General features: G+C 36.0%; 3 protein-coding genes across 9 annotated transcripts; 2 read left to right on the forward strand and 1 right to left on the reverse strand.

Moving 5' to 3' along the window:
- The first annotated feature begins 15,076 nt into the window (after positions 1-15,076).
- Positions 15,077-103,292, forward strand: RTTN (rotatin). 7 transcript variants are annotated; one of them, XM_064507144.1, is made up of 49 exons: positions 15,077-15,299; positions 16,421-16,608; positions 17,193-17,391; positions 18,903-18,992; positions 19,347-19,425; positions 20,755-20,869; positions 21,424-21,574; positions 22,754-22,940; positions 25,411-25,592; positions 29,183-29,298; positions 33,615-33,785; positions 35,148-35,378; positions 36,633-36,745; positions 37,925-38,051; positions 39,622-39,747; positions 42,332-42,448; positions 44,237-44,376; positions 44,557-44,728; positions 45,823-45,922; positions 47,846-47,934; positions 50,652-50,769; positions 51,041-51,137; positions 51,971-52,039; positions 52,266-52,454; positions 53,479-53,718; positions 55,278-55,422; positions 58,163-58,317; positions 59,326-59,545; positions 61,920-62,048; positions 64,391-64,498; positions 65,143-65,301; positions 65,454-65,525; positions 69,380-69,572; positions 72,137-72,219; positions 79,036-79,147; positions 79,799-79,997; positions 81,022-81,112; positions 82,099-82,252; positions 82,403-82,540; positions 83,530-83,741; positions 88,733-88,838; positions 91,328-91,422; positions 93,170-93,247; positions 95,067-95,193; positions 96,946-97,145; positions 98,988-99,255; positions 100,498-100,601; positions 100,993-101,062; positions 102,844-103,292. In XM_064507144.1, the coding sequence occupies exons 1-49, from the start codon at positions 15,269-15,271 to the stop codon at positions 102,924-102,926; spliced, it is 6,738 nt and encodes a 2,245-aa protein (XP_064363214.1). In that variant the 5' UTR covers positions 15,077-15,268; the 3' UTR covers positions 102,927-103,292. The 7 variants fall into 7 exon arrangements, with proteins under 7 accessions (XP_064363214.1, XP_064363218.1, XP_064363215.1 ...); XM_064507148.1 differs by having other exon boundaries at positions 99,075-99,255; XM_064507145.1 differs by having other exon boundaries at positions 35,166-35,378.
- Positions 103,293-123,512: 20,220 nt separating this feature from the next.
- CD226 (CD226 molecule) lies at positions 123,513-155,337 on the forward strand (the record flags this gene model as incomplete). The annotated part of the gene is made up of 6 exons (XM_064505500.1): positions 123,513-123,849; positions 136,583-136,585; positions 142,507-142,839; positions 151,347-151,458; positions 152,278-152,332; positions 153,942-155,337. Coding segments are annotated over 6 exons (996 nt in total), but the record flags the coding sequence as incomplete, so codon positions are not given.
- DOK6 (docking protein 6) lies at positions 154,857-414,368 on the reverse strand. Its single transcript, XM_026108709.2, has 8 exons — positions 413,910-414,368; positions 319,784-319,891; positions 292,893-293,007; positions 263,615-263,734; positions 254,815-255,004; positions 231,377-231,515; positions 211,237-211,354; positions 154,857-166,095 (listed from the first exon to the last, which is right to left on the reverse strand). Exons 1-8 carry the CDS (start codon positions 413,973-413,975, stop codon positions 165,956-165,958), a joined length of 996 nt encoding a protein of 331 aa, XP_025964494.1. The 5' UTR covers positions 413,976-414,368; the 3' UTR covers positions 154,857-165,955.
- Positions 414,369-525,903: the final 111,535 nt, after the last annotated feature.

Consider the following 525,903-nt stretch of genomic DNA (forward strand, 5'->3'; position numbering starts at 1 on the left):
CTACATGACAGTGTAAATAACAATGCAAATAACCGTAAATAACAAATAATGCAAATAACCGTTTGACTGCGATATAAAGGCCAAAACAAGAAGTTAACATTAATTTTTCCCACTTGTCCACATCTGTTGGCTTTAACAGCAAGAATATCTAAAAAAAACTTTTAGCCTTTTTCAGCCTCCAACCCTTAGTGGAGGAATGTGGGTCACATACACAAGAAACAATAGAGAGATGCCTGGAAAGAAAATGGAAGCAAAGGTGTAAATCCACCCTATTAGAAGGTTCAGAATTCTAAAATCCCAGAAAAAAAAAATCAGACATTTTGAGTTTTATATTGAAAAGCAAGTTCATTTCAATCTGTAAATTTTCCTAGATGTATCTTTCATGTTTTGTTTTCTCACAAGGCACATTTAAAGGGCATTAAATACAATTGCACTAAACGCATTGATTGATTTCAGTGTAGTATATCCTACAGAATATTGTAGGTGCAGACAGTTGCAGCCAAATGTCCAAATTCTCAGAAAATGTGTGTTATCCCCCCAGAGGCTGCCCTCTTAAGCTATATTAAATTTGAGTGGAACAGGGAGGAGAGCACTAGTCACTTTGGAATTGACCAAAAATAGCAAAATATTTAGGCATGCCAGTTAGATGCATTTAAATGCAAAATCTCTAGTACTGGGAATTCAGAATACATTAATCTCTCTTTTTGATAATAACAAACTGGACTATACTGGAGAGTACAACAAACAATCCTGTAATAGCCAAGAGATGGGCTGTTTGATCTCATAAATTCATTTGGTCTGTAATTTACATAATTTCATGTGACTCAGCACTTGTTCACAGAATAGGTTTGCCTTATATAAACCTGATGTTAGGAACATAATTTCTGCAGTCCTTTCAAATAATCAACTCTGTGCTGAACTTCTCTGTAGTGATGGTCCTCTGGAATTTGACTTTCTATTAAGAACATATCCTTTATGTAAAAGAATAATCTGTTGTATGTTGTTAATAATAAAAATATTTCCAAAATTTTATGGCAAATTGATGTGGGGCATGTAGAACTTGGGCACAACAAATGAGTTGCATAATCTGTAAGACAATGAATGAAGATAGCCCTCTCCTTATTCCTAGCTCTTCCTCTTCTTGTATTTTACTGTCTTTTCATTATATGTGTAGGGGAATTATTATATATAATATGTAGTTGAGAACAGGTAATAAGTTTCTACTGAAAGATATATAACCAGCTTCCTATCTAACACTGTTTTTTGCTTCCTTTTTCCTTGGCTTGAAAAATTTGGTTTGAAAACCACCGAGAACATTTTCTTGTATCAGTTATATAAATGTAGTCAAATATAGTCATTAGGACTTTCTATTTAGAACCTTCCCATATGTTTAGGATTTCCAACAGAGATTTTACAAGCCATGAAATCCTCTGGAATGCCATAGAAAAGAGTAATAATTCCTTTCAAAAAAAAAAAAAAAAAAAAAAAAAAAAGAAAAGAAAAGAAAAAGGAAGCACCAGTACTGCGATGCTCAATTTTTAATATTATACACCTAAAAATATAAGAAAGTGTATAATTCTGAGTATAAATAACCTGCATTTGCCTGCTTCTTACAGGTAGTGTCCATGGGGCAACATGAAGGGCTAACCCTTTACCTGCTATGAATCCATATGAGTCCATTGACTTCAGTGATGGATAGGGATAAACCTCTCCATGCAATTACAAACCTATTTCAGTGCTTTGGTAAAATATAAATCCATAAAAGTGCTTTTCCCTTCAGTGAAGATCTCTAAATTTACCCCAGACAAGAGTCAGACCTTTTAAAACTTAACTTGTTCCTTTGCATATGCCTAAAGATCTTAAGATTTGCCATCTGTTTTAGTTACGATTAGATAGCTCATTATTCCTTAAGACAGTATTTTCTTTTTTGTTTAATTGTCATAATGTTCTAGTCAAACTAAAAGTTATAGTCCATGAAGATCATATATCTGGCAATCCAGAGTACCTTACTGTATCTTTCCACTTTTTGTAAAAATTGTTTCCATGTCATTTGCCAGGAATAAGCACTAAAGTGCATTTCAGCATCTTGAAATGCTCCACTGTTTGCTGCAGCTCTTCTGATACATTGCTGAACACAGTTATCTCTAATATCAATACCTTCTCTTTCCAAACCTAGTCATATCCGGGCACGTAAGAGTGTTTACTTTAACTGGCCCAGTATCTCTTTTTGAAGTTATGAACAATTTTCTCAAACAAGGAAGTTCTATTAATACAAGTTTACAGGCAAGAAGTCTGTGTCTACATTTTCTCTCTGACTCATCTGTTATCAAAAGAATGAGTGTCTTCTTTAGAAAACTGTATTTTACAACTGGAGCCTGAAGCTTCAAAACTGTTTAGAATCTTTCAAAGTCAAAATTTTGCAATGTTAACATCTCAGATGAAACAAAGAATAGCAGAGAAAGAATGTCAGACACATTAGCTTTATTTGTGTCATGGAAAAAATACAAATACAGTATCTATAATACCTGATCAACATCTTAATTAACATCCTATCTAAACCTGGTAATCTATTTAAAACTTTGCCCAGTGTGGGATGTTTCATCTAAAGAAGTCTCTCTATTCCCTCAAATACCAAGATAATTATATAATACAGTTGAGAACTTGGTAGATGCAACCACTTCCTAAATTGTCCAGAAGTCAAGCTGAGCCCCTAGGCTTCTTTAATTCACAGGACTCTGCATGAGACCATAATCAGCATGTGGTGACTGGCTTCCTGGCAACCTCCTGTACTTCCTCCCCATCAAATACCTGCCTCAGTCTACAGCTGTATTTTACTCTTCTCAACTAACTTAAACCAATCAGCACTACAAAAATAATTCCTAAAAAAGCTGAAAAATAGACAGAGCCAGTGTAAGGACAATCGTGACTTTAGACCGGAAGATGAGGGTAGGGTTGCTATTCCAAATGCTTTTGACTTGATATGTGCGTGTACCCGCATGCCTGTATGCTTTACTGAAATATCCTTCAGAGATGAGGACAGAAGGACTTTTTTTTTCTAGAAAAGGACATTTTATTGCTGTTGGATGAGATAGCTTGCTGTGCTAACTATGAAAAGTATCACATTAATAACAAATAACTTCTGATGAAATATTTAGGTAACAGGGTCTTCCTGGATTTCCACTGGCATTCTTTTGTACAATATTCACACTTTCACAGCTTATGATGTCAGTGGAATTCCTTTAGTTGTGAATTACAGCTCATTTTCTCAGAAAGAATTTCAAGCGTAACCGTACATTTTACTGTAATATATAATTTTATCTTAGAAGCAGCAGAATAGTTAAGGTTATCTCAGTGTCTCTGCTAAGCTCCTTTTTTTTGAAAGCTGGTAGTTGTCCAACAATTGCAGCATGAACACTTGTCATGTAAGGCCTCAGATCTGGAAAACATTTTAAAAATAAATTGTAAAGTATTATTTAAATCATTTCTGACTTGCTCTGAATAAAATATGAAATGGAAATATTAAACAATATTAAACATTTTTCTCCTTCTGTCTTGAGTCCTAATGTTTTGGTATTAGGATTTGGCAATTCTTCTTTCCTAGGAAAATGTCTAAGAGAGAACCTAAACTCTTAAGAGTAAAGAACCTAAGTTCTTTGTGAAACATAACCAATATATACACCTTAGGCTGGTGATATGTCAACAATTTAAATTAACCCTCTGACTTGATTAAATACCAAGGCAGTAAAAATGTCCAATGACTTAACTGGACCAAGGTTTCAACCTCTGTGTGCAACTAACAGTGGTGTCAGTGGGATTGCATTTTTATGTATTGCAGTTTTTAAATTACACTGATAAATACTGAATCTGTTCAGAGAAGGAATAGTTTAAATAAATGATATATTAAGAAAGATTAATAAAAATGAGTATGTATAGAAATTGCATGGGAAAGAAACTTTGAGACAAATGACATGCTACCAATTTGTGAATGTATAAAGGATGTTAGAATCAAAGAGGGAAAGAAATAGTCGACTTGTCTGTTGGGAATGAAAATGTAAGCATGCAAAATCAAATACAGAAAAACAAGATTAATCCTTACTCAAAATATAAAGTAAAAAAAAAAGAGTTCAGAATAATTACACAAGCCAAAAGAAATAAATCATTAGAAACAGACAAAATAGGCTGAATAGTGCCTTCATAAATATTATACAGAATATTCTTCCCTTTAGTGCAAAAATGAACTGGAAGACTTCCTAGACTTTTCTCATTTGTAGATTGTGGATGTTGCATAGCTGCCTAGCCCAGTTTCCATTACTGTTAATAAGACTGGGATATCTAGATATCTTAGTTGCTTATGAAAAATTTGACACCTAATCCATCATTTTGTATTTGAAAAGATATTTTGTAAATAATCTGCAGCCTCTGAGGAGCTAAAGAATAGTTCTATCCTCTCTTTTGTTAGTGATACAGGTCATGAATTGTTTTCTTTAGTATTTTGTCTTGAGATAGCTACTCTACCAGTGCAGTCATTTACTTCATTAAATTTGCCCTTAATATTCCTCAAGGGGACATGCAGAAAATCAGTTTTCCTTCTGACTGCCTACAGGCCGTGCGTGAATTCTATTCTGCTTTTTACCAGGTGTCCCAGACTTTCCTATTTGAACCAGCCACAGCTTGGTGTAGAAGGAAGAGAAAGAACCTGGCAAGCTCCAGGATATTCATTAAAAATTTTGAAATGCTGTTTTGAAAGGTTGTGGGATGAATTCAGCATGATTACTGCCTTAAGATAGGAGATCTGAAAAACATCTTTAAGGGATAATGACCAGCGTTCTTGTTCTCCTCATGGAAAGCACTATGTTGTGATAACAGACCTAGTGGCCAAATAGTGGTGGGAGAATGTCTGTTGGGATCACTGCTAAATCCTGCTTCTATCTACTGTATATCTCAATTTTCCATTTTCCCAGGTTCTGCTTCTGTTGCACTTCAGTCCTTGGGGCAAAGAAAAAAAAAGATCTTCATCACTGGTCCCTTCTATAGTGGCTCAAGTTGCCCAGAAGGGTGGCCTACTTCTCTGCCACTTTTGAAACATTTCTTTTAAAAACAGAAGAGACAAAAAAAAAAAAAAAAGGTTCAAAAGATTTAATTAACCCCATTTTCATTAGTTCTCATGCACCATGAACAGCATGTCATGTAGTGGGTGTCTATAAACACAGAGCAGTGAGACTGCAGCTGGTCGTCTTCCGACAGTAATATATTGCAGTTGAAACAGGGCAAGATCATGCCATTTTACAGTGTACAAACTATCGTGCAGTAATTTGGGGCTAGATTTTAGTTTTAAGCCCACACTAGTAGTAAGGCAGATGAGCTGTACTCTAATAATAGTTCCCAGAGATGCTCCCTGTTGTGCTGGGAAGGCATACACAGCAGCTGCTGCTGCTCCCTTTACAGAGGGCTGTGTACACCCTCTCCTGTGCCAGTTCAGCTCTGCCGATATTTGTGTATGAACAGCATCATTGCGTCAAAGCTACTGCCTACTGCTAATGAGGTTTCGGTAATCACTTTAGTCTGGTCCTGATGAAACATATTAGTTTTTGAAAAGAGCAAAATAAGGAAACAGAATAAGGAAACAGAAAAATAGGATTTCTTTATCCTCATTATCATGCATGCACTTATGGAAAAATGCTATCCAACAGCTTGTCATCTCACTGAGATGTCTATGTAGTGATATAGCTTTCTGACGGTTAAATGGGTGGCTTGGAGCTAAAAGAATGATCCCGGAAGGCACAATCTGGGACTGAATGTCTCATTTTGAAACATCACCAGCTAAATGCTGCTTAATCCATACATAGTGAAGTGATAGGAGCCCTCAGTCATCTTTTTACTAAACTGAGAGCCAGTAATAGACCTCTGAATTGAGCGAATGAAAAGATTTAGATCTAACAAAGTGATTTGTGCTGCATATCAGACAAATGATTATGTAGCACTAGTAACAAAGAATTTACATCCTGCTCTCTGAAAGGGTCACACAGCTCAAATGGATTGTTAATGAAATTAGTTATTTTATAATTATAAGGCTAATAGAAGTGTAACAAGAAACCTGCTGGCAGTGGAAAGGGCCTTTACATTCTTCAGCTAGAGCTTTCTTTTTAGTTAAAAGAGCTGTTTAACTACTTTAGGTTGGCAGGACTTCTGCTATAGCTGTCTAATCCAGGTTTTCTTCAATATGAGTTCTGAAAATTTGCTTAGTGCAAACCGAGAGACAAATTTTATGGAATATTTCTATAATAAATTGCTTTCTTAGAGGTAAGTATAAAACTGCTACCTTCAGGCAGTGAACACAGGAATAGATAGATATGGAATTACTCTTTCCTCTGCCCTAGACACTAAGAATTGGAAGGTACACATGGTTAGCTGGCCCTCTTTTCCAATGACCTACATTCAATACACAGAATTTAAATTGCAAAGTGCTCAACTTAAAAAAAAAAAAAAAGTATCATTATGTTAGGAAACAAAGATTTCTGTCCTGAAAACAGAAGAATAGCAGCATTGTCCAACAAAACAGTGGCAGTTCTCCTAATAGCCACCATTACATCATTCATAGAATAAACAGTGTATTTTTCTTCACTAAGTATAGGGTTTGGGAATGTTCAAATATTGTCTGTAAAGAGAATGAGTTTTCTATGATAAAAAGAAGATTAAAGCATCTTCTAATTTTATCACAGTTTAATCCATATATGCATATTTTGTAAAAAAAATTGCTGGTAGGTAGATTAAGAGGAATGTGGGAACCAAGATCTTAAAGAATTCAGTACTGAATAAAAAGAAATATTTTTGGCACAGCAGTGTGGTAGGTCTGCTATCTTTAGGATGTTATCAATAAAGTTTTCCTATATGAAACTACAAAAAGACATTGCCAGATTTTTTGATGATGACAAAACTTGGATGTCATTTATATTTTGAAAACCAGGCAATGAAATGGGCTCAACAATAACACCACAATGCTTACCATATCTTCATGCTTATCCATACCTTGGGGTTTTCACATCCCTTAAAGGTGCCCACATTTGAAAATAAAGTCACAGATAATGCATGTCATCAGATAATTCACACCTTTAGGCAGCCCTGGCAAAATCCGAGGCAAAAGTAGGTGGAAACCGGAGACAGACTTTGTGGTAATCTTCTCCTTGTGTTACTTACACATATATATAAACCCACAGTGCTGGTAAAACACACGTTTTTGTTTTGGTTTGTTTTTTTAAGTAGTGCTGACATCAGTAGTGCTGACAGTTTCAGTATTTTAACACATAACCTCTTCTTCACTGAGTGTGACTGAAGCTTCTGTGTTTTATATTTAGTATGCTAACCAAATGAAATTATCATCAGAAAATATTGTAAAAATGACAAGTTGGCATCCATGCTAGGTGTCTCTCTCTGAATGCCTCATTTATTCTCTCAGGCTACACATGCCAGTACATGAACGCAGTGCATTCAGTTACCTGAAAATGAATCTATGTCCCTTCTCCTCTGTATATTATTCATTGCCCACCACCACTGAGAACTGGAGAGTCTGGATCTTGCTAAAAATCAGTTCTGTGATTAATTCCTGAGGCAGCATATGATCCATCTAGCTTGTTTCTTGGCAGCTATTCTGACTTAGCAGGGTGACATTAGCTAAAACTTATTTTTGTCAGTTAACTAAGAAAATATGACTAGGTGAAGGCACACATATGGTTACACTTTCAAAGTGACTTCTGAAAAATGTTCTCAGGATATTTGGAAAAACGCCTGTTTTTAAAAGACAGAACTGAAGTTTCATATGGAAAATAGGTTTCATGCATTCCCTATATCCTTTAGAAATATTACAGGCGAATTTCAGTATGCCACTTCTGAAAAAGTGCTCATAAGATCAGAAAAAAGGTAGGAGTTGCCATTCAAAACATACCAGCTGACAGTCTTCAATTATTAACAATTCAGAGAAAGATACAAGGCTGAGTAAGAAAATATGCAAACCACTCAGTCCTAGGACTGAGAAGCCATATCTTTTCCTCCTACTGGGGGAAAACAGATACCAAAAGGTTTCCAAGAAATCACGTTGGACAGAGCTCATTCTTGACATTGGCATCAGGACATGGCAGCCTTTGACCCATATCCAGGCAGTTCATGAAGGACCATGAACAAAAAGTGCTCCGCCAAAACAGTATAATGTTCCTGTCCAGATTCACAGTTCAGCTGTATAGAGTCCAAAAGACAGCCAGAAATGAAGAATCTTCAACATCCTTTCAAAGGTGTCCTGCTTTTCATTTTGTATTTCTTCTTACTTGGCAGATCTTTTGCTCTTTGTATTTTTTAAGTGTAGACTGAGTGCATGCATGTTTGAGGGAATACTTGTGAAATTCGCAAGGGAAAGTGGCCAGAAAGTGAGTTTCTCAATTTTGACCAGTGTTAAATATTTCATAAATTAATTGTTAATGCTTTGCATGCTTACAAATTCTAAGTTACTTCAGATCAGCAGCCGAAACTTCTTGTAGGTATGAATTGACTAATTTCTGCTTACCAAGAATACTCTGCTAAAGTCCAAACTGTTATATTTTCACTGCAATTGAAAGGAGGAAAATGCTCAGGACTCCATCAGAAGCATGTTTATCTAGCTCTAGTTTAGATATTTGATATTAATCTCCTATTAGCATTAAGATACTTGGCCAGCTTCAAATCACAGGTTCAAATAACTGAAAAAATTCCTTACAAGAGATTTACAATAGAATACACAGTTTCCTATATTTATTACATTTATTTTAAAATATTAAAAAGCATTAAAATACGTTTTTGGAATGGTGCAATATATTTGATAACAAAACTGAAATTCTGTGTTTAGATTGCTTTGCTTATTTGACTCTAATATTATCTTGGTTTGATAACTGCCTTGTTTTCTTTCTGGCACAGGCTAATATCATTATCACTTGCTTCATTATATGCTTTTTGGTTTTATTTTTGCTTATTTTGTTTTGAATATTTTAGTAAATTTTTTAAAAAGTACAGAATTTGGAGCCAGTAGAGGTCCAGGGCCTTCAAGGCTTTGCATATACTCTGCTCTCTCAACCTAAAAGCTGGACTTTAATTTCAAATGCTTAAAAAAATCCACAATCTTTATTAATAGAACACAAACTTGCTTACATTTGATGACTTTATTCAGACTGTGAGCCTAATGAAAAAACTGAGAATTTCATTTTTAAATTTATGCTCTGTGTGGCCCTATAAAAACAAATAGTTTTTGAGAATCGCTTGATTTATTCAAAAGGCATGTAGAGAAGGATTTCATGCCACAGTAAGGAATACAACTGAATGACAATCCTCTAAAATACTTAGATCAATTTACACATCAAATTATCAGCAGCATATTTGCTCTAAGATCTGTAGTCATAGAAAAGTATATGCTATTCCAAGACTATCTTAACAAGCTTTGAAAGCGTGCCAAAAATTGAGAAAGTCTCACATTGTTCAAAGACTGATTACTGTCCAAGGACATTCAGGCAATTACCCTTCTTGCAGATGTCATGATGTCAGATTTGTGGGCAATGTTAAGTCACATGGCATTCGCCTGACCTTGCATATAGCAACTGAGAAATATTAGAGTCACTAAGAGTTATTAGGCCTATGCAAGGAGTGCTATGCAGTAGTATTAGTTGGAAGACAAAAAAATGATATATCAGGATACCTGGTTTCCAAGATTCTGTTTCAAATTTTAGGAAAGACATGGAGGAAAGTAGGAAATCAGATCCCTATCAGGGACAATCAATATATATCTGGCATATAACACTTTCAAATTGTGTTCAAGACAGAAGTAGAAATATTTTGAAGATTTTGAGGATCTTGGCAACAGAAAACGTTCCTTATAATATTTCTTTCACTTGTACATGAGACAAAGAACTCCATTGTCCAAATATTTCAGAAAATGATTATTATATTTTCAACACTTCCCCAAAAGTGAGAAGAGTTGAGAAATACGAAATATACAGTTCCAACTGCATCTCAGATCAAATCACTGCTGCGTGAGAATCGCTGTCTTTCTCTTTAGAAATTGTGCCCTACTCAAGACAGGATAGAATTTACAATTGAATTTCTGCGTTGGTAATTTCCCCCCCCTCTCCTTTCTGCATGATGCAATTGAGTGAACCTAGAATGTATGCTGGATGCAAGCCCTGTGCATTAACAGCAGACCATCCTTTATTTATTGCAATCATAGGTTTGAGGAACTTGGTAGATTCTTGAAAGACAGAATGGAAACAGAATCTCATTTCCTCTTTCGTCGGCACTGTTTCTGGCTATTTATTCATTCTAAGGAAAGGGCAATATTGGAAAAAAGTACTAAAATGGAGGCACTCGACACTGCTTTGCCTTTTCTCCCATAACTCAGAGACTGTGAGGTAAGTGTAATGGTTAATTAATGGACGGACTTGTGAATATTACTACGTGGCTGAGTTGTGTAGGGATAGTAACATGAGTTTGGACAACTCGTTTTCTCACCCAGATAAAGAGTGACATATAAGTTGAAGATCATAATATTGTTAACTAACCTAATAATGTTAATTATTTAAAAGTATATTCAGTTCTGTTAATGTCACCCTAGGTTTTTACTAGTCTATAAACTAACATATGATACAAACATGATTATTCCATCAATATCTGAAGAGGAATTATTTCCTGTTTTGACCTAGATTTGATAATTTAGTTATAGCTACATCAGTACAAAAACAAAAATATTGCAGTGTTGACTAAAATGGGAATATTTTCCAAATTCAAAACCTGATTCTTTTAAATCTGTTTTTATCCTCGACAATGATGTACAGCATTAGTAATAGCAGAAGATAATACCCCATGACACTTTACCAATTCTTAAGAGTATATTCTGCACCTAAAATAGTAGACCCTCTTGAGATGTTTAATATTATCTAAGTAATAAACTGCAGAAGGAGGTCCCTTTAGAATGCACTAAAGAATGTACTAGATTATCTAAACACAGTAAAGAAATACATCGGTGTAGATAAACTAAACCACTAGCTGTTTCAATAACATTCAGTGTTTTATCAGAATAATTTGTTAATTTTAAATGATAACACTAGTATTTGTTTATAAAAAGGAAGAAATTTGTGACTGGTAATTATGCATCCTGAGCCAGAAATCTTCTGTAACACAATGGGCCCTCAAATAAAGCAGTCTAGCAATCAGCAATGCAGCTGTATGTCAGGCATCGCATTGCCAGCCCTTTCTGTGAAGTGGATGCAGATACAATTTACACCCGTTTAATTTAGCCTTTTCATTTTGTCAAAAGAAACATCCAACATTTATTTTAAGTTGGTCTTATATTTCTGAGGGAAAAAGATTCTTACTACCTGTAAAAAGGTCATCAAAAGGATGTAAGGAAAAGGAAGTAAATTTTGTTTTGAATAGAGAGCTTTGATAAAGGAATGTAGAGAAAATAAGACTTTACCCTGCATTGAATGATTCACTGAAATGATATCCAAAAATATTTTCCAATGTTAAATAAGAGGCGACTCTGAAAACTCTGGAAAAAAAAGACTCTGAAAAAGTTTTTTTCAAGCTCATCTCTTCCTAAGACATTTAGGTGAAGGGAAATTTCAAAGTAAAAGAGCATCCCATATCAAAAGATCTGTACCTTCAAGTATTGTTTCAGACAATGACAATAGACTGACCAAAGGGCCTACAGATTTGGGAGATTTTATCAAAGGCAGCTTTTGGCACAAAAGTAGAGCTTGGGATTGAAGACAACTGATATAAAAGAGACTGAAAAAAGTTATTGGAATTATAGAAACCAAGCATGAGAGGAGAGAGGAGTAGGCAGTTCTTTAATGCAGAACATATGTAGAGTACAGTAAGGAAGCAACAAGGGACATTGTAAATGAGATTCAGTGACTAATTTCCCCAGTGGCAAAACTCCTACACATTTTGACTACAGATCGATAAGAATATACATGGTAGAAAAGATACTTGTGTTAATGCCAAAGGAGAGGGAAAAAATCCAACTGATTTGAGACATAGTTATAAGAATCTGAAGGTTAATGGGAACAGCAGGTAGGCCAGAAAGGTGAGGCATTAGTGGGAATCCGAAGCAGAAGCAGTATACACCTAAGGAATCAGTACTTGCAGTAATGAGAGTTCAGTCTTCTCCTATTTAGATCTTCTCACAATCCTAACAGTAATTGCTGAATCCATCCCCAGTTTCTTTCATTTTGAATATGCAGTAAAAGGGATTTTTAGTTTTTCTTAGGAGGTACATTCTTAACATATTCTTATGTTTGTAGCAATGAATATGACATTTGATTACTGTTGATCATCTTTAATTTAATAGTAGTGTTGAGCCATGTTAGCATAAAATATACTGCACCAGCTCATACAGCGTGCCCCTAAATCATTGCTTTGGGTACACACAATCACTTTTCTGGCTGAAAACAGGAGCAGCAAAATTGAAGCTGTTGTTCAAGGCTAGGAATATCTTTCAGAGTCAAACTTAATGAGGCCTTCAGTTAAGAAAATCTGAATGAAATTGACAGTCAGCACTGATAGTGCAGAGGAGTGTATTGGTAATGGAGAATTTACATGTACTGTGTATTGAAGATGACTTTGTGAATCTTTTGTGCATCTTTCACATATAATTCAGACACTGAAGACAGTGTAAGAAAATACTGTTTTCCTGATGCAGTATAGATTGACCATATTTAAACAGGTTAGAAGGTCCTGTATTGACCTATGCCTTTTCCTGAAGAAAAGTTCTTACCTAGTCTATGTCAGGAAATGACTGCTTCAGCAATTCCTTCTTGCTTGACAAAAAAATACAAATCCATTCCACTATTATGGTAAATCTCTTGTATGGCATCTCATAAAGTTTGTACCAAATCTACTAGAGGAAATGTGAGCAGCCCTACCCCTGTCTGATGGGAGCACTTCAGTTTTCACTATACGAGCATATAGTGCGCAGCTAAAAGGAATTTTTACTCAGTCCGTGATGCTTCCTCTGTAATTGCGCTTGAAAAGCACTGATAGATCCAGCATCTTGTGGAACAAAACTAATTGCAGCAAGCATAGTACATTTACAATTAGTTTAATAAAGTCCCTTTGTTTTATTACTTCACAGATACAATACTGTCTTGCAAAATGATGGACAGTTCTGAGTTGCGATTAAGAATTTAGTAGAGCCTTGATACAGCAGATGGAGGGCATTCATTTAAGTTTACTATGAAATAATAGCACAGTAACAGAGACCAGTGTGGAACTACAATTAGGCATAAACTGAAAGGACAGTGACATATGTCATTTTAGAAATCAGATGCACTTCCTGTACCACACTTTTCACATTTCTGTTGGGTGCAGATAAAATGTTTTTTCTTATGCAATATATGACATCAAAAATAAACCATGAAGATTACACAGCCATTTTGATTTGTTCATCTGCAGATACAAGCAAAAACTTTTGCATGAGCATATACATGCAACAACATCCACCACTTGCTATCCGGTTTCATCAGTTTACTTTTTCCAATTATGAAGTAAGCACCATTTTTCAAAAAAAAACCACCAATCTTCTGGTCAGATATCATATCATATACTATGCTTCTTCACTCTGCGCAAACTCTGCTTTGTGAAATTGCCTTACATTATGAACAAAGCAATGTAATTCTGAAGTCTAGGTTACACACGCAAGAAAAAAAAAAAATCTTCCTAATTCCCTCTGCTTCATCCCATTATCCATTGTTTTTATATGACTCAGCAAGAGCTATTTGCAGTGTTTTCAGATACACCAAAGAAACATTAACAAGTACTCAGTGATTACTATAAACATAAACCATTCTCTGGCTTCCAAACCCAGGTCATAAGGGCACTGAAGGGTGAAGAAAATAGACTCTCCTGACCGTCTGAACTCAGACAACTAATACTCATTTCTGGAGAAGATGAAGTTGCAAATAAACATGGAGGAATGATGGCAGTCATCTTTTCAGTTATGTGCAGAGCTCATATTTAAGCTAGAACACCAGTGTAGCAATTGCCTTCAGAGTAGGGACTGCAACAGCTACAGATACGCTTATTTTTCTGAATGCTGCAAGATGTTAAGTAGACGGTGTTCATAGGCTAACCCTCAGGACCATCACGTTGCTATTGAGGTAGTGCATTTAGAGCCGTAAGGCTAGGAATACACAGATTTTCAGATAGCACGATTTATTTTTTCATGGTAAATAGCATAGCTGAGTATTGCACTGGATACTGACGGAAAGCACTTGCAGTTGGAGGATATGGGTAATTAACATCAAGCTGGCAAAAGCAGGCTAATAATTGCTTGTATCCATCTGAAGCCTGTTTGTACTGAAATTTTTGAATCCTCAGTTATTGTTACTGAAATGCAAATCCATTTCTAAGTGCTCCTTTTCTCTCAGAAAAATATTACTATAGATTGTTGAAATTTTACAACTTTTAGGTTACTCATTTAGCTCATTCAGTGCCCCAGTTGGAATCGCCTGGGAAAGCCAGTCCTCTTGCCAAGAAAACCTGAAAAACGGGCAGAGGTTCTTAACATCAGAACTCCATAAAATGCTCTCTGGCGGCACCGCTTTCCACACTAACCACTTCCGCTTGGGAAATACTGGAAAAATGTCCTATTTCGCGGCTGATGAAGAAATGGCCTCCGGAGGGCGCCCGCCGCTGGGTCCTCCACAGGGCTCCCAGCAGGTCAGGCCCACAGGAGGAAGCGGCTTCGACCCAGTCACCTCACGCAGGGCGAGAGCAAGGCAACGACCTGAAACGAGAGCAAGAGCTCTTTTATAGCTAGCGGGAACGCTGCAACACCGACCCTCCCCGCTACGGGGTCCCCGGCCTCCTGAGGAAGCTCCCCTGGGCCGCCAGCGAGACCTCTCCGTGGCCCCGCCAACCGCCGACTAACGGTGACACGGGCTCCCCCGCGGGCTCCCCTACCGCCGCAGCAGCGCCCCAGGCGGTAACGGCCGGGCACCCCTTGGCGCGGGGCCGGACGGGAGTTGTAGTTACGCCCCTTCCCGCCGCGCTACGGGGCTTTCTCGGGGGAAGGGGAGGGAAACGAGAGCTCCCAGGATGCTTAGCGCGCAATGCAAAGTAAAGGAGGAAGACGCGGGGAAAGGCGAAGGACTACGTTTCCCAAGGTGCACCGCATCCGCCTGTGGCTCGGCGGAGGCGGTTGGTAGCGGAACCGGCGCGGCGGTTGAATTCCGGCGGGGAGAGGCGCGCCGGCGCTATGGAGCTGTGCTCGCTCGTCAGGAAGCTCGGTAACGGCTCCCGCCACTGCCCCCTCGCGCTCCGCGCCGCCTGCGGGTCCCTGGGCTCCTGCCCCGCGCCTCTTCTGCCGCAGCGGCGCAGCAGTTACCGGGCCCGGTTGTCGAGGGGTGCTGTTGCCCTTCCCCCGCCAGTTCCTCCCCCGCCAGGCCCTACGGCCCTCTCCCCGCCGTAGGGCTGTGGTCAGGGAGACGCCGGGGGTCTTTTCCGTCCCCTTTTGTCTCCTCTGGCTCTGTTGCTCTCACAGCAAGCACTCAGTGCACATCCAGCTCTCGGACAGCCTCTGCTCCCTAGGGAGAGGCGCGACCTGTCGCCCAGCCGCTGAGTTACTTCTCCTCTCTTCCCAGCTCCCGCCTCCTTTAGGCGCCGTGGGCTGACGGCTCTCCTGCTCCTACGTTCAGCTGTGTTACTTGGCCAAGGCGGTGTATACTTACCCCCTTTTTCCTTTCTCCCAGTCATCCCATTTCGGGGGATTTTACTGGGGCTTCTTACGAGACAAATTGGTCAGGGACTTGGGCGAGCGCTCCTGCTCGTGTACACGGTGGGGACGTGAGGGCTGTTTGCTTCCCACGTGGAGGACAACTGTCCCTCCCCGGCCTCAGGAATGGCCCCGCTGCATCGGGCTGGAGGCCTGACTCATCCTGTCTCTAGCTTTCCACCTTGGCCTATAGCAGATCTGTGGGGGACGGTGAAGGACAAGCACGCAGTGATGATTCCCTGGGATATGCTGGAGGCCTTCAGATGTGGTGTCCATTTAATTAGCTTGGGTAGATTTTTGTCCAATTGCTTTCATGAGTATAAGTCAGCCTTAAGCATCTGTTATATGTTCTGATAGAGGATTTCAGAATTTAGTTACGTGTTTCAAGGAAGAGGCCCTCTTGTTTTGTATTTGTCACTTGTTTATATCAGTATGTTCTGTAATATTTTGTCCCTTTTACACCATATGAATACGCTCGACTAGCTTAGTGCAGATGAGTGCAATCATAGTTGTATTCCTGGTAAGCACAACACTGACAAATGCAAGCTTTTCACAGATCTTTGACAGTATTCTTTTTATCTAAATAAGAAATCAGTTATGTGAGATAATTTTTTTTATATACCTTTTCGGGAGCAGGTCATGAACTGGCAGAAATAAGAGAGCGATCTCTGAAGAATATTCTGTTTAAACTAGATCATGACTTGATTGCATATGCTGATCTTGTCCACGAAAAACTGCTTTTCCTTAATCTTTTGGAGTGGTTCAATTTTCCAGTGGTACCAATGAAGGAGGAAGTACTAAATTTCATGAACAATTTGATTAAGGTATGACATGAAACATCTATTTTTATTTAAAGTATATACCTTTAGAATGCTAAAGCTAAATAAAATTGGAGAATATTCCATTTTGCAGGCCTTTGTAAGGAGGTTTTATAAAAAAGGAGTAGTAAAGTCACTGAATATAGATGGAAATGAAAACAGTTAAGGTGACTTGCTGTGTTGTAATTTTTCTGCGTTTCTACTTTAGTTCCTCTGATTCTTCAGTTTCTTAGTTTGATTTCTTCTATGGGCATGGTTTGCAGCTAGGCATCTACTCTGTTCCTGAAAAGTGAAGATTGAAACAATGATGCAATATATTTTAGAAGAGTTGAGAAAATTTTGCAGAAATATCAGAGATCTCAAATTCTTGCATTCTTACTACATTCTTAGTTTTAATCATTAAATGGCAACTATGCAGAGGATGAAAAAAAACGCCAAAGCTCCACCTTTGATACTGATGAACAGTTTTCCAGGATAATTAAAAGCCAAATCTGATTTAAATATTGATAACAACTCTTTTTTTCCCCCCTCTGATATAGAAACTTTGAGACTCTTCTTGCTAACTTTCTCAATTATTTTTTTTAATGTAGCATCCATCTGCTGCCCAGCAAATGATTGGAATTGGTGCAGTGGAGTTCTTCTCGCAGCTTCGCCCCAATGTGGAACCAAATTTGCAGGCTGTAATTGATGGGATTGTGGATGGTCTGTTCTTGCTTCCTTCTGGAATTCCTTCTAGTTACCTATCAGTGTGTTATCAAACTCAGCTTCGGCCTTCAGTAGATCATTCAGGTAAATTAGATATTTGGAAGTGTCACTTACTTAAAATGAAAAGAAAGTAAATGAAAAGCTTCCAGGTTATGAAAAGCTGTTTTTTCAGGCATAATAGGCAAATATATTTTTGGAATTTAATGACATGTATGGTAGGGTGGATTCTGTTAGAAAAAGCGTGAACCTAAAGTTAGCTTAGTTGGATAGTGTCACTCGCCACTCCTTTAATGGAATCCTCAGCACAGGAGCGGTTCTGTTGTCTGTCATCAGACCTTCTCTGTCCTTTGCTTCATGTTGTAACACATTAGTTAAAATGTGAAAAAGGCATGGCACAGGAATAACTTCAGAAGACTGCTTTATGTCAGCAAGTGTAGCAATTTTTGAGTAATTCAATAATTACGCCAGTATGCCTTGCTGCCTTTCTTTGGATAGTAGACTTAACTTTGAGAGGAATTCAAATTAAAATATAGAAGTAGCATAGATCATAGTAGAAGGAGTTTTTAAAACTAGTTTAGTGTTGTGTGCATTATCTGTTTAGTTTTGGATAAACATTTGTCATAGTAAGATATATAATGCTTACATAAAATGTATGAGGTGCTATAATTTGCTTCCGTTATCTAGCCTTTTCAAACAAACAATCTGTTATGCTGTAATCATGATCATTACAATGATTTATATCACCACTTAGATCGAGTCAAGATCTGTCCCCACAAGAGTTTATTCTAGATTTTTACCACTTTAAGATTGCCACTGTATAGAAAATACGTAATAATCTTTTGCATAGGCATTCTTAAACTATACCTTTTCTAATCTACCCAGCTCAAGTATTGCACATAATACCTGTTTAATGCTGTTAATTATACAGATGTGTGAATTAAGCTGTCTGAATACTTAACAACAGAGTTGATGTATTTCGGTTTCAGTTTCAGCTTCAGTTATTGGGGAAAAACTATACACTTATAATCTGGTCACTATCTAGTTTGATCCTTTGAATCAAATATTGCTATCATCTGTGTTCCGGAGAGATTGCTTTTAATATTACATAATTTATATATTTTTATTGTATACCCTGTGTATTAATTATACTTAGTAATATACATGTTACATTCAGTACACAAAACTTTTCAATTGGCCAGAAGAAAGTGGTTTTGGTAGAATGAGATTTTAAATAATTGATTTTAAAAATTAATTTTATTGCTACACAAGTAGATTAGAAGAAAACATTTTCATGGCTGTCAGTTCTTCAGTGGATTCACTCTTCATTTTGTATAATTGATTTGCTATTGTTTACATGGTATGCAAGGCAGCATAAGGAAATGGAAAAAACAATTACAGAATGTGATTATAAAAATACACAGTCACACATTCTTTCTAGCCTGATTTCTTGATCATCTGAGACTATTTTAAATTAGTTTCATTGGTAAGTTCAAACAGAAGGGCAAAAGGCAGGCAGTTCGAGCACAGCACGAGGAAAGATTGAGTTTTGCTTTTCTTTTTTTAGTGTACATCTTAAAACTTACCCTTTATTTTAGGTCTACCTCAAGAGGAGTTATCTGCTGGATACTTTTGTCAAGATAGAAGTCACATGCAGCAGTTAGAAATACCTCCCAAAAGGACAGTTGGTATGTGTAATTATAAAATACAAATATGTTAATTAATGTTTTTAGAGGTGGAATTTAGATCAAATTTCATTACAAATAACATTAGCTGTTCTTTTTCCTGTTGTTCTTTTATGAATTCTGGTTTCACAGAAACTTCAATTATAATGCTTATAAAACAGCATTTATCATAATGGATCTTTCTCTTTTTCTGCTAAATAGCTTGTATAACTGTAGTAGAATATGCAAAATCTACAATATGCTATAATGTTTAAAATAGTTTAAAATGTTAATGCTTTTCAGAAGATCCAGAAATGTAGAGTGTCATACTCCTATAAAGTATACTTCAAAGATCTGCTTTTTTTTTTTTTTAAACAGTAAAATGCTTGAAGTTTTCTACATTCCCTTGGCTAACTCTGACTTCAACAGATAGACATGTTCTTTCATCAAATGAAAGGTACAGTAAAAGAAACATTACCATTCAGTTGTAGTTTTTATTTTTCCTTGATTCTAGTGGTTCGAACTTTCTGTACTTCTGCATCATTAGGCTCTTCCTGTAAATAATTAATGAGTTAATTTTTGATAGGTGATTATAAAAGCTGCACTGAAGACCGGCAAAGCAGAGAAACTATGAGTTGTAACAGGGCAATTTCCTGTTAATGTCTTTCTTCATACTTGATGTCTAATTTGGAGTATGTTTTTGGTTCATGATGCTTCATTCTTTTAAATTAGTCAAGCTGGGTCAAAGATGTCATTCAGTTAATTTTGTGTTATGGAGAGCCTTCTTGGACAACCTGCAATAAAATCTTAACTTCATTTCCAGTGCCACTTGGCAGAGAAGTCCATACTTATACTAGTAGCTTGACTAGGTTTAAGGCAATAAGTTTAGGTACAATGTTTTATTCAGGCCTTGAGCTGTTCAGATCTTCTTTCTGGAGTGATTTTTTTTTCTTCTCTTTTTAACTTTGATTTAGAGTATCAGTGTTTAAAGTGGCCCAAGGAAAAGTTCTGTTGCTGGGATTGGTTGTCAGTTGATACAGAGTCATGATAAACTCTCAGCATATCTGACAATGGAGTGTGATGGACTGGATTATTTAATGGGTCTACTCTAAGGTTTCATATAATAGGTTTCTTTGCTTTTTGTTCCTTTCAAAAGACCACTGGAACTTGAAAATGTCTTTAATATTTCATTTCCTACTTTATGTCAGTGTAGAAAAAAATCCATAGATCCTTAAAACAGAACATATTTGAATTTTTAATGGTGGTTTCTAAAACAACAAAAATGGAAAAGTGAAGTAGAATAACTGAAAGGTCATTCTTTTTTACTAAGATAAGGTTGTAGAGAATAGGTACTAAATTTCTTCCTTTTTGTAACTTCTCACATAATGTAATTTGAATAAGTTATACATGAACCTTGCTAATGAACCTTGCTCTCGTATTGATAAGCATTGGATTGCTTACTGTATACCACTGATACTATGACTAGCTTCCATGGAATGTCTAACTTTTTTTATCATAATTTCAAACTCAGAATGAATAAAGTTGTTTCTTTTCTGGGAACTTAATTTTACATTTGGTTTGATGAGAGATGGAATTGAGTTTGTTCTTTCTTGTACACAGCGTTACTATAGCTAAGGAGTAACTAACTCAAGTTTGGAAATGGCATAGTGGTAATATTACAGCATTGTTAGGGTATTCAGTGTTGTGATTATAATTTTCTTGTAAAAACTTGTCTAAGTTGATGATTAATGTTTTCGTTGCATATTTAAATATGAACTGCATTTAGCTCTTTGAGAAGTAACAACCACAATTTAATTTGGAGTACGTGTGAGCTTCTCCAGGATGTTATTATGCAAGATTTTCCTGCTGAGATCTTCCTTCAAAGACCAAAGATTGTACAGGTGAGAATTGTCATCAAGATTAGGTTTTTGTTATGCTATGGCATAAGTTGTGCCAAGTTAGAACTGATGTAAATGATACAATTTGTTTCTATTTACTTCTATGAGTAGCTAAAGAAAAGTCTCTTTCAATCAGTGTAAACTCTAGGTGCATAGCAAAAAGGATGTTAGCTATATGTTGTATTTAGAAAATTATTTGATTGTAATCATCTGTGTTGCTAACTAGTACCCAAGTGTGTTGTGAAGTAATACTTCATTTCTTCCGGATAAGATAAATTTGTTTTGATGTCATACTTGCATTCTCTAATAAGCTCTCATAATGAAAGTAGTGACTTCATGGAAAATATGGTAGTATGGAACTCAGCCTATTCTTTAGGACTGAGAGTCTTGTATTCAATCAGAAAACCTATTTATTAAACCTATTTATTTTTTACTGTGAATTTTAAACACTTAGAAGTACTTCTGAACTATATATTGATCAAGATTATTGCTGTAGTGATAGTTCATAAAAGTGTGTTAATGTTCAGCTACCAATGTTAATGGCTTTGCATTTGCAGAGCCTTTTGTCTCTGCTAAAGCTGGCTTTTGGAGGAGATGGAAGACATCGCTTAGCTTTGCAGGCTGTGTCGTGCTTGCAACAGTTATGCATCTTCTTAAGAAACAGACTTAACTTTCACAGAGATCCAGATTTCTTTTCCAGTGAGCAAGGTGAGTATAGTAAAAACAAAACGGTATTCTAAGTATTTTTTTTTAAAATAAGATTATCTCTAATTTTATTTAAAAATCACTTTATAATAAGTGGAGTCTTGTATAACTTTTGCTCAATAATGGCATTCAGTACTAGCCTTCGGGTGCTATGCATGTTATTAAATATTTTTGGGATATTTGCATTACTTTAAATACTCATTTGAATCATTTCCAGTGATTCTCTATGCATCAGCTTTTCCCTGTGTCCAATTATTTGTATGTCAGAGAGGAGTTTTTAACTAAACCTAAAAGAAGTCTCTAAAATAAAAGTGGGTTGCTGTTGCAGCTCAAAAAAGTTTTCAAGCTAGTAGTGCTTGACAAGTTATTTTTGAACTGGATGAGCCGTGCTAATTCTTTTTGTATTCTGATAGCTGAAAATAGTTTAATCTTTGTTTCAGATATTACAGTCATTATGGCTGTTTCACAATGTTCTTAATGCTTAAATTTTGTAGATTTAATAATGTAGATTAGCTGTAATGATTTTCCTGTTTCCATTTTGTCAGCTGAATTTAATCAACTTTGTTTTTCTAAACTGGTAGTCTGGTTCTCTTCCTAAGATTGTCATTATACTCAGTGTCTTAATCTCAATAAATTCTATTGGCTTGTTTCTCTGCTAATTCAATTATAACATGAGCAAATCCAATAACCTTAGTCAGACACTATGTGTGTTTGTATTTTGGTCAGTTATTAAGTAAATCTTCTTCACATTGTCTCTATTCTGATATGTTTTAATATTTTACTCTGATAAAGTAGGAGGTTATTTTTGAATTTGCTTTGTTTATGCTTACAAATAGTTGACCAGAGCCAGTGAAACATTTATTTGAAGCTTATGTAACTCAGTATGGTTTTCCTCCCCTGTGCGATTGTAAGACTTAAAGCAGAATTAATAAAATATGTCAAGAAATTATTTTAGCGAGATTTTTTTAAAACTTAAGAATTATGATTTAACTGTAACTTTCAGTGTTTGCACTGGAATTGAGTCTCCAAACTCTGCTACTTGTGAGTGACAGGTTGTCCTAAGCTGCCAATATTTACTTGGTGTTTGCCATATTGTACCTTAATTTTTTTTTACCATTACTTCACTACCTAGTATCTTTCAGAATTATGGATTCCAGTAATGGATTATATGTGAAATGTCAGTTTTATTTATGTTACATAAAGGCACAGCTTCCCAGAATTCATCTATATCTTACTGTCAAGAAGCAAGAGGTCCTCCTCATTCTCAGAATCTGTCACCTGGAAGTAGTAGTCCTCGGCCATCTGTTATTGGACGGACAGTTCAGCGTCCTAGAGGAGACGGTCAAGATTGGGATGCAGCATCTTCCAGGTGAATAAAATAGAAAATAATTTTACACTTTAATTAAAATGATTAATACAGAATTTAAATCACATATGGAAAATAATTAAGTGACACAAAGAATTAGATAAAGGCAATTAGTTCTTTAAGTGGTATTAAGAATATGTAAGATCAATTTTGCCTACCGTATTCTGTACCTTATAAACCTTTTTTTAAAAATATCTCATGATATCAATTGTTATTATGCTGTTTCTGTGTGTATTTGTAAGACATGGACAAATATTTGAGACTATTGCCTTAACAACTACTCAAGTCACGTTTTTTTCTTTTTCTTCAGCAGCTGAGTCAAAAAACTCTTAAAAGTTTAACAAACACTTCATAGGTAGCTGTATACAGTATAGTCAAAATTACTATGCTGTATAAACATTTCCATAAAACTCTTTGAATTTGGTATAAATTCTTAAAACAAATTTCATTTATACACCATCTAAACGTGCAACTCCAATATGAAATTACTAATTCTCTGCATACCCTCAAAATATTAAGGTTATTGTATGTGTGTGCATGTTACTCATCTTGACAAAACAGCCTTAAGAACTATTGCTCCAGAATCACCATCTTTTATTGTCTAGCATTTGGGAATTTTAAAGTTCTTGTGAATCCTTATTAAGTGTTGCTTGATAGTTATTGAGTCGTTATGGCATATTGGCTTAATAATCCAGTAACACTTAAAGTGTTCAAGTAGACTGATATTATAGATGAGAATAGCTCACATTGTTAACTGTAAATGCATCTTGAGAGTCATTATATTAAAAGGTTATTTTTATCCATCTTTAACACATTCAATTTTTATTATGTATTCATATGGCACTGTAGATGAACTCCAGGCTTTAAACATTGTAGAATTGGACTGTTTTCCCAAGTCGAACAGTTCACAATTTAATAGTAGTTGGTGAATATTGCACAAGAAATAGGGGTGACCAGGCTGTCTGTGTGAGAAGAAAGTCAACACAGATAACTTACAGAGTAAGTGCTAGTCAAGAAAGTGAGGGTATGTCTATGGAACAGGAAGTGATAATTCGTTGAAAGTATAAGTCCATATTATGAGCTGTTTCTTCATGAACGTGCACTTTCATTTTTCTGCATCTTGTGTGGGGCAGTATACCTGCTCACTGCCTCTCCAGTCACGTTTCTGACAAAGATACAAGTTAACCCAGCCAGATACAGCATAAATAAAAACATAATATTGAGTGGAAAATATAAAGGAAGCAAGAAAGAAGAAATGTCTGTAATGCTGCTTTAGCATCCTTGATTTTAATATTAAAGAGCTTTTTTTAGTGAATCTGTCTTTTTCAGCCCTTCATAATTGTAACATGAATTATTTATTGCCATTCTGTAAAGTTTTTTCTTGTTCTTGAGTCTCTTTCTCAATTTCCTTTTGTCTGCTTCAAATTCTGCTTGGAAACTTAACCTTTCCTCTTCTGAATTCTGAATTGTTTTTATGGTTGATCCCTCTCCTTCTTTACCTTCTGGTAAGTGCAATCAGAACTTACTTATTGGTGAACTCGTCATTTTTGCTTATATTCTTGCATTATCTTCATATAATTCTTTAGCTTTTAAACTCTTAATTGCTAATCTTTAGCCATCTTTTACTTTTAGGTAGAGACAGTATGATGTAATACTGTCATGCCACAATTCTGTTTGTTCAGGTTGCTTAAAGGAAAAAAGACCCTATAGGTTTTTAAAACAATTCAAAAGTTTAACTAAATGTTGTTTTGGATAAGAAAAAATAGCAATCACAGCAAAAACTTAGTTGTGAGTTTTATTAATTATGGTGCAGCCAACAGAGCTACGTTCCTTTTGAAGGCAGGTAGGAAAGAGTAAAAATTGTGAACAGTGTTTTGATCTTTATTTTTTTTAATATGTATGCTCAGTTGCACTTAAGGCTTTTGGTAGGAGGAGAAAAGAATATATATATTTTTTCTTGTACAGTGGACAGAAAAGCCCCACAGACTTTGACGTAGGACTCTCTTACTTTGTTTTCCTCCTAAGGGTTATGTGGCCAGCTGCAGAAATAGAATGTTTTTAATGTAGCAGGTGTTGTACAAGTGAAATTTGATTTATTAAGTGGCCTTGCTTCAAGCAGCTATTATCCTTTGTTCATTGAAAAAAGTGTCAAACCAACTGATTTTTCTTTTGCAATAATGCATCTCTCCATTACATGTGAATTCTTCCAGTACACGTTTCTAAGTGCATACTTGAAGACTACTGCCAAAACAATAGGCATTCACTTGTCATGTTAGCAACTCCAAAATTTTAAAAACAAACAAAATCCTTTTTGTCTGCAACATTGTGGGAGAGCAGAGGAACCCTGGAAGAAAGGGGGATGTTAAAATACTTGATGCCATTTGGTAACATCTTTGGATTTTTTTCTTTGGAAAAACAGAAAACTTTATCCTTTAGAATTTTTTTCTTTCTTTCTTTCTTTTTTTTTTTTAAGTGGAAGCAGTACTCAAGCAAATGCAAACTCGAGGATATCTCCACACTCCCCATTCGATGTAGGACATATTGACCTGCCAGATCTTGAAAATGAGGACATTTTGGAATTACAGATGAAACAGCTTAGCCTTCCTCAGTTTTGTGTTTCCATCCTGGAAAGTGCTATACCTCTTCTAAGAACAGGTGCAAAAGTTTTGAATGAATTATGTCATGTATGTATCTCCTTCACATTCATTTGGGGAACTTCATACTTTTTCTTAAGACATCTTTTGTATGAACTGCCTGAGAAATTGGTATTATGAATTGAGTACCTCAAATAAGGTATGTATGATTACCAAAGCATATTAACTGATTAGAGCAGTTCTAGTCTAGAGGTTTTGTTCAGGACTTCAAGCTAGAATCTTCTGGTTATTTCCAGATGTGCTGCAGAAATTTTGAGTGCTTTTTACTGGTGATGAGGAGTAGTGATAGGAAGTAGGAAATGGTTGTATGGGAAAACTTGCATGGTGGAATAAAATGTCACTCAAGAGAAAGAAAAAATACCTACCCTTAACAAAATGTGTTTTGTTAAAGTCTCTTTTTAAATCTCTTTGAGCATATTATTTTCCTTCTGTACAGGAAATAAACTTTTCCAGAATTTTTATTTATTTTTCTTCTTATGCATGCGGTAATAAATTCTACATGTGTATTAAGAAATATTATAAGTAATGGTAGTCTCGATATCAGTAATGATTCTTAGTTTAACTTACAAAGGTTCTGAATTGCAAAACCTTTTGAATAGACAGTCATCTTCATCTTAGGTTATTAAAAAGTAAAACAGTGTCATTCAAAATAGACATTGGTAAAAGAGGTAAGGTTTCCAAATATACGAGTTGGAAGTATGTGTCTATGACCAGAATATGCCTATCAACATTTTCTGAACTGGTTTGGGGCATCAGTTTTTAAAATATGTGAAATCTACTGGTTTTTAGTGGTGTTTTAGACCTGCTTAACTTTTTATGACTCTTTCTTTTGTGTCACGAAATACTCTTTTACTTATATATTTGACTGTAACATCAATATTAAGCTTTGTCCCTCAGTAAAATTATTTAATGCATATTTTCTCTTTTTTTGTAAATAAAAAAAGTTCACACAACAAAACATCTGTTTTTTCCCTTTCAGAATAGTGATATTTAAATGCTAACTCTATTCGAAAGCATGTTCATGACTTCTGGCAACTTCTCCTTTATTTATGATTGATAGAAAATAATTTTTCTACAGTTTTACATCTTTTCCATTTGCATTTTCTTGTGTATAAAGACAAAACCCAATGATACAAAGCGTGTGTCAAGCATGGTTGTTATCAGTCATCAGAATGTTACCTAGTCATCAAAGTTTTCCATAGAGATGTCTATATCAATCTATACACACACACACACACACACACACACACACACACACACACACACACACACACACACACACACACACACACACACACACACACACACACACACGAAGAGAGGGAGAGAGAGAGAGAGAGAGAAAGAATCGTGTGTGTGTGTGTGTGTGTGTGTGTATATATATATATACACACACACACACACACACATATATATATGTATATATATAAAAAAATAGTTAGTATATATATAAAGTGTGTGTGTGTGTGTATGCCTGCCTGTGTGCATGTTGTTGATATTTATTGTTGTGTTTCTGGCTCCTATTTTTTTTTTCTCTTTTAATTCTGATTACGTTTACCTCTGTAAACAACAGAAGAACAGAACTATAGACTCCACAGGTAAATTGCTTGTAATCACTGCTTGCCTTCTGCTAATACCTTGCTAAAGAAAACAGTGTTCAAATGGATACCTGGGTTACAGCCAGTTGCTCATTTTTTGCACAATTAGTGTAACCTGTCTGTTTTGCTCATTGATAAACTGAAAAATGTACTTGCCTCTGGAGTTTATTGGAATCTTTTGTTTGCTTGCTTAACGGTGTGTCAGAGAACTTCAGTGGGAAAGTATCTCTTAGGAAATTTTTTGTCTAATTTATTTGGAATGCAATTGCATTTTCATTTACTGAAACAATGGAAATGTGCACTTTGTATTTATACAGGTTCCATGTAGGATGATGTGATCAGTTTTAGTGGCATGTTTCATTCTGATGCAAAACAGGACAGAATTTCATTGGTAGCTTTTCTCTTTTTTTGTCTAACTCTAAGGTTATAATCCTTTGTCAGGGAGTTGCTCATATACAGTATGATACTTCATACAGTTCTTTAGTTTGCCACTTTGAATCTGCACATCTAAAAATTGAATTTTTCCATTTTTCAAGATTCTTTGTTTGTATCTTATCATAGAACTAAAATAGTTTCATTTTCAGATTAACTTTGGTCATGCAATTTCTATTTATATACATATTTACATATATATGTGTGCGTATATATATGTTTGTGTGTATACATATATATATATATATTCCCCTCAAGTATATCAACAAGGCTTCTGCAGTCTATAAAATTTAGAAAAGGTTCAATAAAAAAGACAGCAAATGATGGTTCACTCTGTCTTCCAACCCAAGAACCAAGGAACATCAAATTTAATCACCAAATGCCAGATTCAAATCTGGCATTCGAAAGAAATACTTCACACAGTGTCTATTTAATCTGGAGAGCTTCATCTTACTAGATCTTGAGGGATGCTAAATCATTATGGTAGTTGAAAAACCAATTGAAAAATTCAGTGAGATTATGTGAAATCCATCCATGGCTCTATATACAAATATACCATCAGGAAATAACTAAACCAGTGCTTGTGCTAGATAGAGTAATTGGGGGAAGTTATCACTGTATGGATATCCTCTTCCCTGGCCATCCTTGATGAGATTGAAAATACTTTGTCTGACTCCAGATATTCTGTCATCTTCTTTTTGAAACCTGCTAGCCTTTCATTGCTTTTCCTCCAATGTCCAATTATTTAAGGACATATATTTGTATATAAACATATATATGTATATAAGTATATTCTATATTTGTTGTATGTATTGTAAAAATCTAACTAACTCTCTGTCTATCTAAATGTATCTAGCTCAGGCTATGTTTCTCTGTGCCCACACGTTTAAGCATAAAACTATAAAAAGTCTCTGTCTAAAAGTCACTACTAGACAATCCATATTAGCCTTCTGATTAAGAGATACTGGGTCAGAAGCAGCTATGAAATAGAATAAATATTAGACTAAAAACAAAGGCAGAGAAAATGTTGTGGAGAAAAGTATAATTAGAATAGTCATTCACCTTGCTTTTCAAAAGAAGATCTCAAATGAAGCAATAAAGGAAGCAAGCTACTTCTGCTGCATTGAAAATGCAGATTAACAGGAAGAGGCAATATAAAGGGAAATTCTGAGACTTAGCTGTCTAGTTGTCTTGGTTGTCTTAGCTGGGAGAGAGAATTAAGCAACTTTATTCTAAACTCCAGAGAAGTCAAGTAATTGGATTTATGACTATAATAAAGTTTCTGTAGTATTACAGGATATAAGCAAATACAGACTCTTCTCAAGTAAACGACTGCTTTAATCTCTTCTATTAGGATATTGGCTAGCTGTCATCTTCCATGTTTCATCTTCCATGCTAGCTGATGGCAGTTAACATCAACTAAATTAGTAGAAGTGTACAGGAAAATTAAAATCTCAGAATTCTCCATTTAGAATAATCCTATGTATAAAGTGATATTTTCTGAATATTATAACACTTTGTCTGCATTTGAATTTTTTTGTCTCCTCATTTGTGTTCCTAGGCAGTAGGAGAGTGACAATGGAAGTTCTTGAATTGCTTGTTGAAGACATGTACCTTATTGGTGATGCTATTTCTGAAGATGTTTGGGAAGATGATAGCCTTTTTGGGTTGGAATTGGTAAGATTTCTTTAGGCTTTGATCAGCTGTGTTTAACAGTCTGCTTTTATAAGCCTCTGACATTTTCTGCAGTAGTTCATATACATATCTAACCTTCTACTGAGCTACCCCTTTCAAAATCTTAAATAGTTTAGTATTGGTTTTATTACTGCCACGTTCTATATATTTTAAATATGAAATCATGCATTAGAGGACACAAATTTCATCTCAACAAAATAAGTCATTGCGCTTTTGCCATGGAGTAAAAGACTTACATTGAGAGAAGTAAATGTAAGGAAAGGGACCTCGGGGAAAAGCACTGACTACAAATATTAGATGAGCAGTTTGATTTAAATGATGACTTTCACTTTATTTGCTCCTTGTAAACTGTATATTTAAAATTAGGGAGATAACTGTTTAGATCCAAGATTGGAATTGTCAGATATTTGGTATCCACTTCAGATGCAGGGCCTCTTGGTCCCTGCATGCATTTTGACCATACCTAGCTCTGTTGCTTAGTTGGGAAAAAATGCAAGACTCTGTGTTTCCCTCAGGAGAGATTCAAAACATTAAAGTGCTGTTGGCTGAACAAGTGATTGCTGGAAATGCATACCTGAACACAGTTGAAAGTTGTTATATATGTTTATAGAACCTCAGGGGAAGAATTTCAAGCTTTAAATGAACTGTATGCTTTAGTTATTTGTCTTGGAATATTTTGAAGAAATGACTTAGTGATCCTGGGGAAAATAAAACAAAGGTTTTTTTCAGAGTGTAATTGAACTTCAGATAAATGAGGTTGTTGTGAGTTCATGAAACTTAATTCATTTCTTAATAGTAGGATGCTAATTTAAGTGTAATAAAGTTATGCCTTGAAATGTTTTACACTTGCTGAAATGCTTATGCCAGTCTATGAAAGGCAAAAGGGTGGACTGGTTTGGTTAGCTGATACTTGTTATGGCATTTTGTCATATTCACAGACTGAAAAAAAGAGTTAGGCTCTACCAAATTTCTATGACTTGGTGGCTGTAATTACCAATTAATCAATGTAATTATATCATATTTTGGTGACTGTAATAACCAATTAATGTAATATGTCCTATTTTGACTGCTATTCCTTTAGATTAGAATTGCCTCTAGAAGGTTAAAGTTCTTGTTTAAGGGTTGGTTGATGTTAATTTTACTTTTTATTATTAAATCCAACAGAAGTGTTTGAACATCTTCATATTGTGAAAAATACATGTAGGGAAGTTTCATGATCTGCTCTAGAATAAATGTGAAGCCAGCTTCATTTGAAATATGTGTATAAATTAAGGAATTGAGATTGATTTGAGTTTGTCCATATTGACCATGATCCAAACATAGGTAAACTAACTTTTATAAAAGCATGCTAAATAATACTTAAATAATAATACTAATATTTAACAGCCTATGATAAAGAAACAAATAATATCTAATATTTGTGGTATGCTCTCTGCCTTTTAAAATTAAAATCAATAAGAAAAAAGTCTGATAAGGAAGGTTGTCGGCTCTTAAATGGTCTGCTTTCTTTTGAAAGTGTTTGCAGATGTATGAAAAGCTTACTATTACACAGCAGGTGCCATTCATCCTCTGTGCATGCATACCTGTGGCAGACTTGCTTTCCAGTCCCAGAACTGTTACTTTTTTGCCTCTATAACTTTCAAATTAACATAGCTAAATAAATAATAATGTGTAGACTTCATCTTTTTAGTACGTATACTAAAAGTTACCCAGTAACCTTTAGTTGTCTTTTAGACCCTTGAATGTTAGAATCTCAGACTTTGTGTTCACAGAGTAATGAATCCGCCCTTACAATCTCTGAAAACTTGTGAAATATCTGCCACAGTTTTTGATGAAATTTAAGTTTTTATGAAATATCAGATTATTAATTACTAGGTGAAATAACAATGTGTGACTTGCTTCTTTTTGAAGATGACTGAAACGTTAGCCAGCATGGTTTGTGTATGTAGCAACCATATCAGAGTTGCAGAGACTGAAACTTGTCTAAAAATCTGAGTTAAGCTTAATCTTAAGTGCACATGACCTGTTAGATTGTATCAAAATGCCACTGAATATGAACCAGTTATTACAGTCTTTGGTATTAATGTTTTATATAGACTTCCCTACCTTTCTGCTGCCTACCGCAGACATGGTAATAATATATATATCTTATTGATAGGACCTAGCAGTGGATGTGGACTTTTTTCTTTGCTTTAGTATACTGACGCTCATTTGTCAAAATCTGTTGTCATTGATCAACATCAATCTATAGTGAAGATGCCTTGCTGAACATTTGATCTAAAAAAATTAATATTAAAATCTTTTGGTTGTATGACCTGAACAAATATATTCATTGGGCAGAGAATGCTGTCATGCAGGAAAATAACTCATGCGTACAAATCTGTCAAACTACAGTAGAAACTACAAGCAGCATCACACACACATTATTTGTGATCACTCTTAGTAGTCTGGAAGAATCATGTTACTGGCAAACATAACTCTGCCATCAAGTTAGGTAATTAGATACAATTTCTATATATGTATGCATGTGTGTATGTGTACATATATGTATGTATGTAAATAAAGCTTTGGTGGTATAACTTTATTCCACTAGCAGAACTACGAGCTACACTAGTAAAATGATTACTTTTCAGATAAAAACTTCATCATCCGTTGAGGTTCTGAATCTGCATCTATTTGTGTTACATCTGGACTGTCCAGGGCCAATAAGTAAAGCTAAATTTGATAAAGCAGTTGCCATGCAGGAGGTTGAAAACATCTCTTTATCTTTTCTGGTGTTCGACTATGTAGAAGGTAACTGAACGTAATGGACAATTCCGGGAAACAACTGTTAAGCTTACTTATATCGTATTTAGTCAAATAAAAGACATTTTATTTGATGTAAAAGACATTTTATCAGAAATGAAGTGTATTTATAGAGTTGTTAGTCCTCGGTACTTAAAAAACATGCTTTCTCTTTGTTTTGTATTAGTTCCAAGGGAAGGAAGTAATGTCTCTCTTGTCTAGGGAGCTTGAAAGCATTTCTTGCATAGCTGGATTCTTTAGCACCATTTGTTTGAAATGCAGTTTAAAAACTCCATGAACAAGAATATCTTAGTGAAAGATACGTATTTTGGAAATTCAAAAATATGTCTGGTTGTAAATGTATGTATTTTGCCTATATTTTTACTCTTTCAGTAGCTTCTCCTGAGTAAAGTTTTTATTGCTTTCAAGTTTTGTGATGTGTATTTAAGAATGGTTTGATTTTTGCCCTATCAAAAAAGTTTGATTCTGTAGAGCCATACCTTCTCCAGCTTTTGGACCATTTGCTTTGAGACAGTCATCCTTTAGGGAAGAATAATCTGTTTGATTTAACTGCTGATTTGAGATTCCTATAGTCTTCAAGCTGAGGCTCCAGCTGCCTCTGCTAACTATATTAGTAGGACAGGAAGAAACTTATTTTTTGAACTCTTAAGATGAGCATGCATCCTTTTCATCTTGCTGTGAAATAACTTTTGATGATAATTTCTTTAAAAGACTTATTTAATTTAGTCGCTTCTTGTCATTTTCTTCAACTTGGCCATGTTGAGCCAGATGTGTAGAGCTTAATGCAATTGTAGAATTAATAAGCTAAATCTCTCATTTGGCTTCTTAGTCATTCAGAACTAAGGCAGAGTTAAGCATCCTTAAATACAAACCTGGTTTTTTCAGGTGACCAAATTCTAGAGAATCACTTTGCTCTCTCCAGTGTCGGGTGATTGTTTTTTCTGGATCTCTCCAAATGGTAGAGAACCTATTGTAGGTTTTATGTAATCTAATAAATGTGCTGCTGTTTTCCTTGAGAACAAATAGGTGTAAAAAGCATTTGATGTTTTCAAAGCTTTGTGTATGTGTGTGTGTAAATCTCTTTTATTTTTTATCGTTAACTTTCATTAGCAGGTTCAAATTAGATCCTAAGATTTCTATATTAAGAGTAAACTTCAAAATACTTTTTTATATATTACATCAAATGTCAAAAGTTCAAAAACAGAACAAAGGGGAATTAAAAAGGGGGAGGGGAGGAGCAACCACTTAAGGGGTAATTACAGAATAAAGTATTCAGAACTACAAGTGAAAATGCAGTCAGGTCTACAACTGTAATGCACACTTCTGTTTAGATGACAAACAAAACTGCATGTATTATGTACTATTTCTGCATTTTTAAGTTAGTTTGTATAATTGTGCTAAAGATGGTACAAACACTGTATAAGCCTTTCAAGATACTGTAATAATATTGTGGCAATTATTTCTAATAATTGTATCTTTGTTTTCATTTTCAGAAGGACAAGTTGCTTATGGTCTTTGGTTTGCTTGGAGAAACTATATCCTATCACAAAAGCAATATTAGTGCAGAGCAGCCTGAGGTGATATTGGTGCATCACAGAATGGCATTTATTAGCATTTCACTTTTCACTATTAGACTGCTGCAAACACTTCTGCCTGTAGAAAAGGTGAGGTCATCACAAATTTTAGAAGTGAATGTGTTTTGATTTTTGTATTTTAAGAGAGTATAAAGAAGTACCTTTTGCAGTGATTAGTGCTGGGAGAATACTCACTGGACAGGGAAGTTCACCTGACTTACACTGCCTGTGGTATGATCACAAAAGACAACTTTGTCCTGTCTTCAGTTATCAGTGCATTCTGCACCATCTGCTGCAGATTTCAAGTATTATTTAACATACTACTTATTTTAATGAGGTTTTCAGATTTCAGTATTCATTTTCCTCCTATACAATTTTTTTAATCAGGTATGATGTGTGGTTTGCAAAGCTATGCTGCCCCCTGCTTGTTGATAATAAACACTGTTTGTCTAGAACTACTTACTGTTTAAAATCATCACTGTCTTTTAAAGTATTTGATGGAACATAGTGAGCAATTACAGTATTTTATATTTTACAGTGATTTTAAATATTCTTTACTTTTAATGTTCTTTAGAATTTCTGTGTTGTACCTTTGGGGTTGTTTTTTTTCAATTCAGTTTAGACAGGGATCTGATGTTTGGAAGTTTTTGTGGGATGGATAATGTTAGAAGACATTTAAAACATCTAAAGCATATTAAGTCCTGAAAGGCTGTATGTCTTTACATTTTCATCAGTTTGTATTGCAGTGTAGCTCTCTTTTAGAAATTCTTCAATCTGCTACTCAGATTCACTAAGTTACTGATTTTTTTATGAAATATAAAATTCAATATGAAATATATTTTATTATTGATGTAAGTATTCTCTTGACCCTGAAAATAAGGATAGAGATACTAATCCAACAAGTTTTTATATTTCTTGATTACTATGCTCTTATATACCTAATGTGGAATTTTTAATTCTGTGCATGATAGGAGTTGAAAAAAAAGTACTGTTTGAGGTCACAATTTTTAGTTGAATGAACACTTATAGTAAAAAACAACACCAACAACAAACATAACAAAAAGACTCCATTCTTAGTATGTGATATTACCATGTGGGATTTTGGGTAGCTTTTTAGTGATTAAAGTATGGAGAAATAATTGTGATCTGTGTGTTCTCTGCCATCTAGTGGTTTGATAGTAATTTGACCTCGCCAATCTGTGTAGTTCATGTTATGACTGGATCATATGCATTTTCTGTGACTGTCTGCAGGTCTGACTTAAAACTGACACTTACTGGTCTCTCACTTTTTAATAGTAAAAAAGAATCTTTTTCATATAAAACTCATTTGTTATATGTGTCTCTTCCTCTAATTTATAAATAGCAGCGTTAGTGATTGTACTTGTTGAATGACTGCAAATACTATTGTTTTTACTGTGTTTGAAAGTTTCTCTTTCTGTTTTATTCTGACAGTCCTTTTCTTTTTTGAAGGCAAGTAAAGTTTTACCAACGAATTTGCTGGACGCTTTATTTCTTCTGTCTCTGGACATGCCCTTCTCCTTGGAATATCCAAATGTTCATGAATCCACTGCAGCCTATTTGGAGCAGATGAGTTCAGAGAACTACAGTATTTATAAACAAGCTTCAGAAGCTGCTTTTTCGATTGAATGCAGTTGTAGCTTTATGGTGGAAGTTCATAAGGAGGTGTGGAATTTTATTAGACAACATGTATTTCCTGTAGGCAAATTTCTTTCCTCCACTTCCCCCTCTCTCTGGTGAAAACCCTAGTTTAGCAATACAGAGGAAAATTGATAGGTAGGAGTATTCTGTGTTAAGCAGATGCAGTTAATCTATATTCTTTTTCACTTAATACTATTCATGTCATTTGTAAAAATGTTATGCAAAGTAAAAAAAAGAAAAACTACATGGAAATTGGAAATGGGCATATGACCTTTTACACACAAAGAGGTAGGAAAGAAATGACTAGTAAATTTATTTTAAAAAAATGTATGCCATTTAAATAGTTTAGAATACTTTAATTCCATACTACCTGGCAATTGTAGCCCTAGATAAAATTTCTTCTAGAATGTGTGAGATTTTATCTGTGTGTTTTTTCCATTATTTTTTCCAGTTTTTCCAACTGATATACTTCGCTTTATTTATAAGGAAATTCCAGCATGGTACTAAAATATTCTTCTCCATAATACTTACGTAATTCCTGCTTGAGCAAAATGCTTTTTCCATTGTTACTGTTTGGAGGAAAAAATAATAAATGAATAAAATAAAGCAATGTAAAGTATTAAAAAAGATGAATGGAGCTAGTTCACTTTTTTTTATTGGCAAGTTCTGAATTTAATGTAAATAATAGTTTAGTCATAAAGTATACTTTACAGTGAAGTTAACGCCTTCAAATTTAAATGATTTGTGTTTAATACATTTGTTAACTGAAAGGATGAAGGTACATTTCTTAAATTTCAAAATCTCATTCTTTAGTGTTAACAGTGAGTTGTTACAAGTTTTTAGTAGTTAAATCCTTCATTATACTCTTCTCATGTAAAATGAATATTATTTTTTCTTTATAAAGTATTTTGATTTGAAGTATAAACTGTTCAAGGAAAAAAGTATTCTTGGGCATTTTAAAAAGTGTTTTGACTAGTGTTACAGCATTCATGCTGTGAAATATCAGCTGCTCTTTATTCCCGTTGTGTTTAATCAAAGTTTATTGGGATTCGGCAACTGATGGTTTTTCAGTAAGCTCGACAAGAGCAGATACTAGAATGTATTTGTTTGTAATCTCTTAGTGAATCAAGTTAACTATATAACTTTTCTGAGAAAGGCTGAACCAAACCATAGTTAGTAAATATATTACATGATAAATTCCGAAAGATTGTGTAGGAACTTTTTGTAGTATTAATATTACTAATACTGATAGTTCTTTCCCTTTGTTTTACTTTTCAGGGGGATAAGAACCTTTTTGAATTAATGGAATTGGCAGATCAGGCCTTAAGCAGTCTTCCCTACCATCAGCATTTTCCCTTGCTTCAGGAATGCATCCACATATGCTCCAATATGTAAGTAAACTACTATTAAAACTCTTTTTATTTTTTTTTTGAGATAAATACAATCTTTTTTATGGAAGAACTTTCTCAAGTTGTAGAATCTCAAGACTTTTTTAATGCTCTATATTTGAGCAGCTGTATTATTTTAGCTGTTGAAAATCTCTTAAAATTCTTTGTACCGTCCTATTGAGGATTTCTTTTTAAGTTGAATCTCAGGTGCTTACAAACCTAATCCATTATTCTTTTCCAAGTACTTACACTTTTGTGCTTATAAAGTTACCATGTGGTTTACAAAGAAACCGTACTAAAACTTTGACTTGTCTTTCTATTTAGTATTTTATGAATTCTTCTGTTTCAGGTGTATTTGTTTACCTACATTTATTTTATCCTCAGAAATCCTAAAGGACTTTTTTCATTCAGATGCTGTGTACTGCAATACGGCAGCTCATTTATTAAATAACATGATTTATTTACTTTTTAGATTTTCTATATCTCTAGATAGAGAATTTAAGCTATTCTGTGGTGCCTGGAAAAATTCTATATTGAGCACTTGATTAGAAATACAAAATCTTAATACTACACTGATTCATAATTTCACTTTAAGGATTTTTCCAAAGAAACTACATTTAACAGCAGTCCAACAATTAAGTTATGAAATGTTGAAACACTTTTCAATGTTTATCTAATGCTTTAAAATTATTGTGTGATTACTGTTTTGGAAAACAGGAAAAACATTTGCATTGATTTTTGTGTTTTAACTGTTACCTTTACAAGGAAAACATTCTGAAAACATAGAATTTTTTATGATTGTATACCATGATCTATAAAGCCTACTGAAGCCCTATAGAATGTGATATTTTCAGATGAACAGGCATACTTATCAGGTTTCTAATTTCTACCAGAGAGTTTGAAAAGCTGTAGTCTTTATTAGATCCATGTAAAACAAGTGAAATTTGTACAAATGTAACAGTTGATAATTACGATTTCGGTGTATATATCATGATCTCTGAATTTCTGTCTGTCAAGCCTCTTCCTTTCAGTAAGACTTAAGTATTTTTAAAGGATTATCATGAAATTGAACATGAAAAATTTTTGTAAACATCTTTGGATACTTTAAAGTAATTTCATTCCTTATGTACAACAAATCATAGTTAATCTTACTGTGTGAATTTAACTATATTTCCTTTTTAGTTGGAAGTCTGCCCAGGCTAACCCATTGCTCCAGGCAAAGAGTCAGAAGGTGCTTCTCCGTCTGTTGTCTCATCCTTTGCTGAACATAAAAACTGAAGCCTATCGCTGCTGTTTGGAAGTGGTTAAGGTTAGAACTAACACTTTTGGTGATATGCTAAATAAAGCATATATATTCTAGTGTCCTTAGTTAAGAATATTTTACAGAAAAATCTGTTCAATGCTGACTGCTTTCTGCAAGGATGTTTACTGAAGGAAAACTAAAAGAAAACACCAATAAAATATAGACACTTTCAGAATATATGTTTTTATCTAGATTCTGTTTTAATTGTTTAAACTTTATGAAAATCTGAAAGAAAAATGACTCTTTTTCCTGTTTATATAAGCTTGGAGAGGATTTAAGAACAAGTCAGTCCTTTTGTATTACTATTTTAAAGTTTTAAAACCTTGGGGATCTTTTTTTAGTTCTGTATATATATTTTTTCGATCTATGTTCATGAGTTATTTATAAAGATAGCCCAAGGGATAAGGAATATGAACTTCCTGAAAATATGACTATATAATAGGAATGACAGTGTCTTATTCATCAGCTGTCTGTGGGTAGTCAGTATTATTTGCTCATATCGGTGAAAAGAATAATTACCGCCTCTACCATTCTGCAGAAGTTAGCTCTTCAAAACCAAATGATGTAGGAGAGCAGATTCCTTTTTTTATCAGAAGGGGTTGTATATTGTGTTGTAATCATTTTCATTTATGAAATTCCATTGGAAGAACTCATATGTACATGTCACTGAGATTTAATTTAGCTTGCAGAACCATTACTGCTTGTGGTAAAGCATGAAATAGAAAGTATACAGGCTATGTTTCAAGGCTAGCAGTTAAACAGGCATTGTTTTTCTTGAAAACTTCTTGGAAATCACTTAAATACTCCTCAGACCTTATTTTGTTGCAATGGGGCTCTAATGTTTGTTCTCTGTACATATAACATTTGGTATAATGAAGTCCTGGTGTGTGATTAAGCCTCCTAAAAGTTACCAAAGTTGCCACTAAAATACAGACTTTAATCCTGCAGAATAAAGACTCTCTTTGAGGCCTCTCCATAAGGTTGGCCTTAAATTAAATATCCTCACTCTTCCTTCTATCCACTCTTGAGCCCAACATGTACTTTTTAGAATTGGTTGAACAAAGTTTTTCTGGATAGCTACAGACTTAGTTAAACTTAACTTCTAGTTTTTCATAATGGTTTGTCATTCTTATTTTGGGCATCTACTAAACTTCATATTGTACTTAAGGCACAATTCAATAATATGAGAAGTTATCTGAACTAGTCTTTCACAAAAAAAGCAACTACCTGCACCAAATGACACCTCTATGTTTTTGTGAGATTGTACCTGCTTGTTTTAGGTTTTGCTTATTTTAATGTAATACTGAACAGTATATAAAGTTTGTCTGATTTATTTTTACTATTTTTTAAAATTAAAACAAAATGATTTTCTGTTCCTTAGTCTGTGTAGCAACTGGAATTTTCAGTCAATGAAGTACAAAGAAGGTGTTTAAGTACGGAAATGTTTAGCTTTCAGAACTGTAGTCTTCCTAGCTACTTTTCACTGGGTGACAACTTCTGGCAGTCTATAAAACAAGATGTAGTAGTAGAGACTATCTTGAATTTTTAAATTAACCATCTTTCATTTTCACTGAAGGACTGTTTAGGTATTCATAATGTTGCTAAACCTGTGTCTTCAATCTGCCATGGAGTACATTTTCTTCTTCATCCAAAAGTTTTATATGAAATCTCTACATTTGGCCTTCAGGAATATAAAAATGAGGTACTGTGTTTAAGCTATATTTATAAGTTGATGTACATGCATCAAAATAGGTCTTAATATTCTCCATGTGGTTTGAGGCTTACCTGAAGTTTAGATTACGTACAGTGTCTTGTATATAAAAAAAACTATGCAAACAGCGAAGTTCTAGTAAATTGAAGGATTTCTTTATGATGTATTCAGAGACAAAACAATGCCCTATAAATAGGGTGCTATTCAGTGTAATAAACACAAGAGGAAAACAAAATAAGCTGTGGGTTTTATTTTTATCTTTTCCTGTGATATATTCAGTCCTACTAAGGTGGGCATATGACAAAATAGTATGCATGAAGCTTTACATTTATGACAAACATGAAATCTCAAGCCTCTGAAAAGTTGGGATGACCTCTGAAATGTGTTCAGTAGCTAAGGAGCAAAGAGACATTTTAAATCTGCAATGTTTTTGCTATAAAAATGTATTTTTCATGACTACAAACACATCTATGTTTTTACTTATGTATTATAGAAGTACAGTATGGTATTACAGAAGTAAGTAGGATCTGTTTGCAGTTGTTGAGTTCATTTATATGTATGAATGCTTAACATATATCCACTCATTTCTTAGTTTACAGTTGTAACCTTAACATATATCCACTCATTACTTAGTTTTAGTCCAAAATGAGGACTTCTGAGGAAAAAAAATGATTCAGCTTATTCGTAACTGCTTTATTGCTGATCTATGAGGTCCCTAGAGTCAGAGGTGAAAGAAGAATAATTGACAAATTTGGGGTGGGAGTTGTTTTTTTCATTTTTGTTTTTTAAAGGGTTGCTCTTTCCTTTTTGTTGTTTTTACACAGATATGTTTCATTTTAATTTTGTTTCTGAAAAATATCTAAGTATTCAGTTTTGTTTGTCTGCTGAAATGAGACTTTTAACATAACACTGTGTGCAAATACTTCCAATTTGGAAGTATTTTTCAAAAATTAACATTTTGAAAGGAGAAATAAGAAATGTTTGATATGTTTGATATATATATATTAGTAGTTTGTATATAATTTATCCTTTCCAAGGAACGCTTTAATTTTGATTCACTGCTCACTTGGAGGCCTTATTAAAAAGACTGCAAGTTTTCTCTTTTGGTTATTGGTCAAGTGTTTCAAATGATATTTAACTTAAATATTGGGATGGAGAATGCATGTTTATAAAAATAATTTCATGTGGCCCTCTTTACCTTATAAGTCATGTTTATCCTTCTCCTTACAATGTATATAATTCAGGTCATGTCCAGGCTTACTCTTTCTGCTGTTTGGATGTATATTGGCTATTTAAATTATCATTAAAGCTCAGTTTAATCTTTCAGGCATAATGACATTGAGAAGAGATTGAGAAGAATCTTGTATCCCAATGTTGGGTTTTGTTTTTAAAAATCCCAACTCTTAAAGATAAGCTAAAATGAGATTTTGAAAGGCCGTTCTTATTGCATGGAGTGAGAGAATGTTTAGTTTTGGTATAAAGTACAGTTTTTTAGCGGCCTAGATTTATTTTATTTTATTTTTTTAACATAAGGAAAAAATTTTTGGAAGCTTTCTTTTTCTCTGTTACCTTTATAGCAGTAATAATTTATAGCTTATAAACACTTTCAACATATATTGGTGACTATAGAGAATACAATATCATATGCCTTTTTTCCTTTTTTGACACAGAGTTACAAATAAATTCATGTACAATTTGAAATTTTTGATAACCTTCTTAGTTTGAGTGCTTACCTCAAGAAAATGAAATGGCCATATGCAGGTTTGAGTCTTTTATCTTCCTGTAGCTCCAGAAATGCATCATAAAGACTGGGAATTAAATGTCCCAGAAATGTAGAGTCAGGAAAGAAAAGAAACGGAATTTGTTTTACCTGGAGGACAGGGATGCTAATAGGTGTATAACTTGTAATAATTTTTTATTTCATAAAAATTCATTGGCGTTTGTAGAAAATAAAACTCGGAGGTCTGAGATGAAATTGTTTGGATAAAAAGGCACTGAGACCTATCTTTAAAAAAAAAAAAAAAGCTAAATGAGGTTTAGACATATTCTTACATTAAAAAAAAAAAAAAAACTCCAGTACTCATGGTATATTACAGTTTCAACTGGAAAGGTAACATTTCACCATTGGCACACTGTGTGCTTAGACTCACTACTGCATGGGTAACCTGGAGGCAAATTACACTCTCTGAAGTCATCTCTCTAAGGCTGTGAAAATAAATTAACCATGTATCTTATAGATAGGTAACCTTGCAATGAATCTCTGGCATTTCACTTTATTATTATTATCCTGAGCTTAGAGGCTTTAAATTCCAAGAATTTGTCTGTTCTGTTAAAAGGAGAGCTGTTTGTGTGTTTTCTCTGACAGACTTTTCTACAACTTAATATTTAATGTGACTGACAATTTAAAAGTAGTGTTCTGCAGTGTGACTACATTTCGGTCATAGATCCTTTCCCTTTGAGCTGCGTTTGTATAAAATTTAAAGACAGAATTTTATATTACTGTATTGACAAACTGACCTAGACACTTAGGCTGTCACATCTTTATTTATTTCTTCATTTTTTTGTTACTGAGCAGGTGAACTCTGCTGCCAAGTCCATTCTGATGTACCTATTCCAGGGTCAACTAGTAATGACAGTATTGACTTGGAACAAGTTCATTGAGGCTCTCTATCCCATCATTCCTATTTTGCAGGTACCAGTGCTTTTATGTATGAGATATGCAATTTGATGTGTGAGATATGCCATTATGTAAATAGCAACACTGGAAAATAGATTAACAAACAGTAAGTTGTCAGATGGAGAAATGTTTTATATGGGTCCCAATGCCTGTTAAAGTTCCTTTTGGTTTTGTAAAGAAATTTAGCCTGGTAATGTTAGAATTTGAAATTTTGAAGGGATATATTGGAAATTACAGTCGTTAACAAGTACTGACCAGGGCTTAAATTGTTTTAGCATATGATTGGAAATCCAAGTATAGATTGAAACATACTGTATGCTGGTTCAAATTAGTGTCTGATTATTGGAGTGCTTCTCCTTCCTCAGTTCTTAAATTTGAACATTTATAGCTTCTCTAAGTATACAGTTTTCAGATCAAGTATGCATTAGACAAATAGCTAAGCTATATTTAATGCCTATTTTGGTGTTTCTGAATTTTGTTTCCATTTATTAGACATGTCAATAGTCAATAATTATGCTTAGACTTGAGTCTTCATTCCTATAAGAACTGTGCAGATTTTCTTTCCTGTTTTTACTCTCAGCTCAATCTGACAGGAACTTTTCCCTTTCTCAATCTTATTTTCATCATAGTTGCTCCATCCAAGTTTTTTAATGCGTTTTCTCTGGTGCTAGAGGTTTCCCTTCTACTGTCTGCCTATGGTCTTCAAGATAGATATCCTGCTGCACTTATCTGTCTTCCTGCTTTTTGCCATACGTGTCTTTCTGCCCCTCTCCCCAACCCTTTGGCTAATAGATCCAAGTACCGTTTTTTGTCACCTTTTTTCTTCCTTAACATTCCTCCTCTAAAAATATCACTTATGATAATTATTCCTACATGTTCATGTCATTACAATTTATTCATGTAGATTGCCTGTACCTCTGTACTACCATAACTTGAAAAAAGTGCTTGTATAATTTAAACCCTGAAGTAAAGTACGTAAATCAAAGCAAAAATGGGGCAGAATTGCAAACAGGATGGTTCATGAAATAGAAGGAACAGTCAGGAAAACTTATGCCATTGCAGAGGAAATGCAGTATGAGAATTGAAAGTGGTAGAGGAGTTACTGGGAGAGAAATAGCTCTAACATAATATTGACATTCCTGTGTTACCCACATACATATCTTGTATTTCTATTGATACTCAAGATTAGGTAGGTAGGTGATTAATATAAGCTGTAGGTTAAACATGTGAGAGAGAATTTTTCCGTATTCTGATTTTTCTGAATAGTAGTTTTCTCTCTACTGTGGCTTGTAGTGAGCTACATATAGTAGATACTTGAGCAGAGCTTGATTCAAAGCCTGTCTTCACCCAGTGCATATAAAAGGTGGGTTTTTTTGCTATGTTGTTTAGATGGTTGTGGTATCAATTCTTTATATAACTGATTCTGGTTTGTCTTGGTTGTATGTGTAAATGCTTTGACTAAATATCTATAAAGAATAGCTAGGACTATTGTTTTGAAGCCATTTTCACCTAATAACTGAGTTTTATTTATTAAAATGAAAATGAAACTTGCAGAGTAGCATTGTGCTAATAGATTGAGGGCTAAACTTCCAGGTCAAAATACTTGAGTTTAGTTTGTTCTTTTTTTTTTTTTAATTTGCAAAAATTGAATGTCAGTTTTATTAAAGTTGTTGCATATTTTTGGTCCTTCTCCCTTCCCCCTCCACCTCATTCCTAAAAATAAAAAAATAAAGGGGAATTATATTGTCTAGTTTGCTAATTATTAAGCTGTTCTTTTGATTTTGGTTTTTAAATTTTTTTTAGGGTTATGCTGATGCCAAAGATACGCTAGGTAACTGCATCCTTGCTTTGAGTGAAACGACCTCTGACAAAGGAGAGGGTATTCTCCCCAGAGCTACTAGACTACGGGCGGCTCTGCGTCTTCTTTTCTCAAAAAAGCAGTTGTGAGTAATATCCTGTAGTACAATGGGTTGACTTAAAAGGCAGATTAATCAATATTGCTTTGAGTACTTTATTTCTTTTTCCACAACAGAAATTGTATGACCTAAGTAATGTTTAACTGTAAAGCTAAAGATTTCTAGTATGAGACTTTATATATTTATTTTAATCATTTACTCCTTTAGGGTTCGTTCTGTAGCACTTAAACATTTATCATTCCATCTTTTGAATGAAGAAGGGGCCAGCCTGAAACGCCCACATCTGCATGATAGTGTGTTGTCCAGCATTTCAAACTTGTTTATTATAGAAAGAGCTATTGAGCTGAAATTGGATGATAAAACAGAGTCGGTATTTAAGGTGAATAAAATCTGTCTAAATATTCTGTCATTCTTCAACTCTTTTCCATCTGTCCAGTAACTTACATTGTAGGCTTCAGAGAATGATAACTTTTCATACACATTGGCTTATATCCCGAAAAGAAACATATATATATATATATAGAGATATATTTTCTCCATGTGAACTTTAACAGTAGTTTTCACACTACAAAATGCAACAGTGAGTAAGAAAAGAATTCATTCTTTTTTTCCTCTCTGCAGATAACGGTAAGACTTAGCTTGACTGCAAACAATACAGGCCTGCCATGCTTACAACAATTTAATTGTGCATGGGTAGAGTCTGATTTTTCTCACGCAGAGAATTTTTTTGCTCAGAATCCCTTCTTCTTGAAACAGCCACAAAGAATTTCTAACACGAAATATTCTAAAATAGATTACAGACTTCTGTCTGTGTTTTCATAGTATTACAGCTTCTGCAAAATGAAAACAGATCACAAGTATTTTACCAATGGGTAAAGTTACCTTTTAATTCAATCAGCTAGGCTGTTTTCTTACCACGTCTGCTCCATTCTCCTTTCCCCATTACACTCAACATTTGCAGGTTAACAGTACATTTGAAAAAAATCTAAGATGCTTCCCTTCTGATAAAATTTATTCTGAGCAGTCATTGTACACTTGATTTATACTCTTCCCTTACATTCTCGAAAAAGTAAGGATCTTAAATCTATATGTGAATTCAGGATTATTTTAATTGTTCTAACGCTGCTGCTGTTAAAAATGAACTCCACTAAGTTAGAAATGTGTTACAGCGTTTCTGTGTAGTTTTGAGCTTTCTGTAATCCTGCATAAACTGAGTGTTATTGCTTAGAAGTCTGCTTCCAGCTGTTGTGTGCTAGAAACTATTCTCTTCTTATGTACCCCAGGACTTATTAGAGATTTCTTACAAAAAGATTATAATTTAATCCTTTCTTATTATGTACATGTGGAATCTAATCAAATACATTCTAAAAAAGAATATAATTTTTTTTTCCACTTCCTCTTATGAGATTTGGCTAGTTACCTTGTTTCACAACTGTATACTGTCTGTAAATCTAAATACGGTTTTACTTTTAGGCAGAAACTGTTGAAAAACTTTATGGTATCTTGACTTCTGATGCTGTGGACTTAGTTCTACGAAAGTCTGCAGCTGAACAGCTAGCTGTAATTTTGCAAGGTAAAGTTCTGTAGAATTTTTTTATTCATCTGCTGATCATCAATGACTTCATAGTTTGGCTGTTTTGTGTGTGTTTCTGCTAAGGGTATTTTTATTTTATGTAGATTTTACATATGTCATTGGACCAGAGTGCAACACTGTTGTGGATAAAATAACAATCCAAATCAGAACTTAGTTATTTGTTGTTACTGTACTCAAGAATAAGGAATAGTGCTCTTACTGTAGGAAAGAACTCCCCTAAATAACAGAGGAGTAAGCTTAATTCTGTAAGCTCTGTAACAGTTTTTTTTCTCCTTCTCCATTTTAATGTTTGTTATTTTGTGATGTATGTTAGACTAATGTTGCTTCAAAATTTTCCTATTGCCATCTCAGCTACTTCTGTCTTCAGGAAGGGAGGCAATGGTCATTAGAACATATATAAATATTTTTGGTGGTATTATGTTTCAAGTAAGAAAGTAAATTCTTAGATTATGCAGGCTAGTGAAACGGGTTTTACACTTAGTGAAGAGTTCCTTCTAGCTTCCTTAATTTCTTCTTCCATTTTGAGTTAGCATAAGTAGTAGCCACAGTTAAAGTGCATTTAAATGTCATCTGTGTGATTTGTTCAGTAAACTCATGATAAACTTCCATGATGATACTCTCTTTCAATATGAAGTTGCAGGCTCCCTGTGGTATTTAATCTAATATATTGCTGGAAAGGTGTTCCATCTTACACTCTTTATGATTTAATTTAAGTGACTGATCATAAATTTGCATCACAGTTCTTTATAATTGTGTTGCTCACAAGGGAAAAATGATGAATTCTGGTAAAGAATATTTGATTAAATTAGGATGCAAGTATGTAATCCTGAATAGAGCATTATTTGGCTTAATGCGGGACCATAACTTTGGAGTTTCAAACCTGGAGGTCTGTACTCTGCCTACTCAAACTCCGTTTCAAGCATATGTTTTCTTCAAGGCAGGCAAACCATAATGATAGAACATAATTTTTTCACCATGAGAAGATGACCTCTTAGACAATATTAAAATAAGGATTTTTCTCGACAGAAACAACACAAAAAGAAGAAATGTCTCCTATATCCTGTAAAAATACATTTAGCTATGGCTGCCACAGTTTTCAGATGACAAAATATATGAAGTCTAACATAGGATGAAATGATAAAGGAAAAATGTAGCTGTCTTATCAGAAAAAATTTCATATGAAGAATCAACAACCCAAACTAGTTACAGCTTTTTTTGTTGTTGTTAAATATTATTGAACCAGATGTTCTGAATGATGGTTTCAGTGGAAAATAATTTAACTCACGTTACTTTTCATCGACAGATTCATGACTGATTTTTAATATCATTTTTAGTTGCGTATTAAACTGTTGAAGACAGTGAAAAAAAAAAAAAGTGAAATCCCGGATGGCCAGCATTTGAGTTACACTGAGGTCTATGTAGGTGCGGAACATAAGGATTTTTTGGGAAGATATTTAGGTCGCTTAATAGTATAATCAGATGATTGCAAATGAAATGGAGATCTTTTTGTTGTTGTTGTTGTTGTTGTTATTTGGCTTAGAGATTATTGGCTAAAATTTGTCCTGGAATGACTGTTTTGTAGTTCGATCGTCTTAGGTCTTTTTCACTTGTTAGGCAGACATGTCTATCTAAAACTATTGTCCCAAATTGCAGTTATTGTTAAGCTTTGTAAGAAGACTTGTATAATATTTATGTTTTGTAGCATTTCTTTGGGATGGGTTAGCTAAAGGATTGCTGATAAGACTCTAGGGAGGCTTGTATTGTTAGTGCTAGAGCTGTACTCGTTCTGTTTATTAGCAATTTGGGAAACTGTTGCTTTCAACATCACAAATTTGTGATTGCACACTAAGAAGTTTAATATGGAGTCAGGGGCTCCTAATATAGATATGCTTTTTCTTACAGATACCAAAATGCATGATATAGTGAAAAAGTTGGGTATGATAGAAAAGATTTCTGCTTACCTCAATGAATGTATACATCTCGCTGGAAAGGTAAAAATACTAGCACAAGTTCTTCTGCAAATGTTGCATAGCATGGTGGTAGTATAATTCTTTTTTTCTGTACTTATAACACTAATCTTACTGCATTGATTCTGCAAAGAATACAAATCTTTAATAACATATATAATCCTAATATATATTTCGTTTATTTCACTTTTGAATATGCTAACATTCTGTTAATGAAAAAAGATTGGTATAGCTACCTGTGATAATAGCTGGTCATAGAACTTAACTGTGTTTGGTAGTGTGGTTCTGAAATATGACAGCCAGAACATCCATGTTTTTTTTTTTTTTTAAAGGAGACCAAAATACAACTTTTAATGAGCTAAAAAATTCATAAGTAATATGTCTTTCTTCGTAGTCTCCAGGCTTATGTCCTGAAGCAAATAAATATAATATAATTAAAAACTGTCATTTATTAATTATATATGAGAATATATTAGTCAGATTGAGGTTCAGGTATAAGTAATTTACTGACAAACAGAAGATTTCTGCCTCAGCAGGGATGGTTTCAAGACACAAGATCACATTTAGAGTTCAATGTTTACTTGTTGCAGATTCAAGATTTCTGTATGGAATTTTTCCGAAATTCATTATTTATTTGAAATCATTTTATGCAAGCTAATTTAGGCTATAAGTTGCTCAATGTCACTTTATTGGATTCAATTTTTTGTGTATTTCTTAATTTGCTTGAATAGTATTAGTATAGTAATTCGACAGTCCAGACTGAAATATGTTAAGATCCCATGAAAATTTTAAATTGTAGTGATTTTCAAAAAACGCAAAAGAGAATAGACCTGCTTGACATTTTGCGGAGTTGTTCCTACTTGTCAAAGTTACGCCACTCTTCTTTGATAATGGTAATGTGCTTCCCCCCCCACCCCGATCATCGGTATCTAAGTTTATTTCATCCCGGTAGCTTTAAGGGAACCCTAGTCAAGTTCGAAGCTAGAATATGAGTACTTCTGTAAACCTCTGATACTGAGTTGGGGAAATCTGATGTAAGGTTCTTAATTTTTTTTTTTATTATGTTTATTGTAGAATGCCAATGTCTTCATTGTTTTACCTTTTTTGAGACAAAAAAGAAATATTTTTATTACTTTTTATTTTGTCTGGTGAGTAGGTATTAGCATTTAGTTAATAATACAGGAGTACAAGCATGAAAATGTATCGCCTTAAACAGATCCTTCATAGCCAGACAAGTATCTAGGATAAAGTTTAAAAAATACATCTCTTTATCCCTTTGTGATCTGTAACTTAATCCTGAAAGGGCACAGGCAACAATTGTTTTAGGGCTGTAACGCTTTATTTCATATATGGGGCTTGTGGAGCACAGGGTCTTTATCTTTATGCTAGATAGGTTATTCCTATTATACATGAGGAAAGCTAATGAATATTTAAAGGAGAAATCTAAAATTGTCCATGTTGAACAAGGAATGGTTCAACATCGAGTCAGCAAGAGAGGCTGCACCGATAGTTGTATATGAAATTCCACTCCTTCTAGTGCTAAGATTCAAAAATTCGTCAGTCAGCGCTGTGTTGATGATAAAAGTTTCAGATCCTAAATGGTCTGCCATGTCTCTTTTGTAAAACAGTTCTTTTACACCATCCTTACTTCTGTCATTTGAACGCACCCAGCAAGTTCCTATCTTTAGCTCCCTCAAGCTCTGATAATTCAAACCCCTACCAGGAAAGTTAGTAAACCATCAGGATGGAAAATAAATGAAGCGGGAGCACTGCTTACCTCTTGTCTGATATAATGGAGTCTGAAAATAAGATAATAAGTGCGTTGCATTAGGTCAAAGAAAAAGCATGTAGATATGATCATGTAAACTACTCTTTAGGTTGCTATCCTGAGGGAATCTAGCCCAGATTCTTGTTCTCCTTCAAACTGTTCTTAATTTCATTCTAAAATCATTAGAAAAGAAAAAGCTTACATGCTCTTTAGGAAATGGCTACCAAGAAAAGGATGAATGATGTAGTAGAGGAGAAGAAGCACAATTAAATAAGGTTATAAATATAGCTATGCCAAAGACTCCTCTTTCCATTCTAAATAAGCATGGCTATTTTCTATTGAAAATCAAATGGAACTCTATTTGATGATGGAGCTAAAATGAAATTTAAACATAGAACTTCAGTCAAGCAAAGAAATGGTACAATGTGCATACTAATCTTTGAAAGACATACTGTCTTCTCATTCTAAGGAGTAATGATGTGGTCCTATTTTTGGCCGTTCACTGATATTTCAACGCTGAGCAAGCTGCTTCCACTTCTGAGGTTTCTCCATTTGAAAGATGAACCCAGGAAATTAATCTGATACAGTATAGCTATTTGCATCTAAAAATGAATAAGGTTGTATGAGTGTAAATATTTGTTTATTTTTGGAAATCCTTCAGCTCATGTATGTGCTTCTGTATGTACTTATATATTTTCCAAAATATGTATTTTGGAAATGAGTGTTATAAATGTGTTAGGAGACCAGAGGCCAATAAAATTATTACTGTTTACTAAGAAAAACAGAAGTGAATAATATTTTCAAATGAATGTGCTGTAATCACTTGGATAAAATGTGGTTGTCTAAGAAAGTTTAGGTTTCTCTGCCTCAAATAGTAGAATGTATTGGTTCATAGCATGCACGTTTGTATTAAGCATCCCACAATAGATCATTCTAATTGATATTTATATTTATATTTAATATGGTCCTGCAGGTCATGGAATGCATAGTGCTACCATGTCTAACACTTTTACAGAAACTTGCATATGCTGATCCAGTTGTTCGTTTGTCCCTGGCACAGCAGTCATCCTTCCTGCTTGTGTTATTCAGAGGTAAAGATTTTATTTCTATTTTTATTTTAATATCTGGGTAGAAAGAACATGTGTGAAACGTTAAGTAAAAACCTTCCCGATAACCTTGGATCTCTTCAGAGTCCTTAATATTTAAAAGAAAAATCATTGTTTGCTAGTGTTACCCAGCAAGTGGCATCTGTTGAAGATGTTGGCAAAATGACTGTAAAAATCAGCAGTGTTTAACCAGTGTCCTTCTATTAAATATCCATGTTTTCCTAACATATATTTTAAATATCTTTATTTTATTCAGTTTCCTTGATATTCCAAAATGATCATGCCGTTCTAACTGAAACTACAGTATTGCTTTGTCTTCTGTTGTTTGATGAAGTAGCAAGACAAGAAACATGGTATGAAAAGACACAATTATTTAATTATATATCTCTAGTCAAAATTTTAGGTTTTGGTGCAAGTCAGTTTATATATACCCAAGCAAATCATTGCCAGAAGTTTTATATTTCTAAAATTACATGAATTACTTATTCGTGTAGGCCAAACAAATTGTTTCAGTATTCGCGCTGCATGTTGTACAAGTTTACCTGATGTACTATTACAGTATAAATGGTTCATTGTTCATTGTAACTTTTGTTTACTTTCATTTTTAAAAATCCCCAGTTGCTCTCTGACACCTTTCCATAAATAGAAAGTACACTAATCAAATGAAAAACTATAGGTCTGGTCTCTCCTCTTTTTTTTCTTAGTAAGAATTCTCCCATTTACTGTGGATTTTAAGTGTAGCAGTTGTTCTTTTTAAAAAAGACTTCAGCTTATGAAGAACATTTCAGATTTTATTATTTGAAATTTGCATATAATTCAGAAAAAATGTGCTGTTAGAATTCACACATCTGAAATGTACTGAAAAGAATTATAACGCCTGTTTTTTCTCTAATGGAAATATAATTTAAACAGCCATGTGCTTAGATAACTCATCTTTAATTTCATTTTTATGTGCAGTATATCTGCAGCAAGTGTTTTGTATATGTGTGATCTAAGAAATACCTTAATATTGCATAATCATGAAGAAATATTTATTAATACAAATGTATTCATCAGTGGGTTACCAAAGAGCTAGTTAGAGGAAAAAAATACAGCTATATATGAATAATGAAGAAATAGAAGCATTAGTGGAAAAGTAGAGTTTTAATTAGCGAATAATAACTATAGCTTAATCTTTTTCTGGCAGGGCTGATGGCATATCTAGTAATGATACTGACCTACCTTCCTTCAGTTTGCCTGTTGCTGTTGTTAGACGGTATGCTTTTTTACAGTTAACTTTGCTTCTTTCTGTTTGCTGTCAACTCCGAAGGATAGAAACAGGAGAAAAAGGGGATACATTTTATGTTAAAAATAAGATTGTCAGATTTTTAAATGTGAAGTTTTCGCTCCAAGACTTTGTCTTCTGACAAAGGCTTTCAAAAACTTTATTTGCAAATGTAAAAGTATTGTTCTAATTGAATATTTAAATTTATTTTTTTAAGATATCATCTTCCAATCAGAATCACTACTCATCATGCCGTTAGCCCCAATTCTGTTGTTATGCCATTGTCTTCTGACTGCCTGACTATGAAGCCTGTGTCAGACATGCTTAAGATAGCTTGGAATCTGTCATGGTATCATGGGATTGAAAATCTGTTGCAACTGGTAAATTATGAGAAGGAAGCAGAAATGTAAGCCATTTTATCTTGATTTTAAATCCTAACATATTTCAATAATATTAACAGACCTTCAAGGTTAAATAGCTTTTCAACTTCAAACTGCAGTTCAAGCTGTCTATGATTTGAGAATGCTGTCTTTTTAAATGTAAAGGATCACATCCCAGGACTTTGTATATACGATGTCAAGGGCTAATGTTTTACCTAAATTGCACCTATACATGAAGTTGAGAGATTGATCCAACTTATATTGATGGTCACACTTGGACAAAATTAAACAACAGGAAACTCGCCTTATTTTGTGGCTGGGCTTTTTGTTTTCTTTTTTGTTTTTTTGCGAAGGAGCTGTCTTTTTTTCCCCTGAGTTGTTGCATGGCTTAATCTTTAGGAATATAAATTCCATAAAATTACAGCTTTTAATGTTAATACTAAGGATTATGGGGGATAATCGAGAAGCTTCCTTTTACATCTTTTGATTATCTCTTGATTATTTGTAATTTCTCTGTTTGAGAGTATTCTGTGTACAGAATTCCTCATCTTAAGAGATACTTCATTTAATAGGACTAAAATGTTTGTTTCTATACCTCTTTCCACCTTGATGACTTTTCTTTTATAGATTTTTTTTTTTTTTTTTTTTGCCCTTTAAGAGGTCCTACAAGTTTTATTAGTAAACAATATGGTTCTGGGCCATAGAAAACTCTGCATGCTTTGATTACACTTTTAAGTTCCCTCAAGTCAAAAAAAAAAAAAAAAAAAAAAAGGTGATTTCTTAAAAAGAACTGTCTAACTGACCAAGTGCAATAGCATGGAGGAAAAGTTCATTACAAACCGTGTAAATACCAACTCATCTTTCAAAAAACAAACAGCTTGGGATTTAAATGTTTAAAAAGAGGTGGAAAGATCAGTTAATGAAAATAAATTTGTAAGGCAGGTTATAATTTGTTTTCTCATTTGAACTAGAATATGAAGGAGTTGATGCTCACTGAAATAATTTATAAAGATACTGACTGTTAACTGTTGTTCTTTTATGCCTTGTCAGATTTTTAGACATGCTAAAACTGTCCTCAGAAGACATTCTTACACTGAAGATAACACACACAAGCTATGGATTGCAGGAATGTTTTAATTCAATCATTCAGGCAGTATCCCACAGGGATGTTAGGGCTGCTGTCATTAGGCTAAGTTTTTATGTTCTGAATGACAGACTTGCTTTAAAATACAACTCTGGGCCTTGTGGAAACGCTTTGAAGAGCTTTGTCTGGCAGAGAGCATTAAATAGGTAAGCACATTGACTGCAAAAATACATTATGAGTATGATGTTTAAACTGTAAAGTTGAAAATATGAAAACTAGGAAATTTGTGGAATTAGTTGTCCCTGCATCTCTGATTCTAATTGCTTTGTACCTATGTAGTCAAACAGAATGGTCCCCTGGAAAATAGTGTATGGTCCTGTAGTTGAACTATGTCTCCTAGTGGTTGCTGAAGCTGACAGGTGAGACCAACCATACAGTAGGCAGGTAACATTAATCTTGGCTTTGCCATTATGTTATTTCAGTGGGTTTTTTGTTGTTTTGTTTTGTTTTGTTTTGTTTTTTTTAATTTCCTGATGTTCTGAGTGTTTGGTTTGTATGTGGTTTCACTTTTTTTTTTTTTAAGGGCAAACAAAGAAGTAATTTCTACTCTTAAAATTCATCTATCTGTTTGCAAATAAATCTTTAACAACTTTAAAAGAGCACTGCACTTACTTCCAAGCAAAAGTGCCTTTGTTCTGTCTGTATGCAGTTCAGCTGGAAGACGTGTATGTGGCACTGAATCTGAATATAAGCTACCTGTCAATGGAGATTATTATTTCCAGTGCAGTTTTCACTGGTAGTGACTGTACAGCTGGGATATAGCTGGCTTGCCATCACATGATTCAAAACATAGGTTCACTTACTTCCAATTGCGAAGTTCTGCGTAGATTGTTGCTATTCTGGTAAATCAGTATGGCCTAAAATACAGCACAAATGGTGTATTTAATCCCAGAAAGGCTTTAGGATAATCTATTTTGGATAATTGGAGAGAAAGAGACTCAAATTGCTTTTCTCTCCAGCTCTCCACATTGGGATCCCAACATTTGTGATGAGAGTCTTGCCCTATATACTGTGTTTAGGACAGGGATTGGAAGAGTGATTTGGTCCCTTCCATGCTGAAGATACAACCGTTCTCATAACCCACAGGTGTTCTTGTAGTGCAGTATATAAATGCTGTGTTACCTTGGTCACACTCTTGGCCAAGTCTAAGTAAATTTTTGCAACCCTTTAGTTCGGGATTTGGCTAAATATAGAGACGATTTTATGGACATCCACCTGCCTGAAGAAATTTATCACTTCCAAAAGCTTGTTAGTAACAATTGTAAAATTGTTGAAAAAACTGCAAGAAATGGTCAAAAGAATCAGCAGGAAATAGTTGGATATACTGAAGAAATTAGTATTAGTTTTTAGTATTGCCCTATTATCTGCCTATTTATATATACAAAAAAGGCAAAGATGTAAGAACGCAAGATCTAACTTGCTGTATTTAGAATAAGAATTGTCAAAAATGCCTAGTTGGTCTTTGATACTACATTTACATTTTTACATCACACTTCATTTGATACTGCTACATTTAAATGCTAATACTGAATAGCTAACAAATTTTTTTTTTCTAATCCAATCTATGGTCCTATTTGTATTTTTCAGTTTAGGTTTAATATGATAATTCCATGTTTGCAGGTGACTTCAATCCTGCTAGACTGAGACCTGAAACTCCTTTAATGTGCTGCAAGTGTAAAACAAAGTATTTTTGTTTGGATTACAGGTTTCTGCAAGTGCTTCCAGCTTCTATTGAGGATGAGAAGCTTTTGGTAGATATCCTGAATTTTCTAAACAAATTGCTTAGAGAGCAGAGAGCAAGTTTGGAAACAGACCATCTAAAGTGGATGCTGAAAACATTGCATACGAATGTAAGAGTATACCTAAGTTAGTTGTAGACTACAAAATGATGTAACCGTAACCTGTTTTTGTTTGTGGTGAGCTGCTCTAGGAAAAGGACTTCTCAACAAAACCAAAAAATATCAGAGCTTGTAGTTTTAATGTCTGTTACTTTGTGGTCTGTACTACAGTTTTAGTGTTTGGAGCAGTTAACTTTGAACAAGAGTGACTTACCTTCCCTCTTTTGTTTGTTATATGAATTGTTTCTCTAAAGCGAAATGCATTTGCCAAACGTAAACACCATCTACCTGTGTGTTTAGTTTGCTCTGGTGCAATGAAAGGATGAAGTAATATGTTGTATGTGCTAACTTTTCCAGACACCTTTATTTTTGTGTACCTCAGGCAGTTTTTAGGAGTAGGTTTATGGTAAAATTAGTATCAAGAACCTCTCAAAAATAAAAACATCAGTGTATTTTTTTCCCCACACTTACTTACATAATTTTGAAACCAATTTGATTTCCATTTGATTGTATTAAGGCAAAGATTGTAAAGCAAAGATGTGAAAATTAAGATTTCTAACTAAACTATTCGTTGCGGTCTATGTATTGCAGTCACTCCTCTGTTCCCCTTTTTATAATATTAAAACACCAAGAGGATAGTGAGTGAGGTAACAGCATATTCTTTTCCTTGAATGTCATTATTTTAGAGCACCTGAATTATGAATAGTCAGTTGTATTTGTCCTTTACTGACATAATATATTTCTATGATTTTTTTTAATGTAGAACCAGGAAAATGATGGGAATTCTGCTTGCCCTTCCTGAGACCATGCTATTATGAATATAGTGAACAAAATTATAATTGTAATACCAAATTCTTTTCTAGTTCATAAAATAGTAACAAATTTCTGCATTTTGAATAAGCTTACAGAATATTTATGGAAAAGTTTGCAAGCCGTAACTCACTTAGCTTTCTTTTCCTAGTATGCTGCTCATCTCAGTAAAAGACAGGATAAAGAGAAGTACTTAACACAAAGGACAGCTGCCAGTTATATCTATCTAGCTTGGTGTATTATCTGACAGTTTGTTTTCTAACTGTATTTTCTATTCTTTTGCTTCCAACTTTGCTTACTTTTAGGACCCATTTTCTAAATATCTGGTAAAAATATAATTTCTCCTTCTGTTCTTTAAGCTCCAAATACCTTTATAAATTATTTTACACAGGAGTTGAAGTGAAATTTATCCATTTTTATATGCTGGAGATTTATGTAATTTAGATAAATGGTTCAACTCACTGTCAACTTACTGTCTTTTCTCTCTCTCTTTTTCATGAGGCAATATAAAGAGTAGAGATAAGTGGGTTTTTTTAAAAGACAAATCCTCTCTATACTGGAGCTTACTGTTGATGACAGTCGAAATCATTTAGGTGAGGTAGTGGAATCATCTACTTATTGAGACAAAAGATGTTTTCTAAACCTGTTTGCAGTCTACTGTTAATGGTGTTATTACAATATTACTGCAGGAAAATTGTGCAACTGGTAGGTATGAATGAATTCAGTTTTTTTTCTTTCAGGCTGCAGATTTCATACAGGTGTTTTAGAACTTTCTGCTTGGCAGAGAGATACAAGTGAACATTATCTGTCTTGCATTAGGAATAAGAAGAACTGAAAATTAAGATAAGGTTTTGCTTTCAATATGTCTGTTACTTCATTTTCGATTTAAGGTTGTTGTAATCTAAGTGAAATACTTTTACTACCCAGAGGAAGGTATTATATGAGTATAAAGTTCAATTGTTATGGTAAAACTTGCATGAAAAGTATTGCAAGTATGTAACTTTGTTCTTTTCAGTTTTTTAGACAAGTGTTTTGCATTGGAGAGAGCCATTCTATCCAATACTGTTCATTTAAGATAAGTGTGAAATAGGAAAAAAATAAGAACAAACAGAAATAAAGATAACAAAGCTTTCATTATATTTATCAAAATATAATAATCCAATCTTGCTGTATAAAAATAATTATTGAGTACCAAAGATAGTGATGGCTTCTGTTTTAGAAGTTTGCATTATAAAGTATCGTTTTTCTCAAATACACTGCCCTCAAAGTAAGCTTGTTCATGGTCTTACGAGAGATATCCTATGTAAAATACAATCTGCATGCACTTGTGTTTTCCCATTTCAAAATACAATCTAAGCTTTTACAAATAAGTGTTGGTAGTCTTCATTGCTAATACTTGTAAACTGAAGTATCTGAGTATTTTGGTCAACTGAAGTATTCTATGTGGCTAACTGGGAATCCTATAAATTCTTGTAAATTTGTCTCTTTCAATATATTCATAGAAAAGCTTTAAATGAGGTGGTTTTCAATCTTTCAAGAAATTTAGCTGTACAAGATGCATCTTGAACTAGTATTTTTACTATGTGTTTTGTTTCTTGTGATTTATTTTTTCATTGCAGGTTATTGGTGCATGTAACTTCAACTTTTCTTGACTGTACTGATTCAAAATACACTGTATGATGGCTTATACCAGGAGATTTTAAAGGCATTAACAGTACATTATTTTATGCCATTTAGTAGATTCAAGTAATAGGTAATTGTAGGAAGTTTTTACTGTACGTTTTACAGAAATACTTCTTAGTAAAATGATCGTGGAATTTGTGATTTATAAGATCTGTGATTTGCAAGCTATGAACAGAAAAATGGTTTTAGTGTAGGTATTAAAGCAGGATGTCAATACTGCATTGTGTGAATGTATTTTTATTACTTTACTTTATTCTAGAAGCCAAAGTCACTCTTGGACCTCTTGGTGCGACCAGAATCCCAAGTGCAGGATGCAATAGATGAAATACAGACAGCTGTCAGGCAGCAACTGGATAAAGAACTTATTCGTCTTTTTAACACATTGCTATTTTGCTCCATGTCAGTGACTGACAGGTACGTTGTAAGGGATCTGCTCATATAATTCCAATTGAAGAGCGTAATATCTAGTGAGACTGTATCTCAGTCAGAATTTATATATGATTACATGGTGACACAATTATTTAAAACTGTAAAAATGGAATATACTCCTCTTGAATTGAAGATCAAAGTTTGGTGGGCCTTTTCACAATAAAATTAGGAAATTAACCTGGAAGGGTATGCAGTAGTGGTCACTTTCTCAAGAAATGATAATTAAATTTGATAACTTGGTTGACTTCCTAGCAGTTATTTTTAGGAAATAAAACAATAAAATATTTGAAATACCAACAAATGTTTATTTTCATCCAGCTCCTTTTTGGCCTAATAAAATGCATCTCTGCACATCAGTCATTAGCTTGGACATCTACTTCCTGCATGAAGTTCCAATCCTTTTCTGCCAATCAAAAATAAAAAGATGAATTTCTATTTTCTTTTTTTTTTCCTTTAAAATAATTTCCCACTCTTAATCTTTCCATCCAACTGTATTCTAAGGGATATTAAAACTGCAGCTTGACATAATACATATATAAGTGCCAAAGCAGAACAATTGATAAAGATACTTTCTTCAAATCAGTATCATCTTCTTTCTGCCAACTCATTTATTCAAGTTATTAAATTTTGACAGATGAAAAAAGGAGGATTACAGAAATCCTTGCCAGTTCTGTCTCTAGCTGAATTCTAGACTGATTGAAACATTTTTAAACTTGTCTCTTGAATCAGAATAAACATAAATATACCTACCTTTTGGTTAAGAAGTACTGTTATTATAAGATGCGATATTATGCTTTCAGAGTCTGGGTGAGGCTATAAATGTCATATTTGCTTCCATCTTATTCTGTGCACGAGGCGATAGTTACTCATTCAGATGCTGAGGTTGACAAAATAACAGAAGAAGAATGAGGCATTGGTCTCTTGTAAAATGATTCATTATAATAACTTTGTACTGATAGCTGATTCCTTTTTTGCTTTTTACAATTAATCCAGAGAAGGCTTGGAACTTGCAGGCTCTTTCAGAACAGAGCTGGCTCTGAAGCTGCTACAATGCTTAAGGCTAACAGATGCGCCACACTTTTATGGACTCCCTTCATTGGAAAGAATACTACGAGGAATGGTTCATGTTACTGCACTTCCAGACTGGAGTACATATTCTGCTACAGTTGAACCTATCACAATTTGTAAGAAATATTTAACAGGTCTTCTTGAAGTAAGTAGGTTATGTTACGTATTTTTGGTGTGAATGCTTATAAAGCACAATGTAATTAATGACATTATGATTTTTATGCTGTACTTCTAGTGGATATCATTGCCAGGAATAGGGGTTGGGAAAGATGTTTTATTTCCTGCCAAGTAAATAGCAGGAAAATGAAGGCTAGATCGAGTGATGTGAGTCTGTACATTAAAAAAAAAAAAAACAAAAAAACAAAAAAAAACAAAAAACCAAAAAACACTAAAAAGTCAAGAGTACAAGAAAGACAGGGACCTACTGGGGAGAATTTGCCCTCGTGGCAAAGAGCCCCTAAGATGATTAAGGGTCTGCAGTGTTTCTCATATGAGGAGAGGCTGAGAGAACTAGGAATGTTTAGCCTGAAGAAGAGAAGGCTCAGGGGGATCTTACCAGAGTTTATATATCTGAAGGGAGCACATAAAGAAGACGAAGCCAGACCCAACTCAGTGGAGCCCGTTGACAAGACGAGGCAATGAGCACAAATTGAATTTGCAAGAAATTCTGTCTGAACTTAAGAAAACACTTCTTTGTTGTGAGAATGGCTGAATACAGGAACAGGTTGCCCAGGGGGGTTGTGGGGTCTCCATCATTGGAGGTATTCCAAATCTAACTGGACAAAGCCCTGGGCATCCTATTCTAGCTGACTCTGAGCAGGGGATTGGACCAGATCTTCTATACAGCTCTCTTCCAATCTCAACTATTCTATGATTCTGTGAAGTGCAAATAAACTGATGTTTGCTTATAATGATTGCATATATTGTATGTGCCTTCTTCCTCTGTTTTAGAGGTAATGTCAAGTGACAATATTTTAAGCAAGATTAAAAATAGCCTTTTATAACTGAAGCATTAAAGAGAGAAATCGAAAATATTCTCCCATAGGCAAAAACCTCACGTGAAAGTGAAAAAAAAATCAGTAACTCATTAGGCAGGTTATTTACATAGAGAAAGAAGAAAAGAGATGATTTTTGTTAGATCCCTTATTTCCAGTGTTCCCATTAGTTTCAGTCCATGGATTTGGTAGACAAGTAATATTCACTCCTAAAATTACGTCTTTCAAAATGTCCAGTCTTCAGTTATGTTACAATTTTTTGTGGTGCTTAAAACTGTATGAAAAACATAGATTTGGCCTTTCGATAGATTATTTTACAGGTATACAGTGAGGTACACTTAGAAGCTTTATTTTTAGTTTCAAATAGTAAAATTTGTTGCATTGTTAGAGATTTGAAAAAGTCTTAGAATGTATTTTTTAATTCATTTGTGCTTCTGAGTTATATGAATACCTACTTGATAACTATTTGGAAAGCTTGCATGCAGGTGATTATTTTAATCAAATTCATGATGAAACAAAGTATAGTGTTCTAGGGAAAAGTCTTAAATTGTCAAGATTTCTGGAATAGAAATAAATATTTTAGAGCTGCTTGATTAGATGAGCTCTTCAGTTTGAAATCCAGACTAAAAATGGCACTAAGCTGTAGGTACTGTCATAAGGAATAAATGTTATTACTAGACAAATTGGTAATAAAACATCAGTTAAGATGAAATCAGCTGGTAACACACAAGTTCTATATGCAGAAGAGTTATGTAATTTTAATTGGCCCAAACGTAAAAATAAATGTAAAATAAAGGTTTCTTTGGGGTTGGTGGGGGGGAGGAGTGTGGGGGAGTGAAAGGAATTGGGACACTGGGACAGTGAAAAAAGAATGAATGACAACAAAAATGGAGAGGTTTTAAATCCCAATGCTTTGGGATGAAAAATGCATCTAAAAGTGTAAGTCTTAAGATTATAATTTAGAAAAAATATTTTGGTCATGTTTTGTTATATGCTTTTCATCTTAACTTGTATGGTTAATTACATTGTCAGAGATGGTTTATTTTGTATTAGGTTTCCATGATCTTTATTTCTGTTCATTAGGATATGATAAAGAAAACATTATTCCAGTTCAATTAAAACATATAAACGACCCTCTTTATTGAGCACAGAATTTTGAAAAGAAATAATATTCTTAATTCCAAACATAGAACTAACTGGGCACAATAGAAGGAATGTTTCCATCAAAACACATACTTTGAGGTCTCTCTTCAGGATTCATTCTTCAAATGAGGAACACTGAAGCTGAATAACAGCCAGCTACAAAACACTGAACCTCAGGGGTTGAACCATATAAGAAAACAATGTATGACCAAGTGACTTATAAATAAAATGCTCTCAATGTGCATCTAAAAATGTGTATTTGATAAAATCTACCATCTTTCCATGAATTTAAATTATGATTTATTAGTGTGTAGGACAGCATATGCTTATCTGTACACTACTTACAGTAAAGCTACCATGAAATTGTTCCACCACTCCCAGGTCATTTCATCATTTTATGTTGAATGGGGAGGAAACGCTATGTCCTTCATGGGAAAAGGTGTTACAAAAAGCACAGTTCTTTGCTTGCTTCACTTGTCCCATGAAATGATGGCTCAAGCCAAGGATATGGTGAGTACACTATAGTTGTCCTTGACTTGTCATTTGTGAAGGTTGTGCATAGATGTATTTTTACTGCTGAAGTTCAATTATAATCTAATTTTTGTACATGGTCAGTGGAAAATGTCTTATGTAACAATACACAAAAATGTCTTATGTAACAATAGACAGTAAAAGAGTATATATCTAGTACTTTCATTTAGCATATAGTGTTGGATAAATTAATAGGAGAAAGTATTTTGTACAAGATAGCTGAAAGTTCAGTTCTACCTTGCTGAAACTGAGTACCATCATTCTCCAAATAAATCTGTAGATTTAGAAGAGCCTTCTTTCAGAAGAAAGTATGACTTTGTATAAAGAATGAGAAATCAAGGTTTTATGTATAATTAATAACTTCAAGGTTTTGTACATTACATAACAACATTATTTCTTAAGCCTTATATAGATAACAGGCTTTTTGACTTATGTACATGCATATGTATATACATACGTGGAAGAATCTGATTATTTTTCACTTGTAAAAGGAGCTATCATTATTTATAATCAAACTCTATATCTGTGCTTAATGTCTATGAGCATATGTTGAAAGCCAATTTTTGAGAGTTTAGAAAAATTTGCCTTCATCCTGAGGCAGCTAAAGCACATCCAGCAGTTGAGTATAAGCCATATGGGAAAGTTAAAATCCACTCTAGTTAATATCTGTGGTGGCCACAAGTGAAAAAACTTCAAATACGATCAAGTACACTTCCTTGTAAATAGAAATAGCAATATACTTGCTTCCTCAAATGCCACATGTCTCTATTTGTGTACTCCTTCAAGATATCAAGTGTTGACAAAGTTTATCAAAATCACTGGGTACAGAGAATTAAGTAGACTGTAGGAAGACTGAAGCTTCTAGAGAATTAGATCATAAATGCGTAGAAGGAGGAGTAGACTTGAACTGTTTTTTAAAACAGTCTTACAGAATAATATGAATGATTGTATAATGATCAGTGGTATATTTGTGACTATGAATCATAATCTCTGTGTATACAACAGTTACTATCTAGACTATTCTAATAACTTATGCTCATAAAGAAATTTTAAATCCTGACCATTATTTACAATTATGATTTAGTGTCAAGTCTTAGGGAGAGAGGAATAAAAAATGAGCCTTATTCCTCTGTGCAAGCAGCAGTAGACAAAAGGTACTCTGGATACCCATGCCTAAAAAAAAAAGTTTGTCATTTATAAAACCAACTTAAACAGTTTAATGACTTGAAAGGAAAGCTAGTTAAAAACAATTTTTTTTTTTCTTTGCTCATCAGCATTATTATGGACCATTCTGTTTTTTCAGTATTAAAAGAACTGCCTTGTTGGGTCAGACGTTAGATCCATTAGCCCATACTGATGGACTGAGGTGATTAACAGATGTTTATGATAAGGAGAACACAAGAAATAAAGCATGTATTTAAGGTGTACTGGAGTAATAACAATCTATCTTCCTTTTTTTTTTTCCCCCTTTTTTTATGGTCTTGTTCACTGACCTATGTTTTCTATTTCATTTTGTATTTTAATGCAAAAAAATTAATCAGATTGTAAAAATCAATGCTTATTATTATTGATACTGTTTGTATTGAGAAGATCCATGCAAAATACTGTGCTCCAAATGAAATTTGAGTGATCTACTGTGTTAAAATCTATAGAACCAAGTTGGTCAGAAAACAGATCTCTAAAATTTTAGATATCATGATTCATTATGAACTTAATTCATTGTTTGTGTAGTGACATGGTTTTGCAAAGTACTTTGCAAGTGTGTTTCTTTGATCTGAGCTAAGGAAATGAATTTGCAAGGTCAAGCTTAGTTTCCTGGAATCTTCAACTAAATGGTATATGGTACTGTGTGTGACTCCATTTAAATCAGGCGACAAGTACATGAAGAACAGGAAAGAATTATGATCAAAGAAACAAACACATGTTGGTCTCATTTGATATTTTTATGTGTGTGTATATATATATATATATATATATATATATATATATAAAGAGAAAGGTGATGTTAATAATGAGTGAAAATAAATGTAAAGAGCAATTTTTGAATAGAAATCATTATCCTAATATTCAAGTGAAATATTAAATATCTCTTTAGCACTACTATCCTAATCTTAGCAGACACAAACTTAATTTTACTCAGTAGGTGAAGTCAGTGAGTTAAGCATATCTTTACAGAAGGAGAATCAAAATCTTTTTTTCTGTAATATTAGTGTTGCGTGAATTTAAAGTCTTTTAATATGTAATTAATAGCTCAGGGTGTTGGTAGGCTGGCATGAAATTGAAGGATTTATAAAATTTCTTTCTTTATTTTCTGTTATCAGGACTGGGTGTCTCTTTGGTCCTTGCCTTATGATAACAATGAAGAGCAAGTTCCTTCTCAGCTAGGTCTGGCATGGCTGGTTCCTTTATGGGTAGATAGAGACCCTGAGGTTAGTTAATACACTGTTAAGTTGATGTCTTATTTTGGCACTTAAATATTTGCAATATTTTTGTTTCATTAATTTGTTTAATATTAAAGCTACTGTTTTGAATTATTCAAAACATTATTGACTATATTCTGAATAACAATAACAATTGGGGGGAATATTTCCATATAAACATCTGAGCAATGCTTTCCTACATCTCTGATCTTCCCTCTTGTTAGTCACTCATGATAATGATTCATAAAGCAGTGTTGGTGAAAACTGCCTCATTTAGATGCAAAGCAGAAACATTGAACTACACACATGAACTACAAATTTAGAGCAAATGTGTTTGATGTAAATCTGTTTGATTTTTGTGAAAGTTTGTTAACCGGAGCTATTTTTAAGTGGTAAAACATAAAGAATATTGAAGACTATCTTAATATTTTAAATATTCAAAGTATTTTTTAATTAATTCTATAATTATTACTTACACATAGTTGTGATTGTGGAGATACGACCAGAGAGAATCTAAGAAAAAAAGTTCTTGCTCTTAGAAAGATTCCTCCTAAGCTACAGATTCAGTTGCTCTAACTCTATAAAAATTTTAATAATTAGTGTTGCTTATTACTGTAAGAAATGTGGCTTTGTATTGTGCTTATTTGTACTAGGTCAGATTTACGTCACTTGGAATAGGATCAGCTCTTACATCTCTCAAAGTAGGATGTATTGCTTTAGCAGAAAGCTGCCAAAATATTTCAGGAGGACTATCGGGAACGGTGATAAATATCCTTCTGGACCAATCTGAATGTAGCATGGTGCGCAGGGAGGTATGTTTCTTGTGTCCTTCTGCCATCTTAGGTTGTGGGTTTTCAGCATATGTCTAAAGCAATGAGCTAATATGTAGATCGTGCTGTTCAATTTGATGTTTTATTGAGTTGTGATGTAGCAATGGGAATACTGATGTTTTCATTTCTTTCAGGCTGCTTTTATTCTACAGAATCTCCTTGTGATCCCAATTCCTACTGAAGATGTGAAAGATTGTACTTGGCAAGTGAGTGACTATTAACGTTTGATGAGAAGGTCACAGTGTCATAGAGAGACATTGTTTGATATAAAAACTTATGTCAGCATATCTAGAAAAAATAAACTTGCTTACCTACATAATATCAGTAATGTTTTAGGATACAAACTGGTCATTTATTTTGCCCAGACTTGGAATGCAACATGATTTGAATGGTATGAGGAAGGTCTATGCATGTGATGTTTATAATATGTTTTTAATATGTTTCTAAATTAATCTATGAGTGACTGGAAACAAGCCTTTTCAGAGAGAGACAAAGAAGCTTGTTACTTATATGTAATTTTGAATGCTGTCTAAAAAATACTGTTTTTATTTTGTATATGCCTGAAGATTTTAAGTGTGGATCTGAATTTTGGAAATGGCATGAAAATTGTCATAGAATCATAGAATGATTGAGGTTGGCAAGGACCTTTGGAGATTGTTTAGTCCACCCCCCTGCTCAAAGCAGGGTGAAGAAGAGCGGGTGGCTCAGGGCTGTGTCCAGTCAGGTGTGGAATATCTCTAAGGATGGAGACTCCACAACCTCTCTGAGCAGTCTGTTCCAAAGTTCAGCTGCTCTCACACACAAAAAATGTTTCTTCTTCTGTTTAAGTGGAATTTTGTTTTAATTTTTGCCCATTGCCTCTTGTCCTATCATGGGGTACCACTGAGAAGAGTCTGGCTCTGTCTACTTTGTTCCCTACGCACATCGATAAGGTCCCCCCTGAAACTTCTCTGCTCGAGACTGAACAGTCCCAGATCTCTCAGCCTCTCCTCATATGAGAGATGCTCCAGTCTCTCAGTCATCTTTGTGGCCATTCACTTGGACTCACTCCAGTATGTCTACGTCTCTCTTGTACTGGTGAGCCCAGACCTGGACCCAGCACTCCAGGTGTGGCCTCACAAGTGCTGAGCAGAAGGGAAGGATCACTTCTGTCAGCCTGCTAGCAGCACTCTTCCTAATGCACCCCAGATTGTTCTTGGCCTTCATTGCCACAAGGGCGCTTTGCTGGCTCATGGTTGACTCGCTGTCTGCCAGGAGTTCTAGGTCCTTCTCTGCAGAGCTGCTTTCCAGCCAGTCGGCCCCCAGCCTGTCCTGGTGCATGGGATTATTCCTCCCCAGGTGCAGGACTTCGTACTTCCCATTGTGAAACTTCCTATTCCTGTAGTAAAATATGTTATTGTATTAGTATATTTAGTAGTGGACTAAATCAGTGAAGTATTCAAGGATGACTATATTTACCAAGATTCCTGCCTTTTTGGATTTGATACCAAAATTGGAAAACATCTGTAAATCATCAATGAATGCAGTGGTGCTACAGCTGAATTTAAAACAGCTGAGGATCAAACTGAAATACGTGTTGTTCTTAATCTCTGTGATGACATCCGAATTGTCCCATCTTAGCATGTATTGTATAGCCCCAGTTCTGGACTTACCTGATGCTGAAGTTTAGTTACCTTTTGGTTGTCTTTTTCTTGTGACTTATTAATAGTTAGACTCTCCTTCAGTCAGACGGACTGCCAACTACTGTGGCAACAGACCACTTCATCATATTTATTTTTCTTCTCCAGTATACTTGTACCAGCTTTTCCAGTTCTGATCTGGAGCCAGTCATCTCATCTTACTTTCAACAGCCTTGATTCATTTCATGTAAAGGTCTTTAAATGAGAGTTCCTAATTTTTCACCTCCTGTTGCTATGATACCCATTCTGCCTGGCCATATTTTTTCTGGTCTGTGAGGTCTTTCTTACACTTAGAACAACGGTACCCATGTAGGTTCCTTCTGGAGAAATGTACATAGCCTGTTTTATCTGTTTCTTTTCACAAAAGATCAAGTTAGTGCTGGAAGATACTATTCCTACTTTATCAGGAGAGGCTGCTTATGGCTCAGCTGCACATAAAATCAATTATGCTATTTCTTCCAGAGCTGCATTTTACAGTATGTCTTATCTTTCCTTTACATCTCACAGTAAAGAAAGATGTTCAGGTAGTGTCTCAGATCTGGCCCTTGTTTCAGTCTTTGTATTAGGTACTTATATTTTATCAATATAAATCATAGTTCTTTAAAAATTTAATAGCAGGGGATTAGCAAGGGCAGACATTGTAACTTATGGGTCTAAAGCTGCTTTTTAATTCTTTTTAAACATTTCAAGAACTATGATGAGGTGGCAAAAATTGAATCTAGTTGCAGAATTCCAAGTGAATTCTGGTGATATTAATATGAGCTTTGAGTCAATATGATTCTTATTAAAAAGTGCATTTTAATGGAAATTGCTTGTCACTTAATAAGTGTTCATACTGAAAGATACCAAACAACACTTCATGCTAATGTTAATGAAAACTGAAAATATAAGCAATAATTAAAACTATAAGACCACTAGAGAGTTATTTTTTGCCTTGCACAGAATGGGATAGTTTGTCTGTAGGACAGTTAATGCAAGCAAAGTTCAAAGGAAAGCTAATAAGAGGATTTAGTGAATAGCGGGAATAATGTTTCATAGCCAAAGTAGAGCATTATTGTTTTATCCCTTAGGCAAATGGGTTTGGAAAAAAAAATGCTGTTCCTATAGAGATTATAGGCAATTTTTTTTTCATGTGAATGTATGTTGTCTTGCTGTTATGCAGTTGATTTGCTTTATAATAATTCAATTTGCTGTGCTGCTTTGAAAGTGGCACGAGTAAAATCAACCTGTGTAAAGTGTTATGAGACTAGAACACACTGCGTTATCTAAAGATTGCTGAAGTCAGAGCATGTTGTCAATGTGACTGATGAATGACTTTCTAGTGCAGCCTTCCTGCCATAAAGTGCTGGCATAGTATTTTAAACTGGCAAAGACAATGCTGGATAGTAAAACTTTGACTAAATGTAAATATACAAAATTTCTGAAGTATTTATGTGTCATAGTTAATACCATCCAAGTATATTGCTGACTGTGCATGATTACAGTTTTATAGTTCCTTGTAAACAGTTTACGTGAAGTAGCGTTCTTTTCCAAACTATTTATGTTACATCTGGTTCTTCATTAATTAGTGTAAAAGGCAAATAATGAAAGTAGTCTGTTTATATATCACAGCAACCAGAAAGAACAGGCAATAGCCATCCAAAACCTCAGCCATAACTTATAACACAAAATAGTTTTACCCCTTCCACTTTATCCATTGCTTTTTTCTTGCAAATAAGCTTGTATTCAGTGTAAATGGTGGGACTGGATCAGATCTAGCCTGTTGAGGATAAATGGTGTTTTTCAAATGACTTATTTGCAGCTGATTTAACTTGTCTGTCTCCTCAATGCCAAAGAAAGTTTCTAAATAGCATTGGTAGATTTTCTTTCCTGTAATTTTAAATAGTTTCTGTTAAAGTACTGCCAGATGCCTACTCAAAAACTTCATTGCAGAATGTAATTGGTTTGAATTTTTCTCGTCTGGGTTCTTTTTGCCAATTAACACTTTTATTATTATGGTCCTTCTAAAACAGGTTATATCTTAGCTGAGCAAAGACTTTTTGTTTTCTTCTATTATTGGAGAAAGCACTGGAGGAATACTGTGACAAAAGCAGGCAAATCAAACTTGATTTAAAATAATACTATGAAGTCTGTCTTTTAGGGTAAATCCAACTCTCCAGAATGTTTTCCCTGAAATCAATATTTAAAAACAAGTTAATGTAAAATATTCTTCAAAGCGAATTTCTTTCTTTTTATGTTTTATTCTCTAAATAAGTCTTTTATTATAGTAGATTGGAATAGATAACTGTAATGTAAGGGCAGTATATTCTCCAATAGGCAGACCTTATTTTATGTTAAAGATTCCTTTAAAGAAATGGTCATTGTGAACTTCATGTCTTCAGGGACCCTGTGTATATGATGAAGAGTCTGGTCTCTCACAGATCGGAAAACCTGCACTTCAGGCCCTTTTCTATCACTGCCACTTCTATGAACATTTGAATCAGATGGTGAAGCACTGTTACCTAGGATGTTACATGTTTGATTTGGATTGTTCCAAGGGAGACAACCTGATCATAGAAAAAAGTGGTATAACTGGTAAGTGACACTAATGTAACTTTGTATTCTTAATCTAATTAAATAATTTCCAGTTTTGAGTAATTTACCTCAAGTAATTCTTAATAAAAATGGAGTTTAAACTGAATAACTAACGCATGAATTTGGATATACTGTTAAGTTAAAAGGTTGCCCTTAAGATCTAAGAGTTGATAGTTCACTAGTTCAACAGATCTCAGAAGTAGCTTTGAACTCATTTATGTCTTCAAAAAAGTTATAAATGGAAAAGATGTATTTGGTTCTACAGTCCATTTTCTTGCAAAATATTGGTGAAAGAATACTTTTTATAGCAGTGACTTCATGAAAGACCAGTATAGTAAAAGGGAATAGGGGGAAAAAGAAATACATGGACTGTTTTTAAAACTGTACACTCCTACTTTTGTGTGTGCTTTTTTTGCTTTTATTTTCAACTTAAAGGTATATAATTTGGAAAGGCCTCTGAGGTGCTGAAGTCAGCTGTATTCTAGGACACGCAAATGTAATTTAATTCATAGACTGAACTAATTAAGAATTTAGATTGGTTACATTTTTTTTAACCTGTATGACCTTGGAATATGCCAGATCATTAGATTTTTTTTAATACTGATTTTTGTTTTGTTTTGTTTTTTGATACTTGTCTCAACTGAGGTCTGCAGACTTAATTGTATCACTTCTCTGTATTCCTTTTGATTAAGTATAAGAATCTTTTGTAAATTATTTTATTCTTTTCTGTGAAATTGAACTTACGCTGGACTGGTTATGACAAAAGCTCAGATGAATGACCTGTATCCGCTAAGGAGAGTGAGAGAGCTAAGACCACTGGGGACCAGGAGTCACAGGGTGACCATACTCATACCCATCAGGGCACGAGGGGCAAGTGCTCGTTGTGCTACCACTAACAGAGAAGCACCAGAAGTGTGTCTCTGTGTGCGTGTACACTTGCATCCACGCACACATATGTGTTTCTCTGCAGTACGTGACTGAACACCACTCTTTACTTGGTGAGGGGGGGAGAGGCTGAGAACTGGTGATTTATAGCAGCATTCGTAAGACAAGCTTCTTAGCTCCAGGCTATAGGAATCTGGAGAAACATATGTCTGTCAGAAAACCTTATCTTTTGAGAATATGTGATTATATAATATAAAAACTAATTAATGCTGGTTAAAAGGGGGGTATTCCTAGTATAGCATTCAACTCTTTCATCTGTTTTATGCCTGTAGAGAGTGTTTGCAAAACTAGTGTAATATATTAACAACAGACCCAAGAAAAGTAATTAGAATTTATATATTTTTGGCTAACTTGCTGAGTTATCAGAGAAATTCCTCAGCAAAAGACAAATATAAAAAAATGCAGACATAGAAATCCTCAATTTCTTTTTGGTAGTTCGGTTAATTAATCGATGCAATATTGTATGTCAGAGCAACTCATCTTCCAAGATAGTAGAACTTTTTAGTGGACACTGGAGATTTGGCTTTGTTCTTGAAATTACCTCAAACAACATTATTCTGACAGCTTTGAAATAAGAGAGGAGAATCTTCTATGAGATTTCTCTTCAGGAACAACATAGTTGTTTTATTTATTAAAAAAAAAAGAAAAAGGAGGGCAGGACAACTTGTGCTCCATTTTTAGTACTGTAGTGCTTGAAGGGCTTGTTAGTCTTTCATACTTTCAGAAACGTTGTTAATCTACAAAGATCTGCTTTTCAGTAGGTCCTTTGTCATCTCTTAGAAGAGGATTTCCTTTTGGCTTATCTTTCTGAAACCATTTTTGTAATTTTTTGATGCATTTTCCTCAGGTTTTTCAGCAACTCAAAAAAAAAAAACAAAACCTTACCTAATTTATAAAGGTATGTTAAAAATAAAGTTAAATAGCTAAGAGCTTAGAGCGCAGATATCTCTAGGACTTTCTTCTGTGATTTTTGAATTTGGAAGCTGTATAATCCAGTGCTATATTGTTTTTGGTTTTTTTGTCCTATGTGTAAAAGCTTCCAAAGAAAACCTTTAATTGACAGGCTTCCACTATACAATATTTTGGCACTTTTTATTCTGAAACAGATTTATAAAGTACTTCTGCCTTCAATAGGCCTACCAATATCGGTTCTCCTTAAACTACCTTCTCCTAAAATAAGAATTTGAAACTTCTTTTGAAGATGAAAACATCTACTCATTACGTATTTGTGCTGTGAGACCCAATTTCTTCAATATTTCTCTTATTATTTTGTAAATATAACTAAAGCTGAACTATTTCAAATGATTAAAGCCTCTGCAACTGCAATTTGAGCTGAATGTATTTTTTGCTAGGCTTATGTTGTAGCTGAACATAGCATATTTTCATTGCTGCTTATTGGAGGGATTTGCTGGATAATAACTCATAGGTGCAACGTGTGAAAACCTGTTAGAATATTCTGAGATCTACAGAAGGAAAACTGATCATCTACTTCTGTTTCACTGAAACAATGATTTGTAAAGCTTGCTAAAGCACTCTGCTGGTCTTGTGGTAATGAAAAAGAAAACTTTTTTTTTTTTGTTGGATTTTGATTTTTTTATCCTTTTTTGGTTTTCCTACAGATTTTGATGATTCTCTTAATCTTTGGAAGGTTCCATCCACTCAAAGCCAGTCTTCACATTCTCTGTCAACATCTGATACTATGGTAACTTCCAGAGTAACCTGTTTATTTTAAATGTATGGTTGTTCATGAAATGATTTGAAGAAAATTAGCACTGTTGTAAATGCTGAAAGAAAAAGCTGAAACTAAATTGAAACTTACTCTAAATTAGCTTTAGTACACTAATAAAAACTTTTATGGTTATTTACCTGAGCAAATATAAGCCATTTTATTTGATTTGTCTAGTTAAATGCATAAGGCAATGGTGGATTTTGTAGCTTCTCTCAGCAAGACATATTCTCTAGAAACTTCTCTGAAATTGGCTTTCTTGACAAAATGTAGCCAGATCATCTATAGTTGTCATTTCTGTTGCCTTTATCCTAACTGTCCTTTCAGAGTGATCCCACATTTACATCATACAGCTACAGAACTGGATCAGTAAAAAAACATAGCAGTACATTAGGTTAAAATTATATTATATATATGTTATAGTAAACTCTGGATTCTGAAAATGCTTTTATAAAGTGTAAAAGTTCTACAAGTATTCTCAAGACCCAAGATAGCTGTGAAAAATATGTGAAAGCAAGCGACTGCGTGATAAAATTGTTTCTGGGTGGGATGATTGTTGTAATGAGGGATTGTAAACACATGCTGTCTTTCAAGATGGCAAATGCAAAGGAGAAGAAAGTGAAGTGCTTTCTTCACCTTCCAGGATAGATTTGCAATACTGGATCAGGCTGTAGGGAAAGATTTTCTAACATCTATTAGCTACGTGATAAAAAACCATGTATTCTCAAAGATTGCAACAGAACTTCAAGAAAACTGTCATATTGCATGGCAATCCATTTTTATAACTTTATAGATATAGTTCTAATTTTTGATTTATGAATAACAACATAATTCATGAGAGCCATAAAATCACAGCTAATGCAAAGTGTAATTTAATTAAAGATATTTTTATTTAAAAAAACCCCTCAACATTTGCTGATGTAATAGTAATAGCATTATCTATAGGTTTGTTTTCCTGTATCTCCTTGATGAAATAAAATATCTCCATGAAGAAAATTATAGATCATATTCATGTATTTGTTATTTCTTATTACGTAGATCTAATCTGATACATGTTATTGCTGAAACTCAACACTTGGAACACCTGTATTGCTTCTGTTTTTCAGTATTGGATCATGGTTATTTTAGGCCAAGAAAAAGAGCGTTTCATATAGGATTGTGGCAAAGTTTTTGTTTTGGTGCTTGGGTTTTTTTTTTGTGAAGAATCATTAGATCAGGGGGCTTGCAAATTCAACATCTTCAAAGAGTTTTCCAGTTACAGAATTTTAGGTCAATGCTTTGCTTTGATTTGAAATAATCATTCAGAAGTTTCTCTTCTGCTGAATAGATGTGCTGATTTGATAAAGACTTATCAAATGCAACAGGCTACTATCTTATTTTATTGACTCATAAAGTGTTATGCAAGTTTTTTGCTATGCAAGGTGATGAAAATGAAAATATAGCCAGTATTGAAATTCTGTGTCTCAAAATATTTCATAGTTGTCATCTTTCCTTATTGCTTTGACTCATTATTGTCAGTGTATTGCTATCAAGTATTGTTACTGTTATCTGGAAAATTCTGAATAATTTAGAATTTAGTTTAAAAATTAGGGTTTTTTCCTATCTTTTTTAGCAATTTTATTAATAAACTAGATTTTCATTTATTTAAAAATATCTAGGAGATATTTTGAACTTAAATATTCAGAGCTGAATATCTGAAACGAAAATAACTGAGTGTTTATAAATCAGGACAATGGGGCTAACTTGAATACTTCTTAAAAAAAAAAAAAAAACCTTTAAGAAAATACATAAGAATCTCAAGTTGTTTAAAGGCATTTTTTTCCAAACTGTTCCTAACTGAATTATTTGAGTGTCATCTTCTTACAAGAATATAAGTGGAACAAGTTTCAGCTTTCTCTATGCATATTATTTGAGGGGAAGTTCAGTTTCAATGACTTAAAAAAAGAAGAAAAGTGCAATTTGAAATTTACTAGATCAGATTAAGGCATCTTCATTTATATGTGTAAAATAGCATCATTGTTTAACATAAAGACTTAGATTTACAGTTGCATTTAGCAAATGGAAAACTCTGAATTATTTATAGCTGAAAGCACAGTGTGATACAATGATATATTCATTTGTATCAATCTTTCAGATGTTGTCAGACCTTTTTATGTATTTGGGAGGATTATGCTCTTACACTGATGTTTGAATACAAGGTTTATAACAAGGAGTTATATACAAGGATTTTTTTTTCTTGCTTCCACTAGTGAATATAAAGATTTTACAAAACAATTATTGGATTGTGTTTTCTCTCTTAAAATGAAAAAGCTAACATTTATAAAACATTATATAATTTCCATTTGTTCTTCATATGCATTAGCATTATGAACCTTTTTAGCAGTTGTAAACTCTAGCTTTTAATGACTAGGTTGCTTCCTTTTAAAATAGTATCAGTGTTGACATGACAGATGGTAAGTTTCCATGTTGGAAGGAGAGATGCAGAGGCCTGATGTTCCAATGCCAGTATTATTTGTGAGAGGAAAGACAGAGGAAGGGAACTGAGGCTGAATAGAAACTGTATTCCAAAGAGTGGCTAGTGACTTTTAAAAACTCAGACGGTCTTAAAATTAGGCACTTGCAGTTTATTTTTTTATACATTTACATTTTGTTTTTCTACAGTCTGGCCCAAAACTTTCCATTTTGATGTTTGAGGAGGAGAAAAACATTTATAAAGTCATTATGCAAAAAGTTTATAGACTTTTGTCTCTGAATTTGATCTATTCATGAGGATATAATTATTCCAAGCCCACTAGATGGCATGCTTTCCCCATCACAGATGAAAGGGAGCCCACATATCTTACTGAAAGGGAGAATGTTGATGCGTTTGTGTCTGGTACAGATTTGATGATAACAGCCCAAATAATTGAGGGTTAGCAACTGTCAAACCAAGTAAAATTGTTTCTATCAGGAGCTCTTCTGTTTTAATAATTTTTTTTGATAATAAAACAAACAAACAAACAAAAAAAACACAACAGTTCTTCTAAATCTGTCCTTATCCATTTGTTGTATGAATGCCAATCCAGGAAGCTGAAGCTGCTTTTTGCTTCAGTAAGCCACATCCTGAATATCTTTGTGGAAGCAAAAGCTCTATCTTTTTATTGAATTCTAAGAACAGAGAAAAGGTCTGCTGAATTTCTTTGGATGGATGAGAACAGTTCAGACAAAAAGAAAAAGACACTGCTAGTTTTCTCCTTTTTCAGTTTTCATGTAATTAATAGTTAGTTTGAGCTATCCAAAGGCTGACTTTACACTGGGTTCATATAAACTTAAATGAAGATAGCATTAACTTTTTGGCTTCATCTTTTTTTCCCAAATTTGTAAAAATTAAAAGTGAGAAAATTAAAAAGCAAGTACATTAAAAACAGAAATGATTCTTATTTATTCTAGTCTATAAAGTAGTCTGTCAGAGGTCTTGCAGAGGCAGTAAGTACAACTCTGCTGATTTTATAGAGTGAAGAATTGCCATGTGGGGATGAAATCAATGACTCAAGGTCACATAAAAGGCAGTAGTAGAACTGGATTGCCTGTACTCTGTTAACTGATCTGCACTGTATTTAGTGTCTTTAAGATCTCAGTAGACTGCAGATTTTTGTCAAAATAATCTTATTTTTCTGTAAACTGTAGTGTGTATATTACAAGCAGTTCATTTCTGTGAAAATAATTTTTGTCTTTTATAGAACTAGTAGTTAAACTAACTCAATTTATCATGACAGAAAACAAACCGTTACTTTTTATTTTAACCACCATCTTTGTTTTATTTTTAATATGTATGTTTCAAGGCACCATGGAGATACCAACTTGTTTCACACTGTGTAAATATACCAGGTCTGTTTGCCCAAGACTGCCTAGAAGAATGAGCAATTGTTTAAAAACTTGGGCTAAGAATGGTGCAGGTTAGAGGATCTATAGACTTTTCCCAGATAGCTTGAAGTCATGGCCATTCTTTCCTATGAAATCTTGTTGCTATTTTATATTAAAAAAAAAAAGTATGCTTTATTTGCTGGATCTATGGTTACCAGAGTGCTCTACACTAAAGTGATTTAAACCTTTGAAAAGAGCACTGAATAGAATTAATCACTGCAAGCCTATTAAAGCAATGCCAGAGGGATTTTTATCCTAGAGGTTAAGAAAAGACCTTTTATTCATATCTAGTAGATAAATGGCAAAACCACCACCTTTGTCTTGTGTTTCCTCATGACAATTTCTGTTTTCTTTTGTATTAGTTCTTCTACTCTGCAGTCCTCTTCCCCCACTTCTTTCTCCCCAATACATCCCCTTCCAAAATTCTGTTGTTTCGCTGTTAAGCACTAGAATGCATCATTGCTCTCAGAAAGAATATGTTGGCAATAGTGAATAAATAATAATCGTAAATATCCTCTACTGGGTATGATGTCCCAGACCCCCAGATCATCCTTATCAAGGGTGATTTATAAAAGTGGTAATATCTTTTCTTTCCTGGAAGGCAGAACACTGGAGATGACTTCATTGTGTTATTGTATGTTTTCTGTTAAGATAGCAGAAAATGTCTGTTTTTAACCCCGTATCCCACTGTGAAGCAATTACCAATAAATGTTCCATCAGTGCAGGAAGCTAATAAGATATATTTTTCCTACCAGATAAAGTATTACTGATTTTTTTTTTTTTTTCAGTAAGATAAGACCTTATTTTTGTATCTTTGACCATAAGGTTCAGACAGTTTGACAGGATGCAGAAAGAATATGTGTTATGCAGCATAGGTGATGTGTTGATTTATTGACATGTGAAAGCTTGTATGCATTCATAATAATATCTTTAAGATGAGTCCCAGTATAGCAATAATTTCTTGCAGAGCTTTAGCTATTACAGAAGAACTACAAGGACTGCTAGAAGCAGTATTTTGGGTTTGTGCTTTTATATTTATTTTTTTATATATATGTGTGTATATGTGTGTGTATGTATACAGACATATATATATATTTTAATATATATTTCTGACATTCATTAAAGTGCTTGGAATTGAAGTACAGTGCTGAATAAATGCAGAGTTTGCCAAGTGTCATGATGAATTGATTTACTCTACCACAAATTATTGATTTAAATAATGACTTAAATCAGCAAGCAGAAAACTTTTATTTGAATTTTCAAATATGCCTTTTAGTTATATATAAAAAATATATATATGTTTGACTTTAAATTGACTGATGTGATTTGGCACTGTTTTTTGCTTGCAGGAAGAATATAGCGTACCCAAACATGTCCTAGTGATCATGTGGTCCTGGGATGCACCCCAAATCTTACTGTAGCTTGACTTCTGTGCTACGTTGACCCTTGGTCTTTTTTGAGGACCAGCTGAGCGTGCTTGCAGAGAAAGAGTCGAGACCATAGGACAGACAATAGTGGGAAACCAAAGCAAAATGGGGGAGAGAAGGGATTTGCAGCACAGAAGTGGAAACTTTCAGCTGGTGCAGGGAAACCTTCAGTGTCATGTGCAGATGTGCTGATAGAAGCCTGACAAGGTTTGGAAGTGACGGGGGAAAGTGAGGGGAAAACAGAAAACCTTCTTAGGGAGGAGAAAAGACTGCATAGAGAGTTTTCTGTAACTGAGAATGCCACTGAGTAAACTGAAACCAAGCCTGGAAAGAAGCGCCCTATCTGCAAGGGTTGAATGGGTAAGAGGGGAATTCATGATTTCCTTCCCCCCACCATTTTGTTTTGTTTTTGTCTTTTAGGTCACTTCTGACTTTTCCTTAGGTAAAAATTATTCCAACTGATATTCTAATAATACTCTAAAAAGAAAACCTTTGAAATATTTCAGTCTTCCTTAGAAGGCTCACTGTGAGGAAAGGTCTAATACCATCCTTTTTAAAGCTGTGGCTGATTTGGGATTTCATTACGGTCCCCAATATTATGTATTCTTTACACTGTACAACAATGACTCCATTGAAAAATGTTTATCTTACATGAATTGTCCAGCTAGGAGTCAAGGAACAGAAGTGAAAAAGTGACCTGGCATAGGTATTTATCAGGTGCTCTGAGACAGGTCACAGGTCCTGGTAGGTCACAAAGCATATTATTAAGCTGTAGAGTCTCGGTCTTCTGATTTTGTGCTTGCGGTTTAAAACACAGTAACAAGAGCATTAAAAATTCCTTTGAAAGCATGCAAAAATAATAATATGACAGGTGATTTACTTGCTCAATTAATAGAAGCAGCAGGGTAGTATGTTACTGTGATGTAAACGTATCTTCACCAGAAAATGAACACATCTGAGGATCACAAAACTAAGGTTAAGAGAAGCACTCAGAGTCGGAAAGGCTCCAGAACTTAAGCTTTGGCTGATGAGAGTAGCCCACTTGTTATATTTTATCTGTGTGTCCTCATACTAATGGATGAGCCCTGATCTTCTCAGTAGAGCAAAAGTGCACAAGAATCTCACCTTTAAATGTTTCAGTGATGCCTTTCTTTCCTCATCAAAAAGTGGACAGAATCAATCATATGGATGAAAAAAAAAGAGAGAGATGAAGAGAAGAAATTTCCAGTATCATTCTTGGGCATTGATCAGTTTCTGAACAGAAATGTTTCAGCTTGTCCATATTGTTCTGTTTTCAGTAGTTGCAATTCCCAGGTGTTTATATTTTTTTAACAAAATCTAATCAAATTGGTTTCGAACACTGTGTAATTTTTAAACTTATTTTTGTTCCTTCAAGCAAAATGTAAATATGTCTGCTCTATTAAAGATTGAATCAGCTAGTTTGCTTTTTATGGCTTTCTAGATTCTGTCTGCATCACCCTCACTGGGGAGTGTTACTGAGCTTCAGGCAAAAGTCCCAACATATTCAACCAGTTTTATTGCTGAAACTGCAGCTGATAGGCTTATGGCTCAGGGTAAGCCAAACTGTAATTGACTTTGTAAACATAACGATGAACATGATGTATTATTTAGCCTGTCCATATTTCAGTATTTGTATATGCATATAAATCTTGCGTGTTGTTGCAACAGTCACTCTGACATTTTTAATGGTTGTTTTAGAAGACAAGTGTAAAACTGTGCCTTTAAAATGAAATAAGGTGAAATACATTGACAGAGTTAAGTGGTAATGGTTGATCTTGTTTGAAATGTAATACATTTGTGAGACTTAGTTCCATGCCTGTCAACTGGTTACCCTTTCGAAACATTCAGTTTTATAAAGCTGTCAAATATAGGTAGATTGATAAAGACACGCACACTCTTACACTTTTTCTGTGAAGGAAAGAAGTGAAAACAAAGTTTATATCATTCCAAATTTACCATTTATCTTTAATAATAACTAGTGCCCTACAGAAAGAACAGTTTATTTCAAAATGATTTTAAATCACACTTTCCTTGTATTTGATTTCTTTTTTTTTAAATTCCAGAATATACTGTTTTAAGTATATAGGGAAGTTGGATATTCTATGAAAAACAGAAAGCACGTTGTTTTATGTAACTACCCTAATTTCTTTCGCGTGGTTTTTTTTGTTTGTTTTTCTCATTTATTTTTATTAAACACATTCTAGGTCAGAGTGATACTACCACAACAGCATCTCCAAGTCGACATGGTTCTCCCATGTCTGTTGTGCTGTCTAAACAGTGTGCTGTAGTCACACCCTCTCTCTTGTCAGCTGTTTGCAGCCTTCTGCATAATCTGCTTGTTGTCACTCCAAAAGATACTGGAATGGCTCTTCAACAAGCACACTTGCTAACAGCTCTTAGCAGGTAGGAGATCAATAACTGCTGAACTACAAACAGGTGTAGTAATAGAGGTGAAAAGAATGAAATAAGATCTACTAGTGTTTCATACCAAAACTGTTAAAGATATTGATCAGATCTTGCTTCTGGGGTGTTAACAAAGGCTTTTCTTTTTTCTTTTTCTTTTTCTTTTCTTTTTTTTTTTTTTTTTTTTTTTAACACAAGTTGCAGAAGAGGAGGATTTAGGTGTTTTATGCAGAGAAGAGCTAGTCGTACTGGTGATTCTAGTTGTGGTATCATTCTTCCACAGGACTAGTGTGTCCTTCAGGAAATGTTTTAGGTTTCATCTAGATGGACATTTTGTCATCCTTTTGGGGGTTTAATATTTTCTTTGGTAGAATAATATATGATGATGTAGTCAGGCATTCAGTGTTGCACATAATTTCTGTTCATTGTATGATTTTCTTTTTTTACTTACATGGAGTGTTTTGAGGACAGACCAAGGGCTGTCACAGTAAAAGAGTAAATAATCCTTGGTAACTTTGGGAAAATACTAGATCAGAAACCCTAACATTTTGGTTCTTTCCTGAAAGGAAGAACAATTTGAAATAGTTTTCAGACTGTATACTTGCCATGTTTCTGCTTGAGTCAGAACAAATTCTTTTATGTGAAGAAAGTGTTTGGAAGTCCTGAAGTGATGCGTGAAAATTAGTTTGTTTTTTGCTTTCCGTTAAGACTTTCAAAAGCTTTTGTAGTTACTCTTTGTGCATAAATTGATAAAAACAAATCTTATTTGAATACAGTTTATATTAGTACAGAGCTGTTAATTCTTATACAGGAAAGAAAATAATCAATCAAGAATAAACAGTTTAGGTTTAAAACTACTTCATGCTACTTTGGTTGCAGTTGCACTACAATTAATGCTTAAAAAATTATTTTGAGATAATTACCTCATATTTTACTCTGTTTATTTAAAATGAACTCTTTAATGTAAAGTTAATAGAATTTTTAATTATTTAAACATGTTTCGTATCAACTTGCTTTATTTTAGTCTTGTAAATGCTAATCTGGTCAAGAGATATATCTTGGAACTGAAAGCTCCTTTGCGTCATTCCTGTCATGTGGAACATGTAAAAGTTCAGGTTAGAGAAGTATTTGTTATCATCTGAATTTTCTTTAAATGGTGAAGTTAATTATGTTTATGTAATCTATATTTATTAATATAGTCTGGACACATTGCCATAGGTAACATTCAGATGAGACACTGCTTTTATGAATAGGTTTCAGAGAAAACGAACAATGTGGTATGTTCAACATACAAAAAATTACTTCTCTGTTAAAAGAACTATACCTAGAACTATTGAACAAATAAAAACCAATTGTTTTTTAAAAATACAAATTGAATTGAGCAGTTACAAAAATCACATAATGGAATTTCTTTGTAGAGTATTGAAGTATTAGGCTTATACAGTTACTGACACATTTAGTTGAAATTTTAAACACTTTCATGTACAGATTGTTTCTAAATTTCATACTTTTGTCTATCTGCTTTGCTTTGTCCCCAGTCTTGTAGACAATTGCATAGTTCTTAACTAACTCTGGTATATGCAAAGTGTATAGACTTATTGCCAATGGGACTACTTTTGTATCAAAATATTTAATTTGAGGTAAAATACCCATACCATTAAGGAAGTGTGTTTCTGTGGAAATTTTTAGAGAATAAATGAATAAGTATGCCAACAATAATTATTTCTAAAGCTTAAAACAAAGCTTCTGTTTTCAGGAAAGATGTATATATTTATTAGTATTAGTGATTATTTTTCTGTTTTCCCTTCTGAGCTTCCAGAAACTATCAGTCTACACGAGCCATGACTTTCTCGTGAGGAACTTAATACTTTTTCACTAGAAAGAATACTTCACCCATGTGTTTCCAGAGTAGGAATTCTGTTTCATTTTCTACCATAAAAATTAGGAAAACAAATTTTAATTTATGTCCTATTAGTTTTTTTAAGTATATATAAATTCCAAATTAAATGAATACGTTGAGGTAATGTGTTTAAGTCATAAAAATATGTGGAAAGTGCAAATATATGGCTTTATTTCATATCTTTTTAAAAATATTTAACAGGTGTTACTGCTACTTCAGTGTTTATCATCCTTGTCCAAGCTTCTGAAATCGTGCTTATTGGTGGACCCACAGCTTGTAATCCAGGATGAACTGTTGAAACCTCTCCTGGGAAATAGCTTCATGATTCTCTCCATTCGCTCTAAAGATGGGCTCGGTAATAAAGAATTTTGTATTCAGCCAGATAAATGCAGGTCTTTACCTAAGTATCAACTTCATTTAAAGTGTCAAACCCTGTGGTCAGGCTTGGCTATTCAAATTTGTGCGCATATATAAATGGTTTGATTTTTCTACATTCTTTTCGCAGATACTGAGTTAACATCTGCACTTCATGAAACTTGGATAGACTGCTTCAATTTTCTAGCTACGTTACTGTGGAAAAGTGGCCAAATATCTTTTCCATCTGTAACAGCAGCTCTTGCAAATCATTGGACAGCTATAATTGGTAATGCCTATTCCTGGATGGTTTGTAACCTTGCAGCTAATTAAAAATAAATAAATAAATAAAGGGGGGAGAGGGAGCAAAGGAGGTTATCCCTGATTAGATGCTGTCAAGTTGTATACAAATGGCATATCCATAATGGTAAACGTTATTGTGCCAGGTTTTCACTTAAGAGAACTTGATTGATTTTTTTTTTTTCCTTTATTCAACTTTTATAATTCTTTCTTATACAGTCAGACTAATTTTTGAACTGCTACATAAATTCACAAGTTTTGTTTGCATGCCTGGTAGTGTTACTAACTGTAAACCTTAACCAAATACTTTACATTTGAGCCTGAACAGTCAATTAGCATTTTACTTTTTCCTCATATGTATTATTTTATCTTACATAAAACAAAAGCAAAAAATTTTGAGGGGAGATGAGGTATACTGCAATTCAAGATATTGTACAGTCATTTTTTTTAATTCCTTTGCTAGTTACTTGTCTAGTCAGGGCTCAGAGTCAGCAAGCTTCTCTAACATGTTTCAACATTGAACTATGAGTATAGTCCATTCAAGCTTGTGATTTCAGTCAGGTGTATGTTAAGTGATCTGGTGAGTGCAAGTCCAGCTGCACATCAAGCAAATGTGATTACTGTCAGTACTATAATGTAAGCTGTAGAATGAAGTGAGGAGAGTTCAGAAAAATGTCAAACAGATGAATGGTTTAGCAAAAGGAAAATATCTTTTTAATTTCATAGTCAAGTTAATGGAGAACAAATAATTCACTCAAACCTTAGGTAAAACTCAAATTTTCCTTTCTTACTTTTTTTAAAGACTTACTATCAAATGCATAGAATTTGTAGGATTCCTCCTATGAATGAAGTGAGGTCCACTAGTGAAGCTGATTCTTGGTCACACATTCTTTGATCAGTCTTCCAAAATTCTGAAGCACTTTAGCTTTTTACAGAATGGAACATAAACATCTTTCGTTGTTTTATTTAACATTTCAGATACCATTTGTGATTGTATTAATCTGTCAGCCACGTGTCCTGCTTTATATATGGCTAGTTTACAGTTCCTCTCTGCCCTTTTGACTGAAGAAGGAAAAAGACGGCTCCAAGATAAACAGAGTATATGTCAGAATCCAACCATTAGCTTTCTTCTAGATGAAGTTGATGGATGTCAGGCATCAGTAACTCATCTTACTGGATTAATAATTCAGGTATTTAAACTTTGACTATGTAATTGTAGGATATATTTTTGTACTTTGTTAAAAAGGAATGTTTTTATCTAATGAAAAATTAGTTGAGTCTCCAGTTATGAACTGAGACATCTTTCATCCACTGTGTCTATTATACTTATTTTTGAACTTTGCGCAATAAACTGGAGAATTTGCAGAGAAGCAACTTCTAGGCAGTGCCTGTCAAGACAATTACTGTTATACTGCAGCAACATGATATGAAATCTTACATGGATTGCGTGTGAGTAGAATATGTTTGGCCAATTACTGAAATGTTTCTTTCTATTTTTCCAAACATATAGTGGGATTTTAAGGCTCAAAATATAGTTATTCCCACTGCAAATGACAGTATCATTGTTCTTAACAAGCTGCCTAATCATAAAAATTGTGAACCAAAACTAGCCATTAAGCACTGTAGTTCCTTTTCTGGTAGTGTAAGATTAGTGTTGTTGCAGTATAGGAACATATATTTTCCAGTATATTGCATTGGATATATGTAATATATAGTGTATTTTCCAACCTAGTTTTAAATCTGTCATGTATTATATTTTCATTCATTCCTTTGGGAACCTGTTGCCCGACATAATATATATTACTGACAAGCCATATTTCTAGATGCTCATTCTGAATGTTTTCTCTTTCCTAATGTAATCCAATTATTCTTATTTATACTTGTTTGTACTGTCCTAAATACTTCCTTTACCTCCTTCATATTTATATCCTTTGTTTATTTACAGACTGTTAACATTTCTTCCATTACTTACCAATAAGACAAGGTATAGATGAAATTTGTATCTAATTTATCTTCTTTCACAGATCAGTTCTTCTATCTACATACTCATTGTCCTTCTTTAAATCATGTGCAGTTTATCCCTGTAACAATAATAGTGATCCATGAGTAAAATGTACTAAATGGCTGAGTAAAGCTGAAGCACTTCAATTTACTAATGCTTTCCTTTTGTTAATTTTAGAAGTATGCTGTTTGTCTATGAGATGCAAGCTTCATATAACCTAATGTGGCTTATGATTTCTAATGTTCTGGAATCTAGGTGTCTAGTAATTATTTTTTATAAAAATCACATTTAACCTTACTTTGCAATGTGAAATATTGTGGGGTTTTTTTTAAGCATGTATCAGTGGATGTTGAATGATGTGACCGAAATAATGCCGTGTTAGCGTCAGTTCATCACCTCGCTTCCTATGGTTGCTGAATTCTACAGAATAAGCTTGCTCCTACCAAGACTTTCCCTGATCAAGCTAACATCTGTCACACAACCTGTGCCCCCCAATGTTGCTGTGTTATGCTGCTATGGCTCTATAGGGATTTTGGGGGCATAGTGTTCTGTGTACTGAGACTCTGGTAATCTTCAGGGAGAAGCATCTTACTGAGTGAGTCTTTCTTGGCATGCCTGTCTAGACCACTAAAACCAGAGTTCCCCAACTCTTTACCAACTAACTTCAGATAACTTATGTGCTTAGAGACCTCCTGTGAGGATGTACCTTTTAGAGACTCAGGACAGCAAAACAGGGGTCACATCACTGAAATTCCGTAAGTTGCTTAATATTCTGTTAGGTTTTTGTAGTCGTATTGCTCCAGCACTGAAGTATGTCAGAATTTAATACTTCTGTATGTACCTAAGCGTCCTTAGTTCTGGCACAGAAAGCATGCCAGTATGTTGAAGAACAAAGACTGCAAATGTTCTGAAGAAAGTCATATTCTTCTGTTTTGCTGCAAGTGTGCATAACTGATTACCAGTCTTTGCTGGCAAAAAGTGATGCTTTTCAGGATGACAGCAAAGAAAGTACATATACTTACAAGTGAAGAATTAATTGCAGCCAGACCTGTATATAACAATGAAAGTACATAGATGCTATGACATAGTCTGAGTATCACAAGAGATACCAGCCTTTAGCTTAGGCTTTAACTTTTCAGAGCTGTCCAGAAGGTGGTTGGACCTTTTTGTTCACAAAAAAAGCTTTTTGTTCACAAAAGAGCTCAAAAGATAATGTATGCTTTCTGGGGCTTTATAATACAAGTCTCAACCAAGAAAGGGTTATATCTGCTGTGATCCCAAAAGAGAATGACCGAATTATGAAACAAACAGCTTCAATTTTATAAAGAGCAAAGTATAGCAAGATAGCAAATACATAATATTAATTTTTTTTTTAGAAGTTTTTTGGGGTTCTCTGAGCCTTAAAAAGCCTTAATGGAAAAATTATTCCAGCGTACTTTCTATAAAAGAATAAAATAATCCTACTATAAGCCAGGATAAAAAAGGATGCCTTAACTAAAGAACTACCTTAATGTCTATGATTATAATTAAGTGAAATGACAAGTGTCAGACAGAAGCAGTAGGAAAGAGCAGATAAAGGGAGAAAGATAAATTTAACAATTAAAATAGAAAAATACATTTACAAACCAGTAAGACATAGCATTCCAGTATTTTTACTTTCAAAATGTATCTATATGTTACTATTTTTTTTTTTTACCATGGTCATCACTGAGAGGCAGTTAAAGGAGACCATAGGACAAATAAAGTAATCTGGTTTAAAAAACAAAACAAAAAAATTAAATATAGTCTTTCTCCAAGAGAAGTACCCAAGCAAATAATTGACTAATATAGAGAAGGAAAGAAGTGTCAGACAATCAGTAACCTCCATTAGTCACCCTAACTTCATAAAACTACAAAATGAATGATAAGCAGTGGCACATTGAAACTTAGGCCCTGGTCTGCGAGTGTGAATATTAGCAGAACAGGTCCTAAATTAATATGTGTTATTGCATACAACCAATTTAGTAAACATGCACATGGTGACTTTAAAAGGTCTCTGTATTTTTTGTACATAAACTTTAGTGCCTGTATATATGTTTGTAAGATCAGAAGTAAAAGCAATAATGCATACAAGTTTAGACACTATTTTTTTCCCTAGGTATAGTCTTACAAAGATTTGCAAAGTCTTTGGTCTCCCTTTAAAATAACTTACAATGGGTACAGACTGACACAGCTATATCTGTTAATGTAGCTAACCCTTAAGGAGTTATGGGACATTTAAAAGGTGTTGCACATCATAATTTGCAAAAAAAATTAAATGTGTCCGTACTCATTTTAATATTATAATACTGACATAAAAGACTATAGACTTTGCAGAGAGAAGTTGTTATAAATTTACGTACTGTTTTTTTTCCTATGTATCTAGTAGTCAATTATTAATAATTAAAGAGTATGCTTCAAGAAAGGGTGGACTTTTGGTTATTTTTAAGATAAAAATTAGAAAATAATAAGAAAATTAAAAATTTAGAGCAATTGATACAAGTATAGTATAACCAACCTTAATTATTTAATTGGTTCTAATCAGCAGCATACTATTTTAATTAAAGCAAAAAAAATCCGAGAAATTGTCAGGGTAATATGTTATATTTTAATGATTACAGTATTCCTAAATACTAGGAAAAATATAAGCAATTAGCAATTTCATAGGGTAGAAATAAGATCTTCACTTACTCTCGCAAAAGGCTTTGAATAGATAAATCATGAAATCTACTTATTATGCAATTCAAGATTAAAGGAAATCAACATTTTGTCGTCTCATGGCTTGGGTAAATTAGCATCAAATTTAAACATTTATGGTTTTTCATATTTTTTTTTAAACTATTCAAACATTTAAATGTTCTGTTGTAGAACTGAACCACTACCTATCAATATGGAAAATAGTGAATATAGGGAGACAACTCTTATGTTGCTTATAGCTTTCTGATTTCATTTGAGATCTGATAAAACTGGTTGTAGTCTAAATATCAATTTTTTTTTATTAGCTATAAATGCCGAACCCAGCCAATGCCTTTGTGTTTTAATTTGCTGTCAGTTGCCCATATCATTGAGTTTTCTATTTCACGTTATTATTATTCTTCATTTCTTGACCTTTTTAGTCCTGACTGCACTGAGCATTTCAATGAATGATAACCTTAGAGCAAACATTGATATTTTATTGCATATTAAAATTTGAAAAATGTGTTATGCAATTACTAGCTAGAGGACTAAAGCCAATAAAAGCTGATATATGTGATGTATTTAGAGGTCCAATCTATGAGGTCCTTTGGCTTGGTACTCATGAGATTTCTATCTTATGTATTAAGCTTTTTATTGGGATGATGTATTTGGGGCTAATTTTAAAATATATTTTTCTTTCTGCAATGATCCAGCATTAGTTCCAGTTTTACTATATTCTTCTGATTTTAGTACATACCATTTTCACTTGTATTGGATATCAGTATTGGGATTATATTTTAGGGGAAAATGGTAGATGGGCAACATTCTCTAGTGGATAATATATAAAGCAGAGGCAGTTCCCAGTCTTTCAACTGTCTTGTTATATGGCTCCAAATAAATATAATCTCTATATTTTCAAAGGGATATTTATATTGTTATTAGTTACTAGAAATATGGTGCTCACAAAGGCCTCACAAGGATACAAAAATAAGACAAACTGCTGTTTCTCTCTGGTTGGAAGAGTATCTAAAAAATTATTTGTGTGTCAGTGATGTGTTTATTCTAAAGAAATTCACTGATATTCAATGTCTCTTCTTGAACATTCTTTTGAAGGAAAATAAGATTGCACTAGAGGATTATTACTGAGTTGTCTACAATAGCATGACTGCAGATTAGAAAAATCCTGTAGAATGCCAAAATTGGGAATCTGGTCTTTAGGAAGGTAGAATGTAAAGAAAAGAATAAGAAGAGTGGGCTTAGGAGCAAAGGAATTTTTTTTAACCTTTTAGTTGAGAAAACAGTGAAGCACTTTGATGCAGATAAGCTATAAACATGAATGTGCAGGGAGAACTCCAAATGGGAATACATTGATGAATCATCAGAATGAGAATATAGACTATAACAGCACATTTATAGGTAGGAATACCACTTTTAATATGTATGATCACTTCTCCATTATGGTAACTTATCTTGCATTGTTTGTAGGTCTATGAAAGAAAATCTTCAAAGGATGTCCTGAAACAAGTTGCTACAAGTGCATTACTATCCCTGTTAGCTGTCAGTAAAAATGCCCAGAAATGTGCTTTAGAAGGTGAGCATAAGGAAATACATTTTAAAATGTATGTTAAATGCTTTATAAATCAAATGTTTGGTGGTGTTTTTCACATTTTAAATATCATTATATTCTTTGTCAAAATAAAAGACTTAATTTTCAGTAACACTTTTAACAGATTTTTACAGATAAAGTTTATTATAATTAAAGTTTTCAGCTAGAAATAAAATATTGTGTTGCAACCAGTCTAAAATTTGTGGTTAGATCATGTTCCGTGTTATAGTAAGAAGAAATGTGAGCTTTTACTGCCAGTGGTATATTCATCCATGCGAAACTGGAGATCTCTTTGCACTGGCAGTGTTTCATGCTCTGCCAGTATAGTGTTGTAGGTGAAAGCATGCCTTGCATTCTCAATTTTCCCTACCCAAATGCTCTTTTGCTTCTCTCTTTGTTCCCATTTTACAGTTTTTAAAGTGGCTGCCCCTCCTCTTGGCAGGCAACATCTTCCATGCCCAAGGCTTTTGCTTTTCAGTGGCAAAACTAAAAGCCTTTATTCAAAGACTTTTTGAGTCCACCAGAATGCAGGAAGGACTGTTCATTTGCACTTCTCATATAATATACACTTAATATCTACTGATCAACACAGATGCTCTTTCTGTCTGGGATGTTTTCTAGGTATTTGCATCTCCACGGTGGTTTGTTTGATATTTTAAACCTAGATCACACTGAAATAGCTTAGATGTATCTGTTCAGTGTCTGATCCCAACACTGGCATCAAACTCCAAAGTTCTAATCCTGTGTTATATACCCATTTTCTGCTCCTCCCCAAGATACTGGTGGTCCACTTAGCCCTTGCTTCAGTCAGGATTTTCCTTTCACTGATGTCACAAGAGGTCATCCAAGAGACTTGGCTTCCTTTGAAGGCACTACCAGTGCATAAAGTTCAGCATTTCTTGTGCTAGAGCAGCCTTCAAGTCACCTTGCAGTAGTGCAGTACAAATGATAAAGAGAAGAGGGAAGAGTTCTGAGTTCAAAGCAATGTCCTGAAGGTGTCTCTAGTTTTAACACCAACTCTTCAGCTCTTAAGGACTGCTTTTTAAGGGACCAGCTAACATACATGGGCAAATTCAAAGTCCTGCACTTGGGAAGGAAACACCCATTACAACAATACAGGCTGGGGATTGACTGACTGAGGACCTACAAAGGACCTGCAGGACTTGGTAGACAGCAAGCTGAAAGTGAACCAGCAGTATTCCCCGACAACAGGGAATGCCAGTAACATCTTGGCTGGTATTAACAGAAGCATAGCCAGTAGATCTAGGAAAAGGATTATCCCCCTCTACTCAACAGTCGTTAGACTACACCTAGAATACTGCATCCAGTTTTGAGCTCCCCAGCACAAAAAAGACATCAACAAACTGGAGCAAGTTCAATGGAACATCGCCAAGATGTTTGAGGGCTGGAGCACTTGCCCTGTGAAGAGACACTGAGGCAACTGGCCTTGTTCAATCTGGAGAAGAGAAGGCTTCAGGGAGATCTAATAGTGGCCTTCCGCTGCCTGTGAGGTTGTCAAGAAAACGGAGCCAGGCTTTTTACAGTTGTGCATGATGTGAGACGTCAAGATACAATGGGCATAAATTGAAACAAGAGGGGTTCAGGCTGGCTATAAAGAAACTTTTTCACCATGAGGACTGTCAAGCAGTGGAACCGGTTGCGCAGAGATCAGTCTCTGTCCTTGGAGGTTTTCAAGACCCAGCTGGATAAAGCCCTGAATAACCTTATCTGATCTTAAAGCTAATTGCTTTGAGCAGGAGGTTGGACTAGATGATCTCTGGAGGTCACCCCTTCTAACTTTCATTATTGCATGATCCTATGATCTTGTAATAACTCAAGGGCTCTAGGTCACAAGAGCCTCACTTAACATTTTAGATTCTGAGTCACCAGAATGTTTGCTTTCCTTTGTCTCCACCTCAGGTATAGCAAATCTGCCAAGAGCAGGGGGGAAGATTTGGGTAAGATAAATGTATGTGGTTGTTTGCTCTCTTGAAGGTTCAGCCTTTGGGTTTCTAAGCAGCACTGATGAAGATGTAAAAAGTTATGAATTGCTATCCTGCTCCCCACAATTCTTTTTCCAAGACCAACCTAGTTCTCTCCATCTTTGACAGCTATCTGCCTAGTTTCAGTAACTTGTGGAAATACAGAACTATAGATATTAAAAAAAAAATCAGAAAAATTCATCAAAAATCCTCTTCTCATCTCCATCTTTTCAGTTCCTTCTTCTTTCAGAGTTCATCTCACAGAAATCAGTTGTGAGAGGAGACAGATACTTTCTTGGTTCTTGAGATCATCCAACTATACTCAATCTATCTCAGAGTGTGTGCTAGTTACTTTCTGAAACCAAAAAAATAGCAATATTTCTTGAACTTGCAGAATTTGGTCATCTGTACCCTTAAGTTTCAGTTCAGGTTGGTAATAGTAATCAAGATAATTGCAAGAAAGATGCATGTTCATGATTTTTTTTTTTTCAGCTGACCTAATAGGCAACTGTGTAGAACAGATGAAACATATTCATGCGCAGATGAATTTGGATTCCCTAAAGCCTGGGAAAACACAGAAAAAAAAGGTAACTATAAAATCCATAAGGCTGATATGATAAGGCACTTTCAGGTTTTTTATTGAGACAAATACTGTTGGCTCTCTGTCATGGGTGAGACGGAGTAAATGACAACCCATAGTGGATATGGCTACTGGTGTTTCTTTAAGAACCAATGAGTTTAGAGCTTTTACTCCACTTGATTATCTCGCACCCTCAATCACTCCCTTGCCCAATGTTATGTTCACTGGGTCTTGGCCTCCTTTCCCAGCAGGGAGAGTTTATCTTCTTTTTCTATTTCTTTTCTTTTGACTTCTGGGAAAAATAATGTATTTGACCTAGCTTCATTCTAAGGAAAAACAGAAGCATTTTACCTGCGATTCCTTTCTTCTCATGAATAAATTACCCTAATGCCAACAAATGGCCTTAAATGATTTACAAGACCCCAATAGTTAGTTTGGTCAAGCTTTATTTAAAAAAAAAAAAAATAAAGGCTTCTAATAAAAATGAAGTGTCCCATCATCTGCCTCTTCCTTCCACTCCTTCCCTCCCTCAAAAAACCCCAAACAAGTAGTGGCGTCCACACAGTCTGTATTTTTTAACCTGCTAACAGTTTACACACTAGGTTTTAGTTGGAGCTTATGGCATTTATAGGATTTGTTGTAGTTTGAGTTTATTGAATAAACAGAGAATTATTTATAATGCATATATAAGTTATTGAAAGAACTGTTTAATGTTTGCATTTTATTTAGTTAAAAATGGGACAAACCTGTTATAAAAGGTATCTGTAATGATGACCTGTACGTTGCTCTTTCACCAACTATACTTGACTTTTGTATCATAACTGTTTTTGAGATAGACTTTTACTTCATCACTAAATGTCATCAGCTGCACATGATATCATTTAAAAGCAAATATTGTTGCTTCACTTTATTTGAGATGAAGCCTGAATACCATTTTACATACATCTCTATTCCTTTATGCTTGATAAAAACAGAAATAGCTTCCCATGGTAAACAAACTTACTGGAATTTGATCATCTTTCAGAAGTGGTTTAACATGTCAACCACTTAAAAGTTAGAGGTCAGCCATGGCTAGAGTCCTTTAGTGTCACAGCACAACCATGAAGACAGATGTGTTGTTTACTTACATAGTTAAATCTCAGTGTAGTACCTGGCTGTTCAAAGGTCTGTATTTATCTTCACAATATTCTTATCAGGCTGAAAGTACTTCTATTTCCAATATTAAGGTTAGGGGACTAAGACACAGAGAAGATAAGGATAGATTGGTCTGACCAAATGTAGAGATCTGCAAGATAAAGCTAGTTTATCCTTGTTTTATATCCAAGCAAGAAAAATAGATGCTTCTAGGGATGATTCATCTGGCTTGTTTTAGAGGTCTGCTTTATAATAGAATAAATCATACCCACAAATTGTTCCCTCCTACCCCTTCATCAGTTGTAAGGGAAATGGAGCTCTACCTTACAGATCTCTGCATTTAGTTGGATCAATCCCCTTAAAAATACTGTCTGTGAGTTATAAAGAGAGATGAGGATGACACAAGTAACTTATTGTGAATGTCTGCAGTGTACATGCATGTCTGCCTGTTTAAAGCTAGATGAGATGAATCCTATCTCAGATCAGAAAAAGTCTACAGAAAAAATTTGACTTGAACATTAGCACCTTAGATTTACACCTGACCTCTGAAACTCTTTTCCCTTGCACAAAATGAATCCTGTTTTTATGTTGATGATCTTCAAATACTTTTGTCTAAATAGGAGGATAGCCTTATCAAGCAGTTAAGGTGTGCCATGCAGCTCCTCAGAAATTGCCTCTTTCAAAATGAAGAATGCAAAGTGAGTATTATTATATTAAAATAATGTCACCACATTGAGTTAGTGAATAAAGATCATAGATTTGTTCTATTTTGAAAATATTTTCAAGTTAACTAGATTTAAACTTGATATTAATGGCAAGAAATAGTTCAAATTTCGTTATTATTTCTGCCTTAGGAATATCTTATGCATGCATTAGATATTCAGTGTTCATACTGAAACATTGTGTCCCAAAGGTTGCAGATGACAGTCATCCTTTATACCTGTTTCTGCTTGGTTAAAAATCAATCAATTCAATTTTCAAAATAAATAACATGAAAAACGGATTTGAAGAAAGGTACGCTGCCATAAGAAAGGAGAATAAGAGAGCCTGTAAAGATTAAAAAAGGATGTGTTGTTTCTTTTCCTTATTCCTCGCTTCTTTTTCCTTTTTCCTTTCTGAAGGAAAAAAAAAATCCCTAAATATTAATTTGCCATTTACTTTTTGTATGGTCTCAGTTAAATTAGTAAAATAATAGTACATTTTAGACTGATCCTGCAGGGTCCAATTTTGCTCAGAATCTTGTCTTCCGTTTTTCATTTTACATTCTTCATCACTTCTCTGTGCTTGTCAATTTTTTTTTCTATTTCAGTTCTTATCCCTATTTATTTTTCCATGTTGCTATGTTCAGATTTTTTTCTTTCTTTTTTTCTTTCCTGCATTCTTTCTCTCTGATCACTGCTATTCATATTCCTTACTGTTGATACTTTTAACACAGTTATTTCCTGGTCATTTTTTCTTTCACAGTTCAATTTGTCTTGGCATTGTGATGCAAATTCTGCTACTTTTAGCGAATGTCTTAGTGGAACTTGGTGGAAGATTTCCAGACCTTTCAGGAATACTGCTGCTGAGGGCATATGTTAGCAACTTTTTTGTGTACGGAACACCATTTATATTATGGGTCTGAATAAGCTATTTGGTTATTCCTAAGGTTCCCATATATCAGTGCTTTGGCTACAATGATGCGTCCTTTCCTTTGTGGAACCAAGAACTTTTGATTCACTACCACTGAGGCAGAAAGTAGATGAGATTATTGTTGAATGTTTTTTTTTTTCTTAATTGTCTTCATCAGGAGTCTGCAGAGACAGTCGTTTGAAGGAGAGGGGTTTGCTGTTGATAATGGAAATGTTTTGCTTTTTGGGGCTCTATAGAGCTCTCCTATGTACTCTATGTCCCTGCTTTTTGAGTTCTAATAATTAGTATAATTAAGTAGAATAACATTGTAGACTGGGAACTCTTGTACAATCACAGTTGGAATAAGTAAATCTTTATTTGTATATCTCACAGTAATTAAAACATTTTAGAGTGGTTCTAGGATAACCTTGGTATGGTTTTCCAGAACAATATATTTAGTTGCTAGCAAATAATGTTCAATAACTATGTATTACAAAGCTGAAGTGAAATAAAATATCAATATATAGTGAGAACTTGCAACCAAAACATTCTAATATTAAGGTATATGTGGCAAAGTGTGGGTATACATATCACTAAAGATAATTTTAAGTATTCCCTGAAAATAGTTCAATTAAAATATTTAAAACTGAAGATTGATTTTAAGCAATTGTCTTGTGGAATATACTGGAAGTTACTTTGGTGCTCAAATGAGGATGTTGCTTCCCTCTGTACAATCATTTAAAAGAGCTAATGGGACAAAATAAGGTAAAAATATGCTTCTTCCCACTTTTTAAAAAAGACCTTTGCATTAAAGTAAATGCTATTTTATATTTTTGCTAAAATAGTATAATCTTTTCAGAATATTTAATAGTATAGTTCTCTAAATTCTTCCTCATACTCTTGCAGATGGCAGCACTGAAAGCTCATCTTGTTCCTGTTCTGCATTCACTATGGCCATGGTTTTTACTAGATGACTCCTCGATGCAAATAGCCCTGCATTTGCTTTGTGTCTACACTGCAAACTATCCTGCAGGTATGAGAGTCACTCTATGATATAATACATCAAAATATTTAACTAGAATAGTGAGGATAGAAATAGTATAATAAGGGGAAAAGAATGATGATATTTATTACTACCATAAAAGCCAAGTACAAAAGCACTGGTCCATCACAGTCTGAGAGTTTTGATTGTAATACATTCAAGACTTTTGCCCATTTCCTCTTTCAAGACTTTTAATAGCTGGGTTGGGTTTAGCAAGAATACAATTATGTTAAAGGATTAAATAGCATTTAATTCAAACCATGTCTAAAGGTTATGCTGAAAGTCCTGCCAAACTGAGCAGTATACTGTAGCGATACTACTCCCAGGAATTATATCAGAGAGAGTGTATATCAGTACTTTATACTTTAGCCCTTATTAAGAAGATTCTGTCTTTGACACATTCAATAATCTAGTTTAATTCCTTATTAAAATTCACCCAATTATTTCTATTATTGGGCTCAGTAACTTGTGTTTGACTAAAGTAGTTTTTCATAAGGATTCTCTTTTGATTGGAGGAAATCCTCTATTTCTATTGATTGTTTTGTTTTGATGAAAAATTATCCCTACTGTTAAAAGCCTGTTCCTTTTTCTAGTATGAATTTGTCTCATTTCATATTCTGGTTATTGGCTCAGATTATGATTCTCCAGTGTCTTGAAGAGACCTTTAAATATCTGTTGATTTTCTCCCTGTCAAGCTACTTTCAAGAGATAGTATAATTAAAATACATTAACTGAACACTCTATGAGCTTTTTTTACAGTCTTTTTAAGTTAATTTCTCCAGGCCCCATAACAGTTTGTGATGCTCTTTTTCATGAACAACATATTTTTTAATATGGACTGAGGAAAGGTCGATACATATTAGCCAACCACAGATGATAGAATTAAATGCAGGGAATGTAATGTCCTGTGATATATTGGAAATCAGGCTTAAAGTTCTGATCGCCTTTCTTATTCCTCAGATCCTAGGTTGCATTTTTATTTTCCTGGCTAGTAAGGGGATGTGGTTTTAAATTAATATTTTCTCTTGTTGTTCAGGGTAGTTGGCTTATGAGGTGACCCAGACTTTACTACTCTGAACTTGTTAACCACTTCCCTGTATTGTCTTTGAACAAAGAAATGCCTGTGGCTGCTTGCAGCAGTTGACTGTCTCATTTTCACTTACTGTTGCCATGTAAGAAAGTAACTGTGGCTGCAGGTGGCAAATGCCACTAAGTAAAGATGTGTATATGCATGTTTGTTTATATACATCGTGTTCATAATTTAGTTGTTCCTTGATGTTGTTTTGAGTTTGTAGTTCTGTAGCATAGAATTTTGCTTGTTATCATGGTACAGGGTAATGACAAATGCAGACAACATTTTTATTTGTCAGAAAAATATTTTAAGAAAAACATTAAACATTCCGGAAGAAGTTTAGAGACTTCTTTTCTGGGACAGTTTCAGTGGGTCACTTCAGATTCTCATGCCAATAATGTCTTAAATGCAATGTTCCAGTTTTTAAGGAAATATTCTGAAATAAAGCAACGACTTCTCTTTAACAGCAAAATTTGCTCTTAGATTTTAGAACAATAGACTCCCATGCCTGTAAACGGTCACATTCAGGTCACTTTTCTACTCAAAGCCCATCCCATTGCTTCACTGTGGTTCAAAAACAGAAAACAACACACCTTGCAGCAGTCCCAACTCAATCTTTTCTTTAATGTATATAAAAATTTCTCATGTGATAAGGGTTTCATTTCTTTAAGGTTGTGGTTCACTTTGTTGGGCAAGTGGTGGACAACCACTGCTTCCTTCTGTACGAAGTGCAGCTGGCAATTCATTAATGCATAACGTCATGAAATTGGCTACCCAAATATCGAATGAGAGCAGCCCAATTCAGCAGATGGTCTTTTGTCTTCTTTCTAACCTTGTTCTGTCTCATGACTGTAAAGGCGTTATTCAGAAGGTAAGTAAATAATATTATTTACTGATTTTAGCACTGCGATGGATGCGATTTCCTTTTCTAAATAAACCCTCAGTTTCAATATGGAGTGTCTTGAGATCATAGAAATGCTTCTGCAGGAAGCAAAACCTTTGGGACTTGTGAGTTGTGTTACTCCCAACTCAGTAGTGCAGCACATGATTCAGTCATATTCGTAGTAGTCTGGACAGAAGTAGCATGTGAAACTGCACTATTTATAGGGGTTTTTTTGTTTTTTATAGCCTTTTAATTTCATTGGGCTGCAAAATTTTTAATATCCACATATGTTATTGGATTATGAATGTGAGCATACAGTAAAACAAACTACATGTGAGTAAATGAGAAATTAAACATTGGATAAATAGATATACTTTGTGAAGCATAAATCTTGATTAAAAATTAAGGTTTTAAAGAAGATGTCATATATGCCAGTAATTGGGTGCTAAGTAGAAATCAGTTTTTATTATATGCACGTAAGTATTGTCTTTTTCCTTTTTAATTTGTACATTTAATGGTCCTTACACTGTTTTATCAAATGTTCTTAGAAAGATCTGTGTTTTTCTTTTTTTTGTTCTTAATTCTACTTTGATCATCTAATTTTACTCAACACCTTGGGACAGAGAGTCAAACTGTGTGTGGAAGATCTAGCATAAAACTAGCTAACGCAACAGCAGTTATTAAAAGTGTATTTATTTTAGCATCTTTTATAGTAGTTTAAAAATTGCAACAATTTCTTTCTTGGGCCTAATTACCTGATAGAAAAGGAGGAAAATATGATCTTTTTATGACAGTAATAATATTGAAATATGATTATACTGTTACTGTTATTCTCAGAAACTTTTTTCTAGAAAAGATATCTCAAATGCTTCATTCTATAGAAGCTGGTCTATTAAATGAAATGTTTCGTCTGTAGATCTCTTTAGAGTTTCAGTCTAGTGTAATGTTACTTTTCTCCATTCTCTCTCCTGGGCTCTCCTTGCATAAGTCTAAGAACTGCTAATTCCTTTTGTTAGAATTAACTTAGCAATATCATACTCGTGTGAACAAAACCACAGTGAGTTTGTCTGCTGGACTGTTTGCTTTGGTGGCCAGATACCTACATGCGTTATTGTATGAAGGTCTATGAGGGTGGGAATATGTAGCCCAGGACTTTTTTCCCTGTAGAAATGTTGTTCTTTACAACATTGCTCTCTTGCAACAGTAGAATAGATTTTCACTTGCTCCAAATCTCCTGAAATTGTAGATTGTTTGAGAATAGGAATGGTAGTGTGTGAGATATCAAGACAAAGATCTTTTTCTTCAAAGTTTACAAAAGTAGGGGGCAGTACTATGCCTAACAGTGAAGGGGACATACTATACCTTTAAGATTTACTAATAACAAAATAATAATTAATGATTCAAGAGCATACTAAATACTATATTGATTTGATTAAATTGTTTCCAGCTTATTTTAGAGCAGAAACTCAAAAGTACAAAGCAAAACAAAAAACTTACGGAGTGACTGATATTGCTCTTTAAATAAATATATTGTGATAAATATATTGTGATACTAAATAAATATGTTGTGATACTTTTATGTATCAGTATTACATAAGTTATTATAGAAGAAAATGTATTTTATCAAACTACCTTTTTAAACAAGACGTGGATCTCTTTCATAAATAATTCTTTCAAATATTCTTGAATAATAATGGGTTTCGCGACCAAAAAATAGTATTGATGTTTTATTATACTTATTTCAAGTCTACAGATTGGAAGGTCAAACAGCAATGAAAGCATACAATAATACGAATATTAACATCTTGCATGTTTTCTTCCTTCTGACAGAGTAACTTCCTGCAGAACTTTCTGTCTCTGTCATTACCTAAAGGCAGTCATAAAAATGTTAGTAATGTGTCTACTCTTTGGCTAAAGCTGCTACTGAACATATCTTTGGGAGAAGATGGACAGCAGATGATTATGAAGATAAATGGTACTTTAGACCAGATTGTGGAGATGTGTAAATGCAAACACAAGAACAATCAACATATAGCACTTCTTATTCTACATAACATCTGTTTCAGTCCAGCTAATAAACCCAAGATATTAGCTAATGGTAAGTATCTGAAAAGTATTGAAACTATTTTACTCTGAGAATGTGATGTTTTCAAGAATACCATATTTTCATTGCAATTTAGGTTACTCATCAAGAAATCAATATTGTTATTCAGAAAATATATTTTATAAAAATAATTGTCATTATCAACATAGAAGTGATTATAGAAATTATATTTTGGCAGAAATGTACTTATAAGAATATATAGCAAGAAAAAAAAAGGCAAATGTATCAGATAACTAAAACATTTTCAGGATTTATTCCGAGACTGGTCATTTGAATATAGTAACGCAACATGAATGGAAGTATTTTTACAGTTTTCTCAAATAGTCATGTTGCATTACTGTATTTCTCTATAAGTATTTTTACAGTTTTTTCAGAGGGAGATTTGAAGGATTCCTTGTGTCAGTCATTTTGAAATAAGCTACATTAGGCTTTCTTTTTCTTTTTTTTTTTTTTTAGTATTTTTTTCATGGAAGTTCCTGTCTTTCAGTTGGACAGAACCTTATTAGTCCCAACAAATCATAGGTGTTGTGGTGATTGTAGCATATATGTTTAACGTAACAACATGGAGTGAACTTTTCTCCATTTAATTGCAGAGGGAAGACTCTTGTCTTCCTTAAGTTCTCAATAGGTCTCCTGTAGTGTCCTTACTTTTATTTTTTTTTTCCAAGATGGTGATTCACTGCATTAACTAAGCACACATTATTCAATTATATCATCTACTGAGTGCATTTGTTTTATGAAGTGAACAAGCAAACTTGAACAAGCAGAACAGAGTAAGCCTAGGAAATTAAGGGACCTCAGGTGGAGTGGCAAATTTCTCATCACTTACAAATCACCTACATAGTAATTACTAAATAGAAAAAGGAACATCTTAATTTTTATCCCAGTGTGGCTGTAATTGTGGCTACTGGAAGTTATAAGACAGTTTCAAGAAAATGACTTACTCAGTACTTATGCATCGGTGATGGCTGTACATTACGTGTTTTATTACTTACGGCTTAATTTTTTAGAAGTGCTATACGCTTATTAACACTCCTTTACAATGCAGTCTGAAAATTGTTCAAACATATTTAGTTAATCTGATAATTTCTGTAATTCTTGCATCATACCAATATCTGTCATAGATATATATCATAGAAATAAGCACACTTCAATCATAAAATTACTCAAAAGTGTAAATACTTTTGTGCACTCTTGATGTTTTTTGCTAGGTGAATTTTTTATTTTTCTCATTAGATAAAGCTATCAGTGTGCTATCTACCTGTTTGGAAAGTGATAGTCTTGATGTTCAGAGAATCGGAGCAGCTTCACTTTGGGCTTTGCTTCACAACTATCAGAAGGTTAGTATTTGATAAACACCTGTTGTTTAAGAAAAATTAGCGCATTTGAAGGAAAAATTGTAATATTACTTTTATTATGCAGTAAAGAATAGAGTAACCTTTAAATAAATAAAAATAAAGTTTACAGCTGCAGTTCCAATTTCTAATTTTAATCATTTGGTCAGGTCATGTTATACAACATGAAAGGTAAGCAGCTTGATGTGGTTTGTGAATGTTTATATAAATGTCATCTGTACAATGAAGTCATATACTAATTCTAAAATTCTTGGATATCATATTCTACTGAATTACAGTCATTTTGAAATTATAAGTAGAAGGGCTATCTTGATTATTGAAGTATCAACAGGTAGGGGAAAAGTAAAATCATTTTGTTTTTGTTTGTGTGTGACAGGCAAAAGTGACTTTGAAGAATCCATTAATAAGGAGGAGAATAGATGAAGCTTATTCTTTAGTGAAGAAAAGTAAGTTTTGAACAAGCCGTTTTCCATCTGGAAGAACTATGCCAGTCTGTAATTTTTCCATCAAATAGATCGTTAGTACATTCTAAATTACAGCATCACAGACAAAAACATAGGTTTTGAGAGGTTATTTTTATCCCTAAAATAATGAATAGTGATATGGTTTATATAGTTAGGCATCTTTTAAATACAGATATGCAAAAATGTCTCTTGGTTAACAAATTGTAAATCAGACCTGAGAAATTGATAAGGTCAGTTTTAAAGATGGGGCAGCAAAATGCTTTCTTTACTACATGCTATGCTTTGTTAATTCTTAAATTTAGTGTTTGGAAAAATTATTCATTTAAAATTGAGGTGCTTAATGTTGTTCAACCTCACTGTATTCAACTACATAGAGAAGAGATCAGAACAGTTCATTGTACCAATCTGAAAATGTTGTACCATGAGCTGCTTTTTGAAAACTTGAGAGGTTTTTTTTGTTTAAGTAACTGAAGATAACTATAGTTTGAGTAGCTTTTATACAATAGATTACTTTGTTCAACTCAAGAACGTTCATTTTGAAATGATGCTCAGACATTGCTCTGTAGCTGCAACTTTAATAGCTAGCAGTAGATTTGTTAGTTGCAGTTAAGACTCTGATTTTGCAAAGGTGTGCAAATGCTTCATTTTAAGCTGTTCATTTTTCCACTGATTGCATTTGCTCTATTTTGTACTCAAATAGGTTTACCTGTGCAGGAATTTATAATTCCAAATTTTCTGGCAGGACAGAATTGCCACAAAACTTGCACTTGCATTGAGCACTATTTGGCAATATCCTAACAAGGAGGTGTATTTTTGCTAGAACATCTCATGATAGTTCTTCTTGTGCTATGTAACTCTCATCCCTTGATTTCATTTATGTTCTGTTGTTCCAAATTCGTCCTTTACTAAGTTAACCATCAATCATAATATTATGAAACATTTTATGTACTCAGTGTGTTATAGTTGATAAAGAATAATACAGATTTATCTGTTTCTTTATAGTATTTGTGGTATACATATTAAACCACAAATCAAAGATTTTTTTCAAATTAACATGTTGTATCAGCAAGGTAGAAATTTACAGTTTTTACAGACCAGCACCTCGTAACATTGATCCCTATTTATTTATGTACTACTTTAGAACATAGGATCTTAGACTGAAATATTTATTTTGAATTTTTAAGAAATAATTAATATAATATTGACTATCAAATGCTTTATGGAACTGTAATTGTAACCGTCTAGTCATGTGAAGTTGTCATTAATATTTTCCTGCATTAAGTTTCTAAACCAGCCTACCCTAATAAAGCTTTGATCATTTTCCAGTGATGTCTGGGTTAATAACCAGAATGATAGATTGTTCTTCTGAGTACAAGTGGAAGAATTTTTCAACACACTTTTTGTTCCTTTTCATTTCCAAATTTGTCCTTCACATGGAGAAAGGACTGTAGAAACAAATATTCCCAGAGGTTTTGGCAACTATCAGGCATGCCTATATTGTAATATAGCATAATCAAAAGGCAGTTTTCATTTCTTTGTCCCAGCTGAGTGAAGGCTTAGACAGCCGCTTAATTCTATCGAGGTTTGTTAAAAGCACATTTTGCAAAATGAAGTATTAGTATTTGATTTGCTACTCCTAATATAGAGGAAAAGATTAGAAAATAGTGTGAATCCTAACCATGCATTTGATGTAATCTTTGAAAAAAATCATTTTATGTTAAGAATCAGCTAGAAGTTTAAGTCATGTTTTTTCTTCTCCTTAGCTACACCACAGCCAGAAGGAAATCAGCTAAATGCATACCACTTAAAATGCTTAGAGAATATAGTGCAGCTTCTCGATTGTTAATGAGTATCAGATGACTTCTCATTTTGAAACTGGACAGCTTGCTCAAGAGGAGACTAGAATTTAAAGAAAAAACTTTTAATTCTTGGATTTATGGCAGCAGCATGCTACGGAAGATACTTATGAAGTCTTTGAGGAAGGAGTTGATCACCTTGAACAAAAGAATCGCACTAAATATGATTGAAACTATTTGTATTGTAATCCCAGTGGGAAGTTATAATGATGGTACTGTGTATAGTACTTATGTAGCAAAAAATGTACAGTGGAAACATATGAAAAATCAGTACTTAAATTATGCATTGCAAATATTACTGTAAAGTAGTAGAATTGCTGGTTTGGATCAGTTTTAATAAAGTTTTTTTTTTTTAATTCAGTTTGGTATTTGTCATTTGTGGATTGTAATTTGTAATGCCACAGGGGAACACAGGAAACAGATTTAAGAACTGAAAGTGTTCACAGGTCAGTGGTCATATGCTGTACCTATTAGATATAGAACAGAAACATGTGTTTTTTATTTTCGGAGGAGTTTTCAGTTCAAACTGCTGCCTTTTTTTCCTTAAATGATAACAATGTGAAAAAGAGCTCCCACTAACTGATACTACAGGTGACAGTTTCGTTAACATACCAGTTTATAAAGGATATGAGGTATGTGCATCAGTTTTCGTTACAATATTATAGAAAATACTTTGAGAGACAATCTATTGATTCCCATTTCATAAACACTTCCAAAAAGAGCAGTGTTTTTGCCTTGAGGAAAAAACCCAGTATGTTACCTAGGTCTGTGCATCCTTTAAATTGCTACTGTATATTCTGTGCCAAATGAATTTAGGAGGGAAATACATGCCAGAAAATGGTGCCTCTCAACATACAGTGAAATATGCTGCACACACCTCTGAAATATCTTAGAGGGTGTTTATGGATTTCCCTCAACACTTGTAGTCGTGTGTGCTGTCAGCAACAGGTAAAAATGAGCAAATAGAAAGCAAATCTTGGGTAACATCTCTAAAAGACTTGGAGCAAGGTCAAGGTCTTTTTCTTTGACAATGCTTATAAATAATGTGTTGTGTGATATTACTTAATAGATTTAACCATGATGCTTATAATGGCTGGATTAGATCACTACCTGAAATGTGACTCTATCAACTAACATAACCCTCTCTGAAAACAAAAAAGGGGAGACCACCGAAGCGTGATTCTTTTCCACTTGATACATTGCATAATTACTGTAACTTGCAAAGTGGATATGAAGTACTGTCAGGCTTTCCTCATAGTTTTGTAGAAGTGTAAGCTGCTAGGCAGTCGAGATCAAAACACTCACAGGTAGATAGATAGCTCTGTAAGTCCTGGTGCCTCTGGGGGAGGGCTTGTCTTCCTCAAATTAGCAACTTGCTTCTTTTCAGGCTCTTACATACTTGCGTGCTTGCCCCTGATGATTTCTCTCCTAAGTCAAGTTGTGAGTCACCATGCAGACTGCCAGTTTACTAACCCTTTTCAGAGAGACAAAAAGTGAAACCACTCAATGCCAAATTCCTTTCAATGAAAATAACTGATTATTCATTTAGCAAGATAAAGAGAGAACTCTTTCAAAGCACAGAAATCCACATGGATCTAGTGAGATGGAAGAGGGTGGCATTTTTAAAGCTTATTCGGCTTTAAATCTTGTTTCTATCTGATTCATATTAATATGTTTCTTAGGGATCCACAATCTTGGAAATCTCTAGCCTTGTAAAGAAAATAGTATATCCTGAAGAAATGGGAACAATGCTAAGTTGCAGAGCGTGAATGAAGAGGTGTTTGAAGGCTTGTAACCTTGGTAGCAAACTGATCTCCATCTCTGAACCGTTTAAACCTGCACAGACAAGAGTTTGCTTAATTAAGGTAGCATCTCTTTACAGCGTATTGGCTACTGGTTTATCTGTTTTCTTCTGAATATCTATTAGATGGTTATAGTTGAATGGGTTTATTAAATGCAAGTACAATACAATAAGAACATAAAAGTACTGCATGCCTGTTTTGTATTAAACATATCTATTTTACTGAGTTATATTCTTTATGAAATTATTCATATGGAAAAATCTTGATAGATTGCTAATACATTTGTTCTGGTAAGTCTTACAGCACGAGTGGTGTGTTTTTGCCCAAATGAGCATGCAGATAACTTCTATTTTCTCAGTATTTTGCAACATTTTACAGTTGTGGAAGGCAGGCTCATGCCCCCTTAACATTGGCATAAGTAAATACTTCTATTTGGTACTGCTTCTCAGGAAAATCACAGTATGTGCCCTGAGGGCATGGACATCAGCTCTCTATTCACTTTCAGTGAAAAGCCTTCACAGAATTTCAGAAGAAAATTGTTTCCAGTTTCTTCGTTGAAACTTTTCCCCTTCAAGATTAAGGAAAACAGAAATTAAAATTAATGCTCAAAGGTGAGATTGAAGGACAGCACTTTCTTCATCATTTTTATCCGCTAAACTGAGGGAAATACAATAGGTATGTCTTGCTTCCCAGCATGAGAATATGATCTATAATGATGAGGGTTATGAGGACATGTGACCCTATAATTTCTGCTCAGTGATACTAGATGACTGTAATTATGCTTACAGTTGCTTAAAGTCTGAATGAGTTTCATGAAAGAAATTTGAAATCTTGAGACTCATTCACAGTTAAGTTTAATTTCAGAATGTTGGCAGTGCATCTGTTTTCAGGGATGTGTCATCTGAAATGTTTAGGTTTTTAAAGAAAAATGCTAAAATACCTTCAAATTTTAAAAGCTGTAAAATAATTTCTCCTCCTACACAAGAAAGTGCAATTAAAGTGGAGGGGGATTCCTGGAAGAGACTGAAGAACTTAAACTGAAAGGTAATTTACAGCATGCATCTAGTTTCTTTACTGAAAGGCATTACTATGCAAGTTAGGTGTCTTCTGAAAATCCTTATCCAGGAGAATACGATCAGTTTGCACTAATGTAGATATACTATGCTCTTCCTTAGTTACAATCTTAGTTGTAGTTTGTATTTAAGTGGGAAGATATTTTAAATGTGAAAGAGATACATACATAAAATAAAGCTGTTAGATTTTTCAGGACTGATGTGTCATCTAGTGCCTATTCACAACTTGGAGAGAGGCTACTGAGACAGTTTCTCAGACATGATTGTCTTTCAGAGAAGTGTTTTATTGTCTTTTAGGAGTAAAAATTGATTAACAAAAAGACATCTAATGATTTTCCTCTTCCTTTCCCCTAAGGAGTCTAGGAATGCTCTACTACCCACTTGGGCTTTCTTCTGATCATAAAAAGGGATCCCTTCAAATCTTGCCCTCTGATGGCCTCCTAGAGTGATCTTGTGCAGCTACACCAAGGCCATAGCAGTCATACTATCAAGGCTTTAGAAGAAAGAACAGTTGTGGTGAGTAATTTCATAAATTCTTAAACCCTTTTCAACTCATTTTTTGGCTCCTGGGCCGCACTGTGGAAGTGGCCACACTTTCTTCATTTATTACCTCTTCCTCAGCCTACTCACTTTTTGGTGATTACCTGACCTCCTTCAGCAATAAATTAACTGAGGACACTCAAGTGAAATCTATACTAGTAAGTTAAATAGTGACAGGAGCTAGTGGAAGGCACAAGAAGTCAATCGTCTATAGTGTTAAATAGTCTGAAGAAGCCTGGCGCAGGTTTGGCATGTACAAGCTACTGCTGTTCCCCGCCTTCAGATTCCAGGCACAGTTTTGGAGCAAGCGTGGCCCCTCGGTGTTGTTTTGGGGAATCTGGACGAGTCTGGCACTTTGGGCCAGGGTCATCCTCTGGCTTCAGCACCACTTGGGTTTGGGCACATTTTGTCTGGATAACTGCAGCCCTAGGTGCTGCAGATTAACAGCAGGGGTTTTGCAATTCAGTTTGGCATTCGGCTGGATGTTCCCCCCTCTGAGCCCTAACTCATTTATCACAACCTCTTCAGGAAACAAAACCCTGCTGTGTGAAACCCAGGCCTGTTTTCGCTCAAAGAGCAGATTCTTAGAGCAGCTGCTTTCTTGTGTCCAGAACGGAGAGTGGCAATCTCTCTTGGATTTGCAGCAAACAAGCACACTCAAATTCATGAGTGTGCTCTTTCCTTGTAAACACAGCATGAAAATAATAAAACTTGGCAATTCTGAATAATCATTCTGAACATTATGCCACCGTTCTAGCTTCTTGACCATTTGCCCACATGAGTTTTGCATTTTTGAGATCCTTCTCTTCCGAAGTTTAGTGTATGTGTGCAAGTCTTTGCAGGGCAGAAGTATAATTTTAATGGAAATAAATACTGTATATGATTTTCCTACAGTTCTGTTATTTTATTCAAAATGAGAATGCTGGGAGATAGTTGCAGTTAGCAGAGTTTTTAGTAAAGATGCGATAGGGCTATTTGGAAACAGATTCTCTTTTCTTTCCACAAATTTTTACATTTTGTTTCCTCTTTAGCTGAAAATAAAAATAATCAACCAATTAAAGAAATCTCAAGAAACTCATAAATAGATTTTTGGCTTCACATTTCATTTCTATACTTTTCTCAGAATTTTTAAATAAATTTTGAGTAACTTAAACATTAGTGTTTTCCAACTTTTGTTCTGTCTCTTTTCCTCTGTTTTAGACTATGACACATTGTTATTGACCTTGTAGATCCAACATTATTTGGGGCCTAAAAATGTAAATTTTTCTGGCCAGTGATTCTATCCAATATTTGAATCTTGAATTTGATTTGGCCTTTCTAATACTTCTTAATAATGTGTATAATTATGCAGTTGAAATTGTTAGCCACTGTTATCAAACTAATCTGAAATATGATGCTGAAATTTTCAGTCATAAAGCCAAACACATTTCAATAGTTTGTTGTTTTGTTGAAAGAATAAGTATTATTATCATTTTTATTGTTCTTTATTTGTTCTAATCAGCATCTGTTGTTCCTCCTACTTTCCCCAACATAAGACCAGCATCCACGTGATTTTATTGAAATCGCAGAGGTTAACAGTAATTCTTGCTGCCAAATGCAACTGATGATTTTCAAGAAGTTGGCAGGTATCTGTTGGTCTGTGGTTTTACACAGCATGGGTGATGCATATAAGCCCCTTTTGTTATTTTTAGCCTGCCAGAGATATGCCCTACAACTTACAGAATGTGCTTTTATCTGCAAAAAGCTGAAAACTTTGCTGATCTTTCTCTCTTCCCTTGCACATCCAGTGCAAGAAATAATCACAACAGGTAACTGTGATAAGACATCTATCAGAAGCAAAGAAGTTTTGTTCATGCTAAATTACGCATAGTAGCAAAAGTGCCATGTTCTAAGTATTTTACACAACATATTGTAAGCAGTACTTTAACCTTCAAGCAAGGTTTCTTTGTTTATAATGGAATATTTGTTTAATAAGCATTTGGTAGCAAACCTTAATATTGCTAAATGTAGAATCTAATGTAGCTAATTAAAAATATTCTTTATCATCTCATCTGTAGTATTTTATTTACTTAGATATTATGAGATTTTAAGGCATACAGTGAAATACAACAGAAGCCACTTTCAGAATAGAAATAAAAAGTATCCTCAAAAGTCCATAGCTATTTCACAATAACATTAGACTAGAGGAGAACTGGCCAAAAGCTTTTCTCAGCTGAGAGCTCTGTTCACAAGCCATGAAGACATAGAGCTGAACCTAATATCTAAGTGACAGAACAGGTTGCATTCACCCACATCTTTTAAAAGGACACAGTGGTTGAAGACTCTTGATCCATTTTATTTAGAGTAGAGAAGTCCTAGTTAAATGTAGTTTCTAACTTTATTAACAAGGAAAAAATGCAATCAAGCTCCTATTTCTTCATTGCTTATTTCTGAAAATGGGAGAAAAGCTGGTTTAGGTGTGTCCTAGATATTCTTGGATTCTTTGCTCAGAAGGATACACAGAAGCTGTTGTTTTGCTCATTGATTTGTCAACCACTTTAGTGCAATACTGGTTCAGCTGGACAGAATTTTTGGAAAAGAAGAAAAAGGCAATACACAAGCAATGCATATCCATACGTACTTTCTGGAAGAGCTATTTTTTCTTCTCACTGGAAGGTAAAACTGCATAGTTTCTTTTCCTTCTCCCTCCATAGAAAATGAAATGTGCTTCTAAACACTACTTGAAGAAATGTAGGATACTATGAGATGAGAAACATTGCTAGTGATTTAAGTGTTTGAAATGTTTAAAGCAATCAGAATACAGGTTTGCAATTCCCAGTGCTTCATGTAAATGATACAATATTTTGTTTACTAATATAAGTAATTTACACACCTTGTGATTTTTCACAAGTTTTGCCTATCTTAAAAGCGGAAGTTTTAGAATTGCTTAATAATTGAGAACATTTTCAGAAGACTGATCTGAAACTTAAATGCATACCAGGTTATCATCAGTAAGAAATGCCTTTTAAACCCAAATATTCTCTACTCTCCTTCCTTAAATAACTCTATCGAGCAGTGCAAAGCTTCACTGTGACAGAACAGAAGTGGAGCGAGAGCAGAGATCTTCACTGCATACAACTCAGAAACACGTACAGGGAGGTAAACGATTGCCTGTGTCCTTGCTTTGGATCCATGAATAATAAAATATATGTAATCAAAAACTTACTAGCCAATTTAGATGAGGTTTGCATACTGCATACCTAACATGAAGATGATGCCTCCTCAGTTTATTTCCTGTGTCTGGTCTGTATCACAGGCTCCTACATATCTACCTACTAAGTGTCAAAATGTGTGGCTATATATACCTACTAGACATTTTTACTATAGCAACATCCAGAAGATAACCTATGTCCCATTGCTGCCAACTTTGCAAAAGCATTTGCTCAAATAATGTCATTTGGTGCCCCAAACAATCCTAATTTATCTGCTCCTTAAAAAAGTTATCTGTGTCTTCATGGACAAGTATATCCAAGAAACAGACTTCTTTTATCTTATTTGATAGCTGTTCAGCTCGTCCGTTGCTAATCACTACATGTGGTGTTTGTTTAGCAGCTGGGTACGACAGGACTAGCTGCACTGCAGCCTGAGGGACCTGCTGGAGGGAGGGAGAGACTCTCCTTCATGAGAGCTAATGAGCGCGCTGCAGTGGCAAAAAGGTTTGGGGCTTCACAAAACTTTCTGCTCCCTACAGAGACTGTGAGAGGAAGGCAGCAGCCTGCAGCAAAAGCAGATGCATGGATGATAGAAAGACAAGGGTTTTTTTCCTTGTCTCTCACCTGATTATTGTAATTAGATATTCCTGATGCTGAACGTGAAGAACAACACAGACACTTCAACTAGTTCAAAGTGCAGCCGTCCACCTTTTCCACGGTTTAGGCTGTCATTTAGGCCGTTAGATTTCTTACCTTACTTCAGAGACCAACTAGAATGTCCTAGTGCCAACTATTAAACCAAACGATAAGCCTGAGCAATATTAAGGAATTTTTAAAATGTGACTTTCTAAAAGCTCTTGTGAGAGACCCCGAAAGACACATTCTCAACTGAGGTGACAGCAGCCAATATACTAACATCAAAGTTGCAGTACTGCTCGCATAACTGCAAATTTAGGGTATTTTAGAAAAGCTCAAAGTGCTTCCCTTTCAACAGTGAAGTCTGCTAAGTCAGGAAGGGGAAAATTCTTTCGTGCACGTTTGTGTTCCAGGACCCTCCGGACTGGAGGAGTTGCACAGAAAGCCGTTTCCATTGCCACGACAGCTGGCATATGACTCACTCTTTGTTTTCATCCTGAGTTTCTCGCCCATCAAGGGCAATACCTTCCAAAAAGGTATCTTCCTGAGTTGAAGAATAACAGCTGAATAAAAATTTGGCGTTACTTCCAATTTAAGTTATTTTAGAATTTCAGAATTTCAGAGCCTTCCTGAAGCTGGAATTTGCTGAATACTGGGCCTATTCATGTGTTTGAATGCCTTTCAGGTTAGATCCTCCATAGTTTAAAAGTCTTTCATAAATGGCAACTAATTTTTAAGGGCTAATACAAGCTTCTCCTTGCTTGTAAAGTCAGTGTCACTAGAATTCAAAATGTCTCTGAACTTTCGGTATAGTTTTTACTTTGTTTGTCTAAATTAAGACATCAGCTGCTCCTTAATCCAGAGCCCGGGAAGCTGTTTCTTAGATCATTTGGTGTGGTTGCTTTGCACCTGCAAAATGTGCTGCTTCCAGCATTAAAAGCAAATAAGTTACAAAGAAAGAATATTTAATTCACCTGCATACTGGTTGCTTACATATTAAAAATGCTCCATTTAAATTAAAAATCTTGTGTTGTCTGAAATTACCGTACATAACTAAAGATTCACAAAGCATCTTTGCCAAAGGCTTATTCATATGCAAGACTCTCCCCTGCTCTGTTTTTGTACACCCCCCTCCCCATACAGCGCGTTGGAAAGTTGGTAATCAAAGGACGGCTAAAATAGCAAACTTTACTTGAAAGTGAGTAGTGAGGATTAACATAAAAACTAGTGATTCGTTCTGAGAAGCTTTTTTTTGCTTTTTTTTTTTTTACCATTTTTACATTTAAATTTGTAGGAGAAACACTATTTTTTCTCATTTTTGGTGTTTGTTGACAGTAATGTGCAGTTCTGTTGTTTCTATTTTATAGTCAGTTGCCATTTTTATCTGGGTGAGTTTCTCGTACATAAACAGGGCAAAAAAATAATTAAAGAAAGCTATAAATACTGTCGTACTGTTTTAGGTGGCAAAATGACTGAGGCAAGAGTCAGAAAAATTACTCTGAATATTATTTTTAAATCTGACTTTCTTAATGACAAGGAGCTTGTATCCTCTAGGAAAAAAAGGAGGAAAAAATCTGCCACTGAAACAGTTCATAAGGGTTGGTTTTCTTCCATCTATATTACTTAGACTTTGTATGTGGTTAAACCTGTAGTTTGACATTGTGGTTTTTATCCGGTATGGTTTTAAAAGCTTTTCTTGACAAAATAAGCATGCCACATGCAAATATATTTTTTATGAGTGTAACAGCAACTAGTTTTAAGAAAACAAAGATCATTAAAGTCAATAGAAAGATCTAACTTTAGGAGATGTTGGACTAGATCCCAGCAGGGGAAACATTATTGTATGAACAAATTCAGTATGGAGGACAGCAGGAATTGAGGTCAAAATGTAATCACCCAGAACGTAGCTCTTCAGGGTAAATTGTTTTATTCTACCTCTGAACTGAAATATCTCTTAATGGTAATAAATCTCCTTATCCGGTGCTGGGACTGTATTTGCAGTAATATATCAGAAGAAAGATCTTCAACAGCCTACACACTTTTTCATATGACTCTTTAGAATATTTGGTGCTTTCTCCCAGGCAGGCTGGCATAATTTTATTTTCAATTTGAGATAAACTTGTCAGATGGAAATAGTAGCAGTTGACATGCTAAACTAAGGGTTTGAAATCTCATTGAAACTATAGGTAAAAAGAAGACAAAGAGCATAACAAGTAAAATAGCCTGATGTTGTAGTAAATAAGTTTAGAGCATCATAGCTGTACAACATTTGTGAAAACAACAATCTGGGCCATCATAGTTTGTTTGAATTTCATCTGTTTGATCTTTATTTTCTTACTTTTTTCTGCTTGGTAATGACCTACTTAAGATGTTTCCATTCCTGCAGTTCTAGAAACTTTTGTTGAACCTTGCTGTGTGAACTGCAGTCATCTAGCACTAAACAGTCACTTAAGAGAGCGACTAACTGCTTTAAGATTGGATTTTTTTATAGCAACTCAGTTAAAATATTGTAAGGTTTCTCTACCAGTGTAACTATTATTTTACTATTGTGACTATTGTAACTATAACTGTAATACTAACTGTATTATAGATAACTTTCACATATGTTTACCTTCTCCTATATGAATGAAACCTTAAATGATTAATAAATCTTTTAATTGGCATAACTGAATCTGTCCAAAGACAATGACATTGCTCTAACTTTAGCAGCATAGAAGTATAAGTTTTGTGCACAGCAAAGCTCTTGATCTTTTCCATGGGAAACAAAGGGAATGTGAGAAGATCTTGTTTGGCAGTTTTATATTCCTTCTGCTGAAAATGTCCTAATTCTGCCCTTCCCCTAAACTCTGAAAGTAGCTCTTTTTTAGTGTCAGGTAGAAATTTTCTATCTTGTCTTCTGATCTCACAGAAACTAACAGAGTCTGATTTAGAATTACAGATAATCTGATGCTGCCCAGCACAGAGTGAAATGGTATACAAGGCTATCTTTGCAGGGTCTGGCCCTGGAAAACTGTGACTAGCTCACCTGTCTGTAAAGTCAAGCTGGCTGCCACGGGATGCAGTATGAAGCTCAATTTATATTTGCGGTGTGTTTTTGAACTTTGAGGAAAATGAGGGGTAGACTTGTGATTTTGTTCTGTCTTGCCGTCAGTGCATTTTATTGCTGCTGCATTCAAAAGGAATTAGTCTTTTAGTAGTCTCTCTCAGAAGTCCCCTCACAGAGGAAGTAAAATATATATTTTGGTGAAGACACTGGATATGCCTTATTTGGTAGCTGACAATACTAACTGTAATTTTTTTTCCCCCAGGAATTTCACTGCATGCAACAGTGCAACAAACCTGACAGCCTTTTTCAAATGCAGCAGAAGGTCAGATAGGAAAAAATGAATTCAGAGGGTCAGAAATTTCTCTTTCCAGTTGTAATTAACACTGTCAAAGGTGAAATCAGGACTATTTAAGATACTTTAGATACTACCTCTCTTACATAAAGAGTGGCTTATATCGGAATGACTTGGAATTTGTATCTTTGTTCCCAGAAGACTCTATTTCCCCCTTTGATGAATATCAGGCAATAGAACTTCTGCTCAAATGGAAGGGGGGCAAATACATTTGTCTCAGATTTAGTAGAGAATACAATTGATTCAGTTGCGGAAAAAAATGCCCATTGAGACTCAAACATAATATCCAGGAAATTCCGTTCATCATCACCTACAACAAAAAACAACAACAAAAGCCAGAATACAAAGTTCTCAATCATGCCAGGAATCCAGGAACAAAACGTAGTGATAATAATACAGTATATCTTTTATTTTTTGCTCTGAAAAACAATCAAACAATATAATACTTCTGCTATGTATCCAGGTTTCTGGTTGAAAAATAAATATATCTTGTCACCAATACAAATGCTACTGAAAGGAAGTTAAGAGATAAGCGCAATTTTGACCTTGCCTATCTTGATCTAGGCTATTAGCTTGAACATCCTGAAAAATAAAGTTGTCTCTGTGGAAGTAAGTCTGGTGTGTGCGTGAAGAGCGCTCTCCTGTTAGAACTTCAACAATGACGTGCCTCCAAAGCCAGCATCTCTCGTTGTTTCTGATCACTCTAACCTCTGTCAACCAACTCTCTGAAGATACCACAACAACTTTAGCCTCCCCCCGTTTCAATTCTTGCTCATGTCATGCTGCAGATTATTCTGATAAGCCTTCATACACTTGTACATTAGATGCCATAAACTCAGATCATGAGTTTTTCTCTTTTGTTTCTTCTCTTTCATCATAATAAAAAAGAAACAAAATAGCAATTAAGAATAGAAAACCACTAATGTAGTAAAAGAAGTAGGTACAACTTTTAATTTTGAATAGTTTAAAACAGAATGTATTTCAAACTGGTAGAGGTTTCACACATGCATTCAACTAAGCAAAATTAAACCAACACATAAAAATAAAAGCATAATATTTTTGATTGGTAGCAAATCAATAAAATTTGTTAGGGTAGTTGATAAGAGATCCTTGGGTATATATGCTACTTTACAGAAATTTTGTGCTTCATATAGATCACATGCACAAATTTAAAAAAAAATTGTCAGAGATCCATACCTCTTTTTACAAGCATACTAATGAAACAAAGTGCAGTCATAATAATTATATTCAAATAATAATACTCAAAAATAACTCGTGATAATTCTGAAATGGGTGCTCTGAAGCAATAGAGATGTAATATAATTAAACTTTCAGGTTCTTAGAAATCAGTTACCATGGTTGCAAGTTAAAGTTTGGAAAATAAAAGAAAAAAATATATTCTTTCTCAAACTGAAGAGACTAATTGAGAATATGACTCACTATTGCTTTATGTCAGGATAAATATCATTGATTTCTTTGGAACTGCTTTAGTATAAGACATGTAGTGTGGTTGTACTGAATAAGACAGGAGGTTATGGTACAATCACACTGTTTCTACTAAAGTGAATGATTACAGCAGATACTCCCTCATTCAGTTAATTTACAGTTGACTGTGACACCTTTGGCTAAGTGAATGAACTTCTGTAAAGCAACATCGTGCTCAGAAACATCTGTTCTTGACTTTAGTAGGGAGGGGATTTTCACTTGAAGAATTGCAACGTATCTGTGCACAGGGGTGTAGAGGTGACAAAAAAAAGAACGACAGATTCTCTCGCCCTCTAATGCATTTGTAGTTCTTCCAGCCTTTCTTTTGGAGCTGTGAAAGACTGAAAGAATCAGGTAATAAGCTCAATAGTGCTCAGCTCCTTGGATGCTGGGTGCAGGATAAGACTGTGAGTACAAAAGAACAGAATTTTTAATTTCTCTTTAGGTTTGTCTTTTGTTGCTTCTTCCATTTAATTACCCTTATAAAGATTTGGTAGGAGGTAGTTGGTCCTATAATATTTCTTTATCCTTTTCTCCCCCTCCCTCCCTCCTCAGGTCATTTCTCCCCCTAGAGTGGGGAGGGAGTTTAGTCCCTTATCTCTTCAGAATGTGCTAGCCAATATTTTTTTGTTTTCCATTTTGAATATCTGTAAGCAGTATACTTATAAGGGAAGAGGTTGCTAGTTTGTTATGAAGAATGTTTCTTCTGAGGGATGTGAACTGCTGGATTGGTACCTTCTAGAACATTTTAAACTGGTCAAAGACTAAAAAGAGGAAAAGAAAAGAAGTGACTGTGCATTTGTGCTAAGTTAGCCATCTGGAAATCTGAATACAGCCCTTTTTGTCTAACGGATCACTAGGTTGGGAAGACTTTGGAGCTGGAACTGCCCCTGCTCCTCCTGAAGTTGCTGTGCCCAGGGTGCAATCTCGCAGCAGCGCTGCCTTGGGCTGGGTTTCATCAGGACACAAGTAATGCGCCACGTCAAGGTAACTCTTCAGAAAGACAGATCTCAAAACTCCTAGGTGTGATAGATTAAATAAAAGAGTCTGAAAATAAATTTCCCCCTGAAGCCTGTGTCTTCATGGGAACAGTTATTTCCTCCAGTTCTGCTTCGAAGCCCATCAGCTGCCCATGGCTGAATAAATCTCCACAGCCCCTGGTGTCTATAAGGCATGCTGAGACGGGGGCGAGGGCTCTTGCCTGCCTCAGGTGCCTCCTCTCGCCATCTGGTCCGCACTTGCTCTGCAGGCGCTTTGGTTTGCATGGACAAGCACCTTTCCTCTCTGCTGCCCAGTGACAGCCCCCCCCCCTTTTTTTTAGCAGAAAAGCAATATACAGGACTCCACAAACTGGCAAGAGCAAACAAAGCAGTTGTCTCATTTGCTGCGTTCATTGCTACTAACTCCAGGATGTTTGGTGTTGGGGGAGTTTCCTCTGGTTTTAGTTTTCTGGGTTTTTTTAGAGGGGGGAGGGAGCTTTGAGATAGCATCAGCAGCTTGACTTGCTCTTGTAAGGACAGAAATGTGCCTTATCAGAAAATGAAAAAGTGTCACTCTGCTGTTCACTAAGCCCTTTTATTTTTAAATAATGGGGCACAAAAAGGACTTATGAAAAGAAGGTACAAAAGATACCTTTCTTTGTTAGAAAAGTAGGCTTTGTCAGGTCCTGGTGGTGTCAACAAAAAAGGTTAGAGATGCCATATAAAAAAGATACATACATTCTTTTCTCTCTTTAGTGTTCTCTCTGGCTTTTGAAGGCCATTTTTAAAGCCATAAACTTATTTGCCATGTATAAGTTACAGGTCTTTCTTGGAGACATGGCTGAGCTGACAACATCATAATTCAGGGTGGCCTCAACCTTAGCTGAACTGCCTCTGAAGGAAGGCTTTACACCCCGGCTCTCGCTGAGGGCATTGCTTCGGAAACAGCTCCGGCAGCCTCTGCCAGCAAGAGACAAACCCAGCAACACTCACCTCCTGAAAGGGGCTTTTAACAGCTTTAAAGTAGGAGCACATCACTCTTTTTAGGGAAATGATTGACATAAAAGGTATAGTAGAAGCAGGAAAAGAAATAATTCTGGAAAGATAATAGGTGTACCAGAAGGGCCGTGTCTGGAAATGGAAAGGTCTATTTCCCAGCCCGATAAGGGATTTGTTTGAGAGCCTTGGAAGTCTTTTTGCTTCCATTTTTCTTTCATTAACATTAAACTTTTAGGGGTCTGCAAATAATATCACTTATTGGAAACTAACAAAATAAGAAACTTCAACAGGAAGACAAGAACTAAATTAAAAAAAGAAAAGCTGAACATAGTCAACTAAACAAAATTAGTACATTAAATTCATAGAGACCCAAATGTAATAAACTACTTTCTTTTGTAAGTTACTTTCTTTCATGTCTGTCAAATGCTGTCTTCTGCATTATTATCAGATGAAAATGCATGGTCAAACCAAATTAACAGCAAAATGGGAATGCAAATCCAATAGTTGCTTCCCTTTCTGGTCTAGAAAATATTTTTAAAGGGTATTTTTGATACCTTGTTGTGCTAATCAGTGGCATATATTTTATGGTCAATAGAAAAGGTTTAGATAGATGGAAAATGCCTTGTGATAGCCTCTATCATTAAGTAAACACTTAATTAAAATATAAAGAAAATTCTTATCTAAAAAAATTATCTGCTTATTTTCCCAGGATTTATTGTTGAAATTTTCCTCTCTTTTTAAAGTAGATCAGCTTTTCTTTTTGAATCGTCTTAAGAATTATCTTAAGTTCACTTTTTTGTCATATTTTCCACTTTTGTTTTTTTTTAATGGACAGAAGTATTTGGCTGTTTTAGGAATTTCCCCTTCAAACACACAAATATGTGAACTTCACTAAAGTTCAGTAAGTTGTCACAGGCAGACTCTCTTGCTATGAACACATCAAAGGAGCTGTAGTTACACAGTGGATTTAAAAAATACCACAGACTTTCTTATCTCCTACCAACACCCTTTTCGCTTGATAGTTTGCGACACGAGTGCTTTAGGATATCTAGTTCTACATTTGTTCAGCAATAGTGTTTTTCCTACTTCCTTAATCACACATTTATGCTATTAGTATATCTCATCATTAGCTAATTCTATCACTAAATATAGTTCAGATGACACCAATTAATCACAACTTATCTCTCTGAAAAACCTGAGAAACTACCATTCCCGCATCTCAATAACGAGTGTCATCTAGCCTTCATATTATAGCTGTTGTTTTATCACCAGCAATCTTCAGCTTCCTGACCCATTTAGGTGCTCAGTGTTATGGCAGAATGAGAATCTAGTTTGTAGTCCAGTTCCAAACATGTAAATTAATAATTATTTTCCAGTGCTACAAAGGTAAAAATATAGTCCTTTATGTACATATTCTCTTGCAAAGATAGATTATTTGGAGTTGAAGCATTTTATTACAGATACTATACCTTATATAGTATCACCTCTCTGAGGCCATTATGTTTAATAATAAATGTAACTTAAAACTACGTATTTTGTATTTTCTTTCCTTTTCTATGTTTGGGAAAGCCTTCTACAGTCAACTTTTTCTCTCTCTGAATTGTCTTTATCAACATATCTCTAAAATGTAATTGTTTTTAATTCACAGCTTTCTCCTTTCTCTTTGGAAGAATACCTCGCATTAACTAAACTTCTCCTCTGAGGTTAATGAATACATGCTAAAGATACCTATCTATTACACTACTGAACCAGACCTGCTTGTGCATTAATCCAATCCTGGGCTTTATTGATTGAATTAGATTAGCTGCAGAATAGGAAAAAACAAATTGAATTGTTGTGCCCGTATCCTGCTGTACCACTCAGCCATCCTGTGTAAGGAAACATAGAACGGTGAACAGAAAAGGAGGTAATTTCCTTAATGGTAGTATGCTAGCAACAGGAGGCCCATCATCCATAAAGAAATAGGGACCTATATGATTTGTAGTTGCTTTTCCAGTTTGGTTAGCCTGGCTTCCGGGGGAAGACCTAAGCTCAGGGGAGGCTCAGACTCAGCTCAAAGACTGCAAAACCCTCCCTCCGCTCACCTCATTTGCTTCCTTACCTTCTCCTTAAGTGTCACTGAAACTAAACAGCCTATCCAGTTCATTCGCAGAGCTGAAGATATAGAAGTGGTACCTGGAGTGGTCTCCCTTTTTAGCTACCACCTGCTTCACTATACTGCCACAGTCAAGGCCTTTTTTCTGGCAGCAGCAGCAGTCTGCAAGTATATTTGCCTCTTGCTCCACTATTGCTATAGGCCTATCTATGTATGTTAAAGCTTAAATACTAATAAATCATTAGAAAGGGTATTATATATATATCTTACTCTTCACATTTGTTTAGCAATTTCCATTAAAAAGACTCATTACAGAGATTGTTTTGACATACTTTGAAACAGCTGTGCTCATTATATATTATCTGTGTATTGGAGTTTGGGAAATGAATGCATCAGGAAGTGAAATGACTCATCCAGGATCACAGAAGAAGTATGATCAAGTCAAGATTAAAATCCAAGTCGTAGATCTCCACTATGGTCACTGAACAGTCATCTTTCTCTTCCTCTTTCTTTCTAGCTTTTCTTTTCAACCACGTCCTACAGTTAAACATTCACTGGAGAAGTCCACCATGCTGCTTTCATGTTCAAAATGCAATTGGCATTTAGATAACAGTTAGCTAAATACAACTTGAAAGTCTTCGGGATCAACTCCTTCCTTTGCTTTGAGCTTCAAAGAATGGAGAGAAAGTGAGATTCCTGGGAAAGAAGAGCAAGGATGGCAGACAGGGAACAGGAGAGGGAGAGCCTTAATGCAATGGGGTGAGCTTGAACTCTGTTGCTGCTGTGGGAGTTTCTTCCACAGCAGATCAGAGATATGTGAATTTTCCAGCCTTTGGATGCTGGGGAGTGTGGGAAGGCTAGAAGGGAGAAGGCTGCGAGATGGACCTGCCCTTCTGCCACCTGCGCTGATACTTGCGCTACCTAGGAGAGCAGGGTAGAGATGGTCTGTGTTTCTGCTTTTCTAGCTATACTATTTTAAGTTACATTTTATACATTTGAAAGCATAGTACTGTAAGTGTGTGCCTGCTCCCAGATTACATCTGTAGAGTCAGCTTTTACAAAGCCTGCAGTTTTCTAATTTGTGCTGGCCGTGTTGCCCAGGCATCCAGAGGGGACTTTTATTGCAGCCTTTACAGGGTGACCCAGTAATGTTCCCATTACAGGCTGCTTCTTTTAGCACACAGGGCAAAGAACCCTGTTTTGGGAATTAGATGACCAGGAATCCCTGGCATGACTTTTATAGTAACTGTGCCTGTTCTACTACAAATAAATGTCTGTAGACAACACATTATATCAATGGTACTTAGTCATCATGCGGGACTGGACGTTAATATTCTTCTGTTTTTCTTTTAATGCCAGATGGAGAGAAATGAGCATGAAATTCAGACCAATAAAATAGTAATTTATATATAAACAGATGAGTGAGGAATAATTTTCATTCAAGGGAATTTGTCTTCATTTAGGAGACTTCCTGAATATTTCATCTCAGTTTCAATTAAGGAAAACAGATGTGTAGGAAGTTTAATTTGTAATAATAATAAAAAAAGTTATTAACATACATTTATCTTTTTCTTTCCACTTTAGATTTTGTGAAATACCACAGATCTGTACACGACAATATCGATGTATAGCATGACATAAAGAATAATATTTCAAGCTAGAGAGGTACTTTGACTTTTTGTCTCCTCACTTACAACTACAATTTGAGAACAGCAAGCCATTAGGATTATTAAAGATTTAAATGTGAGAACATATAGACCGTGCATAGCTGGTTCAAAAGCCACAAGGCATCTCACAAGGCTGTACAGCATCCAGAGACCAGATCTCTTTGCTTCACAAAACCCTTTCTTTTCCAAAACAAAATCTGCAGTTTAGTTTCTGAGGCTTCCCATTTCCTGTTTTTCTTATCAGTAATATCTCTATTTCCTGAGGCAAGCTAAATAGAAGGTAATCTTTTGATCTGTTTGAAAAAGATAACTCTGTAACACTAATAAAACAACACTGAGTCTTCAACTCAGTTCTTTTCCATTTAAATTTTTACACTCAGCATCAGATGGGCCACTGGCTATCTAGGAATATTTTGAAAAAAATCCAGATTTTAGTCTGGGCTAGGAAAACTTTAATTGCTTAATTATTAGCAGGTCCTATTCTTAGGAATTATGAAGTTGCTTAAATTAAGTAGGCTGAGTTATAAGCTTCTGTTAGTCTTCCAAGTTTGTGCTGTTATGAAGTTCCAATATTTAAGGAAATGCTCAGAATATAGAAGTAATTGAAATTGAAAGAATACACAAATGGAGAGACTATGAAGACAAGGTCATTAGAAAATTTTATGAGAAGTCATTTTTGTTAAACATGCATCATTTTGAAGGCTGAGCTCAATTTTCTCTGAAAAGATTTCACTTACTTACCCTATTTTCTCTTTCTAAGAAGCTTTTGATCCTACCTGTTGAATTAAAGACTAGATTTCACCAAAAACCCTAAACATTTCGTATTATGAGGGGGAATAATTTGCTTAGAGCAATTGCATTTACTTAATGAGTCTACAGCTCTCAGACAGGAAATCACTCCTTAAAAAATAAAAACCATGATGAAGAAAAACAAACTTTACTGCTTTTTCACACTGAATCTCAGATCTCCTCCCTTCCTAGGATAGGCCATCCAGAAAAAGAAAAATAAAAGATTTGAACCTTCAGTGAAGTTTATTCTAGATAACAAGAATACATAGACCATATGAGCTTAAGACATCAAGCAAAGTAACCTTTACAATTTTATTTTGTATAAATTTTAATAAACACATTAATATTGATATATGCATATAAATACATTGCCTTTTATTGTTTCCTGAGAGTAAATGCAGGCTCTCATTCAGGTAGTTAAAAATTGAGCATAGTCTTGAGTTAAAAACTGGTAAAGATTACAATTTTTCTACGACTTCATTGTTAAATTGGTAGATTCTGTATTTATTGACAAGATAGAGTAAAAATTAGTGCAACAACAACAATGGAAAATTAGAGATTGAAAAAGGAAGTGGCAAGATGGAGTTTCTGCAGACGTTCAAAGAGTTGTATTTTCCTAAAACATGCTTGGTTTAATACAGATAGACACATATAAATTTTATTTTCCAGACAGGTCATTGCTTCATGGGAGGATTCTCCAAAATAACTAATGTTAAGTCTGGCTCAAGCTCTTATAATGTATGACTCACATAAAATATTCATTCCTGTGGTCAGCTTCAGTTCAATTTGCATCTGTTTACTGATTTGATAATTTTAACGTTGATTCAAGCTTAATTTTGATATGAAATCAATCCTTACATTTTTCTAGTTTTAAACAGCTCCACAAACTATAGTATAGCTTGCTGAAGTGCAAAAATACTTGCAGTTGTTTTGAGAAAAAAACACAGACTTGCGAGAGTGTATTTTATCCTGACAACCTTCAACATGGGTCACAAATACTGAAGATTCTTAAACAAGAATTTTCAAGATGCAGAGTTATGATCCCAAAATACAATCTCATAACATGTTATCACCAATAAAGACTCGGACCTTAAGACTTTACTTTTTATAACTAGTCACAAAATTATAACCTCTAATAGATGGGAACTGTCTCATCTTCTTTACCAAATTTTTGTACTCCCTGAATAAGAGATAAATGCTGAATTGCAATGGCAGAAAAATGGAGAAATTCTATTTATTTTTGGATGTATGGCATAAAAGGATTTTACTAACTTGTGCTGAGAAAACCAAAGATCCCTGCTTCATCAGTTATTATAATATTCATACCTATTCCCAGAGATTCATTGATAATGGAAATTTTTCTCTCAAGTGGATTTTGATTGGCATTTAGTGTCTCTTTCATGCAGCTGCACCAAGATCTCAAACTCGGTGTTTATAGAATGTGAAAGTAAAAAGCGCATGATGTCTTTCATGCTTCAAAGGTAAACGCTTCCGGGGAGCAGGGCCCATGCTATGCAGAGACTGGGTAAAACTCTATCGCACAGTAATTGAGTCCAGCGTTCCTGGAGATGGACCATGTAACTTTTCTTATTGTTGCTCTCCAGCTCTATGGATGTAAGATTTTGTATTCCTAGCTTACACTTAGCCTTATTCCTACCTAACGTACTTTCATTTTTTTCTTGTATCATGAAAGATATGATCACAGTTCACAAGGGTGACTGTATGGTGTAGGCAGATTTTAAGTGTTCAGTCCTATTCAAAAGTTAAAAGTAATGATAACATCTAGGGTTCTTTTTTTAGTGCACCATTTCTTCAGACTTTTCAGTGTTTTGCTTGTAGTGCTTCCAAAGTTATTTCTGAGTTTTGCTGTTATTTCAAAGTTTAATGACATTAATTCTGAGACTAAACTTATATATATGTTTTAGCCAATGTGGAAGGAAAGTTTGTGGATTCAACTGTAAAGCTTACAGAGAAGACGAAACTGGATTGTGTATATCCAAAGAAAGCCATGATAATCCAGACATCCTGGGTGAAAAGTAATTTAACTCATAAAGAAAATATAGCTGTCTTGCATCCAGTCTATGGCATACATATTGAAGACAGTTACAAAGGAAGAATTCATTTTCAAAATGATTCCAGTGAAGACAATTCCTTATACTTCATCAAGAGCACTCTGGAAGATGTTGGTCTTTACTTTTGCTCCGTTCAAACTTATCCAGATGGAATTTGGGAAAAGGTAACAAAAGTTATTCAGCCAGGTAAGTGAATCTTTCATTCTTCTATAAATTTATGGTATACGTAAAACAGAAATGCATGCTAGTTTAGGGAGTATTTGGCAATATAATCCGTCTTTTCAGTTATATAACATATGGAAATGGAGTAATTTGGAGGTAAGTATTAGCATGACAGAAAAGAATTATAGTACTCTGACAGAAGGTCATTTTAAGAAAAGTAGCAAGTAAGGGAGTGAACTGGAGGAGCCAGCCAGCCATCACAGCAGCAGTGTGTTACATGGCAGTCTTTGGGTACTAATGGTCAGCGATATTTCTGTTGGAACAAGCTTCTCATAGCACTTCAACCTGTTACAGGAGCTCTCCAGAGTATGAATAAACCATGTATCTACACTTGAGGGTATCCTATTTTTTCATTATGGTCAATGATGAGGACATCCCTGGCACATTCCTAAGGCTCAAACTAAGATTGTTTTTCCTAGAAACTTTCTCTTCTTGCCTTTTTGGCAACAGCATAATCATTTAGGACTGATGTGGCAACAAAAGGGAGGCAATTAGGGAAGTTTAAATGAAGAAAAAGACCTTTTCTTTAAAAGGCACATAACTATAATCATTAAGTCCTTAGGAAATCATTATGTATACATGACTGAATAGCCTTCAAAAGTTAACTAGTTTTGGTTACTGATTTATTGATTAGATATGCTGAATGTAGAAAAACTCTAGACCCTTTTCCCATCCTCCAGCATGAAAATAGACTTTATTCAATATTTATTGTATTTCTGAACAAAGTATGGGAAATTTAGTTTCTAACACTTGAAAGACCAGAAGGTAAAAATAAGGTTTTTTTTCCTATCCTGATCCCTTTGAGTCTTCATTTCCATCTTATTTTCTCTACACTCCTCTTATTTCAACGTTACAGTGAAAGGGTGGACCTGACCTTTGTAGGAGATACCTAAACGTCAGAAATTCAAGCTAGATAGGTCCTGTCTTCTTACCTCTGCTATCTTTTTCATCAATAAAAATTGGTGCTCGTCAATGCAGAAACTAAGCCACACACAAATTATTGTCCTCACTTTGAAAAACATAATTCTGTCTCCCCCAAAATGTTTAGATAGGTAAGACAGTTTGGAGTGGAAATCATTTTCCCCTTTATGACCCATTGGCATGGCCATGCAATTCACATAGTTATTCACATGTGGAGGGGATGTCCTACTAGTGAAAGAGGTGAGAGGGGTCCCTTAGGTCAGACTGGTGGTCCACATCAGAGCTCCTCAACTGCGATTCCTTTAGTGGAATATCTGAATGCCTGCTTCACTCGAATGTCTGTTTTATTAGGTAAGGAGTAATATTATTGAAGAAATATCTCTAGTTTCTTTTTTCTACCAGTCCATTTAGTGCACAATGCTAATACTACTTTAGATATTAGAAACATATTTTTGACTGCATTAAAATAAGCCGAGATCTGGAAATCTAGATTGCTGTTTACAAAAGAGAACAGGCAAACTAGATCTCTTATGTGGTTTATTCCAACCTGAGCTCTGGCAGTGCTGAGCCTTTCTTGACAGTAGGTTGGTTTTCTATAAAACCCTAAAAGTTAGATGCAGTAGTGATCTGCAAGCTCATTCAGTCCTTTTCCTGGCCATGGCAGTACTGATCTCAGCAGTTTATTTCTGAATGTATTGTCTGGGGTTAATCTGAAGTGATGCAAGAAGCAAGTTATTCAGTGGGATATTATCCTTTTCTGCTTACAGACTTCAGCACAGTGTAAACCAAACACAGAGTGGATCTGTTATCAAAGGTATTTTTTGAATGATACTGTGGGATTCAGTATTTTCAGTATACAGGATTTTTCTCTTGGTTTGAGCACTTTAAAACACAAACCTGAAATAACAGCAAACCTCCAATATTTCAAGTATATCTCTTTAATCAAGCTACAGAGGGTGATAATAATGTTGTATAGAAATTAATCCTTTTCTTTTCCATTTAAAGATTCAAGATTTCTGAGAACAGCAACTATCCTGTTCAGCATCTCTATAGTTGTGTATAAACATGATCTTAATATCCACTGATCTCAAGAGAATAAAGTTTATTACCAGTGAAGATAAAATATTACAACTTCATTCTGTAATTCAAATTAAATAAGTTATTAAAAACAGAGCTTAGAGAAGGTATTTATTAATGCAGTTATAGTAGAACAGTATCAGTCAGTCTTAATCTAATTTTACTAGCACATTCATCACTATCAAATATTTTAAACTCCCTGGATGAAATCTTGCCTTGATTAAATCAACAGTAAACTTCAAATTCACTTCCAAGCAAGCAGTATTTCAGCTTGCTGCCATCAAAGGATACATAGTTTTTCTTTTTTTATCTTTCAGTCTATAAAATTAGGACTTTGATGTTCATCTTTTTAAGTTTCGTATTCTGCACCAAGGAAAGAGCTTTGAGAAAGCTAAGTATTGGCCTAATACCGGGACATGGATCTTGTTCTATAGGACGAATATCCACTCTTCAGGAGTTGCGGTTCTGGAAAATGAAGTGCTTTTTAATGAATTTTATATTCTGTCATGTACAGAAATCTGAACAACATAATTTTTCAATTACATTATATTTTTCCATTAAGATTTGTAATTTACTGATTCTTAATACACATTACTTTTCCAAAAGCATTGTTTTACCTACACAACCCCCAAAACAACAACTGACTGCAAAATACATTTCTTCTATTTGCTACAGGTGGTCAAGAAACTTGTAAGAGATGGAAATTTATATTTTTAGGAAATTCCATAATCTCACACATATAAGCAAGCTTAGGTGCCGAATTTGCAGTCATTATGGCCCTGTTGCAGTGGTGTTATAGTGAAAAAGAGTTTTTGGACTGCAGACATTCTACTTCTCTGCAAACAGGCATTATTTACCATTAGCTTAGATACAGTTCTTTAAGTTTCCCTGTGTGCTCTGGGTGGCATTGAGTTTTAAATTATATGTTTTCAGTCATCAGCATTTCCTGATTAAGTCTCTGCTTCTGTGAAGGATGTGTGAAGGATTGTTGGCCCTATACTCTTTTTTTTGGATAAAGAAAGAAATAGTGGGAAAAGGATGGAGCACTGGTGGCCCCTGAACAGCACTAATTTGCAATGACACTGCCTTTAAATTGATACAACTTTGTTTGTGGACACCTACAGCATTTAAGCTTGCTCTGGTAAATTAGCACAGATGAGGTTAGGTTGATAGTATTAAGGTTTTTACGTCAATCAGAACTGATTAAATCAATTCAAAGCCTGGTTTATAATTTAACTAGTGTGGCCTGTGCATTGAGATGTTTCGGGCGTTACCTGGGAAGATGGGATCAGTTACTGTGGGACTTATAGATGTTTCCGCACTAATGTAAATAGGCAGGTATACCATGGATGAATTTGCAGCACAGACATCAGTGAAAGCTAGCAACGGAATATAGACCCAGAATACCTGATTGGCTTTCCAAATTTGCATGGATACTGTGAGACTATTACTCATGACAGTGATCGTTAACTAGATTGAAGTGTAAGGCGATATGCTTCTCATATGGCAATCACATCTGCTGGCAGTTATATAAATTTGGATGAAGTATCTGGGGTTAGCTCTTGCTGGTTTGCAGAATAATAAATGCTTCTGCACTCAAACAGTTCTAAGTTGCTGTAGCGCATCACTGCCGGTAATCAACAGAGGTCATGGGACTGATTCTCCTTTCCCACATACTTTGTGTAAATTTTCAAACTTTGAACTAAGTGTATACAAAGTGGGTAAAATTGATATTTTGGGAACATTTTTCATCTGTGTAATAGAAAGCATCAAGTGCTAATGCTTAATGAGTAAATATGACAAGTAGTCTGTTCAACTAATGTCAATAGACCAAGTAATTCAGAAGTGTTAACGAGACCCTGATGCTTTACAACATTCAGCGGTTAAAAGAGTTTTTAAACAAAACACAGAAAAAAAGAAAGAAGTAGAATATTGAAAAGAAATGACATGCCTTTTTCTTATTATTTCAATTACACCCCTATGTCCTTCCCTTTAGCTAAAGGTGCTTTCATAACAAAAAGTCCTCCATCGTTAAAGTCTTTCATATGTGATTAACAGATGTTATTAAATGAATAAAAGATCTTCAGAGACTGCCATTGTATGAGAGCTGGCAAAATAATACTGGAGAAACTCCACGTAGAGCTCTGCTCCTGGCTTATTCTCTGGCCACAGAACACCAGGTCACCCCACCGTGGTCTGTGTGGGGACATTCATTTTTAACCAGGGACAAAATTAAAAAATTAGGAAAGATTAATCTTAATCTTGGGCAAGGAACAGCTGTGTCATTGTAGGGATGTGGGATCCCAGGAGATAGAGGAGATTATAGCTCTCATCATGGAGATCTTTTTCCTGTGCATTATTCGTTGCATTGTTGGCAGATGAAAGACACTAGAAGTGGTGATAAATCACCACTTAGATCAAATTTTTGACATAGTTATTGTATTGATTGATTTTTTTTACCAGATGTGATCTCAGTTCTGTCCTAGGGCTGTATCAGGAGATACAATAAAAATGTTTTGTTCTTTTTGTTTTAAATTTTTATGTTTTCTTGAGAAGTCTATGAAACAGGTGAGAAAGAATTCTCCTGCACAGAGCACACAGTATTATTCATGCTTTATTTATTGGCAGTTGCTGAAACATATAGGCAGGAAAGCAATAATATTAGGGATATTTTATTGTAAACTTCACATGTTAGCTACGGGATATTTTTACAAGTGGATTCAGTACTGAAATTCTCTAACATAATTGTAAAGAACTTGAGTACATTCTGCCACCATTGCCCGAGAATATGTTGGCAAAGAGTGTTTTAGTTATCCCACAGGAAGGGGTTTGCCAGCTGTGTGAATCTGTTGCTTTTTTCTTGTGGAGTGAGCATACATCTAACAGTTTTCAGAACTGTTCAATGTTCTTTTTTCCCTTAATCTTTCTTCATTTTTAAGCCACAAACACTCCACACATTAAACATATTAAACCCTTACCTAGAGGAAAAAAACTCCTTTTACATTTTTTGATAAAATATTTTAAAGATTGTATAGGAATGGTCAGTAGTTGTAATATCTCACTTTTCTTAGGGAACAATTTGAGGAAAATATGGAGTTCCTTATATGCAGTGCTTAGACATGTATGTCTGAAGACTGATTTCAAAAGCAGTATAAAATGTGAGGAGCAGAGAGAAAAGTCACTACTAATGGAAGAAACAATAGGGTAGGAAACATCATGCAGGAACCACTAAACATCAAAAAGATGTTAATTCCTATGCTTGCTGCCTAGAAGGGAAAGCATTTGAAGCTGCAGTTTGTTGTAATTGTACTTTCAGATAAAAACACATTCAGGGAACCTCCCTGTTGGGGAGGTGTGCTTAGCAGTGCATGTTTAACTGTGGTCTCAGGTGGCCACTCAAAACAGCACAGTACTTGGCTGGGAAAAAAAAAAAAAGTGTTGTCAGTTATGTACCTAACTATAACAAAGAGGCAACAAGAATTCTGCAATATTTCTTTAAAAAAATATATTTTAAAGCATAAACCCTTACAAAGAAATGTATATAGGGAAATTCTCCAATTTCTAGCACTCTAAAATACTAGGGTGGTGGCTTTTATTTCCAAAGGAACTGAAGGAGGTATTGCCAAAATCCCTTCTTTCTTCTTACAATAACTTTTTTTTTTCCTGTTTTCTCCAGACTTTTACTTACCTATGGCCACTGAGGGCTTAGCTCCATGTGTTTTTTTGATCCTTGGTCCGTTGCCAGACCTGTCTTCAGTCCTTTGGTTCTTCTTTCTTCAATTCATTCATCACTACAAAAACACATATCTATGAAGGGATTTTTAAAAAGTTTTCATAAAGTATCAATTCACAGAAAAAGAGTTTAAGGGATAATTCTGGCCTCTTCCATCATTTATTCAACAGAAAAGAAGGTCTTGTCCTGTCACCGTCGTGGATGTCTGCCTTTAAGTTCTTGATTTTTTCTGTTCTTTTTCAGCCATTATTGACTCCATGGAACATTGTTATGTAGTTATATAAATACTAAAGGTTAAGACAAGATCAATGGACTGTTATTTGGTTCAAATCTGTGATTTCTATAAATTTCTGTAAATCAGGATCTTAAGACTTCAACAAATCTGAAGGGTATTTTTGTCCTGTTCCCATCCTAACACAATAAAATACCGATAGCTTCCATTTAAAATGTCCTTCAGGCACAATACTTTGTTGAACTTAATGAGTTTAGTTCAGGCTTCCTATATAGTGAGTACTTAAAACTTTTTTTTTCCTACTGCACTTTCATATTGATGATGTTTGTTGAAGAGACATGAAGAACCACTACTACTTGGTTATAGCTCCGTACCATTATTCCCCATAATGATAATCTTGCCCTTTTCTTTATTGCGCTTATTAAAGTATGAGACATTTCGTTGTCAGTTGGAGTACAGTGCAATAGTTTTCACATTATCAACCCCCTGTATCAATGCCTCCTACACAACCACAAACTATCGTCTGATTCATTCTGCCCTGAGAGACAGTGATAGGTGCATCAAGCTCCAAAACATCCATGTGGTTTTCACATCCTCCCAGGCCACCTTAACTTATTAATAGGTTAGTCCTACAGGTACTGTTGCCTTGAAATGTAACAATTCATGTGTATTTAAGTTTCCACATATGTATGTAATTAGAATATTGACTATTTTTAGGTTAATATAAGCAGAGATGATTGAATGTAGGCAAAAACTCTTAGAAGCAAAGTAAATCAACCTGTGAAGAGCTTTGTGACACAGAATTAGATCTGTTAAAGTTGGCTCAACAATCCTAAAACACATGACATTCAAATTTACAGTGTAGATATAACTTGAAAAATAGAATATAAAAAACATTACTAGAGAGATCAAAACTCAATATTGTTCTATATACTATGCCTTTGTTAGATTTAGATAGAAAGTCAAAAGTCTTCAGCAAGGAAAGTACTATGTGGTATATAAAATGTTTAAATGAAAATTGGCCTTTATGTCAGAGCAATGTCTTTTGTTTATTTACAGAAAGAGGAGAAGTAGTTAAAATTAACTGGAATGTTTTTGTTCTGTGTTTGCTTACTTACCTTTGAAAATTGTTGAATTTTAACATGACTTTTTGGTATATTTTGAGTCTTACATTTATTTTCTCCATAGTTTTCTTTCAGTTAGATGGCAGAATAGTATCCTTAGTTTAACTTAAAATTTCCCATTCTATGCTCTGGATGAAATGGGAAATATTCTTTTGATATTTATAGTGACTTTTATATCTTGTAATATGAATTACAAGAATAATCATTATTGTTCTTCATTTTCATACTACTGTATGTTTTGTTTTGTTTTTAATTCATTACTAAAATTGATTTTCTGTTAGTGATGATGGACCATTTGCTCAGGAGATATTTTTTGCTAGCAACTCCAAATAAAAATGGAAGTTCATTAACAGAGTATTTAAATGCCAGATGTACTATGAGGTACTTTCATATTTTAAATAGAGTGATCAACTTATCCTGTGATAGCAGAGACAGAGCTTTTCTATTTTTAATTAGTGTGATGATATCCATGCCACTCAGCACTTCCTTCTATATTACTGTTCTTCTGCCTGCCAAAAGCAGTATGTTGCATAGATTTTTTTTTCAAGTCCCTATTCACGTGAAATAGCTTACTTTCTATTTATCTCTGTCCCGATTCAGAATGTGATTCATAGGTCTACAATGAAAAACTATCGGCCCTTTAAAGCGCATGGAAGCAAGAGCTAATCCTGAGGGATCTTCATTCTTCAGCTTAGACTGAGCTCCGCAGAGCAAGAACTATCTTTGCATCTTTATTCAGTGTCAACCACATTGTCAGCACCTAATTAGAAAGGCAGAGGATGTAGCCGAGTAAAGCTGCCTTCCCCATACCTCTGCTGTGGTTACTGACCTGTCAAGTACTGCTTTTCTTTCTTTTTGTTTTCTGTGATGAGCTAAGGATTGGATGCCCCTTCAGTATAAAGGACCAGGGGAAAAAAAAAACTGTTGGGAGCAGAGTGGATATCTGCTCTTCCCTTGTGAAGGAAAGCTTAAATCAAAAGGAGTTATAGAATTATGAAAAATTCAGGTAGAAAGAGACACTGTAAATTCATCTCATCCATCTCTGTGGTCTGATGCAGGATAAGCATATCTGAAACACCTCTGTTTCCCATGTTGCAAAATATATGCATGATATTCTTACACAGTCATCTTAGTGCTTAACCAGCCTTGCAATGAGAATCTTTTCCATTATATCTAACCCAAACATCTCTTGTTTAAAACTGAGCTTATTCATTGTAGTCCTTTCCTTTTACTCACAGTAAGGCTCTCACGATACCAGCCTTCACTCATCTTTTTTGTACTAATCAAAAATAGTTCTTTTAAATTTTCTTCTTTGGTCATGATTCTAAATTTCATCTTGTTCTCTTCAGAATTCTCTGCAGTTTGTATATATCCTTAGTAAAATATGATACTTAGAACAAAACACCACGCTTTGTCTAAGGTCTAGCTGTTGCTTTGTCTTTTATATGCTGTCTGTTCATATACCTGAGAAAATGAGTCTTTTTGGAAACAGTATCACACTGTTGACACTGTTCAGCTAACAATCAATTACAACATTTTGACCCTTTTATTCAGCACTGTTTTTTGACATTTATCTTTTTTTCTTCTCTTTACTTCTTACCATTTTAGATGTCTGGTTAGTTACTAAGAAGAATGATGCAATCATGTGCTCTTCGTTACAATGTTTGCGGCAGAAACACTATGTTAAGCTAAAAAAATGATCACATTTACTGTCCACAAGGACTGCTGCATTTTTACTATGATGAGATAAAATTTGAAGGGTTGTTTTACTATTAGCTGACTAGCTGTTGCCTGATAATTTGGTGACGAATCTCACTTCTAATTGTTCATCTGCTGACCCAACCTGCTGTTTAGGGAGGTTTGCTGTTGCAGAGAGTTGCAGAGAGGCTGCCGGGGACTGACCAGCCTTCAAGCTACTATCCCCTGCTGCTCTTTGACTTGGGCATCTCTACATGGCCAGAAGAGACCTGGAGCACATCAAGCATGACTGCATGGTGCTAAGGATTAAAGTCAAAGATATGGGGCCCTGTGTAGTTTTCTCCTTGATCCTGACAATGAATGGGGAAAGGCTGGTTGAACAGGTGGCATATCCTACAGGTCAACACCTTGTTGCGCAACTGGTGTTTACATCAGGGCATTGGCTTTTATGACCATGGAAGCCTCTCTGAGGATTGAGGACTGCTAGGAAGAGATGGGATCCACCTGACCAGGTGGGGCAAAAGCATCTTTGCCAAACAGCTGGCCAATCTGGTGAGGAGAGCTTTAAACTAGGAACAATGGGGAAGGGAGCTGATGCCTCACAAACAGGTACAGAAGCAGTGGACACAGTTGGCAAGCAAAAGACATGAGATGATGTGGACCAGAGAGACCTTGCAACAGAAGAGGGCAGAAGGAAGCCCTGAGGACATATACACAAATAAGGAAGTGTTGTGAGCACAGCATTTTCAGGAAGCTCTCACATCTCTTCTGCGAACTCAACGTGACTAGATGCCCATGTGAAATGCCTGTGAACCAATGCACGCAGCAGGGAACAAACAGGAGGAATCAGAGCTCTGTGTGCAATTGCAGGGCTATGAGCTCATTGAGACCACAGAGCCATGGTGAGATAGCTCACACATCTGGAATGCTGCAACGGATGGGTACAAGCTCTTTAGGAAAGACAGACTGGGATGATGAATAGGGGAGTAGCCCTTTATGTGCAAGAAGCAGGAACATATGGAGCTCTGTCTGGGGACATGTTAGGGGCCAGCTGAGAGCTTATGGGTCAGGATTAGAGAGCAGACCAATGTGGGTGATGCTTTGCTGGGGGTCTGCTCCTGGCCACCTGATTAGGAAGAAGTAGTGAGGCCTTCACCAGACAACTGGAAGACATTTCATAATTGCAGGTCCTGGTCCTCCTGGGGGACTTTAATCACTCTGGTATCTGTGGAGGGGAAACAGAGCAGGGCACAAGCAATCCAGGTTTCTACACTGATGATAACTTCCTGACACAAACGATTGAGAATCTGACAAGGAAACGTGCTCTGCTGGACCTCACACTTGCAGACAAGGAATGATTGTTCGGGGATGTGAAGGTCAAGAGCAACCTTGGCTGCAGTGACCATGAGACAGTGGAGTTCAGGATCCTGAGAGGAGGGCACAAGGCAAAGAGCAGGATCACAACCCTGGGCTTCAAGAGAGGAGACTTTGGTCTATTTAGGGACCTGCTTGGAAGAATCCCATGGTATATGACCCTGTATGGCAGAGGGGTAAGAGAGAGTGGTTGATTTGGATCACATGGATCATATCCTCCAGTGGTCCATCCCAGTGAGCAAGAAATCAAGCAAAGGTGGCAGGGAGCCTGCATGGATGAACAAGGAGCTCCTGACTAAACTCAAGCGTAAAAAGAAAGCATATCAGAAATGGAAGCAGGGTCAGGTGACCCAGTAGAAACATAGAGATGCTGTCTGAGTATGTGGAATGTGGTTAGGAAAGTCAAAGCCCATCTGGAGTTGATAAGCCCATATGGTGAAGGATGTGAAGAGCAATAAGAAAGGCTTCTACAAGTACTTCATTTGCAAAAGGAAGATGAGGAAAAATGTGGTCCACTGTTGAATGGGGCAGGAAACCTGGTGATGTAAGACATGGAAAAGGCTGAGATAGTCAATGCCTTGTTCACCTTGGTCTTTATTGATAAGATTTGCTTTCAGAAATCCCAGGTCCCTGAGACTGGTGGGAAAGTCTGGAGCAAGGAAGACATCCTTTGGTGAAGAAGGATCACGTTAGGGAACATTTAAACAAATTGGATAGACAAAAGCCTACTGGGCCTGATGGGATGCACTCACGGGTGCTGAGGGAGTTGGCCATTGTCATTGCAAGGCCACTCTTAAATATTTTTGAAAAGTTGTGGTGATTGGGGGAGGTTCTTGAGGACTTCTTGAGGAAGAAAGCAAATGTCACTCCTATTTTCAAGAAGGGAAGAAGGAAGATCTGGGAGATGTGGAAGATCTACAGGCTGGTCAGTCTCCTACCAATCCCTGGGAAGGTGATGGAGCAAAACCTCCTGGAAGCCATTTCCAAACATTTTAAGTACAAGAAGGTGATCAGGAGCAATCAGCATGGATTTATGAAGGACAAATTGTGCTTAAGCAACTTCATAGCCTTCTATGATGAGCAGACTGTCTTGGTGGACAAGGAGAGAGCAATGGGTGTTGTTTATCTTGATGTTAGCAGTGCTTTTGGCATTGCCTCCCATAAAATCCTCATAGAAAAACTGATGAAGTATGGGACAGTGAGATGGATTAAATTGACTAGACTGCTGGACTCAAAGGATTTGATCTCCAGCTGGAGACTAGTCACTACTCGTGTATTCCAGGGGTTGACACTGGGGCCAATACTGTATATCTTCTCCATTAATGACCTGGATGATGAAACAGAGCGCCCTCAGCAAGTTTGCAGATGATACAAAGCTGGAAGGAGTGGATGATACACCAGCTGGAGCTAGCCTCAGTGGTGCCCATTGAGAGAGCAAGACAGAATGGGCACAAACTGATATACAACAAATTCCACTTAAACGTAAGAAAAATATTTTTTCCTGTGACGGTAGTCAAACACTAAACAAGTTGCCCAGAGAGGCTGTGGAGTGGAGACTCCTTGGACTGTCCTTAAAGATATTTAAAGCACAACTGGACATGGTCCTGGGCATCCTACTCTAGCTGACCTTGCTATGAGTAGGGGGATTGGACTTGATGATCTCCAGAGGTCCCTTCCAACCTCAACCATTCTGTGATTTGGTAATAATTGCTCCACTTACCTCTTGAATAACAGTATTCAACTGGAAAGCTGAGTAATTTCTGTTGTGAAGTGATTATAGGCTGACATAGAAAAGATGGCAATTAGATAAAAGGAAAGGAACCGTCAGACACAGCAAATCCTTAATTTCAGTTGGATTTTCTTTTCTCAGGTATCTCCCTGCCTATGTAAGACAAAATACTTAATTTCCACAGCTACTACTCCCTAATTCTGTGCCATTGCAGCAACCATGGTGAAATTCAGCTTAACTAAAGCATGATATTATCTCCAGTAAAAACCAATACCTCTGTGGCATCCAGTGGTTAGAGCCAGACTCTAGAGTTTTATAACCTCCTTTGTTGTTTCTGAAAGTGTAAATGTGATGGATGAAATTTTGAGATAATGGAATTTGGAAATTATTACAGTATGCAATTGCAGGGGACAATGGAAAGCACACAGTAATAGCTTTGAAATATTTAAAAATAAGAAGATGGTATTAATTTATCTAGGACAGATTGAACAATATTTTATGTGGGCGAAATACATGCTAGGTTATGGAACGAGTAGTGGCAGAAGATAAGCAGAGAGTAAAAAGAACTACAGATTTGGATAGATAAACTTCCAAATATTCTGAAGGAAATCACTAAGAGATGTTTAATTTTTAAGTTCTTAAATTCTTCCATCTGCAGATCCTATTTCTGCTACTGATATTTCTAATGATGAACCTTACTTTCAGCTGGCCTGTCAGGTGATATAATTGAGAATTTAATAAGGACAGAAAGAAATAGAAAGGAAATGTTCAGTAAAAGACACTGATAATATATTGATTTATTTTCTTAGCTGGTACTAAAGTGCATAACAAACTTATTATGAAACAAACTGTATCTATCTTTCTTTTTCAATATATTTTCAGGACTTAAAATAGCCCATTAAAACTAATAAATAGGTTCTGAGATGTGGGGCAGAAATTCCCCACAGAGTGTCCTGACCCAGCATTCCTGTGCTGTATAATGCTGCTGGGGCTGGGCAGAGTGGGGAAGTGTGCTGTCAGCTGCCTTGGGATCCTTGGCATTCCCACATGAGAAACATCCATTCAAATATTTGTCCTTAGGGGTCAGTTTGACTTTTCTCACGCTTTCCCATCTCCTTTCCCCTGCCTTTTCTGTCCTGTGTGGCTTAAAGCATCACTTCCTCTGTCCTACCTGAAGTCTGAACCCTCAGGAGCCTTGTGGATGATGTGAGCAGGCAGACACAAACATGCACACACGCATGTGCTGTGACGTACAGTTTCACAGTATAACACTTCTCTTCATCCTCTAGGGGAAAATGTGGATCATTAACAATAAAGTCAAGGCTGGGCACAATAGTCTGCCACTTCTTCTGTCTCTTTATCAGATTCCTATTGCTGGTAAATTCCTTTCATCTTGAGACGATGACTCCTGTAGAGGATGAAAATCTGGGATCCTGACCTCTCATACTTTCTAGACTCCTGTGGTTGAATTCCAGGATAGTACTCTATGTGCTCTTGTTGAATGGCTTCTTTCTCAAAAAAACAAATTCTTCTTGCTAGAAGTACATGTATGTTTGTGTCTGAATAAGGGACAATTTTCCTTCTATTTTTAGAATTGTACTCTCTCTTCCTCCCTTCAGTTTCTCCACTTCCTTGCACCTCAAGTTACTACCATTCAGCTTTAAAGACAGGGTAAAATAGCAATAGTGATGCAATCTGCATAAACAAACTAGAATTGGCAGATGGGTTAAAACTACATAAAAAGTGTTTACAGCCTCATGAAGAATTAATAATTGTTACAGACAGATTCACCAAATTCTTACAATATCACTTATTATTAAAGGGATGTTTTAAGAAGCACAGGAATATGAATGCTTTTATTTTATCTTTTATAATCCAAATAGTTGCTGTTAGAAAAATATATTCTTTTCAAGCATTGTTCTACTGCTGGTTTCTGTGTCTGATTGCAGAAATGATGTCAAAACCTTGTTGGAAATAAAATTCTTTATTGCCATTAACTCTCCAGCTTATTTAATAGCTGTGTATCCTCATGTCCCTGTTTTATCCAAAAATGGCAAAAATATTTTTTAGAAATTCTACAAAACTGTGTGTTATATGTTAATACAATGGAAAGACATTATTTGGGGGGTTAAATATCATCCCATATTTCACTTTTTCAGGAAGAATGAAGAGGGCACTCTTCTGGAAGTATTTTCTCATCTGAAAGTTGATTTTCATAGTGATAGAAAGCCCTGGAGAAAGCTCATCTTCATAAAATTTTGAGCCTACTTTTCATCTTCAATTTATTTATCACTTCTTCTTATAAGCAGAAGAAAATTGTATTTGTACTCAGAGCTTTGGCAAACAAAGTGGCACACGGGAACTTGTCTTTATAGCCAAGTTAGCTTTACAGTTTTGAAAAATCTGCTATGGTCATTTATTATTTCTGATGGAGAAAGTTACTTCCTAAAGGTGGCTACTTTGCAGGTAGCTCTGCTGCCTTCAGTACGAGCATCTCCTGATCTTGCAGTGCATCAGAGCATGCAGGAATTGGCTGTGTCTTCAGATGTGTGGTGTGACTCACTGTGTGCACTGCTAGGCTGAGTGTGTTGCCTGCACAAGTTGACTTAACTGTGTTTGTCTTGCCAGTAATAGTTATAGCGCCAGTAATAGTTGACCTTTACTTAACCTTTAAGCCTCAACAAAGATAAAGACCCATTTAAAGCCAAAAGAATGCATAACTGATTCAATTCATTTTACTTTACTGCACTGAATTTTATCTTTCTGAGGTCGCAGGATTGATGTTGAAGTATGTATATTCTTTTTGTGTGTGTGTGTGTGTGTGTATGGTTTTAAACCAGGAGGAATGCATGAGATTTATGTGTATGGGTGAAACTCCGGAACCTTGTACAAGATTATAAATCTGGGACTAGTGAAACCTGTGATGAACAGTAATAAAAATGTCATAGATACTGACTTTAAAAATGAATAAACTAGCTGAAAACAAGTCCAGATATCTAAACAACTTTCCATTCAAGAAACAAAACCAGCTAGTCCTGTCACAGACCAAAAAATGAGAAAAATAATGGAAGTGGATAAGTGTTGTAAATTGAACCAAAAAGTAGAGAATTTGAAAATCTCCCTGGCCAAAACAATGAGGATCAAACTAATATGAAGCATTTGATTTTAAAAGAGTAGGCCATTTTGATGTTTACATAACAGTTATATTGACTTTTAATTCCTTGTGGGGAAAAAATAAAGCATTATTTTGCTTTATTTTACCTTCAGAATGGATTCTCTTAACTTCAACAATTTCCCTGCTGCAGCACTCAAATTTAGTTGCTTGACCCTCCAAACCGTCTCCAAGAAAAATATTGAAAGATTATGTTTTTAAAAATATAAAAGCTTAGATTCTCCCACCATTATGTTTTTAATGGTCCTAAAACAGGGAAATATGTGTAATTATAAGATATGATGAGATACCACAATGCCAAGAGACTTGAGAGGAGTGTCCAATATAGAGCACCTCTTTGGTGAGCAGAGGCAAATGCACCTACTTCACCTGTTACTACTTTTTATCCAGGAGAACGATTACATTGCCAGAGCAGGCAGCAGCTGCAGTTGTTGGAATGAGCAGAGGGAAGAGGAAGGCTATTTTTGTCAGATGCAATGCTACATTTTTTTTAGCATTTCTGAAATAGTCACACATGCTTGTTCCCCTGAGTTTTTTGTGTGTGGGGGGGTGAAGGTATGTGGGTGTACCTTTTTCTGTAGAAGCGTTTCTCAGAGTGGGAGGTATTCATCCCATACATACCAGGCTGAAAGCAAAGAAACTGTATTTAGAAAGGTGCTAAATAAAGAGTGGTTAAACAGAGGAGAAGGAGGATGAAAGAATTAAGCTGATACTGGTGCCAAAATAAAAAGGGATAATTACTTAAAACAAAAGCCTGAAACATTTAAGTGCACTTGGAAAATTTAATTACAGCTATGTAGGCCTGATTTGCCACTGCTTGTGCCTTACATAATCATATATTTTGTGCACAGTACCGTATTGTAAGAATGGGATTTTTAAAAATCTTTTATTAAGAGTGTAAATGGCTGGATGTTACTACATACTGCCAAGTAAAAAATATATACAAAACAAAAAAAGTGTGATATATTATTGAGAACCTGGGATATCTTGTTGGACAAAGGTAACACAAGGATATAACTAATAAATTATCAGACAGAAGGGATTTTCATGGTTATAGTGGAATGACTTTTACCTGTTTGGTTACAGTTCACTATGTGCATAATCTATATTTTCCTAGTAAATGTACAGCAGGACAGCAAGGGAAAAGGCTACTTTCTCCTCTGGGCCTGGTTGCTGCCCTTTGGCTTGGGAGCAATCCTCTGTTAGGAGGGTGGTAACATTGTCATACACATATGTTCCTTAATAAGCAGGTTTATGTAGGAGAAATGCCTAGTTTCTTGCCAAAGGCACCAGTTCAAGGTGGCTTTGGCAGGAAGTGAAAGACCCAGGAGCAGAGGGGGACACTTGGAGGGTCCTGAGGAGAGCGCAGGTAGCATTAGGGCTTGCTCATAGCAGAAGGGGACAGCAAAGGCGTCAAAGGGAAGAAGAAGATGAGATTTTTTATTGAAGACTCGGGAAAGGATGTGCGGTTCATTGTAAGATAGGCAGTTACTGAAAGCTGGTGGTCTGAAAAGTGGAGCTGGAGGAAAGGATCTGATGTGTAAGAATATGATGGGTGAGCGAGATTTGGTTTGCCACCCCTCTTTAAATTAGCCCTCTCATCTGGCAATCTGAATGTGCTTTGCATAAAAAAGGACCTTGTTCTACTTTAGTGACTTTTGAAGGATTGGATCTTGGGATCTGTGCTTCAAGGAGCATTTCTTGCAAGTGTGGAGTCTCATCATAGTAGTCATTTAATCTGATTTGAGTAATAAATAGTTAGACTTCGATGAGTAAATTTTTGCTGGAACTAGCATGATCTCTTACATGATTATCCAGCCTTGGCTGTCTTCTTCAGCAATAGAAAATTAACCATCTTCAGCAAGTGATCCAAAGAGCTGATTACCTTAACTATGTTGTACCTTCTGTTTAGTCTGAATTTATCTCGCTTCTGTCTTTGTCTATCATTAACTATCTGTCTCCTTGTTTGCAATCTACATGCAGTCAAGTTGCTCATTAATTTTTTGTCTTTCAGCATTTAAATTTTTTATTCATACTTCTAGTCTCCAAAGGCAGAGGGAATGTAATTTTTCTGTGCTGTGTTCCATTGATAAAATATTCAAAAATTATAGCTGTCCTTTTTCATTCTTACTCTTCATTGTTTCACTGAGAGTGTGCAAATTTTTTCAGTCTCAGGTTTCCACAGTAAAGCTGCCGTTCTGTCCAGTCTGAATGGAGTCACTTATCCCTAGGTTTAGGGTAGTATACTTGGCCACACAAAATCCCATTACCCTTTGTTTATATCTATCTTAAAAGTGGGCTAGATCACCCTGTATTGGTCATTTCTCCAATACTTATGATTTTGGCCACCCTGGCACTACCAGCATCCAAACCAATAAAGTTTATCAGCATTCTTCCCCTAGGTCTTTGATAAAAATGTTATACGAAGCAGTACCTAAACCTAACACAGTCTTACAGCATAATCTGTTCCAGCCGGAGTGTTACTGGATCCATGCCATTCCATGAATCGCTGTTTACAGCTTCATTTTAAAACCTACTAGACAGATTTTGATACATTTAATGACTGCCATTTTTCCTATGCACATTTTAATTTTCTGTCTCTGCTTCCGGTTGTTACTGTATATAGAGGCAAACATATAAGAAATATATACTGGTGACATTTTTTGACATAAAGGCATCTAACGAGAAAGAAACTCCTTGAAGAGCTTGAAAGATCAGTCATTTTTACATTGCAGGCAAAGCAGTCTGATCGTTAATCCTTTTCAACACTAAAGTTGACAGTACTAGTCCTTACTTAGGAGATATATGCATTACAAAGCTGCCTCTAGAAACCAAATGGCTATTGAGTGCTCTAAATATCAGAAACACTGATAAGTTTTCTATAGAAGAATTTTTTTATTTTCTTAATCTGTAAATGGTGAATTCTATAACTAAAAGCAATAGCTCTGAGCAGAGAAATTTCAGTCAAAATGATTTAAAATAAAATATATCTGTGGTTTACATGAGGCTGAGCTATTGAATTTATCTGGAAGTCTCCTTGCATACCACAGCCTGAATATTGCAAAGGATTTTCCTAAGCAGAGCATGTAAGTGGTTAAGAAATTTGTTATGTCTTTGAGTGATGAGGTTTGTGAATGGAACAATTGCTGTTCATAAGCTGGAATGTCCTGAGGGTCATGTCAAACTATGTTTTTTTATAATTAGCATGAAAGCAGAATCTTAGAAGGACAAGACTACCACAGGCTTAATTAGACTGGGCCTATAATTTCTGATGTTTAATATTTACTGAAACTTTTAATAATGCATTAATGTATTTGAAATATATAGAAACATCCTTGTAATGTTGCAGCAGCTCATAGATCCACAGTTTACTGTTTTGTACAGATATGCATAAAAATATAGCCTATATAGGTATAAATGCTATTTTTCAGTATTTTAAATTGAATATCTGCCTTCTGTAAGCCAATTTCATTAATTTTTGCCATTCAGGAGATGTTGATGTTAAACTTTACTTGAATTAATTATAAGCAGTTTTTGCTGTTTTTTTGTGTTTTTCAACAGATGCTTTTGAAGTACCTGAGAAACAAAATAATCCTGTGTTTACTGAGCCAGGAGGAAATGTCACTTTTATTTGCCCTTATAATATTGGCATTTCAGTGCAGCAAGTGATGTGGGAAAGGATTAAAGCAGATCAGATAGATAGCATTGTCCTGTGTAACTCATTAGGGGAGAAAATCTTTGGTTCAGATTTCAAAGAGCGTACACTGGTGGACTGCACTCCCGAGGCAAGCTCCATGATCGTCCTTCAAAACATTACAGCTTCTGACTTTGCAATGTACCGCTGTGTAGCTACTGGAAGAAATAACACCTATGCAATGAGTTTTACAATGGCTGGTAAGTAAAGATGCAAAGTAATAAATGGTTTCATAACTAGGACCTTTTGAGGTATCACACTTATACTATAGAGAGTAATACTTAAATAGCAAGTGAATACCACATTCAAATTAGCAGCATGTAAAGGATAGCAAACAATTTTTTTTTGTGTGTGTGTCCACTGTAAGGAACCAGTTTTACACTCCTCTGATCTTATTATATGACTTTAGGGCTGTTTGTGAGAAAGCAGTTTGATGTTAGGAAGTAGACACTTTGGGAGAGGAGAGACTGCCTAAATTTGCAGGGAGACGTTGGTATTCACCTGAAAAAGGCACTTGAGGAAGTCTCTCCTAGCACTAGTGCCCTGCAGTTTATAGACCCAGGTCACAGGAGCGAGAGCTATGTTCCATAAAAAGCAAAGAGCACATTTCTATTTTAAATGTTAAAATTTGTAAAATGGCCACTACCTTATTCATGTAAGGAATTTAGGGTGGGCTGAATAGCTCTCTAGCTTTTGCTGTGACCATTGTCACGGTTTGATTATAATGGGAGCTTAGGTATCCATATGTATTAAAATTACACAGACTGTGAGCTGAATCTCACATTTATTTCTATTTTCCATTATGATTGAAAAAAATAAGACTAATTTGGGGTTATTCTTTATAGAATACATTTGGAAGATATGGTTCTTGTACCACCCCCGTCCTTCTGTACCACCCACCCCCTCCTGTTGCAGTATTCAGTCAAGCTTTTTAGTAACTTTAAGTGTATTGCCTTTGTTCCTGGTAATAAATGAGCGTTCAACAGACAACTCTTTAGCAGTGCCAAGAGCTGTGGCACAGGGTATAAAACTTCTGAATATGCTTAATCTGTGATACGGTTATTGAGAAGTGGAGAATGCACTGGGGAAAAAAGGCTGACCTATTTTACTGAGAATAATCAACCACAAAAGTCCATGAAATTGAGCAGAATGTCATAAAAGGCAGAGAAGTTTCAGATGTAGAAGTCCTCTCACGTCTGACTATTTTAAACACTCAAGTTTCAAAATTTTGACCATATTCATATAATCAAGCAGATACGAACTATAGAGCAATGTATATATTTTCTGTTCACTCCAAGTGCAGTGGTTCTCATACTAAAACTAAATCAGTCTATCAGATAATGAGTTTATCAAAAAATCAAGCGAAGAATTATCTGTTCTATGTACACAAACTATTTCTTCTCGTAAAAGAGAGTTTCCATGCTTCTATGGCTCTATAGCAAATCCTATCAATCAGTGCTATTCCAACAATGCCAACATAGAGTTATGTGTTTCTATTGGAGAAAAAAAGGTATGAAACCACTGAAAAAGCTGAAGTACAGTGTGCTTCAAAAAGTATCTACTGTTTCCCTCTTAAACACTCACATTGCAGTATGACACACTGCTGTATGTTGACTTTTTTGCAATTGCAAGGGAAGTGTTTGTATTGACAAGGATTTCCAACCATTTGTCTTTAATGTTTGGAACTGTTTCATAACACATGACTAATAATTCCAGAGAAATGAGGAGAAACACTAAAGGGAAAGGAAAGACAGGTCATGTGTCAGCTTGTGCAGCACTCTGTGGGACAGCCAGTGAAGTCTCTTACAAGCTCAGAGGGCCTTATTCTGTCTTGATTTGACATCTGTGCCTTGAATGGAGAGAGTGGTGACAGAAACTTGATATGCCTTTTTTTTTTCATTCTGTCAATTCAGTCACTTCATTTTGTCTGGCTTAGCATTAGAGCAAAGCCACACTCTAGCTTGGATTTGCTACCAAACTCTTCCAATGCTTTTCTTCTGCTGGTGTGGTTCTGCATGGATTTTGCAAATCTTCTCACCTTGCTCAATTCCAAAGATGTTTTGAAATATTGAGTCTAAGACTTGGGAGAACAGCTGCAGTTTAAATAATAATAGGGAAACATTCTGTTTTGGTGGAGAGGGAGTAAAATGAAAGATAAGAAATATTTTTTTGAGAAGCTGCTGCTGAGAAGATGCCAAGAATTTTTGAAGAGGAGAAATCTTGTGGGAAGGGAGGTCGAAATAAGGAAATAGGATTTAGGAATTATTTGCAGAATTCATAATAGTTTCAAAAGCACTGATTCTGAGGGATATCACAGTAGAATGAAGAGGCTTGCTTCTGGTCTTGGGAATGTATTTCTGCAAGGAGAAACAGCATGGAATTTCTATGAACAAAAAAGGGAGAGGTATGAGAATAGGTATTCAAGTGTTTGAATAGCCTTTATTATTCTTGCATTCGTACCAGTAAAAGTCATCAAGCTATATTCACTGTTTTCCAGCATTTGTGAAAGAAAAAACATGAGACTCATTCAATGCCATTAAGCTTGTCCATTCTATCCTACTAACTATTGTGACTTTTGCTTTTCAGCAACAGAAATTCCCAGCTGAAATGGGTGTTTTGCACATTTTTCTTTGACCTCAAACCCCAGAAAGTATAAAGTGACGAGTGTGTATAAAGTAGCATACCTTTTGTGGAACAACAGTTACAGAAAAAGAAGACTGAATATTACATAATCATATAATGTGTGCAGGAGACTTCAGATTAGTTTTTGATGTGTTTGTCACTATATTTCTGCTTTTGAAAGCTCTATTCATACGGAGATTGGTTGTGTCACCAGATCCCACATCTGAACTGTCTTACAGTGCTTTTTCTTTTGATTAGACCCAGGCTTTTAACCATGTTTTTGAAGGAAAGAAGCAGGCTTTACAATAATCCATGCATTGTTTTGGTAGATATAGGTGAAAGAAGGGTAGAAGTCATGTGAAAGAACTGAAAAATTAAAAAGATGGAATAAAAAGTTATTGCATCCTGAAAATCTAGCCACCTTTAGAAAGGTTTAGTAAAGTTTCTTCATTTTTCTTTAGCTGATAGTGAGACAGCAAACTCTTTCAAACAAAGGAAAATGGAAAAGTTGTGCATTGTTGTGTGTTTGCAGTAGGTCTGAAAAACTGGACCAATGATTGTATTTAAACACAGTTTTAGGGATCAGAATTTCATTACTGATTTATACTAGTTGAACAGCTGACCCTCTATCTGACTTAGACATTCAAGTTTGAAAATGTCAATCTCTACCTACATTAGTAGTATATAAAGGTAAGTCCTTTAGATTTTGTCAATAGACTTTCCTAATGTTTTTGAAACAGAAAAAGGGCTTATGTGATTTTTGTGATTCCTGAATAAAAAAGTAAGCTTTGAATATTATTAGAGCTGTATCCTGTTGGATCACAGTGGGATGCAGTTTTAAAAGGTTCCCCAAAAATATTAAATGGTACTCTTTTTCTGTATTGTCCAAGGTGCTTCCATATTACTGCAAATAAAATTTTCTGCTTGTGGTAACCTTACATATACTTATAAAGTCAAGAGGCTTTGTATGCTGTTTTATGCCAGCCCTAGTTCCCTGATTGTTCAGAGTACATAAATGTTAGTTTTAGCTTCTGGACTACACCACATCATTGCTTGGTCGGGAAACTTAGGCTTGAGGATTGTCTGTGCCAGAGCAAAATCTACACATGCTATGAACATTAATTACAGCAGATTTGGTTCTCAGCCTGCTTCAGTCCTTCCAAGTCAGAGGCCAAAGCCAAGGCCAAGAGGCCTTGTGTTCTTCCATGCCTACACTCCTTGAGAAGAAAAGGCTGAGGGGAGATCTTATTGTTGTCTTCAGCTACCTCACAGGCAGTTACAAAGAAGACTACTTTTGGAAGTGCACAGTGATGTGACAAGAGACAAGAGGCAAGGGACACAAACTGCAATATGGGAAATTCCAACTACATGTAACAAAACAAAACAAAACAAAATAAAAAACATGAGGCCGTCAAATACTGGCACAGGTTGCCCAAAGAGGTTGTGGTATCTCCATTCTTGGAGATATTCAAAACTCAGCTGGACACAGCCTTGAGCACCGTGCTCTTCTGCTTTGAGCAGGGGTTGGACTAGATGACCTGCAGCAGTCCTGCAGACTAAAGTACTCTGTGATCCCAGCTCATATATTCCATGCTGAGGGTACCACAGTAACACAGTGAAATGTACTTCATAGCTGTGAAAGCTATGTGTAGCTATTGTGTCCACAGATGTCTGAAGGGTGCAAATGGTTCCCAAATAGACCAAGTCCCCATTTTCCATTTGTCAGAATCAGGTGGAAATGCAGTTTCCCAGCAAATTGGCTGGTAGCTGGCTGGAGACGTCTTTGAAGCAGTGAGCAGAGCTACTCCAGTGTTAAAAAATTAGAGGCTTCAGCCATCACTCTGACTGTGACAGGCTCTCACAATCATGATAGCTGTCAGTGAACCAGGCTGTCATGGGAGTTCAGCGTGCACAGCTTGGCAGCTTGTGGTGCATGTACACCTATTTGCACTGACATGGGAAGAAAGAAAAACATCCTAGCCTAAGACAATCCCTTTTCCTCTTCCGATCTTGTCTTATAGATGGATTTTTAAAATGCCACTTTGACTATTTCAAAGGCTGCGGGGGGCCCTGCAGTGGCTCCAGGATCTTAGGCTTGCCAGTGCCAGCATCAGCAGCACGTCTGTGCAGTTTGTGTAGGGCAGAGTCTGAGACTGCACTAAGCATTATCCCCTTAATGGAGAGCACTGGTAATTTATGCATGAGGCTGATGAACTGAGTTTGGGTGCATGCTAGTGGGCCTTGCATTGGCGACATATAGAAGGCTCTTGTCTATACTTTTTTTTTTAAGTTCATGCTTCTTTTGAATACTTAGCTTATTAAGTTACTGCTGAACCTTTGGGTTAAATGGATAATGTGTTTTGAATTGTTACAGCTGATCATCTTTTCGGATCCACTTGTTCTGCATGAAAATACCTTTGAAACACAAAAGCTTTATTTGAGCTCTTTGTGGACATTGGCTACCTGCTTGTAACAGCTGGTTATTTCTAAAGAATAGTGACACGGGCATCTTCAGATTTTTCAAGTTGTCATTTTTGTTCCCAAATAATTGAAATCACATGCAACAGCTAACTTCCATCTAAAACAGATGATGATGGGCTGGTTAGGCTTCAGGGCACTGTTAAATTGCCTCCAATACTATCTTTAGCTACGATGGAACCTTTTCGCTCCAAGATTGCTTACTCAGTTTTAGAGAACAGGAATCAGACAATTGCTAAGAAAACAGACCAGAATAGGACAAATCCAGCATTGGGACACAAGTGGCACATGAGAATAAAAGCTGGGGACTCCATGTCTAGTCATTGAAGGTTAACATACAATTCTTCTAAGTTGGGAGAAGATTTCCACGCCATAGAAAATAGATAGCAAATAAGGGGGATAGTATTTATAGATTAGTTTATAGGTATAAATTTATAGATACACGTTTCCCAGAATAGTAGGGGATGAGAAGACTCAGAGTAGGAATGAAATAAGCTTCCTTTTTTCTTCATATAAATGTAAGATATCAGTCTGTTTGTGGGTATCTTATTCAACAAAGCATCTTTCTTTGAGCATGAATGCATTCATGCTGGATTTCTGCTCTTCACTTGTGGGTGAAACTGTTTCAGCAATGTGTAGTTAGGATACTATATGTGCCAGCCCAGCTCGGCCTGTGATGAGCTGCATCAAGATCCTTACAGTGTAGCTCAAACTTCTTGTGAGAAAAATAACTGTCTGGCTCATCAGTGCCTCATCCTCAAACCCAGAGCCAGTGCCCTGAAGACTGAAAAACTTCATCAAGAAATTTCACTATCTTATAGAAAAAAAGCCAAAGATACAAAGCTGGGAGAGAGAGGAATAGGTTGTCTAATGCTTAAGAGAAGTTGTGTCAGTAATTACAATAGGCTTTGTATATTTAAGGAAAACAAAAGCATCAGGAATGTTTTGCTCACCTCAAATTTGAAGAAGCAAAAGGGCTTTGAATTGTTGTTGCTTCCAAAACAAAACCTAATGACTTTTCTCATCCAAATTTAACTGACAGTTGATAATCCCAGGTTTCTCTCTTTTTTTTTTTTTCCACTCAGAAATGATTATCTTGGCTTGATAAAGTTGGAGGTGAAACTTCAGGAAAAGAAAAATGAAATTTAGAGTGCTCAGACTGCAGGGCTGGAGTGTCACTGAATTCTGGAACACTGTCCAAATTCATCAATTCATGCTGATAATTAAACACAGGATTTTTAATGGAGCAGCTAAAATCTTAAAATTTCTTTATTGCTAACAGATGAGGATTTTCTGTGTCGGGTAGCTAAACACTTAGAAAAAAGACATCATCATTTTTTCTTGAGGTTGCGCACAGATATATGCACTATCCTGCCATTTTAAGTATCTAGCAATTGCAACCATGCTGAAAGTAGAGTGCTTTTACACGTGGTTACAGTTCAAAAGCTATCAGTTTGTGTTATCAGACAGCCTCCTCTGATGTGCCACATATCTTCAGCAACATGCACTTTTGAGAGAATTTTCGTTCTTTTTCTTTCCAATAGAATAACATTGAAATTCAAGGATAAGACTATTCTGTAATCAGTATTTTTGTTATCCTTTCCAATGAGTACATTAATACTAAAGAGGTGAGAGTTAGCAGGTCTTAAATGGTATTCAGGACAGCCAGATAAAAAGCTGTGAACCCTTTTTATCCTCTTTCAAATCCCTCTTATTATGGCTATGATGTCCAGGACAGAAATGCCATCTGATGATGGCTCAGCAGCTGGCCAGCTGGGATTACTGTCGTTAGTGATGCTGATTGTTTTCATTTTCGTATGTATTGGGCACAAAACTTTCCTGTCTATGCAGAACACAGCTCTTGTGAGCAACCACTGTTTCATCTGCAGATGCTGTCTTTCTCTGTACAGTGTCAAGAACGCTGAAGAGGGACTAACCTACAGACAGATTTTTTTTGCCCCTTCTCCCATAAATTGCTAGTCTTTATTTGTAACACAAGAAACAGCTCTGTGGTCATAAGATATGGCCACCATCTCTTGTAATAATACAAGAGGCATCTCCAGGACTTCTTTATAGTGAAGTCACCATTTTTATTACTCCTTTTCCATCCCAGATCATCCTCATTTCTTTGTGCTTTTTGTTTTGTTTTACACCTACATGCTCAGAAACTGAAGAACATGCAAGAAATATTTCTTCTTTGGCATATAATTGGACAGACTGGCACCTAATGTTTGCCTCATTAAGACATTGCTAATAAGTATAATCCTTGGAAAGTGCTGGAGTTGGCTAAGATGTGCACTGCTATTGCTAGCCATATATGCCCTATATAAGGCAGCTTTTATTACATACTACTCATGTTAAGTCTGCTTGCTTTTTGTGCTATCAATCTTATGTCTACAGAGAACTAGCGCAGGGGTGCAACAGAAGAGCAGGAAGCAGGGCACTGTGGTGGGCTGCAAAAAGTTGACTTGAAGTTTTGTGGTTTAACACGCATTTTCTTTTTAATGCCACTAACGAAGTTCAGAATTGTGACAAGGGAAAAAATAAAATATGCACAATGAGTATTTCGAGTGCTTAATAACTGTACTGAGGACTTGTGCTGTGGACTTCCTGGGTGACTTTGGACACACCACTTCTTTTCTTTCTTTCAACATTTTTCTTCTGAAAAATGAGAGTAATATTACATAACCACTCCACAGTCTCAAGTACTATGAGAATATATTGACTGATGCTAGAATTGATCAAATCATAGCATTTGCCTTGAAGTCATAGTCTTGCCTGTCTCTACCCTCTAGTCAGGGCATGTTGCCCTTAGCTGCATATGGAGATGTGACACTGTATCCAAGAAGCACAAGCTTTTTAAGCAAAGCTCAGCCTAATATAAACGTAGCCTTTCCTGCCTTGGTTGTGATTCCCAAAGAAAGCATTTTTGTTTAGACTAGAACAAACAGGGTGGATTTCCTGACAGCTGTCATCAAAGCCTGTGCCATACAGGGTTAGAAAATTTTTTCTATCATACTAGAAGTTTTTGTGGAAATATTTTTGTTAAAAAGTGAACAGATTTCTCTTTGAATTAGAGCAGTAAAAAACTGACACAACCGTGTAGTGCTGAATGGAAAAACCTCTTAGGCATTGAGATGCTCTTTTTGGTACTCTGAAAAATGTCTTGTTACCTATGGAAGTATTGCACGATTGTTTGGTGTCTCTTACGGGAGGACTTTTACAATGCCAATAACATTCACACAGCTAGTCTGAGTGCTTTTATTATCCATGTATCAAGTCACTTGTGTATGTTGTTGGTCTACTTTCCTCATGAGGGGAGGGAGGGAGACTGGAAGGGAATAAACCAGGCATCATTACTTTGTTTAATACTGCTTTGCTGTGTTCACTCACCTTTGGTCATCCCAATCACAACTCTCTTAAGAGCTAGTTCAGTGTAACGATGGCATTCTAGAAATGAGGAAATGCTTGCAAGGTCTGAGTATTGAGCAGAAGCTGTCATGGAATAATGTGTCTGCATAATAGTTGATTTTTGACTTAGTGTATCATAGAAAGTTCATGCTGTTTTTCCAGAATGCTAATAGTATTTATTACAATCATGTTTTAGTGACTTTGGATCATCAGTGGTTTATTATCTACATAGCGGGAGGAATTTCTACTGTTTTTTTACTGTTAGTTTTCCTACTGATCTTCTGCATCACCACTGCTTATCACAAAAAGTGAGTAACAAATCAGTTTGCCTTGTATATTGAGTAAACATGCAAGTATGAGGGTATTAACAGCTTAACCTCTAATATTCTTTTTAGAACCAGTTAAAAAAAGGTGATTAGATTTTCTTGCCAAAATTTTAAACATGAAAAAACCCTTCTCATACTATTTTTACATTTTCATATTTTTTTCTTTTTTTTATGTTAAAAAAAATCAGCTTACTCTACTCTCTTTAGCCAGCTAAATGCTTACACTGCTATTAGCTGAGACTTCATGCCATGGGTGATTTGTCAGGAATAACACAGGAATAGTTGTTCCTATCTTGAGCATAGAGAAGGACAGGTGACATCTTGAGGTTTTTCTAGATCTTAAAGCACTTTTTGTCCTTCTGATTCTATGTTCCAAATTTGTTCATGGACAGACCTGAACTAAACATTTAAACCATTACCTAAGTTTGCTATATACCTTGCTGAATATGCAGTAGTTTACTGACCCATGAGCTTTGCTTCCAATGAAAAGAAATAGTGAATAGAAAAAATATTTCTTTTCCTTATCACAATATAAAAAGCTGGTGGGCCGTGTTAGAAATATATTATTGGATCTGCTCGAATAGGAAGGTCTTTTTATCTGTTCCAGACCTTTATGAAGCAGTAGTAATCTCATGCATGTTACAGTTTGCAAGTCAGAGGAAAAGCTGCTTGGATTCTTATTGTACGTATTGGTTTCAGTAGGAAAATAAACTATACCAACATTATCTCTTATTTGGACTATGCTATCATGCATCTTTGCTATTCTCTCCATTGTGTTTCTGACTGAATGTGTGTCCCCAGAAGGAAGAGGATGACACAGACCTTAGCAAAAGCTTTGTACCCTCCTCAGACTCGGGTAAGATTAGCTGGCATTTACTTGCACTTGGCCTTATATATATTTCTTCACATCTTTTGCTTCTGTGCCTGACGTGTATAACCCTTGAATCTCCCTGTTTAATCTTAAACTATAAAGACAAGAACAATCAAATATTTTCAAGTGTGGCTAACACTTATTCATGATGTTTTGGTTAATAGTGTTTAATGTTTTATAGATATATTTAGAGACCCAATTGCATTGTATAATATTGACAAAATAGCTCTTTTGGCCTGTGAGCTTTTTTAATATTGGTGTATTGGTAATATCTTTTTCCCCAAAGTAGCTACATGTAAAATGAAGCAAACAATTTTATCCTGTGTACTGATGTAAATGGCACTGACTTTACTTTTTTCTTCTATTCAGCTTTACCATATTCTGTTGGACAGCAGTTTCAGCGCTTTTCCTTTCTTTCTGTACTATAAAAATCAGTTTTTTGGAACGCTGTGATTTTTTTTTTGTAATAATCCTTACTGAGGCCTGAAGTTTACAAGTGGAAAGATAGGAGCCAACTTTGCCGCTTCTGCCTCTTCTCTTCATACCCTGAATCAGGTTGTATCGTGCTCAGGGAAATGGCCCCATTCTCACTGCGGATGTGAGACTCTTTAGCTTTTCACCTATCCCCTCTCTGCTGGCATTTCTACGCAACCCTGCATGGATTTCCACGGTTGATATGCCCTTACAAACCGATCGACCTTCTGCATTTGTCCTTTTCTCTCATTCTGACTTTTGGGTCACTGCACCAGAACGAAGCAGTCTGTGGGGTGACCACAGGCCAGGGACTAGCTACTTGCTGCAGAAACCATCTTTCTTCCTGTGCCAGTTAACCAAGTCTCTATCACACTAAGTTGTCCTAATGATATTACTAATTCTTAGTGTGGTCAATACCTTTGCAATAATTAGTGTTTTAAGATCAGCATAGGTGACTATTTTAATATCTGAAGTCGAGGGAAGGAGGCAGACCACTCTTACTTTACCTGTGCCTTGATGTGGAATAGCTGTGAAATATATTCAAAGCACTTTTTTTTCGTATGACTTGAACCTGAAATTAGTTGGTACAATACACCAAGATAAAAAATATTTTGATTGATATTTGAATATTTCCTAATAATAAATTAGTATATGAGGAGAATTCATCATTTTCTCCTTTTTCAAAGCTGCAGCTGTTTTGCAAAAATTCTGGATCCATATGAGAAACTCAAGAGTTTGAAACATGCTAACTTTTTGCAAGCTGTCATCCTGTCTCCACTCTTTCAAACCTCAAAATCTTTCACTACTTCATTTCCTTCTGAAATGCAAAAGGGATCTGTGCTTTGTACTATTTACATACAAATCTCAGCCTCAGGCTTCCCTTATTTAAGGGAATCTTTCTGGCAGTCCTGGTGCTATTACACCGAGGGCAACTGAAACCTGCAGCCCACTGAAATCCTTGTGCTTTAGTTCCACTCCTAGTACGGCTCATGATTGAAATGAGCAATTCTGCTGAACTTTGGCTGAACTCTGCCTTTCACAGTTAACTTTCTGCTGAAGTCCTTCAGCTTTTTCTTTTCTTTTTTCTTTTTCCTTTTTTTTTTTTTAAATGTTCTTCTAGCCTGTTAACAGTTATGGAAGATCCAATTTTCATGGTACAGAGAACACAGAACGAAGAGAAGAGTCATCGCTCAGCCAGACAGAGGAGATTTACGTCAACTGCAGAAATATCCCACGCAAACCCAAGAAAAGACTATTAACTTTCTTCTTAAAATGAAGTAACCAAAGTGCAATCAGTGTATTTGCATCTTACACTGGGTTCTGTTTGCACCAGCTTGACGTGGAGAGCGAAAGTGGCTGTTCCCAGCGCCGCCCAGGCTGCCACTTGCTTCACCTTACACCAAGTTTGTCTTTACTACATGGCAGCCTACAGCACTGACACATCATCTGATTCATATGTACAAGTAAAGGCTATTTGTACCATTACAATTTAAGCATTTTTTTTTTTTACCCAGTAGGTATATTATTAAGCAATAATTTCAGAATGGCTCTGATATGCAGAACAGAGCTGCAAATGCTTGCATTAAGTTAATTTGGTCTGAGAAATCCATGTGTCTAAGAAGTGTATGTGACAGGGTGTGAAAGAAAATGTGCTTGTTGTTGTCTATATCTATGCCTTTTGTATCTCAAATTCAGAGAATTTGAGAACTGTTATAGAATAAAAAATATCCATAATTTTCCACACCGTAGGTGTTATTATGCTGCTGGGCAAACAGTATCATTTAGCTGACAAAAGAAAAGGTCCTTGAACCCAGATTTAAAACTATGAACAGAAGCTTGCTCTCTGACAGCTGTATGGTTATACAGGCTTCTTGCTGCTCAACAGGTTATTTCAGCACTTGCTATTTGGGGATGAAAGAGAAGCTTAGCCTCTGCTTCACACACACGCGCACACACACGCGCACACACACACACGCGCACACACACACACACACACTCTTTAACGCCCAGGAGAAAATAAAGCACTCAGACTCTGTCACTGTCAAGTTATATTTAATAATAATTTATTATAAGGTTTAGTTGCACAAAAAAATAAATGAGAACATGGAAGATACATGGATAAATGGCGCAAAGGAGAAAAAAGCGTGACTGAGAACATTTACAAAACAATATACATACAGATGTGTGTATGTGTGTATGTGTATATATTCTGCTGAAACCTACAGAAGAAACCACACAAAAATAGAACAAACAAACAAAAAAATCCTCAAACAAACAGAACCAGAAGGCAGACCTGAGAATTAAGATCTACACATCTTTTGGCCTTTGACGAATCTGCTTTATTACTAAAGATGGACTCCCAGTAGATGAAGATGTTACCATGATGGCTAATAATCGTATATGTCTGCATACCACAAACTGCATATGCCTGGACCACCTCTGCTTGGTTCCCCTTTTTTCTTGAAACATCAGTAAAAGTGTTCTTAAATATGATTTTTTTTTTTTTTTTTAAGAAAGGGGTGCTTGGGGGAAGGCATTATTATCGCCTACACCGCAGTTACCAGTTCCACCTGGTTGGCTAGGAAGGAGCATCAACAGCCTGACAGTGAAAAGCACATTTCGCTTAGCCTTCATGGGCACAGGAGAAGAGTCTAGGCTCTTCTGAGAATAATGTGGACACAAGGCTTTTCTGAACTACTTGAATGATAATAGCATTGTGCAGCTATTCTACACTCCAGCTAAAAATTTAAAAACCTAAACAAAGTCTTTTAACCTAGTACTGAAGATGTAAATTGTTTACAATGTCAAAAGCCATTAGAAAACATCTCCTTTTGGTTTTGTGTACTCCTCAACAAAGACACATACACATTACAAGGGAAATATCTTTTTTTCATTCACTTGCCAAAGGATTTTGGAAATACAAATGCTTGCATGTGAAGTTGATGAGGATACACAGAACTGTACTATTAATAAGTTGTTTTATTTCCTGAGTTATCAAATGTCATAGCAGATAATTCTAAATTGTGCACAGCATTACAAGTAAAACCCTGTAGCATCGGGTCAGTTTCTTTGATGATCTCGCTTCTAAATATCAAAATGCCAAAATGATATTGTAATGAATTCGATCACATTTAAGTTCTCTGTCGGAACTCCTGATACAGAAATACCTATTAACGGAGAAGTTGATATTGTTTCACTCTTTTTAGAGACAGACTACAACCCTAAAGGGAAGAGGTTGAGGTTAAGTGCCTGCCAGACCACATCGGTTTCCTAATTTCTGGTGATGCCCTTGTTTCCTGCCTACCCTGCCTCCTGTAGCTTTTCTGCACATTATGTTTTTTTTTTAATAATTGCTTACTTTTGAGATTTGAGGAAGGAAAAAAAAAATCTGTAGTGCACATCTTTGCAGTTATTTAATCTTTTTTTAATTCAAATTCCATAGACATAGTACTTCTACCAGGATAGTTCACAGGGAAAATTATCACATCACACATAGCATAATAAAAACAATATATTATTTTTTCAATAAACAAACCCAAATGAACAGCTTCATTTTTGTACTGTTGTAATATCAGTGAACAGCAGCTGAACATGAGACTGAAACAAATTAAAAAAAAAAGGAAAACAACCCAAACCTCAGCCTTCTCAATATTCGCACTAGGTTAAAAGCTAGTAAATTATGCACAAGAGAAACTTCCAGAAGTGTCATTTGAAATGTAACATATAAACGCTTTAAATGTTTGTAGTGTGTAGTGTGGTGGGATGGGACCCAGTAAGAGCCTATGTGCTTTGCCAGGGTTTGAATTATGTACATTGGCTTTCCAGTGTAAAATGGTAAAAATTTTATATTTCTTTTCAATATTTTCTGTAGAGCTGCCTTTTTCTTTCAGAGACTTTTAGATACTTTAGGGTAAATGTAATCAACTGTAATTTAGAAATTTCATCCTGAACAATTACTGTGCTATTTCTTTCTGTACTGCATTCCCAAATAGTTAAAAAGAAAAAAAAAATCAAGCATATATGACACAACTATAGTTAGCAACTAACTCAGAATACTATCCAAACTGTTTTAAGGCCTTAGAAACTTTGCTGAAAGGAGATAAATACAATAAAGAACATTTTTATTAAACAACTGACTCTTGAATCACTGGTGACTACTTTTCTTGTAGCAGGAAAATGGGCATACAAGATTTTAAGAAAGGGAAAAGTAGATTTTTTTCCATGATACAGTAGGTGAAAAAGGTAGATGTTTAAGTCCCATGTTCAATGGAAAATTCCGTGATTTATAGTGTTGCCAAGTCTTTAAACAGCTTAAACTCATTTCTTTTTAAAAGAAGAATTCAGAGACACAAGAATATTTGAAACCAGTCTTTGCTGGGACTTCTGAGTGTAGGAGAGACACTCACCAGAATTTGGATCAACAGAGAAAATATTAAACTCACGGTTTATGATAGAAAGTGAAAGCTAGAACAATGCATTACACCATCTCCACTTATTCTCCTTAAATATGTCCCTATACATTAAAGAATTTCTGTGACCCTAGAATACTGTCATCATACTGCCAATTCTGCTTGTCTTCACGTCCCCTTTGGCTGTGAGTCTTTGGATAAAACAGTGTTTCTGTTAGGAAACAGAGCTGGACCCACTGCAGACCACATGAACCTGCATTCCTCCAGACTTTCACTTTAGGCAGGGTAGTGCAGCACATTACCCTGTTTCCCACCAGCAACCTGCTCGAAATTCCTGGGCACCTTTTCTAATAGGCACTAAAAGTTTCTCCAGCACACTCAGAAACAACTAGCTTTAACTGCCTGCAGTGAGCAACTTAATCATCTAACTCCTACCCATGTCTTATTCCAGGAATAGGAGAGGGGAGGATCAATGCAGCAAGCTAAGCAGACTATTTAAAGGTTAGATGCAATCAACATTGGTTAGTTTGATTGTAGTTGGATGCTAGCTTATTCCTGAAAGATTCAAATAAGAAATCTGACTTCAGAGAAAGAAAAGTTTTCAGAGGACTGACCTCACTATCGTCAGGTTCATTTCTGTTTCTCTGAGGTTTTTCTTCATAATTGTAAATACTTCTGGAAACTAGGGCTGTGATTGTTTTATTTTTATTTTATCCATATGATGTTTCTTAAAACCGCTGTACGTTATTGGGCTATGTGAAGTTCCATTCAAATGAATGGCAGTTTTTTACACTAGCCGAAACTCTGTTTCAGTGAATACTCTCCAGAGTAAGCATAAGAAGACTTATTTGCTATAAAGCCCAACCACTCAATAGGAGTTAATCCTCTTAACAGCTTTGCAGGACTGGTGCTAAGGGTTAGTTCCAAGACCAGCCCTGTATGTCTACAAGAGAGGTGCTATAATGTCCTTTTAGGCTCTGGACCCCAAGAGTGGAAACTATATATCAAGTTCTCAGGCTCTGTTGAACGCAGTGGAAGCTGGGCAACTCAGAAGGTATTTTGAAATACTTGCACATTCCTGGGGAGCTGCCTTGGGCTAGACGACAGGAGATGCTGAGCACGAGATGCATCCCAACTGCTGTGCCTCTCTGGGATGTGGTGTCAGGGTGTATGTGGAGTCAAGCTGGCTGGCAGATTACTCTGGCCCTCTGAGGTCCAGTGGGATGGGGCCTTCCCTGAGGCTAGTGTGCTCTTCAAAAAACTAAGCATGACTAGGCTTTTCACTGGCATATGAAAGCCCAGCTGCTTCTGCCACCCGTCCTTGGTTCACGCAATATCCTACTGGCTAGATCATCCAGGTCACGGAAGACTTTGGTTCAGTTCTTCCCTCAGCTTGCACCAAACTCACACTTCCTGTCCCATGCCCTTTCTACCCCTCCAGCTGAAGCTGGGCACCTGTACAGACATAACTGATGTTTTTAGGGCTAAGAGAGACAGGAGGAGGCCTGCAGAGCCCTGTAGGTAAGTGGCTAGGGCACTCCCATAAGAAGAGTGTCCTCCTTTCTGCTTTATCCCATAACTCTGTCTTGTTCTTTTCTAATCACAGTATTAAGTAAAATGTATAAACAACGAGGACAGGCATCTGGATAACACCTGGGCAAATGCATAATAAATTTGTCACCACTTCCCTTAACTGAGTCTTAAAATAAGAGAGCCTCAGGAAGGTAAATCATTTATAATACTAACCAGAAAGTTTTGTTACCTGATTTCAGTGATCAATAGCTATTGTACTAAGATAGAGTCAAACAAATGTGCAGTATCTGTCCTTTTTTCCCAGTATCTTTCTCTATTTGTTCTGAGTTCTGTGTGTGTGGTTGGAGGGAAAGAATGCATGTCTGGAATACATATAGGTATTCCAAATGCTCTCTGTCAACACCATTTTTTTCTCTGAACTAAAATCATCTCAATTTATATTAAATTTCCATCACTTACACAACAATCATAATATGGGAGGAGCTTTCTCACAGAACTCTGTCACATCATTTCATAATTAGAAGCATAACGCTGGAGCATCTGTGTACATATTTTCATCTATCATAAATGCAGATGCTGTTCTTATCACCTGAAGTTTGAACAGCTCTGAAATACTTTAAATCAATTTTAGTAATATCTTGCAGAAGTAATTCCACAAAATCATGTGATGGCAGTAGTGATGCATTGTGCAAAGTAGTAATATTCTAGCATCTGTGTTGCATAATGCACTTTAACTGGATTGCTCCATGGTTCTTCCAGCCATGCTAGGGAAAGGGGGTCCAACACTACTGCGCCCACTGTTATAGAAAAGCTCCGACCTGTGAGTTGAATTAAGCACAAAATACTGATCCTGATAAAGCCACAAGAAGTTGAACACTCCGGAAAGATGTTTTGTACTCAACATGGCACAGGGCTATGTGCCTATAATGTCTCCTAAATTCTTCTTATCTTTTCAGAGATTAAAGAATCTGTTTTATTTTTCTTGATTTCTTACCCTATCCTTTTTTTCTGCTTCATTATGCTTCTGAAATCTTCTTCTCTCTTTTTCTATGATGGTGTTTTTCACAGAGTGAAATGGAACAGAGAGCAGTGATAAAAGGTGAGCATATGTCCTACTTTGGTAGGAAGTCACAATTCTGTTTTCCTATATTGCCTGTTTTCCTTACAAGCATCTTAAATCAGTACAACTCACAAAAAGCAGTTCTAGAACATAAATAGCTCCTGTCACAGCCTGTTATCTAAGGAAAATCAGGAAAATCAACAATTAACATCAACAAGGGCAACTTTATTTTCTATCATTTATTTTTTTTTAGCAGCAGGAGCAGTGATGAGAATAAACGTTTAACTGCAGCCTTTAGTTTTGTAATTGGTATCAAATTGCCAAGACAGTTGACTAATTTTGTGCTATTTTATACGCCTATTGCAATCTTGCTAACATACAATGAAAAAAAGGTGGAGAGAAAGACCTAGCCTATATTATAAATGAGGGTTAACTTTGTTCATGTCAAATATTGTTAAACAGAAACAAAAAAAAAAACTATTGTAAAATGTATCCATTCAATTCCAGGACTGTAAGAACAGAATGAGGTAAATGTATTTAACCTCATGAGGGTTTCTGTACTCAAGGAAAAAACACAAAACAATGACACCTTAACCCTTCTTTGGGACTATCAGTGTGAGATTTTAAAAGATGAACTGCTTCATCTTAAAGATTCAGAGCTTGCATTCAATTAAAAAATAAATCTTTTCTCCATTATAACTTGCTGCACTCATAACATCAACATTTTAAAATGCTTTAAGTTGAATTAATTATACTTAAAACTCAATTATTCTCTTATCTGTTTCAAACACATCCTTAAAAGTCTGCCATGCTGCATATGAATGCAAAGATGCAAGAAGCATCTTTGTATAGTGAAAATTCCATTTTCTTGAATATAACCAGTTCATCTGTGAATTCTAATCTCCAGAATCCACAGGTGAACTGGTGACTAAGCATAACACCATTCAAATAATTGCTGAATACACATCACCTTCCCTTATCACCTTTTACTGGCTTGTAAGGCTTGGACACAGAAAGACAAACTTCTTATTACAACAGGATACTCAATATACTTTGATATTTCTTTCATTCCAACAGATGTATGTACTTGTTTCCAACATAGCACACCTTTTTATCTAAAATCAAAAGCAAAGATTATTTATTTATAATATCAAGAACATACACCATACCCTATATGGAGTTCCAGACTTTGCGTCCGCAAAATTAATACATCAAACCTTAAACCCTTCAATTTTGAAGCTATGCTACTACAACAGTATGCACCACTCTTCTACTAACAAAACATAGGCAGACACCCTACCAGCTGTTTATGGTGAAAAATATAAGGTTTTAATATATACTTGCTGTGTAATAAGTTATTTTGGAGAGAGGCACAAATAATTGGGAGGCTGTATGGAAAAACAAACTTTCCAATGCTGTTGGATCTATTCCTGTAAACAAACAGTAGCTTTCTGCACCTTCTCTACTGTCTGCTTCAATCTGTGTGTGGATAAAAGCCACATTTATTCCTTTGCAGCAGGTATAAAAAGTGGCTAAATACACTGATATTAAAAACTGAAAAAGAGATTAATCGGAACATCCTCCTCCCTTCGTTTTAGAAAGAAACAGCTGCATACAGGCGATGCTAGATTTCATGTTAAAAGGGGCAGCAATTCAAGAGATGGATATTTTAGCATGGAAAACCACCCTGTAGTTTCTAGGTTACCAGTTGAAAACTAGCAAATCTGAGCTAAATCTGAGTAGAGGTTTATATGCTATGGGCTGATGATCTTTGTCAGTTCCTAGTGCTCTAATAGCTGAAAAATCACTGTCCTTTGTGGTAGTATCTATTACACTGGAGAGCAACAACTGAACAAGCATGAAGTTCATACCCTTTCTGATAAATGCCATTCAGAGGTCTGATTAATACTCTTTTTTAATTTTTGCCATGAACTGGTAAGGGTCTTCACAGTCTGCCTGCATGTAGCAACTCCTAAATAAATGGTGCTTGTAGGCATTTAAATTATTTAAATCATTGCTATACAGAGCATTTTAAAAAGATTTTTGACCTCAGACATTTAATTTTAACTCTTCCCTCAGCAAAGTCTTATCAGCTTACAAGACTTGATTAGATATGTTTTTGTAGCTTCCCAGTATGATTTCTATCCCCAGGTTGTTAAATGAAAAATTTCCCAAAATGCCGTTGCAGACTTTTGCCAGAACAAAAAAGAATAGCTAGTCTAACAAATTCACTTGGTTTGTCAATACATTTCCATGCTTTTCTTGCTGGATTTGGGGAAAAAAATCAAGAGCAGAATTTTGTATGGACTAGATACTTGCAAGATACTGGAGTCAGAGCCCACCAGACAAAGCACAGCCTAAACATCTATTCAGTAATACTGCAAACACTGTGTTACAAGACATTCTTCTTTCTCTTTGCTTTAACATAGGCAGGCAAATTTGTTCCAAAGGAATAAACTCACAGATGATTTAAACCATTAATAATATAATGTAGCTGCTTTAAAAAGGGGGCTACTCAATTACTTTAGCATCATATTTATGATTTATTACCTGTCTCCTTCAATTTCTCCTTTTCTGCACCAAGTGAATTCAAAAGCAAAAGTACCAGCATGCATCAATCAATAATATTCACAGCTAAGAGATACTAGTAACTACATTTAATAATGCTGCCTGTTCCTTTTTTATAAGAATTAATATTCTGTTATCAAGGGTCATGTTTTAAAATGTAAAATCATGGTTACAGAAGTATTTCCATTGCACTATTCCTCAGCACTGAAGCGAAGGCAACGACCTTATGTTAATTTTACCATTTTTTAATGCACTAACTCTAAATTTTGTTTTCACTTGGTTGCACCTGAAGACATTTGGTTGCCCTCCTGCTCTTTGCAGCACATTAGCTGAAAACACAGAGCTCTTCTTGGATCAGGAGTGGGCGTATTATCTGTGTGCCTCGCACATGAAGAAAGCCGAGACTTGAACAGGGGCTCATGGGGACCCCAGGCCTTTTTAAAGCCCCTGGTAGTCTCTAGGCAGGCAGCTCTACCATGGGTGCCAAGAGAGTTTCCTTCTGGCAGAACCACTAGGAGCTGGACAAAGTTGTCTCAGTGGGAAATCACTTGTGTTATCGACAGGCATATGTCAGGAGTTAAAGCAATTCCATGAAAACAGAAATTTCTGGCAAACTATTGGCCTGGTGCCTGCCTGGTTCTCATGGAGCTCTTCTGAGGAACGTTTCTGGAAGTGATACAAACACAGATTTTACAGTGGTATCGTCTGCTGTTCTGGAGTGGCACGAATGGCAAACTCCACCTGCCACTGAGTATCTTTGTGCTTCAGGTGCTCAGTCTTGTTTGACTGTGTTACAGGACACTATGAAGTTGCACACTTAACTTTCGGTGTGGATGTGTTTACTGTCTGAAAGAAAACATGATCCTGATAAGTCAATTTTGCTTTTTGTTGACTCAATTCTCCAGCTTTGTCCTGGAGTTCAGTTTTCTAACTGTTGCTACAAGATGGCACTTCACAAATCTTTACAAATGCATAGTTGCATAATGTAGCAAAACCAAAATATTTAGTAAAATTCCTCTAGATAGCCAGTACCTTTTATTTTCTTTTTTGGAAACATTATCTACATTTTCATTAACTGAACATTACTCATGCACTGTATAGGAAGACAAACTCATCTGGAACAGACAGCAACCTTTCCTCAGGAAATGGAAGGAGTGCATTTCCGTATACATCCTGTGTTTTTATCTAAAACACAGCAAAAGCACTGGCTTTAGGATTTAGACAGATTTTTAAAATATATGGGCACTGAATCTATAAAGCAGTTCTGATACTCTCCTGTTCTCCTTTTTCCTGCTTTGGGTCCATGAAGACTATATAAGCATTAAATGACCAGTATTTAACTCACTAAGAAAAATAGTTACAGATACAGCACAGAAACCTGCAGAACATGCTGGAAACTTATTCCAAGAAATTTTAAAGAAAATGTATATTTTTAGGGCAAGGAAAATGATCACAGTTGCACAGAAATACAAATAATTGGCCAGTTCCTCAAAAGGCATATTTTTGGCAAAGCTCCACTGAATAACAGAACTATACCAGCTGAGTATCTATCCTTTCGTATCACACTTTGCATGCAACATTTGCAAACTGGAAAATTTCCCAAAGCAAAATGTCAACCACATTTTTTTTCTTCAATGAAAGTGTGAATGAAGCTTCCTTGATGGGTACAGCTCAGAGAGCACCATAGGTACAGCTCCCTGACAGCGTGGGAGAACAGTTTTTCATTATTGTGTTAGCTCATCAAAATTTTCTCTGCAGGGAGCCGTTCCATTCCTGAGCGTGGCAGCAGTGTGAGAAGGAGAAGAGGTAGTGAATGAGACAGAAAGCAGAGCAAAAATAAAGCTGTTTGTGGTGGGGTGCAACTGTTCCATTCAAATGGATCACAAAGCTTTTTTATTCAGCAGCTGTTCACTGAGTGTAGAAACCTTTAAGTTTGTAAGTCTGTTAGCCTGTAAAATGTTCGGAGAAAAGCTAGACATACTGTATCAGTAAATGTTTAATCAAAAGCAAAAGTTTCTTCTGTACTTTTTTATGCTATATATATATATGTATACGTGTGTGTACATATAAAACAACCCAACAGCACTGTTTCAGTTAAATTATAATAGATAAAACTGATTGTTTAATTGGAAAACAGTCTATGTGTCTCTTCCTTGACATGCTTCCTCAACCTGTCCTGAGAAACAACTAATGAGAAGAAATACTCTTGTAACCATGGCAGAGAGTTTTGTATTGGGAATCGAATGCAATGCTGCTCATATAATAGTAGGAGAACAGATTTTTCTCTCCACATTTTCAAATGTTCCAGGGCATCACAAGAAGTACATAAATATTTGATGCCACTTAAAAAAAATCTAAATATTTAGGATAGATAAAACTTCTTCCCTGCCTACAGGTATGCCTTCCAACTTATTCCCTCCTTACTGATTACAAACACACTTTCTACAGTTCATTTTTAAAAGACATCTTCCGAAGAAAGAAAATTTCCATTGAGATGTACTCATCATCCTTTTCAACGTAAACCGATACCTGATCCATGATCATACAATACAGAATGTGCATCTAAAACAGAAATTTGAGAAAGAAACAGAGAAGATCAAAGTAACACTTACCAGAAAGACAAGACCAGAGCTTAGCTCCTGTACCATATCTGGCCCACAACATACAATAGGAGATTGCCAGTCAGGAATGCAGCCCACATTTATTTGTTTGAAGAACGGTTTTCCTGCTGTTTAAAGTTATGCTTGCAGGCATGATTATTTAAATAATTTGCAAATGAGAAGACTTCTTGGCATTTCTAAGGGCTCTACTTTGCTGCTTATATGTGCATTCACAGCTCTTAGAGGTATTCATGGGAGTTATGTGCATATTAGTAAGGGCAGGATTTGTGTTCTAGGAATTTAAGGTTAGACACGTACTAGGTAGTAACCTTCTCTTAATGCACCAAATTCTACTCTCAACAAAAAACTAAGTATTCACCTGCTATTCCAGTACTTATTGGAGTCTGATTCAGGTAACACTTGACCCTCTGAATAATTAACAACTGTACCTGATTCTAAGGGTAAAAGCTACACTATCTATGCTGTTTATTTAATTGGCAGCATTTCAGCAATTCCATTTGGAATCAGTGGGCTGCAACAAGGACCTAAAAATGTTATCAGTGAAGATGAACTGACCTGACAATGGAGATGGGTAGGAAGACCCTAATGTCAAAATGCGTCATCATGATAGAGCCCAGAGCGGGCTTTCTCCTTTCATGCAGAAACCTTCACACCAACACAGTTTCATTTGTTTCAATCACTTTCTTACAACACAAATGCTTCCCCCCCCCTCCTTTCTAAACATATTAACAATAGGAAAGATAAAATAAATAAATAACGACTTAGCCTCTGCTGCTTCAGGGAAGCTGCCTCTTCAGGGTTCAGCCTTTGCTGCGACCAGGCTGGAGCTGGCAGGGCTCAGTTTTCACTGCAAATTGTGGCTGCAGAGGACGCATGTTGCTTCCTGACCCTGGTGGCAGGCTCCAGGCTAGACTGTCTTTCTCGGCTGGCCGCTCTCCGGCTGTCATTGGATGAGGCCTGAGCTGTAGCTGAATCCGTAGCTGCCGGCCAGCGCCAGGGACTGCTGGTGCTCCTCGCCCTGCTCCGAGGGGTAGCTGGGAAACGTCTGTGCCCGAGACACCTTCCCTGGACCGAGACTGTGACCTAGAGGGGCGGTAAGAGTAACGAATGCATTTTAAAATTTTACCATAACTTGGCTTAATTTACTTGGGCCCCATTAGTCATGAACATTGGACTCCGGCTGACTGATTTAGACTTTTCTGGCCCATGGGCCCGTTGATGGGGATGGCCAACCTCCACGGCTGCAATGAAGGCATCTCCTGCTGTACCAGCATCACCGCCCGGCTGCCACCTAAGCCTCTGCTGGCTGATCTGCAGAGCTGCACCAGCACAAGCAAAGGACTGCCCTGACACAGCGCAAGGAGGGGCTGCATTCTCCTAGCAGGTTTGGCAAACAAAAGTCACCGTGCTTTCTGTAGTTTCTATTGAATCTGATGCTGCCAGCATGCACTGAGAGCAGACCTACCATGCTGGGCTCTTCCGGTGCTTAAAAGCAGGCTTTCTGCCCGCACCTGAAGCACAACTGGCAGACAGATGCCTAGCTGAGACAGAAAGTATCCAAACCCAAGATAAAATTACTTTAGGGTCAGAATTTTCTTTTGTTTTAAATGTTCAGAATATCACATCTATATATTTGATACCTTGTAAATCTCAATGATATTTCATAGAGCTGATGAAGAAATTATGCACCTCTTATGTATCTGAAGCCCTGCTTAACTCATAGAAGTAATGCCTGTGGTTTCAGAGGGATTAGTAACACAAATGTCATGCGGGGCCAGACTCTTTTCAGTGGTGCCCAGCAATAGGACAAGAGGCAATGGACACAAACAGAAACTCAGGCGGTTACGTCTGAACATGAGGAAAAACTTCTTTACTGTGAGGGTGACCGAGCACTGGCACAGGTTGCCCAGAGAGGTTGTGGAGTCTCCTTCTCTGGAGATATTCAAAACCCATCTGGACACGATCCTGTGCAGCAACATGCCCTAGGTGACCCTGCTTGAGCACGGGGGGCTGGACTAGATGATCTCCAGAGGTCCCTTCCAACCTCAACCATTCTGTGATTCTGTCATTTCACATACTTATTGTGACTAAAATACAGGATGTTAGTTTGTGTCAGGTAAACACCACACTGTCATTTCAAGACCAGCCTTGAAATGAGATATAGTTTGTGTGTGAGAATACTGGTTAGGAAGAAGTATATCTGCGATCTTTTCTCAGAAGTCCTAGTGAGTTTCACATAAATCATGGTTTGGTCACTCAGAGTCAGGGAGGTGGGAAATGATTTGTGAAAAATCAAAATAAGCCAATGATAAAACTAACAATATGACACATACGACGATTCTCTATCCTGATCATTCATACATCTCAAAATACCTTTTTGAGTTTGAGATTTCATTAGTAACCAAGACTGATGAAGCATTGACTGCTCTTAGTTCCAAAGTATGTATCTTCATGCAAAGTATATTTTCCAATTTTGGAAATGTATAGTGAAGCCTGGAATTAAAATGGCTTTGGAAGTTTTTTGGAATGTCTTTAATGCATGTATTATATGTACGAATGGAAAAGAATAGTTTTTCTTCAACCACAGACTTTAAATTAAAGAATGGTTTTGGCAAAGCATATACTCTTATGCTGAATAATTCACTTCACGCTGAAACATTTCAAAATAACTGGCGGTTTGCTAGACTGATGTAGTAGCACTGGAACTAAGAATGCTGCAGACTGAGTTTGGGAAAACTTTATCATTATTGTTGTATTTGGAAAAGTCTGGCTATAAAAACTGTTACTTACTGCTTGCTTCATGAAAAAAAACCTCAATTCACCCAAAGCTGATACATCAGTGGCAATGCGAGGGCCAAGAGAAAGAGAAAACAAGCACAAAAAACCACACTAAGTGAAAAACAGACTGAAAGGTACATCTCTGTGACACTGGAGACAATAAAACTACAAACCAAATTCCCTTTCATAGTATGACAAAGCACAATGATTTCTGTACATATATCTTTATTATTCATTCGCTAGATTAAATTCACATTTGCTATCAAAACCCTGACTGACATGTCAAGTTTAAATATTTTCTGCTTCAAGAAGCTTTTGCATCAAACAATTAAAATGTACTGTAAGGTCCGAGCTGCAAACTAAAAGTACTGAAAAACCAGATAATATGTTGTCTGAGAATAATCTGAAAAGCTTTACTTTAAGCAAATTTTAACCACGCAGAATATTAGAAGAGTTCTTTACGCATTTTTACTTTTATTCAGTATTTGCATTGCAGAGTGTTAGATTTTTTATTTAATGCAAACCAAGCTATAGAAAGTTGCATGACTGTAATGACTGTTAATTTTGTGTTTCAAATCTGCCATTTTTCTTTCTAAGGATGTAAGGCCACATTTTCTTTTTACTCAGAGGGTAGAATCACATAGTCTTTAACAGCCCATAGGGAACTTTTCATCCAGCTGTGCAATTGGCTCTACAAAATTTGTTTTTTCTTTACTATTAAAGATCATTAAAATACGTCAAGGTACCACCTTCTTCCATTTGGTTAATGTTTTGTATCAAAAAAAAAAAAAAACCTAAAACAAAGAAAACAGGCCTTACAAGAAGAAGCAGGACTAGAAACACTTGCCAGTCAAGTGTGCTCTGTCTCTGATCTGACTGATTTTGAATTCCTTACCCAGCTTTGGTAAAATGATTAAGAGCTCCCCACCCTAAGTTACTTTCTAGCCAAGGCATTAAGTCCATCTCTTAAAATATAGAAGATGAATTGAACATACTGTAGAGGACCAGTACTAAATGCGGTTTTGTCTCAACATTGCTGCTGCTGCTGCTACAGAGCTGCCGCCGCCATGGCGCGCCGGGCAATGCCACGCCGGCGCCCCCAGGAGCCATCCACGAGGCAAACAACCTCATGTGCCTGCACAGGGAAAAAAAAGGCGTGAAAATGGCAGAGAGAGGCTTCTAGGAGAACAGCACATCTGGCACGAACCGCACGTACACATTTGCCATCTGCGCATGAGCAGGAGACCCCCAGATGCCCCCAGCCCGTTTCTGGAAGGTTCCGAGAGGGCGGACTGTGCATGACAGCTAATCTGCATGGGAAGTGAGGAAGCACCTCCCAGAGGCGGGGCAGGAACCTATAAAAACTGCAGACTGCGTGAATTGGGGGGCTGGGGATCTTGAGTGGAGTCAGTGGAACATCACTGGACTTGGAGTGGTGGTAGCTAGTTTCTTTTCTCCTTTTCCAACTTTCTCTGTCTTTTCTCCTTACCCTTGTTCCCCTCTCCCCTTCGCCTTTCCCCGCCTTTTCTCCCCACTCCGTTGAAAATAAAGTTGAAAGGCTGTACGACACTTGACCGGTTTTAGGGTCTTAATCTCGTCCTTGGGATCATAACGAAACCTTCCCGATACTGAATCAGGACACATACTAAGGTTAAGAAGGAAATTAAATTCAAGTCTTCCATTTCCTGAATGTATGCCTTACCTGCTAGCACTTCTCACTGATCTTTAAAAGAAAATTTGTAGTCACTAAATCTCACAACAGGATGGATTTAAGCCACTCTGTAACCGAAGGGGTTAATGAGGCTAAGGGACTTCTTCCCTGGCTGTGCATGTGCTCAGAGAGGGAGACTGTCTTACATCCAAAAGATTAAAAGACATACTCAACGGAGCCAAAAGGTCTAAGACACCAGGGCTTGGCCCAAGCCATTATTTTCATAGAACGTAACATTCATGGAACATATGACATTACTCTATGAAAATAATAATAAAAAGAATAGAGCACAGATCAAATGAAATGAGCAAGCCATGGGCCATAGACAATTTGTCAGCTTAGGAAACTATATTACAGTATTTAAAATGAATAAAAATATCCAATAGTGGTAAAACCATGAAATAGTGCCATGGTTTTCAGGTTGACTTAAGATTTTCAATGGGAAAACTTCCAAATTTGGGGCTTTTGTTCAATGTAGAGTTTTTTTTTTTAATTTAGTCTTTCCCAGAGGGGAAATTCTAAATTATAATCCACTATTTCATTTGCATTCTTACTAAAAATTATTTTAGTACTGATTACCTCAGCAGCTTTACAGAGTCTTAACTATTGCAGTCTCCACAGTTAAGGTTTAGATTTTTGAATCTGAAGATACAAGAAAAGTTTTTGACGCAAATAAATTCCACAGTTTTCTAAGCTTCTGCTGGAATATTTGCTGAGTTATATTTGGGTCTTCACAGGCTAAAGAGAGAAGTAGGAGAATTCTGTTTGTGGACTTTGCAGCTCTTTGGTACCACAGCTGTTTTCAAGAATAAACTTTTCTGTACAGCTCTTCTGAAGTCAGTATAAGAGCAATTTGAATACTACAGGCTTCGTGACGTGAAGACACAGATGATCTGAACACAACAGGACCTGAAGACAACAGGAGAACTGGTGGAGTTTTCTTTCTGCGGCTTATACAGGAAATGTATGTTTTTTTCTTTTCTAAGACAGAACCTTGAAAAGGCAAGTATTATTCAGTCTACTTTGGCCTTTTTTCAGATCTACTCTCAGGATCATAGAACGCAATGAAGCTGTTTTATTCAATTTATTTATTTAATACCAATTAAGTATGAATGGATCATAAGGAAAATTTAATGTAACCTGGAAAATTAGACCAAAATTAGATTTTTCCTGATGTTAATTATGTTGGAAACAGAGGCAGTATACATAACGATCTTATTTCATGACATAGTACTTATTTATAACAATTCTTTAGAGGAAAAACCCAATAACAGAGTACAAACCCCAGTAACAGAGTGATGGATGTTTATATAAGCAGATGGATCCCAGCTTCCAAGCGAAAACTTGCAGGACTGAGCAAAATGAAAAAAAAGAAAGAGATCCAGAAGCATGTTTTAAAAGCTACCTTGCTGCTGCTTATTGGAAAATGTTTCTCTCTGGGATTCAGAATTCAGAATCTGAACCAGAAGGCAGGGGCCTCGTTCACGACTTTTCTAAAAGAAAAGAGGATCACACTTTTTTTTGAAATACAAGAATTCAAGGAACTTTTTCATCTGATGTTCTCTGGTGAGAACACTCCTCCGTGATGATCAAATCCTGGCCACAGATGCCTCTCTCTCTGGGCAGGGTTTGACATTGCACTTTCTGTAGTGGAAAATCAGCTGAAAATGTCTCCTTCCTCTTCTGTACTCATAGGGCTGTCCCTCAGTCATGCCCTTGTAGCTGTCTGAAAGGCTGCTTTGCAAACTGCAGCCCTTTGGTGATCTGGTTTGCAAACAGCCCTACAAACTGTTGACCTGGCACAGCTGAGGAGCAGGCACAAGCAGCCAAGGGCAAGAGATGGCAAAATTTTTCTCAGACTGGCTTTGGTGCTGGAAAATTTTTGGGTGGAATGATGACTTGAGTAATACATATGCAAATTCAGGAGAATGATATTGCCACCAGACTACTGACTCTTTTGATGCAGGATCACTTTTGAAATCCTGTGACTGAACTGTCCTACTACAATATCTAAAATATGTGTATATTTTTACAGTACAATGATTAAAAATTAATAGGACCAGAGACTCCTGTGTTTCAGCTTCTGCCGTAGAACCTTTTAAGTACCTCATATCAGATAGTCATTAGATAAAATACAGAAACAGTTCTTTGCAGCTGTACAGCAAGTTTCCATCTGAAATTTCTAACTCCCTGAACAGACGACTTTACAAACAAAATGATGTTCTTCTAATGCAGTTTTACTTTTCTAGGTTATGATAATAATCATTATATTTGAAAATAAAACTTGGCATTTCCATTCCCAAGATTATGAGCACAGAATTGAAGTCATTAAATTAAAGCCAATTGGATATCTGTATTAATGTTATGCTTTGTATACATGTACATGGGAGTGCTCTGAGACTTCATGAGGACAAAAGTTCTGTGACTGCAAATATTATAGAAAAACACGGTTGTTAAAAATAAATTTATATGAATCAGTTCAAGCTAAGAGCAAGAAAAGTAAATCACTCGTTGCACACTAAAGCAATCTTTCCTTTTTTAGAAGTATCCATTTGCAAATTCTGGTATTCACAATAAACAGAACAGTTTGGAAGCCACTGAAACTGAGAGGATGAGGTTTTATTCACAAAGGATGTTTCAAGGAGGTGCAAAAAAACCAATTAGCTAACAGATGTTTGAGGAATGAAATGTGGGTGTGAAAGAGTTAGTTGCATTTTGTTTTCTCACACAATTCCCACAGGGAAATAAATGTGGTCCTCCAGCCAGAAAAGTCCACAAAACTAGTAACAGCCTTTAATCTAGATTTATATCTTCTAAGGACATTTCCAAGAGCAGTAGAAATATATAAGAGAAGGCCCAAGGATGGTACTGAGGACATGGTTTTGATGGGGGATTGGTGTCTCGAGATGCTTCAACATCTAATACTCTTGAAAGCATTATTGTAAAGATAGGACAAAATGGGAAAGTCACTGCAGCTATGCATTGAGAGTTCACTAGGGAAAATAAAATACTTATTTCAAGAAAATAAATTATTGTGACCGCTTATTTCTGATGGAAGCTTTTATCTTCCTAAGAGCTTTTGTTGCAAAGAAAGACAAAATTTGCATTTTATTCTGGATAAAGAAAATGGTTTTCCAAAAAACCCTACTACAATCTCAAATCACGTTAAGTGGCTATTATTGCATCAAATAGGATAGTTTCATTTAAGGCAGCAAATAAATGATTGCTGTTATCCTATTTATAAACTCATACTGGTTAAAATTTGCCAACACTTCTGTATTGAATATACAGTATCTCCTATTGAGCTGTTGATGAAAAAGCGTCTTTTCCTTTTCTGCTGTTTGCTGATTGGGATAACTAAAGCAAAGTTTCATGCTAGGGCAAACTGCTACAAAGCAAAACATTTATTCTGCAGTAACGATGCGCAGTGGGATTGCAAGGGCATTAATTGGTACAGCAATTACTATGCTGTCAGTCACAAAATGAGGCAATGGAAAGGAGCAGATGGAATGATAGCAATAGCTACATTAGAGCATACTGATTTTCATATACTTATTGAAAGTGAAACTGTGGGCATGATTCAATTCCAAATAAATCCAAACTTTCCCTTGAATTTAACAGATATTGGAATTAGCACTCCAGGGAGCACAGATGGGCCCAAATTGTTACATTTTCTAAAATAATTTTATATTTCATCAAACATCTGTCTTTTTGAGGGGAAAACAAATATTTGGGAACAGAATTTTTGAGATGTTTTTAATAAAAGGGTTTAGTTTTCTATATGAAATTATTTTGAAGCAATATATTCTAAATTTGTCCTGAAATTTATAGGAAATATGTTAAGGGAATGAATGTAAAAAATCCTCCTAACATTTCTGAATATTTCATTTTCATTTTCAATTAAACACAATTCTAATTTTCTTTGGAATTGTAAATGAAATGAATAATCAATTTTTGCCAGTATCAAGATCATTAAATATCTGACTGTATTCATTACAGAATTCCTTCACTTTCCAGAACTGGAAGACTGTTCTGCACCTTGAAAGTTTCTGGTATTGTCATCAGGTTCTCCTCTAGGGAAGACAATGTTTTACATGTGCAGGCAGAAAAGATTGCAGCAATAATTTTTTGGCATTTTTTAAAAAAAGTAAATCTACAATATGTCCATTTTTTCTGTGTTAAGACATTTTCATCATTCCAATTTTGGCATGTGAACACTGGAGTTCTACAGTGAGTACATTTATATGTCAATATTTTGAAATCAGTAAAATGCATGTCCTTATGCCTTTGTATTAGTGCTGATCCTTTCAGTACCTACAAATAATATTAATTGCACGTAAACTCTACATGCAGAAAAAAGAGCACTATTTCATCTGTATTGCTACCTAAAAGAGCAAGTATTTAAAAGCACTATCTCAAAAACATGACTACAACTAACCTATTTACTAAAGGGTAGGTTGGTTAGTCAATAGGTTAGTTGTAGTTGTGTTTCAAGATACTGCCTTGGAATACTTGCTCTCCCAGTGCATGTAAAGTGTATTTCACCTTCAAAACCCACTCTCTCCTTAAGACTACTTAAGCCATCACAAGGTGATGTACTTCTTGGGGTAGGATCACCACAGCATCAACCACATCTTTCTCAAAGGTGAGTAGCTTTACCTTAACTGACTGATTATTGTTGGTGCGTGGGGATTTTTTTCTAATAATGCATCTTTTTATTCATAGTAACAGCTTTCTATGCCTTTGTGTGTATATAAAAGGTGGAGACATACATAAATGCCTGCTACCTAGCATCTTTGTCTAGAAGATGGAAAAGAACAAGAAAGTTACTCTGCACACGTCTAAAAATTGCCCAGTAGTTTTCCAACTTTTTGCCCAAAAACTATTCCTGCAGCCAAAATATGACACATAATTGGGAAGAGCAGTCTGTTTCATGTATTGCATCTCTTTGACTCTTGTGCTCTCCTATTTGTAATACATATTTGTATGCATGCATCCTGGAAGTGGAGAGATTAAATAAGAGAAAGAATCTGACTGGAGTGGTAATAATGTTACTCCTCCCTTCTGAGCCAACATACAGATAAGAACAATAAGCTGGTGCATGTTACATCACCTTGCATATACAGATTGCACTGGTCTTTACCACTTATTAATCATTTTTTTTTTATTACTTATTAATCAATTTTGTCTTTACAGCTCTTTATTTACACTTGCTATGCTTGTGCTAATGTTACAATACAAAAACAGTCTTCCCTCTCCCTCCATTCTGAGTCCAGCTCCTGAGCTATGCCAACACAGCAGAAGCAAGGCATTATTGTGTTCTCACGTAACAGAAAATTAGGCTCCAGCTTTGCTTCAAAATAAATAGAAAACCCTTCTATCTGAAAATTTTCATCTGGAAAATTCTAAGTTCAGTGTCACAGATTCTGCAAAAGTGAAAATTTCTGCACCAGTGTTTTAAACCAATTAACAATTTTCAACTACTTCCTGGGGAAACCTGATCTCAGCTAGCCCTGCACTGAGCGAGTAGTTGGACCAAATGACCTCCAGAGGCATCTTCCAGCCTGAACTATTCTATGATGCTCTGCAATACTTTATTTTCAGTCATTTGATTTTCTGAGGAAAACAAATGAGCTTGTCTTAAATCAGTTAAAGAAAGCACTCAGTCATTCTTCCTGACTAGCATACTATATTAGGAGAGTGGTAGTTTTTTTCTGAATTATTACATATATGGTACAATTTGCATGCATTAGAGAAGTGACTCTGGCCAGAGGTTTGTTTTCTGATGAAAGATCATGGCACCAGGATCTTGAACAAAAGCTTTTGAGAGGAAATGTGCCCAGCAGTTTCATACTGACATGTCTCAAAATGATCAACAAGTTACTTAGGGCTCTGAATATGATCTTGAATTAGTGCCCTAACTAATGTGCCCAGTGCTAGCTGAAATGGCTGAGTACTTCATACACTGTGGGGAGCATCCCAGGACCAATTTATCCTTTCAGCCAACAAGAAACTAAAATAAAATATATTCACAGAAGTTGAAGGAGTGAAGTTTATTATGAAAATAATGAAGGTAATCCTGAAATTTTTATGCATGTTCAAAAGTACAGTAAAATTACTTCATTTACAACAAAAGTAAACAGAGACTAAATGTTTTTGTGCAGAATGCAGGTGGTTTCATTTTCCGATCCAAGCTCAAAACCTAATGAGCTGTTTGTAATCACAGGCTTTTTAAACAAAAGCTTGACAAAGGCGAGATAGGCCACATCAGCAACACTAAGGAAAGAAAGAGAAGATGGTAGAGGAGAAATTTCTGCTGATGACATAATTTCTTTACTTCAAGAAATATTTGAATTAGATAATAAAAAATAAGATGAAAAAGAAAGAAGAAATGAATGCCCAGATAATAAGTGGTTATGGGAAAGGCTAAAGGAGTTTTGGAGGAAGATTAAATAGCTAAGGAAAACTACAGAAAGATAATGATTTTGGTCTCTAAAGTACTTTGCCTTATGGGTACATAACATATGAACAATAGGAAACCACTAGGAAAAAATACTGTGCAACTGGAATAACTTGAAGAGTAGGAAGAACATACAGGCAATAAAATAAATAAATGCAAAAGAAGATAGCTAAAATTGTGTGACCTCAGTTTATTTGACTCACTAATGACTTTCTACTGTATGAAAGGAGGTAGAGCTGTACACTTGGCTATCATCTTTCATTTTTTTGATTCCTGTCAGGAACAGAAAGTCATTATATGAGTCATCTGATTGTTGATCTCTACACATAAATAATTTAGAATATAATTTTCTTTTACAGCCTTGAAAATTACATCTACCAGAGTAAGTTAAAATAGATAGCTATGTAAGCAGTGTTATCTTGATTTACCCATTTGTCAGTTTACTGGACATTTTCCCCTTACTCAAGTTGTTTTTGTTGCATTTCTTCCAAAACTGAACTAAATGTCCAGTTCAAAGAAGGTTGTTATAAGTTGCCATGTTAAAAAAAAAAAAACCCTAAATCTGCTACTGATTTAACATGAAGTATCTTACTAAACATGCAATGCAAAAATGCAAATTTAGACTTGCATATCAGTCTGATGGTATAGAATATCTCACTGTTAAATATTTATTGCATTTTAAATCATGTTGATGTTGACATTTCCCCTTGGATACACTATTCCAGAAAACACTATAAAGGCCTTATGCAGTCTACTGAGGTAAAATGGAATAATGAATTTCTAATTTCATGTTAGAGAATCTAAAACAAAATGAAGGGGAAAAAATGACTTATTGACAAGATACATATAATTTAGAGGTAGTAAGTATACTGCCATTGAAATAGAATGTTCCTAAAGGCTGGTTGATCAGAAGTGTTCAATATTTTTGCTGGTATAATTCTGCTGATCTTTAGTATGGTCAATAGCCAATATTTCCTGGCCTAGTAGCATTTTCATTATAAACACTCCATTCCCAAAGACTCACAAACTAGCCCATACAAAATTTGCCATAAAATGAAACTCAGTACATGAGTACAGTATAGTTTATGCTGCTTGACATAGGAAAAGATAGGGCTAAAGGATTTATGCCACCCCAGATGGATACCAATTCTACAAATATTATTTGTTAAAAGACAATTCTATAATGTGATATTATATGAGAATTAAACATATATAAAATGGAAAGTCTCAGGCTTTCAGAGTGGAGTTTTGTGGTACCCCATCCTGTGAGCCTCCTAGACCGTTTCTTTGCACACTTGATGAGCCAGGGAGATAGGGAAATAAACAGTAGAAAAAACAGTAACAAAACATTACCCCCCCAAAAGGGTTCATCATAGAGTCAGATGTGCTTCAATGCTAGGCTGTGCAAAGAAAGGGCAGCAGTGCATGGCTGGGGAAAATGGTTATGAGGTGCAATAGGACCAGGCATTTTAGCATCAGTTAAGTCTCAGATTAGCTCTGCTAATTGTGGCAGCCTCAGTCTTGGTTGAGCTCTACTAGTTCTCGTCACTGCTCAAAAGCAGCAAGAGTTGTCATCTGTTTTGATAATACACTTCTGCTTCTGCCATGGAAAGCAGAGCCATCCCATTACTGCGCTTCCATATAGTTACGTGAAGATCCAATTCTGTAGAAATTGTGTGCAACATCCTCCGAAGCCAGGAAAAATTCTTGGACTCCAGTAAAACTTCTTCCATTCAAGGAACATTTTATTTATGGTAAGAGATGAAGAATAAGCCTTGCTTATGTGTTTTTTGGTGGGAAGAGGAGGGTGGTTTTTGGGAGGTAAAACAGGAGCCACTGGTTTAATAAAATGAATTATTTAAACTAACTAAAGAGCATCTAAGAATTTTTTTTAATGTCACCTATAAACAAACTTAAAAAAAATAATTGTCATATTAATATCTCAATATGTGAAATGCAGCTTTTAGAACTTCTATCTTTTAAATTCTGTTCTATTTTTTTTTTACCTATGCATTGAAAACATTTATAGAACCATTTGTTCCATAATATTTAAGCATTCTATGAAATATTCCATGGAAATATTTAGAAAAATTTAAACTTACTTCATGTTCCAACCAGGCAGTAATAGTAGATGCCATATAAAAACGAAAATACTGCAGTAGCTGATAATTAGCCCTCTAGCAACGATTAAGAAACTTTCTCAAACATTTGAAGACGGGAAGAAACACCTTTCCAGTGGTTGTAAAGAAGAAAGAACAACGGTCTGTTTTAAAAACTACTTGAAACTAGAGGCTTGCCTTAAACTTAAGGTTGCTTGAGTTTCTTTCAATAGGACATGTGCACTATGTCTGCAAAGAACAACTTAAAAGGATAGATTGAGTAACTGAAAAAACATACTCTGAATATTTGTAAAATAAAGATACTTCTTAAATCAAATGAATCAGAGGTGCTAACCCAATGAAAGCATGATGATAGCTAATTGTAAATCTAGAAAAGTATGACAGAGAGATGCTTTCCTATCATGATGAAATTATAGAAAAAGTGTGTTTAAAAACTCTCTCACTGGTTGCTACCGTCTTCATGGCAAACTCCCATCTTATTCACTTCTGGAAGCAGAAAACCAGCAGATAATTTTGAAGAGCAGCAGTGAAAAAATAAGCTTACACACTTACCAAGAGATAACCTTTCAGTTTAAGTGATGGGATCATTACGCATTCAATGCCTGCTTGTAAGAGGAAGCTGCAAAGCTCTTCTTGAAAATGTAATTAACATTTCTCTGGTGAGGAATTTTGCAGTCTAGCAAAATGCTATACTAATTTAGGATTTTGGAGAGAAAACTTAAGCTGAGATTATATTCAGGAGAAAACAGTACTTCTTATATTTCTCGATCAATATTTTGTCTGTCTCAAGCAGACCTCTTGAACTACTTCTGAAGAATAACAACTTAATGTTTCCTGCAAGTCACAGGATGTAGTTCAGATGTCTCACATTAACCAGTTTATCCAGGATAATATCCAGGCATGATTCACCAAATCAGAAATAAAAATCTTTGCCTATCTAAAATATCTCAGGGCACAGACATGCAGATGGGTGTGGGGCTTATAAAGGGGCAAAAAGTCATCTCATACAGGCTGATTTGAGATCCATGTAGTAAACACTAAGTATTTTGAACAAGCTTGAGCTAAGTATCTTTGTGGATCTAGTCCTGAGTGACCTCAACAGACCTGAGGCTAATTGTTAACATGTCAACAGTGACCCATTCTGGTCACTCTTACTTAACTCAGGATCTTCCCATCTTCACACTGCATCCTTCAGTGTCCAGGCTGAGAATTAAATCTTTCACTGCATAAAGTCTGTATTGTATTTTTAAAATTTATTCAGTTATAATCTGTAAGAACTCTGCTGTGGACTTCATTGAATTCGTTTACCTTTCATTTATCTTTAGTTAGCTAAGTATTCTCTTGTGATAAAACAATAAAGATTGATCTGAATTGGAAATCAAATTTTACAATTTGCAGATGAGGAACATGCATATTGCACAGGAAAAAATGCAGAAAACAGGTTTCATGAGAGATAAATACGGTATATTTTGAGTTTGAGAAACTCTCTAAATATTAGGGACATAGACAAACCTAATTTTGGAGACATGTCATGTCTCCTGCATGTACCCATACCTTCCTACAAAGCATCTGGTAGCGGCCTCTGTAGAATATTCCATTTAAGGGACATAGGTATTTCCCAGTCTTCTTTCTAGAGCCGGGCTTCTGTGCTGAAGGAACTGAGGAAAGGTTTCTATCTGTATTTGGCTTACCAGCACTTTGAATTCTTCCTTTCCTTTCAGAGATTACATACATAAAGTATGTGGAAATAAGGCAGTTCACACAGGCCAAACAAATTATTTTTCTGCAGGATTTATTCTCTAAAATAAAGAAGTTCATAGATTTTGGATCTTTTAAGTTTAATTGGAATAAAGTAGATGCCTAAAACATCAATGAAGCATTCAGGAAAGTTAAACCATTTTTCATGACTCTATAAATAATTTCTTCTAGCTGTAAAAGCCTTCAATTACCCACTAGGAAATCAAAAACAATGGCTGTAATTCATTGAGGGATGCAAGTGGCGTTCCTTTGCTTTTTTTTCTGAAAGGGAATTCACTGTGATTCAGTGTGAACAAGCTGTGTCATTTTAATCAGATTCCTGTAAAGCTAGAGGAAATGAGCTGAGGTAAACTGAAAAAGATGTGTCAAACCAGTGGATCTGCTTGTGTCTTGAGATGTGAGAAGTCCCTTTTTCTTTATTCTCATGAATGACTGGAGAAAAAAGCTTAAGCCAAAGCACTTTATTCCTCTTCCCACACAAACAAATAAATAAATAGCTATACTTTGAATAACAACAGCAATAATAATCACACCTGAGTTACCGCCCATGTCTTCTCCCTGAAAATTTGTTATTAAACCTGCAAATATGGTTTCCTGTTTCTTGCCTTTTCTTGCTTCTTCACTCACTGAGGCCAGTTTTGGCCTCAAGAAGTCAGTCTTAACAAAAAACAGTGCGTTCTGGCAAATCAGTTGACCAATCTGCTGAAAGTATGCAGGTGAGAACATGTAGGAAACTATAATCTCTTAAGTGACATTCATCCTGTCCTCTCCCAGCCTATTAGTTAAGCATTATTAAAGCAAACTAGGAAATTAAATGATAGAACCACAGCACAAGGCAATAACTAACAATGGCATGCAGAACATGACACATACAAAGTAATTAGATTTCCTACCAATGTTTGGAGAAAAGCGTGTTTTAAAATAAAGGAAAGGTAGTCCTGATGGCAATTTTGCTATTGGCTCAGATTGGACAGGGCTGTAATGCAGAAGTTAAATTCATTACGAGTGCCTGTAGTAGTAGTGCACAATATCAGAGGACAAGGTGAGCAAAGATGAAGCAGCCAGGATGGCTGAAGGTTAGAGATACCAGTGTTCGGTAGCAGTTTAGCTAAGAGCAAGACGAATGGCATGGAACCAGCAGCAACAGAAGAGAGAAAAAAGTAACACAAAGGATGGCAGATATGTCCCCTCCATCCTTGTGCTTGCTCACTCCCTTTGCACACCGTGCACAAACTTCTGAATGAAATCTGGGGGATTTCTCGTGTATGGTGAGATCACCCAGTGCTCCAGCCATTTGCAGCTACTGGCAGCAACATTGAGGCAAGTGAAATTCAGAGAGGCTTTTTGTGTATCACCACTCAGAATGCACCAGGGCACAAAAGAGACTACAAAAGTCTTTGCCGTCCCTCCTTCCCTCGCCAAGGTTTGTTGCCGTTTGTGCTATTTCTACTTTGAGTTCATATCAAACTAGAACAGTGTATAATGTAGAAGCATACAATATGAGATGATATTCTTGAGTTATGGCACTTCTTCACAAACACTGAAAAAATTATTAACTTACATGTATATTTCTAAGTTTATTAGTACAGCTCTAAAAGGAGGGAAATAAATAACGGAATTTAAGTAGCTTTCCAGCTGGAAAAAATGGGAATTTAGAGAGCTGGAAATCAGCTGTGATTTAAAAGGAAATTAAAGCATAACTTTAGCAGAAATTACTCTGAAAGTACTATATCTGTTGAAACATGATGACATACTTTTACATTAAGACAAAATGGCAGCTTGCAAAACTATGCTATATAAGGTATTGGCTCCAGGTTGTAAGCATAAAGTCAGACTAAAATTAAATGTATATATGCTCTATTTTAAGAGCATATTGAGGACAATTTTAGGAGAAAAATAAATAAAAAAAAATGCCTGACAAAGCAAATTCATAAAATAAAGAAGAAAGCTATTTTTTTCCAGCTATTTTCAATTTATCTCTTTACAATCTCATTCTCCCCAGAGAAGCAATAATTAAAAATTAGTAATTGTGATAACTTTCACTTATCATTTGTTTAAAACTAAACATAGTAAAGCATAGTACTGAGGGGGTCTTAGCTTAGCTGAGCACCCCAGACTGGAACTGCTTAAGTGTCAGATAACTCTGATAGAAGAAGCTATGCTATTAATGACAAAATATAAATGATTTATACCACTAGAAGAACAAAGACTAAGATTTATTATGTTATAGCTCACACCAGTGAGGACTACTCCATCCTGATTACTCATTGATTTTGCATCATAAAATTACCAAATTTACATCCCATAGCTAGAACTTACAGTTAAAATAATTGTCTTTATATAGTCTTGTAGCTGCAGACATGAGCTAAGGCACAGAGGAAGGAATATTACATCTTTCTTAGAGAGCTGTATCTCTCACAAGATGAGATCTTTGCATTCTTCTTTTAAGAATTTTTATTTTTCTTCAAGAACGTGAGAATGGGATCCAGGTAACAGCTATTTCTGCTTTTGTTCCTTTAGGATGGATATTGAAATGCAGGCATGGGTATAGGAGCCTCTAAAATAGCTCAAACACTAGCTCAAAATGTCAGCCAGTGAATACTCAGTACAAAAGTCCCTGGCTTCAGAAATTCTCTTAGAAAGGCAAAACAAAATTAAACAAGCATTCTTGCCTTTTTAGAGAGCTTCATGAGAACAATCATATGCTAAAAAAGGAACTTGGGGCATTAGAATCTGCCTGTCCATTTCCTTTACAGGATAGACAGGAACTGAATTTAAAACACAGCTGGAGAGCTATCTGAATTTAGGAGACATTCCAACCTGCTGCTGAAGGCTTTGAGACCAGGTTCTTTACTCTTGTAAATGTATTTTTCAGAAGACACCCGGGATTTCAGCAGGGGCAATGGGCAAGGGGAGATCCACGTTTTAAGCCTTTGATAGAATAGCTAAGTACCAATGATTCAGGCAGCTGGACCACCATAATGCATCACAAAACCTATCTTTACTAAATTGTTACTTTAACTGCAAAAATAAGGGAGCAGGAGCTAAAAGGAGCACATTGAAAAATGCAGTCAGTGTTTCTGCCAGCTAGAAATTATTCTTCCTCGTTCTAGATATTAATTGCACGATTTCTTTCTTTCCTTCCCCCTGAAAAACAGACAAAGGAATCTAAACTGAAAAGAAAATAAAAGAAAGGAGAAAAGAGAAAAGAGAAACCTCTACAGCACATGCTTTCTTTTTTCTCCTTTCTTGGCATACTTGACTCATGCAAAAGAAAACAAAAAAGTGATCTAGTATTCACTGTGCTTGGACAGCAGCACCTTTGCAAGAACTGAAATGGAGGAAAAGGAAGTATTATTTTAGTATTCTAATTTTGAACCAAATAAAGAAGGAAAATAGCATTTTTTACTAAGTTTAGAAACAGAGGCTCCATCTGACAGAAAGCATTTCCTCCTTTCCTCAAAATAGGATGTAATTTTTGGTTTACTGAGTTACCTTTGACCAGAGTTCAGCTCTTCTGCCATCTACCTGATTTTGCATATGATCCTTTTCAGATTTTTCAATGACTTATTTTCACCTAACAAGAACTTAAAAGTTTTTTTTTTTAATTTATTGACTAGAAGCTATGAAAGCAGTGAACATAATTTCTACACAAAACCAAACCAAACCCAGCCAAACCATTAAGAGAATAACAGTAATATCTGTGCAACCTTTACTCCTTGATGATCAAAGGTAGGATGCAGACATGGAGCACAGTCCTTCTTGGGGAGATGGAGGGCACTTCTTCAAGCAGACCCTTTTCGTATTTTCCTCCCATTAGTATCTAGCTCTTGCCTTTCCAGAAATGACTAGTGAGTAGATCTATTTCAGTAGTACTTGTCTCTAAATTAAATGACAACAAATGCTCATATGCAAAAGATAGGCATACTTGGTGATCTTTTTTGCAAATAGACCTGGCTGAAGTATTTGCTAACGAAGTATGTATTTGCGATTTGTTCCCTGTGGTCATCCCAACTCTGCTGTTGAAATTATTACTGCCACAACACTGCCACAACATTTAATATTGTTTAATAGATTAGGGGGTCTTTTTATTTTTCAAAAACAATTTCCAGATGCTAGATTTTTTTACAGATTGTTTGAATTTGCATTGCTACTCATTATAGATGGCAAAGTATTTATATATTCAATAGCTTCATGAAATGGAATAACTTAATCTCCCTTAGCAAACACATTTATTTCTTTGCTTATCTTTGAGAAAACGCTAAAATTATTAGACTTCAATGGGATCCAGGCGTATACTTTTGCTTTGATAAATAAGAGCCAATTGGTCTTATGCCACTTGTTTTCTGTCCATCTTTTCTTTTTCTTGATTGACTAAGAATTGAAAAATTGGTCAATGATAAATGACAAGCAAGAGACATACTGGAATTTTTTAACATTTGGAGAAAAAATAATTTTCACTATAATTAAAAAATTATTTTTCATATTTTCACAAATATTCCCAAATCATTCAAATATTGTCAAGCAATAGATGATGATTGAAAACTATTTCAGATGATCAGATATAACTTAATTTTACTAAGGATTCTTATATCCCTTTGTTTAACTATTTCCATAACCATCCTTTTTAAATTTTATCCACACTATCACACATACTGACATAACAAATTTTCATTAAGCGTTACAGAGTTATCTGTGGTAAACATGTATCTTAATAACAGGAATTAAAAAAATTCTAGTAGATTTTCCATTTTTAAAAATTTTTACTATTTTACTATTTTGGTCTCATTGCCTTTATTTCTAAGTTGACTTCATTTCCTCTATCCAGATCATTTCTCAAGTAAAAACTCTCTTTCAGTATTCTATATTCCTCAAATGCCTATACATTTAAAGGGGACTCAATAAAAAAGGATGCTTTATAGAGCATATACAAAATATTATTGAGGGAAATGAAGAGAAATATACGGAAATATAGTAAGCCGCAACACTCTGTTAACCATTTTATTATCTATAATATATCTTGCTGGACCTTTTTGGCTGTTTACCTGTCTTAGAAACTCTAAATAAATCCTTTTTTCTTTTTTTTTAACTGGTGCTTTATTTCACCTGGAATACTCTTGCTGCTTAAGGGTTTTAATATCTTGGCTCCATTCCTCACAGCTGCCGTCATGTCACAGCACTTAGCAGAATGTCCCCGTGTCACACGAGCCAGTAGCACACCTGCTGAAAACTCGCAATATTAATTAACTGCATTACAACGCAATTTTGTTTCACGCACCAGAAAAGTGTATCATTTGGAAATAAAGCACTGGGATGAGAATATTCTAGTCACCCCTGAAAAATGGAAAGTTTTTTTCCAAAGGTTTCATTTCCTGATAAAGCAATGGCCTATTATATTTCACATTCTGCTATGCTCTTTGGCAGAGTTTTGCTGTGAATTAACTAGCTAAAATCCCTGTTCTCATTTGAACAGTCTGGATGAGACAGATTATTTTTCTTTCATCGACCAAACAGCACTGTGAAGTGGGACGCAACTTTCCGCGTTCCCAGGTGTCACCCCGATCTCTACCACGGTCCCAGACACCAGCACCACTCTTCCTTCTTCATGCCTCCTGCTTAACCAGGAGCTCTTAAAAATTTGTTGCAATGCTTAAAACTAAGAATAACTAAATCAGCAACACCGATGTGGGCACTCCCGTGCGGTATCCCTTGCGCTGCCCACAGCACTGCTTTTCCCACGGAGGCCTCTAGTGTGAAGGCCAGAGGGCAGTTCCATCTCCTTTAGGGGGCTTATGCCCAAACTCCGTAAAAATGAACTCCGGGGTTTGAAAGCAAAGACTGATTTAAATTCAACCAGCGCATTTCCTTCCCCCCCGAAGGCTCATGACCTCATTTTCCAAAGCCCCTTGCTGCAGTCGTACCCGGTTGCCCCCGCAAGTCCCGATACGTGGCAGCATGACAGCGAGGTGCAGGGGCAACAGTAGGCAAAAACCTCTCCCTAATCCAGTTATTGGGACTCTGGCCACGGCTTCACAGAGCAGCCAGTTTTCCTGATGCTGCCTGCGGCCCGGATATTTGGTGTGACACTTCATTCCCCCCTTCCCTGGGAGAAGACACGTGGGCAGAAACCTCATTCTCCTGGAAGGCGCCTCTGGCCTCGCGGGAGCAGGCGATTACAGGTCAGTTCAGGGCACCCTTCCCAGTGTGGGCAAGAGCTACTTTCCCTTGCTCTATTACTTTGCTGAAAATGAGGCATGATGGAAAAAGGGAATGAATGCTTTTCCTGGAAATATGTACTGTCACGGAGTTATATGCAAGTAAAACCTGCCTGTCATTTAATTAGGTATGATGTCTGTGCCGTTTCACCCCTTGCAAAGGTTGATGCCTAAGAAGGATTGCTTGCCAGATATGTGGCACATAGATTTAATTATTTTGGATAAACCACAGGTGTGCACGTATTAACATAGGCCTTGGAGGCTGGAAATTGTTAACGTTATATAGAGTATGTTAACTGAACAAGTACAATCTGATTATGCAAGTTTAATAATATTTTTCCAACTGAGTATTTTTACAGTCAAAAAATCAAAACAGCAGTGTGATGCAATGCCATAAATGAGCAACGGTTAAAGTTTATTAGCTTTGTGGCAGAGCCATTGCAGTATTCTTTAGGGACAAATCACATGCACCCCTTCTATTCCCTCCCCCAAAAGCACACCAGCAAAAAACTCCCCCAAACCCCACTAAGAGAATGGTTTCACCCTGTAAGTTATTATGAAATGTAGAGCAAAAGACAAGTTACATTCACCAGAGGGCAACCCAGCACTTTCCAGCATGAAAAAGTTTCTGTTTGATAAATATTTATGTATAGGTATGTCAGCTGTAGTCAGATTCTCCAAAGCTCATAAACAGAATAGCAACAAACATAGCAGCTAAGTTATTTTTCAGCAAAACAAATTGAGCTTCTCAGAATAAAATGAGAGACCAACAGGAAATGCTTTTACGGTTTAAAACAGCACAGCAGCATTTAAAGCCTTTATTTTCTTTATTGTTGCAGATATCTGTAAGAACAGATGGTTGCAAAAAGATGCGGTTCCATTTAGGCTTCTACCAAAGTGTATTTATGTGAGTGTACAGTCACAAGGCATATGCCACCTGGCTTGGAGCTGTGATTCATTCAGCTGCAGAACTGCATTAGGTGAAAATCTTTTGCAACACTGAAGAAGTTGCTGGAACCTTGTAGGAATAAAACTCCTGCAGTTTGCAGCTACCTCCTCATGTTTCAGTAAGAATATCTCTACCTAATATCCTGGCAAGAAGAAAGAGTAAGGAAGAGACTGCTCCTAAACGCTATGGTCCTTGTAGATACAGGAGGTAGCCAGTTAGTTCAGGCTTATTTGATAGTGGCTGACAAAGACTAAGAAACAATCTCACAATCCACATGGGTAAATACAAAGATGTGAGTTCACAAAATCTGGTCCTAAAGGCTCATTTCCAAGTGCAGATCTAATGAAAAGGCTCATTTCCAAGTGCAGATCTAATGAATGATTCAAAAAGACTACCTCTTCCTTTTGCAAAAATATGTGTGGCTGGGGACATGCACAGCTGTGTATCTGTATGTATGGAGCAGGGCCGTAAGTATGTTTTAAAGACATGCTGCATTTTCTCCCTTTCAGCTGCAGGTTTTTGAATGATGCTTTGTGGAACCTGTCACAGCCCTTTTGGTTAGGGGGTGTCCAGTTCTGGAAAAGGAGTGGAAGGTGATAGAGGACTAATCAAAGACCTCTTCAGGCTGAATAGACATTTTTAAAGTTTGAAGCACAGACAGCCATGTGTGGTAGCTGCAAGATTTGATCTGTAGGGCTATAACCCAGACTAGTCACCACTGACAGAAAGAAGCAAGGAGAGAGGGCTGTGACCTGTTATTTGAGTTCATTGACATGAACTGCTGATATGGCTATTCTCTCTTCTGCCCAATGTTTCTAGCATATTCACAGCCAAATTATGGGTTTGGCAATGTATAATGCAGGAAAGGACAAATTTTAATTTTCCTCACCTAAGTGTACACAAATCAGAACAGTTTAAATTTGTTGATGCATTTAGGCTAACAAGGGAGTTTATCTCTGTCTATTCCATTTGCTTAGTGCCATGTGATCCGGAGTCAAAGAAAGCAAACTATTGGAAAAAAAGCCACAAAGCCTATGTGAAATAAAAAGTATCCCTTACTTATCAAAGCACAAAGACACATTGTCATCCTTCTATGTGAAACAGGTAGAAATTTTAAGAACTTTTTTTTTAGCCGACATCCTTCTGGTTGATTTCCTCAATCTTGCAAAAGATTTCCACCTATTATGACTCTGAAGTTTGATGAATCACAGCTGTAAAAGGGGATGATGCACATATACACTTCTGATCATTGTCTGACAAATGTACTTGGCCTGGTCCTGAAGTGGAAATGTTTTCACCTTGGAGTTATTTGGAAAAAAAAAAAAAAAAAAAAACAGTTCTTCAAAAACCTAGTTAACCTGCTTTTCAAACTCAGCAAAAATATTTATGACAATAAATTAGAAAAAAAGAAAAGGTTGTTTTAATACCATCCACATGCACAGACAACCCTGGAGAGGTTGCCAGACCTGTGCAGGAAGTTCCATAGATAAGCTATTGACAGGGTCATTTGCTCTGAATGCTATAGGCAATTCTAGGCTGATTTTGTATGCAAGGCATGTCAGACTCTGAACTCAAGCAACTCATACACAGTAAACAAGACAATACTTAGATTTATCATACATATGCAACAGTATATGTAATATTCTAGTGCAATACACTATTCTATTGTAACTTGAGTATAGGAGTTAAAGGCAGAACTTTCCTCACTGTTTTGGATATATCATACAAACTATAGGGAATTAAACAATACATCCCAAAGAGAAGTACAGATAATATCAAACAGCTGTGTGATCATATAGGAATTCTTTAATTTTTCCTACTTTTCTCTCTATGAACTGGAAAAAGCTGAAACAAATTTTAATAAAGAATACAAAATAAAACTACTTTGAAGCACTACTCTTGAAATATTGGAAGGCTTTTTAAAATAAACTTCCAGCCCCTGAACTGTGGTTTCAAACTCTATTTTGAGAATATAGCACCACTTTTCATTTCTTTGCTCAGACTTCCAGCATTTACAACTGTTGCAGATGATATGTCAGACTGATGTCTTTCTGGGGATCTTTTCTCTGGAAATTGAAGGAAAAGCTACTTCTATTTCACATAGTCTGTTGAATGGAAGAGAACACCTTTTATCCACTCAGATACATGTTCACATTACTAAGGTGCAAAAGCTTGCTTTTAAAACAACAGTGTTGACTGGGCTCATCACTATCCTCTCAGGAATAACGGAATAAGGAGGATGACAAATCGGGGATAACCTTGGGAATTTGGTAAAAGGTCACAGCTGTCTGAAAAAAGCGGTACCTATCTGGGCTAAATCTATGCTGTTGCCATACATTATCACTGATGGTGGCTGCCCCGGGGATCCAATTTAAAGGAGATTCCCTTGATAAAGAAATATAACACAATGGGGAATCTATTATTCTTCCACTGGGATCTCCATTGGTTCAGTGAAGAGACAGTGTACTGTTTCCATGTCTACAGTCCACGTTGTCATGTAACTAGTCAAGACACTCAAAGGTTTGTGACCATGCAAGAATGTTATTTGACATTACTAATTTAGCAATTTCCATGATGCCAATCCCTGCCTCCTATGGCACTATAAAAGACAAAGAGCTTGTGTGCCCTCTAGTTCAGTGTTCCCTCCACCCCAAAATCGCCTCTTTTGGAAGCATTAAATGTACCAAACCAAACTTATGTGAATCAAATTGATTGGCATATGGTTTCATATCTTAGGATTATTTTTTAAAAGACAGCAGAATCGTTGATTTGGGACCAGTAATTCAGTGTAATTCAGTGCCCCAGCCCCTGTTTATGCCAAGTGCACTGTCAGCTCCTACTGTTCTGCACTGTAGAGAACAGTAGATCTTAATTCCCTGGTTCTGAAGCTGCACCATATTTAGCTAAGCTCATAAAAAATAAACAGGTCTAGAAATTATTTCCTCTGTTACATAGTACAGTATCCTAGTTTGGAATGTGTTTATGTTTTCAGGTTGCATTTTCTCACCCAGGAACATGCCATCAGATCCTGTGGTCAACCAATAAACCTCTGCAACAGAAGAAGGCTTAGAGGAGATGGGCAAGGGCCATGTGCCCATGGAGGTCAGGGACGAATGCAGGGTGTGACTGCCCACAGCTGTTGCAAAGAAAGCTGAATTTATCTCCACACAAATGGGATCAGAGTGACCTTTGTTTTAGATGAATGGTTATCTCAGTTGAGTGGATCAACCGGCTGTAAATGTTTTTCCCTGATTTAATCATGACAGTATGAATGTCTCCCTGAGTTAGCCAGAGCTGCTTTGGATGACGGTATATGTGGCTCAGCCCAACACAAAGGGTAAAAACTGAGCAACTAATCAAAGGATTTTGAAGAGAGCAAAGGGCTTGAGCTGGTTTCAACACACGTACTCCTTCCCGGTGACTGGGGGCACCCAGCATCCTGACAGCAAGCATATTATAGAGACCAGTAATGGGAATCATGTTTGCACTGTGACTCAGCTGTATATTGCAGTTGTTATATTAACAGCTGTAAGTGTATTGTGATTACAGTATATTGCTGTATCACTCTGCTAAATCAAAATCCTGCGTCATGTCAAATATCTTCTTCAAATAAATAAATCTGATATTGAACATTGCACCCTCCATGTGTGAAGCATTTAAGAGAACCTGGTCACAGAATATTGGACTGTGACAGATGCAACTCAGATTTACCCATCATGCATATTTTCAGAAAGGAGCTGAAAAGTCTAAGGATATGTTTGGTAAGGAGGAGATTTAAAACCAGCATTTTCTAATATTAATAATGATAATAATATTGATGATAATGATGATGATAATATTTTGGTTATCTGATATCAGACACTGTATTAAAAGTACAGACTGACTTAAGTTAAACCAAAACATGCACTGTTTTTTTGATTTAGATGCACAACCCGTAGAAGAAGGAATATTATAAACTTTTTAAAGTTTCATCAGAAAATAAATGTCTCCATTCTGCCATTATGCAAAAGGAATCCCACACTGTAGGTTTAATATTGCTAAGCAAATAGCAGTTCTCCCATTTTCAGGACTACATACAGAACTGTGATAAGACTGCTCTAAGAATTGCCTACTTTCATGTAAAAATGCATAGTAAATCGTTTCTCTAGGAAAAAGGAATTTGTGCTGCACTTGAGATCATCATAGTGTCAGATAAAAGAGGAAAAGCATAAAAGATACACATTGGAAGGTTCTTCCAAATAGCAAAAATATGTATAAACATGAAATACAGCCGATCTCAGTAGCTATTCTGCTTCTGTTAGATGAATAATCTGCTCGGAATTTTGTTAGCACAGTATAACTAACAACGCTGTTCCCCTGTCGTAATATTTCAGTGAGTACAACTCAACTTTTCTTATCAAATATGTTACCCTTGTACTAAAGCATACCTTTGAAGCTGTCACTTTTGATTGGGAAGGGGTTTGGTGCTTAGCCAGACAGATGAATGATTTACAGGCAATCATCAACCCAATTTTTGCAGCACTCTAAGTAGACCAATCCAATCCAGAGCAGGAGTGAGTCTGATTAAATTAATAATGATTAATAGTGGATCAAAACAGAAGTTGGAGAGGCTGCTACACTATAATACTTCTGTTGCTTTACAACATACTTAATTTCTAGTTTGTAAACATTCCTGTTTCTGTACAGTAACACACACACACACACACACACACACGCACAGAAAAAATAATACTGGTTTGGCCCATCCCATTTTCCTTTTAAAGACCTAGTGATGTGAAGCTCTGTCTAGAGGAGTATTTCCGTAACTTACCTTTTTCTCTAATAGTGATATGGATGCACTTAAGCAGTCTTGTAACCGCAATTCCTTCTGATCACAAAATGGCATTTTGTCTATGAACCTGTTAGGTTTGCCGAGTTTGAGAATGACCAGAGGAACCACATTTGTAGTCTTTACAAGCTGATTGTTTGTACATTGTTTTGATGGCTTAGATACTGGACATTATTTAGACATTAGAACAATTGCTTACTCATTAGCAGTTTATGGCCTGGGTAAAGGAAACAGCTAACATTTACATCATAAAGCAATCTTTAATGAGAAGTTTTAGCAGTGGACTGAGATCAATTGAGCAAGTGATAAGGAAAATAGACTCTCTGAGAAAAATAGAACTTTTTTAAACATGGGAATGAATAATCTACCACATAACTAAAAAAAAAAGTAATATGATAAATTGCAAGACTAAGAAGTTAGTTTGATCATGCATTTTCAAACACACCTATCCTTCCAGTTCTGTCCTCCCTTGATCTATTCCAACATTTGAAATTAGTAGAAATTTCCGATTTTATACAACAGCCTTTGGTAGAGTTCATTTCTTCTTATTTTCACTAAAAACTATGGAATTTCCACCCAAAGTAAGCATACCTCAGATATGAGCTAATACTGGCTCTTTTTCCATTTATGGACAGACTGTAGTCTCCTTAGGGCAAGAAATGAATTTTCTTGCCGTGAAATGTACTTTTGGCATTCAGTGACAATAACGACCATAAATATAGCTCCTAGAGCCCTCTAATTGTACTCCACGGCTACATACTGGGCATGTGACAGAGAAGCCTAGCATGCATCTCGACCTGTGGGAAGCAGTCAGCTAATCTGCACTTTTCATGTCTCTTGGTCTCAAGGCAAGTTGAAAAAGCCTCTCCTTTGGGTAAAACATAGGTGCCTCTGTTCCAAGAAGTTGTTTCAGCCACTTGAGAACTATAATAAGACTGTGCCATACAGCCAACTGTTACCATCACATTTACTATATACTTGGACTAAAACCACATAGGTCTTGATGATTGGTTACGATTTTGTGATGCTTATGGGTATATTATATCATCTCAGTCTAAGATTAATATTTTTAGAATGACAGAAATGCCAATGAAGTAAAATAACACACTTTTTCTTATATTGGTGTTCAATGTGTACAACAACAAAGTAGACTTAATATGAAGAAAGGATAAGCATTAAGATAAAACTTGCCCACAAATGAAACTCAGTATTCCTGCATTTTCATTCACCTTTTCATCTGGGTCTTTTATGCTTGCACTTCATATTTTTCTTAGAAATAGCTTAATGTGGTACAAAAGGCGTTTTTCTATTGCCCTATATCTGAATTTTATTGCACACTGCAATGACATTTGGTAACACACTGAAAAGAGTTACAATTTTATCTATTATATTTATCCTGCCAGGAAAAATCAAAATAGATCAGTGGATCACAGTTCTCAAATGCTAGTGAGGAAGTATACTGGAATTCACATGACTTTTTCAAGTCTAGGAAATTTCAACTGAAAATTCAAATAAATAAAATATTTCTGACAAAACAGATTAATAACCCCAATGTTCACCAAAATCTGAGTGTAAACTAATCCTTTAAAAATGATTACTGATAGGTAATTTGCTCAGAGACAATCTGAGTTCCCGTTGTTTGATGTCAGTTCTTAATCTCCTTGTCATGTTAAATGCAGTCTTGAAAATAAGAAAGCTGTTGTCACCAACAAAAATGTACTAATAAAAGACTGAGTAAGTAAGTCCATCAAAACAATGGTCCGAAACTGGTTTTGATTGTTGGTGCTAAAAGAAATGCAAGTTAAATAATGTGAATGCAATCAAAGAATGAAAATATCAGTTAAATATATCAGCCATTCCTAAAAATGATCTGTCTTATTTTAACAAATAGGAAAATAGAGTGATGTAAACATAGATCTAGCCAAGTGCAGGTGTAGAAGTTAGCTACTTTATGCATGCACTGTGAAAAAATAAGGTTATGAGCACTTTCATGTTACACAAGAGACAATCAGTTTTCAAAGTTAAAAAGCAGCTTTGAGTAAACTCTCTTATCATTTATAAAATTAACTTTATTCATAAGATAAGTGTAAACTTGAGTCAACCAATTGACTGATATTAATATAATATATTTTTTAAAAAGCTACAGAAGGTGATTTTAACTCCTAGCTTCACAAGCTAGGAGTAACTACATTGTTGATATTTTGTTAAATTAGTGGATTATCTGTCATTTTGTACTTCTCAAAATATTTGAAGATGTGCTATTATTTGCGGCCACTATCTCATAACATAAAGCCCCCCAAAATAATATCCCCCAAACAGTTTGGAAGATTCATATTTAAACTTTTAAAGTACTGGAAGAAATCCACATAGTTTTTAATATGCAAAACCTTCTGTCACAATGGAGGTATTTGACAGTCTCTTTAAAAAGCCCATTTCTTTTTTGGTCAAACGTCTACATCATAGACATACGCATAAAAACTACTTAATATTTAGACAGTGGAGGTAAAATGAACAGCTCTGGTATTCTTCCTTGTCCTAAAAACAACATACATAATTCAGAACACTTTTTCTCTTTTCCACATGACTTTGTTTTGTAGAACTGTTAATTCAGGTTTCACATATTTTAGTACACAGATACTATGTTTCTAGAAGCATTATATATACAGATAGATTTGACAGATAAAATGCATAATCATTGTTCTTGCCAGAAGGCAGAACATACGTTTCTGTTCCCTCCATCCTGAAAAAGGTTATATATTATTGTCACTACCTTGCTTTTATTAACATTGTAGGGCAGAGAACAAAATGTTTCATTTTTCTGAGTCACTGTAAAATATAACCTCACCTTCCTCCTCTTCCCTCTCTATTTGCAATAGGATTACAGAAGTCTCTGATATTAAACATTACCTTTCCTCTAGGTCAAACAAATGATAAACCATATAGCCCTGCTACAGTTAGATCAAAACATGAAGGTTCTCATTGTTAGTAAGTATAAAATAAGCCTGAGATACAATGGACTGATCCTAACAAAATAATAATCAGGGGAAAAATGAGTTTAATGCATTTCCTCTTTCTCGTAAGATAACCCAAAATGCAACCAAACTAAATCCATCCATGAAAATACAGTGGTTATTCAAAAGAAGTGTAAATTCTGGTGCACAGTTTCTTGATGGGAGGGACCCAAAGTAATAATGATTATTCACTTTTTGAAAACTAATCTTTCCAGAAAAAAATCTGAAAAATATATCCTCCCACCCCCACCTCCTCTCCCTTCCCATCCCACCCTGAGGTACCTCAGCTATTTTCAGTCTACTTTTGGCTTCTCAGCCTGACTCAGACTTTCAAGCAAAAAGATGAAACAGGAATTTCATGTTGGTGAAACAAGTGTTAGTAGTAAAAAGGTAACAATAAAAAAATTAAAAGTAAACATTTTTGAGGAATTATGATAAGAAATTAAGGCATGATCACTTATTTGACTTCAGGATCAGGCATTAATGATGTTTCATGACTCATATCCCTTATTCTATCATGTACATAAAACAAAGATGGTGATTATGTATAACATTTCTCCAAGTTAGCCTGTTTCTCAGTGGGAAAAAAATCTAGTTTCAGAGATAAACAGACTATTTCCAATAATTTCCATGGAAACTGTCTTCCAGATCAAGAGACTGTTGTATTATCTGTGCCAATTCAGTGGTCCCACATCACAGCATAAGCTATGAGATCTGAGAAAATGATTTATTAAATTTTAGAGTGAGGAAAAGAAAAAGGTTATCAGAGAAATACTTTGTATATTTTTTTAAATTTGTCAAAATGTTCAGGTTTTCATTGACATAGTCTGTATGGAAAACACTTAAATGAAATAGATAATTTGGAACTATTCACCTTGTTTTATGAAGCCTTTGCCCTGAAAGCCTGGTCTTGAGAAGGACTGAAAGCTTTTGCAAGATTTTAAGCACTTTCAATGCTAACGCCACACTCATAGCTGGTGGCAATTAAAGGCACTGATCAGCTTTCCCAGGATTCAGAGTTGTAATGAATATTGAGAGTCACACCTTCAGCTTGCATGAACAGTTACAATTGTATCAATATCAGTGCTGACTTCTGTTCAGGGTCTTCAAGGGCCCTAAGGAAACTTATACATGCTGCAATATTCAGGAAGTAATCATCCACATTTGAAAGGTTGGCTGACTAATCTAGGGCAACTTAAATGATGGACTGATTCAGAGTTGGGACCCAATTACATTAATCTCCAAAACGCGTGTCACCTCTTGCATCCTGTTGGAGATCTGTTCTTCTAGCACTGACCAAAGCCCCACAGCTGCAGCAGTGAGGAGGAAAGTTAAAGTGATATCTAGTTTGGCATAAAGTCTGCCTGCACCAAGCTACTCATCAAAATATTTTGAACAAATTTAAACCATTTTAAGGAGTTTGTCTCAGTTCAGCATTCTGAATCACATAGCTATGGCATTTCTTATCAAGCAGTAGGCACTTTAAAACTGGATTTATTGTCTTGTCAAACCACTGTCCTATTCCATGCATCAATGGGAACATAAGCAAACAAGGCAACATTTTAATCAAGGCAACGCTAACACTTTTAATAATTTATATCTCTAAGTTATGCATCAATATCCATGCATGAATTCTTCTCCTATTAAAAATGAGCAAGCAAACAAACCAACAGCAAACATCTTTCATTAAATTAGCACTTGAAGATACAAAGTCTTTCAGTTTAAGTATACTCATTAACATTATTCAACACGGGCTGGTAGGTAGACTTCTTTTTTGCTCCTTCACTTTATTTTTCAGTCTACTGATGGTCATGGTGAATATGAAAGACCTGAATTGCCTATTACCTTATAGAAGACCCTTGTCAAAGGCATCTGTATTTCAGTGTAATGGTATGATGTTGCAATAACCTTAATTCTTTCACTGTGATCATCTGGATCAGAAAACGTTTCCTTTTGTCATTGTGCTTGAAGTGCCTGTCATCAGGAAACAGGCTCCCAGCCACCACGTGGCAGCAAATGTGTCTATTACAATTTTCAGAGACTCTAGATTTAGTAAACAGCAAATACGCTTCACAGATATCCTTTTGCAAATAGTCATGATACCAAAATAAAAAATTCAGGGAATAATTTGTCATACTTCTCAAACAAAGGATAAATCTATCTGCTAAATACAGGAAACTTTAGAATGAATAGAACAAGTTTCAAGTGAAAAAATATTTTTAGCATGTTAAAATGATAACTATTAACAATTGTATTTATCATAAGGAATAGTACAAATAAACAATACTAACTTATAAAGGACAACTAACTATGGTGAAATAAACATTGATAGAGTAAGAATGACGATATGAATTTCTGTGGCAGACAAACTTGGAGGGCTCTTCAGCAGAGCTATGCTGGTCTACAAAAGATTGGGATCTGACCCTCATTTGGTTCAGCCACATAACTAGGAATAGTGGACCTAGTTGTCACCAACTATCTGCATTTCATAGACATTTGAGTAACATGGATAAAATGCACTTATGATCTTCTAAATGAAAACAATGTTGCAAGGAAAAGAAGTAAGAAAAAAATTTTAAAAAGTATATAAATGGGCAATGGGCAACACATAAAAGACAGGTAAGGTATAAGAATACCTACAATATATTGTACATGGCCATATATTTTCCATCTGTGAAATCTGATAAATATATTTGAAAAATATAGTGGATAACAAGGTGCTCTGTTTAACTCCAGTTTGCATTATATGATACTTTTGATCTAACAAACACTTCTATGAGGAAAAAACACGTGGATGTGAGTTGGATTCATGTTTGCAGCTATTAAGGTCTGAATCTATAATAGACAAGATCCATATAATGTACATATTCAGGGCGTGGAACCTCTTGATAGACTTCAGCTACACAATTTAGAAGAGATTTCATATTGAAAGAAAGTCTCAGTTGTAATAATGCATCCAAAATCACTGCATATAAAATTCATTATGCTGAAATTATAATTATGTAAACAAGGTTTGTCCTAACATGTGCATCTTACCTACAGTCATATATTTCATTTCGATCTCCATAATACTTTTTGTTTGCTTGTTCATTGTGTAGGTTTAAAAATCCTGTTAATACTTTTGAATGAGACATTGAAATGATGGATATATTCATATTGATGAGTTCTGTGTTCAGTTTCTGTTAGTAAAACTCACTACAAAAAAGAAGAACTGAAACTACCTTGAAAAACTTCAGTCTCATAAATACATTTGTGTAAAGGAAATACATATAAATATTTACATTTCAAATAAAATGCTATAAACTAATTTTGAATAATTTTCTCCAAGGACAAATTCTCTTGCAGTTTTAATGCCTTCAGTGGCCATTTCAAGAAACAGCCAGTATACCAAAACTGCATGTACCCTAGCACTGTGGTCTAAGAACAGTACTTGGCTGCAAGATGAGAGATGCCATAATAATTGCTAGATTTGACTGATTCCTCCCCAGGCTGGTGAAAACTGTGAATGCTGTGTAAATAGTGAGACAGTGAGTCATATTACCTTTATGAGTAAGGCAATTTACTTCTCTGGGGTCAGCAAAGACAGGATTCAAAGCTAATTCTGTCTATTGCTTCTGGATGAAAAATATTTGCAAGCAGCAGGTCAGTATTCACAGAGTTTGGCTTTAGAGCTTCCACTGACTAAGAGCTGTTCTCAGGGAGATAAGGGGATCATCAGTCCCTCGCTGTTAAGGCTGAATATTGATGCTCAGTGTAATGGTATGGACCCATTCTTAGGTATTAAGCCATACTGCAACAATATCTGTGTTGGAACAATTTCAAGCTATGTGATAGTACTAAGAGGGCTTTATTAAACCATTTCCACAGTTCTGCTTATGTTCTTAGTTTACTTTTTGTCTGATCACCTCTGTAATATAATAAAAAAATCCCTTTCATATAGATGTTTTTTAAATCCAAAGCAGTCAAACATGTAGAAGTTTTACCATAAAAATGCATCTACATCTGCATATAAAATCCTACTAAAGATCCATGACTACCAGAGTAAAGACTGACTTCAGTCAAAAAGGCTGTACATAATCACACAGGTCATCACTGCAGAAATGCTCAAAAGTAGCAGTATTGTTTATGCTGTAGTAATCGGCTGACATGAGTTATGGGGAAAGGTTCTCATAGGGGTAGGTCAGCAGAGATTTTTTTTTTTTTCATGAGTGATGAGGAATTGCAACAGCCCAGACCCAATGCCTTAACAACAAAGAATCTCTTTCTTGCCTAGTTATGAATATTTTCTCTTGCATGGTTGTGATTATTTAAATAAGCAAAATGAGTAGGCATCTCATATTCCTAGCAATGATACCATTCAAATTTTCTGAACACTTTTGCTTTTCATAATAGCTATGCACCAGCATTATTTCATTCATGTCCCTGGTAATGTCCTTGATTTACAGCAGCATAAGCAAAAAACCAGTCACACCTTGAAAATAACAGCTTAAATTCTCTCCCTGTTTGGTATTTTATTACACAGTAAACACCACTGCAAAATTTATGGCTCATTCCCACAGTTCTACATAAGGTTTGATGCACAACTAAGGTAATAAGAGTGCGTGAAGAGGTACCTTGAGCCTTTCTATATATTTCTTCAGTCCTGAGACACCTTGGTACTGACCCAACCCACAAGAATAACGTGGAGCAGTTCTCTACTTCAAAACGCTGGTCAACAAATCAGGAAATCATATAAAATGATAAAGTGGCTCCAGAAAAATCCCTTTTCCTCATGGCCTTATAGTAGATGAATAGAAGATAATGGTCCTCTAAGAGTTACAAAAATTCACAGCCAGCAGCACTGGGAAGAGACCTTCTTATTGCTCTACCACTGAGTCAAAAGGCATTGCTGGTGCATACAAACCAGTATATATTATGAACAAAAAAACACACACAGGTACAGATAATGTTCAGTATTTGCCACTACCAGAAGTCATTTATTAAAAACAGGCTGTCTTAATGAATATAGGGTGACAGTCAAAGAGGAAAACAAGACTCTTCAGAAACAGATTCATGGACAAGCACTACAACGGATTGACACCTAAACTAAAATGCACGTACTTGATCAGAGGAAAGTGTTTCTATAAGAGGCATGAAAGGGATGAAAAACTGCTGAACTATTTCTCAGAATTAAATACCTGCTCTGATGAATGGGAAATAATGAGACAGTTGAAAAAATTGAATGAAATACATTTCTATTTCCTAACCCAGAACAATTATCTTTTCCATCATAAAATGCTTGTGACATCAAATGTTTTGTAATGATAGGACTGTCATCTCACAAATAGAAGCCCTGCAAAACTGCTGAGATGCCCAGGAACAATATAACAGTAACAACAGAGAAAACAAGTGGCCAAAGTCTGTAATCAATCATTCAATCAAATTGATGCTGCATTTATAATAATTTTAAGAAGAACAGACCTTTTCAAATTAAAATTCAAGCTTCAACATTTATGTAAACAGGCTCTGAGCTGTACTTTCAGCACCAGCATTAATTGTGAATATTCCCACACACTGGGACTTAGGTGGATGAGGAGTGGAGACAGAAACCATACTTGGGTACCTGCATCCCTGGTTTGATGTCATCAGTGCATGAGCAAGAAAGTAGGAAATCTGATGCCTGATGTAGGCAAGTATATGGACACAAAGGTGCTACTCTAGCATGTTTGTGTGGGTATTTAGAGAGAAAACGTTGTATTATTGTTATCTATTCATACACATGTTTGGAAAAGTAGGAAAATGAGATATAAAATACAAACCTGCCTGATGCAGTTTTCACTGACTTCGAAAGGACACCATACCCAGTAACGGGAATCAGAACTATTATAGAAGTAGAGTATTGAAGAGAATAAAACTGATAGCATTAATAATACTAAATTAATAAATTGGAAGAGCAATGAGCAACGTTGTAAGGAAGGGAACAATATTTTTCTTGGAAACCAAAATCAAACAACAGATCAAAATCCTCTGTTAAGTCATATTTGTTTCAGAAAAGATAAAAATGCACTGACTCTGGTGCTAGTGGTACAGATAGAAAGAGCTATCCCCAGATCTTGTGTACTTAGAAGCCATCCAGAAAGGGCCATCTTATTTTACACACCTGTGCACAGTTAGCTAATTTTCAACTAAGTAGCCTGTTAATTCAGTAGGCATTTTACTATGCATTTACTATGCCTGAAAATAACAACTATGATTAACTTCCACCTGTTTATTCAGCTCAGCTAGTGTCACAGTTTTGGGAACACCCTGAGGTGACAGAGTTTGGCAAGGAGTAAGGAGGCCCATCACTGGCAGTGGCAGCCCCCACAAAGGTTAATCCCCAAGGGAGGAGGTGGGTGGAATGAGGCCTCACTTTCTGCCCTGAATGGGAATGAAAGTCAGAGGCAGATGAAAGGTGGAGAGAAGCCAGAGCTTTAGTTTTGGTCTATATAGTAGAGGGCAGAGCACCTACACCAGCTCATGGAGACCAGCAGTTTCTCTGGAGGTTGCCGTACTAGGGAGGAGTGGACTGGCAGCTGCAATGCTGCACCATCCTTAGGCTAGGCTGAGCGCTGGCATTGCCACATGTGACGAATGATGGGACTGCTGCGGGGAACACATGGTTGCGTTACATCCCACGTGCCACCAGATGGGAGAAAATAAACCTAATGCAGTCCCGCTCCACTTAAACCTAGCCTAGAAGCAAGAACATCCAGTCATTAAAGGGAGTAGTAAAGATCCTTTCATTTCAATCTCGCTCTCCAAGTAAGGCTTTTGCTGAAAATTTTTGTTTTCAACAATTTTGGTTGAATTTTTTTCAACATCTGAACTAAAATCTCATACTGCTGAGGGTCTGAGTCTGTAGTCAGAGTTGGCATGACTTCACAGGACACTGCTCTGCTACTCTGCGCTAAGCCCTTCATGTGGACATTACCAGTAATAACATAGGGAAGGACAGAACTCTTGATATTTATTAATGTAAATCCACAGTATCCAACCATTTGCCCCTGAACAGCTAACTCCACTCTTCCTGTGATTTCTACAAAGTCCTGATTCTCTTATCTCTCTTCCAGCTCAGTACTACATTTTCCTTTTTTCAATACAGCTTTATAATGCAGAATATTTCATTTGTTTTTGAACTCAAAGCAACAAACCCTTTATTAAAATCCTTTCCCAATAAGTATCTTCACAGAGTTTCGAAAGACAAAGATAAACAAGTATCCAGCAGCTAAACAGCAAACTTACTTCAAGTATGCAAGCATGGAACTGCAAGGAGCCTGCAGACTCCAGCTATGTCTCACTTCCAGTCTGGGAAAAGTTTTAAAACTTTGGTAAAAAATTGCTAACTCTGAATTGTGATGAAATTCCTATTATCATTTACAGTTCTTTCTTCTGATAAATTTATCTTAGTGTCTTACCATGTATCATTTTGATCAAATAAAAAGTTGGCAGGATATAAGCATTCACCAAGAAGAAAAAAGATGAAAAGGCTTTTTGAATTAATGGAGAATGAAAGAATTTCTAAGAGATTTTTTTTGAACATTTTTTTTCCTCTACTGAATAATACTATGATTTTTTAATCAGTTTTGCATAGCTAAAATGCAATATGCAGTTTTAAAGAATACATTCTTATGGCTCAATTGAATTGAACATAGTGGGTATGTTGTCCATTGTGCTTAATTTGTCATTACCATGAAAACAAATAGGTCCGTAATAACATCAGACTATATGTCATGTGCCCCAATTATTGCCACCTCAATATTGTTGAAGATTAGTAAAGCAGAAGAGACATGATGGACAATCTTACAGAAGCTTAAGATTATTATATTTGAGATCTTATGATACTCTTTTTATAACACATATTTTCCAAACTTTATAATAAGCAATTAGTCAAGGTCAATGCTATCTCACTTTGGACAGGGAGTAAAACAGATGTTTACATGATGCCATTTTATCTCATAAACATTAGAAAACTAAGGGGGTGGGGGGGGCTATATCTTTTTTTTTCCACTCAGAGCAGCATAAATGCAATTAATTGCACTTGAAATCTTTGGGCCTGGGTTCTACTCTCATTATCGTAGACAAAGCTGATATTAGTAACATTCCACCACTCTGCCCATTATAAAACCTATTTTCAAAAATTACAACTTTTCTAGATTCTAATGATTCTTGTGAACATTTTCAATAGGATGTCTCAATTTCAGCTTTTTTTACATTCTTTTAAAATTAATTATTAACAGAAAAAGCTTATGCTTTTTATAGTATCGTTCATATGGATACTAAAGGAAAATCTGTTGTTTTGCCCAGGTAGTTTTTGCCAAAACTACAGTCTGTTTTTGTTCATTTGTTTTTAATGGGTTTTAATGCATCCATTTGCAGTAATAGTTTGACTAGAAAATATGGTCTGTCAGCATATTTCAGTTCGTTTGAAAGTGCAGAAATGAAATATTTAAGCTTAGTGACAATCATCTTGATTCTAACTTTGAAGACATACATAAAATAAGATAGCAAGCAGGACTTATTGGTGAAAAGATTTCATAGAAAAACAGTTTGCATGAAATTGACCTTTGTCAAGTATTTTAATTTTCTCTTAGAATAAACACAGTGAAACCTTTTTGTTCAGACAATCCAATACCGACTGACAATTAGCAGCTGTGGAGTTGGTGGTGCCCATTCCCCCGGCACGTTCTCTGCCTGAACTACATCTCTCCTGGCACAATGCAGGGCCTTCTCGCATGTTATGACACAGCAGAGCGATACAGATGACTGTAGCAATCCAGCTTCAATTGGTAGCATGCATGTTGTCTCAAGTTAACTCAGGCTAAAAATTCTGGGTTTTGGTAAGAGCTAGGCCAGGGGCAAAACTTAAACTGCTTCTCATACTAACACTGTGTGAGAAGCTAGAACCACCACATATTCATAAAATCATTAACCAAAGACAAAATTTGTGTAGTTTACATTGAAAAACTCTGTTTATTGCTTTTTGGAAGGGAGGGGAGCAAACACCCAAGATTTAACTGCTCTTGCACTGTTTGGGCTTTCAGAAATAACCTGAGACTCCAGTGACTTCTATGCTTTCTGGTCTAGCAGGGAATAACCTCATTGACAAGTGATCTGACTGGAAGACCATCTGCTGAGAGAAAGGGCATCACAACATGGGCCTTAAACGAAATCAGAACTTTTGAATTTGACAACAGAATATGCTTTATTAATCTTTTTTGGCTCCCCCCCCCCCCCATTTTTCATGGCTTATAATTGTAAGAATCTCTTACCTCAGCAACCATTTATCAGAATGAGAAGGAATATGTCAAGATACTCTTCAGAGCTTGTCAGTAATGCTCTTAATTAGCTATAGCAGTCACTGTTGAACAAAATGTAGTTCTTTACTTTTACCAGTTTCTGAATAAGACTCTTCACATTTCCAGTAAGCCATTTTAAAATCAGGCTACTTTTTATTAGGGTAAGCATCATAATAAGACTTCATAGCAAATATTTTTGGAGAGGATACTAATATGAAGAGGAACTGCAGTCGTTGAAGCTTAATCTAAATTTCTCAAATTATTGCAGTAAATTTGACCTCAAACCTATTCTAAATTCTAAAACGACTTGAGAATTTCTCTGTTTTTCCTAAGGCCATGCCTGGGAGAAGTGGTGGAACAGCCAGAATCCTCACTGAGAATTTGCTGAGCCATTGCTTCCTCCAGGAGTTTCTAGGGGCATCTACTAACAGAACATATATTAACTTGATGAAAATATAATGTATTCTTCCCTTCCCCCTGCTTCACTTTTGGGGGTAAGCATCTAAACTTATTCATCTTTAACAATGAGTGAAAAAGAGAGAAAGGAAATAATACTAAGCAGGTACACATTTTCTCTCCTATTCTCACATGTGCTCTTGAACTTCAAAATGAAGCTTCTTGCTGTGTCAATGCCACTGAATATCTTTAGTTTTACATTAGTGTTTTACAAATGCAATTTTGTTGCAAATATTGCAAATGAATTTGGTAGCAAACATAATAAAAAACAGCAGCTTATGCTATCAAAACAGTAATGCGGACCTATCATATAGTCTGCTACTTTGCTACTTTTCTTCACTTTATATATCTTTCCCATGAAGAGAGAGAGTATAATTATCCAGTCACTGAGGTTTTTCTGGTTTGATTTTAACACTTGGAAACATTTGAGCTGCAGTGTATTTCCAGTAGAAATATAGACAGCTGTGTGGCATGTCTGAATATGATTTTTGAGGGGACTTTCTAAGGGACATCTTAGAAGAAATACGTCCCTGCCACCCCCTGTGGAGCCAAGGATCACAGGTTGAAAACTGTCCTCTTTCTAGAGAAAGAAAAGTATCACAATTTCAGACTTTTAGTGAGACTAGACTAAAACATTAAGTGTTGCCTGTGTGTCTCAAGAGAGAGAAGAAAAAGAACATTTTAAAATAATTAAGAGATAGGAATAAGGTTAGATTATCTTGGGTTATATAGAAAAGACTGCATTACTGTGCTATCAATATCTGGATGCAAAACACTAGACAACTGTTTAACAATGCAATTTTGCATAAAGTGATTTCACAAAAGTATGCCCAGGATATGGACAACACACCTAGGTCACCGCAGATAATTGCAAAATGACAGCCCAAATATTTTTACATAGCATGATAAACTCTCGGCAAATGCAAAAAGACCAAGAAAAAAAAAATCAGATTGCTATTAAATAGACTGTGGTAAACTCATGAAATTAGAGGTCTCCGAGAAGTGCAAATTAGATTTTCTTCTGAAAGAAGAAAAAAATCATTGAATGGTCTACCTCTAACACAGAGTCCATGAAGAGTAGCTTAAAAAAAGCCCTGGATTTTTTTCTTAGGTTTTGATTTTTACATACAAAGGAAAAGGAAAAAACAACAACATCATTACAGTAACTCTTGAGTGCAGCTATTGAATGAGGAAACATAAACGGTCAGGAACATATTTGAATGCTTCCTTCATATAAACCTTAATGAAATGGCTTTAGAAAAAATAAAATATAAAATGTTAAAAAAGCAGTTATTTAGTATTTAATATCTATTTTTAAATTGTATTTTTATCCTAAATATAAAATTCACTTTTTATTTAATATTTATTGTAAGAAAATTAACAAGCCATGAAGCAATGTATTATTTTGCACAGAATTTCAAAGCTCAAAAGAAAAGGGCCAAATCCACTGCATAAGATTAAAGAAGCTACGTAATACTGTAATTTTAAATAACGTAGATCTTCTATAGTCTGTACTTAGTAAGTATCCTGTTTCAGGTGTCCTTTATGCATACTTCAAATTTCATAGACTCCATTTTACTAATGTGAAAGTCCTGATGAAAGATTCAGCAAAGGAAATGGCAAGGTGACAGGCTATGAAGCATTTCTGCCTTAGCTGCTGGTAGACACTTACTGAAACATAACTGAGTGATCAGATTTATTTAACAGATACATTCTAAACTTTTATATCATTTACACCATTCTGGCATCAAGATTAGACAGGGAAATGAGTTCTGTACTCCGTTGCTGGGCATATGAACAAACAATGGAAATGCCAAAATGATGAATGTCCTCCGATTCATTTTACACACTTTAATTTGCAGAAAACTGCAGAAACACATATGAAATCCCTGAAGGATTAGTCTAAGGAGGATTGAACAGAATGATTCAAACCTTTCTAAATATTTAGGAACTTGGATATTCTCTGATTATTTTTAATGACATATCAGCCCTGCAACTTTGTAAGGGCTGGAAACTTATGTAGCTGGAAGAAATCATTTGCATATGACTCTGTCTCCTTTTTAAATATAAAACCTTTAACTTCTATGGGTCAACACAAAATGCTATTCTGGTTTAAATATATTCAAAAAAAAAAGAGACGGTCTCTCACCTAATAAGGCCAATATAAAAGGAGCGATGCAGGCTGGCTTACAGAGGCCAAACAGGGGCCAGAGGTTCCCCCTGTTTTGATGAGCAAAAGCGGATTTATGTTTCTTGCATCGTAGTGCTAAATACAAAAGACAATTGTCTTAAAGAAAAAATTCCTACTGACTTCATAGAGGCCAGCTTTTATTTCTGGGTCTTTTTGTTTTTGACATGTACTTATGAGTTTAAGTGCTGCTTTTGGCTTAAATCTTGTCCCACTGATGACTATAGTTTTATTTTTTGAAATTCTTCCATGACTTTAAAAATTGGAGAATCTAGCTCTTAGCAGGCACATTTAGAGCATTTTTTTCAGTTTTATTTAATCATTCTCTTATGGATTTACAACAAAAAGTGATAAGTAATTTCTTGGGTTGTAAGTTTACTGTGGAAAAAAGCTGTTGTCTTTAAGGGGAAAACAGGCAAGGTGTTATTGGTGTAATCCTTACACAAGTACACACCTCTTTATGTGAGCACTCTCATAGAAATGAAGGATTACTTCTGTGGGTAGCTGTTCATCACTTTGAGTATGGATAGCAAAAGCAAAGTCCAAACAGGGAACACAAACTAGAATCAACCAAAACAGGGTTATTGAAAGCAATTCCTAATTTTGAAAGAGCCAAACTATAATTAGATTTTCTGAACATAATTTCCTCAGAGATTTCAATAAATGCAAATAAAAAGCTAATGTGGGTTTCTATGCCAAAATTTTATTTGGCCTTATTTGTTTAAAACTATCCAAACTGTTTAAAATTTGTAGTATATAAATTCTCTAGAGCAAGAAATACAGTATTAAGTTTCAGCTGGCTGAAAATTTATTCTGCAATCCTTTTTCATTCTAAGCAAACTTAAACTCCAAAATGCAAAATTTTAAATTATAGCACGCATTAATGCTATCCATTACGTTTTGTTGTATAAGAAGACATTCACTTATTTTCTCAATTTTTAATATCATGACCTTGTGAAACAGTGCTAGACCACATGCCAAAGACTAATAGTAATAAACAACGAGTTATGAAGGTAGATAGGTTTTTTCCTCATGCTTATATGCATGCTTTTTTGCTTATATTTTTCTGCTTCTTATCCATGACTTTAGTTGACAAAGTTGCTCTTGGCTTTTGATTTTTGTAGTCTTGTAAATATAGGAGAGCATAATATATTAATGCAAGATATTTTCTGTTGGGCTGTCATTCTTTATACAGTAATCTATTATTCATAAAAAATGTACAATGCATTTAAACCTTACTTGTGTATGCACAAAGATAAGTGTATGATAAGAAAGAGTAAAACGTTTTTCTTTTTTCCTCTGTTAATCAAAATATTTTATGTTAAAAGTCTGTAAAGACTTACAGGCATGATCTGGATTACATGTAAACTTCAGAAACAGGCATTGTGATTTGTAAAGCCATGGGTATCAGTTGGTTTTTAAGTGAAATTGCTCTACTACAGAAGCTTAAGACTGGCATCCAGCCCAATGGCTGTATAAACTTTGTGTTATTTTTCTATGTGGCACTGATTCCCCTTTTCTTTTTATTGTGCAACAGTGAGGCTTGCACCATGATGATGGGCTGCCCCTGGTAAAAGCCAATCACCAAGCTGTTCCTATGGACAAGATTAATTAGACATCTAAAATCTAACTATTTTTATCTTAGTAGTGTAATCAAGGACTGAAAAAGTGCAAGGAAGACACAAATGGAGAAAAAGATCTATAAAGAGAGTCCAGCCCCCTTCATTTTAAGATATTTTGTGAAATGTGTGATCTTTGAGCACTGTTATTCAGGTTTTTGATCTTTTCAGGTCTTTACGTGCGAGTGTTTTCATGAGCAGATGGAAAATGCTAAACACAATACATATTTATTGTTTTGCTTTCTTCGTCTGAAATATAGTTTTGTTTTTTTTTTAAACCCACCTTCTTACTCTACAGCATATTCATTATCAGATCAACTCAAACTACTAATTAAGTTAAATTCTACTGCTAAATAACTCCCAAAAAGCCACTTTATCTAAGGTAGTATGAGCACATATTCATTTCTCCTTATACATCACCAGCTGTTATTAATTAAATTCCAGTCAGTTCAGACTGCAAGTCTGAAATAATTGCAATTACGGAAACTCTTTTATACTGTATTTAACAGTGAGTTTGGATATTGTTTTACTGATATTGTCAGTAATTTGGATATGGGTAGGCACAACCCAAGTAATTTCATTTTAGAGTTTACAAGACATTAGGAGGAAAATGTGGAATTTTCATGTTCCTTTCTTGAATGTAAAAGGCTTTGTCATAAGTACACATGAAGTGCAGAACTGAGTTTGAGGGATTATTCTCTAAGGAAAAAGTGTCCTTTCTGAAGGTGCAGCTTACCCTTTCAAACTCACACGAGAACAGAGAAGCAGCAAGTGACTTTTCCCGTGACAACAACCCATCTCAGCTGGCTGCTGTACTATGAGAGGGTGGAAGTGATGCTCACACTCTGCTCTCTCTCTACCCAGTTTCCACCGTGTCTGTGGGCTGATGCTTTGGCAATCGGTGTCCCTTTGCTGTGCAAAGACTACTGATATGAACAGGTATCGAGAGGTAAAGGCGTACTTCATGCTCCCTTGGGCTTTTGCACAAATACCTTGCCTTTAATTGGTCGTAAGCAGTGCTGCAGACAGTTCAAAGAGATCTTCACTATGGATAATGAATAATATTACTGCATAGTGAACTTGTGCAGTCAGAGGGAGAGAAAATTGTCCTTTGGATGCATTTCTTACCTCACTGATAAAACTGAACTAGTCTCTCCTGAAATCTACTGCATTTTCACAAGTTTCAATCACCATAGAATGTGCAAGAGAAGTGAAAATCTTGACTTAAATTCAGAAGTATTTATTAATCTCGTGTTTCAGTGGAAGTGTGAGTAAAATCTGCATACTTTCAAAAAGTAGAATTCTTGTGTTTCTAGTAATACACTTCCAACATGTTGCCTCCTGTGAAGCCATTTGATACACATGTTGATACACATGTTGAGATATTATTCCATATACAAAGTTTTGCTTTCCTTGAAATACTACTGAATTACCATGGCCATTTATGAGACACAAAAGATATGGCAAAGAATGAACAACATTCCAAACATTTCTCTCATTTCATAAACATTCTATTGCATGTTTACTATCCTTTGGCCAAAGGAAAAGTCCAACAAGAACATAACAAGAGGAATTGTAACAGCTCTACGAAGAAACTTTTTTTTTGAATTCTATTGTGTCCATAAAAAAATATCAGTGATAGGAAGAATATTATTTAAGGTGATCTGCAAGTACAACATTTTTCACAGACAACTTCTGGAAGGTATTTTCTTTTTTCCATTAGTGTTGTTTGACTGTAAGTCTATGACCCTGTTTAGAAATTCACTTTGTGCCTTAGTTGTATGGGGATTAGGAGAAACAAATGCTGTACCCTTAAATGAGTCATCCATCAAATTCACACTTCACCTGCTGGTTTTAACTTCTGTGCTAACTTACAGTACAAAACATCTCAGATCTTTCATCTATATCCTGCATTTTACTTATTTTTATGAAAGCATGTAATACGTTTTCTTGGACTGGATACTCTTGTTTTTGAGCAATTTCTAACCTCCTATCCTAACTGTAAATTGATTATGCAAACAGCTCGTTAAGAGAGAAGTGAAATGAAATTCTTAAGCCCCTGCCAAGTAATACAAAGTAATATGTTGACAACAGCTTGTTCTTTTTTAAAATGAAAACAATACTATTACTTAAGGTTTACATTTTAAATGTAATAAAAAGATCAGTTTCCTAAAAGATACCAATCAATTTCAGCTTAAGAGCAGTAAATCATCATCATCATCGAGTTATGTTAATTATAGCACTTAAAATCTTAAACAAATAGCTTAGAATCTAAATATACAAAAGAGAACTGGAGACAGAAAAAGATGATATACATATATAAACAAACATATATATGTTCAGCTGACATGTAAGTTTGCCAAACCAAGCAGTTCATATATACAGCTCTCTAAGCAAAGTCACCAAGAGTACCTCTTATTCCTAGAATTATTTTGTTTTAATCTTGAAACTCATACAGCCACTTTATGTAGATTTAATTGGGCACCCTGAGGTTAGCTTCTGAAATACATACACAAGCTTATTGGAAGGAAAATACTAAAACACCTTGGCATTCATTAGTTACTGAGAAGCTACATTGTGCCAAATTGCCTATCTATTTTAATGTGTTGATTTTGGGAATAATTTTCACCACTAGTTTATGAAATGACTAAAAGAAACCTGTTTTATGTAAATTTGGGGATCCTGCTGAGGTTGCTGACAAATGATAAACTGAAATACAGAGAAAACAACCAGTGCAAATAAAAGCAATTTGCATGAATTCTGGTCAAATGGAAAGAAGCTAATGGACATGGCATTTATTAACAAGGAACTTGCCTTGTAAACTGTAGATTTCTCCAACGCTGTTCTGCCGGGTGATATGATGCCAATATGCACTACGAGGAAGTGAGATTGACTTGGATAATGTCATTGGTTCAGACAGACTGGTCTGGAGCTAAAAACCAAAGCAAACAAATGACAGATCATACATGACTATACTTGATAGATAAATCTCCATACTTTGAATTGCACCAGTGTTGTTAGGAAAATACAATTTACTGAATTACCATAGTTTTGATATTATCATTTACAGTGTGTAATAAGCATCAGCACTGCAAATGCTCAGAAACACCCTGCAAGAGTATATTTGGATATTTAAGTTTATAATCACAGGTTTATTAGCACATAGGAATACGTCCCTATTTGTCTACAGCTACTCCTGCTGCTGCCAGGATTTTGTTCTTTTCTTCTTTAACTTTGCGATAGTGACGAATTAGAATATGCCTGAAATCTGAAACCCCTCTACAACTGTATTTCTTTTTGGTTATTTAACCTGCATATTGGATTGACTATCCAGAAAGATGCTCAGGGAGCATCTGAGCCAACTAGCAGAGAATTAGCAGCCAGGAGTCATTAATCCCCTAAGCCACCATTCAAGTGGAGGCATCTCAACACCAGTAGCAGATACAGCCTCAAGAGCAAATTTCCCCAGTCCAGGGGACTTCATCTAACAAAGCAGTGAGCTGCATGATAACTGTGCATGTATACAGGAGTGAGAGCAGAGAAACCTGATGGGAGCAATGTAAACTCTATTAGAGAGAGCTCTGTCTCCAAATGTTCCAGAGATGCGACCCAGAGACATAAAAAGTGGAAGGACAGGGGATTTTGCATGCAGACAACATTATGGAGAGATCTATACATCTTATCTCTGTTTATAAGAAAACAGAATTTATCTGCAAAATTTGTGTATCTCTGGCTTTACAAAATATGAAATGCAAACAGTTTGCAGAATCTAATGAATCGCTAATACTTTGTGGAGCATGCCACGGGATGGCTGGAAGGATCAACACCAGTCTCTATGCCTAATGAGTTAGAATGGAAAACCCCTTAAATTCAGGAGCAAGGCTAGGGAGGTGAGGATGAAAGACTACGCCTGAAAGGCTATGCCTGAAATCCACATCTTCAGCAAATCCAACTGCAGCAGAGAAGGCATCCAAGGTCTGCATCATTTATTGCAGGCTAATGAAAAACTCCAGGGATTCCTCCTCAAGAATCATAATGCCAAATTCAAAAAGCCATTTTCACATCTGCAGACTCATGCTATTCTATAATAACACCTGCTCCCCCACCCCCCCATTTTGGAGAAAGTACACACCAAAAAATCTACAATTATTTCATTTTTGAGTATTAAGACACACTGATGTGTGGCAGTTCTGATTTCAGATCCTATTCAGAACCTATTATAATTACTTCAGATGTTGCTTTCTTGAGAATTGTCATCAAAATGACTCCCTCACTACAGTTAATCTCTTCTCTGCTCATTTATTGCCAAATATAACATTTCATTTCTCATTGGTGCAGACCACCAATCAAAACTATTCAATACGATGTAAAGAGCTTGCTGAAAGATTTCCTCCATTAAGAAAAGTTCAAAAGCCTTATCACAGGAATTATATTTTGGAAGAGTCTTGACAACTTAAAGTTTATAACATTAGAAAGGTCCCTTTATTATGGAGAACAAGGCAATGCAAAACATTCCAAGAATTATTCTGTGGGTTATTTTATTATGCTAGTATAACAAGACTTTGTAGGGTAAGAAAAATACATAATATCAATTAATTTCAATACACAGATGATTCCCTCATAATTTATTCACACAAAAGCTAAATTCTAGTCTTGAAGCTATGGGCAAAGCTCTTTATTGGTACACACTCTGAACAAATTAATTCCAGTAAGGAGAACCACTTTGGCTATGGTTCATTGTCTCAAAGCTAGAGGCTTTAAAAGACTCAAAAGATTCATTTGTACTATAAATTAAGGTAAGAAGCACTGTGGTAAAAAATCACACTGGGAGTATTTGCAGTACTGTATTTCCTCAGGTTATATGAGAACATATGAGAACAACCTCTGATACCAGCTTTTGGGCAAGAAGTATCACCTCACATATGCTAAATACCACAGGACCAGATACTATATACTATACTACATAAACATTACAATTGAAGACCCTATAATCTTATGTAGTATATAACTGATGTAGTATATAACTGATGGCCACATTCATTTCTCCATGAAGTTAATCTTATTAGTTGCTAGATTCTCATTAACTAAGATTTTGCTTTTTATCTTTTTTATCAATATTAAAAGAACACATTGGTCAAATGCAAGTGATAATCAGTACAAGTGATAATCAATGACAGAACCAACTGCTGTTTGCAAAGAAAAAAATTGCTGAAAAAATTGCTGGATTTTTCCAGCAGATTTTATTGCAGAAAACTGGAAAATAAACTGGCAGAGACCTATTTTTTTCAGAGAACATCTTATGTGCCAGACAGTGGGTGTTTCAAAGAAAAACTTGAAACCAATGTGTGAAGAAAACAACCCTATAAACATAGACAAAATCATTTATACACACATTGGTAAACAGCGTTTTGCCATATAGATTATTACAGCTTAATGTGCAGAGATCTACTGTTCCAGGATCTATTTTCCACAAGTGTAAATGAACTTCTGTTAGTTAACAATGTTAAAAAAAAAATTTGAAAATCAGAGAAGATGACCCAGAACTATTTACTTTTTAAATAATTAGTCACCCAGGTTTGAGGCTCCTACTGTTCGAGACCAGTGGAAGAGATCATGCTGGATAAGTTTAAAGACTTTATCCTCGATACTCTTCTTACCTTTGTATTCTTACTTTGCCTCAGAAAAAGCAAATAATTTGTGCTCAATCTTTTTCTGAATCAGCTAACTCAAACAGAGAACATCTCCCTAAGAAAACCAAGTAAATAACCTTTCATTTTCTTCCTTTTCCTAAACATCTAGACCTTCAATTTTCTCCACTTATTTTTTCCTGCCCTTAATTTAACTTAAATATATCAATTTAAAAGCTATCTTTAAAAATGATTTCACTTATCTCCTCAACCTTATTTACTAGTTACAAAATTAAATCTATGCTTCTTAACATGGGTACCTTCTTATATAAGTTGCCATTGAGTACTGTATTCTGCTGCTGCTTGCAACACCAGCATTCTCCTCAGGAGCTGGCAAAACAGGCGCAGATGCATTAGCATCAACTTTTCAGAAGCAACTTGTAATAACAGAGGTATTAGGATAAGATGTCTTTCGCATGGTGAACGCTTCTTTTCTTTCCTGGTTATCCAAAATCTTAGTCATACAAAGCCTTTCCATTGCCAGTGACACCTTTATAATTCTTAAAGGAGTATTTGGTTAAATAGAAATGAAAAAAAAATCTATAAATGTCTCGCTGTAAGTTGTTCCTGATATTTTTCATTATTGTTCTTTCATGAAACAAGACTTAAATGCTAAATTTACTTTTAATTCCCGTAGGCCAACTCCACTGACTTAAATAGATTTGTTACTCTGATTTCAATAAGGAATACAATTCCAAGAATGGAACCTGCTAAATTTATTAGGGCTCTGAGCTTTGATCTGTTTAGCAAAATATTCTCTCATTTTCTTTTTGCATTAAAAAAGTCAAAAGACTGAAGGTGACAGAAAAAATGCTTGGCTTGGGGAGAAGAACTGAGTAATATACAGTTCATTCAATTTTTTAGCCTGCAATAAAGTGAAGTTGCTTTTTACAGATACATTTTGGAAATAGGTTATTTTGTATAAAAAAAGACTAGTTAATTTCCCTTTCTCATTAGAGTTTTTAAGCAAATAGCAAGAGAACTGGGTCACAGAAGATTAATAAGAATTAAAGTCTAGTGCAGAAGTAGGAATAAAATCTCCTTCACTATTTAGATTCTTTGTCTTTATAACTCTAAAGAAGGCTCTATTGTGTGTTATGTTTTGAAGAGGAAGAAGGGGTCAAGAAATATATTTCACTTATCAAATGTCCATAAGCTGAGAGTAGAAAAGCACTGATTCATTTCACTCAATTTTATTTCTCACAAAGAGAAATGACTAGCGTTTAAGGATTTTAAGGATCACACAGTCTAAACGGTAGCATCAGCTAAGCCTAAGTTATAGCACAAGTAAGAGGAAAGATGTAAAACATATTTAAAAAATGAAGCTTTAAATAATGACCAAGAAAGAAGTATCATCATTACCTTTTCTTGCAAAAGCAGACACTATTGACTCATGTTCAGCTGGTGATCTACTAGGCACGCAGATCTATTCTACAAAACACAGTTCCCATCCAGTACTCTGAAGCAGATTATCCTTTGTAAAGCATAGAGCTTTGCCTGTTTCTATTGAATTTTATTTTTCTGTTCCAAACAATTTATCCAGCTGGTCATTCTGAATTCTAAGTCTCTTCAGTGACACACTTCCATACTGTTTTATCCATGTTAAGATCTGCAGGTTTAATAATAAGATTGTGCCTTCATCCAGGATTTCTGGTTTAATAATAAGATTGTGCCTTCATCCAGGATTTCTCTAAAAATACTTAACAGAATTGGATGCAGGATATATTCCTATGAATGTTCAATCAGTACAGTCTTCTCTCTGGTGATGTATTATTAATAATTACTTGACTGTTATGATTTTTTCATAACCTTTTATTTATGATAACTTAGGTTGCTTATGAAATAATCACATATCATTTGGACTGAGTTCATTACTTAAAGATGTTGACTAACAATATAAACACAAATAGCTATCGGCATACTTTTCTTTTACTATAACTTGCTTTACATTTCTTTTTACATTTTTAACCAGTGTGCTATTCCTGACAGAATGTACAATAATGGCAAAGGATCACAAATATATGCATCTTTTCTGAAAAGACTTATACAGAAGCTAGCTGTGAAAGTCATTTCAGTGATTTCAACCTTTATAATAACATTTCTAGCATCCAGGTTTTCAGGAGCTATTCTAACCTCATTATGACATTTTAGGGAGTTTCTTAATCAATTATGGAGGGAAAAAAACCTCAAATAATAATACTGCTATGCAATGCCAGGGTGGATGATGATTATTCTTTGGCTGTGGAATAATATTATGTATGAATAATAAAGTGATTGACTTTTTTTTCTGATCTCCTTGGCCATGCTATAGAGAGAGAATTGGGACATTTTGCTCCTTCTCTGGCAGAAGCATGTGGGTTTTGTTTTGTTTTGTTTTGTTTTGTTTTGTTTTTTGCTTTCCCCTGAAAGTTCATAATAGATCACTTTTTTTGTCTGACAGAATGGATTAATGTTGAGAAAAGTAGCTGCATTTTATGGTGCATTGGGATTATATTATTTGAATATCAGTAAGGTGTGTGTCTTCACCTGTATTCTGTTATGAAATTCTGGTTTTGTTTCTTTGTTTCATGAAAGAAGTTTCCCATCCATGGGAATGATACTAATTACAGTGATGGCAGAAGGTCAGGTTCTTACATTTTTACAGGGTTTGAGCTATTTTATTATTCATAGGACATATTTGAAATACTAGGACATATTTGAAATACTTTATCCTTTCCTCATTGCATAAAACTATTTGCTAGCAATACAGGAGTTGGTACTGGCATGGGCACAGCTGAGACTATTTCAAGGCCTGACTTTCTGGTAGCTCTTAGTGGGAAAAAACACAACTAAAAAGGTGGGCGTCTCTATCACAGTGGAGAAATTGCTAGTAGGTTGAGATAATTTGTTCAATAAATGTATACAGTAGAGAATCCAGTAGTGCACAGACATTATTTGCAGATATTGATTGTCCTTCCTGCTACCATGAAATGGCAGCTTTTATCAAAATGAAGAGAGATATTGGAGATGAAGGAAAACAAAGATTTTTGCAGACGGACGTCTGCTGACCTGCAAATATATACAGTTTCAGGATAAGACTGAGTAGAACGATAAAATAATTTCTTTAAGCACCATCATCCAGGGCAAAGTCTCCAGGTTTTTAAAATAAAAATGGATTGGATTTTGAAAGTGCTCAGTACTGATGCAGTTGTTTAAAGGTATAGCTATTTCTAGATGGGAAATGGAGAGAATAAGAGCAAAAATCCACCCAAGAATAAAAAACAAAATCCAGAACAACACCCCCTCCCTACTTTTTTCTTCAAGTAAAAATTGAAATGAATCATAGTCCTAGAGCAGTTCATCATATTGTCTCATGAATACTTAAAGGGAAAGGGGATGGCATATAAAATACTGATGTGGATGATTTTAAACTGTGTTGGGTTAGATTAACCTTCAAAGATATGCTCTAGAGGTCATTTATCTCAAGCAGTTCATCACTGAAATACTCATTTATTCTTTTGTCTCATTTTAGAAACAAGTACTGAATTATCTGCATCAGTCCCATTATAAATGTTTGTTACAGGGTGATATAAAATACAAGTCAATGATGGAAGGGCTGGGAGAAGAGGAGTTTTGGTTTTCATTGAATTAAGGCATTAATAATAGACCAGTTAAGTGCAGGAGATAATATCTGGTTTGCCAAAGTGACATTTGCATCTCCAAAATGAAAGAGCAGTTTTTAAACTGAAAAGGGAGAGTGTCACATCTATCTTCTGAATAATGTAGAGATAAATCAGTTGGGGTGGGAAAGAATGAACTGAAATGCAATAGCTGGAGAAGACCAAGAAAGAGACTGTCCACAAAGGCTGCCATTTTTCACCAGGAATAAGTTCTTTTGGGGGAATTCAACCTGAGATTTATGGTATTCACAAGGCGTGTTAAGTCAAAGTCAAAAATAGTGAGGCTTGCCATCAGTGTTAACTTAAGAGTCTTCTGCTTCTTACTGTCCTTGCTCTTCTGGGTATCCCTCTCTCTGACAAAGGTATTCATGTCTGACCTCAGTCTGATTGGTCCTGGAGAATATTTCAAAGTAAGCGAGTTGTTTCACAGTATTGCTTGCCCAAAGTTATGGCAGATCTTAAAAAGAAGGATTTGGGACACCCAAAGTGCCAAGTCCTCAATATCTTCCTTGAGAGTACTGAAAGAACAGCCCTTCTGCCTGCACAGAAACTGCCTTGGCCAGTTTTAGAGCTGGTAAGGTAAGATTCATAGCATGAAAAAATGTCTCTTGGTGAAGAACAGTTTCCAAAAAATCTCTCTAGTATGTGACAAGAAAGGTGAAATAATGATGAACTCAGAATGTCCCTGTTCAGGCAAAGCTTATCTGAGTATTGTGAAAAGATCATTGGAGTCCGGGTCTGAAAATCTGGAATTCTAAGGCTCATATACATGTTCTGGTAACAAAATACTAGAACCTGAATTAAGAGCATTCACTCTTGCTTTCCAATAAAGCAAATATCTCAGACCTCACAAACTCGCTAATGAAGTTTTTCTTTTGTAGTCTAAACCAGATCAGTAGTCTCCAATAATACATCTTCGTGGAAGTCACTTTTCTTTTTGTTACTTCATTTTACTACATAGAAACTGCTGGTACCAATTATCTTTAATAAAATGACAGGAAGAAAATTTTCTAAATATTTGCAAAAACAATAATCAGTAACATTTTATAAATTTTCCTCATTAAGCTTATCAGTGCATGACTCCAGTATTCAATAGCATACAGTCTTGCTGACCTCAGCTTTCTGATATCAGAAGTTGGTTTTGCATGTCATACAAAGACATTTGAATTAAAAAGAAAAAAATGACAGACCCAGAATACCTAAAAATTACCATCATAGCAAAGCCCTCTTATATGACTCATTGATATCTTCCAAAAGGATATATTTCCTTCCTTTTAACTAGTTATTTTTAATGATTACAAGTATCTCTTGAATTATTCATATCAAGGATATACACTGCATGTGAATGACCATGAATAGAAATTATTCAGTTTTAATTTTGAAAAATGCAATATTTTTATATATTTTGTGCCTAAACAAACATGCTTGTTTGTGAATATGAATGCACAAATAAATACTTTAGTTTCATTATTTCCTTTACAATATACTTCAATAACTCCATTACCTTGAGTGTTTTTTCATAGATTTCAAATCAGCTGAGAAGGTGGTATTTAACAATAATGGACTAATCCTTTTCAGTGTGTGTGCCCACATATCATGATCACATATAGTTGCATACAGACAGAGAATTCTTGACATTACTCAGTCTTTAAATTGTAATAAATTATAATAGTCATTCAAAAGCAATACACACACTTCTAAATAAATATACATAAAGTATGTCTGGAAATTTTTTTTTTTGTCCTGAAACAACTTAAGATAAGAGAAAAAGATCTCCAAATCACAGCCTAAACTTCTGTACATAAAAGAAGCCAGTGAAACAGCTTTTTTTCTATAATGGCACAGGTTTACTAATACAACATAAACAGCTGCAAATTAGGAAACCAAATTGCAAAGTGGGAAACAGATACATGTTTCTAAATAGCCGTTTCTTTCAGCTTAAATGCATCAGCCCAATAAATCCTACAACTGTCAACTTCTATTTAATTTCATTTTCTGATAATAACTCAGCCTTTTCATTTTCCCCTGGCGAAAGTTGCCTGCTGCAGGAGCGGCTGCAGTTGCCTGACCACGGGCCCCGTAATTCCCTCCTTTGGCAGTCCTGCGCTGCCGTTGGAGGCACAGCTCCTTGCCTCCGTGCTGGTAAGTTCAGGCTGCACGAAACAAAGGAAACAGAATTATGCTGGTTGCCATGGAAATCCGCAACTCTATCAGGCTTTTGCCTCACGTAATACAAAATATATGTAAAGGTGATCACTGGGCAATATGTGGGGAATATTACAGAAATGGCATCATAAAAACAACAAAATCTCTCAGCCAGTAGCAATTGCAACTTTTACCACTGCACCCTACGATGAATTATTAAGAATAATGAAGAAAGCACAAGGTCTTTTTTTAATAAACAAGAACCCATACTGATTTGTCAATGGATTTTGAATCGTAAACACCGTACTGCATTCAACAACCCAGCCAACTATACCTTCATACGAATCTTGCCTGGTAGCTACTTTTACAGAAATAGATGCTGACAGAATGAATACCTGATGGGACCAACATCTGTTATCCTGAGGCAGTCATAAGGAACGGAGTAGTGTATGCTTCTATCTGCGGTGCATGCAAAGACTTCATTTAAGCCCTTGCTGCTGAATACTGCGGAGCTGAAATATTGCTGAATAACTTATTCCTGAAGTTTAGATGGATCAGTTCTCCAGTGCTGCTTAACATGTTCATCAACAGCCTGGACAGAGGGGCAGAATCCACCCTTAGCAAATGACACCAGACCAGAGGGAGCAGTCAAAAACCCAGGTTGGTTGCGGCTTCCCTTCAGAGGGACCTCAGCCAGGCAGAGGAATGAGCCAATAGTAACATCATGATGTTCAGCAATGACAAACCTTGATGCTGCTCCTGGACCAGGGCAACTCAGTGCATGAATACAGGCTGGGGACCAAGAACAAGCTCTGCTGGAAGGACCTACGGGTCCTGCTGATAACATGAATAAGCAGTGTACATGTGCAGTAACAGAGGTCAACCACATACTGGAGCATAGCTAGCAGGTCCAGCGAAGATATTCTCCTCTATTTGGCATTCTGGAATCACATCTGGAAGCTCAGCTGTGTTCAGAGGACATTCAGGTTTGGGCCTCCAGTGCAAGAGAAATGTCAGCAAACTGGAGAAGGCGCAGCAGAGAGCCACTACAGAGAATCTGACTTCTGAGCCTGGATAAAGGGAGCTAGGTTTGTTTAGCCTGAGAAAGGAAGGCGAAGAGACATCTAACTGTGCCCTTCTCTCTCTCTCTCTCTCTCTCTCTCCTTAAAGATATATTTTAGGAAAGACAGAGCCAGAGATGTGTTATCAGAGATGCACAGTGAAAGAGCAAGTGGCAACAGTCACAAGCTGCAGCACAGGAGATTCCAGATAGAAATGTGGAAAAATTCTTCACAATGACAGTGGTCAAGCACTGGAACAGGTGCCCAGAGTCCAGATCCTTGGAGATTTTCAAAACTTGACTGGATAAGACCCCGAGCAACTTGATCTAGTTTTTGACGCTATCCCTTTTTCAGACAGAAGTTTAGAGTAGGTGACCAGCAGAGGTCTCTTTCAATTCAATTTTTTCTGATACAGTAATCAATAGGATGGAAAAACAAACAGCTAGTGAGATGTGCTGTGCCAGTGTCTTAATCTGACATTATTTTGCTTGCTATAGTAGCTGCACATCTTTATATGATATAGGTACTATAGTAAGTGAAATAATGTGAAATCAGCAGCTTAGACACTGATCTGCGTGTTCTACTTTCTTACGTTCTTCCTGAACCAGATTCTTGGGCAGTGCAGAACAGCTGATAAATATAAGCTGTTAGCATGGCTGGAATCAAATATGAGTTATCAGTAATGTAAGGACAGCAACCCAAGGTTGAGCAAGAAAGGAACATAAACAATCCCTATCTGGACAGGCTTTGATTAATACATATCAAAAGACAGCTTGTACTAGGAAAAGCGTCCATATTTCAAGCGTGTTTTTTTAGCATACTAAATATCAGCAGTCTTCAGTCTAAACATAATCAGAAAGATCGTTGTGTTAAAAAACCTGCCGTCTTCCGAAAAAAAGGAAAAGAAGCAGGGGGAAAAAAAAAGAAAAATGACAATAAAGGGTGGGCTTCAACTATTTTCTGTGCTACGAACAGATACTTGATGAGCCAAAGCACATAAAGCACAGAAGGGATTTACAAGGCAACTTTAGGACTATTATGAGAATTTTTGATCTCTTTGCAGATTATTACTTTTTATAAATCTTCTGTTCTCTGAATAGTACTGTGCCCTTCTGTAAATCATTGATAAAGAAGTTCCATATTAACCAGAGACAAAGCCTTAAAAATTCCCTCGTGCTTTATAAAGAACTGCTGAACAGAGTTGATTGAACAGAGGAAGGTCTTGTTTGACAAAAGACACAGAATGATACTATTGTTTAGAAGACTAAGGAAATCCATGTGAAAAAATAACTTTTCCAAAGGTTAATTCTTCTGTGAATAAGTAATTGACTATGATTCAGGATTTGTTTTGTTGTTGTTTTGTTGTTGTGCTATTCCCAGCAGTACAGCTGATTGCTCTATGACCTTGGGCAATTCATACCCAGCTGAATTTGGCCTTAATCTTTCTGTGCCTCATTTTACTCATTAGTATAATTACTATAATAATACCTGCCTCATAAGAGCATTGGGTGGCTTCATCAGCTATTATTTTTACTAATAATAACAGGAGATCTACAGGCTACTTTAGTTTATTTTACAAGAAACAGTTTTCTCAAAATAACAGATATGAGATTAATAATAAAGTAAGCCAGATGGAGGACTGGCTCAAAAATTATTTTTCTAGTAATACTTCAGCATAACCTGCTTCTCTGCAAGACAGTGTAATGATATAAATCTACAAGCATAGTTATACAAGCAAGTCCTTTTAGATGTACAGAATGCCAAAGAAAACTTCCTTTCCATAATAAATGCTTTTCAGAGTTTACCTAAGGGGAGGGCTGGGAGTAGCCAAATAGGGTTCAGTCAGGCATGCAACAACTATTGTGTAACTACAGCAACCCTTCCTAATTTATCAATCATATCACTCATATCTTTTAGCAAATAAGGCTGCTAATCAAATAATCAATTTTGTTCAGGGAAAGTTCTTTGGCTCTTCACTTTCTTGCATTTTCTAGAACCAAATATGAATTTCAGCTTGACAGTGTCTTTCCAGCTACTTTGATAGCTCTATAAACATGAAATATTTTGCAAAGTATAAAAGCAAAGAATTTTACAAATGTGCTTATGCCACCAACCTACAAATCCCCTTATTTTTAAAAAAATCAACTTGTAAAGTTGAAAGTAAGGATAGCTGACTCCTAAGAAATACCCAAACGGCTCATTAAAAAGTTCCTAGAACTGGAAATAGGAGCCCATATGGATTTTTAAAGAGCCAAAGTGCTAAATTCTCAGGAGGGTTTGCATCTTCAGATATCTGCTAAAAGTAAAAATTTGTGCCTTCTTGCTTTTACACAAAAAAACAATCTCTAGTTAGTTAAATCAAAGTGTTCACCATACATCATACCTGCACGCAAACACAAAAATGACATGGACATAATAGGGAAAACAGTGCTCATATGATCCATGCATGCAGGTGTAGGAAGGATTCATAGGAGCAAATTCCTGGCTGACAAGAAATTGTAATGTTTCAGTTATGAGATACCTCTGTGAATCTTTTATTACTAGTAGATTTTGGTTCAGCTCCTACTTTATACAAGGAAGATGGCAATTTAAGTGTCTCACCTCTTTGGTCATAATAGCCAAAAAGCTAGAAGAGCAGTGCTACATTATATAAAAAATACCAGAATTTTTTAAGAAGCAAAGAACAATTTTGAGGGTAGGATACACACCCCAGTGGTGAGGTACCTGGGTTTTAGTCCTAAATTATTCTCTTTTTTTTTTCAACACAGGACAGTAGCAGCAGGAGAGATTTAGAGACTCTTCACATTCAAGATTGCCCAGTCCAGTGGTTAGGGATAAGGGACAGTTCAAAATTGTGGCAGGCAAAGTATGTGGATTTGTCCCATTATGTTCTGAGAGAAACCACTAATGACTACTACCATTTCAAAAATATTTTTCCAGCCAAAACCCTTGTGTAAACTCTAGTCAGTAGTTTTGAAATGGTAAACTTCCATGTAAAACATATCCCCACTACCAGTACCTCTGTTACACTTATGTACAAGGCCTTGCTGGCTCTGCTCTCTTGGCTCCCCACTCACCTTACCTACGCACCTCACAAGCCTGTATGGTGTTTGCAGCGTCTCTGACATGACAAATTGTGCTGTTCTCCCACCTGCTCTACCACTGCATACAAAAACCTGCACCACCGCTTTGTTATCATAGTAAAGACATTCCTGACACTGCTGCTTCATTCAAACACTCAGAAAACTTCTAAAAACAACCACCACCTGCAGCTTCTGCTGGTGAACTAGGGCTTTGCACCTCATTTTCCTCCTGCCCATAAGGTACTGGGTAGGAGACGGTAGACTCCTGCAGCTGATAGAGGAAGAGAGGAGAAAAATGTGATGACTGGGTAGGAGAGAAATAAGCAGGTGACCATGGTGAGGGACTGTAGAAGTTAGAAGAATTTCATGAGCAGGATGAGGTATCTTCCTTTATGAAGCCAATGATACCTGCTGCATAGTTTATAGCAGTATTTCAATGCCAGTTACTGGATATGAGTGCCATTCCCTCAAAAAAATGCCAGTGAAGTAAATCTACTTTCAAGGAAATATTTTGTTTCAAATAAGAGAAAAAAATGAAACAGCTACAGTCTGAGGAAGTACTGAGTTAGCAGTTACTGAAACCCAGTCTGTATGTTCACAAATCCTCTACTTTCTTCTGAAGCAGGGAATGTTGGAAATAGACTACACAACTCTAGCATTTACATTTATCCAAGTATGCACAGCTTTCTGACCCTGAGGACTAACAAAGTGCAATGTAAAATTGGCAACTGGCACAATTCTCAGAAAATTCACACTGAAAAATAAGAATCAGGAAAAATGACATTATGCGTTCAATGAATTAAGAACACTGTGGGAAAATAATTATATTTATAGGAACAGGGGATACAAAACTCAGACCTAAAAGTATATAGAGTCTGACTTAAGGCAAAAGAAAAAATGCAGCATTTTTGGTTTTGTTGTTTTTGTTGTTAATCTTGGCAATATGCACAGTGACCAAGATCTGCCAGTGGGCAGAATATTCACCGATCATGCAATAGGACACTCTAGTTTTTTATTACTGCTTTCTACTGCAAAGAAGAGAAAGCTTTACTTCTGCAGAAGTCCTCTTCTGCCAAAAGTACTGAAAATCTATTTCCATTTTAACTTGTAACTGTCAAAGACCCCTAGAAACAGTAACAAAAATAAACTTCACAATACGTGTGAGAACCAAGTAAGCAATTCACAAACTATGTACCATAATAAAGCAACCAGCTTGTTATAGGATTATAAATTAAGATGCAATAGCAGCTTCTAAACAAACATTATATAACAACATCATACGGTAGTTTCAGGAGGGAAATATAGAAAAGTATCGAGCTAAGTGAATAACTACATGAGTAACTGACCTGAGGCTATACCTTAACTTACATAAAGTGCAAGAGTTCATGAATGATTAAATATATCAGGACCTCAATACATCAGCTTATCCAGAATTCGGAGTCACAGTAAAACGTACTAAGAAACCAATGAGTCGTAACATGGAAATCTGACACCATGTTCTATAGAAGAATTCTGGCATTTTTGCCTCCATGTACTGACTTGACGCAACTGCACTCCAGTAGTTTATCATAGTCATCATCTCTTTATCATATTAAGTAAAATACAATGCTGAAATGGAGCCCCGAAGATGTATATTTTTTAAATAAATATTTCATATAATCATTGGGTCTGCAGCATCCACTAGCGTTTCCCAATATTTCCCACCCTTCACAACTTAATAACAATAGGTGATAGGCATGTCATTACGCAAAGGCATAAATATAACTATAAATCAGACGAGAACCTTTGCTTTGGCTTTGGCTTTTTATTGAAACTATCATTTTAAATTGAAAATTTAGAATCTTTTAGATATGTTTATTGATGTTGGATTCTGTAGCATTTTGATGAGTGTTTAGATTGCGATTGCATTTAAAATATGTGAAGAAATTCATAGTAAAGACTTGTTTACAGAATCAAATTGAATTAAAAGTTGACTGTGGAACTAATGCTGTTATTTTCTCCAGCTTCCTTTTTTTTTAATTCTAAGACAATTTACATTGTTATTTTTCATTCCATTAACAGTCTTCTTATTAATACCATGCCTGACAACCCTATAATTTATATTTATCCTCAAACTAGACCTATGCTGCTGTACTCTAAACTTGTTTCAGATGAGATATAGAAAGATGAAATGACTTGCTGAAGACTACCAAAAAAAAAAAAAAAATGTTGGTCACATGGAAAATGAATACTTATTTCCAGAATCCCAGGCTTATTTCTTAATCACCCTGCTCTCCAAACTCTCTTTAAGTCCAGTTACATTGCCTGGCATTTGTCTTCTTTGGCACATTTGTTATTCCCCTCCTGATAACAATTTTTTTAATATCCAAACTCATTGATATTAGCTTATTTAAATGACAGAAATCTATCATGATGATTCATTCACTTATACTAATCTGAATATTAGAGACAAGACACATAAGTAACAAGAATGGAAGAGAAATATACAGACGCGGTGTTTTATAAAGGTTTTTATCTTCTGGTAGATGTTAAAACTATCACAATCTAAAATGACATTATTCTTGCAGCCTTGCTGTCCTTAGCAAGGCAAGTGCCACAGAACATTTCCCATGATAATAAGTTATGAAAACTTGTACCATTTTCATTTCTTCACGCATTTATACTCCAGGCTTACTGACGTTTGATTAACATCGTCTGGCTAACATCGACTTTAGCATATCTTATTTAGAATTAGTTTTACACGTTGTAAATTTTTATTCTTTTGAGATTACATAATAGGGTTTTACTGGCGGTTCTTGAAAGAAGTAATTTATAAGGTTACAAAGGTACCAATACACTTCCTTGGTGACCGTCCCTCACACCTGTAGTCATAATGTGAGTAATCTGCATTCTTAACCCCCATTCTGTACACTCAAACTTAATGGGTATGGTAGTTATATTAGGAGTATTTTCAGTGGAGGCTAAGTGGCAGAAGATTAAAGCTGGCATAAGTGAGGAAAATCAGGCCTTAAATTCCAATGCCATGTAACTATAGGCACATTTTTATTGTGATGTAGAGATTAGACAGACAAGTGCCGTTGCGAGTAACTGCGTTCATATGAGTGGAAATGATCTAAACTGAAATCCTTTAAAAAGATCAAGAGAACCAACATCTTCTGTTGATTGCGAGAAGGAGGATACTCAACAATCAGAGAGTGAATTATTCTTTTTTCCTCCTCCCCTTGGGATGGGCAACTGAGAAGATCTGGCAAGTTCCACCATAAACCGGCTCAGCTTGGTAACCCTGCAGATCCCTATTCCCTCTAGCCATTTTTTTTTCCGTCAAATTAGCAAGCTGAATTGACTTGCTAAGTCAAATTAGCATCTGAGCTAACTGAAGAGAAGTGGCAGGAGCTTGCAGCCTACATGGGGGACAGGGGAGGGATAGGAGGGCTGGCTGCTAGGCACTCAGATGTGGATGCCCAGCGCTAGACTGCAGTTAGTGGGGACACTTCCTATTCCTGAGGCTGTCGCTTTTCTTTCAATTCCAGGACTGCTAATTGAACCAGATTTCTAAATGCCTTTTTTTTCTTTTTCAAAAAAGGGGCAAGAGAAGAGATATGTAAGAATACAAACTATTCAGATGATAAAACGAGAGCCGTTCTAAGATAACACACCAGCACAAGATAAAATCCCATAAATAGATAGCAAATCATTATTCTTTTTAATTAAATTGTTGTGTTGATACTGTAAAAACACTAAAAAACATTCAGAAATCAACCCCTCCCCACAGAAAAGCCCCCACAACGCCAAACCAAAGCCATCATGTGCATTACTGGTCTGCTAAAAAAATGGAATATCAAAAAAAAGTTAATACACAAATAATGCTTTCCCTAAAAAATTTTCAATGTACAGTATTAGCACTGGCCCAAACTTGTTTCCTGTCCCAAACAAAATGAGCATAAAACATTTCCACTCTGTGAATGTAACATTTCAAACTCAATCTAAGAAGAGCACCAGAACTAAATTACGACCGTGTCTCCACTCGGTCTTGATTGTCTTGCAATTGAGTAAAATCCAGCCTGTTTTGATCACAGTAAAACCACTAACCAACTAGAAACCCAGCCTATGCCAGGGACCATTGATCCCATATTTCAAGTCCTTCTTCCAGTGTTATAATTTGAAAGGGATAGTGATATCTTCCAGTGATATAATTTGAAAGGCAGAAGACAAAGTCATGCATTGTGCTACCTACTTAAACTGACAGGGTTGTCTTTCTCATGATGACAGTGAAGAAGACTTGGTACTCTATGAGTCACCACAGAACAGTTTTCCTTCCTCTCCACGCTGTTTGGAAGGTAATACAAACAATTCATTTCCTTCTCATGTCTTGGCCTTATTAACACTGTTACGCAGCAGTTACGTGGCTTCAGCAACAGGTTCCTTAGCGTAAAAATGAATTTATTGCTTAATATTCTGAAGCAGGATTCTTGTATGCAGAGATCTCCATAAACAGGGCAAATCTGGCCTGAGGCTGCTTGCAATACCTTTATCTAAAAAGTTTCTTGCAGCAATAATTAATTTTGCTTTTCTTCTTTTGACAGAATTTGGTGGGGTTTTCTTATATTTTTGGTTTTGGAGAATAAGGCAACCCACTTTGTATAGTCATTATGAAAACTAACTATAATCTATACATTTCATCAAGGTTGCTTCAGTAAAAAATGCATTTTGGTTTCCTTTATAAAGTCTATTCACTCTTTATAATACCAGATTACCAGCTACTATAATCTGGAAAAATTTAAACAAAACTTTAGAGTATTAATCACTAAAAATGTGCTAACATTTTAAGGAAGGAGCACACAAAAATTCAAGGATCCTTTCTAATATTTAGCTTCTTGAAATTCGAAGGAAGGAGTAAAGATGGAGCTACCCTTACATTTCTTCTCTTTTCCAGATTTGTTTAGTAATGGATATACCATTAAGCTTCCTTTACTTTTTTGTTTAATTTCTTTCATTTTCACCTTTATCAAAAAAAGAATTGAATATAATTCTTAATATTACACATGACTTGTTCATTACAGAAAAGGTCAGGAAAAAGCAAAAATAGAAAGCCCACATATGGGGCTATAAAGACAAAGGATCAAAGGTCAAACTTTAGGAAGACTTAGAAGACATCTGCAGCTTCAAGTTCCTTGATTTAAAGCTATATTGTATTGTGCTTGTATTTCAATGTCAGATCTTGGGGGAAAAATATACACAGGCACTTGGTGAAACTGTAGGAATTAGATATTGCAGATGCAATTATAGTTGAAAAAAGGAAAATTAACACCTACTTGGTCTATCTTCAGTTTTTACTTTTACTTTTATTTTTTATTTTTTATTTGTTTACTTTACTTTTATTTGTTTCTAAAACAAATACAACTCAAATGCTACAATCAAAGAGGTAGATGACCTGTTAAACGTTCAGTACCTCATCAGTCAGGGGTAGCAGAACTTCCAAAAACAAAATCCACATCAGATCACCATTTGAAATATAAAAGAAACAGATTTTTATGCTTCCTTTACACAGCCCACAGCATCTATGCAGCCTACAGCAGATCACAAGCCTGTATCGATCCCCTTAGGCAGATCACAATACAGCCTCATCCAAAGATGCAAGTACTTTGTACACTGGGCGGATGATGACTCATTTTTATTTCTCAGTCTGTTCTGAGAGTGTGATATTATGTACCATATGGCCACAGCCTTCATAAATGAGGTTTCAAGGAACTCATCCAATGGCAGAATGGAAACAACTTTGCTAAGTAGCAAAGCTGCTAATCAATAGCTGGAAGACCTGAAAGATAAGTTGCATGAAAGGAAAATCTTACATAATCCCGGACTCAGGTACAAGCACTTATTACAGCAGCATAAAAAATGCTCTAATTCCTATTCCTGGTGTGGGCACTTTAAAAGCAAACATATTTATAATGATGCTTTCTTCTGTTTTCTGACTATTATTCAATCACTTTCTGCCCAGCAGAATTAAGTAATTTTTTACCAAGACTTTTACTACTTCAGATGCTTTAAAATTTCCTCTATTTTCTGTCTTGGTTTGGACTTTTCAACAATGGTTCCTATGTCCCTAATCTCATTTTAATTTTGATTGTGAACTCTCCTCTTCCTACTTTTTCTGCGCAAAGTTTGTGTATCTCCAGTTTCCTACACATGCTCATACTTTAAGTCTAGTTTTGTTGAAAAACTCATCCATCTCTTTTCACAAACCACCGGAAAAGCCACATTTTATGCCTTCTCATCTCTCAGCTCTTACTCAGAGACTTAATAAATCTGAAGGGAGCATTCAATATGACGAACTTTTGTCACGGAAAGATATGTCTTTTCAAGCTTCCTCTACAATAAATGGAGAAAAATAGGCTTCTCTGGAGAGTAATTATGAGCAGGAGTTGAACACTGGGGTTTTGAAATGGCCTCTGCAGCAGCCTTTCTTCCTTAGGAGTGTAACAAGGTATTTTGACAGTGATGGAGTGTGTGGGCAGAGGATCATGTAAGTTATGTTTGTGCGACTGTGGACACATGCGTGGGGGCTGAGGGAAGGAAGGAAGAGGCAGTAACTGGAAACAGTGTTAAAGATATGTGAAGAATTGTGGTCATTTGAGAGGAAAGATGGTAGACCTGGTTCCCTGGCCTTCCCCTACCTTTCCTCACTGGCGGATATAAAGGTAGATTCAAACCACATTTGAAAGTTAGATTTCAGAATGGTCCTTTAAGGTTGTCCCTACTCCTAAGCATACAGAGATGCCATTCAAAATCACTTTTCTTTCCTTTTTGTCTTAAAAAATGCACTTTTTGGTAGTCTCCAGGAGTGCTTAAAGATAACTTGTGGAAACCACAAGTCCTGACCTTGAAAGTAAAAAAAAACTTTACAAATTCACTTTGCATTGTTACCTATTACAGTGTAGGGTAAATAATTTCTTTCCTGTGCTAAAAAAACAGAAGGTGTCTGTTGATACCTAGGCTTTTTTTGTCCCACGTGTGAAACCATGAGAAGAAGTTAACATTCAGTCATCGATAGCCAGCTCACAGCTGGCTTCAGCTAAAAGCCTAATCTTGGAGTTATGGAGCCACAACTTTCAGGAAGGTAACAGTGGATCTAGTAGTTAACAATGTCTGCTACTCCAGAAAGACATGAACAACGCATCATTATATAGCACACTCCAAAAAACCCTCACCATGAAAATACACAAATCATTAAGATTCTTTTGTTGTTCTTTTTTTGTCACTTCTTTTGTTCTTGATTCTCAATTTTTATAAGTCGAAAGATTTTGGTGAATGGACCTTACCCGTGCTTTCTGCTCCATCTCCATCATTAACCTTTCATGTTGCTCTGCTATTGCCAGTGTTGCAGAATGGACTTTCTGATATATCATCTCTCCTTCTCTTGTCTGAAAGGTGAACAGCCCTTCTCCTGTGTCACACATCCTGAGATGAGATTTAAGCAGAACGGAAGGCAAAAAATTAGTACTCTTTCATTTTTATCCAACTATTATAAGAAGTGCATACTTTGCAGTAAAAATGGCAACTTTTAAACTCTGGAATTCTGAACATCTGCAAAATTATTTTTACCAGTGAGGAGAGACATATTCCAAGAGATGTGTGCAGAACTTGATGAACATAACCTTTAGATTCAGTTTTAATCATCCTCTGAACAGTAAGAGAGAAGTTCTATCATAAAATAAAAACCTGGGTAATACAGTCAGCTATTTACAGCACAGTTTCAAGTGTCTGCACTGGTAAGTAGAAGCTGAATTTAATTCTCTTTACCAGTTGATGCCAAAAGTACCTAGCACATCATGACATTGAAAAGCTGAGATTTTAACAGAGCAATTTAAAAATGCTGTTGTGATGATCACTACAAAGAAGATATATTGAAATACAGCATTAAGAGTGTTAAAATATAACTCTGTCTTCTTAGGAGTACATTTATGTGAGGCAACATAAGCTATCCTGATAATTTCAAAAGCCATTCAGCCTGAGTATATTCGGCATTAGTGACAGCATTTCTGTTGTATAAGAAGATTAAATAATGAAAAATATTACATAAATAAAATGTGTTTTCTTCCCTTTAGAGAGTAAATGCTGTGTTATCCTTATCTGTGGTATTCCTGTGGCATTATTCTGAGAAACAAAAGAGAAGAGTAGTACGTGGTAAATGTGATGAGCCAGAGGACTGGTAAATATAGTAAGAGTAAACATCAGTGTTAGATTATTGAGTAACTCAAGGGTATATACTGTGCAAGCTGACATATTCAGATTAGTGGATTATAATAAAATTTTATTCTTACTGTCTTGCATGGGTCCTGTTAAAGACAAACTCATGCATAAATAGCATTTGCTTCAGTAATTACAGTAATTGCTTCAGCGGTCACATATTATGTGTCTCTGATTTCTGTATTCAGAAATAAATCTTTATGAATTTTAGAGTTGGAATTATTTGGTTTAATTTTTTAATTTCATCTGATACTTCTTGTAAAGATTTTCAGAGTTATCTGGGATAGAAGTATGATGTTTTGAGTCACTGATGCACAACATCCTTCGACAATGGGAAGATTTCCATCTGCCTTAAAAGACCAGATTGCTTTAATGTATCAGTTGCTTACGTTACTTTTAAGGACATCTAATTTTTCAGAAAGTGCTGTCTATCCCAATGCCTTCAATAGGCCCTGAAAATCTGAGGTATACAAAATTACTAATCATTTTAGAAGGATGTGCCCCTAATACCCTAACATTCTAACAAATTTCTAAAAAATAAAAGTCTTAAGAGTTTGTCTCCCATATTCTGGATGATTGTCTATAAATTTAGTTTTACAAAATATTTTCCAGTCAAATTAAGGCACACATGTATATTATTTTCATTAAACAATCATTACATACTTCTGCTATATAACACACACACACACACACACACACACTCTGTTATATTATAGCTGGTTGAAAATAGAATTTGTGATCAGAGTGATTTTTGTCCAAATTAGAATAAAGCTTGCTACATAATTTTATTTCAAAACCCAGCATTGTATTATTAGTAACATCACTTTAATTCATAACTTTATTTATAAACAGGGCTATTGTGCTGTATAAGAGACTGTTGAGAGTTCGTCAATTTCTTGTGATTTCAAGGCAGACCTGTGAAAATAAAATCTTATTAACTCCTATAAAAACTTTGCCCATACACTGGAAGAGTACACAGTTTCAGCGAGCTCCCTCTAAAAGCATATGCATATGTGTGTTTGGGGAGAACGAAAAGCATTGGAGGCAGAAACAGATAAAGCAGAAGTGCTTCTTAGGGAAGGAAAATGCATGGTGAAGATACTTAGTAATGATCAATAGAGACATTGAGCAGAAAGTCATTGTTTTAAGAATAGACCAGATTTCCGATATTATACACACCTACACTTCTGAAACAAAAATGTCTTCCTCCATCCCGGGATGTAAAGAAAATACAATTCACTTTGGAGACAGCTATTATTTCATCAGCATTAATGTGATGTGCCAATTAAAACACACACACAAAAAAAGTTTTGTATTAAATTCCAATGGAGATCAAGATGCCTGCTGTAAACATTTAAAATATTTTATATCCTTAGCCACAATCTTCCAAAGAGCTTCTGGTAGAAATAAAATGTCTCGAGAGTTTTGAGACATTATAGCAACAGTCTTTCAGGTCCCTCAGGGCATCATATAGCTGGTACTCTGCTTTTGTGTAAAGAGATCTTAATAAAATTCAAACAGCGTGAAATGGAAAGTCTGGAAAAAATAACGAAGTTTCAGAAACTGAAGCAAAATATGATCTCTTTGTTGGTTCCAGAGGATGAAAAAATCCTACAGGGATAAAAACAAGGAAGTAGGCAACAGAGTGTGATGAAGATCCAGCAGTTAAGCAGCTTATTTTAACGAAGCAAAACCTAATCACCACCAGTGCTGACACGTTCAGGTTCTGTATCGTTTCTGTGAACCACAAATGGAAACGATCCTGTCAGCGGCCATGCCACCACGGCAGCTCTCCCATGGCCGAAGACGGCCCCGTGGAGGAGGCCGTGCTCTCCCACGGGAAGGGGCGAGCACGGCCCCCTCCCTTAGCGGGCCGTGTTACACCAGCGGTGGGAAACCACTGATGGCAGCCTCCCAGCACATCTGTTGTGTGCTTCCCTGGCTAACCAGGTACAATATGCACTCAGCTGCCCAAAAATTGCAGGAGGAAGAAAATCATAGGCCTCATCTTTTCAAGTGCTGAATACCCCTAACTTCCTTTTAAGTTTGACAGGACTTAAGGGCCCCAGGAATGAAACAATCAGTGCCTGGCAAGTCTGAACGCTATAAAAGCAAAAGTTGTTCGAATAAAACTTCCTTTCTTCCGTCTAAACCTGCTATTTGGAATTAATCTCTTGAGGCGGTGAATCCATTTGATATAGCAAAGTTCTCCTGTTCAACTTGTCATGTATGATACAGAAAGGCATTCACTTCCCTTGCAAAATCTTTAATTATTTTACTCAGAAAAATGAGTAGACCTTAGTTACGAGACCAAGAACAGAGGCATATTTCAGGGTTAGTTCCGGTCTTTCTAGAACAGGAAAATGCAAACTGACTTAGAGAAGCCTCAAAGCGCTGGGGCAAAACTCCTGAATGTGATGAAGATAGGGACAGGGAAAGGGCAAGTGTGCTCTCCTACGCTCAAGAATTTTGCTGAAAAGACCAAAAAACTTTACTTATCTGTCCAACAGGAATGGGCTAGCAGATGAGCTGAAGCGTAGTTCTTGACTTGGTCTATTTACATTCGAAACATAGACAGCAGAACAAAGATATTATTTCCTCTATAACCTCCATATTGTATTATTTCCTCTATATACCAGATAAATGTCCATCTAGAACTGCAGTTTCAAGTTTAGCCTTGCCAATATGTTGCTTTAGAATGAGTGAAAGTGAAGGAACTATGGGTAAATTCAAATTTCTCTTTGTTCAAAGCTGAACATGACACACAGTTGTTTAGCTGCATCCTTTTTTGGTTACTTTCCATTATATTTTAAAATAAATAACCATGGCTGCTTGCAACCTGTGTTCAAAATCCTTAAAAAGTTCTTTGTTTTCCTGCAGTCTTTTAAAATGAAAAATGGCCTTTTCCATAACATAGACCCAAACTTGTCAAAATTATTGCTTTTTACTCTTCTGCGAAATACCCTGCTGCATTTTTTTACTTAATAAAAGAATTGATAACCATTTTTTTCCTAGAATCATTTTAGAGTGAAGATAGAAAAAAGATGTGGACCTCTTTTTTTTCCCTAATACTGCCACAGGTTTGCGTTGCAGCCCTACCTGTTCAGTTTGACCTTCACTGTCAAAAGATTTCACTGATTTTGTATGCTTTAATTTTTTGATGGGAGACTTAACAGTCTATGTATGCTTGAAATATGCTGATGTTAGGTTCTCTATTTCTGTGTTTCCAGCTTTAAAGTAGGTATATCATTAACCTATGTCTTAGGATATTTAAGGATTCAATGCATTAAAATGCATGAAGTGCTTTAACCGAAATAGAAAAGTGCATTTTTTCTCCCATATTATTACAGAATGACATAACTGGGCAGATAACGAAACAAATAGATAAATAATGGCTGGAAATCATCACAAAATTTTTACTTCTTAAAATACTACTGCAGCATTTCACCACCATCATTGCTGGCAGATCTGGTTCAAGACCTAGTGGAAGGAATGGGGGGAAGGTAAGAGCTAAGACTGCGGCACAGGGAAAACTGCACTGATAGATCAACTGTGAAGGTTCTTGCTTTTACTCAAAGGTAGGGCTCCTTTTCAGGTCAAGGAGACTTTCCAATCAGTATTGCCAGATTTTTTTCAATATTTCCCAAATCCACACAGTGATTTCCCAGTGCCTCTGCTCACTATAACAATCTCACTCTTTTAGGGCAGACTCAATAAGATATATTAATCCCATAAAATTCACTCCAAAAGGAAATAGACACAATAGACACATTCTATTCACTTCTTCAAAAATTGAAACCAAAACAAAATATTAAATACTTTAATCTCAGGATTCCTTTATATATCACTATCAGATACAGCATTCAGATGGTGGCGACCCTGCAGCTGAGTCAAACTCAGTTCCTTCGTCTGCATTTTTCCAAACATAATTAAATTAGCTTTATTCCAACTCCAGATTGGAAGTGCTTCTGTGTGCTACAGAAATATCCCTAAATCTACCTGCATATTAAGGCAAAATAGACCTGCCTTAATCCACCCATCTCTTTGCTCCCTCTGCTCTCCAACGAATGACCAAGGAGCTCCCTTTTTTTCTATGGACTTCTGGCCATATCCATAAGACACAAGTCCCAGGAATCATTACGGAAGCCTCCATATTATTAAGACCTACCCAAAGAATAAAAATAACTGCTCCGTTAACACATGCCAGACAGCATTGAAGGAAGTTCCAGGCTAAATCAACTTACATTACTATTAAAAACAAACCTTTTATTTCATACCTACAAACATCGTATCTGCAAACTAAATACCAAATGAGCTGTTTGGAAAATGCCAATGACAAAATAACTCATGCATGGACTTGACTACCATTTAAAAATGGTACTTTTTTTCCAAAGAGAGGTTAATGCTCTCATGTCATGGTTGAAATATTTTAAAAGATTAATAGAGTAATATTCAGCAGGTGGATGTATGAGGGTATGACAGGACAAGAGTTTGATATCTCAGTCTAATATTTCATTTAATTATTTTTGTTAAGGGTAAAATGCATTTTTAGAGAATCATAAAGGTCGTCTGAAAACTGAGATGCTCAGAAACACTACTTGCTGTAAGTCTTCATTTTAAAATAAAGGATAAATCACGACTGTAACTAGAAAGATTTTAGCTCCTCATACATCAAAATCTAAATTTTTGATGGACTCAGATGATTTCTTTTTACCCACAAATAGTTTAGCACTAAAGAAATTATGGCTAATTTGTAAATTCATTAATCAGCAGTATATAAAACTATATACTCAAACCTAAATAAAGGTAAACATTCTGAAATAGGCACTGAACAAACTGAACTGGCCAGCTAGGAATCATTAAGAAAGTGTAAAACATTAGAGTCATTAATGCTGGAGTCACCCCTTCCCAAAGAAATATGATTAACTGCCACCGTTGAGCACCGATTCCATCAGGTGAATCAGCTCCGAAGGACACCCATATCACTACTGAACTCTCTGGTGCAATGCGGGGGACCGCTGCCCCAAGTCATCTGCCACCAGGTTTAATACTAATAACAGATGCTGTCTTCTCAAAATTTATCCTCTCTTTTCTTGTACAGTAAGTCAACACTGTTTTTAAAGATACAGTGGAAACAACAGATTTTCTATTTAAAGATAGTAGTAAATAACTATTACCCTAGTTTGGCAGTTCTAGTTCTCTAAAGAGACATGGGCTTTAAATTTTTTAAGAATAGATTGGGATTCAGTATTGTCCAGTTACCAGAGTGGTAAAAGTTAGCAATAGCTCATCAGATTTACTTGCTGTTGCACAGTTTGCAAGTGCTCTGTTCCAGGCTCTCCTGCTACAACATAAAACACCACAGGACTACACTGGTGGAGATCCTAGCACAATGGTATTTACAGATCCGAAGCTTTTCACATACAACCCTTCTAACACCTTATTGCTCAGTTAAATGACTCCTTTTCCAAGTTACTGGTTTAACTTGAGTATCCTAAGACGCTCTGAGCAGGAGCATCTGTTTCTTTTCACATTTTTCCTTAACTTCACAGTCCAGATGTAAAGTCTAGAGTGCCTTATCAATGAAGGCTTACCGAAATTATTTCTTTTAAAAAGTGAAGCTCTTTCCTCAGGCACTTCAAGGCCTAGAAGTGAAGTAAGCTTGTGCTTATTTCCTGTATTCTGAAGAAGCTGATCAAATGCCAGATGTGGAACCAGACCTGGTACTGTCACAAGAAGCATGGTCAAGAAAAGATGGCCTTTCCTTGCAGACTTGAAGCTGTGGATGTTGGCCAGAAGAGAACTCAATGGTATGCAATGTTTAGCTCTGTACTGAAACACTTATTTCTTGTGTTGTTTCGGCTTTGATTTTCTAAAACAAATGGTGGTAACTAGCTGCAATTTTGCCTTCAATTTAATTAGATTATCAGAGGAGACACACAAACACTGTCTCCCTTGTGGATATCTAACTTTTGTTCTTTCCTTGTTTGCTGTTATCTCAATTTGAGCTGTCATTTTGACAGAAATCCTGTTTGTTCTTTCTGTGCAAGGACATTACACACAGCACACTAAACACAGATTAGCTAACTGGTAGGCTTCTCTAAGAAATGAATACAAAGCTCTCCTGAAGGTCCAAATGCTTTGCTCGTTCCAACACATGCTAGCTTGCATGTGTCCCAAGGCTGTTCTTTACAGAAAACAAAAAAAGCAAGGAAAGTAAACAATTCTGTGTGGCAGGGACATATTCATACAAAATGGGCCCTATATACCTAGGAATACTTATCAAAATATTTGTAAAAAAAACTATGTAGATTTTTAGAGAATTGTAAGTTCAACTTCTATGTTGAAAAGATAGATGATAGAAAAAATAGAGGAAGAAATAAGAAAGTATTGATAAGAATTCTAAAGTACAATAGAGCAGGCAAAAATGTGATACATTTTGGGTGGGTGAATTAATAAGAAAAAAGGTAACAATATATAAATAGAATCTGTATGGATCTATGAAAGGTCAATGAGTGAAGCAGAGAGAAGAAAATTAATGGAAAATGTGCAGAAGGTGTAATTATTTCAGTTAAAGAACCTTGGTGGCAGACATGGTTAGAAAGCTCTAATGGTGGGAAAAGGTCAGCAAAAGCAGAGAAAATGTCCTGTGGAAAGACTGTGAAAGGGAAATGAAGATCAACAACATCAAGCACACCAATAATATAAAGGGCAACATATAGAGCAAGCAGACACAGAATTTCAAAATCTTTGTGTGTGGCATGTTACTTATACCCTAAAGTGAATAATGAGTTAGATTTCTATGCTTTGCAGTCAGCATTTCAGAGTTTCATGCTGCATGTCAAACAAGGATATCATGGCAATTTTATGATCTGAGAAGCAAATAAAGAAAATGATCTGATATACGAGGCATCAGTCCGTCCCCCTAGATAATAGCTATTTACTGCCAAAGATATACAACAGGAAAAAATAATTATGCGTGGTATCTACTAACTGCTGGCTGTAGATGTTGATCCATAACATTTATTGTCACACTACTGCACTTTAGCTGAGGTGGGTAACTTTCCACTGTTCACGTGCATGCCCAAGAGAAATGGTAGTGTTTTATCTTAACTCTCTTTTATGTGGAATCTCCTTGAATGTGACATGAGTTAATATACGGAACATGGTGTATTACCACACCCCAGATGTGGCTTAGCAACTTGATCATGTAGCTTAGACCTGAATATTTGTTCAAGGTCATATCTTGTATTTCTTGCATCATTCCTACTGTTTTCTGCTAGAAGAGCTAAGGGGTTCCTCATAGCATTAAAAAAGTTTCCTAATAAGCTCATTTATGGGAACTTTGAAACTCCATATTTTGCCATTTTGAGAAGTAAAATGTTAAGATATATTGGAAAAGAGTGGTGATTTGTTCCAAAAACATAGCTGGGTCCAGAGGACCATAGTACTTTCTAAGCAATAGCTGCATGTCTTTTAAAGTTATTTTATGCAATCATGGTAGCAGAATACTTATGTGGTAGATGATTGATAAATACACTGTTAGTCTTTCTTAACTGAAATGCATTACACTACTGATCTTCCCTCTAAATTACAGGTTTTTTTGCATGAATACTGGTTATTCAAGATAAGATAATTTCTTGTTCTGCATGAACTAAACAACCATTTAAGGTGTATTATATAAACTTTTTTTTTTCTTGAAAACATTTTTTTTACTTGTTTTGTCAGATAGGAAAGATTTCTGTACAGTACTAGTAGTAATTATGCCTCTTGGGAAATTCTTTCTTCTCATTGCCTGCGCTGTCTCTACAATTGCTGTGTCTGTGCTGCCCTCCGTAACAGCACATTTAGAGTAGTGGGGTGCATATCACATTGCTAAAGCTTCAGGGACAATATCCCACTTCTGCATATCAAATGCTTTCTGTTTAAGGGAAGTACAGTAAGCAGACTGTGTCTTTCTCTGAACCAGATCAATAACTGTTCACTAGTACTGTTCACTGTTCTCTAATTCATTTCGAACAGTTTGATCCCTGTTCATCATGAGATGTATTGGTAAAATTTACATTTTAGTTTTTTTTCAAAAGTTTCATTTTGACAAGAAGCAGGATTCTGTTTGTGACTTGTTTCAGACCATTTTTATTTGGTAGCTATCAATCAAGCTTCACCACCATTTCTCATTGCAAAATGTTCTTATAAATTTTAATTTATTGAGTTGGCATATTAGAATAAATGTGAATTATTGCTGAAGAGTTAAAGATAACAACTCAGTCTTCGTGCTAGTTACAGTATAAAAAGCAGAAAACAAAAATCACTCCCCAAAGACAGTAATGATGTGATTGCTGTTAGGTAATGAAGCAATACTTTAGATCAGTTCCAAGTGAAGAAATAAAAATCTTCAAAGCAAAACATACCACTTCCATAATCAGCAACTTTGCAGAGCTCATACAGTAAAGGTAGAATATGAAGACAGACATACAAACATGAAATATATCCATACATAATAATAAAAATACTGTGGCAAGGCTCTGTTTTCCTAGACCCTCGAAACTAAACTTCTGTCAGTAGAGAAGAGATATCCACCTGGAACTTGTATTTTGGAGTCTAATAAGTTGAATTCTAGATATGTTAACACTACTATATCTAGAGTTTTTGTCCCTTGCTGCTTACAGACTAGTTTCATAAAACATGACCTAGACACTTTGATGGGGAAGCTTGAGTTTTATCTGAACATGAGCAAAAACTTCCTTACTGTGGGGGTGACTGAACACTGGAACATGTTGCCCAGAGAGGTTGTGGAGTCTCCTTCCTAGGAGATATTCAAAGGTGTCTGGACACTGTCCTGGGCAACGTGCTCTAGGTGACCCTGCCTGAGTGATCTCAGGAGGTCCCTTCCAACCTCAACCATGCCGTGATTCTGTGAACTGTGGTGTTTATGCTTTAGCATCTCTACACAAGAAGAAATCTAGGTTGCACATGTAAATTAGTATCTTTCCTTAGTATTCAATCACTTAATTAAATAATCAATCAATCTAGGTCATCAATACATATACATATGCAAAATAACCCATTCTAGGGAAATTTTTGACTACTTACTGTTTTCTTTTTTAAAAATCATGTATAATATACATAAAGGGAATTTATCAAAGACAAAGGCAGGATAATAAAATCAATTGTTGACATGTTCTTAAGTACGTAAAACATTTGCATTTTGGACAGTTTAAGTAACAGAACAAATATAAAAACGTTGTTAGACAATTAGTTCTGTTAATTTGTAAAGCTCTGGTCTTATTGATAATGATGAAATATTATTTAACACCATTTTGGAAGAGTATCTATTCTTAGCAGCTAAGTGGAAGATAAACCAAGAACTCATATTACTATTATCACTTTAGCACAGAAGCAGCATTTACAGACTGCTGTACAGCAAACAGACCAGGGAAAAATATAGATTTGAAAGGAAGAAAAAAAGAGGTTACAAAGACTACAAATGGCTCAATTTTTTTGATTAAACCTTTTAACTCAGCATGGTCCAGCTATTATTTTTATCTCACTTTTGAACCACAGAGATATAAGTTCCAAGCCCTGTAATCTGGGATCGTGTTCAAATAAAGATACCCACTACAGAATTTCTGCCGGCCTATTAAGAGCTATTATTCCCCAATGAGAAAAAGCACATCTCAATAAAACTGCTTACTTCCTCTCACTGCCTTAAGAAGTAGAACGCAGGTGAAGCAGCATTAATTTTATATCAGTACTGTTGACTTTGCTAAATACAAAAATGTTAGATATAAAACCCAAATCAGGTTGTTGCTTTCCTGGTTAAAACAGATGAGAGCATAATAATACGGGAGTGGCAGTGCAACATTATTTGCTATATTAGAAGCAATAAAGCTTAGGGACCCAGGACCTTTATTTTCTTTTTTTTTTTTTCTTTTCAGAGCTCTAAAGTTACTCTTATGTGTGGAACTATTCCTAGTCCAGGAATTGCCAATGGAATTCTTCTCAGCTGCTACCTGCCAGAGTCTGAATTGTTTCTGAATACAATGATGTGATACAAATCTGAATTTATTTGTTTCTCTCTCAAGAAGTAATGAGTTTTGTAAGAAGTAGGCATATTCCAGTTAACAGATATCAGCATAATGACAGCCAAGGAACTAATCTGTATAGGTATAATTGTTTATTTTACTATATTTTCGAAGAACTCAAGCAGCTCAGAAGCTACAAGACTGGACATTATTTTACATGTGCTGACTATACTTGGAGTAATCATCCATGTATAAAGCTCAACCTAAAAAAGACAATAAAAAATAGTTTTGCATCTGCACATACCATATCTGCATATGCAGTATGAAGCATTAAACACAGAACAACACTTGAAATGATCTACAAGAGGGTTTGTCCTATAATGACTCAATAACTTCTTTTCTTTTCTTTTCTTTTCTTTTCTTTTCTTTTCTTTTCTTTTCTTTTCTTTTCTTTTCTTTTCTTTTATCTTATCTTATCTTATCTTATCTAATCTTATCTTATCTTATCTCAATAACTTATTAAGTATTGTTGGAAATACATTGCATCTACCATGATGTGGATACTGTGTTTGTGTCATTATCCCTTTTTTTATATTCACAGTAAAGATGGGAAGCAGACACTTCCTGCATTTTGAAAAAAATATATTGATGCTTCCACTTACAGGGAGAGGAAGCAAACTTTCTGGAGGGTTGGACAGTAATGAACATTTAACATTTTGACGGATGGACCAATAATATCAAGTCACTAAAGCGAAAAACCAAACCAAAGACAGAGTGAGGTTTAGAATCATACAACCAGAGGAAAAGGTGAATTAGTCACAGTTGATTGTGATGTATATTCAAAACAACAGTTTTCCCAGTTTGTGGAAAATTACATGACCTTCTAATGCTACATTCTCTTGTTTTGAAAGTGTGAGAAACAAAGTGCAAGGGAATGGTGAAGGTAGTTTCACTCAACAGTCGATGTTGTGTCTGGTTTTTGAGTTCTGACTACTTCAAAAATAAGTGGTTTCAAGGTGTTCTTTTTTTTTTCTTTTTTCAAATGGACCATCGTTAAAGATTTTGGCCACTGAAGCCATGGTCTGCCACTCCACAGAACTTTCAGTACATTATGATCTTATTATGAAGGGTATTTGAGTGCTGTTGTCTTCCTTCAATGTCACTCTCTCCCTCTTCAAGCCATGAGAACTACTGGTTTGAATATTTTGGCCACAGGGGAATTTTCAGAAAGTCATATGCAAATATTACGGGCAGAAAAGGGTTGTCCAGAGACAATCACCATTCTATGTACATACACTAATGAGTAATTAACATATGTTAATGATATCCAAGGACTCATCAGCACTAAGCTCAAAACTGGCAGGTTTTCAGTTACAGTTTGGGAGTAGCGTGCCACAAGCAGAATGATTACAGCAGGGATCCCTGGGGCAGACAAAAGCATTGGCCATAAGTCAAGACAGTGGTGTTTTAAAGAGAAAGCTAGATTTCTCAGATGCTGACAGTAGAAACTGAAGAACATAGCTGAAGGCCATGTTCCTGGTCTGAACTTCAGCTAGACATACGGACACAAGCTGTGAAATAAGGCCTTAGGTGGGTAAGCAGTATGTGCAATAACAGCATTATGTCAAAAGAATAATTAGACAAAATTTACAGATACCATCATGAGTAAAAAACATTGAACTTCTACCAGTATTATACATATGGTATTTAAAGCAGGGAGGAAACAAGACTTCCCTCCCACTTGCCATATCTGTTCCTCTTTTATATAAGCCAGGCAGAAGCGAAGTAGCCAAGTTTTATCTGTTCTCTTGACTGGAAACAATACCAATTCTGCTACGGATTTAACAACTCACACAACATTTGCCTGGCATCTCTGGCTCCAACTGTGATTGTGTACGATATCCATGTTTTCGTGTTTCTAGCAGTGGGAAAATTATTGGTACAGATTTCTCACTAGCTAGATTGATAAATTCAACTTGTAGTTTGTGTTCAGGTAAGTAGCAGCTTGTTAAGGGCTTGAGAACCCTCAAAACTTCTTTGGTAAAATTTCCTTCCATAAAAGAAGACACAACTTTCAATCAGAAAGGCAAGTGGGGAGGAAAAGGTACTCGTGGATAAAAGCAGTGTAAAAACAAAGAAACTAAAAAAAAAGCAGCAAAGAAAAGCACAAAAAAAGCAACAAAAATAATCACATGGATCAAATACAGCAAAGGAAGAAGAGGAAAAGCATACAAAGAAAAGGAGAATAAGAAGTAAGCAGTATTTAAAATTTAAAATTAAATACTTAGACAGGCTCCCATATTTTCCAAGAAATATCTTATTTCTATAGCCTCACTGGATGGAACCACTGGGAATTTTCTGATGTTTTGATAAATGCACATTTCTACTTCTCTGTGTGCTATTAATATTTCAATTACACTGATCATGTTCTCTTGGCTGAATAGTTATTATGGGTCCTGTTTGAAACTACTGAAGTTGTATTGAACAAAGACACATCTTATGCTAGCATTAGCGAGGATTTTGCTTAAAACAAAAGGCATTAGGTAAGAACGGCAAGAACTGTGGTCATGGTGCATGTATGTGACCCTGTCTCTTCTTCATTAACAGACCAGTTTCTCTGCATTGCACAAAATGCTAATAATCGAAAGGAAATGCTACTTGACAAGTTCACAAGAAGAAACACAGACTGCAAAACATATTCTGGGACAGCAGAATTCAAAGAAGTATGATATCTGTCTTCTCTAATGCATAGGATTTTTAAGCACAGCAGCTTGCTCTGTTCCTGTGGAGCATGGGGCACAGTTAGAGAGCAAAACAAGGAAAGCAATCTTCCTTTGCCCTGAAAAAACAGTAACTAGCTACTTTTACACTAGAGCTAACTTGGCTAAGGTTCAATATTTCATAATTTAGGCTTTCACTTCTACTGTTCTACACTCCTTTAGTAATATTTTTATAAGAAATTTACAACAGCAGTGGAACTGCTGTGAACACTGGCATGTGTCAATCCCTTCTGTCACGACACTGTATGCCAGCTTAAAAAAACCCATGAACTATAGACGCGAGACCTACTGGCTTCATCAAACATTTATAGGCACCTGTCCAATTACGAAGTACTATAGGTGGCAGAATCATATATAAAGGATATTCATGGTTCTTACGCAGCAAAAAGCTACCATTTCTCCTATGAACATTTATACATAATAGCTTGGGTATGTTTGTGGATATTTGATGTATGTCATTAAAACCATTTTGAGTATCCCTGGCAATACCTAAAGCTTCTTTTGAAGTATTTCCCTGTTTTCTCACTCTCATTTGTATTATAAGTATTCTTCATATCATAGACAGAATATTCATCTCAAGATAAATGCTAATATACCTTTCTATTTCTGTGTATTACTATTTCTCCTCTAATTTCTCTGATGGTCTTTTTTACTGGCTATTTGACACTATTTCCACATGTACTGAGCACTTTTTTCTTGGCTGCCCTCCATTTCCTCTGTGCTTCTAAGGCTGAGAGCTAATTGAACCCATTTTTCTTCTTTTTCTCTCTGAGAGAGAAGCTTGTCCAACAGGGCTTAAAGAAGTTTACCATAAAGAGGCAAAGTACTAGTGAAATGAAATATCTGAGCAACGTCTTCTTGTTACCTTTTGCTCAGACCTTCCATACCTTCTGACAGGGTGTTATTCCTAAAATATGATACACATTCCAGTGCTGGAGTGTTCCATCAAAACAACATATTGTTGTGCTTCTAGGCAGAAGTCCCTTCCTAACTCCAATTCTGTCTTACCAGCCCATGTATTTTACCCTCAATTTCCTATCACCTACTCTTATTCCATTTACTTAGACCTTTATGTTGCTGCCACAAAACCTTCCCCAATTTTCATCCATCTCTTAAATTTTCATTAGTGCCAGCAAGGTGGTCTATTTGCTGTCCAATTTCATGTCAGTGTTGGGCTTCCTGTGCGACAGCTTTAGCACTCATACTGCTGCTGTTGTCTCTAGCCCCGAGTTGTCTGGCATTGCTGCTGTCACTCCTTATCCCGTGGAAGTAACAGGAGTCCTAAATAAGTCAGTTACCAGAAATATAGATGATCCAATCTGCTCTTTCATTGCATAAAGGTCAGACACCCCCGATCATCATCCTAAAGAGTTTCAGGGTTTCCCATTAAACCACCACCTAGACTGTAAACATTCCTTCCATTTCAGTCCCCTTCCTGACAGTAGGTGCTGCTTATGGTCAGAGGGTTTCAGGTTTTTTTAAGTTTTTACATACTGCATACTAATAAATGCAATTTTTGCAATTAGTGGTGATTACTTTTATTTATTTTTATAGTCAACATTCATGAACTTTCAGTCATCATATCACACAGTTCAGGAAAATAAAATCTATTCTGTCATTCATTCTAAGATGATGTTGTTTTAAAAAGATGTATCAGAGATCATTTAAAATACCATTTTAAGGAAGGGATATTGTTCAAGTTGGACAGAGCAATAAACAAAATACATATAGATATATTTTCAATATAACAAAATGTCCAAATCCACATTGTTACATTGGCTCAAGCAAGCCATGAGAGTGCAGTATTATATTTGACTTTTCGGCCCCTGGCAGGATAATCAAGTAGATGAAGCATCTTGGTGAGTTATAGAACTGAACTGAGATTTTTTTTTTCCAAAAGTCAGAAAGATCCAGTGGTGTTTGGAACCTCTGAGATTGAGTGAATCCATTAGATGCTGCCTTTCCCCCCCTCTTTCTAATAAGACTGAAGCTTTTCAGAAAATATGTGACAAGTGACTACTCACAGTAGAAATTAATCACATACCATCATGGCATTACTCAGAGGACAGAATTATTAACAGTGCAATAATAGTAATAACTTACTGCAATAGCAAAAAAGTACTATTAGGAGGGACCCAGCAGCTAATGGCATTTCCTCTAACAGAGGCTCAGGGACAGGCCTTCCCTTAGTGCCTTATAAATAAGCACAAGATTAAAGCAGCCCACGAGACCAGTCGAGCACTTTTTAAAAACATCTTGATTTTTCTAGAATGATATTGAGAAGGTGCTGCACATAAATTGTTCTCGATCTCCCTTATGTGACATTGTTTTGATAGTTCTATAGTTAATTAAAATTCGAATGACAGGACACTTAGTTTCAGTGAGTCTTGAGAGGGGCATAATATATGATAATGCTACCAGTGCTCTGGCTTGGTTTTTAATTACTAGTCTTGTCTTCTCCTTAGCAGAATCCTTTTATGAAAACAAAACCTGAAATTTAGCATAGGGGTTTGTATTCAGTCAGCATACACCATCACTACCTAAGCAATAAAAAGAATTACTCACAAATGGTCATTTTGATAGTTCTACAAGGCCTGCCTATTTATTTATATATTCATTTTTGCTAGTGTCTTTACAATCCGGAGGAATGCATATTTTGCAATATTTCCTAAGTGCACGTGTCTCTAAATATATTTTTTGTTTCTGTATATTTGTCTTTTCTTAGCAGCAAATGTTTCTGGTTGGCAAAAAGTAACCTGAATTTCATTGAGAAAGCAGCTGCTGAAAATGGTAAAAAATCTCTCTCCTACTTCAAACTAAAATAATTAAATTAAATTAACAATATCTGAACACTAGCCAATCTGACTCCATGAGAGTTTTTGAGCTTTTTTTCAAAAGGCTTAGACCAAAATATGTAAAGTATTCTCTAGTTTATATGGACATATATTTTTTAAAAAAATTTCAGGCTAATGCAAAAAGGAAACGAAAGCAAAGTCACCATTAATTTACTCTTAATATTATTGTCTTAGTTTTGTTTACCTATAGCTTTTTACAGATAATAATATTTTTATTTCTAATTAATGAAATTATTTTAATGATTATTCTTTGATTTTTGCATAAGAATCTGCAAAACCCACAGCAATAGAAAAATGAAAGAATTAGCAATTTCAGCAATTATACACTTATTCCTACACAGTCCTGGGGAATTTGAGAACAAGTATAGAAATATTTATGTTTGTATATGTATATATATGTATATATATGTTTGTATATGTATATATATGTACACACACACATATACACACATAAAAGTATACATACATGTACATGTATACATACACTATATACCTATATATAAAAAGTCAGTGGGTATGATCATCCTCAAGAAAAGCTACATCTTAGTGAAGGTAAACAAAAAGAAGTCAATACATATTTTATAAGTGAATTTATTATTCATGAGAGCATTGAATTAACACTGAGAGAACCAGGGGAATTAGGTAGATACTAGGCAAACCAGCTGCCAGTGCAGCTTTCTCAGCACCTGTGTAGTGGCTGGCAGTCATAATATACTAAACTTGATTAAAGTGCAAACAAGTCCTGAGATTGTATGTCACGTGAAAAACTGCAATGAAGTTTTTGTTTTTCTCTCAAAGGACAACTGTTCAAACATTGAAATGGCCTTTAGAATAATCCTACGGGCAGGCTGAAGCTCAGGAACTGAAGTTTTTACATATGAAGGCCAAAACTAGCCAAAGCTGTTTAGAAACATGCCCCTTTATGTTTCTGCAATACTGTATGTGTGTTTGCAAGTATGCATTTGCACAGGGTCCTACATATTCATGAACAAGGCTTTTTTTGTTGTGTAAATTCCACCCTCTGCATTTTGATGACTTCCTTCTATGTTTGTACAGCACCCAGGCAGAGTACAGAGAGTATTTCAAACCTCCTCGAGCGACGGTACTACAGTCGTGACATAAGCTTTGGAGAAAAGGAGGATTTATTTGTGCTTAGCATTCCTGATGGCTAGATGGTTGTCTCTTCAAAATGTGCCCCTCCAGATTGCCCTTTGTGAAGTGCTTAACACTCTCCTACCTTCTGTACAGAGAATTAGGTGCCTAGTTTTTGCATTTTCAATCAGCTGATGCAGACAGCCTTTGGGGTGGGGGGGAGAGGTGCAACAGTGTTTGAAGGCTAAAATAGACACCCTATTACAAAAATGAAGAGTATCATGAATTTTATTAGCAGATTTTGTAGACATGGGTTTGTTTCAAGTCTTGCTGTTGACTTTTTTGTCAAATCGGTAAATTTTTTTTTTTACTATTTTACTTGTCAAACCTGAGCTGCTTCACAGTCCCCCTGTATTGTGAGGCAGAAGGTTAAATTTTAGTATGAGTCCCACAGAGCCCTTGGTGCTGGGGCATTGCGTTATTCAGTGTTATTCATTGAGTTATTCAGAGTTGCCATATAGGATAATTTTTTGCTATGGTCCACTGTGGAACCAGCCCGTCAAAATGTGGAGTTGGAACAATGAGTGCATCCTGCTATGATTAAGAATGTATGAACGCTTCAGCATTCTTTGCAAGTTAGAGGAAGTGTTGGGTGCATGTGTATATTATGCCTGAATCTTCAAACCAGGGACTAAAAAGGCCCCAAAGAACACTTTAGACCATACAATAGAAATCCAGGATAAATTCATTTAGTATGTATATCCCCTTCTTCTCACTGTTTGTCATATTAAGTTATATTGTGGAAATACACAACTCCTTTCTAAGTAGGATTTACATGAATCAGATGACTAACACAGAACTTATCCCAGATCAGGAATTTTAGCAGAAGCCAAGTTGACAGTTGGAAAAAATTTGAAAATGGAAAACAAGTAGAAATGGAACTACAGTTAGATCAGATTTGAATATAACCTTAGCTTTGCTAAATATCAAGAACTAATTAATCCTTTTCAGTGGTGAAAATGCCACTTGTCCTAAAATTGGAGCTACGTGATTACTAAAAAACCAAGAGAGAAATACAACATACTCTAGTTTTCGGAAAGTTATTTTCAGATTTTACCAATACATTGCACTTGGGGAAAGCATAGGAGAAAGAAGGGAAGAGGCTGTGAGAAAGCACAGCAAAAGCAAAACCACTGACAATTCAAATCATAGGTAAATTAAGCATTATGAAAAAATAAAAAAGGTGTAACACTAAAATAAAAATATCCCATAAAGCATTATTCCGTGTGCAACACTGAGATCTCTGAGCCAGTGCTTGCATGAAATGATAAACTTATTTATTGCAGCTGCATTTAATTGGTTATTATGCTTTTAAACCCAAACTAACTTACAAATTCTTGAGGCACATAGAAAAGCTGCCTTTTCGCACATAGAGGAAAAAGAACATGTTTCCCATAACTTAACTGTAAGGGTTAACTGACTAATATGTTTCCCATTAGCACGAAAACTTGCCACAGAGGACTGACAGTCAAATAAAAGATTTCTGTCAGATGTAGTGCCTGAAGCAAACACTAAACTTCCTGCTTCAGATAATCCTAGCATCTGTGTATCTACTACTGAGAAAATGAAGAGTCAGTCTTGGGTCACATAAAGGGGGAAAAAAAAATTAGAGAAAGTATCATGTCACCACTCTACAGTGCTTGAACCTAATACTTTCTAGCCCACCAAAACAAATTCCAGATCTTAGGAGTGACAGAGAACACCACATTTAATTAGTTTGTTTCTGATGAAGTAAAAAGCAAAATCAAAAGCAAAAAGACAAAAAATAATTTAGTGTGACTCAATGGGTCTCTCTGAATGCACAGCATGAATAAACTTGAAATTTAGATGATTCCAAGTATTTACATCTTGTCTACAAAAGACAGGAAAGCGTATTTCAGAAGAAGGAGCGTGTCACAGATTTGTGGCTACTTCCCATTCTTCCAAAAATTCTCCAGGAATATACATATTAGCTCCACCTCTCTACTCAGATGAAAACTTATGGTATTTCACATCCCTTGGCTGGGGCTGTGGTAGCCATCTCCATATTGCAATTTCTCATCATGTTTAACTTGACTTCAGCACGTTTTTTTGACTTTTTTTGGATATGTCTTGCCAGTGGTTAATTCACTTGACTAGAGAGCTTCTATGTGGAAAAAAATACTGTTTAATTCAAATAGCAAAACTGCAGTAAAGCAAAAGAAACAATATTTCAAAAAGAACAGAGTCCATATGTGTTTACTTCTCTCAATGCCTCACCCCAAGAGATGAATAAAAAATCCTGAATTCTTAGGAGTCTCTTCTTATGATCTTACAGAAGGTGCTTCAGACAGCTTGTTTTGCTAAAACAGAAAGCTTGGACCACTGCCTTTCTCACTTTCCAGACAGTAATTTTTAAAATTTGCTAATGGCATTTTGGTTGTTTGGTTTTCACCCTCAGTAAAATGAATCCTGTAACTTTGGCAATTGGCTGAAAATAGTACTTTTGCACCTGATCTAGACCATGAGATATTTTATCTTCATCTATTTTATCTCTTTTCTGGCATGCTTCTTAGATTGTATATAATTAATTAATCTAGCACATACATACAAGTATCTTCACCTTGACAGATACATGGACACCTCCAGAACAAGCATGTTTCCCATTTCACGGGCTTAAAATCAGAGCCAGACACAGATTAATGCACATTGTACAGACCTACTATATGTAGCAGCAATTCCAAAGGTTTTAAGACAAACAAATGCTACTACACTTGCACAGATCAACTGCATCCTTATGCATAACGTCTCCAACACATCCCATGCCTGAAATAATGAGAATGAAGTGTCTGAAACACCTGACACCTTATATCTGTTCATAAATTCAGGAAATTCTGTTGACTCAGTGATGATTCAACAGTACAACTAACCAAGCTAATCTGAAGCTGGCTCATGAAAAAGTAAATGGTCAGCTCCTAGTTTAGGTGCTCTAAATTACTGTGGGATCCATTCACTATACTAGATGCACATTATTAATTGGTATAATGGCACCATAGCATCTATACCCAATAGAGCTGTGAATTAATATTTTCTGATCGATGGATTGATTGTATGGGATTAGCCCTTATCAGCCATGAAACACGAGAATGCAGAGTATAGAAGAATCTCACCACCCAGTTTTGACCTAAGCCACACAAAACTGTGCTTCCTCCACATCTCAGAAGAATTTGAATGGGGAAGAATATAAACTGAGTAAGTTAGTTTGCAAGAAATATTTATTTTCACTGGCTATCCAATTAACAAAAAATAAGGATAAGTCTAACTTCATACGTAATGCTAAGGTACATAGACACACAAACTCCAACTTCACTTCAGCAGAAAAGTCAACACAAAAATCTCAATATTGAAAAGAATCTGTATCTTTCCCTGTCATGTTTAAGACATACTCCCAATCATGCAGTTATTAGATTTCATTAGACAAATGAACAGTTTGGTTTGATATAAGTGAGTATATATTTTGTTTAAATGTAAAAAAAAAAGTTTATTAAAAGATAACTTCAGTCGTCTGAAAGTTTAATTTTGATCTACTTATCATAGTATTTTTTCATGAATATGTCCACTTATTTGAATGTGATGCACTTATTTTGTGAAACAAGTAATCCAAAAATGAGTATGAATAATAAATAACATAATAATATAATAATAAACATATAAAACTGAGCTCTTAACGTTCATGTAAATTAGCCACATACATATATACATATATATATATACATATATAGCTGCTAGTGCTCGACAAACAATAAGAGCCTATTTCAAAATATTTCCTTTAAAGTAATTGTCTACATTTAAATTTTAAGCCTTAGAGAAAAAATAAAGCAACAACATTTTTACTATGTAACATTGTCATCAAGCATGGATGAGCGCTTCACTTCTGATAAGACACTATGCATCAAGAATTTACTGTATTAAGATACTAGCAGATTAAGGGACAAAGATAAAATCACATTCAGAAAGATGCTGAATAAAAGATAAATAAATCTCCACAAAAAACAAAAACAGACTTTAAACTGAGTATTAGTGTTGCCCTATATAGTCTTCATATGTTATTAAAGACACTTTTTTCTGTAGTCCTATGTTTCCTCTACATTTTTCTGCCAATCTAAATCTAATCTTCATGCATTTTCAAATCAGACAGATAAAGCACTCTCAAGCACGCAAAAGGAAGGAATCAGATCAAATAAAATAAAGCATGACAGATAAAGGCAGAGCTAGCTCATAAAAATAAAACACAGGAAAACAATCCACTTTTCATCAGGATGCGTGGTGTACGGATGGCACGGGGAGATGTTGTACAAATATCAGTATAGCAAGCTGGAAAAAGCAGTAAGATAAAAATCTCTTGCATTTTACTTGAGTATGCACAATCACTATATTTAACTTGCTAGTGTTGATGTGCCATAGTCAAAAATAGAGCAGAATAGAAAGCAACAATCCTGTTTTAGAAAAAAAAAGTAAAAAACAGAATTTCACTATGCTATACAAAGACTTTTTTCGTAATTAAAACACTGTAGAGAAAGACACACACACATTTTGAGCCACGTACAACAAATCAACTTCAAGTGATTAATTTGCAGAACACGAAAATACTCTGGTGATATCAATCTTGATATACATCTTATGAGTTAAGCAATAACTCCCATTAATAAGAAACCGCAGAGAAATTTTGCTTGCTACCTTTTTCGGAATGTAGGGTCTGTTTGATCTGTGGGTTTGTTTATCAACACCAGCTGTAGTTTCATAAATCTTTGTTAATGATATTTTAGTAAGTACATACTGAAATGCGTATAAGATTATTAACAAAGGCAGTGTGGCTAACCCAAGAGTGTAGGGACACCTGACTCCAGACTGCTTAGCGCAGGGAATTGGGACAAAATTAGAAAAGTCTAGAACCATAAAATATAAGACAAAACATCAAGGACAGAAATAAACCAAGAATGAATTGGAAAAAAAAGGCAGAGGATATGGGCAAGATATGTAATGAAATAAAAAGATATGAAATGGAAGCAAAAACAGACTTGCACAGATCTTTAAATCCGATCTGAGGGTGGAAATGGCAATGAGGATTAAAACTTCAGGCAGAAAAAAAGCTAGACTTTTGTTGGGTCCACTCCCTTTTATGGGAGTTCTCTGTATTCCTGCTTATGATAACACTAGGGTGGAAATCACGCATCAGGAACATCTGAGAAGAACAGTATCTACTGTAGCTGAAACTATTCCTTTCATACTATATGACGAGCCTTTTCCATGATCCAGAATTCATTTCCTCTATATCAGCAGCACTCAAATATATCCCACACTAGTGTTTAAGCATAGTGAGACCCATAAAACTTAAGATGGACAATTCAATGACAGTTAAATAAAGAGCAGAGGCAGCGAATGCCTGCAGCTGGGAGATGACAAGCAGAAAAGCTTTAAGCTCCTTTTAAATATTATTTATAGTTTTTATATAGTATTATATAGCATTTTTAAAAGAATTTATATTATAGCATTAACGTTTATTTTGAACATGGAGCTGATGTTATTGAAAAGCAATATTCAACAGATTGAATATTGGATAAATGGATATATGGATAAATCATGTATTCTGTCTCTCTTACTTCATAGCCTAACTAATCAGGCAGCTTCTCAAAAATGACTGTTTCTTTTCTTCTTGTTGCTGCTTCTCCTTAGCTCTTACCTTCCAGACTCAAATGTGAACCACGTTGAGTCACGTCCATATCTCCTCAAAGAGCTCAGAGGCCACATGACCAACTTGACCTTGGCATTGTGGATATCCCAGAGATAGATGTTTTCATGTGTGATCTGCATTGTACATTCCCCATAGATGTCTAGATTTGGTGTAGGCATGAGATATACATTGAATCGCTCTGGAAGAAAAAAAAACAGAATAAGGCATCTCCAGTTAAAACAAAATGTGAACTTGCAAAACCATCAAAAAAACCTTAAGTTACTAAAGTTTCAGAAACCAAGGCCAAATTTCTAGCCTGTGAAAACTGCTAGGGATTCACCGATGTCCAAAAAGCCTTGCCAGTATACCAGAGGAGTCTGAGAACCCTTCTCATTTCATTTTCAGTATAAAGAATACAGCAGACGGAAACATTTCTCATAGATGATCTTCAAAGTCCTTTAACTTCGTCATACATCCCCAGCAACTTAACTCAAAGCCTTTATCCTCACACTGAAGTTCACAATTCTTCATACACACACACACACACACACACACACACACAAAATCACAGTGATTTAAACTCTGATAGAAGTTCCTTTCTCAAAGAATAGAGTAGCTATATTGGCAAAACATATATGTACAACTACTGTCCTTACAAAAATTGTCCTTGTATTTGCAAAGCCAGACTTACTTACTGAAGCCTGTAAATAATTACCTTCTTTCTGTCAAGCTTCTATTTGTGTGCCAAAATTGGTAAAATTTGTAACATTTTTCACCATCTGTTGCTTTCTGGAAACATTTGATTCAACGCAATATATTACTAAGACTACAAAACAATTGTTATTAGCTGCACTTCCACTTCATAGTACACTTACTGAAATAAGAGGTCAAGGCAAAAACAATTTGAAGTATAAATATGAGCAATGCTCATTCCATAAAACTAAGTCCAGGAAATAGGTACTTTACAGGGAGGCCTGATAAGATAAGTGTGTCCAAGTACTTAATAAGTGAATGACAGTTTGGTGAGGAACATTTTTAATTCACTATTTCCACTGAATTTCCTCATGGTGAGAAAGACTTCCTAAACATTATGAAGGAATTAGAAATAATCATATGAGGTATAAAGTGAGAGAAATTTAACATAACAATCAAAATGAGACTCAGCTTCCAGGTGTGTTTGACAGTATCTCAAACATTATGTCTTCAGGTTTTTTAACATTTGTTAAATATACTTTTCTGACAAATCAGTTAAAATATTGCAAATAAGTGAGTTCATACAAAATATGCCAGAAGTGTGTGTGTGTAGAAAGTAATAAAAGTTTGGTTAAGGAATTAAAGGAACCAAGGAACTGCTGGGTGAGCAGTAAGATTTGCAGTCCTGCATAGCTATAAGTAAACTTGTCATCCCCAATGTTATTCTGTTTCAGTCCATTTAATTTTGTCCCATTAAGGATCCCCCAATTGATTCACTCAATCTCATGGCCATTCAGCCTCTTCTCCCAGGCTCTTGTTATCATTAATCACACTAATGGGTGCTAGTCCTAAAAGCTGTATTTTATGACTAAGGTCCTATGTGTGAAACATTTAATGTTTTGTAAAAGTCTTCTGACACACAGCACAAATAGCTTAGCAGGTGCTGCTGAAATTGCTGAAAACAATTTCCCCTAACTCTCAGAGGAACGTGTTGAGCACAGGTCTCACTTAATGCTTGCTAAAGTCAACAGAAGGACTTGCATATGGAAGCATGGGGCAAGGACTGCATATTGAAGGGAATGGTGCAGAACAAGGTAACCTACACTTTGCACAAGAATTATATCTATTGGTCCCTTTTCAGTGCCTAAATGTTGTAGTAAGGGGCCATACGGAAATGCCTAGGAGCTGTGGAGATGTGCTTTTATTATATGTTAGACTTTAGTTTTGCATTATCAAGCTGTTACCTCCGAGAATATTCTCCCTCTGTTTGAAAGAAAGATGCAGATGACCAGCGCATCAGCAAGTTCTCTTGGTCCCCCTTTCACATAGTCCCCTTTGGCTATGTGAAATCACACAATGCGTGATACATAACAAGTAGGAATGTCCATTTCACAAAGTTTTCCCTTCATCTTATCTTCACTGACAGAGTGCCTCAGAGAGCAGAGAAAATGGAAATGCGCAATTATTTCTGTAGTAGACATGAAACTCTCATGTTGAAGACAAGGAAAATTTCAATTTGCTTTAAAAGCTACCAGAACATTCACAAAACCCTGAACTTCTCAGAAGTGTCTGAGCATATTATTGCATGAAGGGTATTCAGGACATTTGATAAACTGTCAGGAGACATTTGTTGACTTGGCACTGGAGGTCAGTGTCTAAGGTGAGGTGTCATGGATTAAAGAAAGCATATCTGATTAAACTGAACATCAGCTGCAAGGCAAAATGTAGAACCATTGGACTTTGTTCAAATTGGCAATAAAAGAAAGTGGGAGAGATTGAATATGGATTTATTTGCTTTTGAAACTAAAATTTGCCAACATCTTTGAGTAACAAGAAGTTGAGGACAAGGGAAAGATCTCCAATGTTTAGCTTCTCTTTGGGTCAATCACCATCTGCATCTGGGGGACATGGGCTAACGGTAGTTCTTTGGGTAGTAAGGTTAGCCAAATAGAAGTTAATGTGGGAGGCAGAAAATACGGAAATGGAAGAAACCAAACAAGTAGGTGCTACCTGGCTGATCAAGACAATGCTGAGACTGCAAAGGTACAGTTCCTCAGCATTCAGCATCAGAAGTTTCTTCCCTTCTCTAAAATAGGTGAAAACAAAATTCAGAGAGAGAGGGAGCCAAGATGAGAAAAAAAGCTGTTTTATTACCACACCTATTATTCCACTGTTTTCAGTGCAACTACTCTTTCACATCTCCTTCCATAAGCAGAGTAATGTTTAATCATATACTTGGGCTATGTAAAGGTGTTTAGCATTTAGCCTTTGGCAAGTAGATGACCTTTAATAGTGCTTTTCAGAGCTCAGAAGCAGAAGAGGCTATGTTAAACTGAGCGTATTGAGACAGAGACTTGGCAGCAACGATGAAATGCTTGCACTCTTTCAGTTCAATGTGCAGCTGTACTGGGAAAGCAAAATGACCGTAAGGCCTAATGATCCTGGTTCTAATCATTTTATCACTAGATTCCTTTGGCTAAATCATCCCAGTTGGAAAACTGAATAGATAATCCTGAAATCCTGTAATCCAGACGCTTCTTTTCATTTCAGCTTTAATGTCAAGGAAAAGTACTTATGCGAGGAGGCAGTCGGGTTGGCAGAATCCAGGTAAGAAGAGGCTTTAAAAGCACACATTTCATTTCTATCTGGAATAAACTCCTCCTCCATCTATGAACCTTTTGCTGCTGACAGTGCGTAGCTAATTTCCAGGTGGAAAGAGAGCTCTACGTCACAGCATCTTCTGTTCTTTCATACATCAGGGCTATTAGAAACATAAGGAAATAACTAATAATCCTCTTCTGAGAATTCAAAGATTTTTTCAGTATGGGAAGGTACATTGTTATTAAGAGAAATTATTGAGTTTCTTGCTATTAAAACACAGGAAGCAAGACTGCTGTACTGTGGTATCCTTTAGATAAAGAAAGGGAGGCAGCACAATAGTCACATGAAAAAAGAGAGACCTTTACGAAGGAAGTAATTCTATGAGATATTAACAGTGATATTAGGCAGGGAGTAAAAGAAGTAAGAAATTAATTATCTTTCAAACTTGTACAGACTTCTAAAATCAAAATTAGCCTTATAACATATATGAAGAAAAGTCAAAGCACCAGAAAGACATAATAGAAAAGCATCATCCTGATATCACAGGCATGACACCAAACATTAACTGAGCTACAGCAGTAAAAGATGCCTTTTCTTCATCTTAAAAATGAGCATTTTTACCTTTGCCTATTTTCTTCCCTATTTACATCATTATTACAAGTAAAATTCAATAGAATCTCATTTTAGTACAAGTATTCAGTTATCTTAGTAATAGCTTTTAGTACTTGTAATAGATAGGAATACTATCTTTATCAAAAAGGAGCACCTGCTCTTAAAGAATCACTTTAATAGCAACTCTTCTTCTTTATCACTCTTCAAATAACCCTTTTTCAATCAATATTGTCTTAAATATTCCAGTTTCCTTCACACAGTAAACATAGTCTCTCTTTGTCCATTTAGATGACTTTTTTCTTATTACCTCCTTTTATAAATTCATGAAATATAGCGTTACATCGGAACAGTGACATTTTCATTAAATCATCACCATAGACAGATTCTACAAGCAATGACAGCCAGGCAGATAAAAATATTCAAAAAATAGATTTGTTCCTGTTGTTAGGTTTTGGGTGCACTACTGCAGTTGCTTCTAAGTGCATTGAGCTCTGCAAAGGAAGTTTCTGTGTCTTTCAGACGAAGACAGCACTCTACATGAATGCTCTTTTTCCTTATCGGCAGCTTTGGAAACCTAAGAAATATGAAAGATATGTGTAAGGGTCTGAGGATATTGCTTAGAAGACTTGTCAACAATGTTATCAGATGCAACTGAGTCCAGATTTTCTTTCCAGGAATTATTACTATGTATTAATGTTTGCATTGCCATTGTATCTAGAGTTCCAGTACCATTATGCTAAATTCATTATCTAAAGAGGATCATGTGGTCTTTATTGCTTTTGATATAATGCTATATCTTCGTTCTTTATAAAATAATCTAAAAGGACTTTCATAAGCATTAGGAGCCTGTTTTGCTGTTAAAGGGCTGAGGAACACCTGCAAGTCACATAGATTCGCAGGAGAGAGAAGGTAAAATGGAGCATAAGGGATGCTTCATTGCAGATCTCAGTTTTATGAGAAACTGCATTTCATTGCAAACTAAGTAGCCATTAGATGTGAGCCTTTTATGTAAAAAATAAAATCATCTAAGGGTCATTTCCCACACTGGAGTTAACACGATAACACTTGCAGTAATGCTTCTTACAGGTAATAACGGAGATGGAGTACAGCGAGAGGCTTTCAGCTGCTGACGGGATTTGCACAAGAGCAAAAGTCTCTCAGGAGCCTCCTCTGCTCCTCCCGCAAGGCACAACACTTGCAGCCACAAGCCCCTGCCACGAGCAGTGCACATCCATAGTCTGGCTTCTTTAGCTATTACCACCGCAGGATTGCTTGGTGCTAGAAGGTCACACAACAGTGCCGCTATAAGAGACAGGATCTCGCAAGCCCCTACAGAACAGCTCAGAACTATAACAGAATTAGTCTGTTTCCAGTTGCTGCACTACCACAGATTTTCTCCTCACGTGACAGAAATACCTGATTAATGCACGTGGGGCCTTTTACCCATGACATTTGCACACCAAACACCAATTTTACCAGTCTCTGAAAGACATTGTTTTGCAAAACGTATTGTTGCATTCGCGTGGCAAAGAATCAAGTGTCTTCCCTTCTGAAACTGAAAGCTCATCTCATGGGGGCTCACATCAGTGAGAGTGGTAGGATAAACATAACAAAAATATGCTAGACAAATCACAGCAAATACATCTATTTTTCTTGCCAAATATTTTCTGAAACCTGAGTCCTTGTGTGTAAAAATTATAAGCAACACGTGGCAATGTGTTTTTATGGTCTTAAGGCATTTATGATATCAGTTAAGAAATTTATCACAAACCTCCAAAACTAAATGTTATTATTAGGGATGGTCATATCCAGAGACTAAAACAAATGCACAACAGAAAATCTACTCTCTTCCGTCAAGAGATCCCCAATTTATCTGATCGCTTCAGTGACTATTCTTAGAAGTACATGCCACACAAATACATGCCAGGTAAATGTCTTCTAATAACAGGAATGGGTAGAAACATGGACGGATGAAGACCAGAGCATATTAAAAATAATACTGCTGGGAAAGAGTAAAATATCTCAGAAGAAAAAAAAATAGTCTAGTTCTTTTGTTATCAAGGAAATATCTTTACCGAATGATACACATTTCAGATGATCTTTGTCAATAACCATTTGAAAAAGGCAGCGGGATTATGTCTGCTGTGTTGGGATTAAAGGTATTAACACCCTGACATATCATGCAGATATTAACATTTTGTTGTAGTACCACATTTCAATTGCTTTTAGCCCTTAAAATGCCAAAAAATCATCGAAAATTCTAAAAATACTGGAACTGTGGTCTCTGTCAGACTACAATCTGTGGTCTTGCTCAGGGCTGAAAGGCATCTTTTTTTCAGTCCTGAAGGAGAACCATAGCATAATTCAAGGAACAGAACATGCATGAAAACAGCTGTTGAGACTTTTGGATTCTATTCCTGGTTTTGCAAACATTTACTATGTATTCTTGAATTATCTTTTTCCAGGAGATGCTATAATGTTGACTAACTCAAAAGGATTTCCATGAACTTGACTAACACTTGCAACGTGTTTTGAAATAATGACAGTAAAAGGTCCTATATCAATGTACAGTTATCTAACACACACTTTAAGAGTGTCACAGCTGCCATTCTCACAACGAGCAAGGATTTGACACATACTCACTTTTCATGAGTTTCAAATTGGAAATTTAGCTTTGACCCTCCATTTCCAGGTCAACAAAAGGTCAGTAGTCTTTTTAAGAGGTTTTAAGTATCTTTTGAACTACAATCTTTGATACCATACCCTTGTAAGCTACAATATTGAAAATGTGCAGAAATATAAATTTCAAATTTTAAATTTTTATCACAGGTCACCAGATGTTTCCACCCCCCAATACATATCTTTTCCATAAAACTGTCATATGTGGAGTGAGACTGCCAAGTTTACAGGAACCAAGATAGACCAAAGTCACAGTTACATTCAACTGACTTTACCTCAGAAAACTGCTAAAGAAATCTGAGTGCAAGTGCAGGTTCTTACAGCACAGCTAAATTAACGAAAATGCTAGATTTCATACCAGTAATAAGAATGTCTGTACTTTCACCTCCTTCCAAGCTGATTAAAAAAATCCAAAATCAGAATTTACTTTGCTTCCAGAACTAAAAAAAAAGACAACTCTGAATTTCAAACATGCTTATTAAAATGCAGAGTTGTGCATAAAGGGAATAAGGGAAGGAAGGAGATCAGTATCAGAATTGCTTGTGTGAGATCCTGTAACTAATGATTTAGAAGAGAGTGTTCTTCAAATATTGGATCCTGTTCAGCCACTTGGTTTAAAAAAGGCTGGTAATCCTATCCCTCCATGCATTCTTATTCATGTGCTTTGCACAAAACCCACATGCTTTGCTTCCTTGTTTCCTTACATTTATTTACTTAGAACAATAAAGATGCTAATTATGCTGATATACGTTGATTTTTTTATTGCTAGTACTACAATTAATTTCTACTCTAAAGCAACCGAATCAAGACTGGTTCAAGCAACAGGACTAATCTATGTCTTTTGGAGATGTTTTTTATGACTGGGTCTCTTTCTATCAAAAACAAGATGAAATGCAATATTTGTCATCTAAGTCCCAAAGCTGTGGGACACTAAATGATTTTGCTACCGACACAGCTTGAGGAATTTTAAACTATTTTTCTGTTCACATCACAAGCTTTTGACAAGATTTATTTCCCTCCTCCTTTATAAGGGAACTGCACCTGCTCACATATTTCTCTTGCTAACAGTGCACATATGAGTTTACACCTAGAGCCTATGTACACATAGCAGATAGCAGATAGTATGTTTTGTACCTGATCATTACCAGTTGTATCTGATCATTATCACTCTCCCACAATGTTAGTATCTGTAATTTGTACTGTAGTTTGAGACATATGTAAAGTTAAACCAGGTTACAGATTGAATCTAGTGTCATAGTAAGCAAACAATTTCCACAAACACTGGAACTTTTTTTAAATCACACTTGAATAATATCTGATTTTTGAACAAAATTTCTTAAATATGTCTGTATAATTGCTGTTATTAATTTCAGAGGTGTCTGGACTCTCGTAAGAAATTAATACAATGTAATAGATATAGTGCTATTCATTCTATAATTTAATTACGTGATTTTGTTTATAATGATAGTTGGCTTGATATTTTATAACCATTGAGGTAATTTGTTTTATTACTTTGTTAAAACCTATTGGATTTTATTAAAGCATTAAGACATTAATAATCACTGAGTGTTGTAACTTAGGAGGGAATAAATGAGCATACTTTCTGTTGCCTTCCTGTTCATTAATAGGAATTAAATGACAGTATAATCACAGATTTTGTTTTGTTATTGAGTATGCCATCCACTGGCATTGTTCTTGTATGTGCTTAATCTAAACTTCTGTACAAAATAGCCTTTATATGAAAATTTAAAAGCTCAGGCTTATGCTGCCTTGCATCTGCCATTGCCTTTTTTACCTGTATTTGATGACATTTAGATGACCTAGACTTCATTGTTCAAGATATGTATGAGCATAAAACGAAAATGCATTTGGCAATCCAAAGCCCTGTTCAAATGTTCATTACTTTCCTTTAAAGGATGGGGAACAACCACTACTATTTTCTTTGTCTGCACAGAGGCCATCATTTCCAGAACCAGGAAGGTCATAGTCATCATTTCCCATGTCAAATGTGAACACAATGAACACATGAAGTCACTGTATTTTTGTTACCAATCACCGTTATTTGTAGAAAATAAAATTGTAATTCTAAAACACATCCAAATGTTCAGCTATTAATGAAGTACTTCTAGGTAAGAGGAAAAATCCCCATGAGAAACATCAATGAATATAGCATGGGATATGGTTCACCTAAAACTGTTTCAGGAGTAATTTCAAAGTTACTTACCATTTTGTTCTCTCTGGACTCCGGCAGCAAGCAAGTCTGGTTCCCCGAGACTTATATCATTGAGCCTGGTTCCTAGACACTCCATGCAGAGATGTTTGCACCATTCTTCAGCCTCTAGTTCTGGAAAAAATAGACAAAAACATCAGTGGAAACATTTTACTCAGAAAAGGAATGAAGTTAAAAGAAAACAACCTGCTTACAAACTAATTTTATGACAATTTGTTTATTTTGAAGCATGAGTTATTAACATAAAGTTCCACACCTACTTCTTTGCCTGGAATTATGAACATTTAAAAGGATTGCCACTATCAGGATTGCACCTCCTGTTTTCAAATTGGGGGGTGGAGGGTGGAGTTAAAGAAGACAGAGAGAGAGAGAGATAGAGAGAGAGAGAGAGAGGGAGGGAGAGAGAGAAAGGACAAGTGAGATTTCAAGGCAGTATCCTTCTAGAAAAGCTGCTTGAAAGAAAAATGTAAATTAGAAAAAAATAAGATATAATATTTGAAATATTCTTTTTTGCTCTTTATTATTATAAAAATAACATTTTAAAACCGTTCTAAAGTAGTTTTCTAAAAGTAAAACAAACTAAAGTAATAAAAAGAATCCTCAAATACAAAACTTTTTTCTTTGCTGTACTGAATGGCCACATCTGTTAAATTAGTCTGAATACTGAGCTCTGTCAGTTCTGTCCACCTTCTTTTGTCCTCAAAGCAATCTGGAATATATGGGTGAAAATTCAAAACCTCCTGGTCCGAAGTCTGCTATTGCATCCCATTGATCTACATCTGCGAGCTCCCCAGCTCTCAGTCTATCGAGACGCAAACCCACGAGACAGTACAACAGGCTCCCTCCACACCCAGACTTCACTCTCCAAACATAACATTATGAAATCTCTAGAACTGGTCAAACAAATCACATCCCAAATTGGCTTTCACACAGTGTGAAACCACAACTAATAAAATAATGCAGCTAGGCTGACTGTCTTTTGTTACAAAGTAGGCTTCCCCTAGGGGAGCAGGCTTGGCACCAGGCTCGTGCTGAGCATCTATTGCCACAATCAGCCTAACTTTAGGATTGGATGACTCCAGCCATCTAGCACTGTCTCTATTAAATTGCCCGAGTATTTTTCATTCCTACTTTTGTGGACATCTGGGAAATACTTCTGTGATAATTTCTTCGAAGTAGTGCTGAAATTTTGAGAGTAAGAAAACACTGCATACATCCCTTGAAACATCTAGTGATGATGATTCACTGTAATTAGTAAAAATATATATCCGGGAAAAATCTTTCCCATGCATAGTTGGTACAGTCCTCAAATCCTCACCAGATTAGGCACACATTGCATATGACAGAAACATCTGACAGACAAGAATGACAGAAAGGCACAAAATTCACAAATGTGCTATTTTATTTAAGGCCTTGTTTTTGAAGAATAGATTATTTCTGAGTTATTCTATCAAGTTCCCAGGCAAGTAGTTCAAAGCACAGAGTCAGTTCTGGGGTTTTGTTCTGGTTTTTTTTGGAGAGCCAAATGTGGTTGTTGTCACAGAGACACAGACAATTCAAGGGGGCTTTGTAAGACTGCTGCAACCAAAGAGGTCTTCCTTGACCCTTCCTGATTTTTTGCAGAGTCCTTGTCTTGGGACACACCTCCTCAAAGTCTGTCTTCCCATAGCATCCTCAGTTTCAGATATGAAGAGAGAATTTTCTGCCAGTAATATCTGGATGACATTTAACCCTGCATGTAAGGAGAAAATATTGAGGTTATGGGGTACTGTTCCTTAAGACTTTTTCTATGGATACATCTACCTCCTTGACAGAAGTAAGGAGAGAAAAGGTATATCTCTGGACAACAATAAAAATGTAGAAGTTTTAATGAGAACAAGATCAATTTGGACAATAGCCTACCTCCAAATTCACTTTCTGTTCATGCATGAAGAAAAGAAGATTCCCTCCTGCTTTCCCTTTCTCTCTGTCAGCCTTTGGCATTTCCTGGGGTATTCTTGAGGTCTGTTGAACTAGAGTCATGCCTATAAATCATAACTTGCCCTGGAGAGGGCTTCATGCCAGGAGACAATGGTAGGGGACCAAAAGACATGCTGCCATATTCTGGCGGCACAGAGCGGGAGCTGGGGACACACTGGCATGCAGGTAAGCCAAGCCTGCCAGGGAGGATGGCACTGACTTGCCCAACTGGTGCTTCCAGCTGCAGATAAGCTTCGGGGAAGCAGTGGGAAAAGGCTGGCAGCACAAAGGTGACAGTGCAAATGTAATCCAGTGGTCCCACGCTTCTTTCTTTTCCCTCTCATATTTTCTCTTCTGCCGAGACTGTACAACAGAACAATATAAATGCTCACCAAATGTGTATCCATATATAGAGCCTGTGATTTTTTCATGATCAGTATATAATTGTTTACATATTTTATAAAATATATATCTTATTACTTTTTTCATTGTGCCTGCACCTGAACCGAAAGGGTACATTCCGGAAATGTAGAATGAGATGATAGTAAACATATACAAAACTATTCTTTCTAATTTCACAAACATCTAGGGTGAAAGAAAAACATATCAGTGTTTCCAAGAGTCTAGCTTAGCACCAGTATGTATTCAAAACAGGACTCTTGCTTGAAAGCAACAGGTTCTATTTACATGCATTCTCACACCACATTTCAAGCAGAATTATTAGGAAACAAAAAAAGGGTTGTTCTTGGAAGTTCTTTCTTGTGAGAGTCTTTGTTTTCATCTCCTCAGTCCACATGCCTACCTCTATTACAGGAACATCTGAATTTTGAAGCTTTGGATCCAGAAACAGCCTTTCAGGGTGTTTGAATCTGGCAGTTTAATTTAAGTTGCTGCTTCTTCACTGCTTGACATTGATGATTAGACCCAGATGAGATCATTCTCCAACTGCCACACAGAAGAAACTATCTCTAACTGTGATCACTATAAGATTACACTGTTTTGCAAAGTATAGGCTATAACATATGCATTGTACTGTTATATAACTCAAAATTTGCATCTTACAGTAACTATCAACTGCATACTACAGAAAATATTGTTTCAACAAGGAACTGAAATGTCTTCCCAAAGAACTGTGAGGATTTGTGTATGCTGTCAGAAGCATGAACATTAGCTACAAATGTTTTTGAAAGGTCAACAGTATGAGTGAGTTAGTTTTACCTAACACATCCTGATAGCTATTGCTTTCTTGCAAGGGATTGCCTTAGACCTTTTCCTTGACACAAATGTGAAACCTCTTTTAGAAGCAGGTGAATTACTTTTCACAGCTAAAGTAATATTTCTCCTTTCATCATGTACATCCATAAGGCAGTTCACCATTTCTTTGCAAACAGTCTAGAATGCTTTGTGTTTCTGGATATCAGATTTAATATCATTTATGAATTTTGAAATGTATTTATTATAATTTATAGTACATAAATAGATCGGTCACAGTAGCAATCTTTAAAGAAAGAATAATAGCTACCATGTCGCCAAACAGAGATACCACAGTTACCTCTTTATTTTGATTAAGTGCAAATATTGAAACAGATGAAATATTGCAGTGGAACCAAGCCATAAAAAAACGGCAGCACAATTCTTATGTTTAATGCATGCAGATTAGATTTATTGATGGTAAATCTCACTGGAAATTTGGTCCATCAAATGGTCAGTTGAAAAAATTGGCACTGAATAATGCAGTTTTGACTTAAGATAACTGAATTATTGGACTGAATGATAAACTGAAAAGCATGTTTGCACAGCTATAAATACAATCAACATACTTGCATTTTCATCTGTCCTGTTATTCGGTTATAATATGCTGCTATAAAAATATCATGTGGCGAGATAAAATACAAAGAGATGGGAGACCTTAATTAGGCCTTGCATATTGTATAAAAATTATCACTGGGAACAAATCTGTAAACTTCTCATCTGAAAATACACAACTTGCTTGTGGCAATATTCCTCTATAGCTTGCATAGGACTCTAGGTCAGGGCATGGGGTTATGTGATGTGGCATTTTTACATCAGCTCTCACCTGAATAAACCCATGCCATTCTCCACCTGCTGGGAACAAATTCCTGCCCCTGTATTGCAAACAGGCAACACCACAGGGTGATGTTTCTGGATATAATCATAGTGATCAAATTATGTTAGCAAATCCTGTTAAAAACATAATGGTACATATGTAAAAACATAACTTGGTAATAGCAAAAGAGAGTTTCTGGTATTTATGGTTTAAATCAGTTCATGCTACACAACAGATGCTACAAGAGGGGAGAGGGGGCTGAGGAGGAGACTGTTTTTTTATACCAGCCTTAGAGATTTTCGTATCAGAGTTATACTGGCTAAAGATGGGACTGTTTTCAGACTCCTGACTAAGGAAACATTTAATGTGTAGACTAAGTGTACTATCACATGACTCCCGACAGCTTCATATTCTTTCATGCTTATCTGCTAATTTGACATTACACAGCTTCAGAGGAATCTGTCATCACCCACTGCTACCAGCTGCCAGTGCAGTCCAGCACCACTATCCTGAGATAAAGCCCCAGAAACATGAGGACTGTCCTGCTCTGTTCAGCCTTTTTCCCCTGAGTGACCCCATCTGTGTTTGGTTCCCTGAGGCAGCGCCCTTCATTGCAGGAGAAACCGTCTCATTGTGGCAATGGCAATGCTTGCATGGGCAAAAAAATGGCTCAATTCATACCTGACCCTTAAAGGTTAAAAACAAAGATAAGGCCACTTATCCCTTCCCCTCTTCATGTAGCCCACAGAAGGTAAAGCGGCCCAGGATTTAAGCTGGAAATAACACGTATGCAATATTACAGGGGATAACAGAAATTTTCCTTGTGCACATGTAAAAGTCCCATTTACTTTTTGAGTTTTCCCTAATGTCAAATTGTAAAAATCTAAAATAGTAGTGTCTTTGTCTTTGAAACATTTCTATGTATTTTCTGCTGAATTGTTTGACTCCTCTTCCCTCTCAACTACTTTCATAGGAAGTCGAAACCCAACTGAATATTCTTTCTCTGACTGAAACCAGAGAGAAATTTTTCCTGTTTGAATTAGTAAGAATTGAAAATCTCTACCAAGGAAGATGGCTCAGAAAAGCCACACATGCCAATTTATGTCTTCTAAAACATCACCCAGACTTAAATAGAAGTCTCTAGGAAAAAAAAAAAAAATCACAGAATCCCCATAGGACTGATGTGCTATCATGCTGAACCGCATACAATATATGCAGCAACTTAATCTCATTTGTTTCACTTGTAAATATCACTATTGCCTGCAGGCACATAATTTCTTATTAAAATTGGTAACACTTTTAGAAAAATCTATCCCGCATCACATGATTTTTGATGATTTAAATACAGTTTTTATTTGATAACTATTTTAAATGCATTACACCTAGCACTGTCTCCATTACTTAGGGCATTTCACAAGAGCACTTCATGCACACTCAAACACAGACATGAATACAAAGCAGTATGGCTATTTTTTACTCTTTCTCAGAAGAACATATGGATGTTACTTACGTTCAGTAATAACATGTATTACTAATTAACACTGGTTATGCATGAATTATGCAATTATTTCTGTTAAATGATAGATAGGAAGTAATGAAGGGGAGATAAGTTCTATTTAGTGTAAAAGAACAGAAAATTAGGTCATACAGAGACTAAAACTCACTTCCCAATTAGGTAATAATAAAGATAGTGGGTTGTAACTATGAAAGCAATTTTATTATTAAAATTAGATTTGTATTGATCAATTATATTTAAAGCTATTTCATAAGATATGGGACTCATCTATAGAATTTTCGCTTGTATCTCAACTTAAGAAACTTTCTTAAATCATTAAACAAGAAAGTCAAAGGAAGTCATGAAGGAAAATTACATACACTGTCAACCTTTGGTCATTTACTGAAAGTGCTCTATATTCAGGCTGTAACAAATTATTTTAAAGAAAATGTGACAATATTCTTTGAAAAAATATCGTTGCATTGAATTCCTACAATTTTTTGCCATTGCTCTTTTTTTCTTTTACTATCATAAGACTATTAATTTGTAAGTATATCCACTTACTAAAATACACACACATTTTTGAATATACCATCAATTAATGACATTCTTTTTCTGTACAATCTTAGCATATTAAGAACTATAGTTTTTCTTAAGGAAGTATTGAATAATGGTGCAATCAAGCTAAATGAATAGTTAAGAACATGAACACATATTATTTTGTAACTTTAACCATTGGTATATATTGCAGATACACCTTTTATTTTAAACTGAGAGAAGATACAGTCTACATACTATATAAGAAACTCCTATTTTCCCATCATCCACTGTTTTAAAGTTATTGTTGACATACTCAACAATACTACTCATCACAACAATTACCAGAAGATGTTTATTAGCTATAATAAATTTCTGCCAAAATTATCCACACTTATCTAAAGAAGCTGCAAGAAATAGGCTTCTAATAATTTAAATTTCTGCATGTACCTGTGTTTGCAAATAGCCAGTTGTGTGTCCCTGTTGTTATCTAGGTATATGCAAACTATCATTTCTGTGAGAATTCCCCCCTCATTTCTGAAAGTCTGATCAAAACTGTCAACTTGATTAACCAGCATTTGGCTGCCAGACCATCTACTATTCTGTCTTTAATGTAAACATTACAGTGTTTCATGGATGCAGAAACAATATTTAAAAAGATGAAAAGCCTTGCCATATCGCTGTTACCGTCCATTAAACTATTTCCCTAAAATACACATTATTTGCACCCAATAGTTACACTTCTACTTACATCTTTCCTTCTTTCCAATGTAAAATTCTACACATAGGAATCAGACAAGTAAAGTCTACAATACATTATATATATTGGTGGATATATGACACAGGAGATATAACCTCCCCTAAAGAGTCATGACCAGACTTAGCTTTTTGATAACAGTTTCTCTCATCAAAGTATTATTTATACCATATCACACACAAATTTTACAAGGCCAAGGTGATGTATATATATGCAGCATATTGTCATTAGTCAAATACTCTGTAAGGAATAATGCCTAATGATAGCAAAACTGCCTAACATACCAGCCTCTCCACAACTGCAGGAGGATTAGATGACTCCATACACAATGACAGCTAATGAGGCACTTGCAGTGAAAGGACACTTCACTCACATGCTCGGAAATGCCATGCACAGATGGCTACCAGTCTCTAACCAAAGTTTCCCACCTGAAATGTTTATTGAGAATATAGTTTTCGTACAAAAAATGTACTTTTTTAACAGTGAAAGTATGGAAAAATGAAGAGAAATAATTAATTTACAGGAAAATGATTTCTCTGTTCAATATTTACTTGTGCTAGCATAACTGTAAGACATATTTTATTTCTTTAGGTAAAGGTTGATGTCTGCAATCAAAAAAGTGAGTATCACTTTACTCAGTGATTAGTCTTACAGAAATGAATGATGCTACTCGTGGAATAAAATGCTATTTAGTGGTATAAGTAAGTCCTTCAGGTTAGATTTCTAGTTAACCTCACAGATGGTGTATCCTACTTCACACCGGGGACTAGTGCCTTTCATCGTATCATAAGTGTTTAACAAGCAGTAGTATGTCCAGTAGAGCACAATTCCTCAAAAATATCCACAGCAGCTTTTTGCTCTGAATGCAAACTTGCTTTTAAGTGCTAAGCAAGGCTTATCAAAATCTGCCTGGAAATAGAAGAAACATTTATATAGTGACTGAAAGCATGAGGTCAGTCACAACAATCTGCCATGGGAATTGGACAGTTCCCCAGGATTGTCAATCTATACCTGCTTAAACAGTTATTAACGTCAAACGACAATGGCATGAAAGTAAAATAACCTCAGGCAGCTTGTCTGTAGTGGGAATGACATAAACACCATCAGTCAAGTGTCCAAAAAGGGTCTGTCACCAGTAACACAATACGCAGAGGATGCTATCACATTAACTTATGCAGCTAACAAATGATTGGAAGTCAACGATGGTATACGTCTGGCTTAAAATTTCAGACTATTTCAGATTTAATCTACTCTTAGCATGATTGTATTTCTCTTGGAAAAGTTATAGGGCCTTTTCTTAAGTGAATGGAAAGTAAAAGTTAAATAACTTCTGTGCAAGTCTGATGTATTTCCTTTTTCCTTTTGTCAAGCATTTAAGTTACAGCCTTTTAAGAGACTCCATATGCAAAGAAACTAGTAAGATTCATTTCACTTTCTTTTTCAAATATTCAGTCTTATATTTGAATTACTGACAAACCTTACTGCTTGAAGATCAGAAATACTGTCTGATAAGGAGAATAATTATCATAATACTATTTTTGAAGAGAAAACCAAGCTGATAAGGATGGTTTCAAGGTATGGGAGAAGCTCTTTGCACCATTACCACTACATGCTTCATTGCTTTTGTACCTTTGACCACATGACCTTCACTCCTGCCATTTGAACATCTTCCACATGAAATCAATAGGAATAGCCAACAGACTAGTAGACTGGAAAGTGTCTGCAATCTTCTGTTCTTTCTTTGGCTAAACATATTCTGACTGAAGCAAGACTTCTAGCTTTGAATACTTATTTTTATTAATTTTTATTAATTTTTATTACATCGCAAAGGCTTCAGAAAACCTCTCCAAAAACATTGCTGTAAGCCTCTTTTAAAATAACAACAAAATCCCAGAATCATTTTTCTTTCTCTGCTTCCATTACCTATGAAATATGGTGTTTTGCCCCAAATTCTAGCAATAGAAATATTTGTTTCTTTGCTATTATTAGAGATAACAAGCAGAATTTTATGACATTGAAGGTGAAAAGAAACAGTCCCTTTTCCACTGATTCAAAGCAATTGCAGTCAACTTCTGACTGAAATAAACTACATGATCGTAACAGTGGCATATGATGTGCAACTCGATTTTCAGCTGCAAAAAATTTTAGTTTTGGGAAAAATTAAGTATTAGCTATAGACTATGGTGTATCTTTTATTTTATTTTTGGTGGATTACAGCTACTGTTTGATCAAGGGGAAAAATGCAGATAGCCAGTATGACTGATATTGAGAAGAACAAGTATTTATAGAGACACTAATTTTTTTGTCTAACTGAAAAAAATCTCACAAAGTAGATAATATTAGCATTTGTTCTTGTGAATGGACCTATACTGATCTGTGCACTGATTTACATTAGCAAAATACAGATTTCATGTTTATGTAAATTTTCTGTGAAATGTTAAACTGAACTTAGACATTATTGCACAGTATACTTCATGAAGTAGACATATGGCTTTAGATACATTTTAATTTATAAGCAAGCCCATTTTCTACTCTTGTGTAGAATAGACCAATTCATTATTTTTAATGATTATTCAAAATCTACAAAACACAGCATTTGAGAAAAAAATGGCTGAAATATATTCAGTTTTTTCTAATTAAGACCCCCCCAAACTACTAGAGATTTCTTCTGATTAGCTTTTAATCCCCAAAATATTTTACTGAGAGCAATAAACTTTCTATCCAAAGTTTAAAGTTTTGCTTCTGTTATTTGCTAAAATAATAAGATGCTTGATTTCTTCCCTGCAATTTAATTAATCAAATAACTGCTAATGATATCTAATTTATCATCAGATTAATTTATAAGTAAACTAGAAAATACCTAAATTCAGATAAATTGCAAAATAAAACCATTAGGCTAATTCGTGATCCTTGAGCAAACAGTTCAAACATAGGGCTCTGGAAATTAATCACACCATTTCTTTATTTTCTAAAGAAGGTTTTTTTAACTAATACATACCCCATTTCCGTAGTTGCTCAAGTTCATGATATCTGAATTGATATCTGAACCTTAAGAATCTGTTAATTGAATTTACAGTTCATTTTCTGTTAACATGCTTGGACTCATTCACATGTAGCTACATTTCTGACTGAAACGTTTTGTTAAATACTGAAGTTTTCCAGTGGCTCTGTGAAGAAAGATTTTTTCCCCCCTCCATTCTTTCTATCTCCTAGTATGTCTGTTTATGTAAACAAAAATTATGAAAGGATCATTCTGCTGTCATTGGACAATATAACTGTATAGACAGTGACTAACCTGACTACACACATTCACACACTTGTACAAAGCTGAGAGCATTGCACAGAAACCCTCAAAGAAAGCCATACTTGGTTAACTTAACTATCGGTATTTGAAGAGGTTCGTAAGGGAACCAGGGAGCAGCTGTCAGACAGGAGAGTCCACTGCAGGTCAGCTTTGGCGTAGATACTGCTAACAAATGATACAATCCAAAACAAAAATGTCAAACCAACCTTCCTTTCAGCTAAGCAATAAAAGTATCTCATTCCCTGTGAGTACAAAGCAATATAGCAGCACCCGTGTCTCTGACATGTACTGAATCCTGAACAAAGGATTCTTGGCCCACTGCTGTGCCCTTACCCAAATCAGAGGTTTCCTAGAGAAGAAGTGCCTTTATTCAGGAAAAAGGGATGGAACAGTCTCATGTTGTGCAAACAGCCAAAATCTGCTAATCTCATTTGACAGAAAGCAGTGGATTATTAAACACAATCATTCAAAAATGATGAAGATAATAAAAATGGAACCTGTAAAGGTATGGCACATTGTATTTAGAATAAATGAAAACACTAAGCAGATGTATAAAGAACAGATAACAGATGCACAAAACATACAGCCTTTATTGGCACTCCAGAGCAGATCAATCCATGCTTGAAGGTCACTGAATTAGGCGTATTACTCTGGAAAAATAAAGCCTCCATGAATTTACTTGTAAAATCAATGCATGTATCAATTTCCATACACAAAACCCGTGGAGTAATATAGTAGATTGAAGTATGAATGAAAGAAACTTATTATACCAAGGATATTGAAATTTTCGAGCAGTAATACTTTCCTGAGCTAGAAGAAGAGAAAGCTTTTCTTTTTCTATGAGAGAAATGAAAATTTAACATTGTCTTTTACTCCCTTAATTTGACCCCAAGGTGTGTATTTATAAATACAAGTATAATGCCTAGAGTACAAAAAATCAAATTTCCATGAAAGTTTGTACATATCCACCACTTAGAATTATGAATTTGTGGTTTTCCTTCAAGACATCCATAAAGACTTTAAAAGAATATTTATTTCTTTAGCATTCATAGTAGTCTTCATATAGATTTTTTTACATGCTGTCATATATTTGATCCACAATAGAGGCTAAAATTATAGATGTTTGACACCTTTCAAAATTAAAATGATTTAAAACTTCAAAAGTTACAGATTATCACCATTCTCTTGTAGTGTGCACAAAGATATAAACTGCCTATAAAATAGTTTGTCTCTTCTTCCAACTTCTTCCTAATTCTTCTGGGATATGCCAGAGCTATATGCTCACAGATTCTAAAATCAAGTCCTCAGAAATTAAGGTTTTCACTCCTCTTCCCCTATAGACTTACTCTAATCATTTTAGTTATACTCATGTCTAAGTTTTAACAAAAATCATAATTTTTGACAGGATGTGAATCTAAGGAAATCTCCAAATATCAACAAATGCATAGCAGTCTGAAGGGCCAGTAAAGACACATAGGACTCTCAGAGATTCTTCAAAGTAGGTCCATAACCACAGTAAATTATGTTTTCTTCTAACTCAAATTTTTAGAGGTTGCAAAATATTTCTGAACGGGAGAGTATGATTATTAATATGAAATTTGACATGGAAAGAAAACTAGTTGAATTCAGCACACAAGGAAGATATTGTTACTAATCAGTTAGAAAAAGAATATATACAGTTATGTACTCTGAATAATGCTGATTCATACTTTATGTGTAAGAGCAGCAGAAGACAGCATTTAATAATGGAACAGTGCTGATATAGCTAGTGACATATGCTGGGAGCACTGCTGCTTAAATTGCATAGATGTCATGGATGCTGTGCTACCCTCGGAAAGGATTCATGCTGTTACTGAGCAAAAACATTTTGAAATGACATTGGCTCTTTGAGTTTCCTGCATTAATTCATTTCCCATCACTAGAGGGAATAGAGGAGATAAGTGTCAGACTCCCTGCTTAATTCATTTCTCTTTTTTTGAATTAAGTGATTGTAAGCTGCAGCTGAGTGTAGGCTAGGCTCCTTGCACATCCAAGCAAACCTAGCATGGTAAGATCATTAATGTTTAGAATATAAAATAGAAGCTACATGGTGATATATTTTACCATTCTTACTGCATTAATGTTTATAGGAACATACTTAAAAAAGACCTGTCTGTGTTTTTAGATGAATTGGATTAATTATCTAGAGGCTTGTCCATTAGCACGTTCAAATGTTCTTTCATTTTACATTTATTAACCATATTCATTTTATATACCCAGAGCAAATTCTCTAATTTGATTACTCCAATTGCTGGGTCCAGTCAAAATTATCTGTAACACAATCTAGGCAGAAGAAAACAGTTGTAATATCTACTTCATGTTTTATTTATGGAATATAAACTTCAGTTACAGGATTGATTTATTTTTGCCTTGAAATTGAAATGAAATACTGTGCTAGAGAAAGGTTTGGCCAATGAAGAACTCTAAAGAAGCAGAGAAATTCATATCGTCACTGAGCAAGAATCACTGTGAAATGGCGTTGGTGGACTGAGTTTACTACGGTGTTCCAAGGAGCTATCTTTGGGGGACACTTAGCAAAGTACTTCTCATTTGTCAAAACAGTGATAAACTGTATCAGCAAAGCATTGTTCTTACTTGTAAGATGATTAAATAATAAAGCTGACAGACTTGGTTCCCTTTTCCTATTGCCAATAAACATTAAGCTTCACTAATTCCAAGTTTGTTTTATTCTTCTGTTAGCTGCTAGGTTATTTTTTCCCATAAATTATACATTATTTTTAATGAAGAGCCAAGTGGTGAGCAGTTTTTATAGTTTGTACTTGTCTTTATGGGAAAATAAAAATATTGTTTGTATTTTAACTTTGGAATTATATATACTTTTAGTGAAAGGTTTAAAAAACAAACAAGGAACTTCAGATTATCCACTTTTCAATTTTACCTTACCTGATCAGAAACACACAGGCTAAGTGCTCCTTGATGCTGCTCCATAAAGTCATTAACCTACTACAAGGTGCTAGTAACTTTATGCTGCAACAGTTTGCAAAAAAATTCACTGCAAAAGTGAGTCCAGAAACAGGTACAAATCATGGAAAAAATAAGAAATGTCCTACATTTTCTATATTCACAGTCTGCCAGAGACCAGACTGATCTAGATTTCCTAGCAGACGAGGATCCCTCCTAATCTGACTGAATATACAGGTTTCACTTCAAGGTGAGGCTCAGATTTTCACAAGATGCCAGAAGACTAGCACACTTCACAGGGATTTTACTGAATATGAAGCTTTAACCCCTAACATATGCCAGCACACCATATGGATGCATTTTAAAAACAAAAACATGAACACAATTTGGAAGTATTTATGTTACCTTTGTGAGAAGAGCTGTTGATTCTCTCTTCACTGTGGCATTTAAAAAAATTAAAATGTGTGATTGGTCAATTTGAATTAAGGAAAAAAATCCACCTAATCAAGCAATTCAAAATATATTTGAAAGGATCTAGTAAACTATCACATTAGGTGGCCCTCAAAAACTACCAAGCAGCAAGCAAGATTGATCAGCTAAGCACATGCAATATTTAAGTCTAATACGACATTGATTGTGCTTTACAAAACATTTAAAAATTGATAAGAACTGAATCTAAAGCAAAAATGCTAAAAATATATTTGCAAAATAAGCATACAAATTCTCTGTGTTTTCACAGAGATTTTCAATCCAATGACAGCTATTTCAGCAGGAGGGAGAAAACCTATATATTCAGCATGATTAACACCTGCTTGCCTTATTTGCACATTAATACTCTTTTTTAAGTTTCAAAGACAATAAAAGTGAAAAACAGATTTAAGTAAACAGGTATTTAAAAACTAAAATGCAGCCTCAAAAGACCTGTGCAGTCAACAGCTTCTCTCAGTCATTTTTTTCTATTGATTAACTTCAGTTTTAACCTCAGATGAACTTTCAAGGCAGCATTAGCAGCAGTTGGAATTGATTAAAACAAACATTAAAAGCAGTCATGCCTTAGAATAAAATTGAAAAAAAAAAAAGAAACCTTTTCTATAGCTAAAAGGTTCATTCCTCTATATTGGTTTTAAAAACTTTTATGAATGCAGCTGAATTGCAATTGCAGTTACCAAAAAAAAAAGGCTAATTTTTTCCTGTTTCAATGCAATCTTCAGAAGAGACTGTATTGCAATTAATACTGTATACTGATTTGAGGAAGAGTGGTGTATTTCAGGTCACTGTTTTTAAAACTAAAATACTTTAAAAATACATTAAAAGGAACTCTGAATGTGAATCACAGCTTTCTTTTTGGGAAGCTTCAGATTGTTAGACATCCAAAGCACAGTCTGCTGCTTGGCTTTACAGCAAATTCCTTTATTTGAAATAAAGAGGAGATTTAGCCTAAAATCTCCAGAGAAGTTAAGGCTGAATTTTCAAAACTGACAGAGGAGCTACTCAGACAATAAAATTCATTCAGGAAAATATTTGTTTAGCAAGGAAATGGTTCAGTTTTCTCTTTGAGAGATTCAGTGCTGATTTACTTGGAACATCATTCTAGGATCATCAGTTGTTATTCTAAACAAGGGAATTTCAGGGGTCAGGGAATACACTACGTAAAATTGTAATGTCTGCTAATTGGTGTATTAATGATTCATTTGTATACCTAGCTGAAACTTGGGAATCTTGACCATCATATGAAAGAAACTCTTGCATGTTTAGAACTGGAACCTTACCTTTGGAGATTAATGACCTAGTTTAAAGTTCCAAAAAGAGATTTTAGTCTCAATCATGCTACAGTACTCTCAGGGAACATAGTGCTGGCAGTCTCATCAGGACTTTATAAGACGGATGCATAATTATTGGTAAGGATATTTTAAATAACAAACACAGTACCTTACAAAACTCACAAAAGGACTGGATGCCTTTCCGGATAATAAGAATATAGAGTGTAAAAAAAAAAAAAAGAAGTTTTCATCTGGAAAATACTTGTGTTAGTGAGTACAATGGAAATTACAAAGTTCCACTCTCAGAGGCAATGAGACCATAATTACTTGCGGGAAAGCTTCTTGTATTTTGCTGTATTTCTACTTTAGCTGGAGGACATAACAAACTATAGACATGGTAGTCTTTTCAAATACATAAGAAATGTGAAAATTTTGAATTAATGAATTTGAGAGTAATTTCTGGGTAAAATATATTTGCTTACATTCTTAAGGTCAACCATAGGTCAGTATGTTCTTCCATTAAATACTACTAAAGAGAGAAAAAAAAAAAAAAGAGAGAGAGAGAAAGACTATGAGAAAGTATTAAGTTACCTGGCCATGATCTCCTAGCCACCAACGAACAGCAATTTTATAAGCTGTGTAGATTGACTGTGCCATCCTAGCTGTTCAACAGCTCACAAGGGTTTTAATGCTGATAGTAACATTCACATTGGCAGTAGACTTCAGGAAACCTCTCAAAATGAAATGAAGATAGATGAATAGTGAACACCATTTTTTTTTTCCTAATGTGCCCAGATCTGTCTGAGATTTTCATGCCAGGACTGTACATGAAATAGCATGTTCCAAGCTGAATGTATGGTTATATACACATTAGTCGCATACAAAGCATTTACACATGCTCTTCTTGTCAGCTCACCTTCACTCTGAGATAGAAGTTCTTCAAAGGCTTGAAACAGTTAACCTGCTAACAGCCCTACGTACCTTACACACTGTAAGTAGCCAAATGTAATTCAGGCTGAATCATGACAAAGAATGAAAAATAGATCTGATGTTTCAGGTTTGGAGCAGTAAATTATCATGTTATTCATTGAACACTCCCTAGGCCCAGCCAGCCATACATCATCTGTCAATACTCCAAATTCAATCTATAAATTAATGTCACGAGTTCTGTGCTGTCACTAAATGCATGCTATTCTCAGGAGAGGTCAGGAACTGCAGAAGTTGCATTATTTTCCAGGGTGATACATATTCACAGATCCCAGGAGATCTGACCTATATTCCACAGAGATGAGCAGAAGCCTTTGTATGTCAGCTGATACCTGACTTCCACTCCAATGTGTGCGTACTTGTGGAGAGCTGGTAGGATATTACATCAATGATCCTAAAGAAGTAGAAATATGCCCAAATACAGGATGCTTTCTTAGGTAGGCATGAGTTAAGTATTTGTACCCTTCTATTCTTATTAGAGATTTTAATGTGAAAAAATAATGGAAAAATACACTGAAAAATATAACCTTTTGCAGACCATGCATCTTAACACAGTGCTAATATTTCTGCAAGGTTTTAAGGGGTAGGTCTGCAGGTGTGCTATTCCTAGAGCTGTGTGGGACCTTTCTCACTAAATGCAGTTTCATCAAATCCTAAATGCGCTATCAGAAATCTACCCATCCCTTCGCCAGTCTGCCTGGCAGGCTTCTGAAGAACCCAAGATTTCAGCATCAAAGGCACCAGTATCACGCTGATGGGGGCCAGCAGCCTAAAAGCCTGAAGAACAGCTATGCTACAATAATTAGGCCTTGGAGTCCTGTCTGAATTTCCAGGGAAAACATTTTGTTTAAACTGCCTTCTCACAAGAACATTTTAAAATCTATTTTTAAATTACAACCTTTACAACACAGAAAGTAGCAAATCTGAAACCAAAGAAAGGTACATTATTATAATATTTTGTAGTGCTATGTGCTAGAAAGTACAAGCCTAGGAAAGAAACCGAACCCTTTTCTCCCAGGTGTACAACAGACTCCTTAAAATGCAGAGTCTCATTCTATTCGCTTCCAAAGTACCTGTCACAGCAGAGGCTCCTAGAACAAATGATTCAGACATGCGTTCACATGAGTAACAGTGTAGGAACGATTAACTGTGTGCCGGTATGCCATCCCTTTTCAACCTTAGCACTCCTGACACATTTTTGTTTCTTTTATTATGTTCAGAAAACCAGAAACAGACAAGTTATATTCTATTAGGAATGACACACACATATACGCGTGTGTGCATGCGTGTGTGATTCCTGATAGATATAACTTCCTGATAGAATTGCTGACAGAATATATACTTTATATATATTTATATAAATTCATATATAAAACAATATACACCAATAATGGGAAGAGCTTATACTTTAGTAGGACAGGGAAGCATCTCCATATTACTTCCAGCTGTATTTTCTATCATAAATATAATTAGACAATTATTATATATAGTCTTCACTTTTTTTTCCATTCATAATAACACTTATTCTATACTGTTCTGAACTTCCTGATAAGAAAATTGGAGGCTACAGTTGGCTAAATGCCAATCTGACCACCATTTCAAATGCAGTTCTTTGATCATCATAATAATATATATATATATATATAAAATATATATAATCTTTGATCATCATAATAAAACCAACATAATACTCCTAAGAACCTGAGTAGCATGAGGAAAAAACAACCTTAAGTATAATAAGGGAATCCATGACAAAATCTCAAAAAAGAAAACTAAAACAAAAAAGCACTTTATATATTGGAGAGGCAGCAAGACATGACTTTGCTTAGTGCAGAATGACACTTCCTTAGCATGAACTATTCCGAGAACACTGTAGTGGTTGTTAACGCAGACGTTTCAAAAGTACTTTTAAAATGAAAACATTAAATTTGTACACAGTCCTCACCCTTTTCCACCCAAGGGTGCTGTTTCATAACACGATTCTCACATGTAAGAATGCATTAAAAAGCAATCCCAGAGAGTATTTATCTTCCACATTACACAGAAATACTTGCAACTTGAAGATAAAGAAGACATGGATTTAATCATGTTTCAGAACACAGTTCATCTATTCTCATGTAATGCGAGAAGCCAACTGTGCAAACTTCTCTGTTGAATGCCAAGACCTACTCTCAGAATACAAGCATCTAGATAGTCCAGAAAGAAGTGGATGAAGAGGCGGACATGGAAATTTTTCTCTATTTTGCATAAAATGTTTGCATATTTCATATTTCTTACTGCTAAAAGCAATTACAAATTTATAGTACAATTTCATGCATGCATATTTTAATGAAAGCAGATTCTTTATACACACACACACAAATATATATATGCATAGATATATGCATATATATATGCACACACACATCTGTATATATATAAAAAACAGATTCATATAGTAGAGTGAAATCCTCTGAGACACTGATCTTCAAGCTCGGAGAAACAGCTTCTTTCCCTAGCTTTGTCACATTCATCTGCCATTCAGTTAATGAAGTTGCACTTCCATTCCCTCTTCTGCAAACCACTAATAACAACTCATAATAAGAGACCATTTTATTTGTAAAATTCATCAAGATTCTCAGATGGTTTTCAATAATAGTTTTATTATTTTGCAAGAGTGCATTTTGGCAGTGTAGAACAGGCAAGGTCTACTGACATTCTAGTATGCGCAACATGAAGGCATGTTAAAAATAGGTAGTGCCTTAGTATTTTAGCTTCTAATAAAATGTATTTATATGACAAGATGCAGATTTGGACTTTCTCATCCATAATATGATTAAAAACTATTCTAACTTTTCACTGAAATTCATTTATGTTATGAATTACAGAAAGGATAAGACAGTATTATTATATCTTTTTCACAGGACCAGCAGTTATTTATGGTACAGTACGTTTATCAAATCCCCCCAAAATCTCAAAATGGGATCAGGAAGAAATCTTGTCATATAGATGCCCAATGAATGAATAATTTCAGATTTCAGTTTTAAAGTAAACAGCCAGAGGCAAAGAACAACTTTTAGTTGTTAGTCAAATGTTAGACCATGTTGTTAAACTGCATTTTTCTGGGCTTGTGCCATCACACTGACACAGACTATGTTCTGGTACAAAATATGGAGGTTGAAGATATTGCTAGGTTCATTAGGTATTTGGCAACATAGGGGAAAAAACCCCACAAGTGATTATAAAACTTTTTATTAAAGTCTGCCAAACAATTCCAGGCCTCTGGATGCCTGACATCCTGGACTTCACTGTCACTATTGTATTTTCACCCCATTCTCACTGGGGAAGGTAACTGTATGCTGAATTTCTATTCTAGGGCAGAGGTTTTGAGATTTACATCTTTATACCTGTCTCTCACAAAACAACATTTGGCTGAACTTGTACCATCTACCAGGTGAGGCTGGAATCTGCTTTCTTTCTTCTGCTTGTCTTCTGTCTTCTGCTCAGCTTCTGCATGCAGCAAGATTTTTTTCTCCTCCTTCACTCCCAAAGAGTCCTACACACCATAAAATGGATGATTCACTATTATCTTAGCTATCCTGCTTGACTTTTGTGCCTATGGGAACAGTTTATATTTCATATAAATTTCAATCCCTATGAGTAAAATTATGCCATGGAAAATAATTACACTGTCTGCACTTCAATATATTTGTCCAGGAAGAAAGAATAACATGGAGTTTCTCCACTTATTTAGATCCACTATGTTGAAAGTTAGTAAAGAGCATCCAGACAAGTTTACAGCAGGTGATCATCAAGGGCACACTGGACACTTAACACATTTGCAATAAATATTATGCAATGGAACTTTACTGAAAAAGGAAATATTTTCAACTCCCAAATGTTTTGACCTTCAAAGCCTATAAATTAGGATATCCTATATTACAGCCTTAGAACAAGTTACCTTTTCCAATTTCTGCAGTTAGAAATCTTACGGCTTCCAGTCAAGTTGCCAAGAAAGTTCTCGAGTTTTCTCCTGTTGCAATAGGTGGCTCAAGGTATTCAGCACAATTTGTAAGCCCGGGTACCCCCGTAACGGGCTCTTTCTGAAAGGATACAGGGCTGAACCATGACTGCCACATAGAAAAGTCTCTTTGCTACTGAAGTAGAAATACGCTCCTGTGGTAAGTTCTGCAAAAGGCTAATAAACACTTCCTGCTCCTTTTGTCACATGCACGTGGCCCTGCTAGGCTGAAGTTAGCCCCGTTTCATTGCTGTCCCCCGTTTGCTCTGCAAACAGGGAACACAGCAGCGCTCTTGGTTCAGTGGCCTGTCTGGGAGGAATGCTGAAGGGATGACAGGCATTGGCAAGTGCCAACAAGCGTCTAAGCTTTTCAAATTTAACATCTGGCAACCGTACTAAAATACAAGCTCATCTTCCCAAAATATTAGAAAACCCACAAAACATGCTAATTCATTTTAGAACCAAGTCTGTACCTCAATTAATAATCTAAAAATAGATGGGTGGAAAAGGGTCGAAATTAACAGCGTAATATCTGTTCTATCGAAGGCACTCTCTTGAAGATGGGGCAATACTTTCTGTATTCCTTTCATCTGTTGGTTATACATGTTGCCAATGCATGTCAGAAAGTCAAAACAATGTAGTTCAGACAGGCAACCACAGAAAAATGAAGACCAACAGGAAAGCAACCAACTATGAGAAATGAAAGAGAAAAACCCCCTCAAATATTTCTAATTTGCAAATGTTAAAGGCAGGGATAAGGATACATATTTTTAGGTAAATGTGAACAGATAAAAATATAAAAGTCATCATTAATGAGAGGGAACTTTTTCTCATGAACAAGAAAATACATATCCTAAATATTAATCTTAGGAAATAATGTTTATAACTATGACTATGATTGATCTTTGCCCTGTAAGTGTGTAGTATTGCAAATATTATGATCAAAAAGGGAGAGTGTTAAGAATCCAGTACAATATATTTGACCTCATGCAATGTCATTTTTTGATTTTTTTTTTAATTTCAAAATATTATGGCACGCGTGGAAGTGGGATCATGTATCTGACCTCCAATGAACCCCATATTTTATAGAAAAGTAAATATACTATATACAACTATATAGAACTAATTTTTCTACAAGGAAAAGGGCAACCTTATTTGTGTTTTTCTTTCCAGGACCAAAACTGTATCTGGGATGCTGTTCTTCACTTCTAACAGCCTCCACGTTCCTACACCTTCAAACCCACAGAACTAACAGTGAAAGCTGGTATTTTAATCTGGTTGTTTTTAAAGACTATGTAGCCATTTGTATATGTCATAACAGAAGATATGAACACTAATGGTTCATTTTAAAGTCTCGATGTCTCATTGTAATTTTAACCCAAAATCCACTCAGTTTCTTAGCTGTCAAAGGACACATCAATATGAATTACATGCAGTATTCCACTGGCATTTGTCAAATTCTTCAAGCACACAATACAGAACAGAGTCATCTCTGCTTTTGCTGGTGAAAATAATCAAGGCTAAAGAGCACACTGGTAATGTGGCAATAGTCTGAAAGCTTTTACAGTACAAAAATGAACTAATTTGTGTCCTTCCTAACAAGCAAGATTTTTTTTTTTTTCTTTTTTTTTAGAAGAGAAGAAGAGAAAGCAACACCAACAAGTGACAAAATCTCAGGTTTAAAACAAAACTAAAAAACCACTCAGCTCAACATGTTGTCCCTTGATGCCAACAGTCTCTCATTCATTTTCAACAAAATGTAAAACTTTTTTCCCTTTATTTATTTTTTTTTACAGAGTCAAAGCAAGACCTACTATCACAGTTCAACTGTGCTCAGAAAAGTTGATGAAATAAGAATGTTGAAGAAAGGTAGTTTATTTTATAGATGTATAAAAGAGCTTTATCAAGATAATCATCATAGCAACAAGACATTCAAGAAATTAAAATGATGTATTCAGTCAAAACAGCTGCTGGAATATTAATATCAATCAAGTTATATCAATATGATATGATGATACGTAAATCCCACTAGAAATTTCAAATAGCATAGCTACTAGACTTTTTGCAGTTCTCCAGTTCCGTTTTCCCAGGACTTGAGTAGTGGACATTTTAAGGAAATGCCAAAGTAGAGCCTCTTAAAAATGATGATGCTGTTGGTTCTTGATTTTGGTTGTTCTAGAACTACAGTTCACATATGCCTGAGAAGAAATAATCCTCTTCAATTCATCTACTTCTGTGTAGAATGGGGCACCATACTGAAGAGAAGCATGACAAATACCATTATCTTTGGTGCTGCCTGCATTTGCTTCACAATTTCAGTTCTACACATTTCTCCAAAATTTCTCTCTCCTACTTCCTTGTTTTCATATTGCACCTCATTTAATACTCAAAGAAATCACTGAAATCACATTTCATTCCTAATTTGTTTTGTCTCTCTTGTATTTGAATCCATCTCATTTGCAAAGAAAAGACCCATTATTCTTTTACGAATAGGTTTACAAGTCCAGCAATTTCTTCACATTCTGTAGTTTGGAAATTACAACAAATTTTCCACAAACCTGTGCAGGTCGGTCCACTGAGCCTAGCACAGCCAGGGACTTTTATCACTTAGTGTTTTGCTAGCATCACTAAAAGAAAAACTATGTTTCTGCGTGGACTTTCACTACCCTGGTGCTACCTGGAACTTTTATTCCTTGAAAGCTAGCTATTATTCAGGCACAATCCTCATGATGTTAGCAACGTTCAAAAAAATTCCATAAAATTCCAGCTCTAATCACAGTATCCATGCCCTCCAATTGATGATGCAAGTTTTCTTGCATGACCTACATAGCCATTACTGCACATTGCATTAAATCTACAATTTTAGAGAGAATTTACAGGGTATCTCAGAATGTCTGCCTTACTACAGACATCTGGATGGACTGCTACATTGCAGGCACATGGACTGCAAGAAAAAGAGCTGCTCAACTGATCCACATGTCTAGGCATAGCTACATATATATATATATATGTGTATATTATATAAACTAAAAGCACACTTTTCTGAAAAAAATCTTGTTTTTAAAGATATTAGCTAAAGATAGTACCTCAGACCTAGTAGCTACAATGGATCTACTTTGTTTGGCATTGGAAAATCCAAAATACACCCTCAGAAGCTCAATAGTGTGTACGAACACCAGTAACTAGGACAAGTTACAAGTGTGAAAGGGTAAACATATACTCCTGCCTTACAGCTCTGCACCACAGGCACTACAATAGCCTTTAATCCACATTTTATTTAGGCACAGGATGAATGATACAAGGAGGATGAATGAAGAAACCATTATGAATTAGTGTATTTTGCAAATGCCCTTAGGTCATAGTGTCTTCATTCATAATACATAAATCTAGCAGAAGTAATGCAAAATCTTGGTACCATGTACACTTATAACTCAGAATCTTCAAATTTATTTAGAAAATTAAAAAGCCAGAAAGCTCCAGAAAGCTCAAGATACCAAGCCTGAGTTTCACTTATATATTTATTAATATTTTATAGCAATCAGTCATTGTATGAATTCAGTAGCATCCAGACTTGAAAGGATTTCCAGATTTGCTTGATGATACAAGGTCATTTATAAAAACACACAAGGATGGAAAAATATTTTCTGTGGTTGATTTTTGTCAATTCCAGTTCTGAATTATGACTATTTGCATCTTCTACATTTGTTCTTGTGATAAAAACATATTCTATCTTAAGAATCTCCTCTTTTCCTTGACAACAGTAATATCTTTTTAACTTCTATTATGCTGGAGTAAATAGGCTAGAAATGCTTCATTTTCTTTCATGGTGTTCTATCCAATTTATCCTGCTTATACAGCTGGCAATCCTTAACTTTATCTCAAATCTCAAAATGTTGGCAACTTGAGAGCTTTGCATTTCCCCATTTTTAAAGCAACTCATAAAGTCATGATTTGTGATAAAAAAAATACTAAAATACCCTTAATGGCAATAACTTTCACATGCTTTTCAGGAGTGCTGAAACCTTAGGATGTTCCATGGTAAGGTGGCAACAATCTTCCATAACAGAAGGATTCCCACTGTTTAGAGTTCATGTCAAGTTCAAGGAGTCATAGAGTATTTTTCCTGTTATTTAGCCAGCCATTTCCCATTAGTTTACTTCCACTGAAATAATTCTGATGGTAACTGAGAGGATTTTAAAATATTGTTTGCTTGTCACCAAAGTCACAACTGTCTCTCTGCTAGACCAGATGTCAGAAGATACAGTCACAGCAGGCAGCCCCAAGAGCTTAGGCAAAATCCATAGGAACCCAGCCAACACAACCAGTGGCCTGGGAGGTATCACAGCTTTCAGGCTTTCTGGGCAGGACCAAACTGTTCCAAATCTTTAGAGAGGCGTTTTGACAAAAAACAGCATTTTGCTGTGCTTAATTTCATTATTAAGAAAGCCAAGTACCAGAAAAAGGTGGCATTTTTTGTCACATGAACTTTGTTTCAGAGTGCATAGGGAAAGATACCTGCTTATAATACCAAAAACAAAATGATGCAGGTTATTTTAAATCTCCCTGGGTACTACTCTGACTAGAAACCCTATCTCAGACTGTTAAACCCAATTAACCCATCTCAGCTTTGAGAATCATTTCCTTCTTTCCAGGAAATTATTGACACTGTGCTCAACAGACCTTTTGTAATGGGACTAGCACTACTATCCTGCCCATCTTCCTTAGGAGGTCAAGACGCTGGGAAGCAAAATATCTGCTTCTGCTTTATAATATTTATAAGATTAAAGGCGGAAAAATATTCATATCATGAAACTTTGGGCTCCTTAATAATTCAAAAATGTCAAGCAGCTATGAATCTAGGACAAGATTTTTGACTGAGTCAAAAACACTTGAGTGGCTCTTTCCCACTGCAGCCATGGGAAAGAAGATATATTAATAGAGATAAGGTATTATTGTGTGAACTGAAGTGGCCTGGCCTGCCAAAATTATCACCCCATGGTACACCGTGAAGTTGAAGTTTAGGCATTGTCCCATAGCAACCACAGACACTAATCTTTTTTTTAGAGATCTGAGAAGAGAAAAAAATCACTTTAAAACATTTTAAATACAAAGTAGGTCTCTAAATATTCCTTAAATAAGTTTCATAAAGGAAAGCATGGTGCCTGGCATATTTCAGCAGCATTGAAAATGGTAATAGTTCCTTGTGGGAACACAGAACTCAGTTGTTGAAATGAGCTGCAAAAGAAATTTTTTTCAAACCATATTCTGGTTCAGAACACACAAAGGATTTGGAGTTCAACAGAGTCTGATTTTAATGAAACAAAACAGTGTATCTATCTCATCTGATGGAAATGATGCAGTTTTGACATATTGAAGGCATGGTGAAGGGTAAACTGGTTGAAACTCCACTATATCCACCATTAAGTTTTGTAATCTTTCAAAATAGTTATCCAACACTTTTATCCAACTGCATTATAGGAATCGACTTTTATAGGAATCCATTATTTCAGGGCCTACACCAGCTGCCAGAGCACTCTAGTTAACATTAAGAAGTATTTGCTATGGTCTGTTAACTTTAAGGGGGCAAGAACTTAGAATCATAAAATAATTCAGGTTGGAAGGGACATCAGAAGGTCCCCTAGTTGAGCCCCCCCCAGTCAATGCAGGTCTGATTAGAGGTTGCTCAGGCCAGTCAAGTTCCAAACACCACCAAAGATGGAGACTTCACAACTTCTCTGGGCAGCCTGTTTCAGTATTTGACCATCCTCATGGTAACAAGTGTTTTCCTAATATCTGTTGCAATTTCCCATATTTCAGCTTGTGTCCATTGCCTCTTGTCCTATTACTGTGCACCACCGAGAACAGTCTGGCTCCATGTTCTCTGTATCCTCAGATCTGGTAGCTGTAGGTAGCAAAAAGATCTCCTCTGAAGCTGTCTACTCTCCAGGCTTAACAGTCCAGCTCTCTCAGCCTCTCCTCATATGCCATGCGCTCCTGTCCCCGATCAGCTTGGTTGTCCTCCACTAGGCTTGCTCCAGTATGTCAATATCCTTTGGGGAGCCCCAAAATGGACATAGTACTCCAGATGTGGTCTTACAAGTGCTGAACAGATAGGATCACTTCCCTGGATGTGCTGGCTACACACTCACTGATACAGCCCAGGATATGGTTGGCTACCCTTGCTGCCAGGGCACACTGCTGACTCCTGTTCAGCTAGTTGTCCATTAGGGCCCTCAGGACACTTTCTGCAGAGCTGCTTCCAGAGAGTTGGTGCCCAGCCTGCATCATTGCATGGGGTTATTCCATCCCAAGGACAAGACCTTTTTTTTGCTCTTGTTGACCTTCCTGAGTTTCCTGCTAACCCATTTCTCCAGCCTGTCCAGGTCACTCTGAATAACAGCCCTGCCCTCTGACATATTGCCTGCTCCCCCAATTTGGTGTCACCAGCAAATTTCCTGAGAGTGGTCTCCATCCATCATTCAGGTTGTCGACGACAATATTAAACAGTTTTTGTCCCAGTACTGATCCCTGACAAACACAGCTAGCTACTGGCTGCCAGCTGGACTTTGCACCACCAATCACAAATCTTTGAGCTCAGCAGTTCAGCCAATTTCCTACCCAACTATCCTCCACTTATCCAACTTGGTGATATGGAGGCTCTGGGAGATTCTCAAAGGCCTTGCTAAAATCAAAACACTGACTGCCCTTCCCTTGTCCACAGCACCGGTCACCTTCACATAGAGAGCAATGAAGTTGGTCATGCATGATTTGCTCTTGGTAATACTGTGTTGGCTGCTCCCAGTCTCCTTCTTGTCCTTCACGTGTTTAGAAATAGCTTCTAAGAGGATTTGCTCCATAACCTTCCCAGGGACTGGGGCGAGGCTGACTGGCCTGTAGTTACCTGGAACTTCTTTCTTGCCCTTCTTGATGATGGATATGACAGCTGCCTTCTTCCAGGCATCAGAAACCTCTCCAGACTGCCATGACCTTTCAAAGATGCTAGAGAGCTACCTAGAAATGACATTGGCCAGCTCCTTCAGTGCCCTCAGATACATCCCATCTGGTCCAATAGACTTGTATCTGCCCAAGTGGGTTAAGTGATCCCTGACTTTGTCTTTCTCCACTGTGGGGGCTACTTCACTTCCACAGACTGTTGGGAGACTCAGGGGCCTTAAAGGCCTCTGGACAAACCTTACCAGTAAAAATAAAGGAAGAAAAGGTGCGGAACCTCAACCTTTCCTGAGGTGAGTACCTCAGCCTTTCCTATGTCCCTTGTTGCTAGGTCCCATGCTCCACTGAGCACTCTACTTAATCTTCCTTTTACTGCTGCTCTACTGAAATCTGTGTTGCCCTTCATCTCCCTTGCTAATTTCAGCTCCAGCTGAGCTTTGACTTTCCTGACTCTTTCCTTGGTGTGCAGGCAATGTCTCTGTACTCCTCCCAAGTAGACTGTCCCTGCTTTCACCTTCTGTGTACTCCCTTTTGTGTTTGAGCTCAGTCAGGAGCTCCATGTTCATCCATGCTGGCCTTCTTCAGCAATTCTCTTCTGCACATTGGAATGGACTATTCTTGTGCTCTGAGGAGGATGTTGTTGAAGACTAGCCAGCTCTCCTGAGCCCCTCTGCTCTGCAGGAAAGTTTCCCAGAAACTCTCCTGCCAAGCAGGTCCTTGAACAGAGCATTTCCCCTAGTTGGTTTACTGATCACTGGCATCAAGAAATTTTCATCAATGTATTCCAGAAATCTAGATTACTGGCACCCAGCCGTATTGCACTTCCAGCAGATGTCGGGGTAGTTAAAGTCACCCAAGAGTACTGGTGCCTGTGACTGTGAGGCTTTCTCCAGCTGCTTCATTTGCGTCCTCTTCTTGATCAGGAGCTCTGTAGCAGACACTCACTGTGCTGGTCTGTAACCCATTATCTGTGGGTAAGGGCCCACAAGCTCTCTTCTAGTTCATCACCTGTCCCAAGGCAAAGCTCAAGACACTTTGCATAGAGCATAATCCTAATGCAGGGAATCTCATACTGGCACCCTGGCAGCATCTTAAGGCACTTGCATCTTGTATAGGTAACTGAGTTCAAAGCTGAGAAAGTGCATAATTTATGTTACTGAAGAGAAAGATGACTATGCCGGATATCCTGAACTTTAAGTTTGCTCATTCTTTGCAGAATGAAGTAATTCTTTGCAAAGAACCTTGAAATTATGACTTTCTGTCACTCTTCAAAATATACTTGCAACATAACTATTCTAAGGAAGGAATAAGGTCTTTTTACTAGAGGAAGAGGAGAACAGGAAAGTTTATACAGAACCGATTTCAGTGCTGTTGAAATACAATTTAAGTGTTTTTACTAGTTTATTAATCATATTAAGGTATTGAGTCATTATTACTTCTAAACAGAAGAAATTAAAGTCTTTGATATGAACTACTTATCTAAGTATTTGTTGAACTGTTCCTAGAAAACCACTCATTTTCTATATGTGTGTTTTAACATTTAAAATAAAAAACAAACAAAACACTTTCTATGAATTTATCTTTCATGATAGGAAGTACAGATCACTGTTTGCAACACTTGATCCAAAATCCATTTATTTCATGATCTTACTCACTCTTAACCAACCTCCTCCAAATATTTCTTGAACTTTGTTGCATTATATCTAACTTAGAGTGTACACCATGAAATGTTTATATGATAATACAAAGACACACAATTTTAAGGTGTGTAGTTTTAAATATGTCATTAAACAATTAGAAACAATATCAATAATAAATTTCAGTTTCTTTGTTTAAACTTTTTTCCAAGCGAAATATCCCATAGGACATAGACACATACAATCACATTTTTAAACAAGAAATACAGTACTTTAATAATGCAGTATTCAATGTAAATGCCAAGTAACTACCTGTCATTGTGTACCGCGAATCCCAATTCAGCTCTCAACTTAACTTAGTCATTATACCATGTAGCAGTTCAAGCTGCAGAGTGCTTGACATCTGGCTTTAAAATATCCTGAGGTTTTAGCTGTTATTTACCTCTTTGCAATGGCAGGATTATTATTACTTTAATAAGTGCCTATAGCTAAACTTGGTTAAAAAACTGAATATGTTTCACATCTTGACTTAATAACACCCCATAGGTATTGTTTACTCGGTTTTAGAAGCTTAGCAGAAAATCTCCTGAGTTGTTAGATTATCCGGGTGCAAAACCCAGTCAAAGATAAATAATGGAAGAAAGAGCTCTAAATACCCACAACACCTTACAAAAGACAAACAGAGAAAAAAAACCCCAAACTCACCATCAAAAACCCAAACGTTAAAATTCTTGTTTACAACAAATTCCCTTTAAGCTAAGGATACCTATCTGTTGTTTTAAGGTAATTCACCTGAGCAATTCCTTGAGATATAACCTGATTTCTTCAAACTGGAGATGCAGTAGCAATTGCTTACCTGACTCACACGCAAACGTCTTTGACGTTTCATCATGAAAGATAATGGCCACTGCATGCTTCTTTGTCTCTCGAGGCAGTCTAGTAATGTTTTTGATATTGTGCAGCTCAGTTACCTTAAAATGAAGAAAAATATTTTAGGCCAGTGTATAAATAGTACAAATAAAAATACTAACTATAACTATTCAATTTTTACTACAATCCTTTTTTGTTTGTTTAATGATGCTATGTAAATTTATAACTTTGCCATTGACAAAAAAACCAACAGTATATAAATAGGTAGAGTCTTAAGTTGCAAAACCTTCTATAAAATGTAATGTGTCAAAAAATGAATGGTCTACTTCTTTAATAAAGCTCTGCATGAAAACATAGTCTTGTGATACCTCTATAATAGATTTTCCAATTTCTATATTCATACAAAGGATTGTTTTTAAGAGACAAAGATTTTGCATTGAGGAGCAAAAAAACTGGAACAAGATCACACAAACAACAACAAAAAAAAAAAGAGCAGTAAGAGATATCAAGAAGCCAGAGGGGAAAAAAAATGGGAAATTATGATTTGGAATGTATATGTTTTGGTGAGAAACTTGAGACTGGGACTGAAGAGACCTATGGGCAGAGGTCTACCTTGGTGCCCCTCAGCAAAGCTTCATCCGCTTTTTCAGCGGCTTTCCTTAACTGGTGGACCCAAAACTGGACCTAGTGTCTAGACGCAGTTTAATGAGTGCTCAGCAGAGGGGAATAATCACTTCCCCCCGATCTGCTGGCCATTCATACCACCCAGGGTGCTACTGGCAATCTTTGCTGCCAGGGCACACAGCTGGCTTGTGCTCAGCTCACTGCCTACCAGGGCCCCTAGGGACTTTTCAGCAGAGCTCCTCACCAGCCCGTCCATCCCCAGGCTGTATCATTGCAGGGCTCCTCCTTCCCAGTGCAGGACTAGGCATTTGTCCTTGTCCAGTTTCACAAGGTCCCTGTTGGCCCATTTCTCCAGCCTGTCCATGTCCCTCTGGCTGGTAGCCCTGCCCTCAAGTGTATCAGCTGCTCCTCCCCAATAGGGAGACATCTGCAGACTTAATGAGAGCGTGCTCCATCACCTCCTCCAGGTCACTGATAAACATGTTTGCTAGAACAGGTCCTCATACAGACCCCTGCAGTACTCTGCCTGTTACTGACCCCTGGGTAGAGCAGAACCTATTAACTGTGGCCTCTGAGACCGACCATCCAACCAGTTCTTTTTACCTTCTAGATGTCCACACATCTAGCCTGTAATGTCCAAACTCGCATATAAGAATATATGTGAGACAGTGTAGAAAACCTTGTCAGAGTTCAGGTAAAAAAAACATCCACTGTGCTCCCCTTATCGCCAAACTAGTGATTTTATCATAGTGAGCAATCAGGCAGCTCAGGCATGATTTATCCTTCGTAAATCCATGCTGGCTGTTCCCAGTGACTTTCTTCTCCTTCACATGCCCAGAAATGTGTTTCAAGAGGACTCACTCCATAGCTCTTCCCAGGGACTGAAACAATGCTGACAGATCTGTAGTTCCCAGGTTGACCTTTTGGCTTTTTTTGATGACAGGCACAACATTTGCCTTGTCGTGGGGGTCCTCACCCCTATCTCTGACTTCTGATGGAACAGCCATGCAAGGACATCAGCTAGCTGTCTCTGTACCCTCAGCTTTATGCAGGAAAGACATAAAGCTGGTCAAGAATGATTTGTACTCAGTGCATCCCTGTGCACCTTGCCATACATTTTTCATTCAGACTTGGGAATCTTTACATTCCAAAGCTTCACCATTTTACACACACAGAGTATTATCAACAGATAAATCAATCTGCAGAGCGCCTTCAACTGTATCTTATGTAATATAGTTTAAAGGATCCCTAGTAAGTCCATACGAGGTCAATGGTCAAACTGGTGACTCCTGTCACAATGATTTAATAAATATTGTAGGACTATTTATGTCATTAATGGTAAGGATATACCTAAATTTGTTGAATTAATGCCACTCCTCACCTTGCAAGGTTGAGGTATTTTGAAAAGTTAGTTGTGAGCAAATACAGTATTTTAGGAAGGAAAAGGATTTAGCAAAAAATAAAAATTCTTTACCATCACAATAATTTTACTTTTCAGGGTTTTTTTAAAGTAAGCGCAATTTATTTTGACATTGTCAGTGTTATGATTGTCCTCTTAGACATTAACTCACAAACTGAAGATGGGCATATTTCAGTGGTGATGCCATTTTTAGAAGACCGTACACATGCAAAGTGTCCACTGATGTCAGTGGAAATCTTTCCCGAGATTGCTAAAATCAAGTCTTAGGTCATCATAGATTAAGGTATTTTGGCATGAAAAATACTAACTCATTGAAATTATTCATTAGTACTGACCAGACCAATTTATTTGCCAGAATTGTCTTACAATTTTAAATTTATTGATACATTTTCAAGGCTTTGCAAGAACACATTCACTTCATTTTTTGCTTGGTGGGGCTGCCAGGTGCAGCTCAAAGAGAGGGGCTAAAAGCAGCACAGGTATCACTCTTCTATTAAAGGAACAATTAAAACCTCCTGTTTCCTAGGCCTATGCATGGTAAATGGCCTAGTATATGAGACAGCCCCTATTGCTTCCCAGAGCAGCGACCCCAAGGAAATCCTGGAATAAGAAAACATTAATAGGTAGAAGAAGAGAGTAGTCCCTAGAATTCAAAAACTGAGGGGAACAAAACAAAATCCAGAAACCATTAGTGAATTCTGAAGACCCAGAAGGGCCCTATGTAGGAGACAGGGAAGGCATAGATCTACTGGGTTTGCTAAATAAGAAAAAGTAAGAGCAAAAGAATTAAACAGATTTGAGACATAATGAAATCCAGATTATTCTTAAAAAGAATTTGTATTTCTCAAATAATTTAAAGATGCATGTAGCTTCCAATTAAAAATTTCAAAAAGATAACTGACAGCACAATACAAAAGGCAAAACAAAAGAAGAAAAACTCAGTACTTCTAACATAAGTAAATTAAACAAAGTGATATTTATTTGCGCGCGTGCATGTGTGTATGTGTGTGTGACACTATGTGAAAAATATGCAGAAAAAACCACACACAAGTTAAAGCAGCAGTTCTGGTTTTACCTATCGAGCAAGTGAACATGTTGACATAAAAAAAGACAGTTAAAAACAAAGGGAGAGGCGATGGATAAACTCTCCAGTATTTCCACTGAGTGCTTAATTTTTAATGTCCAATACAAGTATGAAGTTTTGTTTCCACATTCATCTTTTGAAATTGTAGTGTGTGCCTCCTTTCATAATCAGGGCAGAGACACAAGAGCAATCATTCTATGAAAATCTTTCTTCCTTCCTCCCACTGGTAGAGAGAATTGAAGTTATTCAGATTCAGGATTCTATTTTTTACTGTCCGTGGCGCATGAGTCATTTTTCTAACCTCTGACCATTTGTGATTAAAAAACAACAAACACCTGAGAGTTTATATTATATTGTATATAGAAATGAAAAATGTAAAATTTGGGTAGACAACAAAACTGCCTTTTTCCATATTTTTTAAAATTTGGTTTTAATTTTTATCCTTAAAAAAATGGAAAATGCTTTTTAAAATGGAAACTGCATCAACTTATATTTCTATCCAGAAATTACAGAAAAAGACAAAATAATTCCCTAAAGACAACATAATTTCTTTTCAAAGAATTTAAACCATCTCTTTTCAACCTTTAGAAAGGGTTTAAAAGATTTTTCAAATTGAAAACTTATCCAAAAAATCTCTTTTTCTATAAATAGTGAACTGGGCAAATTGACTTTTTTTAAGCATTGAATGTTAACCAAAATTTTCTCACTGTGCTATTGTAACAGTCTTGTTGACAAGATATAGACTAATTCATTGGAAATATTGCTGCTCTTCACAACAAAAAGACGGTATTCCAGAAATGCCTAAACCATCAATTACTTTGTATGAGTAAGAAGAGAAGAATAAAAGGAGAATCTTATGTGCTATTACAACTGTAAGAATGTTACCTAGACCTTCAACAAATTAGACCAAATTAATTCAATGGTAGCATTAAACTTTGCCTAAATCTTTGGTAATATTATTTAAAAAAAAAAAAAAAAAAAAAAAAGCTGTTTCTCTATCCCCCTCATTATATCCCTTTACAACAAAGTAAGAATGAACTGAAATAAACAGACAAAAAACCCTTTTTTTGAGTAATCTTGCAAATAGATTTCTTGCCTACCCTTATCTTTTATGATTCTACCAGCAAGCAAAAGGGATCCTTTTGTACTAAGCTACAACTATGTAGTTTACAACCTTTTTGTTTTTATTTTAATATTTTAACTTAAAACTACTTTTCTCTGCTAGATGCTGGCACTATCATTTAGTGCAGTAGTCCATATGGTACTCAGCGCGGTACACGTTAGGGACTCTTAGCACCTGGCCCTTTTCTCAGCTCTCCTACTCCTCATCAATAATTCCTGCCTCATATGTCCATCACTCAGCATCCCACACATACGTTTCCTTGTTTGTTTTCTACTTGGTCTCTTGATCTTTTTTTTCCCTTCCCTGTACCAGTCTGTAAAAAAAAACAAAAACAAACAAAAACAAAACAAAAAAACATTGGTTTAAGGAAAGAAGGAAAGAAGATTGTGAATAGTTATTTAACCTATATGCAAAAAAATTCCTTGTCAAGCTTTTTCTTAGTTTATTTTTTATATAAAAACCTTTTCGTTGTGTGCAACTCTTTTGATGCAACTATAACAGAGACATCCAGCTCTTACTTCTGGTTAAGATCTGGTGAAAGGACATAACCTTGAGGGGCCACAAGGTAGAGGAAATTCCAGGACCGGTAAGGACAGCAACTCATTCCTCCAATGCAAAAATTAGGCTAGGCTAGACTTGCATCTTGGTCTCCAGATCAAGCTTCTGCAGATTGCTTCTTCTTACTGTTAGGGATTTAGATTGTCTGGAAACTTCCAGGTAAGCCAAAAGTTGAAGTTTCCACATCAACGCAGCTAATCACAAGTATAGCCTCAGGAAAAGGAACACACTTGATCTGCACACCAAATTTTTTGGCAAGTCCCAGACTGTTCAGCAAAGCTGCTTTGCAAAGGAATGTCAAGCACTAAATGAGAATGCAAAAGAGGCTATAGTTAGTTTTCTGCTGCTCATATATTTAGAGCACTTAAGAATCATCCAAAGATTGTTATAAGTAATGCACTGAACTTCCTCCCATCCTCATCCTTATTGTTTATCTTGGTTTGCAGATGGGCCCAAACCTCACATTTTTCTGTTTTGGTATAGCATCTCATCAAAAAGGGGCATCACTTTAACAGTTTCTCCTTGCTTCTTTTAAGTAAATATATATATATATATATAAAAAATATTAATAAAATCAATAATCATTGACTAAATCTAAATGCTGTTTAGACACATCTTGAGTCAGTCATCAAAGGAGGGGGGGAAAGCTGCTTTCTGATCTATATTAGGACGGCTCAAAAAAAGTTTATGCAAACTTTTTCCAAAAAAAATGCAGAATAAAATATAGAACAATACACGAAGATGACTGCATAGTCAGAAGAAAGTCTGAAAAGGGAGAGGGAGCCAACAGTTAATAAACCTTATGTTATATATTCACAAAGATTAAGAGATCAGAGGAATAGGAAATTTTATGTCCTCACTTCGAAAAGAAAAAAATCTTTGTTTTCTTGAAGATTTTTCCTATCTTATATCTTATGATAATGATTTGCACCTTGAGAGATCCACAGAAACATAAAGTCATCTATTTTCAAGGAGATCCTAAATTTGATGCTAACAGCAAATCACTTCCATTTCCTCTTCCTTGCCAAAATTCCTGTCAGCATTGCTTGATGCCAGGAGACCAAGTCACAGTGTAACTAAAGTCTTGGGCTGTATTAGTTTAAAGTGTGTTTCTGTGCCAGCAGATTTGGTAAAGATCTTAAAAACACCCTGAAAAACTTTAGAAATCTAACCACATTTCTCCTTAGCTAAGACAACCTTGATCTATCTTCAGTAAAGTCATGCTGTGGATTCCTGGTAAATAATTTAAGTGCAGGAGAATGGTTAATATAAGATAGTCTGCAGTGGCAGGTAGCAATAGCCTAAATCCAAGCAAGATATACAAGTGTAGGCTGATGATCAAGGAAATTATTCAGAATTGTTACACAGAAAAAGTTTCTGAACCACAGACCCAGCTATAAAGGAAAGAGTTACTCCTGGCTAGCCAGAAGAGATCAGATAATAGATTGCTGGTGACACGGTACATACTGTACAAACTTCTGGTTTCTCAAAAAGCACTTTAGCCCTTACATGTCTTGACATGACATTTCAGCACTCTCCCACTCATTCTAAGCTCTGGCTGTAACTTCTTATCCATGTTAAGAGCCTATTTTTACATGGGGAAAAATACGTGTTTTTTGGGGGGGGGTTGTTTTTTTTTTTTTTTTTTTTGCCTGGGAGTCTGTGAACCACATTATAGAAACTTGTAGTCGTCTTCTTGTAAGTGTGTTTGTTACTCAACTAAATTATAGGAAATAATTTCAAGAAAACACCCATATGCTTATTTAGTCTCTAAAACATTTGCTTCACTGGAAGCTAAGCTTCCTTTTAGTTTGCTAAACCTTTGCTTTGGGCGCTGCTCAGCTGAACAAAACAGTTACACCACAGGAATGAGATAATGCAGAGGAGGACAGAAAGCACTGGAGAATGGGGCATAAGTACCGTAACTGGACCAAACTCGCATCCAGCTACACTTGTTTCATTTATGCCAGAAAACAACCACCTCCCAGACATACACACTCAAAACAAACCAACCAACCAACCAACCCACCCAGAAGCAACAACAAAAACCCCCACCTCATCACAAGGATATATTCCTGTATGAAGCTCTTTGGACACAGCCTGGTCTTATTCATCCCCCAAAGCACACTTCCACCCTTGAACCCCATTCGCACTTACCACCATTTGCAGTTGTTTTGGTTTGCCATGTGAAGTCTTCCTTTGCCTTAGACTTTTTTCCCCCATTTGGATGTCTGAACTATTGTGCTAGCAATTAATTTCTTTGATATTTAAACCAAGTCAGTCCTAATGGCCATCCAGATGGGGGGGCAAAAAGCAAAAAATCAAACCAAATCAAACAACCCCTTCCCCCCCAACACACCACACACTGGAAATATCTTCTCCCCCTGAAATTCCAGTCTTTTACTTGGGAAAAGATCATTTTGTACAAATATAGCCTAGGGCTTGAATTAGATGATACATCCCAAAGCTACCCCAACACATTCAAATGCAGTTAGATGCTTGTCCCTCCTTTCCTCTACTGTTTTAATCCATTAAGAAAGTCATAGTGCCCAAAGCAATAACAAAGCTTTCAACTGACACTCATGCTCACATTCAACAAGAGCGTTTTTCCTACTATTATTTAAAACTCTGGACATGCTAGCACCATCTCTCTCCTCACATAGACTTCATATTCAGAAGATGTCAATCACTAATTTATGGAAACCTCCTTACAAAGAGATTGATTGATTGATACCATTGATTATGAAAACAATGACAATACCATTAAAAATGCCCAACAAAAATACCAACCAACCTAAAACTAGCCAGCCCAACTTTGGACAATTGAACGGCGACTGAATTGCTCTTTCCAGTCTGTTGATTTTTAGCACCTGCGTATTGGGTTTTAGTGATCATTTTCTTTGAACACACATTGGCATTCCTCCACACAGTATTGATCAAAAAAACATGCACCAGTAAGTTGAGTACAGTTTGCCTGCCTGCTGACTAAACTGTATGTGATTAGAGGTTTCCAGTATTAAGTAAAATGGGAAGATCACAGTATTAAGAAGAAAAGTTAGGCAGAAAAGAGTTGAAGAAGAAGACAGAAGAGAAGAAAAATAGTCTTAATTTAGCACAGTAATTTTTCCAAATTCTAAAAAGCTAAAACTGAAAAGATGAAGACTTAAATAGAGTCACAAATATGAAGAAGGAAAAGACATCTGGGGAAGGAAGAATCATGGTGAATTTCTTCCAATGATATTAAAGCCTGCATGAAGTAAAATTTTTCAAATTTAGATGTTAGTAGGCCTTACACAGTTCTTCCATAAGCAGCAGGATTTAGTCTTAATAGGACTTTGGTAGATTCAAAATTTACAATCCAAACATAAAAATTGTGAGACGCCATCCAAGAAAGTAGTAAACAATTGTATCTTGCTCCTTAGTACTGCAAGATCACATATCCACTAAGTTACCAATATATTTAAGCTGACAAAACAGTTTTCAGCAAAATTTTTACAGTATCTTTCACCTATTCACTGTTAATGCAACGCAAATAAGGGACCTACCTTTAATTTTTTTGCTTTTTATTATGGTAATTATCTTTGTAAAAGTGAAAGGTGATTAAATTACAAAATATATTTAATTAAATGAAGGCTCAGATTAACTGGAATCTTTGCTTCTTAACTGACAAAATTTATTTTGACATTTTACTTATCACTTTCTTCATAACTACACGTAGCTTTCCTCAAAGAGGGAGGATTTTAGGAATAAGTCAATACACTTGCCCTTCAATCCATCACTGAAGAACTTACGAATTTATCAACTTACTTCCACAAAACTGTATTTTATAGCAGATTTGTGACTGCACTACAAAGAGCATCCAGAGTTCCCTGCAGGACTTGAGTTCACTCAGCTCAAACTGGAGCAGGAGTATTATTTCGAGAGAGATTTTTAGCAAGTTTACCAAGGATCTCTTTTAAGTGGATCTAGAGAATTCAGAGTTCAGCATTCTCAAAGGAGAATCCAAACTCCATGGAGTTTCTCCATATGGACTCCAAACTCCACATGGAGTTTCCAAACTCCATAAAACTAATGGAAAAACAATACATGCATTTTAAAAATCTACTTCCTTTGACACCAGCATGGTACAGCAAAGTAACATTATTCTAAAGCTAGAAACATGGAAACAAACTATGGAATGACCTGAATGTTTACAAAGCTGTATTCAAGCATAACAAAATAAAAATAAAAGCATACTTTATCACTGAATTGCACTAGATATTTATTTGTTTACTTATTTGTATGAAAAAGATCTGTTCTGTTGAGAGAGATGGATATTACAGTAAGGGCATATCTAATACTAACATGAGTAGATGGATTCAATAAGGTGTTAGCATTTTGTTTCTGTCTGATTTGCACTGAGCTCATTTTTGGAGTAAGATATTTAAAGACTAGGGCAGCAGCAAGGGGAGTGTATGCAAGAAAGTCAATTTTGGTTCTAATAAACATGCAGGAGATACAACAGACTACAGAAGTACCAAAGAGAATGAGACAAAAGCTGAATATATCCCACTAAAATGAAGTTGCATTCTATTTTTAATATTTGCATAACATTACTTTCTTTCTTAGCATTAATCTCATAGCTGCTGGATAAAGAGAGCATACTTAGAATGCTCTGGGAGAAACAGAAACAGATCATGAAAAACTTAAATTACCTCCAAAATGAAAAAAAAAAGTCTGAGAAGTACTCTGCTAAGCAGCAATTACAAACTGCTCTAAATAAAAGATTTTTCCTCCCACCATGCAGAAAGAAATTAAAATAGAGAAAGATCTGGAAAAATTTCTGAGGATATCAAGTTCTGAAATGTTCGTTTTCAGGTTTAGCGCCCAAAACATGAGCTTGGAAGGCAAAACATGTTCTGAGTTAAACAAAGTAGTCAGGTTTAACTTCTAAAAATAATTTCAGTAGTTTTTACAAATGGAAATTTGAAACTCTTGCAATTTTCATGATAAAATAATCAAGGTGATGTCTTCCCATTGCCAAGTTAAACAGCATGGTAAATTCTTGAATTACTACAATCAAACCAAAACTGCAAAAATACAGTAGAGATCTGCACCATCCTCTTTTGCATTATATTGACATATAAACACTATGAGTCTGTTACACACCTAGGGATTTGGCAGTTAAATGGTATGATTAAAAAGATCAGATAACTCTCCCAGCATTACAGTAATAATACAGCCAAACTGCATATTACATCTGTATCACTGCTACAAATAAAATTTCATAATAAATAAAAGACCAGCTCTGGAAGAGAGGAAGGAAAAAAAAACCAAACCTCAAATTAGAAGCTTGCATAGAAACTCAAATGTTTCATTCTGGGACATATCTTCTTCGAATTCTTCTAAGTGTGTACCTCCCATAAGAGATTGGGATGGGAAATCATTCTGAGATTCCATGTATTGAATATTTTTTCCACTGTGCAGAGTCCTGGAAATTGCTTGGGCAGAGGAAAAGGTCTGAATTTACATAAATGTATTTCTGTTTTGCACTGTGCACTACCTTCCGGTCATTTAATTCCTATCTAACGAAAAACTGAAGCGGAGGAGAGAGCTGCAAAATGTAATTGTTCATCCTTTTATTTCTTTATAACGGCCCCCATACAGCCATCTGTTGTGTAATATCGAGTGCGCAGTAATGCAAGAAAGCAAAAGTCAACACAATGGCAAAGAGCAGGGCCTCTAGTGACCAGTCCTCGGACAGTACGGAAATACCTCAGACAAGAAACAGCATGACAACAAGAGAAGAGTTATATAAGGAGCAAAAGCTATATTATAATAATTAATATAATAATAAGAGATGTATTATAATAATTATGGCAAGTGAAGGGCAAGGGAACCACCAAATACGCTAAAGTCGCACTGAATGCTGCTTCCACCCAGAATAAAAGGAGATGGGGCCCATTGCAGGTGGAAGGAAGAGAATAGGAATAACTCAAACAAAACATCTCCCTTCTGCTCAGTTTTCAGTAATTTCATCTGCAGTTAGCAGTGGCTCCCTTCACATGGCTGAATAATTGCTGCAGATAGAAGTTTTGTTGTAGCTTCAGACTGTGAGTAGGACGTGGGACTAGAGACCTCCTGAGGTCCCTCCCAGCCTGAAGTATCCTATGAGCATAAGAAAGGGTCACTAAGAGATCTGTAAGTCTCCTTGGACCTTTGGGCAAGCCCATATGGGTTTAGGCATCCTGTGTATTTAAGACGAAACTTGTTTTCCTGACTTCATTACAGTTTATTTTGCACAAGAACAGCACACGGCTATCAACAGTACGACCAGGGGTACAAGAGACTGAAAAACAAAACTTAAGGAAGAAAAGTGTTAGAGGCAGAAAAAATCGCCAAGTCTATTGCATGAAAGAACTGTAAAAATTAAAACACAAGAGGAACATAAGAAGGGAGAAGATAAATCCCATCATCATGTAAAAGAAAACCAATTCACAGAGAAAACAGAAGAGTTATCTCCATCTCTGCACACAGATTTATCCCTGGAAGGGGAGAAGTTGTTATGGTAACAACATTCTCCAGGAATTTTGCCAACGAGTGACATATCAACCTCCACATTATGCCTCTGGGGAAGGTCTCCAGCTGCTATTTCAGAGGAAGAAGAGTTTAAGAGACTGCTACCAAGTAAATGTTCATTCCTATAAGCACTACATGGAGACCACACCTATTGCAAGAGTAGGACTCTCACACTATAACTCAAAAGTGGATTTAAAGAAAGATAAAGGATGAATGTATATATATACATGTATATATATGTATGTGTGTATATATATATATATATATAAAAAAGGTAAGTTTAAGCTAGTAATATCACAGCCAGAAAAGTGAAGTTCAGTGGGGAGAAATATACATAGCTTTGACAGCAGAAGGATACCGTATCACTTCTTCTTCCCTTCCGAATGAAATTGAGATAAAAATGTAAAAGTTTAAATTTCACCGGTATATTTGGAGAATGTAGATTATGTTAGGCAGTTTTAGACTGCCTAATCAATCAAATCAAAGGAATCAATCATATCAAATGAAATTCCTATTTTTTAATTTCTCAAAATTTAAATTAAGTGCAAAATAAAGATAAGTTATTAGATCATTACTTCAGCTCTCTCCTTTTTCTAAGTCATCACTACTGTTCATATAACTCTGACTTGCAAAAGAGTGACCATCTGGGTACCCAGATTCATACCATACCGTAACTGGCCACTTACCACATGATCAGTTACAAACTCTTTATTTTTTTAGATTTCACTGAAACAAAGTAAGGTTAAGACTCAAGTTATTTGATTAGTTTTTGCTTCCCATTTTTAATGCTGTATTGTTTCAGTTTATTGTATAAAATCAAACCTACCAGATCTGCTTAACCAGGGCAGATTAAGCCAATTAAGTCACACTAACCACTTTTATTAGGCAGAAAAATAGAGCTTTCATCAAGCCAAGTTACTTCATTTTCTCTTGAACCGTGCTACTGCAATGCTTCCAGAACTGAAGAACTGCTACCCAAACCATAAAATCGACCAGCCTATAACGATTTTTCTGCTTTGGACTGGTGGCTCGGTGTTTTAAAGCAATAGCTAAAACCTGATCAGTTTGTGTGTGTCTCTGTGTGCGCATGCATGCCTCTTCCCTTGCCAAACATTTTAGTTTGGATTTTTAAACACATACTGAAAAAGCAATGCCTTCCCTTCAAGATTGTTTTCATAAACAATTATTTGTAGCATAAAAACATGAGTTTCCCCCAATCCTATTTCCAAAACTCACATTGCCCTCTTATTGTAAAGATCATTTGAAATATATTTTCCTATCTGACCTTTCATTTTGATGTGCTAACTTAATATTGGACAATTGTGCTAGTGTATCATTAAAAAAAAAGGTGGAGGAAACTGACCCTCAGGAACAGAGTGTTGACAAAGTTTAAAATAACTAATGTCTTATATTAGAAGAACAGAAATTTGTAACCCAGATTCACTTTTGAAAAATAACATCATGCTAAAAAGATGGCAGAGAGGGAGAACGATTCACAACTAAAATAAAAATAACAGGTTTCCAAATTATCTTTCCGAATTTGAACTACAATTAAAAAAAAAAATACTTCTAATATCAAACTTCCTGCTAGAGTTACTATGTATGCAAACAGTAACACTGTGCTTATGCCTGAGAAACAAAATGGGGCATTTCATTACTTTAGTTTAATTATCCAAGTAGAGTAATAGAGCAATACTTCACAATGAATGCATAAATGAATTAGACCATTATATGAGTTTTAATAGCATTTTGAGGTTATTAAAATATCCTGGACAGTTAAAGACCATTTCCATTTTTCAAAGTTTTTGCTTTTATCATTCTCAAAGTTTACAAGATTATGCCCAGGCCTTTTCAGAATTGTTTCAGCCCAAAGGTATTAGTTAATTAAAAGTTAATTAAAAGTTTATTTGAGAGAAGAGAGATAGAAAAAAAAAGAAGAAATGTACTTTTCCAAAACTTCCTGCAAGTTTTCCCCTTGGTTTACTTAAATTGGCTGACCTTTAATAACTCCCAAACTTACCTCACTAGATAAGCTCAGTTAAAAGTAAGGGTTTTTTTCATTAAAACAGATAATATTTCAAACCAAACTAAAGCAAAGACAACAGCATTACAAAATGCAACCTCACTGAATGCGGTAAGTGATCAGTATGTAACTCTTACTGCCGAAACGCTAAGTATGACCCTAACTACTGAATCTCTCACTGCATTGATAGGCTAGAGATTACAGTTCAGAACCTGCTTAACTTCAAACACAGAATAATCTGGTGTGCTTGCCAATAAGCCCTCAACTGTCTGTGGCCAACAACAAGTGTTACAAGCCTGGGCTTCCTACATACACACAAGCACAACCACAGGGATGCCCACTGGCAACCTGAGTTTACAGTTCCTTTTTGCAGGAGAGTAAAATGGTAAATACAAATATGACTCAGAAAAAGTATCATTTATAAAAGCTTTATCTCCACTGATTTTAAACAGTGTTTATATGCTTCAGCATCTTTAAAAATAACATCCCTCCCAATTTGACAAAGCCAAACTGATATTTAGATGCTGTTATTCTTAAATGCAAATGCACATATTAAAAACATTTCAGATATTCAGAAGGAATGGAAGTATTAATAAGCATCAGATTACTTATGATGTTCTTGATGCTATGTAGAAAAATGAACCAATTAGATGAAAAACTACTATGCATAGAATGAAATACTATAAGTTAAATTTAACCTAAAATTAGCATGTACATGTGCATGTGTGCACACTAACACACCCAGAGTGGTCCAGAAATGTGTAATAGAAAGAGGAAGATGGAATCAAACACCAAAGAAAAATTAAGAATTGCAGTAACTGGAGAAAGAAGAAAAAGGAAGATTCTGAGCAGGAATGTAAACCCTCTTTTAGGTATTTATTTTTAAGTAGATGATAGTTTAATTTTTTGACAAACTTTTTTGAAATGTTTTCACTTCATTTGCTTCTAAAATTAACTAAAATTTGTTAGACGATGATTTGAAAATTCTTTTAGCTTAATTGTCTTTGGGGTAAATTCATTTTGAATATCTATTATGACAATTATATACAGTTACATTTTCAACTCTAATGCATTTTTAATAACCTTCTTCATTAGCTAGTGATTTGAATTTAAAATTTTCTTCTGTGAAGAAGTAAAAACTAGATAGTTTTGTGCCAGTTTTCATAATAAATTGTTCTTTTTTAATTTAAATTGCAAAGCCTTCCTTACTGTAGGCAAATCAAAAACTTAAATGAAACTTAGTACTCATAAGAGTTATTATTTTTTTCTCTCTTTACTATGAGAAAATAAATTACAGCGACAAACGTGTTTGCCCTGCCTTGTACACCATAATGTGATGTTTGTATCTGCCAGCTTCCCTTTACAGTTACTACACTAGGGACTACCCTTCCTCCCATCTCCACATTGAAATGGTAAACATATTAGATTCCCCCCACAACACACACATTCACACACTTCAGAGTAGCTTTACGGGAAGATGCTGTCATTAAAAAAAAAAACAACCAAACAACCAAACAACCAACCAAAAAAACACACAGAAGACCCTCACATAATATTTCCTTTCTAGCGCTATAAACGGCATGCTAGATAATTAGGTCTTTAACACTTGCAATAATGTTTTTAGTATTTATGCAGCACACCTACTTTTTCCACTTGAATAATGAAAATAAATACACACAATATTGGAAAAAAACAAACAGACTCAAGAAGGTTCTGTAGGTCCAGTTCATCATTTTCTTGACATTTGTATGGCAGTAAGCCCCAACACATCTGATCTATGATATTTCTGAGCAGTATGTAAACAGCAATAAATGTCTAAGTTTATTGGCAGCTCTTCTATACATTGTATGGTAGACATTGTCTTAATTTTATGATCACATTTCATTTTTCATTACTATTTTTTCACCTCAGTCAGATAAATATTATTCTGTTAAATAGAAGCTTTATAAGTTAATTCTGATTGTTATAACTTGGTACATTTTTTCTGACTTAATAGTGTACCAGTTAAACCTTGGCTTCCCTCAGGGTTTTTCCATGATGGTCATCACATAAGTATGTTTCTCACAGACTGTTCCACAAATATTAATTTCCCTTCACACCTTCCTCACTTCTGAGAGGTGAAGATTATATTGACAGGTAAGGAACAGAGAAATTGTGCAGTGAAAACTAATGAAAGTCAAAAATACATCCTCTAAGCTTTTGATCCCAATTTGAGATATACAAGATTCTACTTTTCAGATATACTGCTTGCATTAAAAAGGAGAGCTTCCTTTGAATTTGTCCACATTTCAACAACTCAGATACCACAACACCAAAAACATGCAAACAGGGACAATGAGGGAAAAGTCTGGTTTAATAAAATCTAACATCAGAAAGGAGTTTTAGGGGGGATCAGTGTTAGTGCCGCTCTCCCTAGCAGCACCCAGCTGTTCTGGTGCTGGCCCAGGCACTGCTTTTTGATCCCTCTCCGCAGAGCAGTGGTGCCCTCCTTCAGAGTCCTTACTTCCATCCTTTCTTTTTGGAGGTATTTACCCTTTCCACCCAGAAGTATCATCTGAGTACCTGGTAAAAAACCCTGGCTCCTAAATATGGGGTGTTCCTATTTCAGAGTTCTCCACTCCCAGGCAGCGTCCGAGAAGCGTGCACCTCCCACTAGCTGAAACAAGTGAGGTAGGGCGCAATTTGCTTCCATGTACAAAACCTAAACAGTCCCTCTTGCTTTCTTTTAAATTGCATCTGCCCTGCTGCACTGATACTCTTTGCCTCAGAAAAAATTGAGCTGAAGAGACAAACCCATTCTCTTCATCCCCTTTTCTGCCTTCCTCACCTTTTTATATTTTTATCTCAGTACCAGGACCCTTGTTTTTGTGTAAAACTTTTGGGTTTGAGTTCAGCCTTAATACCAGACACACTCTTCCCATCCCATTCTTCCCTTTATCCATTCTCACCTCAACACCTCCTTGATCAGTCAGCTTTCCATCTCCGACTCTTGATGTTTTTCCCAGATATCTGATTGATAAGGCACTCTCATAGAGTTCCAGCACATTTTTTCTGTTATTTTTCTTCCACCCACCAACATTTGGCTTTTTTCATCTCTCAATTTTAATTCAATAATTTTCTTTTCTATGATACCTAGGTGTGACAGGATATACAGAGAATGGCTCTCTGATTTCATTTCAGACACATGACCCCACACTGGTCTTCCAAAATGACAAGCAGCTATTAGAGTGAATGTCAGGCTTTAGCCCTGAAGGAACTGGAAGGAACATATTTCATTACTCAAGAGAGAAAATTATGTGAATTTCCATCATACACAGGAGCTGTATAGATGACATGAGACATTTTAGCTGTCAAAGTCAAAAGTGTTTCTAACAAATATACACAAACCACAGGTTTTCAAAGGCTTAAAACTTTGCCAAAACACAGCTAGATTTTCATGGGAAAAACAGAATATACATAACTGACACACAGATCATCGTGTTCTAAGTCTCTACCATAAAGTACATAACATGAGCAGTTCAAAGAAAAGCTCTCTTGAAACTGTTTTAGGAGACTCTAGGAAGATTGAGTGTATTTTTTCCATTACTAGAAATAACAGAAACACACTCAGGAGACGACAGGACCAGTTTGACACAACACATGCAGCACAGGGATATATCAAGAGCTTGCAGCAACTTTAATGACACATACTTCACAGTTCATAGAAAAGTCTAGGTTGGAAGGGACCCCTGGAGATTGTCTTGTCCGACCTTGAAAGCAGGGACTTAGATTAGGTTACCAAGGGCCCTGCCAAGCTGTCTTGAACACTTCCAATGAAGAAATATTGGTTTCTCTGGTCAGCCAATGTTTAATTGTTCCCATGGTGATTTTTTTTTCTTATATCTAGACAATTTTCCCTGAAACAACTTGTTCCCATTGCCTCTTTTCCTGTCCATGTGCATCGCTGTGAGGAGATTACCTGTTTCCCTGTAACTACATTTTATGAACCGAAGAGTGTGACTGGAGCCCCACAGGCCTTCTCTCGTTGCTAGACTGAATGAACCCAATTCCTTCAACCTGTCTTCATATGCCAAGTTCTCCAACCCTCCAAACGCCTCATTAGGCCTCTCCCGGCCCTCCTCCAGGTTTTCAGTGGAAGTGTTTGCAAGTCAGTCACTGCATTGCTTTTTCCTCAGTTCTGCGGGTATCTTTTATACAGTGAACAACATTCCTGTACTTTAACTATGCATACACACTTTTTCTTTTCAAAAATCTCATTAAGTGTTCAAGAAAGACGTTACCTGACCAAAACTGAAGGTCAGAGTACTTAAAAAAAAAATTATTTTTTTCCCCTCAAAATACCTTTCCACAAAAAGTGAGTTTACTGGAAATTCAAAGAAACTGAAAATTTAGTACTATACACTGTTTCTGAGTAACTAATGCTTTGTTGTAGCCTCCTTCAGTCTATCTATGTCTATGAACTAAAAATGGCTGCAGACATTTCTATGAAGCACTTCTTAAAGCTCTTGAAATACAGCAAAGTGTAATGACAACAGAGGTGGGGGTGAGATCATGAAGCTGGACAAACACTGGAACAGAGAGGTTGTCTCCAGTCTGGAAGATATTCAAAACCTGACTACACATGGCCCTGAGCAACCTGATCTAACCAAAGCTGCTCTGAGCAGGACTTTGAGCAGATTGAACTAGACCTCCTGAGGTCCCTTCCAACCTGAATTGCCCTGTGGTTCAATTACATTTTGGAAGTTTTATATTATAAACATTTTTCCTCCTGCTGAAATGTTTAAGTGTTTCTCTTACTTTCCCCCCTCCCCTATCCAACAATATTTTCTACAGTAAAAAAGTTCAGTTTTCCAGCTTGTTTTAATGCTTAAAAACAGGAATAAGGGCACTTATTTAAATAGCTTATTTTCAAGAGTAGTGTCCCCCTTTTTTGCTAAGCACACTCAAGTACTCCTATGAATTTTGTTCTAATAAGTGTTAATGGTGGGTCCTATACAAAGATCCAGGTACATCTCTGGAGGTTGCTTTATGTTACTACTAAAGACTGTTTAAGAGATTATCTCTCTATTTTCCTACCAGTTGTTCCCTCCTTGATACCTAGGGTCCCTGGCCCTGTCCTCTGTCTGCGTGATTGTAGTCTAAACAGGGCCTATAAAGTTTCATGTTTAAGAAACAACCCCCTCCCCCCACCAGGAGGGAACAAGCCACTGATTTCACTGCTAAAGAATGCAAAACACAAACTTTCATCTCGGGGAGGGGGGAGGGGGGGAGAGGTGGGGGAGAGAACACCAAGATAATACGGGAGAAAAATGAAACAACTGCCTAACATTTGCAAACTAAAAGTGATTATTGTAGTATTGCCATTAATTTATGAATTAGGACTAAAATGGTATAACCCCTTACTCCTCCTCTAACCTTTGAAAAATCAGATACAGTAGTTTGGCAGTCATTATCTCTCTCCAAGATCACAGAGCCACCCATTGACAAGTTACTCTTCACAGAATCAATTCTTTATTTATCCTTATGAATTGACACTCTTAATTCACACTAATGGCCCTCTACCCTCAAGACTTAAAAAGTCGTCCTACACAGGAGCAGATTCATAGGGAGGCATGGCCATTTAAGCATTTGAGGCCTGTATTTGTAACAGCTCAATGCCCCATCATCATGCTCAGCCTGTAGCTTTCTTCACCACATTGTGAAGGAAAGAAGGCGTTATTGCCTTAATACATTCTTTGTTGAAAGAGATTTTGTTTTATTAGTTTGCATGCTACCCTTTAATGTGCTCATACTTTATTAACAGCTTTATTACCAGAACAGTTCCAATTATTTCTGCAATTTGCTTTTTGGTGCAGAGAATGCTAGTTTTGAACAATTACATTGTTCAGATACTTGGATATTTTAAGAGGGATCTAGTAATTACTGCAAATTTTTTGGTTTGGTATGGTATACAGAACGGACTGTATTAAGTTATTTTACTAACAATTATTCATTTAAATAGGGATCATTTCAATCTCAATCTCATCAGCCAAGCAATAGCTGCACTAGAAACGATACACCTTGTGACCTTTCACGACTATGATTTTGTTGGAAAATAAGATATTACTTGCAAGTGCTGTAAACAAATATTTGAAGACAATGACAGATGAAAAGAGAGAAAAAATAAGGATATAGTTTTTAGGCAAATTTACCTATTTCTGGTTTGGGTGACCAAGAAGACTAAGGGTGTAAAAAATACAACACAAACGCGACATATGTTTGGGCATCTCTCTCAACTTCAAAGTGCAAAGATTTATAAAAATAACTGTTAAATGCTAGATTCTTTGCAGATAGAAGTTTGCAAAAGATTATTCAAGAAATAAAGTATTCACGTGCACACACACACATTCTCATACAGGGCTATTGGTAATATCATTCCAATATCTTACTATGAAAATATAATATTGAGATCACTATTTTGAAATTCTCTGAAAGAAGGTCTGCACAATAAAATATAAGCACACTTTGAAATAACAAGGATAAGGAGAGAAGATGAAAAGGACAAAATTGTCTGAATTGGGGGTTGTTCTCAATGTAACCATCTTCACAAGGCAAATATTTAACTTTCCTCTAATACAAATCTTGGAGGCAAAGAGTGAATTTAATCAAATGGTAAAATAAAGCATTATTGAAGAAATTTAGATCAGCTAAAACAATAGTAGCATAATGGTCAGTATAGCAAAACTGAACAGATGGATTTGAATTTGAGAGTTTGAAAAAGACAAAGTATGAGCATTACACTATAAAAAAATGAGGAAGGGGAATTCAAATAACATTCAGGTTTGGATGTAAATCAAGTGATTTTATACATGTTATTACAAAAATGCAAGAACTCAAGCCTAACAACTCCCCTTTGATAGATACTTAGCCAATTGCCCTTTGAGAATGCCTTTGCCTCGGAGAAGCAGTGAAGCATTACAAGTAATAATAGTAGTATCCCAAATCAAAGAGGTCTACAAGGAGACTTAACCGCTGATTTGCAGTAAACATGAGAAACATAAAAGGCTGAAATACTCTGCAATAGAGAAGGACTCTTGGACAAAATTAGCATAAACAGTTTCAATAGTTTTTTTTTTTTTTTTTTTTTTTTAAAGGAAACCTGGTAGTGGCTAGAATATGCTGAGACAAACAAAAACAAACAAAAAACCCCTATAAAAGTAACAGTGTAAGTTGAAACAATCAAAGAGAAGTTCTTATAAGGATTATGATAATGTTACCATATGTAAATATTTTTATCCTTTGTTTTAGAGTTGGAATAGGAATTACGAATAGTATGGACTGCCACAAGGATGAGTGTGCCCAAAGCCAGTGGTTTTCAAAATTATCAGGAATTCATTTATCCTGAAATAGGTTGAAGTGAACAAGCACCTCATATCTTAAGGTTGCCCCAGTTAGAGACTATCAACTGTGCTGTGGTAGAATAAATCTGTCTTATAGTTCCTCCATACCAGCTGAACAGAAAACAACCTCTGCTCTCCTTCCTCTTACAAAATAGGACTATGAACACACCAGAGAAATTCTTGAACTCTTGTGCGTGTGTGTGCGTGCATGTGTTTATGGAGAAGTATTCTAAGGAACTGCGGTAGCTGCTATAAGAACTTGCCATAAGTCACTGGAATTGCATTATATAAATCATTATTTCTGAAGCTAGGATTTAGAATTCTACAAGTTGCTTTGGGATATTCAAGCTGTGAAAGAAAACTTGTACTGTAGCTCCCCTTTTGTGGCCTTTGCCACAAAACTAATTTAGTAGACTACATTTAAAAGTCTCCTGCTATTCTTTTTCTTGATTTTCATTTATTTGTGTGAACATACATTATGTAACATGCAGCTTAAGACTATCCATTCCATAAAAACTTTTGGCTGTTAGAAGTCATTGTTAAAATTTTCTGCAATTTCTTTCACATCTGCAGATTTATATCCCAATCACATATGTTGACATAAAAAGCAATTTAATAACAACAACAAGCCATGAACACTTATCCTTTAATTGTGCTAACTCTCCATCAGTTGAATCAAGATACCTGGTTAAATTAATCAATGCAAAGAAAAATAAACCAAGAGCTTAATTCTTTAATCAAATTTCCTACTTTATTAAAATGAGATTTCATTCTAAAAGGTACTACATATATCAAGAAATACCAAATAAAGGTACTGATCATCCACAAAAACCTCACCCACAGAAGGAATTATACAGAACATGTATAAACAATCAAAGAAATAGAAAGCAAATAACCTGTGAAATACACCCAATCAATCTATCCATCGCAGTTGATAACCTGTAAGTCTAATATTAAAACAATACAACACCATAAATCAGATAGCAAATCCAAAACTACACGTGGGCATGTAGAAACAAGGCAGAATCAGGAAGAAGGCTGCAGAACAGGAAAGTCAATTATGGGTTCATCTCAGTCATTGAACAAGATGTTAAAGCAGAACTGGTTTTTAGAAGTAAAGGACCACAGCATCATTTATTAAAACCACAAAGATTAGAGATAGCTGTTATTAACAAAGTCTTAACAGAACAGTCTCTCATACCGGGGAGATTAAATCAGTCTGTCCTGAAGTCTACGGTAGACATCACTTATTTATGTGAAGTGTAAGCATGCCAACATGGGCAGGTTGAAGCTTCTCTGGGTGCAGCCATATTGGAGGCAGACCCACCTCACAACAGCTTCATTAGATGTAAGGGTTAGTGAACCTGTTAGTGAAAGAGCCCTGTGCATTAACTAGACTGGAGCTTTCACAAGCTAGAGCTACATAGCAAGGTAAGGAATGGAAGACTTCACATCTGCTGCTTCCCATTTTGGAGTTTATGGGCTACCTTTAGTAATTTAGCTAAGTCATCCTTAAGTTCCCTTCTAGCTCTTGGGTGAACATGCTCTCCATAATTAGTTAGTGACCATCTATCTGGTGTACCTGTGTTTGAAGTATCTATGACCAGTTTATGATACAGAGATGTCTCTGCAGACACCTCTCTTGCATCCCCCCACCAGATCATGCCAGTTTCTTCTACTGTAAATTCCAGCGCAAAAGTACTCACTCTCTTCTCTCCACATTTCTTTTATACACCAAGCATCATTTGGATGCACAGGGTCTTTGGCAGACTTTTGCTCCTTGCTCCTGATGGATCAGAATGAGTACTTAGAACCAGATTTGATTCCCTCTGCTAATTACTAGTTCTTTTTTGGTCTAATTATATTTTTAGAATTCCCTTGCCCAACTTTATACTCCTTTCTAGCTTGTTTGGATACAGATCAGGTTTCTGAAGTTTGATCTCTTGTTTCTAACAACGCTTCTCACATTGCTACTTAGCCACATTGACTTCCTGCTATCCTCTCGCGAGCCTCTCCTAATGGATAACAGGCACTGGGACTGTCCGAGCAGTATGTCTCCAAAAGCCCGACAGAATCTCACTTTCTTACATGACTTTTAGCTTCTCTTGTAAAAATGAGAAGGCTTGTTATTTATTCCCTCTGTTAAGCTGGGAAAACTCTAGTGTCTTTTTTGGCCTTTTACACTACTGTAAGAACAGCTCTCAAGAATACGACACATGTTCGTTCTATACACTGGTATAACTGGGAGGTATACAGAGCTACTGCATTTTATGTCCTCTCAAGAGTAATGGGAGTAAATACAGCTATTCTGAACCACAATCTCTGTTATGAATGTTCAAGGGACAACAGTACAGCTAAGCTATAACTTACCGGGGCAAGAGTGTACTAAATTAAATTTAGCCCAGATTAAAAAAAAAAAGTTTTTATGTCATAATGGAGGAAAAAAATAATAATTAAAAAAATTCCACAAACAAAGGGAACAAAAATCCCACCCTCCCACAAAAAAAAACCCCTTCTTCTAAAATAGTATAATTAAGAAAGTGATTTTCTTGTAATGTTAGATAAGATCTGTGTCTAGGGAACCCTTTTTTGTTCTTAAGGCTTAGCTGAAGTTCCTAGGACAGTAGCTCTCAGCTTGATTTCACTGTGAAGATTTTTGCTGATTTTCTACCTCTTTCTAGGCATATTCTGTAAACATTTCATACAGGTTTTTCAATTTATTAAAAACAGGAAATATTGTAGTAAGAGACCAAATATTACATATCAGAATAAAACCAGTTAAACCTTTCATTTAAATGTTGTCTCAAACTTGTACCCAAGCAAAAAGGCAGGAGAAAAAGAGTGATTTTCTGAATGATATTACAGTAATGAGAATTTAGAATTTGATGCCAGAAAATGGAACCAGCAGCTGAAGTCATGTTTCAACTAATGAATGTAGTGTTCACTGTTACTGTCAGGAAGCACTTGTCTCTAAGGACTAGTGCCATTACTGTTATAAATAATAATAATTTATACTAAGAAAATTACTAGAAAACACAAAGTGATGCATAACAACACTACAGAATTTATGGAATAAAAAGTGAACACATATATTGTCTGAATACCACAAAATAAAAAAAGTCCTTTTTCTAAAGTGAGGCCAGCTTATCTTCAGATTAATAAACATTTATTTAGGATATGTAAACTAGAAGACATCTATTTTTCATTTTCCATTTTCCTCGCTTTGCAGTACCTCGCTTTTTTTTTTTCTCCCCCCCCCCCCTTTTTTAACCTAGAGGCCTTTTTATAATTCACATTGTCTCCTAGACTCATAGATAAACCTGTGTAGCATTTAGCCATATAGGCGAAGTGTTTTTAACAGGAACTTGAGTTACATTTCAAGCTAAAATATCCACTGGAAAAGCAGAGATGCTTAAGCTCTTGATGAGTTACTTACTGTATATATACCTACAGCAGTGGCAAAAACTACCCTGGGGATTTGTTTGTGTTCCTGGACACTGATGTGAATACAGGTAAGACAAAGATATTAATTTTTGTTCTGTTTCCACTTGAGATGTAAAATTTCCTCCAGTACCCCTTCGCATGAGAAAGCTAGAAAACCTGCCCACAACAGTGTAGTCAGACTAATATGCTTGTATGCACAGATCTTCTCCCAAGATAGCATAGACTGATCTGAAGGACACAAGTTGCTGAGTCTCAGCAGGCTCTGGAGTCTGCTCTGCAGCACCCCCTTTCTTCTATTTGTTATATAAAGGGATTGGTTGAAAACAAGGATCTCTGTGCTGACACACATAGTACTTCATGAATATCAGCATGTGGTCAGAACTTTTCACCATTTCAAATATGCTGCCCTTTCATAAGGAGTGGAGTTTGCAACAACTATTTTAATCTTCCTTAAATACAAGCTCTTCTATTTCTTAATTTTAATCAATATTCTTTTGCTGTTGTTTCTTGGAGTTCAGTTACCCTGCTTTAACTTTGCACAGCAGATGTCTTCCTTCCATTATATTTTGTGAATAAATAAGAAAACATAGAATTTCAAAACAATGCTAAGCTTTTGCATTTTACAACAATAAACATCTGTTTGAAAATATGACAGAGAAACAAACTGCTCTAACAAAGAAAGAACCAGGATATTTTGATCCAGTACCAGCAATCAAATAACTGTATTTGCTCCCATAATGACCCCTACCGTTCTCACAAATAGTCACACTTGGTGTTAACAACTCATTGACATCCATTTTACCACTGTTTAATTTATCAGAGTGGAAACAATTGAGGTGAAATGCCTCAAATAATCACTATGAAGTAATAAAATATCCTTAAAAGATCAAGCCTGAAGATGACATGCAAGGTTTCTATTTTTTGATAGTATACCATAAGAAATGATTCCATGACTTCATTTGAGAAACGGAGTATCATCCCAGTGAATGGATACATTTCTTTCTTCTGTACAGCCAAAAATTCAATATTGTTTTAAATAGGAAAGATTATTCTTCCCATTTCATTTCTTTTTCTTTGTTTGGGAATGGAATAAGAGAAAAAGAGATGTAACATCCTTTCCCTTTGTTTGTGTCACATTAAAAGGGCGATGCTAATGCGAGCTTCTATCAACAGTACCATTGCATGCCGCTGCATCTATAACTACGTTATTTTTGCAGCTTCTCAAATGATTCTTGCATGTCACCTGATTTTTCTACAAAGATAAGTGTTGTCAAGCAAAATAAAGTGTTTCTGAATCCTGTTATATAAAAGTACAGTATTAGCAACACGTTCTACAAATATCCCCCTTTCCCCCCACCCCCAACAAAAACTTCCTGCACCTTCATCCTCCTGCCCTGTTGCTAATCCATAAGAACTTCCTAGTGGATCTCCTTGGGATTTCAGCCATACTTAGAGCTATCAAGCACAAAATGAACAAATTCATCCTATTAAAGACTCATCATCAATTTCCATCTTGAAAGTAATTAGTTTTTGCAACTTACTTTGAAGAGAAAGATCATTTTTGCTTGATGCGGACACATGGGGAGGAAATGTTGCTGAGCTGCATTAATGAAAGTGCCAGTTGTCCAGTACATGTCAGTCCTGAGCCCTAATGCCAGTGTCAGATCAAAAGTTGGATTTTTGATGATACCAAATTTCCAGCACTTTTTTTTTTTGTTGTTGTTAGAAAATATCCAAGAGATAATTGTATGTTATTTATTATATGCACACTTTTCATTTAAGGATGTCAAGAGTTTATTGGAACTCAAAGGTTAATTTGTTTTTTTGATGATAAAAAGCATTAGTCCTGGCTTCAACAGATCCAGACTTTTATCCACACTCTTTCACTGCTTGGTGCCTAACCTTGGTTAAGTTATCTCTGTGTTTCAATTTGCCAGCTGTAAGGTAATATCCAACTTTGATATGCCATAAAGCTAAAAGGCAACTGGACTGAAGTCAAAACTGTAGAAGCAAAAAGCACTGCTGAATCTTATTACTACCTAACCTGAAGCCTCCTGCATGGCTTGGGAACCTGATAACAGTAACTTACAAGACAGAAAGAAAAATCTCGTTTTCCATCACTAAAGTGATAATGACAAGAGAGCAACAAGAATCTTGTTCAGTGAATACTGTTCTAGAAAGGCTAAATTTTTACCCTTAAAAAGAGTTGCTATTGACAGAGCTTGTAAATCTTGAAGAGTTCTGGGGAAACCATTACATATTCAACCAGGGTTGACATTACAAGTGAGGCATTTAGCATCTTCAGGACTAGCTTTATACTTTATTAATAACCAGTAGTTAAACATTTGATTAAGCAGTCAAATTTACACATTTCCAAAATACTACATTAAATGGTAGTATTTTCTAGGCAATATTAAAGAAAAGCCAGCAATTTGTTTCCACACAAAAACTGAGGTTTTTTACTCATCTAAACAAACAATATGAGATCTAACCTGCACCACTGGTATTTACACAAGTTTTACTGTGCTTTTCGTGTCAGGGTTATGCTTTTCAACCTGATTGCTGCAGTATCATTTGCAAACTCGACATATCAAGGATACACTATGCCCAAGGAAGAATGGGTAAACAGACAGTGCCTCATTTCACTAGAAGAGCTTGATTTACCTTGTGAAAGTTCCTGAAATATGCTGCCTTCTCATCTGGAAATTTTTCTAGCCTCCTGGGTCCTTTGCTAGAAGCCTTCTTGAAAACCAACCAACATCGTCTGAAAATCTGCAAATAAAAATCAACAGATTCCATTAGCTTTTCTTTAGAGGTGGAAGTTATGAACATTCATATGCCTAATTTATATAGCAATGCTTAAAATGTTTTATTTTAAAAGCTTGAATAACTCTGAGGACAGCAATTATTTCCATACTACTAAATCCTCAATTTATAGATACCAATTAGTCTCACTCTTTTGTAGACTTGTAAAGACTATTTTACTTCAATTTCTTTAATGTGTGCCAAATCTGATAACTCCTGAGATGCAAGCAAATCCATGAACTTTGAAAGGGAAAAGAATTATAAGGCTGTCATTATAGAAAGTGCATTTAGAAATCACTCCATGCATTTCTAGCTTTCACATTTATATTCTGTTTCTATGAGAGTGTCAATATCGTTGAGAAACATTTAAATTCATTGCAGCTTTTAACACAACATAGTAATCAACAGCTAGTATATCTTGTACGCACAGGACAGACAGCACCAGGTAGAAATAAGCTCAATGTGACCACTGCTAGACAATTACAGCTATTTCTCTCACTTTAATCACAAACTTTTCTAAGGAAAGCTTTGCAGATTATTAAATTTTGGCAACATGCAGGAAAAAAACAAACAAACAAACAAACCTCCAAGATGATCAAGAAATCCCAAAACAAAACAATAGTATCTCATTCTAATAAAGATCACAGTAGATTTTGCTTAAAATGAATTTTCAGGCAACAAGGATATTTTATTAGACTACTTGTCAAGAGTTTGGGTGGCACTGCTATAACTAAAAGTTTAGAAATCAGGACTGAGTTATCAAATCCATTTGCAGTTCACAGAGAAGATGATGAAGGATAATCCTCTAGACTATGCTATAGAAATAAAGGATTAGATATTAATCTGGTTTTATAATCTGACATTAGTTTACTCAATTCTCCTCTTCCACTGCGTGCACAACTCTATAAACATACCCTACACAACTTTATATTACTATTTCAAGGATTTGTTAAAAAAGAAAAACAAAAAAACGCAAAACAAACAAACAAAAAATCAATGCTAGGTAATGTTTCTGCTGTCCTCATGTGGACATGAACCTTATTCCTTCAGGAAGCCTACAGAATTTTATTACGTGATACAAGTATTACAGTACTAATCAAATTGGATCAGTTCAAATACAACAGAAAATATGGGCAGAGAGCACGAGACAGAGAATTTTTCCCCTCATTGTGTGATGCTGCCTAAACTGAGCATAAACAGAAAATGTCATTGAAACAATCAGGTTTAACTAAGTACGTTCTAATACAATAATACTGACAATATCCTGTTGTTATTATCTCAGATGAATGTTAGCAATAAAACCAAGTGTTTAGTGTTTTCTTCTACAAACTCTACTAACTGAACTATAGTATAAGCATATTTTAATTATGAAGACACGTAAGAAGAAAAAAGTATATTATTTAATGACATATGCAGCAAGCATACTTCTTAAAAAGCATAGAAGTTCCCTATTCCTCTATTAAGGTTATAAAGTGACATCTGTATCTCCTATCTCTACTTCACATTGTTTGGGGAAAAAAACCCACTATCATATTTCTTGAATAAATGACATTACACTGTGGGACACCATAAACCATTTTCATTAGATAGAGCTTTCTTCAAATAATGTCTTAGCAGTGTTGCAGCTTACTTTGCCAAAGCTATAGCACTGCTCCCACAGTTATCTCCTGATTAACCCATATTATCTCCTCATAATGTTATGGTGTGAAAAACTCCACTTTTGCAGGTAACACACAGGTAGAAGGTATTCCCCCTCTTTCTATCTTACTAGATGTAATAGCACCAATTGTCCAAAGGAGGCATATTTATTTATTTAATAAGCATTTCCTTATGCTTTCTAAAGCTTGTAACATTTTCCTCTTCTAATAATATTCCTGGCTCTTCTGTGATCTGAGTTTTAGTCTATGGGTATTTTCAGTTCATCTCTCTTCCTCTGAGGAAAGTCTTTTCTTCAAAAAAGGTAAAATCACTGCCTTCATTTCAAATCTTTTATTGATTTCCTTATTTTCATTATCTGCCCATAATGGTTTATGGTCCCCACATGTATTTTATTAGGAAAATAGATTAATCTACAGGCCCCATCAGGAACAGCAGATTTTGACACAATCATGGAAACCACATTTTACAGATAACCTTAATCTTGGACAGCTGGTGGCATGGTAAGAGAAGTTATGTCAATTGACTGAGAAGTTTTTTGATTTTTTTTTTTTTTTTTAGAAATATCTATGGTGCAGTTTTATTTCATGAGAACACAACGTATCAGTTAGATCTAGCGCATCAGAAGTGTGCCTAATAAACAGAAAGCTAGACAGGCTAAGTCAAGGAGTTAGATTACTCCCTGTGAGAGTGAAAACATTTTCTAGATAAAAGGTCCCCTAACACAGTCCAAAGCAATTCCTTCAGCGATAAATGAGCAGGGTCTTCTGAATGACAACTTCAGGCTTTTTTGACTGGATGTCAGTCTGACAAGGAGGGTTTGGGGGTTTGCCAGAAGTCAACAGGGAGGCTTTGACCCCTCATTAATGAAGGCTTTAACATATCCATGAGGAGGGCAGGATACTAGTGATCCTTAAGGATGTTCCTCCTTAGGCTATTTCCTGAGGTTTGGCACTGGGATGATTTGGGAGCATTTTGTGACTCGGGCTTCAGCAGACAGAGAGGGGGAGTGACTGGTCCTTAGGTTTTAAGGAGGAAAGCAAAAGGAAGGAACTGTATGTTTTCCCTTTAATCTGTTATTGCTTCAATTTATTGTTTACATTTGTATATTTTCCAGATCCAGAGAGAGAGGTGACATAAAGAACATGATGGCTTGATGCGGACTTCTGATTTGGTATGTACATACACAAAGGCACATCCCTGCATGTGGAAATTTTTTTTGACCTACAACCATTTTTAAAGCTGATATAAACATACAGTTCCACTGGACTTCAGCAGAATTTTATCTGATTACACCAACAGACAGTTTGTATCTCAGTGTTTGAAAACACATTAGCATATTAATTTACCTATAAATATGAATAAATAGGTGCAGATGTGTGCACACAGCAAACAAACATTTGCCTTTCATAAGGCACCTCATTGTCATACAGACACCTCCTCAATTATTCACGACCTGTGTGATATTCTTTTATTCCTGGCCTAATTTAGGATGCCAATGGCTGTAATCAAAACTTCTGAAAGACTTCTAAAGCTCTCAGATAATTGGGGTAGCAATTGTGAAAGAATTCAGCATCAGCCCTTTAACAACAGAGAGAGTGACAGCCATTTGCAGGTTTGTCCTCATAATATTTAGTATCTCCTGTGAAATTTAAGGGTCCATTTTTCACACATGCAAGGTTGAAGAACTGCCAAATATTTGATCATTTAATCAGTATTACAGCGTTCTTGATATGCACTCACTTCTCAAAGGAAATGATTTCATAATTTTGTATTGAAGGCAAACAACAGAGATGACTTCCAAACAGGTACTATTGCTTTTCCTTAGAGCAAGTCAGAAAGGCAGCATTAAGTACATGCAATTTTTTTGTCTTTCTATTAGTAAAATATCAATTATAAAGGACAAGAAAAAAAAAGTTCAGTGAAAACCTGAGAAGGATTCTACTGAAATTGCCTGCCAACTTCATGGAACAGCAGAATCTCCTTAAATAAGACACTTCCTCTCCCAGTTTTACTTGATTCCCAACTGGACAAAGCAATAAAAAGAAATCCTCTAGATCCTACTATGTATGCATCTATAGATCAGTAAGCGATGACAGTAACTTAGCACACACATGGTCTGGAGAGAACTAATGCAGGGGACCCTAGCAATGTCACGCAGTAATGATTTTCACAACCATGTATAAACTTGTAGGAGAGTAGAGCCTCTGTTACTGAGGATGGCCTCTGAGCAGCTCATCTCATACCAAGAGAAAAAGATTCTGGATTTGGAACAATATAACCTTATTACCCCAACATGATTTCTGGAGCCTTTTTAGTCAGGAATTCAACTTCCACGGCTGTTCCCTTACTATTCAGATATCCCTTTTTATATTTTATTTAATAAAACATTATAACAGATCAACTCATGATGAAAATCTCTGCTTAGTCCTCTCTGCTTACTTTTTCTTCTGCCTCATGCACTTCTCAGCTCACCTTTCCAGGCTCTCAGAATTTCTGTTCTTATTAATATTCTTGATGAATATATGGAAGTGTCTGGACTCTGAATGAACTATTATTCTTCATGCTGGTATCAGAGTTCTGTTTTATTGTTGCCATGGTTATTCATAATAAAGCCATTAAAAGACATATTACAGGAAATCCACTGAGTATATTAGTTTTCTAGAAGGAAGGATAACTTTTTCCTTTTATAAAATATATTAAAATAATTGACTTGCTACGTGAACCTTACATATGAGTTTCCATTTTCCAGAGATTTCTAAATCCTTTTCCTAGTCATTTACAAAAGATACTATCATGATTAATATCTGTTTTCATCCACAGTTGTAAGCTTTGCTAGTCATCACTAATATTTAGAGAAGGAATTTTTATTAGCAAGTCTCTCCATAAAACTTCTCAAATTCCACCTTGCACTCCCCAAAGCCCCTCAAACCTCCAAAAAACTTGTGAGTCTTAATTTTAAATAACCTTGCCAAAAACAAAAGTTAAAAACAATCTGAAAAAAGAGTTTATACATTGAAGATGTCTCAGAAAGATACTTTCCTCTGAAATATCCCTGCTATCTAAGAGATGGTACAAATGGCAATTACTTTCGGAGGCGTATTGGACAACCACCTAATTTTCTGTCAGCAATTGTAGAAACAGTTGTGTCTTTACAGAAGTAGCAGTGAGTCAGCTCCTAGCTACCAGCAGAAAACATCGGTGAGCAGAACAGACAACTGCCCCAAAAATATGCATAAAAACACTAAAAGATGACAAAAAAAATCAAGTTACTTTATTAGTTATCTCCATTAAAAAATGAATATTGATTTCTATGAGGCATGTGAGGGGAAAGCACTATGTTGTGAGCAAATAAAACATCTTAACTCTCAAATTAAAAAAAATAGCATTTGTAATAATAAAAATAATTGTCAAAATAAAGTCACATTTAGCCATTGTTTTGCCACCCACTACTTTTTGATTTTTCTGTGCATATTTTGGTAAAAGGAGACAAGACAAGAGGTGAGGCTTTATTGCTTCAGTGGAAGCACACACTTGAGGACATCACATATTTAAATAAAAATTTAAGAGAAACAGGAAAACAGTTGTTATCAGTGAAAAGACCCGAGAGTAAAATGGGAAGACAAAACCATTTATGTGTCACTTCAAAAGCAAGTTACAGGATCTGAGCTATTGCCGAGCAAAGTCAATAGGAAAAAAAACCTCACCAAGTCATTGGACCCATCTACTTGAGTTAGCAACGCTTTGCATTAAAAAGACCAAAAAGTACCGCTGCAGCAATGACTTCCATTCCTCCTGTGCACCTTGCTTTCTGTGCATCTGCAAAGTTAGGATGCCCAAGAAACAGTGATTTTCCTGTCTTGAACCACACCAATTTCACTGATCATTTTTTTGAAATACGGTTCTTAAAAATACCTAGCATGACCGCTACACTGATCAGGTACATTACGGGTGGCAAATTTGCTATTTGGGGAGATGAAGAGCTCTCAGCCAGCGTGGCACCAAATGCGCGGGGCCGCAGGGAGCCCCGGCAGATGCCTGCTCCCTGGGAGCTCACCTGCTTCCCAGCAGAAGAGCAGATATTCTCCACGGCCTTCTGAGCCCCAGAGCAAGATTAGGGGAGGGAAAAATACCCCACAGCCCTGTTCTGGAGCACAAGTTACCCACTTCTGTCAGCAGCTCCAGGATGTGGGGCCGAGCCATTACTATGTATATCATATAAAATAGCACGGGCTTCACGAGGGCTTCCCTGATTTGCACTCTCCACCTGCCGTTCCCTATTTCAACACGTTTTCTTCAAACATTAGCAAAATATTCATCACAAAGCAGTTGCAGTAAGAGCAAAACTGTTTAAGCTGTAAAGCCAGGATCAAAAGTTCACCGCTACAGCCTGAAAAGATCACTGTTAATGCCTTTAATAAACACTGTCTGCAAGTGCGTTATGAATGTGCTCAAACAGGGACAAATTCGTCACGTACGATACCCTTGCACTTTCTCTTGAGCTTCATCTCATCATCCTAATTAGGAAAGAAGGTTACACCTCTAGTTTATAACCTTCTACAAGGTTATAGAAGACAGCTAGGTCTTAGATAATTTCAGTGTCACAGTTCAAATCCTAAAGTTTTAATAGCACTGTTTGGGGGGGGGGGGGGTTGTTTTATTTTGTTTTTCCTTCCCTTCCCCTTCAGATTGTGAGCACGATGGTGTTTGCAGCTAGGAATAGAAGAATTATGGAAACATCTGCTGCAAACTGTTTCATCTCGCATTAGATCAAACCTTGTGGGCTTGATTGCAGTCAGTGAGAATTAGGTTGGATATAGAGAGATGATTAGGGACAATTCACCCAGTTATTGTGTGAGTGTGTGTGTGCACGCACACAATTTTTCTGCTGCAATAACATACCACTCTACATTCATACACATATTTAGAATATACTATAATTTATGGTGCTATAGTCACTGGCTGTATATGTTATCTGCAGAAAGATTTATTTTATTATTGGAGAGTACTGTCAAAGCATGTCATGATAATTTTCTAACTATTCCTATGGTAACTAAACTGCTGTGTGTATAAACAATTGAGCTATGGAATCTTAGGTTAGAATGTTCAGATAGGGAGTATTTTTATACACAGGAAAAGGGAGAGGTATGTGGAGAGATTTGCATGAATTCTTCTGAAAAGTGGTATACACTTATTAAGTTTTAGGCACCTACAGCTTAAAAACTCAGCATTACACTATTTTGCTTTGGATTGCCTGTCCAAAGGATGGCCTGTATTACTAATACACTCAGATGTCGTGGCAGTCTGGAGATCCGCAGAATTTATTTTTTTATATTTAAATTGATGTTACAATTAATTTTAAAAAAGTTTTAATAGCCTTTTTTTGCTTTCCTGCATTTTTGGCAAGAATAATTTAAGGGTTTTTTTTGAGAATAACTAATACTGCTTTCTTCATAGATGCCTTCATAGAGCAGAAGAGTTAAAAAAAAAAAAAAAAGTAAGAGTAAAATTGTAATTACAGCAGTCTTAACAGACATCCAGTAACAGAACTGCATAATTTGCCATTTTTTTTTAATTATTATGACCGAGCAAGTGAATGCATTTCATTGGGCTTAAACTGAATATGCAGAAGTTACTTATGAACAGTTAATGTAGCCAGAGCATGCACCCATGTTCATCTTTCCTCACACCAGTACTGTTTAAAATGTACTCAGAAGAACTTACAGAGTACTTACAGAAAAAGATACAGTTTCATTACATTCCAATACTGAATAGCTCTGGCCTACTTCACTCATTTAAAAACAGGTTTTGGTGGAAATATCAAGTTTTTGTACTTTTTATAAAGTTTCCCCTTATTATTGACAAATAAACATAATCCACTCGAAAATGATAGACCACAAATAACTGTTTGATATTCCACAATGGAAATATCCTCAGTAGTTTATAATCATATGATTATATATTGAAGTAATGGAAATATCACCTCAGTATTACTTCATTTTTGATTCTTCCATATATGAGTTTATAATGTTGAAATACCGTATCTGTTATATATATGTAGTACATGTAGAAACTCATCAGTTTGTTTACCAAAAAAGATAAAGGCTCTTTCTTTATCACACATACTAAAGAACCTAATCATAAGAACCACAAAGTTATAGTTGCTGAGATAGGTTTCTTCTTTAAGCCTTTATAATTCAAAATTCAAACCTTTACACACAATCCAAAATAACATACTTACATTGAAAGATCATGGCTATCTACTCAGATCCTAAGTACTGCATGTTAGGAAGCTGGGAATTTATGAAAATAAGTGTTACACAATCAAAACCTTTCAATAACATACCTTAAAACAAAGTGGAGCTTCTGAACAGAACAGTAATCGTAAACACCTGTTCTAAACTACTGAAGGACCAAAAAAAAAGTCATTTTTACACGTTCAGTTTAGAGGGTTACAAGCTTAAACTGAGCTTTGGAATCAAAATTATCCTTTAGGTTTTCATCAGCTAGTATTCTACTGCATTTATCCTTAATTCTCTCTACATTATCACACAGAAACCTATCTTAGCAGAGATATCACTGTACTCAAGATGCAGTTGTTTTGACTGACAAGATAGGCAGAAATAGTGTGCTTAGCAAGCAATTCAATAAAGCCAAGTACAGCACTAAGTCCAAAGCACTTTCTGCCAAGATAAAAAAAAAAAAAAAAAAAAAAAAGGTGAGCTGAATGTAGATGTTTTATTTCTAACAGCAATTGGTCCTCAAAGTAGAATAGGAAAGTCAGTCTTTTATTCCTGCACATGTTTTCTAATTTCAGCATATATCTAGAAAATATTGCAAAACCAGCCACACTGATATGCATGAAAACTAACTACAATCCATAGGTGCCACTCCTAAATAAATATTTGCTCACTGTCCCAAGCATATATGCATGCTGCAATATATGCAATATGTTTAAATACAGTAAGACTAAACAATGTATAAATACTACTGTAGGGAAAAAAAAGCGCTTTAAATATTCGCTGCCATACTGTAGTACAGATGAGAGTACACATTCTAAAAATTGCTCTTATCTGTGACATACCATTCAATAAGCCTCTGAAGTAACTGGTCATACAAATCAGTCATATGTTGGTTTCCTACAGATCAAATTTATCCCCTCTATGAAGTTACATATTCTGCTTTGACTCTCCTTTTAGGATCCTGACACGTCTGCTGTAGATTTTACAGAGTCAAAAACATTTATACATTTACTGTACGGTACTGCAACATGAAGCAGCAAGACTACCGCAGGATCCTACAAGGATCAAGAGCATGTCTAATATCAGTGCTGTTTTCTTGACATTTGACCAGCTGCCTTATGCATATTGCTCTAAGTCACAAGAGTTTAAGAGGAAGATGTATGCAGGCAGAAAGATACACTTTTCAAATATTTCTCTCATTTGTATTAATGATTTGCTTTCTGACATTTTTCTACTATTTATTTTAAAGTATTTCCTGAAAATCTCTTCTGAAGGATGTACCAATCTGCTATTACAATGCCATCAATTTGGCACTGAATAAACAAGCAATTCGAAGTAAGAAAAAGATGAGAAAACAAACACTTTTACAACATAATTAAGAGGATTTGGAAGAAAATGCTAGTGCTGTTAGCACTTTGTAACTAGCAACATCAGTTATGATCAGCTTTGTTGCAACAGCAATTTTTTAGCAGATAAAGACAGCTTTTACTCAAAGGAAAATAGCATGAAAGATCTTCCCTAAGATCTCAAATGCAGCTGCTGTGTTGCATTCCCAGCCAGGATGTGCTGTGGGGAAACATGCTAGCATGGGGGAACACAAATCGTTTTGTTACAAGCCCAGGAAAATGAAACAGAGGAAAAGCAGATGGTCTCGCACCAAATCGAGACTTTGTAAATCTAGAGGACCACTCCAAATTCCCTGCTCTGTACGTGTGCCGGGTCTCAAAAAACATCTGCACTGGAACTGTTTTAGGGATTCCCCCAGGGTTTATCCTGTGTCCAGAGAAGCCATGCCAGCGCTTCAGTATGCTTTGGCTCAGGCCCAAAAGAGTAACACTTAAGGCATCGCAGATCAATTGCAAATTTCTTCCGTAAGGGGAAGATTGTCATCCGACCAAGACAACACACTATTAACATAGGGAAATAAAAGGAATCCTGTAATCACTTCCCCTGACTATTGCTCACTGCAGAAGAGCTTGTAGGAGATAAGCCTCTACCACCTTTACTTCTACTGCTACTTTCAGTGGGGAGAAGAAAATGATCAGTTTGCCCAGCTGATGCTGTATTCTCCAATATGCTCATCAGCTGCATGGAAATACAAAACATCTTGATTTCTGGTGACTCCTGAGAGGAAGAATAGAAAAAGAAAAATATTACAGCATTTCTGATCAAGTTTAACAGACAGCCTGTGATACACTATATGGAGTATAAACATCTAGCATCTCAGACCAATATTCAGCTAACACAAGTCCCTCTTGTTACTTGCATCATTAAAAGTGCACACAGGTGCAATGGCAGAAAACAGCCCTGTTCACTTCCTGTGACTGCTGCAATCATCTCAGCTATAAGATCTGAAGTTGTAATTTGTATTCTAAAATAAAAGTCAATACAACCTCAATTAATCTGCAATAATCCCCAAAACGTTCAGCTTATCTTTAGCATTTAGCTAAGGCCTGCCTTGGACTCTCCAGTTCAGTAAGGCAAGAACAGTTAAAGATATGGAGCTGCCTGAGACAGAACTGAAGAACTGGAGGAGCCATCAACAACAGGCTCATTCCTATGATTGGAAACGGGTGCACACAGGTACCAAGCTCATTACTGGCATAGAATGATATCTTTAACAAGTGTAGAGCTACTGAAAAGAAGAAGGAAAAAAAACAAAGCAAAACAAAACAAAACAGAAAAAAAACACGTTAATGGAAACTATTAAGAATCCTATAAAACAAATAGCTATTTAATATTCTGTTATAATAACTACAGTTCAAAGCAGAAGTTTCTACTATCAATATAAAATGTTTCAAAAACTTTTTTTGTTTTTAAATGATTTCACATAGTCTGAAGTGCTTATTTTCTGCTTGTTAGTCCAGCAAGACTGCATGCTGGAAAACTAACTACTAACCAAAAATATTTCATCTTAGGAAAACATTCCTGCCTGAATGCCATTATCACAACAGACAAACTGTCATGTATTCAGTAGCACACACATTTAATACTGTGTATCAGGATAACCACAACAGTAGCATCTGCTTCAGTTAATCCATCAGATTACCAAGGGAAGGAATAAGAAACTGAATTTTAAATTAAAGACGTTCCCTACATTATAAAGAACCCAAATTCAGGACATAACATTTAGGTACCAAAAAAAGTTCTTGGCCACCAAACTAGCAAGAGAGCGAGCAAGAAATACCTCAATCAGAACCAAGACTGGGCTCTGCAGTATTAATTGATTAATCTTCATATTTAAGCTGTAGTGAAGTTTCAGAGATAATGTTCAAGTGTAAAATTTAACAAGCAGGAGACTTGCTACAGATATAATTTTCTTACACAGTTAGAGCAATCTGTATATTCACATAACCAGAGCAAGACAGATTTCTTATTAAGCAATCTTTCCATGCAAAAAGTCAGGAGAAAACTATAGTTACAAAATAAAATTTGCAGATTGTATGGAAAATATTTAGTTGGATTTAACTACTGTAGCTTTATTAATAGCTGCAGTGAATAAGAGCGTACCATGAATTATCAATTAAAAATTTTGCCAAAATCTGTATAATAAATACAGAGACTGCCAGAGCATGGACTAAGTTTATTGGTCTTTTTGTATTAGAACAGTGAAATAAGAGATGTCTTATGAGCACTTATTCATACATAGTTGGAAATGGATTCATTTTAAACTTCTTATCTCACTTGATGCTAAATCTACTGATGAGCCAGGTAAAGGTAAGAGAAAGACTACAGCCCACACTGAATCATTGCATTTCATAACAAACTCATTTCACAATAAGCTGGCGGCGTCATCATGCTTAAGTGCAATAATATATCTCACTTTTTGGGTTTTTTTTAAAAGCTTCTTTATTTATATGGTATCAGTTGACTGGCTCACCATAGGTATTACCATATATATCAAAGGTCCAAAGAAAGTGTGTTTTATTGATCTAGTTGTTTTGTAATGAAGTCATGAAGAAATAAATCTCTTCCTCCCCACTCCTCTCTGCTGCTCAAATCCCCAAAGAATTTTCGGTATCTTAGAATAAAAGTTTCTGATTTGGGGCTTTGGGAAGAAGCAAGGAGGATGGGAAGTTTTCAGTGTGGAACTGGGTAAAATGTATGCACCCATAGTCCCAGGCATAAGGTACAAACACTGAGAATGATTCAGAGTTTAACCGAGGTTGTGTTTATATTTACATCATCTATACATATCATCTGCCTGGTCAGTTAACACATACTGACAGCAGTAGTTAAACTTCAGTCTCTGCCTCCTAATCAGTTTATTTTCTGGTCACACACCAATAGATCTTACACCATAAATAGGACTCTAAATTGCACAGTGCATTTCCAGTATCTTGGAAATCAATCTGAGCAATTCATCTTATTAGCAAGAAATGAAAGTTGGCTATTAAAATGTTATTCATGTAGAGGGAGCTAAGTGGAGCTCTGCAGAGCAGCAACTGCTATACATAGTCACTTATTGTTTTAAAGTCTGCACTCAAAGTAGTCCAGCTTTCATATCAGTCTAAATATAGAGGTAGGCATGATGATGAATGAGAGGAACTGCCCAAGTCACTGAGCCCAGTCTCCTTCAGTTGAAGGAAGTCATGCAATAGATGCCTACTACCTTTTGAACAGCTTCTTTACTCATCACGCTATTTATATCCAAGGAGAGATCTGAAGTCTCGCAGTTTTTCTTGTTGTCATCATGGTACTGGCACACGGAGATTGAACTAAATCCCTTCCTGAGGGACAGCAGGAAAAAAGAAATATATATATAGGACATTTCACATTTGTAATTCCATTTTCATAGGTGCTCAGTGGCTACTGCACATCTATCGTGTTTTGAAGAACTAGCTTTTGTTATGATTTAACTCATGAGTCCTGTCCCAGTGAAAATTTTAATTCTTGCAACTAACATCTGCATGAACAGATTTCACCTTTGACTCCTTTGACGCCAAATCATTAGTTTTATCATTTGTTTAGTTAGCTTCTATTAGCTTTAGTGTTTTTCTAACATGGATTAGTAACGAAACTATCAGGAGGAGGAGCTGTGCAGTGCAGTCATGGTAGTTCAGTTTAGCATTTACCAGTGAACTCACAGCATCAGTTCACAGCAAGACAGCCACTGCAACACTCAGTAGCTGAAGACCCTGTACCAACTTATCTTTTGATGACAGAGCCTTTTGTTCTACTCCTATCTAGAAGGATCCAATTTTATTCCTTTTAGACAGCACATAGTGTGTAATTTCTCTTTCAACTCTTCAGCCTTTCAAATTAATAAGCCCCTGCTTCCTATTGTTTTCCCTCAGGTCTTTTTAAGTCTACCCTGCTGGACTTTAAACACCTTTCAATAATAACCTTAAATCAGTTCACTCTTAGTTTATGATGGATTTAAGCTCTAACACTTTGTAAATGGATAAAAATATTTTATAAATGCAGCTGACTCACAATGAAAACATCTATCAGCCGTCTTTACAATGAATAATTTTGACCTTCACCGAATTCTACATTTCTCTACTGTTACCTCCATTACTGCTGCTATTTCTATTGCTCTGTATGACATAGATTCCTTTTTACTATGAATAGTCTGCATTCTTTTGTTATTAGCAGCATAGCAATTAAGCAGTGTTATTAGCATTAGTAATTGTCTCACAGAATACATTCCAGGAGATGCACTATGCAATGCAATGTAGAATTCCCTTCATTTTCCGTGCCACATACATAGCTGAAGTCTCCTCTTCTTACACATTAGCAAAGTTAAGACATTCTAAAACAACACTTGTTTGGGGGAAGAAGTGTTTTAGGTATTTTCAGATCTTTTAGATGCTCCTATTTTTGTGTCTGAAGTCAATGACACAGGAATTGGGAGCAGGAGTTTTCTGAGATTTTCCGTTCTTTCTTCAGCCCGTGAAGAAAGTAGTAGCATAGCTGTTCACTACATGTTTTCCATGTCTTATTTTATATTAAACTTCTCCAGTCCTTTTTTTTTTTTTTTTTTTTTTGGGGGGGGGGTGGGCAGGGTAGAGAAGGGAGGTAGATCAGGGGCTTGCTATTTCGTTATCTGCATCTCAGAACAGAATGAAAGCAATATTCCCACGGATCACATACAGAAGCTGGAAGGAAACAGAGCCATGGTCTGTTCCACAAAACTCAGTCAAGTTTGGTTTCAACATATTGTCATTAACATGGATAGTCGAATTTATTCTGACCAGTTATAAGTAGACATTTCCACAAGATATACCTACACAGACCAATACTACAGCTGTTTTTGTGGACAAACTCTTCCTACAAGCAAAGTAGTAGCAGCCATTTCCCATCTCATGTCTTCCTTGCAAGAATCATTACAGCTGTTTTGACAGAATTTGCCCAAAGCGGTCCAGGTACACTCAGCCTGTCTTTCAGTGCTCTTCATCATCCAGAAATTGTAAGAAGGCCAAGAAATTTTATCCTTAATCTTTAGTTTTAGAAGTTTTTAAAAAAACTTTCAATTAAAATTGAAGGGATATAGAACCCTTGCACCCAAACAGTGAATTTTGCTTGGGATGAAATAAATGCTTTCATTTCCTTTGAATAATCATTATTTTCTGCCCAGCCCAAATATCAGTAATTTTGGATTGACCATGATTGGGGCTTAGTCTTGCAGTCCAGTTTCTTACTTAAAATTGGATTGTTTTACAAGAATAGCAGTTAATAGTTCTGCCCCTCACCCCTTCTTCTCCCTGCCCCCCATCTACAAATAGAAAAGACCGGGTTAATTTGGTACAGAAAAATAAGTCTTTGATATTTTTTCAGGAAAAGAAAGACAAAGCAAGCTCCCGCCTCCCAATCCCCCAGTGATCCATAAGCTAATCCAGCACCAAAATACAACATATACTTAATTGATTTAAACTTTTACGCTGCTATGTCTTTGTACTTGTCACTGTTCTTTATAACACTATACTTCTCCTTCAGAGATGCAACAGTCACTTATATAAGTGGGTGTTTGTACTAAAAATACAACTGCAATTAAATATATGAGTGTGTGTATACACTTTACTGTGAGGAATGCATCTCCTCAAAATGAGAGCCCAGAAGATGTCAAAATTTAACTAATTTATAGGTACCCCAATTGGAAAATATACAATATAAACAAAGTATATGATCTTCAGAAAAATAAGCACTTGCAAGGTCTGCCTTAGGTTACTAATTTTTAAGGCATCGCTCTTTAAGATGTTGTCACCAGTGATTAGAATTTCTTAGAAATGTCATAGAGACTGTGTTTTATAAGAGAGTGCTTAAATTAAAAAAATCTATTTTAATATCCCTTTCATTACTGTCACGGAGGATTCTTGCAAACTGTGAACAGCAGAAGTTTGATATGATTGTCTTTAAGGTCAAGAGAAGTTAATAGTCCCAGTCAGGGGTGTTAGACTAACTGACCTCGATTCTATGAATATGTGAATTAGTGACCAAATGTAACCTTAAAAATATAACTAAACTTGGCTCCCAATGAAAATGTAACTATTTCTCTGCAAAGAATTTCTGAGGAAAAACAACATGGAGAACTATTTTTCTCAGTTGTGCCCTTTATTCACTTTATCGCTAGACTTCAATCAGGCTGCACAGAATCAGTCCACAGAGCCTAAGGGAGGTTTTGCCACATGTAGACACTGGAAGGAGGGCTGTCAAGCAAAGGCAAGTGGTTGAAAGGTATCAAAGCAGCTTTCTATCAAGTTCTGCTTCTTACACAGTATAAAAGCAATAATATAGTTTGCTTTTCCCAAGCTAACCTTAGTCTCCTCTTTCTACCCTCCATCCCCATCCCAATTCTCTGTCTTTTGATTGGTACCTTTTTCTCAGCAACAAAACTTACTGGTTTTGAGGAGAAGTAACTTAGGATGGCAGCTCTTTACTCTTTTAAGATTGCAAAAAGAGCTGAAATTCAACTTTCTGCTTTCAGACAAGCCATCCCAAAAACTTGAAGTGTGGTTACTTAAAATGAAAAATAGAGTCAACAAATTAAATTAAGGGTCTTATAACAATAGTTGTGGCCTCTTCTGTAGCTGAAAATTTGACTGTAACATCTGTGGATTAAGACTTTCTAAAGAGAAGTTGTCTACTGTTGCTTTGTTTAGAGCAAGGTTATGTAATTCTTATAGCTTTTTTTTAAATATATCATGCTCTATGCCTCAGAATCGCATAACTCTCTGACCTCATCTCTTCAGTCTAAACATAGCACAGTTCAAAACATGGAGGCAGATGTCAGACTCTGAAAAAGATCTGAATAGAAATTAGATTTCAAGCACTGGAATGGTAATTTTCATTGTTTTGAAAGTATGAAGGGAAAGAAATAACTCCATATCTGGGTTCACAGACTTATCCATCATTACAAAAATGTGTGCTTTTACTTTCCACTACACAATGCACTCTTTGTGAACGAGTTTTTGACCTTTTGATCATGTCATCTTGATACCTGTACTAAGACAGTGACTGTGTCTGGGATAATTCAAAACTCTTATCTTTTACCCTTTCTCCAGGACAACTTCCTGCACATATTAAATATGACAATTTTGATAAATTTTATAGAAGCACTGATATTTCTGTATATATGCAGTATATGAGGTTTTATGTTAAGATATTTACTTCTGTAAAGACATTTTCTCCCCTTTCCCTTGCTATGTTTTAAGAGGGGCACTGCACAAATCAGTGTTCACAGGCCTACTGCTACAGTAGTGGTGATTTTGATGGAAACCTCCACCAACATGACAGGCCAGAGGATCAAGTCAACTGCTTCCCATTGGTTTCAATAAGCTATATAACATCTTGAAGACTTGAAGTTGAAATGTCTTTGCATCTCTAACATTCTCATTACCAATCCAGGAGTCCTAACAGTCACAACACTGAAACTGGTGCAGATGTAAATTATTGCCTGAACAGAAAAGAATTTGCTTCCAAGCATTCCAGAAAACTCATTTCCTGCATGTCACCTGCAATTAATGATAGCTGAAGGAATAAGGTAAAAACTTTTATATGAAGAAAAGACCAAAGATGAACAACTAGTTTTTGATTCTTTCATCCTTCATCTAAACAACTGTAAGTACTGCTGAAGGTAAGCACTGCAAGTTGCTCCAAGCTACTGACAACTTGTCAGATGCACCAGAAGTGATTAAAAAAAAAGTTTCCATTTTCAATTCCAGGTACTAGCTTCCTTTATCTATTTACCACTGCCATATTTTCTTAAATAAAAAAGAGACTGGCTATTCTTCTTCTTTTTATGTTACCTTACTTCTCTTTTCTTGCTCACATCAGTATTTCCTCTCCTCCCCTGTCATCCTCCGAGAAGCAGCCTTTCTAGACTAAACATAAACCGGACAAACCGGTATGATTTCTGAGATTTAGAAGAAAATGAGCACTAAACTTTTATCTTGTCTCACTGAAGAATTAGTTTTTAGATAGGATGAGATAATTAACATCAACTACCCAAAGAAGACTCCCAGATAGTCAGTGGCTGGGCAGAGGGGAACTCTGCCAGTAGAAATGGCAATTAATACCTAAGTAATTTGAAAGCTGGCATTTCAGTTGTCTTGTTTGCATAGGAATTCCTTCTCTGGCCCTCAAACTTTACATATATTCAAGCAACAACGACTAATGGAAGGAGAGAGGCCCATAGAAGTACCTTCATGACCTTATGACACCACTACCTAGCCGCTATACTGGCTAGATACTGTCATGGCTGGCCTCTGGGCTAATGGCCAAGAGAGCTGCCAGCATAAACTGGAGCTACCCCTGGAAGGAATAATAAAGCATTGTTATCATTCGGGAAAACTCAGGAGAGAGTTATGACTCAGACACACATTTTGTATTAGAAGTAGCTACCACGGCTATAGTGGTCGACCCCTTAAAAAACACACCTTCAGAGAACTATCCTGTTTGGATTGATGCTGCATTGCAGAAAACAAGCGGAGTGTAACAGTTTTATAAAGGACTAATTCTCCTCCTTCTTGTATGGTTTTACAGGTTGCAAAATATAACCCTCAATATCACTCTAATATGTTTTCTTAATCCCTCCAAACCAAGCAAAGTAAGTGTCCAACAGAACCCCTTCACACATGCACACACACACAGATATCCAATTAGAAATTCCCAAGTAAATGGTTGTTGGTAGTTCCTTTCTCCACTTCTTTGCTAATTTGCTGAAATTACCGAGGTGCACTTGTGCTTACAGCTTACCAGAGAACAGCTGTACTGTTTGATGGGATTGGAAAAGATAGGACAACAGACTATTTAGGTAAGCTCTGCTGTAATTTGACATCCCTGTTGAGCATCGTAATTCCTGAGTTCGAAGAGTTTTGTCTCAGATCACTTTGGTCAACCTGAACTTCCCAAAATTCAGAAGAGTGCTTAACTCATCACCTATACAAAAAAACCCAGTCTTGAATAAGAGTAATCTCAATTAATTCATCATTAAAGTCATAGGGTTTTTTCATCCCTAGTATACATATGACAGTCTAGAGATTACTCCCACACTTATGTCACTGCATTTGTCTGGTAACAAAGCACAAATGCTGAACTTGTGACATCACAGCCATTTCCATAGCAACACACGAATTTTACAAGCATCATCATGGCTCTACTGACACAGTGAAAACTGAACAAAGAGCAAGGCTGAGGGAGTGGCTTTCAAGCATTCAAACACGGGGCTGCTTTCAGCACCCTCTTAAAATAGACCAACCTCTATACCTTCAGTTAGCGTACTGACAGATCCTTGTTTTCCATGAAGTTTTTCCTTTTTACAAAAAACAAAACAAAACAGAAAACCACCTTAAATGTCGAAGTTCTTTACTAGCTTCCAGTAGACCTCAAATAGTGAATGGATGACCATGTTAATATAGACCCTAGACATTATTGTTTATTTCCATTCCGTATATCATCACAGCTCATCTAAATAATAGATGACAGTTTCACACATTTTAGTGCAATAGCACTCAATATATCCATTAGAAGATACAAGGATACAAAATATCCTAGTCTTTAAGCAAGACATTGATTTAAAGTTTCTTTATCTACTTCTGATGCTTGCTGCTCACTAAACAACACTAATAGCAAATTGATACAACATCACAGGTTTCATTTTTAGTTAACAAACATAAGAAAGCACTGGAAGAAAGACATTTCATTATTAAAGAGATCATAATTGCTGAAGATACTAGTGAAAAACAAAACAATCTCCTCCCCACTCCCCTCCTCCCCGGTAACCAAGAGGTCCAAGCTCCAAGGAAATTTAGAAATTGTATATTTTTCCTAGGATGCCGCATGGAATAAATCTTAAAGCTAATCAGAAAATCATAGACTAGGAATTGTTATGCTTTCTTTACAGTCAAGCCAATTAACCACCCTACTCCTATCACAGCATTTCAAATATATTCTATATTAATAAGCTACCTACACAATAGCAGCCTTGTAACAGAAAGGGGTGGGGTGGGGAACACAAGAAGGAAAAAATTAATATCACATTGAACACATACTCTATCTTCCATAGAGGCTCCTTTGCCTTCCACAGAAGTGCACTGCTTGATTGATGAAACAAACCTTTTTATTTACCTTCGTCCCAACTTACATCATTACTATTCAAACCTGCTTACCTACACAGGAGCAAGGATAAGCTTCTTTCCTACAACTCTCATAACCCTTTCTACTCACAACAGCAAATTTTTGATAGCCTTTTATGAGATCACCTGCTTCTCGCAGCACCTAACTAGCCACAGATAGCTCAATGAGCCTAGTCTTAAAGAGACAGCTATCCCACACCTAGAAGATTTAATACACTTTTGTCACTAAAGGAAATGCCTGCATTAAAAGATGGGTCTCTACCCAGGTTAAGATGTTTCTGCCAGCCAGAAGAGCAGGAAAGAATAACGTGGATCATCTTCCAGTGTTACATATCTCACAGAACCCTGGTTTGATGCTTTGCTTCATAATGCCTAGTACCTTAAAAGAGAAATAGCTAGTTGAATAGAGAAAATGGGAATTGGTGTAATGAATGAGAAAATTTTATGATGCAGGAAGGTAATGATTTGCAATCCATGTGTTAGCAAATTGTGAGAACCTCAAAATCAAGCATAAGTGAAGTCAAACTTTAAGCTATCATTGACATATCAGGAACATGGCTGGAAGAGATCTGAGCTATGGAATGAATTGCTTTTCCTCCTACTGAACCTACCGCTCTACCCTACCATCTTGCCCTCCTATTTTCCTCTATTTTCAGCTCATCACTACGAATTCATTCAAAACTCAATTCATTTTTGCTTAAAATTCCTGGAGTTCAGAATCTCCCTCATCCCAGAATACCAGACTCAACAGATCACCCTTTATTTAAGTACATAGTACTGTGAAACATCTAAAGTACAAGTATTTATCTAAGAGATAATACAATAGTAAAAATATAATATCACCAAAGGATACTTTAAATCATTTGATTATAAACCCGTAATCTCTCAATTTTTCCTATTGTGTCTCACATTCACAAAGCAGTACAACTCATCCTTTTTACTTGCTTGCTTTTAAATAAGCTCCTTTCTCAGGAGACTTAGCAAGTCTTGTTGATAGAGGGTAACTTAGGAGAATTAAAGAGAGGATAATAGTTCATCTCCCTCTCAGTTAGGTGTCAGTACAGAGGACTGATTCAGATAACCATGCTGGTGTGAGGTTTCTCTTTTGTTGCCTACAAACGTGTTCAGTGAGAGACTCAGTGTTCAGAAAGTACCCCTAGCTTCCCTAATAGACTTTGAGAAAAAATGTATCAAAAACTGCTTAACAAAATAGCTTTGCTACAAAAGAGTCTACATAGCAGCTGAGAAAAAAGAGAATAAAACTTTTCTGTCGATACTATCACAGACACCACAGCTGCTGCCACTTCCCCTGTGATCACAATTCAGGTATTTACACTGCTGGATACTTAAAGTCCAAGATCTACCTGCCCTGCTCTACATTTACTGACTGTTTTGTGTTGTGTGCTTTTCTCATTATATTGTAAAACAGCCCTCTGCAAAGTAGATGTAAATATCACATAACAGATATGGGCACTTTTCTTCACTACTTGTATTCTACCCTTATTTTAAGCAGTGGAATCGCATTTGCCCCACCTTCTGCTGTATCTTCCCTATCTGTTGAGCATATAGGAGAGCTAGCACACTTGTCTTTATTGTTTCACAGATTTATTGTTGCTATAGCACAGAGCAACACTGGGAACTATAAATTTATAAAGTGCAGTAAAATCTCCACTTATTTAGTTTTCCGTTGTACTAATTTAAGACACCATCTTTGCTTTTGCATCACAATTACATGAAGACTCAAACAGTAAAATTAAGAAGAGAGAGTTCTGTTCCTACAGATGTAACTGTAAATATTTCTTCTTCTTTTATTTTTGTCTAAGAGATAGATTCCTGATCCAACAGCTGTGGTGACCTAGGCAGCACAACAGCATGAGAAGGAACTCAGCATTATATTGTGAGAGCAAGATAACTACATACAAAATGATACTCACTGTTCATTTTTCTAAGAGCAAAATCATTAAAAGTACAGCATAATGCTCTGTAATTAGAATCTAAGTCATTTCCCCTGTTAAAAACACATTCTAATTGTTTTAAGTGAAAACACATCATTATAACTTCCCTTGAAAGGGGAACTAATAAATAGATTAGTAAAATCCTACAGTCAGTACATTAATCATGTTTATTTATTCAGCTGAGACTGGAACATGCAAAGTACATCTTCTTATGGAAGACACAATTAGGGAGAATGGCTGGTTCATGGGACTAGCCAAGGGATATTGAGTTTTCCACAGGTAGCTTGGTGGTGTGAATCCTGCCCAGCTTGGTGTTGAATAAAGCTTATTACCATCTGCTGCCTGTTCACTGTCCTACGAAAAAATGAATTGGTTGTCTTTGCCCAATTCCATGTTCACAGGGGTCCAGTACTACAGCAACTGGCAGTAATTAGCACACTTTTTAGCAATACCAGCAAAAGTGCAGAAGATGTAAAAAGTATAACAAAAATGCTTATCTAGTATAATACACAGTCTAGCAGATTAAGTTACACTTTGGGAAGAGACAGGACTGTGGAATGGGCATTATCTAAATTCTTTTCCTTCCTTGTGCCAGTCGGGGAATGTAGATGACTCCACATGTTTGTGTACATTTTTAAATGTCTAGTTTCACTGGATTTAAAAATCCCAAGGAAGTAAAATGGCAATCCTAATTTTTCCCTCTGAAAGTTTAGGTTTCTCACTAGGGAAGGGGAATTATATCAAAGAAGGATTCATGTACTTAAAATCCAGTTAGTATAACTATCATAGTTATACTTAGTATCTGGGAGAACTGTTTCGCTGTCTAGGACGTATTATTTCAGTTTCTATGACCCCTGAGCTGTTGAGCAGGCAGCCAGTGTATGCAGGAAGGGAAGAACAATGAAGGTTATGTCTTAATTTGTCTAGGCCTTTATTATTAACCTTTAGGTGAACTGGCCTGGTTCCCTCCTTTGGTCATCATTTAATAATCTTGGCTAGAGCTACGTTATGTGAAACGAGCAATGATTCATACAAACGGCATAAAAATGGCAAGCTAACAAAGTGACAGAATAATTACAGTGTAAAAGGACTTTGTAGTTACTGAACCTGAATTATAGTAATATTAACTATGAAATTAAAAGAATAATGAGTAATTGCCATGTGTTTCACTCCCTAGTAATGAGTCACTAGTTAATTCTAATCACAGTCAATATGCTAGATACTGTACAAGCTTTTCAGGAAATTTGGCCTGATGAAAACTCTTGTATTTCAACACTTATTTTTGTTCCAGAATAGATAAAAACTTGAGGGTTTTTTTAGGTTACATTACAAAAGTTTTACTGTAAATAACTTGAAATCTCTCACTTTCCAAATGTGCAGATTTAGATTTAATTACCAGTGGTGATGCACTGTCTCTGTCTCATTTAAGCAGTAGCTTAGGCTGCTCCCTGTTTGTCCATGGCCTGAGTCTTAGATTGCCTGCAGTGCGACTCCCACAATAACCAGTACTGCTACTACTAAGTGTTCGCTGTATCACGGGAGAGAAGTTCAGTGAGGAAACCCAGGGAAGAAAAAAGCACAAATGAAGTATTTTATTTTCATATCTAACTAATGCAAAATAAAACAGTTTATTTATTTTTTTAATTCAAATTGGAAATCAGAATGTTCATATTCTCTAATTATTTACAAAAAAACAATTCCTACAGTAACTGTTTTTCTTTAAAGGAGTAGTCTGACAGAAACTTCCCAACTGGCCTCTAATTCTTGTAGGTGTCATCTAAGTTTACTGGGAATGAGAGAACACAACCACTCTATTGCAGTCACTGAACTCCTGTGATCCTCCACGAAAAGAAAAAAGCAAAGAAAACTTGCCAGGTTTGAATCTTCTCATTTTTTAAAATACTAAATCTGAAGCTTTTTTTTAATTTTTCATGTAATTTGTTTAAACATTCACAATGTTCAATAAATTTCCTTCTGTCTCTTGAATAAGGATGTCCCTTCTTGTAATACCAACTGCATTCAAGTCAGTGGAAAAACTTCTATTTACTAGAGAAGATCAAGGTCAAGATCTTACTATTTGCAGGCAAAGATACACTGAAACCCAGTAAGAAAGCTTAATCCTCTGGGAGTTTTAGTCCTGACAGATTCTGAGTTTCCTTGCTTCAAGAGGAAAGATGGTCATCTGGCTGAAGCATTAGTGAGAATCAGCTTGCTCTTTAGATCCATGTCCTTCTTGGATGATAAATGACAACTATTAGGACTCCTCTTTCTCATGACACAAAACACAAATCTCTTTACTGTAATCTGAAAAATGTGGATTTAGACAGGACAAAGAGCCCCTGTGCTAAATTCTATGAGAATACGGTATACAAATTGACACTCAAGTTCATATTTATTTTGTTTATGTCATTAAAAATAATAATATACAAATAATAAAAATAATGATGTACTTACATAGATAGTAAAATACAGAAAAAACAGCTGTTCATTTGATGAATCTGAAATCAGACTTATTCTGTCCTATTGAGCTTAGCTCTGGATGAAACAAAAATACTGAGTAAGTATCTATTTATAATACACAAGCATTATAGAAGAGTACATAGAAGATATAATTCACCGAGCATCTTTTTTAAAGCAACAACAAACCAAAAATAAAAGAAAGGAGAAAAAAAAAGAAGGGTAAATTGTAGTGGCTTTTAGTTGGCTATCTCATTAGTAAAAATGAAAAGGAGAGATGGCAACCTGCTTGCTTGAGTAATTTGATTTACTCTGACCTGGAATAACTACTGCATATTTCACACGTCACCTTTACAGCAGAAAGGTTATCTCACCAACAGCACTTTGTATTCATGGACATTCTTTTCCTCCTATAAATGAATGCAACGCTTCCTCTGTATATTTTTCTGCTTCCCTTTGACACATTATCAGATTAGGAATATATTAAAGATTAAGTTAATAGTATTGAACAGCTTCAATAACCGAAAAAAAATCTGTATTTCCTACTTTGCGTCAGACAATGGAACTTCCGCAGCTACAGAGAAGGTTCCTGTCAGTACCAGCACTCTGTGTCCGTTTAGACATCTCCTCTTTCTCATGTACATACATTTGCATAGTGAATCTCTTGCTAGACAGAAGCAGGCTCCATTTAGCCTCAGTGAGACTGATTGCAAGAAGCAGATACAGCTGTATAAATATATGCTGATTCAAACTTTCAGCTAAAATGTGAGAAATCCTTCATAGCCAAAATAATTCCTGCTTCAACATGCCTGAAGTTGTAGGGAAGATTCAGCCCTGTGAAGAAAGCTGACACCCAGCTCATGCTGTTAAAGAAGACTCTTCAGTCTCACTTTGACAAATTCCTGCACAGACCTTTGTTACACTTCCTCATAGGAGAGAAATCCAACATTGGTCTGAAGAACTGTAAACATTTATATGAAATTACTGATGTTTAACACGTTTTATACTTTTGCCAGTATTTATACATATCTTTCTCGGAAAAAACCCAAAACACTAAGTATACAAGACACTCATTGTACTGTTCATACAAACTGTGCGTAACTAAAAGAGGAATACTCTATTTGTTGAATATTTTATTGTAAATTGAATACCATCAGAGAAGCTTTAATTACGTGTTTTCTTAAAGTTTAATCAGTATACTATTAAGACAAAATTGCAGTATTATAATTAAGATAGAGCACTTTCATGATTAAGATGAAATGAATTATTTACTAGTTAGCAAATATTCAAATATTGCTATTAAGAGAGTATTTTAAAATTAAGAGTGATCAAGAGAAAAAAATGAAAAGTCTATGACATGACAGCATTAAGCAATGGATTTGACTAAAGTCATCAAAAGAATTCATTTTTAAAATGCAGATGATACATATGCTTTTAGACAGTGTTTCCATAACTTAAATAGAAAACCAAAATCAAATTAAAAACAAATATTTCTACAGAAATTTTTAATTTGCATCCATTTCTGACTAATGTTTTTTCACCTGAATTTTGGCCAATATTTCAGAAAAATATAGACTTCTAGAACAGTGACATAAAATGTGGAACAGCTGCACCAGTGAGGAACAATTTTCCGAAAGGCAACTATAATAGAAGAAAAAGAGAGAGTGAGGAATAGAGAAATGATGAAGACCTTTCATAGTCAAAGCTATTTTTTTTTAATAAATAAATTCATTGAGGTATGATAATATTTTGACATCTCTGAATCCTGACCAGGAATATCTATCCTCAGTTGCAAGGAAAATGTGTGTGAGCCAACATAAATCAATTGGAATAGGTGCCTCAGCCTTCTCTTAAAGCAACTGAGAGAGGCTTGGGCAAAACAGGTTTCAGATGGAAAAATTGCATTTTACATTGTAAGGGCCAATAGCCTGTAGTTTGCTTTGTGATTAAATGGCACAGGCACCACTATAATGAGGGAGTCTATCAAAGTCTTCTACCTGGTTGTTTACACTCCATGAGACTATATGAATGGAGGTTTTTAAAGTTTTCATTAAGTCCTTGGCTGCTGTGTATGCAGAAACACAAAGCCAATTATTTTGAAATTACACAGGTTTTTATTCCTTTTATCTTCTTCGAGAAGATTTTTATCTTCTTCCTGCTGCTGCTGCTTATGCTTCACTAAACAGCAAAAATAGGGACATTCCTGCCTTTTGAGTGATGTCTGCTACAATTATCCTATATGTAGGCATCATCCTATGTATAGGCATCATCATCTTTATTTGAATTGTCAATTGCAATAGTAAATTCTGTAAAAAAAAAAAAGTCCAAGTTTGAAATGAAATTAAGGAGAATTTATAAATAAAAACAAAGATGCCAGAGAGCTTGAGGGAAAAGAGTCTTCTCTTTTTCATTGGAACAAAAGAGAATATATAGATATGCCAGTATTAAAAGCATAGACATTTATTCAGCTTCTTTTATTCCAGCCCCCCCCCCTTTTGGTGCATTATTCTGCTGTTATTATTTTGTTTCCTCTGTCTGTTCCTCTGTCTGTTTCTTCTTTTTCTGTTCCAGAGCCTGATCATGTAAATACTTTCACACAGACAATTTCATTTCTTTGAGGAGCTGATTTAACAAACCTATTGCAAAATCTGAAGAACTAATTTCTGGGTTCCAGGGAAAAAATGTCCTGAATTCCAAGAACTGTGATCCAAATGACTCATGTCTATCTCCATGTGTTCTTCAGGTTAGGTTATTCACCCTGAATCACAAGTCCTCTACAATGTACAAGGTACTCCTATATTCAGTGGTGAAATCTGTGATTTTTTGTTCTTTTTACATAGTTTCAATATTTAAAGTTATTAAGTTTTTAGTATTAAAAGAACAATTTTTTATCGAATAAAAAGAAGTTACTAAGGGAGGCATTTTTAAAAAACATAAAAAAGTTTTTGCAGATGTAAAATAGAACAATACAACTTTTGCAATACATATTTCAATAGATTTATCTTAAAGAACTTCTTACATATATATAACTATACTTTGCTATGAACAAAGCAGGCCCTTCATTAATAGAGTTGGCTTCCCAAACGGCTGGGAGGATAAATTCAAATGCACTGAGTATTAGAAGAATGGCTTAATGAAAGTAAGTTATTATATCATCAGAAACCAAATACATACATCATCACCAAAATTTGTAAAATAATTTTCAGCAATATTTCTACCAATCAACACAAATAAACTCCTAATCACCAAGGTCTCTTGCAGCTGAAAATTAATGTATTATACTCTGATTTAAAGAACAAAAAAGAATACCCAGCTAAGCCACATATCTATTGTTTCTACTATCTTTACCTATCTTATGCAATAGATGAACTTCTTTCAGCTAGGAGAATGCACAAAAATTATCCTCAGCCCGTATTTAATTCATTTGTCTCACAGTATGAAAGTAGAAATCAATTTTCCTGAGCTTTTCTAAAGGATCAAATTGGGGCACAGACAAAGAATAGAAAAATTTATTTGAAATGTAAATTGTTCTGTAAAGGTTGTGCAACTGAAAATAGAGATACGAATAGAAGTTCAAACTTTGATATAACTACAGTTCATGTCATTCGTGTCCTTCTGTCAGAAAACATGTCATTACTCATATAATGAAGTCGTATTTCAAAAGAAACACAGTACATGACCAAATAGCATATCCTGGTACTACACTGTATAATATAGGAAGAAAATAACTTATACGAGATAAAATACAAAGGGAATTTAACTAAGTATAACTGTATATAATAAACTCAATTTTGAATACATATTTGGATTCCAACAAGTTGGAACTTCCAACATTTGATGCTGGCTGCTAAGGAAATACGACAACCATGGCATAAGAAGGAATATCATGGAATGGATAAATAGTTGAGCAGAAGGGAGGAACATGGAATGGATAAATAGTTGAGCAGAAGGGAGGAAACAAGGGTCGGAGCATGCGTTCAGGCCTCGCAACGGAGGAAGGTCACCGGCAAAGCTTTGCAAGAGCTGGCCCAGCTCCGCAGACTCAAGGGCCCGTTACGAGGGCAAGCAGGGAGGCCACGAGTGCAGGACTCGCAGCTGGCATTTCTGAGCAGCTGGGCTCACAAAGTGCCAATAATACTGGCAATGATGAAAGGGCAACTCTGCCATAATTCAACACAGAAACACAGCAAATGACACATCCAGGTGAACCAGGCCTACCTAGCATAGGAAATGGAGGGTTTTGAGATGCAGCATTGGTATAGAGACTTCCCTGAAAACATCACTTCAGTGCTAGGTAGCACTCACAAAAGTAAGCTGAGTGCTAAGAATGATAGAGAACAAAACAGAGAGCACCTTTGTGCCCCTGTCTAAAACCACGGTCCACCCATATGTGAGCACATCTCATCTTTCATGCCCCTCCAGGAAGAAGTATAAGAAGGGTCAGAGCAGGGCAACAGGGACTGTCTCTAAGGCGAGAAACAGCTTCTACAGGAGGCACAACGAGGGCTTTTTGGCCTGCAGAAGAGACAGCATGGGCAGGAGCCTGGGTGGCTAAAGCAGAGGTCTCCGATTGTAAGTGACGTGGTGTGAGGGAGTGGGGATATACTCTTTGCTGCCTCTTCCAGTTGAGGAATAGGGGTAGGAGATAAAGACAGCAGGATCCAGGTTCAAACCAGTCACAGTAGGTGGTTTGTTTGATGGCAGGGAGGGGAGCCATACAAATTTTACAGAAGAGTGTTGTGGGTGCCAAAAGTCAGCAGGGGTTGAAGGGAGGGCCAGACAAGTGCTGGAGGAGGTACTTATTAAGAGTTACCAACCAGAGAAACCAAAACAGACTTGGGAAAGCTCATGAGTCAGGAACAGTCAGATGGCAGGACACTAGGTGTGGGAAATATCATATACACTTGGCTTGCTTTTACTGTTCACTGCATGTCAACTTATGGACATTGATGGAGAAATACCACTGAGCTAGATGGACTTTTCCTTCTTATGACCCATAACCACCCTTATGTTCATAAACTGAGTCAACGGCCAAGCAGTCACATCTTTACTCTTGATGAAAGTTGCTGACAGAATCAATGGCTGAGTTTTCTGTCAATGACAATTCAAAACTAGCAGCATCCCATATTCTGCAGTCATTTAGCCTTCCTTCAAACACCTGTTTTGTCTGAATCCTGCCTTTTACAAAATTTGACAAGATTGTGGATGAGGATATGGAAGAGAAAGAACAGAAACATGCAGAAGTCTCTCTCTCACACTGACTAACTTGCCTTTTTTCAGCTGCTGAAGAGCACCATTGTTCATCTTGTGCATTCTCAACGGAAAGGCAGTGATAACCCCAGAGCACTTTCCAGGAGGTAAATATCTTTGTCTGTAAATTCTCCAGGCATCAAAAATGAAAGTGTCAGCTTTGACACTGCCTGAACTTTACAAATCTTCTCAAATATCTTTCAAAAGCAAGCTGGAAGGCATAACAGATAAAAGGTAATATCACGCAGTAACAAAAAAATAACAACACATACAGTCTTCCCTTTGAGAGTGTCATTAAAAGCAGATCCAGCTAAGTACTTAGATGCCTAAAGAAAAATTTCGATGTAATGCCTTTGCATAAATCCAGACCTGCGATCTGAAAAACACTGTAAGCATCCCAGTCCTAGGGGAAAACACTGGTCTTAAAATAGTGAAATATAATGACTAAAAGGTTTCTAAATGAGTTAGAAAAACATCAGGGAAGTGTTAGGAATACTTGATCTTGCTGAGATGAACCCCCAAGGTCCATTCTAGTTTCCGTGATGCAACAACTCTACGACCAAAACCACCCCTTCTCTTTGTTTATGGCTGAGTAAAATTAGAAACCAGGCCTTCCTCGCCTTGTTAAACCTCACTGTATGGATGACAGTGCACCTCTGACCCATCTGGAGATCCATTTCTGGGTCTTTAAATAAATGTTTTCTTCAGGAGATTATTACAGAAAAGTTATCTATCGTCATTTTTTTAAAGTGCAAATTCTGCTCTATTGTATAGTTATTAAGCTATGTATCTGAATAACCATTCACTACAGAGAGAAGGAATATGCTTATGCAGTGTTTTCTACACCAAGCCCTTATGACTGCTCCTTAATCAACAAATTTGGGAATTGATTCTGAGTTGCTTAAGCCCCTCCAGGGAAAGCCAGTGAACCTAACTCTGAAGTCTGGCATTTCACTTTAGAAGCCAGAGCTGAAGCCAGAGTTGAAATGCTACTTTTTAATCATTTAGAACTTGCATTGACCTAGCCTTTAAAAACATGCTAATTTTTTAATCTCAGAGGGTTTACAGGTATTTACAAATCAAACTGCATACAAATATGTAGTGCTGGATTACTATCTGATGCAAAGCCCATTTGAAAATCTCCTCTCACATCAAAAGAAGAATAACAGTTGTAAGTGCTTACTGAGAACATAAAACAAACATCAGAGGAAAAAGAACAAAGTAAAAATTGGTTCAGGGCATTTTTTTACAGGCAGAAAAATCAAATAATTTGATTTTTCACTTTTTCTTTTAATCATCGGTACATCGTAGGTGTTACCGTGATAAAAAATCCTAAGTCTGCTTGTGGTGTCAAACCCTGCTTTGGCAGAATATGCCATTCAAATTCTAAACCCAAGAAAAGTTAGCATGTGTCTTTTTGTTATGGGCTATAACAGATGAAATACTGAATCTGTGTAGCCTCTTTTTATTTCTGTTAGAAATGACATAACTAAAACTTTATTACAGACACCGTAGCCATTGTGGATGTCTAGAAAGTCTCCCACCAAACAAAACACTGGTAATGTTTGATTTGGAGAGGAGACAAGAAGAATAGGTGTGCAGCAGAAAGTGTTCCACTGGCATATTTTTTCCATATGAATCCACAGATTTTTAAATCTTTCTGTGTTAAAGATCAATGTCAGAAAAACTGTGATTTTGAAGATAAGTTTCTATGGTATTCTTGCATGTCCACTTCTATATGAAAGACATTGTAGACTTCTTTTAGTTAAGGTTTGCTTAAAGTTTGTGGTTTGTTTGTTAATGTTTAACAGGCAGTAAACATCCCACATAAGACAATTAGATTTTGTGCAAGAATTTCTATAAAATAACGTTCCAAGAAAGCTGGCACAATATTATTTCCATAGTGAAATTGAAAAAGTCAATTAGCTAAGGGCTTCACAAGCTTAACGTTGGCAGAAATGCACAGCACTAAAACAGCAGCATCAGCAAAACGGTAATTTATTAATTGATTGAGAATGTTTTTGTTACTAATAGCTGAAGTTAAGTATAAGCATGAGTGACCAGTCATGAATTTCCATTAACATTAACCAGAAAAATCATTAATAAAACATATAATAAAAGAAATGTGACCAGACAGTCAGGTATGAAAACAATACTTGGTTAATGTTACTGTATTTAACATAGAAGTTTGGCATTCATTCATTACATATACAAAATACTTCAAACTGCAACAGAATCCATGGATGGTGTAAACCTGTTTCCAGAGACATGACTGACAATAATAATAATTTTAATATGATCAAACCCAGACCTTTACATTCGTTAGTTGCTATTATATTACTTCTCCAACATAGGCAAGGAATAAAAAAATGCTCTGCTTATGAACTGGATTTTAAAAATATAAATAAAAATGTATTTCACAATCTGCTCAAGCTTTTCTGTTGATGTCTTATTATATAATAAAATTACACAATTTATATTGGTGCAAGATTTGCAGTTCTGACTATATATCATAAATCCTCAGGTTTTGTCTCTATTATAAACACCATTGATAATTTTTCTCTTCTCTTTTTATCCTTAAAAATTAGAATATTACCATTATTTTCATATAATTATTAATTGAAAGTTTTTACACAGTGCTTGTAAGCTTACAGAGTGAAAATCAATTGCGAACATATTTGCAATAGGAATTACAATTCACCTGCCAAGCTGCTGCTTTTAAAGTTCTCAGCTGGCAATGCTGGAAACAAATGTTCTTAGGGAGAATGCAGACAAATGATAACTGTGCTACAGTATGCAAGTCCTCTTTATGTTAATTATACAAAGCTTGCAAATGAATAGCTCTTCAGTCAGACCTCCCCAGTGAAATAAACATAATTCCTCCTAATTTCTAGATGTTCCCTATTTTGTTTCCAAGAGTAAAATCAACATCCTTATAAAACATTAATATAATTAAAATCACACAGCATATGGTGTCACTTCAGCTACCAGAAACAACCTGAGGGTTAGTCCCAGTGAGTTATGCTTGGAAGGGAATTAGAAGAGTCTGGTCCTGTATGTAAACATCTTCTGCTACGGTGCAGCCAATGTATGGCTGCTCAGCTCTTTCTTACATATAAGAAAAAATAAATTTCCTATATATCACAGATTTTAGTATTTTAGCTGAAAGAGTTAAATGGAAAAGGTATCAAAGAAAAGTAAACATGTAACAAAGAATCTATTTTTTGGAGAGCCATCAAAAAGAGTTTTGATGGAAAATTCAAGTGTGCATAAACACAGGCCTTTATGGACTGTCTAGAAGTTGCTTTATTATATTTCTTTTAGAGATAGATTAGATTTCCTTTTTTTTTCTTTTTTTTTTCCCCCCTCTCTCCCTATTGCCTCTCTTACAAATTTTCCCACAGAAAGGAAATCTGGATCCTATTCTAAACCTTTAGGCTATATCTACATTAGCAAACAAAGAAAACCAAAAGGATCAGAGCTGTAGATAAAATGGATGGTGCTGAGGACCCAGCACCCACATTATATGCATTTCACTTTGCACTAGCTCATGTCTTGTTGCGCTGATCAAATGCCCCTTACAGACTGGAGTGCAGTAGGCACATCCCAGGCACATCTTTCGGGCTGTTTTCACTTTTAAAAAATCTAGTTAGAGTCCTCCAAGATGGCTTAGTAATGCAAATGAAAGCATGATAAGCAGGCACAAAGAAAAAGAGCACTTCTGCTCCAAACTACTATGCTAATGCAGATGAACCTTCAGCAGTTATCAACACATGCTATCTAAACAGATGAATGTAGGTGATCAAAAACAGAACTGGAAACAATGAGTTACAGCCCCTTATTGAAAAAAGGATCACATTACCATTTTTCATAGGCATTTGTCTAACTTTACTATTGAAGCACATAAAAATACTGGATATTACTGGTAATAACGCCAGTAATAATCTATACAACTGATGTAGATTGTTTAAACAATCTGAGACATTTTTCATATGTGCTGACATTTAAAAGTCATGACTAATGAAAAAAAGGCATTTCCCTAAATCACAGTGTTGTGGAAGATTAGTAAAAATATTGTATGGTACAAAAATATGTTCTTAAAATACAGGTTGCCAGCAATTAAGTCTTAGAAAATAATTCACAGTAAAAAATAAATAAAAAGATTATGGATCACACTGCAAAGGTTTTATCCATTTATTTCAATTATGCATTTTTAGTCATCTGGAGAATAAAAATTTTGTGCTGCCTTGCACAAATTCCAAATTTCAAAATGTAGAGAAAGTTCTTTTTTTTTATGCACTAAATATGATATGAGGAAATGCTTATGCAAGGCACTTGACATTCTAGTATGCATTTTTTCTGGACTACCACCGAGTTCACAAACAAAACAATACTGACTTTCTAAAGCAAAAAGCCCACTCAGTTACAAAACAAATTCTTAAGGATTTGCTACCAATACCTGAGTGAATAGAAATGGCAAAACTATTTTTGGAAAAGAGGAAAAATTCCAGAATTAATCAACTATTCCAAAATATACGAGATGCTATATATAGTTTCTCTCAACTAACGAAGGCAAAATGCTGTCTTTGGATGAATATAGTCAAAGTAATCACAGATCAATAAATAAGTATTTATGTACGTCCTTTCACTGTAATCAAGACTGTTTTTAGCAGTCTAGATATACTATACAGGTAAAGCTCTTACCATTTACAGTAACAATTTTGCCTGTTTTGGCCAAATTTTGTGAATTTTGGCTGTTTATGAGACATAAAAATGACATACAGCAACTATGGAGAAGACGGCTTGGCTTGGCTTGGCTAATTTATTTCATTAATTTTCACAGAGTATTAAGGGGGAAGACGACAACGCAAAAGTGTGCCAGAGCTCCCTTCGACAGCCTATGTAACGATTCAGAAGCTAAGCTCGCATTTGCACATTATAATGAGCACAAAACTGCTTGTTTAGTGTTAGGTTATCTTATTACAACTTAAGCAAGTTTATTTTTCAAAGCCCCCTTGCTCTATCTATGTCCACATATGAAGAAAGAAATTCGTGCCCGTGGAGTTACACCTTACTTCATCCATATCATTCCCGTCTCTTCCTAAGAACTCCTGTCAGTGCCTTTCTAGTTTAATGCTACAGAAGAAACAGATTGGATGAGATATTTAAAAAACAGACTAAACCCAGAAACTAGGCTTTTCCCTTAGCTCTTGAAATGTATAGGTCAAGGCATTTAGATGTATTCAATCTGCATTTTCTTTGAGCAGGAATTTGTATTTCTTTTAAGCACGGTAATCGTAATAGAAGTAAAATTAGAAACACAGCTGTGGGAGCTAGGTCTCCAGCACAAGTGAAAAACAGATGGAAAAGGACAGTGAATCTGTTTGGATTTTAGGGAAGTTTAACTCCTTCTGCAAGCAGAGAGAGAGTACCACAGCCTCTTCTCTGAAAAGAAGACATTTTGAATATATTCGAATATTGAGTTTCCATGAGTTTTAATGACACGGTGGAAAGAGAGAAAGATGGACATTTGCCCATCACAGACAGTAAGCTCTTTGCTTTGGCACAACTTTTTTTTTTTTTTCTTTTAAGGAAACACATTTTCAACATCATAGACCTGAAGGGATAGGTGTTGAGAACAGATATATAGTATAGACAACAGCTGTAAGATGTCAATGTACAACAGCAATGAAATGAAATGGGTTATCACAAATGAGCATACTGACACGTTAGGCACCTTAGAAACTGTGTAAAAGGAAGAAGATTAGCTGAATACATTCTGGTATACAAATAAAAGAATAGCATAGTAGGTCATACCACTGAGCTTTTTAGAAGAAACAAGATAATTATGCTTAATAAAATCTACTCAGTAACATTCCACTTCAAACAGAGAAACTACATAAAAATATTTAACTTACTAAACTGAAAGTAAAAGGAGCAGCTAAAAGGGTGAATCCTTTAAATAGGATTTAATTTAAAAAAAAAACACTAACCTGGATCACATTAAATATGTATGACGCATCCAAAAAGGAACAAAAGAATGTTGGCTCCTTTAACCATCAGACACTGGCAGAAATAATTTTAAAAATGCATTTTTTAAAAAAGTGAAAGCTATGTCCAACTGAAGAAAACAGAGAAGAGTATAAATTCTAGCAAGTTAAATGTAAAATTACAAGAAGTCAGGCCAAAGAATATTCTGAGGCATAAAAAAACTTGAAAAAAAGAACATCCAACTCTAGGGAGTCTGTAGGGCCAAAAGATAATCAGCGTGTGAAAGAAATGTTCAAAGAACATAAGACTGCAAAAGAAAAAATAAAATAAGCAATTAAATTAATTCTTTGCATTAGTCTATCAGGAGCTTGAGTGACATCTAAACTACTGTTTTGGTTTGGTTGGTTTTTTTTCTGACATTAAATAAGTAACTGTCTCAGTTTAGGCATTAGTAGAAGAGGCTTTGGAAAATAGTCAATAAAATGAATAATAAAAGATCATTAGAACTGAACAGCTCTATACAAGAGTTTTAAAGCAATTAAAGCATAGAAGTGGCCTCAGTACTAGCGTGATAAGTAGCAAATGTGATAAGAGTTTTTCTTCCAAGGTATCGAGTACGATGCGTGGAAATACAGAGCAGTGAGTCTGACTTCTGCATCAACTAAACTAGCTGAAAACAAAATAAATACTAGAGAAAAGAGAAAGTAAGACAGACATGACAGAACTGTGAAATGTCAGTGTAGCTTTAGGAGCCAGGGTTACAGCTTCTCATAACAGACAGCAGAACATCCATAAAAGACATAGAGAAGGGAAATAATAGTTATTAGAAGTACGTAACAGATAGTGGGATAGACTGAGATAGACTAAAAAGATGAAAATGTCTTGGTCTGGAAAAGACTTGCCTGGGAAGAGATATTGTGTAAGTACATAAAATCACCAATGGCATGATGAGGACAGATAGATAATGATTATCCATTGTTTCATAATACAAAAATTTAGGGGCATCAGGTGATATTATTTATCGCTAAATAAAATAATGAAGGAAGTACTTTTCATATCACTAAAAATAATGTTTTGGAATTTATTGCTTTAAATATATCGGATGCCAATGTATAAAGGGATTTAAAAAGCAGTTAGACAAGTTCAGAGGAAAATGCTCACTGAACAGTAATATGCATGACACTGTGGAAATCCTAAGGTCACAAAACACTAAATACCAAACCCTGGAAAAAGAAGTATCACTCTGAATTTGCCCTGATCTCCTACTTCTCCTAATATAGGTACTTTCTACTAATGCAATTGGACACTGAACTTGAGAGACAGTAAGGCCATTATGTGCTCCTATGCAAAGCACTTTTCAGAAGACCAGTATTGATTTACTTTGCTATTTTTGGTCTTTATTTCACCAATTCTAATACATTATTTCCTATATTCTATTAATTTTAAATGTCTTCATCCACTCTCTATGGACTCTGAGTCTAGAATCGAACTGTGCTCTCGTATGAGATTTTGAGGAGATAATCTGTGCAAAAAGAAACTAGAGAAGCTTGTTCTACTAATCTTACGTGCTATAATTTTCACACTAAAATGATACAAACATCTTCATATGAGTAACTGCTGGCTGATATGAATAAGAGCGGTCATAGTCTGGCCTTCACTACAGCAATGCCAGAAAACAGATAATAATAAGGGCTTATGAATCCAGGAATATGGCCAGAAAGGATGAATTCTGAATGAGGACTGAATTTTGCTACAATAGCGATGTGAAAATTCAGTTTTGTTTCAAACGCAGAACATGACTCCCCCTTGTCCCGTTCAGAAGCCTTCACAAAAAGAAAGACAGAACAGCATTTCTACAAACATGATCTAGCATCTCATTTGAAACTCATTCTTTCTTCATGGAATATATGGAGAAAAAAAACCATAGTTTGATTCCTTTAACTGATCAATAATACTCCTTTTATATAGCCTGAGTATCAAGTCCTATGGATGAAAATGATATATCTGAGAAAATGCATTGTATCCTTTAAGCATCTACATTGTCAAGCACTAAATCTTCTATAAGCAAACTATCTTCAAAAGAAAGAAAAAACTTAGTATTTTTTTCAGAGAATTCCATCAGATTTGATAATACTGTGACTGCTGATAGACTAAAATACCTAAAAATAGTTCTTATTCTATCCTCATGGCAAGTGCCAAAAATATGTAATATTTAATGTTACAAAAATTGGATATTCCAACCTATTTTAGAGAAATGAATTGGACTTTCAAGCAGTTACATTTACTTGTTCTTGCTTCACCGTGCTTACGTGGCCAAGTGGCCACCCTAAATGGAAGCCATTTGTCAGTATTGTTAGGAACTGAATGGCCATGTTCTTTGACAGATCCCTACTGTGTTTGTGTTGCACACCTGACAGCTAGATGGGTAACTAGCAGACTGTTTTTTAGATCAGTACCCACAGAGGTACATCTGACAGAATGACTGAGTAAGGCCCAAATGCTTCTTCAAACCACAATAAAGAAACAGCACAAAACCCTTATCAAAACAAACAAAAAAGAACATTTTAAAGAGTCTTTTAAAGTTTTAAATATTCCAAAGAAAAGTCCTAACAAACATTAAGGCTGTGAAGAAATGACTTTGGGATTCAGGCCTCCAATCTGCAAAAGCTGTGATGAAACCCGTAGAATGTTTTCTCTCTCATTAGAAAGTAAGTGAGGACAAACTTTGAGGAATTTGTACATTCTTCTATTTTTAAATTTACATTTATATTTACCAAACACACACACGGGAAACTAGATCCAGCTACCTGCAGAGAACATAAAAAATGCTATTCTGAGTATTATTCTAAGGCTGTGATTTTGTGTGAAGATGCCCTTGACAACAAAACTAGTTTCAAATGTTTCTCTCCCCAACCACTTCTCTGTGACCCCATCTCAGTGCTCTGCTCTCTTACTGGTGCCAGAATACAACAATATTTGTATGTGGCACCATTCTATGAGCTGGATCTTAGAGCTTAAAAAACCCTATAAAACTTTATTTTGGCGGGGAAAGGGAGAGCTAGGGCAAGAGCTTGCATGCTCATATATTTATTATGTTTATTTTTCAAGTAGGATCAGTTCCCTGATCCTTGTCTCAGAGGGCACAATGAAGGGGCTGCTCTGCTGCTGCCTGGGAAGAAAAGCATAGGGATGGGAGGAGGAATTAAGGAAGACTTTCTGACCAAAGTCATGAAGCCACTGAGCAATTTTTTTTATGAATCCACAGTGTCAGACTTCTGCACAGCCATTTAATTAAGAACATTCCCAGCTAACTCCCAGTCATCTCCCTTCTCTTCACATGGTAGTAGAGGCTATTTTATATCAGCAGAGAAAATGAAGGTCTCTTGTTAACAAATATATCTATTTTGTCACATTAGAATTCAAAAAGATGCATGGTGATGATTCTATCTGAAACAAACACAACTTATTATCGCTATAAGGGATTATAATTTTTCTTATGAAAAAATGGGTGAAGATAGTTCACAGTGCATTTGCCTAATAATAAACCAGAAAATATAAAGCTCAAAAGCAAGTGACTACAATGAAAAGGTTCTTGTAGAAATCTCTAGAAAATGCAGAATGTAAATGATTCACATGTACGAACAGAAGCTTTGTAAAGTTCAAAGCTACCTCTTCAAAGCTGTACTCTGTCACCGTGACAGTTTGGCCTCTCTTTTTATGACCTCAATTTTTAACTCAGGAAAATAGGGGTAGTGTCATTAAACGTTTATTTTTAATGACCGTAACAGCTGAAATACCCCAGCTAAACACTGCATTTTCATGGGAAATTTCAGATTATAGGTAATTGCTGCCTACTCCTTTGCATCAATTTTCCCCCTGTCCATGTGCACAGGGAACCCTACAGGGACACTGTGTAGGATGAGGGAAAGGCAGAGAAGAGTTACAGCACTTTTCACTTCTCCTCTCTAGGTCTCTAAAAGGAAATATGAAGAACTTGCAATGGCTACAAAATCCCAAGCAGAACTTTTCAAGAACTATTCTACTATTGACATGAAGAAGTCATGGGGTCACAAAGCTGGTGAGAAAGGATTTCCTCATACTGCATGTCTCAAAGATTACTCGGGCTCAGTAGAAGACTCTGCATGCAATTCCAGTGGAGAATGGAGAGGAAAAACACCACCATCAGTAAAACCAAAAATCACAAACTTCCTCTAGTGGATTCTGCAGTGAGAACAAGAAAGTCTCATTTTGCACCCCTGTTAGTAAACTTATGGTCAATGCTACATTTTTAAAGATGACCAGATGTGAAAAAATCATTCTTGAACTAAGCCAATTAATGCAGTCCAGAGAAGGCGGATCTCTAACTCTTTCTGACATCCAGAGTGTTTTGTACGAATTAACACTTCCAGTAATTACCTAGCACAACACTGATATAAGCATCAGGCAAAAAATGCAATGTCAGAACCCTGTTTTTCTCCTCAAATTGCTTTCAACTGCAATTTCAATAACATAGGCCTTCTTTTGTAATGCAGCGGCCATAAAAAAAGAAAAAGGGTTAAAAAAAATCTGATTTGGAGACTTCAAAACTGGTGTAGAAGAACATTCAATATTAGTCTGGTCATGCTCACTAAAAGGCAGTTTTACGAATCTCCCCATGTTTTTCTCTGAAACAAGTCTCCAGAAAAGTATCCTGTGATGATAAATCACAGAGAAATGCAACTGGACTATTTTATCATGCTATTTTTGTATGGGGACGTGTAGTATCGACAAAAGCTATGTTTATGATTAACTGGAAGCCAGTCTAGTTTGGAAGAGTCTTCTAATATTGTTTCCCACTACTTTGGCTACAAGCAGAAAGCACCTATTCATAAGCTTTCCCACAAGACAGTACTAACAAGGTAGGATGACAAAGCACATGGTAAAAAACACTCCCTGACAGTTTTCTGTTCTGACAAGGTTTCCTGCTACGACTCAGTGCAGCAGACTACAGCAGAGGCTGTTACTCACGCCCCCACCCGCTTTGAGGAGCTAGCAGCTACGACAAACTCCTGACACATTGGCGCCTCTGTACAGGTTCCAGCTACTCTGTTTTGCCCCAGTATGCTCTGATGGTCCTGTCTTTACATGAAGATAGCAGAACAAGGCAGCAAGGCCATTCAAAATACAGCATTAATTCTACATCTGACCATAGCTCCTATCAGGGAGGAATATTTTATTGTTACATTATTGTAGCAGCTTATTGTAGCAGGTGGATTCTTGGTTCAAAGCCGCTATAGTTGCCGTCCTGAAACTAGCTGACAGTAGAAGCACTCCTATATGCTAGCTAAAGTATATCATGAAAACAACAACAACAGCTTTAGTGTGGTTTGCTGCGGGGCTGTGCCATGGCAGCCCATGTCCTCTGTGGGAACAGGCAATTCCATCTATAGGGAAGCTGGGAATCACCCTCTTTTACCAAGATAAAGGTACAGTTTCTACGGCAAGAAGGCTATGGCATCCTCACATACAAAAGTTGCCACTGGCCTGCACTCAGCCTTGAGTCCTGGGAACGTGTAAGACAGAGCAGAAAATTCTATGCACAATGAAAGTGGAAACATTTTAATATTGCATTACAACTTTAAATGCATGTGTTTGAAGCTGGGTGTTCAAAATATTGAAGTGCACAAATATTAGAGTACATGTGAATGTGTGTATTCATATCAGATATTTTCCACGCATTACAAAAAAAACAACAACAACAACAAAAAACCTCAGGAAAACATTCAGGAGGTCCATTGCCATAATGACTGCTGAAAAAGCTGTTCAGTGGGCACGGAAGAGGAGAAGAGGAACATGCAGTAACTTTTTTATGAAAAAGTGAGGGATATTTTAATAAATGCTAGACAAGGTGATCCATAATCCACTCTCGCTAACTTCAAATTGTTTTCCCCCTCCATCCCTCAATAGCTGGAATAGTACGGCATATTTTATATTTTCCAAGCACTGTATGACTGAGAATCTGATTAAGTGAAATTTTCTTGTGAGATACAAAGTTCTGTCTTTAACCTGTTACTACATTTTGGCATAACAACATTTTGGCAATGTTATAATGTTCCTGATGATATTCAGGAACCTTTCCAAATAGGGCTGTTAGTCATGTCATCCAGTAAATCTATTTTTCAGCTTATCTGCCTTGAAGAGACAGTACTGTACATTAATAGAACCTGATCTTTTTTCATTTAGATCTACCCAGAGGTAAGTAATTTGTGCTTCTTGTCTTCGAAGAAAAGGGAGAGAAATACTCTGTGTTTGACCGTGTGATGTTCTCTCTTCTTTTACTGTCAAATTTAGAAGGATAAAAAACAAAAACCTTGCCACAGGGAAGACCTGCTCTCCAGCCAGTGGTAAAATTAATAGAACAACTTTTGTTGATAGATTGAAAGGTTTTAAGCGTAGGCGATGCAAGTACCTCAAAAGATGAAATGAAAGTAGTTGAGTAATCACCCACAACAGCCATTTTATCTACAAAAATATTTTTTCCTCCAAACAGCTAAAATACTGCACATTTTAAAACCAAATTAAACACTGAATGACTGGTCTGTGGAGAGTAGGTTGGTAGGACAAAACCACACATTTTAATATACCAGACCAATGAGTTTCCTTTGTTTTTTATTTTATAGTCTTTATTCTGTCTCTAAATGTTACCAGATAACAAAGACTGAATAGATGGGCATCCATTAACTCCTTTAGAAGTGATGGGATTTGTAATAGCAGCAAAGCTGCCAGTTTTCTCTTCTGCCTCTTGAGTAATTACAGAATAACTGTCTTCCAGATGTGCTGGCAGTATGCACTATAACCCATCCGTCTGTCTTACATTCTTTTCTTCAATTCAGTAAGTTTTATGGTAAAAAGGAAGCATTACATTGCTTAGAAATGATAGAAATGTAGCCCGCCCTACCAAGAATTTGGATTGTGTACTGAAAAGTAATTTATGTGCACAATTTTCTATGATATGGAAAAGGATTGGGATGTTGTTGTCTTTGCACTACACATCAGATCTATGCAAATAAAAACATTCTTTTGAAGCCAGAACAGTAGGCCAGACTAAAAGTGTTCTGGGATACTTCTAAGTTGGCTGGAGTAAACGAATCATCTTCTCCTACAAAAGAGCCTCTCTATTTCAGCCCACTGGTTGCAACGTCTTCTGAGGCACCAATTGCAGCATCAAAAAGTGCAGAGTGGATGGTGGAATCCACATGCTGACAAATCCTCTGTGCCCAGTATTTTCAAATGCTTTTCCAGCCCATGAATATTATCGTATAAAGTATGAACATTTTTCCTGAGCAAATATATAAAACACCTAGAGTTATGGGCAAACTCCTAAAGGATCAATTAAACGAAATCTCACCGACCTCTCCAGAAAAAGCTATTTGAAGAGCTCTGCTGTCTCCTACACAAGTGCAGTTTCACACTATCACAAACTATTTGTCTCCAAATCTAAGATACTTATTTGGCCATCACATATGTCCATTTAAATAAGGCTAAGTTAAACCTAGTAATGATGCACAGCTCTTCAGTACATACTTTCAAAACAAGCTAAACCTACTCAAAACAGCTGGTCTAAGCTCTATAGTATGGTAATTAAAAGTTTTTGCCCATTTTAAAAAATTCTAAGCTATAAAATATGTGAAAAAACCTTAGTGATAAAATGTGTGGTTTACTCTTAAAAGTCCTAAAATATTATCCACGAGAAACACAGTGGTTTGTTGGCAGCAAAATGTACTAGTAAGTTGTCCAGTGTTAACTGTGATTTTAGCAAGCCAAGCTGGTGAATGGGTTCCTATTCAGATTCATGCTAGAATGTACATATCTAGTATTTGTATTGGATCTTTTCCTACTTTTCACTACTTTAACAACATTACCAAACCTCTGCAAAAGGTTGTATTCCTTACTTGGATTCATCAAACAAGAAAAGATCACCTCCAAATACTGGCCTCTGCACTGAAAATATATTTTGCCATTTTTCTTCTAAGAATTCATGATCTGAAAATTTTGTAGAGACTTGTTCATAGTGATGTTTAAAGAAGAGATCCTAATTATCTTAAACCTGAATGAAACTACTCTGAGAAAACAAATAAAATTGTCTAATATACTGCAGGCCACAATTTGCCTAAAAGGTCTTTTAGAATGATAACTTAGAAGTCTAGGTTTTGACAAGTTTGACAAGAAAACATATTTTCTTTTAACAGATTAATCTGGAGATACGCACACAGCAAAGTTTTCACCAACTCAGGATTTAAAACAAGTACCAGTAGGTATCCAGTTACTTGAACATAACAAATGTGCAGAACCACAATATCTAATATCTATCTTCACAATCCTTCAAAATACATTTTAATTTCCTAGCATCTCACCTCTTTCAGTTTTGTCATTCTGCCAAAATGAATACATTGTCCTATTTACACAACAGCATGACCCTGATGGATTTTCATTAAAATCAGTCACTGACAATAACCATTGACTCTTGAGATATCTGCAAATATTTTCTATAAGATACAAACCATAGAAGAGTAACAGTTAGAGTCCCCACCAAATGTTCTGATTTTTGTAAGTAAAATTAAATTATTATGTCATATGGAAATTAATAAAGCTACAGAACTAAAAAGTTTTATGCTATGTGCTTTTCCTTTCACAATTTTGTATGTTTTCAACACATACTAATTAAGTAATATTTTTCTGGAAACAATCTGTTACCTACTAATCTTCTTTGCTTGACACAACTTTCTGCATTTTTTTTAAGACCCCCATACATATCTGACTTATCTCGAGTACTATGACAGAAAGATGGGCATATAGCAAATTTAATATTGCTGTTTTCCTCTGCTGGACTCGAGTACAAGCCATTTACACCTAAATTGAAAAAATGCTGAAAGCACACAGGCATTTTTTAAACACAGATAAAGATAACATTTGCATATCTGTGATATTTGCTTTATTCTACAAATTAACAATGGCGAAGTTACTAAAAGGATGGGTCATACATTATAAAATAGCTGTAGTTTTGATGTTGTGCAAGGTCCTCACTATGGCACACAAATCTGGTTAAGCATATTTGAGCTTTGAGGGACAAAATAGAAAAATATTTATCTAAATAAAGCCTACATGAATGTTTTGTCCTTCCCACCAGAATCAGAATCTGTATTTCTAAGATATAATGAAATAAATAAAAGACATGGAAAAATGAATTTCAACAATGAATGTGGGTTTTTTTCAAAAGAATATCCATATTTACAGTTACTTTCCCATACAGAAATAGGTACACTTATCTAGTCCTGTAGCTCTATTTTTAGTCTCATAAATTAGTCAAAGAAAGAATTTCTATGATGTACCCAGCAAACAAAAAACAGATGGGAGAAAGAAAAATACAAATAGTTGAAGGGAATTCCCACATGTATGTGAGCAGTAAATACAAGTACCTTCCCTGACATATTCTCCACATCTTTTTTCGAACAGCTCTTTCAAAGCAAGTTTGCACACCTGATTTTTGTGTACATGTCCCTCCTATAGTTTTTCACCTTTATTTAAACTACTTCTGCAGTTTAGCAAAGTCATTTCAAATTCTAATCATATCTGAATACATATCACTAGTTTAATAAGACTACAAACCTTTGTTAAGGGCCAGCAGTTTGCATTTGCATCGGCTCACACTATATTGCTGTCTGCAAGTTTAATGTGTACACTTTCTACCTCTTCATCTAAGTCACTGGTGAAGCTATTTAAGAATCTGAATCCACAACAACCCCGAAGAAATTTAATTTGATATATCCCTACATTTTAATAGTGATCTAGTGGTATCTGTTCCCTGGGTATGTTTTCCAACTGCTTTTGCATCCATTTATAGAAGCTTCCCTTGCTTATGAAACAGTACCAAAACCACTAGGGAAGTCTAGATAAGACATCAGCTACTTCTCTTATAGGAACAGTGCCTACCAGTTGTTTTAAAGCAATTTTGATAAAGGACTAGTGATACGGTGATAACTGATAGGTATTAGTAACAAGTAGTTACAAAACATTGTAGGTCTGTCTATCTATCTAGATATAGATATCTCCTAATAGACCTACTATTTTTGTAAGCTGAATGACCCTAGAATAAGGATGTACACATCACTGCATTCTGCTAATAAATGTTAGTAATTTTATCAGGAAGCCACATCTTAAAGGCTGCTGAAGGGATGAAACAGGGATGGTAGCAGAGGACCCAGAACCACTAGCAGAAGATGACAGGAGAAACCTTAGAAGCATAAAGGCAGTGCCTAGTGGTATGAAAAGAAATAATAAATGATCAGTTACTGATAAGTGCAAACTTAAGAGTTGGGTAAGACCAATTTAAGTGTAATTTGAATATGTATAGAACTGTGCAGCAACTTACTGCAGCTGCCTATGATTCATGGCCTAGGCAGGGAAGTCTTTAGATTGTGCATGGCTGCAACAAAGCCAACTAGCTGTACAGGCACCTTAATTCAGAACTAGTTATAGAGAACTGATCACTCTACTGCCCCAGACTGATTTACATGCAAGTATTACTTTCTTATCATTAAAGGGAAATATCCCTGTATTGCTTGGTGTTTGGACTGGAACTCCAATCTTGAGGCTTGGTTGTAACTTGAATGCAATATACTTAGACATTTCCAAAAGTATTTTATAAAAGTCCACTCTAAAAATAATAAGAAAAAATGTATAAATATTTATAATGGTAAAGGAGTTAGGAAGAGAATGCTACTTCTAAAATATGGTAATGATTTATGGTATCATGCAACTACAGAAGCAAATGTTGTTAAATTTCTCACAGAAAGTTTAACTTATTTACATAATACAACGAATTAAACTGAGGATTTCTCCCCTGTCAGCAGTTCTCGCACTTTTGGCAATTCCAATTTCATTCTGAAATACATTTTTATTTTACTCATACTTTATTAATCCTGACAGAGCAGCTAGTGAGAACAATTAACCTAAAGCCTGATAGCAAGACTACCTTTGCTTCAAAAAGATAAAAGCACAGCAAAGTAAAACAGTGTTTGTCTCATAACCTCCGTCCTTCATAATCAAACTGTAGTGCATTAAAAGGAAGGAGAAAAAAAAAGTTCAGATGGTAACTCACTACTTCACACATTTTTCAAGAAGTATGCAGAGAAAGTTCTGGACTATGAGGTATCATTCAAATGTAATTCAGATTTCAAAGATTATAACAAGAGTTGTTACAAATATAGAATTGTGGTCATGCAGCATCGAGCTGGGGTACTCAAAAACTCCAAATAAAGTGCAACTATCATATTTGATATACAGAAGTGAAAAGGATGTTCGCAAAGCAATTAAAGGATACTCAGTTCAAATTATGCCAAACAACTCTCATCTTTTACAAACTAAATGATGGAATGAATTTTTTTTTTTTTTTACTAAATGCCACTTAAGATTGGTAGATTATATTGACTTCAAACGGAGATCAGAAACAACTCTTTATATTGCTTGCATCTCTGAGAAACTATAAGGAAAATGTTATTACACTTATGAGAAAGTGCATTTTATGTTTTGCATAAGCAGAAGTATGTATAAAACAATAAAATGTCCTCCTGGTACTGGGGAAAAGCCAGTTCATATCCAGTAAAACTGAGAAGTTATAAACAGATAAGCCCCACCAAAATAGTCTCTGAAGTCAATAAGCAGTACGCTCCCTACTTTTTTCTGCATTTGAAGAAGCTCTCTCAACTAATTAAATGGGCACTAGTATTCATGCTGCAACTATATAAACCCTAGAAAATAACCATATATAGAAAGTCTGGCTAATCTTATAGAAATATCCAGATCATATTATATTGCCTTTGTGATTATTTTTCCTAAAGTCTGCATCTGAAACGTATTTGCTTTCTTTGGAGCTCCCTATCACATATTTCACTGTTCTAAACAATTCTAAAATTCCTTTCTTGTTTTATAAAATGCCATATTCACAGGATTGTCACATACTCAGATATCACTATATGATAGACTGATGTATCCCAATACCAGTGTATTACAATATTATCACTTCCTTATGTTTTTAGGTTGTTTTTTTTTCTTTTAGTATCTGCTTCCATAGCAATAGTCATCTCTGTGCAAAAGTCTAGAGAGAATCTTTGTGCTACTGTAAATTCTTTTTCACCCTCAAAAAGAAGTGAATAGGGAAAAGGAAAGAGATCCTCCAGACATGGACCATGCTAGAGCTCCATTTGAAATAGGAACTCTCAAAGGAACATTCTATTCAAAATACAGAAGAAATCTTATAGCTCCTAAAATCTATATTTGCTTTTAAAAATCCAGGAGAAAAGTGAATTTCACATCTAATTCTACTGGCAGTGCACATAGAGAATGACCATCTACTATTGTCACCAGTGAAGTTACTTCTTTAAGTGACAGAAAACTGTGTCATGGATCCAGCATATTTATTCACACTGATGCATGAAGTAGGTGTCTGTGTGACACAATTTTTTCTCAGCTTGCTTCAAACTCCTGTATTTCTCTCAGGCATCAAAAAAAAAAAAAATCAAAAGTTAGAAAATAACATAGAATTAAAACTCTTTGGGCAATTTTGCAATTCTATGCTTGTGCAGACATATTATAATGAAGTTTTCAGTTACTCTGTGCCCCATTCAATAGAGCCTCTTTACCCTCTGCTTTTTTGTTCCACTGCCTTTCACCTTATTCCATCATCATTCTTGTCTACCTACCACATCCCTATGGCATCCCAGGTGTCCTGTCCAACAGACCTAATCTTTCTCGTTTGGGAAAGCGTCTCAATCTCTTCCTTTTTTCCCAGTTTCCCTCTGCTCATCAACCTGCTCCTTCCCTGCCAGGACTTCTGTGCTCACATTCATTTCCTCCTTTCTGTTTGATCAGTCATTCCAGTTTCCAAGATCCTCCTCAAATTCCAGGTTGCCTACCCATAAACTCTCTGCATTTCAGTCATGAATGCTATCTATCCCCTTCCTAAAGCAAATCTTACCTGAAAATACGAAGCCGCAAGAGCTCCTCAAATGATTGCCCTCAGACGCGCCTCCTTAAAGCCCACAATGTATGGCAGCTTCTTCATTCTAGTGTAGCTAAACTAACTTTTTCTTTTGCATTGCTCTTTAAAATGGCTGAACTGTGTGACTGAAGCTGTTGAAAACCAAATTCAATATATGGGCTGATTCCAGATTGAACAATTTAGCCCGAATATAAGAAATACAATAAAGTATAAGCATTTAAAAATCAATTTTTATAATTAGAAGTGTCAGGAAGCCTCATAAGTGCTAATAAACAAGACTGGAATTCACACAGAAGTGTGCTGATATGAGAGGGTGTGCTGCTACTTCTCTCCAGGTGCTAATTACCCTAACTTATTGATTCCCACATTTTCATTTATTTACTTTCCAGTGTCTTCTCTCTAGAAAATGAGAAACACTTTGGACCTAATTGAAGTGGTATGAGTTTCCTTTTTAAAGTGTTCCACCCATCATTGACTGAAATAAAAGCTTTGCCTGAGTAAAAATTGAGCAAACACTTCAGGATTTGCCCCAAGTTTTTTCTCTTACTAAAGAAGCTGGGTAAGCGATGTTTTTCATTCAGTCAGTGCCAATGTTACAGCAGCTTTCCAAAGCATAATTCCATAATCGCTGCCCCTGTATATGCTCATATATACGCTCATACTTGTAAGGTTTTAAAAGGCTTATTTCTCTTTAAAGAAAATTCTTACTTCAGGCACAGCTCACTTAAAAATAAAATGGAATTAATATTTATAGCTGCCCTTTAACAACACATTTAATTCCTATCACATGCAATCTCTCATGAATTTCTTGATAAGTCTTTGTTTAAACTAAACAATTTATGTTTATATACCAAGGCAAAAGCAAGCATTCAAGAAATTATAATAAACTGAAATAAATATAAATGCTTAAACTACATATTGGGCTAAATTCCTTTCCTTCTGCAGTGCAGAAAACAGCTTTATTATAGCTTTTTAAAGAGATGAATGCTAAAATGCTGGATTTTTTGCTTTGCTTGGCCAATGTTTTTTAAGGTCTCATGCTCAAGACAGGCTCAGCTATTTCCTGCAAACATTGATGCATTCAGCAGATGGTAGGTGGGTCTGGTGTCAGTCTATACTCTCTTGACAACACCAAGCATATCTAGTTTAAGCCTGGAGCAAAAGCTTGGAAAATATAATGAACCACAAAAGCTTGTGAAATCATCGTGTAACTACTACAGATCTCATTTGTCTTACTTTTCCATATGAAATGACATCTTCTCATCCTGCCTTCTTACATGGAACATCTGTAACACATTCCCCCTTTTCACCAACACAAAAGCACATTTTATTATGAATCCATATCAATTTCACCATGATGGTGAAGAAGTAATAGTAGTATCCAAATTTCTTGATTTCTCAAACTGTAAACACAGCAAAGAATTAGAGACTAATTATTTGTAGTGAGTTTTTTAATCAATTTGAGTACAAAGGTCAACTGTTATAAAAAAGTCATAACTTTCCAATGGAGTTCATTTCCTCAGTATGATTATTTTTCTTAATTTACTTTCATAGAAGGTTACAAGAAAAATCTACCTGCATGAGGCTTTTCTTTTACAAGACCTTTCACCAGTGCACTTTTGAATTGTATAACTCCTTTTCAAAACATATCAACCACAGAAAAAATGAACAGCATATGCAGTTAACAAAGGCTTCTCTCTACCCAACAATACACTTGTTATCAGGCCTCTTTATAATAGTAATCTCAATTGATTTTGATTCAAAAATTTCATTGCTCTATTTTTCTTGTAAAAAGCAATGAATCAGTTTAAGGAAAATCCACCAAACGGAATTTCACATGTGCTAAGCATTCACGCTAATGTAAAAAATCCTTATCCAAACAAAGAACGAATACAGAAACTTAATAAACTTGCAAAAGTAAATATACAGATATCTTCTCATAGATGCCCTCATTTGCCAAATATCTGGTTTAAGATATTCTATACGTGCTTACTTTAAACTGCTGGATTACTCTCTTGAGTTACACACAGTTCAGTTTGTTCCTACAGAAAAGAGCTTTTGAGAGCCATCAAGATTTCTACTGCAGAAGAGTTCTTCAGCATATTCTGAGCTACTGAAGGCTTTAAAAATAAAGAATGGCACATTAAACTACTATTCAGAAGGAATATGAGTATTATCCAGCAGACATTAACAGCAGATCCTTTTTTACTAAAGAGAAATATTGCTTTATTTAGAAAAACATGTATTTCTTTTAAGGCAATGCTTTCTGAGATGTTAGCTATATCTTTTCACTGCTTGCAAAATATAAAATAGAAAAAAAACCATAGAAAACATATTATGTTTTGTTTTAAAGCCAGGTTAAGTTTTTCCCATTCTGAAGAAGCATTGCATTCAAGTCAGTTTGTGTTTTGTACAACTTGGAGACGCAAATTTGGCAAAAAAGCTGATTTCTGTGGTCTAAATCTGGATAAAAGTTATTTTGACTTACATATTCGCTTTAATGCTTGTGGCAGCTGCATGACACTTCTAGGATCCATTCAATCAACAGAAAAGCAATTTAATAACTTTGTTATGAGAAACTGTGTATGTAATAAAATGTTATCCTCTTTAGTGATTATGTATTTATAAACATGGCATTTGTTCATCATAAGGACTTATCTTTCTTACATTAGAGGAATCAAATTACTATATTTTCAACTTCGACAAACTTTGATAGCTTGGGCATAATAACTATTGCCTTAATACCCTACGATACTTAACATACGCAGAAGTAATGACTTATGGGGAAATAAGTCTCCATTATTTCTCCAAAATCTAACTCAAGGCTTCATTACATTAGATATTTTCACACCCTTCCTTTTCTTCATTCTCATATTCTTTCCTTCACTCTCATAATTCACTTAAAAAGAATTTCAGGGATACCACCAATGCAAGGAAGGCTTTGTAGTGTAGCTCATCTTAAAGCCAGTCTATAACAGACATCAACAACACAGATTTTGGAGGACACAGTTCATTGAGCCTTTCTGTGACAGACAAAAGTGTATAGACAAACTTACTCTCTCCAGTTTAATAATATGGGAAAACTTCAGACGGAGATCAATGTAAAGATATCCTTGTGAGTCTACAGAAGTTGACTATTACATTTTCGTGTTGTGAAATACTCCTAGTCAGACATTGGATGTCACCATGACTCCACAGGTTCAATGCAGAGACAATCAGCATTTTGTCCAACTGTTAAAAAAGTGAATTTCAGAGAAACATGTTCAAAACTCATTCTCCTTGTCTTCATACATTCACAGTATCTCAATTTATGATGACCTAGAAACTGCATTATTTAATCCTGAGATGTTATTTAAAGCATTTTATAATGAAAAAAGATTCAACAGCCTTTATAGCAGCATAAAGTTTAATATTGTCACCACCTTTTTGTAAATGAAAAGCAATCTATCCTACCCTAATTCAATACACACAACTGAAATCAATGAGAGTTCTATATAAAGATCAAGGGTAGAGAATGATCCGAAATGTCAAGAGCTTCTATTCATAGGTGCTGCAATTGTAACAAAAAAGAAGAAAAAAAAAAGGTCATGTTCAAAAGGAACTGATTCTTCTGCAGTGAAAAATATTATCATACTGTATAAACAAAACCATGCAAATGGGTGCTCAATGTCTAAGGCACCTGTCCTTGAGATTCACTTTTTTGAAAGTTTAGAATCCAAAGGAACTTCATTTCGTGTGACCTTCCATAAAGCACAAACCACAGGAATTCCATAATTTGATACTGTATTTTCCATTTAAGAAAGGAGAGAAGATTTGTTTTAAACTGAAGTGGAATAACTCCTGTTATTATTTGTGCTTCTGTAGCAATGCCTGAGGTCAAACATTCATCTAATACATTTGTGTCTCCATATCCATATTATAGCTGTAGGACTCAAACAGAAACAATATTAAGAATAACTGTTCTTTTGTATAGATAATAGATAGATATAGATATGCATATATTGTCCACATCCAAGCTAATAATTTGAGCAAATACATTTATTAGTCACATATCTAATAGAACATCTTACTGCTATCTGATGGAAATCGACTGTCTTAGAGCTATCTTGAGCATGTTTAACTTTCAAGTTACTCCTCGAAAAATAAAAACAAACTCTATTTGAATTCTGTAGAGCAGCAGTAGCAGTCTATCTGTAAAAATCTGGAACTCAGACTGCACTGCAAAACCTGCCCAAAGAATGAACAATTACCTTGAATTTCATAATTTTGTGGTGAGTTTACAAATCAGTAATAGATAAAACCTCACATCAAACTATGCCTTGACAACCACAATGCTTAAGTTCATGATTAATTTTAAGAAAATCATGCCTTAATAGATTAATATCAACTCAATAATTTGTGAAGTTTTATTTTAAGCCAAAAACATTCTTCATATTATTTTCAAGAAAGCATGCCTCAGATTTCAATTTGTGACATCAAACATCAGGAAATAATTCTGACATTTATATCAACTAAAAAAAAGAAAGTTCAAGACAACTTATGGAAAATATTTTTAGTGTAATATTAGTAACTGGACTCTTTGGTTATCACAGCGATTAAAAGCGAATAGTTTCTTTGGCACTTTTCATCATTTTTAGCTTTTGCAGTTTATTTTGTTCTTAATTAATAGATGTGTTTCTTCTGGGTATCTTCTGGGTAGCAAAATATCCTACCCATCCCCATGAAATTTTGTCTTGTCATTTGACTCTGGGATTCTGACCTAGCCAAAATTACAACTAAGTGAACTCAGTCTATTTAACTACTATGCTCCCTTCATTATTATTGGTAACATAAATTAATCAGTGCTACAGTATAATGACTTTAAAGTAGAAATGAGCAAGCTGTTATTGAAAATTGATTTCTGTATGACTAATGAACTACAAAACTTACATCATAAATCATCATTGAGAAAGTGGAGTTTAAAACTACCAAAAAATGTTGAAATTGTAGAACCATGACAGTTTTACCTTTTCTATTGACGACAGAAAAGATAAAGAGCAGATACCAGCTTATTTTAATATACTTACAACAAAGGGAACAGTGTCCTCAAGCGCCACCATGCTATTTTATGGTATCATTTTATTACCTTTAAAAGCGTGCTATGTTTTTCTTAGATAAATATATAAAAATATATATTTTCAGATTTATTATTGAAATACTACTATTTCATATTTATGACTGAGAATAAACTGCATGTTTCAAATTCTTTAAAAGTATTCAGGGGCAGAATCTGTAAAACAAAAATAGTTCAACTTCACCCAAAACATGAAACTATTTTGTCAACGTTAATTGTCTTTGCTGCATTTACTTTTGCCAGCTGAGTTCCAGGAACTACACTGCAGACTAATTCTTTCTTTGTTAGGCCCTGTGAAAAATTAATACAAACACACACACAATCTAAAAAAGCACATCAGGCTGCACAAATCTCTACTTCTCAATAAACAGCGCATTCTTGCTCCATGACTCAAATCCTATTAACAATATTACAGAAGGAAGCAGCAAATATTATGGTGGCAGTTTCACTTAGATTAAGAGACACAATCTGAGTCTTTTCCTTCCTGGCTTGGAAGAGAAAGCTACTCCTCAGATGAAAATACCTACTTTGTCTTGAGTTAAATTTTCTTTCCCTCTTTAATGTTTTCAGATACTGAAGAAATAGATTCTGCACAAACTAGAGCTGGCTAACTACTGACTAGATTCAAAATTTCCTTTTCTGATAAACTCACAAAATCCAGCTAAAAGCCAGTTTCAGGCCTGTTTATCAATCACTTAGATGGGGCACAACGTGGATGCAAGGCAGTCTACAGAAGTGGAAGAATTTTAGTGGTCTTTTGCTGTTGGTGAGAAACCATGAGTTATCATTCTCTTATACTGCAGTGTGACACTCATATCCTAGCTGGTGATAGCATCAGAACAATGCACAAAATGGATATGAATGCCTTCTGCATGAAAAAACCCAAAAGGTGATGCTGGCAATCACCAGCTAGACCAGAAGGCATTCATCTTCAGAGTCCCAAAACCACCATTCTCCTCCTCATTCAATTCCACATTCACAGGCAGCTGTGAAGCAAGCTGTGAGTGTACGAGAAACCGCACACTTAACCGTCAGCAACACACGTCACCATGAAAGTGTAAGAAAATCAGTCCAGCACTTGCAACCCTTTCTTTCCACAACCCCTGCTGTGGGCTTCCCTCAGCCCAGCCGACCCCTCAAAGGGGCTGCGTAACTCAAGAAAGCAAATGTCAGCTTGAAAGGTGTAAAACGCTACAGGAAACAAGAGCAGGGAGGCTGGTCGGTCTGGCTGGGAATGGCTGGGCTGGCAGCACCATCAGCATCAGCGCTGCTGGTGGAAGTAGGCTACCTGGCCAGCAACCACTCTTCAGCTGCCTTATTGGAGTAGTTGGCATATTAACGCTCAGCCTAAAATCTCAGTAAAACCTAGCTATCTTTTGTGTGTGTGACCCAACAAATAACTGCTTTACACTTTCCAGTTATGTATAGTCTGCCTGCACCTTGCTAAAGAAGCCCAGATAAGCTGACCCAAAAGAGGGACCATAATAAACTCCACCAATGTTAAAAATTTTGGCTGGATGTATAACACTTGACTGACATCAACCCAGGATAAGGATCAGATGCTTGAATTTGGCAAAGGAAAATATTTTGAAGAGTTTTATCTGTAATGTCATCTCTGTTGTTTAAAAATTCATGCCTGTGAATTGGTTGACAGAGATTACAATTTAGGACTGCTCCTGAATTTAGGATGTTAAACTACAGTAGTTTATATTTTATGTAAATAATGTGCTCTGTCATCTACAGCTGGCTCAGACGGTGCATTTCATCCTAGCAGGTTATAAACTGACCTCATATAATATATACCTTCCTGCCTCCTGGCTTCAGTAATGCAATACACCTGGGCGTGAAGCCATCAACCCTCCGGAAAATACAACACTTACACCTGACAGCAAGGAACCTACTCAGAAATATAAGAAACCAAGAATATACCAGATCCCTATACTGCTTGCTTACAGAACACTTAATCAAAGTCTTTATTTTCATCTATAAGATCCTGAATGCGCTGGCCGAGGACTCCAAGGGAATATATTAAGAAGTGCAACAGGACCAAGATCAAAATTTCCACTTCTCAGATGCAAGTAGACACTATGTAGGTATACAAATTGCTTGAAAAAGAGGTTCGTCAAAAGATGATACAGGTCTAGAATGAACATTGGGATACAAGAAAGAACTGACATTTCACCACTTTCTACCCCCAAACACAACATGCATTTCTTCACTCGTGCTTCTACTGGAAACTAAAAACAACTGAAAAATACTAAAATATAACAAAGTCTAACAGATTTTTTCTCGGATGGCTGTCCAATCACTTGATGAATTTTAGGAGGATGCACAGGCCCTGAATAAGTGGTCCTAAGAGTGTAGACAACATGCTTTGGAGGTCATAGTGAAAGATTCTTCTAGCTTTTTTATGTAATATATTGTTTATGAGCCAGATTGTGGAGTCCCTACTTGCATTATTCATGTAAATAGTTATCAGAATAAGTCTTCCAGTGCAACTGAAAACTGCCATAAACCCCATTCTAAAGACTGACCTCAAGGATTTTTAAATAAATAAGAGACTTTCATTTTATTTTATTTTTTTTCAGAATGAAGACAACCTGGATCTCTCATAAAACACTGAAATAATACCCACTCTTGTCTATACACAAGTTTGAGCTCTTCCATTTTAATACACTTTTATTAATACAGTGGAGGGTATACCATCACTCCCAACAAGGTAAACTCTCAGTAAGTCACCACATATTTCTTTTGTAAGTCAAAGTTTCATATAAGCATGAACTTCAAACAGTCTCTTGTCAAGTTGGTCTTAGAACAATGAGCTTCTGCCACACTCTTGCTAATCAGTCATCTCTACTTCTTTGGAATGCAAACCCATACCACAGGCGATAAAATGCTTACATTGAAGAAAACCTGTTCTGGTCAATCAGAGGAAAAAACAAACCATAAAATATGCAACAAAAATCAGCATGTTATAAACATGACAGACCATATTTTTGCATTTGTTGAGTTTCCTAGGAGCTTGTAAAATCTGTTTTTTAATTACCATAAGAGCTAATAAAGTTAGAGGCATGCCTCTAGGCATGGGTACAAGTCATTATAAAGAGCTGATGATTTCTTAGTGCAATCCATTGCCCTTTTAATCACTCAACAACTAAATTAATTAATTGTTAAAGATTAATATTTAGGAAAATTTTCCCTCAAACTAAACATAATACATCATTCCCTTCTTACATTCCATGTTTTATATATATTATAAATATAGTCATTTAATTAATTTTAATATATATAATATATTCATTTTAATTATTGTGTGAACACTTGATTGGAATGTAACTCGTAAAGATGAAGTGCCAGGTACATGACAAACATCCTTTTTTCCTCAAAGATATAAATCTGTCACCTTGTCAGTATTCATGAATTCTCTCAAGTTATAATGTGAAATATTCATGACAAATATCTAAGTACTTCCAAGCCGTAACAAAAAAGTTGTATTTGTCCCTTTGAATGACAAGTAGCCCATTCCAATGGTTATCCATGTCCTAGAACTAGCATGTAAGACAGTACTCAAGATGATTTTATTTGAAAAAGTATGATTTTACAAATAAATTACCATAAAATAAATGGGGATAAGCTGCCTCACATTTACAACAGGGTAAGAGTCTATAGGTATTGACGCGGCAGTAGCTAATGCATTGTAAATCCACAGTGTAGTTTGCTTTGAGGTAACTTGTGGATATACAAGTTATAGCTACCTGATATACCTGAAGTTATATAAATATCAAGAATTAGTTGCACATGAGATTTATTTCTGCATTAGATTTCTGATTCTCTTACTGTCACTTTTTTCCACCTTACTGTCATGCCTAACACCTACTTTTCCTTCTTTCTCCTAAACACCTACACACTCATACACAAATATGCTTTCATTGCTATCAACTTTTTGGTGCACATGTTCAAGATATTTGCAGGAATACAGAGTAGTTTTGAACAAAATTGCTTACTTATAAAATCACATTTTCTTCACTGTGCTACACAATTATGTTTCTTACTTTTTCTAATATTGAATTTTATTTTATATCATACATTATTACAAAATAAGAATGCACAAAGTGTCATCAAATGTATGTTTCTAATACAGCAATAGTATAATCCAAAGAAAAATCAAAAAGATGACTGAAACTTTTCAGGCTACTATTGAGGATTAACACCATAACCATAATTGCAAATCTTTAGTGAAGCACATCCTTGCAAATAAGCAGGAAAATCCACAAAGAAGTGCAGTATCTAAGATCAGTATGCCTTGCTAGTTCCTCAGGATTTACTTGACTCCCCATCCAATTTCTAATCATACTGCAACTGCACAATGTATGTTCCTAGCTATTAAATGTTCTCACACAATATTACTTATTCATTCTCATTTTTCTTTCTTACTGTTAATTTTGGAATTTAGGTGCTAGATCTCATCTGTGGATGCTGTCGAACCTTTGGAGAGGTGAAGGCCTTAAAAAAATCATTTAATCAGGGTCTGAATGGTCTTTTTTCAAATCTGAATCATATTTACATACAAAATTATCATGAATTAAATACTGTTTTCCAATAGTGTGCTGGTAAGAAGAAAATGTTAGGAAATTATGAGGACGATACATATTAGTATCAAATAAAAGAGAGAGCTAAAATCATTAACAGTGAAATGAATTTCTTCCACTTTTCTTGCAAAATGTAATTTTCCTATATCACTTCATGCTTTTTTCCTTTCTTTCATCTTTGTATTTTTACCAGCCCTCGTAAGTTAAAGAATGAACAGTACTAATACAATGAAAACTGAAATATTTTTAAAGAGATTAAACACGAACTGGGCGGGGGGGGGGGGGGGGGGACCATAAAGCCAGTTGCATTCATCCCTTCTCAGCGTAGACTCAGAGCAAGACTCCAACGGCTAACATGTTACATTGCTGAAGGTCAGCAAGATCTAATGTATGACTACATTGAGAAAGGAGTGAGACCATCAGTCGTAAACTGTCCCAGGCAAATCATAGCAAATATGTCAAATGAAAATAATGGAAAATAGTGCAGGAATGAGGAAAGATATCTTCAGAAATAAAGTAAGGTTACAGCATTTTCATATACTTTTACCACCATTACTTTTGCATAATGTACATATCTGTTCATACCTAATATATCATTCAAATGTATTACTCGAACCAGTACCAACTCCTGTAATTTAGGATTGTGTAAAACCTGTCAGAAAGTGCATTAAGGTGAGTGTGGGAATATACAAGACTTTTTATAGGATGTTTAGGGGAAGCACCAAAGTCAGGGAAATGGAAGGTCCAAGATGGATCTGGGAGTGTGGGAAAACAGAAGGAAAAGGGGATAAAGGAGGCCAGTAAGCAGGCTGCTGGTCAGCATGCCTGTCTGACTGAGCCCTGCACTCAGTCACTGTTGTCCATCCTATTTTCTCACGAAACTCTAGCTGTCTTCGGAGTGGGCACACTCCCTCTTCTACGCCTGTGCATGTGAACACTAGCGAACTTCAGATCAGTCCAGCTGACAAGCAGGAGGAGAGGTCTGAGCACCAGCCACTGCACCAAGACCACCAACCTCAAGGGCTCCGAGGTCCAAGTGCCAGTGACCGGAGGAGACCAGCAGTCTGGGAGCCAGCTGCTGCACAGATCGAGCGTCTACTAACAGCTCCTGGAGACCCCTGCAATTTGAGTGCATCCATGTGCATGTGTACTCCACTAGCAAACATAAATCCTGATCAGCCAGAGAGGGGGGACAGGATCGAGCTGTGTTTGTTCATGTTTATGGGAGTTCTGCCTGCGTTTACGTGGATGCTGGTAAAACCACTGCTCTCCATCTGTGTTGACTGTGTGGTCAGCAGTGTTTGGGGTGTGTGCACACGCATGCAACAGCAGCGGCCGCACATCTATAGGGCTGGAACAGGAGAAAAGAAACCAACCAGATTCAGCTGTTCCTCACCACAAAAACAGAAACAGGATTGGGACTGAAGATCACCTGTTCAGAAAAGTAACAGGGAAATGTTAAGTGCAAACAGAATGGGATGCTTGAATCATTTGTTGATAAATACACCAGCAAGATGTTCATGATGGTGGAGTTATGAAAACATTATACTGTGGCCCTATTCACTTAGGCTAGAGAAAAGATTTACAAGCAATGGTGCTAATCCCAGTATCTTGCTAAAAATTAAATTTGGATAAATGTATCTAATTACATTTCTAGCTAATCCAATTTCTCCCTGTATGGAAAAAATCCTGCTATATTCAATTACAGTAGTCATCTTTGCTTATTCCTCTGTCTTCCTCAGTAATCACTAATTGTCCTATCATAAGCTAGTTGATACGTCTAGTCTGCAATTTCCTCTTTTATCAATGATTTTAATAGAAAATGTATATTCTACAAATGTTATGACTTGCAAGGGAAAGTGTCAGTATGGTTAAACATTTCTAATTTTCTGTTAGAAAACTCTTCCCTGACCTGTCCAAGATGCTCCCTAGATGCAATCTCTAGAAGCTAGGATTTTAGGATGTTTACAAGATGCTGGGAGAAAAAGGTAGGGTCTCAAAAAGTATATTTAAGCAGTCAAAATGAAACATTTTCTCTAAATAAAATTTGAGAATTCCTATTCTGCAGAAAGTGTCAGCTGCTCATTCAGCTACAGAAACTTTCTTCTCCCATTAGTTTTTGTTCTGTATTACTCAGCATAATATTCCATTTTTTTAATCTGGTGAAGTACAGCTGTTTCTGGAAGAGACAATCCATTCTTTTATCTCTAAATGTAAGATCAGAGTGCACATCTACCGAAAAAGTTTCCATTGTCCTTTTTAAAGTTACAGTTTAAAAAGTTATAAGTATATATACGTGTATATATATACATTTAAAAAGTTATAAGTATATATACACACACACACTTGTGTGTAAAAATGTGACACACTTGTCTGTGTGTGTGTGTAAAATTTTGTCCACGTCTAGTGACTGCTCCACTTGAATGATGTCATTCCTCTGCTGTGCCTGCCTATTAGAGTCATCCCCCCCCACTTCATCTCATGGAAATATGTGGTGAAAAGCTTAATTTCTGAGCATTTATGTCTGGTTCTGGGAGCAGTTATAAACACATGGATTGAAGATTTATTTTTTCCAGTGGCTAAAGCAAAAGACTACTGCGTATGCGTGTATACTGTGTATACGTGTCACTGAAGTGAGATGTGACCTTTTTAGATATGGTTTCTCTATCTGTAAAATGAAAATTATACTAACCTACCTTTTAACATTTGGGGGAAAGAAAGCTTAGAAATCGTCAGATGAAAAGCACTTAAAAGATAAAGTAATATTATTGCTACAAATCAAAATACATTTGGGATGAACATATTAAAACAGCTTTTGCTAACATCAGGATTCATGTAAAATAGAGACACCAAATTCCTATTGATCAGTCCAGACTTTTGCTAAATCATCCGGGGTAGGTTCCTTGCCCATTTTGCACTTACACTTTCATAATTATATCCTGAATAGTCTTTATGTTTTGTATATTTGGAAAATTTTAATGTAGGAAGACAAGCAAAGAGACCAAAACCTTGTTCACAAGTAGGTGTTACGTTTATGACTATCTAATAATTTTCATAGCAACATGTTGCAGTATCATAAACACAGACATCACAAAATTACGACACCTTAGCTCTGAATAAAAGCAGCAGCTAGGAAGTAGAAATGCTAATAAAAAGTAACAGAAACATGAATCAAACCTACTAGAATAATGAAATCTTATTTAAAACATCTGCAACCATTTTTGGAGAAGCTCTTAAAGATTACTTCCACTTGGAGAAATGCCACCTCATTCTTACCAGTGCATGGTTTTCACATTCATTCAGCCTATGTTACATAAATATTAAAGGATGATCCATAAGACTGTGACAGATATTATTATAGTTATTAGAGTCTTTGATATTTATTTTCCATGTGAAACATAATCATTCATATTTATTTCAATATTTAAGCTATACTACAAACTAAAAGTTATGTTTAGATCAAATATTTGGATAGGAGTGAGGAAAACTGCACTGGGCATTGGCATACCTTTTCCAACTTTTTATGTGATAAATTTTAAGTCTCTAAATAAGAAATTAATATAAGTAAACCACAAGAAGAAAGTTAAGAAACAGAAAGTTAAGAAACAAATACAGTACGCATTACTCATTCAAAAAGTAAATGTAGTGTAATACAGTAATAAAAATAAACAATTGTAACCATCTCAAAAAATGAAAATTAATAGCTGCCATTTCATGCTCCACTGACTGCAAGTCACCAAGGTACGACTTGAAGCTTGACTTAGCTTTTCTGAGATGTGTCCTCCTTCAAGTATAAAAAATGAAGCTGAGATGCTACTGTAGGATTCCAAAATTAATTAGATTAGGTCACTTGATAAGAAATTAAGTAAGATTAAATGATAGAAATTATGACAGATGACTAATGTAATTATTATTTACATCCTAAGAAGGAGCATCTTGAACATACATGTTTTGCTTTTTTATATATATATTCATGCTTCCATCACTGTTACCATTATCTTCCCCTTGTTGCTGTCTCATTTTATTTCTACTTCTTAAGTCTCACCATTGTTGAAGTTTTGAATTTTAGGGAGTGAGCCTTTTTCCTCACTGCATGCTTGCAGGTACTAAAGGCAAGTGTCCTGGGTTTATACTCTATTAAACACAACAAATAATAACAAAGCACCTCATTATAGTCCTACCTTGGAAAGTAATTCAGATTTTTAAAATGTGAATAGTCACAAGGGTTTTCAGAAGAAATATGCCAATTAGATATGACTGCAGTTGACTGCATCTAATGACAGCAGAAGTTAGCAACCCAAGCTGAAGACTGAACATTAGTTCTTGAATAGAGGTCTGAGCTATCATAAATTATCAGTATTGCAGTACCATGCTCATTGCAGGATCTAGCTGAATAGAAATCAGTAGAAATCTCTCCACTGGATTCAGTAGTTATTGGTTTGTGTCATGGAGAGTGAGTAGGTGATATTGACCTCTAAAGACCTTATTTAGCATTTGGTTTCTGGAGATACATAATATAAGCAATAACTTTAAACTATTTGGATAACTGTGTATAGTGCATAGACAGTAAATGCAAGAAGAGGTTTTTTCTGCAAGTTTGATATCTTCCTATAGAAAATGCTTCTATATAATTTGCACTTAACACTGGTATACATAAAATTACTGCATATTACTTCAAGGGAGCATGTACGCACTTTCAATATGCTAATACCTTCATTATATCAGTGCACTTTTGGCACTAGCAACTTATCTCCAAATGGAAAAACTTTTATAAGCAGAGACACCACCAAAAACAAGTATACGAAAAAAACTATTCTGAGCATTTTCAGACAAAAATATAGTTAGCATTTGTCTTTTACTTTGTAACTCAATTTCTCTTTTTTTTTCCCCTCATTCTTCTAATAATACTGACTGTTTCTAATTGAGTCATGTGCATTCCCCACTGCAATACTTTCAAATTAAATACAGAAGAAAATAATTTAAAAGACATCTAATCTGGTAACTGAATTAAAGAAAAATGTAAAAATGTGACTCAGAAGCTTTTTTAACAGTTTTAATAACTAGTTTAAAATTGAGAATTTGAAAGGTAGAAAAGCAAATTAACAAAACGTTTTCTTGCACTGCTATACAATGTATTAATTAATGTGGGTATGTAATAATTAAACCAAATTTCTAGAGATGCTCTAAGGCAGGCAGAAAAGTATTATCCAATATCCTTTTGTTCATCTTGTGAAAGACAGTTCAACTATACCTTTTTAGCAGAATCTAAAGTAGTGCTCTGATCTGTGAGTAAAATCCAGTAGTCAAAATGGAGGAATTGCTGAATTCCTTAAATAACCTTCTCTAACACAGACAAAATGTTAATGTTGTCCTTCTTGAGCACACTGGGTGGATAGCCCATATCATACATTACTAGTATTTACCTTCATCTAAGCTGAATCTCTGCTGGAGGGCAACCAATTTTAAAAGGGAGAGCAAATGTAAAATAAACCCTACAGAAGATGAATTGAACCAAAAATAAATCCATAAAAACTAAGCCTCTGTTCACTCTACAGTTTTGTGAGCATGTATGAGATTGCTGTTCATGCAGTTATATTTATACTGGTTGCTTCAATGCAGTGTTATTTCAGGCATTCCCTGCTCTCTTCCTTCTCTCCTCCCCACCTCTCATTCCTTCCCCTGGGTAAGCATTAATTAGCAATTCTGAAATAAAAAACCACCAGGCAATCAACCTGGAGGTAATTCTTCCTTCTCAAACAACTCCATCCTGTTGAATTTGATCGCTACACACAGCTACGAATGGTCAAGAATAAGAATCACGTCTCAGTTCATCATACACGCTTGCACCAACATAAATCTATATTCTATAAATCTATTTTCTATAAATCACCACTCTGTGTATTTAGATTTCCTAAACCATTGCTTCTTCAAGAAATGGAGCTGATTACTCTTTTTCTGCCTCATCAGGGAAGTCCTTGAAGTTCAACGACAGGGTGAATTGAAACTGTGCACTCTCAACCGTCTTTGGCTTTGATCGGATTTGAAAATACTCAGCACAGGGTAAAAAGTGTACCTTATCTCTCAAAGCCCGCTCGCCTTAAAAAAGGATAATTTGAAGGTAGGTATGTTCTTCTGACATTTGCATATACAAATTTACAAATGATAACCGTATCTTTTCAAAAAATAGCCATGAAAGATAATGAGCGCAAATGAGGGGTTTTTGTTGTTGTTGTACAGAATTTACTGTAAAACTATGAACCGCTGTTTGGCATAAGTTACAATTTTGGCATTTCTTTAGCTTTTTCGATTGACCACAGGTCAGAATTTAAATTTGTTGCAGAGTTAGACACTTGCTGACTGATTATGATATAAGGCTTGTTACCACTTTTCTGCTAAAATATATATCTCTCTTAAAAAAAGAAAAAAAGACCTATTACTCTTATATTGAGAAACATCAAATTGTTACTGTTATTTACTAGCAACTGTGTACAAAACAATGAAGTGAAGTATGAATCACTGTAATTACATAAAGAGGATAATACTTGCAGCAATAATGAGACATATGATAAGGAACAATAGGAATTGTGTTTTACTTGGAAAAAATCTAATAAAATAGTCTTTCAGAATTAAATTATACTCTATTATATAGCACAGAGCTTTTCAAAATTGCAAAACTGCTGTCTTTATTTTATTATTCACCCTGAACTAGCAGCTCTCATAAACTTTCCAAATTCAATTGCTCTTACCCCAGTCCAATTTTCCTGTCCAGTTTGTGTTAATCCAATTACATCACTGAATGGTTCCCTAGTAAGAATGCAGGCCCTTAAGAGGAAAGACTAGATGTGTTTAAGGTACTTAATAGAGATGTTGTTCTTTTCTTATAGGTACAAAATTAATAAACTAGAAACCTTTACCTTATGTGGTCAAATTTTAGTGAACATTTCTATATTTGAGTGTGGAAAGTTAGCAGGTTTACTATTAATAGACTAGGAACAGTAAACAAAGCCTCAAAAACCTTTTTTTTCTCAAAACTCCTATAGATTTCTAGCAACCCATGAGTCTGGACAAATCACAAACAGTATTACTGAATCAGCCCAGCCATGGTGGGGAGGAATGTACATGAAGATGGGAACAGCCCTCTCCAAGGAAAATCCACAGGTGGACAATTCTGATACGCAGCGAGGAAGACCGCAGTATCCTGCAGCACACTGTACCTCATCAATCCGCAGCAAAGAACTTCAACCTCAGGGCTGTCAATTTGACATATTTTACGAAGAACGATTAAACTGCAATTGCTTTTTTTCCTTCTTCTTTCAGTAATCAAGTGCACTTAGAGAGTGTGTGGGAGATGGGACTAGGACTAGAAAGATGGAAGCAGAATTGCCTCATTCTGAAAAAGGCACTGGTCAAACTCAGATAAAAGTGTGACATGGGAGCTAGTTATATCAAAGATTTCCTTTCACACTTGGGGATTTAAAGCATCTGTGAATGTACAGCAGCAGCATGTTCTGCTAGACAGGGATATAGCTCTCCAGATTTGCTATAGGTCAGATCTGATTGCATTTCAGGTGAAAAACAACCTTTTTAACACCTAGGAAAAGCTAGCATCATATGCTGCTCTTTAATCATTCTATATCATGATGCTGTCTTGAATGGCAGAGAAAAAGGAGAAGATTAACTTAAAGAAGAGAAGACTACAAGAGGTTAGACATTAAAATCTTTGAATTGATCTTGATTTTATCTGTGGTTTTATTGCTAGTTTGGCTGGTGTCTGATGCAAGCTAAGAAGCTTCCACAGGTAAAAACTAAAGGAAGAAGAGACTTCAGGTCTTCATAGATTAAGTTTCTTCCCTTCTCGACTTTCCCCTCTGAACTGGAATGGCCTTTTCTCTGGTCATTGACAATGACATTCATCACAAATTCACTTCAATAATTGTTTAGGAAAAATGAACATTATTATTTGCTTCCTTGTTTGCATGATACGAAACCATTACACTCCTTGCTGGAACGAATTAATACTTGTAATAAGAATTTCCTTCTGTTAGTACCGGACCTACTCCTTTAAATGCTTTCACAGACCATACTGTCATTCTCAGGCATGTTCTAGTAGAGCATATGTTGTATAAACAAGGCAGCACTGCACTGACTCAGTACCTAAATTCATTATACAAACATCACATAAAACACAGAGCTAAAAAGAACCTAAAACCTCAAGAGATTCTAAGTTTTTTAAAAAACATATTCCAACTTCATCTAATAACTCTCCTGTTTCTTTAGAGCCTCTTAAGTTTTGGAAAAAAATGTAACAGGTCAACTGGGACAAGATAAAAGAACTCATAAAGGGATATAGAAAATATGGTCAGTATATGTATGCCAAAAAAATTACACACGACTGTAGGAAAACAAAGTTCCAACATGTTTTCTATCTCCTAAATGAGTAATTCATATTTCAGAATATCATTCTGTCCTTTCTGCTACTGAAGCACAAACATGTTGGTCATTATTGAGCAAACAGTGATACAGTAATATAGTGTATAGAGTCAGACATCACTATCCGAGTGATGAAAGCCAAATTCTTTTATTTTTAATTATTCTGAACAATTTTTTGTTTTTTTAAACATGCAGATGGAAGGACAGATTCAATACTGATTTAAATATAAAATTTCATAATACATATCTTAACCCATTATTGAATCCTACCATCTTTCTCAGAGGAAGAGATACTTCTTCAGGTACATGAATATTTGTTATCATCCTACTATAATGTTAATAAAATTCATCTTTTGAAAGAATCAAGTTAATTATCATTAAAAGTCTATGCCTCAAATTAGTCCCCCACAGAAGCCTACATATAATGGTGCTGCAGGGCTAAAACTTCAGGCTACCAAAAATACAAGATGGCCATTGACCTCACTGGAAAAAAAGGCTCAGCTAAGAAATGGGGGGGGGGGGGGGGGGGGGGGGGGGAAGCAGCTAATTATCCTTAAGTGATTCAAAGGATGTTGTTCTTGGCAATTTTCTCCTCCGTACAACAACCGTAATTCCTGATGACTTAGGGAACGAACAGTATTTAAGAATTATCTCAATAAAAGTAGAATAGAAGTAGGGAAATATTCATCCAAGTATCTTATTCTTATCAACACAAAGTTGAAAAGAGTAGAAATTTTTAATAATTCTCTTCCTTATTTTGGTATCCTTATTTTCCCCCTCACCATGTTAACAACAATATTTCACCTAGACTTTCATGGACACCTAATACCACCTTCTACATCCCTGACTTCTGTCTGGGTCTTCTTATGCAAAACTCACTGTTCTGAGATACTTTTCTGGAGATACGTTAAGAGTTGCACTTCAGAGGTATTTCTCTCTTCCTTTTGACTGCAGCTTTCTAAATTAGCTCAAGTTCCTGACTTAGGCGGCTTAGCTTCCAGCATTCACTCGCAGTAGCTAAGTGAGAAGAACGCAGAACTGAATATTCAGATCTGTTCAGCCTACTTCTGGATAACCATACATCATTCTATGTCTCCTGAGAGAAAAAATAGAAATAGTAATCTCACTCTTTGCAAGAAAAACTGCTATTGCAAAGGGCACTCAATGGCAAAGCAATTGCCTTTAAAAATAAAAAAAACTTGTCTTAGTAAAATCAGCATGATCCCAAATATTTTGCATGGTCATATGTGCAAACGATATACCACCTAGGAATTAATGATCAAACATGCTCCTGCCCCCGCCCCGTCCCAACACCACCACACTTGGAACCTTTTAATAGCAAGGACTCACAGGCAGCTCTAAATTAAACGGGAGCTGAAAAGACACAGATTATTAAGTGCCAGGACCTGATACTTTCCTTTCCAATAGACTTAAATTAGGCTTGCATTCAGATATGTAAAAGGAGCCAGCTTGTTATTCCAGGCCATCAGTTAATCGTGGGTCCAGGCCCGCTGGTATTAAGTGCAATACAAAATTAGTAACATTTCTTACTCGAGGCCACTTGAAGACACTTTCAAAAAAATCCAAAAATCTTAAAAATGATGCTTGCTTTACTTGCCTTTCACGGTAGAAAGAGAGGGACAGAATGAATTTTCAAGTTTAGATTTAATTTTACATAAACAATGATTAAAAAAAATCTGGTCACTCAGTATCTGGGTGAGAGGAATATGACTTGCACAAAAGTTATATACAAAAATGGATAAATGAGTATAATTTGTATTAAAAAAAGCCAAAAGCTTTTCTGAGGCCTTGAAAATCAGAATTAAAATTGTTCAAAATTCACATCTCAAAACACAAAATACTTCTCATCTCTGGATTACACCAAAAATACTAATAGATATTTTCATTCTGCTTGTGCAAGCAAAAGAGCTTGCAAAATGTGAAGTCTCAAAAATGAAGGTAAAAGAGTCTTTCTGATGTGTCCTTCTTCAAACAACTGCTTATACATAATTAAATAATTCTAATAGTTTGGGGTTTTCTTTGTAATACTACAAGCAAAGGGCTTTTTGAAATCAAATCCTGTCACTCATGAAGTATAGTCATCTGTGCATAAGTCTGGGTTCCTGTCCATGCAAGTGACTGTATGTGAGAGGGTATGCTTGTTGTGGGAAGAGCCCTTCCAAAATCAGCTTCTGAGCAGCTAGCTGAAAAGAAATGACTGATCAAACAAATGGCAACACAGTCAGCCCTCTGGGTTTAGAGATCTTAAAACACATGATTCCGAATGGCTTGGTTTCTTTGGCAAACAAATGGAATCACTGCTTGAGACCCCAAGAGATCTGTGATTCCCAGTGCTTAAAAGCTCCTAATCTGGATTTGTTGCATTATACACAGATTTGAGGGCTTCATAATCTTCAAGCAGGAGGATTAATCAGTTAATACCTAGCATAAAGTGTTCTACAAAAATATCAAAATGCAGGCATGACAGTTCATGGAGTGTTTTAATAAAAACAATGTTGAACAAAGGTGGTAGGAGGAAGGGTTTTCCATCACGTAAGATAATTGACTGAACAAACACTTTAGAAAACACCCTTTGAACTAATAATAGTATGACTATGTGCACCACTAATTTAATCAAAATGTTCTTCAAAGGCAAGTACTCTAAAAGCTCAGTAAGTGTCCCTCATAGTTACATACTCCAATGCTCATACAAAACCCAGAAGCAAAAAAAGGGGCTATTTAAGATAATATAGCACCTAAAACCAAACTACTATATGACCTTTGTGCAAATCAAGAGTGTCACTATGCCACTTGCTGTGCTGCTCAATGAAATCAGCGATGCCGTTACAGCGATGGTCCGAACAAATGGCCCCAGCAGGACATGCTGGGAATTAGGGCCAGACTTCTCCTTTTATGCGGTACCTTACATATGTCTTTTCACAGATATGAAGTACCTGTGAAGTAAGCTACTACTCACCACAGATCCCATTTGATGTAGATAGAAGAATATGCCTTCTACAAAGCAAATTAATAAACTATTTTAGGATTTAAAATAAAATACATGCCCAGTCTCAAATTTGCTTGATGCATTAAGTAAAAGAGGAAGGAGGGGTTATACAGTTATTGCATTTGCATAAAAAATAGATGACATTGTTCAAGATGTAAAGTTATGATGTGAGAAAAAGTCTATAAAAGGTAGTACAAAAAACCTCACTCTGTTCTGGGACTTAGGATCAGCCCTTTTGTGTTTGAAACTTTCTTCTTCTCACTGCATACCACACATATTAAAAAAGGTCAGTCTCATGAGAATGTATCACCAAATGAAAATACTCCATTTTTTGTAAGAATCACCACATGTTCAACTATGTTTGTTTGCTGTCAATGTTAGGCCTACCGTCAAAGCATATCTTGATGACTTTAAACCTGAATTATTCAATTGGAAGTCTGGGATAAGATGAACATAATGGAGCTTTTCTAAAGTCACACTGATTAAAGCAGCCCTAGTATGAACTGAAGCACAGCTAAGAATAGGTAGTAAATTATTTTAATTTTGTTACTGAATAGAAGCAAAACATCATGAAATAAAACCAATTTACATTACACAAATTGTTTTCTCTCCTCTAAAAGATCAAAAGAAATGACAGAGGGTTTGCGGGTTTTTTTTTGCGGGGAGCAGAAGAGTTGTAAAACTGAAGACTTCCTTCATATAGCTCTGTATTTTACAGAAAGACAAACATTAAAAGATTCTCTGCAAAAAAAAAAAAAAAAAATTATAGATTTAACCATTTGGATTAGATCCTCTTGGAAAAACCTACAGACCCTACAGAGATTACATGACAGAACACTAAATCTCAATACCATTGCATGCCTAGGCTCACCCACCCTCGTTAGAAGCAGTAGAGAGGATCATCTGTTATTCAAAACAGAGGATTTATCGTGCACTCAAAAAATATGCATCTCCACTATTTTTCTGGCAGATAAACACATCTTCACCATCAGCATAGCCTTGCATCCTTGGCACAGACCTCACTGCCCATTCCACAGCATGGCCCAAGGAGGATATGGAAGTTACTCCTGTTCATTTTCAAGGCATGTAGGAACATCAAGAGATGCGTAACAACTTTATCAGAGGGACGGTGCACTAATAAAACAGAGAGGAAAAGATTCCCAAGAACTAGAGTCATTTCTTCCCTGGATTACTGAAACACCATACAAAAGGATAGGAGCACATATTGCATTTGACTGACCTTCTTCTTGGATGACCCACTACTGCTCAGACAAAGCTTTATACATGTACACACACATATAGGTTATTGACTGTGTGATTTGTCACAGCCATAGTGGCTATACATATTATGCATAACCACTATGCAAAACATTTGCTGATAGAAGTTTGTGCAAGTGGTCTTTGAATGCCTGTACTTAAGACCTTCAATGTCCATCAGGACTGCACAAGGAGGGATAGCTTACCACCCTCAAATCATTGAGACTTTCAGTCACGTCATGTAAAATCCTTCCTTATGCAGAACAGCTTTCCCAGACCTATTCTGACTGGGGCTACCAAATTCATTGTCCAGGAAGAGCAGCCTCTATCGCCTTATTGTGCAGATTCTGCAGGACCACTAATACAGATCTGGCATAATTTTATTCTTTAAAAAGAGTCAACATCATATTAACATCAGTTGTAAAATAAGAGATACGTTTTCCCTCTCGCTGCTTGTTACCTATGTGCTAAGATATGGATAAACTGAAGTCAGTACAGCCCTCCCATCATTTCCGTGCGCATTAGACCAATGTACTGATATGAAAATGACAGAGAGATAGCATACTAAAGTAAAACTCAATATCAAATTGAACTGCATAATTCACAAGCTTCAGGGAAAGTGCCACAAACTTTCCTATAACAGAGGGACACATTTTTCTAGCAATTAAAAGCATTGATAACATGATACGTAACCACTGCAAAGAGACTGTTCAAAGGTCTTTCTGACTATAAAGTGGTGAAGCTGTTTCATCTAAAAGCAAGAAAATGCTTGAGGATTTGATGATCCTCATATTAAAGCAAGGAGGTATCATTGTGCTTGTGAAACACGAGCACATCATAAAAGCTTACGTATATCAGTCAGTCAGTCTTAAACCCTAAAACCTAAATGATTCGATTTTGTTACAGCCTTATTAAATAAGTTCTGTTGTTCAGCTCTCTATGAGAAGATATCCACACACGTTCCCCATTCCCGACAGAAAGATAAAAGACCAAATGGCATAAGGAAGGAAAAGTCTAGACCTATAAAGCGCTTTAGGCTTATAACTCCCACTAAATGAACATAACTTAACATGACTGTTGTATTGGAATGATCGATCGTTACAGCCATTATGAGAACACTGCATCAGTCTAGATAATTTTTATAAAAGATCAAAATGACTTAAATCTCTCAGACTGAAATCAGAATCTTCATTCCTTTGTGGATCTGACCCTAAGCCACCAATATATTCTGTTGTTCTCAAGGTGATCTCTCCAGAGAGGCCTTGAGAAGAAATGCAGAAAGATGCATGAGGAAGCTTCTGTCACAATATATAAGAATTTCAAATCAGTACGGCACCTTGTTATTGCAGTGACTGACAATTCAGAAATATTTTAGGTAGGCGAAATCCTCACTGGATGGTCTGCGGGTGGCCTCCTAAGCCAGAGATACAGAGATATATCTTAAACAATTTTCCACATTAATTAAATTGTATTTCACAATTTGTCTGAAAGATATCTGATGATGAGAGGAAATATAGTCCTTTAGTATATTGCTGCACCTCTCTCCTCTCTCACATGACTGGGATGCCAAGCCATTATAGTAAGTAACTTGACATTTTAGGCAAAAACATATTCACCTGAAATATTAGCCATGGCTGTTAAGGTACAGCCCCATTCTAATGAGGTTCCATTATTCACACACACATTCTGCTTTTGTTTACCTCTACTAAAAGAAAATACTATTTTTGTTGAACTCAAATACTGTCCTTTAATTACTTTAAATGATATAACTGAAATGTTTGAAAAGCCACAGATCTAATGGTAAAAGAACAAAACTGCTTTCACTTTTGCAAATAGAAGTGCTCTTTCAGTTAGGCAACAACCTTTCTGACAACTGTTATCAATAAAGAGAAATGTCCACTTAATTTGCCTTGAATTAAGATACCATGAAGTGTGTTTAGCAAATTAACCTAAGATGGAGGACTACAAAGGAAAAGAGACTTACACAGTGTTTGAACTCACATGCGAAATGCTGTGTGTTTTCAGTAAGTCCACACTTATAAACCTCCTCATGTCTTAAGCACACTGGGCTTTTAGTGTTATGTTAAAACAACCTTCTGCTTGCCTTCTCACCAATGTACCACCACTGCATACCTAGAGAGTCAAAACGTTTAAGGAATGCATCATGTATTTCACTGAGCAGCCAAAATAGTTTCAAAAGAGGACACTCACAGTGAGGCGCTCAATGAAAATTCACTGTCTCCACATTCCCTAAATCAGAATTTTACTCTCGTCATGTTTTCTGCTTTGGTCTTGTCTTCTGTGCTTATAAATAAAGAAGTTTGGGCTCTTTTGCTCTGCATGGGTTGTCTTCTCACTCTTTTATTCTCACTCTGCACTCAGTTTATCATCAGTCTCCCTTGCTAGAAGCTCTTTATTCAGCTTTAATCTAATTCTGATGATTATTACTAAAAAGAAAGTGACAGAGAGAAATGTATCAGAGTCCAGTAAGAAAGCCTGAAAAAAGGGAACTCTCATCAGTTATAGAGATCAGAATTATATCAACCCCTACTACCTCCCAGATGGCATAAAGTCCCTTTCTGATTTGCCTGAAGCTGTTCTAGGTGTATCTACAGGTTCAAATGGAGAAATAGTTATCAAAAAACAACAGGCCAAAGAAAGGAAACATAAATGCTGAGAAAGCAGCATGTGATGGTTTCCCATGCTCTGGAGACTAGTCCTGCAGGAGCCAACACGCTCAGGACACCAAGTGTCTGCGGGATCCCTGCAAGGCCACGAGCACACACTAATATCAACAACAGGTTACATAACTCGGACCACATCCAAGGAGGCAGCAGCTGGTACATGCAGTCGAAGACTAAGCACCACGCACAGATCTGACAAAACAAGGGCCCCCAAAGATCTTCCTGAATACTGACCTGACAGCCCCTAGCACACCAGCATGGCCCTCTGCCTCTGAGCATGCAGCTTGGTTCCCTTTCCCACCCTTACTCCAACAAGGTAACAATGTGCAAGTGTCTGAGCAAACTGTGTGAGCAAATAAGTAAATGTGCTGTGTGAACTGCTATCTGTGACTAACACTTTTTCTTAATAGCAATAGCTTAATGAATAAAAGGTCGCTGGTAAGAAACATTGGTTGTGATCTGTGTCTCCCCCCAACTTGACCTCCTATTAGGGAAAAGGGAATTTACAACCCTGACAAAGAGGTAGTACGATGGCTGTTGGAAGAGGAAACTAGAGGAGGCATGATCTTAATCAGTTACAGTCTTCCAGGTCTCCAGTAGAGAAGATACTAGCCAAGAGCAAAATTTGAACAGTGAGCTGGCGTTCATTGAGCTCCAAGGAAAACGGTCATGCTGCCAAATGTAATTTTCCCAGCTGCTGGTAAGGCTTGGTAGGTACGCAGTCCTGGGGACCTTGTACAGAAATTAAACCCTTGAAGACACAAGAATAGGTTTTCAGCAGAGAAAAGGGCAAAGTACAGACATGAAAGAAAAGCATAGAAGGACAGAAGCGGCTTTTGTGAGGCAAACTAAAGCAGAGTAGTAATTTTTAGTTTTGAATACTTCACTTGAGATAAGCTGCTGACTCAACAGCACTGACAGCAGATGCGTAAGATAGAAAAGGTTCAGAGAGTCTGAAAGAGTAAAACACAAAATGTAGCTGCCTATTTTCTATTATTCATAGCAGATGGCCGATGAATTGCCTTAGTGTAGGTAGTCAAGAGCCAACCAAAACTTTAAACTAAAGCATGAACCTATCTTCTCTCCTTTTTTCTTTTTATATCTGGCCACATATGATCAGCATCACTGAACTGGGTGACTGAAGGCTTCCTTTACTTTCTCTGAAAACAAGAACTGACATTTAGCTGCATTTTCAAATGTGACCAGTCAAGTGCCTGAAACTTCACAACTCGATTTTTTTTTCCAGTCACAGTGATAAGACATTGTTAACTACTGCAGCTGCAAGAAAATAAATCTAAAAGCCAGATTTAGCCAAAGATTTTAAATTTAAACTGCTACACGACATATTTGTGCAGCTCATGTATCATCACATTTCTACATGATATTACATTAATATATAACTAACTATTCTCAAGAATAAGTGAAATGTACCATAGGACTTCCTATCCTGCAGTAACATCCCTGCTACACAAGACTAGTGAGTATTGTGAGGCTAAAATCCCTGTTATAACAAGTGTAGCAATGCTAGAAACTATGAGCTGCAATTTTAGCCACAGAGGTTATATTCCTTTATTTGTCATTTATAAAATATATATTCCACAGATTAAATAGACTATTTCTGAACTCTCCCCTCATTTGCTCATCCTATTTCTGTTTACTTCTGTTTCACCAGGTCTATTTTCTGCTAGTCTCAAATCTCTCTCCAGAGCAGTGACAATGTCATGTGAAAGAGACTGAATCAAGTTAGTATCAGTGCTCACATTTACATGCATCAAAGAGTCAAGAAAGAAAAATGAAACTATGGAGACAAACTGCCTCTTCATTTTAGCTCTCCTGCCCCCCACCCCCAACACTGCACATCTTCACTTACAGAAAACTCAGGGGAATTCTCTTTGGGTCAATGGAGCTTTTGATAGACAAATCTTCTTTTAACTTCTTATGGATTTTTTTCATGCAAATAGAAAACAACATTTGATTCCACATAATTAATAATTATATTCCTTTATAAAATTCTTCTTTAAAGAAAAAAATATACATATAGTGAGACTAAATTACAACACATACTTTACAGAAGATCTATTGAAATAAAAAGGCAAGCTTGTCAGCAAAAGTCAGTCCATTCAACATGTTCTATTTGCTTACCTTGTATGAGAGAGGTCTTGCCTATACTAGGTATGACAGAAATAAATAGGGATTATCAATGATTCTGTTTACTGCCAACAAATATCAGTGACAAATATTATGAGAGAATATGCTGGAGAAGTACTCAAAGGAAAAATTCTAAAATAAATCGAGGAATTAACAGGAATAGAGGCATAAGAATATCAATAGTTTCTCTCCAAAATGATAGATTTGTTTTGTTTTAATATATACTCAGTTTATACTGTTTAGCTTATTAATTTTTAAGGCAGGAAATTCTCCTTTTTGGTCCAAGATATTCTGCTGTGAACATATTCAAAATAAGTGAGCAGGAACTGACCCAGGGCATGACTTACACAATCATACATGAGTGCAATACTTAAGTACAATTAGTACTTCAATATCTACATCAGATGCATTCTCCATGCCCTTTCTTCCTAATTTATGTGAAAGAATGAAAAAATAATAACCTATGGAGAGTCTCCTTCATCTGCAAGCATCTTAACTACCTGCATACATCACCCAAATGCCCTCAATCAAATGCAGCCACCCTGACCAGAACACGTCAGTAGCCTGGTAGAGCCATCTACTGATTGAAGACAAGAAAGGAACAATAGTAAATTACTACTGCGCTGTTGATTTTAGAGCAGGCAGAAGAAAATACATAAGGATCATATTGTTACAGGAAAGGACAATTTTCATTTTGAAGTTTGTTAACTCCCAGTAAACTGAATACCATTTCTGAACATCTTAAATATAACAATGGAGAGAATTCTAGACTAAAATCTTGATTCTTTTAATTCTTCAGAGTCATTTATTTAGACAAAAAGGGGGTCTCACAGCCAAAAGACTTTTTTTCATGTTCCTATGATTCACAACACTTCTGCAAAGAAAGGAGAGAGTCTGTTTTAGTGCACTGAGTACTTTCTGGTTGGTACTTCAAGCTTTCAAGTTGGTGCTTCTGTCTTTTGTAAAACTAAACATTGTTTTTATTTTGACAGTAGGGCTCCTTTTAAAAAATAGAGTAACAGAATAACATGCATTATTCCTCAATTTTTAAAATGCATGTTAAAATAGAAATTGTAAATTCAATTCCAGAAGTGTTCTTTTTTTGTTAGTATCATAAAATATTGGAATTATTATATCTTTTTTTCATTCCTTTCTTGAATGGACTGCTACTGTAAACCAGAATAATGGCAGGTAGAAAAAATACCGGGATATCTATGCTATTATATACTATGAGGAGATAAAAACAAATAACCTTTTGCGCTTCTAAGACTTTATTCTCCTTAATCAACTGAATCTTTAAGTAATCAGGCCTCCAAACACTTCTTTCTTTAAAAAGGACCCTTATGACACTTTACTTCTGTATCACTGCTTAAGGTACAAGAGGAAGAAAGTCTCAAAGAAAAGGAAGAAATTGAATGGGAGATGAAGTATTAATTTACATGACAAATAAGTGTAAAACACTATGCAGTGTAGTCACCATGTGTGATGATTACTTCATAAAGTTCATGCAGATGCGATTTTAAAATTAGTGATAGAACATATATAAAAGTAAGAGTCTAATACTGTGAACATGCACTTCCAGACTAAATGGTCAGAAGATACAGAAGTTAGTAATTGTACAGCGTTACTTTGGTCAAAAATGTAGTAGCTTGGGTAGCAGTTTTTCTTATTAAAAACTTATTGTTTAATATTTTTTGTTTCACACTTCAATAAACTGAAAGGAGGAGTTTACAATTTTGCTGTCACTGCTATTTGGCTTAAGACTGCTTTCTGTCTTAACAGAGCGGATACATTTTGGTAACTGATTCTTGGCAACAGGAGAAACTCTTTCTTTCTTTCTTTCTTTTTTTTTTAACCCCACAATGAAGCATACGAATTGCAGACTGAGAAGCAAAGCCACCCTAGACCTGTGCTACTGCCAATTATCTCACATTTCTTGCAGTTCTTCTTGGAAACCTCTTGCTGTTTACATTTTATTAAACCAACAGTATTTAGTTACATTTTGCAGCATCTGTGGGTAACAGAATAACAGTAGATAACAGATTCAGAATCACATTCCTTAAGGAAACAAATACTACATATTCTGTGGATAACCACATGAGTTTTGGCAAAAGGAAGGTCATTCTTGTCAGCTGGACACGTAAATCTCACAGTTTTTAAAAGCAAAGACTGAAGAGCACCAACTGTTGTTGACTTAGATTTGGAATGCAGCTCTCATTTATATAGACTAGTTTGGTTTAGGAAAACTTTGCTGATGACAGTCTTGTTTCATTCTTTTTCAGCCTTTCCAGGTTAGAACTACCCAACTTTATGAACTACTACAGGGGCTGCAGAGTGCTAAAGAAATTCAAAACACACCACTTGTCCGTATTAAACAAATGGATGTCCTGTTATACATCTAAAACATCATCAAATACAACACGTAATATTTTACATTGCCTTACGTATGCCCGTAAGACAACTTACTTAACTGAACATATAGTTTTAACTTAAACTGGTCTAAGGAGCAGAGAAAATCTACAATCAAAGCAGATTATTAACTGAAATAAAATTAATAAGAATAGATAGAGTTCATGTCAAGCATAGAAATAAATCTGTAAGTAGACTTTGTAGACTTAGACCTACTTAGACCCTTAGACTTAGACCATTTGAACTGCAGAGAAACTTAACATAATTAACTTTATTAGATTTGATGAACATGTCCTTCCTATTTGTCATCTTCTAAGCATTAATAAGTATCAGATTAAACCATCAAGTCTTTCAAATATCTACTTTTCTATACACATTCTGTTATGTAGATTAATATACATCTTATGAACTGTGTGAGAAGAACTGTTATGGGCTTACAGAATATACTCAAGATATAGTTCAGTAACAAAATGAAATAGATTTTAACTATATGCAAGTACAAAACTTCTTATAGAGTCAAGTATTTTTTTTCAAAGAAATATTCAGACAAAAACTTCATCTGGAGTTTCATCTGTATTTCACTCAGCTGATACCTTACATTTTTTTCTACTCTAGTCTTTGAGTATACTAAGAGCATATTAAGACACAGAAAACTGAAGCTTCCAGAATATTATGTTCAATACAAAAAGTACTGCCATTTGCTTTTCTGTTTTGCTTTTGGGACATAAAAAAAAGCCATATTATAACATAATTTGATATTTTTATTACTATTATATAATGCTCAAATACCAATAACTAATTTGTTTCAGAAATGAAACAGAAGTTTAGTAGCTTAGTAGCTTAAAAGGCTACTATATTACACCATAATAATATTGTAATTTTAATACAGTAAATTATATTTAAAAAACCATGTGGGAATATCACAGTGCAAGAATTAAGCCTTTCAACATTCGAATAAGACAATAATCCTCCATTCATTTGGCAGATGGTAAAGCTCTTGCCATATTCAGAAGGCTGAATGAAACCTCAGCCTTAATGAATGAATTTTGATATTAAACCTACATTTTAATATTAGGAAGACAAAAGTATTGATGCAGATAATCTTAGGCTGGTGGACACAAGGGGTGTTTCTTCTCGCTCATAATCAAATCAATCCCAGGACTCTCAACACTATGTAAAACTAATAGTTGCATCTGTCCTCCTCCAGAAGAAAAACTTCAGTAATTTAGGAGTCTTATGAATCAGTGCAGTAAACATCCAACTATCACTTCAACTTTAGTAATGGCTGCATAACTTAAAACTCAAACGTTGTTCATGGTCTTCTGCCCAAAGAAAGGTGCTTCATTAGCCTGAAACAGGACATTTAACAATGCTACACGTTGATATACTTCATTGTCATTTGGTACTACAGAAATGTCTGCTGTTTGCCCTCACACTCTTAATGTAAGCGATACTGTTTCTTTCCAGTTAACAAATTTTAGCTTGCATTAAACCTTATCAGTAAACACGGCAGTACTGCAAAATCAGCAATTAAGGCCTCAATAGCTTCAACCAATTAGAGCTGCTGCGTGCCAAGAGCTACAGCAGAGACAGATTGTGTCTCGGCTTTATTAACTCATTCTTTTTGCAGTGGAGCAGCTAAGTGCCTCTTCTCTGGCCATATTAAAGTAGATATAGTTGTTTTATAGTGACATATGCTTTTGCCTTAGAAAAAAAAGACAAGCAAAACAAAAACCCATCAGGACATGTGTTTCAGGCTGTGAATTTTTCATTTGGGAGCTTTTGCATAAATAACAAAGCAGCTACTGTTTATATATGCAAAGTGCAACCTACACATTGCTATACCTGTTGCTAAATAAACACTGCCTCTCTCACTGGCTTCCATTTTGAAATATGATCTAACACAAACTGTTTTTCCACCTATGTTTATAGCCCCCTTCCCTATCAGTGCCTTCCCTGAGCCCAGCAAAACACTGTACAGTACAAAAACTCGGATAGTGACTTTATTCAGTGTCATTTCCACTGGTGACTGGTTCTTCATCGATTTGGGGGAGGAGGAGATGTTACAGTCAAGCTTTAGAAATACATTTACATGACAGGCAGAATAGGCTGGTAGTTTTAAATGGTGATAAGTCTCCCAGGGAAAAATAAAACGATCCTTCGGAAACCTCATGTTAGCGTTTCCGATGTTAGGGCGTAAGTGCTCTCAGGCAGGGACCACAACTTCGTAAAGCATTTCTCTTCTCCCCCCCACAGTTGGACGATGATTAATTTGTACTGCTGCAGTAAAAGTGATGAATAATTATAAGCTGTGGTCTTCTAAAGTGCTGAATATCTTCACCACCTTTTTCCTTAAAGGTAGATAAAGAAGCAGACCTACAAGAAACCATGTTATGAAAGACAGATTTACTTCAACAAGAGAATAGCAATATAAGTCTAAATGTTAGAAAATGTCATTTACTGCATCTATCAAGATAACGAGAATGCAATACTAGCAGCAATTCATATAATAAAATGCATTTATGTGATCATTAATATTTCAGACTGATTTTGAAAAAGAAGAAAGAGAAGCCAAGATGTATATGTAACAAAATGTATATTTCATGAACTTTAATTGCTGTAACTAGGGCACAGGGATTAAAGGCCTCTGCCTAAGGCATCTGCTCCTGAGGACATGGTATCACACGAGAATTTCAATTTTTTGTTTCAAAAGCTAAAGTTTTTAACCCTCCTGATTCTGAAGACAAGCTCTAACATAAAACCCAAACAAACCCCATTTAGTATATTTGCTTAAAGTTATTATCTACCTAGAAGAATTTTGAAATTGAGGAACCATTCAGCTTAGTTTTTAATATTTATACAACTTTTCTAGATGAAATCGCAGCAATGTGGGAGGGAATGAACAAAACCACAACAAAGGGGCAAATAAAACATGGTCAAAATTTTCACAGCTACAGATGAGCCCTGTGGCTGGCTTATAAAACCTGCAAACACATCTTGCATAATCAAGCACAGATTGGGCCCTTTTTACCAGAAGCCTTTCCTCTGAATTTGTATGTAATTTCATGGCAAGCCTAACTTACTGAACTAACAATAATGATACTGAAATATTAATGATCTCTCAATAATCATTTGTCTGTTCAGCTTCTTCTATTTTTGCCATTTTAGTCATGACCATCCTAAGAGATATGTAGGCAGCTATGTTTTGCTTTGATAGCTCCGTAAAGTGGGCTTCAAAGGGTAACGAGTAACATTCCCCATTTCAAATCCCTCGGTTTAACTCACTTCATTTATCATCCATTTGGCTCAGCTGAGAACATCACGGAGAGCAGCTGTTGCAGTATTCTTAGTTAGCTCAGTGCAATGAAAACGAGCCTCATTTACATCTTTCTGCATTCTCTTAGACTGAGAATCCTCACACATACTGAGGTATTTCTTCATATGTCTTTCTACTGACAAAGAGATATTTCACCCAATTGCTTAACCCTTTTTAATTAGTCCAAGTAAACTGATTAAGCATATTAGAAAGCGTATCTATTTGAAAAAGAACAGATATTTACTCTTTCTAGTAATTTCTAGATTACAGAATGGAAACGTGTCAACTTTGCTAACGTAAGCTCAACTGTTTACCTGCAGTCTGGTCTATGGAAAGTTTCAGGCAAGACAGAGATGGGAGGGAAATAAAAAGAGGGAAAAAAAAAGAGGAAACAAGTTCTGAAGCATCATCCATTCTGAAGAGACATCACCTCACTACAGTTTTTAACTCCATTTTTTCAGATCACAGTGGAAGAGAAATTCATCTGGAATTTTTCTTTTTAGGGGAAAAGAATATAAACCACAGAATAGTATTGTGCTGGAATGCAGCAGAAACTACTGATTGGTTTGGGGCGGGGGGCAGAATTACAGTCAAAGACTATTTTTTGACATGAAGAGTTCTGGAGGATACTCTTCTAAAAACATTTGGAAATGTATTTAACCCCTGAGTTCTCTTAGGACATAAACTACATTTTAGTATGACTGTGTCAAAATGGTACCTTTTAAAATATTTTGAAGTCTACAAAACATACACATTTACTTTATGGCTAACTATCTTCTTCTCCAGTTCAGAAAATCCCAAAGCAATACATCTGAACACTCTAGGTATATTATCCCATGAAAGCTGTAAGAGTAACATTTATCCTCAAACAAATACAACATGAGGCCCCCCAGCATAAATTTTCCTTGCGTCGCCCATAGATCTCATCTACCTCTAATTTCTTTAGTTCCCGGGCTGCTTCTCTACAGGATCCCCCTGCTACATCTCATTGTGGGGTTTCTGCTTTCAAAGCATCTCACACACCTACTTCTCATGGCTTAGCTAATGCTCTCCACGGGCTACTACACTGATATCATTAGCTATGGCTCACTCTCCTGAATTGTAAATATTGTCTCCTCTCAGCCCAAACCATGAGGAAGTACAGGAAAACAGTTACCTCTAATGACCCCCTAAATGTGTTCCCAGCTAATTCTCCAAAATAGCCCAGATCTTCTGAAATGGCAGTGACCTGGCAATATCCTGTTTGGCCTTTGGGTCCTATTGGTAAGTCCTGTATCATGCAATAGCCTTTATTCTAGAAACAGAGCCTTTCTATTACATCTATTCAATCTTTTAGAAATTGCAAGTCTTCTGCTTTACTGAGAATGCCAAAACGACAAAAATAATTCCGTTCCTGGTTTTATGCCATGAAATCAGAATAGAGCAGTCAGCTTTCTTTCTATTGTTCCTTATTCTTTCTGCTAAATTTTTAATATTTATCTTTATATATATCAAAATCTAATTATTAAATATAAGTATCTCACATCATTAATATGAATAACTGTTATCAGAGATACCGTTCCAATTCATGAAGCTAGACCTTACAATTTTTTACTCTGCTTTTTGTAAATCTCATTTCGCTAATTCACACTAGCTAAAATTTACATGTAAATGTGGACTTACTGCTGTGAAATTTTTTGCCTGTTGCACAGCTTCTCATGCTAAAGTGTTTGATCTTACTATTTTGCTGGATGCAATGAAAAGTGCACCCACACAGAATAGTGAGAGCTAATAAAAGGAACAATTACATGTTCCAGAAACAGCTGATCCAGTTCATCAAGACGTTTGCATTAAAACAACAACTATTCTATTTACCTATTTTTTTTCAATATTTTTCTTCTCCAACTCTACTTTGGGATGAGTTTAAATTAGAATTTTCATTATCAAAAAAATTGGCATCATTAATGATTGGAAAAATGCAACAAGATGAAGAAATTGGGTTTCATTAAACATATCACTGTGTGAGTCTGTTGACACTGTGTAAGCTTAAGACTATATTCAACCAATACGCATAATACTAGCAAAGGGTACCTGGTATCCTTTCAACATTTTGCTTTGAGCTAAGATCTAATGAACAGAATACAACTCTTTCAATGATTTCAATGGCTGCAGAAAAAGACCTTTTTGATTAAAGGCAAACCAGTAACCTGACAATACTAGCTGTTATAGTATTTCTTTTGGAAATGTTCCTGTTGGCATTACTATTCTGGGCAAACCGTAATTTGATTAACTACTTTTTCTAAACCTCTTATATATTTCTTTTCACTAAACAATTTCTGTAGTTGCTTTTGTATTGCACATATGTATAGATAGATTTCCTCAAGAGGCAAAGCATTTTCATATCTCTAGACTCTGCAAGTGGACTGAATTGATTCATACTACAACCTGTGTGGACCTCTACAGGACCATATTAATATTTGCTTCTTGAGACAAGGTCTCATGGGTGAAACACACAACCTAAGGCTAGCTATTAGTGTTACTCAGTAGAAAGCTTCACATAAGCCTACAGGTGAATGGTCTTTTAAACCTGTTTTGTGGAAAAAATATACCATCTATAAAATTTGCAGATGAGAAAATTCTGATGTCTTCTCAAAATATGAATAAGGACACTCTGCATTAGCAAAGGGCAAAGATATTGCAACTTCATTAACCCCCCTTTAAATTAGGCTGTTGAATTGCTTGACATTTGCACCCATCATTGTGGACCAATAAGCTGAGGAGATACAAAATTGCATGACAGGCCATATTCAACTTTCAGAACTGTCCTGCCAGTTAAGATGGAAATAACTGCACCTTTAACACTTTTTCAACGATACTTCGTTTTAAAAGTGAAACCATTCAGGACGTTAGATTTTTGTGCTATGATCGTGTCCCATTATTTGCCTCAAATAAAGAAAAAAAGAGACAGAAGTCCTGTCAAATCTATCAGCTTTGCCTTGCTATCACTGCCTTGCCTTGCTGTCAGTGATACTTGTTTCTAAGATGGAAACGGGTAAGACACTTTTATCATCAAGATCTGAAAACAATCAAAGATTTACTTTATTTCTATATAAAAAAGTAATTCAGACACCTGATAAAAGCTCTAACCTTAAAAAGAGACATTTTAAAGAAGAATCAATGAAAAATATTTTCAAAACAGAAAAAAAGTTTAAGGATACAGTGAGAATAACTATCTTAATACAATATTAAAATAGACTCAAATTATAACAAATGATTTTGAATTATTCCAATGTTGTTATCACCTATACGGCAGTAATACATAATAATGGTCTTGAACATGATCAATGCTAGCCAATCTACATACCCAAAATAAGAGCCTTAACAAGAGTTTACATTTTAAGCAGACAAAATGAGAAAGCAAAGCAAGAAAGGATACTATACTCATTTTACAGACAGAAAGCTTAAGCTCAGAAAACCTGTTTCCCATTTACACTAAAAGCATTCTTCACTAAGCTGGCAGTATGAGGGTCTTAATGTAGCTTTAAATTTAATTTATGTAGTGTACAATGGCCTTAGTATAATTGAAAATAAGGCTGGAATGAATCAAAGTGCTCAAGATTACAAATTACATATCTGAAAAAGACTAGAATTTAACTCCTCTACTAGAATTTAACTCCTTTCACATTCAGTCTAAGATGTTAAGCACAAAGATTTTGGTATTCTAGAAAAAGGCTGCTTTATAACAGTAAAATAAACTCTAAAAACCTTACTACAGTTTAGGATATAAGGGCTACAGAAAAGTCAGTAAAATATCTTTTATTTTACTACCCTTCTTGTTACAATTAAGAAAAACTACCCTTGTGGCTGTATTGTCAAGATGCTATTGTTCTTTTATATACATGTGTGTATGTATGTGTGTATATATATAAATATGCATATATATATGCATATACAGAAAATATTTTTCTACTGAAACACAAAGAGCAGCATTATGTTTCTCCTTACGCATAAATTCTTTCCTTTTTTGTTATACCTCTGTAAGTCTCATTCTTTTTAGGATTGTCAGTAACAGCATACATGCATGGAGTTCCCACATCACAGGAGAAGCTAAGGACCTTCAGTGCCTGCTGTGGAAGCCAGAGGGCGCTGAATGGGTTCATCAACTCAAAGAACCATGCGCTGAATGACTATTAGCTTGCTTTAGTTGTCCCCCACTGTTCTTTTTCTGTTTTCATATGGAAACTCTTTTCATCCTACAGAGGTATTCTTAGAAACATTTTAAAAGTGCAGTTTCAAGAAGAAAAATATTTATTGTTCAGAGAAAGTATTATTATTCCAACAGCATCAACAAGAACTGCTTTCATCAGCAAAGCCATTTCATTTGAAAGCAGCTTATTATTATCATATTAATCTAGTGATTAATAATTTAGTATATCAACTTCAGTTCAAATGGAATATTTTCTTCTTTCTTAGTGAAGTCGCACATATTCTATTTTTTCATGTTCCCTCCTCACATTTGAGCTAGATAATACATTTACTTTATGAAGTAAATCTTTTATCAAATGCTGCATTTCTAAAACAACAGTCAGATAACTAAAACCCAATAAATAACAGCAATGATAATGAATTATATTTATCATAACAGTACCTAAAGGACAACCATGAATGTGGTCTCCTTGTTCTAGGTACTGTAAAAAAAAACAAAACAAAAAACAGTTTGACTATTCTTAAAAACCTTTTTTGTTATTATTTTGTATGACTTCATTTCTTCTTCCCGCAAAGAGACAAGAATATATGTTTGTGTGAAAAAAGAGAATATATGAGTTTTCTCTGAGGGCAAAGAACCTCAAAATAGCATTGTCTAAAAAAAATTCCAAAGACAAAAACCAGAAAGTATTAGCAGTATTATGAGCTTCCAGCCCAAAAAGGGTGCTACTTTGGGTATATGGTAGTGAAAAAACATCTGATATTAAATCTCTTTGCCATTAATTCTTTTTACAACAAGTTGGAGAGGAAAATACAAGCTGAAGAGCCATTCTTCCAGCAGGAAGATGGTGTGTGATCACCCACAACCCCTTCAATCTGGTCAGTGCAATGTGTTTCCAATTCCTGACTGACACATTAATGAATAAAGACTGTCTGAAGTTTAGTCTAGGTAAGCTGGAGATCATGAGGGACAGTTAGGCAGCTAAAGAACAGAGCAATCTTTTAAAAGATTTACATACTTTCATCAATCATCATCCTAATTGCTATGCATTTGGAGTGAGGGCTAACTCCTCTGAGGTTCCATCTTGGATGGTCTTATAAACTCTCAGTATGATGGCAAAGACACATTTTACACATTACAATTGTTAAAATGCTGCAAAGTATAGAAGGCATCACTGAAAAGTGTATTTCATCAGTACTTTACAAATTACCCGATTTTTGTTAATTTCTAAGTATAACTCCGTATTAATATTCATCTTTAGAACTTTCCAGGGTTTTATTCCCAACTTTTTGAGGAAGGCTCCGTCTATTCTAATCACTAAAAGTCTTTACTCCTCAAGTCAGTAGATTCAATTCTCGTATCAGCTGAACATCTCAAGATTTGGAAATCTCTTGACTTGTATTAGGTTTGCTGTTCTACAAGGGGTTTACTAGTTGCCCTAAACACTCATGCAAATTTTATTCTCAGGCATGATGCATGGTTAGTTATTCTGAACAGTAGAAGTTCACACATATAAAGAAGTTCTTTATATGATAAGAAAGTGCTAAGTTACAATTAAAGCAAACCTTACTTTCCCTCAGCTTTTCTTTATAAGTTCGCAAATTTGTCCCACTATGTACAAACTTTCTCTGAAAGAAAATTAAAAGATTATCATCTTTATCTCTGTTGACCTTATCACAGAAATTCCATTTTATTTGGATCTCAACTATTTTATCTGAAAAAAAAGTTTGCAGTAAAACAATTATAACTAAAATAAGACACCAATATCCTTCTGACTCTTAGAGCTGCATTGCAAATTGAAGAGATTAAAAGACAATTGTAAATGTTATGCTGCATTTTATGTTTTTAAACAAACATATTTGAGAGGCTACAGTGTAGAGTACCCAGATTTAGGTTCAAGAATACATTATCAATTTAAAAAACAGTGCGGTATATAAACAGCATACATAACCAGGAACATATTAAAGTATTTTCTACCTTCAACAGGGAGAATATTTTACATTGCCTACTATGACTACATACAAGTATATTTGTGAAACATGGTCCAACTAGCTGATCTTTTACACAGCCTAGAATAAAAGAGAAACTTTCCAGAGCAATATATTCACAAAACCTTTACTTCTCTATAAGCTATAAGAGTATTTTATAAGGTGTTTTTCTAAAGTTTCTCTTTAGTATCTGTCTGAAATATTTTTTTTATATATTTTATATATATACATACATGCATGTGTATAACTAATGACTGACTCACATATGCTGTTGCATGAATAAGTTGTTGCCAGGCAACAGCTAGAAAGCATTTTGCACTGCTTGCAAAAATCTGAATGAATGATTTGAAAGAAGATTTTTTTTAAAAAAGCTAGGAAGAAAACTCACTATTGGAATGACATGAATAATTCCTCATGTATTTCAAAGATTCATAGAGAATGATCCTTCCATAATTACAGATATGAGAAAGGACAACTCCTTTGAGTAGGATTTGAAGGGCATTTTACAACAATAAAATTCATGTTCTATGTATCTAGCTAATGATCCCTCTTGCATTCTGAACCAAAGCCACTGAAGTTAATGGGATTCTTTAAATTGACTTCAGAGTCTTTTGATCAGGTCTTCAGTGACCCTAGTAGGAAAAAAACGACAGACTGCTAAACAAAGAACCAAAAGGCCATCATCTCACAGGAGATACAAATAAATTCCAGATATAGTCTTATCATTCCAGAATATGCACGGTAAAGAGGTCAGGTCTACAAACCCTCTTTCATGTAATCTACATACAGCTAAGGTATAATCTCATGGAGGCTAACAATATTACACACAAGAGTAAAAATAGAAGCATCTATAATCTGTAGATAACATGGAAGTAATATGCAATCAGCAAGAAAGAAACTATTTGTCACTTCAAATAAGTACAATCCATTAAAAAATTAATAGTCCTTTGGCTGTCAGACCTCTTGAGACTTAAGAAGTAAAAAAGCACATCAAGAAGAAAACTGGAAAATACAGCACCTCAAAAGTGCCTAATACAAGTCTGAATCACAAGTATCTTTAAACGCAAACAGTATAAAAAACAGTTGGACTTTTTGTTCTTGTTTGCAATAGCTGCAATTTTTTTTTTCTATTTTCTACGCAATACACTTAGTCAACTGATCCAAAAGCTCAAAATGACTGTTCTTTGCATAATGACCAAACTGGAAATCCATATATTTCCATTTAATTCTGCACATCCACTCATGTAACTGTAGCAAGAAAAGGTACTGAAAGCAGTAATTATTGGTATTTAAAATGGTGCTGTCAGTATTAAATAGTAAATGTGACTACCTTTTTTAATGGATTACAATGAAATCCTTTTAACTTCATATCTCAGGTTGTCTAGAACTAGCATGAAAAAGGAACTCCTTCACATGCAAGAAATCTGGCATCTAAATCCTGTGGGTTTAAAGCTTTATTAAAATTCAAATAAATGCATAATAAATAGGAATTATATTTTTAAAGATGCATCTGAATTGTTTTCGTGCTCTGAGACATAATTCAGAATTTAGTTCATACATTAGGATGCAATTATAATGCCATTCTCAATGCTTTCAAACAGGCTGAGCAGATTTGCCACAGATATTAATATAAAATAATCTATGGAAAGGAAATCCATTCCAGGGTGTAGTGTTTGCTTTGGCTTTTTCATTTGTTTATTTGGTTTTAGAATATGCTATGGAAACTCAGGAGAAATAGAAGAGCCTTCGCTCTGTCCTCTGTATTCATCATGACCTACCTGTAAAGCCACTGTCATCAATCAATATAATCTTAAACTCAGGACTTTTTGTAGATCCCTCCTGTTTCTTCACCCCAAATATATATATCATTAATTAAAAGTTAGAATTTTGTAAGACACATACTGCACAATCTCCAGAGGAACTAAGCTCCAGTCAGGGGTTCATGTCCATAACACTGTTAACTCTATCTTCAATCAATCAGCATCAACATCAGAAGGAGAAATACGATGTTCATTTCCATAACAGCTACCTGTAATAATTTTAAAGTATGGTTAAAAATAGGGGGGGTTATGTGGTAAAACTTTTCATTTGGTGACTAACAGCAACCTGTTATTTATTACTCAATCAAGGCTGACTGGCAGGCACAATTTTCTCTTTGGACAGCAGTATTAGAGTATAAGCTGAACCACTCAGGAAATAATTCTACTCAGTATGTGGAAACACATAAAAACCAGTATTTATTCACAAACTCAATGAAAATTTCCACTAGATAGAATTCTTCTGTTCTGTGGCCAAGGTGTGCCAAAAAGAAGATGAAAACAAAGAAAAAGATTATGAGTCTGAAGGTTGAAATGGGTCAAAACAAGACCATCAGAGTGATAAAATGTTCATTTTTAATTAGACTTCTTAACATGACATCGAATTGTTTTTCTGCTAAGGAACAACACTTCGACAATGCATGAAATCCTTGCAGCTTCATTTATTAGGAGACAACAAAGGGATTCCAATCTGCTGCAAGAAAGTTTCAGCCTACGAGCACAGCCAGCGCAGTAGAAAATTGTGTCATATGAATTTTAATGTAACCCAAGTATGAAAGATTCTGAAAGAACAAAGGCAGCACAGTCCTATTCCACACTACACAAATGACCTATTCTGATCTGAACAGCACACCACATTACAATCAAATTTATTTCAAAAGAGAGTCACGCAGGTCAAATGTAACGGCTGCAGAATGAGGTATTTCCTTTATGTAGTACTAGAGAAAAGCAAAATATCAAACAGCACAGGAATGCCAGAAAGCTGAAAAGGCACACATATTTAGGCTACAGGGAAACTAGATCTGAAAAAAAAGGTGTTTTAACTACAGTTGTTATCCTCACTGACCACAGTTTCTAAGTTTCAAGGATACTTGTGATGCCTGCATGAAGATGTCATGTATACATGTGCGATACCTTACTGCACAGGCTTTAGCATATTTCAAACTTCAAGGAATCATATACATGTTTTATTTACAGCCCGTGTTTAATAAAAATAGAGGCGACAGTCTAGGTGGTCTAACTTGGATAAGTTTCTTTCACAGCCTGACACCTCCATGGCAGATAGAGTTATATTCCCAAGGGAGGCAGATATGACGAAAACAGAGAGGCAGGCAACACCTTTTTCGTGAGCAGAGTATCCAATTCTACATCGAAAGAAGCTAAAGACGACATAAATCCACTTGATGATTCTGGGAAAAGAGGTGAAGAGTTAAGAAAAAAAATCTCAATGATCGGTGCACTATTAAACAAACAGTAAGAACAAATTCTCACAGTATTTCTTGACAGGTGATCCCATCAAGACTGAGACCCTGTCTTTGACTTCAAAGAAGCTTTTCTGAACCTAATCATTTATTTAAACAGCTCAAAGTCCTGACTGTTCAGGAATAATGTACCTCCTAAATTTCAGGTGGGAGAAAAAGATTATTTTTGTAAAACAATCAGTTCAAAAAGCACATTTGTCCACTGTTGGTGACTGCAGAAAATATTTGCTCATAGTACAAATCTAATTTGCCTTTAAGTGGGGAGTACGTAGGCAGGCTAACATGTACTTAAAACATTGTACAGCTCTAGTAAGCCAGAGGTAAATGTGCTATCTTAGAAACTCTTTATGGATGTTTTTTTTTACGTTTTACAAAGTACAAAATCAATAAAGGCAGGAAAACAGAAGATTACTTGCGGCTTAGGTTTTCGAAAACTAAATTCCACCAAAAAGTTCACTCCAAGTCAAAGGCTGTATTTTAAAATACAAAATACACTGTCCACATTTACACTACAGCATTATGTCACCCAGTTGAACATGTGACTGAAACTTCACAGGTTGCACTATATCAAAGTATCTTCAGTTTGATTCCCAGCCAGGGCTCCCTCAGTCACAAAACAAGACTGAATAAAAGCAGCACTGGAAGAATTTCTGTAATGAGCTGGCTACCAGCCTAAAGGTTAGAATTAGTTTTATTGCCCAAGTCTAGCACTAAAATTGGTATTAGTCACCTAAGCTCTCCAAGTGCTAATCTGCTTTTCAGGAGACTACAAAATATTCACAGAATGTAGACTATTCTGATAGATTTAAAAAAAAAATCAATAATTTCCAATGTGTAAGAAGAATAAAACATAATCAGCAAGAGATATAATTCTATTTGTATACTTTAAAGTTATCTCAACCTTAGTTTCTAGAATCCATAGCTCCCTTCCCCCTTTCTGTATTTTTTGGAGGTTAAAAATACTCATTTGTTAACAGATATTTATATCCCTGAAAGCTGATGCATTCACCTACCTTACGACAGCTCTAGTGTAATTCATCAAGGTTTGGACTTGGAGACAGACATAAGGGGAAAAAAAAATACAAACCTTTAATGTTTCACTTGGTGAATAAGAATTGCATTAATTTAGAAATTCAGTCACCAGAATCCAATTAGCTATGGATATATACACACATATTCATACCTTTCAACCATCACATCTCATTTGATTTTTGATGCTATTTTCTATGAAGTATAATCCATTTTACATTGTACTTAATAGATTTAGTCAGATGTGCATCCCCACATGTCATATTTAAGCTTATACTACCACCTGCCTGAGGCTATGTAGCCTGAACTGTTACCCCCACACACACCTCTTTTCAATAGAAAATTCCCCATAGACACTTCGGGAACTGTTTTACTTCTGCTTAGTGCAGAAGTACTGTTATCATTCTGACCATGAATAATAATCCACTCCAAAAAGTGCACTAATATTACCAGTCCAAAAAAAAAAATCAGATTAATGTCTTTGAAACAATATATTCAAGGTATATAAGATATGCCATAATGAAATATGACCATCTTCATAATTTCATTTCCAGGAGTCAGCAAGTATCATCCAAGATTACTGTAGCATGAACTGTACCTCTGTTGCATATACATTATACACATGTATATACATATATTCACATATATGTAGACATGCAGATACATAATTTCATAGTCGCAGCACTCCCAGGTGCCTTCAAATGTAGATCTGCAAATCAAAAGATTAACTCTGCCTTCAACTAGCAACATCAAGGTGACGTGACACAACCATCATCCCACCGCTTTGTATTGGGCCCATCTAGTAACACTGCTGAGCTGGGAAAAACTAATGAGCAAAGGTTAGGCAGAGGACTGCCAGAAACAAACTAAGGCTTAGAAATTGCTTCAGATAAACTAACGCTTGACTCCGATTCAGGGAGTTACTCGGGGGTTGCAAAATCATTCATAAGAGCATCCATCCTCCTTGGATTTACACCACCTCTCAAACATTTGCGATACCACAGCTAAAGGACTTGGCGCTATTAAGGATTTGGACCAAACTCTTCTGTGCTCTTTTGGAATTAACATCCCTGCCAAGGCAGCAAAGTGCGCCAAAGGTCAATTTATGATTAGTCTTCCATCGCCCTGCACGCCACGTCTGCAAGCAAAGCACAGCATCTGGGGGGAGGACGTAAATATTAGCACTGTGATAAGCTCGCAGCACGACTTGGAGGAGGGCAGGTTTCACATGGCCCCTGCTTGGTCAGGCTTGGGGGAAAGCAAGGGGACAGAGCCCTCCTTCCTGCAAGTGGGAGTGAGTAGGGATGCTCTAATTTTCTGTGCTCCCAGAGAAAAAGTGAGTTTTTTTTTTTCTCAGAAGCAAACCCTAGCCCATCTTCCAGTCCCCAGCCCAGGGGGACCCTGATCTTTTAGGACTATCAGCTCCATCACCTGCCTCACAAGCCAACAAGGGCCTTCAGTCTTCCAGCTCTCCTGCACCTTCTCTCCCCCACACACCAAGGAGGGATGTGAGAAAAAGCAAACAAGCACATGAGTTCCGACAGCGTGTGAAGTTTAGGAAATCCTGCCCCCCAGCCTGCCTGCCTTTCCGAGGCTTCCTGCACCCCGCCAGGAAGAGCCCCAAGGGCTGCACCGACAACGCGGCTTTACCTGGGCACCCGCCGGGCACCAGCCTGCCGCCCTCCTCGGCTGCGAGGCCGCCCCTCGTTTTGAGGGGGGTCAGCCTCCGCAGGGGCCTTTTGGCTGTCAGAAGCCCCCCTCGCCCCTTACCTGCCCCCCGACCCCTCCCCAGGCCCTCGGGCAGCAGCCTCCCCCCCTCCCCGGCGCCGGCCGCTGCTCCAGTACGGACCCCCGAGACAGCCAGAACCTGCCCTGCTCGGAGACATCCCTCTCCCCAAAACGGGAGGGGGTGAGGGAAACCTCGGCACAAAGTTTCTGCCCTTCCCTCCCCCACCGGCGGTGGGGGACGGGGCGCCCGCCGGCACCTCCGCGCCCCCGAGGCGGTCGGGCACCGGCAGCGACGGGGCGAAGCTGCCCGGCGGCGGCGACAGCGGCAGCGCGGGCGCGGCGGGCAGGCGCCCGCTGAGCGGGTGAAGCGGCGCCTTCCCGCAGGGGGGCACCGGGAAAAACCGGCTGCCTTCGAGGTGCCACGGCAGCGCCCCCCCCCCTTCAACACCCCCCAGGAGAGGGGGAGCGAAGTCCAGGCGGCGGCAGCAGCGGCAGCAGCAGGTCGCCGCGCCGTGCCCCGCGCCCGCGGCCCCGGCCGAGCGCAGCCTCCCCCGCGGCCGAGGAGGCCGAGGCGGCGGAGCTGCGGCCAGCGCCGGCCGCCCACCGCGCGGAGGGGCCGGCGGAGAGAGCGCTCACTCACCCCCAGCTTCCTGCTGCGGATTTTCACGTAGCCCTGCTTCACTATATCGTTAAAGTTGGAGGCCATGGCCAGCGCTGTCGGCTCCCTCCCCTCCGCGCCCGGAGTCGTCGTCGTCGTCGTCGTCCTCGTCCTCCTCCTCCCCCTCCTTCGCCGCCGCCGCCTCCTCCGCCTCCTCCCCCGGGCCCTCCCGGGTGCCGCCGGTCGCCGGCTCCCGAGGCGCCTCTGGCATCCAGGCAGCGGCGGGGGCCGCGTCGCACTCCGCCGCCGCGCTCCTCCCGCGGGGCGCCGCGCTGCGCTCAGCTCAGCTCAGCTCAGCTCAGCCCAGCCCAGCCCAGCCCAGCCCAGCCCCGCGCCGCTCCGTGCCCTCCCGCCAGCACCGCTCGCCGGCGCCGCGCCGCTCCGCCCGGCGGCGGCTCCGCGGCTGCCCGCGCCCAGGCCGGGGGGCGGGGGCGGGCGGGGCGGAGCGGGGCACCGCCCCCGGCGGCCGCCGCCGTGGCGGCCCGAGGCCGGCGGCGCTGCGGGGCGGCGCGGTGGGCGGGGGTCGTGTGTCCCCCCACACCTGGGCTGGGAGCACCGGCCGCGCCGCTGCCGCCGGGCACTGCGCGGAGCCGCGGCCGAGCCGCCTGCCCGGGCTTGGCAGCTTGACCCGCTCTGCGCGCAGCTGCCGGGCTGCCTCGGCTGTGCCCGCGCCGGCACAGCGCCGGGTGCGGAGCCACGCGAAAGTGTGGCCCGCAGGAGGCTGGACGTCTTCTGTGCCTTTACTGAAGGAGTCGCGTAGGCCCCCACTGCTACACGTCGGAATATGGTGCCGGGAAGGCTAACTCCACGAAACAAACGTTTAAACTGCAAAAGTAAAACAAAAAAAAAAGTGCAAGTCCTTTGGAATTTGCCAAGTGACTTGCCACACATGTGCTACACATACGCACCCGGTACCCTCGGCAGGTCCTTAATGACACTGCTGCTCGAGGTGGATCTAGCCAGAAGAACGGCTCCAGAAACAACACTGCGTCACACTTAGAGCAGGCAAAAATGTGTTCGAAGTTGCCTGTGTTTGCTTTAGTTACATGCAAAATAGGGACAGACGGGTGAATCTAAGCTGCTTTAGACAGGAAAGCTACAAATGTGTGGGAAGGTTAAGAGAGGGTGAGCATTACTAGTGTTACGCACATTAGTAGTGTCCCGTAAAAATACACTCCATAAGCATTTTCAGTGAAAAAAGTTGGATTTTTATGATAAGCTTACTGAAAGTCGCATAAACTCTTTCCTTAGATATCCTCTTTGGAAGCGCACCATTGCCATGAAGTTTTATGTATCAGGAACTTGCAATGTACAGTGCGTTCCTGTGCGCTACTGTACTGGGAGCAAGAAAACATAATTCGCTAGTTTCTCTCCCTCTTTTTGAAAACTTTTCAAATTTGTTTCAGATTTGCAAAATCTTTAAATGTTCTCAGTGTATGGGTTGTGAAGTTTGATATAACTTAGTTGTTTTCGAATATCTAACCTTGTGAAAAGTTAGACTTTCTTAGTAAAACTCTCACGAACTTACATCTAGAGCAATCTTGCAGAAGATAGGCAGGATGTGATCTGGAAAACTGCTTGCACTGCTTAGGTGATGGACTTTTGAGGAAAAACTTTGCAACTTTGCATAAGTATGCAGAAAAAAATGGAGGATACAAGAGAAATCTTGACGTTCTTTATTTCCAAAATATTTTTAACTGTGATGAAAATATTTTTCCTAGTTCATCATAATCTTGGTTTAGAATTACATTAAAAAAAATCAGAATCTTAATATTATGTTCTAAAGTCTCTTGCATTTTCATTGACTGCTGTTGGCTTTGTATCCAAGTCTAACAAGTGTGAAACTATGAAACTAGGCCAAGAAAATTCTCTTTCATCAGAATAACCCTGATAATTATTTTTTTTTTTTGTGCTTAATTTTTCTCATAGTCAGTCAGTAAGTGGTGAGAGAGAAGAGAGTTTAGCTCTCTTTTCATTTTCTAGCAACATGTTTTCTGATGAAATGAATTTTGGAACATCTGCTGGGAGTAAGACTCCGCATTACTTCTATCCAAGCACAAATGTTTATATAATCATGCAGTTGTTCATAAAGGATAAAATCAGAAATGGAGAGGGAGAGAAATACTTACCATATGTACAGTTGTGGCTTCCTAGCTATTTCTAGTGAAATGTCCAAAGGTATTTTAAGTTTGTACTTTTACTGTAGGCAGAATATGACTTCTTCCTTAATTTTTTTTCAATGATATGTCAAATCAGAATATTCTGTAATTTAAGAGAAAAAATGGGATATGCCTACAAGAGAATTCTTTCAAGACACCTTACAACATATTAAACATAAGCTCTGTTCCAAATGAGACTAGCAATTGTTTAAAGTACAGAAAGCTCTTGGAGGATCAAAAAGGAGAGGTACATTTCCTTTCAATTGCCAACCAGTAAAGTACATAATCCTATTCAATTAACTGACAAAAAAAGACATTTCGCTCACAGATTAATCCGGAATGATTGTTAAGTTTGTAGACCTGGTTTCACTAGCATGCTCTGCTCACTTTTTTGATGCCTCCCATCTACACAGAAGTTGTCTTGTAGGATCTGAGAAAACTTGCATGTCCTTAAATCAAGATAGAAATAATGGTATGACTTTTCATTTTTTCTTTTCTTTAAGACTGTGTTTTATAACACATAAAAAGGGCAGCAGTTTCAGAACAGGCATCATTCCTAGGCATTTTTTAGTTTTTCAGTCTCTGTGTTAAGGGGGAATAATATGCAAGAATTTGTATCACCTCACTAAAGTGCATGTCTTATTGTCAGAATTACTGTTTTGAAAATGTCATGAAAATGAAATTGAATAAGGTGATATATTCCTAAAGCTAATCAGCCATTTATTCTTCAGTATATTATTTTATCATATAATATGCATGGAAAATGGCTTTAATGGTATAGATAATCAGATCTCTATTAGTCATTTTCAACAGATTTTCCCCAATTATTTATTATTGTTCTTGTATTTTTCTCTGGAATCTATGTATGAATTACATTATTATGAGGCCATGTGTAAGATAAAAATATAGAAGAGATATACAAATAATATGTAAAATATTTCTGTATTTTGTAAAATTTTGTAAAAGCTTTTTTCACTCTACATTCTGCAGAGTCCAAAGTAGCCAGCCTGAGCTTAAATGATGATCAGGCTAGTATTTATTTTCAGCTGTGTTGGATAGCACCAGTCAGAATGATCAAATATGCATTTGCATATGGTTCCCTGGGCAGCTTGTGGCACAAACGCATAGCAAGACCACTCTGAATCACCGGAAGACAGCTGAACCACTTTGTTACTGCCTCACAAAAATAGCATTGGAAACTCGTCATAACTGCTTAGTAGATTGTATTTGCTATGAAAGTCATGACTTAAGAAGCAAGCTTCCCCAGAACAGTCACCCCAAAGCCTTTACCCTGTTTTTCTTCACAAATCTCAGGAAGGCAAATGTTCTCAGAAACTCGACATATACAAACTCAGTAGAGCCAAAAGGAAGAAACAGGAAAGAGATAGTATGGTTCCTTGTGAAGAATATATTGCCATGACCTTACATATTCTATAAAAGATTATTTCTTATATTCCTGTTAATGTGAAACCATTGGAAAGAGAAATGATTAAATAGGTAATCAAGTCACTAATTATTTCAGGCAGAAAAGTTAATTTCTAACCTATGCAACATAGGTGCAATCAAATCTAATCCTTTTTTTGGGGCAGACAATATGTATTGCCATTCACCTCTGTAAGCATGCAATTCATTTAAATGAATGATCTCCACTGGTGCTTGCTTGACAAAGTTAATGATTTTTTTGGCAGTATATATTTTAAATCTGACTTTATATGTCCCCCATGAATTCATGAATGATAGGAAGAATGGCAGCTAAAACTTGCATTTGAAGTTTCCAGCCAAGATGGACTTTCACTACACTTGCTAGAAAGGAGCAACAGAGAGATCTCCCTCTCTCCAGTTTTAGCAGTGAAAACTGTGTTCCTCCCTTTTCCTTCCAAATACCAGCTGGGACTAAAGAAGCTCTTCTGGTTAAAAGTTTATCAGGGAACACAGTTGGTATTTAATCAAGACATTTGCTAACAAACATATGCTGACCTAAAAGTGTTTCCAATTTAAAATAAACAATAATTTTTATTATGATAGTATGAAATTTGCATAGTCAATACCAAGAAAGTTACATTAACTAATATATTATTAATGCATTGGAAGCCTACCTTCAGCTAGGCTTCAGACGATTATTTTGCTTCAACTCATAATTCACATACTAACCAGAGTCTTTTGTGAACTAGCATGAAGCATAAATCACCTAGACAGAGAACTATTGTTTTGCATGGGCATCATAACAAGCAAAGCCATTATTCCTGCATAAAACTGCATTCATATATGTATTGGCTTACTATCCAGGCCCACAGTGCCTTCACTTTCATTCCCCAAATATAGGGCAGACAGATAAGCATCTTGACTAATACCTTACCATGTTGTTTCTGACCTAGGTCAGAAAGGCAAATAAAAAGAGTGAAATCTTCTGGTTTATAGGTTGATATATTGTATACGGTAGTTGCACAGATTAGGAAAGGGGATGTTGTCATGCCTGCCTTTTTTCCTTTTTTGTCAGCACTAGTGAGTGTCGAATCTCTGCTCTTCCAAGACTGTTTCTTTTGACATAAAAAAAAATTCATGTATTTTGCTTTTTGCCCCAAAACAAGAAATCACATGGGCATGGTTGGGGTAATAACTGTGTTGACAAACTAACTTTGTCCTGACAGATGGGCTCTGTCAGAGGTACTACACCAGCCCGAGGCCTTACTTTCCCCAGATGTAATCTCCTCTTTTGGAGAGCAATGCCCTGTAGCAGGGATGTTAGAAGTGGATGTGTACTGGCTTAGCACACATAAATGGTTTAGGCTGATATATTTGACTATGAACTGAAATATCGAGGAGCAAGATACTTTGCTGCTGCTTCTCTGTTAGGGGGAAGTAATGTTTTAAATAAAGGCGGCCAAATCTTAGACAGCCCATTGATTATAAACATCTTGCAATATATAGTTTTGAAAATAGTGATGCTCTGACTGGCTTCTGCCAATTTCTAAACATGAAACATAGTGAATACTACAAAAGTATTCTATTTAAAATAGAACAATTGTTTGCTGTTTTACATACAATACTCCAATGACCATCGGAAAAAGCTACAGGAAAATTTGCAGGGAATGAAATCACATTTTGTGTATAAAATTTATTTTCCATTATAGTCCTCCTAAAAATTCAAAGATGAATTTTTGCACTGAAGATTCAAGAAAAACTTGAATTCTGATTCTTCAAAGCTTTCTACGATGGGAAGTCTGATATTGAAAAAAATGATTCATATACTTACAACTCTCTTCTACAAATTGTCAGAATTATCCTTTGTTAATAAAAAGTGCTATAGGGGACGAAACCTACCACATCCATTCTAAACATATTCTCATTTGCAATTCCCTCCTCTCCCCCAGTGAAATGAGGATATTTGTCTGACCTATCTGTCTGTCCATGAGTTCAGTCCTATCAGATAACCTTTGAAGCCAGCCCTGTGATGGAGCCTCAGAAAGGACATTCCTTTCCAAACGGCAACATATGACACTCTAAAAGAATGAATATAAGAAAGAAGACTATTCATTTAATGTTTCTCATAATATAATGAATAAGGTTTTATGAATATATCGTCAGAAATATACACAAGGGAAAAACAAGCTGAAGCCAAGAGCGTGGTAATCAAGATGCAGGATACAAATGTTAACAGAAGAACCTTCAGAAGGTGAAGGAAAGGGATTATCTGTAATATGGTGAAGTGTCTCAGGACCAAATTCCACAAAATAGGAAGCAATGTCTTCCAAAACACAAGTGAAAAAAATTAAGATAGTCTAGCTTAGCATATTTTTGTGCTATACATTTTCCATTCTTTCCGCTTCTTACCCACTTCCCCCTGGAGAGGAGACAGCAAGTCCCCTAGAAAACAGGAGGAAGAGAGATCTGTCATGAGTTAGAGGGAGATTCTGGCTTAACATAACAGAAAGAGAAGTGGAATCTAGCTGAGATGCTGAAGCATAAAATGAGACACTCTTCTTAAATAGTCTTCATCATCCATTTTGTGGCTTTATCTTTACAATAATTTTGTGGTATGTGTAAAATCTATGCTTTAAGGAATTTTATTTTATTTTAGCTTTAAATTTTGTCTGTCAGTAAAGCTGACCCTTACTGCTCTGATGCACAATAATGTATTTAATTCCTATGGCTGTGGAGATCCTATACTTAGACGTGCAATGCAGCATTTTAATACCCAGCTTCCACCATATTGCTCCAAAATATACAAATAGCAATCTGTCCTTCCACTCGTGTTGGCCAGACTAGCTGGGAGATGCCAATGTGGAGGTCTGAGGGGAAGAAATAATGAGAGTTAGGTAGGAAGATACTGGGAAGCACACCTAGGTAGGGCATCCTTGAGAATATGCCGGGGATCTTCATGAAGCTTGACACAGCCTAGTGGACAAATCAGTCTGCGAATAGAAAAACCAAAAGGTGGGTGATAGCTTAAAAATTCTGTGAATGCTGCTGTCAGGTAAAGGATAAAGACTGCAAGTTGTCTTATCAATAAGGGAAGGCAAGTAAAGCTTGTCTATCATGTATCTATCATCTCATATTCAGTGTTGCTGCTGTTTTCTGGCTGATTTGAGTGATTATACTCTGGACTATATACAGCATCTTATATCTTGTACAGGTGTTGCAGGATACAGTGGGTGAGCCCCAGTGCTTACTGGGGCTAGGTCATCTAAAAGAGAAAAAATCATAAATCATAGCAATCTAGATTTCATTGTTTTTGCTCACAACAGTGCCCCAGCCCCTCGCAGTGCTCACAGCCTCTGTGAGAAATGCATTCAGATGCATAACTTTTCTGTGTGCTCACAACCAAAATTTATGCCTTCACTATCTCAAACTGTGGTCCTTGTGGACATCAAATATTTCAGAATATAGTACTACTAGCTAACAAATGGATAGCTAGTTTGTAGAGATATTCTGTGGTACTGTCAGTACCTGTAACTTTCACAGGGCCCATCCAGCCTGGGGCCACAACAGAGGTTTCCAAAAGTTAGAGGCTAGGAGGAGGTATCACTATCATGAGCTCTCCAGAAGGGGCTGAGAATTTGGGGTTACCTGGTATTTTTGCAAGCCCTAAATGGACTGTGTCTTCAGATCAAGTGATAAACTAAGGGCTGATCTGCTTAAGCCTGCCAAAGTCATGATTACTGTCCATTTTTTCCACAGGTTGTTGATGGCATGATTTTATTCCAGCAACTCTGAGCAGTGTCCTCTGCATGTGCAGGCAGATGGAGAATCACAGGAGGAAAAAGCTTATTTTGGTCCTCACAGATGTTTTCTATCCACTGGAAATGGAACACTATATCACTGTTTTTACTGTTTTACAAAGTTATTTTCCATCTTTCCACATCCTCCATAGCAAGTAAACCAGATGGTGCTTACCCCTTTGGTGGACGTATAGTGTACATTGTAAATGTTATATGTTAACACCTACATATATGAGTTCACAACTTAATCTTACTTGAATACCTTCCTAAATGTTCAATTTTAACATTATTGGCTTTCAGTAAATCTTTAGAAACGATAAAACTGTATTAGATATGTAGCTAATTGCTAATCCTTAATCTTTTAAGGTTAATACTTAATACTATTTTTTGTAGTTGATGCAATTTCATTACAGAACATCTGAGGCTGCAATTTGAAAAAAAACAAAAATGGTTAGACATTTTTTGGAAAAAAATGAATGCCAGAAGGTCTTCTAGGCCAAATAGTTCAAAAAAGGCTTTTCAGATGTTTCAGAAACATTATTCTCTTACTTCATTTGAAAACATTTGTGATGTTTTAGGCAAAATGATTTTAGTGTGCATTTATTTGCCACTAAATATACAGGTAAGCATGTATTCCTGCACAAATAAATGTGGGGTCCAAAATGCAATGTATAATAGAAACTATTACCTGTTTTCATGCCCTAAGAGTGAAATTAAGCTCTCATGTACATCTATAAAAATGGTGTTAAACATTTTACAGATGTTTAAAAATCATCCAAGAATCCTTTAGTATCTGACTTACTTGACTGCTTTTTTCTTTTTTTCTTTTCTTTTCTTTTTTTTTTAATAGCTTCAATTTAGTTATACAGATCTGTGCACCTAATTCATTCTTTTGTTCCAAAGACAGTAATTTGAAAGTAGCACTTTTCATGAATGTATCAATTTGGAGCACTGAATGTATTTTCAGACAACTATAGTGATTCGATAGAAATTTCAGAGTTGATCATTTATGACTGTCAGGCACGCTATCACTTGCCTATCATCTTTTACTAGAAAGTGATGTTAGTATTTGCTCTTTCTGCCTGAATTTTGTTCACCGCAGTTGTCCAGGTTTTACCTTTTAAATATGATGGAATAGATATTAATAGCAGGTGTGAGATCATAGCTGATGTTTTCACTGCCTGATGGTCAATACAATAACCCTAAATGTGGGTGACATAATAATCCTGACAGTTAGATTAGATTACCTTCAAAATACCTCACATAACTATTGATAGTTTTTACTGTTTCAATTTCTGATTGGTCACATTAAGATTATTAAGGAAAGACATATGCTTAAGCAGAAATCAAGAGGCAAATTTAACACCCTCTCATGTTAGAAAAAAAACATTGCTTGTTTACCTTCTTTACTTTAACAGAGCTTAGAAGAAGTAGGATGTTATGGCCGCTGGAAGTATTATTTTGCTAAAAGCTTTGAAGAACAACTTCAAACTCTTTAAATGTATCCTTTATAACTTATTTCCTTTAATATTCATTTTTTAAGCATGTTATTTACTACATTAGGCTATCCTTTTTAATGGCTACAAAAAAAGAAGATTTTTTACTAATTTTAGACTAGTCTTTATTGTAATATCACCATAGTTATATTATTAATATGGCTAAGCATTGCATTTCATTACTAATTGAAACATTTCTGACAAACAACCAAAACATTCTAACTTAGCTAAATGCTATGGGTTTTTTTTTCATATATAATTTAACCAACAAAGAAAGTCAGTAATACTCACTACTTGTGAGTTGGTTAATCACTCTGAGTAAAAGTATGGTTTGTATATATATCAATATACTTATAGCAAAAACATTTCTAATAAGCAAACATCACATCTAATAAGCAGACGTTTGAGACTAGATTTTCTGTCCTCTTCAAAATAAAATAATCTAACTTAAGTCCACAGTAGACCATAGCTGAATGCAGATCTGGCATACTCTTCATCTTAACGCTGTTCTCATACTGTCGAGTGATCGCAACCAGTGCAGAGTAATGGAAAAAAGGCCCCTTTCCATTCTTACCCCATTTCAAGAAAACTCAGGGAGGTGGTTTCTTTTAGCAACTGCTATTAGAAGTGCATTTTTGAAAAAAATGAAGATGGTTTTAAGAAACTATCTTGGCTGAGACTGATAGAAGCAGCCAGAGAAGAAGATGCGACAACCCTGGGGAGCATCATGATTTCAGTGGGAGCTGGGTTGATAAGAAATGAGAACTACTCAGTGTACTCTTCAGCATTCCTCTACTGATATGAAAACAAAAATGATGAAACAGGGGTTTTGGTAGAAAACATACCCATAAACATGTGACATAGGAATGAGAGACGAAAAACATAAAAATATAAAAGCTACTGTCATCAGAAGATGCATGATTCCATATGAAGTTAAAAAATAAAAAAAGGAAGGAAAGAAAGAAAGAAGGAAGAAAGGAGTGATCATATGTTTTAATTCCTGTCAGTTTCCATTCTAGACCAGGTAATATCTAGCAAATATTCAACAGCCACAGTGGCATTGGATCAGATCTCTAAAAAATAATGACAAAGACAATTTCTGCTGAGTATCACTAAAGATTATGGAACTAGCATGTGACGCTAGTTGGGTATTCAGAAAACTTAAGTGGTGAACCTAGGAGTAACCAAATATAGAGGCTCTGTTTGAATTCATTCACATCACTTATACCAATGAAAGGAGTCTATTCACAGTTTTTTCTCTTTTCTATTCAAGGCATAACGAATTTATGATTATCTTCCTTATAAGCATGTGTTTTGGTGCTCAGACGTACAGCAGCAGGTGAAAATATCTCTCTTTGTCCCACAAAGGTTACAAAGCCTATAGTGAACTACCATACTCCTCCTACTCCTATTCTGTGCAGCTGGAGGCCTATTCTGCTCCCATCACAGTATGTACATACATTTCTCATTTTTGGAGTGAGCCTGATGTACAATTTGAAAAATTATGATACCATTTAATTGCCATGCAATGTGCAGTCCTTCATCTATGTCTTATAAGAAGGAAGCTAGTGAAGATTTTTACCTCACAAAATTTCTCTTTACATTATTGGAAAGTCTACCTTGTACATTTGCATAAGCAACAAACATTTTTAAAATGTGCTTTCAGAAGAAGGGAGCAAACAAATTCTTTTAAACTATTGGTAATGTATACATATTGTTCTCAGCTTTTCGATTTGCTTTTTTATTTGTTAGTTTATTTTTAATGGTGAATGGAACATTCTTGCATTTGCCAAGACCTGAATTTAGAAAATTCTTTGCTAAATATTGTGACAATAACTTGCAGTAATTTATATATTCAAAATATCTATTTCTTTCCATTTCGAAGAATTTTTGGAATATTTTGCAAAGAAACTTTCACATTTCTGTTATTTGCTGCAGATTATAGCTCTTGAAGATAAGCAATATGTGAAGATGGTTTTCTCTTTCCATGAAATATTTTTCACATTTGCCTGAAGATGCAAAAAATGAAATTTTTCTTCTCTATTCTTCAGGAAAAATCTTGACTGCGTGCCAAATCACTGACTATTCCCAAGCCAGGTGTATGCTACAAGTAAGCGACACATTAAGCAGCCACATCAAACTGCCTGTAAGTACAACGTTACTGCAAGAGCAGGTGAATGAAGAGATTTGAAATGTGGATTTGGAAAAGTCAGAATTCAGGTTGCACAGCCTTCAAGCCAGCCCTTTTCCTAAATGCTTTGTAATACAGGCTTTAGTGCTTGGCATAGTACACTTTTTGATAGAGAATCCCTGAATGTCCTCGGACTACACGAAAAGACTGAGCTAGGACTATACAGGGAACTATACATCTGCCTTGTGTTAATTTTCAAACACTTCACTCTGTAACCTGAATAGCACAGGGCTGATACGGGACAAATAAACATAAGCATTGCTTTTATGTTTGTGAAGTCAGCCCTTGAAAGCAAACTCAGAACAAGCACTTCAGATATGGGTAGAAAATCATTTTAAGAAATTATTATTTTAAAAAAGTTATGTTTTCTGTTTTTAATTATGTTGCCATCTAAGATTTTCTCAGCCATATTTTCCATGAAAAGTGTTCCAAAAACCTCTGCTCTCATTTTTCTTCTCTAGAATAACAAAGAACAAAAGCTCACCATTATTTTTCCAAAATCTGTAGGCAAAGAAAGTCAGCAGGATCTTAGAGCATGCATAAGGAATAGAGAAATTTCTTTTGAGTTCTTGCACGTCCCAAGGGCCAGGATCTGGGGAACAAGGAGTAAGGGCAAGTCCAGAAAAGCTTCTGCTCACTTTCTTCTGCATTCATGCTAGACTACATTTGTTTTCCTTAACCTCTGCCTATTTCCAAGGAGAACAAAGCACAAACATTAGTTATCCTACTATATAATTCAATTTATTATCTTTTTAGCATATACTGAGCTTGCTGGATGAAGGAAGTGGCCTCAAATGCTAACTGAAATATGTCATTGATCAGTTTAAATGTAGAAGGCGGCTGCCTGAAGAAACACAGATGACAAAATAGATGATGATTTTTTTTTATATGACTTCTTTTTGTATTTTTTTTACATTTCCTTGTTTTGATGTTAATGCTATACTGACCTTGCACAGAATGAAAGTTACTGTATAGGCTAATGCAAGATACACGATAACACAATAAATCAGAGAAATAGGCATAGGCCTTCATGTTAAGGGCTTGAAACTTCTCATTTCTCAATGTAGACAGTGAGTAATAACTGAAAGGACAGGCTTAAAAATTTTTGAAATACCAATTTGATAGATCCATATTCTTCTCCGTCTGTGATAGGCATTTTAAGATCTGATTTTAAAAGCTGCATTTAGAGGTACTACCCATGTATTATACTGGATTCAGTCTTATTTAATACAAATAGTAAAGCAAAAAAAAGTTATTAGATGAAGTGTTGAAAAAATAAGCATTTTTTTTGATAATTTATCTTAATAATAAAAAACACACTTCAGCGGAAAAGAGGCACTTAAAATAGCCAAGACTCTTTTTCCAACAAATAAGTTATCACAAAGTTATGGCTATCCCCACCCAAAATCACAAAATTTTGAAAAGAAGTCATTATTATATCTTTTGAAATTTTACTTTTCTTTTTTTCCAAGATCAGGTCCATCAATAATGAGGTGAAACAACAGAGCGCCTGTCCTACTTCAATTTTTCAAGTTTCACCCAGATGGGCTGTGAGGTGCTGCTCATACTAAGCAAGTTTGCAATGAGGGCCTGATATTTAAATTCAGTGGACCCTAATCAACCAAAACTACAATTATATTCAGGCTCTCCAAACATTCCATGCAGTATTTCAGACAAAACCAGAACTGCGTGGTTTTTTTTTTTTTGGTGGTTGGGCTGAGAAGAAAAGAACAATATGTGAAATAACAATATATAAGTTCATTCAGTTAATTCAGAAATTTGGAAAAGGATTCATTATGATTATTGTCGGGCTCAGCTTAAATTCGTAACAGACTGCCAAGTATTGCAAGTGTAAATATTTATAATATAAAAGTAAGAATAAAAGAAAAAAATATAAAAGTATTTTCTTAATCAAAAAAGCTGTACTGTTCCCTTTTTTATTTAATGATCATATATAGGTAGTACAACTCTACTGGTTTCTTTGAAACTGCAAACACCCTTTTACCTACCAAAATAAGCTACATAAATGATAAATTGTATTACTTCATTCATAGGGAGATTGGAGGGAGCTTGCAGACTTAGATCTAAAAAGGCAAAGCAGACCTGTAAAACTGTTAGTGCCATGTAGTCCTGAGCTGTGGTGCTGCACACACAAACACTGCAAGCGTAGAAAAGGTGAAAGCAAGTAGATGGAGGAAGATAACATATGTAAGTTGTGATAGAGGCTGGACTTACAGCATTAGAGAGCATCTGGTATGTAATGTGAGCAGAATTCAATTCAGCACCATCTTAAGGGGCCCTCAGAGAGCCCCAGATTCCCAACTTGACAAGGGATTGACAGCTAAATATCAGCCAGCAGGAAGTCTGTAGTCTTCTATACACTGAACTGCTGCTGTACAGGATGCAGGAGACTCACTGTGGTCTGATGACTCCAACTCTCAACAGACCTGCACAGAACAAAGACAACTGAACAGAAATTTTAATAATATAGTTGTTTTTATTTGTCCACAGACTTCAGAAAAAGCATGCAGTGGGTACACCGTAATTTATTAAGTTAGGTGGACATTTGGGACAATTCATTTCTGCATATGGTGATTTGGTTTTGTCTCAAACACAGACTGTCATTCCAGAGGTGGCCAATCAGAAGAAAAAAAATAGTGATGTGCCTGTGACAAGCAGAATGGGCCTTTGCCCGTAAGTCATAGCTGCTGACAAAGAAAAAAGAAGAAAAAGAAATTGCTTGGAGGAGGAGGTTTTCCGGGAGGGCTTACAAAAGCTGCTTTCTGAAAGCCAAGAGCATTTCTGAGAAAAGTTGATAAGCCTTAAAATGTAATTTTCTCTTTCTCATTGGAATGCCTTCTAGACTGTGGTGCGTATAACTGTTTTTATCAATCTTTCTTTGTCTACATACAAACTGTTTGGGAGAAAGGGATCTCTTGTGTGCCTATGGGGAAAAAGCAGTTGCTGGTTCTGAGAGAGCAAATGTGACTGGCAGGCTGATTAGCATAGCGTATGTTTATCGTAGAAGATGGCTGCTTAAAAAGAATACAAGATACTCATTTTTTCACCTGGGTTTGGGGGGAAGGCTTAGAATGCCTCTTCCTTATTAAGCCATTTATTTATTTTTTGTTCCATTTTCACCAACCTAACGTTGGTATAGGCAGATGTATCACATCTATGATTATCTACATATTCCCTAGACAGTCACATATGAGACTTTCTATAAGAAATCTATAGCCTCGAGGAGAAGATGTTGAAACATGTATGATGTATAACTAGAGAGTTATACAAATAACTACTTTGCCAGCTCAGAGGTCAAATGAAACCAAAAAAGGAGAAAAAACCCTTTTGGGGGTAAAATGAAATAGTTCAGGAATTTCAAATCAAAAGAAAGAAATTACCCGGTTAGTTCTAGACCCAGCTGTGCCAGCTAGACTGATTAGACTGAGTTTGCCAGTTCAGTCAGCCTATCCTTCATATACTATATGAGTAAGAACAAGACACTCAGTTCTAGATGGCCTTTTTGTTTGATTAGAGGTAGGGTGGGCTTTTTGTTTTTCATATAGGTAATCTATTCATTGACTGATATTTGTGATATTCTAAGGAAATCTATTCCTTACAAACAGCTTTGACTGTTTTGTCCAAATGAGATACTTGAATATTAATTGGAGAAATGAAAAGGAATCTGCAAGTCCTTCTTCCTCATAACTCTTTAAAATATGTAATAGACTGGCTTTCTCACAGGCTTTCCAGTTACATTCATACAAGATACAACAACTTCAACTGAAAAGGCTATAAGAGACCTTGTTCTATATTTTCTTATAACTCAGGGTTTAGAACACTCTTGTGATAAATGACACAATTAAATCTTTGTTCTCATCACGTACGGAAACATGCACAATAATTATCATACCAAGCAAGTGGGCTACTATGGTTAAAAATGGGTTAAACACTGTTTGGGAAACTGGTCCCTGAAAGAACAGTTCTGTGAATGGACTCTAGTTCTAAAAAAGTTACTCTTTTGTCTTGGAAAGATAAACACTACTACTCATCAGGCATCTCTAAACCTCTCCCAAATATACATCTGTTTTTGAAAGGCCAGAGTTATTTGCCAATTTCTATCCTAACCAAAAATAATCTGAAGACAGCCAGAACTGTATATTTGGGTAATCCATTAATGCAGCCTAGTGATGATCCTAGTTTAGATAGACTTCAGAAGACCTTTGCAGGTACACAGGTTGCCTATTCCTGTGCTGACAACACATCTGACTGATGCTATGACTAACAGATTACATATATACACTGGTATGTATAGAGCACACATATAACAGTATAAGAGAGATATACATGCCATGTACTGTTCCCTCACAGCAGCCCAAAATAAAATGCTTAATGATGCTGCCCGAACAATAAGAAATAGTACAGAAAAAAGAAAGTAACAAGGGACGCATCTCAAATAAAGCATATTTGTAAGTACTAAGCCTGTTCTTTTTTCTATGCAAAAATGAAACTGCAATTGCTTTTCCCAGAAGAAAGTTTCATGCAGCATTTTCTTATGGAGTTCACTCGGACTTTCTAGAAACGTATTATCCCGATGCTTGAAAGTCAAGACAGTAGTCTCTGGAATCATACCATTCAGATCCCTTGCTCTATTTATTAAAACTCAATGCGTGCTCAACTTTTATCAGCTCACAGAGGTGATGTAAAATGAGAACAGAATTATGTGTTGTAACACCAAAGTTATTCGAGGCAAGAATGTGTTCCCTTTCTTCCAGGCAAACCCCTAACGGTATCTGCCTCTTCCAGAACTGACAGCAAAAGAACACTATGGATTTCGAGAGTGCTTCAAACATTACCATTCCTGCCACCAGACTCCTTTAAATACATTTGTAACTCATTCACTGGAGGAAGAAAAGTCCATGAGGATATTTACAATTGCCTTGATCAAAAATTAATTAGTTAATATTTGCATTTTGACATGATAGCTACCTGCAAGGCCCATTCTATTCCAAGGTTATTTTACAGCCTCTTTACCTAGATCCTTTTATTAGAAGCTGACATCAACCCTTCCCAGGTAAGAAAAGCATAAAGCATGGTGTAAAAAAATAAAATTCATTCCCATTACATGAATGCAGTTCTGCTTCTTTATTGCATGCAATCTTTCTTACAAACAAGAATTTTCACCACTATTTAGTGTCAGTGTAGCCTGACTTTATTTTGGGCATTAATCATAGCCTCCTATTGTACCAACAGCTCTGAATTCTTAACTACTTTCTTACAGTCCCCTAGAAACTTTGTATTTTCAGCTTTCTGGCCTCCTGCAGCCTTCAGTCCTGGAAAATTGGGTCTGCCTCCACCTCTGTGTTCTTTGTGCCCGGGGAACCATCTCACCTGTCTCATTTCAGCACTTCACTGTTGCTTTGCTCATTTCAAAGATCTCACATGGGGCCACTTTTCTTCACGTGGGGAGCTAGGCCAAACCTATAGCAGATGCAGAAAGCCAAACAGCTGCTCTTCTCTTGTGGTCTCTGAAGACTCAGAGTTCAAATCGAGTAATTATTCATAAATAGCTACATAAATACATTCACAACATAAATTCTATTTCTCAAAATAGCGTGCATCTCTCACATTTAAGCTATTGCCAGCGTACTATTGCAGTGCCTTCAGGCCAGCCTCAGAGTGTTCCTCAGGATAAAAACAACAACAACAAACAGCTTAGAGAAGTTACTACACATGTCTCCAATCACTACAAAAGGAAAAGCTGGCACTTACAATAGCATGCATGCCTTTCAGTCAAATGGCCTCTCAAAAGACAGGTAACCTCATGGGAGAGGTCAAGAGCTAGTAGTGGTCATGCAAAATTAAACCAGGCCCTCAAAATGCCAGCATTTTCTGCCATAGCAACTCACTAAAAACAAACTTGGGAAGTCAGCTATGTTGTCCCCCTAAGTGTTCAGTGAGATATATTCTGCTTTTAAAATGACCTTTTCTGTTAAATCATTATCTCTTAAATGTATAGGTATGTATCAAGCATGACAGTGTTCTCTAGGTGATTCCTCAGACACAAGTCTCCAAACAGTAGCAGACTACAGAAGCTCTTAATTTTTGTATGTAAATACAATAGCACTGATTAGTACTGTTTCCAAGGTCAAAAAATTCCTATTATCCCTTTCTGAGGAACAAATACTGCATTACCTATCTAACTACAATGTTAAGACTCAACAAGATATGCTTTACTAAGCCATTAACGTATGCCTCCAGAGCACTATTTGGTTCAAAGCCTGGTCCCAAGAAGTGTATTAAACCCTAAGTAAATCTTCCCTTGAGGTTTCATACTGTTAAAAATTGATCTTTTATTTGACATGTCATTTAAATTTTGGAAAGAATATTTCTGTTTTTAAAATATGCACTTTTTAATTGGAACAGATACCATTGTGGAGAGAGAAAAAGAGAGGTGAAGACATAAATGCCAAATATTTTTTCTACAAACCTTTATTGTTTCTCAATATATTCTATTAATTTTACTCAAAACTATTGGTCCTGTACCTTTTTACCTGCTAAGATGAACTGCCTTGCTTTTTCACTACAAAAGTCTCACTGTGGCTTTTTTTTTTTTAATTTAGCAGTTAGACTATTTTATCTTTGAAATTTTGCTAAATAAGAACAGCTTCCAAAATTCACAGTAAATGCTTTGCCATTGACCTTGAGAATATTTTGGCAAGCAATGGATTTCTGTGATTTGCCAAGAAGTAATGATAACAGCAGAAATTTTAACACAGTTGAAACTACAATAGCTAACCTTCTTGGTTGTTGGTAGACCAACCAATATTCCCAACGTCAATATTGCATTTCAATTGTCTATTGACAAGCATGTAATACTGGGAGAATTGAGATCTTAGAAAAACAGCTTCAAAAGCAGCAGTTTGGATTCGTCTAAACTCAATAGTTTAAAAAATTTTTTATTTTCCCTTTATTTCTTCTTTGTCAACAAATGTTGTAGGAGGATTGAAAATATATTCTTTTGTAAAGTAAGAGAACTTAATATAATCATGTTTCTTTCAGTACACTAATAAGTCCTACTGGCTTATGTGAGGTATCTTTTAATAAATATTGAATTATAAAAGGTCTTTTGATTTGCAGCAATACTACTTTTTTCTCCTAACGGGGATAAATTCATCCTGCAGAACAAATCTACAGGCTTTTAGAGGGTAAAAATGGAAGCTTTTCTTTTTTAAGATATCTATCTGAGTAATTTAAGTAGGGTTAGTCTAAAACCCTCAGTCTAAAATCCTTTGATACAAACAAAAGAAAAAGTCTTGAGGCCAAACATTGTGAGCCTATATTATTTATATTTAAGGATTTATATTTAAGGAAATTAAACATATCTGTTACTTAAGTTTCCCCCTGTACAAGAATTAAGACACTGTGTTTGAAACCCTTAATCACATCAGCTGTTGGCAGAAAATTTAGGGAAATTTTTGGATACTGTTAGTCATTTTGCACACTTGCATCTAGTGTGTAACAGCCTGATAGTCCATCTCAGTGCACTGAGTAAGCACACCTTGCCATCAGGGGAGCTGAAGTAACCTGCTGCTTTTGAAGGCTTGGTACCATAATAAGCACTTCCACAGATAAGTGTGCTAGTTGTGCTGCAGGGCTGGTGAATTCATCCAGAAAGAAAAACATGTTAGGGTGCACCTGGCTCCTTCCCTGGCCACAGGCTCTGCTTTTTTCCAGTGGAAAACAGAGAGAGAGGAGAGCAGATAATAATCATCCAGGCTTTTTCCCTGACAAGGGAAATGTTCCTACAATTCAGATACAGCCATTAATAATTACATGTTAACACCATAGTCTTCTGTTAAAAGAAAGTTTTCAATCAGTCATCATCAGAAGTTCAAAGAAAAGACCAGCCACATATACAGCACAGAGTTATTCTCATCTGCATTCAGTAAAAATAAAGTTTTGTTTGTGAGCACAAACATTTTAATACTGAGCATTGGAAATGAGTTGAAGAACTCAGCTGAATAACTTAGTTATTTTCCATTTTATCTTCAATGTTTCATTTGTTTTTCCCTAAGAATACTAAATGATAGAAGAATTCAGTTGGTATGATACAAATTTTTTCTAATGCACTTGTTAATTGTTACATTTTGTGAGCAAGATGCTGTTAATTCAGCCTGTTCTGGATTCAGACTATTCCAAGAGAAAGGAAAAAATGTATCCAATAAAGTGAGAAGTCTTCTGATGGAGCTGACAACTATGTCAAGAAAGTTGTCCAGAATTAAAAGAATGAAGAGATGGGAAGGCGAGGGGAGGGAAGGCAAGGCAAGGCAAGGCAAGGCAAGGGATCAGTTCAGTGTCAATAGTAGAATTTAGGCAGCATTTAGGAGTCTACATCAGCTATCTAAAGAACTGGACACCCCCCTCATATCTGCATGGTAGGACAACATCAGGGATCTGAATACTGTAAGAATATCCAGAATATTTTAAAGCTGCTAGATTGTAGTGGCAGGGGCAGGTGCAAAAGAGGGAGCTGCAAAAGGTCTGTAAGAATGCCCTAACCAGTGAAACATTTGCATGCAGAGTTGCTACCAACAGCAGTATTTTATGTGGAAGAGCCAATCTTTCTTAGTTTTGAAGAAGATTTGAAGCTCAGGATTTGACTGGACATTCACTTCCTTGTTGCCAGTCTTGCAAAATGTGTTTGAGGCACAGGATGTGGAGCTTGTGCTTGTATTCAGTATTTCATAATGTGAGTCTGCTGACTGCAGGTGGTTCTCCAGGCAGTGTGCCAGCAGTTTTCAGGCTCATCCGGGTTACCCTGCATCCAGGGCTTTGCACAGACTATATGGACAGCTTTGGCGCTTATTTGCAAAGTAGCTAATAAAATAAGCTTCTAGATTTCAATGGATTTACTTACATCAGGAACTTACATGAATTACCTACTGCAGTGATAAAGATTGGAAACGACAGTGATTACTGACGCCAGGGTCAAATAACCATTTCAGTACATTGGTGAGTTTTATTTGGATTAACATAGGAACAAAACTCTAGATTTATGAATGTGCCTGTCATTTAGTAAGAATGTATAAAAAAGACTACATATTCCTGAGGAAATAAAAGACAGGATGGTTTTATAGTATGAAAATATTTAGGGGTCAGATTTTTCATATTTGAAATGAAAATAATATTATTTGCAAAGGTAGTGAAGCTTAATTAATAGTATTTGAAATGGATCTTGTATTATACTGGTCAAGGCACTGGGGAGTAATGTTTATATAGGCCATTGCTGTCATATAAGTACTAGATTGTACACCTGTTGTGTTTAGTCATGGCTGCTTAAGGGGAAAAAGTGCTTGTTTGGAAAATGGCAGATAGGACTGAGATAAATTATTGTGTGCACAGTGGGTCCTAGTAGACCAGATAGAATTCCTTCATGCAAAATACAAAATGGATTGTCCTATCCCCACCCCAAAATAATTCACAGATGTTATTATCTTTCTGATGATGATAAAATGCTTGCCCTTACAGAAGCAAGTACTTCTTTTGTCCGATTTTATATGCAGTTAAACCAATTTGGGCAATGGTCTTCTCAGCTTTTCCAATGCTAAGAGGAATAATAAAAATTTAGAGGATAAAACCATCAAGGAACAAGCACATGCGGGAAGTGAAGCTGGATCAGAAGGGTCATAGTTTTTTTTTAATCTTACCTTTTCGAATCAGATCAGTCAAGGTGTCAGCTAGGTGAGCTACACAAAACAGTTAAAACTGAGGCACACACAGAGCTGTAACACCACATGCCTGTGAAACTTCTGGTCTATCCATGACCAGTGGAAACAAAGAAACTGAACCAGGTTTCATTTAAATTCAAGCCATGGCTGACCTCATAGTGGGCATCTGTGTTATCTAGTAAAGGCTGAGTTCAAAACAAAAGTAGGGAACCCTACTGAAGTCTCTCACCTTTGTCCATGAACATGTTTTCCTGCAAAGAAATGAAATATCTTTGAGACCTATACTGTTCTGCCAAATCTGCTTTAAATTGCAGTTGTTTAGTGGATGGGATTAACAGACAAATATATGGACAGACCCGTAACATAAGACTAAATTCCTTAGGAAAACAGGATAGCCACTTCTAACGCGTTTTCTGTGATGAAGCATCCATAACTTCTCTAAAGAGTCCATCCTGATACTTCATGATTCATTTCCCTCATGTCCGGCCAGAACCCTCCTTGTTGGAATTTAAACTTCTTGCTTCTTGTCTTACCAGTAGGGAGATCAGATTGTTTCCTTCTTCTTTTCAGTGATGTTTGAAGCACTAGAAGATTGTTATATCTTCACTCCCCCCCTGCCTGGGTTAAACAACTTTGGCGCTTTCAAAGCCTTTCTTTACAGAGCATGCTCAGGGGTCTGTGACACATAACCATCGCCTCCTCTGGATCTCATTTCCTTGAACTAGAATCCTCTCAACTGGACATGAGTAAATCCTCCCTGATGTCTTTTCAGAGGTAAAGTATACTTTCCTTTTTCCATAGCCATGCTACACTTTATGCTTCTAAGGAAGCCCTTTTTCACATCGACATGACATTACTGATTCACCTTCAGCTTGTGATCCCTGTATATAGTCAGTTATCCCCATCTTATATTTACACAGCTGATTATTGTCTCATTGTAAAACATCACATTTGTCTCTACTCAGGACCACCTTTTATTTTTAGACAAATGTAAAGATCATTTCCATCTGTCAAGACCACTTGGAATTTCTATTATGTCTTTTTATTTTTCTCATGGTCTCTCCCAACTTGATGATAAATTTGAATTCAATAAATGCAATATGGGTCATTAATGAAAATACTGATTTGTAATGAGTAAGTCAAAGCAATTCTGTTACTTTCTAAAAACCTCTGAGTCTGCATGAATGAATACTTATCTTGTTGCTGTTTTTGGAAGATGTCTATTTAGTTTTTTTTTTTTTCCATTTTAAGAAAGCTCATGTTTTAACTTAGCAGATGGAACAAACTTTTCCCCAAAGCTTTTTATTTTTTCAGTTGCAGATAGAAAATTTATTCAGGAATATTCATAAAATATTTTTGTTGCAGTGATCTTCCTCCTCTATACATCTTTGCTTCTTCACTGCTCTGTAAATGCTGAGTGTAGCATTTACAGTAAAATTCTGGACATCTTTAGCATTATTTTGTCCATTATTTGTGTGTTGGTGCAGCTGTGTTATAGAAGAGCAACGATTTTGCCTAATCTGTATTTTGTAGCGTACTTTTGAATTGAGCAATGTCATATCTACATTGTATCCATCTACCCTTTCTCTCATAATGAGGCAGGTAAAAATGCCAAATGGGAGTCATGAGAGATCTTTTCTGGTACCACTGAAATTTTCTGCTGCTGTAAATTTTTATAAGTTCCGTCTCAATAACTACAAAAGCTTCATAAAGAGAAGGAATCAGAAAATATATTCTGACCTCATCTAGCTATGAAGTCTCCAACTAAAACATAACATGGTTGTGGTAGGGTGTTAACCTGTCACTGACCTTGGAACTTACAGGCTGGCTGACAAAAATGAACAAGTGCAAAAGAAAGGAGGAGATTTCCCCAAAGATCTGTTACATATTCTACCATTTTCAATACCACTGGAGTATTAAAATATGAATGAATATGGCTTCTTTCTGATAGCTTTTCTGCTGCAATGTGCTAAAATTGACATAAGCGCTAGGCTTGAACTGAGAAAAACTGATGTAGTTCTATTAAAAAATATTGCCCAAATAACTGTGGTATACGACAGCTTTGTAAACTTATGAAGAAACAAATGTTTAGAAAGCAATTGTCTTACTTTATCATAAAGATAAACATATAATTACTGTGTGAATTAAGCAGTAGGCAATGAAATCCTATCTTCAGATTAAACAGTAATTATTATACTTAAGGTGGTTAAATAGCTTAAAAATCTAATGCCCACCCCTTTAATATTATGACAACACTGTAATTACCTTTAGTGATAGACATGGAGCCACAGATCAACTATGTAGAGGAGTGTGAGACATGGCTGCAGGAATAGTAACACCCTCTGGTGCAGTAGATCTGTTCCACATCATGACATATGGTGGCAGATGCTTAGCTTTACAAACGGCTGCCCCAGTTGACATTACTATTGTGTCCATCCTTTTTATCACATCACATAACATATCATATGTCGCATATACGTATGTATGTACATACACAGGCATACATATGTATATACACACACACACATGCATACACACACACACACACACACATTTGTATATTTCTTCTCAAATGATGTGACAAATCATCCCCAAAAGATAGTTTGTAATATATATTTTTTAATACCAGATGAGCAGTTATGAACTGGTGGTGCTTAGAGAATAAAAAGTGGTACTTACTTTTTATTGTCTGTGTTGAGTAGCAATTTTGACAATTTTCTAACAGATAAGATTACTTTCTTAGACATGTGTGATATTCTTCCCAGTTTGATTTGAATTTATAACCCCCCTATTTTGGTTTGGGCATTTATTTTTCCTTGAAATGCTCTTTTTTGTTTGTATTTTTTGTTGTTTATATTGGAGGTACATTTATTTATTGTTGAGGGTTTTATATTATTGTCTATCCCCCTTTATTTTATTTGAGATAGTTACCTTTTTTTTCCTTTTTTCAAAACACTGAAAATATGAACCAGTGCCAACCCTCCTTTTTCATTAGATAACTTGTGGGAGTCATAGTGGACAGATTTCACCTGTTTTTTTTTGTTTGTTTGGTTTTTTTTTTAATCTTCTTTCATTCTACTGGCCTGCTTCACAGATAAATTACAATTACAGTAATTTCAGAATAAGGATTTGAGAATCAATGTCTGGCTGAACATCTGTACCTAGGTCTAGCAGGTGTCAGGATAAGCCAAGTAGATACATTTTTCAAATCCTCTGGCAGTTCAAATGAAATTTATTTCCCCCAGTCACCTTTTATTTCCGTTCAGAAGAGACATAGTGAACAAAGAATGTCATGTGGATCCAAGCTACGTGGTTGCTCTAGATTCATGCAGCTAAGATTTTTCTCTATAGGTGTAGTATTTTTTATTGCCCCACTCAAAACTCATGCTATAAACATTTATTCCTGCTCATTTCTCTTATTATTCAATAGAAACTTGCAGTTAAATTGAGTTTAAAAAGAATCTGATGAGTTTTGCTTTATATGAAAGTAGGTTGATTTAGTCTGAGTTTCTCCATCTCAGCTTGGAAATGGGAGTTTTAGATAGTTGCTGTCTTGAATTCTCTGGCTGCCCTCTTTTCTTATTTGGGCAGCTAGCTTTCTTAGTAGTTTCTTCCACTGGTATTTTTTTCCTGCATTCTCAAACAAGCTCACTTCTTTTAGCAAGAAATTCTTCATTGGCCAAAGCTTTCTGGTGTGTTAAAATTTCCCTTCCTTCCTCCTCCTGATCTGTGACAGTGAAATTGCTGATACTTTGATCTGATGTCTGCACACCAGGTATAACTGATTTGCAGGATCTGCCAGGCTGCTCTGCATCTTTTCTGGGTTTGTAAGTTTGTAAGTGCAGCTATGTGGCTTTGCAGTCTGCTTACAAGTCACATCACAAGCATCTGACAGGACTTCAAATCTTGCTTTAATTTCTTCATCAGGTCTTTTCAGAATTTCTCAGGGACCATTTCAAAGAATGAAAGAAGAAATTGGAATTTTTATAATATGAATTTTGTTATCTGGTGATGGGGGCACATGTTTTCTTTGCTGGTATTAAAACAACTGCAGTATCAGCCTAGTATTAAATTACAGAGAAGCATAGTTGATTGAGGTTAATTATCCTTTATTATAACTTAAAGTTGTCTTGTATTACTAAATCAAAATTAGAATTTAAGATATTTTATGTTAGAGTTATAATAACATTAAAGTTATAAATTAGTGTTAGTATCATGATATTTTTACAATAGTCTTCCAGTTGATAGAATAATATAAGGGCAAAAAGGCCATGACTGAACATTGTTTGCAATAATGATAAGCTATTCAATAATCAATGTTTCTTCTTGTGTTTGCCTACAAATTTGCTATAGCATAACCAACTATGTAACACAAATTCTGTAGGTCTCTTGTTGATTAAGATGTGTTACCTACCAGAAACAAATATAATATTTTATCTCTTCAAATCTGCCATTTCTTGTTTGAATTTTCTACCTTGAAAATTAACCACGATATAGGTCAGTGATCTTGCTTTGACATTGCGACTTAAATCTTCCTATAGAGGAACTGCAGATAATATAGAGAAAAGAGCCTGCAACAGTCTATAGTGGTCTATGACTACAAAGGTATTCCCATATTGTTCAGGAAGAAATAAAAACCATAGGACACTGCTCATTGTAGCATAGAGAAATGATATGTTATGTGGCAACTGTTAGCAAACACTAGATCTTTATGTTATTGTATCAGCAACAATCGTATTACCCCCAAAGCTACTGTCCCATTACTACTTTTTGCAGAAGAGGAATGGAACATTTAAAGATTCACGTGATCCAGGACACTGCAACTGGAACTTCCTGCTAAGTTGTCCAATTGTTTCCAACTAAGAAGTCCCCCTAACAAATGATGCACTTCAAGGTGTGCTCCCAAGACATTTAATTCCCTGCCAACTCTGGAGTAAACAAAATTCTCTAGCCACTTCCATACTATGACATAAAGATTTCAGGCTTAGGCAAGCTAAACCTCACAAGCCACATTTTCTGTACATTGTAACCCGATGGTGTGCAAACCATGCAAACTCTGCTGGCAAATACCTGAGGTTTGTGATGACTGCTCTGCCCCCATGGGCAAGGGCAAGTAAATGGTGTTAACCCTTAGCTTTCTTCATAAACATGCCCTCATTGACTCCTAGGAAAGATTTTCCAGTAGGTCGTTCCTTTCTTTGCTGGTGTATCTTCCTAGATTACTCCATAATCTATAGCTGAAGACTTCACCTGATGCTTCCCAATAGATCTGTGGACAAGGGAGGGCTCATGCGTGGCCATAACTTTTTCTGTCAAGTCTCTCACATCTTAAAATTTGTTTGGTGATAACTTTTCTAATTTTGGGCACATAACTAATTAATCACAGAGGTCACATTTTAAATCTTTACTTTTGGTTTATAATCAAAATGAACCAAGTCTAATAATGTCATTCAGAGAAGCAAAACATTGCATTCATTTTATTCTTTTCCAAATTAACTACTATTTTCAGTTTCTGAGTTCTTTGCTCTAATCTTTGAAATAGCAATTTAATATTTTAATGCACCATTGTCATAGGCCAATTTATTTTTTATAAGAAAAAGAATTACATAATATGCAAACAAAACTTTTTTTGTAGTGTGAGGCAACATAAATCTTATCAACATTTATATGACTGCTTTTTTGGAAGAAAATTGAAAGTTTGATATAAACAAAATTTGAAAAGTGTGGTTTATCTCACAGTTAGGTGCAATATAGTTAAAGTTTTTCTCTAGATAGAAGATGGACATATGCTGGTCTAATTATAATGAATGCACTCAGTAGGCTGGGAAATAACATCCCAAAAATATATTCTTTGCTTTGAGATGAGATGTTATAGTCAAAGCTAAAAGTTTTGGAAACAAAGTTTTTGTGTGTTTGTTTATTTTGCTTTTGTTTTTATTTTTAGTTATTCAGTGGGTCTGCAGATTTTTCTTTGGGAATGAACTCTCAAAGTATTTCAAGGCTATTGACAAATTTCCCACTACTGCCACTGAAAACTGAGAGGACATCACACTCCCACTTCTAATGTGTAATGTCTGAGAAGCAAAGGACAGAAAGTAGAAAAGGAATGGGAATCTTAGGTCCAATGGAAGCTGAGTCTAAGCTTTCCTGTATATAGGATATGACTTACTACACATATTTATTAAAACTGTCTTATGCCTAACCTCAGCTCTGCTATTGTGCTCTCCTTTGATGTGTCATTCTGCTCAAGTTCCCCACTTGCAAAGACTTATTGAACAATCCTGTTTTGTAGAGACCTTCGAAGAGGTGAAGAGTTATGCAAGATCTATATATTTTTTCATTTGAAAAACAGTTTTTATTATAGGAAAAACATATATAATTGGCTTTCATACCACTCTACTATTAGCACATGTTGCTAATGGGGAAAGAAGGAGCATACATTATAATGCACAGAAGACGATGGGCTTCTGGGTATCCCTCACAAACAAACATTGTAGTGAACTCACTTGGCCTCTGGATGGCATCATGCCGTCGCACAAAAAAGGAGACAAATCTCTTTCCCAAGCAGTTAAAAAATGGTTTAAAGAAGAAGCGTTGAGAATGAATTCTAGGTTAGTTTGGCATGTATATTTTACACGATGGACGTGGATATTACAATCATATTCTGTACGGGTTAAATACTTTCAAGTTTAGAAATGTTAAATACTCTTTCTTTTTCTTCCCCCCCCCCCCCCCCCCGCCATAGGCCAGAAATAGTATCTGTCATCAATCAGCAGGGCCTCAAATTCAACCCATTTCTTTAAATGCTACTCTTCTTCTGTGTACAGTGGACCAATATTATGCTGTACTGGACTTCTAAAAAAGTCATACATAAAGCTGCAGTGTATCTGAAGCCAAGCAAAATAGTGTAAGAGTAGCAATACTAAACTCTACAGAGTTAGCTCAGTGATAAAATGGCTGTGAATTACTTTTCCTTTAAGCAAGGAAACTCTATTATGAGATGTGATTGGATACATTAGATTTTTTTTCTTTTTTAATATTTAATATTTAAAGAATACATTTTATCCTAGCTGCGGGTTTAGGAGAATTAGTGTCATATATTGCTTCTTATATGATCTAGACTGTTTGTTTTCCTACATTGCAAAAAATGAATTAAAAATCCTTCCTTGTACCATTTACTAAGCTGTGTAATATGTAATTTCTGTAATAAAATTGAGGAAATACATGAAAAACCTTAACAAATAATAAATCTGGCTTGTGCTTCTCCATGGAAATTTGCATTTGCAACTGCAACAACATGTGATTCACTGATATTTTGTATCATATTAAGATTACAGTATGTTGCTGTTATTAAATACATTAAATTGTTTTGAAAGGCAGAAGCTCTTCCTCTCACATCTGTAAAGAAATAATTGTTTTACCCCTTTTGCTTTTGAGGAATACAAGTATTTTGCCTTGTAAATATATATCAGCTTCAGGTTGAAAAAAGCTGGATACCATTATGAAAATGAGTGTGATGCTTTAATTTTATGCAAAAGCATATAACTTGGATGTCAGTAACTGACAGGATTTTAGTAGCTCTACAAATTGTAAGCTCTAATATAAATCTGGGTAATAGCTGTTCTGCCAGTTGGCTCTGCCTTGTGAATCTTACTGTAACTGGCTGTTATTCGTGAGCTAGAAATTTGGAGAGAGCTGGTGTAACTACAGAACAAAAACTCTTATTTGAGTTGCTGAGGGCTATAACAATACTAGCAAACCTCTAACATAGCTGATGACTTGGTACTATCACTGCTGGAGCAGGTAGAGTCGTAGTGATGGATACAAAGTCAGCAGGCAAATACATATAATCTCCACTCCTCATACAGGGCTTCTGAACTTTGGAATAGGGAAAAATTAGAAAAGTAGATGAAATTGATACAGTAAATGTGGTTTCTAATTTTACAGAATTATGGCAACATAGAGGAAGCTTTGGTTACTGTTCTTCTTATTAGGCAAATAGTGGACTGCTCTACTCAGACCTTAACAGTGAGTATCTGCCTGTATTTGAAATCATTTTCTTCCCCTTTGCCCTGTTCACCTCTTTCTCTGCTTTCTGTATAACCTGCTCCCCTCCCTCTATCTATTGTGATTGCAAGGGAGCTACAGTATTGCAGACAATAAGTATTTCCTTTCTACTAAGATTATAATCTTTCAAATAATCAGTCTGAAATCCTCCCACAAGAACTGTGCCATTCTCACTGTTGTATGCTCTGGTCAGACGAAGCCCTTTACGTGTATCTCAAGAGGGTAGCTAGTTATTTTTCAGCAGGATTCCTATTTCAGCCACTTACATGTGTCTTTGGCAGCTGGCAATCACAACCTCAAATTGCTAATTCTCCTCCCAAGGCTACAATTTCAAGAGAATCAATTTAGTTGCCAAATTACAGTTTTATAGTTTTGCTTAGATGGTGTCAGCTTTGCAAATTGTACTTTTAAGTAAATATTACTTCTGAGTTGTGTATGCTTTCCTGGAAATTAAGGCAAAGGCAAATAAAGCTAAATGAAGTATTTCTCCTTCTACAGAATTTTATGAAGACAGAAAAATAGTTATTCATTCAGAGCATATACTAATGTATTTAATAGAAATATAGGTATTGAACAGTTTGATACTGAAAATCCCATTTTAAAATAACTTTCTTTGTCTTCAAATGGTGAACTTTCCTTTGCAAATAAAATATTAGTTTAATCAGAACAATTACAGCAATTCTGGATTTTTATATATGATTTCTATAATTTGTGCAAGCTTTATAGTAATTCTACCGATGCTTGCTCTGCCAGACTTTCATTTATAATGTTCATTCTTTTGGCACAATTTACAAACAAATTCAAATCACAGTGTGTGGGAACCTGGAAACCAACCGAGCTGTCTGTACTTCTGCTCAGCAATGTTCCTTACTGTGTTTTCTGCCTTGGTCCTACTGTAATCAATAGACTACTAGCCCTGACTGTATTCAGCTAATCACATCTGTGGCTTGACTTTGGGCAGGGTAAAATGCAAAGTGGTGTTTCGCATTTGCACTGTTCAGGGCTGGCCCCCTTTAGCACTGACTTTCTAAGTCCGTAATACTTCACATCTAGCCCCAGTCTCTTTTGAGGACAATGCAGTTACCCTGTGCCCTTAAGGTGTTGATTTTTGGTCTGATTTTCTGATGAAGGAAGGAGGGAGCAAGGGAGGGAAGAGAGAGAAAAAGCAAAAATTGTCAAAATCTGTTCCTGAGAATGTTTCTAGCTCTGGGAAAACATCCATAAATAACTGAACTATTTGAAATGCTCTCGCTATTCCCACTCCCTTCTCAATTCACTTCTCATGATCAAATGTAGCTTGCACCTGTACTTCCAGAGTACTGAGACATTCAGCTGTTCACATGAGATGTATTTCACAGAGCGTATCACACAGTCTTTGATAAGAGGTAAAACAGCTTGGCAAAGTACAAAACAGTGTTTCCAAAAGCTTGAGGGAGGTCTGGCACTGAGCCACTGGTCATAGTTACATATCTTACAACACTGCAGACCCTACAGTGACAGCTATTAAAATGGAGCCCTGAGTACAGGATTCTGCACAGATGCAAAAATTCATTCTTAGTCCAGATTTAGACTCTAGGACAGTGTTCCTACAACATTAGCAGTGCATTCAGCTAATAAGTGGTGTCAAGTTAAACGAAAATTAGAGAAAGAAATGTCTATAATAAGAGAAACTTTTTTTTTTTAAGTAGTCTGAAGAGAACCTCTGGAAAAATATTAAGGAATGGTTGATGTCTCTCTATTTTGACTCAGGTTTGCTTATATTTTGCCAGCACTGTGCCCTTATTTTATATATCTTGTACTTGTTGATCTTTCTAGATAAATATTGCAGGTGGTCAGTCTTTTCCATTTTTGTTCAAGAAATTGCTAACAGAACTTTGTCACTATTCTAATTTAAAAGAATTTCTTTTCTCCAGTGATAGTACAAAGTCACTCACTGGCCCTACCAGTATGTGGTATTTAAGTTGCTATCTCTTTTCAAGTCATTGTTGTGGTATCTCAGAAGCTAGCCTTAGTACTTCTACCTCCTAATAGTAATGGCAATGTATACTCAAAATTCCAGTGAGTATTGACATTCATTTAAATGGGCTTTGGGTAATCTTCTAGTAAAAAAAATAAAACCATTAGAAGGTCTCTTAATATGATGAAGGTGATTTGGATCATATTTATATTTAAACAGTAACACAAAAATAAACCCAGAGATTTAAAAAAAAAAGTAATCTATTAAAACATTAACAAAAACTTCTACTACATTTGGGCTGCAAGGTTAAGAGGTCAATTACAAAGCACTGGAAACTGTGATCAGTGAAAAGAAACAAAGATTTCCAACTTGCTTGGACAGGTCACATTTTTTCATTAAAAAGAAATGGAGAGGAACAATAAAGAAACAGGCATTGATGTTGTGCAAAACCATTTGCTGATGGAGACAATTTTTCACTCAAATTAATTGCAATGAGATCAATGTTTGATGTGTGGCACATGCCGATAACCTTTGTCTGTGTTATCACTGATAAGGCATTCAGCATTCACTTATTCTAAATACTCGTCAGATATGCTATTGAGGCCATTATCTTGAAACATATTTAGCAGCTTTTCAGATTTTTTTTTCTCTCCCAAATACAGCCTGTCTCACCACTTTTTTGCAGCTGCACAAGAATTGCCTGAATGAGTTTCTCATCACAATAACTACCAGGATCAAGGAAGACCAGATGGTACTTTCAGGCTCCTTAGGCAAGTAAGATATGCTATATTAGAGATATTTAGTCTATACAGTCCTTTTTGCAGATACACATGAGCCAGGTCTGTACTCATTCTGAGCTGGCTGGGAGCCACGTATCTTTGGTTAATACAATACCAGCAAGCTATGGACACTGCAGTGCTGCTCAGCCATAGCTACATGGCCTTCAGCTGGTTTGTAGCCTAGGCTCTAAATTTGAATTTGCCACTGAAGAGTTTGTATGAATAATCTCATTCTAGAAATAAATGTTTCCATAACAACATCCTGATCTTCTGAATCTGCGGAGGTTCACAGAGCAAGCTATCTATAACTAGAGAGGAAGCTGATAGACAACTGACTAGCTTAACAAAATGTAATTACAGTTTGTATTATCTCCTTGGAGCTACTCAAAATTCTGCTGAACCAAGTCCTGAGCAGCCTGATCTAACTTCTGTTAGATCCATATTCAAAGCTGGTCTTGCTCTAGGCCAGCAGACCTCCAGAGGTACCTTTCCACCTAAATTATTCTACAATTCCATTATTAAACAATTGTAACTTGGCAAGCTTTCCCTAAGTGTCTTTGGAGCAATGATACATGAAAGAAGCTCTGGTAATAATACTTCATGGGATCTGTGTTGTACTGGAAGAGAAGAAAGACACTTCTCCCGTGGTAGAGAAACATGGAATCTTGACAAAAATACCCTCCAGCTTATCTCTGAAACATGCTACAGAAATTAGAGTTGCATGAGCTATAGAAAGCTAAAAAGGATGTCCTTCATGCAGGTCTCTCTTTCTGATTTTACCAGGCAGGGGGAATGAAATTACAGAAAAGTTTCTTACTGAGAGTAAGCAGTAAATGTGCCATGTAATCTTGGTCAATAGGCAGCTCTGAAGGAAATTTAAACTGTCAACATCCAAGACTGGGCAATTTATGTACTGTATTACCTTTATTGTCTGTCCTTTGTACATGTGGCCATTTCCTACATCTGTTTAGAGTAAAACCTTCTTCTTAAGTGAAGCCCTCATCACTGGACTCTGTACCAGGCAAGTAGTCATCACCCATGATATCTGCTTCTTTTATGATGTGGTAACCGAATAGAAGACCAGGGATCCACTGAGCAGAAGATAGCAGTAGTGCCATGGCTTACGGTAGGTCCAGACAGCTGTTTGGTTGGCTTTTATTGCCAACCCTTCAATGATACATACAGTTGTTTGAAATACAGTGCAACTTATTTCTCTTGAGCTAATCCAGATTTGTGCAGCCACTGTCTCCCCTGTTTTCCACACAAGGATAAGGTTCACATGTGGGCTCGCACTTATAACCTCCTTTGCCATAGATGCCTCTTAAAACTTCAGACGAGCAAGGTGTATGGAAGACCACCAGCTAGGCATGATGAAGTGCTGCTTTGTAATTAACTTGTGCGTTGCCAGAAAGTTTGCAACTAACCAGCAACAAAATAGGCAATCCATCAAAATGTGGTGGAACATAAGAAATTTTTAGAATAAGTAGCCAAAGTTTATGATTCAGGGGGCCTGTTATCTGCTAAATTCTGCCAGCTTTCTTAGGAAAGGGAAATATTCCTACTCCAGGTGATAACATCAAAAAGTATTTCAAGGAGGAAACAGAGCAGTACCCCTCTGCCTTCTTTACAGCCTAGGGCTCAGTCCCACTCTATTTTAAAGTTATGGATTGTGTCTATTCTAGAGCTTTGCAATTATATTTATGCAATAAACACAGAACAAAGCCTGTGTAACAGAGATTAGACTGTTATAAAACATTTAAACTGCTTTAGGAGCCTAGAACATCTTAGATTCCTTAGGCAGCTTCCTTATGTCAAACCAATGAAAGCTACTTTTGCAGCAGGATAACCTGTCCTAAAAGACTCACACATCTTCAAAACCTTAAAACTGTTTAAAAAGGCTGAAGTGGTTGAAACCGTGTGAACTGTTTTAAGCTGAGTCCTGGACTTCCTGGTGAAACCAAAAGGCCTGTGTCCAGTGTATCTGCTCCTTTCACTTTCTGGGCAAATGTATAAAGGAAAGCTGAGTGCCTGAATTTTAGCATGATTTATTTCCATATAAAACAAAAAGTTGGCACCCCAAGAACTCTTGCGATCCCACTTAGTTTGCAAAGAAAATCTCCTCTACGGTCCAAATTACCATCCAATAACACAAAAATAGTCATTGACAGCTACTTTAAATCCAAAATGTCAGCTCTGAGGAAAGGGATGTATCTTGTAGGTTAGAACAGCAGTGACCTGATTGTCCACAGAGTGAATTTATAATGCGGATGCATCATACTAAAAGCCAACGGAACTCAGCCTGACATAGCATTCCTGCTATCCTACATCTTGGTGCTTTGATGACTCACTCCAACTATTGATTCAAAGGCAGTAATAGCTCCTTCTAATCTCTGATTCAAAGTAAAATGCAGTTCACCCACGAAGTAACCATGCTCTTTAAATCTGTATATCACCAAAAGCTATACATCCATGGAATGCGTAGAGATCCATAATTAACTTCAACACATCTCTTACTGTTTTTCCTGAGCTTATATGTGTATTGTGCATCTTAACTATCTCTCAACTGCGGATGTTACTCCCTCTCTTTCAATTTTATGACTCTTTTTTGGCTTCTCCCTTCCCCTCTTTGAATTAAGGATCAGCTGCACAACAGTGCAAACAAACCATAGAGATATATATTTAGACAGAGTCTATGAAAGAAGAAAAGGTCAGAAGAGCAGTTAAAATACAGAAACAAAAAAGAATAGTAATTATTTCATAAAGTGACCAGCCAACAATAATTTTTTAATATAGATGTCCAGCACAGCTCACATGTAAACAACATATGGTATGAAAATATATGCTTTTGTCAATACACTCACAATCTGGAATCTGCAGGACGAATCAGCTACTGGTGTAAAATGAGATACATATATTGATCTGCAATGCTTTGCCAGGCAACTAGTTAGTCACACTAAGTATTATTCTTGAAGACTGGAGAAGAAGCCTGTCCAGTGACTGCTGGAAAACTGACACCATCAGTTAACATATTCCAATTTGATTTCTGCTTTTTAAAATCTTTTAAAATTATTGTAAAATATAATTTTGCCAGCTGAAATACCATTCACTTAGGGTAATTTTCAGGTAGATGTGAGCTCAATGATATTGTGAACAGATATAACCATGCTCGGAATCAAAAAACTATGTACGACATTGCCATGGCTCTGAACTAGGCTACTGAGCCAAGCAGAGCTTGAGCCTGGCTAAATCAGTCAGATAACTGGGGTGGAATTTTGGTTGGAGAAACAACAAAATGAATTCATGTCTGCCTGTCCTCATTTTCATACTATTTCTGCTTAAAGGATTTAATTTATTGCCACATCTTTCTTTCCTCTTCTCTTTGCACTGATTTGCCTAAACAGCAAGACAGGTAAATGGAGAAGCTCATGAAAAAAAAATCTATCAAAGCTAATATCTAAAAAGTGCACATCTAACTTGTTTTTTTAAGCAAAGGAGGCACACATTATTACACTCCTGTCTATCTCCCCTAATTGTACTGAACTCATTAGCAAAAGTCAAACAGACTTGACAGAAAGGTACAAGGCTGGAAGACAGTCAAGTGCCTGGGAGTTTCCAAGAAAATGGCAAGTGGGTGGAAGAGCTCCCCTGGCCAAGAGAGGGCAGGAGGGACCCAGCTGCCCTGCACTTGGCAGTGGCCAGCTCAGCAAGTAGTGGCTGCCAAGGGCCAGAGTAGCCAAAGGCAATTCTGTCTATTGCAGGGAGGAAATCAGAGGAAATACTGTAGGGAGGATTAGGAACAAAGACTGTAAGTCCCAAAGAAACCATTCCCAAGTACTTCTGTTTTCCTAAAATTACTTGTTGCAGTAATCTGGAGAATACTGCAAAAATAAGCAGAAAGATGCCAACCATCTCTCAAATCCTTCCAACCGATAACATGACAAGAGAAACAAAAGGGTTTTTTGTTTTGTTTCATTTTGGTTTTTTGTTTTTGTTTTTAACCTGATAAAATTGGAACGGATTTCAGGAATCAGAGCAAGTGTGCTTTTCAGGGCATATTTGTGTGTTTGAGTCATGAACATAAGAGAGAAATGAGAATGAGTGAGTGACAGAAAATACTGAATCCAGAAGATCCTCACTAATTTAGGAGTAATGGCTGTCAGATACTATAACCTGTCTATGCAATGTTGTAAACATTTAAAAATATCCTATTTATTCATATCTGAATGGAGGCCAATTTTAACTAGATTGTTATCAACATTTAGGCACACTCTAGAAAACTGAAGGGGGGGGGAAAAAATCACTGCCCTGCATGGCAATGTCCCTCTTTGCCTGTTTCTTAACATAGAAAATCAGTCAAACCTTCTTAAGTGAACACCTGGTGTGCTTGTTAACAGCACAGGATGGCAGGGAAGGCTCAGCATTTAAAGATCCATTGAGTCTCCTGCAGTTTCTACTGTTAATGATTCTTCATCACATTCTAGTAAGATCACTTATACCTACAGGACACAAATTTTTTCCCAAAGAACCAGCCAAAAAAAAGTAAATTTATAAAACCACTCCACTCCACCCCAAATGTCTCTGTACTTCTAAGGGTCTCTATAAAAGCGAAGCAGGAATTTTCCTGGGAAGGTAAATTAGTTGAAGCCAAAAAGAGTTTTATTTTGCTTTTGTTTTGTGTTGTTGTTGTTGTTTTCTTTTTGCCTCCTTAAAAATAGATCTTGAGCTATGGCCAATCTTTAGTAGAAAATACTGGTAGTAGACTGATGGAGTTTCACCCAAAGGAATTCATGCAGACAAGGTCTTCTTCCTTTTTACTCAAGATGGACCTAAGCTGTTTCAAGGGATTACTGTGAGTTAGGCAGCTGCACCTTGCACTTATACACTCAAAAGCTATCGTGTGCATAATGTACAATCATAAAAAAGTTGCAGCTCACCACTCAATCTCACCTCAGTACCTGTGTTACTTTTCATCTATACTTTCCAGATATTAAAAATAATATCATTATATTGAAAGGAGCTGCAGAATTTGGATTGGGCTTTGGAATGTCTAATTCATAGATAGTGTTTGGTTCAGAGTTACTTGCTTTGGCAAATTTTGAAAAGAAATGTTAAGCATAAAAGTCAGTTTGCTGGTATATTAATCATTTTACCTTTTGAGGGTATTTTAAGCTGAAGTTTCAAGCTGGGCTCACATTTAAGTTAAATATGGGCATTGAAAGTTCTTATCACTACATTTTCTCTTTGGTAGATTGTTAAGCTATGCCCTTATTACTCAGAAAAGTCATACTAACACTCTCTTATTGTATAATAGCCCATATTATGTTTGGCAAACTCAAAAGTTTGTACCAGTTCTGTTGTAGAAAACAGCCGTGGGGAACTTTTTTCTCTCAGCATTGTACAAATTCAGGCACCTTGACTCACTCTAGAGGCAACTTTCTTTCAGTTAGCTACTTTGAAATGTGTCTAGGAATGAAAAGCATTGCATAAATGTAAACATTATGACATTTTACTCTTGTTAACCGATATACACCAGAATGGTATCGCTGCTTTGTTTAGGCATCACCAGAAATGATTCTTCTCAAGGATCATGAATGGCAAGCTCTGGTCCTTAATCTGTAAAAATAGGCTTTATAGTTTGTGAGGAGCTATTTGTCAGAACCTCCTTCTCAGAAAATTTCAATTTATCAACATCAAAATTTGTGATAGGAGAATACTGGGGTCAATAAGTCCATCTGGCAAAGAAGTGTAAAAATGGCATTGCGGAGAAGTTTAATTCTGATATTTTCAAATGAATCCAATCCTAGTTTTTGAGTTGAAATAACCAAGGTATCATCTGAAACCTGTTCAGTCTCCCAATTTCATTAATTTAGTATGGACTTTTATGTATATAAAAATCCTAAATCTCTATCTATTATTTCCATGGTTTCAACAAAGGCCTCATATAATTTATGGATGTATGGATAATTTGTAGGTTTTAAGAGAATAAAATTTCTCGTCTGCTTAATCTCTTCTCTTAAATTGTTAGCCTTAGTGCCTTAGGTGAAAGTAAATGTCTTAAATATTTGGCAATATTAACAACTTCCCTGCTTCTTTAATCTATATAAAGAATAGTTTTATACTATGAATGCATTAATCCACTACTTAAAAATGTCACCAGGATGAATCTGTGCCATTAAAATGCTTCAGGCATGCCTGAAAAGAAGTAATTGGCAACATTAACTGCTTTCATCAAGCACAAAAATCATCTTTAATTCAAAGAAGTGAAGGCATGATCAATTTCCTCAAAAATTTGAAAGGATCAGCGACATTAAAAATAACGAAATTGGCTTTGCCATTCTTGTTTAATTTGCTGGTTAGACCAAGCAGCTTTGAAATAAAATATTTCTGCTATTTTTACTGCCTTTTTTTTTTTTTTTTTTTTTTTGCACTGTAACAAAATCAATGAGCAAATGTGAATCAACTTTCTGCTTCATGCTCTACTCAGATAGAATACAGATGATTATTTAGGGCTTTGTTCTTACAGAGTGCTTAGTTTCCTCTTGAATCTCAGGAGACAATGAAAACATTTATGTACTGTGAATAAAATATACAAACATTAAATCTATAGGTCATATGGAATAACTATGAGTAACATACAAGTCCCCTTCTTGCCGGCCATAACAATGATGGGTGATATACAGGAATAGGATAGATAGGCCAATGTTGACTTCTCATTTTAGTGCCTAGACTGAGGGAGACCTCTGGAATTTTACTATTGTTAAGTTGTACATATAATCAATAATTCCTCTAGTTCTCACTAAGCGTAAAATTCTGTTAGCTCCTTAATGCAATAACATGAACTCTATTTCCTTTTTTTCCCCTAGCCACTCGCTGTCAAAGTATGTATTTTCTAATGTCAGTAAAGTGCTGCTTCTTATTTCTCGTTGTTATTTCTCAGAAGAGTGACCTCTTGCTTTCATCTCATTCCGTTTTATATTGTTAGGTGTTATGACTAATACTGGTGTACCTCATTACATTACAGTATTTTGACACAAGCTGTATATCTGCTTTAAAATACAGACTTGATTAGATTTTGGTGTTTTGATTTGTTTTGATTTTCTTTTTTTAATGATGATGCAGTATTTTTTTTCTTTGGTGGTTTCCACTGTTGTTATTATTGGGACTCATAAGCTGACCTCAGAACTAACGAAATAGCTTAGATAGCTAGGGATCAATTAACTCCATGATATTGTAATCTGCATGGAGAGCAAGAATGTTCTAATACTCAATAGCACAAGCTGCTTTCTAATGGGGAATGTATCTTCTAAAAATGATCTGTTATTTATGCTTGCTAGTCCCACCTTTTTTCCCATTGCAAGCAATATAAATAGCAAGTGCATCAGCTTCATTGGATCCATAATTATTTACAGTTAAAGCAATTCTCCTTGTAATGCTGTCATGAATTCAAGGAGACAATTATCAAGAATTTATAAACATGGCAGGAATTTGGCCCTAAACCATGGAGGCCAAATGGTTCTTTGTAGTCTGCTAACTAAACTTAATTAATCCCTTCCAGAAAATGGCACGTGAACGGAAGAAAAAGATCTATCTCAGTCTGTTAAAAATGGACTTCTGAACAGTAGGGACGTGGGCATCCCTGATCTTTGCACTGCACTAGTGCCAGTCCCCTAGCAGCCTGAAAAACTGAACACGAGTGAGAGAGGACAGTGTATACGCCACCACGTTGACTGAGCAGCAGGTAGGTAGCCAGTTCAGTGCAGGGCATTTTCTTAGTTCTGCTGTCAGCTGACATACTGAGCAGACAGAGTTGTTGTCTTTTACATTGTTCTCTTAAGATGGATTGTTTATAAATTTTGTTCTTTTTTTAACCTAGATTTGTAAGTCATTTGTAACCAAAAAAAAAAAACCAAAAACAAAAAAAAACCAAAAAACAGAATAAGTAAGGAAAATGTCTGGGCCTGAATTCATTGGTTCTAATTGCTTATGGGAGTCATCTAGGTCTGCAGAGGATCCAGCTTGCAATAGTCAGGCCACCCCCCAGTCAGCGCAGAGCCAGGGCTCCAGAGCAGGGCACAAGGCTGGGTGCAGGCAGCTTCCTGCTCAAGCTCACCAAGATGAAGCAGAAATGAGAAAGAGGAGGAGAATAACACAGGTGATATCTTTGGGCAGGAGCTTTGCCCAAAGCAAAGAGAAAGCTTTGAGAGACAAAAAAAAGTCTCTCAAAGTGTGCAGCTCTGCAGCAGTTCTAGGCATAGCCTTGCGCTAGGTGGAAACATACTCTTGCTAGAAAAACTCAGAGGTAAGAAAAGTAAGCACTAGTTTTGGCCTCCAAGATAGAGGAAACCGGTGGGGCTAAGAAATAGTGGATAATAGCCACGAAAAAGCCTAAGTAGACTATGGGGTAGCTCTTAGCAACCAAGCTGTTAGTAAGTCTCCTCTTTGAAGAAGTCTTAAAATACCAGCCAGGTGAGAATAAATACACTGTCAGGTCACACAATCAGTAAGTGTATAGATGGCAAAACGTGACCAAAATTGGTACTTCTGTTTGCTTGAATATTGTCTGCTGTATTCTGGAGTAGAAGGTTTGAGCAACACTGATAACAAGTATATGTGAGAAATATATTGATAGAATAAAAAATACACAGTTAAATATTAATTGCCACAGGAGGCCAAGAGAGTCACAAGGCGTGGGGGATAAGGTTTTTTTTATATGATCCTGATGGTACTGATGATATCATGTCATACTGATATGATACTGATACAACTCTTTCTTAGACCAAATTTAGTTGAAAATGGTGTGTGCAGAGAGTTGGGGGAAAGCATCAAAAGAATATGGTACCTGATCTTCAGAATGTCTTGCCACAGACCTGGTTATATGGTAATAAGGAAAGGGTGATAGATAAAGCAGTACGCACTAGCAAGTTAAGGACTAACACATTTGCTGTTAATGTGATTTTTGGTTTTCAGGGGAAACAAATCAATTTTTATATCTACTTGTTTCAAATGCAAATTTTAAGATTGATATATATGCATCACAGGCGACTTTAAAAGTATAATTAATATTTGAGTGCAGCTTTGAATGTAATGCATTTATTATCTTCAAAAAGATGTTTTATGTTAAAATGGATCTAAGGATGTTAAAAACAATGATGGGTACAGATGACAACATGTTTACATAAGTGGACTTCATTTTTCCTTCATTCAGATGTTATTGTAGAAAGGCTGAGACACCTTGGTTTCTTTCTAAAGAAAAAAAAAATCAGCATTTGGACCCATTTGTTAAGCCAAATTAAATGGCCAATTCCACACACAGAATCCTGAAATGGTTCCATTTAGTGAGACTCTGGGGATAGACTCAGCGAGATGACATAACCTCCAGACTTTTTTCCCCAGTGCACTAATTTTCTGTTTGATGCTGTCAAATAAACAGAACAAACAAAGTGGCTCATTAGAAGTTTCATCACTGCTTCGCACTGAAATAGAATGAATTTCATTCAGTGCAAATGCAGTTGTTTTCACTGCAGCTTGTAGCATTGGAGAAGTCAAGGGAAGAATAAAAGATCCCTATTAAGAGCATACAGACAAACTGGGGTTCTGTTAAAACATTAATCTCCTTGAACCTCAGTAAAATTGCTTATGAAACCCTGCAACATGGTGCTGTACATATTCATGCAGTCTGGCTGGGTACTGTTAGCACAAGAAACACTGAAGTAGTGTGTTCCCATTTGGTGGTAAGGATCTGTGCTTCTTCATGTAACATTTATTTTCTCTCTTTGAGTTAGTAGATCAATATGAGAAGTTCAGTTTTAAAATGTGGCAGCTTTAATGGGTTATCAAAATCTTGCACTTAGGACCTGATTCAAAGACCATTAAAATCAATACAAAGGCTGACTCTCATTGACTTTGATAGGCTTCACATCATGCCCTTCAGCTTGTCTTTGTACTTACAGTCAACTTCAAAACATTCTTCAAGGAAGAATATAACTTTCTTCCTGTTTTTCAGATACTTAATGGAACTGAAGATGTGTATTTTTCCAGAAACTCCTTTGTAGAGAAATAGTACTTCTAGGTAATAAACCCTATAAACTTATACATTTTGGTGATACTATCGCTTTCACAAATTATATATTTTGAGCGTCCAGATTACAGACTGAGATAAATCTGAATGTGTCTTTGGTACCACTTACTATTAAACACCATCCAGATAGTTTTGTGTCACTTCTGTTCATTGCAGGACAACCATCTATTCATGCAATTATTATTAGATATATGATGATATTTTGTATTTATTCATGTTGCTAATAAAAGAACTTTGTAGAAAAACAATCTTATTCATAAACATAGGATCAACAGTATGAAAGTGGAAATGACAGACTTTCTACAAACTTCAGCCTTGGCTATCGGGGAATTTTATGGTAGATTAGATGGCTTACGGTTCCACACTATTTCAGTCTGTAACCATTCCTCTTAGACCAGTGTGGCGGAGAGATGAACTTTTGCCTTAAACATTTCTTGGTGCATGAGGTGCAGGCAGGCCATAATCACGAACAAGCCATCTGTCCCTGGCAGAAACAGGACTGGGCTGCTGTGACCCCCGAGATGGTCTCCCTGCGACCACCCGGGACACAACGAGCCTGCACTGAATGAGAAACTTGCTTGGCATGAGTGGCTGAATTTGCTGGAGCCTTGGGCCGCACTCCCTAGTTCGGTGAGAAAGGGCCCCAGAGCTGGTGCAGGCGGGAACGATAAGGGAGTTACCAGCAATTTGCATCTGAAACAGTGCTAATTGCTGGAGTTACCATCTCTTTGTCAGGACCTTGAGAGACAATAGCAGAACCCGAGGAATGGAGACACACCTGTGGAAGAAACTGCAGCAGAAAACAGCCTGCCTAGGAACGACGATGAGATCCGATAAGGAGCAGGAGACCCCAGACCCAGAAAATTCCTATTGGTCCAAACTACCGCGTGAGGGGTGGAGAGCTTAGATTGGAAGGTATAATTGTCCAGGGATTTCTTTGTTCGGGATCCCTCTTCGGAGGTACCCAACCCGAGCTGTGTGAAGAGGACCCACCTACCACCAGACGGAAGCCCCCCCCCACCCCGGACTGCCGAGACTCGATGTGAAGAGGACCAACGGGACAACGCTGGATCCACGGGTGGTGATATCTTTTCTCTCTCTCTCTCTCTCTCTCTCTCTCTCTCCTCTCTTTTTCCCTCTCCTTTGTTGAATCTGTTTGAAACGTGTGGCACGGGACTTGTCTAGCTAGCTGGTTATCCTATTTGACCCCATGCCTTATCTTTGTGTTAATAAATCTTAAAACTGGTTGGCTGGTGTCGTTTCATCTTAATTCAGTCCAAGGGCATCACGAACTTGGTCGTTTGGCCCCAAGGGGAGGGAGGTCGTCCTGAACGACTCCCTTCGGGCCGTGACAACCAGAAAAGGATATTTTTATGAGGCTGTTTTTTAGAGTTAACCTGCATTATCTTTGTGAGAAAACGTAGCCTGAAAAGCTTTTGAAGGTGTATGATTAGTAACATGGGCTGAAGAAACAAATCAAAATGTGATTTTACCACTGCTAGTTGTGCCACCGTTCCAACAAACAATGCTGAGTGTAATAAACTATTGTTTGCTTGCTGCCTGAAGTTTGCATGAAGCCGTTGTGTCATCACTATTAAATTTTTCAACCAGGGTTCTCCAGGTGGACGTTAACTCTGTTGTAATGTCAGCATGAAGCGACCATGATCTAATTGGCTTGCCTGCAGACACTCCATGTAGCCTCAAGTTGGAAAGAAAGGTCAGAATTCAAAGAACAGATGGCAACTGGCTAAAGTAATTAAGTGCTGAAAATTCAATCCTTCTTTACACACATTGCACAGAATGTTTAATCGAAAGGTTGACCAGTGAAACTGGGTACTCAGCATTGCTTTTCCCTTTTCTGACTGTTGGAATTCATTTTCTACTAGAAATAAGATAGAACACTAAGTATGCTGAAAAATTCTCCCAAAATAGGAAGTGAACCCTGATATTTGAAAAGGATCAATTTTAATTTAGAGTGTTGTTCTCATTATGCAAAATATCCCTGCAGGGAATAGCAGAGATGGAAAGCAAATTATTCTCTTATCATTTGTCCTCAGTGCCTTGTTCTTTAATTTGAATACAACAGACTACGGTTCTAGTCATAGCCATATGGTCAGCAAAATCAACCATCAAATAATTGGGAGAGGAGCAAAGTAAGGTTAACTTAAATCAAAGCATCTGTCAACAAAAAACATCTTAAAATACTGAGAAAAAGAATCATCTTTACCTGTTGTCATGGGCAAAACAGTCTCACCTTGGAAATTTTTATTTAATTTATTGCCAGATAACACAACTTTTGATTACTAACTCAGGTATTTAGAAAAAAAAATGAACAATTAAACACCTGCAGAAACACCTTTTGTCCTCCTTTGCCAGACTCAGCTCACCTTGATTTCACTGTGCACTACACTCAGCCCATCCAAGTCCCTTCAGTGGGGCAACAGGTGGTGTGGGAGGTTGGGATTGGTGGGTAATGGTTTTCCTCTGCTGATCCTCCCTGCTTCTTACTCATTTTCCTCACTCTTGGCATGGGTCCCTGCAGGAGGTGGTCCCACGGAGGTGTCCCTACCCCAGCATGGGTCCCCCCAGGTTGTGGTCCCTCAGGGATGTCCCTGCCCTGACACGGGTCTCCTCCTTCCAGGAGTGTGTCTTCAGCTGTACCTCCTTCCACATGTCCCCACCGCATCCGCTCTCCCCAGGGCTGTGTCTCTCTCTGAAGTTTGGAGTGGAATGGAGGCTCCCCAAGGTGGTGGGTGCTAGTGGGCGATGGCCTGTTCCCATCAGCATCAAAGTCAGCTGTACCCACATGGGGCACCCCGCAGCCCCTGCTGCCCTTACCCTGCCAGTTATGGCAAATACAGCTGTGGGATTATTTGGTTGGTCTTACTGGCTTTAAGAAAAAAAAAAAAGATCAGACAATAAAACCAAGTTGCAAACATGTTTCTCATGAATTTCTCTCTTTCCTACATGTATACTAAAGTTTTCTTAGTTTTAAATTTAAGTGACAAAAAACCTGTAATCATAATGTTCCATCACTAATTAATAGCTAAAGAAACTGGTAGAGCTAACATAATAGTCTGCCTTTCACTATTGCTTTGAGGTAGTGCATTTCTTTCTTATGAGACACTTGCAAATAGCATTTCTTCAAAAAAAAAAAAAAAAAAAGAATAATGGAACTGTAGCTTACTGAAAAATTTTCAGTAGAAGCAGAAAATTTATTCCTCATAGTTTAGGTGCTCCTTGTCAGACATCATCCGGCCTACCACTGTCATGCAATTAATAATGCGAAAGGCCCAGAGAGCTTTACAAGACAACAATCAGTGGCTGCTTGAAAAATGCAAACACAAAGGTTTGACCCTCCAACACCAAATGAGCAAATCTGTTTGGACTGCAGAAACAGGAGTTAAAGTTTTAAGGCAGATTTTGACCTGAGGTGCAGATATGGCTTTTCTACTGGGACAAATATGTATTTTCCATGTATATTTGAGGCAATGTTTAGTCACAATGAAACAAGCCTGACTGACTCATGGAGATGTCAGCAACAGGAATACTTTACACTTAGATTGGCATTGGAAAGATGTAACAAACGACATCAAATATTCTGGTGACTAATCATTTTGTGTAAACCTGTGGCAGAGGTGAACAAATACATTAGATATCTTTTTGCACATTTGGCATTTAGGTCTGAGTCCAAAGGTCCAAAATCTGTGTTCTGTAATAATTTCTATACTTGCTACATTTGTTTAAGATTTGATCCAGAATTACAAAACCAACTTCAATTTTTTCTTTTAACTGTAAACTTTAGCATAAAATTTGGGCACATATTGCAATTAAAAAACCCCTATATTGATTTACTTTAGAGATATTGCTTCCTATTGAGAAAAGGGTCATGCACGAAACATATTCTCCCAACTTTCTTTCTTGCTTCTCCTTCTAAAAAGAGAGTCGAAGAGAAGGAAGGCAGGAGGGAGGAGAGGAGGATGTGCATGCAGGAATGTTAGGGTTTATGTTATTTTACACCTCGTGAGTGGATTCATAGTTCTTTATTGTTTATACTCAGTTGAGACTGATTCCTAATTACCTTATGTCTAATGTATACATCCCTGCTTTATGCTAATAAATACCACTGATTTGATGATTTACTGTACATCAAATAATGATTCACCATATTTCTTTTCTTAGGTAATTTTCTGATTGTCCGTATCTCAAAGACATCTCATCTTATGCTTCTAGTTTACTGTAGTTTCACTTACTTTGGTCTAACACATTTATAAAGACATAAATCATCATATTCTTGCCAAAATATTGCTGAAACCTAGGAGGACTCTACAAAACTGACATGTCTCAGAAATACAAGGAGAAAACATGTCAACTCGTTTCATATTAAGAAGCCTATCAGCAAAACCTCTGATAATGCCTAAACTGTTAACTGCAGGCTTTGACAGACAGTTCGTATGGTTCATTCACAGTTTTTGCTCTTCTTGACATAATCTTATTCACCTCTTCTGGGTGAGAAATGAGAATTGTTTACTCTCAGAGTCTGACTGAAGCTTAGTAGTCTAGAAGTAGCAAAATATTATTTAGCTTTTTATTAAAATGATAGGAAAAAATCTTAACAGTAACATTTTATCTTTTGAATCAATGTCAGTCTGTCTCCTGCCCATTCCACACAAACATTCTTAACACATTTTTATTGTTTGATTGTTTCTGTGCTTTCCAAAGCTGTGATTTTTCTTGACAGTGAAAATAACCTATCAGAATCATAAAAATCTATCTTGGTGGACAGAATGTGAGAATCATTCTTTCAATAAAGTAAACATGAAAATCCATCATTGAATAAGGTCTACTCCTTAGTGCTTAAAAGATGATTGTGATACTAGGTAAAAGCAGAGTGCAATCAGAAATAAGAAACCTTAAAATACTCCACATCCATTACTACAGTTCATAATGTTTTTTTTTAATACCTTCTTTTTCTTTGTTGCACTTATTATTATCTTAGCACTTGTAGTAGAATCTTACCATGGAGCTCCTGCAGCAGCAGTCTGCCGTTCTGCAAAACAGAACTAACCAGGAGAGAAAATGTAAAAATATGTGAATATAGAACCAAGGAAAAACTTAGCAGCTGCTATTGTCTAATTCATGTGGCCTTGTTTCAAGTCCAGAATCTATTGTCAGCTGTCTGCATTGCATTGTAAAAATAAATCATAAAATGAATTGGAAAGAAGCAATTATTTGGTTCATCAATAACATTCTGCACATTGGTTCTGTTCTACACTTGCTTCACTGTTTCCCACGTCTTCCTTAGAGCCATCTGTCCCATAAGGTGGCAGCAACAGGTGGCAAATTCCTTCTTTGGGATGCTGTTCTTTGATGTAAGTTCATTTCATTTCTTTCTAAGACATGTCACTTTTCAAATTGTGTAAATCAGCATGGCTCCACCGAAACCAATGGAATAATAACAATACACAATATATAATTCCTTTCCCCAACATATCTTGTTTATTTGTTTGTTTCTGAAGGGTGTACATACAAGATATGTTCACAAGACTCATGTGTGCTGGATGCCAAGCATGTGCAAGTAGGCTGTAAATTACTTTTATGGGCTTTGAACTAAATCCACAGTTAAAGAACAAGAGATAAAAATTTCATAAATATACTTTTTCATAGGCAACCATGTACTAGCCGTTTATTTGATTTTTGCTCGGCCCTGTATTAATAAAATACTTTTGAAGAATCATTCTAAACTGAATTGTTGAAATCCTGACAAAAAATGGCTAGTGAATTAACTTGTATTGGCTAGCCAGAGAGAGAGCATGGAGAAGAGACTTGGTAGAAATGACAATAGGAACCAGAGGAAAAGATAAGACTGAGAAAAGAAAAATATAAATGATGAATAACAAAAGTACAATGAGGCAACAAAGAATAAGAGGAAAAAGTAGTAGGAAAATATCATTTTTCTGAAAATTATATCTTCAGATTATGGGATGGGAATACCTTGTGTGGATGAGGCCATTGCTGAAGGGACAAATCAGAATAACCTGTTCAAACATGAATTGTTCAGACTTCAAATGCAGTGCAGTTTCTGTATGCAAAGCAGAGGTATTCTAATATTTGCTTTCATCTTGAATTATCTGGGGACAATGGGGCAGCATGGGAGATGCTGGCCTGGGATGCTGATGCTGATAGTTGGATGGAGTAGGAGACAATGTAGAGATTCATTTTGGAAAAACCTCAGGAAATGTATTTCAGCTAAATTTCTGTACAATCTTTCCAGTTTCTCCCTCCCATCCTCACCCCCCACCCCTACCCCCACCCCCACCCCCACCCCCACTGGCAACTAACATTTCTATAAAACACTCATTTCGTGAATGGAGAATGTTCTATCCAAACTTTGACCAGCCTTGTATAGAAAAGGATTGCTATTTTTTGTTCATACGAAATGATACATGACAGGCCCAGCAGTACAATGCAATGACATCTTCTGGGGGGTACCTGAAAGTCTTTTTGAAGGAAGGTATTCAATTGTGCAGAATGTGTAAACACTTCAGATTTCTGTCTATACATCATACACTTTTTACAAAATATTCTTCTTACTGAGCTTTGACATGAACTGGAGGCACTCACCTTTAATGATTTGTGAACAGATGGAATTATTGCCTTAAATGTTCTGTTGTCTGCACCTATAAACACCTAAAATACTGCTTTGACTTGGACTTTTTAGTTACTTGTGAATGATACTGTAAAACTGCATTATAGCACAATATATCACGGGAAGGTTACGCTATAACTTGGCTCCTGTGAGATGCTGCCCAAAGTGATGACTTTGCTTGGCTTTCTCAGAGTTGTTTAATTGCAATGTGACTGCCTTTTCAGTACAGAGGGCAGATCTGAGCTCTCCACCTCTCAAGAGCACCATGGGGGCCCCATACTGCCTGCAAATCATAGGAAAAGAAATCCTACGATGGGGAGAAACTCCTTGTGGGCACAGATGCCTTGTATCTGACCAGGAGCACCTTGCATACTGAGCGGAGGGTGGTGAGGGTACGAGCAGGCACTGCCCAGTTCCAACATGTTTGGGGAGGCTTTCACACCAGAGACACTGGCACTGATTTTCCAGATCAGTGGCTGCCTGATGCCTCTTCCATAAACCGCAGATTGATTTGGGAAAGTATAAGGCCAAAATTCTGCATTCAAGGTGACCTAGGAAAGGAGCTTTAGCACATAGTCACTAACTCTGTCCCAGCACCACTGCAGGTAGACTGATCAGCAGAAGGCAGGGAAGTATAAGCAGATGCAATTCAGAGTGCATTAACATACTACAAAGAAGTCCAGACATTTAATAGTGGAAATTATATTAAATACCCTTCACAAGCTGTTTTACAATATTAAGACTTGCCTAAAACTTATGAAAAGAGTATAAATATTTCCCTTTTAACCTTGTGTGAACTTTTTTTTCTACATGAATTCTATGTTACATAAATTCTAAAAAGATGGATGGCAGAGATCCAGAAAGAGAGATCTTTGCATAGAGCAATTGTTTTTCTACTGCTAAGGTAGAAAATCAATAGTGCATCAAATCTGCTTTGTTCTTGAATCACTAAGGGCTTCAGTTCCAGATGGGCACATAAAAAAATTACTTACCTCAGCTTGCATGTGTATATTAAAAAGAAAAAAAAATCACATAAGCTAGAGCTTTAAAGTGTATTCATTTTAAAACATTTTAGTCATCTCATTCATCATACAGATCAAATCCAATCCAACCCAGAAAGCAACACTTCATTTTCTATCAGGAATCTCTACCTATTTGGTAGTGATACACAATTTGATGTTTATATTTTGAAGCACTATTTTTTCTATTAACGTTATACAGTCTGAAATTTAATATGCTTATAACAAGGACACAGGGAAAGCTATCCTTAACTTTTGATAGCGTTTCTGTAGCTACTATTTTTGATAAATATGTCGGTGGACAGAGAGACAGAGAATGTAATAGGCTAGACTGTTGGAAAGCTGAAACTTGAATTTAAATTCAGAAGTCTGTATCAAAGTTGTCAAAAATGTCTAGTGATTCGTATTACCTCAATTACTTTATGACCAATCTGAAACACTTAACCGGATTTGAATTTTCAGAAGTTATACAGCTGATCTTTAAAGAACAAGCTGGGACACTGCCTTAAACTGGGAATTCTACTGAGATGAGTGACATTGCCATTCACTTTTGAAATCTTAAACCCCAATGAAACAGTTTCAGAAGGGAAATAATGACCTAAATGTTCAACTGCTTGTGAATACTTTATGTTTAAAACACACCTTTAATCAAAAAGGATTTTTCCTCCTTTTTTTCTATAAAATTTATTTATAGCAGAAAACACACCATTTGCTATGAAATTCAGCAATCTAATGAAGAAGATTCACACAGCAAACAGAAAAATATGTCAGGAAGAGAAATTCTAGTTGCAGTCCTGGCAACGGGGAGAGTCCTTTGGCATTTTTACTTTTATCTATGATCCAACCTAGTCTGCATTATGTGAATGGAAATCATTTGTCTTTAATTCAAAATGAGTTCTGCTTTGAGCAGTCACTATTTGGATTTGGCAAAAAATTGGCAAGTAGATGTTTATCTGCTTAAAAGGAAAGAATCTAGATAATGCTACAAACTCAGAAGTAGCTAATATTATAAACTCAGAGGTAGCTGAATTAATACCATCAGGTGAACTCAGTGCCCTGGCAGCAGTTTTAGGAAGAAATCCATTTTGTTATGACATTTCTTTTCTTCTAATGCAAGTAGTGAATTCATAGCACACACAGTCAAACCGCTCTGTGGTATATGCAGAGCAGTGGAATAGAGGAAACAGATTTTCCTCCCTGTCTAAAGAAGATAAATGCCATAAAGTATGGCACTCCCTATTACAATAGTAACAACTATAGAAATGGACTACCTGGCTTAGCAAATCAAATCCTCCGCAATGGCAGGTAACCACACAAGGGAGCTCCTTAGGATCTCACAAAACTTTTAGTCCCTACGCCACTACATCCCTTGAGCGAAAGCCATCCCTACCACCTTAGAACATGCCTAAGATTTGCAGTAAAAGACCAAAAGCTCCAACTATAATGTGCTACAAGAACAGACAAGAGGATATCAAGTGAATCATCAGTGTCCTAGCTCCTTTCTCGCAAATGATCCACTAAGAAGACCACATGTAAAAGAGAAGGAAACATATGAAAACCTCCCCTCTTGCCACTTGTGTCAGAATAGTAAGTCAGGCAAGGCAAACCAGAATGGCAAATGGTCCTGCCTTTATTTACACCTCCGCACAGTAATTCTGACAACCATTTGACAAAAAGTATACGGAAACACATTAGAGAAGTACTGGCTACCTTGTGGAATGGCAGGTTTGAGTCACAGCTGTCAGCACAGAAGAAAGCGCCCTGGCTGTGCCCATTCTTGCATTGATTGTGTCAGTGATTCATTTTGCTTCCATTGTACTCTGCAATGTCTTCAAACCAACAGTGAATGGCAGGCACATGCTTGTGAATGAATGTTACTTTGATAAGAAAAGAGAGTCAGATGGAGGATATAGATACCGAAAACTAAGTCACATTGGATTCAACTTTTTCCAGCTACGGTTAGAAACTAAACTTGGTGCAAAATAAAGTAGCTTTTGAGAAGGGCAAGAAGGAGAGGGAGATGAGGCTTCACCCCACTTTCATTGTATATCTGCAGTTTTGGAGCTACCCTGACTGCCTCTGTGCCGGAGTGGGAGGAATTCCACAAGTTAGTGTCAAGGCTTAAAGCTATATTATCCATATCAGCCTCCAAGCATATCTCCACATCTGCATTTCGGACACTATCTCAGTTAGTGTCCTAAAAGAAATTCTGAGCCAGTCTAAAACAGCCTGTGCTCTAAACCTGGAACTCTAAAACAAATGAAGAGAAAAAGACTCAGTACTTCCCAAATACTGCACCAAGGTAAGGATTAAGCAAAATCTGGTCGTAGTTTATTATCTCTCTGTTTCATTGCTGTTTTTTGCTTTGTCAGTTTCTGTACATTTTTACAGCAGTTTAATTTTTTTTTTTTCAGGAAAATTCGTTTGTTCAGGGAATCTGGATGTGCTGATTTGCATTCTTTCAGTTTGCAGAAGAGTTTTTCAGCTGGTAATTATCACCATTGAGACATAGCTGCTGCTGTGCCTGGGGGAGTGCTCCTTGGCATTCTCATACACAGGCCTGAGGAAAAATTCTTCAAGCCAGTTTGGTGTGGAAACACGCTTCCTGGCTGGGGAGAAAGCAGATCCCTTTGGTATGGCAACAGCAGCGGTAGCAGGGCAACAAGAGGGGAGACACTATTTTTGTGCCTTTTCCCACCAAGAAATAAACATGATTTTCTTGCCGAGCTTCTGTCTGCACTGCTATTCTGACCCAACAAAATTACAAATACACTACCGGGTCACACAGCTCTATTTATATATGAGTTACAATAATAGAAAATATAGTTACAACTGAATTGCTACTAACATAATATGCCCAACAAATGATCTTCCTATTTGTACTATATATTGTGCTTTTCACATTTCATGTGATTTAGTACATAGCAAAGGCAATTCCAGTTAGGTTTCCATTCAGACTTCACACTACAACTTTCAGGAGAAAAAAAGAAGGTTATTATCTAATTGAGAAGTCAGGAGAAACTAGAATCCTGACATTTGCTGTGTGTTTTTTGGTCATCATTTACTGCATGCAAAACTCCATTACACAATTTTCAAAATATTTTTATACAGAAAACAACTTTCTTACACATATTACTTCACTGTGTCTTAAAGCCTAGCATTTGCAAAGGCTCCAACAAGAGTAATGGACAAGCTGGCTTTAGAGCCAAAAAGAAAAAGGTTCACACATGCAGACAGGAAGAGAAATGGTCCTGGGAGAAGAGGAGAGGTGATCCGAACTCAGGGGCTTGAGGGAAAAGAAGGACCTAGGAGAAGTGCTGTAGGATCCTTCCTCTGAGATCAGAGCACGCGGGTGGGCAACAGGACGAAGGACTGCTTATGAAAGGAGGAAAAGACCCTCCTCTCAATCACACATATCCTCTCTCAGTTTTTGAATCCCTGTTAATTTTTCCCAGGACTCTAAATGAGCAGTGAGGTACCCCAGATGCCTCAGACATTCTCATTCTCCTATGCTCCATCCCTCTGAACCCTTCATCACTCGCAAATCTACCCTCCTTTAATATTAATTGTAACAGCAGGGAGACAACTGGATGAAGGAATATCAGTTACAGAGAGAGGTATCTAGAGGCTTCACCAGAGAAAAAAGCTATGGAGAATACAGAAAGTTAGACATGTTTCTAGCATTTGGATAAATGGTTTTCTTAATCAATATCATCCATGGTTTCATGAACATCACATCTTTTCTTCTTTTCCAGCAAGAAGTACATGAAATACAATGGAAGTGATCACTCTACAGACATTCACAGCCAGATAGTGTGATTAACAAGCAAACAATGCAGCGATTCAAAGCACTGTGCAAAGGTATCAGAGAAGGATACTGGCAAGAGAGAACTGTAGAATTCCAGACATAAAAAAAAAAAGTGAAAGTAAGATACAGATTACCGAGCTCACAGATGAGCCTGTCTTTAATTACAGATTTTTTTGTAATATCCACAAAGTTAGAGTTCCCAACTCTGTATCAAAAACATTTTTCTGCTTCTCATTTTCAAAAAAAAAAAAAAAAAAGTGTCTTCCTCTCACATGTCTGTGAGACTGCTGCCAGCAATCGTGTCTGAAACAGAGGCACAGGCAGTAAAAGTATATACAGTGAATATTTTATCCATAGAAAAATGGGACAACAGGAAGACACTTTTTTTTTCTGAAAATGAGAAGCAGGAGAATGTTTTTGACTCTCAAAAATAGAGATTTAATCAAGATATCATGCCTCCAAATTAAAGAGGGCAGCTGAATTGTTCAGGGAAAGGACTAAAACAGTGACAATCAATAATTTAGAACAAATTAGCAGACTGAACTGAAAGAATCCAGACCATAGGAGAAAGATAGGCCAAATAATGCAGGCAGTATGTCCCCACAGTGTGATAAAAAACATGAAAAGCGAGAAAAAATGCCCAGTGGAAGGGCAATGGAGCTAGAAGTATAAGAAAGAGGAGTGCTTATTTCCCTATGCTGAAACTTCAACAGGAGGAAACTAAAAGAAACTCAGTGCACGCAGAGATTGAGGATGCAAAGATTGCCAGGGAAGAGGAAGATATTTGCAGCACGTTTGTGACAGCCCTCATGACTCTCAGCATACAAGTATTAGGAAAGAAAGCTGCCAATCATTCAATTGTCATAATTACAACTGGGTGCATGCAGGCTGTCAGGAAGAAAGCCAGGAAACAAGAGTTAGTTTTATAGCAATTAACACACACCAATACCACCCACTGCTGAGTAGTAAGACAATATTTAATTGCCATACAAGGCCAGAATATTCTCAGTGCAAGGGAGAAAGAATAAACAATAATAATTCAGGCTTATGATGTGATGTCTCAGAAGACAATTTGGGTATGAGGGATACAATGCTGGCAGCTCTGAAGAGAGGATATGCTCAGAGTGAAAAAGGAATTAATTTCTGCATTCTCTGGAATGCCAGGAGGCCACCTCACCACCCCGAGGATCACAGGGCACAAGCAGCCAGATATACCCCACTGGGAAGAAGATGGAGCTGCTGAGTGCATCCAAGTGGTTACAGCACTTGGTACCAGTGCAGCAGAACTGTGGCACAAGATAGAGCTGAGGAAAGCCACAGCAGGGCCATCAAATGTGGCATAGCCAACACAAACAGCTCTAAATAGAACAAAGACAAGTTTGTGGAAGAGGAATTACAGTATATCATATAATAAAGTATTGTCTCACTTCTAACAGAAGGGTCTGCACAGTTCAGAGAAGAACCAAGATATTTTGATGTAACACATGAAACGGACTACTGTCTATAAGGATAGACATATAATTAAATTGCAAAATCTCATAACCTCTTATAATACAGAGTTAGGCTTCACAAGTGTGAAGCTCCTTCATGCTAATATCTAGCAGGCTGCATACAAAATACAAGCAACTGTTTCAACCACCTTTTCTATTGACTGTAAATTGATATGAGAAAGGACAGATTTTCAGATAGATTTATTATTGAAAGTATATATATTATATTCATGAAAATTCATGGTTGGAAAGTGTCCAAGTATCTAGCTTCAAATCCTATTGGTAACTAGTTTAGAAAAGGAGCAAATCGTTCATATTTCAAACATTTTTACAGCATCTTTGTTCATTCTTTACACAGAATTTGTTGACAGACAGATATGATTTGAACCTTTATTGTGGATTCTTACTGTTGATGTCTTTTGCAGATAGAGATTTTCTAAGAAAGTAGCCCAAGATATATATATATATATGTATACTTACTGTACATTGTGCGTGTAGGTATGTGTAACTGGAGTGATAATGCAAACTGTTAAAGAAACAAATTTTGAGAAGCCATGCTTGAAAAAAATGTATTTTCAGATGAGTAGGCATCACTACATAAGACCTCAGAAACAGTTGTTTCACTGGGCCAGGAAGAACATTTAACTTGCTGTGGTTTCTAGCAGCTGTTTTAAATTTGAAAAGGTCTAAAATCTGTTATTGAAGGAGAAAGGACAAGCAAGCTACAGATATTTGTGGCTTTGGCTTTTTCTAACTAGAATGTAAAACTTCCATGAATCCTTGACTAAAAAAACCCCTCTGGTTGTATATTAATAACCTCTGTTTCACAGAAGAAAATCTAATTTTTCATGGAAAAGTGACCATTTTGAAAAAGCACTTGACAGACTATTTTAACTAAGCTTTGGGTAACTTTCACTGCAGTGCAGTGACTGAGATAAATGACATAATTCACAGCTCAGAAAGGAAAAAAATACTGAAATCAAGTTTTCAGACTATGCACAGAAAAATCACATGACTAATTGAAATTGCTATACTTCATTTCAAGTTCAGTCAGATAATTTGATAAAACTTATAGATTTGAACCTTTGTACAAATAACAGCCAGGTTTTCTCAAAAAAAATGTTCATGGTTATTGAAAATAATTGATCGGTTTACTATTTCACTTATTTTGCAACACAGAAGTCAATTTCAGAATGAAGTTTTCATAGCAATTGCAGATTGTGATAAGGAAAATAATTCCTCCCTGGAAAAGAGTAATGTTAGAATTAAAGCCTATAAACAAAGTAATTGACTCTGCTGCATGCCTTAATGTGGCCAGAGAATTAACGGCAGTGTCTGCGGTGGAGCAAGGGCTCCAGCCTCGCTGGTGCTGTTATTGCCCACTGGGGTTTCCGGATCGTAACCGCAGACTCCTTGGTGATGGATGCCCCCCGCATCACTTCATAACACTGCCTGCCACACTGCTTATACACCCATAAAGTGGCATTGTTAGTACTGACTCCAAAAAGTACTTCTCTGCCCATAGCTGGAAATAAAGTGATAAAATAGCCACTGGGGAGCAAGAAGCAACAGGAGATATACAGAGATGCTAAGTACTTTTAGGGCTGAAAGCACAGTAGCCAACAAAAAGGAACAGACTGATATAGAAAATAGCTGTGCAGAAACAGTTCCCAAATCATTATACTTAATTATTGCGCATTGAAGTGAATTATCTTTTTAGTATGCACAAATCATCAATTTACTTATATTGATGACATTTTGTGTTACATGTTTTCCAAGCCTCATTAATTATCTTCTCTACTTAAAGGTGACTTAGATGTGACAGGAATTGAATGTGAATGTAATTTGTTAACAACACGCATTCATGTCCCTTCCTTTCAAGAGGATTAAGCTATAATTTGACATCAAGAGCAAGGTATTCTCCCAGGTTGTGAAAATGCTATTTTGTGAAAGATCCACTTTCAAAAATGTATCCGCTTGTCTTCTTGTAGTCTGGGTTGGACTGCTGGATTCAGGCTCTATCTGAAAGCTAGCAGTGTCACTTCAGTAATGTTGCAGAATTGGAAGGGAGGACCTCTCATTTTCAGAGAGATCTGTACTGTCCTTTTCCCCTAATCTGTGCAGAATCTGTTATAAGTGATTCATTCGCCGATTCCTATCTTAACTGCATAGGGAGCCACAAATTTTTCAAGCATCTGATGCGTCTTCTATCCCCGTTTTATTTTCTTCTTATTTGGCACACCTACATTGTGTGTCCCACTTCTGTCTTCAGACTGGAATATGCTTTTGACTAAATCATCTTCTGAAGAATTCTTCTCTATCTCTGGATCTCTCTATTGAACTGAAATAACAGGCTTAAGCTGAAAAAAAAGAAAGGCATTTTCTCCAGGCCTTTTACTGATGCTCTGACTTTTTTTCTCTTCTGTTAATTTCTATCTTGATAATTTGCTGCTTAATTTATTAGTATCTGTTCTGTTTTGCTCGTCTCCCACTGTCACAGGTTTCTTATTCTTTCTTTTAATTAATATGAAGGTTTCATCTAGGACCTGTCTGTAGTTTATTCTTAGATCTACCTTTCTGCCATGATCTCTCTCATATTTTTGCATTTCCAGTCTCTGTCAGAAGTCTCAAACCAGTCTCTGAAATTGAGTTTACTTTTCCTCCTGATCCTTTTTAAGTACTTTCCAATTAATTAATTCATTTTCCTTCCTATATAAGATTTATATTTTAATTTCTTATTTAATTTCTCTATAGCCTTTGATATCCACTCACATTCAGTACTGCATTGTCTATAAAACACCTTTCCCCCCCGCCCCGCAGGCTCCCTCAAAACTCCTTAGCAGGGAAAGCAAAATTGAATGGTATGGATGAAGCAAGTTTGCCTTAACGTAGCAAAATTCAGTTTTTCATCAAGCAAAGCAGCTTGCCTAAGCAATGAAGAAAACTGGCTCCCCAAGCCCAGTAACAAGGGGTCTGACCACCACTGCTATATCTCAACACCATTTCACACATATCTACCTGTGACCTTTCACCTGTCCTTAATGTATACCTTGGGGGTTGTCAAGACAGTATATTTCTCTTATCTGGGTGAACGGAGGGAGAGTTTGGCTGACTTCCATCACCCACTTTTCATTGCTGGAGTGTTGTATTACCTGCATTTCCTCTCTGTCTTTCAGCCTGGAGCAGGTCTGTGATCTCTGCCTGGGCAGGGGACCTGCCCAGTCTGAGCTACCTGAGCTGCCCGTGGCACACAGTGTCAGGAGGATCAATTCTGCCATCAGTGCTGAGCAAGCTGGGCACAGCTTGAGTCACAGCGTGGGTTCCTTCTTGACTTGATCCCTTTGAACTCTTAAGTCATTCACTTCCTAGGTACATAAATTGCCTTTGCTAAACCAGTTTCCTCCCAGCAATTCCAGTTACACCATCACTTCACATATCCCTTTCATTACCACACCATAATTAATTTTAATATCCTCACATTCAAACATCTTGATATTTTCACATATTCTCTCCTCCTCTTATTCCAAAATCATGTCATGCTTTCTATGATGCAATTCTACTTGTTTCTCTAAGTATCCCTTGCCTGTTCTTTAAACTACTTTTTTTCCAGGTGATCTTTTTTCTTCTGCTTCTTGCCAAGAGACTCCTCAGTAGTAATTGTATTTTTTCTAAACCTACCATACTGCTGGACTGTTGTTTATGATGGATTATAAAAGCAATATTCTTGGGTGCAATAAATCTGAACACAGAGCTTGCTCTGTGTTTCTGTAGCACATTTTACATTTATGGTTGTTTCCATGATTTTTAATAATAAATTGACGTCTTTTGAACTGCTGCTGGATGGACTTTTTTAGATTACTCTTTTCTCTTTGATGTAGCCTTCTTATGTTATTTCTCTCTTTACCGAGAGCAGGGTCAACTGAGGTACCATTTGCAGAGAAAATAATAAAAACAGATTATTCTAATAGAAAGGCAAGAAAAGTTCGCCCAGAGAATAATACTAAAGACTGTACTTATATAATATGGCTATATATGGAGAAACAGTTTTCAGTGTTGTACAAACCCTTCAAGAAAACTTTCAGAGTACTTTCAGTCAAAGACTTTAGCCTTTTAATGAGTTCTATTCAGATTGATCTGCCTTGCTCCATGTAAACACAGATTTCTATCCATGTGGAACTAACTTCAGGAGAAGGACCTAAACAGTCAAAAGAGAAATGAAGAAATGGAGTTGAGGGAGAGCATGAGAATACCATAGAATAATGAAAGAGCAATATTAAAAGGGATAGCATTCAGCACGCAGCTCATTAGCTCCACTTCTTAATTTCATTTTTATGTTTTCACTACCCAGCCTTCTTATTTTTAAAGTCCTATATGCCCTGGACAGCTATCTTCTGCTCATAGGAGATGACACCATGTTCTGGCTCCATCATCCCCATTTTTGTCCTACTAAAAACTTGATCATTAATTCCCTGTAATTTCGAAAATTAGTTCACAGTCAGGATCAAGGATGAAGTTGAGATAATTAAATGCAGTAGACACTTACAGAGCTCAGTTACCTCCAAAGACAGAAAGAAATGGAGAAAGGAGTATGTGAACAGGCAATGTCTACACTGTTTGATTATATCTACATTTGGAGTACTGGTATATTGAAAAGAGTACTGCCAGGGACTTGTGTCAAAGCAATATAACCAAAACCCAGATAAATGGGTTAAATAAGACCAAATGCATAAATAAGACCTAATAACCCTGTAAGCCTGGCTTTCCTATTTATTTTCTTCTCTCTTTGTTCTATCTTTGCTAAATTCTGTCCCTACCCTTTTGTACTTGGGATGGTGCTTAACCCACATGAGTTATCTAGTGCACACCAACAGCATTTCCTTTTTTTTCTCTCTGCAATTGATTTATAATTGAGAGGAGTAAGATAATTCAGCATGTGTCTGTGTACTTTCACTATAGTTCTCTATATCAACATTAGAACCAAAATGAAAATCTAGTTTATATTCTGTTAATCTTCCTAATGAGACATTCGTTAATATTCTGAAGTCATTATCCAACACTTTAACTGCTTTGACATCAATTAGATTTATAACCAAATAAAGCCTGTGGCATCCTGTACCTTTCATAGTCAATCTTTATCTCAGATTGCATAACAAATGGGAAACATGAAGACACTACGCAGCCTGTAATACCACTGATAGAAGAAGTAGCATACTGAATTCCAAAGCACTCAAATTATGTTTTAATTAAGATAAAACATGAATAAATTCCTCTTTTGGCTTTGATAGTGTTAATACATAAATTTCATTGCTGTCCTTGACAAATGAAATGTGAGAATGGATTTACTCATAGACCAATTAATATTTAACAACAATTAAATGAAAAAGCTATGTAGCAACCTTGATGGAATGAAAATATTTGTCACAGGAAATTCATGGGAGAAAACACTGTATACGAGTTGGAACATCTAGAGGAACACTCCCAGCTCCTCTATCTCACCAGAACATATTTTAACATTAGCCAAATGCTTAGTTTGTTAATGACTAGCATCATTCCACAAATTCCATATCTTCCCCACTGATTATAGACACACCACAGGGGCACTTATTTCTTTGTCAAAGTCTAGCAGCTTTTCCCAGAATAGACAGGGTAAGAAGTTCCATTTTGTTCCTTTTTCTGAGATAATGAATCATACAGAATTTTTATTTATCCTATTGTTTCCTTTATTTATACATGTACTCCCCCACCCCACACACACTTTAGTGATGCCAAAACACAATGACAAAAAAACCCCCAAAACCTAAGACTGGAATGATCTTGGTCTGATGTTATTGTGACTGTCGTCTACAGAAACTTGACAACAATTATGCCTTCAAATCTGCAACTCAATATGAACGTCCAAATACATTATGGAAATCGAGCCATGCTAGCAATAATACAATTGGCCAGTGAGAACTACCCTAATGGGTTAACCATTTACTAGCTAACACAATACACTTACAAAAACTTGCACTAAATTCACTTTTATTAAAAAAAAAAAAAAAACAGCTACTCTGATCACAAATTCATTAATTTCTTTTTTAGCAAATATATGGTCATTTCAAAACAACTACATTATGAGGAGATTTTAATATAAATGCCTAGTATCCAGTGGGATTCTTTCAGTACACTGTGGTTGCCTGAGGTGACCACAGCACCTCATATGAGGGAGCAGGCAACGTGACTGAGATTTCGTCCTTGATGGAAGGAAGCTGGAGACAGAAACCTTTATATTCCACAGATGGGAATAATCAGTCAGTTTGTCAGCCATGTCTGCACACTATTAATAAACTGAATGACCACTTAAGCTGGCCTCTGAAGAGAAGTATTCTTTCAACTAAGGTGGTTAGAAATTTTATTTGAAAAGCTGTGATAAGCCCAACAAAAGGTGCCTGCATCTGATCTGATGCTAGTATTTTTTTCTGGTTAATATATTTATATTGTTATGCAAAATACAAATGCTTAGTACAAATTAAGGTGATTTGTCAGACAAGTGAGGCATTGCATCTGCCAGTTATTCCAGGCAGGTCACCGATATGTCCTTTTGACAGGAGTAAAAGTCAGACCGCTATGAAGAGCTCTTGAATTTCTGCTCTGCTTCTATTTGCTTCGGAATACCTGCTAGACATTTAGAGGACTGAATCTATAAACTTTCACTTTCTTCATGTTCACATCACGGCTCATAATGACATTTACAGTAGCTAAAAGGTCACTTATTTCTTTTTATGTTTTGAGAGAAAAAGGTAGAATTATTAGAGAACTTATTTCAAGAGATGATAAAGTAAGAACTATCTAGAGTATAAATAACAAATAAACTGTGCCAGTGACCTTTTGGTGATATCTCTCATGCATTATTCTAAAACTATTTTAATTACGGTTTTAACAATCTTGCAGTTTTGGATCCAAGATGAAATACAGTTGAAAATGGTGACTATTTTATACATGCATAAACTGAGTCTCTATTACATTAACTAATTGGCCACTGGGCACCAAAATCTGGCTGTTAATCCTTTGCTCTTTTACAACAAAGACTTTCATTGCCTCCAATGTTCTTTCCATTTATGCTGCCCTTCTTTATGCTCAATTCAATAAGGACTTGTATGAGTAGCTCTCAAGAATGTTATTAGGAATTAAAAGAATGAATTGCATGCAATACTACGAATATATAACCTTAAAAGTCATTACTCCCTCAAAAGAAGCATGCTGTAACAGTCTGTTAATAGCAATAATGATAGGTTGTGGCTCTGAAAGGTATAATAAGTAAAATTTTATGAATATTATGGAGAATGTTTTAAAATAGCACCCTGTTTTACTCATAGCTGTATATTTACCTAACGATCTATAGCTGTATATTCAGTGCAAAAACTTTCATTTCTGGTAAGCAAAATATTTATGTCAGGCAAACTTCCAAGTATAATTCAGATCAAATTGTTACTGGACCAGTTAAAATATAACACACTAAGTTGCTGACATGTTTGTTTTGTCATATCCTATGGGAACTTTCTTTAACATATAATGAGTGATACAAATGTTCTGTGACGTGGATATATGGAATCACTAAATCATCAGGCCTTTCTATGTCCAAATATCTTTAGAAGCAATGAATCTCTTACAATTTAGGAATTTCATTTGTTAAGGTAGACAATATAGTGTATTCATACCTTAATAATACATACACTTATCTATATCTGTATCTGTGTATGCACACACATATACACATATACATGGGTATTATTTGCTTAAAATATATAAAGCTATATATATATATCTTTCTACATATATTACATATACTTATATATACATAATATTCATATCATGTATATAATATACAAAAATACATACGATATATAGATAGACTTCTTTCTATTTTAAACCAGTATGTGTGAGAGTGTGATAGCTAAACATATTTGCTCCAGGAATTCATGTTTTCCTATAAGCTGAATCTGGGATGTAAAATGGGCATTACTGGAACTGTTGCATTAACGGTGTATTCGTGTCTTTTGGCCTGTTATGGAAAAAGCAAAAATACAGCCTGAATCCTTTTAACTTTAGAAGGAAGTACAAGAGTCCTCCTTTTCAGAGTCATGTCTATTCAGTTCTTTTATACAGAGTGCACAGCTATTAAAAATAACAGTGCAATAATTCTTTTTCATTCAAAACTCATTTCTGCACTCTGGAGCAAGTTCTGTATGGGCAAATGAACATGGACAGGGACTAGACATTTTCTGTGGTATCTGATGTGAGGAGTAACAAAGCTTATGAAGGACAATGTAAAATACACTATTTCTCTATTTCTGAAATTTGTGTGCAAAGTGTTGCCATTTTTTAGTTGATCAGCTGCTGGATAACCTTATGCTGTCTCTACCATCAACGGCTGAAATACTGTTTGTTTGCTTCTTAAAAGATAAATGAATATCAGTTGTAAATGAATACCAGTTGTGACTGTGAAGAAAGACAGAATCATTTAGGTGATGAAATATTCAAAGTAACATAGTGGCATCCAGAATTAAAAAGATGTATTAATTTTAACATAAGAGCAGGTTTACAGCAAGCTACCCTTAATTTTAAAGCTTTGGTTTTCTCTATTGTGCTAATTTTAATATATATTTTTCAGTCATAGTTTATCTATCCCAGTGTCACCAACACTGAAAACAGTTTCAAATGTTTTAATGTAATGTCACTTAGCTGGAGTGAGCTGAATTTGTATCAGCGAGACTGTTAACAGTGGGATGAATACAAATCTGAGAAAGAGTACTAATTTTCCTAGCATTCATGCAATGTCAGTGACTAATACTTTGGGATGCATTCAATTATTAGTTCTACAGGCATGTAACTTCACTGAAAGTACCTATTGAAAATTAGAGCTGAAAATCTGAAAACAAAATCTACGTTCTCCATTGCAACTAAAAAGGAAAGTGATCGCTCCTTAACAAAATTATTCTAGCAATTTATTACTACAAAAACAGCAAATGAGATTAAGTGTATTTGTACTTTGTACTACAAAAATAAGGTTCTTCTCTCTTCTTCTGAAGAAGACAGTTAATATTTTTTAACCTTAATTGTATTAGATTTAAATATCATGTTGCCATTTTTTACCACTGTAGGTCAGATCTGAAATGGGCTCAATGATAGAATTTTAACTCCAGTGTGAAGGAGGACTACTGCAATGCTGGCCAGTTTTAGTTACTTCTTAGTTCCTGACTCTACAACAACCCTTGTGAGGAAAAATGGAAGATGGCATCTTTCTAATTTTTAATGTTTAAAAACACATAAAATAGATTATTTTTGTATTTTTATAATTTTTGACCTTCTCAGTTTTAAAGTTGAAAGATGGAGATGGAGAGCTGCACCAAATAGTACTGAGCTATAAATCTAACACTGCTAAGATTAAAAGACAATAATATTAAAACTATCTATCTGACCTAGCTGCAATGAGGTAGACATTTAGAATGGTTTGGAATGTTTAGAAAAGTGCAGTTGCATTCCAGGAAAATTTTTATGGAAAATGGATTATTTTCTGAACAATATTTCTTAATACAGGTTTTTTCAGTTTTTAAACTTAAGCTTTCTTAAGTTTATTAAAACTTCAATCCACTACTCGAAAACATTACTAGCTCCACTGAGCCACTTGGTTTGAGCATGAACAATACTTCTGTAATGCTGTTCAAACAAACAAAAAATGGCAATGACTTAAGTAGCTTGGATAGCCAGAAGTTCCCAGTTAATTTCTGGAAGTGTTTCATTGTAGGAATTAACCTAATGTTACATAAATTATTACTGTTTTATGCTAAAAATATATATAAACATATGTGTCTGCATGTGCATGTCTGTGCATACATGCACGTGTGGTTTTTTTTTTAACATATTTGTTTGTGTAAGGCAGATATTTATACTGCCAATTTCCGTCATAAATTAATCACTGCAAACCTTTTCAATTTTAAAATAAGTGCAGTCAGGCTAATTATTGGGCGATAGAGGTTTGTAGCAACTGAATAACTTAGAGTGACTTAGGCAAAGCTTCAAACCTAGGAATGCTGGAAACCTGAGAATTAGACATCCATCAATTTTTTCTACGCACCAATTATTGTCTTTTGTAGTTCTACCATTGTTCTGCTGATTCCTTCACATTTATTGTCCTCTCATGAAGCGCAGTCTAACATATGCTAATGCAAAACATAATGTTTAACTTTGAGACTGCCCACTACTGTCCATGACATGTCTTTAATGATCACTGTGCCAGAAACTAAATTTTTGCTAGAAATATATAGCCCGCATGGTTTATTATAAAGTTGTAATAATTTTTATTGCCTAGCATTTATCTTTACAAAGATAAGTTGATTTTATAGAGATTCCTCACCTGTTTCTCTGGCATGGATTTTTGGGGAGGCTGTGAGGGTGGGTATTTGGAGACTCAGATACTAATCTCTTTTGGCTCGCTGGCTCCTCATCTTCAGCTTTGTGAGAGCTCTGCATCTGAAAATCTGTTTTGAAATTCATTGTGGAATTTCCTGCAATCAGGAGAGATAAATACATAGCAGCAGGGACCAGTTTCAAGGAAGTGAGTGGCATTAGCATGAGTTTTCATGAGAGTCATGCTTATGAAGACTGCTTAACAGATACTTGGTAGGTATTCATTAGATGGGGGTTTACTGGCTGGATCCTGAGGGAATGCTGACTACCCATCACCATGTTTCGAGCAACAACTTGAGAAACAATAGCTAAATACAGACTTCTCTATTATATTCCACTCTGCAATATTTAATTTATTCTTATCACAATCTGGTGAAGTAAGGAATTACTTCTGTAATATTGAGAAGAAAGCCGGGGATGACACTACTAATTTCCTCTCTGAGAAGCTGTTTGGAAAACACCAATGAAGTGTCTCATTTCAGTCATTAATGAGCATCTGTTTGAAGTTTTCACCAAATCAAGGAGATCTGTAAGTTTTTAACCTGGAGAAGCAGATTTTCTCTGGGACACCCAATTTAAGGCCCATCTTCATCTGATATGGAGCAGAGCTCTTAACCTGGAACTCAGACGTCAGCCACTTGCTCTCAGTTACACAGAAAAAAAAGAAAGGAACAGAGGGGAAAGATTAGGGGAAAAAGGCAAAAGAGGGGAAATGTTAGTCTTTTTTGAGAGAAAATAATGTAAAGAAACTACCATCAAAACCAGTGTCATTTGAAGAGGTATTCAACAAAACTGCATATTTCAATGGAAACGTATTCTGTTAAAATATTTCAAAGAGCGCTAATTAGATTTCTCACAGTGCTTTCTCTCTGTGATTTTATGTTGTACTTCATGATAAGTTTTATACAGAGAAAGTACTGTCATCTTTTCACTGCTGAATATATATTCAAAAGCATTTTTCTACAAAAAAAATCCAAATTTTTTTTGGAAAACAATTGCTTTCTAATTACCCAAGAATAAAAACAAAGAGCTATCTTTTAAAAATTTTTGCCCTAAAATGCAGACACACTCACACACACATATACATTGACATATATATGCATACACACATTTCAAGAAAGAAAATGAACTCTAACCCTATATAAATCCACTCAATAAAGTAGTAAGTTTTTGTCTTTTTTGGCCTCTAATGCATTCACTTCTCTGCCTCAGTGCTGACAAGAAGCCAGTTTTCTGGTCTGCGGAGGCTTGTCAACAGGAATCTTTCTAAACTTGCTTGTTGAAAGAGATTATAAATTTCCTTTATGTATAATGGCAAAGAATAATGGAATAATGTGAACTAGTTTCATAAATATTATATGCTCCTCTATTTAACCTCATGATATCTTGCTCCGTGCTCAGAGCTAAACTGAAGGAGGCAGTATCGAGCAAATCAGCAGGAAATGTTACCCCTGCAAGAACGAAGATGCTGAAGAAACTCTTGCTGGGGCTCTGGAGGAAGAGTGGAAAGCCTGACCCCAGGTCCACTAGGCTAGCAAAGTTCACCTCTTCCATACAAAGCATAGGATAGAAGCGGAAGCTGTATCTGAAATATGCCCCCTATGGCATATTTCCCCTAGGTAGGAAGGAGGATGAAAGACACTCTGCTTAACTTATGAGACAGAATATAGACAGAAGTTACAATTAGCAGTGTGCTCACTTCAGTATAAAGACAAAAATAAGTGGGCTAAAAGGAACTTAATAAAGCTTTCAGGAGAAGAATAAAGCAGACAGCTCATCATTTTACAGTTTTGCTCTGTGTGCTACTTATCATGAAAGTAATACTTTAGTAGTCTATTCAGAACTTGTCTTCTGGCTGTTTTAATCACTTCACTGTTGATAAGGTCCTAGAGGAAAAAAATAAAAATAAAAATGAAGGTTTGCATGCACCAGAAAAGTTAACATGGTTGTGAAAAAGGAGTCCAAAGCATCTAATGCTCATTTAGTGAGTGGTAAAGCTGTGCAGTTCCATCATTAAGGAAAATGAAGGCAGTCAGATTTACAATATACAGATTTAAGGTACATTTGAGAGATTCTGACACATGTAAAAGGAAAAAAAAAGAAAAAAGAAAAAGAAAAGGAGAAGCTTGCCATCTGTAATTTGTCACTTGCTATCTAACTTTTCAACAGACAGTGAGAACAAGTTCTTTTTTTCTGCTGAGCAAAGAGAGTGTTTAAAAAGAACTTTTGAATATTGGTGTTTTTTGGTGTTTACCATTGCTATTACTGCCATTAGTATTGTAACAAGATTTTGTGCAGTGCAAGACAGGGACTGCTGGTGTCAGAATGACAGTAGGACTGGAGCCTGAATTATATTCTTCATTATCTTCATAGTTCAAACAACAGAATATTAAATCTATTAGGAGACAATTTGACTAAGTAAAAGGCAGCAACACCAACTCATTTTGCTGAAAGCTGTCTTTGACTACCCTGCATTTGGAAGATGTTCTAAGTAATGCACTGTAACCTTGTAGTAAACCAAACTGCTAGCCTATGCATCTAAAAAGCTTATCAAACTACAGGCTCGCTTCTAATTTGGTTCCACAAAATAGGCACTTTGTCTCTATTACTCTTAAAGGTTTGCTTTCATGCTACAGCTGGATTCTTCTGGATAATTATTTGCAAACATTTCTTCATCAGCCCCCTATAAACAAATCCAAACATATTTATATAAAATTATCTATCAAATCTTTCTGTACCAACAATTTATCATATAAGAACAGCAAAAATTTTATCTTCAAATGAAAAGGAACTCATAAAAAGAATACTTCAGGAAAAAAAAACAAACTTGTTTCTTCAAGTGTTTGTATAAACAGTACAAAACCCTGAACAGAAAGGATAAACTTAAACTTTGCCTAGAAGTGAAAGCTCAGCAATTCTTTCAAGAAAGTACAAAAGAGGGAGTTAGATCAAGGGAATTTGTCTATTCACATTTACATCAGCTCTTCAGAGTTTGTTGTTTTTATTAAAGTCAGATGCAGTAGCCTACTCACAAAATAATGATTCCTTCTTGGTTATGTGGAACAATTCAGGGCCCTTGAGAACTCATGTCAGTTCAATAAACGTTGCAAATGGCTATAAACCCCTTACTTGATTTCAATGTCAGTGTTTTCCTTCTTTGAGCTCAAATTTAAATTTAAAATTTCCAAATATTGGGAGTAGTAACTAGTCTTTGAGTGTGCACAAATAAGTATGACAGTGAAAGAAGAAAAAAAGAGAGGAGAGGAGAGGAGAGGAGAATAAAATACAACTGCAGCCAAGATTATACACCTAGCAGTAGTTCATGAGGGCAAGGGGCATTAGCTGCTGTTCTCTCAAATGAAAAATATCGAGAAAGTTCCAAACAATTGCAAAAGAACCTAATAAATCATACCATGAGCCTGGGCCCACTTTAAGGGAACTCAAAATATACTGTTGGCCGTAGGCAATACTAGTGCCCACTGTGAATCAAGGTAGCCTGTTCCTGTATAGAGATCAGTATACATGGAAATGTTGCTTTTGTCCTTGCCATTCAGAAATTTTTCTTCAGGCAATAAGGAAGAAAATATGCTCTGTATTCCCATAATACAAAGAATGCCTCAGGGCCAAAATGTCACCTTTAGCCTTTTTTACTTTTCTGAAAGTACTTAAAAAAAATAATGGGTTTTGTTCAATTTGTAGCCAAGTCATCTGACGTGATACAGGAGCACTGAGACTAGATCTGCAGGATGTTCAGTCAGCAATGGGCAAAGGGTCAAGAGTCCAAGAAGGTAGTGCTACTAGGGGATATGAAGACAGATGGATGGAAGACATATATATATACACACATATATACACACATACATGTATATTTATATATTGCTGAAAAAATAAATGACCCAGGAAAACCTAGGAAGATTATTTTTTTATTGGAAGGAAAAAAGAACATGATTTTAAAACATGGATGAATAGGAAAAGTACATACAGGTTTTGCTATGGTAGTAGGTCAAGTGCAGAAATTATTCTCTTGACAAGCACCAGGAGCTGAAATGAAATTCTCCAGTGCAAAATTGCATACAAGATTTGAAACAATTCTCTAGAGCTTGGAAACAGAGGACCAATTTTATAATCTGTGATGGACAATAGATTTTTTTTTTATTCTATGTTTGTATGTTCTATTAAAAAAAAAGAACAATTTGGTCAGGTGGAATCTCCAAAAAGGGGGAGGTTTCTATTTCTCTGGAAGCAACCATATGAATTCAGAGAGAAAAGTTTTGGGTCTGCAGAGTTTGCTAGAGAAGAAAATAGAAGGAAAGAAAGCAAGGAGTCTTCCTTCAAATCTTCTTTCTTTTTAAAGTTATTTTTTCTGTTTAATATTCTAATAAAGACTGTACCTTTGTGCTTAGTATTAGCCCTTTGATATTCTTTGGGATCTTAGTATGAGGAAGAAGTCAAGACAGGTCCATCTCACACCTCCAGCTGACCTCAGTTTAGTCAGCCCATCCCATAAGAATTTTTAAGTGAGCAGAGTTTTTATTCTATGTAAAAGGATAAAGATTTTTCTCCTGAATATAGAGGTATCTATACACATAACAAATAAATGTAAAGAAATAAAGGATTTGGTTCATTGAAATTGGCCTTTAAAAATATATTTAAGTAACAAATTACACTGCATTTTTAAGCATATAACCCCTCAGAATTGAAAAAAATGTACTTTTCATTTCATATTCCTTCCTTTATCCCTGTCCCCTTTTCACCATAAATTTCTTTCTAAGCTTCCCTTCCCTTCCCTTCCCTTCACTTCCCCTCTCTTCCTTTTCTTTCTTCTCTTCTCTTCTCTTCTCTTCTCTTCTCTTCTCTTTTCTTTTCTTTTCTTTTTTTTTCCCTTTCCTTTCCTCTCCTCTCTCCTTTCTTCTCCTTTCCTTCCCTTTCCCTTTCCCTTTCCCTTTCCCTTTCCTTCTCTTCTCTCTTCTCTTCTCTTCTCTTCTCTTCTCTTCTCTTTTCTTCTCTTCTCTTCTCTTCTCTTCTCTTCTCTTCTCTTCTCTTCTCTTCTCCTTTCTCTCTTCTCTTCTCTTCTTTTCTTTTCTCTCTTCCTTTCCTTTCTCTCTCCCTTGCCTTGCCTTGCCTTGCCTTGCCTTGCCTTGCCTTGCCTTTCCCTTTCCCTTCCCTTTCCCTTCCCTTCCCTTTCCTTTTCCCTACTGTTAGACTATCCTTCTAGCCATGTTCTTGTGTCAAGCAACCAGCACTGTCTTGGGCACTTTCTCCCATCTCACTCTATATAGTAGCCTAATATCCAGAAAGCCTCAGAAATACTCAGGGGCAACAATTACTTTGGGTAACTGAAAGTATGGAGGCAAGAATACTTGCAGTAAGGCCCTAATGTGTCCATCCATACATGTTTATATCAAAAATAACTTATCTATCTGTGGTGAAATGATCACTCCATTGCGGATGCTCAAGAGAGGATCTGCTATTCTGGGATGACAATGGCTTGCAGAACAAAAAGATTTAAAAAAATCATTTTTGAGGCAATATTTTACTTACACAGATCATTGCTCAAGAGATCTTGTATGCAGTTTTGCATAGGGAGACAATATCTTTAAATCATAAAATTCAAAAATTTGAAAAATCAAATGTAGGTCAATAGGGAGGAAGAGAGGAGGTGAGCAGTACACTGTTAAGTTTTGTTCCAGCATGCATATTTTAGTTTTCACTCCACAGATTAACATTCAATGATGGGGGGAAAAAAAACCAAAATAACAATTCCATAGTATTTCTCTAGTTTCAAAATTACAATTTCAAATGATTACAGAAGATAAGGATTAGAAGGATAGAAGAGAACACAGACCTTTCAGAACAATCTGCTCACTGCTCCATGGGACAGCATGCGGTCATAATGAAATGAGATGTTTTTCCTTTGTAAAATTTTTGGTCTGTGCACAAGCTACAAAAAAATTAACACTTTAAAGTGGACATTGAGGGTTTACTTATTAGATCTTTTTTTCTTAAAAAGTAATAACATGACTGTCTTGGTCTAGACAGTAGGACAGAAATGAAAGAGAAAAAAAATTTCAGAGCTTGACGTGTAGTATTTATTTATTTTATGTTTAAGTTTGGGGCTTCCTGCCACACACACAAAGAAATGCAGTAGTCATCAGTAGCTCAAAGGCTCACAGAGCACACCCCATCTATTGCAGGGCAGTCAAAGTGACAAGGGAGCAATAGCCTGCCAGAGGGTGCAAGGAAAGAAAGGATGCAATAAGAAGGGAGTGAGTTAAGGAGAAGGTGTGTGTGTGGGGAGGGAGTTAGAGGTGTTAGTATAAGTTCATCACAGTGATAGAGATGAAGTCAAGAGGCTAAATATATGAGCTCACTACCAAAAAAGGAAAATCCAGGAGCAAAGTAGGCAACAAAATCAAACTGCCTTAGTGGTTAGAAATCAAATGATTTTGTGCAACTCAAAACATTTAGGAAGGGGTCCACCTCTGGTTAGCCTGAACCAACAGCTATTTTAGAGGATCAGTCAGCTATAGCGTTCAGAGCCAAATGTAAAAAACTAGCTAAGAAGAAACATGACAGGCATCCGTAATTCCTAGAAACAGTTCTACTACGCAGGCAGAACAGATAGTTGCCTAGGGCAGCAAAATATTAAAGGCAGCAAATTGTTTAGTGACCATTTATTGTGGCAGTGGATGTTCACCTATGTGAAGGAAGAACATTTTCCACATTGCCTGTGGCAGCAAAAACTGTAGAACAAGTGCTGCTAGTTCCAGGGGGATATCATCAGTAAAAAGCAGAGATAACATTTTCTTAAATGAAAAAGAAAAATGACTTATCAAAACCAAAAACGTGAATCATGGGAATTATTCCCAAGAGACCATTTTATATTAAACATCTCTATTTTTCAGAGGGGTTCTGGTCTGGGGTTTTTTGCTTTTTTTTTTTTTTTTTTTTTTTTTAACAAAAGCTATTCTGATGCAAGATACCTATCTTACTTTTGGAAAGGGTCACGCCTGACTAATCTGCTCTCTCCTAAATGCAGTCATTCTGAATTCTTTGGCATCTTTCAGTGACCTTGCAATCAGATCAATCTAGACTGAATTAAAGCATTTAGCTTGCTGCTCCACACTATGAAGTGTAAAAAAAATAAATAAATAAAAATAAAAGAAAAGCCTTGATGTTTCCAATTGCTTCCCCTTTTGAAACTTCTGCATGCAATGATTATGTACAGGAAAGTTTTGTCCTCAAGCTTTTCCTGTGTACAACATTTTCATAGTTGTATGTGAGGAATAGCCATTTATTTTTGAACATGTGTTTTTGTTTTTGCATTTTCACATTCATTACTGCCCTATTTTACTTTTTTTCAAGTTCAATATAAAGACTTCTGCACTATTTTAAACCATAAACAAAATTATTGACTTTCCCAAATAGACTAGTTCATTGAAGATCCTTGCAATTTTAAAGTAACCTCATAAATTACAAAAAAACTGAGCACTAAACTTTCTCTTTGTCTCATTCATATTTTGTCTTTAACAGAAGCAAAATAACCAGGAAGGTGTGTGGTATCACTGCACGGGCTTGTCAAATCACAGCTACATAAACCATGTTCATCAAATGGTTTCTCCTCACAAAGCCTTTGTTTCTTTGTGAGTAATACTAACTCACATCTGCTTTCCTGTCCAATTCTGTGGTTTGCACAGTTAAGCTAAGTAAACATGAAAGAGAACCACTTAAAAGAAATTACAGAAATCTATTTTGAGATAGAAATTGGAAGGAACAGCAGTTTTATCTTTACTCAACATTGTCAGATTGACGCACAAATAGAAAGACAGTGCTCCAGCATTCCGATAGTGACCTTTAAAAGTCTGTCTTTGAACTGCGAGTACCGTCCTCCTCTGACACAATCTTTTGTTACATGCTGATGAGAAAGATAAAAGAAGATAAATAACATCTGAATACTTAATTAATGTATGTTAAATGTTGATAAAGGAAATAAATACAAAAAAGAAATTACTTCTTTTTTGGTGCTGTACACATTTCAGTTTTCTTCAAAAAAAGTACACCTCTTTCTCTCTTTCTTTCCAGAAGATTGATATTCAATAAAAGACCTAGATAGAAAGGGTAAAGATTTACAGAAAATTTAAACAAACCAATCATCAAGGCTGAGGAGAGAAGTTTAGAGACTGGATAATTGATGAGAAAAATAGACATGGTCTATAATTTATACACAGAACGGCAATGTATAAAAGGAATAACCAGGAGTAAATGAAGATTACTAAATGCAAAAACTAGAAAATCATCTTATGCCATGAAAATGACATTGATTTTTTTTCCACTTGTGTTTTTTGCTTGTTAGAATGCTGTTTTCACAACATTTCACAGCATTCATGCTGTGTGCATGAATGTTGTAGAAGCAGCTTTCATGCAGGGCATGCTTTCCAAACGATATGATTTTTCCATGCATTGAAATGCATAGTGTGTTAATATTTGTTGTCATTAAAAAAAAAAACCTTTCCCTTTTTTTTCTGTCCACCACATCTACTGTGACATTCTTCTATTTCATCACTTAAAAGGCAAGGATTTCTTTGAATAAGCGAATATAATTTGAAACATAAGCCTGACTGCCTTATGCATTTTTATATGAGATAAATGAATTTGAATGCAGATTTTTCCTCCTCCTTTGAGATCTTGACTTTTGTCAAATAATAGTCAGTAACCAAAGAAAGTTCTTTTCCTATTCACTTCAGTTTGTTTGCCTTATTCAAGGAGAAACTTTGAGTCAGAAATTATATCAAAGATCCTATTGCAGGTGCTGTTAACAAGCCTTATGAGCTTGTAACATCCACGTGACTGCTCTAAACAATGCTGGGTTCTGAAAGAGCAATTCTGATGGCATGCAACCTGGCCGGACGCCCAGTGAAATAAGCTGGCATGATTCTGCTGACTCAAGAAGTTAGATCATTGTTGGAGATAGTAAGCTGAATTTGCAAAAGTGTTCTGACTTTGGATCTAGTCCTCTTACTGAAACAAATGAGAATGTCACTGTTAACATCATCCAGATGAGGCTAACGGTCCCTGATTTTGGAAATCCAACCCAATGGAATCTGGATGGCATCAGAGCCAGAAAAAATCCTGTGGGAGAAGTGTTGCCAAATGCAATATGTAATGGCTAACAAGCAAAGATGCAGGCTAAACCAGGATAATTTATCTGAAACCACAAAGTAATCCTTACAAATATGTAATACTTAAAAAATCAGATGTAAAATACATCCTGCCTGAAATTCACAGGCCTTGAAATGACTGCAAGAAGAAACACAAAGTACAAACTAAAATGAAAATCTAAACTCATCTCCTAAAAAAAAAACACACACACAAAAAGCAAAACTAATGAGGAGAGCTGCATGCAGATTTGAAACAAAACCTTCAGTTATTTAGCTCCTTCTGATGACCAGCAACTAGACTAGACAAACTGGCAGCATGCTGAGCAGCCACAGATTAAAAAAATAGATGTGATATAGTGCTAATAAAATCTGCCTAGCAAAAAGACAGATCAAAAAGTGACTTCAAGCAGAATCTCAATTCTAGCAGAACTATGTAGAGCTAAACAGAAGGAATAACAGCTTGATAATTTGGTGTTCTTTTACTGACTATCAAGAGATGTCATACAAAATTTGAAGAAATTTCGGGCAGATCCTCAGATCTGCAGGTCTGTGTGAATCAAAGTCATATCTCTAGTTACCTAACAGACCAGAACTGTATTTCTCACAACCATTAAAAGAAGAAACTTATCATTATTCTGTGCATCTTATTGTTGTCATTTGAATTAATTTAATACCATCAGCAATCAATCTATTTAATATTTAAATATTTATGTGATAATATTTGCATACTTTTGTGGTAGCAAATCTACCATTTTTCTTTCTGCCTTAATATACTTTGAACTGCAAGTCCAGCTCTTTCATGTCTTGTCTGCCTGAGAAGCTCCGGGTGAGTCTTCACTTTCAAGTTATTCAAAGTGAAGGTATGAAGTCTTAATCAATAATAATCTCAATGTAAGTTTCTATAGACAGATGCTTTCTGTTTTTCAAGTAGCATTAATCTCATTCTGCTTTTTGTGTCTGAAAATCCCCAGAAGTTAAATTACCAAAATTATGTAATCTTCATATTGCGTTTCTGATTCGCTCTAGCTTAATCCTTTGTCATATGAAAGTTCAAAGGAACATGACTCCTTGGGCAGTCTCATAGGTCTGTAAATATCTGCCTCTGGTAAGAGGGCTGAAGGCAGATTTCGCTATGAAGAACTATTCCATGATGTTTTTATATCGTTAATGTATTTGTAAAACTTCATCAAAGAAAAAGCACTCTAGAGTCAGGGTGACATTTTGGGTTATTTCCCTGATGAAAGCATTATTATCCTCAAAATTCACTTTTGTTGCTATCCAAACAGTGTCTCACTTTACATGCTACTTTTATTTAGCAAACAATATAGTTCACTATCATTGTAAGACATCAATAGTATGTTTTTATCATTAAACCTCAAAGCAGATTGTTGTTAAATGCTACCCTGTTATGCCTTTCAAAGATATTTGTAAAGAGTTGCATTTTTGCTGTCTAATGTAATTGCAGGTTATTTTCCTTCCTTGGGTTCTTTCTTTTATTTGGGTTTGATCCACTGAGTTTATACCCCTCCAGGTCTGTATTCAGTTTGGAATAAAGATACACTTACACTCACAACAGAATATTATCTGCCTGCCATCCAAATCATACAAGTTATGCCTAAAATCGTAAACCAGGACAGATTCACTTAATACAAAACCAGCCTCAATCAGTAATTCTGTGACTGATCACTGTATAGCTTCTTCAAGTTTGAAAATAAACTTTATATTGAGGATTTTGTAGAATTCTGTTCAAAGACCATAACAGAAAATACACAATAAGTTCCCAGGAGCCTGGGAAGCAGGAGCAAAAGGAAGTTCTAGGCATAAAGTTTGCTGTGAGGAGATGGCGAGCGTTAGAGACAACGGTGCTTTGCTCATGCTTGCTTTTATTCTAGCCTTCATGTTCAGCCTCAGAAGACAATAAATCCTTCTGGGATTCTCTACAGTTGTGACAAGACAAACTATAGCCAGTTTTTCATCTCTTCCAGTGAATTATTTATTAGGTTTCCCTGCTAGATTTAATTGTCTTTCATTTTTTATGAAAGAACTGTGGTTACAAATTCAGTCATACATTCTCCCATTTGTGAGGATAAACAGGAGTAACAGGAGTCTTAGTAACAGGAGTCCAAGTTAGTATAAACTTTTAAAGAGAAGCTTAATCTAAATATTGGTGAGGATAAAAAGGATTCAGAACCACAAAAGCAGGAAGTTGGATTTTGGATACTTAATTCTAAAACTGTGATTTTAAAAATCCCATCTCAGTTGCTGCCAAACTTTAGAGACACTCAGATATGATTAGAGCAGTATGCTTACCTTGTGGCTTTCAGAAACCTCAAATTTTATCTTAGTGCCTGTTGTGAAGAAAAAAATACTTCCCAGGGCTGAACCGCATCTCTTATTTCAGCCTCACACATATACGGAAATGATACTTTCATTCCCTCGCCACACTCCAGGACAGCATGTGCCTCTCAGCATGCCTATACATTATATGGGTAAACTCCTTGCAAACTATGGACAGGGTGCTTTGGAAGTGAGATATGTTTTTGATCTCTATCAAGGCCTCTTGACTCTTCTAACTGAATTTACAGAGGGAAAAGTAAGCAAAAACTTTTGACAGAACATATTCTACTCTCTTACACCCTTCTTGGTTGACCTTTGGGGATCATTATGTGACTCTACTCCTACCTTTTGTAAAAATGTGGTTAAGGATATGTTGCACAAGGTTTCTCTCACTTTCCTCACAAAAATATTAAGAAGCTTATATATAAAAGCTATTCTTATTATAATTAAACTTATATTTTCAGAGCCTTTAAACAATTAGTTTCAAAGCAAAAACTTACAAAATTTATATACATTCCAATTCCATGGGGCTACTCACACTGCAAAAAGTAAACCCTTGCATAAAGCATTCCAATTATGTCTCTATTGCTTTATATTAAACTATCTTAATACTGTAAAATTGTCTTTCCACAGAAATATAGACAATAACCTTCAGATCACTCCTGATAGCTGGTGGGGAAAACAGGAAATTAATGTCAAGTTTATATGCATTTTTATTTAGAAGTTGTCTTCCAAAAATTTAGCACTATTGGCATTAGTCAATAGGAAATGAAGATTCCTAAGGGAAAGGATGAACAAGGATAACTGGAGTGGAAGAGCAGGTTTAATGAGTACTTTATATCTACTGCTGCAAACTTGCAGGCAATTACAAATATTTACAGCACCTAATTTGGAGAATAGTATATTAAACTATTAAACTAAAACCACAGAGAACAGTTCTGGGCCCCAGTTCTAGCTGGTATGCATAGTTGCAGAAAGTGGCTGGAAAGTTGCCCTAAAGTCTCATTCTAGGCGTTCTCAGAAGTGTACCATTACCCTGTACATGACACAGTGGCAGCTCTGATGCTTTTTAGCTGATGACGATTTGAAAAAAAATTCTGCAGTGGATTTGTGAGTTTGTGTGTGCATTCACGTGTATAACACAACGAAGGCTTAAGAGAACAATATTGTGCAAAACAAGAACAGTATAGGTCATTGAGTGTAAAGATAATTCTAACAAGATGAGAATATTTAGTTACTGTACTTTGGAAAACAGAAAAAATCATCATTACCTTTTTATTTTCTACACACTGCTTTTGGGCTCAGTCTGAGCTGCCATGCACCCATCATTGACAGCTTGGAAATTCCCCAATAGCAGCCAGCAAATTCCCCAATGAGGGCTACTGCGCAGGCTCTCAAATGCAAGAAACCTTTGTAACACATTTACCAAGCTTGCTTGCAATAGACAGAAATACTTCATTGTTCATCATAAAAAGGAGGGTTGAAGCATACAGTTATGCAACAAATTCTCACCACTCACCTCCCATGGTGCTGGGATCTTCTTTCTCTTGCCCACTGCTTGTCTTGCTCAGCCTGAGTTGCCTCAGGCCCATCTCTCTCACTTTGGGTAAAACCAGGAAAATGCCCACTGACTACACCTGTGCAAGCATAATATACCTCCTCTTTCAATGTATACTGCATGGTCTGGTGTATGGTGACAGTGGGCTTGATGGCAGTGGTGACCCCCACTAGACGAGAGGAGAGGAAATACTAAGGACATATGGCACAATATGCAACAGTTTTGCGCAGCCTGATGGCCAAATCATCTCTTGCTGTAAACTGGCCATAGTCTTCCATGGCCACAAGTATTTCCCATCTCCAAGGAGCTTCTCACCCACCAGACTGCAGCCTCTTCCGAAGGCAAGGAAAAGGAGAGGCATGACTGATTTCCCTGCCAAAGCCTACTGTCTGTGTTTAACAGAAAAATAAGTCCAAGAGCAGTGAGTAAGGAAGAGATGAGAAATGAAACCATGACTTCTGTAAAACTCTCTTACATGTTCACCAGTGAACTTTAATAGGCCCTTTCATTCTCCACGCACATATAACAACACTGCCATAAAAGATTAGAATTGAAATGTCAAGCACTCCAAAGTTTGGAAATGCCAGATTAAGATTTCATTTCTAACTTATTTTAATTTTGGGGTGTTTGCACCTTACAATATTCTTTACTGTATATACTCCTGTATTTTTTCCTGAGACTATGCCTCTGTCAGCATTTAGGTGCTGTGTCCTAGAAGAAATACATTTAGTGAAAGGAATGCAAAGGTTTGTAGCTTTTCTGCCAAAAGTGAAACTCCAAACTGGGTTTGAAGTACATAATATGCATAATACGCCATTTGGCTCCTCTGATCTGACTGAAGAAAACCACCATTACCTCCCTTGCTTTCACCTCCCTACAGTGTAGCCATGCACAGTGGAACGTGGCAGCCATGGGCTGCATGGGAGATGGCCACTGTGAAACTTGAGAGAAGAAAGAAATGGAGAGTGTATAGCAACTGAATTAAAACTCCCACATAGCCCCAATATTGGGATAGCTATATCTGGAAAGGAAATGGTTTTTTTTGATTTTTTAAATTGAATTTTAATGGATTTTTTTTTTGCTAGTAATTGCTAGCACTTAAAACAAAAAAAAATCCATACCTCATTTATCAAGCCAGTTACTGATGTGATGCAATAGAAGGGGAGATATGTGTATATCTTATGTGTTATTTTTAAGATGAGGTCCAGGGAGGCTTTTATTTTGCCCCAGTCCATTTACTCTTCTCCGAGCAGAAGCGACAAAAACCAAAGAAGAAAATTCTTATTTTCTCTTATATACCTACTATTGCTTAGTGTGTCACCTGAAATAAAAGCTGACAGATGGAATTGCAGTTGATGGGTAAGTGTCCCTTGCAAACTAGAGTATTCTCTAGTTTGTCAGCTATTTGATTCATTTTCAGCTTGTTCTGCACCTAGGTAATAAATTTTTCTGTCCATCCACTAAATTCACTAAATTAACCAGGGGGACTTTGGAAAACAAATGGGTGAGTTTAGCTATACTTTTTTCTTTCTGGGAAACAGCAAAAGGCTATGTTACTGGTGCGGGATTTGCCTCTTTATGATGAAATATTGTGCTTGTTATTGCATGTGGCATATTTTTTTTCTCTCAATTATATCACCCTATGTGCCCCTGAAGTGGAGAATGAATCATCTAAGAACAAATATACATCTTTTACTTAAATCTCTGCCAGAACAATTAGCCAAAGGGTTCAAAATAGACCTATACAACTAAAATTCTCTATAACTAAGCTTCTAAGTCACTTACGTAGCCTGGACACTTTTATTTAAACTCTCTGTGAATTGGTGGCCTTCTTTCAGAGTCAATAAAATGGTGTTAGTTTATAATACCGGGAAATCTGTCCCTATGTCTCTAAAACCATAATTATCATCCTATCTTAAAGTAACTGTGCTTCTCTCAGAACAACATCTATATTGTAAATGTCAAGCATGTCCATAGGATATAGTTATCAAAAAGCTGTACTGATTTAAGACATAGTATTTGCTTTCACAAACATCAGACTAAGATGAATTACAGCCTCGGGCAGCAGGTTTTTTATTTTACAAATGTTTATTAGTGAGTTAATACAATGGCCTCTTCACCTAGATTATCCTGCAGTCTTTACCTATTACGATTTTTCTTATCTGCTCAGTCTTTATGACAAAAGCCATCAAGGTCCATGAGACCTGAGAAAATGTGGCAAGGCTGAAGCTTCAATTCACTCCAGCTCAGTTTTCTCAAAGTCTCTTCTTTCTTCCCTTAGTTAGTCAGAGCTATGAGATTTAGATAATGGCAGCACAATAACTGAGAAAGAACTGTACACTGATTAATGTAATTCCCTGTACTTCGCTTGGCTAATAATGGCTGTTTGCCATTCAGAGTCTGGGGATTTGCGCGCTACGGCAAGTTCCTGAGACAGAACTGTACTGTCGTTACGCAAATAGACGTGCAAGGAAATAAGTGAGTGAGAAATAAGTACGTGTATGGAGCTGTTAGGGTGAATTAAGTAAAAATGCAATGGCATTTCTGAGTTCTGAGTAGCCGAAACATTTCCAATTTTGAACCAATAGTGCTGGGATAGGTAAAATATGTGGAAATGTAAAATGGTGAGAGGAGGAACAGAGGCTGGTACCGTTTTCAGTGACTTTTCTAGTCAGTAACAGATCTGAGGCTGTTAATTTTCTGCCAGTATTATTATTGCAAAATGAGTATAACATTTGTTCACCTTATAAAGATGTCTGGGCTCCTAAATCACTAGGGAGCTCTGAGACCCTTAAATGAGAGATGAACTGGAAGTCTTAGGCACTGTAACAATGATGGTTAGTTTTAGAAATAGGCTGAAAAAATACAATTATTTTATTCATGTTTCTATGTAAGGTTTCATCTGAGGAAAATGATGTTTTCATGACATTTGAAAATTATATTGTATTTTGGCTATGGATTGATCTTAAGTATATTTATTATTTATATAAGTTTTATGGAATGGGTCAGAGTATATGAGAGAAATGAGGCTTTTCTTATTCTTTACTCATATCCCATTTAGAGCTCACTAAATGCCATGATAAAGTAAACATTTGCTGTATATTCCAGATATTCTAATTATAAAGGGAAACTTGCTCATCTAGGATCAAATTGTGTAGTAACTATTGCTGAGATCATGTCAAACACATTATGCATGACATAATGATGGGATCTAGGAAATCAATAATTGTGTTGACTTCTTCTATACCAGACTTTCATGAAATTTGTGCAAAATAATCACAGGATAAGTCTGCTGCCTGAGAATACATTGATATTTTTATTCATTAGTCTGTACTACTCAGCAGGAAGTCACCTGACATCTAGACCTGGGGACTTCAAGTGAGCTCTGTCTCTGGGAGATTTCTCCTTGACCTATTTGCATGTTTCAGCAGCACAGTAAATAACTGAGCTCCCAACATCTCCATGGGCACATTAGCAAATGATAAAATGAGCTGTTCTAGAAAACTGTGGAGAAAACCCATCATTTCTGCTGTTTACATCACTGTTTACATCCTATATTTTCTGTCAGACTTTGTTTTTATTTCTCCCTGTTACAAAATTGGTGTCATGACTTCAGTGCTAGGACCTATAAAATGCCACAAATAATCTTTCTTTGCTAGAATTATTATCCTATGAAACACTCTACAGAAATTTTGCCATACCTTATGCATGCCCAGTCCCAGTTTAAAACCTCTTTGTTGGGAAAGGAGCTCTACTTCTGAAGACAACACTGTCTGAGCTGCAGCAAGGGGGCAATGAGAGGCATGGAAGTCAGCAGAACCAGAGACGTATGCATGGAATAATGTTTGCTCTTCAAAGCTATGAAAAAAAACAATCAATTGGACTGCAACCCTGCTGTAGGTTACAATTGTGTCTACAGCAGCTCACAATTGCCTGTTTTCAATATGACATTTTATTTTTCCTGTTACCTGCTATTTACCAAGACAAAATGGCAGGCACAAGCAAACCAGAAGCACCACTCACAGCTGTGAAATGCTGGGGTAGGGAATCAAACATACTTTGAGAAACAGCAACAGAAAATGCAGAGATGCTTAGAAGTGGTTCTTCCTCTAAAGGCCTTAGTTTAAAATTCACATAGCTATGTTAGGGCTTTAAACAGTAATCTTTTCCAGTTGCAGAATTAACAGTTAGAAATGATGAGAGAATTTAGACTAATAGAGAGACAAATGTATCCCTAGAGAATTTCTTTTGAGGTTGTTGGAGCTACTCCAAGATTGATTTTTTTCCTGCTGTCTGTGGAACGAAAAGAGGTGGCCAAGTGCATAATGATGAGAAAAGTAATCACTAATTTCAAAAAGGAAATGTGTTAGGACAGCATGGGAAAGTGAGAATGGGAGCAGATTGTGAGGAAGGAATTAGAAGGGACAGATGTTGAATAAAAGTGGTGTAATTCCTCATCAGGTCTTTGTCTGCTCTATACTGCTGCCCAGAGTAAACTATATGAAGTAGGGACTCTCTGTGCTTTATATGCTGATGTACCATTCCCTGGAGCTTCACAATAGCCATCAGTGCAATTATATCTTTAAAAGACTTTAAAAATATCTTACACTGAAAGATCTCTCCACAAAATTTATTTTCCTTAATTATACTGAGAACATTATATACAAAACATACCTGCAAGAACTAAAAAGTATTGCCATTTTAATCTGCCCTCCATATATCCAGAAACAAGAAATTTTCAGCTGCAGAAATCTCTTAAGATGCAATTATGCCATAATGAAGCAAATCAGCTTCATTTTTAAATATTAATTATTAAACAATATAGCAATATGATGCTTCAGTTCAACAAGCTTTTTGGAGTTTTTTAAGATACCTACCATCGTCTCACTCAATATTTTTGCAAATATATTTCTCTAAATAAGAATATGATGAAATGATATTTTGTGATAGATAAATAAATGAATAAATAAAGGATAATAAATAACCAAAACCAGAGTCTGAACCTAAAATCTTTCTTCTCTTTCGAATTTCTTATATGTGTGTTTTTTTTTCTTAAGTTCTGTTTGAGACAGCTGCCTCCTACTCGATTTCTGATAGGCAGTTTGGAATGCATAGAGCAAGGGTGGGAGAAGATGCTGTGCTTCAGGTTTCAGATAAAAAGACAATACATTTCTCATGTATATTTGTCACTTTATCCCTTCTAATCAGCTTTCAATGCATGTTGAATAATGTTAGGGCACTGAACCATAAATGGTTTTCTTGTGATAGAGACAGTTTTTCCTAGCAATACATTAGATTCATTCTAACACAAGTGAAAAAGAAATTTTACTGCCTTTTTTATTTTCAGATACTTGTTGGTGGGACAGAAATATCTGGGAGAGCGTGGTACAGGCATGCCTCCTTTTATAATTGCTAAGAGAAAGTAACAACCACAGTAATAAATACTGTTATACAAAAATCTCACCTACACCTCAGTTAACAGCAACACATAAGATTATTTAGACAAAAAGGTTGAAGGTTAGGGAACAGTACAAGATCCTTAGGTTGAACTAGAGAAAAGAGTAAAGTAAATAGCAAAGAAATAGCTGACAAGAAAAAAATGGGTAATTTGTGTTAGGACAGTGAGTTGGGATAGTGGCTAAGGAGATGGGAGAGTAGAACTTATTAGCACAGTATTGCTATAAATAACTTTGAAGCCAGAAATATCGGCCTTCTGACAGTGAGGTAATGGGGGTGGGGGGGGGGTGTCTGTGCCACACATACAGCTGCGACTCCGAGAACAGAAGGCTTCAAGTAAGTGCTGACTGAGTGAAAGGGGTGTTTCTTATTAGCACTTTCATTAAATGAAAGTTTGTCCCAAAGGGCAAAATGGAATTACCATTGTTCACTACCAGGACCACTCTTTCTCTGCCTAGCGCTATCCATCACGTTTGCTATTGATCATTCTTTCAGGGAAGGAATAGCTATAGCAATCTTACGTCCTACCTTAAAATATCTGGGAAATAAGCTAGAGGCTTAATGGAATTGAAGTGTAATGTAGGCCTAGGCTCCCATAGACATTCACTGATTTGTCAGCGCTTTTCCTCTGTTCTTGCATAAAAGGATGTAAAATTTTACTATCCTGAGTATGTAATGTGTTACTCAGAGAAAATTATTGAGACTATCTAACCTCAAATACCTCACAGGCCAACACTCCTAGAGAATGAGTGAGAGCACTTAAGTTAGAAAATTCAGCTCTTAGGTTTTATTTACTCCTTCCTTGTGCCATTCATTCAAAAAGAAAAAAATACAAGATGTTTATACAAGACATATGCAGGTCTTGCATGGTTAAGATACCTGAACTCACAAGAATGCGTTTTCATTGATGTGGCACTCACGGAAGAAGAAAGAAATAAGGTTAAGTGGTATCTAGTAAATATTGCTTCAGTAATTCAACAGATCAGGACATTCCCAGAGGTTTAAATTTTGCTTAAAGTCTATAGACTGAAAATGTTGGTGAATTGCTCATAGTTTGGCCTTGGGACATCTGGCTTCTAATCATGGAAACCAACGAGAAGAGACCTACTTTGTCGTAGGTTACAATGCCACTGTGCCAGAAGTGTGAAACATAACACTCAGAAGTTTCAAGAAGAAAGAAATGTATACAGATTCAAACACCACTTTCTCTCACTAATATCTCCACATGACTTTTGTTGTGCCCCCTTAATGGGAGTCCATGAGTGGCATTCCTGTTAAGCCATCAGATTTTCCAAAAGCCTCTATCTTTGACCAATTTCTCACTTTGCCAGTGACTACAGAAAGTACATTTCTTTGGTTGCCCACTGGTTGCAGACAGTGTCGAAAGAAACACTGACCTAAATCAGTTTTGGAGGTCATCATTGTCTTTATGTTGTGTGCAGGGTGATTTCAACTGATGTGAAACAGAGAGAAGTATGATGAATGACTCTCTCTAGCTGGACAGCAAGAAAGAGGTTGCCTTTCTTGACATCTGTTTACGTATTTAGAAGCATAGGGGCATAAGCCTGTAAAGTTTGGATACGATTTTTCCCCATTCATAAGGTAGTTGTCTTCTTTTGCTCTGATGTTTTTCCTTTATCCCATACTGCTAAAGGGGATGCAATTATTTGTAGAAAAAATATCCAGGAAATAGCTTTCCATAGCAAATAAATTGGATAAAATCAAACTGCTCAAAGAATCTAAAATGATCTGCAACTGCAAAGAGATACTTCTTTTAATTTAGTAAAGTATTTACAGCAGTTTATAAGCATATCTACAAGTGATGGATGCAGTTCTTAATTGCATGCTTAATGCAATGACAACTAATGACAACTGTAAAAGATTAATTCCACATCTCTGTGTATGCCTCCAACTCTCCCACTCTTAAAGAGACTAAGAAACATAGCACCTACCTCATTTTCAGACTGATCACGTTTAGAAACATGGAGTCCCTGTAAATGTCTCTTCTGTGAATCTGAGTCCAACAGGTATTCTCAGAACATAGCATCTGCAAGCTGCTCAGATTACTTTCAAAAATACTTTCTTTTGAAACTGTGCTGGAGGAGCAATAATGCTAGTATTCTTCTACAGCTTTGCATAATGAATTAGTGGTGGGAGAGCTCAGAGCCTTCAAAGAGTTTTTTCTAGCCTCGGAGGCATGCTTTGTTTAACCAGAGTAGTCAGGGAGCCATAGCCATCCCAGAAGTCTCTTATATTCTTAGAGTGAATAGGGAAAATGGTGTGTTGCTTTCCCTGGATGAGTAAGTCTATCAAAAAAAAAAAAAAAAAAAAAAAAAAACAGTGGTAGGCACAAAACAGATTCTGTAATTTCTTTTCATGTTTTAAGAAGTACAGAAATGGACTGACAGAAAAAGAATTTGATAGTGAGTTATTCAATGAAGTGAGAAATTTTCTTGCTATGTATTCTAGAATCTTTTACTCATTTATGCCACTGGACTGCAGGTCATATGGAGAAGTGTACCCCCAAAAGGACCTGTTCACACAGACCTTGGAAAATGGAGAAAGATTATGATAACACAAAAGAAACTTTGGGGTCTAGAGGTTTCTATCAGATACAACAGAAACATTTCTAAAAGACTAATTCCTATGGCGTTTAGTCGTTCTTTACTTCCTAGTCCATCATGTCATGTCACTAGAAATACTGGAAAGAATTTTTAGGAGCTCAAATAGTAACTAAGCTCTTTATTAAAGACAGGTAATGCAAGTTTGCTTGGTATCTCTGTGTTGGCATCTCCTCAAAAGGAAAAACCTTTGTATGCAGTATTTTAAGCAATTTTTGCAGTACAAAGTATGATCTCTGCTCCTTTCTTCCTTGATGAAAAGGAAGAAAAACGTAAGATTTTCTAAAAATGGTGCTTCTCAATCAAGAAGATATTTATCACATGTTGGAGCAAGCTACACTTCACCCCATTGTTTAATACCATGTAAATGAGTGTAGTAGAATATAAACTGTTACCATTTTTTTACACCAGTAAAACAAAGAAAATCGTAGGAGAATTATCTTCAGAATCTCATTCATTTAAAGAGACTGCATGAAAGCAAAATGTCATCATCTTTGTACTGAGGCCTCTATTTCAAGCTGCACAAAGTCCATTGTTATAAATGAGAATCCATATGGGAATTCATACCCTCCTAACACTGACAAAAAGGTCTAATATTTTATATCTCCTATCTACCTGTTGTTCAGTGAGTTTCGGACTTTTAGAATTCAGATTGTTCAGTGTGCTCAGTCTAAGTAAAATTAATTATATATTCCTATACAACCATAATAGAAACAAACAAACATGTTGAGTCCCTGATTCAAATAAAAATGGACCTGGAATTTTTGAGAGGTAAGGTTTATATATGAAGCTGGTTTGTTTGTCTTAATAGTTTCAAGGAATTGAAGCAGTCTTCACAATTAATATAATTTTAAAAATCTTTTTAAGAACTAATAAACTAATACTAGCCAGGGAAGGATAAATCAAATAGTGAATTCTCAGATACTACAAATATTGGCCCTATTCAGACTACAAAGTGTTTCCTGAATATACAGACTTAACCTATAAGTATATAGCTACACAAGTATTACAGAATACCTGCTCAGAGAAACTCTCAATATTCTGTTTCTCTCAGGAATGATCATTCTTACAGTGAAACCTTGCCATCAGGTTAGTTATATTTAATTCATGTAGCAGAGACTGTGGAATAGAGCAATGACTCCTGCTTCCTGCACTGAAAATGCTATGCCTCTTCATCGGAGCAGTCAGTAAAGAGGTCATTCACAGGGCAGAGAGGAAAGCAGCAAGTTCTGATTTAAGAAACAGGTTTCAAGCATCTCATGTGTTCGTGCCAAAAGTAAGGAAGGAATATCTCCTATGGTCTTGGGAGTTAAAAGAGAATTATATTACTAAAGCCTAATGTAAATTAGGCTTCACAGAGATTGCTGTAATGGAGAACTACCAGGTTCCTCCAGCTGAAGACATGCTCCACAAAGGAATGTAGCATGTGAAACGCAATCAGTATGCTATCTCCTCTTAAATCCTAGAGCTTGAGACACTTTCAGAAACCAAGCTAGGATCAGCAACTTCTCTCTGCAGAGACTCATTTCCTACCAGGGAACACTGATCTCTCCTTACCAGCAGGTAAAAAGGGTATAACACTGGCACTCTCCTTGACATGCACTTTTATTATTAAATAAAACAGGCAAGGGTACAGGATCACTGGCTCTTCCACAGCACTTGTTTTCTGCGTGCTGCTGGTAAGGGTTTGGCATGTTCTTCTTGTGCCAGGAAAGGATGTCTGCAAGTGACGCTGGGCCACAGGGCTTGTTTTATTTGTACAAAGAGATTACTTTTTGACTATCTGTTGTCAAGAGGATGTATAACTGAAAGATAGTGTGCGGCACAGCAATTTGAGTGTCCTCACCACATGACTGCAATAAACAGCTCGCGGGCTGCCCATAGGCCGGCTCAGAAAACCCAGTTCAGGCATACTAGAGTGCACATTGAGCTAGAAGCCCTGCTTAGGAATTTAGAGGTCGCGTGCCTGGAAAGCAGGTTTGGCTGTGCCTGAGCCTCAGCCTGCAGCTCCCTGGCTGTACAGATGATGACCTTGGTCTTGAAATATCGCCGAGTAGTCCTCTAGGCATACTTTGGTTTTCAATTAGTTTGCTAGATTTTCTGGAGGATATGCAATCAATAATTCCTTAAAGATAAGTTTATAGACGTGATTTGCCTAAAATGCAACTGAGATCACTAGGGCACATTAATATTTGTACTCTTTGGTCAGTTTATAATTCATGTCACTCAGTCCCTAGTCTGCATTGGTGTCTTGCATTCTTATTAAGAACTATTCCACCTCAGGCTTTTTACTGCTAAAGAAATGTAAAGGAATGCATATTATTTTTCTAATTCTGCTTTTAGCGATACTCAGATTTTTTCCCTTTTTTTCTTTTAAATGAAGACTCTTGACCAGTATAGCCAGAACACATATACCCACTATATTAGAGAGAGGAAACAGGTGAAGTGATCTCATTTCCCTCTACACACATGCTATTAAAACAGAATAACTAGAGTTGCAAACCAGACACAAAAATTTAATGAAAGAGTGACTCTAAAATCTGAAGAAAATATTATGTTTGGGTCGCAATTAGAAAAGAAATATAAACAAAAAAGAAATGTTCTTCAGAAATGACAATACAAAGCATAAACATTTCTACTTATTTTTTCACCAAATAAAATAAAAACTTGAGGCATCAGGAATGCATATCATTTTAACCTTTAAAGTGTATGTATTCTGCATTGTTTTTTATTTTTATAAGCATGAGAAATCACCTAGATTTCAAAAGTGGATGACTGAATTGGGCCTGGCAGTTTTGAGTGATTTGTACACCTTTACTGAATAATCAAAACAAATAAATATATTTTTATGCAAAATATCCTGAGTTCGACCTTTCACATCAAGCTACAGAAGAATTCTGAGAAAGGAGAATCATGCACAGAATTTGGTGTGGATTATGTTCCCAAACCTTTGATAAATTACAGATACTGAGCTTCAAGTCTCAGATGCCCAGAAATCTGGATGCCATCTGACCTATAGTTCTTCATTTTCCTCTGGCTTTTCTAGCTTTGCAAGAGGCTGCATGGAAGAAATTATGCCAAAGCTGAGGAGTTCAGATAATACACATTATAGCATTTGCACATAGAATAAATATAATTTTAATTTATATAAAGCAGAGAAATTAAAAAAAACTTTACTTACTTACTTTCTAGTGTTAAAACCATTAGAGTTGGTACACATGAACAGCACTGTATTTTCACAGAGTGTTTATAATTCATTTCAAAGCCACCTACTGTGATATACATGAAAATAAATTATTCTACACATAAAAACTATTATTTTCATCATAAAGGAAAAAACAGATCACCAACAGAAGAATTTTTCTTTAATACTAAGAGAAAGTATAGCCAAATCTTCAGATTTAATTTTATTAACTTTATGGATAAATCAATGTATTCATTGAAGTAGCAGAAGCATTTCCTACCTGCAGAGCAAGTTGAAAGGAGTCAGTAAAGGACAAATCAGAGTATCCTGTAATTTATAGAGAATAATTACCAAAACAACTGCAGTTCCATCTGACAATTTTTCTTCCTAGTTATATATTGAGAAATAATGTAGAAAACAAAGTTTTCCACTTAGTTTGTTACTGCCAGTTTGATATTTAAAAGTGCATTAGCTGCCGAAAGCAGAAACTTGACTAAATCTCTGCCTGGACCTTGAAGATAACAAACTCACACAGGAGGTCACTATTATGCAATGTTTGGTGCACAGATTGACAGTAATAACTACTTATCACTATCATCTAGGATGTACAGTTAACAGGTTGTCTGGGTTCGCTCATGATACATAATCAGCTCTGAAATACTGTTAAAGTATTTAATAGCATATTATTTCTATGACAAAAAAAGGGTCCTGTAATAAAAGAGAGTACTTTCGGATTGAAATACAGAAAAATTGTAGAATACACTGTAAGCACTGATATAAGACACTGTTAAGAAAAATGGTACAGTTATTTATATAAAGAGAGATTTTCAAGTATAGTAATGTCACAATAAGGACAATATTGAGTCTAAGAAAGCTGGAAGAAAAGAAATATCTACTGTGATTTCCATCATCTATGAATCTAGCAGAGAATACTTTTCTTTCTCCACCCCTTTCAAGAGGGGAAAATCACCCTTCATGATTTAGGTCTCATACCATAGCTGTCTCTTGAAGCACCTCTCTGGATTGCTCTTCAAGAAAAAAAAAAAAAAAAAAAAATTGCTTAATTACCCGTACTTTTTAAAAGTAAACAATGTTTTCCTTACACTGCAGTCTTTTGCATTTTCTTGGTCATAGTCCAAACTCTGATATGCCATATCTTATTTTAATATCCTAGCTCGATTCCAGTTATTAAGTTTTACAAGATATAGTCTTGGCAACTCGATTTTCACTCACTATGAATGCAAACATAAAAAAAAAAATCTTTAATGATCATGTGCACTTGCAGGACACACATTAATAATAATAAATTCTGACTAGTAAGTTATTCTTTCCATGAGGAATCTCTTTATAGACCTGAAGTCAATTAAAAACCTTGACTACACAGTACTGAGCCAAAGATCCATTATGCTACTAGTTTCCTAGCATTGATTTAAGCTTGGGATATACTCCGTTATACTTTTACTATATGTGATCTATAGCAGTGTCTACTTTCTGCAGCCTTCTGCATCCGTGATTCCCATTTTATTCCCCAAATTTTCATGGTTTCAATGGTTGAAATAGGCTTTTAATGCCGAGTTGACACTACTGTTCATGTCTTTCTGGAGGAGAATTAACTCCTGTTAAATCTATTCATAAGCAAGACATAACTTATGACTGCTATTTAAAAAGTTGTGAAATACACAGAAAGGTATGCTTACTGCTGGAAATCGAAGCAAGATTGATACTGCATGGAAGTCCTGTTGCAAGAAACACTTAACTGTGTGGCTCAAGTATGTGAAAACTGTACTTCACCTGTACTTCTGTGAGACTTAACTGTGAGCTTAAGTGTCTGAAATGATGATGCTTCCTTGAAAGGGAGCCCAGATAGCTAATAAAAGCATGTGACTTAGAATCCCTCCAAAAAAGGAGGGATTTAAAAATTCATAAATGTCACAAAAAAAAGGATATTTCATTTCCAAAATTTCATTTCATAGCACATTACAATTTTTCCATCATCCCACGTCCTGCTAATGCTCTGCAGGTGTTAAATACCTCTCTTTTTCCATCCCTCAGGTTTCACAGGTCCTGTCTATACAAGTAAATAAGACAGGGTCAGGTCACAGGCTTGTGATGGTTTCACAGTCACTGTCTTTTATTGTTAGCATGCTCAGTTGCTATCATGGTCCAACAATTCTGGCCAATGTCAGCTGGCATTCTGCCTTGCATTGCCCTAGCAGACTTTGGCACAAATACTCATGCCGAGGACCGTTTCACACAAACAGTTTCAATGTTGCCCTCTTCTTCTGGGAGAGAAGGAGGATAGGCTTTCAAAGATGCGCTAGGCTATGTCATTTTGGTCTCGGAGCTAGCAAATAGTTCTTGATCTGCTTTATTTACTAATATAGAGTTAGTCACTGGGACTGACCAGTGATCTTCATCTTCAGATTCTAATAATGCTTTACTTTCAAATTTGTAACTGATTAATAAAAGTCTGACTGTGGTTTCACAGATGTTTTGCAGCCAGCATATGCAGTTCCAGCCACAGTGCCATGCAGCACTACTTCTGACACAGCTGTCAGCAAGCTGGAAATGAACTATGATCATAGTTACAACAATGCTACTGCTTAAAGATATTTTGGGAAAAAATGAGTTTTCTGAGGATTTTTAGAAAATTGTGGAGCTTGGAAAAGACACGTAGATGAGACTGCAGTCCTCTAACATGTAAAATCTTTGCCAAAGAATTTAGGCTTTAGCTTGAATTTATGAAAATAGTTGTAGAAGAAGAGGAGGAGTACTGAACTAAGAAGGACGATGCTTGCAGAAATACAAGTGTGAAAATTAATTCAGATTTTGAATTGACCAGTGACACAGTTGTTAAATGGGCAGGGTAAGTAGTGGAGATTTATTTGTACTAAAGATGTACTAAAATGTTGTACAATATTCTAATTTATTCTGTTGTGATAAATTCCTGCCTGTCAATGAAAAAAGGAACACTGTGCCAAAAATAGACTAATTTATTATTTAAAGTGGAGATGATATGAATAATTGCCATTAGATTTGTCCAGAAAAAGAAAATTCTATTAAATTAAAAGCTGCAATACTTAGAAAACAAGATCTGTTTTTTGTGGGTGAGGGGAACAGAAAGAGTCCTGAGACAAGAACATACTGAAAGTAGTCCATCGGCTGGTCTTTTTGGCTGTCATCTGTGTTGTGGATGGCTGAGGTCCAGCCCTTATTATGTAAGTAACATGCAGAACATTTCAATGAATATGCATTTGTTGAACAGCTCCCAGAGAGCATCATTTTAAGTGTTATTCCCACTTATAAATCAATTGTCTTGCTTTTCTCTAAGAAGCAGAATGTCAATTGTCTGTTAGGCAAGCTAGAGTTGAAGGTACTTTACACTTGTAGAATGAAGACATAAAAGATAAAATCATTTAGGCTAAGTCTTTCCCATAGTCAGCACTGTGCTGCTGCTAGAGTGAAAAAAAAAAAAAACAGGCATCTTTTGTTTCTAGTCATTTAAAAACATATTTGAATGATAACACAACATTTGTTCATGGAGAAAATGAGGGTTTCAAACTTAGTTAAAAAGTCTGCATCTTTGTAGCCTGGGGCTATTTCAAAGTGTTGACATGTTATAAAATAGTCTTCAGCATCCTTCTCTTCAAGAATTGAGAAAGACCTTTGTAATCTATGAAGTCCATTCTCCTGTCATGAATGGCAGTGAGTGTTTTTTGTCTACATGAAAGGGAAGAATTTCTCCAGAACTTACCCAATAGCCAGGAGGTATGGCCGGAAAACACACCTTTTACCTTGTCAACATTGCTTGACTCATAGTCAGCAATTGAAGCCTTAGCTGGCAGAGGCAGAGCGAGTCACTTACTGGGTCTGATGATGAATCCCCACCTGAGATTCAGAGGAATTTCAGACGTCTCAGGAAACTTTCCTGTCTATGAGCTCTGACTGACAATTTACTTCTTATATCTCAAAGGATGCAGAATTTCAGAAATTATTGTCACAAGCCTCTTTTAGTTATGGGTCTATAGCACCATGCTTTCCCCTTATTCTAATATGATCTAATTAATATTATCACTAATTCTATAATTTTAGATAAAATATTTCCTCAAAACGCCTTGGAAAACAGGCATCTTGGAACTGATAGATAGCTGGAATATATTATTGCAGCTGGAACACACTGTCACTGCAGCCCAGCTTTCAATCGCTTTCTATCATTCTTAGCACCGCAGGGTAAGCTCACACATAAGACTCCGGAGGACTTTGGGGTCCACAGTTCCATTCCCCGTTCAAACATCATATAATATATAGTATTTAACATTTCAATTTAAATTATTTTCAAACTCAGTAAATAGCATCTTAAAACTCTGAAATCATTGCATAACTCACCTTATAACATAACATAACCTCCTAACAAATGTTAGGAACTTTGTTCTAATTACGAAGATAAATCTTTTATGTTCAAGTTATGGTCATATGCTATTATGCTGCCATTGTTCTATGGCCTAAATCGTTGCTTTCTCCCACATCCAATGTGTTTCTGCATCCTCTTAGACTCTATTTAGTAAGATATTTTAGTCAAATGAAAGGTTCCCCATTCCTATACCTTCTTGCTACCCCTTTTCTGTAACAGTTCCAGTTTAAATTAAATTATCTTGAACGCTAGCAACCAGAATTATATGTAGCATTCCAGATATGGTATCATACAATGCCTTTACCTGTTGTTAGTATTTCCTCTGCTAATAGCAAAGTGTTTCTGAAACCTGCTGGTGGATTTCTTCCCCATTTAATTTTAAATTGCTTACATCACAAAGTTTAGGAGAAACATGGTTAGTTTCTGAATACATAAATTTGGATTTTGTACTACTGTACTTCTTTCCATTTGTATTGCTTAATCTGTTTCTGTATGATATTCCAGTTCTCTTTTGTACAGAGTATGCTTCCTTTGTTTCATCAGCAACTTTTATAAGCATACTCTAGGCTTTCTGCCAAAACCATTAGTGAAGCTATAAAACAAGATAGATCACAAGTCCATTACTTAAGGAAACCTATTAGTAAGTGCTCTTCAATCATCTACTTTAACATTATACATTATTGTAAAACAATAAAAATCAGTAAATAAATTTGCTTTAAAAATTGACATTTTGCTAAAAACATTTGTAAATTTATTAGCTATATACCTGATAAATTTTAAAATATCTGATTATTAGAATTAGTTCAAATTTATCTTTCAGCTACATTTACTGATTCAAATATCAATAAGATTTTTTTTAGTGAAAATCATTGTCAGCAGAGCTGCTTTTGATGGGCTTTACAGGGTGAAGTTGTAAAAAAAATTGATCTAGTCTTACTTTTTTTTATTGCCCTAAACTGATCTGACAAATTACATACAGAGTATTCTTACATTGTCACTTCTGAAATTGAAAAAGGTACTCCAAAAGCCAGAATTAAAAAAAAAAAAAAGAAAAAGGGGAGAACAACATTTTTAATATGAAATTCTGAAAAAGACAGATAATTTTTGTTTTCAAGTGATAAACAATAAAAAAAATATAATTTATAACAAAACTTAAATTATACCCTTTTGTACATGGAAAATATAATCTTTCTCGCTAGACTTGTGGTAAACAGCCTAAATACGTTCAAGGTAGAATTGTGGAAATATGCCCTAATTTCTTGCTCAAGGTCATGCTTTCGACCACACAATGACTGAAATTTGTTGGAAGAAGATTTAACCTGATCAGTAAAATATTCTGTGTAATAGAAGGATGAAAAGGCTATTACACTTCTGCTTTGATCATGTTATGGGAATTTTTTTTAGTATACATGCTCATGTTACTGTATATGTATTTATATTTCTCTTATAGCTCTTATTATATTTAAATACTATATTTAAATTATTACAAACCCTGATCATAAAGAATATTATGCTAAGAGCTAAATTTGTGTTCTTTCTTCTGAACATTTCTTCATTTAGTATCACCCATTTTCAGTTTCCTACCTCTTTCTCTTATCTCTTGATCATTTGGTCAAGTTCTCTGATTTTTTCTCTGCTTTGGCAACTTTTCTTCAAATCCATATGACTTGAGAGGAAAAAAAAAGAAAAATAGAACACTTGAATATTTTCTTTGAATAATAAATATAAGAAGAGAGATATTAACATGCACTTTGAATAGTTCTCTTAATTTCCATATTTTTTGTATCTTTAAAAAATGTTGTCATAGAACTTTGTAACCAAATCTGTCATAGTTTAAGTCTGTGTTGTTAACTATGTCAAACCTAAAGATGCTTGTGCAGCAAAAAAGCGAAAAACCCTATCTTGGTAATTATGTGCTTGTACAGACACACACACACACGCACTATTGTTCTAAAGCTTTTGCTCCCTGTTTGTCACTGACAGAAATCTTCCCAGAGCAAGGGCAAAGGCTGACAAGATTCCTGTAAGGATAACAAGTACAGAGTTTTCTTTATACTTCATTTTGGACGTGCCCACCTAACTTTATGCAGTTATTCAAGGCATTTAAGGTAGTTGTTTAGATAGCTTAACCTTCCCTCCATAGTCTAGGACCTCCACAGGAAGCTCAGCAGCCCCAGAGGGTTATTGAGATCTTTGATATACTTGGGGACAGCAAAGGTACTCAGGTGCTGCCTGTCAGTGCCTAAAGTCATGCTGGGTGCACTCAATCTCAAAGGCTGCAGGCAAGTACACACTGGTTGCTGCAAAAAGAGGTGAGCAGTCCTGTTGTACATTGCAGATATATTTCTACATCTCTCACGAGGCTGGTGCTCTTAATTCTTTCTTGCCTCATTAAAAAAAAAAATGTTATTCTGGCCTAAGGTGCTATAGTACTACAGCCAGTCCCATAACTTAACAAATTATTTTCCCCCTAGACTTTCATATCTCACCTTCTTTCTCGCTGTCAGGCCTTCTGTCAAATGGTTTTGATGTGCAGTGGAAGAAGTTTGCATTCCCATATCTTTTTTTTAATAATTTTTTGTACTTGTGTGCAATGACATTTACCTTTTTTTCTAATTATATAAAAATATATTATAAAAGAAACTTCCAGTGAAAAGGTTAAGTCAACAATGACCCTAAATCTAAATGTTTAGGGGCTTATGTATGAACTGTTTTTTTCTTTTCTGTGCCATAAGCATAGGGATGCTTGAAAACAATGAAAAGGACAAAGAATATGGAATTGCTACATTAGAAAGAACATAAACAGTGAACTAGACACTATGATATTCCGATTCAGCAAAAAATATCTATCATATCATTTTCTGGCTTTTCTACATAAAAAAACCCTTTCTTTCCTGGGCATGAAATTTCCTTCTGATTTATACCTTTCCACTATGCATAAAAAAGTGCATTAACTACCAACAATCTGAATATTTTCAACTTAAAAAACCAAGTTTTTCCTGGTTTGCTTTTGCTAAATACACAAAAGCCTCCACAATGTGTAAGCGCACTGTACATACCTGATACAGTCCCCAAATCAATACACTGCATTATTATGATGTGCATTTAAATTAATAGCTTAGATAGTCATTAACTGCTTAATTAATGGTAAGTAATAGCTTAATGCAGTAGCATTAAGGCTTAATTAGAAACTAACCTGAAGCAGAACCTTTCAATTTAAAATATTATAAGGCCAGTTTTCCTTTGGCTGATTCAATGAAATACACTTAGTAGTGCTTCAGAAAAGTGTGATGCAAAAATATTTAGCAAGAAAAGACCATTTTTTTGAACTGTAGCTTCTACTTTTTACTCTCTGAAAATGATCTAGGAGTAAAAAATCAAGCTTTCCTTTCCTCGTCTCTCCCACAGGGCACTGTTGAAGGAAAATGGTTAAATCTTCATCAGCCAAATGTATGTTTTCCTATGGGTGAAATGTTTTAGTATGGGAAGTCAGGCCTGAAGAAATGGCAATTAAAGAGGACTTTGAGTTATACTGTGCATTAGATGCAAAGGAAAATGGAGCAGTTTTTTTCCCTTTAGGATCAGCTTCAAGGGAGCAAAATCTGTAATAGTGAAGCTTTTTTCTAACATCATACTGAGAGTAATCTTCAGACCCTTTTCACATGGCTCTTACGCCGTTCCCAATATTCACGTTTAGAAACCAACATATGTAGAGATATAGGAAAATGTAACTGACTTAGCTGGGAACTGCTTGTTTCTCTGTCATCCTGAATTTTTCTACTTCTTTTTCAGAAGTAAAAAAATGGAGCCTTTCAGCTCCATTTAAGAATATGAAATGTATTTCTTGCCATTTAATTATATCAAGCAAAGTCTTTCTAGTCATAATTATAAAATTAAATTTTACTTATGAAATAGTATCTAGTATGATGAGGCATAATAATGCTGTCCAGTATTAGAGGTGGAACGGAGCTACACATGAAGACAATCACATGCATGTATTACTTGTTTTGATATCTCTAAAAAGAAAAATGAAACATTCATAATACAACGCATGAATGTTGTTGACTTTAAACACAAAAGAAACTTTACCTATAGGGCTCAGATTAATTTGAAAATAGATAAGAATACTACAATACAGATAAAGAAAACCTTCAAGTTTCTAGAAAAATCATGGAAAACAGTCTGACTTCTCTAGCAACACGCAGTTGCTCCAAGTGTTTATGTGGGTGTAAAGATGTACATAGGCTTTCAGAATCCAACAAATACAATTCTCAGTTTTGAAGGACTAAATTTCATCTTATTGAGACATTTGGGAGGCCTGAAGTGTACAATCAACAATAAAACATATAAAATATCATTGCAAAGTTTGTTCTGGAAAAAAAACACACACACACTTGAAGTTTGATTCCAATTTTTTCCCAGAATTTCTCTTTTTTCCATGAAAATGTGAGAAACAGCAAACTTTCCCCTCCACTTTCTTACTTACTTTCCAAATTTTTGTGGGGTCTAGTATTAGCTTTTTAAAAAGACATATTACATGTATTATTACAGCAATACATGTAACTTCTGTATTCTTCACAAAAAGAATGATAGCCATGGTACAAAACCTGAAGTACTATTATTTAGTTATGAGAAGTAAATGCAATATTATTTTGTTGTGATCTGTACAGGGGAACTACTATAATCATTATAATTGAAGGGAGGCTGAACATGGCACAAATATCAGGTTTTTACTTCTTAGTTCCTGCAATGAAATACACTTTGAGTGTTTTAACTCAGAGAAGAATTTTCCTTTCTAATATTTTTCCCCTGGAATTGCTAGGATAAATGAAGTTATGTCAGTAGAAAAAAATCTATACTAGTACTGCTATTCAAGTACATCACAACTAGATTAATGTAAATCACTTTTATTTTTATAGAACATGAGACTTGCATGGCTTACTTTTACTGTACAGTTTTAGAGAAGAAATTTTTATGAATAAACATGACAAGAATATAGCATAGGACCATCTTCTCTATTTGCTGTATTGGCATCATACAGATTTTTTTTTCCAAGTAAACTGAAGAAGCAAAGATCACACACTTCAGGATTTTGTTACATAACTGTATATATTTTAGTGTGTTTATACTTTTAATTATATCTATAAAGCCAGAGGTTTCCCACAGTAGCATTATTGTTTTAATGTTACACATATGCTTCAAGCATATGAATAAAGAATTTAATATTTTTAGCATGTAAATGAGAATTTTCTTTTGTCTTGGAAATAGCCATAGGAGGGACAAATGCATTTTAGATTTTTTTAAATACTGTACACTCTTTAGTTTCACTGAAACATTTCCACCTTCTTCACCAATCTTCCCATAGTTCCTGGAATGGACATGTCCTGGGAATGCACTGTAAGTGTAACAATATAAAATAAAGACAAAGTAAATACCTATGCAAATGATATATAAAGTATTTTCAGAAGTAGTCCCAAGGTAAGTGTATGGAAATTGCATGGGTTTCATGAGTTAGTTTGCATACTGGAAACTACTTTTCCTCACCATCACTCCACAAAATATAGGATAAAAATAAGACTCCTTTTGAAAAATGATTAGCTAAATGATTAGCATGGAAGATTCTTTTTCTCCATGCCATTGCTTTAATTTTCAGTTTAGAGTGCCATAGAATTCAATATGTTTTAATATGCATTGCTTTGTAATGAACATACCATAACACTACTTATTATTAGAAATTTCATAGCAAATCATGTATGCAAATTAGTTTAATCGATGGTAGTCTTACCAGTCTTAGTCCTGTGTTATGGTCAAATATCAGAAGTAATGAGAGTATTAATGGAAGCAGAGATGAAGGTGGAAGAGGGAAAGCACATCTGTGGCAGAATGGTAACAATTATCCAACAAGAAATCAGAGCCATATAGAACATTAACTTGTGTATGGACTGCTTATTCTTTTTAAAATGTTAAAGGATGATCAATTAAACTTACAACTTTTTAAATTTTGAATGTCTTCCCACATGCTTGCATAGATGAAAGGAGGGGAAATAAAAGAAAAAAATCTTAATTAAAATATTTTTTCATTTTTATTGAGTTGTAAATTATGACTTTTGTGGCAACCTTATGTATGGTTATTTCTGGATTGTTTATCCCCCAAAAGTTTATGGTGATCTTCAGTTAAAAAGGACTGAGAATGTAAAGGCTCCTTGGTAAGATGTTTTCAGCTATCTATAGATAGCTTTTTCAGGCTATTTAATGAACCATAGATATTATGGTGCCTTTTCCGGGTTGGGATTAAAGGCGTCCCGTCCGCCCATGTCAAATCAGAGGACGGTCATTTGGAGACGAGATGTTATGTCCCAACGTACAAGCTCAACCACAAGGGAGCTGGGCAAGAGCAAAATTCAGCTAGACAGAAGACTGAGCAAGCTCATGTCGTCTGTGTGAAGAATTTTACTGTTGCCTTCCAAAGAAGGACTTTGGATTAGTAAATCCTATAATAGTTAGTAATAGATATTAAACATCTTTACCTTTAGTGGTAAAGATGTGAATTATATCCACAGAGGATAGGAGAGCTCTACGAGAAAAAAGCCTCGCTATCCTTAATTGGCGACTACTGGAAAGTCCAAGGTCGGCGAGGAAGCTGTCATTCGCCTTATACCACTTCCTGCGAGCACCAATTGGGAAACCCAGGAACTCTACCTCTCCAGCTTTTGTCAGTTCTCTCACTTGTTCTTTAAGGTGTTGGTATTTTCGGACTTTCTCTGCCGCTGCGTCTCCCAAAGATGACAATCCACTCTCATAGCGGACTGTAACGTCCACTACTTTCGCCCGGCCTTCCTTTACCACCACCAAATCTGGCTTAAGAAGCTCGTTGTTATTGTCTCTAAGGTTAGGCTCTATAAAGATCTCCCAGCCCTGTTTTTTCGCTTCTTCCGCCAGCATTCCACAAAAGATGTTATGCCTTTTAATCCGGGCATCCTGGACTGCAGGGCAGTAGCCAATAATATGCGAACAAGTCTCCCATTTTGCAGGGCAATGCCTGCATCCCTTTGGTGCTCCTTCTCCCAGCCCACGTGCCAAATACTCCCTAGTGGGATAGACTTTGGCACGCAGCTGTATCGCTGTTAAAAGCTTCCTGTGAGGAATGCCCCGATAATGTACGAGCCAATCATTACTGATGTTATCATTTTCAAAGTTCTTAATACCGCGGCCCTGTGCTTTCAGATTGGCCCAATTCTCTAACTCTCTTTTCCTCCACTTGCTAGGAATAGGATAGATGACCCGGGGAGTTGGTACTTCCCATTCAGATGTCGTCTCGCTCCCATCCAGTACGGCCGGAATTCGCATGGGGAGTTCCTCCCCAATTGATGGTACTTTATCCGCCCTTCCTCCAGCGGCGATCCACACCCTCTCAAACTCTCCCTGGATGCCTTCTTCCAGAACAATCGTTCTGATGATGGTATCGGAGGATTGGGCGATACGATGCAGCTGGCGAGCCTGAATATTTGGAATTTGGCTCGCCAGCCACGCAATTCCAAGACCGCCGTCCTTAGTACTGGAATACAGGATGGCGTCTCACGTACTGGGTGGTAGGTGAAGCCAACCCTTCACTGCTGTTCTTATCGCAGGGTCCAAGGAATGGAGGTATGAGGCGTTCGCTCCGACATGATCAGCCACGTATAGCAACCGTGGGACTGCATATACTTTCAAGATTTCAACCTTCTGAAGTGGTTTTAATGGGGCTTCCCCGATGTTCTTCACCCATGTGCTCAGCTTTTCTTGCAGCTCTGGTCGGGAGAGACCAATCCAAGGGTCAACTCCCAGGCCCAAATATTTCTCAGAGCTGCCCGGCTCAATTAAATGCAATTGTTCTCCATTAATCATCCACGGGTCACAGTTGTTAATTGTATAAGAGTCTTTTGTGGGCCTTATAAAAAACCCATGGCATTTCGCTGCTTGCACTTTCAGCCCGGTTTGATGACAAAACTCTTCCACCACTTGAATATTCTTTTGCATACTGTCCCACGAGTCACTCAACAGCACCAGATCATCCGCGAATGCCAATGTTGATACAGAGCTGTTCTTGTACCTAAAACCTTCTTCTCCCTCTTCTAGTCAACACAATAACGGATCCATTGATAGGTTAAAGAGAAGCGGGGACATCGGATTGCCTTGCTTCACCCCCGTGAGGATCTTAACCTTCTCCGAGTGGGTTCCCCCAACCTCCAGCCGCGTCGCACTGTTGTTGTACATTTCGGCAATAATGTCGATGATATGAACATCAACCTCTTTTTGCCTGAGGACCTGGAAGATATGTTGATGATGGACTGAATCAAAGGCTTTCGCCAAGTCCACAAAGACAACCCCAAGCGATTTATGTTCTTTTTTCGCATATCGGATCAACATCTGGAGAAGCTTGAGATTTTCCGCACAGCCTGGGGCTGCAATAAACCCCCTTTGACGGCTGTTAATTGGACATGCTTTCCGTAACCGTGTTGTTAGGATCCGGGAAAACAATCGCAGGATAGTCGACCCGATGGTAATGGGTCGCCAGTTGTTAATATCCCCTATCTTCCCAGGATCCGTGGATTTGGGCAGCAGGATTGTTCTGCACTCCTTGATGTCATCGGGGATCTTCCCGGCCAAAAGCCACAGATTGAACAAGTCGGCTAGTTGACTCCCCTGAGGGTCCTTTTTCAGGATATCCCTCAGGCTTAAGCCATCTGGCCCGGGGGCCGAGTTTTTATTCATCTCGGCCATGTTCTTCCGGACTTCCGCTGGGGAAATCATCTTCTTAAAAGCAGAATTATCCGCTGCCCCCGCACTATGGAAAGCACCCAGACTGAGAAAGGGGCCACCTTCTTGCCACTTCTTTCTGAATGAATTATAAAGTTCATCCATTGGAAGGGGGCACTTAAGTGCTTCGATGTTATCCAAAATGATACCAGCTAGCTTCTTACGATCCATCTCGAAGAGCTGCTGGTATCTCAGGTATTGGCCCCGCTTCACCGCCCTGATCTTCATCCACTTTCTCTCCACCTTCTTGGGCACAGGTCCAGCCTGGTGCTTTCTCAGTTGTTTCAGTTTGGCTACTACGGCATGTCCTGCCAGCTGTGCCAGCCATTCCTCCGTTGATCCTTTGATGACCTTCTGGGCGTCTTTGGTACCCTCCAGGACCTCCTCAAAGGCGATCTTCAGACTGGGGGAGAGGGTTCCAACTCATATTTTCTCCGCGATAGTCTTCCTATATTCTGTCTTTACCACTTCAATCCTTTCCTTCTCAACTGGTTCGTCCCCTTCGCGCCGATGTTCCGCTTTCCTTGGCGATGCTGATGTCTTAGCACCTGCCGCAAGCTGGCGTCTCTTATCGCTGATCTGCTTCGCCATTTTCATGGGCAAATGCTCCCCGATCAGCTTATTCACAAAGCGTTCGTTCTTATATTTCTTCTCCAACTCTATCAGTAGAACCGTCTCCTCTTCCGTCCAACAGCTCTTGTGCATACCTCGAATTCCTTTTCCCTTCGGACGAGACGCCTCAATCCTTTCCTTATTCCTAAGCAGTGGGTGCACAAGCCTTTTGTGCTGAGAGGGGCCGCTTTTGGTCTTAAACTCTCGGTTGCATTCTTCACACCGGAATTCTAAGATAAAGAATCACTGAGCACACACATTCATAGATTCTGGTTATGCTTTTCAATTGCAGATATTTTTAAATGCAGTTAAAATATGCAGGACTTTCCAATGGCATCCACCCCATAAGGTTGCCTTTTCCTCTGAACCCATTAAAGATTCTCACCCAACATACCGTTCAGAAAATTTTCTATTTCCCCTCTGATGTAGGCTGAAATATAGATTGATGCAAACTGTGAGAATTCTAGTGGCTTAAATTAATAAAAATGTGTCGTGGCCTGAAAGGAGTCGTTTAGGACGACCTCCCTCCCCTTGGGACCAACAACCAAGTTCGTGATGCCCTTGGACTGAATTAAGGTGAAACGACACCAGCCAACCAGTTTTATGATTTATTAACACAAAGATAAGGCATGTGGTCAAATATGATAATTCAGTGGCGGTTACTTCAACTAACTAGACAAGTCCCGTGCCACACATTTCGAACAGATCTTACCAACATTCAACAAAAGAGAAAGAAAGAGAGAGAAAGAGAGAGAAAGAGATATCACCACCCGTGGATCCAGCAGCATCCCGTTGGTCCTCTTCCTTTGAGAGTCTCGGCGGTGGGGAGTCCCATTTGGTGGTGGGTGGGTCCTCCACTTAGCTTTGGGTGGTACCCTTTTTATACAGTCCAAGTCCCAGAATCTCTGCCTGTTTCCAAGAAATCTCATGCATATGCATGGTGGACATGATGCGGCATGGTTTCGTTCGATGCAGGCTCGGTGTGTCCCACGTGGTCACAGCATCCGGGTCCTGTTTCCCCTGGAAACAGATGGCTTGCCCGTACAATGGGAAAAAACACCATCTCAGTCCTGTTTCCGCTGGGAGCAGACAAAAATGGATGACCTGCCCATAGCTATGGCCTCCTGCAGAATTTGCAATGTGTGCAGCAAGGTTCATATCTTACGTACCAAGAAATGTTCAGGGCAAAAGTTCACTTATCTGTCCTCCACAAAATGGAATATTTTACCTATTATCATGAGAATCACAGTGGTTTGAAGTCTCCAGCTCTGAGCTTCCTGTAGCCTGTCAGTTTAAATGTCCAGATCTCATTCTTATTAAAGAGAGTGCTGTTTATGTTTCAATAACATTCTTGCATTTTCTTGTCCATTTTAACATTTTTTTGTGCTCTTAAACCAAAATAATGAGAAATATCTGTCTGCCACAAACACAAGGAAAACAGCAATAGCAAATTGTCAGACCTAACAAGCAACAAAACAGTCTCGATAACGTGACTGCACTTCCATGTCAGCTTGTGTTTTATTTTTATTTTTAATATTAAGGTACAAGTATTCTGATCATGGTGAAAAAAATTCTCAAATCTGACCCTAGAAAATTACAATAAGCTTCAAAGTTTTATAATTTCCCTCAATAGGTTAATAATGCTCAGGTTGTTTCATATTCAGTATTTTCTAAATTAGTGCTGCTGGTTATATGTTACGCGATAGTACTTTTGAATAGAGAGATAAAACAAAGTTAGTACTGTGTACTGCAATACAGCAGAAAAACCACAGGTTGACCTTGTGTCTTTTGATGCAAGAATTTGCAAGTGATATCTAATATTTCTAAAAAGAGAGTTCCAGATATCACTTGCTGATGGCACCAAATTGCATGTTGGGCAGCTTTAGGCTGGACATACCACATCTTTTTGTAAAGTTGCTTAAAACCACTGTGAGTATCTTTGCACCTTGTGAATATTTTGAAAAGTAACATTTCAAAATATATTAAAAATGAAAGAAGTAAACAGAGCTGTGCTACATTGCTACCTGCATGGAGACATATAGATGTCTAGAATGCTATAAGCAGATATTCCCCAGCTCTCTTGTCTAGATGGAAAAGGCATCCAAAGCTTTCTTACTGCTTTATCAGAAGTAATCCAAGACAATTAAAATACCTAGCAGTACATGGCACATGGTTGAGCATCAAGTGGATAGTATGAACTAAATGCATACTAAAAATGCATTTTTATTGCACACTGTCTTTGAACAGAAGTGCACAGAAAACAATTCTTGCACACTGTCTTTGAACATAAGTGCACAGAAAAACAATTCTTTGCCAAATTTTAAAGTTTGTTAAAACTAATATATTAAAAATGGTCTGCAAAGAGAACAGTTTTTTTACAAGCAAGACAAAAGCACCAGTAGAACAACTCTGTAGTGATCAGTGAAAAGCTCAAAAAGCTCACGTGTTCTCTCTATTTACACAGGAACAAGCTGAAGAAGAGATCAAAGGCAGAAAGCGATGGAGAGGAACAAGAAAAACCTTGCTCACTATTGCAATGCTTACTAAAAATAAAATAAGGGTTTAAAGTTGTTTAGCATTGGAAAAGAGAATAGATGTAGAAAAAAAAAGTTGACTGACTTTTTAAATGTTGGCTATATTTGATATTCAGGTTATTAAGGTGCTGTGTAACTTGACTTCTGACATGCTTTTGGGGTAATATTGGGTAGATTCCTATAACTAGAGCAGAGTTTTTAAAAAGGATTGTGATAATACTTTTTTCAATTTGGTAGCCAAACTGAGAAAAGTGTACTTCAAAGCAAACATAAAATTTTTTAACCTTTCCCTACCAAAAAGTGAGAAAAATAAAACCATATTGTCATTGAACATGATTTTTTCTGTTCATCCTAAAATTCAGCATTCGGGGACATATAAAAGATAGCAAAACACATGTATGTTAAGGTTCATAAATTATTTGCAGTTATTCTTATTTCAGTGGTTAAAATAATCAATATCAGGATGTAAAACACAACACAACACAATGCCGCACAAGAAAACAGGTTCTAGCTCTCTCCGAAAGGATTATTCTGCTTTCTAGTTAAGTCTTTATCTCACAGCTACAAAGCAATACAAAGCAATACTTACCAAGATGAGTGATATTCTAAAATGAGTTTTCCTCAACCATTCTTGCTGAAGCTATTCTATTTTGAATAAAATATGTTTTTATTAAATATTTGATATATGCCTGACTATAGAGCATTTTTAGTTATAAACTCCAGAGAAAAACATAACATTTTATCTAGCATACTTATCCTGGGGTTGAATGAAATTGCAAGAAAATTCTGAAACTCTAGAAAAAGTAGGCCCATCATGCAATATAATCTGTGCTTCAACCTATTGATGACAGCTAGAAGGTTACACAAAGTAGCTGCATTTCTGCTAACGACATAGAAAACCACAGTGTGTTCTTTGGAAACAATTTATAATGTAATTTAGTAGTTAACATTTAGATAAGGTTTTTCAATGGTTGTTGATCCAATTGTATCACCCTTGTACTCTCACTTTTCATTGCTAATTAAAGCAATGAATAATGGCATTGGAAACAGCTCTTATCAGCCATAGAGAACTATATTAATTTTGTTCACTTTGGAACAGTTTAATATACTGCAGCACAGCCAGGATTGTATTTAATAATTTATGCATCCCAAAGAGAATTGACACAATGTTTTATAAGAGATAACAACAACAGAATGATACTAACACAAATCTGTTTTGTTTAATTAATTAAGACAATGGGGGAGGTTGGATCTGACTTATGTTTTATCCATTGCTCAAATGACTCCATAAACAAATGTTGTACTATTGGCAAGAACACACTGCTAAAAGAGAATCTGATCAATGATTAGTTATACCTAAGTACATGTAAGCATTCGTAAGCAATTTAAATTGGAAAACAAATCGTCATTCCATTAAATGTTATAAAGTATTTGAACTCCCTATTCCACTCAATATGGTTATTAACAATATGGGAGTCAATACCTAATGAGAGTAAAATCAGGTACAGAATTAGCATTCAGCAAGGCAAAAACAAAAGATGTGATTAATCATACAGTCTTATAGTCTTACGTCAAAGAACAGGTGGGAATTTTTGCTTGTTTTTTTAAAGGTTTCAAAATACATGTCTGAGATATGCCAAAAAAACATTTCAGATGCTGTGTATCTTTTTTTTTTTTTTTTTTTTTTTTTTTTTTTAAGGGGAGACATGAATGAAGTCTGAGCTCCCCCTTTATTCTGACTTCTAATTTGTTTTCTTAGAGAATTACCATGGTGCTAACTACTCCACATCATTTATTTTTTTGAGAGGTTTCATCGAGCTCTAATCAATACCTATAGGACATTAGGGAACTACTACAATAGCCTTCAGAAATGTGTTGCCATTTCAAAACTCTCAAAGCTCTGTCATTTAAATTCCTACTGTTTGTTCCCAAGTAATGCAACATGTAATGTGAAGCTATGCACAGTGCTGGATGTCAAATCCATTTATATTCTTATTGATTATCTGACTGGAAGAACTGTGTTTATTCATTGACAGAAATATAGTATATAGTACATGCATTGTAGCACTGTGTTCAGCTAATGAGATTAGCAAATCCACTGTTATCTTCTGATGTGTTCACTGATCGACTGAATGCAAATACATCTTCATTTTAGAATATCTTATGAGAGAAAAAAAACAAAGCCTAAATGATAAATAGCATAGCTTTGTTTGTCTTTTTCTTATCTGCATTTTCCTCCTTTGAAATGTTAATAACCTAATGAATTATTGTATCCAATCACGGCATAAGCATTCATTCATGACCCTTTTCTAACTATGATCAGTTGGCTCCTGAAATGGCATTAGTTTGAAAATATTCTATTCATGATTAAAGCAGTCAAACAAATCACATTTCCACTCCAACATGCTTATATTTGTTGAACATATTAAGAATACCACTTGAAATAAAGTGGCTAATTTTTAGATCATTTTGTTTTAGATTGTACAGGTTATAAATTCACCTTTTTGATCTTAACTGAATAAACATTTTTACCCTTTGTTCTAAATCATGAGATAAAATGTATGGAATCATAAAAGGCATCCTAGAATCTAGGTAGTTCCTGAGAAATAATTATTTACTGGCTTATCTTTAATTTACTATTTGGAGCATTATTTGTCCTCCTTAAAGTGCAGAAAATAAGTTCAGGATATCTTGAGATGACCCCTCAACTGAGGTGAGATTTAGGCATGAAAGTCATGGAGGCAGTAAAATTTGGGACATAAAGAAGTAGAGATTTCAGAAGGAAAATGTCACAATGTTTAATTAACCTTTGACAGTTCCCATCCCACAAGAGGCAAAGCTCAGGACGCTGTTCACATGCTCTTCATATTCATTCTATTCTGTTTATGAAGTGAATAGTAGAGTAAGAACACATCGTTTTGGCACGTCTCTCGAAAAGTGTTTACAAAAGTACTGTAGAGGCAGGATAAGAACGTATTTCAAAAAACAAAGGTTGGCACGGAGCTTTTATCTCAGTGCTTTACATAGGAAGAGGGATGTATATAATACAGTGTTCACCACTATTTCCCTATCAACAGCTAGATGATGACTAGACCACATAAATCATGCCACTTCATTTTTTCTGTCTTTCTGACCCTTTGAGCACTTTTGTATACACATGAAATAATTGCTACATGCTTATTACAGTATTAAATAAGGTATAACAGAACTTGCTAGTTGTGGAGATTATTTATATGTCTTTGTATTACTGTGCTTATGATCAGTTTGTAAAATGGATTCACATACAACAAACATGATATTTATCATCTGTTAAAATGAATAACACAAAACAACAGATTTTGTAAAGTTTTTCTAGGGTAGTTCCCCTTTTAAGGCATCACTGATCTCGTTCTCTTAATGAGATAAAGTTGAGTAGCTCACTAGTTTGTGACCAGATTTAGGGTTGGAAGTTTTCCCTACTCTTTCATATTTATCCTAAGTGGTCTTGAGCAAGTCACTCTTTTTCTAGACGAATCTGTTTATCTTCATTTCCTAGCAGTAAAATATGAAAGGGAGTATTCGGAATGGGATAGGAGTACTGAGACATAGCAAGTATTGTAGAGATATATTTAAAAAACAGAAGACATTCTAGCATTATGATGAAAAGGTCATAAATTAACATTTTCTGACATTCTCAACTGCAGTCAGGGCAATCACACATCATCATCTTTTGGCTTACTTTCAAGTGACTAATTTATGGGATTACTCCTTCATAGAGAGCTCTGAAGTTCTACGTGCAAGGAGCTGCTGAAATAAATATTTTATGTACTTAAGGAAAGTAGCTGAGTCTTCTCTCACTCAGGGAACAGGGAAAAATTATGAAAAGTGAAAGTGACTTAACCGATCTATCACAGTCAAGCAACAGAACTTGAATACTGCTATCAAGAAGCAGGCCCTTCAAAGTAAAATGTGATCAATAAAGAGATCACAAAGAAATGCGTGGCATTAATGTGAATATTAACTACCCTTTCCTCACGAGAAAGATACTGTATTGATATTCTGAAATATAAATTCTAAAATGAGTAACATCTGATGATTTATTGCCACCATGACCATTGCAGCAGCCAGCTATATCACACCTACTAGGTATTATAATACAGTGGAATGAGGGACAAGCGTGCTAAAGACTAATATGGTAGAGCTAGTCCAAGCAGCAGCAACTAGCTCATAGCTGTTGATTTCCATCAGTATCCATATTAATTTAGACTACCAAGTTGTTACCACAGAAATGTTCTCCAGCATCAAGGAAATCAATTAAACATTACTTTTTTTCTTACGTGTTTGCAGTTATAGAGGTGGAATGACAGAATCCTACTTTCTCCAATAACTCATACAGTTATTTGACTTCATTTTTTATCCAAAGATATTACTGTAGGCTGAAAAGAGCTCCTGGACTTTAAAGAGATTCTGTCCGATTGCTGAAACCCTAGGGCCTTATCTCTAAAAAACATATATTTCTATGCCTTGTCAGAGATAAAAAAAAAACAAACAAAAAACAACCCTCTCTAAAGCCTATAGGATACAAGTTTTTATCAGCAAGCTTGTTGTGTGACAGGATTGGATTTTTACAGGGCTTAACAGTAACCATAGAAGCACATTTGTCTATTACAGCATTTGAAAATCAATAATTATGCGCTTTCCATTTCCATTGCGCACACTAACATTTTCAATACTGCTATGTTGTGTGCTGGGGTGCAATGAAGATGCTGGCATTGCAAAAGCAGATGGAGTTTTAGAGAAAGCTAGTGTCTCATTTCACAATATCAAGAACAAAGTCAGTGCTTCATTTCACAATACCAGGAACAAGGGTAGAGTTGGTCTTATTTTGTATTATATAAAACTCTGAACCATTAAGCTAAGAAAGGGAGGATAAGAATGGAAGTTTGGATTTAAAAAAAGTAACTACTGTGAATCCTCGTTCATTACTCATTACTATAAGTTTTAAATGTTTAACCAGTGTCTAAAAAGTAATTGCCTCACAGTATTTCTGCACCTCACTGACAAACATGTACCAGCTACAGACACCAGAGCTACAACTGAAGGTCCCTCATCGTGCGTCCCTAGCATCTCCTGAGAGATAATGGCTGTGATGAGCAGGCCAGCATTTGTAAAAATGAAAAAAGATTAGGAACCTGACTGACCATATTCGGTCAAAGAAAAGATCATTCTTGTTCACCATCCCATCTCCAGCAGTGGCCAAAAGCAGGTGCTCAGAGAAGACCATCAGAACAGGTAAAGCCTCCTGGCTGATGCCAACCTCCAACCATTTGCAGCTCAAGGAATTCCTGAGCAAAATGTGATTCCTATGTAATTAGTAACCATTAATGTTTTCCTCTTGTGAACTTACCCAGCCTACTTTTAAACTTATGCAAATTTTAACTATCCACAGGCTGTCTTCAGAAAGACTCCCATGGCTTGTTTACCAATTGTGTAAATAATCATTTCTTTTTGTAGGGTCTTACACAAATTCCAAGAAAAATCAAGAGGATTTCATAGGATCTATAAAGCAGGCTTAGAAGGAGCATGCAATGTATTAGTGAGAGGAGAAATATTGTTGGATTTAACTATAAACTAGAATTATCTTAGAAGTTTATAGGGATATAAGACATGAAACAAGTGTGTTGCTGAGCTGTCAAAGCTCACAGAATCTTTGTGAAACAGTATCTATATTTACTCATTAATGGCCCTATATGGTAACCAGAAACCCAACAGAGTTTGTCTGACTTGACAATTGAAAGTTGCTGGTGTTTTTAGAAGCCATGAATTTTTAAAGGAGAGATTCCTAAAACTCTCAATATTTTTGGGTTTCTCTTAATATATTCATTTTACTTCCTATGTGATATTTACATTTTTTACACAGATAATTAAGAAACTCAAATACAAATAAAAATGATGTAGACATCAAGATAAACCTGAGATTCATCATTTCTATGTATTCCTATTTAGTTATGAGTACAAGAAACACAGAGAGAAGGTGGATTTTTTAATCTAAATGTATAAGTAATAATATTTGGATGTTTTTAATATAAGAAACTCTTTAAACATTAAAATTTTTTATGAAAGAAAGGAACAATCCCTATGTCACTCTGGTAGATCTGAGAAACAGAGAGCCGGAATTATTTGCTCATTTCTGAATGGAAAAAAGAAAGAAAGAAAGAAAATAAGCAAACAACCAAACAC

Source organism: Dromaius novaehollandiae, chromosome 2, assembly GCF_036370855.1.
Source record: "Dromaius novaehollandiae isolate bDroNov1 chromosome 2, bDroNov1.hap1, whole genome shotgun sequence".
Classification (NCBI taxonomy): Eukaryota; Metazoa; Chordata; class Aves; order Casuariiformes; family Dromaiidae; genus Dromaius; species Dromaius novaehollandiae.

Coding starts and splice junctions, on each gene's coding strand:
- DOK6 (XM_026108709.2), bottom strand. CDS start 413,975: ATGGCCTCCAACTTTAACGATATAGTGAAGCAGGGCTACGTGAAAATC. Junction 255,005..263,614: donor AGTCCAGAGAGAACAAAATG/GTAAGTAACTTT, acceptor TTTTTCTTCCAG/AGCGATTCAATGTATATCTC. Junction 166,096..211,236: donor AGAAATCTACAGTTTACAAG/GCAAGTTCCTTG, acceptor CCGCCCCTCTAG/GTCACAGTCTCGGTCCAGGG.
- RTTN (XM_064507144.1), top strand. CDS start 15,269: ATGGAGCTGTGCTCGCTCGTCAGGAAGCTCG. Junction 72,220..79,035: donor TGTCAACATCTGATACTATG/GTAACTTCCAGA, acceptor ATGGCTTTCTAG/ATTCTGTCTGCATCACCCTC. Junction 88,839..91,327: donor CCAGAAATGTGCTTTAGAAG/GTGAGCATAAGG, acceptor TTTTTTTTTCAG/CTGACCTAATAGGCAACTGT.